The sequence below is a fragment of the Miniopterus schreibersii genome, assembly GCF_964146895.1.
Source record: "Miniopterus schreibersii genome assembly, chromosome: 15".
NCBI lineage: Eukaryota > Metazoa > Chordata > Mammalia > Chiroptera > Miniopteridae > Miniopterus > Miniopterus schreibersii.
Window position 1 is genome coordinate 37640490 of NC_138115.1, and position 576716 is coordinate 38217205.

General features: G+C 41.6%; 5 protein-coding genes across 14 annotated transcripts; 3 read left to right on the plus strand and 2 right to left on the minus strand.

The window, feature by feature from the left end:
- Positions 1 to 17198: 17198 nt before the first annotated feature.
- UBE2E1 (ubiquitin conjugating enzyme E2 E1) lies at positions 17199 to 77147 on the plus strand. 2 transcript variants are annotated; one of them, XM_081160369.1, is made up of 6 exons: positions 17199 to 17368; positions 18517 to 18701; positions 22781 to 22831; positions 72710 to 72842; positions 75048 to 75195; positions 76361 to 77147. In XM_081160369.1, exons 2-6 carry the CDS (start codon positions 18550 to 18552, stop codon positions 76456 to 76458), a joined length of 582 nt encoding a protein of 193 aa, XP_081016495.1. In that variant the 5' UTR covers positions 17199 to 17368; positions 18517 to 18549; the 3' UTR covers positions 76459 to 77147. The 2 variants fall into 2 exon arrangements, with proteins under 2 accessions (XP_081016495.1, XP_081016494.1); XM_081160368.1 differs by having other exon boundaries at positions 17286 to 17368; positions 76338 to 76497.
- NKIRAS1 (NFKB inhibitor interacting Ras like 1) lies at positions 35290 to 87495 on the minus strand. Of its 3 annotated transcripts, none has more exons than XM_081160367.1 (5): positions 87294 to 87495; positions 84886 to 84996; positions 81022 to 81263; positions 78939 to 79031; positions 35290 to 36381 (listed from the first exon to the last, which is right to left on the minus strand). In XM_081160367.1, the coding sequence occupies exons 2-5, from the start codon at positions 84977 to 84979 to the stop codon at positions 36340 to 36342; spliced, it is 471 nt and encodes a 156-aa protein (XP_081016493.1). In that variant the 5' UTR covers positions 84980 to 84996; positions 87294 to 87495; the 3' UTR covers positions 35290 to 36339. The 3 variants fall into 3 exon arrangements, with proteins under 3 accessions (XP_081016493.1, XP_081016492.1, XP_081016491.1); XM_081160366.1 differs by lacking the exon at positions 35290 to 36381 and adding an exon at positions 72904 to 74536; XM_081160365.1 differs by lacking the exon at positions 35290 to 36381 and having other exon boundaries at positions 77259 to 79031.
- An 85-nt stretch (positions 87496 to 87580) lies between these two features.
- On the plus strand, positions 87581 to 90277 carry RPL15 (ribosomal protein L15). The gene is made up of 4 exons (XM_081160488.1): positions 87581 to 87655; positions 88327 to 88508; positions 88904 to 89040; positions 89921 to 90277. Exons 2-4 carry the CDS (start codon positions 88337 to 88339, stop codon positions 90224 to 90226), a joined length of 615 nt encoding a protein of 204 aa, XP_081016614.1. The 5' UTR covers positions 87581 to 87655; positions 88327 to 88336; the 3' UTR covers positions 90227 to 90277.
- Positions 90278 to 110959: 20682 nt separating this feature from the next.
- NR1D2 (nuclear receptor subfamily 1 group D member 2) lies at positions 110960 to 135826 on the plus strand. 2 transcript variants are annotated; one of them, XM_081159545.1, is made up of 8 exons: positions 110960 to 110979; positions 119285 to 119551; positions 119927 to 120015; positions 122041 to 122185; positions 123937 to 124556; positions 126226 to 126411; positions 128725 to 128935; positions 132444 to 135826. In XM_081159545.1, exons 2-8 carry the CDS (start codon positions 119494 to 119496, stop codon positions 132638 to 132640), a joined length of 1506 nt encoding a protein of 501 aa, XP_081015671.1. In that variant the 5' UTR covers positions 110960 to 110979; positions 119285 to 119493; the 3' UTR covers positions 132641 to 135826. The 2 variants fall into 2 exon arrangements, with proteins under 2 accessions (XP_081015671.1, XP_081015670.1); XM_081159544.1 differs by lacking the exon at positions 110960 to 110979 and adding an exon at positions 111263 to 111580.
- A 46555-nt stretch (positions 135827 to 182381) lies between these two features.
- THRB (thyroid hormone receptor beta) lies at positions 182382 to 449257 on the minus strand (the record flags this gene model as incomplete). 6 transcript variants are annotated; one of them, XM_081159548.1, is made up of 10 exons in its annotated part: positions 182382 to 187259; positions 189365 to 189623; positions 192441 to 192587; positions 197123 to 197328; positions 200098 to 200245; positions 205310 to 205410; positions 227913 to 228173; positions 252005 to 252068; positions 331324 to 331444; positions 448923 to 449063. In XM_081159548.1, 8 exons carry the CDS (start codon positions 252024 to 252026, stop codon positions 187018 to 187020), a joined length of 1386 nt encoding a protein of 461 aa, XP_081015674.1. In that variant the 3' UTR covers positions 182382 to 187017. The 6 variants fall into 6 exon arrangements, with proteins under 6 accessions (XP_081015674.1, XP_081015673.1, XP_081015672.1 ...); XM_081159547.1 differs by having other exon boundaries at positions 182412 to 187259; positions 449030 to 449257; XM_081159546.1 differs by having other exon boundaries at positions 182412 to 187259; positions 331373 to 331444; positions 449030 to 449236.
- Positions 449258 to 576716: the final 127459 nt, after the last annotated feature.

Consider the following 576716-nt stretch of genomic DNA (forward strand, 5'->3'; position numbering starts at 1 on the left):
CAGTTGCGGTCAGGGCACATGCTTGGGTTGCAGGCTTGATCCCCGGTCGGGGCACATACGGAAGGCAAGTGACAGATGTTTGTCTCTCTCTCTTTCCCTCTCTCTAAGCATGTCCTCAGGAGAGGTTTAAAAAATAAAGAAATAGAGTCCAGGCAGCGTTGTAGGGACTTGACAACAGCAGCGACTGATCCTAAACAAGCACCCTTGTTCTCATGGAGCTGTTACTCTAGTGGGGAAGGATGAAACAAATATGTAGAATACCATGTGGTGAGAGATGCTGTGAAGGAAAATAGGCAGGGTTAGAAAGTAGAGAGGGGTCGGGAGGGTTTTCTCCTTTGGAAGGGGGGGGAAAGGTATTACTTTTTAGATGAACCAGTCAGGGGAGGCCAAGGTGACATTTGAGCAGAAACTCCAAGGACCTGAGAGAGAGTGAGGCAAGCAGCTAGATGGAGGTGGGGGTAGGGTGGGGTGGGGTGGGGGCAGCATGCATCTGTTCTGGCAGAGGGATCAGCAAGGGCAAAGGCCCTGAGGCAGAAGTGTCCTTGGTGCATTTAAGAAACACCTAAGATATCAGTGTGGCTAAAGCAGAGTGTGCACAGGGAAAAGTAACAGGAGAGGAAATCAGAAAGGTTGCAGGGAATGCCAGCCCAGATAGGACCTTACAGAGTTGGATTTAGATTTTGCTCAGAGCTGGAAAGCTACTGGAGGGTTTTGAGCAGAGAAGTGACCTTATACAGAACAGCAGGAGGCCACAGGTGGAAGAAGAGGGACTGGTTAGGAGGCCACTGCAGGAATCCAGGTGAGAGGTAATGACAGTTGGACCAGGGGGGGAGCTAAAGGTCATGAGAAGTGTTGAACTCCTCTCTTCCTTCCTCTTGGTTGTCAACTAAAGAGCTAAATAAGAAAAGGTTTCTCTATAGAGACATGACCTGGAGCAAGCCCAAGCTGACTGAGCCACCTTTCTGTTCAGGTGTGCCCTGCCTAATTCTGCTCTTCGCTTGCCCTTCCAAGAGAAGTCTCCAAGTTGTGGGTAGTCACACTCTTTCTCACTCCAGGTTATTCCATCCTTACCAGGTGAAACAGCATGTCCCCTGAAGACCTTTCATTGGGAAGATTCCATTGACCTCTCTGCTCTCTATTTCTTATGCTTTTAAAAGCAATGTCTCCTTGCTCTTAGGAGACAACCACCTCATTGGGGACATTGTATTCAAAAGGACAGAGAACTCAGCTCAGGAAGCTGATTTACCTAGCATTTTATTGACTGTGGCAAACTGGAGGAAAACCCTTTCCTAAAATCCCAGCCTTAGCCTATTTGCAAAGGCTATTAAATGCAACCGGTAGACCTTCCAGGAAGGCTCATTTTTGAAAATCAGTCCTCCGAAGACAGTTGCAAAGAAATCATCTCATGGTAGAACTTGAGGCACAGAGAGGAGATGTTTGTGGCCAAGGTGGGAATGGGAGATGTCTAATTTATATCATTTGGCAGCTGCCCACCTTCTCCACACCATTCATTCATTCTGTTCTCTCATTTATTGATCCATTCATTCACCCATCAGATGTGTTGGATACCTACTATGTGCCAGGCACAGTTCTGAGCACAGCAGTGCAGAGACTTGAAAACCAAGGCAGCCCTACCTAGCCAGTTTGCCTCAGTAGTTAGAGCATTGGCCCTCGGACTGAAGGGTCCCGGGTTTGATTCTGACCAAGGGCACATACCTCGGTTGCAGGCTCGATCTCGGGCCCTGGTGGGGGCGCTCACGGGAGGCAACCAATCAATGTGTCTCTCTCACATCGATGTTTCTCTCTCGCTCTCCCCCTTTCACTCTCTCTGAAAAGCGATGGAAAAATATCCTTGTTGGGGATTTTAAAAAACACACCACAAAGGCAAAAACGAAAACCAGACAATTCCTACTTTGAAGAAGCTTGCACAGTTGGATCACCACCTTGCATTCTCTGTCCCACAGGCGAAAGCTTTCATTCTGTGTCCCACAGGTGAAAGGGGCTGTGATGCCCAGAACAAACGTGGGCCTTCTGCAGGGCCCTAAAACCACTGAACCCCGAGGCTCTCCTGGGCTTCCCTTCAGTCCCCCAGGAGGTTCTCTCTCCAAACACACTGGGTCTACCACCAAAATACTCAGGGCAGCTCGGATCTGGATTCTTAAATTGCAGCAGAAGGGATTAAAACTACATGAAAAGAACTTTCTGATCCGGCGTCGGAACCCTGGGAGGCAGCTTGTGTATTCACTGGTTTAAAGTGCTTAAGAAATGCTCATCCTGTAAATGTGAAGAGAGAAAAAATCCAGGATTCAAATGTGTACATAGACTATGATTCCTATTTGGTAAAAAATAATATATTTATACCCATGCACATATGTATGGAGAAAATACTGAAAGGAAATGCTAGTAAACGTGTCGGTGGTTATCCTGAGATAATGGATTTTGGGAGGGTTTTCATGTTTTCTTTATCTTGTCATTTTCCAAATTTCCTGCACGGAATGTTTCGAATTATCCCCCAATAGTAACTTTTTGAAAACCGATTTTTAATCGTTGCTACCATTCATGCCATGATGTTTGCTCCAACTTGAAAAAAGCCCTGTAGAGACGCTGAGAAAGCTGCGGCTAAGTTCCATTGGGCTCTTAGCAACAATGTGGAGCCAGCTTCATTTTACAGATGAGCAGCTGAGGTGCAGAAAGGTTAAAAAGACAGGATCCCACGAGGGTCAGAAAAATAACATATGCTCAGGGCAGTATCCTTAGAGATAAGCAGCAGCAGTAGAGTGCGTCCACCAACTGGCCTGGTCGGTGTGGCGTGGCTGGTCGAGCACCGTCCCATGCACTAGGAGGCTGCAGGTTCAGTTCCCCGTCAGGGCACCGGCCTGGGTGGTGGGCTCGATCCCCAGTAGGGGGCTTGCAGGAGGCAGCCAATCAATGTTTATCTCTCTCTCTCTCCCTTCCCCCTTCCTTTCTCTCTAAAAAAATCAATAAAACATATTTTTTAAAAAAGAGAATGTGTCTGCCCCCAGCCCCAGGGTCTTGTTAAAATGCAGATTCTAAGCAGCAACCGTGTGTAGCCAGTGCTGCGGGTCCAGGGACCACGCAGGGGTAGCAGGGTCTGGAGTCAGGTTAGGATCCCGCCTCTAAGGCTGATCAGCCAGGAGACCTGCGATCCCTTACTTATCAGTGTCTCCGTTTCCCCCTCTGTGAATCAGGAACGTTAGTTTGTGCCTCGCAGGGTGGTTATGAAGATAAAATGAGACAGGATGTGTAGAGCATTCAGCGCAGCGCCTGGCCCAGGGCAGGCTGGGCGACTGCCGCCTTCGCAGCCCAGCGTCCGCTCTCCAGGTTGCCCCATCCCTGCTCTCCGGTACCCGCCAGCCTTACTGGAAGCCATCAATGCCTCTCTTATTCCAGCCGCCCCGAGCGCAGTCTCAACTCACCCACACGTAGATGTAAATATTGTCTGAGGGGCCTCTGTTTGCAAGAAGGCCCAGGAAAATACTAGGTCTTTCTTTGCTGGAGAAAATTTACTTTGCACTTTTTAGAAAACGTACGGGATCTTGGGTTGAAATGTTTGCCTGGGGGGGCTGAGAATTAAAATTTGTGTACCCGGGCCCACCAAAACTATTTTCTGTGAAGATTTCAGTTTTAAAAATTAGTGCACAGAACGTCGGAGGAAGAAAAGAAAGTGGTTTTTTGTTTGTTTCGCAGACACTTCAAAGGGTTTCCTCTTACACAGATGTCAGGAGAAGGTGGTGACTGGGAGCAAGGGGGGGGGGAGGGAGGAGTAAAGAAGACCCCGAAAGACACCCCGTTTACTGGCAAACTTTCTCGCTCCCCGTGCCAGTTCTCTAAGACCCGCACGTCGGAGGAGTGGGCTTCCGAGCTCAGGGTCTCACTTGCCCAGGGAAATTCCCACAGGGAGGAGACACAGGTTAGGATGGATCAGGGACCCTCTGCCTGGGTTCCGGTTTCCCCTTTTTGCCCAGGTGGGGATGAATGGGGAGGGCAAGGTGGCATCCTGCCTCCTGGTGAGGACTGGGACTCGCCCACCTGGCAGGTGCTGGGGCTCGAGCCCTGCATTTTTCTCAGTGATGACTGTCTGCAGGGTGGCCGCATGGCTTCATTACACAATGTGGTTGTTGACTGTCGGTCTGGATAGACTGTTGACCGAAGAGTGGTTATAGCTGAGATTGAGACAAGAAAGAGCAAGAAGAGTCCAAGGGTTCCTGGGGCTTACGGGGGCCTTCTCTCAGCTTCCCTGAAGGTGTGGCCTGGCTGTGGCCTTTCTTTCTCCACAGGTCTTCCCCCCCCTTCGGCCCCCCATGAAGCCTGGCTTCATGAAAGCCCTTCTCTGGCAGCGGTTTGTTTTGTTCTGGTGAGTGGCACCAGGGACCCCTGAATTCTCTCCAAAACTCCACCCTTTTTGACCAATGCACCTAGGTCCCCCCAACTAGATGCACAGGGCCTGCAAACAGCAGGGAGCCAGTAAGTGCCCGATGCTGACAACATCGGAGGGCACCATGCAGTTTACAGAGCACCAGCCCTCCTGGCCTTACTTGATCCTTAGGACAACCTGTGAGGTGTGACTGAAGAGCGTCACTTTATAACTGTGAAAACAAGGATTGGAGATGAAGTGACTGGACCCAAGCACACAGAAGGTGGAGTGTTGAATGATATCGAGGCAACCAAGTATGAAGTGTGAAGTCAATAATATGATATTCTAATATAGAATAAATAAATGTTCCCCAACTTTGCCTGAAGTTTGATGAAATTTATACTCTGGTCAGGCTGAGGCTATTTTAGGCAAACCGCTTACTATTTATGCACCTCTGTGTACTTTTCCATCTGTTGCTGGTTTAACAGCTGTTTGTTCATTCCATCATTCATTCATTTATTCATTCAACAAATATGTATTGATTGGCTGCTGGGCGAAACCCGAGAGGATGGGAAAGAAGACACACTGCCTGCCAGAGCTTTGAGGGGAAGGCGGCAAGGGGAGGGACGCCAGAGCAGCTGCAGATTAGAGAGCTGGGCTGGGAGAGTCCTCACGAAGAACCCTACAGGCTGCTGGGGTGCGGGGAGGGGGGAGAGTGTGTCGTCCCCGTCCCCCCCCCCCCAAAGGTGAGAATCCTTTTCTGCTGCTGGTGCAGGAAATGTGAGTCTGAGTCCCAGTTTCTAAAGCTGCATTTTGCAACTTGATTACTTGTGTTCAGCTTTTCTAGGTTCACCACAAGGCATTCTACTAAGTTATGAGTTTGCATACTCTTAGGGTTTGAAATTCAGCTGTTGATAATTGTAGTCATTATTTATTGCCATCCATAGGCAGCTGGGTGGTTAGGCTCTGGATCAGTCCTGAGTTTGAATTCTGGCTCTGCCACCTAATGGCTGTGTGACTCTGATAAGTTACTTAACCTCTCTGAGCCTACATTTTCTCATCTGTAAATTGGGGATAATAAATGCAGCTACCTTAAAGGGCTGTTGTAAAGATTATGTGAAATAAGGCAGGTAAAGTGCTTAGGACATAGAAAGTAATCAATACATTTCAGCTACTAATAATTAATAAAAGTGTACAACCCTCCCCACCACTCCACCATCTTTAGGAGCTTTAAAGTGGAAATAGGCTATGGAAACTTTTAAGAAACCAACCACTTTTTTATAACCATCCAGTCGTGGTGAAAGGTAATTATAATTTTTCAATTTTGTGAATACCTTACATACTGCTAAGACTTTGGTGTCCCTCCCCCACATGGGTTGATATATATATATTTTAATCTATTTCAAATATCTTACTGGCTTTTATATGTTATAGTAAATATATCCAGGATTAGGGTTATTATAGTTAACAAATTAAATGCTTTGTATTTCTGATATGTGAGGCAGAATGGAAAGGCAGGTGGGGGGACTTCAGTGGCAAAGATCTGTGCCTAATGCACGCAGGAGTCCCAGCTCTCTTGACCCTGTGTAGACATAATATGCAACGGCTCTGGCTGAGGATTCTGGGGGTTTCGATTCCATGTGCCAAGTATGATTCCATATGATTTCACACCTTGGAGGGGACAGATGCTCATCTGAAAGGCTTAACCCAGAGGACCCACTGACAGTCACGCTTCTTTGCCTTAACCACGACCTTTAAAAAGGAATTGCGTGGTCATCATGTTTAGGAATAACTGACCAACTACCTCTCTTGATACAAAAATCCTGGAGGGGAAAAACAAACCCAAAACATGTTTTATTTTTTACAGAAACAACAGAACAGAGCCGTTCAGAAACCACATGGTCTGTTCATATTTTTTAGGACCAAGCAAAGCTATTTGGAAATCAATATTTAAACATTTTTATGAAGTGAGCCATATGTCAAATAAAACAGGACAAAAGGAGTAGAAATGTGAAGGAGAAAATACAAATATCTGTTTATGGTGTCATTTCATATGTCTATTTCCCTCTAGGCAAAGTGTTTTATTATTGCAGATGTGATTCCTTTTATGCCATTGTCAGTGCCACGAGAGTAGGTAAGTAATAAATGATTCTGATTGTTATTTTATATCCATATTGTATGTCTTCCCCGGTAAATGCCTATTCATTTTGCGGTTATTAAAGTAATAGAATAACATCAGTGAAAGCCTGAAAACTAGAAAGGAAAAAACAAAAACAAAAAACCATCCTCCCAATCCCCTGACACAACAACTGGTATTTCTGTATCGATGCTTCACTTTTGTTCGGTACTCACAATGATACCCTGGGCAGGCTCTGTCATCAGGCTGGTTGAGTTTACACCCCTCTTACCAGCTGTTTGCCCTCAGCCAAATTGCTTAAACTCTCTGTGTCTCAGTATCCTCATCTGTAAAATGCAGATGATAATACTAGTACCTGTCTCTCATGGTGAGTGTGAGGATGAACTGAAAGAGTGAGTGGAAAGCTCTCGCATAGGGCTTGACATGGTGATTGCCCAATAAATGGTAGTTACTGGTGGTGTTACTATTATTTCTCCTGTGGTCTTTACCACAACCCCGTGAAGTCACAGAGGTTAGTATTGGTTTTGTCTCTCACAAGAAAACTGAGGATCAGACAAGCCAAACGACATTCACAGTTCTGGCTGCAGGCCCAGTGGTGTTTTTAAGACAAATGAGAAATGGTTCTTGTTTCTGCTTCTTGAGAGATGCCTTTTAAGGGACAAGAGGTCACTGCCTTGTGTGATACAATGGGAAGCTCAGAGTGTCACCTATGACTGACTGCCTTGCCAAAATTTTTTAACTGGAATGAATCACACATTTCTATGAAACCTCAAACTTACAGGACATTGGAGAGATAGGAGGTCATGTTAAATGGTACCACGGGGAAAAACGATCAGGCAAATCCAGAATGCGGGACATTCCGCAACACAAATTGGGGCGTCTTTTCAACAAGCTGGTGCACAACTGAAAAAAAAAAAAAGTGGGCGAGGTGGAATGGTTGGGGGTTGTTCTAGGTTAAAAGACCAAACAAAAGCAATATGCAGGGTCTTAATTAGAATACTGACTTGAACCTAAAAGAAAATTAGAGCATTGAATATGTACAGAATATTTAGACAATACTAGGGAACTATTGCTAGTTCTGTCAGGTGTGATAATGGTATGTGGTTATTATTATTTTTTGTTGTTGTTAATTCTCACACAAGGATATTGTTTTCATTGATTTTTTTTTAGAGAGAGTGGAAGGGCGGGGGAGAGAGAGAGAAACATCGATATAAGAGAGATACATTGATTGGTTGCCTCCCGCCTGCACCCTGACCAGGGCGGGGATCGAGCCTGCAACCGATGTACAAGCTCTTAACCAGAATCAAACCCAAGACCCTTCAATCCAAGGCCCATATTCTAACCACTGAGCCAAACAGGCTAGGGCAGTATGTGGTTATTTTTTGAAGAAGCACGTTGAAGAATTTAGGAGTAAACTGTCTCGATGTCTATAATTTGAAATCATTTAATGAAAAAATAGTGTAAGCAAATAGAACAAATATGATCAATTCTTGAATGCTGATGTTGGAGTGGGTATATGGGAGTCCTTGTACTATTCTTTCTACTTTTATGAGTGTTTGAAATTGTTCATAATAAAAGGTAAATAAACAGAACCAGCAAAAAAGGGGCCTTTTTAGAAAGCAGAAGCTGTGTATTAAAGTTGCTCCAGGGATGGCAGAGTGCCATGTCCAAATGCCCACTCAATGATGGTGACACACAGAGCAGCTTTGCCTCCCATCTTACATGAGTGGGAGTTTCATGTATCTTTCATAAAGAGAAGACACAAAAATCCTACACTAAACACAAAACCACTCTGTACTGCTGAGGAAAACCTCTCTAGCCATTCCTATCAAGGGCCAAATCTAAATGAACTTGTTTGGGGACTGTACAGCATTTAGATGTGCAATAAATAAATGATGGGATGGTATCAATAATCATATGTGTTTTTAATGTAAACACACTAGAGCCCTAAGCAAGTTTGTCTTTTGTTTTTGTTTTAAATATATCTTTATTGATTTCAGAGAGAGGAAGGGAGAGGGAGAGAGAGAGATACAAACATCAGTGATGAGAGAGTCATTGGTCGGCCTCCTCCTGCACACCCCCAACTGGGGACTGAGCCTGAAACCCCAGCATGTGCCCTGCCCAGGAATCGAACCACGATCTCCTGGATCCTAGGTCGATGCTCAACCGCTGAGCCACATCTGGCCGGGCTGGGTTTTTTTTTTTTTTAAAGAAGAGGATGCTTGATAATTTTGGTAAAGATTGATCCATAGGCAGGGACGGAGCTAAGAAAAGTCTATAGAATTTGAGTTCCCTATTCCGGGCTCTGCTCTAAACCACTCATTTCCAAGTGAGAAAATTTGAGAAGAGCAAATATATTCACCTCCAAGTTCATAAAAATCTTTATTTTATTTTCATGCCATGTTCAAGGAAAATAGCAAGTTTTCATTTCATTCTCTAGCAGTTTCCAAAAATAACATCTTAAATACATACCTCCTTAGACCAACTCCTCCCCAGCCCCCAAAGATTTAAAGACACAACTGGAACTAAATAAACTCTAAATATTGGAATGTAAAACTCAGTGTTAGAAAGGATCCTTCTATTCTCTCTGCTTAAATCACTCAAGGACAGCAGTGCCAAGGAGTGACCCAGAATTGTGGGTAAGTAGTTTTTTCACTATTTGAGCCTTTCTGAATATACACCTTTACTTTATGTAATTATATGAAAAAAAAATCTGTTTTCAAAGAAAAGTTATGGCTCTTGACCCCTGAATCTAGCAAAAATTAAGAATTCTAAGAAGAGAGCAAATATCGCTCCCAAATTATCAAGATTAGTCATAAGAACCTGAGCAGATGTTACAGAAAATGACTTTTTTCAAACATAAAGTGCTGATTATAATAGTTTTATTGCTTCTGGGAATCCAATAAGCAAATCACATAGAGGAAAATAATCGTGTTAAAGAACCTAAACATTCTCACCACCATTTTCCACACTTGCTCGTATTGTGATTGACAAAGTTCCCAGAGAAGGTCCATGTGTTTTAAACTTCTCTGAAAACCCCCACTTGCCCACAGCCGGTTTCCTTTTGGATCTCTCGACTGAACACTTTTTAGAGGCTGGACTAACGTTCCATCTAGAGAGAAAGAATTGATTCCAAGTAAGAGACACAAATCCTCTGAAACGATCCTTCACCTAACAGTTTTCCAAACAAGTTAAGAGGAAGCATCACATGCTTGGGTCCTTCTGACTCACTCATTTAGAGAGGAACATTTCTGGGCAAAACCCAGATGTTTTCTGACTTACCTGTTCGTTCATGCTCTTTCAGAGGCGCCTGCCACTGTGACAATCAATCAACAGGTGTTCCTCAGTTCCACGAGCTTGGCTTTGGGCTGGAGTTGGAATAGGGCAGGGGTCTCCTCCTCCCTTTGCTTTGCTTACAATTTCTCAGCAGACAGGAATCAATGCCAAACAGCATATAAGTGAGGTTTAGCTGCGTGTTGTCTTCTGATCTATTAACTCTGGGACAGCCAAAGAAAGTCCCAGGTCACTGAATTAAGTCTTGAAAAATACATTAGGTCAGGAAAGTGCGTTAGATTCAACTGATGATAGCTTCCATTTATTGGGCACTTAGGCCATACCAGGCACTGGACTAAGCATTTTACAGACGTTTCTCACCTAACCTTCAAAAACCTTATAAAGTGAGTTTTATTATTTCAGTTTCACATATGCAGTAACAAGAGCAGTGTGGGTATTGAAACCACTTGGTTCATTCTCTTAACTGCCCTGGACTGTGCTCCCCCTAAGGTGGAGGAGCGGAGAGAAATGAGGCAGTGGGGAAAGGGCGCAAGGACCTCCTCAACTTTCAGCCCTCCCCCCCCCAGCCTGTGGGGGACCCAATGGTGATGTGTGTGACCTCAGCCACAAAGCCAAAGGGGTCAGGCCCCACCTGTTTTCCGGCTTCATTTTCCTGTTTTACTACTTCACCAAGATCCAAAAAGACTTCTGGCGGTGACTAACATCAGGAATGAAACAGGGAACTAGAGGAACCTTAGCTTCTATCCTCATAGTTCCGTTGGGCAAATATCTGTCTCCACCTCATTGTGAGATATAGGGTTGCTTTCAATTCAGTGAGTGTAACTCAGGAAGCAAGGAGTGAGTGAGCGTGTGTGTTGAGCAGGGAATCTGCCCCCAGCCTAATGCCCCCTGCTGAGGTGCTAGCAAAGACTGACAGGGCCCAGCTGCACCGAAGGCAGAGCTGGGGGGACAGAACAGAGCATGCTTACCTCCACGGAGGCTACCTGGCTCCCACAGGCCCTGGCTGCCGCTGCATGTTTGGGCTATAAAGATGTGGATTCCACAAGTCCCTATCTATTGTCCGCTTTGATTAATCCAAGGGAAAGCTCTTGGTTCTGCCGCTAACTAGGCCTGACCTCAGAAAAGTCATCTCGCTTCTCTGGACCTCAGCTTCCACGTCTGTCAATAGAACAAGGTACCTCTGATGATCTTTAGAGCTCTTCCAACTGGGCATTCTGAACCTCTGATGTCAAGGCTGGAATCCCCTTCCATGCTGGGGGGTTGGGCGTCACTGCGGGCCTCATCCCAGGACACTCATGCGTCCCTAGGAATAGCAACACAGACCCTCTTCGTCCCTTGTCCACCGCTTGATGGTGTACTCACACACATGTGAAGGCTGGGACAGCAAAGGAGGGGGGAACAGGGAAACAGGACTACTAAAGACCAGGATATGGTTTTCTTTCCCCACCTTTGTTAATTTTTTTACTGTGTGCCTACTAAGTGCCAAGCATTGCTCTAGAATACTTTTAAGCAGACATTCTCTGCCATCAGGGGACTTAAATTCCCAGAGCTTCAGCATTACACAGTGATTAATTAAACAAGCATGGAGAATCAGGAATTAGGAGCTGCTTCCCTAAGCCTGGACTCCTCAATGGCTTCCTTGGGGTTTCCTTGACTTCTTTCACTTCTTTCTGGCTTTTCTACCAAACTAATCTTTTAAAAATACCCCTTAGGCTAAAATGCCTCTAATATCTTTCCCTTGTACCTTTTACCCTTTAATGAAATCCAGGCTTCTTAGCTCACCGGGGAGCCCCCCTGCAAACTCCAGGCTCCTACCTTTCATTCTTCTCGCTGTCCTTACTTTTTTGAGTCTTTCAACCAATTAATCTACCCACGGTCTCCGCAATCACTTTTCTTGAGATTTTCTGCTTCCATGTATATTTTTGTTCTTTAAAGAGCTAGTGGTTAGAGTTTTAAAATGTACTAAAGTAATGCACACTTATTTTAAGAAGTGAAACAATACAGAGATATGTAATGAGTTAGCAATCTTTCCTTTGTTCCATTTTATGCTATTTAAATCATTTTCAGACATCAGGGCTCTTTATCCTGTAATGGTTCAGTGTATGTTTCCTAAAAACAAGAATATCCTCAGTATAGTTATCAACTTCAGGAAATTTAACACTGATATAGAACTTCAACCTAATCTAACTCCCACACTCTAATTTTTTCAGTTGATCTAGGCTTATCTGGGAATGGTTTGCCATCTTTTCCAGTCCTACTTGTCCTAGGTTATAATCCCTGCTACCCTGGCCCTTGCTGGAGGTCAGAGAGTGCCTCTTAGACTTCGTTTTGTTTTGTTTTTTTGTTAATCCTCACTGGAGGATATTTTTTCCATTGCTTTTAGATAGAGTGGAAGGGAAGGGGGAAGGGGGAGAAACATCGATGAGAGAGACACATGGATTGGTTACCGCCTGCATGGGACCCGACTGGGGCCGGGGAACGAACCTGCAACCCAGACACGTGCCCCTGATCGGAACTCGGGACCGTTCGGTGTGAGGGCTGGCGCTTAAAAACACTGGCCAGGGCTCTTCGACTTCTTTACATTTGCCACAACACCCAGCGCACACAGGGAAATTAATAAATATTTGTTGATTAATTGATTTGGGGCTGAGGCATTAATACTGTCTGCTGCAAAGACAGAACCACTCATATAGGTTTCGCAAGTCATTTGGTACCTTTGTTGCCAATTGCTTCTGGGATTCGCAAGTATTGAGATAAGTTTTGGGTTCAAAACCGGATCCTTGACTGTAGATTTGCCACACCATGGAACTGTGGGGGTGTTGATGTTTTTTAAAAAAAAGTTTCACAATAGATAATTAAGAATGTGAAATAAAAGTAATTTTCCCTACTATTTTATCCCTCCAAATGTTCGTAACTAAAAAAGCGGTAAGGTTAAAAAAAACAAAAAGAAAAAACAAAAACAAAACACCCCACCTCCCAAAAGTGTTAAGTTCAAGAAAAGGTTTCAGAGATTAATGAATCAAATTGCTCACTGCAATCCAGTATATTCCAATATAGTGTGTCCTTATGTTACCAATGTTAAGGAGGTTGAACAAGGCTAGTATTTTTTAGAGAATAGGCCATACAGTTGAGATGCTAAATTATAAGTTGAAAAAAATGCTTTCATATTAAATGCTACCCATTTGTCATATCAAGCAAACCTTTCTATCCATGCCTGAGAAAACATTAGATTTTTATCAAGTCTTGGTAAATTTTGAAAATCACATGGTTGTTCAATGCCTCCATGTGGTAGAAAAAATAATATAGCTCTGTCCTAGCTTCCTGTGATAGCAACATTCAGGACCAATAAAGTCTGACAATGCTTAGGAGAAGGGTTTTTTCAAAGGGATCAGTGTTTTTTTTTGTGTGTTTTTTTTTTGAAGAAAGCCTATGGAAAAATGACCTGAATTGAAGATAAAAGGCCCAGAACTCATTAGGCTTCGTGGAATTGACCCTTCTTTGGGAACCTTGCTTATCTTTCTGAATAAAGAATGGATTTTTTTCTGGCAAAAGAGCATTGTGAAATAAAGCAAGTGGACCAAAATCCACAGTAAGTCCATCTTTTTAGAAAAGCTTTATAGGAACTCTTTTAAAATTCCAAACATAAGTTGTGTTTTTTCTTTTGACACAAAAAGAAAATCCTTTCTATCCAGCCATAAGGTAAATTTTAAAACCCATATTAAAAAAAATGTTAATTTGCTTGGCAGGTTTTTTTGATCTTCACAGGAGGATAGGTTTGTTATTGATTTTAGAGAGAGGAAGTGGGGGGGGGGAGAAAGAGAGAGAGAAGCATGGATCAGTTGCCTCCAGGGTATGTACCCTGACCTGGAATCAACCCAACTGCCACCTTTCCGTGTATGGGAAGATGCTCCAAACAGCTGAACCACACCGACCAGGGCTGCCTGACAATTTTTGGGGTGTGAAATTGGCCAAAGACAATGGTTGCCTCTATGAAATATTGAAGTTCAGTGAAAGCAAGGAGGTGTAAAAAGGAGTGCTCAAAGTGAGGCTGGGTCTCTTGCTTTTGAATCAACTGTGTCATTTCACCTCCCAGGGATCAGTCAGCACCTTGATCTTCAAGTGCTTCTGCTTAAAAGTGCTTGATATTCTAAAGATGGCTTGAAGAGAGTTGGATCATTCTCAAAATCAGGAAGAGGTATTAGTAAAACTTGAAGCCCACTTTCTCATAGGCCCGGGTTATCACAGCTTTGCACCACTTGAGCTTCTGTGACTGGATGCATCTTTTAAATGTAAATTGAGCATTCCTATCAAAGCATCCCACCGACCTGCATGCATTTGCTCCCACTTGTACAGACAGCCACAGAGATGGGGGAGGGGCAGAGGGATATTTTTATGGTGTACTCCTTGGTTTCTTTAGGAGAACACAGCATGAGAATGTATTATGTATTAAAACTGTATTCACAAATATGAAATAAATAATAAGGGTTATTCTCAGAATGGAGAGTAAGAAACTTCAATAGGGGTCATTAACTGGTTCAAGTAAATGTTATAAAACAGTGATTCCCTTAATTTGCTCTATTTTTTCACTTTCCCAACTGTCTCGATTGTTTATGTTTTTTAAAATATCAGAGTTCTGTTATATTTAACACATCTTTTTAAATACAGTTGAGGTTCCCCCTTCCCCCTGCACCCAGCCTCCAATACTATCAGAACTAACAAAATTATTTGTGCATAGCAAGGGCCATAGCCAAAATTTGCTCACAGATTGACTCCATGACCTTGGACAAGACATACTGGCTTTCTTTGCCTTAATTTCTTCATCAGTAAAGCAGGGACTCTGAAATCAAAGATATCTTAGGCCCCTTCTAGTAGATAAAACCCTATGATTCCTTAACTCTGTCTTTCTCCTAGGAGGTTTCTCATCCATTCTAAGTCATAAAGACCTGTGTCCTAACAAAACTCCTAAGAAGTAGGATCAGGGAGGGATAATTAATCATTTACTTTGTATAACAGTTAAAAAAACGTGTTCATTATAGGTACACATTTGATTTTTTAACAATTCTGCCAGTCAGTACAGGGCAGGTACTCTCACCCTTTATAGATGAGGAAACTGAGGCCCAGAAAGGTCAATTTAGCTCCTTCGGCCTTGTAGTTAGTAAGTAGAAAAGCTAGAAGGTTGTAAATGAGTTTTAATTTTTTATGACTGAGACAGTGAGACAACTGTATATTTAAAACAACCTGACATAAAGATTAGTCTTTTGAGAGCAGTGGATTTCTTTCTGAACATTCTGAGGCTTTTATTCCCCCTCAGTAGGTCATTCCCCAACCATAAAGCACTAACCAGGGTTAGAGATAAGAAAGACTAGTACACAAAAGAGGGCTAGTGTCCTTGCAGACTGGTGGTTGGGAAAACACTTCCCTATAGAGGAGGAGCCCTTCGATTTCACGATTTATCTCCCCAGGGGCCTGTCCAACGCAAGCATCAACAATGAAACACAAAATGCCATATTCAGTTGTTTTACAAAAATATTATTGTAGTTAGTATCCAAGCCTACAATTTTTGTAAACCGAGATGGAAGAAAAACCCATCCACCTTCCTAGTCACCTCAGCGAATGGAACTTTTTGTTCTCCTGTGTTCTCTGCCAGCTCTCATCTTTATCCATAGGGTTTTTTTACTGGTTGTAATCATAGCGTACACACGTAGTTTAATGTCTCAGAAACCCAAATTGTCGCAAGAAAGTCTCAATCTTAATAACTGTCTTTAGGTTATTTTCTTCATCCCAGCTGAGTCTATTTCATGCTTGCTTATTTTTGTTTCCTCTTGAATTTATCTTTCTCATCAGAAGTACAAAAAGTATACAACCTGGTTTTATGGAGATTTTGTTTTGTTTTCAAGTAGCTTATAGCAGGAATGTCATTATTTTTATATGCTCCACCAGGACTCCTGAAAGCAAACAGGTATGTCTGGGGATCTTTTCAAACTTTTTATGTATTTGAGTGACTGAGGGATAGCTCTGTCTGCAGGCAGGAGGCTAGCGGCTAAAATAATAATCGATGGGTTTTTTTTCCCAGCTACTGGACTCCTCAATTCTGACAATTCCTAGTATACAGTTTCTTGGCAAGGACTGAGCAACCAGCCTGCACAATTACTTTATGAATCTTGATAAAGTCGGAGTTTCATGTTGAAGGCTAGAAGGAGTTTAGGGGGGGGTGGTAAGAATGCTTGTTTCGCTGGTTCTTGGATATGCCATAGGCTTTATATCTTGTGTTGTCCTGCAGATCACTGAAGCCACTGTTGCCATGGGAAAGGATGGCCATTTGAATGAGATCATTTAGCATGGCCCGGGGAAATCTGATGGTGCTGTGTGTTTAATGTACTAGACCTTATATGTGTAGCATTGCACATCTCTTCAGTTTCCTCCAACTGAAATGACAAAGAAGAAACTAAATCATAATTCGACGGCTTAGTATTTCTTGATGCTTTAATCTTAAAAAATTAATATTGGTAAAAATACTAAATAAGGTACAATTCGGAATAATTACTGAGTGACTATTTTTTAAATGATTGTTGGACTAGCCTTTATATTGTCGCTGAAGAAGGTACAGGAGTCTCCAAAAGTTTTAACCCAATTTCCAAACATCAAACTTTATGTGTAAAGGAAACCGACACCAAGAATTGGAAACCTAGTCAAATTCGGTAGCCAGGGGTTTATGCCCAGGGACGCCTCTCATGGGTCAGCCTGCTGCGCCTTGGTGTTTACCTGTCACGAAGTCCTTTGTGTCACTTTCGTGAAACACCACCACTTTCTATAAAAAGTGACTGGCGGGACCTGCAATTGTACCATCGCACGTGCTGGAGCGGAGGCCTCGGGGTGCGGGGCTCCCTCCCCGGCGTGCCTAAGCCAGGACTCCTCGCAGGTGAAGCGCCCGAGGGGGAAGCCCAGAGGAACCCCGCCTCGGGCTCCCCCCCCCAAGCTGATCACTTTTCAGGGGGAGCTCCCTGTGCATTCTCTAGTCTGAAGTCCACGCCACCAGATTACCATCTTTCCCACCAATTTGCCAACCCCCCTGGCAAAAGCCTTTATTGGCATGAACTTCCTCTCGCGACCCCCCCTGTTCCGTGCGGCTCCAATCGCTCCCGGCGCCCCCCCCCCCCATCTCGGATCGGCTTCCCCTCTCCGGCCCAAGACCCAGGTCCCCAAACCACTCCAAAGGAGATTCGCACCCTTCGCCCCTTCCCGGGCGTCCCGCGGCGGCGCCGGGCGGGGGAGCGCGGGGAGGAGGCCGGGCTTCCCGGGGTCCCGGGCCTCCTCGCGCCCCGGCGGCGCGCAGGGGGAGGGGAGCGCGGGTGGGTGGGACCGGGCTGGGGGAGGGGAGCGGCGAGGAGGAGGAGGAGGGAGTGTGCGAGCGTGTGTGGCTGGGGGAAGCCATTGCCTGTTTAATAGTTGCTGTTGCTGCACTTCCGCTTCTCTCCCAGCGAGAGAGACACGAGTGGCCAGGCCCAGCCGCAGCCGCAGCAGCAGCCGCCGCGGCGGCACGGAGCAGCCAGACACAAAGAGAGGTACGGGGATCCCCCCGCCGCCCGCCGCCCCCCGGCCGCGTCGCCGGGCCCCGGGGACACCCCTCGGCGCCTCGCCGCCCCGCGCCGCCCGGGCCGCCGGCCACCGCGCTGGCGGGGGGTGGGGAGGAGGCGGACAGGGACGGGGAGCCCCAGGGGTCCGGGGCCCGTCCGCGGGGGATGGGCAAGGACCCGGGGCCGCGTGGGGTGCGGGGCCGCCCGTGTCGGGGGCGGGGGGGGCGTCGTGACTTGAACTGTCAGCGCCGTCCCGGGAGCCCCCCGCTGGCCGCCCAGGGGGCCGGAGCGGGGGAGGGGGAGTTGGGGGAGCCCCGTTTTCCCCCGGGGTGGGGGACCACGGGGATTAACCTCTCCCGGGCGGACTGACTCATTGTTATTTTTCCGCCGAGGAGGCTGATCCGCCCCCCCTCGCACCCCACCCCCACCGGGGGTGGTAATCGGGCGCGTGCTCGGGACCCCCGCGGCCGCGGAGCCCCACGCGGGCGGCCAGGGCCAGGCGGGCGGGGAGGGGCGTCGGGGCGCGGCGCCGGGGGCCGGGAGCCTGGCCCCCCTCTACCCCGCACCCCCACCCCCCGCGGGCCTCTCCCTTCCCCCACCGGGGCACCAGCTCCCCGCCTCCGTCCCCTTGGCTCGGCTTCCTCTCTTACTCCTCTCCGCCCCTCCTCTCTTCCCGACCTGGCCAAACTCCGCTCCCGGCCCCCGCGGCTCGCCCCGGCCCCCGCCCCCCGCGACCCCCGGGAAGCCGGCACAAACAGCCCCGAGGCCGGCCTAGCGCCGGGACCTTCCCTCGGTGCCCGGCCGCGGCGCCCGCGCCCCCGCCCTGCGCTCCTCCGCCGGCTCGGCGGCTCCCCTCCCAGCCCCGAGGGGAGCCCCGGGGCGGGGGGGCGAGGAGAGGCCGCACGCTTTGCTCCCGACCGTTTTCCTGCTGTGTCCCCCCCACTTGGGGCCAAAAACAAACAAGCCGCGTCTGAGCTGCAGAAGCCTGAACGGGCCTGAGGACTTTGAGAAGCGAGCGGAGGGCGGGGGGCAGCCGGGCGCACCCCGGACCCGAGCCCTGCCGACCGCACGCGCCTCCCTTCTCTACACCGGCTGCAGGGTTGTGTTTTTCTGTTTTGTTTTCCCTCCCCCTGCAGGGGCTGTTTGCGGGGTGGGGTGGGGGGTTCGCTATGTCGGATGACGATTCGAGGGCCAGCACCAGCTCTTCCTCATCTTCGTCTTCCCACCAGCCAAACGAGAAAGAAACAAACACCCCCAAGAAGAAGGAGAGTAAAGTCAGCATGAGCAAAAACTCCAAACTCCTCTCCACCAGCGCCAAGAGGTACGGTACTGTTCACCCGCAGGCTTCCTAGGTCCCGCACTGCCTCTCGCCGCACTTGGTCTACCTCCCAGGGAGGGTGGACTTCACTGCTCCTCGTGATTTATGTGTTCTTAAAAATGAAAAAAAAAAGGGGCCTTGGAAGCCCTCATTATTTTTTCTCTATTGCTGCTTTTTTTTTTCTTCTTTTCATCATTGTCCACCTGCAGCTGTTGTGGCTTGCCTCTCGTTTCTGGCTGAAGTTTGTAAGAACCCTCATTACTTCTGTTACCGACCCTTCAGTCTGATTTCAAATTACTTGTCCTATTAATCACTAACCTGTGACCTCCCTCCCCTCCCCCAAGGCTGTCATCGCACTTAATTACTAATACCTGCCCAGACAACTCTTATCAAAATGAATTCTAATCCCATCTGACATCCTCCTCACCTGTTGCACATAGGATCTTTTCCTGAATAGAGCTTTCCCCCACAAGTTGTATAAGGAATAAATAACTCGTATTGGGGGGGGGGTAAAACGTTTTAATAGGTGGAGACAGAAGTTTTCGGATGGAATTTAAAGAGATTTTTCTGATTTGGAGAGTTGAGGCGAATGAGTGTATCAGTCAACATATGCTATAAAATGATAATTCTAGGTTATTTGGGGGATTCTCTTTTGTTCTGTTAAAGAGATTCAATTTACCAAATTTCAGGAGACTTTTTTTCATGCTCTTTTCTGTTTGCTGTAAAATGTGTTTTTGTTTTTTTCGAAGTTAAATTCAAGTGGTGGCTTTTTCTCTCTACTCTTTTCCTCTTATGTCTCTGAAGAAGCTACTTTTTACCTTCACCATCCTTCAGTAATGTCCTCTGATCCCCGAGACCCTTAGAAGAGTCTATGGCAGATTCCTGGGAACCCCCATACATTTCATAAATCCTCACTGCTCTCAGGTGGACAGTCGTTAACCGTAAAGTGGCAAACCAGAAAGATAGTAAGAAATCCAAATGGTGCGTTAGATAGGGATATCTTTCTTGAAAGAATGTAAAATGAAATGGAACACCACCAGGCTGTAGATCTCTCCCCAATGAGTAGTGAACCTGGAACTTGGAGTTTGAAAGTTTATTCTGACATCTTCCCTGACTTGAAATTTGCAATGTTGGTAAAGTGCTTTGGTAAGTTAACCATGGGCAGATGAAGGAGTGACTTTAGCTTATTTTAAGTAGTGTAGAGGTCTAGAAGTAAGTGGCAAGATGCCTTGACAAGAGTGTTCTCATTTTCAGAGGGTTGGTTTGATTGTGTAGCTACTTCCCAGGAGTCCTAACCGGCCCTCATTGATTAGCCCTGTGCTGGTTCTCCCAGAACCTGGCATCTACCCTGCCCACTTTCCATGGGGCCTTCCTTAATCTGCCCCTTCCCCATCTCCCTCCCAGGGTCTGGGCTCCTAAATCCACACTGAAGCGGCTTTTGGCCTGAGGTGACTGACAGGATATTTGCTTTAGGTCATTAGTGTTTTTATATTTTGCTGGCTATCCCTGCTGTACATGTATATATTTGGGGGTAAAGGCACAGGTTTCAGATATAAAACAGCCTGCTTTGTGTCAGCAGATGACAAATTTGTCACTAGACACAATTTGTCCATTTATGCTAAGGGAGTTAAAAACTTATTTGGAAATGCCTGGGAAAGAGACGGTAGGTGTAAAAAAAAGAAAGGCGGGAAAGTACAAATAGTAATTTTACCTATGAAGTTAAACGTCAGTTTTAGCTCTCTGGATATTTTGCTGAAAGACTAGCTCTTAGTGTTAAAGCAGAGCTAAGGTTAATTGTAAAGGTAAAAAATGGGGAGAGGGACAGTGTATCCAGGAAAGAAGGGGAAGTTGATGTTAGTGGGACCCTGTAGAAGCAGCTCTGTGAAATACATTGATTTGGAAGGCAGGTGTTGCCCATAGAATTGGAAAGGAGCATATATATCAGGAGATAGATTGAAAAAGAAGCCTGAATTGCTGACAGAAGGTAACTTAACAGCATTTTGGGAAGTGGTTTCTAGGCCACCCGTAGAGGAAAGCCCCCTTTGAGAGTGGTCTAGACAAGAATTACTATGTGGAACATATGAAAGTATTACTCCTGCAAATCTTTTGCCATTACTCTGGAAATGTGCAAAAGTTGTTTTGTAGAGATGAAGTGACTAAAGCTGTCTGGTATTACACTTCTTAGGTATTAAAGAAGCAACTCCTTTTTTTGTGACTGTTTTGTAGTAGAGGTTGAGTTGACAAGGAGAAAGGAAGTCAGTATGCATTTTTATACAAGATGTGCTCAGGGCGAGGATATTTTTCCCCCCTAACTACATAGGTCTTAATATACAGCCATTCTAATATGCAGGCAGGTAAAGAATCAGGAAACCAGGGCTCCAAACTTTTAGTCTAACTTAACGAGCCCCAGCAGCCATCCAAATATCTCAGAAGTGAAATGCTTCTTGGTAGCAGAATTTAGCAGGACACAGATGAGTAGGTGTCAGTGGAGATTGTGAGCAAACCCCTTTCCAAGGCTGACCAGATTTGTAGGGGACAGGAAATGTTCAGAAACAGGAAGGTTTAAAGAACTTTCCCGGTCACCACCTTTAAATTCTCTTTACTTACACCTGAAAAAAACAAACACAGTGCCTTATAGAACGTATTCCCCATCGCAGCCAGCCGGCATGTCTTCCTACCCTCAAAACCTTTGGAAAGCGAAAAAGCGTCCATTGTGATTCAGATTGCCTTTAGTTGTGTGTTAGTGTTTTTTTTTTTTACTATGCTGCCTCGGTGAGACTTTTTAAGTTAAACCATAGCCCTTTAGGGTTTTATATGAGAGGAGCAGAAAAAGTTATAAAAATAGAAGGTACCATTTCAAAGGTGGAAGAGGCTTAGAGGCCTCAAAGTTTGCCGTCTGAATTGATGCTCTAAGCGCCTAGGTAAGCAGAAGACAAAGGCCAGGGCTCGGTGTGCACGGCCTGGTGGCGTCGGCCTGCGAGTGGGGGATGGAGCCCTTTGTGAAATCCTGGGCTGGCGCCGGGAGAGGAAACTGGGGAGCCCCGGGTTCTGGGGGCCGTGTGGGGTGGAGGAGGAAGGGGGCTGACCCAAGGGAAGTTCGAGGATGTCCTGGGAAAAGGCCCGGAAAGGTGGGCCGGGAGTCCGGGCGGGCGGGCGCCCGGCGGGCGGTGCACCTGTGCGGGCCGCGGGCGGCTCCTGGGGCCCGGCCTCCGCGGAGGGGCTGGCGGGGATGGTCGCGCGTGGGCCCCGCGTGGCGTCGGGGCCGGAGGTTCCGGGGCGCGGTGGCGGGAGCTGGGGAGTCGCCGGGCGTCCCCGCGCGGCTCTCCCCACCCCGGCCCGCAAGTTGGCCCGCGCGGCCCGAGCCGTCGGGCGCGCGCGCGCGGGGTGGGGGCGGGGAGCCCGGGCGGCCGGGGGCGGCCGGGCGAGGGGGCCTCCTGCAGGCCAGCGTGGCCCCGCACCCCGCGTCGGCGGGCCGGTCACTTGGGGCCCGAGGGGCCTCGAGGGGCCTCGCGGGGAGCGGCCATGTTGGCGTCGTCACTGAGGACACGGGGCGGCTGGGGGGAGGGGGCGTTTTCCCCCGGGCAGGGGCTGGCGGACGCCCCAGGTGCCAGGGGTGACCCTGCGGGCGCGGCGGGGCGCGGCCTGCCCGCCGGCGCGAGGGCTCCGATTGCTCGGTCCAGGGCCAGGAGGTGCCGGGGACGCCCGAGTGCGTCCTGACCCGACACATTCTAGTTCAGGTCGGAGAACCAGTCCGCAGGGGAGCTTTTAGCTTAGCTCCCGGGTGGGAATCCCCGGCACCCGGCGCTGCCTTCGTGCGCGGGGCCGGATTCGAACCCAGGCGCCCAGGGCCCGCGGTGCAGGGCCGGGCACGGGGCCCCGCCAGCCCGCTCGCGGCCCGCGCACCAGTGTTCTCCCGAACCACGGGCCTGGCGCTTTGGGTGCGTGGCCCGCGTCCCCTAGCGCAGGACCCAGCTCCCTCCGCAGGAGGGTGGGCGTCCCCGCCAGACCCCTGCCCTGGGCTGGGAGGCCACCAGCGCTAAATGTTTCTTGTGTTTTTCTCTCTCTCGCCTCCCTGACTCCAGGATTCAGAAGGAACTGGCAGATATCACTTTAGACCCTCCACCTAACTGCAGGTGAGCTTCCTTTCAGATTTGATTCTTTTAAAAATTCTTCTAACCTTTATGTTGTGTTTTTTTTCATTATTATTATTTATTATAAGCTTTTGCTTTTATTCTTTGGTTAATGCTTGTTTTGGTGTGCGAGCATCAAGTAACAGCTGAAATTTATTAACCTGAGTATACTGTTTGGATGAGCCTCTTAGGATCTCAGTGTTACGTTAAAGAGAATTGATAGATTTTTGGGGGAGTGGACACTTTCACACATATGGACTGTAAAGTGAATTTAAAGATGCGCGTTTGCCTAGAACCTTTCATATGCCATGGACGGTGATGCTCAGGGACACTGGCTTACAAAGTTGCTTTGCTGTCTTAATCTGTTGTTCCCACTCTACTAAGAGAGCATAGAGTTCATCAAACACTGGCTTGATGGGTTTTCTGTTATATATAAATTTTGTGTTGGGCTTTTGGCAGACCAATTAGAAATTAATCTATGGCTTTGATAAAAAGGTTTTAAGTTATTTTATAGATTTAAACTCTTCTGTTAAGGTGTTTTTCCTTGAAATTGCTTTCCTCAGACTGTAGATAGTACATATGTGTGTGTTTCAATTTCAAAACAGTTTGATACTAGTTTTCAAAGGGTTGTTGATCACTTTGTTCAGAATACCTGTTTTGTTATTTGCTGTTGAGTCAAGGTGGAAAACTTGAGGACTTCACTAAATCAGTGAAGTGAGGAAAGACTTGTTATAATAGAGCCATTTATTTAAGGGAGCTTAATTGTTCATTTCTATTACTCCAATTGTTTAAAATTAAGTATGACATTTAGCTTCATTCTCAGTTCTCATGATTGGCATTGGAGTGGGATGTGAGGTTTCAGAGTGTGCTAAACTTACAGGTAGGGGTAGAAGTTACAAATACTGTGGCCGTACACAGAATTTAAATCGAGCATGTGGAAATACTCAGGTTGAAAAGCTAAAATGAAATACTTTGCTTCTTAACACTGAACTTTCTAAACTATGGCTGATGGAGTAAACAGAAACGTTAATTGCCATTTTGGTTACATATGTTGTTAACGTTGGTCAGGTGTGGGATGTTCCTTGGTACAGTTTTGTCCTGTTGTGTAAGGAAAATCATTTCAAGTTCGAAATGCTCTTAAACTATAGTTTATAGCTGCACCACCCAGTCATTCTCTGGCTATTAAGACTCTTCTCAGACTGTTGAGAAAGTGGAGAAATGGGTTAGGCTTAGGGCTGTGATACCTTCCTCTTTTATTTTCCTGGAATCGTTCAGATGGAAGCCTGTAGCTTAGCTTCCCTTGGTTGTGTTGAATCCATAGGCATTCCCCGTGCTTGGTCTGTGCGCTCTAGTTACTGCTCCTGTTTGGTATTGTGTCTTCCATGTGTCTCTGGCAAGTTCAGGCAGCTGTAGCTGATACAATTATGAAGTTGTGTTTTTGTTTTGTTTTGTTTTTATATATCTTTATTGATTTCAGAGAGAGGAAGGGAGAGGGAGAGAGAGACTTGAAACATCAATGATGAGAGAGTCATTGATCGGCTGCCTCCTGCACGCCCCCAGACTGGGGACTGAACCGGCAACCCGGGCATGAATCACGATCTCTTAGATCCTAGGTCGATGCTCAACCTCTGAGCCACCCCCGGCCGGGCAGATTATGAAGTTTTAAAGCATGGTTTCAGAACTAATAACATCAAAATGTGTTAAGGCTTTCTTGCAAATAAGTGCAATCAAATTTAAAAATTGTGAATAAAGGTTTTCATGGGATTAATTACTTTTTAAAAATAGGATAAGTACACTTTAATTTCACACCATTTTAACTGAGTTTACGTGTGAGATATTTGTGCTGCTGAACATGTAGAACTTTTTATCCTTGGGAAACCCTCCTAATTACCTTTTCCAAGGTGAAACCTTTAAACATTGCCTGTGATCAGGTGACTCACCGAACTGGATGGTTATTGGATGGTTGGTGGTGGGAGACAAATTTCAACATATTTACACTTTAAAAAATCTCTTCGATTTCAAAGAAAACATTAGGCTTTTTTATTTTGCAAGGGAGTGTGTATTATGTTGACTTTTAAAAATGAAGACTGCTGTATTTTCTGAAGACATTTTGCAGGAGGGATGTTTAATATGAATCACAATTTCTAGTTTTGGTTGCCTTACTAGTGTTGACTGACTTAATGTTATCCAGTAGTTCCAATAATCAGCTTACTTAAATAAGTTTGGTTTTATGTTTTGTGTTGGTACTTTATGGGATTGAATTATTTAATGTATGTTATTTTTGGAGATGGAAGTGGGTAATTTAGTGTGGAGATACTTTTTGAAGTTAGCTTCCAGTTAAAATGTGTGAAATAAATGATACACTGAATGCATGCATATTTTTTTATAATTTAAAAAATGTTACTCAGCATAAGAGTTTAATAGTTTGGGATTTATGAAATTGTAAATTCATCAATTGTAAATTATATTTTGAATTCATTAAATAATTGGCTTTCAATTAATGTATCTTATGTATTAACCCTTTGTAGGACTGATTGATTGCCTTTTTTCAATCATTGTTCAGTGTGTAGTTTTAAATTTAAACACATTTCTTTATTAAAATATAGCAGTTGCTACATAGTAACTTGAAACAGTTGAATCAGTGTGAGAGATGCTTCTCTTGAAGGTGCATTGCTTGTGTTCACTAATTTTAGCACTTGGCAAACATATTTGGCTTCGAAGTTACTGAACTTCAAAACTTGTGTGAAATGCAATTGCTAAATATGTTCTAATGTATGAGCTCATAAAGTTAAATCCTTAGTGTCGTATATCATGTTAAGTAGATTTTAAGTGAATATTTAAAAATTGGTTTATATTGCCATATCAATCAAATTCTTTGGTATCTCTGAACTATTTGGTTATATATATGTATACAGCTAAGTCTCCCAACTCCTGTACTGCATTTGATTAGGCTTTTCCCCTTGCATTCTGGCTCTATTCGTTTAGGAAAAAATATTTTCTTAACTACAGTAATGATTTCCTAAAGCATGCCATATCTTGGATGGTAAAATTATGCCTTTTAGGTAGCTGGTGAACTCTGGGCCATTAGAGTCAGTTTTGCAGCTGTTATTTATAGCTTAAGGCTCAAGCTTTGCTAAATTGACTAGTTATAGCTATCTAACTAATCTGTAGACATAAATGTCTGTAGACACTATGTCTGCACATAATAAATGATGCATTTTACCCAGGTCCTTTAAACTTCAGGTTTTACTTAATGGATATCTTTTTATTATGAGTGAACTACTCATATAGTGACTTGAAACCTAAAAATTCAGATTTTGGGGGTGCTGTTATTTTAGGATAAAATGCCTTTCAGAAGTCAAGAAACATTTCAAGCATGGTACAGAATAATAAAAATACATTTTCCTTATATGTGACCTTACTACATTTTGACCATTATTTTTCTGTTTCCCAAATATGTAAACCTAAGTCGGTGCTTTTTATTTTTCTGGGGAAACTACTATGTAATTAGATATAATCGGTTTTACATTTTTACAGCTAAATAATACTTTTTTGAAGATGATTTAAAGGCTAAAGAGAATTTTAAAAACAAATGTAATGCATTTGTCTAGGAAGTTAAATGTTCTCACTCTTCTTTTACTCATTTACTAAAAGGGCCAAATGCCTAGCTTGCCTCCCTGAGTGTTGTAAAGTTCAAATGAGTTTAGAGTTTTCTGTGTGTGTTAGATTAGTGATATTATTAGAATCGCCCACTTAGCTCCCCCCCCCTTTTTTAAATATATCTATTGATTTCGGAGAGAGGGAGATAGAAACATTAATGATTAGAGAGTCGTCATTGATCGGCTGCCTCCAGCACACCCCCTGCTGGGGATCGAGCCCACAACCCAGGCATGTGCCCTGACGGGGAATCGAACCAAGATCTCCTGGATCCTACTAGGTCAGTGCTCAACTGCTGAGCCACACCCGGTCGGGCCCATTTAGCTCCTCTTAATAGCTCATCTTTTTTTTCCTTAAAGTAATATTGCCTTTTATTGCTTATATTTTAAACACAATTTTAAGCCATTACACAATAATGTAAGAATGCACATTTTTGAAAAGTTGAAACGCAGAAGTTGTGGAGGAGAGAGTGAAAGATCCCCTCATGACCTCATCTGATCCTGTCCCTTGCACAGAGATGTGTACTGGGTTAGCACTTGATGTGTATTTTTCTGGATAGTTTCTGTGAATTCACATTGTTATACGTATCTGGTTTTGCAAATTCTCCTGGAATTAGTGGTAATAGTACAGGGTGGAGCAAATATAGGTTTACAGTTTGTATGGAAAATGATACAGTAATTAATAATACAAGAATAAACTCTGTGTTTCACGTACTCACAACTGTAAACCTATTTTTGCTTCACCTTGCATTGAGATGTCAGGTTAGAAGTCCCAGGCTGCTAACCTTGGAATGAAAAGAGATTCTTTCCTTGCAACAGTGAAGGTGTATGCACCTCGTTCGAATTTAGCTTGTTTTAAATGGTGCTTTGTTATAAAAAATGGGTTCTGCAGAAGTCATCCTTTACAAAATCCTATGTCATCTCACTTGCTGAGAAATGTCCTTCCTTTTATGTATCTTTACTTCATCTGATGCTACTAAATGCATTCAGAATACCGATGTGACTTCACCGTCTGCATATTTAGTTTTGTTCTAATTTTTATTTGGAGAGCTACCACTGCAGCGTGCTTGCTTTTATGTGCATAAAGACAGTGTTGAAAATAGTGAGAACCAGGAGACTAGAGTGTCAGCACAATCAAAATAGCACCCAAACCAGGGTCAAGTGGCTGGAAATTAGATCATTGCCTGGGGCCTCAGTGGGTAGGAAGGCAGGAAATCTATCCAGAAATGAATTGCCTACTAAATGAGTAGGCACTCACATGGCTTTCATGTTTACCAAAAGACTATGGTTCTGGGTTGTAAAGCTATGCTGGTTTCGTTCCTCAAAAGGTTAAACTGAATTACCATATGACCCAGCAATTCTGTTCCTGGGTATATACCCCAAAGGATTGAAAACAGGGACTCAGACAGATACTTGTCCATGGTCACAGCAGCATTATCCATAATAGACCAAAAGAAGCAGCAGCCCAGATATCTGTCAGCAGATGAGTGGAGTGGATTAACAAAATGTAGAATATACATACAACGGAGTATTATTCAGCCATATAAAGTAACGAAGTTCCAATACATGCGACATGGATGGGCCATGAAAATGTTATACTAGCTGAAATCAGTCAGACACAAAAGGACAGATACTCTATGATTCTACTTAACATGAAATATCTAGAATAGTCAAATTCATAGAGACAGAAAAATTAGAGGTTCCCAGGAGCTGGAGAGGGGAGAATGGGAGATACTTCTTAAAAGAGTTTCTGTTTGAGGTGATGAAAATTATGGAAACAAATAGTGGTGATGGTTGCACAACACTGCAAATGTAATTAATGGCACTGAATTTTACACTTAAAAATGGTTAAAACGGCCAACTGTATGTTACGTATTTTACCACAATAAAAAAAAAAGGTAAAAAGCCCGGCTGGGCGTGGCTCAGCGGTTGAGCATCGACCTAGGATCCAGGCGATCGGGGTTTGATTCCCGGTCAGGGCACATGCCCGGGTTGCGGGCTCGATCCCCAATGACTCTCTCATCATTGATGTTTCTATCTCTCTCCCTCTCCTTTCTTCTCTCTGAAATCAATAAAGATATGTTTTTTTAAAAAAAAGTAAAAAAAGATACTGCTGTTAAAATGTTAACAGTATTTTGAAGGAAAATGCTTATAGCTTAGGAAGCAGCACTTCAGTTTTTAGGGATTCTTATAAAGGATACTAATGTTAAACTCCTGTCACAAACTGTGTCTGTTACATGTGAAAAGTCACCTCCTTCAAGGAGCTCATAATCAAGTGAGGTGGAAAGAGATGCACACACTGATTTTGAATAGTACTTGGAAACTTGGAATCTTCCTTGGAAGATTATTTGGAAAGTAATGCACATAACATGTGGAAGGTTCAGAGGAGCAAGAGATGACTTTACCTGGGTGGGAGGGGTCCTAGCTGGGGCTCTCAGCGATCTGGGGAGCGTCATGGGGGAAGTGAGAAGTGAGGCGGGAGGACTGAGGGACATGCAGTGGAGGAAAGTGCAAGCAGAGACACAGCGAAGGGAAGGCAGAGGGCACTCTTGGGCAATAGTGAGAAGTCAGTGGTAGGATATACAGCAAGGATCAAACTTGTGTTCCTTGGTGTCAGGCGGAGGCTTTGAGTTTCATTCTGGAGATACTGGAGAATCACGGAAACCCTTTTGAGCTGGAAGTGTAAGCCAGCTAGAGCTGAGTGTCTGGATGGAGACAAAGCGGGGGGATGAGTAGAGCTTGGTGGGAACCGGGAGACTTGGAGATGGCTGCAGTAGTCCAGGTGGGAGGCCAAGAGGGCCGTGGGGAGAGGCGACGGCCGTCAGTGTGGAGCAGGGAGAGGTGACGGCCATCAGTGTGGAGCGGGGAGAGGTGAAGAAAGCCGCAGAATCTTGAGAACTTGGCCACTGATTCGGATACGGAGCACTTGAAAGGGATGGGGGGTTCTGTGGGTGTTGGTACCACTAACAGAATAGGGCAGGAAGATGAACAGGCCTGAGGGGGACAGGTTAGATCATACTCCCCAGGGGCAGTTATTTGCTTTGTTGACCATATACAGGCACAGTGTAGCATATTGCTGCCACTTAGTAGGCTCTCCGCAAATATCTGCAGTTTGATTATATGTTTAAGTTTATTAGTAATCAGTCATTGAACGCTCAGGCCTACTTTTAGGTTAGATGAGACAAATTAAGTAGCTTATAAACTCCCCAAAAGGTGCAGTGACCGTGATTTCTTTGATTTTGATCCTACATGTTTCCCCCCCCCAATTCAACTTTTTCAGTTGGAAAAATTCAAAGCTACAGAAGAGTTGAAAAAATAAAACGGGAACAACACCTGTCCTTCACCCCAATTCATTAGTTGTGAGAATTTCACCATGTTTGCTTTTGTCCCTCTTTTATCTCTATATATTTTGCAGAAGCATTTGGAAGCGAGCTGCATCCGAATGCTTCCATGCTTTTAGGCTTCCATGGGCTTCCATGCGTTGAATCTGAGGGGGGTCGGCAGGGGTGCTGAGGCTGCAGCTGGCTTTGGGCGTCCACATTAGATTTGAAAGTTTGGATGATAGTTGAACTTTCTGCCGGGGATTGAGAATTGTGCTTTGAAGGGAGTCTACAAATGAAGGATGGGAAAGTAAAGAGGACCTGGAGAAGAAAGAAACAAAGGGGAGAGCTGCTGAGTTGCTTAAAAAAAAAAAATCTAGGGAATTTTTCTTAGATTTCAAAATGTAAAGTTGAGAGTGTGTTTAGTAGGCTGAGAAGCAGCAGCTGGTCGAGAGGAGCAAAACAGAGAGGGAGATGTGATGTTTTTAAACACAATTATCGAGAAACTGATAGAATATATGGAACTGAGGTCCTAAGAGGAGAGTGTGTATTTAGAAAGGCCGGTAGCTTGGAACTTCATGATAGTGTGACTGTTTTCTAGAGGATTGGAAGCATTTTTGGGCCCGAGTAACACTGCAGTTACTTGTATGGGACTGAACAGCAGCAGCACCTGTCCCCAGTTTGATTTGGTTTGTCTTTCCCAGTAGACTTTAAGTTCCTTGAGAGCAGGGATTATGTCTTTGCTTCCCTACAGTGTGTCCAAGAAATACTAGATCAACAATACCTATTTGTTAAATTAAAACACCAGCACAAACACCTAATTCAGGTCTGATGGTTGAATGGAACATCTTCATTACCCTGTTCAGAAAATAATGGCAAGAGCTGGGGAAATTGCTGTCGCATTTTACAGCTGTCCACTGCTGGCATTCTTTCCGGGTTGGCACCCAGGCAGTTTTGGCAATTCTCACTTTCCCGGAACCACAGAGCAGCTCTGGACTGTAGTGTGATACAAAAGACGTGATCGTGCTGCAGGCTGGATTGAGAAGATGCATAAAGAAAATATCAATGCCTTTGATTCCCATGTTTTGACTTTATAAGATTGCTGTTGGCCAGCAAGTGTGGTTTAGAAGTGCTAAGTTAATGGCCTTCCTGGAGATGGTTCCTAAAATCTAAAGCTGTTTCAGGTAGTTGGTTATGTTAGAGATGCTGGCACCTGCCTGAGACACCTGACACATTCCCCATCATCAGCCCAGTGCAACAGGGTTTCAGAATAAGCCCATTCTCATTCAGCCTCTGGTATGCAGCCGGGCTCTGAAGTAAACAAAAGGCCTGGTAAGTGGTGTCAGCATACGCTTCTAATCCTCTGGGAAACCTACTCTGTAGGTAAAGAAGCACAAAGCTCCTTGCTTAAGAACCGGAACCCAGGAACTACTGTGTCCTAATGGCTCTTTTCTTGAGGCACAGCATATGTGAGTGATTACAGATTGCTTTGTGGAGTCCACGCCATACTGCATAGATGGTGAACCTGCAGAAGGCCAAGGTGATGTCTGCCCCTGGTCAGGAAAGTCGTGCAGAACCAATGTTTTCATATGCAGGACATAATTGAAAGTTGACACTGGGTTATGCTACCTGGGGCAGCGCACTGTTCACTCACTTTCGTTAACAAAGTAGGCAAAACCTGAATCTGTCTGCTTTCTAAAGGACCTGAACAAGATAAAGTGAAATGCCAGGACAAAATAAAGTTACTGGCATAGGTATTATCCAGCTTTTATGTGGCCTTCAGCAGTGCAGGTGCCACGGGTCACATCTGACTTGTCTGTAGTGACTTGTGTTGGCACTAGATTTTATTTTTTTGAAAATCTGGCAGCTTGAACCTTTATTTTTAGTGCTTTTTTTTTTTTTAAAGAAAAAAGTATCATTAGAAACTTACAGTACAAAAATAATCTTGCCAAACCTTTTAAAAGTTTTGTTGTTGCCCAGCCGGGCGTGGCTCAGTGGTTGAGCGTCGACCTAGGATCCAGGCGATTGGGGTTCGATTCCCAGTCAGGGCACATGCCTGGGTTTTGGGCTCAATCCCCAGTCGGGGGCATGCAGGAGGCAGCTGATCAATGATTCTCTCATTATTGATGTTTCTATCTCTCTATCCCTCTCCTTTCCTCTCTCTGAAATCAATAAAGATATATTTTAAAAAAATAAAATAAAAAAAGTTTTGTTGCTCAACAGGATTTCACATCAGGTCCACCACGACATCGGTCCAGCCTTGTGAGCTCCCCCCACCCCCCACCATTCATGCCTACTGACACTCAGCGGGGCGGGCATACTGTAGGCACCAAAATCACCCCGCCACCTGGGTCTGGATGTCCAGTTGCCAGAAGCTATGATGGTTTCTAGCCTGAGCTGGACTCTTGCAGGACCCCTCCTACTGCTTAAATTTGCAAACACTGCCACACTGGCATCACCTTAATGCTCAGGCTAGAGTGTGCGGCCCAGCCCTGAGCTCTGAGCATCTGCACAGGACCCATGGTCAGCCAGGAGAGTCTGAGGACAGAGACCCCGCTTTTACTCCTGGCCCTGCAACCAGACAAGGCTGCCTCCTGGTTGGCCCTTTGGCTACCCTGCACAGCACTGCCTTCCCAGGCCCACAGAACTCCCCCACCTCATCAAATAGTGATAATCAATGGAGAGGTCCTGTAGGGTCCACCAGCACTAAAATGATGATCATTATGTGGACTACCAGGACATTGGGTGTTTGTATCCATTTAAATTGATTGATGGAAAACCGATGTGTGATGAATCCTATCAGTTTAATAGAAAAAGATTTGAAGCATATTTTCAAATAGCAGTAGATAGAACTCAACTTGGGATGATCTTACTTAGAGAAAAGTTTTAAATAGGATACAGCTCAAAAAGTAAGGGTTGTAATCAGAAAGCAGTGTTGTACAAGAGTAAATCAGATCATATTTATTTAAAATATAGAATGTCTGCTGTGTGCTGGGCATTGCTCTGTGTAACTACAACAGACCTGGCCTCTGGCTTGTGGAACTTGAATTTTAGTAGGCAGTGCAGACAGCAACGAAGAAAAGTGGATTAGTAACTATAAGTTGTGGCCAATAGGAGAGAAATGAACAATGCAGTGATGGAGAGTAATTGGGGGGGGAGGGGGGGTGCTACTTAGAGAAGGCTTTAAAAAATTAGGCAAAGACCGGAAAGATGAGAAGAAAGGAGAGCTGGTGAAGGGCACAGGAAGAACATCCCGACAAGGAAGCACAGATAGAGGCCCTGAGGTGGGGAGAGCACGTGGTGCAGGATCCTGTAAGCCATGGTACAGAGGTTGGATTTCATGTGTCCCATTTCTTTCTGTGGGAAGCCATTCAAGGTTTTGAGGCAGGGAAGTGACATCACTTCAGTAATGATTTCAAAGTCTCTTCCCTCCTCCATGCTGTGGAAAATAGCTGGGCAGAAGGCTGAAGTAGAAAAAGGGAGACCAGAAAGGAGGGTATTGCTCTATTCCAGGTAACTGGGGATGGTAGCTGGGATTCCGGTGGCGGCAGTGGAGATGAGGTGGAACACCTGGACCCGTGAGGGTTTGCATGTGGGAGATGAGAATGGGCCCAGAATGGCTCTCAGTTTCTGTGGTTTTAGCAGGTAGGTGATGGTGACATTTTGCTGATATGAAGAAAACTGGAATGGGGGTGTGTGCGTGTGTGGCTCTGTGTGCACGTGTGTATGTGTTGGGATGAGACCAGCATAGAAAATGAGTCCTTTTTTATTATGTGAGGTTTGAGACAGATGCTAATGAGGCATACAAATGAAGGTGCCAAGTAGAAGTCAGAGATAGGTACGTGGAGCTCAGAGGAATATTTTGAACTCGAGATAGATAAAAGCCTGAGATACACATACATTTAGGAGGCATCAATATATAGAGGCTTTTGAATATCTGGGAATGCCTCTGTCTCACCTAGAGAGCAGAAGTGTAGTGAGAAGAGGACCCAGGATGGAGACCTGGACATCTAGCATTAGAGGTTGTGTAGTCTAAAGGAGACACCAGCAAAGGAGACTGAGAAGGAAAATTGAGAGAGTTGGTGTCAGAAGGCAGTGAGTGGAAGGTGTGTGGAGTTGAGTCGTCATGAACTCTGAAATAATGCTGTGAGGTGGAAAAAGAGGAAGCCAGTAAGCAACCATTGGATTTTACAATTAATTTGTTGACCATCATAAGTCAGCTGCAGTGTAGAGATGCACAAGAGGGGAGGATTTTCAAGAAAGAAAAGGTGTTCGTGTTACCCTTCCCAATTAGAAGATGTCATTGTGCTTATCCAAAGAAGGGACTTAACATTACCTGATTTTTACACTTTAGGATAGGATTTCTTGTGTATATAATTTTTCATATATACAGCTTGATTATGTAGTTTATCTTGGGAGAGACCTTATCCTTTTTAAAAAATATATGTTTTTATTGATTTCAGAGAGGGGAAGGGAGAGGGAGAGAGAGAGAGAAACATCAGTGATGAGAGAGTCATTGATCAGCTGCTTCTTGCACGCTCCACAACCTGGGCATGTGCCCTGACCAGGAATTGAACTGCGATCTCCTGGATCCTCGGTCAGTGCTCATGCCAGCTGGGCGAGGCCTTACCATTTTTAATGGATTCTCTGTGTGGTTTTTTTGTGTGTTTTTTTAATGGTTTCCACTCTTCTTCCTCCACCAGAAAAAGTTATCTTCTGCTTCACTAGAGTCAAGCCCTTGGTGATCTTATGGCTAACATCGTAGTGTGGGTTCCCTCAATAAATGGTGCCAGGTTCATATATTATTGCATCTTGATGAGTCTGTTTTGCAGGGCTTAGTTTAAAAATACTAGGGGGTAGGTAAACTGGAAAATCAATCAACTATTGCTGCCGTCCTTAAAATTCTTCATATGCTTTGATTTGCATTGACGTTGTCCTCTGGGAGTGGGTATACGTGTGTTTACTTGTAACAGAGCTTAAGATAGTCATGACATTCAATGTCTTTATGCTTTCAAGACTAGCAGTTATGTTCCTACTTCACATGGAATGTACCTGGATCTCCTAAAGCATCATAAGAGTGTCATCTTTCCAGTCTACCAGTCATGTTTCATTAATTTGTTTCAGATTATCCCAGGTACTCTTGGTCTTGCTTAACTTTATAATTCAGGTTGTCCCTCTTTCTGAGATTGATCTTGTTAAGACACAAACTTGTAAATTATAGGCAGTAAGTTGGGGACAGTAAGATACCTAGAATTATTGCCAAATGTGGTTAACAGTTTCGTGTAAGAAAATGTCCTGCAATGCAAGTGGTTACCTTAGTACTTCCCATCAGAGCAGTATGTGTACATAGCAGCTTGTGTGTAAAAATGCAGACACCAGATTCCCATTCAGATTGGGAGTGTGGGGGCTTTGGGTGTAAATGATCTAGCTGGTATTTTTATTCACATCAGAGGTTACCAGTCAAGGCACTACATTTTTAGTCTCAAAAATACGCTATGTTTTATTGACATGTATGCCTCTATAGCATATAAGTATTTGGAGGAGAATTATCTGTATTAGTCAAATAACTTTGACAAATTTCTAAATTAAAACAGCACGAAGAAGTCATTTTTGAATAACGTAAAGTTTCAGACTTGAGTACTGGTGCTGGAGGTCACTGGGCGAGACAGAGGCAGCCAGTAGACTGTGGCACTTGGGCAAGTGGTGACTCAGACCTGTAAGGGGACAGCAGAGTTCTGGAAGCATTGAGGGTAGAAATGAGGAAGTTTTCAGGATTGGGGAGACATTCTTCTAGTTCAGAGAGTATTAGTTGGATTCACAGGAGTGTTAGGCACTGCTGAGGGAATCGAATGATAATGCGGAACAAGTGTTTTGGCTGCATAGGAACTTTGCTTCCCAAATAACTTAAATTTTTCCTACCACCACTCATAACCCATTGGCTTTATAAAATTTTATTTCTTAGCAGACTTTGCTAGAACACATTTATCCTAAAGACAAGGAAATGGTTGAATTAGAGTACGTCAAGGATTCTAAAAGAAAACATTTGTTTTGTAACAGGCACCCAGGAGGATTTTTCATAAACATGATGGATAACTTTTCTCTAACCTAAGTAAATATTTCAAAACAAATGTATGTTAAGTGATTATAGTGGTGTGTGAGCAGAGACTGGCAGTAAAGCTAGCAAGGTCATGTATTACTTAATATATATGATACTGCTTTGGCCGTGGTCCTTTTTTGAGTAACTCTCTAGGAAAGTCCTCAGAATGCATAGCTTCGTTCTTCAGCTGGACTGGTAGCCACCCCCCCAAAATGTTTCTTCTTTGTAGCTTATTATCCTGAGATGTTTTCACATCCGAAGTGTGTTTATTACATAGTAAATATTGTCAGGTGACAGGGACCAGTCCTAAAATAAATCATATGTTGAAGACACAATTCTTATTAGAACTGAAGCTTGAAATTGGTTTCCATTCTGTCTGGCCACACTACTGGATTCTATGTAGATGTAGAGATTTCTTCTACATTTTACTGTAACTTTTTACATTTCTGTATATTGGGAGGAAGTTATATATTGTAGTACCTGCAAGTGAAAAACACATGATCGTGAAAAAAAGTAAAAAGCTGTTAAGATCCTGGAGCCCAAATTAACTTTTATGATGGAAATTTGTAGCGAGGAAGGACTGGATGCTCCCTTTTCTGTCTCTGTGTCCTATTTATTATGGGGTGTATATTGATAAGTTAATTTTTATCAGTTGTCTCTGTCACCAAATTACTCGTGCTTTGTTTCTTTTTTTTTTTTTTCAGAGCCACTCTTGAAACTTCTCTATATTCAGTCCAACTCTCGTTTAAGTCCTGATTTAAACTTCCCCACCTGGTAGTGAGCCCCTCCAGAGCGGTAGTCACCTTGCAGTTCTGAAGCTTCTCTGGTATCCCACGAGCCCCCAGCGTAGTGCAGGGTTTGAGGAGGGTAACATTTACTGATTGTTATTGGACCTGGAGGTGCATAAAAAGAAATGCTATCTTGTTGAATGGGCTAATAAGTAAAATCTCAGGATACCTAATGACATCATGGCAGGCTTAATTTGCATTTTCCTTTCTGGTTGAAATCTGGCATGTCATTCTGGCATTCCTGGTGGGCTCCCTCCCCTTCCTGTTTCTTCAGGGAAAAAAGGTTAGCCAGTTGGCTGCCGTTTTCTCAGCAATTTCTTCTGGACGTGCTCACTAGAGCCAGAAAATAATTTGTGACACTTGGCATTTCTAGAAGAGATACAATTGCGTGCACCCAGACTCTATATATATGAATTATTATGAACTTAAACTTGGAAGGTATGATTCAGCAGGTATTTACCAAGCCCAATAGATTAGTAATTATGTTCCCTGAATGAGTTTTTAAAATACGTAACATACTGAACACATTTGCATCATGAGAATTGTCTGTATTAATAACAGATTTTCCAGTTAAGTCTTATTACTACTTTTGCACCTGCCCGCCTGTGCCCTGTGTGTGGCACTGCGTGTGACCCGGCTGAGCGATCCGGATCACTGACCACGCTGCCAGCACTTTGGTCTGCGCCCGCCCTGGTTTATTCTGTGGTGTGGCCCTTTGACTTACGATACAGCTGCAACCAGCTGCTGCTCCTCATATTCACGCGCTCATTCTAACGTTCACTGGGCCTTTCCTGTTGTGCCAGGTACTGAAGACAGTGAAAAAGACAAGGATAGGATGTCCCTCCTCTCATGGAGCTTACATTCATATGGCGGGAGGGACAGTTAAAAGTACAAAAGCAATTTCTTAACAATACAAAGAAATTAAAGTGGGGAAATGGCATAGTGAGCAAGTGACCGGGCAGGTCGCAGCATTGTTAGGGTCATTCTGGGAGACGGCCATGAGTGATAACAAGGACCCTGCTATGAGAAGGGTATTTTAGGTGTTGACATTGTGTGTGAGGATGAGAGTGGCAGATTAGGTAGGCACAGGCCGTAGTTTATTAATTTTAGTAGAAAGCCACAAGAGAGTTTTAAGCAGAAGAGTGATATACCACCATGGTTGGCCTGTACTTGAAGAATATCTCACGTAAAATTTCCAATTTATAAAAATAGAGATTACAGAAATACTCTTGGTAAAAGCCTTTTTTTTTTTGCCTTACAAACATACTCACAGACATTCCTTTATATAGCATTTCCATTATATATCAGGATATAATTTATATCTTCATACCTATTATATCTAAACATCTATGTCTGTCATATGTAGAAGATTTGAAAAATTAGAGACATGCTACCCAAAATGTGTGTCTGAACCTGTGAAGGGAAGTGAGCACGATGGGTGGGTTGAAGGTTAAAGTATGAATGCTCTGTAATGCATGTGGAGCGTTCAAGGCCAACAAAAAACCAAAACCCGACTTCTTTCTTGTTTTTGTAGTCTGCTTGCTTCCGCACTGTCCACCTGCGGGTGAAGGTGGCCTGCGTCTGCCAGGATGGCTCTATCTCTTCAGAGCAGGAACAGCAAGTGAGAGCTCAGGGGAATGATCACTGACCCTCACTGGTCTGGGAGGCGGCTTTCCACTCTCCTCCCAGTCTCCACTGGGATTCCTGTGATAGTTAAAAGATTGATCTGTACAGAAGCCCAGATCTGTGTGATACGGATACATAGAGAGGATGCAGTCCAGTTTCCTTGATTTGGTGGATGCTTTGGAGTAATAATTTTGCCATAATTTTTAATTTTGATAGCTGGAGTATTTGGACTAAAGGGGACATGTAGGCCAAACACAGGTGAGAAAGCTAATAAACACATTGGAGTAGTGATGTGATCATTTCTTAGGTGTGTACTGGAAACTTCAATTACTAAACCTCTTTAGTTTCTTATGCTCTAGAAAGGACATAAAATGAGATGTAATTGCAGCATATCTTAAACCATTATAGGAGGTTCGAGGTTGAATTGATAAGAAATTACATTTCTTACAGAAGGGAAATTTTTCTTTTTGAAAGGCCAGTTTGTCATGGTTTTCCTCCTGTCTGAGCTGATAATAAACAGTTTAGAAAGGGGCCCTATCCATTACAGAAAAATCACACGTTATTCAAAATTCTTGAGGGGACAAAATTTCAGTGCAAACATAACATGGTGATTTGCTCACAGGGAAACACCACCAATTGTACAAAACAAACAATATACAAGAAACTTCACATAATTTATATTTGACTTTGAAATGAATTTTAGTAATTTTGAGATGTGTCCAATATTGTGTATTCACTTTACACTAAATAATGAAGCCACAGTAGAAAGCCTGATTTATGATATCCTGGACAGCTCTCTAGTTTAGCTTCTTTCAGTCGCTTGCCTGAGGTCTGGCTCTTAAATGATGACGCTGTCCTGTGGCACTTTGTACACATCTCTACAACATTTGTCACTCAGTTATAGTCGTTTGTCACTCTAACAGACTAAGTTCTTTAAACTCCGATTGTTTTATTTTTATTCTTGTGCCCAACACCAGGAGATGCCTAAAAAGTTTGAATTATTACTGAAACAAGTGAGAGTGATTGATTAGAAGTAGTTGTGTAACTGTTTTACCGTGCATTTCTTTAGATTTTAATATGTCACCGAGAAATTATTGTCAAGTTAAAGTGATCAAATAAAGTCAGTTTTAATCTTTTAGTAGTAATAAAACAAAGCAAAGCAATTTATTTTATGTAAATTTATCCTTAAGGTTTTCTTTCTGCCTCCCATGTGCAACCTAACCGGGGACTGGTATTGAATCTGCAACCTAGGTATGTGCCCTGACCAGGAATCGAACCCACAACCTTTTGGTGCATGGGACAATGCTCCAGCCAACTGAGCCACTTGGCCAGGACTCAAGTTTTCAATATAGGTTTAATCTTAAGAAAATATACAATATACCCCGTCTAAAAATTTAGATCAGTTCTACAATATGAGAAAATGGGGTCACTATGGGATCAGTATTTGGATATTTTCCAATGCTAGTTGAAGCATTTGCTGGTAAAGGCATTGGAGTTGCAGCACAATAGGTTACGTTTCTTTTTATATTTGGAAAAAAATCATTTTATAAAACTGCTTCCTGGCCCTTTAGAACCCTCTACAGTCACGCACCGCCCTAATGATGCTCTGGTCAACAATGGACCCATATATGATGGTGGTCCCATAAGATTAGAATGGAGCTGAACATTTCCTATTGCCAGCGACATTGTAGCCTTCGTGTCATAGCGGGATGCATTGCTCAGGCATTTGTGGTGATGCTGGTATAAACAAATGTGCACTGCCAGTGGTATAAAAGTATAGCACATACACTTATATACTGGGTAATAAATGACTCTACTACTGGTTTATGTATTTACTATACTTTTTATTATTTTAGAATGTACTCCTACTCATACGGAAAGTTTGCTGTAAAACAGTGTGCTGTGTTTACCGTGTCTCTTGATTGATTGCATCATTTTCTCTTGAGCTTGACTTGTGTTGTTTGGATGGTAGGTAACATTCTGTACGGGCTTGCAGCCTGGGAGCAGTGGTGTACCATACAGCCTGGGTGTGTAACCATCTCGGTCTGTGTAAGTGTGCTCTGTGGCATTCCCACTACGGCACATTTCTCAGAATTTATCCCCGGGGTTAAGCAGCACGCGCCTGTTTCTGAAATGCAGGTGCTTGATCTCGGGGTCACCCTAAGTCTCCGTTCAGTGAGCCTTTCCGGAGGGGCTGCAGACTTATCCTGGGCCTTCACACGAACTCTTCTAATATCCCCTTGACAGGACTGTCAGTGGGTGTAGAGAGCCTCAGTCATTATATATTACAAATGAATTCAGAGTTCACAAATGTCAGTAGCCTTCTTGTCGAGCCCCTTACACACACGAATAAAGATCACCAGTAATGAAGAACTGTAAGGTTTATACCACTCAGGAGTCTTTTTTTTTTTTTTTTTGGACGGGCTGACATCACCTGTTGAATCTAAAGTTGTACAAATCTTTAGGTTTAGAAAGTCAACAGCGGAAGGAAGAGCAGTGTGACTAAATACTGGAGCGGAGGCGGGTGTGGGTCCTGTGGAAGCTCATGGGAGAGCTCTGGTAATGGGCACTGCCTTTTCTCCCTTCCCTCATTACTCCTCTCAATCCACCCACACGTGGAACCTGTCCCTGCCTGAGTGTACCGGCCCCCCTCCCCCCCCGTGTCATGCAGCAGTGGGGAAGGTGTGGCACCAGATGACTGGTCACAGTTGGAGCATCAGCACATCACAGCATTAGATCCCCCACAGAGGGGTCATAATGGACCAATGAAAGCAGTAATAGCTAAGTCCTGTTAGGTGGCTACTGTGGGTCAAGCTTTGTTCTAAGGGCTTTAAATGTAGAAACTCATTTAAAATTTAAACCACCCCTACTGGTGGGTCCTGTTATCCTCATTTTTCAGATGATGAAATCAAGGCCTAGGTTAGATGTAATTAGTAAGCGGAGGAGCCAGGAGAGGAGCCCAGGCCGACTGGCTCCAGGGCCTGTGTTCTCAAACTCGCCTCTGTGTCGAGAGTTAGTTAGGGAGTTCAGCCTGATACCACTTTTGTTATTAGTTAAGACCCTTTATGTTGCAAGTAACAAAATCCTAACTCATTGAAATAAAAAAGATGAGATTATTATAAGGATATGTGAGTATGTGATTGATAGCTCAAGAACTGAAATGTCTGGGTACCAGAAACAACAGAAGCCAGGGATTCTTTCCATCTCTCATCTCTGCTTCTTTCTGCAAATGCGCCTTATTTTTTCTGACGTTGCAGACTGTTGCTGGCTGCCCACAGCCTGCCTGGAGGAGCATGACCACAGACACCCAGAGAGGAACTGACCTTCCCCCTTCCCCCAAAACCTAGGGTAAGGGCCAGTTAGTGCAGCTTGACCTCTGAACCAGCTAGTTTGGTAGTTAAAGCGAAAGGGTCCAAGTGACACTCATGTTGACAGTTAATTCAACAAAATGGAAACTGGTTTCTAAAGGAAGAAACTTTCATGATAGCTTTTAATGAACTAGCCATTTGAGTTTCTTCAGTCCCCTAAGCTCTGTGAGAATAGGGACATGCTAGCCACCTAGCACAGTGCTCCAAAAATGGTGACTGCTCAGATGTTTACTGGGTGAGTGAAGGAATAATGAATAATTTTCCTGAAAAGGGAACACTTATAAAAATAGAATTCTGTTTTCTGATCCAGGCATAGATACAAATAGTGTGCTGGAACAGAACATAGATGTTTAGCAAGGGAGAAGGGACTGTACTTCTCCTGGGGTATAGAGACCGAAAAAGGGAAAAAATAAAATATTAAAATTTATTTGAACTATATAGCACCATATCTCCCTTGCTCTCTTTTTTACTGTTTCTTTTCTTTTCCTCCCCTTTACCTCCGTGTCTGTATGTTTGTCTTGCAGCATTTCCTTTTATTCTCTAACTCCAGCAGAGTATAAAGTGCAAATACTTATTTATTTTTTAAATACAATTTTTGTGATTTTTGTTTTTAACCTAAAAAAATGAGTAGTGTGTGGTATGTTATATGCCTCCCTTGAAAGTGAAGTATTTGATCGTCTTATATGAAAAAAAAAGAAGAATTTAATAGTCTGTTCCACTGGGGAAGATTTGTTTCCTGGACACTTTGGGGCACCTACATTAATGAATTGAATTTCGTTTTTTATTTTAGATCAATGGTTTCCCCCCATTTTTAGAATATTAATACAGTGTTAGGTTGGAAGATACAAATAAGAGTAATTCAGAAAGCCACATGAGGTCTGAAAGCCATCGTAAGCAGTTGAAATATTAAATCTGATGCCACAGGATAGGATGTTGGGAAACAGTGGCAGCCTTAGCAAGGCTAGAGGAAGGGTAAAGAACGTTATAGGCACGGCTGTGAAGAGGCTGATTTGAGATGCCAAAAGTTTCATATAAAAAACTTGAGCTTTTGATAGATGACTTAATAGGTTAACTCGTAGTCCGTGTGCAGACATCTTTTGAAATGTCTTTGGGCGAGGACTTTACAGCCCATGTAGGAGCCCCGTGGTGCTTCACTATTCGGTAGTCAGGCAGTAATCTTTGCTAGAATAAAAGTTTGGCTTTGAATCTCACAAATGTAAATTCAGATTTTAACTCTGCTTCTTACAGGCGCTGTAACCTTGGGCAGATCACGTAATCTCTCGCAACTTTATATAACCTCTATCAAATTATCCTTCAGAGGACAAATATTTGTCACCATTTAGGGTGATTTTTCTAAAACGTCAAATTGTTTTACTTCCTGCCTTACTGTCCTGCCTGTCAGCTTCAGGAACCCTGCAGCCTGTCTCATTACCATCGCCCTGTAGCTTGTGGATTCACCCCTGACCTCCCTTCCTCCAAGTTACTGTTACTGTCCCCTTTGAAATTAGAAATTGAATAATTTTTTTCATACAGTTTTATAAATATTTTAACTTATAGTATCTCTATAATGGGAGAATTCACTTTGGGGAAATTTTCTTTAAATATGATAATATCTGGACGTTCACTAAATATAATGCCCATAGCGTTTTAGTTGTGAGTCAGTGTGTCCTTGCCTGATATGTAAGCAGAAAATCCACCCGGGACTGTACTTGTTTCTTTTCTGAGGAGGACATGTATCCAAAATTCGGTGTGGGGGTGACTGTAGACAGGTGTACTTGAAGTTGGCTCTGGGTTTCCTAAAGCCTTTGATTTCAGCCCAGTCTCTTAGAAGCTTTAAAAAGGAGATGCACAATCCCCCTTCCCTTTCCTTTCCTTAAGTTACGGAATTTCTTTTTAAAATGAAAGTGAACTTATGTCGAATTTTGTTTTAAGACTTGTGGTTTTCCCTACAATTCTTGCAAATCAGTGTAAGCAATCACTGCCCTAATTGATAGTATTTAAAATTTAGAAGAACTAGAAAGAGATACTGGACTAGTTGCACAATGTTTTAACATTTTTAGGTTTTGTGTATTGTGTTAATCGCTTACTTGAAAGTACTCGCTTAAAGCAATCTAGCACTGTTTTATGTTTAGTGCAGTGGCTCTCAACTGTGGCTGCTGTCTCAGTTACATGAAGTATTTTAAAGAAATACGGACTCCAGGGCACCCCACTGAATCGTCGTGATCCCCAGGGGAGGCTCAGGCATCTACATGAAAACAAAATGCAGAAGGCAGGGGTAAGAACGAAGGAAGTCATGCATATTTTGCATATATTGTACCTCTGGTCTTGATTTATGTTTTTATGACATAATCATAAATTATTAAAACAATACTCATTCAGTTTTAGAAACTTTTTTTTTTTCTTCGTTTTCAGACTTAGAGAAGGAAAACCTTAGGGTAAAGATGAGGTAAATTTATCAATGAATACATTGTTGTTTGAAGAACTCTGGTGTGCCGTAGCCGGTGTGGTTCCGTGATCATTGTCGACCCTCAGACTGAAGGGTCTCGAGTTCGAGTTCGGTCGAGGGCACGTTCCTCGGTTGCAGGCTCCATCCCTGGCCCCATTCGGGGCACATGCTGGAGGCGGCCAATCGATGCGTCTCTCTCATAGATGCCCCCCCCCCCCCGAAAAGCAATGGAAAAAGTATCCTTGGGTAAGGATTAGAAAGACAAACCCTAGTGAATTGAGACTGAATTCTAATTCAGTGTGTGGTTCTGTGCATAATCTACAGAAATAATTCACCAAGTAAAAGGTTCATTTCAGCATGTAATAGCTTTATGCCTAAAGGCCTTAGGAAAGGGGGGGGAAGGGTTCAGCATCCATTTCCTCTGAGTTTTAAGCTATTTCTCATAACCTTTTCAGCTGCTGCTTTTATAATCTGGTTGTAGCACAGACAAGATATATATTTCAAAAAAAGGTTTTCAGCTTTTACTACTGATGTTAAGATTACTTTTTATCTTACATGGGCCCTTGGGAACAGAGGCTGTTTAGGATGTAGGTGAAATTCATTGAAACAGCAAGAACTAAGCATTTTAAAGTCTCATGAATGTCTTTAAAGCACAGTGTTTGTAACTAAAGTTAATAGGAGCATCTGAAATTCAGCTAGTAAATTAGCCGTCCATTCATGGGATGGAGGAAATAGCTGATTTAGAGTGCCACAAAAAATATTGTCTCATTTCACTTACTGGTCACAGGTTTTCACCTCTAACACATTCACTCATTAAACATGAGATATCGTCCACATGTTGGGGGCTGTATTGGGGGTATCCATGTAAGCAAAGAAGACTAGGTCCAGGCCCTGTGGGTGCTCTTATTCCGGGGGAGCAAGGGTTTTTAAACAAGAAACAAAAGGGCTCTAAATGTTACTCTGAAAACTGCAAGGCGCCTTTGACTCTCCTGGTCAGAGGCAACTCTTTTGTTCTTTCCCCAAAAGAGTGATACTGGCTTTTCTTGGAAATGATAGAGCTGAAAGGGAACTTAAATCGAGTTCACTCCTCATTTTACAAATGAGAGCACTCAGATCTAGTGAGGTGATGTGCCTTTTCCTAAAATGGCACAGCTGAACACTGGCATGATTGGAGCTAGAACACCAGTCTTCTGGTTCCTCCCCATGTATGAGTAAGTAACATACGACTAACAGGGTCATGCCCAGAATCTAGTCATTCAGCAACTTTGATTGACCTGCTTTATGGTATCTTATGTGAGATGCTGGGGTTCCTCAAAACAAAGAAGATAAAGCTCTTATAGTTAAGTAGTTCACATCTAGAACGAGACGGGCAATTTTGGAAAAATTTATAAAGGCGTTTCTCGTTTAGCTTATTAAGATGACAGGTTCTGAGATCAGATTGAGTTGAAATCCTAGCTTCCCACTTAATAGATATGTAAAGTTGGGAGGAACATAAATCTCTGTACCTCAGTTTTCTTTTCTGCAAAATGGGAGTAGGTTTTTAGGATTTAAAAACATATTGTGTGTAAAGCACTTGGAACAGTGCCCAGCTTTTAGTAAGCACTCAACACATATTAGCTATTATTACTATAAAAAGCCTCTTTAAATAAAGTGATACTAGCCCTGGCCAGTATGGCTGAGTTAGTTGGGCGTCATCCCTTGCACCAGGAGGTTGCCGGTTCAACTTTGATTCCTGATCAGGGCACATGCCTGGGTTGCAGCTCTATCCCTTGTAGGGGCCTTGCAGGAGGCAGATGATTGATGTTTCTCTCTCACATGGATGTTTCTTTCCCTCTCCCTTCCTCTCTCTCTAAAAATCAAGAAACTGTTCTTAAAAAAAAAAAAAAAAGTTATACTATATTCTTTTCCCCCCTCCATTTTACAGATGAGGAAGTTGAAGCATAAAGAAGCTAAGTAACGTGCCCATGATCACACAGCTGGAAAGTTTGGGATCCAGGACTTAAAAACAGGGAGTCTAACCAAATGCTCTGTTTAGATTTTTAGGAGCCTTATAGCCAGAGAGTGCCTCCCACCAGTACTAGAAGATCTCTTAAAATCCTAAGCATCCCAGGATAGTAATAATGTGCTGTTAAATATTTAGTGATAACATTTGCTTTCTTCTGAAGAGAGGAGGGACTAAATTTTGGGAATGTTGCCCACATTATCCAAGCGCAGTTTGCTGTGTTTTGTGTTTTGTTTTGTTTTTTTTTTTAGCCGTGGACTGATCCCAACTTGAAATTCAAAAGGATTTGTGATATGTTAAAAATCACAAATGTCTTGTATTTTATAAAGCATTGGACATAGTGTGCGGTTGGTTGGTTTTGATTTTGGCTTTTGTTTTGCTTTTTCATTAAGGAAGTAGCCTACATCTGATTTGAATAAGAATGGTTTGTTTGAAGAGCATCGTTTTTACCAACCTCAATCTTTTGAGGAACTTTTGACACACAGAGAGTTAAATAATATATAGTGCATACTTTCAGTAGAAGACAGACTCTGGTAATGTGGAGAATTGAGAATTACAATTCTTTATATCATTCTTTTGAAAATTTCCCTTTCCACCTGTCTGATTAGTGTCTAATAAGTTACAATTGGAGTATATATATGACTTTTTAAAAATACAGGAATACCTCAGAGATATTGCCAGTTCCACTCCAGACCACCACAAGTAAATTTTTTGCTGATGGAGGTAATCTTGCCTTCAATTTGTAAAAAATGCAGCAGCTGTGAAGTACACTGTGGCGAAGCAGGTAGACCTGCATTTAGTACGGGTTTCTTTTAAGCAGCATATACTTGAGACTTGCTTCATTTCCAATCTCACAATCTTTGCCTTTACATTCGACTGTTTAGACCATTTACACTTCATGTTGTTGTTGATAGAGCTGGGTTTAAATCTCACTATTTGTGAGATTTGTTTCCTGTCTCCTTTTTTCATGCTTTATTTTGGGCCTTTTTGTTGTTCTTTAATGATCATGCATGCTTTGTTGGATTACTAGGCATAACGTTTTGTTTTGTTTTCAGTGGTGGTGAATTTAGAGCTTATAGAATACATCCTTAGCGTGTCACAGTCTGCCTTCAAGTGATATTATGCCCCTTCTGGTATAGGATCCTTCAGCATTTCCTCCTGCAGCTGGTGTGATATTACCATAAATTTTATTCTTACACGTTAGAATCCCCACAATACTTTACTATTTTGGCTGTAAACGCTTAATATCTTAAAGGGATTTAAGAAATAAAATTTATGTTGTCTACAATTTTATTACCATTTTGGTGTTCTTTATTCTTCTGTTATTATTTTTAGTTCCAGATATGTTCCTGTTATCAATTCCTTCTACCTGAGAGACTGCCTTTACCATTTCTTACAACTGGGTCTGCTGGTGATGAAATCTTTCAATTTTTGTGTGTCTGAAGAAAAGTCTTCATTTTTGAAACATTTTTGTTGAGTGTAGAATGCTAGGTGACAGTTTCTCTCTTTCGTTACTTACGGCTGTTGCTCAGCTGTCTTCTGGCTGCTTTGTTTGAGATGTCTTTGTTCTATACGTCTTCTTTCCTTTTTGCTGCTTTTAAGATTTTATCTTTATCATTGGTTTTCTGCAGTTTGATTATGATCTGCCTTGGTGTAGTTTTCTTCATGTCTCATGTGCTTGGGGATTATTGAGTTTTTTTGATCTATGAGTTTATAGTGTTCATCTGATTAGGAATAATTTTTGGCCATTAATTTTTTTCAAATATTTTTTCTGCTCCTTCCCCCTTTGTATGTTAAGCTGTTTGATAAGCTGTTTGAAGTTATTTCATAGTTCACTGATTCTTTGTTCAAAGGGCTTTTTGTCTGTTTCATTTTGAATAATTTCTATTGCTGTGTTTTCAAGTTTATCCATATTTTCTTTGCAATATCTAACATGCTGTTAATTTCATCCAGTGTTTGTTTGTTTTTTAATCTCATATGTAGTATTTTTTAATATCTAGAAGTTTGATTTGAGTCTTTTTATAATTTTCATCACTTCTTCTAACATAGTCTTTGTCCATTAATTTTATTATCTCTGGATCTATTTTTGGATCTTTTTCCCTTCCTGGATTTTCTCACATTTTCAAACTTTTTTTCATATCTGGTAATTTTTTAATGAATACCAGACATTGTGAATTTTACTTTTTTGGGTGCTAGGTATTTTTGTATTATTAAATACTCTTAAATTGACAGTTAAAAGTTGAGATGCAGTTAAAGTTACCTGGAGATAGTCTAATCCTTTTGAGATCTGCTCTTAGGCTTTTTTCAGAGTGGTCAAAACAGTTACTAAGGCTAACTTTTCCCCTCTGCCAAGACAATACTGTTTCGAGTATTTTACACATTGTCCTGGGAATTACAAGCTTTTCCCTCTCTAACTAGTGGGAACAGAAACCATTCCTAACCCTGGCAGCCCTGGGGGATTGTTCCCCCTGTTCCTTCTGGGCGCTCTTGCCATGGCATAGCCTACTGTTGGGCGTGTGCGGCACTCAGGCAGGCGCCTGAGGGGGTCCCTCCACAGACCTCGGGATTCTCTCCCTTGCGGTGCTCTCTTTTCTGGTACTTGTGAACTCTGGCCAGCTGGGTTCTCTTTTCCTGTACCACAGGCGCAATTGTAGGTCTCCTGTGTTTATTTTTTCTTTCTCAGGAATCACTTCCCCGAGCTGCCTGATATCTGAGTGTCTAGAAACTCCTTTTTCATGTATATATTTAGTTTTTTAAGGTGGTAAGGTAAATTTGGTCCCTGTTATCCCATCTTGGCTGGAAGCTGAAGTGATTTAAAAACTAAATCCGAGACATTTTTTGTAAATAAAAACTAGTCATTAGAAAGCAGTATTTTCATGCAACTCCAGCTTTTATACCTTTATAATGGTACTTACTTTTAGAAATGTGTTTGTACTGTTTGAAAAATTGAAACGGTATAAAGATACGGATCTTGCCATAATGAGTGTGGAGGGGACAAGCTTAGCTCATCTTAAGTGACTAGTTTTTCACATTTTATCTGCTATAAATGAGTAAGAGATTTTATTTAAAATTTATCTTGCCATTTGGAGACTGGTACTGTTTTGGGGCATATCATCTGCACTTTGCAATTAGAAAATTTAATTGTTTTAGACTTAATTTTTAACGCCTCTATTGATTTAGGATTAGGTATATTTTGAGTACATATTAATTTCTTTTTTAGTTTATTTCTATTAAGGTAACATTATATAAGTTTCAGGCATGCAGCATTATAAATTGATCTCTGTATAGACTACATCATGCTTACCACCAGAAGTTTCGTTTCCATCGTAACCATACAGTTGAGCCCATTGATCTGCCTCAGCCTCCCTCCACCCCCTAATACATATTAATCCTAATATGATTATAGGTCAGGCCACATCAGAAGAATATATGTATTGGTTGTAGCAGGATTTACGTGGCTCCATTGTTACAGATGTACATTGCTACTTTCCACAAGTTTCTGATAAGATTTAAAATGAAATATCTTTATTCTAATAGGGAGAAAATGTAAATGTCATATATTCATCTCACACTTTTTTTTTTTCATTTTTAAAAGTTGCCTTTTCTAAACCAGTGCTATTCAATTCTGGGCTTCTGGTGCCACATCTGTAGTCATCATTGACCCAAAAAACCACATGACTACCACCTCTGAACACAGTATTGTACTGTACTATTCTGACACACATTTGAAATCCTATGGGTTGGAGAGTGAAAGAGCCACATGCAGCTGAGAGTCCCAGTTTTATATCACCGCCCTGGATCTTTCTGTTTCGTGGAAGTGTGTTTGGGTGGTTGTGGTTGGAGTTCTAGTAGGAGAGGGGTGAAGGCATTCTGGGTGGGTGGTGAGAGGTAACTACTGTTGGAGAGCAAAAAAGAAAGTCTCTTTTTAAAGACTTTAAGCAAACAATTTAGTACTTTGATTACTGTAGTGATTCTTACACTGGATCAGGAAATTCATTTACCTTAAAACATTTATTGTAACTAGATAAAAATAAGTATGGTATAACTTTTAGTTTGACCATAATGGGTGGTAAATATCAGATTTAATAAGCTTTATGTTAGGATCAGGCAAAAAGGTAGATTGAAACTATTTTATCGCCCATTGAGAATTTTTTTGTTTGGGGGTGTTTTTTGGAATAAATGTCTTCATTTCTGTTTAAATATCACTAAACTGTCTCATCTTCAGTGGAGTTGTAAGGCAAAAGATCTTTTAGGCCTCCTTTTGTTATATAAACTGAACTTAGAATGTGAAATAAATGAGTCTCTTATGTACACTTCTGTATCAAAACTTATTGTGACATGAAATCTCATTTACCATAAGTTACAAGTGTACTTCCAGATTTTTAAAAATTTTGATCCTTGAAATCATAAGATTTTATAGTCTTTGAGGGAATGAAGATTCCTCATTGTAGAGCACTAAGTGGAATAGACATTTACAACTTACTCCTCTGGAATTGATGCTCAAAAGGTCTTTTCTTCCTTAACACCTGTGACTTCTCAGGAGAGCAGTAGCTTGTTTTATTGAAATAAAAAACCATATCGTAGTATAGTTATTGTTATAACTACCACAAAGCATACCATGTACTATTAAATTTAAATAGTATACATACTATATATGAAAATCTGTGTAAATATAATACTGCTACTTAGACTATTTACTAAAATATTCCACAGTATACATACTATATATTATATATAAATATATATTGAAATATATATTATAGTGATATATAGTATGGTATAAAGCTGTTTTTCCGGCAAGAGCATAGTTTTAGGACAACTTTCTTCATCTAAGATTAAAATTGACTTTCTTTGGGAAGCCATCTGTGACCCCAGACTAGGATTTTTTTGGGGGTGGGGAAGAGGGGACAGAGAGGAGGCTGTTAGGTTACCATAACATCTTGACTTAGTCTATCTAATTATGAGGTTAATGCCAGTCTTGTTAGCCACAGGATGTGCAATGCCTAATCTATTATCTAGCACACAAGAGATGTTAAATATTTGATGGACATTCTAAATTGTGCACAGTATTTTGCTGTTAATGAAAGCAAGTCAGGGCCACTGACTTGCACAACTCCATGGAGCACCATTCACATAACGACACTAGATTTTCTCAGTTTTATGTTTGCTTGCAGAAATTGGTCTTAAACCTTTGGTGCTTATTGCTACTCAAGTAGAATATAATGGTATTTGAACACAAAGTTATATATTTAGTTTTTATTAGACATAGTCAACTTTCAGTAAAGGAGAGCTATAGTAACTAACTCCCTACTTTCTCCACTGTCACCTTCCACAAATCATTTTCCCCTCTGCTTCCTACTGGTTTATTTTTTAATCCTCACCTGAGGATATATTTTTATTGATTTTCAAGGGGGAGGGAGAAACATTGATGTGACTGAGAAACATCGATTGGTTGCCTCCTGTACGCACCATGACCAGGGATTGAACTCATAACCTAGGTATGTGCCCTGACCGGGAACCGAACCTGCAACCTTTTGGTGAACGGGATAATGCTCCAGCCAACCGAGTCACCCGCTAGGGCTGGTTTATTTTGTTTTAAACCAGGACCTTCTCACTTTCCCCAGAGCATCCATATCATTAGTACTGTCCATGCCACAGTCATCTGTAATAACTATGTGGCAGTTAGAACAGGGGACAATCCCGATGACTCTCAAATCTCTCTGCATCCATCCTTGACTGCCCACTGGAGTCAGTGTTTTCGACCAAACACTGGAACTTAAAAACAAAACATGTCTAAAACATAATTATTTTTTCACCCAAATGCTTTTATTGCATTCCTTTATATCTTTAATGTTACCATTTTTTTACCCATGTTATAGATATTGCCATCTTTTCCTGCATTGACTCTGGTTGTTCCCATTCAAGATGTTTTTATATTTCTTTCATCATTTATGATTTTTTCATGATTAGGGTTCCTTTTAGAAAGGTCCTGTTATGTGTAAAACTGGAGTTATTTAAAATCAGTGGTAGAGTGGGGAGGATACTTAAGGGTGTAATGTTTTGATATATTATTTGTATGTGTTCTTTCCAATGTTTTTAGTGTTTATATTTTTAACTTACATAAATGGTGTATTTTGTGTCTGTCTTTTAAGCTCTCCCTTTGCTATGCAAAGGTCTAATTTTTGCTTCAAGCTGCTACATAGTATCCTATGGGGTATATTCATTTTATCTGCAATAGCCCAGGTTGCTTCCAGCTCTCCCTTACCACTGGCAGAGCAACAGCGATCATTCTTGTATACATTTTTTTATGGATCTCTGTAAGAATTTAGCCAAATTACAGAGGTTAATAGGGTTTGCTTAAATTTAATTTGATTTAAGTTTTGCCAGATAGCTTCCAGAATGGCTGCACCCATCTCCATGCCCACCAGTAGCCAGGCATGAGAGAGTTCTTATATACCTGTCCCCTGGGCATATTCTGGTTTTCTACTTTTTCCCATTCTATAGCTATACAGTGGTATCTTGTAATTTGATTTGCATTTCTTTGATGATACCACTTGTTAGCCATGCTCACATGCTTGCTAGATTTTTGTGTATCCTGTTCTGTTATATTGCCTAATCATACCGTTTGCCCACTTTTCTGTTGAAGTTCTGTTGGGGTATATTAGATATTAAACCTTTGTTTTAGATTTTGCAAATATCTTCTCCCACTCTGACCACTATCTGCTAACTCTATAGCGTAAAGATGTTAATTCTCCCTGATATAAATTTAATTCATTCCTAACCTAATTCCAATTGGGTTTTTTTTTGAGGCAACTCTATAAACTTAATCTAAACTTATATGTGGAGAGTATGTCCATGAACAGCTAGGTATTAGAAAAAGAATAAGTTGGGAGAGGGGAGTTGCTTTACCAGATATGAAGACTTGCCCCAGTAGTGCACTGTTTTTATTGCCCTGGCCTTGTGCTAATAATATAAACAGATCAAAGAGGTCAAGTTAGAGTGCTCAGAGATAAACACATGTATATATAGGATTTTAATGTGGGTGGGCAGAGTAGGCTTACAGTTGTTTGTAAGGAAAATAATAAAACAAGAATAAACTCTGTTTCGTGTCCTCACAACTGTAAACCTGCTTTTGCCCCACCCTGTAAGAGGACTGTGGCGCCATAAACACAGTGGGGGAAAGGATAGGTGGTGTAGGGAAAGCTGACTCATCATATGGAGGCAAATGAAACTGGATTCCTACCCAATTCCATATGTGAAGGAAGATCTAGACAGATGAAAGGCCGGCGTGTGTGTGAAAAGTAAAACTCAAAAGTAAAGATCAAGAAGAACGTGACCCATAGGCGAGGAAGGACTTTTTAAGCATACCTTCAAACGCACAAATCTTAAGGTAAAATGAGATTAATACAAGAAATTAAAATGTTCTGCTTTATGGACCTTTTATTCACTTCAGGATCTAAATGTCAGGCAGTGTGTCCTGCTGCCCTTCTTTTTAAAAATATATATCTTTATTGCTCTCAGAGAGAGGAAGGGAGGGGGGAGAAACGTCAATGATGAGAGAGTCACTGACCGGCTGCCTCCTGCAGGCCCCCGACTGGGGATCGAGCCCGCAACCCGGGCATGTGCCCGGACCGGGAATCGAACCCTGATCTCCTGGATCCTAGGTCGACACTCAGCCGCTGGGCCACGCCCGGCTGGGCCACTGCTGCTCTTTAGGGGCAGGGTATGTGTGTACTGTGTTGGGGGATGGAAGCCTCTGTCGATTAAGTGGCTCCCATTTTACTTGCTATAAAATTAGGAGCCTCCACATGACAATTACCCCTTTTCCTGAGCACCTGTAGGGGAGTAGAGTCTGGATCAGGGTTTTCTGAATACATTGTCTGCAACACAGTAACTTAGGGTGGTTATTAAAAAAATAGAAATTCCTCTTTTCTCCGTCTTTCCATCCCCCATTATTTGAATATACAGCAGGTCCTCAAATGATGTTTCCTTCCATGTTGTTTCATTATAACGTTGATGAGATGCTGTAGGAACTTAACTCTTGTCTTTATCAGTTCACTTAAAAAGGTAGATTTCTAAAACACCTTTTTCCTTATTTGGTTAATGAAAGGGTACAGTTATGCAGCCTTCTATGGGAAGAAACTCCACCACTCTTAACTAGTTTATATTTTTAATTTTAAACTTTATTAAATCTTAGTTGATACGATGTAAGTTAATTTTTGTATTTGATTTCAGTATAATACCTTCACTAATTATGTGGAATTTTACTGTATTAATTTTGACCTTTAAATGAAAAGATTAAGATTTGACTATTGGAAAACCAAAATGTATCCTTTGATTTTTTTTGTCTGACAGCTGCTATTGATACTCAAACAGTCATAATTTCTATGAAAATTGTAGCACTTATTGCTTTCAGAATAATTGTGTAGATTTAAATAGAGCTTCAGGACTCAAAGCCACTTTATGTAGTACTTCCTTTACTTCTCAAGGTTCATCTCAGTGTGGTGGTATGTAGGATATCGTTAGCCACACTTTTCAGATGAGGAAACTGAGGTTGAACCTGAACTTGCACACTGTTCTGATTTGCAAGTTCCCTGTGTATTTCGTTATATCAGACTCTTCAGTGTACTTTGAAAGCTTTTGAAAGTAGTATAACCCCTTCTGAAAACAGATTTTGGGGAAATGAGGCATTTAAAACATTAAAGCCACCTTTTTTCCTCCATCTGGGGTATAGTTTGAATGTCGTTGCTTTGTAGTAGATGTTATTTTTCTAATTGCCAAGACCCTGTAACTGTTAAGACAGCAAGCTAGTATTTCCTGCTAAATTTGTATCAGATTCTGACTTTGCCTTCTCCCATTGGACTTCCATTAATGCCCATTCAAGCCACTCCGGACCTCCATATATCCAAACTCTTCCCTGGGGAGCTCCTGTTAGCTTGTTCCTGGGCCTCAACAGAGTTGCAGGGAGCAGGGCTTAATAAAGGGGGAGGGAGTTCAGAGGAATCAGAAAATGTCATGATTGGCAAGAAAGTTTCAAGAAGGCAGGGCTGATAATGAAAGGGGGAAATGCCGTTTCATTTTGAGACTGGAAGGTCTTCGGTGACCTTTAAGAGAATAAGTAGTTCACTGTAGAATATTGAGGTAAAGCAGATTGAACCTCGGGGAGGGCATGTGTGTAGGTAGAAGCAGAAAGTTGGCACTGAAGGACACAAGAAAGCTGGACTTCGCCCGGAGGGATAGAGAGATTTAGAAGTATTTCAGGATTTGTTTAGTTGTGTTTTTCTTTTTGCATGATGAAGTCTGAACTTTTGTAACCAAGTGTTAGATTCACTGACAAAGGAAGGAGCAGTTTGATAAAGACCACAGGTTTGTCTTGGAAAGAAGCACATATACTTCTAAAATGAAAGGGGAAAAGAGGAGTGCAGATTTTGAGGGACCAAGAGATACCAAGATAAGTGAAAAGTCCTTATAAGTAATACAGTTAGTGCTTCTTAAAGATGTTCTTGCCAAACCTCTACCTTTCGTTTGCCTATCAGACTGGAGATAGGTGGCAGCCAAGGCAAAATCACACTGACTGTATTTAGGAAATGGTTTGGCACACATGGGCTTCTTTCACCTGCCGCTTGTGAGGGACTTGTCTCATCAGTGTGGGTCGGCCTGGTGAGAGGCAGGACTTGCTTGTGGTCTGGTGGCTCTCTGTGAACCTTTTATATACATCCGTGGAAACTGCTTCCAGTGCGTGTTCCTCTCGGGAATGAGTCTGAGTGACAGAGGTGCCAGTGGCTGTAAGAGGGGGCAGTGGCTTACCTAGGCTCTGTTGAGAGGCTGGGGGCCTGGGGACGGTTGAGAGGTGCTGGGCCAGTCGAGTCCCAGGCTTGAGACCAGTCCTTTCCTTTATGGAAATAGATACTCCTCAGGGCTACAGAAGCTGTTACCACAGTAGTAAATTTGGGTTTCAACACACGGCTGATTGATACAAGGCTCCTGATTGTATTTTGTCTCACAAGGACATTGAAAACAAAATCACCATCTACTATCAGCATTTCACAAAGGGCAGGATACTTTTTTTTTCTTTTAATCACAAAATATGAAAAACTTGATACCAGAATGAGGGGCAAACCTTTATATTGAATAAATTAAAATTTATGGAAAACATACTTTATCCTTTGTCTTGGACTTGTAAGACCCGCTGGCCTGCACCGCTGAGGCTGTTCATTTTGGGGAACTTGTTCTAAATCCTTGTGCCCCTCTTTCACACCCTGTCTCACAGGTGAAAGCATGGGAGCTCTTCTGGATGAAAGCTGGCATGTGTGGGCAAGTGTGCGTGCATGTGGCGGGGGAGAGGGAGGAAAGGGGAGAGGGGGGTTACCATATGAGATTTTTATATTGGGCCCATTTCTAAGCTACCCTCACTTGGGCTCCCATCCGTTCCACTTCCCTTTTACCCAGCTTCTAACGATTTACCATGTATTTTATCCGTTCCTTGTTGGCCCTCCTCTTAGCCTGGAGTTTTATGAGAGTAGGCACTAGCTTTTACCGTTTTTGTGACTCTTGTACCTAATAGAATATTGAACAAATATTAAAGTCTAAATAGGTCTTTTTCATTGGTTTATCATACTAAACCAATCAGGATTTATTTTATACTCGCACTGTTCCATGCCTAGCAGCCCCAGCAGCCAGAGCCAAGGACATTTTCCTTCGCTTCCTTTTGAGGCAGGTCTTCTCCAGAACCATGTCCTGTGTTTAAGGTTTTGCACGGAGCAGATGTGTGAGGGGCTCTTGAAGCGAAGGATGGCTCTAAATTGTTATTGCTGAAGGAGAAAGGCATTTTGCTCCGAGATCGAAACTCACAGGCTCAGCCTTCGCCAGCCAGCCTGCTCTAGCAGCTGTCTGCTTCTTGGCTCCTGGGTGCTGTCACCTTGGCCGAGTGCAGATGAACGCTGTGTCCCCTGCTCAGGTTTCTGTGGGGCTGGGAGGAGTGCTGCAGCTGCTCCTCCAGAGCTGATGACTGCACCTCACTAACTTTGTTTTGCTAAACAAATCTTGACTGCTCTGATTTTACCTTATTAGCGATGTCTTAGTTGGTATGCCTTCCTCTTGGCTTTGTGTGGGGCTCAGTGTTCATAATGTGAAGTGTGCATTGACAAAACACTAAAATGCTGAATATTGTGACAATGCCTTTGGCTAACAGAATTCCAGAGGCATAACTAGTGATCAGAAATGCACTGGATTTTAGTGGCTATCCTGAGGTTTACGTTGTTACTCTTTTTATTTCATGCCTGTGTGGTGGTGAGTATGCCTGTTTGAGAATCTTTAAACTTGTGAACCTGGTTCTTAAAAGCAGCACCACCCAACCAAGCTGCCAGATAAACTGATTTAAAAGTATTCATTTTGCTTAAATGTTTTCTTCCAATATTCTACCACCTAAAAGAATACTAAACCTGATATTTTTAAACTTCTTGAAATACACTTAGGCATTGCCTAAAATAGCATGTATACTGTGTTTTTAAACTATCTGCATATAACAGCAAGCCTATTAAGTAAGCTTATAACTAATGATCAGTATTTTCTGAACTAAAATCAGAGTAGTACATGGTTTGACAGTTTTCTGAAATGTTGATAAACATACAAGGTTGTAAACTAAATTCACATTTTGTTTATTTAGGAAAGAGTGGCTTAACTAAGCGCTACATGGAAGTGCTTGGGAAGGCGCTTGCAATGCCTGGTTAACAGAACCCCTAGGAGACGAGGCAGGTCACGGAGAGGCCGCTGGGTTCATTTCTGCTCATTGAGGATTGAGTATGGATGTCTCATTTGTGTGCATGTTGATGTATTCAGAGGCTGTCTGGTTTATTGATAATTTCTCACTTTAGGATTGTTAGCAGGAAGGATGCATGACTTCCCAAGGACAGTTTCTTCCGTCACTGCTCTAATCCAGGTTGTTAGGTCTCCATAGCCTCTTAATTAGGCTCCCTGCTTCATTCATCGAAGGTCTAATGTGTAGCTTCCTCTTTCTGAATAGCTTGATGTTTTCCGTGTTCAGGGTTTTCCACTTCTTAAAACAGTGACTGTTTTTTCACTTTACTCCTGTAGGCAGTGCAATTAAAATCTAAATTGCTTGGTAGGAAATAAAGCCCTCTGTGATCTGTTCCCACTGAGTCTTCCCAGTTCCATTTTCAGCTACATCCTGCAGGTGACCCTCATCTCGGTACCAAAAGGTCTCCACTTTGTTCTACTGTTCCCCCGAAAAAGGCCAGTTCGGCTGTCTAAGCATAACTCAGACATTATTGCACTAGGAAACCTTCCCAGTTCCTTTAGAATAAATTTCATACTGCCTCTGCACCTGGTTATATTTTAGTTAACATTTTACTTTGCTTTATGCCATGTGTAGTACGGTGGGCGGGCATCAGACTGTATGTAGTGAGTCCATAATTAGTAGGCCAGTATTTTATGTTTGATTTCTGAGAACCAAGTAGATGATCATTTGGAAACATGGCTAACTGTGATACTTGGAGGAACTCAAATTGGTAAAAGAAGCCATTGTTTTTCCTTTCTGTCTTTTCTCATTTATTAGTTTTATTAAAAGTATACACCAACATAGTCTAAAGAATCTAATATTTCTTTAAGATTTGTTACAAAGAAACAACTGTTCCCAGCAGCTTTCCCACATTTTGCTCTCCCTCCCCGTTTTTAGGCAGTTACACCCACCTTACTTGCTGTTTCAGTTTTGGGCAATAACACCTGGTTCACAACAATGAACGGTGAGGCTTTAGTTGCCCGCCCCGCCAGGTACCTTCGCCAGCACTGTTCGTTCATGTTAGTTTGTTAGGTTGTTTGTTCTGTGGACACTGGTCACAGCTCTGCGTAGCACCACGATATACCTGTTACCACTTTTCCTGAGTAGCTTCTTTTTCTCCTGGAGCTAATTTTTTTCTCTCTCTCCTTTTCTTCCTCTCTCCCTGCTGTCTGTCTCCCTCACCACCCCATAGTTTTTATACTTACCACTAATTCAACTTCAGGTGCTTTCACAGTTGTCCAAGCCTCCTCAAAAGACATCCAAATGCACTGGGTATTGTAAACGAATTTCACATTTTTTGAGGAAATCTCCTGGAGCCCGATCTGTTCCAATGTGGATAGACCACCTCTAAATGGGTACACAGCTGTCACACTAGGTGCTCTTTACCATGTCTTCTTGGGCATTCTCTGTTCTCTGCTCCTCTCTACTCTCCGTTGGATCTTGGTTCCTTTATCTTTTTCTTTGTTTACTCCTTTATTTTGTAGAGTTCATCCCCCAGTAACTTCCTGAAAAAGAATCCTTGGAAGAGAAATTTTTAGAGACCTCAAATGTCTGAAAAGATCTCTGTTCTCCCCTCATATTTGATTTTGTTTGTGTGGGTATGGAATTTGTGTTGGACATTATTTTGAAGACATTGCTCCATGCCAGCTCACTCCAGTGTTATTACTGAAATCCAAAGCCAAGCTGATTGATTCCTTGTATATTACCTCTTTTTCCCCTCCCTGGAATCTTGATGTGTCTGTTTTTCTCCAACTTACTGTGCACTTTCAATCTGGAAATCTATGTCCTGGGAAGTTTTCTGGAATTACTTTTGACCCTCTCTGTGTTTACCCCTTTTGGATCGCTATTACTGTTCAAATCTTGGACCTTCTTATGGTCCCTTTAATTTTTGTGTATTTTCTCTCCTGTTTTTTAACTGTCTTTTTCAATTTTCTTGGGAGATTTCAATTTTTACCCTTCATTGAATTCCAGAAAAAAATTTTGTTTGCTTTCATTTTTATTTTTTTATTTAACTAAAAAAAATTTTTTTTTCCAATCCTCACCCAAGGATATTTTTCCATTGCTTTTCAGAGACGGTGGGAGAGAGAAACGTCAGTGTGAGAGAGAGACATGGACTGGTTGCCTCCCGCACGCACCCCAACCCGGGGCCGGCGATCGAGCCTGCAACCAAGGTACATACCCTTGGCTGGAATTGAACTGGGGACCCTTCAGTCTGCGGGCCTATGCTCTAACCACCGATCCAAACTGGCTAGGGCTTTGCGTTCATTTTTAATTTCCAAAAGCTCTTTCCCACATTTCGTTGAGATATAACTGACATACAGTATTCTTTCAGTTCAAGGTCTACAACATGATGATGTGATGGATGTATATATTGCATAATGACAATAATAGTTTAGTTTACATCCATCACTTCACAGTTACAATTTTTTTCTTGTGATAAGAACTTTTAAGATCTAGTTTAGCCTGGCCCGCATGGCTTAGCGCTTGAGCATCAGCCTATGATCCAGGAGATCGAGGCTTGATTTCCAGTCACAAGGCACATGCCCGGGTTTCGGGCTCGATCCCCAGCAGGGGGTGTGCAGGAGGCAGCTGGTAATGACTCTCATCATTGATGTTTCTCTTCCTCTCCCTTCCTCTCAATGAATAAGTAAATAAAACAAAAATTTTTAAAAAAAGATCGACTAGCTTAGCAGCATTCAAATATACATTAAATTCCCAAATGCTGTCACCATGCTGTATGTTAAATTCCCAAAACATATAACTGGACGTTTGTGCCTTTTTACCATCTTCTCTCCCAGTATCTCCACCCCCGCTTTTTTTTTCTTTGCTGAATGTTTTATTTTAGTCATATTCTTGTCTTGTCAATGCAATATGTTGTCTCTCTGGGTATTAATGATGTTTATTTTGAAGTTTTCTTTGTAATTTTTATTTTCTCTAATTGGCCATCTTCTGGTTTTGATCTTTGTTTGCACGTTAGAGAGGAACCATGATCCTGGTTATCTGTTACTTAGTAAGGGAGCTTTTAATGTCACTGTATTGAGGTCTTTCCTCCGGGCTGTTCATATTCCCCAAAGGAGACTGCCTGGAGGGTGAAGGCCAGGCGGTGTTCTGGGAGCTGAGGGAGAAAACTGGGGATCTTATTGTCTGGCATGCATAAGCTCATTTTCATTACAGCACCTCTGCCCTCATCCATATTAATGTCCCCCAGTTCAGAGACCCTGAGCTTTAACCTTTCCAGAAAATAAACCTCAGTCTGGCAGGATTTCTATTGCTGTGCAACATTACCACAACTTGGAGCAGCTCAGAAGCAATACATATATTTAGTATCTACAGGAATCGGCATAGCTTAGCTGGGTCCTCCACTCAGGGTCTTTCAAGGCTGCGGTCAAGGAATCGGCTGGCCTGTGTGTTCATCTGTCACTCAGCGTTCTCTTCCAGGTTCACATAGTTGTGACAGAGTTCACTTCAGAGTTCCGTTCCTTGCAGCTGTAGGACTGAAGCCAACAGCTCCTTGAGGCCAGTCTACGTCATAGTAGTTTACATCATCGAGGCTTGCTCCTTCAGAGCTAGCAGAAGAGCCTTTTCTCCAGTCGGCTAAGATGTACATAACCTTTTGTAGAAACCATCTAGCGAGTGGTAGCCCCTCAGTGTTGTCTTATTCTGCTGGCGAGAAGCAAGTTACAGCTTCTGCCCATACTCATGTGGAGGAGATCAGACAGGGTGACATTAGGAGGAGGAGGAGATGGTGCAGCTCATCTGAAAGTTCTGCCTATCACGGAGGGTCTGACTGCTGCTTATGGACTTAACCAACCCTTTAGAACCTTCCCCTGCCTCACTCTCAGCTTCTCCAAGTGCCACAAATTCCAGAGTTGTTTAGGGCATTGTGATCTTGGCTTTCTTCACAGCCAGGTTAGGATTCAGCTTCCTTGGTCATGTCAAGACCTTTACCCCTTGTCCATTTGCCTCCTAGCTTTCAAACTTCTACTGATGCTGCTCCTATCTTTGTACATTTATGCATTTCTAAAAAACCCTTCCCTGTCGTGTTGGTGTTTGGAGAAAGAGTAAAAAAGCTGGTGCATGTATTCAGTATACTGTCCTTATGCATGTGTTCTGAGGTCGCCCCCACCCCCCGGTTCAGCACTTCAGTTATGGGCGTGTTTTTTTTCTTTTAAGAAAGGAAAAAGAGATTAAAAATTTTCCACTTTATTTTTTATATCCTTCTTATTCTTTATCTTTATTTCCAAGCCATGTATGTGGACTCTTAGCCACATTTTGTACCTCTAAGTCAAACTCCTCACCTTAGGCTTGGGGCAGCTGCCTCCTCTTGATCAGAACTTTTCTTGCCTCTAGGCCCTTTCTATAGAACATGTCCTGAACAGGCTTGCACCTTAGCAGTTAGTTCTCTGAGAGTGTATTTCATATAAAATGGGAAATATTAGCTGACATTTTTGTTATACAGGACCCTTTTCTGTTTGGGGATAATGGTTTGTACTCCCTTTGGTATTAAATATTGAGATATTTAGAGTCATTTTAGGAAGCAAATGATACTAACAGGTAGCTTACGCACTGCCTGGTGTTAATTTGCAAGCCAGAGTGGTGGCTGGCCAATGGCCGCTGGTGGTAGTCCTCTGTGTTGGCTTACCAGTCCCAGTACAAGACTTGTTAGACTTCGGAAGTTTTGAAGTGTCACACGCGAATGCTCCAATTTGGGCCTCTCTAGCAGCTGCTTCATTGTGTAGCTTTGTTAAAGCTGTTGCCTACTGCTCAGCTAGAGGGGTGTGTTAGACCGCAGAACAGAGATTTGCCGATGAGATTTAGCAGTGAGAAAGCAGCCAGACCCTCCCTCCAAGCCCAGCCGTGCATTTGACATACAGGCTGTAGCCTCACTCATTCAGTCTCCCTGCCCTTTGCAAATATAAACAGCCTTTCCCTTTCTCTCCTGGCCAGCTGGGGCCAAGAAAGAAGCCAGCGACTCTCTCCAAGTGCAGTAAATAGCTGTCCTCACCTCCTGACCCTGTGATTTCCTGGTGGTTCTGAGTTGTAGATCCCGCAATGGAGAGGGAGGGAACAAAGAGGTTGTAGAGGCCTGGGCTTCACAGAGCATTGAGCAGTGGGTGATATTGTATCCTCAGGCGGGGGTTGACCTCCATTTCAGTGCAGGTCATTCCAATGATTGCTGGACCTCCCAGTGCCACTGTGAACTAGAATGGAGTGGGGTGGATCTGAATTCCTGGCCTATGTCTGGGACCAAACTGAGTTCTGAGGTGGGGAGGTAGGTGTCATGTTTTCTACCTACTTCTTTTTAGCCTTTTTTTTTCCTCCTTAAAAAAAGAACTATTTATTTCTTGTTCTTTTTGCAATTTAGGAACAAAACATTTAGACTATTCAATTAAACTGATGCTTGTTTTCCCAAACCATCTTTGGTTTTCATGAAGCAGGGGATTTTCATTTTGGTAGTTGTCACATTATTATCAAAATACTGTCTCCTCTACACGAAGTACTCTGTGTGGTATGAATTTGTTTTCAGTTAATTCATTTCTACAAATAAGGTGCATCAATTTTTGTTTTAAGAAATTTTCATACCTCTGAGCAGATCACAAGATTTTCTTTTCCTGTTTATTCCAGCTTCCATCCAAATGTGAAAGAGACATGAAACAAGGTAGGAAAGGCAGACTAGTTAATTTGATTAAACAAAATTGGTGGTGAGTTCAGAGGCAGGGAATTTTATTGGAAGCTTCATGGATGTGGTGGAAAGAACATTACCATAGGGAAGCCTGGATTGCACTGGCAGAACGGGATGTGACTTCCTAGCTTCAGCACTGTGTGCAAACACATCATCACTTAACCTCCTGCTTCTGTTTCCCCAAGTGGGGATAATGTTATCTTTCCTGATACAAAGGATTTGAATAAAGATAAAGTCAAAGTTTATGAAAGAACTTTGAAAATGATGTTCCTCTGCAAATGTTAGGGTATTTTTCTGCTTTTGATTTATGTTGGTTCTTGGAATGATATTTTAAATGTACATGTATATATTAGGTTAGAACAAACTGATACCTAATAAATTTTGGAGAATTGAATTCAAACTTTATTTTGCTTATGCTTAGGTAAATTTTCATCTACTTTACCTCAATATAATTTACATATAATCCACCCACTTCAAGTCCTTCATGTTTTGATGATTTAGATAAATTGACAATTTAGATAGTTTAAATTGAAAAAAATCATCTTTGCTAATAGTTGATATAATTGGTAAGTGTATTTGCTAAGCAGGCTACTAGATCCTCTCATCTTGTTTTGAAAAGAATTCTCATCTTGCTGTTGCAATAAACTCGAGCCCCTTTGATTTACACCGTGGGAGGGTTTGCAGTCTCTCCCTGGATTCAGCCTGTCTCTTGGCACCATGTCTGGGAGCTTGGTAGAAAGATAAGGTTAGGAAAGAGCACCTGGACTAAAGACAGGAGGGCTATAGTCTTTAAATTAAATGTCAGTGGAAGCTTTTACCATAGGGCCAGATCTGTGCTTTAAATTGACCACAGGAGACCTTAACCCCTTGTAATCACTGATGGTTTTCATAGGGCTGTAAGTTGGAGATGGGAGCAGTCATATTCATTTCCTGTGAATGACTTTCAGGTCTTCATCTGAATGTGCAGTAAATCAGGAATGAATTTGTGCACACACACACACCCTTAACAACTGTGTTCTAAGCCATAGTCTACAAACTGTGCTTAAATAGCCCAGACTGAGTGCTTTCCATCCCCCAAGCTCTTGGGGACTGGCTTTCTAGTCAGAAACCCTACTTACCCCAACGTAACCATAGTTACTTTCTCTGTTAGTTGACTTTCTCTATTACTAGGTGGATTAGATTCCGTTAAACACGATCATTATTTTTTTAAATCCTAGTCATTTAGATCTGTTTAAAGGAGAAAATAAATCCCCTGCATCTCATTCTGCTTTTTGAAAATGAGGGTGTCTTGCATACTGGTATGGATTTCTTGAAACCAGGTTCAGGAAGCAAACCTCATCTCATCTAAGAGCTGCATAGTGTATTATAGTATGATTGTTACCCAATTTATAAGTTGAAAATTTGTTTATTGGCTATGTGGGTTTCTTTCGAGAAATGCCTACATACTTTATCCATTGTTATTAGTATGTTTAAAGTTTTTTCATAGTCAAAATATTAATTGTTAATCATGAAGAGGCATATCTCATTTTATTGTGCTTTGTTTTATTGCTCTTCACAGATGTTGCTTTTTTTTCCCTCCAAATTGAGGGCAAGACCCTCCCCTCCCCCCGCCAGCAAAAAGATTACAACTCACTTTATTGCGATGCTCAATTTATTGCAGTGGTCTGGAACCAACCCTGCACTATCTCTAGAGTATGCCTGTACTACAGATGCCTCTGCCCATCCCTTAATCCTTAAGTGATGTCTTTCTCTGAAGGATTTTCCGTTTTTATTAGTCACATGTGTTCTTTTCCTTGTATATGTGCTTTTAAAAAACTTCAGTGGTGGTTCAGCTTTGGTTTCCACAGAAAGAGACTCTTGAGATGAGAATTCAAATACAAGGGACCCTTGAACAACATGGGTTTGAACTGTGTGGGCCCAGTTATACATGGATTACTTTCAATACATACGTACAGTACTGAAGATGTATTTCCTCTTCCTTATGATGTTCTTAACATTTCCTGTAGCTTTATTGTAATACAGTATATAATGCATGTAATGTACAAAATTTGTTGACTGTTTATATTATTGGTAAGGCTTCCGGTCAATAGTAGGCTATTAGTATATTTTTGTGGAGTCAAAAGTTATATGCAAATTTTCAACTGTGCAGAGAGGGGTGGTGTTGATGTCCCTAACCCTGGTGTTGTTTAAGGATGAACTGTAGTTTCTTTAATGGTGTTAAGGAACAGAGTAGAGGTGGGAAGTAATACTGTCACTAAAGGATGCCTTATTTGCCAGCTCCCACATGAAAGTTGCCTGGAGGAAACTGAGGAATTGGGTAAAACACCTGCCTGAGTTGTCCTATCCAACAATTAGCTGTTGTTTGAGGGCTGCTCTTGGGGAATGTTCCAGTTATTTACTGCTGCCTTACACAACACCCTAAACTATGTGGTGTAAAACAGCCACCACCATTTATGTATATTGGGATGACTAGGGCTGGGCTCTCATGCAGAGGCTGAGGCTGGGGTCACCTGTAGGCTTCCCCTCTCACGTCTGGGCTGGGCAGACTAATGACTGAAACGTCTGGGGCTTCTCAGGCACCCCACACTCTCTGTTGTCTTTCCCCGTGGCTTCTCCACTATATATGCGTCAGGTGTTCATTACAGTTTCCAAGGCACGTGGAGGGAGGGAGGGAGACAGCTGCACATGAGCCAGGGAAAAAACCATCTCAACTTTTTAAAAAGAACCTAATTGGGAAGTCACACTGCATCATTTAGGTATCATTATGACTAGCCTATATTCAGAAGGAAGGGAATTAGACTCTGCCTCTTGGAGGAATGTCAGAGAACCTATGGATTGTGTTGTAAGATCATCACAGGGAGTTAATTTTACCTCCACTTCCTGCCAGTTGCCATGGACAAAGCAGCTTTCAGGCAGAGAGATGCAGATGGGCAGCTGGGAGGTGACAGGAGCATGCTGGACCTCGAGGGCGAGGGGTGTGGGTGAGGCGGTGACAGACTCTGCTTCCAGGCTGTAAAGATAAGGCTTCCCCACGCCCCCAAATATAAAACTATTCATTTATATTTTCTTCTAGCTCCTGTTTAAAGCTTTCAGTTTTAGTTTTGTTTTTAATATCTGATGGGAATAAGAGTCACTTATTTTAATGGTTTGCCAGTTGTGTTAATAGCATTTAAAAATAATATGCCCAGCTGTTCTCAAAGTTTCAGGATCCCATTACAGTCTTAAAAATTATTACAGACCCCAGAGAGTTTTTGTTTAGATGATTAATAATTATGGATTTTTACTGTATTCAAAATTAAGGCTAAAACATTTAAGACTATAATTAATTTAAAAATTACAAAAACATGTTAACCTATTTTTAATGAAAAATAACAATTTCCCAAATATAAAAAACTTGGAAGAGTGGCGTGACTTCATACATTTGCAAACCCCTTTAACGCCTGACTGAGGGCAGCTGGATTCTCACATTCGCGTCTGCAGTGTCTGATACCGCATCACACCTCACGCAGTCTTAGGAAAACTTCACAGTGCAAATGTGAGGGAATGAGAGTTAAAAGGCAAATAGTGTTGTCGGACTAAGAAACCAGTTTTGACGTGCGGACTCGCTGAAAGGGCGCTGGAAGCAGCGCTGACCAAGTCTTTCCCTGCCGTGAACCCAGCTTTATCGGAAGGCCTCCAGTCAGGCAGCTGGGCTAAAATGAGACACATATGCTTGGGGGGTTTGCTCACAACCTTTGAAGGAGGGCGCAGGTTGAGGGCCAAGGACCAGCAAGATTTCTCGAATTAAGAGACTGGCCGGGGAGTTCCAGGCTGGTTCGGTTGGGCAGTGCAGGGAGGTGTTCTGGCATCTCCTCATAAATAGGTAAACCATGCCATCCAAATTGGAACATTTAAGAGCAAAAGCGGGTGATGATAAAATGTAAAATTACTACTAAATAAAAGTTTTACCAAACTGGGATATAAATTCACACCACATAACAAGTGACCAAAAAAAAAAAAAATCACTGCAGCAAGATATTAGGCAACTCTTTTTCTGCTCTGTGCAAGATGTTGAACCTGTTTCTTGCGCATTTACACTCACTTCACTTCCCACATTCCCCACTGACATGCCCGCCTACCTGCAGTCAGAGGTTGGCAGCAGTTGCAGTGTGGAAACTGCAGGTGACTGGTGAATGGGAAGCCTTTAACTAGGATCATTTCATAGTCAAATAAGTGTTCTACAATCTTTTCTTAGAATTATTGAGTAAAACCTGGTGAGTTCCTCTTTGAGAATTTTGGTATCCTTTAAATAGCTTGTGTGTGTGTGTGAGACACTGTTACTTTTGAGGGTACAAGTGTTAACTGCACCTTAATCCCTCAAAAAGTCTGAAGGTACTGTTTTCCCCCAACTGCCTCTCACACACAGTACAGTTATCCTAGTAGAAGATTTGGTTGTGCTTGTAGGCCCTGTGAACTGATTCCTGTAAGAACCAGAGAATAATTGATTTCTATTTACTTATTTAGATAGCAGTTTTATATATGCTGATATAAGCATTGCAACTAAAAAAGTCAGGACTCAGCCGCTTGACTCTAAGGCAGATATCCTGGCTCTCGATTATTTAGTGGGAGTAGAGGAGTAATCACCATAGCCTAAGAACTTCATTCTACTGTGACCCTGTTTCTTTAACATCTCTGGGGAAGGAGCAAATTATAATTGTTCTAAGTCAGACTTGTTTAGAAAAGAGCTATTGTCTGATCCACTTTTATCCTAAATAACTACCTGTTTAACTTGCATAGGAAAATAGCTTTTGAGACACAAGGGATGATTTTTTTTTTTTTATTTAATTCTCTGTAATGGTTCCTGTGTTGTTCAACTCCTCCCCCCATTGTCTTTTGGGCCCTTGTCGAAGAACTAGTTTGTCATTGTACTTGCTTGCTACCTACCCCCACCACTTCTGTATTCGTCCAGAAGTTAAACCATGATTCATGCTTAGCTTAGTTTATTAAATGCTCACACTCAGCCATCCCTAGTTGAGAATGAGGTCCCTTGATGTCCATGGATGTTTAGGTCTTCCCTTGCCATCCCTACTGGAGTCTTTTTCAAATTATATTGAAAATAGTTTTCTTTTTCAAATTGTGTCCCTACTCTATGTGCATCTAATATTTTTCAATATTAGACTATAAATTTCCAGTAGTGCTGGATTATTGCATTTTTTCCTAAAACAGCAGCACCTAAGGTAAAACTAAAAATTGAATGGAGCTGGGCAAGAGTGAGCTCTTCGTGGTGTTTTGTTATTATCTAACTTGAAAATGTCATGTAATTCTAAACAGTGAGCGGTACATATTTTGAACAGCTCATTAAATACTGTTAATTACTGTTATGTGGGAAATTACTGCTGTATAGAAACTTAAAATCTGGTATCAGAGAGATTGTGCACCCACATGGCTATAGCATTCTGAGTAATCTTTCTGGTTTGGGACAAATTCCACAAAAGCTCTACAGCTTCCATAGGCCTCACATCAGCCTTGTGCTTCATGAAAAGTTATAGGAACATTTCTTTGAAGGTGGATCTACTTGCTGCTGGAGGAAGACAGTGGGCACCACTTCTTCAGTGTTGGGAAAATGATTTTGGAGGGGCTTTTTGTGGGAAGACCATTCTTGGTGGGCATGATCATGTGGTTTTTAGACCTTAAGTTTTGAGTTTGTTTCCCTCCCATTTGGGCCTACTCTGTTCCAGCATAACTGCTTAGATACATAATTCATAAGTGGGCACCAGCTTTTCTTGGGAGTCCTTTAGGTTGGCCCTTGTCCAAAAGGTCTTTCCAAGGGGCAGTAACCTGAACGGTACATCCCTAGAAGTACCACCTTGTATGAGGAGGATTCTCTAACTTAGTTATCAGGCCTGTGGCAGTGATTGTTCCAGTTTTTAATAGCAGTCACCAACCACTAGCCTGGTTGTTAGTCACCTTAGTGAGGTTTTCTGATTTTTCAAGTCCCTTCTGCCACTCACTTCTGGGTTACAAATGGCTACCATTTTATGAAGGGATGCTGAGGACAAGAATTTATTTCTTTTTCCCTCATAAAATTCCTCTCAGTGTGTGTGTTAAGTAGATCTCCTGGAGAAGGCAGCTTGCGTTCTCTAGACAGTGTTGGGAGAGCCTCTGGGGGGGAGATGGATTCCCTCTGGTAGACTGCTACATGCCTATTATATTATCTTTGTCTTTGAATTTCTTAGCAAAGTTGAATAGATTAAGGCTGGATTTTGAGAAGTGTGTTTGTCATAGGGAATATAGATCTGATTGTAGATCTCTTCCTACGAGCATTACCAGGGTTGATGCTTTTCTTACTGCAAAGAATTGTAAACAGTGGAGGAGAGAGCTGGATAATACAAATGGTTAATTTAAATCTAGAAGATTAGAAAGAGTTGGTATTCACTGCGACTTAATGCCGTCTCTAGCTGACTTCTCAAGCTTTAATGTGCATAGGAATCACTTGGGAATCTTGCAAATTCTGATGCAGAGGTCTGGGGTGGAGTCTGAGGGTGCATTTCTAACAAACTCCCAGAGGATGCTGATGTTGCTTCATCCAGGGACCACAGTTTGAGGCCTATAGGAATTTAGGTTATATGCTTGTCTAACTTTTAATAATAACCATGGGTATTGAAATTTTTTTCTTTTTTTTTCTTCTTCTGTACAAGGCACAGAGCAATAAAACAAAGATAAGAGGATAGGCACTGGACCAAGTCTAGGGTTAGACTGACTTTACTCTTGAGTTTTTTCTGGGTCTCTTTCTTAGTATCACCAAGCTGACTTCGAGAAAAAGTGTTTGGTACTGATCACTAGTTTGACGTGGCAGCTTGGAATGCTACCAATACTGGGTTTTAGATGGCCTAGCTTCTCCTCTTGGCCTTGGTTCCTCAAAAAAAAGGGGTTAGGGTTAGAGTAGCCTTTTGCCTTTAAGTCTTAGACATCATGAACTAAATAAAAGAGGACAGTTCATCTTTTTATCTGCAAAATCTGTTTTAGTGTTGTCTTCATCTCCTTAGCTCACTTTTCAGTTAACCCTGTCCTGATAAATAGGTGTCATAGCTATATCAGCCAGTGTCTATAGATCTTCTGGCCAGGTACATATGCTGTATGTAAATATGTAGTTAGGGAGGCAAACTTCAGATGACCAAGGACCAGTTATGACCTCAGGATATGAAGCAGTAATCAGGGTGGTATCCTTTCACTAGAGAGGTTGTTTACTGCATGTTTCTAGAGGGCTACTTAAGAGCTCTCCTATGTCCCACCTTGGGAAGATTATGGCCAGATGTCATGTAAAGTAGTAGGAAGCCACCTTTTCTTTTCTAAACTTAAAGATGGTCTCTGCATAGAAGTATGACTTCATATTACAATGTTGAACAGTCTCTCTTTTCATATATATCCAGACTAAAACAAGTTTTTGATAGTCCTAGGGAATACCTATCACAAGGAGATACCATAGAACCATACGATTTGAGATAGTGGGAATAATTAGTGATCTCAACCATTTAATGAGAGACTTCTGTGGGTCTGTTGCTTTTTACCCACACACATCACCCTTATTTTAATTGTCAGAACATTCCTGTGAGGTAGGTGGTGCCTCCTGACCATTTTGGGCCCTACTCTTCCCAATAGCCCCCTTTCTGCCATGTTTTTGAGTCCCCAAGTTCTAATTCTTTATGGTTTCCTTATATATATGCTTGTTCCCCTAGTGTATGTTTCTGTTGCTTCTTCCACTCCAAATATCAGACTGAAGGGGAAAAAAAATCAGTGGCTTTAAGAAAGTAAAGTATAGGGCCATGGGTAGATAGGTGTTTTTTGTCTTTTATGTCTCCCCTTTTCTCTTCATCTCCGCTCTCTTTTAAATGAAGGAATTGGGCCTTATCTCTAACCAGTTAGCAGGGGGCATATTGAAGACAAGGCATTTTTGTTTCATTATGGTAAACCCCTGACATTTAACGCTCTGCTTAATACATGGACATTCCATAAATGTTTGAGTGAATGAATCCAATTCATACCATACATTTATTTAAAGAGCAATTTTGCCTGCTCTGTAGAAATTATTCTGTGTATTGACTGATATATGTCTCTCCAAGTAAAGACCTTTTACTTTGGCTGATATACATCATCATCTTTGAAGCAGCTGTTACTAGTTAGGTTTGAGAAATCTGAGATGAAAGTGTGTAAGTTAACTACTGTAAACCATTACCTGTTATCACCATGCTATGAGAAGATCTTTTACTAACCAAAACCATTTCCCAAACTTTTTGTCTTTCTCTCTCTTCTCAATATCAGAGTACTACACTTTAACTTGTTTGGTTGGATATATTAAGCTCTTCATTGGTTTTGGAATTGGAAGGCAAATATTTTTATATTTTTATTAATGTCCTTCTAAATACAGAGCACTCTGTAAGCCAACACACTGCTTTGAAAGGGTAGTATGGCCAAATTATGATGTAACTAAATGTAAATAACACTGATTTAACAGGTAAGGGGTAGATTAGCGTCCCAACTATAATATTTAGAGGACCTGATTATGGGATTTAATATATATTGAAATGAAAATGGAATAATTTGTAGCTGGGATACCTGTCATTGTGTTCTCCTTCCTCCCAGCATGGTTTGTAAAGTAAAAAGTGCTGCAAACGAGGGTGAGATTATAGAGATATAAGAGCAAGGAAGAACCCCAGTCAGCAGGTTAGAAATGATGTTCTGTGAGCAAAAAAAACTCCTGTAATCTGTCACTAGTTTAATGTAGTTCTGTGTGCTGTTTCTCTAATGTTTTTGAAGTATGGTTTACATTTTCTTATGACATGTTGAGTAGTTTGACAGTTGAGGAATTGCTTGCTTTATGCACAGCAAAGTAGGCTAAGAATGGGTTTAACATTAATTTATCACTCAATTTACTTGACCTAAGGCTGGTGGGTTCGGTACAGTCCTGCATCAGATTGTATCCAAAAGATACTTGTCTTGTGGAGAGGATCCACAGAGTAAACAAAAAGGGAGAGGAGAGGGGATCTTTTTCCTTTTTTGAAACACTGTAAAAATTGGGATGGTGCCACCTTCTACTTCTCTTTTGATGTATTATTTCACAGTGCTGGCCCCAAAGGCGATAACATCTATGAATGGAGATCAACCATTCTAGGGCCACCAGGATCCGTGTATGAGGGTGGAGTGTTCTTCCTCGATATCACTTTTACACCAGAATACCCCTTCAAGCCTCCAAAGGTAAGGGATTCCTCTGGTTTGTATTTAACTGTACATATTCCCATAAGAGATTATTGAGGCTTTTAAAATTGTTTTTAATCACACAAAAAACAGATTTGTATTATATCTTAATGTAGCAATTTTCAACCCTTTCCATCTCATGGCATACAATGAATTACTAAAATTCTGCGGCACAGCCCCCCAAAATTTTTTTTTGCTCATCTGACAAAAATAGGTGTAATTTTGATTCATTCACACCGGACAACTATTGTTGTGTTGGCTGTTGCCATTAATTTAATAGTCTAAGGAAAAAGAGGTCAGTGCCCCTAACTAAGTATTGCCATGTTTTGAAAATTCTTGTGGCACACCAGTTGAAAATTGCTGCCTTAATGAATCTAAGTACATCTGAACACATACAAAACACTCCTTTGGGTTGGCGTTTCCTCATTTGGAAGAGACCTGCTACAGTTGTCCCCCCTTATCCCTGGAAAGTAACCACAGACACTATCAAGTCTCCATATACAGCTGACCCTTGAACAACATGGTTAGGGGTGCTGACCCCCGTGCAGTTGAAAATTCACGTGTAACTTTTGACTCTCCCCATACTTAACTACTAATAGCATATTGCTGACCAGAACCTTTACCAATGAACAGTCAGTTAACATATTTTGTATGTTGTATGTATTATATATTGTATTCTTACAATAAAATAAGCTAGAGGAAAGAAAATCATAAGGGAGAATACATTTATAGTATTTATTGAAAAAAACACACACATATAAGTGGACCCACATAGTTGAAACCCATATTCAAGGGTCAACTGTACTGTTTTTTTCCTATACATACATACCTATGATAAAGTTAAATTTATAACTTAGACATAGGAAGAGATTAAGAACTAATAATAAAATAGAACAATATAATACACTGTAATAAAAGTTAGATGAATGTGACATTAAGTAAAATAAGAGTTACTTGAACAGGCACTACACTACTTTGACAGTTGATCTGACAACCCAGACGGCTATGGGCGGGTGGCGTATACAGTGTCAATATGCCGGACAAAGGGATGATTCACATCCCAAGCAGGATGGTGTGAGATTTCATTACCTTACTAAGAATGGAGCATAAATTAACACATGAATTGTTTATTTCGGAATTCTCCATTTAATATTTTTGTACCGCAGTTGGCCATTGGTAACTGAAATCATGGAACGCAGAACTGATATGGGGGACCTACTGTATTTATAGTAACATAGCAATTAATCCCCTAAAATGTCAGTGCACTGAGACAATTAGGAATCAAAGTCTCCTACCAAAGCCTCAGATTCTGCTCGCTAGGCTTTAGATTTCACATCCGGGATAGGTGGGATTGCCCAAATCATCTACCTCCTTTGACACTCAACAATATGATTCTCATTCACAGTCAGAGGAAAACCTCTTCTTGGGGTTGGAGTAGACTGTTACATATATGTACAGTTGCAGAAGAAAGAAATGATTAAAAGTCGGTCAGTAAAAATAAGTGGTAAAGTTATAGGTTATTTTTACTTTGGAACAATTCCAGGGTATTTCACAAATAAAAATTAGACCAAACAAAATAACCCAGGATCATGTCTGTCTCTTGCTGTGGTCCTTGCCAATTTCTGGCTCCTCACCTGTGGAGACTCCATTATAGTGAATTCTGTGACTACGCTGTACAGGATTATCTGCAGGATCTGATGTAAAGGTCAGAAAAGGCAAAAACAAATATCTTCAAATTTTATTACAGCTTTTTGAGTGTGTGATCATTGTTTAATTGCATCTTGTTTAATTGTCTTTATGTTGTACCTCAGTTTGAACTTACGATTCTAAAGCTTACTTTGAGGCCTTGTAGTACTACCAGCTAACACAAGAGGTCAGCAGACAATTAGCTATTTTGAAGCTTGGAAATGTTAAGAAAATATTAAAACTGTTAAAAGATGAATTTAAGAAATATTTAAGTTACCTTGCTTTTTTGTTGAAGAATACTTTTAAATGAAATTGACAGTCCTTGGGATTGTACAATGAACATGTTTAATCTCAAATTTATCAAATGGTGTCTTAACCTATCTCTTAGCAGCTTTAAACTGTTGTTCACCTTTTTAAAAACTGTTTTTAAAAATTTTTAATTAGGGCCACTCAGTTGAAGAGGTAATTTAGTAAAAAGCTTCATTATTTGATGTTTTCTGTTTAATACTATCTTTTTAGGTTACATTTCGGACAAGAATCTATCACTGTAATATAAACAGTCAAGGAGTTATCTGCTTGGACATATTGAAAGACAACTGGAGTCCGGCACTAACCATTTCTAAAGTCCTCCTTTCTATCTGCTCACTTCTTACAGACTGTAATCCTGGTAAGGTTAATAATTTTTTACCTTGTTTTGTTCTTCCTTGCCTGAAAAATACTTGTTTTCCACATAAACTAAGAAAAATAAAATCTGTACTTTATCTTTAGAAAATCTATCAGCTTTCAAAGTACAAAATTTTCAAAGGAATTTTTACTCAAGAGACGTTCAGTTTATTAGTTGGAAAATGCAGCAACTTCACCCTTAATTGACATATGTTCTAGGAACAAGGTATTTTAAACTAAAGACTTAGAGTCTGCCACAGGTTTTCACATTTTCAGTCATTCTCCCTCATTTCTTTCCCTTCTGTACAGGGTGGGGCAAAAGTAGATTTAGAGTTGTGAGTATGGAAAATAACACAATAATAAACTGTTTCACATACAACTGTAAACCTACTTTTGCCCCACCCTGTATATTTCTCATATGGTTCTCTTAAACCACAGACTTCTAAATGTTGAGCCATCTGCCTGTCACCTCACCTGTGTCTGCAGGTTTCCCGAGCACTTGCCCTATAGCTGGTTACTGAGGCGGTGGTCAAATTTGAAAGTGATATTTCTTTGCTGAATACTTACTGATTACCAGATTGCGATGTGGGGAAGGGGGGGACTTAATTTCCTGTACTAAAAATTTTTTGTAAATAAAGCAAATATTACTTGTAAAGATTATATTTAGGATTCAAACACTATACTTACGTCAGGTTTTGACCTGGTCTGACTTGGACGTCCAGGTTCTTTCTAGGCAGACAGTGTAGAGGTAAATAGTTTTACATCGCAGTAGCCAAGAGGCCTACAGCATCGTAACTGCTGCCAGTGAGTGAGTGAAAGGGCACACGAACACAGCTGGATGTTCACTGTAGTCCAGAGCCTTGAACATTCCAGTTTCTAACCCGTAACAGCAAAAACCCCTCTATTTGGGTGGTGGTTGGGAGAGGAACGGAATGAACAGAGGCAACAAAGCCAGAGCAGTACTCAACGCCTGAGCATTCTATTTTGATAAGAATTTTCTACCCTGTATGCTATGTTTTTTAAACTACCCAGAAATGGTATAGTGTTTCAGAGGTGGATTTGATCGCATGTACTTAGCACATTTCTTGCCAGGCTGTCACCAGCTTAATTGCTAAAACCCTAAATGCTCTTTTCCTTTCTCCAAAGTAACCTGCGCCCTTCTCTTCCAGCCGACCCCTTGGTGGGAAGCATTGCCACTCAGTACATGACCAACAGAGCAGAACATGACAGGATGGCCCGACAGTGGACCAAGAGATACGCTACATAAATTGGGTTTCACAAGTCCTACGTTATTTGTCTGTCACAGAGAGAGCTGCTTATGGTTTTGAAGGGGTGGGGGAGGGTGGGTGTTGGTAAAGAGTAGGGTATTTCTATAACAGATATTATTCAGTCTTATTTCCTAAGATTTTGTTGTAACTTAAGGTATCTTGCTACAGTAGACAGAATTGGTAATAGCAACACTTAAATTGTCATTCGTTCTGCAATATAAGCTAAAATGTAGTACAGAGAAGAATAGACATTTGGATTCAGTTGCTTGTAGTCTGTAAATTTAAGCCAGCTTAATTTTGTACAGGTTACACACATGGCCATTTATGTGAAATCCTTCCAAGACTACATACTTTTTTGTTTAAAAAAATTGGAACTTGTTTTCCCTTCTTGGAAGGGAACATTGATATTTAAAAGTTTTTAGAGATTGTCATCTCATATATATTAAATGGACACGTGGCTATAAGACACTTATAGGAAATGAGTAGTTATGTATTTTATTTTATATGCCAATCTACTTTATCGTGAAAAGATTAGAGGTTTGAATCAGGACTCGTGAAAACCTGTAGTAAAATACCTTAAGCTGTTAACTGTAAGGCGTGGAATAGGAGTTGCTCAGTGGATTGGTTATATGTTGCAGACTACTTAAGTCTGCATTTGTTACTGTGCTAATAAACATTATTAAAACAACCACCTAACACTGCTGTATTCATTTACTTTCTTTTGTGTTTGTAGTTTGAAGATTCTTTTAAACTGGATCTTTGCTACTAAATCAACCTAGAAGTAACTGCAGACTGAATGAATTGGTATCATTTATCAGGCACCTGTGTTAGGATTGGAATATAACTCTAATTTGTACAACAGCCTCCTCACAGGATAGATTTTGAGATGTCTTAGAAACAAAGGGTTAGGTAATCTTTCAAAGATGAACCTTTTTAAAAACATTTCTAAGTTGCAGGTGCTATGGTGGCAAGTACATGAGAAATGGGTTCTCTCATGGATGAAGTAGTACAACCACATTAGAGAGCAATTTGACAGCACCTAAGTGTTCACATCTGTAGGATGCGGCAATTTTATTTCTTTGTATCTACACCAGAGAAATTCACCCAGGTGCATGGGGTGAAAGTACATACACATTCATTTAGCATTTAAAAGGACTATGATAAACTATCTTCATGCCAATATAGATCTAAGTTCAGTAGAAAAAAGCAAAACTGCAGGATGATCCTAGTATATTACTTATTTAAAAATAAATGTAAAAGTATTTATCCACCTAAGTAAAATACACAGGAAAAAAGCTGGAAGGTCAAACAATAAGTGGAAGAGAAGGTAGGGAATGAATTAACCATACCTCAGTGATCATTTTTGACCAAAAAATATATTTGTGATGAGAAATTTTAAAGAATTAGGCAGTGGCAGCACTAGCCTAACCTAAAGGTATTCCATTGAAGATGTTAAAATTTACTAGATGTTTCCACATTTCTTTGCTGAATGGCTTATTTCATATTTTACATTTAAATCAAATAGTTAACTGCTTTCACATCGAAACCACTAAGTAGCTTTTAAAATTAGTAAAAATATTGTCAATTTGCTAAATACAGTAAGCCCCATTGCTCAGATCTTGCCAAAATCTTCAGAGAATCTTCACCCAAACTCAGATATCCAACTTGAAGACTACCTGTAGTCCAATATTTTTATGATACATTTTATTCCACATGGCTACATGTCCAGAAAACTATTCCAGGAGGTGTAGTACTCCTTGTGGAAAATAGAAGTTTTACTGGCCTTATCTGCACAGCAGTTTCTAAAGAAACAGTTTGAACATACCACCTACTACCTCAAGCCGTGCTAAATGTGTAATGTGAACAAAGCTAAACCATAGGTTTTGTTCTTTTTAGCAAGATCTCCACCAGATAAAATTCAGCTTACACCCAAACTACTGTTTGATCGAATTTGGAGACACACACAAAAATTCCGTTTCATAATCCTAGGCATTAAATGACTAGTGAATTTTTTAAAAACAAAGTTATGTTTGAGCTAAGACTGCATAAAGTTATACAGAATGATAGCTTCTAAAACATTAAAGGGAGGAGGCACTACCTGTGTGCCAATATTAGGAACAAGTTTCAAGCAACCAGAATGCAAGTATGTTATTTCATATCAGGCAATAATAAGAAGCTTGGCCCAAACAATTTAATAGTAACCTAAAGTGTGTTAACTACTTCCTTAGGGATTTCCGAAGGACCAAAGGTAGCTACAAATGGCCTATTTTAAATATGTTCACAGACACTTAAAGGCAATCACTATTCAGCAAACAACTGGCATTGATTTTTAGTTCTCAGAGCTAGAATTCCCTTTGTTTTTCCTCCCAGGCAAAGGAAAGCTGGATTTGCTCTGGGGCTGGGAAAGTTTGCTGGCTAAGAGAGTGAACGGTTCAATCAGAGTTTTCCGATCTGTAACTGTTACCTCCCATAGTCGCACCTTCTCACTCTTTGCCCATTCCTGTGCCACTTCAGCGTCCACTTGTCTCTGCTCAGAAAGGTCAATTTTGTTTCCTAATACGACAATTGCTACCTGAAAAAAAATGGGTAAAAAGATCACACTTTGCCAACATCATCAGCTCCTGGCCAAATGCAGAAATAAAGAAAATTGTCCTATTTAACAAACTTCTTCAACACAACTGATTCTCAGATGTGACCTGAATAAAAAAGTAGGACATGAACCTCACTCTTGTCTGTAGTGCATTTCTGTTAAAAATGCAGATACCCTACAGGCTGCTATGAAACATTTTAATTTAGCAGCAGGTGAAGTTACTCAGGTATGAATGGAAGCTAGACTCAGGGAAATGAATATCTAGGATATAGATAATGTTCTGTCTGAAATGTACCTGCATTTCAGTTTCACTATACCTGTGTGCTGTTTCCCTAAACGTACTTCCAAATACACCAAGAGGAGTACGAAAGCTGTGAGTTCTGCACCCCTAGAACCTGTTATATGAGAACAGGAAATTCTGTTCTATTCGCATTATTCCTAATCATAGAAAACTACCTGATGCAAGCACTAAATATCTGTTGAATGTATGGACCAATAGGAACATTTTACATTTAAATAATGCAAGGCAATCAATTATATACTTAAATGCTTACAACCAGGCACCTGTTTCAGGTGACCAAAACACAGCAGTCACGCCCTAGCCAATTTGGCTCAGTGGCAACAGCACTGGCCTGGACTGAAAGGCCCCAAGTTCCACAGGCTCGATCCCTGGCCCCTGTCAGGGCCCGTGCGGGAGGCAACCAATTGATGTGTGTCTCCCTCTCCCTTCCACTAGCTCTGAAAAGCAATGGTAAAAATATCCTCGGGTAAGGATTAAAAAAAAACCTGCCCAGCCAGGCATGGCTCAGCCATTGAGCGTTGACCTAGGATCCAGGCGATCAGGGTTCGATTCCCGGCCAGGGCACATGCCTGAGTTGCGGGCTGCAGCTGGTCAATGACTCTCTCATCATTGATGTTTCTATCTCTCGCTCCCTCTCCTTCCCTCTCTCTGAAATCAATAAAGATATATTTTTTAAAAAAAAATACTTTCTTAAAAAACAAAACAAAAAAACCCCAACAGATTAGTGTTTGTCAGGGACCAAAGGGGTAACAATGGGAGAGAAATGGGTGTGGCTATACAAGGGTAACATGAGGGGTCCTTGCAGTGATGGAAATGTTCTGTATCTTGACTGTATAAATGTCAGTATCTTGGTTGTGATATTGTACTATAGTTTTTCATGTTAACATTGGGGAAAACTAGTTCAAGATCTCTGTTTCTTAAAACTGCATGTGACTCTACAGTGATCACAAAGTTTAACATAAAAGTAAAATATAAAAATCTAGGTTAGGAACACCTAGCCTGTGCTGTTAACCAGTGCATTATAGGATGTACTCCTAGATGGTGAGGGATCAGCCATGTGAAGGTCTGGAAAAAGATCTGTGATAAGAGAGTTCCAGGCATAGGAATCTGCAATTGATAAGAACTTAATAGGGGAACAAAATTATCATGTTGGAAAAACAGAAAGTAGACCAGTGTCAATGGAGTACAGTGACGAACAGAATGACAAAGATAAGATGAAAAGGATAGGCATGGGCCAAGTCATGTAAGACTTCATAGGTCATGGTAAAGCTCTTGTTTTTAAGTGTTAAATGGGTAGAATCTAATAATTATTACGTCTTTCTTTTTCTTTTGTTAGTAAGGCTAAAGACAATCCTATTTAGCCTAGAAGATAGTGAAGAGCCCTAGGAAACAGTGATGCCACACAATATGGACTGAACTATGTAGTACTTGCGATATGGAGTCATTAAAATTCAACTTATACATGGTAACAAGCAAAGGCAGAAAGTCAAATGCTGGTCCCAACTGAACTCAGTCAGTCCTGTATTTCCTGGGCTAAGGGAAAAAAATGAAGATTATAGATACTGTAAATACAATCTGATGGCCTAAAAATATTTTAACTGCCCCAAATGCCATGCTACAATTTAAATAGTAATATAATTCACAGTTGGCATTTTTAACTTACCCACTTACCTCTTTCTTGTCTTTAAACTTATCAATTTCTTTCTTGAGAAGCTCCACCCTTTGAAAGGATTCAAGATTATTCACACTGTACACCAGAACAAAGCCATCGGCAAATGAAAAATAGTGCTTTGGTAGTTCTACACCTTCCTGTAGGCCTCTGGTGTCATAAAAATGTAACTGTTCCTTTACTCCCCGATCTGTTTCCACTGAGGCCATATACACATCTTCCATTGTTTCACAATCTTCCATTCCTGAGATGAAAAAGAAATTACTCTTATGTGTACAAATATCGAATCACTGTCTTTTAGAAGGTGTTGGCTTTTTAGGTTCCCTGTTTACTACATGTCAGAATCATTTCTATTTACTAACTTCTTTGTTCATTTACTATAACTACCTTTCATTTCAAAGTGCTTTTTAAAAACATCTCTTCTGTATAGAAATAAAAGTATAAATAAAAATTTAGTAATGACTTAATACTACATATTTTTTAAATAAGAGTCAACTGAATACCTAAATTGGAAGATTAAAGGCTGATTTTAAAAGTAGCTTCAACAACTAAGTGGCCCCATTTTCTTCTCTATCAGAGCCAAGGACAGGACCTGGAGTAAATTTGCTGGTTTTTTCCTGTACAACTTACTCTATTTCCAGGGTCTGTTTATGGGACTCAAAAATTTATATGCCCAGTCTGAGCCTGAGTACCAGGCTTTAATCCCCACGTACCTACTGGGCACTTTTACGTGAATGTCCTGCAAGTGTTTCAAACTAACAGAACTTGTTATCTTTCCTCCCCATACTTATTCCTCCTCCTGCTTTCTCCCCTTGATCACCACCCACCTGGGCAGGTTTTAGAGCTCTCTTCAAACAAGAAAAGTGTGTGTGGAAGTTACCTCAGCCACTTCACTGCTGAAACCTGCTCAATACACTGCCTCCTTCCCACCAGTGTGTTATTAGCACCTGAACTGCAGCAGTTCGCTAAACACTTGGTCAGCACCTTGTATCATCCTTTCTAGACTGCTCAAATGCCAACTCCATGGATCCTCTCCTGATTATCCGCTTCCCTCCTTTCTGCTCCTGTGGTACAGGAAATACCATTTAATGCTTAAATCTTCCTATATTGGTCCCCTCCAAAGCTGGAGTATAAACTCCTGGAGAGCCAGAACTGTGGCTAATCTATCATGATAGCTCTGAGGAATAACAAATTGACTTACATACATAGTAAGTCCTAAGTAAATGTTTGCTAAATGAGTGAATTCATAATGCCCAACTTCAGTCCCTTTCTTGCCTGAGTGATCCTTGTAAAATGCATTCCTGATCAGGGCACATTCCCAGGTTGCGAGTTTGATCTCCAATCGGGGTGTGTATCAGGGGTGTATGGCAGGTGAACGATTGATGTTTCTCACATCAATGTTTCTCCCTCACCCCTTTCTCCTTCCTTCCTGTCTCTCTAAAATCAATAAACATATCCTCAGGTGAGGATTAAAAAAGCCAAAAAGGTAAAATCCTAAATGTGGTAACATTTAGGTTTCCCCAACTAATGCCCTACCCAGGTCACCTATGAAGCTCAGTCATAAATTCTATCCAGCCCGGCCGTGCGTGGCTCAGCAGTTGAGCATCGACCTAGGATCCAGGTGATCGGGGTTCGATTCTGAGTCAAGGCACATGCCCGGGTTGCAGGCTCCATCCCCAGTCGGGGGCGTGCAGGAGGCAGTCGATCAATGACTCATCGTTGATGTTTCTCTCTCTCTCTCCTTCTTCCTCTCTCTGAGATCAAAGATATATTTAAAAAAAAAAAAATTTTATCCACATGCTTACAGTTTCAATGAACTTTTTTTTTAAAAAATATATCTTTATTGATTTCAGAGAGAGGAAAGGAGAGGGAGAGAGAGAGAGATAGAAACATCAATGATGAGAGAGTGACTGATCAAGCCCGAAACCGGGGCATGTGCCCTGACCGGGAATCGAACCCCGATCCCCTGGATCCCAAGTCAATGCTCAACAGCTGAGCCATGCCCCGCTGGGCTCAATGAACTCTTTAGTTCTCCATCTTAATTGTGAACAGACAACGTAGGATTACCAGATACCTGAGGGAAAGGGGGGCCAAAAGTCAGAACACACCTTAGAGAAAAAAGACTGCAAAAACTGAAAGCTCACAACAAGAAAACTACCCAATATACTCAAAGAGAGATGATAGTGCATCCATGAAATAAGAACAGGATACTAAGAAGTGAAAACAACATAAAGGCTGGAAGATAAAGATAAGGAAAAACTTAAAAAGTGGAACGAAATACTGAGAGATGGAAAACAGGAGAAAAGAAAAAAATTAGGTTACTAGTCTAGAAGGTCCAGCACCCAAAAAGAGTTCCAGAAAGAGAAGAAAACACAGAAGGGAAGGCATCAACAAAATAACTTGGATTGAAGAATATGCATTTCCATATTGAAAGGGCCAGATTTCCTTTATGTATTTCAACTAAACATTCAACAGATTGAATACAAAAGCAAGTAGATATATTATCCAGCTGCTTTCTATTAAGCTGGACATTAGATGGTCAAAAATGTAAATCAATGCTCTTCTCACTAAATTTTTTTGAAGATATATTTTTCATAAAAATTATAGCATTTGATATGTATTATTTTAAGTACTATTTTTAAAATTTGTTTTAATTTCTAATACAGTAAAAATACAGCCTACATAAACAAAAGCTGTTTGGAGTTTTAAGAGGGTAAAAGGATTCTTTCCCTCCCTGCTCCTCTCCCCAGCATAATTTATTTTTTGCACAGACATAAATTAGAATCTGGAGGTAAAAAATTAAGAACCAATAGTGCAGCACTTGTGACAGGAGGGATTCAGAAACCAAAATGTTTGAGAACCGCTGGCACAGACACCATAATAAAAACCAAATATGGATTTGACCAAAATTGTTAAATATTTTGGGACAGTGGAAGAGAAGCAGAGCTCATCAAAATAGTTAATAAAAGTAAGATAGAAATACGCTCTAAGCTACTTACCAGAGATATTTCAAAAATCTATGATGCTACTTATCTCTCCAACACAAACCTCATTTTGTTCTAACTTATATTTGTCTTCCTTACTAACCATGACCTCCTTAAAGCCAAAGATGCTGCCTTCTTCACCTCTGCTCTCACAAGGCCTCATCACAGCCTGTTTCCTATAGGCTGTTGTAATGATTTAACTCAATGAATGGAGAAAAGAATGAGATAATCCAAATCACAGAATTAGGTCATATTGCAGAAAACAGCTGTTTTTTCCATTATGAAAACCTATACAGCAGCACTGGAAAGTCATGTTTGAAATAATGAGATCTTTCAGTGTATTTTTTTTTTTTAAATCTTCGCCCGAGGATATGTTTATTGATTTTAGAGAGAGAGGAGGGGAGGAGGGGAAGGGAGAGAGAAACATCAATGATGAGAGTGAGTCACTAATGGGCTGCTTCCTGCATGCCCCCTACTGGGCATTGAGCCCGAAACCCAAGCATGTGATCTGACCAGAACTGGAACCGTGACCTCCTGGTTCATAGGTCGATGCTCAACCACTGAGCCAGGCAACCTGGGTTCTTGTTTTCTTAAGTCTGTGATTCTATGACTCTGAGACCACTATTCATTATGTAAATATATAGGAAACTACATATATATAAAAGATATAACAGTAAGCACTCTTGAATTTCACTATCATAAAAAATGTCTGTCTTCTCTCCCCCATTTTTTCCTCCCTCAATCTGTTGATTTCTATGATCCTTTTGGTCCCTCTGGATTACACTTTTGTGTACTGTCCCCCATCTTTAGGTAAGTATGACCAACAAAAGACCCCTAGCAGTTCCCAGAACCTATAGAGAAACTACAGAAAAATAATCTTACCAATAGTATGATTCCCATAAAGGAGCTGCTCCAAAATTGCTGTTTTCCCCACAGATAACAAGCCACAGACCACAACCTTGCATCCTTTTCCCATCTTGTCTCAGGGTATCACTGCAAAGAGAACAGATCTTTAAAATTGTATACAGTTGAAATGAATCATTTCTTTTTCTATGTTTAAATTTAATAAATAATACATGGGGGATTTCAAATATAAAAAAAGATATATAGAATAAGGTATACCCTTCCAAACCCCATTCCTAGTCTCCTATTTGCTCCCTTAGAGCAATCAGTGTTCAGTTTCTTATATATTTTTGCAAAAGTAATCTAGATAAATGTAAGAATAGATGTATCAAATACAGATAAGAATACACATTTGCTGGTTTTTAAAAATAATAAACACCTTTTATACAAGCTATTTCAATACTAATTAAGTCTACAGAAATCTGATCAAGTCTTGAAATCCAATAAATCTAGGAGCTTTTTTCGTAACTAATTTTTAAGTTGATAATTTTGTATGGCCTGCAAATGATGTTATAAATATCCAAAAGGCCCTTGGCAGAAAAAAGGTTCCCCACCCCTGATCTATGGTATGCTATTTCTTATATCAGCAACTATGGCCCATTTAAAAAGGTTTTCTACACATTCCTCTGAATTTATGATTGATTTAATGTCATCTCATTTATCATAGGATTCTACTCACTCTGTGTATAGTGGTCTCCTGTAAGGTATGATACCATTGAATCCTCCTCTCAAAGCATTTTTCATGATAATAGTTTACAATTTCTTAATTTTTTATTGATGGATTGAGAGAGAAACACAGATTTGTTGTTCCACCTATTTATGCATTCATCGGTTGCTTCTTGTATGTGCCCTAACGGAGATCAGGAGATAGCACCTGCAACCTCGGTGCACGGGCATGACGCTCTAACCAACTGAGCTAACCCGCCAGGGTGACAACAGTTAAAATTTAAAGGAAGTTGCCACCTAACCACACGAGAAGAAAATAAAAAGAAACAAGCCTTCCAGAGGATAAGAAAAGTGATGTCTGCAGAGAACAGTTCTGTTGTCAGAAAGGCTGCTACTGGGATATAAATTCTGATTTTTCTATTGTTACTTTCTCTTGTTATTCCCCCTTCCATTTAACAAGAAAACGAAAAGCCAATTAAAGCCAAATAAACTTTTGATTTTTATATCGCTTACATCTTCTTGCCCTCAACAAACAAATTTCTTTTTCAGTTCCTAAAAAGAAAAACAGGTAAGCCACCTAGTTATCCTTCTGCTCAAAATCCTCCAATCTTATGCAGTCTGAAGTCCTCATAACCTTCACCTGTCCCTGTCACCTACTGGTCTCCCCTGGGGCCGAGCCCAGCCACAGGCCCCCTGGCAGTACCGGTATGAATCCCAGGCGTACCCCAGCCTTGGCACTTTGTCCCTCTGACTGAAAGCAGTGCTCACATCCTTCAGGTCTTTTCTCAAACGTTAGTTCTCAAAAAAAAAAAAAAAAAGACGCCCTGAAACGTTCCAGCCAAAATTTCGGCCGGTGCCCCATTCCCCATCCCCCGCTTCCCTTAACGCCTGTCCTTAGCATCCAGTATCATCTCCTACTAGGTTAATGGCCCGTTTCCAAGAAAGCTGCAAGTCCTGCCCTGACCATTGCCTGGCACGTAGTAGGCACCTCATAGATATTCGTTAACTGAACCAATGCACCGCGTGAGGACTCTTCCAATGGTAAAGCTGCGGTTATAAAGAGGAGGAGGGAAGGAAAATAGGAAACGGGCGAAATAGCCCAAACCGCTAACGATTTAGGAGGTAAATACGATGCTCTTAAACCCTGGCCACACTTAAACTTAGAATTTGTAGAATTAAACCACACCACTGTTATCAAAAATGAAAATATTCTGCAGACGCTGAAAAGCTAGCAAACCATTTTTTCAATCAAGAACGCAGCGCAAGATGCGAGCGTTTTCTCGACATTTCTATCCTCAGCACTCGCACCTGCCAACCAGACCGCGGCAAAGAAATATTCCGCGTTTCTAAAAAACTGGTTCTGACTTAGCAATACCGGGGAACGGAATCCGCGCGCGGGGAAGGCACGGAGCCTTCTCCCTCTGCCCCGCACCCTTTTTAGGGCAAAGTCCCTCGGAACTGGGCCTGCGGGGGCTACAGCCCGAGCCGGCCCGCGGGGGTGGGGGAGGGTGCGGTGCGCGGGGCACCCCCCCTCCTGCCCCCCGCACCACGGCCGCCCCATTCGGGGCAGCGCCGCAGGGGTCTGTCAGAGCCGCCTCGCGGCCCCGGGCGTCTGCGTCCGTCCCGGGGTAGGAAGGGGACAGCGTCTCCCGCAGCGGCACCTCCAGAGAGGAGCGCGCGCTGCGTGGAGCGACGCACCCCCATACCAAAATGACACGTACCTGTGCCCTCCGCAGACCCCGAATAGAGCGGTGCGTTGGCTGCGAGGCTCCAAAGCAGGTTTCAGCTACTGGAGCCCCGCCCCCAACTTGCCTCCAACCCTCTCGGCGGGTGTAGGACGCGCTCAGGCTGAAGCCTCGCCGGGGACCGTCGCCGAGAGAAGCGGGGGGCGGGACAATAGGGAAGGCTGCGCCCAATCCCGGCGGAACTCCGCCCACCGGGCTCTCTGCCGGAACTACATGTCCCATGAGGCTCTGGGCGGCCGCAGCTTTCTACCGGAAAGAGTTTCACTGAAGTGGGGGGAGGAGCCCAAAAGGGATTGTGGGAGAAAGGCTCTTCCTTTCCGTCTGGCCGCAGCCATCAGGTAAGCCGTGTTGGGTTTATTGGCTATTCCATCCGCCGCCGATCTCCCTTCGCTTGGGCCATCCAGGCTCGGGGGCGCTGCGTCCTTGGAGCTCTCCCTGCCTCCTGTGCGGCGCGAGTTTGATCAGGATGCGGGGCAGCGGGGTTATGGAGAGGCGGCCCCCGGGGCGGGTTGTGGGGGGGATGATGTGATGGCGGCGCGAATTCGAGCTGGGGCCTGAGCACGAAGGGAAAGGAGGCGTGGGGCGGAGGGATAGGAGGCAGGACCAGGGCTTGCTAAAGCGAGCCTGGCCGCTTGGTTTGCGTAAGTGCTTTTTCTCAGAGAGTTTACATCGGCGGCGGCAACGTCTTCCCTGTGTTGTCGGCGAGGTCTCTTTGCTGACGGGGCCGGGCCTTTGGGGACGCCTCCTGCCGCAGTGATCCGCCCCCTCGGGGCCCAAATCTAGCGCCATTCATTCGTCGAGCAGTGTGCTGAGGGCCTTCCTACGGTGCTGCGCGCTGCTGTCCGCGGGCGCCGAGGGGGGTTAGGCTAGCTGTGCGCTGCAGTTTGTGCAGAGCCATTTTCATCCTCAGTGGTTTCCTTGTGGTCGGTGGGGAACTAAGATGGACGGACGGAGTTTTTCCATTTCTTTTAAATGGAGGCTGTTTTTAATACTCGGTTTTGTCTCAAAGGTAAGCCAAGATGGGTGCTTACAAGTACATCCAGGAGCTATGGAGGAAGAAGCAGTCGGATGTAATGCGCTTCCTCCTCAGGGTGCGCTGCTGGCAGTACCGCCAGCTCTCTGCGCTGCACAGGGCCCCCCGCCCCACCCGGCCCGACAAGGCGCGCAGGCTGGGGTACAAGGCCAAGCAAGGTGAGTGGTGTCTGCCTGGGTGCTGGGATGTAATTGTGTTCCCGGGAAAATACAGAAACCGGTGGTTAGGAAGAGCTGCTATTGCCCCAATGTCTTCCTTTGAGCTATCAACACGGTGAACTGTTGGACCAGTAAATGACCACACACGGTTATGTAGCATGTGGGTCAGATTATAGTTTGAGTCTGGACTAAAGCATACTAACAGTATAGAGTGGAAATGAATAGTTAATACTTATCAAAGTAGCAAACTGGTATTAGATTTTACCTTCGTCTGATATATAGCATTGACTTATGGTCTGCATGTATTCGTTGTAGGAGCAAAAGTGACATGTCATTGAGTCTTTGAGTTTTGCCTTTTGTGGCTTTTATAAGACCGTCGTAATTTTTGTGTATAGGTTATGTCATATATCGGATTCGTGTGCGCCGTGGTGGCCGCAAGCGCCCTGTTCCTAAGGGTGCGACCTATGGCAAGCCTGTCCATCATGGTGTTAACCAGCTGAAGTTTGCTCGAAGTCTTCAGTCTGTTGCTGAGGTAAGTGGTTTTTGAGAAGCAGTTGTATTGGTTACCTCCTGGAGATGATGTAGAAGGATTTGTGCAACTTTTCTGATGGCTAACTTATGCCTAGGTGAGCCCTTTGTGTTTTAGGTGGGGTTTGTGAGTTTTACTTATTAATCTTGGTAAAGAGTTTTTGTCAAAGACAAAACTTTGTTACTAATTTGTCTTTGCTCATATATATCAAAAAGTGTTTTATGATTAGGGAACACTGGAACCTTAGCTTTTGAAGGGCAGTAAACTTTTTGTCTTGAAGAGGACGTCTCCCCAGGTATATAGAAGCTGTGCATTTTCAAAAGGTGACGGTTGCCCTGGTCAGTGTGGCTCAGTGGTTAGTCAGCCTACGTAGTCAAGGGTGGGAGGTTTGATTGCCAGTCAAGACCATGTACTTGGGTTATAGGTTGATCCCTGCCAGGTGTGGGAGGCAACCAATCGATGCCTCCCCTCCCCTTTCCACTGTAAAAAGCAATGGAAAAAAATATCCTCAGTGAGGATTAATGAAATAAAAGGCAAAGAAGCTATGCAAAAGAGACCTTTGTGGCCTGCAATTTTTAAAATATGCTGAATGTTAAGATTTTTCTATAAAAGTTTGCTGGCCCCGCTCTATTGTATTAGAAACAAAGACAAGGTTCCAGAATCCTAAATTTTGTTAGCCAGATAGCCTTAACATTCATGCCTTAAAGGCATTCTCAAACCCCATTCATTAGGTAGGGGGTAATAATAGGGAATAGTAAGTTTACCTTTTCATATTCAATGGTCACACCTTAGTCATTTGTCAAGTGGTGAACTAAAGAGAATTCTTGGTTCCTAATTTGCTACTGTGGGAAATGTGGGAGGCTCACCTTTTTTCCTCTTCCAGGAGCGAGCTGGACGCCACTGTGGGGCTCTGAGAGTCCTGAATTCTTACTGGGTTGGTGAAGATTCCACATACAAATTCTTCGAGGTTATCCTCATTGATCCATTCCATAAGGCTATCAGAAGGAATCCTGACACCCAATGGATCACCAAGCCAGTCCACAAGCACAGGGAGATGCGAGGGCTGACATCTGCAGGCCGCAAGAGCCGTGGCCTTGGAAAGGGCCACAAGTTCCACCACACTATTGGTGGTTCTCGCCGTGCAGCTTGGAGAAGGCGCAATACTCTCCAGCTCCACCGTTACCGCTAATATAAGTAATGTTTGTAAAATTCTTACCTAATAAACAATTTAGGACAGTCATGTCTGCTTAAAAGTGTTCTTTAATTTGTTAAAGCTAGTTGTCTGCAGATTGTTTCATGAATGCATTGTCAGATTATGAAATTTAAAGTGCAATAATGTTTGAAGACTACAAGTGATGGTGTATCCTGTTTCTCATAAGATAAACGCTTTTGTCTTTGCTTTATCTCAGCGATTTTCAACCTTTTTTATCTCAGCACACAAATTACTGAAATTCTTCAGCACACCAAAAAATATATTTGTTGCCAGTCTCACCAAAAAAATATGATTTTGATTCATTCACACTGGATGGCTATTGTGTTGGCTGTTGTCATTTTTATGTTGGACAATCTAAGGGGAAAAGAGGTTAGTGCCCATGACTAAATAGTTAGATATTGCATGTTTTAAAAATTATTGTGGCACACCAGTATGCCACAGCATACTGGTTGAAAATCGCTGCTTTATCTTAGGGTGTTTTCTATGTCAGTGTTAAAATGCTGTTTGGTATAATAGGTGTAAAATTCTGTGAAAGGAGTGCAGAATTAGCCAGTAGATTTGTTGGTGCATGTGACGAAACCACAGCTTTATTGGGGTAATGCAATGCTCTGCTGGTTTACTCTCAAGGGCCTGTTTTTTGTTTTTTAATTTGGCAAGGATAAACATTTTTAAATTGAATTTTGCTTGGAAATGCAAGATACCCTGATCCATTTTCATGATCCTTTGCAGAAAAATGAAAATTAACTAGAGGTTTCACATTTTAAGATTAACCCAATATAACTGCTTCTGAAGGGAGAAAAGTTTAAAAGAATAACACCTTTTTTAAGGAGAATTGAATGATCTGTTGCAAGAGGATTCTTTTAAAATTAAACATCCTGGTTTACTTAAAACTGGCTTGGTCTCCACAGTACCGATTCACGTAAACTGTGAAGACTCTTGGTTCAATCCCATGACTCCTAGGATCTGTAGAATAGTGAATTTCATGCAAAGTAGTAATGGAATTACACTGGTGTGTATTGAAATTAGACCTGAAGTAAAAGGGAATTTAAGGTGTGTTGTGCTAATTACTACCATTATGAACCCTCTAGCCACTGTAGGGGGGCATATGGTTGGCTTCATTTAGGAGTACTTCGTTGTTAGTCCATTCAGTCTTACAAATCATTTTGGGTCAACCCACTGTATCCATTATTCCCATAAGGCTTCTGAGAAAAGTCATGTAGTGGGTGTCAATACAAGTTCATGGTTTCTAGTCTTAACCTTATTCATTGTCTACAGTTCTCTTTTTCATCCCTGCTCAAACTACCCTCAAAATCCTTAACCATTCCACAAACTTTCCAGACCTTCAGTTGTGCCCACCTTGATGTTAAAGCATACCACCACATTCTGTGTGCCTCTTCTAGTAGACTAGGCCTCTTTCCCAGGGAGAATTTGAGCATGTAGGAAATTGGCCCCAATTTCCAATTCTGGGTTTGCTGACTTAATATAGGTAGTTTGGCTCCAAAATCTGATTGCTGGTTTTATTTTTTTAACCAGTTTTTCTTTTCTCCAGGGGTCTTAAAAGGCTCAGTTAAATGACTTCCAGAAAACATAGCAGACTCATAAAACCTCTCAAGACCTTAAATTCCTTTCCACTCAAAAATCTCAAACCATCTATTTTGTGTGTAGAGGTTGTTCAACTAAAGGAATAAATGTCTGTTAAACAAATGGACCTTCTGTTATCTTTTGTCATCTAAATACTGATGTGCTTTAGAGCAAACCAAATACCCTAACCTGCAGAAAGGTATTAAAACGCAGAACCTGGCGGGCTTGGCTCAGTGGTTGAGCATCAACTTATGATCCAGTAGATTGCAGTTCAGTTCCCAGTCAGGGCACATGCCTGGTTTGCTGGCTTGATCCCCTGTTGGAGAGCTTGCAGGAGGCAGCCCGTCAATGACTGATCATTGATGTTTCTCCCCCTCAAGTCAATATTAAGACATTTAAAAAAAAAAAAAACATGATGGCAGAAAGTCAAGAATTTGTGGGAAAATGAAGTTGTACTTCTTTAGGAGTTTTGTCTCTTGGTTCTTTGGTCCTTGCATGAATTAGAAAAAAATCATTTAAGTCTTTTTCAAACTATGAAGGATCCTTATTAGGGAAGGGCAGGGAGGGTTCAGACCTACCTCCAAGAAGGGCTTGCTCCTGACCTTGTGACCCTACAGTTTTGTCTCTGTACAGCAGGCAGCTGTTAGGTCTTAACATGTCTCTCCTGTACTTGATACTGAAAGTCCTTATAAAAAACTTTCATGATCTTCCTACTTCCACCATGTGACTTAATGGCCTGCTCTCCTCATTCCATCTCATCCCAGCCTTCCTCAGACAAGCCAAGGGCTATTTCTAATGCCTTTATGATGGGAAAACCTAAGTATTAAATGTCACTTTAGAAGCTTTCCCTGACCGCCCCACAAGTTGTGCTGTTTGCTTTAATATTTCTAGATTGGCACATGATTCAAATATACATGAACTGATTATTATAATTTTCTTTAGAAATTGCCTGGCCGGGTGGCTCAGTCATTGAGGGTCGACCCATGGATCAGGTAGTCATGGTTTAATTCTTGGTCAGGGCAAGTGCCAGGGTTGCAGACTTGGTTCACCAGTAGGGGGCGTGCAAGAGGCAGTCGGTAGGTTCTCATGTTTCTATCTCCCTCTCTGAAATCAATAAAAAACACACACAACACATTAAAAAAAGCAGTTGGTTTCCCCACAAGATGTAGGTAATAATTTTTACTGCTGATGAGCAAACAGACAAAGATAAAGCAACTTGATCAGGTCACACAGATAGTGGCATTCTGGGTTCATACCTGCTCTATAACCTTAAATTCTGATTAGGTAGTACATGGACATGGCTAAAAACTCAAATGTTACAATAGGGTCTACAGTAAAAGTCTCCCTGCCCTCCAGTTCCATTTCTGGAGGCAATTTTAAAAATTTTTCATCAGGAGATACTTTCATAAATGTATAAACAAATATTTTTTTTTCTTTTTTACTGAAACGGTAGGATATCTCACACATTGCTGATTTCTTTCATTTAGTTACATATTTCTGATCTTTATATCGGTTCATAAAGAGCTTCCTTATTCTTACGACTGTAAGGTATTCCATCAATATGGATGTTACTTGTTTCATGTAGCCTCTGCTGATGAACATTTAAGATTTTTTTTCAGGCCCTGGCTGGGTAGCTCAGTTGGTTGGAGCATCATCCCAATATACCAAGGTTGCAGGTTCAATCTCTAGTCAGGGCACAGAAGCCGCCAATGAATAAGTGGGACAACAAATTAATGTTTCTCTCCTTGCCCTAAAAATCAACCAATAAAATTTTTTTAAAAGTTTTTTTTTCTAATCTGTTGCTTTATTTTAAAAAATTGCATATATCTTGGCTTATCTGTAGGATAAGTTCCTAGAAATAGAGTGACAGTGTTAAAATGACCTGTATTGGCAGAGAAAGTCTGCTCTGCTAGTCTGATCAGGAAAATTACAGTATTGGTTTTATTTTTGCACTTCTGCGTGTGGCAGACGCAAAGCCATGTGTACACCATAGGTGTTTTTTTTTCCTGGATGTACAGCTAAACTGTTTTCTTGGTACCTTATACATGTAGGTAGGGGTCTTATGACTAATTCTTGCCAATAGAGTGGGAGCAGAAGTGATGTCACTTCCCTCCAAGACAGTCAAGAGCTGGTATGCCTGTGCTCCAAATAGCATACTGAGAAAATGGAAGAAAGCTGCTCAACCCCTATCAGATTGCCCAAGTCAGAAATAGACTTTATTGTGTTAAGCTACTGTGTTAGTTGTGTTTGTTCTTATGGCAGCACAGCCTAGTTTGACCCTAATTGAATAAGTAAAGCTGAGCATCAGTTATATATTTAAGAGTCTTATGTTTGCTTTACAGTGACCTTTTATGTTCCTCTGTTTATTTTTCTGTCAGAATCTATCACTACCTGGGGATGGGGTGCATGCAGGGTGGAGGGGATTAATGGGGAGAAGAAAAAATGGGAGGGGGACATCTGTAATACTTTCAATAATAAAGATAAATTTTTTAAAAAATTAAAAAAGAAGAATCCATACACTCTTAAGTACCATGCTACATTAAATGAATTGGAGGGTGGCTGCCAGCTCATTGCTGCTATGCTTCATCATTTCTCTGCTCTCAAGATTCTTAAAGGTGAATTTATGTAGAATAAGTTCTTGAAATTTCAACTTCATTATTTGCTTTCCATTCTAAGCTCTGATTCCATTTCCACTAAAATTTCTAAGGAAAATGAGAAGATATATTGTATCAGGCACACTAGATCCTACAGTAACAACCCCCAAATTCAGTGGCATAAAATAATAAAGGTTTGTTTCTTGCACATACTAATGTTCACTGGGAGTTGGTCATGGTCGCCTCTCCGGAAACCACGATACCGTAATAACCACTGTCTGGAACGTGGCTCATGGCAAAGGGCGAGCAGCACGGCCCAGCATGCCCTGGCTGTCAGAGCCGCTGCTCAGAAGGTCCAGGCAAGTCCCAGGGCTGTACGAGTTCAAAGGGTAGGAAAGTACATTTTATCGTGTGCCTGGAAGGAGAGGAACCAAGTATTTGTGAACCCCTCTAATGGCTACCACGTACACTAAGCCATTTGATTTTCCTTTGTCCTTGCACACACTTGAGGGATCGTAGAGAGCAGTTGCTGGACAAAAGGCAGCAGGAACCAGTGCAGTCCACACCGGAGGAGAGGAAAACTTTATTACTGAACATTGCTTAGGATTGTTAGCATATGATGATAATAACACCAGACTTTTAGTCAGCTTTTGTTATTTTTAAAATCTCTACAGACAATGCGACCCTCCTATTGAGTTGATTCATTTGGCAAAATAGGGTAATTCACAACTCTGCAACCAATTTTCCTGCCTCTTCATTATGTGACATGGCTTCTTTCCGGTAAACCACATAAATATTTACTGAAAAGTACTTTAGAATTGCACTATCCACTATGGTAACCACTACACACCTGTGACTAAATTTTAAGTTTAATTAAAGTCAGTTCATCAGTCACACTAGCCACATTTCAAGTGCCAAATGGCCGCATTGGCTACCATATTGGACAGCACAGAAAATATTTCAACCATCAGAAAGTACAGCGCAGCTCTAGACCCTTGACATTCTTTTCTCCGATTTTTGTGATATATCCCAGTAGATAAAGATGAATCACCTGAAGTCTGCATTTTCCACACAAAGTGTGTTTGATGTGTAACTTTCATATCAGAATAGTATTTGTTGCTACAGATTTTTAAGGTGTATAATTACTAACTACTTCCTTTGTCTGGGTGATATTGGGTTTTTAGAAGTTTTTGACAAAAATCTTATCCCAACAGTACTAACTATAAAAGAAACGATGCAACACCTTTTCTAAGAATAAAGGTTTTGGTCTAAAAAGACCGTTAGTTTACCACTGGCTACAATTTGGCCTGCATCTTTTGCCAAAGTGCTAGATACTCAAAGTAAGTTTTATAAATATTCGTCATTTGGAGATAAAAACCAATTCTTTGGATTTGTCCTGGAAGGATCAAGCTGACCTGACATGCCAGTAGGGAGGTGACATGCAGCCACAAGCTACATCTGGACAGTTACCCAGCAACCCTCTCCCTACAGCTCCATCATCGCCCTCCAGGTCAGCCTTGGGAGTGTTGGCTGGTCATTTAGCTTGTTCATAGATTTTTAGCTATTGTTACTAAGGCTGCAGTGAACATCATCACTATGTGTAGTTTTCAACTTATTTTTATACAGGAAAAATAAAACAGAGGCTCTTAAGAAGACACATTGATCAAGTTTCCTTTTAAAATCTGCTGCAAAGGTGTCATAGTTGGCCTCTTCCTTTAAAACTCAATCAGCCTGGCTGGCGTGGCTCAGCAGTTGAGCATCGCCTATGATCCAGGAGATCAAGGTTCGATTCTTGGTCAGGGCACATGCCCGGGTTGCGGGCTTGATCCCCCATGGGGGGGCGTGCAGGAGGCAGCCGATCAATGATTCTCTCATGATTGATGTTTATCTCTCTCCCTCTCCCTTCCTCTCTCTGAAATCAATAAAGATATATATTTTTTAAAGTTTTTTAAAAAAGTCAATCAGAGCATTCAAATTTATTAAAGCAGCTGGAACACACAGTTCAAAACTCACTCAAATCCTGGTAAAGGGCATCTCACTGCCCCGCCTCCTCCCAAAATTGATTATGTCATCTAATTTAATTGGCATGCTATGAACATCTGAACTCGTTTGCTTGCAGTTCTCACTGTCACTTAACAAGAGGTTCATTATTTGGCAGTCCTAATTAGTTTAGAAACAGTAAATGATGGGTAATGTAATTATCAGTTATTTAATCACTAAACTGCTTTCTATGAGACTGTAAACATACAATCCGGGTTCCAGAGGTTGGAACTAAGCTAGGAAGTTTCACTTATCAGAAAAGAAAATCCAAGAATGATCATGCACACTAAAGAATTCTGTTTATTGGCCTCCAGTTGGATTCTGTGGATAAGGGTCTGCTAGAATCCACTGCTGTCGACACATCCAGCGTTAGTACTTTGATTAGGATGAAAAATTTTTAAATGCTCTGCCTCTCCCAATTTAGTAGTTCTCTAATTCATTCATTCTTATTTAGTTTTTGTATATATGTTGGTATAATAACAACTCATAGATTTTCTTCTCTGTCCTCACTCTACTCTTGGTCTTTACTCCTCTTGTAGTCAGACAGTGAGGAGAGAATTCAGACCCCCAAAGTAAGGTCATTAACAAAACCCAGGGACATGGCCAGGAAGTGCCAACCCCAAAGATAGAACCCTCCCCTGAAGATGTTAGCTGCCAACTGCAAAATTGTCCTAATGTAGCCCATCCTACAATCAATGTCTAAGGCCACAATATCATGGACTGTTTTCATGTCATTTGTAACATGCTTCTGAAGTTCTGAAAACGCTTTGAGCAACAGCATTACCCTTGTTTCCAAATGGTACTCTTTCTCTCATCGTCAAGAATGTCACCAACTGTTAGAAAAACCACTGCCTTTTTCAATAAAATAAAACTTTCGTCTCAAGGTCTTGTAAATTTGGAACAGACTCCAAGTGGGGTTGGGCAGCTGGACTATTCAAGACTCCCTTGACCTACTAGGGCTCTTAATGATCACCACTGCCCCCACTGTGGCACCCACTTAATACTCTAGTGGAGCTGGGTCTAGGAGAAATTATTTAAAGAGGACTTTAGTAGAACCTAGAGGATAACAGGAAGGAAAGAGCTAGCATGTATCCAATTAGATCGTCTGGTTTTACAAGATAAGGAATAGTCTCCGGGACTCCCTCTGATGCCTCAGGCAAGCTTCTAACTCTCTCTCATGCCTGGATCTTCCATTATAAACATGAGAGAGAGCCCCGTGAGTTAGCAGTGTGGTGGTTACAGGCTAGGAGGCTACAGTCACCTTGGCTTACGTTCAAACTCCTACACTTCCATTTTCTGGCAGGAATCATGTTGGGCAAGTGACTTCTAGTTTTTTTTAAAAAATCCTCACCCGAGGACTTTTTTTCCATTGCTTTTCAGAGAGAGTGGAAGGAGGAGAGAGAGAAAGAGAGAGAGAGAGAGAGAGAGAGAGAGAGAGAAATATCAATGTGAGAGAGACACATCGATCGGTTGCCTCCTGCAAGTGCCCCAACCGGGGCTGGAGATTGAGCGTGCAACCTAAGTACGTGCCCTTGGCAGGAATTGTACCTGGAATCCTTCAATCGACGGGCAGATGCTCTAACCACTGAGCAAAACTGGCTAGGGCTGGCTTCAAGTCTTTAAGTCTAAAATCCCTCATTTGTAAAGTGGGTAAAACAATCAACCTAGCGTTTATCGGTATTTTTCCTATCCTATCTGGGGAGGAGTACTCCGAGAGCCTGGATGTCTAAGTCAGACTTTTTAGAGAGAAATATTGCTATAGTGGGACAAAGGAGCCTATTAGGTCACAATGGCTTGAATAAAATTTCTCTTAAGAGCCAATTCCCTTCCCTCTAATTCTGCACTTTCCTGAGCAACTATTTAATAATTTAGTCTTTCAACTGTACCACAAGTAGCTCTTTTTCTGTAGACCATAGGTCTGGATTATCTGTTTACATATCACTAATATAAAATAGTCTTATCTGAATACTATTAGTGCTCATTAACCCTTCACTTCCTAATATTCCTTAGTGAGTTGATAACATTTTCTAATGATGTAAAGTGTATTTAATTCTGATGTATGTCATCTTTGATTCACATATAAAAATAAATTCTGTTGCATCTTGATCTAGAAAAAAATTTTAGGCTAATACTTTTCCCTAGAGAAGTGGTAATTTGAGATAATGTTATACATAATTCTGAATCAGAGATTCCTGTGCTAGTGGTTTATCACAGAAGTGCTCTCGGGAGAAATGACAGGGGAACAGAAGCCAAGTAGGAGTGTGATTTCAGTCTTACAGGGGGTTGTTTCTGCCTGATCCCACAGGGGAACTCAGAATTTGTCCCAGCTCATGCAGGGAAACTGGGCTTGCAGTAGTCAGCCTCGGATTCAGGGCCACCCTGGGAGAATGTAAACTCCCAGGCACTGGAATGTAAGCTAGCGTGCCAAGTGGCACCTGTAGGTCAAGGGCAGGCCTCCCATAGGAGTCCCAGGTACAGAAACAAAAGCGCACAGAAGCTGAGAAGGCCACATAGAAGCAGTAAAGGACCCGAAGGAATTTGACTTGAGCACTAACAACCTCTGTCTCACAAAATCACAGCGATTTCATTATCCTCTCTCCAGGTGGGGTTTTATTAAGAGACTATTTTCACTATCAATCATTTCTTTGGCCAACATTTCAAGTACAATAAAATCAGTGAACAAGTTTGCATGAATTACCTAGCTTTGGATGTTTTGGAACTGTTCTTAAAACTGAACCAGTTTTAGGTAAATATTTAAACGGGGTGTTTCCAAAATACATTTGTGCCTCTGGGGGGGGGGCATAATTATTTAATTACATATAGTCTCCTCTATATACCATGATTTCTAATAGTCATCTGAATATTGTCATTTCTAGGTCAAGGATGTTCCAAAAAATTTTACATATCTTAAAATAAATGAGAGCGTTCTTAACAAGCTTACCCTAAATCACTCTTAATTTTGAATAAGTAGTAAATATATGTTTGACTTACTGGCTAATCAAATGAAGAGATTAATAGTAAGTTGTTTTAAATTTTTTCAAAATTTATTTGAGAGAGAGAGAAACATTGATTTGCCACTCCACCCATCCATGCATACTTTGGTTGCTTCTTGTATGTGCCCAGACGTGAAGATTGAACCTTCAACCCTGGCCCATCCGGACAACACTCCAACCAACTGAGCTACTCAACCAGGGCCTAAATTTTTCACATGTTAAGGGAATGTTTAAAATGAAAATGAAAATGAACTCTAAAAACCATGTCTTAAGTTACCTGTAAAATTATTTTTTGCTGACAATTTGTGGGACTCTCAAACTCTTTAAACATAATGCTCTCAAGTATGAACTTTTTTTTATTATAGGAAATTTGGAAAATATAGAACATGAAAAATTACCTGAATTCCAACACTCAGAGAGAACCATGTTATCATTTTGGTTTCTTCTAGTTTCTTTTTTTTAATTAAAAAATATATAGAATTTCCACTTTTCATAATGGTGGAATCAGTAATTGATAGAATAACTAATCTGGGCAAGCTCTCCCTCCAAGTACAATTGGAATAGCAAAATAAATATAAAATTTTATCTATCTATTGCAAGGCAAGCAGTGAAGAATAATAGAACCCAGATCCAGGAGAATGTGGGGGTTTCAGGGAGGGTGTAGCATTCAGGCCTCTTAACTGTGGGGTATGTGCTGATTCTGGAAGGGGTAGCTGAGGCTCAGAGGCTGAGCAACACTTGGACAACCTGATGGGCTAACAGGATAAAAACATAGGGACCCATGTCCATCTGATAGCCCCTCTACACTTTGGGTGGGATTGCCCAAGATCTACACTTCACAAAGCAGAAAGAGTGGTGTTTCTGAAAGTAGACAGATAATGGCACTCTTTTTCTCAAAACTCTCCAGCGACTTTCAATCTCAGAGTAAAAAATAAAAATAAGAAAAAAAGATTAAAAACAGGACAAAAGGCCCGAAAGACTCCTACACTAGTGCTTTCAACCCTATTTTGGATCCAACACCCTCTTTTTATAATGGGAATTTATGATATTCTTTTTACTATCATAACATGAAATTTATAGATAACAAATTTACAAATATAATTTCAGATAAATCAATATAATATCCAAACTGTATATAATGGAAAACTAAAAGCAATTATAATAAAATGATATGTATTTCAATATGTAAATTTCTGGACACAACTATATCAGAAGATGTAATGAAGCCATAAGATGGTATTTTTACCTGTATGCAAAATTACTGTGAATATAGCCTGATACTACAAGTGTATGTGTCATGAGCATACATACATGCCATAAGCCGCCAGTGATCTGATTTCTTAATGCTTTAAAAACTCTTGGTAAAGTTCCAAACAACACAACCTTTCCTTCACTCACAAGGTAATCACACTCCTAGAAAATACATTATATATTAGAACTGTGCAAAAAGTAGTTTGTGTTTTGTATGCGAAGCGAAGTTCAGTTCTAGACTCATATATAATAAAACGGATTTTTCTCTGTCCTCTGTAAACGTGGCAAGACATTTGCAAGTTGTGTTAAACACAGGACAATTCCGCAGTCATGAATATATAACCACAAATACTAGAAACGCTAAAGCAGAATATTTTTAGTTTCACACCACATAATTTTGTTTTCTGTTAAGCAATACTTCAAAACTGTTTTTATGGTGTAATACTAGCAGCCTCATAAATATTTCTGTGAGGACGCAATTTTTGGCCTTTTAAAATTTACATACTTATATTATAAATATTAACAATGCTTAAGAGAGGTTTCTAAATTTAGCTCAAAGGGCGACAAAGTCATGACCCAAACTTTATATTATTTCAGAAGAGATGGGGAGTGTTTATGTGTGTGCTTGTTATTTGCCCCTTCCTTCCTTCCTTCCTTCCTTCCTTCCTTCCTTCCTTCCTTCCTTCCTTCCTTCCTTCCTTCCTCCCTCCCTCCCTCCCTCCCTCCCTCCCTCCCTCCCTCCCTCCCTGCCTGCCTGCCTGCCTGCCTGCCTTCCTTCCATCATTTCTGTGCAGAAACATTTTTTTCCACAAAGGAAAACATCTCACCTTTCCTCACCCCCAACAAACCACTCCAATAAGCCAAACCCAAAGACCGAGAGTAATCGTATCCTCATGTTTTGCCATCGGTGTGAAGCAGGAAGGAAGCCTGCATCTCAGGCAGCTGTGGGCCACGCTGTCATAATGACATGTCTCTTGTGATATTGGTTTTTTGAATGATTAAACGGTTATTTAGACATTTGAATGACATCATTCTGTTGCAGTTCCTCTGCCTGTTTTGCTTTCATACAGCAAATGTGTTAAAAATGTAAGTCCAGCTGGAAGTTTCTTTATGCTGAGATCAGCCCCGTGGCCTGCCTCATTATAGGGTGCCTGCAGGGTGGCACTGCTGGGCAGGCGGCCAGCACCCTCGGTCAGCAGGAACTATTTTAGCTCAATTTATAAAGCAGAAGAAAGAGATCCGGTTGACATATAAGGACCGACTCTGCAAGAATTCATGCTAACCACATGGTGATTATTCACAGCCTGCCCATCTTCCTGAGAAAATGAAACACTCTCCGGAGATTCTTTTCCTCTCCTTTAAATGAAAGCATCCATTCTTGCTCACTTGTAAAAAAAAACCAAAACCATCAAAAAACAATTCCAGGGAATACCATTAGATTTATTATCTAACAGATTTTTAAAGAAATCTATAAAAGATGGCTTAAGGGGTCCATGTACTAAATGATTTCTAAATCTTGAAAGAAAGCAAGGTGAATAGTGGTGATGGCCGGCCCGACTACGGTCTAATTCACCCACTCTTTCCCTTTTTACCCTGAAGGTGATCTTAAAGATTTCTCAGTTTTTCAAGTTGTTCTCATGTTATGAAAATAAAGATAGCCCGGCCGGTGCGGCTCAGCAGCTGAGCATCAACCTAGGATCCAGGAGATCTCAGTTCGATTCCTGGTCCGGGCACATGCCCGGGTTTGGGGCTCGATCCCCCATACAGGGAGTGCAGGAGGCAGCCAGCAGCCGATCAATGACTCTCTCATCATGGCTGTTTCTATCTCTCCCTTCCTTCCTCTCTCTGAAATCAATAAAAATATATTAAAAAAAAAAAAAAGATGAAAACAAAGATGAACTTTGTGTGTGAAATCAGCACTCTAAGGCTGGAACCCAGCCTCTCCACTGCTTACCACGCCTTTTCCATCCACCAGTCTCATAAACTCAAACCGGCTGCGAGTTTTGCCTTTTCTTTCCTCATTTTGAGTGATTTTTTTAGTGTTTTCATTTGTTTCTATAACAAGTTACTACAAATTTAGTGTCACAACGCAATACAAATTTATTATGTTGCAGTTCTGGAAATCAGAAGTCCAAAATGGGTCTCGCTGGGCTAAACTCCAGGTATCCGCAGGGCTGCGCTGGTTCCTGGAGTATGTGAGGGAAAATCCACTTCTTGTCTTTTCCAGTTTCTAGAGGTTGCCCACATTCCTTGTCTTGTGGCCTGGTTCCCTCTTCTAAGCCAGCAAAGACTGGTGCAGTCCTCAGCCTGTGTCGTGCTGGCACTGACTTTCTGACCCCCTCCTCGACGTTTAAAGGGCCCTTTGATTACACTGGGCCCACCTGGCTAATCCAAGATCATCTGTTTTAAGATCGGGTGATTGATAACCTTAATTCTTTCTGCAACCTTAATTCCCCCTCTTTATGTAACATAAGGTTATCTCAGGTTCCGGGGAACCAAGTCACAGAATGTGGACATTTGGGGGGCATTATTCTGACCACCACAGTGTCTGTGACGTCAGGCAGTCGTGACACATTTAGGTTTCAACCACAGTGACCTCCTTGCTCAGTGCACCTGCTCCTTCCTTCTCACTGAGACGTCTTCCACAGACCCTGCCTTCCAGGATCCCTCGCGCCTCCCTCACCCCCACTCGCCCACGTGGCCTCCTCCCCAGCGGCCTCTTCCCCACCGTCTGAATGTCTAGTCATGGTTCAATCAAAAGCCACCTCTTGACGGATGACATTTGTCACTCTCCTCTAGTACAGCTCTTGGCACACACCGCTCGTTTACTCATCCTGTGCTCAAATGCTGACCGAGGAATGTAAGCATGCCAGGCAAACGGAGTACACGCGTGAACAAGGTGGGTAGGCCCCTGCTCCCGTGTTTCCCGTGTTTTAGTAGAGGAGACAGTAAACAAGTCGATGAATAGGATAATTTCAGACGGTGACAAGGATTGCAGGGCAAGGCTGGGACGACATTAAATAGGGACCAGGGAAACAGATAAGATGTGGAGGGTGAGAGGGAGACTCCATGGGATGATCCGAGGGAAGAGCGTTCCAGGCAGAAGGAGCAGCGCATGCAAAGGCCCTCAGCAGGGAATGAGTTTGGGAGATTGGAGGAAAGGAAAGGGGGGCAGCGAAGCTGGAGTGGAGGGATGGTCAGGAAGATAGCATAGAGATAACATAATTTGAGCAGAGAGATAACATAATTTGATCAGGGCTTTTAACAGATCACTCAGAATGGGTTGTTGGAGGCAAGATTGCAGGCAGAGAGACCAATTAGGAGGCTGGATGTCAGGATGGAGAAAATCACTAGATGGCCCAGGGAAGTGGTTAGAAGTGATGAGGAATTGTAACTGTCTGCTTAGTGGCAAAGTCTTAAATACCTACTGTGGCAAAAGATTAAACATATTCAATTTAGTTAATAACAAGCATATTATGAAGACTATGTAATAGTCCTTCCTCATTAGAGCCCTGGAGTTCCTTGAGGGTAGAGACGGGCATCTTTTCGCCATCCCCAGGACTTACTACAGTGCCTGGTGTGTAGTAGGTATTTAAAATGCTGAGTGACTTATAGCTTTTTTCATCTCTAGTTATTTGACTTTTATGGAGTAGGACAGTTAGACCCGACCTTCACCTCTTTACTCTATCAGCAGCTTGGGTACTTGGTACAAAGTGGGGAAAAACCATGCAGTTAGCCCAATCATACACTTGGTACCAATTCTGAAATACCTGGGGGGAATTTATCACATTTTTAATGAATTAGATTAAAAACAAAGCAGAAACCAACAGAATTAAAAAAAAAAATCAAATGTATAATGATGTTACAGTAAAAATAAAACTTACAATGGCTAAACCTAAACATGGTAAGACTTGTGGCTGACTCAAAAATAATAGAATTAAATCTCAGCAAATTGAAAATCTGCAAATTTGATAAGGCAGATAGACTTGAAAAAAATAAGTTCTTGAAAGAAAGAGTTGAAGATCTGATTTGGCCAAAATTTTTTTAAAAATTAAATTGTTCAATGATTCAACTATTTTTATGAGATCTTGAGGGAGAAGTTTAATTTTTATGAAAATAATTCCAGGAAACCAAAATAAAATGGGACCTAGGTTTAACTTTACCATATAAAATATTGACCATTTATTAATTTGTTCAACAATAAATTATTCAAGTCAAGGTGGCCTACTGGATTTATCTAGTTAATACTTTTTTGCTGAGAACTTATCAATGTTGGGATAATTATGATTAAAATGTTTGCTTTTATAAACTTGTCAAAGAGTCAACTATCTATGGGTTTGAAATGACTGCCATTAAACAATCTACTGTGTGATGACATTAAGGCCAGATGGATGGAATCAAAAGAGTAAGCCCCACAAAAAGTTTTTAACATAAAAATGAATTTTAATTAATATTTTAAGTATTTTAATTATACTGTTCATTTAAAAATTTTAAAGTGTTTCTAAAAATGCACAAAGTAAAAAGAAAAAATCATGCATAATATCATCATTGAAACAAAACCATTATAAACATTTTGGTGTAATCTTCCAATCATTTTTTAATACATAGAATTTAAAAAAATAGTTGTAATAATATTCATGTGCGATTTTTTATACTGACTTTTTCACTTAATACTAGATTATCGACATTTTTACATGATCACCTCATCTTCATAAATTTTCTTTTTAAAGGCTGAGGGGAATTTACCCATGTTTGCTTTTGGTTGGCAATGAAAGATTTGCCAATTTTGTAGTGATATATAAACAGCACTATATATCATTTCACATAAAAATTTTTCTATATTTATTATTAGTTTGTTAGGATAGATTCCCAGAAATGAAATTATAGGGCCAAAGGATTCTTGTTCTTTAAACTTGGAAGAGAGAAAGAGACTGATTTTCATCAGTAATCCTGACCAGAAATAAGACCAGGGAAAAAGCTACTCGAACACTCCACAGCAGCTGCGATTCGGCTGTACACATGCTCTACTTACTATCTAGAAAGACTGCGGTGTTTAAGGAGAGTAGGACAGTTTTTGCCTTTAAAGTAATTTTTAATTTTCAACAAACTAATAAATTCACAGTTTAAGAAATCATATAGTACAAGGCTTATGACGAAGAACAGTGATGCCCTGCCCTCTCCTTCCCCATCCTTCAGTCCCAGCTCTTACAATATTTTCTACTTATTTCTAAATGATATCCTTAAAGTGCTGTTTCTTTTGTTCATAAACGTCAGGCATTGTGTATTGGCTCTCTATTATGAAAGATGACAATGTAAGTAACACTTCCCTGTCACACACATCCCTTCCTCTCATACCTCTTACACGTATGCGTATACTGGGACACCCACATGGTGTACACACGCGCGCACACACACACTTCTCTTCCCTCTGGCCTCCTAATCTGTGTTACACCACCTTAGTAACTAAGAAAAGGTGTATAGAAGGGGAGTTTTTTGAAAACTTAGCTATCTGAAAATATCTTTATTCTCCTCTTGTAGTTGACGGATGGTCTGGCTGAGTTTTGAGATGTGAAGTATCCTTAGCAGAATTTTGAAGGCATTCCCCAGGCGTTCAGTGCTGGTGCTGAAAAGCTCTTAAGCGCGTGAATCTCCACATAGGGCAGCTCTGCATTGCAGCTTGCAGGCGAGCAGGTGAGAAGAGTGAGGAAGGGGAAGGGTGAGCAAGATACGTCTCAGCCTTTTAGAACATAATGTCGGAAGTGACATCCCATCGCTTTTGCCACATTCTGTTTTCAGAAGCAGTTTGTAGGTCCAGTTTACACATAATGAAAGGATTACACAAGGGAGTGATTACCGGGAGGCGGCGGTCATTGGCGGATGTTTATTTATGTATTTATTTTTAACCCTCACCCAAGGATATTTTTTCCACTGCTTTTCAGAGAGAGTGGAAGGGGGAGAGAGAGAGAGAGAGAGAGAAACATAATTTCGAGACACATTGATTGGGTGCCTCCTGCATGCCCCTGGCCAGGGCTGGCGATAGAGCCTGCAACCGAGGTACATGCCCTTGGCTGAAATCGAACCTGGGACCCTTCAGTCTGATGCTCTAACCGCTGAGCCAAAGCTGCTAGGGCCAGTAGGACTATGTTTATATTTCACTTTAACCACTGCATCTCGTAAGATATTATTGCATTGTAGTATGTGTTGGATGTGGGCATCATTTGTAGTATTGCACATAAACACATTACTGATCTTGTTGGTAGCAAAGAATTGATTCCATTTGAATGACTTATTTCTATGTACAGATATAATATTGATGTGTTTATTTGAACATTTTATGAAAAAGTGAGAAGACATGATTCATCTAGTGATACCCATATAAGTCATAATTGGTAATTAAGCCGAAATGTTTATTACTTACTTACATCATTAAATTATCCTTCTGCATTAAATAGAAGTCCTTCTGAGCTGAACCATTAACTGTAGCCACTGTAGACTAGCCATGCACCAAGAATTAGCATCAATGAGTGGGGCAGTGAATAATATAAACTGAGTTGGGAGAACAAAAGTGGACTGAGTCTATGATTCATCATTGTATTCAGTGATTCTATATGTTGGTCATCAGATGCACTGTAAATGGTATTATTTTGCAAAAAGAGGAAATATTCTTGCTTTCTAGGTCCCAAGCATGTGATAAATTGGGCTATCCAGGTGAAGCAGAATACTAAGTCTAACCTTGATCATCATAAGAATTAATAGAGTTATGGGAGCCACACAAAAAAATAAAGTTCTTGATTTTGTAGTTATTTGCCACATCTCCATTTAGCTAATATTCAGAATTTCCTGCTCCTTTAGCTACTAAGCCTGTGTTTTTGTTTTATGCATCTGATTAAAAGTTTAATTTTTAATTTTTATATCTTTAGTGCTTTATTAGTCATGGATCCCTATATCGTAGCTTAATCAGTGTGTGTTGTTACATCCTCATGTTATGCAAACAAATATAAATATGGTAACTTTATTAAGGGAAAAAGTAAGTACATACAAATTTTGGAACTTACAATATAAGTCACTTTGATGCAGAACTGGGGGATGATAGAGAAGCTAGTACTATGACCATAATGATAAAGAAAAAAGACCCTGGAAGAAGGCACATCGAAATATCGTGATGAATAGCTACTGCAATTGCTGTGGCAGAGGAAACCACCAAAGCTCTTTGTTCGCATGTGATGATGTCACTGCCCTGTGACAAATATGCTGTATATTCTTGTGTTTTAAACATTTCTCTAATAGGTATCAGTAAGTATCAATAACTAAAGCCCACAAAAAAGCACTATGTGGTCTTCAATAATTTTAAGAGTGTCAAGGGGTTCTGAGATCAGAATGTTTGAGAACTACTGATGTATAGCATAGGGAAGGTAAGATTTAAGCGGAATGTTACTGTGATATCAGGAACTAAAATAGCAGTTAGAATATTTTAAGATGAGGAATGACCTTAAATGTTTTTAATTGGCCTTAACTTCAAGGAAACCATCTTTTTCCCCTCCCCTGACCCCAATACCTCTCCTTCACCCGGGTCCTCATACTGCAGTGCATCACTTGGCCTGTTTTGCCTGATCTTGGGAGGACTCTAATATTCAGGCTCTTTCCTCCTTTATTCACACCTAGATTGACTTGTCCTGTGTTCGTTTCCCAGGGCCCTGGTGTTAGTGGATTATAAGGGTTAATGAGGTAGCTTTCTCAGGAAACAATTTGCGTTTTTAAACAGATGACTTTGAAGACACAGTGACTTCATTCAACGGAGTTATTATTTTGGTCAAAGGAATGAGGAAGGTGGAGTAGGTAGAAATCCAATATGAACAGTCTGAGAATTTTTACAGACTGACTCATAGGTGTTAATGCATGAACTCCTTGGAATGAAACAGCAGCAAAAGGCAATTTCCACTGCAGCTGCAGCACTCTGGAGCTGTCAAACCCAGACGCCGCTCAGCATCCTCCTATGGCACTGATGAGCCCAACACGTTTCCAAGGGTCCGTGGTGTGGCTGCAGACTGACCTGGGTAACAGCCGTATAGCCTCTGATAGCTACCCATAAAGCCTTACAGGAAGGAGGCGGCCTTTTAAAAACCACGTGAGGCTCATAACAGATTTTATTTCACAGGCATTATAATGGAATGGAAGGTCTTATTTCCTTTGTAATGGCTTATTTCCCCTTTTCAAGTTTAATGGTAGTATCCTCTCTCTTTTAAAAAATACTTTAAGGAGCAGTTTTAGATTCAGAAAAAATTTGAATGGAAAATACAGAGAGTTCCCATATTCCTTCAGTCCCTATAAACACAAACACAACATTCCCCCACTATCAACATCCATACCACAGCGATACATTTATTACCACCAGTGAAACTATATTGACACACCATAATCATCCAAAGTCCATAGTTTCTATGAGAGTTCACTCTTGGTTTTGTACATTTGACATGTGTCCACCATTGTAGTATATAGAGCAATTTCACTGCCCTAAAAAATCTTCTGTTTTCTGCCCTTCATCATTCCCTGATCCTTAACCCTTGGGAAAGAAACCAGATATTTTTACCATATCCACTTTTGGCCTTTTCCAGAATGTCATATAGTTAGATCCATACAGTATGTAGCCTTTTCAGAGTGGTATCCTTTTATCATTTCTTTTCTGCCTTCTAGGCTGTTCATTTTGGCCTCATTTTACCAGTGCAGAGGCAGAGGGTGGTTGATACATAAAATGAAAAAACAAGCAACAAAGTGTAGCCTGGGGAACTCTTGCATCAGCATCACACAGGGTGATCAAGCTCTGAGGTAGGGCAGAAAAGAGAACCACTGTGCTTAGAGAACTGTGTTGTGAGGGTGGCATGAGAGTCTTAGAAGGAGTAGCAGGGGCCGAGGTTTGCTCAGGCCTTTGCAGGTCAAGTAAGGCCTCGGGTTTTTTTCGAAGTGCAATAGGAAGCTATTGGAAGGTTTAAGCAGGGGAATCAGATTCATTTGCATAAAAAAATAACACTCTGGGGGGAGAAGTGACTGTAGGTGGATACAAGGAACAGTCCCCTTGTTAGGGAACTATTACAGTAGCCTAGGGAAGAGTTAACGGTGGTTTGGTCTAGAGCAGCGATTTCCAGCCTTTCTCTTCTCATGGCACGCATAAACTATTTACTAAATTTCTGCAGCACACCCAAAAATGTGCTTTTTGCTGATCTGACCAAAAGAGAAAAAAGGGGTCATTTTGATTCATTCACAATGGATGGCTATTGCTCTGTTGGCTGTTGTCACTTTTTTGACAATCTAAGGGGAAAGAGAGAGGTCAGTGCCCGGACAGGTCAGGTGCTGCATGTTTTAAACATTCTTGCGACTAGAGTAATAGAAATGCAGGTAGTGAGAAGCACAGGGGTTAAAGGCATACTATGTAGGCAGACTAGCTCAGATTTGTTAAAGGACTGAATGAGGTATAAAAGTGGGAGGGGGAAAAACGAGAGGTCCAGAGAACCAGAGGACACCTAACTAACTTGCTGGCCTCAGGAACTGACAGATTTACCAAAATAGTAAAGACTAAGACGGGGAAGGAACCTGGGGGGGGGGGGGGGGAAGAGGAGTGTTGCATGTGTGAAAATATCTTATATATTGCATTTCCCTCAACATTTTATGCTAAACATTCTGAAAGAACAATTTGGAATTATACAGGGAACACCCACACGCAACATTTACGACGAAGACCTTACTCTAGTCCTGTCTTCCTGTGCCTCCATCCATCAGTCCATCCTCCTTTCGTAATGCATTTAAATCGCCTCCATCAGGGCCCTTCCCTCTGCATACCTCAGCACACATGTCATTTGGTTCCAGTTTTTTCTTTTGCTGTAAAATCTTCACACAAGGTGAGACGCACAAATCCTAAGTGCTCAGTCGCTGAGTTCTGACTCACGCGCACGTCTGTCTACATCTTAAATTTGGGATGCCTGGGGGACAGCAGCAGGCACAACTGAGCGGGTCGCGGGACGCAGGGGCCTGGGCTCAAGGGGAGCTGTGCTGTGAAATGCAAATCTGGCCGCCTCGGAACCGAGGCCGGTCTCGGCTGCCGGGCGGAGGGAGCCACCGGGGTGCAGGGGGAGGCGGGCCGTGTCCCGAGTCCAGCGTCCAGAGGTCCGTCGGGTGGGAGGCCAGGGGCTGGGCTGGCCCCAGCCGAGCTGGCACGACCCGGGATCCTGAAAAGCCGGTCTGCTCGGCGCCACGGGGCGGACCTTGGAAACCACCCGAGGTGACTCGAGGTGTCCCCGCGCGGGGGAGCAGCCGGGGAGGGGGTGCGGGGGCCCGGCCGGGGCGGGAAGGCCAGCTGCGCGGAGGGTGAAGGGGGGGATGCACGCGGGGAGGAGGGACATGGTGAGGCGAGGGGGAAAGGGCAGGAGGAAAGGGGGGAAGCGAGGCGAGGAAGGGGAGCGAGCGGGGGAGGGCTGGGGAGGCGGGGAGGCGGCAGGGGGCGGAGTCGCCGCAGCGGCCGGCGGGCGGCGGGCGGAGGGAGGGGGTGTGTGCGCGGGTCACATGGTCGCGGCCGCCCTCCCCGCCCGCGCCCTCGCTGCCGCGGCGCGCCGGCTGCAGGAAGCCTCCGCGCCGCCGCTTTTGTTGTCAGGGTCCCCGCGAGGAGCGCCGCTCGCCCGCTGCCGCCGTCGCCGTCTCTCCCTGCAGCCCGCTCCGCGGCCGCCAGTCCCGGGCGCCCTGCCCGCCCCACCCATGAGGAGGCCCCGCGACCACCGCTGCCTCCAGCCCGGGGCGGCGTGGCGCTGAGGAGGCGGCGCTGCCCACTCTGCGGGAAGCGGGCGGCCTCAGCCCCCTCCCCGAGGGCACCATGGAGGTGAATGCGGGTAAGAGCCGGGCTGCGGCGGGTCGGGGCCGGCGGAGGGGGCGCTCGGAGCCCCTCGGGGCACTTCCGAGAGCGCCGGCCAGGGGTGTCCGCAGCGCCGCGGGGTGGGCTGCTGCGCGCGGCGATCCCGCCGGGGGCTCGCTCCCCGTCGCTCCCCGGGCCGCCCCGCGGCCGCCCTCCGGGTTCCCCGCAACGCCGCAGCGCGGCTCGGCGGCGCCGGCCCGGCCCCCCCCTCACATGGCCGGGCCGCGCGAGCCACGTGCGCGCTGTGTTTACGTTCTGCGGCGCGCGGGCGCCGGTTGGCTGGGCGGGCGCGTGACGCGCCATTACATAATGGGCGCTGAGGCGGCGGCGGCGGGCGGGGACACGTGAGGCCGCTGGGCTCCGTGACCCACATTCCCCGGGGCCGCAGGGACACGTGGGGGCGGGGGCGCGCGCGCGCGCTGGCGGGGACCGCGGCGGCCTCCCGGGAGGCCCCGCCCTTTGGAACCCTCGGAGCTGTGACGTGGCCGCGATTCCCTCCTCCCCCGCGGGGTGGTTCAGTGCGGAGGTGGCCACGCGCGTGCGCGCGGGAGCGGGCCGTGAACCCCGCGGGCGCGTGGCCCTGGGGCGGGCGCGGATGCCGCAGTGCTCCGGCCGCTGCCCGCACGGCGGGGAGGTGACCCCGATGCGCGAGCCGGGGCGCAGCCGGCGGACGGGCCGCAGACCTTGCGGCTGCTGAGCCAGAGCTGCGGCGTGAGGGCGCGCTGCGGGACAAAGGAGGCGCTGGGGAGCGGCGTGGGGCGTCCCGCACCCGAGGCCCTCCCCGAGTCCTGGGTGCCTAGATCCCGAGCCACGCCAGGCAGCTGGGACCACAGCCGCCCTTGTTATGAGGCTCCTTCACTGTTTAAAAGAGATGTTTTCCTCCGGGACGCGACCTGTCGTACATAGCTTAAGTCATAAAAACCGGCTTGAAAAACCGTTTGGGCTGGGAGCCTTCCCGCGAACCCGTCCCGCGCATCACTAATCATGCAGCTCGGGAGCGTGGTCGGGGTGACTCAGGCGGCCCCAAGCGCCCGAGACCTTCCGTGAGGCTGGGCGTTGTTCATTTCAGTTAATTTGTTCAAACCCATAGGCTGCTGACCTTGCTTGAACCTGATGAACAGAGTTTGGCTTTATACGTCTTTTCTTGTTACATTTCCTGTTACCGTGCCATGGAACAGTATTTTACTTCCTTCCCCCCTTTTGCCTGCCCGTGAATGATGGCCTTTATACCTGAAGCCAATGAGGGTGCAGAAGCAGCCCGTTTTTATTAAGTTGTATGCTGTAAAAAGCATGCCTTGGTAGCAAAGATGTTGTGAATTTCCCACCAACAGGAAAAGTCACTTTTAATTACCAGTGGGCCTACTTAACCTTTGAGGCTATTTTAAAAAATTGGGTAACTTTATTATGGAATTAAACTCTTACTTGATAGGATTTGAAGGTGATCGGGTTCACCCTCTTCTCACCCAGCCTTTAGCATGAATAAATTCTTCCAACTTTGCAACCTCATAATATGGGCAGGCTCAGGTGATTAGAAACATTTTCTCTGGTTTGAATCTTCCTGGAACAATATCACTTATCTTAATCTTGCCTTTTGAAGCTCCCACTATAAAACTTCCTTTGGAGGACTGTCCCCCCCTTCCATTTCCAATTCTCATCTTGATTTTTGCACAGTTTTTTTTGCTTGTTTGTTTTTTCCCTGATCGTCACCCTTGTTGCCCTTGGGGCTGTAGCACCTATAAAATGAACAGGCTTCTGTGGAAATGGTTGGACAGTTACCAAGTTTGGGATTCTGCTGCAAATGAATTCTCTGGCAGACTTAGTGTTTTAATGTAGCATATTGCTTTGCTGACTCACAGTAACCTTGCGATCAGTTAGGACCTTTTCATGTGAACTTTTGAAGCTAGGTTTTATCCATTGTGTGGGTAATTGACTTTTAAGCGTAGCTGTTTGCAGTAGTCTTTCTTTAATTTTCTTTTGTTTCTTTTGGCTCCAAGTTCAAGCTGTCACAAGCTGTTGGTATATTAACCATTTCTGTCATCTGTCTGTCAGAGGGAGTTTTGATAAGCATTCCCTTTAACTTTCTTCAAATTGTAAATGTTAATTACAGTGGAGCCAAATTCATTGCTGACTGACACACCTCAGACCCTTCCCTTTGGATTGATATCATTGTATTAGTCAGTACACATTCAACCAGTGACCATTTCATCTAACTGTCCTATAATTCATGACACAGTGTGTCTCTGCCCTCTCCATGACTATTACATATGTGAAAGAGAAGTGGTAGAAATTGACTCATACATTTTTGTCACAGATAGGTTTGGATTGTGTATACTTGATTCTTTAACAAGCCTACATAATCTTTGAGGATATATGTACTACTTGGTGGTCCTGTCTTCTTGGGGGTGAAGGCGATATTGTGTGGATCCACTTGGTTTGCAGTGGTATAGGGTCATAGCTGGCGGAAAAGGGCAGGTGTCAGCTGAGCTTCTCAATTTTATCATTGCACTTTCTAAATCTCGTTGCTAGTGATTGTTGTGATTTTTTTCCAGATACTAGATTATACTTGTCGTCCCCTTCCAGCAATTTACATGGAGACAAAAACCACTATTTAAAAAATAAGACCTACTCTCTTTTTTGTCACCCCATTGTTTGTTATTTTAAATAATCTCTTACAGGGCACATCACTTGATTCATGTATTCTTTTAAGTCCTCACTTATTGTCACCTCAGCTGTTTGCCTCTCATGATCTCTGCCCTTTATAATGCTCTTGTGTGATCCTCAGCAGTTCACAATTATGTATATGAAAATGCTCACATTGCACTGGAATGGTTAAGATAGCTGTTTCCCCAATTGGCCTATAAGGCTTTTTAGGGAAGGGACCACGCTGTTTTCTAGAGCCCTGACATTCAGGACACAGTTGGAAGTTAAGTGTTTCAATTAGATTTACTCTACCATCCTGTGAGTAGAAATTATTAATAACCTTTAATTATTTAATTAATTTATTTTTAATCCTCATGCGAGGATATTTTTTCCATTGCTTTTTCAGAGAGAGTGGAAGGGAGAAAGAGACACGTCGATTGGTTGTCACCTGCATGTGCCACAGTTGGGTCAGGGATCAAACCCGCAACGAAGGCATGTGCCTTTGACCAGAATTGAACCCAGGACCCTTCAGTGGGTGGGCTGATGCTCTAACCACTTAGCAAAACTGTCTAGGGCTGTTAATAGCCTTTTAAAATGAGAAAAGCTTCTTGATGGTAAACATAATTTTGATCTAAGTTACAAGGCAAAAAAGTATAGTCATGACTTGAACTCACCATGCATTCCAGGATAGTGGGCAGTGGAAGTGGGAGGGTTTTGATGATAGGCAATCCTAGAATTGGGGTAAGAAAAGCCCAGTATATGCAGGGGCAGTGAGTGCTTCCCAGTAAGACAAAATTGGGTATTGACTTCTGGCTTGTCTGAAGTTGACCACTGGGTAAGCCCTAGCCTGGGAACCTGGCCCAGCTCCACAGTCCTTTTCAACTAAAAATAGAGAAGACTGCCTCAGCTAATTTTAGCTTGAGGCATCTAAGAAGTATCTTCTGCCTGTTTCTGAAGGTGTTGGGATATGCTGGTTCGGGGATTTTGCCTTTCTTGCTTTATCACCAGAAACTCTGTGTGTAAAAAGCACTTTAATAATTCTGATTTATGAGCACCATTTCATTTCAGTCTTGTAATAACTGGTTTATAGAAAATGACTCAGGTTTAGAGAGATTGAAATTGACTTGCTTGCCGAGGTCTTCTCAGTAAGAGATAATTGTCTATCCTCGAATTAGATAGCCTTAACTTTCAACCCTGGCCCTGCCACTTAGTAATTGTATTACTTAACCTCTCTGAGCTCTGAGTTTTTCCATCTGTAAAATGGGATACTGGAAAGTAATTCACAGGGTTCCTTTGAAGATGAAATGTGATGTGAAATTGTGTCATTTCATTCTTGACATTCATTAGGTAGTCAGTGACTTGTAGTTTTCACTTGCCTTTCTTCATTGGATTGAGGAACTACTAGATGTACATTCTAGGAAATTAAAATTTAACCCGTTTGGGTTGCTAATGATCATGTTGGTAGGTTGGTGTTCTGGTAGCAAGTGTAGATGCTGTAAGACAACTGAATTAGTGTAGAAGGTCTTGCTAGGAGAATATAGCTGCTTCTAGATGGGTCATCTTTGATTCCATGGTGCCTGGCACCAAATTCTTGTTGTAAATTATTGTTGAACTCCCAGAGATAGGAATAGGATCTTAACTGGATTGATAATAGCTCAGTAATTTTTCTTTGGTTTGATTTTGGAGCTTTTGCAGACGAAGGTGTGTTTTGGGTTATAACAATACCTTCCATTTCCTAGTCAGTGCTTTAAATTAGTTCTTAAGCTATCAGGATAGCTCTGATTTCTAAAAAAAATTTTAAGTTGAGGTAGTATGAAGACCCTGTGAATATAAATGGCTAACTCAGATGCTGGCCCTAGGAAAGTCTTCTAAGGAAAACCATCACTTTCTCGTCTTTTATCCTCTTGAGATCTTGGGAAGTGAATTTACTACCTAAGGCAGTAGATTGGAAAAGTTAAATAGCTATGAGACCTTTGGGAGTTTATTCAGGACTAAGGATAATATTTTTCTTTTTATCCTACCTGAGTGCAGACACGTGTTGAAAAAGCAGCAGTTTGCTAACACCTGGAATTTCTAATGTGAACATCAGATTTCTAGTTTTATAGAAACAGGTGGCGTCATAGTTTTTACCTGGGAACATGACATTTGATGGTTTCCAGTTTAAAATTGCTACTCTTTGGATTTGTAGCATATTAAGGGTAGTCAGGCAGTTATGTCAATGAAAACATCAATCTGTAAAACAGTAGGTCAGTTTATGATTGAAGTCACTGGTTATAGCCATTCTTAAACTTCATGGTGCAAAGAATTGCCCGAGGAACTTGTTAAAATGCTCATTCCTAAGGGGGCCTTCTCTCCTCTGGGCAGGGCCTTGGAAATGTGTATTTTGGAAAAGCACCGGGTAGTTTTGATAATATACATTTTACATAATCTCCCTGGATAATGAGAATCAACTCAAAGTTAGGAAGCTTTTTCTTCTTATGTTTGGAGTCTTAGGACCTTTTATATTTTAATATCAGTGGTAGATGAAATTTCTGCTGTTAAAACTACCCTTGGTCAGTTTTTCTTCCATAGAGCACAGGTGAAGTAGTTGGCTTTGTGGCAGTGGTTCTCAGACTTTGCTGTGCATCAGAATCACCAAGGTGGTTAAAATTCCTGATTCACTAGATCTGGAGTGGAACCTGAGAACTTGCATTTCTACCAGATTCCCAGGTGATGCGGAAGCCCCTGGTCCAGGCACCACACTTTCAAAATGACTGGTTTATAGGTAGGGACCACATTGCAGGACAGATATTAATTATCAAGCTCTGGCTTCATTCTGGGCAGGTGATAAGTACATGCTAAGAGCATTTGGGAAGTGGGTCAGACTATATAGAAAGAGCAGGTTCACACCTCCAACCTCAAGACTGATACAGTGCACATGCATAATGAATGGAAAGGTGGATGGGTTAAGACTCAAGTGCACGTAGTTGCATTTATGCATATTAAATTTGTGTATGGTGAACATTTGTGTTTTTCTTGGCATAGTAGGCACCTGTCTAGAAGGTTGTAATCAAACTTCCTGAGAGTTGTGTTTGTGCTTCACTTCCCAGGGGCTTGCCAATCTGGAATATAATAATTGGTACATAAATACATATCTGGTATCCAATTTCAACATGACAGACTAAAAGTGACTAAATGACTAAAATTCCTCTGGCTGTTTTTTTCTTCTCTGTAAATGGAAATGTCTTTCTGTTCTTTGGAATTGTTTTGGCCTCAGTATTTTGCTGAGTGCATGTATGTCTCTGTGTGTGTTTTAAATGACTTATAAAATGTGTCTTTTATCTAAAAAAAAAAATTGGGGAATCATTTCTTTTAAGCAGAGAAAGTTTTATTTCAAAGTGAATGCTTAATTCGCAGTTACTACTTTGGGAATGTGCAAAATTCTCCACTTATTTCTTGGTATAGTCGTCTAGATTGCTGTTAGAAATGCCTTGTTTTACTGGCAGCTTCCTAGAAATGTTTTATACTGTTTGGGCATCTGTCCATGTTATTAGACATGGGCTTCACAAAGGCTGAGAAGTAGGTCTTAAAAATATTTATGGCAGGTTTATTACCTAAAGCACGTATAGAGAATTGAGAGATGTTGTCTGCACAGCTAGGTTTATAGTCTACTTGAGAAATAGATGGAAATGGGTAAACAGTAGGGTTGAATAAGAGCTCAGGACAGAGATGGAAGAGATAACTTGGCATCTGTGGCACATTGAAAAAGCCAGTAAATGTTCGTCAGTGATGGAGGGAAGGGGAAAAGAAACCACGGTAGACCTTGGCAGAGAAGATGAGAATTACTTGTTTGGCCTGGGATTTGGAAAAATAATGCATTTGGCTATGAGGTTACTCTTGCAACATTTTATCTCTTCGAGTGAAGAAGTTTGTACCCTAGGAATAACTTTAAATGCTATTTCTTAACCTGCAAGGTTTATGGTCTCTAAGACGGCAAGGCCAGTTTTCAGAGGGGTTGTGGAAGTTAAGTTGATGACATTGTGAATAGTGTTTGAGAGTAGTTCCGTGAAGAGCGCAGTAACAAAGCCTTAATGTTAAAATCTCTGATAGCCTGCGTTTTTCCTTCTAGCCTTTTTAACATTTACTGTAGTCAGAAGAACAAGTAGTGAGTCTGGATTCCTTAAGAGCTGTTTAGAGATGGATAAGTGTGTCTGCAAGTCAAGTAGATGGAGAAGGGAGAGTGGAACTGGGGTTTAGTGATGATCATAGAAGTTTTCAGGGAGCATCAAAACAGATTCTGGGAGCAGCAGCTATGAAGGGTCCTCCATTTTGAGAAAAATTACTTTATCCAGAATTCCAAATGCTCCATCTGTTCTTTTTTTTAAAACATGTCTTTATTGATTTCAGAGAGATGAAGGGAGAGGGAGAGGAAGAGACATCAATGATGAGAGAGTTATTGATTGGCTGCCTCCTGCACCCCCCCCCCCCACTGGGGATTGAGCCCGCAACCTGGGCATGTACCCTGACCGGGAATCAAACCTCGGTCTCCTGGATCATAGGTCAATGCTCAACCACTGAGTGACGCCAGCCAGGCATTACATCTGTTCTTGATTAACCTGTGTTTTAGCCAAGTGATGGGGGAGGCAATTGATGAACTAATTGTTTCTAGAATTGTGTCATATAAAGGTATAATGAAGGAGACAAAGAGAGGACCAGAACCAGATATCTTCACTGCCAAAACAATTTGTTTAAGCTATATAGTCACTCAGGAAGGTTTTTCATATTAGGAAAAGATGGGAAATGAAAAACTGGATCTGTGTGTGCTAGTAACTAAGCCCTTGTGAGAGCCTTCTCACTTTTTAAGTCAGTGGGAATTATATGGGCTTTCAACTTTGTGGAAGCAGGAATTACAATAGGAGATAAGGAAGTAAGTTATTTTTCCTTTTGGGATAAGCTGATATTTAATCAGTAACAAATTTCTAAAGTTAGTGACTTTACTATTCAGATTTGCAAAACTAGAAAATATTATGTATCTAATTATCTGATTTCTCTTCTTTTCTAGGAGGTGTGATTGCCTACATTAGTTCTTCCAGCTCAGCCTCTAGCCCTGCCTCTTGTCACAGTGAGGGTTCTGATAATAGTTTCCAGTCCTCCTTCTCTTCTGTTCCATCTTCTCCAAATAGCTCTAATTCTGATAACAATGGTAATCCCAAAAGTGGTGATCTCTCCAGTATTGAAGGCATTCTGAAGAATGATCGAATAGATTGTTCTATGAAAACAAGCAAGTCAGGTGCACCTGGGATGACAAAGAGTCATAGTGGAGTGACAAGTAAGTTACTTTAGTTTTCTTTTTTTTAAATATGCTTTTATTCATTTTAGAGAGAGAGAAACATTGATTGGCTGCCTCCTGCACACTCCCTACTGGAGATCAAGCATGCAGCCTGGGCATGTGCTCTGACTGGGAATTGAACTGGTGACCTCTTGGTTCATAGTTTGATGCTCAACCGCTGAGCCATGCTGGCCGGGCAAACCGTGATGTCTTTTGATTTGTTAATTTGGTGTAAATAATTTTCTTTTACACAATAAAAGTATATTTGTATCTATTTAAAGTACTTACAAATTGAACAAAATAAAATATTCAGTTGGATAAGAAAAACAGTTGAAATTTTTCCCGTCTTCACTTTTGTTTCTGTTTGTGCCTTAGAATTTAGTGGCATGGTTCTACTGTGTAAAGTCTGTGGGGACGTGGCATCAGGATTCCACTATGGAGTTCATGCTTGTGAAGGCTGCAAGGTAAAGCATGCTTTTGTTTCTTTAAGCTATTGATTCTGGGATTAATAAATTGGAGTTAAGATTGCCAGTTTCCACAGTGGATAGTCGGGGAGGAGGAGAGAAGCAAGCTGCTCCTTTTTAAGTGTTAAGCATTTTTGTTTAAAAATATATTTTTATTGATATCAGAGAGAGGAAGGGAGAGGGGGAGAGAAATGGAAACATCAATGATGAGAGAGTCATTGATTGGCTGCCTCCTGCACGCCCCCTACTGGGGATCGAGCCACAACCTGGGCATGTGCCCTGACTGGGAATTGAACCTCGATCTCCTGGATCATAGGTCGATCCTCAACCGCTGAGCTACACCAGCCGGGCAAGTCTTAAACATTTTATGTAGTATCTAAACATAACTTGTTTTGAAAAATATATTTTTAATTCAGTGAAAGTATTTTTTAAAAGCTTTTGATCAAAATAAATTTGCTATCTCACTCAAATTTAATTATGGTATGAAACCAAGTGCACAAATTCTGTTTATTAATGTGTCAGGTTTAATCCAAACTTTGAATAGCCCTTATCGGATATGTTGTCATTCTGCCACGTCAGGTACTAGGAGTTGGGAATAATTCCTAGATACTTACAAAAATGTATCTTTGGAAGTAATGCTAAGTGAGTAAAAGAAACTTGGATATAAATTGAGTCCTTGGGAAAGCTCATTGTATTTGTAAATTTAGATGAATATTTCTTAGAGTATCTGTCAGATAATTCCAAGGGAGATAGTCTATACCTCCTACTTATATCCAGGGACACTCTCTTTCCCTTTTTAAATCTGGCACACTCTTTTCTACTGAGTATTGAAATTAACATGGCCAAGGCAGATGCTCCTTCTGCTCTCTGACTGAAGGCTAGAAGCAGGAATCCAGTTTGGCAGGATAGTGAATATACATGATGAAAGAAGAAATATTTTCTAGGGTGGTTCTGAATGAATTGTGATTTTGGTAGGTCTTAATGGCCAGGTCACTTAACAAGCTGGTCTGTATTTTCTATAGATGTGGCATGCATCCACTGTTTTAAAAATTATTTAAACAGCATTTTTTGTTTTCCCTCAAAAATGTGATGTGATTATGGGGCAGGCATCATTCTCACTTTATAGCTAGAGAAACAAAAGCACAAAGCAATGAGTCAAATTGTGTATTCTTGATAAATACACATACTTGTTCTCTACCCTCTTTAAGGTAGTCTAACATATATTGTCGTGTCCCAAGTATAGTATTGCAGTAATAAAATATAAAAATGTGTCCTACAATTACTAATATAGAGTCATAAAATGTGTGGTTAGGTATGATATTCAAGGAAGCTGCAGTTAAGATACTTTTGGTAATAGTGTTCTTGACTTTTCCATTCTCCTTGAAACTGTTAAGCTGGAGATCTTTAAATACCTATCACAGCACATGTGCTCAAATTGTTTAGTGAAAACAGTTATCTGTAGCCATCTAGCTGGGAACTGTCTTTCCTTGGATCATTAGTTGGTCTGTGGGTGTGGTATGACACTTACCTGTTGCTGACAGGCAGCCAGGAACATCTGGTATATATAAGTAGGCCTTGCTGGTGTCAGCAGGTAATGATCCAGGAAAAACCAGGCTCTACTAACATAGTCCTTAGTTCCAGTGAAGAGATTATAGCTATGGAGCATATTTTTATGTCAACTCTTTAAAAATAAGCCATATTTCAAGAGCTTTGGAATTTGTATGTGATTAAAGTTGAGCTGGAAAATGTGGCTGCGGGCAGGGGCTGGTAACAGGGTAAAGTGTAGTACAAGGGATGCTTGGAAAGCAGCAAGATTCTGCAAAAGGAAGAAGGAGGTACTCACTGATACTACTAAGAATCTAGTTAAACCCCATATGTCAAGATTGTATTTCCCTCGGTTCTAAGCCAAAATTATTTCTCAGGTGTAGCTAGTAATACTGGATAGTTAGGGGTTGGGGGTGGCTGCTTATAAGGAGTTCATCTGGATGTTTTTAAATGAATGGGTACATCTTCCTTTGTTCTTAGGGTTTCTTTCGGAGAAGCATTCAGCAAAACATCCAGTACAAGAAGTGCCTGAAGAATGAAAACTGTTCTATAATGAGAATGAATAGGAACAGATGTCAGCAGTGTCGCTTCAAAAAGTGTCTGTCTGTTGGAATGTCGAGAGATGGTATGTTTCCAGTTTAAAGAGCGTTCTTTCTTAAAGCATATGGAGCTTAGCTTTTATTCCTCAGCATAAACTAGAGCTGTAAACCAGTTACCAATGGCCCTCTCGTGCTTAGGGTGATGCAGGTTTTAGAAAACACATTTTAATGCCTTGTAGTTTGCCAAATTCATTAAAGTCAAATTTTGGCCTCAACATCCCAGGAACAGCTTTTGGCTCACTTCTTTTTTTGTTGGTTCTTGTAAAAAAAACCCATTTTTTTCTTTTTTACCCTGTACAATTTGAATACTTCCCCCCCCCTAAAAAAGGTTTAGTTTTTCTTGATGTAGGAATCAGTGGCTCTTTCTCCATAATTTCTTAGCATTGCTGATGAATCCATTTCTCTTTATGTGAACTATCTCCATCACTTTCTCAGCCCTGAGATAATGTGCTTTTAGGGTATAGATTCTGAATACATTGAAAGGAGATGCAAAATTGAAAGAAACACCAGGGTCTGGAGCGGAGGAGGTTGCTCAGTTCTGGCGTGAAACTGAGCAACAGAAAACAGAAGTTGTGGTAATTTGGGGGACTGTTAGTATTATCTGTGGATGACCTCACTGGAAGATTTGACTCTTCTATTGTGTCTAGGGAGAACATTTGTGGATAGTCTCATTCTGTTCTGTGTAATATTACAGAGGAGTAGGAGGTTTTCAGAGGGATTAATTTAAGTGGGGTTAATTAAGATTTGCTAAGAGTGAACCTCATATTTAGGGGGAGGGTCATTTAAGCAATTCCTTAGGTAACTCTAGTATCTTACCGACCCAGAAATGCAGTATTGCAATAAGGAGCTTCTTGAATAACAGATTTCAAGAAAATGAAGTTTGGGATTTTTAATTGCCTGGAAATTTTTTATAGTACTAGAAATAGGAATCCAGAGTTGATGGATATTGTGATTGCCCCAAGAGAATAAAAATGGCTATCATTTGTAAAGGAGAGGGAGTAGAGGTGTAGAGTGTGAAACATGATGAAATTGTTTGTCTGATAATGTCCCAGAGGCACTTTGATTAGTAAGGCTTTTTTGCTGGGTGAGTATATTGAATTTTTATTATCTTTGTGTAAAAGACTAGAAAGAAGCTTTTTTCCCCTTTCCCTCTGGGATAGGAACGTTGGAGACATATTCTAAGACTAGCCTCTAAAATAACGGAGGATGAGTGATTGCATGTTTATTTCATTGATTTTAATTAAAATCCAGCAAGTTGATTTTTCAGTAACTGCATTTCTGTTGACTGTGTTTTGCTGTGTCTTGGGAATAAGGTTATGAAAGTGAATTGACAAGGGTCAGATGCTCAGGGATTGACTGCCTGTTAGGTTCCACTAGAGTTAACGGATGCAGGTAGCCGAATCCACGTGCCTTTTTAAGAACTGAGCCTTCAGCCTTGTTAATAAGGTGCTGTGCAGTCCTGCTGGTCTGTTGCAGTCTCTGGTTTTCATTAGTTAATTTCAAGTTTCTTAGATTTTGCTTATAAAACACCCGAGAGGTAGATCATCTTAGCTTTGTTTTTGGAGAAAGGGGAAACGTCTCCCCCTCCCCTCCCTTTCACTTCCTATGGTACATCAAAAACGACTAGTAAGTTTAGAATAATTTGTGTTAGAGACATGTAGATACTCTTTACTTGTGTGACTAGAGGCCACAGCTGTTAAAGATAATTTTGTGTTATTTTTCTTTATAAACAGGTCGTATTTAGAATATAGATGTTAAATATCTTTTTCTTCAATAGCTGTTCGGTTTGGTCGTATTCCTAAGCGTGAAAAACAGAGGATGCTAATTGAAATGCAGAGTGCGATGAAGACCATGATGAACAGCCAGTTCAGTGGTCATTTGCAGAATGACACATTAGTAGAACATGAACAGACAGCCTTACCAGCCCAGGAACAGCTGCGACCCAAGCCCCAGCTGGAGCAAGAAAACATCAAAAGCTCTCCTCCTCCCTCTTCTGATTTTGCAAAGGAAGAAGTGATTGGCATGGTGACCAGAGCCCACAAGGATACCTTTATGTATAATCAAGAGCAGCGAGAAAACTCAGCAGAGACCATACAGCCTCAGAGAGAACGGATTCCCAAGAACATGGAGCAATATAATTTAAATCATGACCGTTGTGGCAATGGGCTTAGCCATTTTTCTTGTAGTGAGAGCCAGCAGAATCTCAATGGACAGTATAAGGGGAGGAACATAATGCATTACCCAAATGGGCATGCCATTTGTATTGCAAATGGACATTGTATGAACTTCTCCAATGCTTATACTCAAAGAGTATGTGATAGAGTTTCGATAGATGGATTTTCTCAGAATGAGAACAAGAATAGTTACCTGTGCAACAATGGAGGGAGAATGCATCTGGTATAGTGAAATCAATTTTTTTTGCTCACCTCGTATCAAGGAAAACTTTGAAGGTTTTCTTCTATTTGGGGAATATACCAAATTCAAGGGTGGGAGGGGGGTGTCAGAAAACCCAAGAGATTTACAGAATCAGTTCTGTGCAGTATTTTAGGTCAAATACTTTTAATAAGCATCATTTGTTGAATGACCTAATTTCACAGTTAGGTACAAGCATGTGATTTCATTGATACTTTGGCAGTAGGATTTTATGTAAAATATGGATCATGCAGAATTAGTCCTTTAATTCTTAGAAAGCCCTTTCAAAATTTAAGCATTCTAATTAATCACTACTTTACTAGCTTTGGGGTTTTCTCTAAGGGCTCATCTTTTAGCTTGCCACAGTCAGTAATTCCTTGATTTCTATGGAAAGAGTTTTCTTTAACCATTATAAGGAAAAAAGGTCTTTGGATATAGAACATGGATGTTTTACTGTGTGAGATTTTAGGAATATTTTAATAGGCAGCTTCTAAGGATTTTCTCAGACTTCATCCTATGAGATGAATTAATGTTCATATCATTCAAGTTTTTTCATCAAATACAACAGTCTACATGAAAGTACAGTGTTTATGTTCAGCCAAAATTTCATCAAAAGCATCAGTACTGCACCATTTCCAGTTTAAATCACGAGGTCCTTTGATAGTGCTTGGTATTTTCCACAGCCAGGTAATTAAAGCCTTTTTTATATTTTCAAAATAGTTTACTATACCCCAATTCTTATGTTAGATTTTTTGGTCACTTGCGAGTATTTGATCCCATGGATCTGAAAGGTGACCTTATATTTTCTTAGATTTAGTGGCTGCCTTAAGGAGGGAAAAAATCACGGTTACAGAGTCATTTCATTTCTAGATCTCTTCGATTTAGTGGAAATTTAAAGGCTGATTTTACTAATAGAGTTTATAGTGCATACTTCCTAATCTTTTTAGTGCTTTTATGCCTTCTTTAGCTTCCTATTTTTTCCTCCCCAGTCCTCATTGAGAAGTTGTATCTCCAGTCATTGCTTCCTAATTGACTAAGTGGAGGTCAGTGCTCACACCATTAGTTATAAAATAAATGGTTAGTGACCCTTTTAAAAAGTGAGGCTTCTCTCTTTTCCTCTTTGAAATTACGACATTGTAATTGTGCCCATTTAGAAAAAAGTGAGTTTTGAAATAATAACTAAATGTGGACTTGGGTTCTAGGCCTGTGACTTCTAGGTGTACTTGGATAAGTCACTAAACTTCTTAGCGTCTCCTTTTCTCATCCAACAAATGGAATCATAATATCTGCTGTAACTAATAGGATTGAGAATCAAGTAAATATGTGTGAACTTTTTTTTAAAACCATGAAGTCAGCATAAGGTGGCAACAGTATTACAAAATAAACTCTTCAACCTGTGCAATGGGTTCTTGAAATAGCTTGTTATAGATCTCATTTTCACTTTTGGCTGGCTCTTTCATGGTAACAAGTTAATTGCTGCTTAAATTAGGTTGCTGTGAGGCTTTCTGTCATAAGGTAGAAGAGCTAAAGAGAAGGTGCTATTAGCATCTCAGGGTTATTTTCACATCGACATTTCCAGTGATTAAGATGCCACTTCTGAAATTTCTTTACCACCTCTCACAATTTAAGAGTGTTTCTGTTTTGTGCATGCTAGGTTTGTCCAATGAGTAAGTCTCCATATGTGGATCCTCACAAATCAGGGCATGAAATCTGGGAAGAATTCTCAATGAGCTTCACCCCAGCAGTGAAAGAAGTGGTGGAATTTGCAAAGCGCATTCCTGGATTCAGAGATCTCTCTCAGCACGACCAGGTCAACCTTCTAAAAGCTGGCACTTTTGAGGTAGGTTTTGCTAATCTTGAGTATGGGTCCAGGGCATGTAGTATTTTATCTTCATGTACATTTTACTTTTTTTCTGAATGAGTACTTATAGTCCAGAGGCTGAAACTACCAACAAAAGAATGACCATCTCAGGATCTTGAGAAAGAGACTAGGTAAATGCAGTTATTTAGGACTTGAAATATAAATGCTCTGTATTCCCAGCATATGAACTTCAGGTTCTAGTATTGCTTTTAGATGTGGTCTTGGTGGATCCTGCAGAGTGGTGGACACCTACTGAAAGCCTAGCCTGGAGTTGACTATGTACAGAATACGAAGGGTAAATAGAATGTGGTTTTTGTCTTTTAGGAGATTGTGGAATACAGGATGGGGCAAAAGTAGGTTTACAGGTGTTCGTATGGAAAATAATACAATAATTAGTAAATAATAATATGAGAATAACTTGTGTTTTGTGCACACAACTGTAAACCTACTTTTGCCCCACCCTGTATTTGGCAGATGTGTCAGACATCTCTCCCGTTGCAGCTCAGATTTTCTTGGCCTCACCTCCAGAATCCATGGCTACTTTTTCTACTCCAGCTTCTCTTGCTGTGATTCCTTCTTCCTGGGCTTGGGGCAACTCCTGTTGCCAACTTCACTAGGACACACACAGTGCCTCTCCTTGTGCTTAAGTTAGGTGCCTAGGTGCCTCTCACCTGACTGCCTCATGGCCTCCCTGTTGATGCTGAGGTGTGAGAAGCCTCATGACTTGCTTGGAGCTCATTTATGCGTTGTTTGAAACGTAGGTGGGAAGTTGATGTTTGGTGGGTGAAATCTTTGTTGGGGGGCGGAGTAGGGAGCCATTTCTGCCTAATGGTCCCACGTGATTGTTTTTAGTTGTTGTTGATACGTGGTGGCCGGCTCAGTAAGTACTGCTAATTGCTCTCTTTGCTTCCCTGTCCCATTTCCTTTTTTCTCACTCTTGTTTCCACATGTGCCAGTGCACACCCCATATAAACTTTTGCCTTAGGCTCTGTTTTCTGAGGCACCTGGCCTAGAATAGAGAAGAAGCCATATTCATGAATGAAATATCAATGGTGTGATTCAAAAGTAACACCTACAGGTTAGGATTTTCAGCATAAATGAAAACATTACACTTAAGATTTAAAGCCAGAAGGTGAGTCAGTGATCAAGTTCAATTCACCCATTTTTGAGGGTAAGTAACTATGGCCCAGAGAGGTGGAGAGACTTTTCCTGGATTACCAGTAAATTTGTAACAGGGCTAGATACAAACCCCTAACTCCACGACTTGTGTTCTTTCCTGTTCTTTCTGCCTTGTGATTTGCTTGGGATTACTGTGTTCGAGGCAGCACCATCTTCATAGAAGACTTGGCCGCTTTTGGATTGTCTTGGGTAAAACAAGTTTTTGCTTGGGAGCATTGCAAAGAGAAGGTGGTTCAGTGTTCCGCTGAGAGAAATATGTGACAGATGTCACCATTTAGTATAGTGGAGGGAGTGCTGTGGGTAAGCAGTTGACTGGTTTGGTTCAGATTTCGATTATAACTTGGTGTCTAGAACATTTTTACTACTATAAATAGTTTTCTTTGTGTATTGTCTCTTTGGGCTATGATTTCTTTTCTTTTCTTTTTTTAAATATATCTTTATTGATCTCAGGGAGAGGAAAGGAGAGGGAGAGAGAGAGATAGAAACATCAATGATGAGAGAGTCATTGATAGAGCCCGCAACCCGGGCATGTGCCCTGACCGGGAATTGAACCCCGATCATCTGGATCCTAGGTCGAAGCTCAACCACTGAGCCACGCCCGGCCGGGCTGGGCTATGATTTCTTGAAATGGTCTAATTAGAGTTCATCGGCTGTGTTTGCCTTGGCTACATTTGGTGTTTTGATGTTTCCAAGTGTTGCTGTATTGAAATATTGCTCTTTTTACTTAGGGCTTAGAGACCATGAGATATACTTGGTAGCTTAAAGAGTTTCTTTAATGCCTTTGGCCAAGGCCCAGTTTCAAATTTCTTGGCATTATTGCCTGCTTTAATTTTGTATTTGCATTTCAGAATCTTTATTGATAGAGTTGCAGGGTATCACAGGACTTAAGTATTTTGCCACTGGTGGCTAGAATTTTTTTTAATCTTCTTGGAATATTTATTGCTTTGGTGAGAGCTTGCCTTAAAGAAATGATTTGGGGTAAATAAACTCAATTTTTCCCTTACAGCTTTCTTTTATATGTAGAATGTTTCTTAACTGACTTGAGTGCTGAGGCAATTCTTAGCCTTGCTATTGAACTTCTCCAAATACATGTAAGTCGTCTTCTTTTTCCAGGTTTTAATGGTACGGTTTGCTTCATTATTTGATGCAAAGGAGCGTACTGTCACTTTTTTAAGTGGAAAGAAGTATAGTGTGGATGACTTGCACTCAATGGGAGCCGGGGATCTGCTGAACTCTATGTTTGAGTTTAGTGAGAAGCTGAATGCCCTCCAGCTTAGTGATGAAGAGATGAGTTTGTTTACAGCAGTTGTCCTGGTATCTGCAGGTAAGCAAGCTGGTTCAAAACTGTGCCCCATCTAGAATATAATGACCAACTAGGGAGAAGGTGGCAGGTTAATGAGGTTCCAGCAAGCTCTGTGGAGGGAAGGAGGCCTTAAGGAAGATGCTAAGCAATGTCAATCTGTTATTTTTGCATAATTATTTTTAAATCATGGCAGTGAAAGTCAAAAGTGCTATATAGTAATAAAATGATGTTTAGAGCTGGGCCTCATATTTACTACTCTTAGTCTAGCTCTTGTTAATGATTTTTTATGAGTTTAAATCATTATTTTATTTTTGGAACATTGCGTTTCTCCAGGTAGGTGGTTTTAATATGAATCTAAGTTTTAATTAAAATAATATGTGCATTACTTGTTGGAAGTATCAGGATGTATTAGTGTGGTTTGTTACAACAGTTGGTGAATTTTCAGTTGTAGGCTTTCACCCAGCTTTGCCACTGAATTTTATGTGTGACTTGGGTATAAGTACTTTTATCCTTTTGGGTCTTGGTTTTCTCATCCTATGCAAGGCAAGGATTGTATCATGTGAGCCTAGCATGGGGCCATTTACTGTTTGAATGAGTGACCAAGATTTTTGAATCCTAACATTTAATATTTACTTATGAGAGTCATTGATGATGTTTCTCAATTTCCCTACCTTGCATTGATATTGCTGTTATTTTTGATCAAAGTATTTCAATTTAGACAATAGCTATTAAGGTAAAGATTACTCCCAATAGCAAATTTGAAATCGAGACAGTACTTTCCTGGGGACATATAAATAACTGCCAGCCACTTTTAGGTATCACTAACTTTATTTTAAAACATTTATTGAGAATTTTATAGTATATGACATACTTAAAGCTTCCCATTTGCTTCCAACTGTATAAATATGCTGGGCACTGTGAAAGTATAAGTTGTGGCCTTGGTTATTTGGCTAAACTATAAATCAGTAACTCTTAAGAGAGTAAGTTCTTTGTGTATTGTAAAGGGACCTCTACATCAGTGGTGTAAGTAAAGACTCAGGCCATTTGGAAGTGTAATTTGGCTACTTTTTCTGATCAGCTCTACCTGGGTAGCTAAAAATGCACTTGGGACATAGGGATAGTATGGAAGGAATGGAAGGACTGTGTCAGGAAAGGGATACCTGCTCTCTCAGTAACCTTGTAATGCCTCTTGTACTTTACCTTTTTACAGTTTCTTGATAAGTAATTAGTAATGGTTTGAGTGGACTTAAGATTAGTGAATCTATTATTGTGAAACTAAAGATAATCCATATTTGTTAATTTCTTTGTCTGATGAATATGCCTTATGTGTTAGGTGCTCAGGGGAAGACAGAACAAGCATTAAACCACAAATTTGCTCTCAAAGTATTTATATTCTATTTGGAGAGACAGAAGTAATACAGACAGCTTCATCTACTAAATGGTGTGGTTTTGACTGAGGTAAATAAGAGTTACAGGAAGGAAGATGGGCTTTGTGGGGAAGATGGAGGTGGAGCTAGAATTTGAAAGGTGAATTTTTAGGTTTTCCCAGCAAAAAAATCTTGGAATGGTGTGGGAAAACACGAGGTAGGGCAGGGGAAGGGCCAAACCTGATGTGTACGTCAAGGAAGAGGGTCCAGAAGGCTTACAAGTTAGGGAAGGACCAGGTCATGGAATGGCAGCTGTGAGAACTAAGCAGAGAAGTAATAACTAAATGGGACAGCAGAAAGTCAGTGGAACTTCCTCTGGAGAGGAATGACCAGGCACGAACAAAGTGATGCTTTAACATCACTTCTGCGTTATGGCAGGTGGATTAGGCAGGTGAGTCACTGGAGCTGCAGAGTCAGGCTGAGAGGCTTGGAATAACTTTAGGTATGAGGCAGTAGAGTGAGTGCTTCTGAAGTGGGCTGTGGCAGGGGAGGTGGAGGAGGAGGGCTGCTTCCCGAGATACGCAGAGGGAGGACTGGGGCCGGGGTGAGGCAGAGCTCCGTGCTGGGAACTGGGCTATCTTCATTTACGTTTCCTTCATAAGAATTACCATACAGTTCAAATCAGTAGCCACCAACTTGTTTCTTTTTCTGTAAGAATTGGCACATAGTGATCAGATTTATTAAATGGCATCTGTGAGTCTATTTTCATTTTTTTCTGCATTTAGAGTTAATCACACCTCTTCCCTTTACTATTAAACTTTTAGTCCGTGTCCTGAGTATTTGTTTTGCACGTTACCTTGTTAAGCTGCCAGTAACAGTGGAAGACTGCCTCAGTCTCCTTGTGAAAATGAAAAGAGGGTGTAAATGGCCAGAGAATTTTGCTTCCTTGGAGAAGTCTTTTTCTTATTAATTACAACTCCCTGTACTGGGAGCCATTGACTATTTCTTGCATACTACTGCCTCCTATTGTAAAGGGAAGAAATAGCCCTTGCTGATGAAAAAAGTCAGTGGGCAAACAACATAGGTTTGGCAAATTTTAAGATACTTTCTTTTATTGCTGTTTTTACACCACTTATTAACACTTGTATGATGAGCTTAATAAACACAGTATGCTAAATGAAAGTGAATACAGGTTAATTTAACTAAGTATTCAAGTTGCATGGCATGTTAGCTATCTATTACTGTATAACCAATTACCCTAAAACTTAGTGGCTTAAATATGTATACATTTACTTCCTGCAGTTTCAGAGAGTTAGGGATACAGGTATGGCTTAGATGTGTGCCTCTGGCTCGAGGTTTCTTAGGAGGTTGTAGTTAGGCTCTGGGTAAGACTGTGGCCTCATAGGAAGGCTCTACGAGGAAGAGTCTGCTTCCAGGCTTATTCATATTGTCGTTGGTAGGATTCAGTTCCTTGCACGTTGTTGGACTGAGTGCCTCAGTTCCTTGTTGCTTTTGGCTGGAGACTACTCTCAGTTCCTTAGCATGTGGGCCACTCCATAGGGCAACTCACAGCATGGCATCTGGCTTTGCAAGTGCCTAAGATGAAAGCTACAGTTGTTTTGGTAATCTGATTTTTTTGTTTATTAGTGGTGAGTCAGGAAGTCTAGCCCACTCAGGGGAAGAGGGGTGGTAGATACACAAGGACCAGGATACTAGGATGAAGGGATCATTGGAGGTTCTTTTAGAGGCTGCCTGCCACACGTGGTAACAGACAAATGTGGTTGTATTCCATATGAGGTGAAAATGTATTTCTCAACTACACTTTTCATTTTATTTTGCTAATAAGGAGCAGTTGAAACGAGCAGATGGCATCTAATGTTAAAAATCAGAACCTCTAGTTTTTTTGTGAACAAAAATACTTAAGCACTAAACGATTTTGATTTATCAAGTGTACTATGTGATGTATATCTTTATAATAAATAGCTACAAAAATTTGCCATTGGGATTTTAAAAACTTTGTCAATTATCTTTTGCCTGTGTTCCAATGTATAAAACCTTGTTTTGAATTCATTAATGAGATTGATGAGCAAGAATTACATTTATATTTAATGTTAATAACGTATTCTCTCATTCCTGTTTCTCTATTCCTTACTCTCCATTAGATCGATCTGGAATAGAAAATGTCAACTCTGTGGAGGCTTTGCAGGAAACGCTCATCCGTGCACTAAGGACCTTAACAATGAAAAACCACCCAAACGAGGCCTCTATTTTTACAAAACTTCTTCTAAAGTTGCCAGATCTTCGATCTTTAAACAACATGCACTCTGAGGAGCTCTTGGCCTTTAAAGTTCACCCCTAAGGCCTTTGTTGTTTAAACATGAACTGAGTCATGCTAACTGTACATTTTGTGCTAAAATGCTTATTTATATGTGTATACTGTACCATATGTGGAGATACAAAACACCTTTAAGACAATACAAGATTGTAGGCTATCTCTTAGTCATGCAGTAGCTGTTTGGATTGAGATTTTTTCCAGCCATGATTAGACAGTGACCGCATTTCCCTGATAGACCAATCAGCTGTGTCGCACTTAAACTGGAGAAGTTACAGTGAATTATAGTTACACTGAATGTTAGACACTTTCATCTGCCAAAACCAAAAACTATTTTGATCTCCCTGTGGTATACATACAATGCGCAGTCACAAGTATATGAGGACTTAAAAATTAATCCTTTGTGGTAGAAGTTCTATTGTATGATAGAAATTTGATTTTACCACAAGACTATTTGATCTGGTAATTGGAGACTTTGTAGGTTAAGAGATTTCCTTGTCTGTGTTTTACTCTGCCACTGTTAAAAGTATGACCCCGGGCAGGTTACTTGGTTATGGAAAATGAGAATTGATAGTGTTCCCAATGCCCCATCTCACAGAGATACTAAAAATGTAAAGCATATTTACCTCTTGGGAGATAGGCACTATGTAAATAAGGTAAAACTTTTTGTTACTATAATTATTCATTATAATAATCTTTTCTGATTTGTAAGCATTTCTTAGAAATCCTATCACAGTCCACACCAATCTGTTATTCAGGGTTCCTACATATGTGTGTGGTGTCATTCTGGCACACACATAGTCAAAGTTTATGGGTACATCAGATACATAGTATGTGTACATAATATGTATGTGAATATAGTTATACATAAATATATTTCTTCACAATATTTTAAACTGTGAAGAACTTTATCATACAGTAAACTTAAAACAAGAGGTGTCAAAAGACCCAAATTAGGTGCATTTTACCTGTTGATGACATAACCATTGCTTTAAATGTTTAGACAGTAGAATATTGAACTTACGCTCTATTTTTGTTTAAGCAACACTTAATGTAAAAGTGCAACAGGCAGTCGAATCCAAATTTCAAAGAATATGTATTTTAGAGTTCATCTTTGGTAAAGCGTGGTTCAAGGTACTAGTAGTTTAAAAGTTTAGTCAGATTCTTACCTTGAACTAAAAAAGGTAACATTGCTGCCCCTTATACACATGCTGCAGCTTGATCATAAATACTTTGATTCTTTCTGGAGAACTAGCCAATGTTTAAGAAGGTCAGTTAAGATGTTGGCGTGTGTGCGTGCGTGTGTGCATGTGTGCGCCCCGAGTCTACTTCCCCCCACTAAATAACACTACAGGGATTTTGTCAAATTAGATTCACCTATAATTTGGAAAATCATTTAGTATGTGACCTACAGGTTTAGAAGTGGTATAGTCAAAAACATTTCATTCACATTTCTAATATTGGGCTTTATTAAATAGGTAAGATCAACCTCTGTTTATGGGAGTAGGAGAAATAGCCAAAGTTGAGGATTTTACGTATGTTTTTCTGTTTCCCTAGAAAATAGCAGTGGTTTTTTTTTTTTTTTTTTTTTTGGTAGGGTGTTAAGGATTGCCTTCTATATAATTTTTGGATTATATAAATTTGCAAAAAGGAAAAGAACCCACTTTACTGTACTCAACCTGTTACTTTAATGACATGTGAGCAGAATGCCTTATTTTGTAATCTTGTTTAACTTGTTGCGATGGGTAGTTGAATTCCTGTGGCACTAGTTAAGTAAGTTAAAAATAAAGTTAAACCCTCTCATTATGAAAGAGGAAAGGTGATGGTGATGTCTGTAATACAATATAAACCATAATTGTGATTTACCTTAAATAGGTATGACTTTTATGGGATAAACAGTATAGTTTTTGTGAATTATTTACATGATAGCATTATCTTTTTATAATTTTTCTTTCTAAGATAAATGCATAGTTTTATTCTATGGGGAATAGAAACAGCTTTTTGAAATAATACCGAAAACCTCAAAGATCATCTTGATTCTTAATTTTTGCCTTTTACATAAGCGTCTTTATAACATGTATCTTTAAAACAATTACTAAGTCTTTAGGAATGTGTAACCAGAACTAAGTTAGTATTGCCTATAAAACCTTAGTTAGGTTCAATATATACATGTATACTTCGATGTATAGGTATATAGATTTGCATTTTGTCTTGTACAATTTTATTTGAATGAATTCTTCCTGTAGGTAATGGGAAACAAAATGAATAGTTCATATGCCACTCATAGCATTTCTATATTTGAAAATAGCCCAACATTGGAACTTCTAATTCTAAAATTAAACCAGCAGTCTATTACAAGCACATTCTTTGATTGGGTCATTGGTTATAAACTTAGTAAATACAGAAAAGACAACCAGTTTTAGGAAACTTCTGAGTCTGGTGGGACACTGTTGATTAATATTGTACTGTATGAATTAAGTGATGCTTTAACTCTCATTTTTACATTTTAAAGTTAAAATATGGGCATTATGTCAGCAAACTTAAGGGCATTATGTCAGCAAGCTGAAATGTTTTTCCCCTGTGCTTTCAATGTGTCTACACGATCTGAGAAGACAATTCAAACTTGTAGAGAGCAGTAGCTGAGGGGGAAGGGGTAACATCTAGGAATGCCGCTCTTCTTGTGGTGGTGGTTTAATTACAGATTAAAAATTAGAAGGACATTTCAGAGGAATAAGTGTATAGCTTTCATATCTACATTTCAAGAAATTACCATTGTAACGGTATGATTTATTTTATGTAAACATCATTGCAAGGCAAGGTGTAGAAGCTCAGCTAGATTTATTCCTGTGCACGAGAGTAAGTACCTATTCAATTACTCTTTTTCTTTTCCAATATAAAGTTTGCTGAATGTACAAGAAGAGTTTATCACTTAGGATATAGAATTTTTTTTTAGGGGTTGGGGGGTGGGGCTCTGTCAAGAAATGACCTATAAACAAAGATGATCTTGATTTGATCTGAAACAAAACTTGAAGCTGTTCTTGAACTAACATGGAAAAATAAAATGGTTCTTCTAAAAAAATGATAGAAATATATTGACAAGATACGAATTAGGTTTATTTTCTACAAACTGTTATTGATGACATGGATAATACCTTCATGTTTCTGAAAAGTAATGTGTACATGGAGGGAGGGAATAATAAATATTATTTCTAACCAAGTAGTTTCTGGTATCCTTCTATCTCGATGTTTTTGTAAGAGCATTTATAATTTAACTTACTCCTTTCCCCTGAACATAGCAGAATCTCTTATGTAAATCTCTGATTTAGTATAGGGGAATGTCTATATGCAGAGCCTTTTTTTTTTTTTTTTTAAAGAAGGTTTTAGAGTTTAGAGATTCCCAAAAGGACTGTTGCCGTTTTCTACAATGCCAGCTGATAGTGGTTCACTGTATCTGATAAGGTGGTCTTTCTAAAGACTACCTTAGGTTCAATATATACATGTATACTTCGAAGTATAGGTATATAGATTTGCATTTTGTCTTGTACAATTTTATTTGAATGAATTCTTTCTGTAGGTAATGGGGAACAAAATTAATAGGTCATATGCCACTGTTTCTGGGAAGGAGTTGGTGAGAGAGGAAGGGGGTATGTGATTTAGTGAAGAATCAGCCTTGGCCATGAATGGGGTAAGGAGCCCCGCCCCCCCAATCCCTTCGCTTTCCTAGTGGTGGTTGCCATGCTAGAGAAGTAAAAGGCAGTGTTTGTTTTTTTAAATTCATATATATATTTTTAATTGTTGAAAGTATTACAGATGCCCCCTCCCCCCACCCCCACTGTTGATCCCCTCCCACCCCCACTGTTGATCCCCTCCATCCTGCATCCACCCCACCCCCAGGCTTCCCCACACTATTGTCTGCGTCCATGGGCTGTGCATATAAGTTCTTTGATACTTAAATCAGCGTTCCCTGTGTTTCCCAGACCAGTAATGGCCACCACTTTTCTGTGGATACTAATTCTGTGGGAGAAATGGGCTTCTTGATTAAATAAATTTGGAAATGCTAAGATAAGCAAGGTTGCTAAGGTATCTTTATGTCAGTCCTGTTTTGTAATGAGCGAATGTGCACTGTGAATCCTTCAAGGAAGTGTTTAGTGGGATGCCGCTTTTCTCAAACTTCTTCCACCAAGTAACCCCTCGCCCCATTTTTCTGTGCTGAGCTCTTGTTGGGGCTCCTTGGAAAGGGTGCTTCCAGGAGAAAAAACCTTGTAACCCATTTGAGGTGTTGATCAGGATATTGATCATATTCTGTGGGTTATTGTATACATTTATGTTGTATTTTGTCCCCTTTTTTGTACAGTATAATAGGAAAGAAACATTGAGCTCTCTAAATAAATGTGTGGTTGATGGAAAACAAAATAGGTTCTTTCTGAATTTTGGAAATGCTGCTTGTGAGTAGAGACGGCCAATTCACCGGTCGGGTTTTAGTTTTTACATTTGGTTGGGCCTGTTAAAATTTCTGATGTTACATTTCTTAATTATTTGTCTATGGTCTGTGCACTAGTAGCCATGTCAGAGTTGCTTTTCACAATGTAAAAGTTGGTTGCTCTGGGGTGATTTTTCAGACAAGTATCAGAGCCACTTAGAACATCACTCTGGATCAAATGGGTGTCATGGCAGTAAGGGCAGTCTTGGAGGAAGCTCAGGACTTCTCCAGAATGCTTGCTATGGGACAGGTTCTCCACATAACTCTGTGAGAGGCTCACAAGGTTAACCTAATTACACATCTTAGTGAGCATGCTCCACCCATCCCCCAGAAGGAGAGGAAGCAAAAACCCATGCATAGGAGTTTTTCCACCATCACTTTCAATTGCCACTTTTCTGAATTTTAACTCTGGAATTACTGTCCTACCAGATTGATGGGGTGGGAGTGGAGGTTGCATTAGGAAGCGCTGATCAGATGTTACAAAGTGCTAGATGCTCTTGTTGACTTCTGGCAAATGGGCTGGGGAAAATACAGCAGTTCTGGGTAAAGTTCTATATAATAATGATTTGATTAAAAATATATGTTTTTATAGATTTCAAAGAGAGGAAAGGGGAGAGAGAAACATCAATGATGAGAGAATCATTCATTGGCTGCCTCCTGCATGCCCCCTGCTGGGGATCCAGCCCGCAACCTGGGCATGTGTCCTGACCGGGAATAGAACCGTGATCTGGATCATAGATCGATGCTCAACTGCTGAGCCACGCCACCTGGGTCTTCCTCTTCTTTATTAGGGGAAACGTTTCCTTAGGAGGCTTCACCTAGACTTCACCTCTCAGCTCCCATTGGCCAGATTGGGTCTCATGCTGCAAGGCAACCTGGAAAGCAAGTAGCTAGGGTTTTTTTTAGCCTCTGTAGAGAGCAGCAGGCTCTTCCAGAAAGAATGGATTGGAGAATGGCTACTGAGTCGGCAACCTCAGTAGCTGTGAAGCTGATTGGCTGGGGGAGGCCTCAGTCTCATCAGTCGAAATATATTACCTGGAGCTTCTTTCCAAGGGTCGGCTCAGCCAGCAGGAAAGCCATGCAGTGTGTGTGAGAGGCCTCTGTAAACAATGGCTGCTAGATCCTGATGATGAATTTGGGCCCAGGTAAGGAGTCCTTTTTGGCAGGTATATTCTTTCTTGGGGTTGACATCCACGAAGGAAAGATCCATTCCAGGCCTCTTTCCTTGGCTTGTAGACAGCCGTCTTCTCCCTGTGTCATCACATTGTCTTTCCTCTGTACGTGTCTGTGTCCGAATTTCCTCTTCTAATAAGGATACCAGTCAGGCTGGATTAGAGCTTACCCTAAATGACCTTGGAATTGAATCACTTCTTTAAAGACCCTAGCTCCAAATATAGTTATGTTCTTAGGTACCTGGGGTTAGGACTTCTACATATGGATATTTGGGGAGGTCACAGTTCAGCCTATAACACTTGGCAACCCTGGTCATACAATTTATGGGTCTGTCTTTCCCCCCCATTCCCCAGTTGTGAGCTTACAGAGGTCAGATACTGAGTCATGTTTTTATAGCTCTAGTGTCTTACAAAGTGCCCCATGGTCTTTCAATAAATTATTCAAATTGATCAACTATTGATAGAGGAGCTTTTTGATGTTTTATTAGGGTTATAATCATAAACGGTGTGTGTGTGCAAAGCACACATCTCAAAGCTCAGTGTGGTCCAGGCCTTTTTTCAGGAAAGTCTGATGTAGGACACTTCCTGCCTGAGGTCCTCCTACCGCATGTGGCTGTAGATTTCTGAGTTGCCTAATCCTGCCGGCTGCTTTTGTGCAGTGTGTGTGGATAGCGGAAGCATTCTTTTGGGGTCAGAAAAGAGGCTTGACATGTAAACTGTCTCAGAAACTCTGCTTGTTTTCTTCTTTTCTGTCTGATAGTTTTTGAAAAGAAAACAACCCTGCTTCACTCGGTCGTAGCAGAGGATGCTAGGTGTTCGTGTTTTTCGGTGCCCAAAGCCAGACTATAATAAACAGATAATCGTCACTGAGAGGCACCACGCTTTATTTGCTAGGGATTTTCTATTGTTGCTTTTCAATTTGGCAGACAGTTGAATTACAAGTTGCCATGGCAACCTGTCCATTGACCAAGCTGCCTGGCCCTTAAAGACACAGAAATCCCATTTGGCTTTATTCCAAAGAGCCGACATTGTTATACAACAGCCAAGTGAATGCCGAATCAGAGCAGACATCCTGCTCCTGCCTTTTTTCTCTTCCCTTCCCTCCCCTCTGTGGTTTCTGTGTTTACCAGGCTTCTGAATAGCCCAGTGTTAGAAATTGTATAATTTGGTCTCTGGAGTTCTTCCAAGCAAATAACCATGTTGCTGTCCCCGGCGCAGTTTTGTTACCTTTGTTGGTAACGTAGGGAGTGAAGAAGCTTTGGGGCCCTGGCTGGTGTGGCTCAGTCGGTTGGCGCACAGTCCAGTACACCAAACGGTGGTGGGTTTGATTTCTGGTCAGGGCACATACCCGGGTGGTGGGTTCGATCCCTGGTGTATGAGAGGCAACCAATCGATAAGTTTGTCTTTGTCTGTCTGTCTCCCTCTCCCTCCCTCTTTCTAAAATCAGTTAAAAAAAAAGGAAGCTTTGGGGATGCTTGGCTTATATGTAGCTAAACTCCAACGTGATGCTTGACAAATGCTCAACTTCTGTCATTTGTGTGACTACACTTTTTTTTTTTTTTTTTTTGAATGTCTTTATTGATTTCAGAGACAGGAAAGGAGAGGGAGAGAGATAGAAACACCAATGATGAGAGAATCATTGGAGATCCAGCCCTCAACCTGGGCATGCGCCCTGACTGGGAATCGAACCTCATCTCCTGGATCCTAGGTCGACGCTCAACCGCTGAGCCACACCAGGCCAGGCATCCACACTTCTCTTATTCAGGTGGGACATCAGAAGAAAGTGCCGAAGAAAAAGGTGCCAAAGAAACAGAAGACTAATTCTTTTTTTTTTTTTTTTTAAATATATCTTTATTGATTTCAGAGAGAGGAAAGGAGAGGGAGAGAGAGATAGAAACATCAATGATGAGAGAGTCATTGATCGGATGCCTAGCCCACAACCCAGGCATGTGCCCTGACCGGGAATCGAACCCCGGTTTCCTGGATCCGAGGTCAACGTTCAACCGCTGAGCCACGCCTGGCCAGACAGAAGACTAATTCTTGAGACAGACATTTTCAATTTAAGGGGAGCTGGAAAGGCCTGGCAGATCTGGGGACCCGTTCTTGGTTATGCCAAGAAATTGAATTAGCCGGCTCTGCTTGAGAAAGCACTGGGACTCCTGGCAATTTCTCTAAATGGTTTTTCTCACTCCTCTGAGTTTTGCCCATTGCCACTGAATGCATTATGTTACCCAGCTAATTACAAAAGACCTTGAGAGCCAAGGGAAGGCTGATTCACCCAATAAGCTGACTTTAGAGCATATCTTGAGCCTGGTGTGCAGTATACTTCCAGGAGGCACAGTAGAGAAGTTAAAGAATAAAACAAAGCCCATAAATAAAATAAAACTCACCTTTAGCTGCAGAAATTGCAGCTGCCTGAAGTTTGCTGGCTATGAAAGTTTAGGTTCTACTTCTTGATGGAGGAGCTGTAATGAATGGCACATTGCAAGGGTGCAGGTCCAAGGAGGGAAGGAACTTGTACCCATTTTTTCAATGGACTGCAGTGGGTTTGTAATCTTCGTTGGTGCATGCGTTTCTCATCTTGTGTATGGGCCGCCAGCAGAAAGGTGTCCCAGGCTGCTGTTGAAATTTTAAGTTTCTGACAAACCAGGTACTACGAATGTGTTGGAGTAACAGGCCCTGAAAATGAGGATTTTGAGTTCAGTTGACATGGCAAGTCGGCAGTTGGTGAGAAACTTTTTCAAAAAATTATTGTGGCAAAACTTGCTATGGCATTTACTGTTGTGAAGACTATATATGTATTCTTTGTGAAGCACATGTATATGCTTTAGTATCTCAGCTATAGGATACGGACACCCAGTTAGCTAAATGGAAATGTAAATACTGGGAAATAAAATCTGTAGAGTATATAATGTACTATGGATTATGGTAAGATATAAAACTGCTATGTAGAGTTAGATCACTCTATAACAAAATGTCACAGAATAGATGGCTTACACAACAGAAATTTATTTCTCACAGTTCTGGAGGCTGGCAGGTCTGAGATCAGGGTGCCAGTACGGTCAGGTTCTGGTGAGGACCCTGTTCCTGGCTTGCAGACACGGCTTGCTTACAGTTTCTCACACGGTGGGGGATGGGGCAAGATTGATGGGGGGGGGTTGGGGGGAGAGAGAGAGAGAGAAAGAAAGAGAGGAAGTGCTTTAATCTCAGCCAATGATACATCTGATAAGGGACTAATTTCCAAAGTGTACAAAGAACTCATACAACTCAACAAGAGGAAGACAAACAACCCAGTTAAGAAGTGGGCAAAGGACCTGAATAGACACTTCTCCAGAGAGGACATACGGATGGCCAAGAGACACATGAGAAAATGCTCAGCGTCTTCACACTTGTCAGATTGGCTGCCATCAACAAATGAACAAACAAGTGCTGGCGAGGGTGTGGAGAAAGGGGAACCCTGGTACACCGCTGGTGGGAATGCAGACTGGGGCAGCCACTGTGGAAAACTGTGGAGTTTCTTCAAAAAATTAAAAATGGAACTGCCATTTGACCCGGTGGTCCCACCTCTAGGAATATATCTTAAGAATCCTGAAACACTAATAAGAAAGAACTTATGAACCCCTATGTTCATAGCAGCACAATTTATAATAGCTAAGATCAGGAAACAGCCCAGTGCCCATCAGTAGATGAGTGGATAAAAAAGCTGTGGGCCCGGCCGGGCGTGGCTCAGCGGTTGAGCGTCGACCTGGGATCTAGGTGATCAGGGTTCGATTCCCGGTCAGGGCGCATGCCCGGGTTGTGGCCTCCATCAATGACTCTCTCATCATTGATGTTTCTCTCTCTCTCTCCCCCTCTCCTTTCCTCTCTCTGAAATCAATACAGATATATTTAAAAAAAAAAAAAAAAGCGGTGGGACATTCATGCCATGGAATACTATGCAGCTGTAAAAAAGAAGGATCCCATACCCTTTGGGACAGTATGGAGGGACCTGGAGAATATTATGCTAAGCGAAATAAGCCAGGCAGAGAAAGACAAACATCACATGATCTCACTTATAAGTGGAATCTAAAGAACATAATAATCTGATGAACAAAGTAGATTCAGTGACATGGAAGTAGATTCAGTGAAATCTCAGAAGGAAGGTGGGGGTGGGTGGGGAGAGATTAACCTAAGAACTTACATGCATATATGCACAACCCATGGACCCAGACAATAGTGTGGTGGAGGCCTGGGGAGGGGGTGGGTACAGGGTGGAAGGGGTCAATGGGGAAAAATGGGGACATCTGTAATATTTTGAACAATACAAAATAAAAATAAAAATGAAGAATATTCCACCTGTCTTTTCTGAAGACTGTACCTAGGACCAGAAATGGCCACCGGATCCCAATTAGCACCTTACCCTTGGCTAGACCAGTCTGTGTGACCTGCTACTTCTCACTTACTCAGCAGGCGGCGCTCCAGCACCAGGGAATCGCAAGGAGGAACAGTTTAGCAAAGCGGGGACTTTCTTGGTTAATGTTTGTTTTTCAGGCAAAAAGAGAAAGCTGCTAGGAAAAAATAAACAGTTTATCAGGCGTTGCGACAAAGACACTTGAGGGGAAAGACAAGCTGTCATTTCAAGGACAGGAAGAAAATTCCCTGCATTTTGTACAAGCATCAGACGGTGGGTGCGTGCCTCATAAGAAAAAAACACAAACACAACATGGGGAAGGAAGGAAAAACAGTGGAGATAAAAGGGAAGATTAAGAAAACAGAAAACAATTGAAATCATCTGCGAGCGCGGATGGAGGAGTAGCCTTTGGGAGGGGTGTGGACGGGTATTGTAGCAATCAGAAATAATGAGATCTACTGAAATGTAATTGAGAGTGATTCTAAGTCTTCAGATGTACCGTTTACATTCGCTGCCAAATTTCCTGCGTAATTGGTTTCAGCTGCCCAGCCCACATCCAGTTCTTGTTTTGTAGCTTTCAATATTTTTAAGGTCTTAGGCACATTGGACTTTTGCACCTAATGACAAGTGCCTGATTTCTGGATCAAAATTGCTTTATTGTTTCCCAAATTTGCAAGTTAGGAAAACAGAACAGCTGCGTTAGGAACCAAGTTTTGTTGTAAGGGATTGGGGCAGAAACAGCTAAAAAGGCAAAGAGTATTCCCGTGAAGTTGGTTGGAGTTTTGAATGTCTTATTAGGTTTAGGGAAGATGCTCCCTGTTTCATCTTTACTTTCTCCACTTGGCCATTAAAATGGCTTTTTCAAGAGTCTTACATTTATCTTTTTGTATCGAATCAACAGCTTAGCGACACTCTTTTTGTAAGGTTGTTAATCCAACATCATTTCACCTGGTTTACTCTTCCCTGTAGAGAGGTTTAATTGGCAGAATACATCCAAGTAATCTGAAAAAGTTCCATATTATCAGATTGATTATTAGTATCTAACCACAGTCTATGCAATAATGGAATTAAATCAATGCAATGGAAAAACTATTTTACACGTGGTTCTGAAACTTTAATGTGCACCATTATCACCCGAGGGCTCCTTAAAACACATGGCTGAGTTTCAGATTCAGTAGGGCTGGGGTGGGATCGGAATGTACATTTCTAACAAATTCCAGCTGATGCTGGTGCTTCTTGTCCAGGGACCTCACTTTGAGAACCACTGACTTACACATTTGCTGAAAAAAAATTTCTAGTTGCCTTAAGTGATGACTGTGATGTCCACCTTCCTACCGTGACACAAAGTCAGGTCAGATACTTAACTATCAGAGGAGGAGAGCAGAGTGTGCAGGTATTTATTGAACACCTAGTATGTGCCTGGTTCTAGTCTGGATTCTTGGCATTCTTAATCTTTGCACTTAATTTTCCCTGTGACTTCATGTGCAAAGGGATGTGAGACTGTGTCAGTCAAGAGTAGAGCATGATTTACTTTTCCTACTCAGCATATGTGGAACCTGAGTCTTGAAGAGCTGGAGAACTTTCCAAAGACAAGCATCTAGCAAGCGGCTGAGCGGGGATGTGGGCGCAGGTGTGCCTGGCTACAAAGACTGCACCCCAGAGGAGGCCTTCAAAACATTCCCCACAGTCTGACTTACTGAATTCTCACAGATTGCAGTTCATGGGAACCTTACATGCCTGACTACAAGCAAACGCCTTAATTTCTGGACCCAAGTGTCTCTATTTCTAATTAGACAAGTACCTGTCTCTCAGGGCTAAGTATAGGGGTTAGGTGAAATGATGAGTGTCGGAGTGACCAGAGTAGTATCTGGCACACAGTAGGTGCTCATTAAAGCTGAACTCCCTTTCCTTTCTTTAGAAGTGCAAGTATTTAATCCAAGTTCATCTTAGAAATAAGTGAGAAAGCTATGACTAGGGCAGAGACCACCAGATTCTGGCGTGTCCTAGGGACCTTGAAGCACCTTAGTGGAAGGAAGGCAGCCACTCTGTTTGTCAGTCAGTGAGACCTACGTGAGTCTCCTAGACTTCCCCAGACGGAGCCTACCACTACATTTGCCTCTTGCCACCCAGCCCCTCTGATCACAGTGGCTGTCTGTCCCGAATACCTGCTCTCACCAGTGTAACCCAACGGAACTGGATACTCCCCAGGTGAGCTGCCCAGGAGCCCTGTGGATTCCAACTCCTCCCTCGGTTTGGAATTCCATCAACTCCCCCACACCTTCATGTGGTAACTCCATTATCTCTGTTATTTCTGACTCTGTTTCTTTTGACTAATTTCACTCCTGGGTGTGAGTCACACTTTCCTGCTTCTTTGCATGTCTACTAATTTTAACATTAGATGTTGACATTATAAATGATGTTTCATCGGGTGTTTGGATTTTGCTGTCTAAACAGAATGTTGAAATTTGTTTTGATAGGCAGTAAACTTACGGGCAGATCCTCTTGATCTTTTCTAGACTTGTTTTTAAGCTTTGTTAGTTCTAGTCTAGAGTAGCCTTTACTCTACTACTAGGGCCTGACACTTCTGGCGTCACTCTGAATGGCCCTGTACTCGATGAGTCTTCACTCTGGCTGCAGGGAGCTCAAAACATCTTCCAGCTCTGAATGGGTTCCAGAAATTGTTCAGCTGACAGCTACCTGACAACTGTCCTGTTTTGGCTGTGTGGAGCTGTACCTAAGTATGTGCAGATTAGAATTCATTCAGACTTGAGGAAACTCCTCTTCAGATTTCTGGAAAGCTTTCTCTGCATAGCTCCCTCCTCTCTGGGACTCTGCCCCATAAATCCCAGCTCCTTCAGCCTCCCCAAGTGCCTATATTTGTCTTCTTAACTCAGTGTGTCTCCCACTTCCTCTCTGGATTCCTTTCCCTGTGCCAAAATCCAGAAATTGCCTCTAAGAAGAAAACCAGGGCAATTGTAGGGAGGGCTCACCTTGTTTATTTCCTTTCGCTCAGAGAGTATGGCCCTGCTCTGCTGCTGTCAATTGTTTCATATATGTTTTCTAGTAGTTTCTAGTGGGAGGGTGTGTCCTGTACCATTTACTACTCCATGGGTGGATGTAGCAATCTGCACACTTTCACCTGGTGGATTCTTACCTGCCCCATTTCTGAGGCTCAGTTCAGCCATCATCTCCCCTGAGAAACCTTTTGGATTTCCACCAGTCTGGCTTACGTGTTCCTTCATCAGCTTGCTTATGTCCCCCCACAACTCCCAGGACTGTGAGCTTCTTAAGGAATGGATTACAATATCTCAGGATCTTCAGCCCCTACCTTGGCACTTAGAACATAATAGTGCTCAAGAATTGCTCATTGACTAAATGGAAAAATTGCAGGGAGCTGTGTTTTGACTCTAGGATCTGCCAAGAGGGCTCCTCATTCATCATCCTGACTTCTAAGTCTCCTCTTCCCCATCTCTCGACCTGAAGAGCAAGTTGCTATATCCCTCCCTACCCTCAACCTGCACAGGAAAGATGCTGGAATTCTGCTCTATGTCATTTATAGCATGTGGCATAAGTGGTTAGCTGTCTGTCAAAGTGTGATCTTGCCATATTTAGCCTCAAACTCCACATGTCCAAACTGGAACTCGTGGTTCCCCAGCGCGTGCTGGTCCTGTGCTCTTTATCTCAGCCAATGGCATAACCATCCTTCCACTCTCCACAGCTCCTTTTCTCACCCCCAGTATCCAATCCACCATCTACTCATGTATATTCTAGCTATTAAATGTCTTTATCAACCCACTTTTTTCTATTTTCACCGCCACCACCCTGGTCCAAGCTATTCATATGTTTCGTGTGGACTACTGCGATGGCCTACATTCTGCATTTTTCTACCTTGCAACCAGAGTTGATCTTTTCAAAAGCACATCTCCTCTTGTCACTCCCCTGGTTAAAACTCTCAGTGGGTTCCCAGTGCTCTCAGGATAGGGATGGGAACAACTGCGACCACCACGGCCCTGCGTGGCCTGGCCTTGGCCTGCATTGCCAGGCTCATTTTGTGTCATGCTTCCTCCTGTTCTCTAAGTTCCCGCCGCACTGGCCCAGCTCCACCCTTGAATGCTCCATGCAGTCGTCCTCCCTGAGCCTTTGCACAGCCATGTCCTCTGCGAGGCGTGTTGCCATCCAGCTCTTAGCCGAGCAAATCCTTATTGTTTCTTTGGATCTCAGGACCCCGTTCAATCAGTTCCTCTCCAGGGAAGCCTTTCCTGACTTTCCTAAATCAATTCCCACTCTTTTGAAATCTCACGGTAGAAAGTAGCACATTTTTTGTAGCCCCTGCCACAGTAGTGACTTTTATTTATCTGTGTGGTTCTTCGATTTAATATCTGTTTTCTCACCTGTTAGCTCTGTGAGGACAGAAAATGTCTCTTGCCTATTGTGCCTATCACTAGATCTTTAATAAATATTTGTGTCAGGTAGGGATCCAACTTAAATGTTTTCTGATTGAGTATCCTGTTGTCCCCCAAACATTCCTTGAATAATCCTTCCTTTCCCTAGTGGTGTTAAGTACTACTTTTCTCTGAATGTCTATTATTGCATATCTTAAAATTTTTTTGATATCTGTTAGATCAAGTTCCACATATTCTTACTTTTTAAATCCTCACCTGAGGATATTTTTTTCCACGCTTTTCAGAGAGAGAGAGAAACATCGATGTGAGAGAGAGATACACCGATGGGTTGCCTCCCACACTCGCCCCAACCAGGACCAGGGATCCAGCCTGCAACCGAGGCACGTACCCTTGGCTGGAATTGAACCTGGGACCCTTCAGTCTGCAGGCTGATGCTCCAACCACTGAGCCAAACCGGCTAGGGCTGTTCTTACTTTTAAAACATGTCTTGACTATTCTTGAACATTTTCTCATTTAGAAGGTTTTATAATTAGTCTATCAGATTTCATTAAGGAATCATTTGGGGACTTTGGTTGGGGTTGCAACGAGAATTTGTGGGTTACTTTGGGAAGGAAATGACATCTTTACAATGATGATACTCCACCTCCAGAGGTGTGAAAATGTCTCTCTCTTCACCCAGGCCACCTTTTGTAGTCTACCGTAAATTTTTATGGTTTTAATCTTGGACATATAAATCTTGGACATTTCTTTTCAAGTGTATTTTTAGGCATTTTATAAGTTTTGTTGCTATACTAAATAGAATTTTTTCAAATGATAATTTGTAACTGTTTATTGCTGGTAAATAAGAAAATGCTTATCTTTTTACATGTTGTTCTTTTAACTGGCTAACATTAGTGAATTCCATTATTTTCGTAGTTTATAAGTTGCTGTTTCAAATTTCTAGGTAGCTTTCTAGAGTGTTTTCACTAGATTTCCTAGATTGCTTCTTTATTTCCGCTATGCATTATATATTTTTTTATTGTCTTATTAAATTGGCTACCATCTCCATCCACATAGTATTAAATAATATTGTGGGGAAGGGGAGCCAGCTGCAGCATGGAGGACATTTCCTGATACATTGAGGCTTGTGTTAGAGACAATGGAAAGGCCCTGCCCCTCCTCTTTATCTCTGTTCTCAGTGTCTTCTCCGGTACCTTTTCAGGGTCTAAGTCGGGTGAATTTGTCCCGTTTGCCAGGGCCTTTCTCCGTTTTAGCACTCAAGCTTCCATATCCTGGGAAGGCCCCCAGTCCCACGCAAACTGGGACGCTTGGTCTTCCTAACTCCTGGCTGGTGTAGTTTCTGAAGCCTAACCTGAGACAAAGACTGGGCGCTGGCACATCGTTTGGGAGGCAGTGCCGAAGATCAGAAGTGGAGGGTCAGGGGAGCAAGGGAAGGAGGAAAGAGCACATCAGTGAGGCCAGTGGGGGACGCTGGGCCCAGGGCCTGCCCGGAGCCTTGGACTAGTGATCCGAATGCCTTTCCGAACGGCCCACGGAGGCCTGGCTCCTGTCCCCTCGGCTCCGGAGCCCTGTTGGCTGAGGCTCGCCTGGGAGGTGATAACTCCCCACGTTGAGCCCTGGATGAGACCTTCAGCGCCTGCAGGGCTGGAGGGGTCCCAGCATTCGCTGGAGGCCAGGCACTCTCAGCGGGAGGCCAGTTGGGCCACCCGAGGTGCCTGGTACACGCACCAACGTCAAGATTTGTTTTGGATCTCGCCTTTTATGATTCTTTTATGTCAGTTTTTCTTTGTGTGTGTGTGTGTGTGTGTGTGTGACGTGCTGTGAGATTTTCTCTACAAATGGAGCCCATTCCAGCCTGTGAGCTTCCTGTTAATCAAAGTGTGATTTAGAGAGATGAAGCCTTCACCTTGAGGCTCCTCATGGGCTCACAGACGGCTTCCTTTCCTCCTGTTTGGAGGGCAGAAGTAAATTTGTTCAAGTTTATTGAGAGCCAGAGAGTATGTTTTTGTCCGGGGAAGGCAAATTAAATAATTGTGAGAGACGAGACACGTGACATTCAAGTGCAATAGAGGGTGCCACTAATTAACTTGAGACTGATCCTGAAGGAACCACTTGAATGCAAGTGTGAGCCAGCACAGCCATGAATTCATCTGAGGCTGGGCTTTGTTTTAAAGGGAAGGTGCTGGCTTTTAAACCAGCACAGAAAAAGCACAGCTCATAGCTGGGGTGAATTGGTGCTATCCTCTAGCCTCTGTTGGGTTGAACTGGGGGAGTGGCTTATCAGAGGGTCCTTATAAAGAACCCTCTCTTTATTCTATTCATTATTAAAACTTTAAATTTATTTTATTACCAAAGTTAAAAAGTCATTTAGGACACAGAAGCTTAAATAACCATTCCCTGTGGTTTGGTTGTGCTTGTTGATTGGTGGCCTCCGTTGCTGGTTTTTTCACTGGGAGATCCTGCGATTTTAGTATCTGTATTCAGTTCTCTGGAGGGAGTCACTTTCCATTCATGCAGTGGTTGCTTCTAGGATTCTTAAATATTCATATTCCTAAGTATCATCTTGATTCATTTGTCTCTTGATGAGTCAGTTTTTGATATGAGTTTATTGATTTTCTCTTACGACAGATGAGCATTTAGCTCTGGGAGCTAATTACTCCTGCCCCACCTCGTCAGCCAACTACTCTGTTTTCCTCCCTCTCCCAACAAGGTCCAGCCCATGTTTCTGGTTATAGCATATTCAGTGTTTACATGATTGTGCCTTGTCAATATTGTTTATGTGTGCGTAGTTTACCACCAAACCAAGTGTTGCACTCGCCTTACAATTTCTTTCATTTTACTTTTTCCGGAGTTGTTAATTGCATAAATTAATTTTGCTAATCTATTCCACACCCTCCAGCAGGTAACCCACGGATCCCCTCGCCCCCGGACTCTGCTCTGGGGCCTGCTGTCCTCCTGGGACTTCTTTTCCCTCCTCTCTCCTCTGTTGGGTCCCCTGTGTCCTGGATTCTGCCTCTTTCCCTGTCCTGACTATTTTCCTACATTTCTCTCTGGAAAAGCTTTTATCATCTCTGCTTTATTCCCAGTGTTCTGAAATTCCACAATGCTGAACTGTGGCTGTGTCTTTTTTTATTTATTATTCTGGGTTATAAATGGCAGTTTTCTACCCAAAGATTCACATGCTCTGGTTCTAGAAGTTTTCCCTCCTCTTCTTTCCTTTAAAATTTCTTTCTCCTGTTTTTTTCAGTCTTCATTTCTGGAATCCACATATTCCGGTAGTGAACCTCATAGATCGAGCCTCTAATTCTCTTACTCTTTTCTTTCCTTTTTGCTTATTTTTTCCCCTTTTCTTCTATTTATCACCTGGGAGATATGCTTGGTTCACTCTTCTAACTTTCCTATCGAATTTTCAATTGCTACTGTCATGGTTTTAGTTTCCAAGGGCTGCTTCTCTTTCTCGCTCTTGGCTGCTTTTTAAAAATAGCATCCTGCCTTTGGTTCACGGACACGACAGTGCCTCTTATTACTCTGTGTATATTCATTTTAATGATTATTTTGCTTCTTTTAATGTCCTACATAGCTCAATTTCTCCCAGTTCCCTTTTCTATTTGTTTGCTTTGCTCTCTGTATTTTACGTTCAAGGCTTTCTTTAATGTCTGGCTCTGCTGAGCCAGGGGCCTGTTAGAATGACGAGTGAGCCCTGATGGGGAGACTTGTGTGTGGGGGTCAGGCTTCTTCATTGGTGGTCTCCATTGTGGGTGACTGGGTGGTGAGTCTGCTTTTTTGGGGAGATCCTGAGATTTTAGTATCTGTATGTCCTTTCTCTGGGCTGTTCAGTGTCTCCTGAGAAGGATCTTGCTATCCCCCGCTTCGGGGGTTCTCCACCTTGGGCGTGGGAGTTCGGGGAGCTTGTCTGGGAAAGGGACCTAGGAGGAGCTTTCATCGTTCAGGAGGCAGACTCCCACAACAGCCACCGCTTTCAATCCAGAGCCTCACCCCCACTGTCCACTGTCCCTGGTCTTCCAGAGGGCGGCGCCTCCCTGGTGTACTTCTCCAGAGGGTGGGACATTCTTCCCCTGCAGGGGTCAGGGAGAGCTAGGACCCTGAGATCTGACGGTCCCTTATGTAGACTTTCAATTAAACCTGGCTTTCAGTCTGTGATGCAGATGGCGACGGGCTACCCACATCTGCCCTTGAGAAGGACTCGTCCCAGCTGCTGTCGACAGACGGTCTGCAGCTGCCATCCGCTTCATGGATTGCCTCAGCTCAAGGTCATCCCCTCCCTGGTGGCCCACATCCAGCGATGAATGGAGGTGGGACCAGGGGCGATTTCAGGGAGGAGCCATTTGATTGTTTTTTGTATTTATTTTGTGGTTAGTGTTCTATTTAGGTTTATAATTTCTATTTTTGTTTTCTTCTTTTACCCAGGCATTTTTTAAGGGTTTTTATTTTGATGTGGAAAGATTCCAGGGGTGGGGGGGAGGAACTATTTTTGTTTTGTGAATTTTAAGTTGTGTTATGACTTGCATACTTTTTCCTTTTTGGAGTTTCGAGATTTTTTTTTTAGCCTGATACATAGTTTTTGTAAATGTGCCATGTGTGTTTGCACACAAATTGTTGCCTGCAAAGTTCTCTTTTTGTATCTTTAGTTCAAGTTTGATGCTCATGTTATTTAAGTCTGCCATATTGTTGATTATGATTTGTTTCCTTTATTTATAGATTTCTGAGTGAGGCTTATAGAAGACTTCTGCTGAATTACGTTTTTCTTTGTCCCACTTCCTCCTACTGTCTTGAAAGTGACATGTTTTTCAGTTCTTCTGTCTGGAGGTTACCTTTACATTAAAACAATTAATTTAATTTAATTTTTTGAAAGAGAAATACAGCCCAGATGATCCAGAACTATCTTTAGAGCCAGGTACTCTGATTCTGTGTACTTGGATGACTGCAATAGGAGTAATTTAATTCTATACAATTTAGTGAGTACCTGCTGCATGCTGGACACTTGAACAAGCCAAGTAGATTGAGAAGATGAATGAAATAGTTCTTACCCCTTGAGACTCAGCATCTAGTGGTGAAAACTGACAAGTAGACAAATTATAATTGTATGTGAAAGGTGATAAAAGATGTGTATACGGGGTGGTGGGATAGAATGTAGGGTGGATGTATGGTTGTCTGTCACAATGGGAGTCCCAATGGCTCATCCCTCCCAGTGTTGTATAGTGCCCTTCCCTTTGAACGTGGGCCAGTTAACTAACCTGTGACTCATTTCTTACTAATAGAATGCAACATAAATTATGCCAATTTTTCTTTCATATTTTAATCCCTTTGAAATTTTCAGCTGCATTCTGGGAGAATTTCTTGACTTATTAATTGCTCCCCGGCTATATCCATTGTGTTGTTTAATTTTTATGTTTTCCCAAGAACTCTAATTGGTTGGTTTCCCAGTACTTCTTACAAAGTTCCTACCTGTTTGTCCCATTAACTTTGTTTCCTTCGGTGTTAGTTCTGTTTTTTGAATTTAGTATCTCTTTTTCCTGCTGTTAGCTTTCTACAAATATTAGAACATTGTTGCTTCTGTACTCATCTGGATATTTGAGATTTCCTGTTTTATGACATACTGCCCCTGATGGGGAGGTAAGCTAGGATGATGGGGGGATGTTAGTACACGGTGAGATTCCACGTTACTTCTGGGTCTCTCTAGCTACCCAGAGCACTGTGTGGTCTCTTTCATCCAAACATCCGTCCTTCTGCTTCACTCTGCCTGGCACAGGTGGCATGGGGTGGATACCTGGCTGCCTTACCTGTTAACCTCACCAGGTATGTGGTCAGTTGCCCACCACTTCCCATGCCATCCTTCCTCTATTCCCGCTTTCTTTGTTCACTGCCCTCCCTTTTTTTGTACTTCAAAGCTTGGGCCATTCCTGGGGCAGCTTCCACCTTCACAGAGGCCCTCTTCTATGCATGAACTGTGTGGAGGTTTCCTCATTAGATCTGATTGCAGTGGGTTTCTGTCTTTGTTCCGAGATGGTCATCTTTAAGAAAAAATGACTTGGGTTCTACAGAAATTATGATCCCATGAAAGATTTTGAGGAGATGAGGAAGGCTGGTATCTCTCAGAATGCAAAGTGACCTTGGAATGTAAAGAATTCCTTTGGGTTGAATGCCATGGAAGTTTGTCACTGACCTGTGTTCCTGAACTATGAAACATGAGTATTTGAGCTAAGGAATAGTTTCTCTTGATAAATAAACAATTAAGAAATAGTATGAAAAAAAGAAAGACTAGGGATAAAAATATAAGCTGGACTTGAGAGCTGGCGTGACAGATAGGAAATTTGGATTGCTCATTTCAGTTTAGCATTCAGACCTGTTAAGATCATTTTGAAATCTGAGTGTAATAGACATAAATGTAGGCCTTGGAAGTAGCTTTCAAAGAGCAATTGCATCAGCATAGAATGGAGAAAACCTAGTTTGGTAGTAATTTATAAAAAAATTCTGCAGCATTGGGTGAATTACAAGCCTTCAAAGGTGTGATATAACCTATGAATGTGATTACTAAGAAAGATAATGTCATCAAGATGCTGGGGTAGGAGATGCCAGCCTTCGCCCCCACCCCTACCCCCCCAAATGAAGATCAAGGGCTAGCCATGAACAAAACCAACTCTGGGAGAGTGCGGGAATCCATTCAAGAAACTCAGCAACACAATGGAACCAGAAAAACCACCCCAAAAGGGAAGAAAGAACAACTCATTTTGCCTGCAGGCTGGCATTGCTGGGCTCTTTTGAAACACTATAGATTCCAAAGCACTTCCACTGAAGTTATCTCACTTGATCCTCAACACAGCCCCTGAGAGAGATAATAGTTCATTGTCCACCCGCCCATCCATGCATTCAGCCCATCCATGCATTCAATGAGTCCTTGCTGAGCACTATGCATGTGCTCCTAAGCTATGAGCTGAGATCATCAAAGTAAAAGATAAAGTCCTTGCCCTCCAGGAATGTACAGCCTTCGAGAAAACTAGACAGGTAAATATGACACGGCAAGTGGTGCGATGTAGTCTTCTGGAAGCCTATAGAACAAAGAGACTAACTTTGTTTCCATCTTCAGCTACCAGTGGATGCGTTCTCAGTTCCAGCTGCCTGGCCGGCTTGGTGTTGCTTGCTCGGTGAGCCAGTTTTGGTTGTTGCTGTTGAAACAGAGGTAGTCCGATGTCACTCGTGCCTTCCTTCTACTTCATTCCAGGTTGAGCTGGAATGAATTTCATCCAATCCATCTCTGGTGCCGGCTCATCTAGAGCCTGGTGTGATCCCTGTGGCGCAGTCATGTCCTCTTAGGCCTTTAGCCGTGGGAGGGAGAACACAGGGCCACCTAGGGACAAGACTATCTTTCCAGGGAAATGACACGGGAATATTACCACAAGGGCACTTCGCAGGGTGGGTTCAGTGAGAAGATAAATGGATAGCACCCAGTTTCCACTTGCTTACCATGGCAGGTACTGTGTATTATCATCTGGCATCATCAAAACCATAAATACCTTAGGTTCCCCACTTTATTCAAAGCAACAATCTTCTTCCACTTCTCCAATTTTCCCAACTGTTTTTTCTCCACACTGATACACACTAGCTAGGGCATCCTCTGTTTCCAGGAGTGGGGTGATATTTAGGTTGTCTCTCCTCTCCTTTCTCAAGCTCAACATATAGTCCACAGTCTTCATCCCTGCCCAGCCACCCAACACTCAAGCACAGGAACCAAATTAATAAGACACTTGCCCGTGATAGTGGGCGTACAAGTTAATCTTTCTGTCATTCATTGGGGCCCACTGTGTCCTAGGCACCGTGCTTAGGTGAGATGAACCAACTGAGCTAGGTGTCCTCAGTACACCACTTGATCCATCTGAATTAACCTGCCACAGGCTGTACTGTATTTCTGACTTGTTTCTTCAAGCCAGAATGATATTCTGAAAAGCTGATGAAATATACTGGGAAGAATATTAATCAGTAATCTGGGAGCGATGACAATGAGTTAACAAAGGAAGGAAACAAAGGAGAGGAGAGGAAATGGGTTTCAAGTTGAATTAGATAAGGGAGAGAAAAAACACACACATTTTGAACCTTGAGTGAGTTCATTTCTGCCTGGTTAGAATTTGTAATGTTGTTTTTATAGTAATTATATCGTTGACTTTTATTTCCTAGAGGTTAAATGGTGGATTGAATGATGTATTATGAATCAAGAGAATGTAAACTGAGTACTGTTTGGACGGTTGATACTTAAGAAGCTGATTTTTGTTGTTTTAAACTTTGACTGAAGCACATTTTTACGATGGAATAAGATACCTGTGGGGGTTGATGGAAAATATTTGCAAAGCGTTTTGTCCTTAGAGCGAAGCTTTCTTATTGGTGAAAGGATTAGCGTTAGGAATAATTTGCTCCTTTGTGTAAGACTTTAATTTGGACCTATTACTTTAATATTGACTTCAGAATCCACCATGCTAGATTCTCCAGTAGATTTTACATTAAGAATATTGGGCTTAGTGAGTTTTTTTAAAAATATATTTTTTACTGACTTTTAGAAAGAGAAGAAGGGAGAGGGAGAGAAACATTGATGTTAGAATGGAACCTAGATCTGCTGCCTCCTGCACACCCCCTACTGGGGGTTGAGCCCACAGCCCGCCCGGGGAGTGTGTCCTGACTGGGAACTGGGAATTGAACCGGCAACCCTTTGGTGCACAAGGTGACGCCCAACCAACTGAGCCACACGGCCAGGACGGGCTGAATGAGTTTTGAACAAACCAGGCAGCATTCAGACATGAGGACGTATACCTCTTGGGGAAATTTCCCCCAGGAACCCTGGGCAGCACTGAGTCCACTCATTCCTAACCACAAAAAGCATTTCCAGCCTGCAATACCATTTCTAGTGCTTTACTTTGAGCTCTAAAGTACAGTGGCCCACGTGTGGACTTTGGAATGAACAAATCTGGGTTCCAGTGCTGGCTCTGCCATTTACTAGCTGTTGATCCTAAGAGGTTCACTTCAGTTCCTTGAGCCTTGGTTTACTCATCTGCAATAAGGGGATGACTGTGGCGACCTTGATGCCTTGTTTTAAGAATGAGTGAAAGGTCAAGCTCCTGGTATGATGCCTGGCACAGAGTCAGCACTGAGTTAATGGTAGAAGTCATTAGGATGATCTTTATCTTCTATTTCTCTATACTTTTTCAATGTTTAAATATTGTATCTCTAAAAGGAACAAAAATTTTAAGGACCAGAATCTAGATACGCAGTTGGCGCAGAATGAATAATTTGAATTAAATTGCATGAGTCCATTTTATTATTAATTTTCGCAGTAGCCAGACTTCGGGGAATTGAGGAATGAGCATGGAGACTGTGATGAGAATCAGTAAGTGAGGAGCCCAAGGTCCAGGGAAGGCTGTCTTTTGATGGAGAGGGAGTATCTCTAGGCTCGGAGAAGCCATCGGAAACAGAGTCTGACGAGAAGAGCTGGAGGGAGGTCACTGAAGGGATGGTGTCTGGCATGCTGCTGGAGGAGCCAGCCTGGGAAAGCATGAGAGACATTTGTAAGTGTGTGGAGACCCTGTCCTTAGTGCAATGGAGGATTCGGACAGAAACAATGCCAATCCCAAGCACAGAAATTCCTATTTTTATGTAACAAGAATTATTAATTTTTTCTTATATATTTAGCATATGCCTATACGTATCTAAAAAGATCTCTTAACTAACACACAAAATCTGCTGGGTTTTCATGTATAAATCTTTTATATACTTATAGATACGTATCTATCTGGATGCAGCTATGTTTCCTGTTCACCTGTATTGCCAGTGTTTAGAACAGTACCTAGCACATAGCAGGTGCTAAATAAATATTGGGTAAATGAATGAAGGAGTAGATTCTGAGTTTCTTGACAGCAGAGAATAAGTCCTACTCTCCTTTTCCCTGCCATCTTATCATTCATGCATCCTTAAAAGATGCTTGTTAGTTGAATAAGTGGAAGGAGGGTTTGTTTAGTCCGACCCAGGCCTGAGGAGATTCTGAGGAGCCTTGCTCCTATGACTGACACGCTGTCTGCTTTCTCCCAGCTCCTTGCTCTTCAGGCTTTTTGGTAAGGGTGGGTGCAGGTGGCTGAGGCCATCGAAGCTGGCCGGCCATCAGCTCACCTGGAAGATTCTAATACACGCGTGAACCCCTTCCTCAGAGGCTCTGATTCCATTTTTTCTGATTCAAAATCCAGGAATCTGCACTTTTGTAAGGTCTCTAAGTGGGCCTGGCAGTCAGTCAAGTTTGGGGATTAAAACACCACAGTACCAATGGTCTAATTTTAATTTCTAGATATTCACATGAATTTTAAAGGACTAGTGATTGCCATAAAGATTTTAGGATCCTGAATGTTTTAAAAATACTTGCAAATGCTAATGTTTCTTCAGCATGCTCTAAGACATCCTGAGAGTAAGGACTAGGAGGAGACACAGACACAAATATAATATATGTTTCAAATCTGTTTATTATGCATCTTCAGGCAGATTCTAATGCCATCCCAGATGATATCATCCTAACTGGCTGGACAGGAGAGTGTTGACCAGTGAAGAAAGGAGAAAGGAGGGGAAAAGCTAAACTTAAAAATAATTTCAGCCTCTACAGAAACTTGCTTCCTAGTCAGAAACTGAATTTCATAAATAACTGATATAGCCGATAGAACATTTTAAATAGCTGAAGGAAAAACATACACATTCAGTGTGAACCCCCAGCTGTTCCTCAGTCCTTCAGGGAAGTTTAGATCTTAGAAGTACTTTGCAGGCATTTGGAAATAATGGATGTCACGGAGGTGTTCTGTTCAAAGACATTAAAAATAATCCACTCTCTTAGAAATAAACACCTAACCTAAGCCATTAAGAATTCTCAGTAAGAGACAGAAATAGCTTCTGTAGTCCCCTTTGCTCTTTAATTTCTATTTCTACCGTTTCATTATTCATCATTTCAGTGCAGCACAGTTCGTCTATTTATTTAAAGTGTGATTCCAGACGACAGGCAACAGTCCCAATGTTCTCTGTCTTGCACAACCCTTTCCGCCCCAAGAAACAGAAATTATATAACTTGTTTTCAATTGTGCAGACTGGGAGGATTCACATGTTCGATTTGGTGAGCTTCCAGGAAATAATTTTAAAATGTTTATCTGAAGTTCATCCAGACTCTCTTGATCTAGAAGTTAGACAGGAAACCTAGCAGAAAATGGAAAGAGACCAGGCTGTGAGGAGAGGGAACTCTAAGTGTAAGAGCAGATTCTGAGCAGTGACAATGTTGGTGTTGATACCCTGGAAAGCAGGAAGCCTGATTCTAGAGCTTATGAGATTTAGAAGCTACATTTATATTAATATTTACTACTGTTTATTGTTCTGGTTACTATTGCTGTGTAATCAACTACCCCAATATGCCATGGTCTAAGACATTTTGTTTTGCTCATGATTTTGTGGGTCAGGAATCTGGAAAGGGCTCAGCTGGGTGGCTCTTATATGGGTTGCAGTCAGATGTTCATCATCTGAAGGCTTTAACTGGGCTAAATGTTGAAGCCGGCTCACTCATGTGTCTGGCAGTTTGTTAGCTGTCCACTGAGAGTTTAGCTGGGGTTGTCGCCTGGAGCTTCTACACGTGGCTTCTCCCCCTTGATGAGCTTATGTTAGTCAGGATTTGTACATGGGGGCTAATGTCTCCCAGAGAAGTGTCCCAGGAGAACCAGGCAGAATCTATATGACTTTTTCTGACTTAGCCATAGAGACCATTTCCACTGTATGCTGTTAGTCAAAATGGTCCACAAGTCCATGCAGACTCAGTGGGAGAAGACATATACTTCTCTCAATGGGAGTAGTGGGAAGGAATTTGTTGCCATTAAACACACACAAAACAACCCATCACACTCACATAATCCCAGACATTAAATAAAATCTTCACAAAACCCTGTGAGGTAGGTATTATTATTATTATTGTTTTACAGATAAGAAAATTTAAGTTCAAGGAGGTTAAATAATTTGCCCATGGTCATACAGCTAGTGAGTGGTTGAGATAGTATGTGAACCTACAACTAACTGCCTCCAAATGTCTGCTGTCTGTTAAGCTTGCGGTGTTTTAAGGCTCAAACTTTGTCTCAAATGTCAATTATTGCAGCTATTCTAGGCAACTGGATAATTCCACCCAATATAGAATGTTAGTGCATGAAGTGCCAATTTGGGTATTCTGTCCATCAGTTCAAAACAAGGAGCATTCACTTGAAGATGTGGTCCTTTGCCCTTAGGGAAGTGTTTGGGGAAGGTTCAACTCCTGGTTTGGAGATGCAATCTGGGTGGTATTACTCAGGTGGCCCAAGACAAAGTTAGAATCTTGTGTAATACTGGGGTGGTGTTGGTGCCACAGTGACTGCTCTGAGGGTGAATAAATGTGAAACAGATGCGATAATTATAGGAGGAGGCCCTGCAGCAAAGGTGTAAACTGGTCATTGGCTTGTCCAATGTGAACTATGCCAAATATCCATGTGGACAGATGTGCCAAGAGAACAGATGGAACCACAGAGTGTTTTTGAGCCTACATGGCTGAGAGCAGATGCCATTCTGTGAAACCCAGAGATAGGGGCCCAGGCAGAGAGGAGAGGAGAGGAGAGCTGGATCCTCAGAGGCAGGCAGTGAGCGGATACCAGGGGAAGGCCCCTAAACCTCCTGGTGAGGGGAAGCACAGAGGCTGGAGGGCTAAGACCTTGGGGAGGAGGTAACTCTCTTTTTCTTCCTCAATCTTTTCCTCTCTTCTTTCCACAAATATTTATGGAATATTTGTAGATAATGTCCTGGATCCTGGAGACAGAGTGATGAACTAGCTAGAGCCGTTAAATGAATAAATTTGCAAATAATTACCTAGTTACCCTAGCACTAAGTTTTGTCAGAGACTTCTAATTACCTCTTCCCCATCCACCCTCCTGTTTTTTTTAGTCATGGAATCTCCTGGAATAGTAGCAGGGCATGTGGCTATAAACTACATTTCCCAGCCTTCCTTACAGCTAGGAGCGGCCATATGGTTCAGTTTAGGCTAATAAAAATCACTTCCATGGCCCATCCTTAAAATGAAAACTAGTTACCCTATATCTCCTCCTCCCCACCTTTCTTACTGGCAGGTAAATGGTAACAATTTGTGCAGATACCTCGAACCTAGAGATGGAAGTTATCCATTAAAGGTGAACTTGCCAATTTCTTTCCCTTATTTTATTAGCTTTTACCCTAAGACAATGCTAATACTAAAAAGTATGGTGTGAGATGAGGTATCACTACACACCTATTAGAATGGCCGAAATCTAGAACTTTGACAATACCAAATGCTGGTGAGTATGTGGAGCAAAGGGAGCTCTCATTCATTACTGGTGAGAATGCAAAGTGGCACAACCTCTTTGGAAGATAATTTGGTGGTTTCTTACAAAATTAAATATACTCTAACCATATGATCAGGAAATCACACCCCTTGGAGTTGAAAACTTATGCCTACATACAAGCTTGCACGTGGATGTTTATAGCAGCTTTATTCATAATTTCCAAAACCTGGAAGCAACCAAGATGCCCTTCAGTAGGGGAATGGGTAAATAAGCTGTGGTACAGCCAGGCAATGGAATATTGTTCAGTGCTGAAAAGGAACCAGCTATCACGCCCTAAGGAGACATGGAGGAAACGTAAATGCACATTCCTAAGTGAAAGGAATCAATCTGAAAGGCTACATACTATGTGGTTCCAATGATATGATGTTCTGGAAAAGGCAAAACTATGGAGACAGCAAAAAGGTCAGTGGTTGACAGGGGCTAGGGGGAAAGGAGGGATAAATACACAGGCCCAGAGAAATTCTAGGGCGGTGAAACTGTTTGGTATGATACCATCATGATGGATGGATGTGATTATACACTTGCCAACTCCATAGAATGTACAGCATCAAGAGTGAACCTTGATGTAAACTAGACTTCGGGTGATAATGATGCGTCAGTGTAGGTCCATCAGTTGTAATAAATGTACCACTCTGGTGGGGGATGCTGATAATAGGGGAGGCCATGCGTGTGTGGGGATAGAAGGCACATGAGAAATCTCGATCCTTTCCGCTCGGTTTTGCTGTAAACCTGAAACTGCTCCAAAAAAATAAAGGACTATCTTTAAAAAGTGTAGTGTGCTATGCAGATATCTGGCTAGGAAGGCTATGTGATTCAGGGTTTGTCAGCATGAGCAGATTCTGTCCTCTGATGGAAGCAAATAAAACAAATTGGCAAAATAAGTAGAGCATAGTTTGTAATTGTTTCTTTTACTGTTTGCTTTTAAACTTTTTTTTTTAATATATTGATTTCAGAGAGAGAAAAAGATAGGGAGAGAGAGAAAAAAAAATCAATGATGAAAAAGTCATTGATCGGCTGCCTCCTGCACACCCCCAACTAGGGATCGAGCCTGCAACCCGGGCTTGTGCCCTGACCGGGAATCGAACCCCAATCGCCTGGACCCTAGGTCAATGCTCAGCCGCTGAGCTGCTGAGCCACACCTGGCTGGGCACTGCTTGCTTTAAAGATGTCTTCTGGCTAAGGCTTGTTTTTTGCAGAACAGAAAAACCTGGGTTAGGGATGCCAGATAAAATACAGGATGCCCAGTTAAGTTTGAATTTCAGACAAACAATGAATACTTTTTTAGTATAAATGTTCCATGCAATATTTGGGCTTACTTATACTTAATTTTTTCCTTTGTTTATCTCAGTTCAAATTTAACTGGGCATCCTATTTTTTATTTGCTAAGCCTGGCAACTCCAGCCTGGACTCAAGACCCTGTGGGACTTGAGGAGCTAAACTCTTCCTTCGTAAGAATTTGTTGTCTTTATATCCACAATGCTTGGCACTTAGTAGGAACTTAATAAATAAGCCTCTGAAATAAGCAATGATAAATCACTAAAGATCATCTGAAATATGAAGCTAATAGAGGATCAAAATGACGTATTCTTTCAATGGTTTTAATTTGCCATGCTCAGTGATGCTTAGCTTTGACTCATCCACACTGTCTGAAATTATCTGTCAGTTCAGATGATTTTGAAAAATGGGTTAAAATGTTAATAATGCTTATATCTTCCAATATTATCTGCAGAAGAGAGGATTACACAGTTTTCTAGACAATGAAAGCATAATCCTTTTACCACCTTCAATATACAAGTTGTATACATTAAAAAAATGGATATCTTTAACAAATATGCCCCTTGATTTTCTGCCTTCTTAAGCAGAATGAATGAAGTATCAGTCAAATTGTTGACTCTAGACCAAAGTTCAAAGTTCCATGATTATTAGGGGAAGTTATTGAGAGAAGGTGACTGCCCGTTGACCCTTGAGTTGGACCCGGGCAGTTGGAGGCTACTCACACCCTGCCCTGTCTGTGGGATGTATGTTCCGTCCAACGTTCCCACAGTGGTAGCTGTTTTCAAGGACACAAGCCTTGAGAGGGCAATGTGTTACGAAACTACCTGGACAGTGTATGTGATCAAACCCAGGTAAGGCCTCTGTATAAACTTTTAAGATTCTGATGGCAGGTGTGAAGATCTACTCGTCTTGTGGCTGCTGAAGACAAGCCTGTAGTAAGTATCCTTGTCTATTATAACTGCCAACTCCCAATCTGGAGGGGTCTGCCTCTTTCTTCTGACTCTCCTTGCGCTCCATGTGTGAAGGCCAGTTTACAAACCAACAATGATGTGTGGCTCTTTTTCACCCACGAAGCCTCAACTCTAGGTCCTCTGTCCCTGTACTCGCAAGGCCAATGTTATCACTTGAAATGGATTCACCCTCAGGATCTAAAACTTGAAAATTTCCTCTTTATCCTTTCTTTGCATCCTTTGACTCTTTCCTCCTTTACTAGCTCCATTATCTCTGCTACCACTGTGCCAAGTCAGCCATTGTACTGATGTCCCAGTGCCCGGGCCTGGCTACCTCCATGACTGGCTCTGCTGGAAAGAGACATGCGACCACACATATTGGTCACACCACAAAAGGCTGCTTCCTGTTCTCAGCGGAGCTCTCTGGTCCAGCAGTCTCCCATCAACATCTTGATGTTATATTGTTTTATCTCCATTGGCTTTTCCAAACTGTTCCTAATTTGTGTAATCATCAATCAAAACTTTGTCCTGACCCTCTTCTCTTTACCTTCTCCCACCAAGACCTATGACTCTTCAGCATCAACTATTGCCTCTGAGCAACTGACCCTTAAATTTTCAGCCATTGGCCTCAATCTCTTTCCTAAGAGGCAAACTCACTTCCACCATCTTGTGTCTTACCTCCCAATCAGCAACTTCTCTTTATTTCCCAATTTCTCTTACCGATGTCTTGACTTGTAGAGTATAAACCTAAAACTTATTTTCATCACTTACTGTTTCTTTTAAACACTGCAGAAAGGGTGGTCCTTTTTCTGTCAGGGGTTAGGAGAAGTTGATAGCTCTTTTATTCATTCTTAGATAATAAAAAGCCAAATTACAAAAGGCACTTTTGTACAGAAATTAGAATATCTGGTTATTAGCACACCAGTTTGTATCCAAGCACTTCTTCCGCAGCGAGGGCCAGCTATAGGTGGCCATATGCTTTCGGGGTAGAGGTTGTGATCAGCTGCTTTTCTCACACACCTCCTCCTTGACTCACCAGCTGCAGCTCCTGAAACCACCAGAATTGAAGGAGCCTGGAAAGGAGAAGAGAACAGGTATATTCTTGCTACATAGGCACTGCCATGAGGTGACTTCATGCTTTCTGTGTGGGCAGATGTTTAAATTTGGACTTTTTCTTGAGGGTACTTCTATGGTGTTTGCAAATCCCATTCTGGGCCTCTCTGTTACCCTGAGATGTGAACAGTGCCTCTCCATCAATTGGCAGCTGCTGGCTCCCTCTTGACTTTGGCCTCCATGGTACATTGTCCACTTTACTAGGCTCCTTTGGCCTAGAAAGCTATCCTCTAGGGCAAGATCCCTTTTATAACAGCCTCAGATCATATGCCTGCTGCTGATTTCACATCTGGTCTCCAGGATTTACTTGTCTTTGATCTGAGGAAGTTCAATCACTCTCCAGTTACAAGTCTACTCTGCAGAATGCTCTAGTTTTCTCAGGTGGAACCTGAAATCTGTGCCCTGTGTCTTTTACCTGCCAGGAACACACATCAAACCCTCCGAGTGATGTCCTTGAAGCCCCTCTCACTGGGCTTAGCATGAAGGGGAAGCATCTCCTGTACCTTCCCTTAGGTGGGTGTTGGTGTTACTCATGGCAGAGTTGTTTTTCAAATAAATCCTCACTAATTCTTCTCAAATTTTTATTCTCCCGAGTCTTTTGTATTCTTGATCTGAATGAAGATCACTATGCGTTGTCTAAGTGATTATTCGGTATTTCCTTTGAGAATTTGTATCTAGTGGGTCTGTCTCATACATCTCCCTTTGGCATCTGATATTTCTTATAGCTCAGGGCCTCAGTCAAAACTTCTAATTTAATACCCAGTTTCATATGTTTTCCCTGCCATGCTGGTTGAAATGAGTCATCTTTGAGTCACCCTTCTTTCTTAACTCCCACGTCTAATTACTGAGTAAGTTCTACTGATGTTACCTCTGGATCCCTTTTCCCCCCTTTCATTGCCAACACTCAACGTTGGCTTTCGTTATCTATTGCACATCGGCTAGTGGAGTGGTGGCAGTGTGGCCTGGTGGGTAAGTGTTTGTGTTCTGGGCCCAGGCTAATTGAGTTTGAATTCCAGCTCTACCATTTCTTAGCTGAGTAACCTTGACTATAATTACTGAATTCCTCTAAGCTTCAGTTTTCTCATCTGAAATGGAGAATAATAATAACTACTTCATAGGGATGTATGAGAATTATGTGTGATAATAAATGTATAGTGCCTTGAACATAATAAAGGCTCAGTAAATGTTAGGGAATGTGACTTATATCACAATTGTCTTTGAATTGTTGTCTCCATGTTTAGTGTTACTTCTTCAGTTCTACATAGACACTACTATCTGTGGTAGAATGTTTGCAAAATTGCCAGCAAAATTCCCCTCCCTGACTCTAAGCTGTGACTGACTCTGAGGCTGGCTATGTGACCTCCTTTGGCCAATGAGACAATAGCAAATGTACCATAAGCAGAGACTTGAAACGTATTTGCTGATTGGAGCTTGTCCTCTTTTGCTACTGGGAACCCCTTCTGCTTTCATGGGAAAAAGACTGGCTTGCTAGATGGAGACACATAGTTCAGTGGATTCATCTGACTACCAGCACTAACCACCAGAGCTAGGCCATTCTATACCGATCGGCACATATAGCTGATTATAGCCACAGGAGTGACCCTAGGCAAGAAGAGCAGACTTGCTCAAGTACAACCCAAATGGCCAAATCACTGAATTTTGAGTTAATAAATTATCGCTGTTTTAAGCCACTAAATTTTAGGGTGGTTTGTTACATAGCAACTCTGGAACAGGGTTGGCCCTTCAGAGTTATCTGCCACTGAGGCAATGGGAATTTCTAAGTCGATTTCTTTGATGATTTAATTTTAAGAACTCCTTTTAGAATTCTTTGGTCTTTTTCCTTGAAATAAGGCTAACAGTGACCAGCCTTCTGAGGCCAGCGTGCCTAGCTTTAGAATGTCTTTTCCCATAACTTTTTGCTGCTTCCAATCTGCTGTGGTTACAATATGTAATTTCTCATCTTCTTAGAATTAGGTCTAGATTAGGAATCAGCAAACTTTTATATAAAGGCCAGATAGTAAGTCTTTATGGGCTATATAGTGTCTGTTGCAACTACTCAACTCTGCTGTTGTAGTGTAACGGCAGCTATGGATGGTATGTGAACAAGTGAGCATGGCTGTGTTTCAATAAAATTTTAGTTACAAAACCAGGTGGCAGGCTGGATTTGTCCATAGGTTCTAGTTTTCTGACTGCTCACTTAAATTAAGACTAAGTTACTTTAAGGTCATTTTCAGACATGCAGAGTCTCAAGCATTTTATTTCTAATGTAGAATTTCTTAGGAAGGTTAATCCCATACCAAAATGTGGATTTCACCAAAAAATGAGATCCAGGAATGTGGGGCTTAATATAGTAGATAAAGAAAGGAATTTCTAGTTTTACAAGTGAGGAGGTTCTGAGACCATAGCTGTGCAATAAACTTAGAGAGCAACCATCCCACTTTGGAATAGGAGGATATGGAAGACCTTAGGAGGGAAGTTTCTGGAGAAAATAAATGGAACTTATAGTTAACCATAGGCATCTGACTATGTAGAAAATATTATTGATAGGGATTCAATAAATTTATTGGGGATCTTGAGGGAGAATTAATGATAGGCATATAGAAATGCAAACATGAAAAATAAGCCAATTATTAACTCCTAGAAAACTATGAAAGGAACTATACTACAAATAATTGGCTCAGTAGAAGTCAATATTCATATAACCCTAATAAAATAAATCCTGAATGTTAATTTAACCACATATTGATTGTAACTGTATTATATCAGAGTACAGAGAGGAATGAGGTCTGTAAGAGAGATTTGCAAGGCAGGAAAGTAGAAAGAGAGCTAAAATCTTATCAACCACAACAGGTAGTCAATCGATAATAACTAAAATGTATGAATTCAGAGATAGCAGCATGAGCATATCACTTGAGAAAATGGAGGTAAATACCAGAAGGAAGAACTGAAAGTGTTTAAAGTATTTCTTTGGAGTGTAGGGTTAAAGAGTAGACAGGATGGAACAGTTGTCTCCTGCTTTATTTTTATTTTTTATTTTGGAACACATGTCTGATAACTCTGATATCTGGATCATCTGTTGGTCTATTTCTATTGTCTGTTTTTCCCCCTCTGGGGCATGTCTGTTGGCATACATGGATATTTTTTATTAACTGCCACGCATTGTGTATGAAAAATAATAGCAGCTTTGTGGGGTGTTATCTTTGCCAAAGTTTTTTTTTTTTTTAAAGTTTGATCAGTCAAAGTAGGGATGCATTGCTTTAATTCAGTCATTAGTTGATTTGAGATTGGGTTTTAATTTTTATAAGGCCTGGTCTATTCCAGTTCAACTTTGCTCTTAGGGTGTCACCTTTTAGAAGTCCTGATTAAATGTGGAGGTGTTTACTTGAACCCCTCCACCTTGATAGTTGCGAGTTCCAGGCTTTATCTTCCCAGTTTTGTGAGATTGTGAATAGCTTGTTTTCCTTACTTTCTTACAGGTTTTTTTCCTGGGAGAATTTTCTTAATAAATAACTAATTCTTGGCTCAGGTTCTTCCCCTGGGAGAATCCAAGCTAAGACTACATCTATTAATATAGCAAAATTAGATGGGTAGACAAAAATAAGACTTAGAGATAAGTAAACCCATCTCTCAATTATACGCAGGCCAAAACAGCCCACACATTTCTGTTTTATCCTGGGGACCATGAAAAACTAACCTTTATTTTATTTTACTTTTGTGATTTCTTTCATAGCTGCTCACTTATTTCTGGCTAAGCAGAAGTTGGGGAAGAAATAAAGGAAGAAATGCAGACTTAAAACCACTGTCAGATACTTCGGTTTCTGTTTGGCTCAGCCTAACTCTGTTATGAGACAGCCACAGTTAGGGCCTTCCATCTAGGTGTTCTTCTAAAAAGATCGACTCCAAAACATTTGAACTTCTTATTCACAATCTCTCAACCTACTTTGAACATCTGGAATTTGCTTACACATTGGAGAAATTTTTTCTCCCCCATTGGGGTCTAGCTTATCCGCTAGTGGGCTTCCTGCAAAGTGTGGGGCCGGCTGAGCATGATCTTTACACAACATTGGGAATCTTTTAAATTCTGGAATATTTTCTGTATTATCCTTAGAGACAAAGCAATTTTAGTGATAGTTTTACCCCTACCTACTTTCATTTTGACCTCAAGACAAGTAAAAGAATTCTCCTGAAGATCCCCTAATCCACATTGAAAGAGATTTATATAGAGTATCAATAAAAAAAGATTTGAAATAGATTTTTGCACAGAAAAATGTAGACTAGTTTACTGTGCAAAAATCTTAAATTTAGATGGGCTTCTACAGTATCAATGATTCACAGTTTATAGGGACTGCTCAGTTATAGTCTTGAGACAAGTTATTTCTGTAACCATTGTGCAGATGAGGAAACTTGGTTCAGAGAATTCCCCAAGCATTTGCATGTGGAAAAGCCAAGTACAGAACCCAGGGTTGACTGACATTTAATCCAGCTCTTTCTACCACTTCATAAGCTTATATGGAGGCGGTGTTGTAGATGTAGGGGTGAAAATCTGGGCTTTGCAATCAGTCTGCGTGGCTTTAAATGTCACCTCCACTTCTTACTAAACGTGGGACCATGGGGAAATCACCTAGACTTTCTAAATCTAGTTTCTTAACCTTTAAATTAGGATTTATGTAAAATTCATATGTAAGGGAAAGGATGAAAACCAGGCAAGAGATTTCAAAGATGCTGGTGATAGAGAGATATATACCGTACCTGCTAGTAAAATTATTTATGAAGTTACTGTATTAAAGTGGTACAGTATTGGTCTAGGGATAGATGACCAGACTGGAATAGGAGTTTTAAAGACAACTAGGGAAATTGTATTATGGTCTGAGTTAATATCTAAGAGTTGTTGGTAATTTTGTTAGGTGTGATCATGTAAATGTATGTACGAAATGCTTATATTGCTAAAAAAAAATGTTTATTGCATGAAATATGTAGCAGAGAAATGATATGTTGTATGAAATTTAATTTAAAACACTTCAGCAAAAAAAAAAAAAAAAAAGCTGGTTAAGCAAATGTGGCAAAACCTTGATAATTACAGTAATCACGAATTTACGGGAGTTTGCTGTATTTCTTTCCCTGCTTTTATGTTTGAAAACTTTCACAAGAAAAAGGGATCGATCCAGAATCTGGCCACTTCCTTGCTCCTTGCAATTCTTTTTTTTTTTTTTTTTAAAATATATCTTTATTGATTTCAGAGAGAGGAAAGGAGAAGGAGAGGGAGAGAGAGAAAGAGAGAGAGAGAGAGAAACCTCAATGATGAGAGAGTCATTGATCGAGCCCACAACCCGGGCATGTGCCCTGACCGGGAATCGAACCCCAATCACCTGGATCCCAGGTCGATGCTCAACCGCTGAGCCACGCCCGGCCAGGCTCCTTGCAATTCTTTATCCTGGTCCAAGCCACCAGCCTCTCTCTTGCAATCATCTCCTGCATGTTTCCCTGCTCTACATCTAATCTCAGCACAGCAGCCAGAGTGATCCTTTAAAATTAAGTCAAACCATGACAGTCCTCTGCACAAAGCCCTCCAGTGGCTCATATCTCAAAGTAACAGCCAAAGTCCTTTGGAAGCCCTACCTGCCCTTCACCCTCTGGCCACATTACTTCTCTGCCCTGGGCCCATCGTCCTCTCCTCCTGGCTCACACTGTTGGGAGCATCCAGCGCGCTCTGACTTCAGGGCCTTTGCACTTCCTGTCTCCTTTTTGGGGATAGTTTCCCCACAGGATGTCAGTGTGGCTCCCTCTCTCACCTCCCCTGTTCTTCACTAAAGTGTTAACTTCTCCATGAGGCCCACCCAGACCATCATGTCGAAAACTGGATTCTGTCCCCTGCTCCTGGGCATACGCCCCTCCCCTTTTCCTGTGTTAATTTTGTCATAGCACTCCCTGCCTTTGACATGTATACTTTACCTGTTTATTTTTTTATTGACTGTCTTCACCCTCAACAATGAGAACAGAGATGTTTTTGTCTTTTGTTCTTGGCCTTAATCTCAGTGTTTAGAACAGTGCCTGGCACCTCTGAGGTAATATTTTAAAAATCTTGTTGATTGAATCTCATTTATTTTATTTTTCATCATTAATGCAAAATAGTATTGCATAGGGCAAGAGAAGGGGTCTTGATCTAGAGTGGTTTGGTTTGAATTTCAAATCTGTCGTTTGCTAGCTAGAAATGTGAGCTTGGCTAAGCCATTTATTCTCTCTGAACCTCAGTTTGTTCATCTCTGAGGTGGGGAGAACACTTATTGCCTCTACAGCTCATGATTATTACTAGCATCAAAATGAAAATTACTATCCAAGTCTTAAAAATCATTACTGACAATTTTACGGTGATATTTATCATTTATTGAACACATACTATGTGGCACTGTGCTTTTAGACTTTCATATAGAGCGTATACATATAAAATTTCATTTAGTCACCACAATCACCATATAAATTGAGCTTATTTATTTTCTTTTATTTTTTATTTTACAGATGAGTAAACTGAGACTCCGGGGAGTTAAAGGGGGTTTGTCCAAAGTCACTGAAGCAGTAAGTGGCAGATCAGATATTTTACTTAAAGAGGCTCTAACTTTAAACCTGCTTTTATGTGACTCAGAAGGGATTATTAACTGCAGGTTTCTATGCTTCTGAAAGACAAGCATTTACCCTCTAGCTAGCATGTTGCTGCTATTTATTTCTACTTTTACTAAGGAACAATTCAAGGGTCTTAGACAGCATTAAAGTGACAGGCTGTTCCCTTAGAGTCATAGAACTAGCTCTTACATAGGAACCATTTGAAGAAGAGAAAAGGTCACAGATGGAATGGTGACCAAGCCTCTTTTGGGTAATTCTTCTCAGGTTATATTTAAACACACTTTCATAGCAAGGACTGAGAGAAGTTCAGGGCCAGAGCTGCTCTCTAAAAAGAAATGTTCTCTTCTAGAAAATGCCACGATGGTCCTCATTTTGTGAGAACCAGAGTTTAGTTTTAAGCACACAGATACTTTTTGAAGTTTGGGAAATATCAATGGCTTTGTTCTTACATCATCTGAAGACTATCATTTATAAAAATCAGGTTCCCGCACCATCTTCACCCTTCCCATCGTATAGCCAAGAGTCAGGCTATTGAAGACAATCAGAAATATGAAAGAGACAGCCAGGCCCAGGGAGGCCTCACGTGTTCCTGTCCAAATACTCTCCCGTGCAGTCTGTGTGCGGTTGTCTTGCTCAGATAAATGAAGCAAATCAAAATCATTCTTCTACCAAGAACAACCTTCTGCTTCCTGGCAGAAGGGTAGGAAAGGGCTGAACAGGCGAAGAGGGGAGCCGTGGATAGAAATGGAAGGAATCTGTGGAAATGGAATTACAGGTTATCTCTATTCAATTCAGACGCAAGGGGAGAATATATTAGAAGGCCCTCATGCCTTGAGGAGGGTGCCTCAGAGTGAGGCCACGGCTCAGAAACCAGACCCAGGGTCATGCAATCAGGCCACACATTTCTGTGTCTCTTAGACTGACTTCTCCATATAGTGGGACATGGCCACCAGCAGCGCCTCACCACACCTCGTGCCATACCTTCAGCTCCAGGAGGGGATACACTCCCCCCAGCTTTATTGGGATATAACTGACATGTAATGCAATGCTGTGTACGTCTAAGATATACAATGTGATGATTTGAGACACATTTAGAGCGAAGTGATTACCGCAATAAGGTGGGTTAACACATCCATCACCCCACATAATTACAGGTTTTCTTTTTTTGTGGTGAGACCACTTACGAGCTACTCTTTTAGCAGCTTTCTAGTACGTAATACATGATTGTTAACGACAGTCACCACGCTGTACACTAATCCCCCAGAACTTATTCATGTTATAACTGAGAGTTTGAGGTGCATATGTGTAGGGAGATATTGACAAGAATACAGTTTAAACTATGCATAGTGGCCAACATTTGGGGGTGCAGTGAGAAGGGGAAGGACATTTGGAGGTGCTTCATATTTTACTCTGTATGGTTATGTTTTGCCTGAACCTTTTATAATGGTGTATCTATGTATTTATTGCATACACAATAAAAACAAGCAGAATAAAGTCCAAAGCATCTCCCAAGGGACCGATTGAACTGGGATGAAGTTTCTCTAGGTCTCTGACTGTTTCATTTAAAACTCTGTCCGTCCCTTATGGGCTGAATCTAATCCCATTCAATTTAGAGCAAAGGTTCTTGAACAGAAGGTCCTATAAAATATCCATTCCCCCATCCCTTCTAAATGTCTACTACATACAAAGATATATGTAGCAAATGAGGTACAAAAGAGTTTAAGTCTGGGGTCTTAGTTCATAAAAAGTGAACAAATTTAAAGGTAAAATATATAATCCAAAGTCAATATTAATATACTCACTGGAGGCCTTAGCAGTGGAACTTTAACAGCCTGCCTTTTCCACTGTGTAAAATGTAAAAATTGGACTAGGTGATCTTTCAGGTGCCTTTAGTTGAGCTATCATAGAATTCTGTGATTTTGTTCTAGGCTGTTCAAGATAAAAAAAGTCATGAAGGGTTAGGGTTGGTATTAGACTCCAAACCACAGAAGCCCAGGAAAGAATTCAACACTCCTTTGTATCACTTAGAAAATATTTCTGTCCCATGTGTTCTCTTTGAATATAAGATTAAGAAAGGTAGTTGGAAAATTACATTTTTATATAACCCTCAGCTTAAAGCAGGAAGTGCTAAGGGAGAAAGGAAAGGAACAGAAAACCAATCAGCGAACTCTGGAAAGCCTGCACACCGTCAAGGCAATGGATTGCCTGCTCGCAGTGAACTCTCAACCCTTGGCTAAATAGGCACACAAACACTTAAGAGAAACTCAGAACCGGTTTCAAGGTCAATGGTGGAGAAGGCTTTTTGCGCACTCAGTGGGGATAAAAGCTTTTGGACAAGTGCTCAGGGCTTACAGATGAGAGAAAGGCAAGAGAAGGACCTGAGTGGGGGTTGGGGGGTTGGTTAAAAGCAGAGGCAGGGAGTAAACAGCTTTTCAAAAAGACACTCTTTATGTTGAAAAGCCACTCAAAGCAAACCCTGCGTTTCACTTCAAGTTACCGCAGCAGGGAGCTTTAGGAAACGAACAGGACCAGTAAATGTAAACCACTGAACCGCAGCTCCCTTCACCTACAGGGTCCTCCTGCTCCCTTCTTGCCACGATGTTTTAATCTACAGGAGACATGTTAAACAATGAAAACAGTGTACCCCTTCCTCACCATGAAGGAGCACAAACTTGAAGAAATATCTTTGGAAGAGGCAAGATAGCAAAGGAGTTAAGATCTGAAATCACGCAGGCCTATGGTGTACCGTTGGGCATATAACTTAAGCTATCCGAGTCTTAGCTTTCTCACCTGTAAAATGGAGATAATAATGGTAACTACCTTGTCAGATTGACAAGAGGATTAAAGATAATTTAAGTGTTTAGTACCAGACCCAGAACAGTGTAAATAAACTCTGAGTCAATAGTAGATTTTATGACCATTATTATTTATTATTTTTATTTTGAGGACTGCTTTGGTGTAGAAATACAAGACAATTCTGCTGCAGCACTGGAAGAGTGCTTTTTGGTTATTTTCCTCTGCAACTTTCGGAGTCTTAAGATGCAGTTAGAAAGTCACCCTTGGAAGGACTAACGGGTGGCGGGCTCTTTCCTGGCCCCCGGGTTTCCTGTAAGTGCGGGCAGGCCCCAGGCCTTTGTTTAAGCACCATTTCCTCCAGGGCCCCTCAGGCCAGAACAGGTCTTTTTTTCTTCACAGCCCTTTGCACAGAGGGAGTTATTTGTGTCATTAGTTTTTGAAGATATAAACAGTATAATTTTTTAAAAGTTAAAAACATGACTCTCATCCAAGTGTTCAGGGAGTGCATATCAGAGGTTTATCTGACTCAGGAAGTTAGCAGGATGGCTGGGCCGGTTTTCCAAAAACATTTGTCAGGTGGGAAAGGCACGCCGGAGCAAGTTTGCTGTGTTGCAGGCTAAATGCCGACGCCGCCGGAGCGAAGAAACGCTAACCTGGTGGTTATCTTTTGTACAAGGCCAAGATCATTTGCATCTGCACTAGACAAAAGTCTAAGCTTACAAGTTAACAAATAACTTCCCGGAGGCTCGGCCTTAATCAGTAGCAAATAATCAGTCAAATAAAGGAACCTTCTGCTAGAGGAAGAAATAGTCCCTGGGGAGGCGCTAGGGGCTATTAAAGCTCTGATGTGACTTTGAAAAGACATGTAGTCCTCTTTAGGCCTTATTTCCAAAATTTGGATTATTTTTGTCACCCAGCGCCTGCCTCCTCCAGTGGAAGGTAAGGTCCATGTTGGGGACCACGTGGTCTTGTACGTCCAGCCGTGCACAGTGCCTGCTGGACCTTCTGAACCAAGCCCTCTGGGTATGGGGTGAGGCCTGTGATGTCACTGCTGCAATGTCTCATTGGCTGTGCCCTCTGGGGTGTGCCTTAGCCCCCTTGCTAGAGCCAGTCTCCCTGGAAGAGTTGGTACTCTAAACTCACAGCTTGGGTCCTAGATTTTGTTTTGGAATTTTGTATTTAAGTTTAAAAGCAAGATTAAGCTATCATTTGATTCTTTTTTTCTTGGTGCTCTGAGGTTTTATGATCAAAACCACATTTACTTCCTAAAAAGAGATTGAGTACATACTGTTTTCTGTATTTTGGGAAAGTTTTGGTAACAACAAGGGGGTAAGTTGTGGTTTGGAAATTTAAGAAAGTAACTTTTAGTGATTCTGTTAGTACCATTTATTTTTTGGGAGCATAATTTTCTTTTACAACTGTTTTTGCTTCTTCTGTGATTAGTCTGCCAGTCTATTTATGTTCTCTATTTTGGGACAGCTCAGTTTATTATTTCATACTTCAACAGCTATTAGTAGAGGGTTGATAATGATAATTATTAATATATAGTTTAGAATATTATTTTTACTTTACAATAGTTGTTGATGTTTATTGCCAACATCTTCTTTCTCGCCCCACATTTTACTATTTTTAATAGATTTGCAAATTCTCCCTTTTTTGGTTAATTGGGATTTGCTTTTACTTTGTCTTCCTTATTAATATAGAAATAGAAGTGTTCTTTTAAAGCATCCCTTTGGGAACGCTTTATCAATTTTAATATGGAAATGTAATTTCCAAATATTGTTATTAGGGATTTTTTTCTTCGACGTAAGAAGTATTTTTTAAGTGATACAAAATAAACTGCTTTTTATTTTGTATTAAACAGTAAATAGTACTTTTCAGGTCACATCACCTTTCATATTTGAACATTCGACGTGTTTGGAACGAGCAATGCGCGGCCGCGTGAGAGCAGGCGCTTCCCATAAGCATGACCACGGCCCCGTCGGCGCCAGGTTTCGAGGTTCCCATTAGCCGCGCTCTGCCTCCCTGCCGCGGGAACGGATGCAGATCGTGCCGAGGAGAGAGCTTCGAGGAAAGAAGGTGCTGGTGGGTGGAAAGCCTCATGGCACCCAGCACGACAGTGCTCTAAGCCTCCAAACGCAAAGCTCGAGTCTGCACACCTTGGACACCCAGAGGGGTTGCTTTCTCTGAACCCCGAATCACTTTAGACTTCCTCGTGACCTCTCTGGATCTTTGGTTTCATCCACGTGCAGCGGGGGAAGCTCCTGTGGAACTTGATCATTGCATCAAGTAAGAAGATATATTCGATTCAGAGAAAACCTCAATCTCTTTTTGAAGGCCCAAATGTTAAAAAGACACTCGGAATTCATGTTAATGTGATTCACTGGAACGATTCTTTCTATTTGAATTCTCTGTTCATACAAAAGGACAAACTCATTACGTTCTCAAATGTCTCCAAGGAGGCTGGTGACAATCAAGTGCTAAGCTGGGGTGCTTCCATGTTTCTAATAAAAGCTGAGGGTAAAAACAATTTTTGACCCTTTTGACATCACTTATCTAAACACATTACTTATCAAAAACAATTATGGTTGTAGACCTTGGAGCAGAGCAATTGTCAGCTCCCAGAAGGCCTAGGGAAAATGTAAGCGTTAAGCCTCTTCAACCTGCCCCGTTCCTGCCTCTGCTATTGATCTTATGACTTTATACTCCTTTTGGGTTAACACTAGAGATCTTTGTCTGTAATTGAGTCTACATCGAAAGTTGAAAAAGTGATTAATATGCTTGTGTATCTCTGCATATAAAATTGCCTGTAAGGATGTTGATTCATCCAGATGTTAACCATGGTTGTCCCCTGGGCCACGGGATCACAGGCCATTTTTTTGGTATCCACACCTGAGCTTGGGTTACCTGAGGCGGAGGAGGAATTCTCTCTTCGCCCCTGGCTTTCCCTTGGCCTCACTCTTGGGTTGTTGCCTCCTTTGTGCTTACAGGCAGCACACACTTAGTTCTTCCTTGGTGCTGGTGGGTGGGGATTTGGTGGGGGAGAGGAAAGGGAAGGTGGCATACAAAAGCAACGGTGGGAGGGCCATCTTGGGCAGAATACTTTAAATATATCTTTATTGATTTCAGAGAGAGGAAAGGAGAGGGAGAGAGAGAGACAGAAACATCAATGATGAGAGAGTCATTGATTGAGCCCGCAACCCGGGCATGTGCCCTGACCGGGAATCGAACCCCGATCGTCTGGATCCCAGGTCGACGCTCAACCGCTGAGCCACACCGGGCCGGGCTTGGGCAGAATACTTTAAACTAGACAGTGGGCTCCAACACTTAATGACCTTTTTCATTAGACTTTTCAATATTCTTTGTGGTGAGCTTTAAAATTACCCTTGTAATGAAACTAAAAATTAAAAAAAATATTCAATAAAAATTTGTTGACTTCTGAGAATAAGTCATCAGAACCCCAAGGGACATTTGAGTTCAAGTTAAGAATATACTTCCTTTGATTCTCTGGGGTAAGTAGTTTTATTTCTATGTGCCAGAGACACCATAATTTTCCGAATTGTGGTGTTGCTCGCTTTCCCTTCCCACCCGTTTTCCTGTAAGTATGAGATATATTAGTGCACTTTTTCAGGGAGAGAGTTTAGTCTCATTTTGGAAAGAAAGAAGCCTGCACTTGGATGTCAAATGAAGGGATTCCTATGGATGATGAAGTTGATTGCAATCAAAATGTTTTTATGATAGGTTGGATGTCATCAATTCTTGTAAATATGTGATTTGTAATCACATATTTGGAGGAAAAAGTTGCACCAGCACATTTTTAGTCTTGCGTGTAATCCACAGTAATTTAGAGTGGTCAGAATCTAATCATGCCACTTTTGGTAGACATTCAGAATAAGCCATTGTTTTATCTCTAAAGCCTCATGAGGGACGCAAACAGAAGGAGCTGAGAGCTTCCAGCAGAACTCAATACAAACCCCCAGCCCTGACTATTTTAAGGCAACGGTCTGTCCATAGTATGCTTCTCATTCCCCATATACCTTTCCACAATGGACAACCATGCCTTTTGCTAATACCAATTAAATTAAATGATGTAGGAGAGGGGTTAATCCTTTACAATTTTTTTTTTAAAGTTCTGTTTTTTTCTCTAATCTAAGAATTGCTAGTGAAACATGTTAAACTGCTTTCTGGCTGTGTTTCTCGGCTACCTCATTACTCAAGCCAAGCTGATTAAGACTAATTTTGGTCAAAATAAATTCATGTCTGGGCACGCAACCAATGTGCAGGGTCTCAACCAGAGGGAATCAGATCGAGCTTCATGGTGTGACGGACACTCTTAATAATGACCTCAGTATTCAACATAATCTGGTGAATCAGTGGCAATGCAGTGTGTCAGACTCTCCTGGAATTTATTTGCTAATTTTTTTCTCACTTTAGAGTTGCTCTTTGATTCTGGCACGCCATTCTCTCTGGTAATGGTTTCAAATCAGCCTGTCTGATTCATGGCTGCCCAGAGAAGGTTTTCTCAGGAGCTAGTAGGATAATTGTTGGAAAAAAACATGGAGAGACAGATGGTAGACTTTATTTTACTGGCTCATCTGCTTTTGCAGGGACTGATACATTTTAAGTAAGGGGCACCAGAAGTTGCATTTAATTGTGTTTGATCTCACATTTCCTTGTGGAGAACCTACATTACAACACCAGCAAGAGCCTAAAACCTGAGCAAGTGCAGGGAGCTGGCCCCTGAGCCCATGACCATGATGTGACCTTGGGCTGGAGCAGATTAGATCTACGAGGCCATTTGCTTTGACACTTCTAGTCTTCTTACTACCTCATTGCCAGATGAGAGTTGAGTCTTTGCTTGGACACCTTGAGTGATGGGGAACTCTCTGTTTCCATGTTAGACAGTTTAACTGTGACATAATTCTTCCTTCTTTTGAGCTGATTATTGACTTCTGAGTAATTTCCATTTATTAATCCGGGCTATGCTCTTTGGAAGCAACACAGAACACATTGATTTCCTTTTCTACCTGGCAGGTATCTTGGACGTGAGCTAGAATACCATCTCAAGTCTTCCACAGGCTAAAAGTTTCCAAGTCCTTGAATGATTCCCATGTGAAAGGGACTGGGCCCTGGTTCACAGCCCTCTGAATTAGAGGCACTCAGAAGAGACAGCAGTAGTTTAAACTCGCTTAACGCACTTACATGGCACAAACAAATTGAATATGTAATACCAGGCTCATAAAAACAAAAGAGCCTTGTTAATTTGGTTTTAAAGGATAAAGCAAGAGTAGTGGCAGCAAAAGACCATCTCTCAGGTTTCCCATTCTTGTCCCAGGCAGCCTACCCTTAGGCCCAGGCCTTGTCTCTCTGTAGGCTGTTGACAAATGATTCTATCCTGGCCTTTTAAATAAAGTTGACCCACTCATTGCGTCACTCCCAACTTGGCTCATACATGCAAGGATTTCAAGATCAGAGGTTTCCAGAGCTCTGATAGAATTTAAGGATTTGCTTCCGGGACTTTGGGGTCTGGCTGAATGGGCAGATCCATTCATCCAGAGCCTTTTCTCTCCTTTCTCACATATTGGAGTCACATAGAGATATTGTTGATTGGAAAAATAGGTTCTGCAGCTGCAAGACCATTTGTCAACCAGGGCTATTTACCCCTTTCTCTCTTTTCCCCCCAGTCATCTCCAGGACATCTTTGATTTTACCACCCTAGTTCTGAGGCCATAGGTTGCATGCCTTACCAGGATTTTGTTATCCAATCATTTACTGCCCCTTATCACATAGGAAATACTGTAACGGGGGTGACTCAGGGAAGAGAGAGTAAAGAGATTAAAAGCTGGCAGTTTTTTTTTTGGATCTCTCATTAGCAGGAGGTGACGTCATCATCTTCTAATGATCTTGTTACCATTTGGCATTTTCTGTCTGCTGAATTTGTGAATGTAAAGTGGTGTCTGTGCTCCTATTTCTGATTGCTAGTGAGGGGGGATCTCTTTATATACTTCTTAGCTATTTGGGCTTCTCCTTTATGAATATTCTGTTTTTCTATTACATTTTATGTGTTTTTCTTGTTGACTTGGAAAAGCTACGTACATATTCCTGACATTAATCCGTGGCATTTGAGATACTGCAAAAATTGTAAAAAATTTTTCTCTAATACATCTGGGTTTGGTTACTAATATTTCGTTTAACACTTTTGCTGACTTCTTTTAATTGTGAGCAAGATTAAAACTTGGGGAAGAGAGGCTCTAATTGTTTTCTTGTGGAAAATTCCCCAAGGACCTTCAATTTACTAATTTATCCCAGTCTATGTGCAGTCTTCAGTAAATGTATCTATCAGATGTCAGCTAGAGCCTTCTCTTGAGAGCTAGGTGAGATTGCTTGGAAAAACTCATCTCTCAATTTTCTGATGCCAGATAAAGTAACCCCCAGAATTCTATGAATTCTTGGATACTTATATTATCAAGTTCCCCTTGGCTTTGGGTCTCTTCTTTTCCATATCAACACAGTAGCCAAATGGCTCCTTTCATTTGTTTCTATAAGAAATTAACCTGCACTATACATTTGCCAATTTTAAGTTGATATCTAAAGTTGAGGGGGTTCCAGCATGGTGTCACACCTTAAAACTTTGCTTCTGTCACCTTGTTTTCTTGTCGTCTCCCCAGTTCCTCAACCCTCATTGCTGTAAATTCTTTCCCTCCATTATGCAATTCTGCTCTCTCCAAACTTAACTACTCAGACCCCCAAATTCTCAGCAAAAGAAAATGTCCTCGTATTAGAGTGACACCTCTAGAAGCCAGCTGGGTTAGAAATAGGTCCTGCAAAGAGAAATTACTCCTTAATATTGCAACACCAATGAGTGGTTTTGCAGTAGATATAGTGAGAGGTGAGTAGCCTATTTTTCAGGATTCACGTATTTTTTTGCATTAGGATAGGTGAGCCTTTTCGGAAGGGGAAATGGTAAACATTTCCAGAGCAGAGTTGCCTTTTCTCTTTCTTCAGGGGCTAAGGCTTTATGCTGGTTTTATTAGTACAGGTTTAAAAAGAACACGGATCTGGGAACCTGATGTGCTCTGATGTTTCTCATCTGTGTGATGTTGGATAAGTTGCACACTCATTCTCCCCATTGCCAAGTGAGGATACTAACACCTACTTTAGAGGTTTGTTCGGAGGGTTAGAGGTAACATGGAGGGCCTAGAACGATTCCTGGCATAGAGCACTTGTTCATACATGGTGGACCATTATCATGAAATCCAGCTTGACAGTGAAGAACTCTAGAAGGCATCGCACACACCTGGCACTTCCTTTGGGATGACTGCTGGGACTCTTGAGTAGCAAGTAATTGATGAGTGGTATTTTTGTCAAAGTGCTGGAGAAAACAAAAGTGAGTTTTCAATCAGATTCTCACAAAGCAACTTACTTACCAGTCAATGATCTTTGATGGTCTTGGGTTCTTCACCTTTGGACATAATTTATTGTTAAAGACTCTATTTGGCTTTGACTTTAGGTAGTGAAAAGAAATCCTAAATTCTCTCTTCAAGGCTAAAAATACACGTAGAGGAAATCATATAATCATTAGATTTCAAATACACCTGAATATCTGTGGCAAATAAGACCGTAGCATTTTTCTAGGACTCAGGGTAGAACTGAAGAGTGTTTTCATACCTCTGTATCCATTAGGATCTGTGGGCACAGAATTTTCAAATTTACTCACTTGAAGATGGTTTATTCTATATGCATCTGCCTCCCACATTGCAATTAGAGTTATGTGAAAAGTAAAGAGAAAATAAAGAGGATGTTATCATTCTGTCCTGAAAGATGTGTGTTCATTACATCATCTGACTTCAGTTTTCATATGCATAAAGTGATTTCTTGGGGAAGGGAAATGTGTTCATTAGGGTGGACTTGAGAAGTACTTAATGTACAAAAAAGATAAATATAAAAGTTATACACAGTCTTTTGAATAGGGAATGGGGGGACTCAGAAAATAGTACTTGGAACTGATCTAGCCCAAGGAAATAATAAATGCTTGCTCCATCTTACCTGGACTTGCCTCTTTCATGAGCCAGGTAAGACATAATCAGACACTTTCTTTGGAAAGCGTTTATTTGGTTCATGTCCTGGCCAAATCATGCTGAGTATCTTCTGTGTCAAAGAGACTCCATTGCTGTACTAAAAATAAACGTGCTTTCAGACTTAACTTTTGGTGTGGACATTTGTTGCTTTTGCTTGCTTGCTGTTCCCTCCACTTCTTTCAGTAGCAAGACTTAGAGTTTTCTTTGAGGAATTATACCCTCCCCAACTCTTAGTCCTTAGTTTAGATGGGGCTGGTTATCCCTCTTTTTCCCACTTAGTTCCAGGATCAGAGGATTACTGTCAGAGCTAAACAACAAACCTGTCCTCCTTTGCCCAGGGGTTGGCTTGGGAATGGGCACATGACTCAGTTTGGGCCAATGAGGATTAGGCCCAGTATTTTTTACTGGAGCTGTGGGGAAAAGAAATTCTCTTTTCACTGGTTTGATGTTGTAAGGGTCATCTTAACGCTATAGGGGGCCACCACAAGATAAAAGGCTATGTGAGTATGAAGTCAACATGAAGAAAATTTCTACAGAGGAAAATCTACATAGAAAGATGACAAGAGGTACCTCCCGAAAATACTGAGTGGACGCCCAGATCTAGCCTTGCCTGAAGCTACCTTACCCCTGGATGTTCTAGATATGACAGTCAATAAGTTTTCTTCAGTTTTAAGCCAGTTTGACGTATGTCTTTGTCAATCATTACAGAAAGAGTCCTAACATGTGTTCAAGGCAATGGGAATTGAGATATATGTTGATAGGTGATGTTAACATAATTCCATTAATAATATTTTGAATGTTTTGAGATAAGGAGGTGAATATAGTCTTTGAGCTACAAAAAGTTAAGTCTTCCCTCCTTACTCCATGTCTGTGGCCCTCTCCCATGAGACTTGTATTTCACTCTTTCCTCTCCTGAGGAAATACCCCCCTCCCAAGGAAATATACTTATTTGAGCAGATGTTTATCAAACAAATGTCCTTCCATCCCTATTTCCCTCCCTTTGGAAGCAGCTGAGATGAGATGAGCAGGCAATACCATGCCGATTTAGAGAATAACATTTAAAGAAAGAGACAGGAAAGTATATCCATTATAAGCTTTTTCTTTTTTCTTTTTTAGAATTGAAGCTTATGACTTTATCTACGCCCACTATATTCATAATTACAATTTAATATCTGCATACAAAAGCTATGTAAAAATCCGTTTTTCCCAAATATACAAATTTTCTTTGTGGATAGTTTAAAACATTTTGATCACAGATTTCAACAGAGTTTTAGGCTGAAAAAAAATTACCAATCTAGCAATATCACTGAACACTGTTTGTAAAACACAGATCTTCTGAGGACCACCAAATTCTTCCTATCCTATAGCATTTTTCTGATTCTCAGGGCATGAAAACATGATGGGGGGAAAAAGTGTTTTCTCTGAAGACAGCATAGAGATCCTGTTTGGCTCTATCATTGAATGAAAATGTGAAGTTAATTGGGAAAACCCAAAGAAAAGTGGGGCAATGTCAGTTCATTCATGCCTTGATATCTTCTGTTTCAACAGTACACGTGTCATTAAATAAAGTGTCTTCCTTTGTCTTACATTGTGCTCCATAATTTACTTGAGTATTATCTGAATCCTGAGAAGGACAGAATTATGTTTGATTGTCTTGTGCATATGGTGGATCAGCTTGAACTGTGCAACAGAAAGCCACAAACAGCGTTTTACCTGCACGATATTGCTCTCGAAGGCAGCATTAATCAATGTGGACACACACTAGAAATGCACACTTTTTGCATTTGCAAACATGTATACAGCACAGTAAAAATTCTGTGATAAGGCCAAACCTTTTTCCCCCCTAGTCCTTTGTGTGTGTGTGTGTGTTTAATGTATTTTTTTTTTTTAAAGATTAAAGTAAAACGTTTCAATTGTAAAAAATACACACCGGGCAAATCCTTACCTGGATAATAAATATCTACATCACAGTACAATAAAATTTCTTCTCTATAAAATTTAAATATGGATTATAGTCTATCACTATCAAAAGAGACACTATGCTACTATTTCCATATTATTCAAATAACAGGAAAAATTATGAGCTTATTTTAGAACCTGATGCCGTAGCCTTTGGAAAGGGCAGAGAGATTCAAATGTCCGTAAGACTCTCCTTTTCGAAGAGGAACTGTGGCTTGGTTATTTACTTAAACTCAGTTTATGAAAAAGGTTTAGCCTTACAAATGCTGGCTACATTTCAAAAACCATAAGACTGATTTCATAATTTATGACTCATGCAGCAAAAGGTCAATATGACACAAATAGGTTAGAGTTCCACAGAGTAAGAATGTATCACCGAGGATGACATGCCTGGAGGGAGCTCAGCGGTTCTGAGGAGGCTGAGTTTGGGGGGCTTCGTGTTGAGGAGGGGCCGAGGCCTGCACACCTGTACTCGGAAGAGCTGCAAGGATGGCGTTGCTGGAGCAGAGCCAAGCCTGGTGCTCCACCCTGATGACAGCGTTGCAGGCCGGAGAGGTATCACCCGGACACAGGTGAGGGAGACATCACTGGGCTGAGGCGTCAACACAGCAAAGCGCATCATTGAGGACAGAGGCTCGTTTGACTAGAAAAAGCTCTGAGGTGGCACATGGTGTATTGAGCAGAATTGTAAAGAGGAAAAGATCTTACTTTTCTATTTCTGAAAATACTGCACATCTAAGTTGAAGAGCAAGTACACTTGAAGGTAACCAACACACACACACACACACACACACACACACACACACACACACACCACTCATCCACAAAAGTTAAGTGATTTATAAGTAAGCATCCCAGTAGTACAGTGTGGTCTCCTCTACTGGGATGTCTCCCCACTGTAAGGGCTTTCGATCAGGTCCACACTTGATTCAACAGTCAGGACAATATAAAAAAATGTTTTACAAAAATCCAGAGCAAATCCCTCCTGATTGAGTTTAATGAGATGGAGTCTTGAGATGCACTAAGTTCCTCAATCAGTTACAGAAGAAACGAGTCACCCTGACCACTAGGGTCATGACCCTTTGAGTTCTCATAGCCTTTCCTTTCAACCTGAAGTACATTAAGGCTTGTCTTCCTTAGCATAGACAAGATTTATAGATCAGCAGTTTGCCTGTTTAAGGCAATCATTTAAGAAGCTGAGGCTCAAACGTAAATTTACTTGGGGCTGGCTGGATTACTGTAGATATACCGGGCCGATTGGCCAATGCCCAATCATGGGTAATACACAAAGCATCTCAATTTCGCTTTAGATGAGGCTCTGTACTTACATTTGAGTCTGGGTGTGTCTAGTGGACAGGGGAATCTCTGTCAAACAAGTTGAGGAGACTTTCCTGGGAAGGCTTGATGCCCAAGGAGCCTGTGAACCGTCCAGTCCCCGCCTGCTGGCCTCCCTCTCATTGCTTTCTCAGGGAAACTTGCCCCACAGCGCACAGCTTCTCAGAATTACCCTGGAGCTAGAAGGTGACTAAGGGGTTACGTTTCAAAGAGAGTCAACAGAGGTTGCTGAGATGTTAACAAAGCAAAGATTTAAGGAGACTGGCTAGAGGCTGCCTAGGGAGAACAAAACCAAAAAACTCTCTGTAGATAGAGTCAAAGCAGGTGGTCTGCCCATGAACTTCATGTTTATACTTTCAGTCTCTCCACCTACTTCTTTCGTGTGGTTAGCAAGTTCCACAGCGATGCTCTTGCTTCCTTTCCCCCGAAGCCAGTATAATTGCATTAGTGCATAAAACATACACGTTTCTTCTCAGATCATTTCCAGTCCCACTTGGGATTTTCAATGCTGATTCTCTTCTGTTTCCAAGGCCGCCCTGCCTTTCTCTACATAGTTGATAAGTAGTGTGTCAAATTCTTATTTTGAACCAACACCAAATATACTTTCCACATCTGTTAAAAGGGCCATCATTTTTGTCTAACAAAGGAAGAAATTTGAACACAAAGGAAACCATCAAAAGAACCAAATTTTTCTTCTCTGAAATTAGTAGAGTATTAAGGATGGGAAGGAGTTTAGAGTTTATGACTTATCCACAAGGACCCAAGGTGAGAAAGCCAAGACCCAAATCTAACAAGGTCACAAATCTACCAGTTGACAGAGCACAAACTAGAACTCAGGCACCCTGACTTCCCGATCAGTTAAAAAAAAAATCTGACTTGGTTTTCAAAGTGACTTTCATTACTTTGTGTTTAGGTAAATCTCACTGATATGGCTTAGTGTCCCCAGTATTTCCAGGATAAGGCAGCACAAGGCAGGCTAAGGACTAGTGTTTATCTACCAAGCCCGTGAACAGTGAAATACATTCAGTTGCATGGGTACATTCTTTGCCCATTTTCTGATGCTGAAGTGATGCGGCATCACCATTTGTTTCCTGGGTACGAGCTACTCCAATGTTTGCGTTGGGTAGGGAAGGTGAGTGTACATGGTCATGGACATGGCCTGCAGGCGTTTTCTGTTGAATATCTCTCAGGGCAATGTTATAAGAGGGACAGAGAGGGTCAGAGGCTGGACCAGTCTTTGTTTAGTGATAGTCAAGCCACAGAGTCACAGGGACAGGAGACTAGGAAACATTGGTGAGTAGAGCAGAGAGCTTGAGGATCCAGGACCGGAAGGAAGCATCCTCAAACCATCAGTACATGAAGGGGGCTCTCAGATCACTGCGTTTCCTTCAACTTGGAATGTAACTGCACTAGTCTTGCCTCAGAATTCCTCCACAAGACTCAGATTTCAGCTCATGACCTCTCTTTGATTAGCAGATGTAATCCATAGGGAAATCTGTTGTCAGCTCAGCAAAGATGCAATCAGGATAAATAACTTTAGGAGTTTGGGAGATGATGGATCAGATGTCATTGGAAAATGACAACACTCTGTGAATAGGCTTAATTTCTATGGAAATGTTCTCTGAGTTGTAACTGTAAAAAGCCTCCCTACTATGAGGTAACACTATATGAATTTTTGGAAACTGTTGAGTCACTGACATTGATAAAGATTTCTAATTTCTTTGGGCTCAATGAAGAAAATGGTTTTCCTTGTTGGTCTCAATCAGTCAAATACTTGCATGTTGTTGAGTCACACCTTGTGTAACTTGAATTAAATCGTAAGATTATAAAAATTCCAGTGGAAAAACAGCTGATTTGGGGGACCAAATATTTCTGTACATTCCAAGTTAGGCTGCTGGGAGAGGAGGAAGAGTGCTGAAGACAGCATGCTCTAGGATTAAAAAAAACTGTTCACACCTTTCCTTAGAGAGCTGAAAGCCACATCTAACCAAAGCTGGTCTGTGTCCTGCCAACTTGAGCCCCGCAAAAATCTGATTGGATCAAGACGACCACATGATCTTGGTTTTAAGGCTTCTTTAGTCTTCTGCTGTGCCATTCTGCTTGCCAGAGTCTCTGACCAGGGACAGATGGGAGCTGGTGATGGCTTGGTGCTGGTGAATTAATGATGGTCCCCACCCCACCTCCACAGCTGTAAAAACGTCAAAGCATTCACATCAAAAGGACTGGAGGAAAAAAATGCAATAGTTACAAGTACCCGCATTCAAGGGGCAATTTCATCCATGTCTACGCCAAGGACTATCTCCCTTTACCCCTAAACAATCCCTCCCAACACGAAGAAACAAAGGAACAAATGAAAAAAGATCTAGGCAATGGAATGAAATGACACCCAGTAGTGCTGTAGGAATCATGAGAATGAAGTCAGCCGTCTAATCCTCGAACACTTCCAAGAAGAGCGGGGGAAAGAGTTCCGTGGGGCATTCCACCTTCATGTGCAGGAAGCGGCTGGCATGACAGGCTCCAATCATCCGCAGGTCCGTCACCTTCATCAGGAGTTTTGGCCAAAAGTGTGTCACGTGGTGTTTTCGGTAATTGATATAGTGTTCAAAGGCCAGCAGGAAACTATCCTGGTATTTTTCTATTCTCTCAACGCAGGCGAGTCCTGGGCGATCTGAGGGGACGCAAGAAGATGGATGTAACTCAGAGGGTGAGGAGGAGATGGTCTGTCTTGCCCGATTCAAGCCCTTTCATGTGAAAGTGAGCAGATCTGGGGACTTTCCAACTCCTAGGAGTGAGCACAGGTGCCACGTGAACTCTAGGGCATTGGGCACCAAGACACCAGGGCGGGGCAGAGCTGATCTGAAGAGGACCCATGCCAGGCAGGCCGAATGGGGAGGAACCCTTCAGTTAGGTGTTGGATAGAGTTTCGAGTCACATTCACATTTTCCCCCATTTCAACATATTCCCTTTATCTACCTTGCTCACATTATTTACTTAATCTGTTAAATTGACTCACTAAAGAGGAAACGTCATATTATTGAGTAAATAAAAATCCATTTACTGGGGGCGATAAATGGTGATGGAAGGGGACTTGGCTTGGGGTGGTGAATGCACAATACAATATACAGATGATGTGTTACAGAATTGTACATCTGAAAGCTATATTATTTTATTAACCAATGCACCCCAATAAATTCAATTAAAAATCCATTGCCATAAATAGAAGATAACCACAAAAATAAATGCACATCAAAAACTTTTATTAGCCCAGCCGGGCGTGGCTCAGCGGTTGAGTTTTGGCCTAGGATCCAGGCGATCGGGGTTCGATTCCCGGTCAGGGAACATGCCCGGGTTGTGGGCTCGATCCCCAGTCAGGGGCGTGCAGGAGGCAGCCAATCAATGACTCTCATCATTGATGTTTCTCTCTCTCTCTCTCTCTCCCCCTCTCCTTTCCTCTCTCTGAAATCAATAAAGATATATTTAAAAAAACAAAAAACCTTTATTACATTTTAGCTAAAGTTTCTTGCCAAAAACTGTCCTTGAGATCTGCTCTCTCTTTTTTAAAAAGGGAGCTTAGCCAGGCCAGAGTGGCTCAGTTGGTTGAGTGCCATCCCGTGCACTGAAAGGTTGCCAGTTCCACTCCTGGTCAGGGCGTGTACCTAGGTTGCAGGTTCGATCCCTGGGCAGGTTGAGTATGGGAGGCAACTGATCAATGTCTCTCACATTGATGTTTCTCTCTCTCTCTCTGTCTCTCTGTCTCTCTCTTTCTCTCTCAGCCCGTCCCCCCTCGGGGGGGGGGGAGGATTACAAAAAAAAAGGGAGGTTGGCAGGTGTTAGAGAGGCGTTAAAGACAAACTAGCATCCAACCGAATCCCTCTCTGTGCTGTATTTAGGAGATATAACCAGAAATAAAACTGTAAGAGAAACAGCTATCTCACTGTGATTCCCAGTTATTTAAAACTGTCTTTGTACCACTAAAATCTCACATCTCACCTAAAAATTACCTTGAATCTCCCTCTCCCTCCTCCAGGAATATAATTCCATTTACATAGTTCAATTTCTTTCTTTCTTTTAAAAAAATATATCTTCATTGATTCCAGAGAGAGGGAGGGCGAGGGGGAGAGAGAGGTAGAAACAGCAATGATGAGAGAGTCGTCATGGATCGGCTGCCTCCTGCACGAGCCCACAACCCGGGCATGTACCCAACCAGGAATCGAACCTCGATCTCCTAGGATCCTAGGTTGATGCTCAACCCCTGAGCCACGACGCTCAGCCGGGCCAATTTCTTTATTTTAAAGGACACTGAAGTCCAGAGAAGCTGGGGGTTCACTCAAGGTCACATAAGGAGTTCTTAGAAAAGTTACAAATTTCTACTGAAGAACTGAGGGCCCTAGTCCCCTGCTGGCTGTTGACTGGAGACTGCCCTCAGCTCTGAGAGGCCACCCACTTAAGTTCAAATTCATAGACAAATTTTAGCCTTCAGTCATGGTTTCCTCACCCAGAACTTAACCCAGGCAAGCTAGTGTCCACTGAAGGTGGACCATGTCATAGAATCTTGTAAATGGCTCCTTTGGTTCTCCCCACTATGCTGGGAGGCTGCAAAAAGCATAGACATCTGACGCCCTCCTTTAGTTTCCAGTCTGTTGGCAAACCCCCAATTGCTCCCTGGAGAGTGAGTTATGATTCGGAAGCTAACGAGGGATTAAAATATCACAGGATGATTTGAATTAGCAAAAAACTCTTTTGACACCCAGTAATGAGCCTGAGTACACTCACCTGAAGACATCAGCAGGACAGCCTGCAGGAGAGCTACTTCAGTGTCATCCAGGTTGAAAGAAGACAGCGACATGCCCAGGTCAAAGATGGCATCTGACACCACCCCAAGACCCCCATTTTTCAGCTGGCCCCGTGTCACTGCCATCTCCCCATTCAGGGTTAAAGTCTCACTTTCTGGGTCATAGCGCACAGCAGCGCGAAGGGACATGATCTCCATGCAGCAGCCTTTGAGGAGGATTATCTGGTCTTCACATGGCAGCTGGAAAGAACCGGCCCAAATCAGCAAAGAACCAGGGGACAAAGGTCAGTCAGGAGCAACACATGGCATCATAACAGCTTCCTACGATGTATACCAGTCCCGAACTCTTTGAGGATACACTCTTCGTGGCTTTTCCCTTCCTACTTGGCTCCAGACTTTAAACAATCATTTTTTTTGCTACTCCAAATTGGTTGTAATCTTCACCGACTTTAATCTCATAGTTTGCATTTCTTTTGTGAAAGATAGAGATCTACAACTGGTGTTACACTCACGCGTGAAACTGCTAATAGCCCCTAACTCTGGAGTTTGTATTATAACCCAACTAGCTGCTTGAGAGCTGGGTTTATGTTAAATTTACCAACACCTTTGCCTTACAGCTTCAATAATCAACAGATGACAACTGACAACTGTGCTTCTCTTTGTTTTCTGAAGTCCCTTACAGATGCCCATTACCCATGGGGCCCAGAGATGCCAAAGCTTTGCCCAATGTCGCCCAGTGAGTTAGGGGCAGAGGTGAGACCAGAATTCTGACTTCTGACTCCTAGGGTTTATACGCTCAGTACTTATGGCACCGGAATTACTCTACACTGTATCTTTTTGCCAATGTGGCAATCTCTTTTTCAGCTAATTTGGTTGCTTTATTAATCAGGATTTGTGATCATGTGATAACATTAATACCAAACTTTACAAAAGAACTTTGCTAAAAACATAATTAAAAAAAATCAGAGTTGTATTTTCTGAATGGGGAGAATGTTTAATTAAATGCCATTATCTAAATAGTTTGAAAGGCTATTAGCTACTGGGTGTTTTTTTATTATTTTTATGAACTGGGCATAGAGCCAAGATTTATGTGCATCACCTTATCCAATTTTCACAGCAGAGCATTGAGGGACATATCCTGCTTCCAATTTTATTTACAGGTGTGGAAATGCAGGCACTGAGAGGTGGAGGAACAGGCTGGGGGGGTGGCCACATGAAAGTTCTGTGAGCGAGGCTAGGATTTGAGCAGCTATATCTGTTAGAGACCAAGGCCAAAAGGAGAAGAGACACACACTCTTTGAAGTACTCTGGATGGGACTAGGTTTCTATAAACAATGGAAATGCAAAATTACACATAATTTCTATCTCTTCATTAAGCACGTACAAATTCTTTTTGGGAAATACTCTGGGCAACACCCTAAGTTCTATTTAGGTTATTATGTAAAACTAAAAGTAATACTACTAAATTACACTTAAAATACTGGGTATTTCATAGTTTTTACTAACTCAACCTACTCACTTTACCATATAATTTCATATTGCTTAGCTTTACACATATTTATTTGAAAAAGACTAAAATTGGCTCCAAAATGTCAGCAGTTTATCTCTTGGGGGTGTTACCATGAACCTTTACCTTTACTATGCTGTATAAATCTCCAATGAATATGGATTATTTTTGTAAACAGATGTTAATTTAAAAAAAAAGATGGTCAGAGGCATGAAATGCTCCACACCAAATACAGATGTAAGTCAGACTCCTCCAGGACTCATGGGCCCCACCACAGTGAAGCCGGGTAAGAGGGAGGCACACTCTCTCTCAGCTGGGTCTGGGCCTCAGACGCCTGTGTCCTGAAGCCACTGCTCTGTCCTTCTGGGTATGGCTTCTGTGGAGGCTCAGAAACAGGCAATGATAAATGTCTCCATCAGTGTCCGAGGTCTGTCGGACTCCACCTGGGTTCCCATGATTATAAACTCAAGAACACAAATGGTCTGGAAGCCAAGGTGGGACAGAGTCATTCCAGGTGAGGAAACTTGGCTTCTTTCTAGGTGGGACTAGATTCATGTATCACTGGGTGGCTTGGTTGAGAGGCTCACCACAGTACGTGGCCCTCTCTATCTGGTGTCCTTCTGGGTCCCCTTGGACATGTGAAGAGCAATAGACTGGCCCCTGATGGGTATTTTCAAAGGAAAAAATTATCCAGAAGACATAAGCAACCTCACATGATTCAAAAAAGAGGGTAGAGGCAGGACGGTAATGTAATGAATGAAGTAATAATAGTATTAACAGCTAAAATTTATGGAATACTTATGACCCAGGCACTATCCAAGCTCTAACTATCCCATTGCAACCTCTAAGAGGTAGATCCTATTATGATTCCCATTAAAGATGAGATAACCAAGGTCTGAAGACAGTTAATATCTAGGATTCTTGCCCATACAGCTGAGTGCCCAGCCCATGCTCTCAGCTACCACACGGCAGAACTGCTAATGTTAGAAATGAGTATCCCACAGGGCAAGTCTTTGGCCTCTGGTGGGTGAGCTCCTCACAGTGCCCTGAAGATGTGCCAAGAAAGGGTGACCTTATAAGGAAAGAGGGAGGGTTTAAGGGGATATTAAGATCTTTGCTCTGTGACTAAGACTCAAACCGTGGTCCCATGTATGGAGAAGTTAATCACTTCGACCTCAATGTTCCACATCTGTAAATGAAGTTAATTAAAGCTACCCTGCAGATCTGTTATAAAGATTGGTTTTAACGTGGGCAAACTTGAGCATGTAACTAGGACATCGTAGGTACTGAATAAATGCAAGTATTCCTGTCACCTTTCCCCATGGCTGAAGTTGGGTGGATGGCTAGGACCCTCATCGACCTAATGTGAACAAGCTAATGAATGGTGACTGAGGGCAGGGGGAGGGGACCACAAAAGTGCATTTTCATTTTGTACTGACATTGCTTTTGTAGGACTGTCACTACTAGTTGATATTCAATTATAAATAATACTCAGCATTCCTGGAACTAGATATGAAAAACAATGCAGAAGAAAAAAATCATTTCCTCACCTCACAAAACATAGGCAACTTTTTGGCAAAATCCACCACTCTGGTAATTGCTGGTGTGATGATTTTTGTAAAATGGCTGAAGGCTTCCAAGTCAACCTTTCCACCTTCTGGGGCGTTTACTATTGGTGCTTGTCCAATATCTTCTGGCTAACGAGGAGAGACAAGATAGGGTTAAATGACGAAGTTGAAGGCATCTTTATTTGTCCTCATTTGGATGTGGAAGGAAAATCTCTTCTGGACTGCCGGCCTGTGCAGTTCCCAGTTTTCACACAGTTTATTAACAAACTAGAGTTTTCCATGTATGTCTCTGAGCAAAGGTAATGTCTTGGCCATTGCTGTAATAGGCCCCCAGTGATACTGTTCACAGGACTGTTGCTGCAGAGAGAGAGAGAGAGGGAGGGAGAAACGAGGGATTTGGGTTCTACCTCGGAATGCACAAAGGGAAAGGGTGTCACTTACACCAGGTGACATAAATTCTAGGGCATCTTCAGAGCCTGCACATTCTGATGAGTGCGCGAGGCGGGCTCAGTGTGGGGAGTGAGGGAGAGGGCCCCCTGGAGGGGGAGTCCCGGCACACAGCAGCCTGTGGATTCACTCTTGCTTCTGATCCAGCCGTCGGGGTTCAACATCCTGTCTGCCTATAGGCTCCAGCTGGAGGCGGTCACTGTGGGTTGAGGGGGACGGTCTAGGCTGTCTATATGAACTGAGCTGTGTAAACTTGGCAAACCTTCCGGCAGAGTGGGGATTTCACTAGTATTCAGTGTCCCAAGGGCACTGCTCTGCTGTCTACTTGCCTAAGAACCACCCAGGGTCTCGCTGCTCAAAGGGTCGAGCAGCAGCGTGGGTGTCAGCTGGGGACTTCTTAGAAATGCAGAGTCTCAGCTCCCTCCTCAGACCTAGTCATGCAGAATTAGCATCGTAGCAGGTCCCCAGGTGGCTGTGCTGCCCTTAGGCTCCCAATGCCCGCTGCAGCTGTCTAGCTCCCTAGCTTGGAATTCAGTGACTGCCATGGTGTGGCCCCCCACGTATCTCCTGCTGTCACCAGTGCTTCCTGCAGGAACGGGCCTCGCCATTGCCCTTTCTTGTCGCTGTGATAATAACTACCATTTATCGGTGGCCTACCAGCGAGCCGGGCCCTTAGGCTCTCGCACAATTCCTATTGACTGAGGAGCAAAGACAGGCTCAGGGGGGGCTAGAACCATCCTTGAGGCCGGGACTCCACACAGTTATCTGCCAGGAGCCTCAGATCTCCCCACCCTTTGAGATTTGAGTGGACTGGAGAAAATGGGAAAATTACGTGATGGAAGTGCTTCTGGAAATAGTTGTACAGAGTGGCTTTAGAGTGATGAAAACCTGCATGGCTTTTGCAAAAGTGCCTATTTGCCAATGACTCTTATTTCTCAGCACAAATGTGGATGTGAAACCCAGGTCAAAGCACCAGTCTCTATTTCTGACTTGAGTCCTGGTCTTAGGGTAAAAAATGATGAAGCGGCTCCTTTTGGGAGAAAGTTACTTTCCCATTCCAGATAAAGGGATACTTCTAGCTTTTAGGACATATTTTAATCCCTTATGATGTATTACTATACTGTTATTAACATAATGCCCTACTCAAATTCTATTTCAGAACAAGATGGGCCATCACCACATAAAAATAAATGAAATAATATTCATAGCAATGTTGCAAGCAAAAAAAAAAAGGGGGGGGTGTCTCAGCTACATAGGAGACACAAATCCTAATATGTAGAAGCCTAATCAGGACATGGATACCATTTAGCAAAGCTGTCTTTAATGAAGGATTCCTAATGTCCTTGCAGGAATAATTCACCAACCAAAAGAGTGAAATTTTCATTCTGAGCATAAATGCTCAATCAAGGTCATCCTTCTGCAAGGTGTATTTGTAAATATGTATTTGTAACCTGGCTGAGATACAGGGCTTAACTGTACTGTCTCTGAGGATGGGCTGGTGGAACTGTATGTTCTGTTTAATAAATATTTATTGAGTTCTCTGTTCTGGTTATCTATTGCTGCGTAACAAACTACCCCAAAACTTAGTGGCTTAAAAACAACACATTTGTACTCTCTCTCAGAGTTCTGGGGATTGATTATCTCAGTTGGATGGCTCTCACTTGGGCTCCCTCATATAGTTGTCATCATATGGAACCAGAAGCTGGTGTCATCTGAAGGCTTCTTCACGAGGTCTCTTCACATGGCTAGCTTGGGCTTCCTCACAGCATGGTGGTCTCAGGGCAGTTAGCTTCCCTCAGGGAGACCAGGTGGCTTCCCCCTCCCAGATAAGCAAATGGAAACTACAAGGCTTCTAGTGACTCAGCCCGAGTAGTCACTCTGCCCAAGTTCACTGTTTAAAGGAATCATAGACCAAATTCAAGGGGAGAGAGAAATAGACTCTACCTCTCTATGAGAGAGAATGGGCTGTGTATACACGGAGGAAGGAATCTAATGTCAGCCAACTTGGAGAAGAGCTACCACAAATTTCAACCACATGTGTGATAGACCCTGGGACAATGCTAAATGGAACATGATCCCTTTGCCAAGGAGATGTAGGGGTGATCCCAGGCACAGAAGGGGATTGGCTGATAGAAATGAAGTTCACTGTAGAGACAGATGGGACAGTGGAAGCATTCCGATCCCTCCCAGCACCCCCCTCAGAAAAACATGGCCGGAAGAGTGGTTATTTGCATTTGGATCAAGAAGGGCAATTTCTTGAGTAGATCAAGCATCTGCAAAAGATACAGTCCATGCCAGCTCCACAGAGGGAACGCGAGATTGGTGGGTAAAACAGCTGCTCTGTAAATGTTACCCTCCTGAAGAAAACTCTTGTGCCTTGATAACCTTATGGCCCTGACAAAAAAAATAATGCAAATCATTCTTGCCACCAAATCATTCTTTGGTTCTTTCAATAGATGATCAGACTGATGAAGACTATTAAGAGCCTTTGGATTAAAGGTGCAGACCTCACTGGTTTTAATGACTAGAAATTGTGTTATCTTTGCTGAAGAGACCGTGAGGCATGAAGGGGTCTGATTATATTTTACCTTATAGAACTGGCTTCTGAGCTTTCAGATGCAGCTCAAATATTACCTCCTCAAAGAGATCCTTCTGATCAACCTGTTTAAAGAAGTGAAGTCTTTCCCACTTCCGACTCACGATCACTCTGTCCCATCACAATGTTTACTTCCTTCATTGCACTTAGCACTACCTGCATTTACCTTGCTCCTTTAACCCTTAATGTCTGTCTCCAGAGTGGTGCTGAGAAAGCAAGATCAAGGCACTAAGAGGCTTCCCCTCCAGAGACATGTCTTTTGAAGGCTCTTTGGGTTTGTGCAGGTGGCCAAGTTGCATAGTGTAGTGGTTTAGAGCACGGATCCTCAACTTACTAGTTGAGAGAGCCCCGGTAAGTTTCCTTAACTTCTCTGACTTGGTTCCTTCCTCTGTAAAATGGAGATATTAACCACATCTATCTACAGGGTTGGGGTAGGGAGTTAATGTATAGAAAGCACTTAAAATAGTACCTGCCATTGGTAAGGGCCATGGAGCATGTTTGCTAACATTATTGTTGGTAGAAGCCATCAACAAAGTGTGTTAGAACCTGCTCATTACCACAGTGAAAGTGATTGTTTGGAGGCAGGTGGATTATGGGTAAGCTTCTCCCCCCCTGCCAAATTTCCTTTCAGGTTGTTACACTGTTTTTATCACACACACACCCCAATCCCATTGCAATGGCGATGTTGAGGTACAAGGACAGTTATACCACTGCACCTTCTTGTTTGGGTGAGAATGTACTCTAATGTACCCTGGAGATACAAATAAACCCACAGAATGTCTGATGCCGGCTCAGTGAGATACTCATAAAGGATTCGTGTCATAAGCCATGAGCAGGGTCAGTCTCTGTGATGGTCAAACACCAGCTGGTGGTGGGATGGGTGGCCCACCTGGTGAGGTGGTGGAGGGCCTGGACTTGGAACCAGAAAACCTGAGTTGGCTCGTGGGCCTGGCTTAGCCACTTTTTAGCAGCATTAGCCACTTAAGGCCTTGGGCTTGGTTTGAATATCTGTAAAATGGGGACAGTAATTCCAGCCTCAAAGCATTGTGAAGTCCAAGGGAGAAATGAATGGGAAGGACTTTCACAATGGCTAGTTTTTAGAAAAACATCAAACATCAATATTACAAGGATCTAGAAAGGCCCATTTTCTCTACATGCTCCCTCTCTGCCCCCATCCCTACTGCGTCTTCCCATTGTCTTCCTGGACTTGAGATAATTTATTTTAAGCTAAACATTTTGACTTCTACTGACATAAAAATGTATTTGAGATATGGGACACTTTGTTCTAGGGGTAAAGAAAATATTTTGGAGTGGGTTTAGTGGACTAAGTATGCATGTAAATGGGCATCTGAGGGGAGAAATGAGTATAAAAGGGAAAGCCGGCAGGTAAATAATTTTTCTAATGAATCCATACCTGGCCTCACTAATAGAATTTAGTGATCTATAAACAGTAGCAATAGGAGGGACCTTTGTTCTCAGAGAGACCTCGATTCCAATCTTGGCTCTGTCATCACCTGACTTCTCAGAGCTGCAGTGTCCTTATCAATAAGATGGGCTGGTCACCTCGCACCCCAGGCTGTGGGGACTAAGTGAGCTGAGGTAGCTGAGCTGGGAGCCTCACCAGGAATTTCCGCTTCTGCTTCCAGTGGCTGCCTTGGGCATTGGTGGCCACGTGGGCTTCGGTGACGGTCTTGATGAGCTCCCACTCCTCGTCGGTGGGCTCCGGCTTGTGCCCGATGGATTTCTGCAGCTCCTCCCGCCGTCTCTTCTCCCGGTTCTCCTCAATCAGCTTCCGCTTTGCCAGCCGCTTGCTGTCATCCAGCACCACTGGGAGAGGGCGAGAGGGAGACAAGGCACAGCTACTCCCAGGCACATGGCCCACTGACGGCCCAGGGCCGCTGGGGCCCAGGTGGCTCGGTGGGGCCCTCGGGGTGGGTCACATTGGGGCGTTTCCTCCCTTGGCAGCAAACTGCCATTGACTAGCCATTGTCCACCATGAGCCCAGGTGCCAAGCTCCCAGTGCCTAGCCAGCTTTTCCAATCAAAGCCCTGGTGGGTGGACACCGGGCATCCCAATTCCACAGAAGGTGGCCCTAAGAACGAAGAGAGGTCCAATCTATCCTACCCACACGTTCCCAGATGACTCTGTCTAGCCAATCATCTGAATTCACTCTTCTGGTTTCTGTAACTCCTCTGCTTCCTCCAAACGGCTCTCAGTAAGAACTTCCTTGCTAAGAGAACTTGGGACGTTCAAGAGAAGTTCTGAGCAGTGACGGGACACTGACGATCCCTTCCTCCATCTCTCCACTAGCTCCCGTAAGGAATAACTGGAATGTGGGGGGCTGCTCTTGGGTTTCATAGGTGCTCACTTTGCATTACTCTCTACCTGGTCAACCCTTATTGATGGCAAAGGAGCCCAGGCTTTGTGATTTAGAAAAATCCAGGTTTGAATCCTGACACTACCACATTCTAGCTGTGTGACCTCTGGCAAGTTACTTAGTCTCTCTGAGCTTACATTTCTTCCTGTATAAAATGGGATCAATAATACCCACTTCACAGGATAGCTAATGTGACAATGTACTAAAAGTGCTCAGTAAATGTAGCCATGACGTTATCATTTACGCAGAAGGGAAATAAGAAGGGCAGGTAACAAGAAACCTATACTTCTGTGGTTAATTTCCCAGACCAAACCATTTTGCCAGACTCTGAGTAACTGTCAGTGGAATGGAAAGGCCAAGGTTTTACACTACAGAGTCGTAGTCTTTTAGGACTAAAAGGGACCGTGGATGTCATCTAGTCCAATGCTCTCTGTTCACAGAGGAGGACATTGGTCCAGAGAGATCATGACTTGCCTAAAGTCACACAGCAAGTTCATGGCAGAGCCAAGGCAAGACCCCAGGACTCCTGACTCCAGTCCTACAACATCATTGTCCTAGGGCCATTTCTTGATGAAGGTGTGACCCGGTAGGGAAAGAAAAGCAGCAACATAGCAGGAGGAAGAAAGCCAAAGGTGCTCAGTGAGTCGGCAAACAGAATGATCACCTTGATTTGATTAGATCATCAAGGTCAGGTGAGCACTGACCCGTGTGGGAAACCGGAATGAGCCCTGTTTGGTTACTGCAGTTCACTCATTGACGTGAGAAGAGGGAGGGAGCTTAATCATAACCCCATTTACCAAAAGCACCCACTGTGAGGGGGGATGGTTGCCCCTGACGTGCACGATCTAATTTAATCCTGAAAACAACCTGCGAAGTAGGTGATCGTTTCACAGAAGGGAAACCAGAGACAAACAACTCTGATGGTCACACAGCTAGTGAGTGGCAGATCTGGGACTCCAACAGTTTTTCAGTTTTCTAAAGCCTGAGCTCTTAAAATAATACCTCACCAGCAAATACGGTGCACTCAGAATGAATCCCCACCCAGCCTACATTCACACTGACCTTTTAAACCTCATAAACATTCATGTCTTTAAGTTCTCAATAAAACAATGAAATGGATACTTAATAAGAGTGACACATCTAAGTATTCGGTTCTAGGTTAGTCATTTCCACACATCTTTATCAGGCATATTGTTCATGGCTAAAAGCCTTTCAAAGATAAAGACAAAGAACACACTCAGCTGGAGGTGGGATTAACCTGAGATTTCCAGCCTAACACCCAAACACAACCCTCCCCCTTTTCAAGACTCCCCATTCTGTCTTCTTTAATGGGCAAGCCAGGACATTCCACAGATATTTTTGTTCTAGCCAGAGAACCTTGTTAAACACAGGGAAAAAAATTCCTTGTGCATTCCTTTTCTCTTTTTCTTCTTTTAAAACTAAAGGTTAGAATCCTTCATTGGTGTGCACAAAGCTTATGCCAGGAGAGATCATTAACCCCGATGCCTGGCAAAAGACAGGCCACAGGTTAAGAATGACATGGTTCTTATTTTATTAGTAGATTAATTAAAGTGGCTGGCGTAAATCCCCTCCGCAGTGTGGGGAGAAGAGACCCGAATGGCTGCTAATCTCGCCACCATATGCTGCGGTGCTTTGAAAACTGGGTAGGAAGACTTCAAGTTGGAATGTTTTTAAGGCTAAAAATATAGTAACCAACCAACAGCAGGGTGACTCATGCAGTAGCACTCAGCTTCACATTCTTCAGAAATTTCTGATCATGATGTTTTCTGCCAGTGCCCTGTCTCCAAAAATGGCCACAAACTAAATTCCTGTCTCTGCTTTTGAAAAAAGAGTAGGACTCACCCATGAGGCTCTTGCCACTTGAACGTTGTGTGTAAAATTAGACCTGACCAAGGTGAATGGACAAGACCTCTCATTTTTAATCTCCGTTGCAGACCGAGTATTGCTAACAGTCTTGCAAGCATGATACGGGTAATTTAACTGCTTTCTCTCATCCATCAGCTGGATACCTTCAGAATTAGGAGCTGATAAAGGAGGGGTAAGGTGGAAACCACCCAGCAATGACTGTGGGAATGCTGGGTGCCTTCCTCTGTCCACATGGGTTCCTGTTTGCTTTTCTGCCTGGCTGATCTCCTTGAACCAAACCTTTCCCCAATCAACACCCCTTGAATATAAAGCAAAGGAAGAACATTACTTACAATCTGTTGCCATGCCAACATAGATGCATTTTTTAAAGCGACATTCCTGGCACTGGTTTCGTGTAACTTTGTCTATGACACATTTCCCTTCATATTTACAGGAATAGGATGGATGGAGATTTTTCTGAATGGTTCTTCTAAAGAAACCCTACATGAAAAAGAAAGATCCAAGACAACAGTTTCATATTTTCTAGAAATACATGACTCCAGAATCTTGCGTCCACATAGCTGTGATGGATTGTTTTGGACCTTACCTGTGTATGGGCCTGTAGATCTACTTATTCAAATACAGGGCAATCGGATCGAAGTGAATCTAAAGAATTCTAAACCTGAGCTGAAGAAGATGTCACAGGACTACAGAGTTAACATCTTTTTGGCATTTATTCAAGGAAAAGAGGCTAATGGAAAAACCTAGTGTTCGCTTTTATTTTTCTAAATGTTGAGTAATATAAATAAATTATATTATTTAATTTCATAGAGAGCCATAATTATGCTTCTCAGTTAAGCTATGAAGAGATTTGCCGTACTTTATACTGGATAATAAAAGAGCTGGATACTTGCAATACATTGCTGTCATAATTTAATCATTTAGAATTTAAATGGCTATAACTGCCTGTAGAGATTTAGTTTAATTCTTATTTTTGACCTTTGAGATGGCCAGCCAGCTCAGATCATCTTTGAAACAACAGTACTTGGGGAGCAGAACATGTCAGGTTCCCTACCAAATATTTCCCATAGCTCATTGCGTTGGGGTTTTCCCCTGCATCACACTCCTTTATTCACTATCTGTAGACATGCACCCGGCCTTCAATGCTTCTTCCTTTCTTTCGGCATGGGAGGGCGCCACTGCTAAGCTTTCTGAGGATACCATTTAGTTCCAGGCTTAGGTGGCTTATGTAACACTCTCAAAGGTATGTTCTACTAGAACCTGATATTTAAGTCTTGGCAAATATACTTCCATATTGCAGGAATTGACAATGGCAGAAGCACTTATTGTGAGGGGCACGTTGCAAATTGCTGCACACAGGTCTTCTGTCTCTTCTACAACCTCATGAAGTAGGTATTCGACATCTCCATTGGGGTTAAAACACTAAGCCTCAGACAAGATAAATCACTTGTGCAAAGTCACGTGGTAAGTACATGCTGGACCTTGGCCTGGAACCCTGGAGTTGGACTCCAAATCTTATTTACTTAATTACCTATATGATATAAACGGAATCCAATTTTACTGTATTAAATGTTTTAGATGAATAGATTATAACAGTCCCCTCCCACCCACCCCTCAAAAACACAAAACCCTTCACTTCAGTAGAATAGCAAGATAAAACACCTGTCAAAGGATGTTGTCAACTAAAGCTTAAGGGGGACCTCTAACTTGGTTACATAAATGAGGGGACTGAAGTAACAGATTTCAACGAATCTGTTTAACTTTTCTTGGCTTTGGTTATGTACATATGCCACTTGCACATTTCTCACTCAGACACAAGAGCTCTTCCTCATAAAGGAAAGGTCGAAGGTAGGATTTGATACTGGGCAAAGGGCACTAGAGTGGAAAAATGGGAGTGATAACTGAAACGAGTGCACTTGATTTTGGGACATGTGAGCAAAACACTTATCATTTCTATTGTTCCAGTTCTAACAGAAAAATGGTCATATTGTATTTGGGTTTTGCATCCTTAAACACTTGAGTCCATTAGTTTGAGTGATGTTGATTCACTGAATCCATGAGGGGCAGCTGTTTGGCAGGTCGGCAGTGCGTCCCTGGGTCTTCAAGGTGGGTCAATCCTGCCGAAGCATGACTGTCTGGGCAGAAAGATAAGCTTCCCTGGGAACCTCCCTCCTCGACTTCTGTGACCCTCTGTCCAATCCACCCTTCAAGGGTTACCCCTGCCTGGAGGGGAAAGAAACCAGGAGATTCCAGGCAAGATGTATGTCAGAGACAGGAAGGAGGGGATGGGTGGCATGCTTCCTTCTGGAGGAGGCAAACTGTCCCTGGAGGTGCAGATGCCAAAGCCCAGGGCAGCCAGTGAGAATGGGGACGTGCTGCTGTGAGCACAGGACAGTCGCTGCTCTAGCTGAAGTGAGGGAGGCCCTTTTCTCACCCGTACTCGGACGCTGACTCATTCTGGGGGGCCGAGAGAATACTCTTGTGTCTGGTATACCACACCTCTCGACAACACTAAGGAGAGGTGTGATATACCAGACACAGAGTAACGTTCGTTTTTCCAAAAAGGCTACTCTGTGAATTTTTAAATGGAACAATGCAAGAATTTACACTTTGCTTATTTAAAAAAAAGTGTTGAGGTAGCAGGCTCTGCTAGTCACCGTGCCACCTTCTCTGTGGCTTATTCCGATGGCTTTTCTTGGCGACTTCCTAGACCAAATCCTTTTTAAGATGCTGGCCTCCCCTAAGCTATAAGAAAAGTCTATTTTGACACGTGATGAGGGGCCACTTCATTTGACCAAATGTAAAGATGCTAGGTTTCTTAACTCTAAAAAGTGACAAAGTTAAGTTCCAGAAGTGAATTGGGATAGAAAATATTTCATAGTTGACTTATAAAAAAATTTTTTGAGGTGAGCTGACAAAAGGGATGTTCCTGCTACTGAATAAAGACACGTTATACGTCAGCATCAGATGTGTTTCCCTGCATTTTGAGAAGACCTGGATCCATTGCTTAGCGGCCTGAGACCATGCTAAGTGTCACCATCTGAGTTCAATATTTGGGCAACGGTTAAAAAAGCTTTCGTTCTTGCTTAAAAACATGACTTATTGCCCTGGCGGGTGTTGCTCAGTGGTTAGAGCGTCAGGTTCAATTCTAGGTCAAGGGTATGTACTTGGGTTGCAGGTTTGAACCCCAGCTTCTTTTGGGGTACCAATCGATGTGTCTCTCTCACATAGATGTTTCTCTCTCACTCTCTCTCCTCCTCCCTCCCTTCCACTCTCTCTAAAAATCAATGGTAAAAATATCCTCGGGTGAAGATTAACCAAAAAAAAAAAAAAAAAGACTTATTGTGGGGCACTGCCAACATTTGTTCTACAAAAGATGCATAAAAACTGGCCCATCAAAACAGATAAAACATCTCCAGATGATTTCCACTGTCTTCAGGGCAAAAATGGCCAAAAACGATTCTCCCTATACACATTGCAAGTATGGGGTAGAAATATTTTCAAATGATAAGTTTGAATAAACAAACTTGTGAAGGGTAATCTTTCTTTAAAAAACATCTTTAGCTACACTTAAAAACTGTGTTTTATTGGAAAAACTCTTGTCTTTTTCCAATATACTTTGTCCTCACATTAAATAATCTTCTAGCCACCCTACGGAGGCTCCTTTCTGATTTTGGAAGTGAGGCAATCCTAGAAACTGGACTCTGATCTGAGACGAAGGCAGAGGCTGAGAAATCTAGCTGTATGCTAGACAGTTTCTTCTCTTAAGTAAACCTCGGTTGAATCAGGCCCCAAATATCCTGTGATTTGGGGGAAAGAGCCTAGTGGATTTCTCGATCATCACGAAGACATATGTGAGGCAGGAGCACAGGTTAATACGCTTGATTCTGCCTTCCTTAAGTCAGTTGCTAATGAGCAGCAAGTCCTCTGTGTAAGGCATGTTCAGTCTTTAGAGTCATTTTGGGAGTTGATTATTAAATGGAATTTTCATTAGAGTCTCTTCCAGAATTGAAAATTTCCCATTAGAAATGGATTTGAAAGAATCTCGATGCTGCATAATCAGGTCAGTAAAGCCTTATGAATTGGGGCTAATTTAGAAAAAAGGTCCATTTGTATTACTGAGCTTTTCAAATAAGAGAATGTATCTGAAACAATGCAGTTTTATTATTTTCAAATCAAGTAGAAAAAAACTGTCTTTCAAGAGACAGTCTGCAAGTCCCCCAATTAATAAATAGCCAGGATTTATTTATAATTAGTTCTATTGAACTCCTTAAGAGGTTATTTTCATGGATGTAACAGCAACCTTTAGCCCCATCTTTGTTAAAAGGTTACAGCTTCCAGATCAAAGGGGTCAGGAGGAATGGGAACACATGACATCACAATCTAAATTGCAGATATAAGGCTCTGGGACCTTAGAAATGACTTCTTTCCAATGGATGTGTCAGCTTTCAGCAGGCTTCTGCTGTGTTTCTTAACTTCAGGCACAAAAAGCAGGGAATTTGTGTGGAAAATAATTCTACTGGGGAAGTGGGGCACCTTAGCCTGAAACTGAGCTAACATGTTGATTTGGGGGGTTTAGGGTCAAAGATGAAGAGGAAATGGGGTAGCTGGAGGAGGGGAGGAGAGGAGGTAAAGTGGGTGACGGAGGAGGGAAGACTGAACTGTTTTATACGTTTTAATACAATTTTTGTTTTAGGAATCTTGTGATAATTTTGTTTTAAATGTACAAGGTAAATCAAACATTTAAAAAGTCTCTTCCGACTTAATATAATTCCTCATTTATAAAACGGTAGTTGAACACTGGGTATAGCACTGGGTTAAGCTTTATTTACCTTTATAGTAGACTTTATTTTCTAGGCTAGGTTGTTGGACCAAAAGATGTTTGTCAGAAAGCTTATCTTAGTTTCAGTGACAGAGATTGGAAGTAGGCAAACTCAGGCTCACTTTTGGAAAGTGAACTGACTCTTGATTACTGGTGTAGCCTTGTCAAGTATGCCTTAAAGATGGGTCTGCAGAGCATGAAATTAGCTGATGGACGAACAGAATTTACTTACTGACTGCAGGCTGAGCAGAAAGCGAATTTGGGTAATTTCAGAACAGAACTGAATTTAAGTAGTTTCAAAAATATTCCCTAATGGAGCCCTTACAAGTGAGCATATTCACTCAGATTAACTGCAGCCAACAGCCTGTGGTAGAGCACAAACTCTGTCTCCTTAAAGCACTGGAGATAAAACAGGAGAAGTGATGATTTCTTGAGATGATAACATGTTATATCTATGCATTTTAAAACTCAAAGTGAGAATTTTGTTAATTTCTTTTAATTTTATCATCTCCCTGTCTAAAAAACCAGACATCACTCTCTCTCAAAAATTCATTTAGTTATTTTTGATGGAAAAAAAAGTAGTTCTTGAACATGCCAAAAAATAAAGAGGACAACCAGACACCCAGAAATTCAGAAATGCTGGAATTTGGTTCTGTTTTGAACTGAAACTTAATGTTGCATTGTGGTGCGAGGGGCCTGGGGCTGGGTCCCAGGGCAGTTACCTTGCAGCCTTCACACGTGATGCAGCGGTAGTGATACCCCGTGGCTTTGTCACCACACACCACGCATAGCTCGTCTTTGTCTAAGTAACTGGGGATGTACCCTGTGGAGGAAGAAAAAAGAGGAATGTGAGAAAATAATATCGTGTTAAAGTCAAAGACACACTATAACCAGGAGGAGGAGAGGACAGGAGGTAAGGTGGGTGAGAGGAGGCAGGACAACTGTATGAAAGGACTGTAGGAAATACAAGTTTTGCTTTAGGATCTATAGCTCCTGATTATTGAGTTTTATATATAAAAGGTCAATAAAACACATAACAAGAAAACATTTAAAAAGTATTTCCTTGACTTCATATACTTCCCTAGCATCTTATCTCACACTAATAGAGCTAATATGAGGCTCAGGATTTCAGGATGCCTTAGAAATAGGTGGGATCACGCTTGTTGTACAAGTGGGAACAGACCCAAAGGCTACTGGAGCCAATGAGTCATGAAGAGAGGCCAGGATCTGAGACACCCAGAGTGCTCTGGATTCTGGACAACACACTCCCTTTCACAAGGCTTATTTTAGACCTTGTTCTTAGAAGACTTGATCCACTTTGAAATCAAGGCATCATGGAAATCAATTCAGCACACGGTGTAGCTGGGAAGGTCCTGGGAGATCACCAAGTCCTTCTGAGGTGAACAGGCCTTCAGAAGTTTGACCTTCCTTAGGGTCACCCTAGAAATTAACAGCAGAGACTAAAACCCAGATCGACTAACTTCCAGTCCTCCCGTATAAGTTCTGCTGGTCCTTCTCTAAAACTAGACAGTTAACTTTAAGTAGAATAAATAAGGCCATCTAAAAATAAATTTGGTAAGCTTGTGATACTATGATACACAACCCAACAACGTTGTAGTGTGAATAACAGAGGTTCTATTTATTAAGGGAAAAAATCCAACCATGACAACTCTCTTTTTAGTGTACTATTAGTTTATATCCTTTGACTCAGGAAGCTAAAGTTTAAAAATAAAAACAGAAGCAGTCTACTTCCCACCTGTCTTTGCCTCTTTCCCTTCACTTGTAGATCATGTCCAAACACAAGAAACTGATTCAGAAGGGTAAATTCAGTTTCATGTGTATCAAAAGTTTGCCACAGGAGTACATAGCTTTTTTTTTTTTAAAAAAATATTTTTATTGATTTCAGAGAGAGGAAGGGAGAGGGAGAGATAGAAACATCAGTGATGAGGGTCATTGACCGGCTGCCTCCTGCACGCTCCCTGCTGGGGATGGAGCCCGCAACCCGGGCATGTGCCCTGACTGGGAGCCAAACTGTCATCTCCCGGATCCTAGGTGGATGCTCAACCCCTGAGCCACGCCAGCCGGGCAGAGCACAGAGCTTTAATAAGACGAAAATATCAAAACAAGGTCTGATTTGTTGGGATGTAGAGAAGGGAGAAGCTGAGAAAACAAAATCATTCTTTCTCCTGATCATGGTCCCTTATGAAGCTCATGGTCCCTTAGGAAACTATTGATGGTTTCAGTGAAGATTAGCGAGGCCGAAATGACAGAAGACTTACACTATGTTTTACCACGACGCGTCTGTAGACCCTTGGTTAAACTAGGTCACTGAGGAATAACTTTTCAGAACAAAGCCATAAAGAAAACAGGAAAATATGAAGCCTTTTCACAACTTCTTAGAAATTTCTTTGCTCAGACTTTATTTTTAAAAAATGTCCCATCTTAGGAGAGAGATAAATGACTTCAAAGTGAGATTTGGTCATGTATAGGATTATCTTTTTAAACATCACAGCTTTTCTTAGTTTACTTCTGCATCATGGAAACTATGATGAGTTCACTATGATGAACTCAACTTATCTGTTGAGTTCACTTCAAGGGTTTAAAAACTCCTATCAGACATTTCAATGAAGAGAGTTCTGGGAGGGATTTGGTACTTCTCTGTGTGGTTATTTAACGCACGATGACTTAATTAAAGGCTATTTCTCACTAAATCATCGTCTCCACAAGAGCAGGGATTCTGTCTAGTTGTTGCCATTGTATGACCAGTATGTAGCCCAGTCACTGGCACTCATTTTGTGACCAGTAAATATTTGTTGAATAAATAAATCAGTTTTTACTGATGGAAAAAAAAAAGACTTCCTGAAACTAAAATATATTAATTTTTAGGGCTAGGCTTGGACTTGATGCACTTTTATGCCCAAGAAGAACCTTCCTTCCTCCTATCCCTATAGACTCAGATTTTTCGTAGCTGACATAACCTTTCACTCCACAATTAGAGTTAAATCACTTGAAGATACAAATTGGTAGGAAAGGGAATAGATTGCTATAATGAGTTTCAGTCACAAATTTTAATCACAAAATTTTAATACACATCCTGGCAGTCTACAGTGTTTGGCTTGCACAGTGTTTGAAAATCTCAGCCAATTTTTAAACCAGGAGATTTCATATAAAACCTGGATTTCTTGCTTCATGTGAAAAATGGGGAGATCTGGCAATACTGAGCCCACATTTTCACAGGGCAGCAATCAATTGAACTGAGAAAGGGCAGCTTACCTCCTAAGAGAGACATACTTACTAGTTCCCCACAGTCAGCACTAGTCCCTATTCTGCCCCAACTCTGAGGCGAAAGGCAGGCGAAAGGCCAGTTGCCACTTACATTTATTCTTGCATTGTGTCTTTTTATAAGTAAAGAAATATTTCACAGAATGTTTACCTTTGTCAAAAGTGAGAAGACAAAGGTGATTCAAGAAAAAGGAAAGAATATATTTTCTTAAGGAAGTAGAAAATACTCTAAAAATTTTTTTTTAATTGATTTTAGAAAGAGAGGAAGGGAGAGGGAGAGAGAGATAGAAACCTTGATGAGAGAGAAACATCGATCTGCTGTCTTCTGCACCCCACCCCTTACTGGGGGTTGAGCCCACAACCTGGGCATATGCGCTGACCAGGAATCAAACTGACGACCTCTCGGTGCCTGAGACGCTCAAGCAACTGAGCCACATCAGCCAGGGTGTGAAAAAGACTCTTACAACACATAAACAATGTGTGTGTGGGTTGAAAAACTTAAATTAAGCAGTCCTTATGAAACAACTGTGCCTCTTTCTCATTAATACCAGCTCTCTGGTGCTTGTAGGCATTAGAGTTTTAGAACTCTGGTACTAACGAGATCATTTCCTGTTTGAAAAGTGGGGATGGGTTAAAAAGCAGGATGGTAGAGTTTAGAAAAGTAGGCAAGGGGAGGGGAGTGGAAAGGGTTACTGGCAGTGGGCACCAGATGCTTCTGATTTTGCTTTAAGAGTCAACTTATGGCACTGGGCTTACACAGAACACCCATGGTTATTTCATGTCCTGAATACTTGAGAAAAATATTTGCCTTTTCTTGATCTGAAAATCCATTCAGAATGACATTCAAGGTTATATCTCTAAAAATGTGGGCTATCAGCTCTTCAGCCTGGTGTTACACGAAGGAGGAAGAGTGGGTGCATCATTGTCAGGATAACATCATTGCTGCTCTGAGCTGTGCTGGTCTCCCTGCAGGCACACCCTGCAGTCATGGTAGGTGTGCACTTCACAGAGTGTGCAGAAAAGGAGGTTACTGACTTCATGGTGCTAATGATCTAGACGGAGTTGACATAAACAAGCATCTATGACAAAGAGGACCCAAATTCAGGCTATGGGAATGATCTAGAACACATATATGTAGGTAGCATGTTGCAGGTATATATGTCTATGTTCAAGTGTACTATTCCATTTTGAAACAGCTCAATCTCAAAAGCTAAGCTTTTCTATATGAAAACACAGAATGGATTTTCACATTATAAAAAATCCATTACTAAAGGTGGTCTCTAAATATTAAGTTCTTTTAATGTGGTGGTTCCCAATGAGGGGTGATTTTACCCCAATGGGCCATTTGGCAATATCTGGAGACATTGTTGGTTGTGTATTACTGGCATCTAGTGCACAGAGGCCAGGGAGGCTGCTAGACATCCTACAAGGCTCAGGACAGCTCCCGCAATGAAGAATATCAGGCCCCAAATGTCAATAGTGCCAAGGCTCAGAAACTCTGGTCTAATACGCATTATATACAATTTATTTTCTTTTTAAAAAAGCGACATGCACACATGCTTTAGTGCCATTGTATTAAACACGGGACACCTGCATTTGAATGTGGTGCTGATTAAATGGAAGTGGCTGATGGGCTGGGAGCTGAGCTAGTGACCTGAAGTGAGGCTGTGGCTGGAAGTGGGTGGGTGGTTGGAGAAGAAGCATCTTTGGTTCAGGGATGGGGGGGGGGGTGCAGTATGGCAGAGAGAGGAACACGTGGAAAAACTGGCCAAGGCTTCTCTACAGAGAGTGTGGACCGATGCACAAAGCCACAAACAAAATGGAACTCTTTAGGGAAGGGAAGAGCTGGTGGAGCTAGTGTTTGATCTAACAGGTCATGGAAAAGGGTCTGAATGTTGAGGAGGGGCCTGTGGTGGGTGCAGAGGGCAGGAGAGGACTGCTGCTGAGTGGCTGGAAGCAGGTCTTTGAGGGAGATGAGGGGTGAACATGGGGAGAAGAGGGCAGGGCGACGTGGTGGGAAGGAAAGGGGGCAGGGTGGGGTGACTGCTCGAAAGCATATTCTGGGAGTGTCCAGGAGAACTGAGGAAATTCGTAAAGCAGCTGGTACAGAGAGGGCTGAGGTTACGGTGGTACCAAGGACAGCGCACGGAGGCTCAGCAGCCAGGAGGACCTGGAAAGGACTGCAGATGCCGCGTTACTCAGTATCGGGACAAAAAGGTGGGGTCACAGAAGCTGGGCCAGAGCAGGTGGCAGAGGGGGAAGCAACCGGACCTCAGGCTGAGCGCACCTGAATGCTGGGAGCTGAGAACAAAGCGTCGAGTTTGTGGGAAGCATTCACAGAGGGTGCGAGGTGGTGGGCCTGAACCCCGAGTGCAGGAATGAGCCGCGCCCGCATCTCCCCAAGCCCGCCAGGCCTCTGCCGCCAGCCTCTCCTCGCACCCTGGACTCCTGCTCTAGCTTTCATGGCGAGGCGTGGCGGCGAGTGCTCTAGGGCGAGGCTAGGGCGCCCAACGAAGCCTTGAAGGACGTGCCTTTGACAAGACAGGAGAGAAAAGAGAGCCAGCTCATGCTTTGTCTGCGCCTGGGCTTGGTTTGGAAACGACTGCTGTTTCTTACTTTGCTTCCATTTCTGGGAGCTGAGTCTCTTTCATTTAACCTTTTGCATAGCATGTTATGGATTCTAAAAAATGGCTCTATTATTTTCTGGAGTGGGTTGTCTCTTAGTAGCATATGGTGGCAGCGCCTAATTTGAGTCCTAACTTTACACCAGCCTCCTTACAATTACATAAGCATTGTAGGAAAATCTGCAGTTGCCTTAACCTCGTAAGCATTGTTACATTTTAAAGTCATCGTGTCTGCAACAGGTCACTGGGTGGACTGATTGTGTATGTGTTTAAATTAAAGAAATTCAACTAGAGAGGGAGAGTAGAGATGGGAGGGGGGAGCAAGAGGAAGACTGAGGGAGAAAGAGACTGAAGGACAGTGGTGGTGGGGAGAGTCAAAGGGAGACAAAGAGAGGAAGGGAGGGGAAGGGAGGTTGAGAAAGAGAAATGGAAATAGTGTTCGATCACCTCAGATTCGAGCTCATGGTTGGGAGAGATTAGGTAATGGGACTTGTAAATCTTCCCATTGTTTGGTTTCCTTTCCTGCCTGCCCCTCAGACCGAGTATGATTCTAGCATTTAAGGGCCCCCGTTTTTCATGCAAAAATTTTTTTCTAGGCCGACTCTGAAACCTCCCCATCCCCAACTCTATGGTATAGCAACCCTTCTCTAAAGGGGGCATCTGTAATACGTTCAACAATGCAGATAAATTAAAAAAAAATAAAAAAGAGGCCAAGGAAATTTTAATTAGAGATCATGTTTCTTTGGGCTTAACTTCTCTTTTTAATGCAAGCCTCTTGATGTGGGTCACTTCAAACATCCCCGACCTTACCATTTAATTTCCATTTCTAATGTCCACACAAGTACTCACACAAAGTCAACAGTGCTACGGAACAGAGAAACAGACTTAGATTCCTGTCCCCAGGACGGAGGGGCAATGAAAGCGACTCAGAAAGAAGTTTCACGTGCACTTTCTGCTTCAGTTACCTTCTCTCTGCAACACAGTAAATGGCTACAGAACAGAGCACGTGTAATCAAACCCAAACCCAAACCCAAACCCAAACCCAAACCCAAACCCAAACCCAAACCCAAACCCAAACCCAAACCCAAACCCAAACTCAAACCCAAACCGAATGGGACAAGCACACCCGGTCTCCTCCAGCCTGGCTCCAAAACAGGAAATTCTTTTTCTCTTGGCCACGATCACAACTGATGCAAACACGCCAGCCACTGTGGGACATGAATTTCCTAAAGATGGCACACAGTGAAGCAGAGTCCTGTGCCCAGGGCTGCACGGGACAGACGCTCCGGGCCAGAGCTCCGTGTCGACAGGCCCAGAGGCTGACGGCCACGCCGCCCGCCGAACAGCCACACTCAAGCTGTTTGGGGACTTTGAAATGTCACTGGAATTTCTGGTGGAAACAGCCAGCTCCCCTCCCCCGCCAAACAAAGACATGCTGAAACCACTGCTGCAAACAAGACACAACACCCTGGCTGCCAGTTCCCCTCCCCTTCGTCTGATTTCCAAACTTGTTCCCTTTCCTCCGGAGCCGGGGGCCAGGGAGAAGTGTGCGATCAGAACTGGCTGCGATGACCGATTTTAACTTAATAGGTCATGGCTAAGTTACTGGAAAGGCAAAAAATAAAATGAAATATAAAATAAAATAAAATAAGGAGCTCATATCTTCTGAGTGATGGCTATGGTGCTTTTAATTTGTCTCTAATTTTTACAAATTAAATATGTGTTTTCTCATATTCTATATTGAGAACTAAGACACACAATTTATTCTGCATTTCAGCCCTCCTTAATGTGAAAATTACGTGGGCTCCCTCGTCAATTCTTGAAGGCTTATTTCAAATTTGATTCAATGAACTGAATTCTGACTCTTCCTTAGTTTGTGTTTTCAATGTTTCAGAAATTTGGTAACTTTTTTCCCTCTTGGCTATAAACATGAAAACAGGAAAAAAAAAAACACAGAGAGAGTTAAAAGTCATTCTAAAGCCAGCCATTAAGATAACCACTCTTAACATTGGGTTCTGTATGTAGCTTTCCCCTTGTTTCATCTATGTGTACACTTTTTACATTTTTATGCTATTTTATTTTATTTTTCCCTTTCTATTGAACTTATTGGAGTGACACTGGCTAACCAAATTAGACAGGTTTCAGGTGCACAATTCCACAATACATCATCTGTACACTGCATTGTGTGCTCACCACCCCGAGTCAAGTCCCCTTCCATCACCACTTATTCCCCAATATCCTCCCTCATCTGCTTCCACCCAATCTCCCCCTGGCAATTACCACACTGTTGTCCATAAATAAACTTAAAAACCCCCCACCAAGGCTGTGATCACTCTACATACTAGAAAACTCCAATAAAGGCTAGAGAATAAGCCATGCCTAAGAAATGATAAAAAGTTAAGACAGCTGCCTTAGCGAAGAGTTTATAGAGCTGTAGTGACAGCAATAACCACAGATGAAGCAATTATGAATTTCATGAAAATAGATACAAACCCAATTGGAATAACGAGGCCTAGCCCACTGAACACCTGCTTACAGTCCTAATTTTGCCTTAAGGAGGTACATCTGATGTCCTTCAGCAACAACAAAAATCAATAATGGATCAATATGGATAAACATGTTGGGCACGACCTTTTGTCCTAAGAGACAGTTAACAGCTGGGTTTAGTTTTACTGGGATTTACTCAAAGACTTGTAACAGTAAATAATGGCGCATTTAAAAATATTTGCTGGCTTCGATTTAGTGAGTTTGGCAGGAGGCAGTGGCCTCTCCATGGCATATGGCTTTGAGAAATTACATCAATATATGCATACAATGTGTCTTAACCTCTAGTTCATGCGTCAAATTAATTAGTAAAGAATCCCTGGTTGAACGTTTTATAAGCCAATATTCTCTAGTGCTGGGGTTGAAGAAAATTCAGCGGAAAGACAAAAAGAGTAAAAAAGCATAAAAGTTTTGCAGGAATTTTCAAGAATAGTGGAAGGCCCAGATAGAGAGACAGACACCAATATTTTCTTATAAACAAAATTAAGAAAGACATCATTAAAAAAGGCATATCCAGACATGTCTAATCAGGCAATGTTGACTTCTTTTCAAAGATAAACTACTTATGAGTATATTAAATGAAGTAAAAAGCATGCACTCAATCTACCTCACTTAGATGGTGTGCTCCTTGCAATAAATAAGAAATTCAGACGCCCTTCAAAAGGATGTAGAACTAAATGAAAATGCAGATGAAGAAGCCTGAATATGTTTTATGCTCTAATCCCCTTTCTATGTCATATTTGGAAATTATAGAATAGCACAGAAAACATGAACACAGTATATGGTAAAAAATAAAACAGGGATTTTAGATTTAGTTTGTATTTTTTTTGTTTTTGGATTTGGTTTATTTGTTTTCAAAAAAGGCTACTGTGAATTATAGTCACATTAAAAAAAAAGCAAATGATAATTTTTATAGGAACCACATCAAATAAGCCACATTCTGTTTTTAGATAATTTCACAGAGAAATTCACATTTGAAGATCAATGAGCATCATATTCTTGCAAACTACAGAAACCTGTGAATTTCGTTTCCTATGCAACATCCTGTGGGTCGCACACAGAAAAAACAAGTTGCTGGTGTATTTGCACTAGAATTTAAGCTATTTTAGAAAGCATTTTCTATCTGGCAGTTGCCCCTGAGGACTACCTGTTTGCCTCTTTTATTTTACTTTTTGGTAATACAAGTGATGTTCTATTAAGCACCGTTGTAAAACCACAGCGTCTGTTAAAATAAATGGATATGCACTTGTTTCAACATTGGCTATTTTGAAAGATACTTCACTCACTTTCATATAGAGAGTTCATTTGACATGATTGCAGACATGTCAAACTTTAAAAACACAATGGCAATATAAAACGTACCCGTTTCCTTTTGAGTTTTACCTTTTTACAGCTTGGTATGGTTACAAGTAGAGTCTTCACAGTTTGCACGGATAAGTAAATATATTAAAATGGACATTTACAAATCCTAACATATCAACATTATAGTAGTATCAAGATCACTAAAATATTTGTCTAGTTAACTAAAATAAACTTTTAATATGAGTGACAAGAAAAAGTCAAATGAGTTTTTAATCTGAACCTGAACTGGGGAGATTTATCCCACTTCAAATGCCACAGTACGTATTCACCAAGGGAAAGCTTTTTACAGGTTTTCTATAGCAAAGAAGCCAACACTAATCACTTTGAGCAACACACACACACCATATATATACATATATATACACATATACATACATACACACTCTCCACACACACACTATATATATACACACATATATATATATACACATACATACACACTCTCTCATATACACACACATACACACATACACATACAGTCTAAAAGTCAACTCAATCCAGTTTCATACATAAAAAAAAAAGTGCTTGGAAATCTTTGTTGCTCATGGACCCCCTTCAAACACCCAGCAGCTTCTCTTTACTGCTGTTTTTTAATTTCAGACATTCAGCATCCCAAGTCAGATATTTGACAAAGCTGATGCAAACTGTAACTTGAACACGCAACGGAAACTTTTAATAAATTTAGGTAAAATGGTCCGCCCCTACCTTTTTTTTGAGAGTAAGATGGAGACTGCCCTTGAGAAAAAGTAGGCTTTTCTTCAGGGAAATATTCAGGTTGGCTGTATTGATTCAGGGCCATGTCCAAGTCAGAGTCCTTGTTTTTCAGCATGTTTCCAGGGTAACTACAGGTAGAAGGCTGATTCACTGCCCAGGCCTGTTCCATATATATGTTGTTACTGGGCACAGCCTGAGCGCTGCACCCACTGTAACCCGGACTGTCTTCAAAATACGCGTAATAATCAGCGGCCTGCATGTAGCAGTTGCTGCCGGCGGCCGGGGGCACTTCGCAGAGCTCTTGCACACAGTAGTTCATGGTGCCACCCGGCTGGGTTTCTGCTTTACATATACACACACTCTATGCATGCATTCACCAGCCCCATACACCCAGAGCCGGGCATATACGCTCGGGAGCCTCCATCCATACACATGAAGTGAGAAAGGGAGATAAATAAACACCAACACAGCCACCGGCCGGCTTTACTTTGGAAGAGCACCTGATGTGCTAAAATCCTATTTAGATGGAGGTGTCTTTGGAGCTCTCCTGCCACTCGAACATGTTGGAAAGCAGATTTCTAACTAGTCGAGGTCTTAAGCTGTGGATGGAGCTAATTGCTGGGGAAGATGGCAGGCAGGTAGGGATGGCCTCCGCCCAGCTACAGGACCGAGAGCAAGAATTCCTGTTGCTCTGAAGCTGGGCAGATTCATTTTATAGGCTGTTTTTAACCCCTTTAGACATGATTCGAAACTGATTACCCATTGTTATGTCATTTTGGTTGACAACTTAAGCATGGAACGGTATAAAGACATCTTAGAGGCTATCCTTGGATTCACAGAAAATCCTAAAATCAATAATCTAGTTTATTAGCATGAACCAGAGAAAAGCCAGTTGTCACGAGCCTGATGACTGACTCCAAAACATTAATCCGGTCATACAAACGTCGGCGGTAAAACCTGTTGTTGAATGTTACTGACCGGCTTTCAATACCAGGGTCCAGCCATTTCCTAATGACACTCAGGTCCCACAGGTTTTTAAAACAAGCCAAGGAAAGCCACCTTTGAAAATGCCACTGGTGGCTGTGAGTCCTATTGCGTTCTTTGCACCTGATAATTTCCTACATCATTAGCACTAATCTACACGTGACCTAAAGCTTAACTTAACTGCTCAATCTGTCTTCACGTTTTCTTTATCAGCGCATGAGGGAGAGCCTGTGGGAACCCCTGAAATGGAGAGTACCCCTGGACTACAGCATTTCCCCGTCTCTCATGCTGAACAGCACTCTTAACAGCAGTACGTGGAAAACTCTGCACGCCATCATTTTATTCCCCTTCTAATCTGCTCTGGAGACTATTCTGAAGCGTAATTGGATTTAATTAGTATTCACACACTTGACATTTAAAGACAGTGATCCAAACGGGAACAGCATTTTCTCTAAGAATCGCCATATCTTTGGACTAAAATGCAAACAAATATCACATTAGACCATAACTGCCGGCTGAGATGACCCCTGATGGCGTTCTCTCCACGTGGAGGGTGGTTAGCATATGTATGTCCGCACATAGTGTTCGAGGTGATGCTGTTCAGGAGAGGCGGGAGCTACTTTCTTTGAAGCCAGGGGTTCTTCCTCTATTTTCTGGAGACTTCGTTTGCAGGGCTGGGCTTCAGGGATGAGGTTTATGTTTGGGCTCCTGCTGGTCCATGAATGTGTGACTTTGTCGGTATTTCCCTCTCAAGGGACCAGAGCAATATAATATTGTAATACTCAATAGTGAGGCCTCTGCTTTGGACCTGAAGCTCCAGTTAACTGCAGCCTGGACCTCTGGGACAGGGACATATGATAGGAGAAAGGAGGGTATTTCCATCATTCAACAAACATCTACAGGGTGTCTGCTAAGTACAAAGCAGGAGGTGGTAGGAGCAGAAGCCGTTCAAAAATCCAATCACGGTCCCTGCCACCAAGTGGCTTAACAGCAAGTGTATTCAATATACAGAGTGAAGCAGACCATTGTCTTGCAAGACAGCTTTTTAAGTGCTGACGATTTTTATAAATGTAGTAAGGGAGCTATCGATTCCAGGGAAGGTGAAGAATTAAAAAACAAGCTGCAGATGAGACAAACTGAGAGCAGAAACCCAGGCAGACCCCGTGGACGTTTAATAATAAGACTTTTTGAAAACCTGCAACTCTAAAACAAGCAAAACAGCTATAAAAACTAAACAGCTATAAAAACTAAACAACTATAAAACAACTATAAAAATGAAAAGTGGAGCTATAAAACAAGTAAAGGAATTTTCTTCAAATTGGTACAATTGAACCGGAAAAGAAATTGCAACATCCTAGAAAGCATGAAAGTTACCAAAAGAATGAAGAATGCAGCTAACATTTTAATGTTTTTACTCTTTGATTCCTCTCAAAACAAATAAAAGATTTATTCACAGGGGTTTTTAAGAACACATACACATAACATTATAATTAGCATGTTCTCCCTACTAAAATGTCAAAACATTTCTTTGGAAGCAATGATTATTTTCTGAAAACCCCAGGAAAAAGGATCCAGGCCTTATGGTTTTTTGTTTTTTTGTGTGTGTCTGATTTCATTTATTTATCTCAAATTTCCCAAAACTAATCTGAAAATTAACCTTTCAACAAAGTGGTTTTCTTTCCTGGCAAACACACTTGTTCCAAGGCTTCTTTCTGGTGAGGAGCTGCATTTGAATCCATCCAATTCTGTAACTTTGCTCAGCACATTTCCTGGCTCCCTTCTGTTTCACTGAGGGCACAAATCCAAGCAATTTCTTGCTTTTCACCAGAAACAATATCAACTAAAACCAGAGCTTCAACTTTCATTCCAAAAAAACACGTACACATTTTTTCAGAATTTGCTAAATGTGCTTGAAAAATCATAGTGTTATTCTGCCCCAGAACTGGATATAAATACTGCAGTGAAAAAGGAAAGAACATCTCCCAAAAAACGTTTTCTCTCAATTTCTATGAAAAGTAGGAAATGCTGAGAATCCATAACATTTTTTTTTTTTTAATCCTCAGCTGAGGATACTCTTTCCGTAGCTTTTTCAGAGAGAGTGGAAGGGAGGGAGGGAGGGGAGAGGAGAGAGAGAGACAGAGACAGAGAGAGAGACAGAGAGAGAGATGAGAGAGACACGTTGGTTGGTTGCCTCTGCACGAGCCCTGACTGGGGATGGAGCCTGTAACCAAGGTGGTACGTGCCCTTGGCTGGAATCGAACCCTGGACCCTTTAGTCCACGGGCCAAAGCTCTAACCACTGAGCCAAACAGGTTAGGGCTCTACAGCATTTTTTATTGAATTAAAACCACCCTGAATTCCTTCAGAAATCACTGAATAGGAAAAAAGTTTCAAAACGTATTTAAGAGAACCCAGTTCCTCACTGACTTTTGTTTTTTGGAGAAAACAGTGCAAAGCTTTCTGAAACTCACGCCTTATACCAAGTGGAGCTATCCTTTACTTGCAGTGAATGCCTGAAACTCTCATTACTGTTAGCTGGAAATGGGTTCAGCGCTCACACTGAATTTGAACTACGGCCCCTCCCACCCTGATAGAAGCAATCACAGCGTTGTCACTCGTGATCGATCTGGCAGGCTTCTTTGCGAAGTCGATAAAGCAATTTAAACATATTATGTGTCACAAATGAGGTGAGCTTCAGTAAGATTGTTTTCTTACTTCCCTGGCTGACAATTCTAATTTAGTCACTTAAAGAGAAGCTTGAGAGTTATTTGACCCATAGTGCATCGAACTGCCTGAAATAAACTCAGAGGGCTTTCATAATTTTCATTAGAAGTGTTACAATCAATAATTATTTATTATAGAAATACACGTTTGTCCGTGGCCAGAAGGAAATAACTTAAAAGGATAAGAATAACAGTCTTGCTTGGAAAACCTCAGAGGTTAAACGACAAACTCTCAAGGTCTCTGAAGGAGGCAATGGTTCCTCTCTTCCCCTCACTCTATTTTTCAAATGTGTTGATTCTCAAATAAGACTCCACACAGGAACCTCCCACAAACTCTAAAGAACCTAGTGTCACCCTCAGAAATTCTGATTCAGTCAACATGGGGTAACACCCGAGTAGCAAGATTTTTAAAAGTTCCTCAGGTTATTTTCATAGGCAGCAAAACTTGAGAACTGCTGTTCTACTGGGTGTCCAACCGCAGTCCCTTCACCAGGGCCAGGGCACCCTGCCTACTTACTCCCTTTTCTTCATTCTCAGTTTCACTGCATATTTCCCTTAGTTCTTAAACATTTGCCTCCCGCACCTCCGTCTGGCTTCACCTGCCCTTGAGTTACCTAGTCAAGTAGAGGAGACAGGTCAAGGAGACAGACTAGGAAAGTACTAAACGCAATTTATTCTAGAATAGTAGAGCCATACTATTCTAGACTATCAACCTCTGGACTTTTTTTTTTTTCCTCTAGAGAGAAAAAAAATTTCACTTAGGAACCTGGGAATCTGCTGAAGGGGATGTCCTTATGGCCTTTACCAAGGAGAGCTGCTGGGGGAAGCAGGCCAGGCGCGTGGAAATGCAAATCCCCAGGTGGCCGGGAACAAGACCGGGCCTCTGGGCTCTGGGGCTGAGTCTGTTTTGGTGGGAATAGAAATTCAAAGCCCCCCTCCTTTAAAACATCTGTACTCTGAATTTGTTTTCCTCGCTTCTCCCCTAGTATTTAATAAAAGCTTTTAGACAGCTCTAGCCTATTACAGCTCTACTAAAAAATATTCAGGGGTGGCTTTTGTTCACAATCCATCACCAAGCAGAATTTGCTTTTACAAAAATGTGCCTGAAAAAGTGACAAGATTGTTGTGATGCTTAAATAATCGAATCTAATGGAAAGTAGTTCACAGTGCTCGCATCCCTGTATGGAAAAGAGGTTAAGGTTGGAAAAGGGAACAGTGTGTGACTAAGGCACGGAGACACTGTTCGGCACAACAAATGGCCTGAGTTGAGGTTATATAAGTGGTGAGAGATCGGAATAAAAACAGTCCAACGCCACATTATGAAGGACCTGTAAGTCTTTTAAACTTTATCTTGAAACCAAGGGTGATTTCAAGCTGGGATGGGGGTTGTGTGAGAGGGAACAGGTGACATATTTTTGAGTCTTTAAAATCAGTCCCCTGGCTGCTATGTAGAAGATAAATTGAAAGATCAGAGGCATAGAAATCCTGTAGGGAGATATTATGGTTTCTGTTTTAGTGATGAGGAAACTGAGACCTGGAGTAAGACCAAGGTTAAGTAACTTGCCCAAGGTCCTAAGGCTGACCAGTGATGATATGAATGCAGGTTTATTTGGCTGCAAACTCCTTGCTTATTTCCAAAATACTGTGCTTCCACTAAGAATATCAGCTTTCCATGTAGTAAAGCTGAAACAGTTATTGATATTTATATCTATATTCTCTTAAAATCAATGCATAAATTATAGATAAAGTATAGTGCTTATTTCCTGCATATTTAAGTTAATTTAGCATATATTAGTTGCATATATTAGTTGCTTACTAAATGAATGAATGAATGAGCGTGGACAATGGCTGAATGACCTAAAATTATAATCTTCAGGTTATGAGTTAATATGTATTTTCTCCCTCCATGTAAACAAGATGATCAGTTAGAATCCAGGATGTGGGTATAAAATATGCCTCCAGTTCGCTGCCCTTATGCCATCAGTAGCTTACACTGGGGGCCAGGATACTGTAGGGCTATGATGACCTGACATGCGGTGATGCTTCATGGTTTGTCAGTTGTCCTTCAGGGTTCCAGAAACTTAACCATGTCAGACAAGGACATTTATATGCTCAAGATGTTTCTAAACATCCTTGCTGGATATTTAGTCCATGAAACTCTCTCTAGTATATTGAAAATAATATATATATATGTGTGTGTGTGTGTGTGTGTGTGTGTGTATATATGTGTGTATATATATGTATATGTGTATATATACACATTAAAATATATCATACATGCATCAGTATATATATTTGTGAGGTGATTCAAGTTGCACTCTCTTAGCAAATTTCAATTATACAATACAGTGGTGTCAATCTTGCAAAATCCTGATAGCCCACAATCCATACGCACTCACACCTTTGGCTAAATTTGACTAGAAGTTCTTTGTAGTTTTATCCTGTGTCAGGGTCAGCCCTTGGCAGGCAGCGAGGGAGGTTACATTTGTCTTCAGGGCACTGTGTCAGGGCCTCAACTAGGCGGTGACCACTGACCCTATCGCACAGCACACAACCTGACAATGTGCACAGTGGTACGTGGCAGTCCTGCTCCTTGCTTCCTCTCTCGTCCATTTGCCTGCTTTCATCACGCCTTTCACGGTGTCCTTCCACCCCCTCCCCTCCCCTCCCCTCCCCTCCCCCCCCTCCCTTCCCTTCCTTTTTAGACACTGTCAAGGGAGAATCTGACCTAACTCAGCCACTTGGAGATCCTAGGGACTTGACAATATACCCACCCCGGAGGTTTGCATTTTGAAAAACCACAAAGGGCAATGATGGAATCACAGGCATTCAGGGCCACCTATGGGAGATGGCCCGGGGAAGGGAAAGGCTTTGAACTCCAGTGGTCACCTGCGATTCTTTATAAAGCTCTCTCCCAACGATTCCTTTCCCTCTTCAGCGCAATGTCGGTAAGTTAGCCATCCACACTGTACTGGATTTTGTCTGAATTTTGGTGGAGGGGGCACAAAGCTAAGAGATTGTTACTGTTATAAGTTACCATTTAGTCTTTACTAAAGTTGCAGGCACTATGCTGAGTGCTTTACACATATTATCTTTCATTTTTACAACAAATCTAAAAATTGGACGTTATTTCCCCATTTAGAATGAAGTAGATGGAGAGTCAGAGAGGTTAAAAAATTTGCCCAGAGCTGGTAAATTAAAGGAAAGAAGTCAACACAAGCTTGTCTGAATGTAAAGCATAATCTTAACATTTAAAAAAATTACACAAGTTATTCATAAATGTATTCTCATTATAGAAAAATTTTCAATGCAGTTTTATGTCGGTAATATTAGCATTCCCTTTATTCCACTCTTTCCTTGTTAAGGTGTCCAGTGTCACAAGGCTAATGTGCATTAGGAACTTTTCCTTGACACATTTGTGCACACACGACTATATAGACTTTAAACACTAAAAACTGTAAATGGGATTACACTGTACTTAACGCGTGGTTGCTTCTCCGTGAAGCATTCCTAAAACCACCTCTTTTTCAAAAAACTGTTTATTTTTCTAGCAGGTGCTTGGGTGTATCATGATCTATTCGAACATTCCCCTAAGGACGGACATTTGGATTATTTCCAAACTTTCAGGAACAAAAATAAAGATGCAAAGAAAACTGTTGAGCACAGATCTTTGCGTCCTTGTGTGAGCGTTCCCACGGGACAGACGTTACGGGGGGGGACGGCTGAGTGGAAGCACGCTGTGACAGACACTGCCGAGGCGGCCCTGCCCGGCTGACGCCCGCCCCCGGACACTGCCTTGTCCCCGCGCTTCCCTGCCCTGCACCCGGCGGGGAGCTTCTCTTGCCCTCTCCCTCCGTCCGCCCGGTCTCCTTCCCTGCCTTTGAGGCACCAGATCCCAGGGCTCCCCAGCACGTGCCAGGCGCTGGGAGAGGGCGCTGACCCTCACCCGATGGCCCAGGCTCCCGTGCCCTGGACGGGTCTGAGTCACCTGCGCCCCCGCGGGGGCCGCGCACCCGATGCGTGGCGAGTTCGGGCTGCGGGAGGCCACGGCGCAGCAGGTGGTCGTACTGGCGAAAGGGTTCAGGCTTCTTAAATCCTACTTCTTCTAAAGTGTTCGTCTGCCTGGAGATGTCCTTGTATTTTACTTAAGGGCAAAGATAGCGATCAGCCGCTGGAGATGCGAATGTGTAACCTGAAGGGTTATAATGCAGACGATGACTTGGCTCTGTGTCTCCCGTCCTCGGGACACTTTGCTAGTTTGGAAAATGAGAATTGTATGTCATTTAAAGTTGTCATCACTGGTCTGATTCATTCTCTCCTCCTCATGAAGAGCAGGAGTTAACAGTCTGCCCCTTTGCTGGCATAAGATATTGTTTTAAAAATTACTTTAACTTGTCTAAATCTTGGCAACTGGTTTAATAAATTATAGTATATCTCCAAGCAAGGATAATCTATTGCCAATAAAAGTCAGGATTCAGGGAGTATTTAACGACAAGGGAGGATGTTCATGATATATTGTTTAAGCATTACAAGCTGGTGAAAAATGGTATGCCTAATAGGATTCCAAGTTTGTAAAAAATAGGTACGCACAGAAAAAAGGCTAAACTGTAACACATATTTTAACCCTGCTTGTCCTTGCAGGATGGAATTACAAATAATTTTTAAAAATTATTTTTTGTTAAGCCTTTGGGATGTTTTCACTTTTGGTACAGTGAACATGGGAGGCTTTTATAATGAGAGAAAAATCACTTGTTAGTCAAGTTATTTGCACTATTTTTCTTGCCTTCCTGGGGACCTGAGACTCAGTTTATCCTGAAACTCAACACAGAGCAGATCTACAGAGAAAATTCAATGAAATCACCAGATTGCTGCTATCCTTTTGTCTGATGCAAGCAGGGAGGTGGGTCAATCTTGCATTGGATCTCCCACCAATTTACAGTGTTTCAGGAAGGTACCTGATTGACATCAGAGGTCAAACATCGAAGTGTGGAGGTCTGTTTATCTGGGTTCAGCAGAGCTGGCTAGATTCAGCTACAGGGGTGCCTACATTTGCTAGGACCCATCCTGTGGGACTGGGGGACGCTGTGGTTTCCAGAGAAGAGTTCAGGAGGCTGGAGAGGGCCAAGTAGAGAAGCCTTGTACAGTATAAAAACTCAGAGGAGGTTCAGGGCACCAGGCAACTAGAGTGGGACTCTCAGAAGGGCTCAGGTCCCACAGGGAGGTGTGACCAGGCAGAGTGATTAAACAGAACATCTAGTTGGCACTTAAGGTAATAAGCCAGGCCTACAGGAAGGCCTAGTCAAGAATGGGTAAGACTCAGTGGCTCCCCAGGTGAGTTAAGGACTGGAAAAAAAAATACACATTTTCCAAGTGTCCACTAGGTGGCAGACCCTTTCCTATACTAAGAATTTAAGCGTCCTAGTCTAAGGGACTTCCTGATACTCAGGTTTTAAAAATCAGAGGGCTGGTTAAGCACAGGTTCCTGGGTCCCTTTCCAGAGCTTTCAGCTCAGTAGTCTGGGGTGGGGCTTGAGATTCTGCATTTCTAAGAAGCTCCAGGTGCTGCCAGTGCCACTGGCTGGTGAACTGTGAGCACCGCCGAATACATCATCTCAGACGCTGGGCAGGGAGGAGGTGGGCAGGGGGATGTGGTCCTCATGGCCAAGCTACCAGTTCCAACCGGGACCAAAACTCCAGGGAGTGTAGTGTGGAGATGGAGGGTGGCTTGGGGAAGGGAATGGGGCCACTTGCTTCTGGCTGGAAATAGCCTCTGGCTGGAAATAGCCTCTAAAGTAGATTTGAATTGTGGGCTTTGCAGCAGAATATAAGGTCTTCAGAGATCTCATTCTAGTTAAATACGTTATCAACTAATTTCATTAGAACAACTGTAGCAGATAGGAGCACAGCTATATGCAGATTAACATGAAAGCAGAATTCAGATCAAAATGAAAAACAAAACATTAGATACATAACAAAAACAAACCTAAAGAAAAACATTAAGAATAGTATAAAGCACAAATCAATCAGTGATTCTCAACTTATTTAAAAACAGGATTGTTCATTATGGCTCAACATACGGTTCTAGTGCACAAGACTCTAGGAAGCTCTGGCCTCGTATGACTGGCAGGCAGATTTGACAATACCCAACTGGTCTCTCTACCTTGTTCAAGGAGGCGAATGCACTGATCATGCATCTGAAGGTCAGTGGCAATGTCAAATGGCTATACAAAATTTTAAAGCTTATTCTCAGTTTCTGTACTTGCATCAATAGAGTGGTAAAAGTCATAGTCTGCAGAAGGCTCCCCGTCCACAAATCACACTTACAGGTGCACCGGTCTAGACTGGCTAGATTACTGGTTTGGGAGATGGGCTTATTACACAACGTTAAGCAGTCAATTTGTTCTTTTGGCTCCTGCACTGCAGATCCTTAACTTTTTGTATCCCGAAGGCCACTTAGTTCTTACAGTTCCATTTGGGGTCCTTGAAATGGGGCTACTTAGATGTTCTTTTAGCCCCACTGCTATTTCTTCGTGCTCGGACATCAAGGACAATGTCCCACACGTAGCGGGCACTCAATAAACCCTTGTGGGATGAATGAATGGGATGATAGCCCCGGACTGAGAGACCAAGCATGCTTGGGGACTAGGCAGAGATACCCAGGAGATAAACAGCCAGTATAGACGGGCGTCAAAACAGAACTCTCCTCACAGTGACTATACAGAGGTGGCAGGCGAGCAGAGTAGATGGGGAAGAACCAAGTCCAAAAAGGAAAGAGCGACTAATCACATTGTTCCCCTGGCCTCACTGGTAAATACAGGTGCTCACTGCGAGCAAGTGAAATTCAGTTAATAAGGTTCTTGGGCCATGACAACGTAGGCTTCCTGGTGGCATTTTCATACTGAACCAAGGCACTGGCTCACGTTCATGCCAAGGTGAACCCTGGTTAGTCTGGAAACTACAGGAGAGTTTACCTTAGCTGTTTTCCTTTTAGGAAAACACTAGAATCTTGAGGAAGGACTCTAATAATTTATTGATAATGTCTTATTAAATAAGTCTCTGACTTCCAGCAGTAGAGAGCTAAATGAATGCAAAATCAACTCTAACCTCCCTGAAAGGTCACATCCCACACCACAGTCATTGGCCCTGCCACCCTCCCCCATCCTTACCAGGCACACAGCGCAGTCCAAGAAATTGCTGTGATTTAATGATGCAGAACTACTAATAATGATTACAGTAATAATGATAGCTGCTATTTAGAGAGCACTATAGGAGAGGTATTAGGCTAATTGCTTAAAAACATTATCTTATTTAATTTTGTCAACAATCACATAAGTTTGCTCAAGAATAGAAATTTGGAAGGGCTAGGATTCTAGCCCAAATATGTCAGACTCAAAAGTGTGGTCTTAACCACTGTATTATACTTAGGGTCTTGGATCCAAATAAAGACTCTTTCCTTTTGCTTTTAAGGTCTATGAACAAATTGAAAAGTGTGCAGTGTAGGGAACTCTAGATGCCCAAGGTCAATATTTCTCATAAAAGATCGAGACAAAGATGGTCCCTCTGATTAAATGAATAAACGAATGAATGAATAAATGAATGACTATGGGTACCAATTGTGAATAAATCAGATTTAGTTAGTGAGGTCCTCAGATTATGAGAACACTGCATTTTCTGTTGACACTTCATTTTATACCAAGGACTGACATGGTTTTGACGCCAGCTCAAAAAATTCAAAGATATAATCTGGTTATAAATTCTAAGACTAAATCCCAATTGTATTTCAAACAAATGTGTACATAGATACACACACACACACACACACACACACACACACACCCCTGTCCTATATCCTGACTCCTTTGAAAAACATTTTGCTCTTTTTCTAAATATCCCTCTCAATTTCTCAGATCTCCTAAATAACAAAGATAAGGGACAGACACAAATCTTCCCAAACAGAACCTGGATGGTTTTGACTGTTCTCCAATGAGACCGTATATCACTATTTTATTCTTCTTCTTAGATGATCCTATTTTCATCCGAGGATGTGCACATTCAACTTCCCAGGCCAACTGGTAGTTGCAAGGAGCTTCTGAAGTGTTTCCAGAAAAGCTAAAGGACTAGCAGTTCTTTTTCGAGGGAGATAAATATGATCATGTGCTTATGTTTCAGTTAGAAGGGGTTGCAAAAGTCTTTCAGGGCTCATATATAGGAGTCTTTGCAACTTTCATTAATATATCTTGGATGTGATTGCCAAATTTTCAAAGATCCAATTTCAAGTTTTGTCATGAGTCAAAATATTTAAAGAAAAACAAAAGCCTTTGTAAAAAGAAAATGCTAAATTGAAAAAGAATGGAAGTCACATGAACTTGGACATTTTAAGACGTAAGTTGATTTCTTGGACATTTAAAGACTAACTTAAGAAGGTATTTTGGGGAGCCCTAAGACAATAAAGCGATCAGCACAAAGACATCTGTCAGGGTGGAGGTGACCTGAGGTAAAGACCAGCTAAATCTAATGCAATCAGGAACTTAGGCCAGTTTAACATATTTTTTATGAGGTGACAACCTCCTAAAACCATAATCTCACCTTTCAGGATGATCACACAAGGATTTAATGAGTTAAAAAAACAACTTAAAATCTCTCTTTTGAACATGAATTGTCTATTTGGTTTATAAGTAGACTTTGAGATCCCATTAGCTGCTGGCACAATTGGGGAAGAAACGTACACACACACACGTACACACATTTCAAAGCAAGTACTTATATGATGATAGCAATGCCTGTTTCTACTCAGATTCAAAAATAGAATTAAAGCCAAAACTAACAACCTTTCTGCTAATTAGAGAAACGCAAACATCTTCTCCCCAAGTGCCCTAACGCTACATGAAACTGAAATGAACTGCTTTCCTTGGGAACCCACTTACTTAATTATGTTTAGAAGAGGAGTTGGGGATAAAGAAACTCATAACAGAATTGTTGGGGGAAGCACATGGACACTGTACACTGGAATACACTAAGACTGAGCACACGGTTACAACAGAGAATTCCCCCCCTTGTTGAAACACTTGCTACGGTCTAATAAAAACCTGCTCACCTTTACATTTCTTCTCCTCTGTCTGGAAGGTCTGGGCACTTGGGGCACTCTGCTCATTCACATCGTCATGGTCCAGGTGGAATATGGAGCTAGTCCACGTGGCCTGGATGAGATGTGGCGATGACTGTTCATTTTTCAATGTGTCGTGCCTCTCCGCATGGCTCTTCCTATGGAGGCAGGCTTCAGACATTCCTACTAGCTTCCAGTTGTGGTCTTGGTCTGGACAGTGCTTCGGTTTGTCCCAGGCTGTAAGGCCATTTTCTGGAGGGTTGAAAAATACGAGATGATGAGCCGTTGGCATTGTCAGGATTTGGTTGAGATGCGGTTCTGGAAGGCAAGTTGTTTCTCAATTCTTTGGGGCTGACGGTATTCACATGCATCTCCATTTGACGGCAGTGTTAAGATGCAGGATTTGTCAGCCTTGGGCATGTAGCCACCACAGTTGGATCGCCTGTCAGAATAATCAACACATTCCCCTTGACTTTTAGCGCCTACAGAGACATTAGCTCCTCCCTGGGAAGGCTGTACTTTCGCCAGTCTTGCTTCCACACCAATGTCCCAAGAGCCAGTTTACACCAATTTATGTCACTGCTTAGGTGACCATTTGAGGCCAGGAGGGTCAGGGCTGGTCGTGAACACTTTTTAGATCCTTAGGACATGGCACATCCAGGGTTCGGCCTTGTTTGACTTGGGTTTTATCACAGGCTGACCTGAGGGGCACCCTGTTACTTAAGTGGGGCATGTTCACGTGGCTACCCTGAGTGACAAGTCCATTCTCCTTCTACCTCTGATGGCCTAAAAGAAGGAGGCTGGATCTTGTAAATGGTTTCAATGTAGTCTCAAATCGTCAATGAGATCCAATGATGGATATAGCAGGTGGTACTTTAGTTGTGGGGTGAATTAAGAGCCCCCAATGATAGATTAATAAACCCCAGATCTCTTTGGTTGAGGTACAAGCAGTTAATCATTGATGTATATTATGTTGTTGTTTTTTCTAGTCAATTAATAGGGACTTGAAGGTCAGTCCTCTATAAAAATGGGGAAGAATGGAAATATATAATGAAAACTTTCTCACACTAGTAGCGAATTTTACCTCCTTAGAATCTTTCCTGCACATGGATATGAAGTAGAAAGTAAAAGTGAGCAAGCTAATACACATATTTGTATATGCATACACATTAAAAACCTAATCCTTCTGGTCATTCATATTTCCAAAAATTCTTAGGTGATTGTCTGTCAAAATGAGAAAAAATATAACATAAACACAGTTCTATTTTTAAAGTGATCACATACAGTGATTGAAAGACTATAACTTGTAAGTGAATTTTTTTGTGCTGAATTTACCAAAGGACCATAGATATTTATATTAGAAAGACAAGACCATTCTGATCTGTGCATTGGACTGGGAATTTTAAGCTGTTTTCAGACATTTAAAATGATTTTTAAATGTTTAGCACAAGAGTTAAAAATAGTTTCGGTTTTCGTAAGCACCGTCTCTAAAGCTACTAGATGTCTTCAGCGGATGTTGGTTAGGATGGTTTCTCTAAGGGTGCAATCTATTCTCAGGTTACTATGTGAAAATTCTGGTACTTGCACACTCCGTTTCTACTCCAGGACAAGAGTGTGAACAACTACAGCAATAAAGTTGTACACGTGATTTCTTTGTCACAGTAAATGGAAATGCTGTGGCTCAAAATACCCTACCTTTGCCAGTAAGCAATAGTCCTATTTAAAAAGTCATACAATGCGGCCGCTTTTGGAGGTAACATTTGCTCTTATTCAGGGAAGAGCCCTGACAGTGCACTCTATGCAGAGAGCTGTGCTAGGCATTACGTGAGGTCAATGAAAGAAACACGGGCCCTTTCTCCTAAGAGTTTACATGGCATTCTTCAATGCAAGGCCTGGACTCAACCAGGCCCACTACTGGTGCAATTACAGGCACTTATGCTCACGATCCATTAAAAGAAAACAGATTAAGATCTGAGGAGATTGTATTGCATTTCAGACTCAACGTATCTATGTAGAATCCATTCAAGTGCCTATTATCCATGAGGGTTTGAGGTTTTCATGAGCTAAATATAAAGTTACTGAATGCAAGAATTAATTCTGGGCCTAAAGAGATTCATTTTATTTCTATAGACATGAAAAGCCTTCTCACCCATGTATGTTTCTGCAATGTCTACTTTATTTTCTGGGACTCTCTAAGTCCTTGGCAAATTGCATCCTGTAGAGCTACACTTTAAGCAATGTTGAAGTGATCACACTATTGTGTAAAACCTCCAACATTTCATTTTTCTACAGAAATTCTTAAAACTTGGTATAAATTTCCCTGCTTGAACAGAAATTAAGCAATACAGCCAAACTGGGTAGTTACTGCTCCCTAGTGAGGGGAGCTAGTGAACAGGGCTTGGATGAGAGATGCTGAAAGGGACTCCACCCAAGGGGGCAATTCCTCCTTAGAGTACAGCCTATTGAAGCTTGCTCAGCATTTCCCCTGGGCCAGCAAGGGCAGGGTTTTTTCCCTAAGCAGGGGAGGCTGTATTAGGGGCGAGGCAGGGGATAGGATTGCCTGCCATTTTCCCAAGAAAAGAGGCCGAGACGGTTTGGGAAAAGGGCTTCTTTCATTGAGGCATTTATGAGCTTATAATTACTGTCTATAATTACATTCATGATAATGATATTCAGTTGCTTAATTGGCAGGTTTATTGGTTGGGGATTCTGCTGGGAAACCTGGGGGCTCAGAAATTCTGGTTGGGTCATGGAAAACTAGAGGGGTTCATTTAAGGAACACTCTTGGTTTCAATCCTCCCCCAAACAGGGGCTGGGGGGCACATACAATTCTTGTTCCATTCCCAAGGAGGGAAAAGGCACCCACTACACCAGGCCCCTTAAATCCTGCCTACTGGGCATGCTGTCATTGGGACAAATACAAGGTACCTCCACATATGCCTGCTTGGCAACAATGGTTTCCAGGAATCTCCTGTGATTTCTATGTCTGATGCTTTCATCCTTTGGTTCCCTCGAAACTCAAACCAGGGAGATATTTTTTTAGATGGATTAAAATATCAAAGGTTAAGTCAGTGATTCTCAAACTTTGGTGAGACTCAGAATCACCCGAGGCGCTGCTAAAGACCATGGAGACCAGGTATATTGAAGAAGGATGGGCCTGGGCATTTGTATATTTCCTAGGTCTCCCAGATGATTCTGATACCATAGAGTTTGAGATTCACAGGGTTAAGAAAATCTAAGGCAAGAAAACAAATTATTGGCAAGTTTTGGATAATTATTGGCAATCTCCTTCTCAGACTCTAGTGTTTTACACAGTCTTGGAGTAAATGTGTATTATAATTACAAATTCATCAATTGTTTTGAGATGTTTTATGTGAAGCATTAAAAGGCAGGTGTTAATTGCATGTTATCTTATAGGTATGGAAGTAACTAAATTTCACTCAAAAACCTGTTGTTTTGAGCATTATCAGGGACACAATGTACACAGTAGTAGAAATACTTTTTTTTAAAAAAAGGGGGATTCTAGAAATGATTATATCTTGCTATTCACATGAAATATAAACCCTTTGCTCCTTAATGGATCCCAACTAACATCTGGCTTTTCATGCTTCATATTCTAGACACCAAGACACTTAACTAATTTGTCAGTTATGAGGCAAATTAATAAATAAGTAAAATTAAAGATTATAACAAAGTAGGAACACGTGAACTGTTACTGAAATAACTTTTACACATTGGCTTGTGTGCCTCTGGAGAGTTGAGATGGGAATGACTGAGTCTGCATTCACTGATCATAATTCTAGTGGCTTTGAATGACACAGCACTGCTCCAGAGGGTTCTTTTTCAAAGGAGAAGCAAGCATAAATCTCATTAACATAACTACCTGCAGCCAATCTCTGGAAATTTCATTAACGATGATAGAAAATAAATCTGTCCGTCAAAAAAGGGAGAATTATATTAAAATATTCATGTATTTCAGGACACCAAAGCAGGCTGTCACCTTAGAAAAGCGCCAAGGCAGAGGAAGTAGGATTATGACAAAGGGGTCAGAAAGGGTCAGCTGAGTAGGCGGGGATTTCAAGGCACTCATTCTAAGAGTGTTTACTTGGCATTCAAAGGCCATCAATATTAGGTATTGAGACCCCAAACCATATTCTGTATTAGGAGAATGTGTATATAAAATGCTCTGCAAACTCAGGGAGTATGTAGAATTATCATTATATAGCATCAGGCTATTAAGTATGATGTCTTTAATTTCCATTTTAATTTTTTACTTCAATCCATACATTTTAGCCTTGCTGAATTCGCAGGCTATGTGCACATTAACCTATTTTTGTTTGTGGCCTCATAAAGAATGGGAGACTAATATTTGGCTGAGCATTTACTGTGGGCCAGGTGCTGAGCCAGACACTTTTATTGATCTTTATGAACATCCCAGGAAGTACACAATAACAACTGCTTGATTGACAAGGAACCTACAACTCAGAGAAGCACTTCATTTGCTCTTTCATATCTTTCCTACTGGCTAACAGATTCGTCTCATTATTTGACTTAATTTGATGAATAGCCATTGGCCTATTCATAGCCATCATTTGATTAGTACTCTGAAAGTTCTTAATTAACTGTGTTTAATGTCTTATTCAATTTTCCCAATTACTCACTTATATTCACCACTGGTCTCCCAGGTTTCAGTCTCAGCCACCAACAATCCACTGTTTGCAGAGCAGCCAGAGTGAGATTTAAAAATATATACATCAGCGCATATTTCTCTGCTGCTTAAATTCTTCTGATGGCTTCCTATCATTATTGGAATGAAGTCCTAAGGCCCACGGGACTTACCCCTCCTGCCCTGCTGAGCACCTCTCCATGCCTCTGCCCTGGCTCTCTGTCCTCTGGCCACCCGGGCTTCTAACCTGCGAGGCTCATTCCCTCCATAGCGTCTTTGCAGAAGCTCTTCCTTGTGCCTGGAGTACCCTTTCCCGGTCCTTACGTATCCACCTCCCTATGTACCAAGAGCGGTTACCAGTATCTGGCCCCTTTTTACACGAAGGTTGCATTTCCCCTTTTTTTCAGAACCTATGAGGGTTGCATTTCTCAAAGAAGATAACTGAACATGCAAAACCTAACAGGTTGGGCCCGTGCATGGGCCCAGAGGCGCTGTTTTAGTGGAGGGAGGAGAAGGGTGGGGATAGAAGATCTGAACCCCAGCTGAAGGGTCTAATCTTGGGAAAATCAATTCCTCTCTCCAAGTCTCAGTTTTTTCACTTGTAAAAGTGCAATATAATATTGCTCAAGGGTTTCTTTTTTAATAAGAATCAAGTGAGAGAGTGTAAGTGAAAGTATTTATAGTTACGTGCTATTCAGATAGAAATAGAGCTGTAACTATTTCATCTATATTATGCACGAGGCCATATAGTTCTATTTCCATCCCAAGGGAAAAATACTTTTAATAAAACAGTATGTTACTTTTATTAATAAAAGAAATCTATGTTCAGTGGATATAGCTACCTTTCCCTCAGCACCACCACTGCCACCTGGTCCTAAGCCGAATCTCGGTCTAGGTGAGGCGGCTGTGGACGGCCTCCCGTCTCCTTTTGACCCCCTTCCCTTCTCATCTCCTCTCTCCCTCGTCCCAAGTGCGTGCTATTCTCACGCTGTACTATGGGCGGATGGCCTGCCCGCAAATCTCCCTGCGACCTTAGGCCAGTTACTTCACTTCTCTGTACCTCGGCTTCCTCATCTGTAAGATAAGAACGTACGGTTGTTGTGAGGATTAAGTCGGTTACTGCATACAAAGGCCTTTGACTGGGGCCTGCCTCCTGAAGGGCTAACTCTGTCCTCTGTGCACCCAACTGCCTCCTGCCTTTGCCCACCCTCCCAACTCACGTCTCCTTTAAGCGTGTTTTTCAAAGAACATCTCCAAGAGAAAGGAGTTTGATAAGTGACTTCATACCACTATGTGAAGGCTGAGACCCTGGGAGGAGTCACCCTTCGCGGTGGAAGGTGTGTTTTAAAAAGGATGCCTGGGAAGAGGAGGGCCGTGCCCAAGGAATGAATGTCTAAAATTGGATTCCTGCTTGCCCTGCTTGTCAGGTGGGAGAGGTATTTTGGTGAAGCGGGAATTTCCTTTCAGGCTGGCCTGACGATCATCATTCCTAGCTTGCTTAGCTGGGGTCAGACAACATAGTAACGAAAACAGAGGTTCCATCACCATTCAGCCTTCAAGGCCTAGCTTGTTGTTCAAGCTTTCTTGAGGGCATCCATCCACCCTCCAAACTTCCATAACACTTTCCATGTATCTCCCTCCCTCCATGTGCTACTTTTTACCTCATGACATAATCATTTGCATACATGTGTAATTTCCCTATTTTTTTTGGGTTGTACTCACAGTCCCTAGCAAAATGTCCTAATTAATATTCACTGTCCCCTAATAATCTGGTAACTTTGTAAAAAGAAAACGACATCTTGGGCACAGACTTTACGTCTCTTTTCTTACCCGAAAGCCACTGGTAAGTAACAAGAAGGACTCATTCCTACTAAAATCAATTCAATGCAGATTTTCTACTACAAATAGTATTATCTTCCCCAAACTGCTAGTGCCAATGAAAACCGTTGTGCCTTTTACAGGCAGGATAGTATGATCATGGGTAAGAATATGGGCTCTGCCTGCCAAGGTTCAAATTCTCGCTTTGCCACTTATTAGTTGTGTGACTTTGGGCAAACTGGTCCCCCTCTTTGGGTTTCTCTCCTAAATATCTATGGTGTTTCTCTTGTGTAAGACAAGGAGGGACGTCCTGCCTGTATTGTGTTAATGGTACTCACACCTTTCCCCCCCTTTACTGGACTCTAATGAACTTAACCCGTCTCTCAATTCCCACAGCTATAAGCACTCACATAACAATGCCAAGAAACAGATAGTGTGTCTGTCATTTTAACCAATGAGAAAATAAGGGTGGAGAGATGTTAACTGATTCTCAAGTCTCTATTCAGAATGTGTTACAATATGCTGTGATTACTAATTTCCTGTTTAGGTTTGTGAGCTCCTTAATAGCTGGGACATGGACTTGTTTAGCTATGTGCCCCAGCATGTGGCATGGGGCCTGGCCCATTAGTGAGTGCTCGCTGCCTTGAGTAAATTGAATTCAAGTCGGCAGCTCTCTGCCTCTCTCTCCCTGCCCTCCGCAGCCCAGTGGGAAACAGGAATCAATCTTTCTCCTCTGTGCTTGTGCTCTCCTCCCGCTGCTCAGCTAAGCGTCCTTGCTTATATCTTCTCTTGGTCCCTTTATTGTTTTCCCCAAACTTCTCCTCCTTCAGCTCCTCCTCTTTCCGAGTGCCATGTGCCTGTGGCTAGTTCAAGATCTGCAGCAGAGGCCTCTAAAGAGACTGGATGCTGGCATTTGAGAAGAAAATACTAACCCTTTATTTATGTTTTATTAAACATGTCTTTATTGATTTCAGAGAGAGGAAGGGAGAGGGAGAGAGAGAGAAACATCAATGATGAGAGAGTCATTGATCGGCTGCCTCCTGCACGCCCCTGACTTGGGATGGAGCCCGCAACCTGGGCATGTGCCCTGACCAGGAATCGAACCCCGATCATCCGGATCCTACGTCCATGCTCAACCGCTGAGTCATGCCAGCCGGGCCCTTTGTTTATGATTTATTTGAAAATTTATAGATGAATGAATGGATGGGTGGAATACTGAGGAGCATGTAATGTGCTCGAATATTCCAATCGGAGTGTACACTCCTGCAGAATGACTTCGCTGCTTTGCTCCTGAGACTTTATAAACTCGGATCTGCTGAGGCCCTTGCTCAGCCGTTGTCTAGTTACCTGAAATGTGTCCTCAGAAATATTTTTTTTGTAGGCACAGTCTTGCAAAACTAGCCTCTTTGTTCAGGTAGGCGGCTTTCCATTGCTATATGGTTTTGTCTTTCTTTCACTGGGCACCTGCCTATTAATTTTCCCTCTGGCCGAGACTGGCCTTCAGTGCCCCTGTGTGCAGCTGAATTCAAGTTCGCTATCGCGGAGGGTTTCTCCTGTTTCATTGGCAGGGTTTCTCAGTCCATTAAGTGAGTGAGATCTGGGAGCTGCTAAGAGAGAAACAAATCTTTTCCTTATCTGGCTGCTCCCACTCCTCCAGCTTTCCTGTCTATTCCATTAGGCAATCACCATCCAAATGAAAAACAATCATCATAGCTATAGAAACCTCAAATAATTATTCTGAAACTAGACACTACAATGATAATCTCTTGATAATAAGTTAAAACCATTAAAAAAAATTTTTTTTTTACAAGTGTGTGTTTAGAACCTTTTGTAAAGTTCAGGGTAAAACAAAGTGGAAAGATCACGGTGGAAACTCCACTTGGAATTTCGCTGCATGAAAACATGGCAGTGACCAAGTTCATAAGCAACATCTTATAATTATTTAACCACATCTGAGCACGTTGCCTGCTAGAACACTGACCAGAGCCCCAGAGACTGGGAAAGTACTTTCCAGGGGACACAATGGAATCCTCCCCTAGGAATGGTCACTTGGTTTTCCATAATTCATACCGATTTAATCAGAGAAGCCTCAGGTCGGATGACTCAAACTTTGAGGTAATTACTCTAAAGGCCATGGAGATTCCATTTAGGATATTAGAAAAGCTACAGCTGTTGCAGAAACATTCATATTAAAGAGCCACAAATGCACATAAAAGGGAACAGATGTTTACTGCCAGGATTAGATTTCTCCTGTATGAAAGTTCAGATCATAATGTTTATTCTTGTTGCCAGTCTGAACCCACATTTTTGAAAAAACATAAGGTAGCCTGTAAGAGCGACCCCATTTTAGGTTTCCAAACTTGAAATACCCCTTCCAAGAGTAGGAAATGCATGCGAATCTTTTCTAATTTTGGAAACTAAAACCAGGGCATAATTTGTGGATAAAGAATAAACTTTGAGATGTACAATTTCTCCAATAGAAAAACACAAGGTGACTCTTAGGTGATCAGGTCAATTTTATACATCACACTATAAAGGGAATCTCATTACTCGGCAGCAAAGCACACATATTCTTTCCATAAATTACACCCAGAGATCAAAACGTGGACAAAAATATATGCTGGTGTCAATAAAGTAGAGTAACACACAGGCCTACAGATTCCCCCTCCTATGGGCTTCCAGAGAATCTCACTACCATTTTCCATACGTATATTTTTGTGCAAATAAGTAACTAGGATTAAGATCAATGCAGAATTCATTTAGGGAGGAGGAACCTTTTTAATTTGGAGAGGTTTGGTTTCTCCTTTTGTTCAGGAACAGAAATGCTGCCACATTACGTGCATCTTCCTTACTCTTGGTCGTGTGGAAGGTAAGCTTTTTTTTTAAAAAAAAAATTTTTTTTAATTGATTTCCGAGAGAGGAAGGGAGAGGGAGAGAGAGGTAGAAACATCAATGATGAGAGAGTGTCATTGATCGGCTGCCACCTGCCTGCCCCCTACTGGGGATCGAGCCCTGACCGGTAATAGAACCCTGACCTCCTGGTTCATAGGTTGATGCTCAACCACAGAGCCACGCCGGCTGGGCTACAGGTAAACTTCGGTGAGGTCTCTTGAGAGAAGGAGCTTCGGGGATTTTTTTCAGGCCCTCAGAATACTACTAAGTACATCAAAAACACATTTCCTTAAGTGGGCCCTAGTGGTGTGACACAACCCCTGTAGGGTATGTCCCCCAGGAGGATCTGGCTTAGTAGCATCTCTGCCTCATAAGTCCTGTCCCAGGAGCAGAAATGGGGAGAATTAAATTGCTTCCCCCCTGCCTGTCTTGTGGAAGGTAATTTAGCATCACAGAAGAGTCAAACTGCTCGGTGCAATCTGTCCTATGATGTTTTTACAGTTCAGGAGAATCAAGAGAAGGAGGTGGGATTTCTATTGTCCTTTTCATACCTTTTTGTTTTTTCCTTAAATTTTTCAACTACTTAAAATAGAACTGATGAGCCTGGGGTTAGAGACGGGAGGGCCTGCCCCTTGCCAACCGGCTTGCTCCCGAGGGCCAGGTGTGCCCCATGCGCCCTCCATCCCCAAATGGCTCGTGAATTTCTAAGGCCTGGGTACTGGAAGTGTAGTCAAGGACCGGCAGCATCTGTATCACCTGGGAGCTTGTTAGGAGTGTGGGCTTCTGGCCCCAGAATTGATAGGTCAGAAGCTGCAATTTAATAAGGTCCTCGTGTGATTCATGTGCACATTGATGTTTAAGACACAGTGTTAGGGACACAGTCTCCATATAAAGTAGATAAAATTTGTTAAACGTGTGGTTAACAAATTTAAAATATTTACTATAGAGAGACAAGATTTTTCCTATTCAGGAATCAGAAGGGACAGCAGTGTTTGATGGATTGCAGGTTAGGGAAGTGAAAAGAATGGGCATTTAATGTCTTTATTTCCTAAATGGTTAATTGGTAAATTTGGTTCATGAAATGGAAAACCCCCAAACACCAAGAATTCTGATAATTCATCTTCTTAAAGTTTTCCTCTCTAGAGGCAGCCAATGAAATAAGAGAAAGAGCTAACATTTAATGTATGTTTCCTATATGCCAGGCACCCATTTTGCACACTTTAAATTTAATCTTCACCATAACTCTATGAGGTAGAAACACTATACTCATTTTTTTTTAAATGAGGAAACTGGGGAAGAGACAGGTTAAACAACTTCCCCAAGGTCACACAGTGACTAAACGATACAGTCAGGATCTGAACTCAAGGAGGTCTAGCCCACCATATCAGCCCTTTACCTGCTTATGGGAAGTCAACACCAAGTGACTTAGATGATCACCACAGGCAAAACAACTAAATTCTATGGGCTGAAATATATAGTGAGAGGTTTGAAATAAAGAAACTAAAGCTCAGAGAGGTCACTTTCTTACTCAAAGTCACCCAGATAGAGGAAGAGCTGAGATGGGTCTTCTGATTCTTTATCCCATGATCTTTTAATTGAAAACATATGTTTTTTAGTATACCACAAGGACTTATTGCTCAATCTCAACACTTTCAAATTCTGACATTTTCACTCTATACCTCAAACACTAAGAGCTGTTTTTCTAATTAAAATGTCATTTTTTCCAGTAAATTTATCAAATAAGAGACAGCTGTGCATGGAGTGATTCTGTTTCCCACATTGGCTGCCGGTGATGATTTTTCAAAAAGTTAATGTTTATGGTGATACGGGCCCTGTCTCCAAGTGGCCAAAAAACTTATAAAAAAAGGCAAAAATAAGCAACAGTTAGAACCAAGCTAAGAAAGAACTGATTTGTTTTCTAGCTGCCCATCTGAAAGGTTAAAAGGCCACTAAATAATTCAGAACAGATAAAAGGATAATTACATTTTGAGCTTATGATAGTGAGAGCTAACCCTTATGGAAGGCCTACTATGTGCCAGGAATGGTGCATACTGTGTTTTATTTACTCATTACAACAATGGCTGTGAAAGAGTTGTTATTATCCCATTTCACAGGTGATAAAACTTTGGCTGAGAGAGCTAAAAATGTTGCCCAAAGTTACAGACAGTGAATGGGAAGCTGTTTTCATAACCACTCTGCTACAGTCTACAGATGTGACAATCACAGCCCAGAGAAATAAATAATTTGCCCACAAGTCACAAAGCTAGTTAAAAGGCAGTGCTGGGCTCAGAATCTTCCTTGAGATGGGCCAAGCTGGCCTGATGGCAAATGGGAAGTCCCATGGAATTATGATGGACCATCTCCCAGCACAAATATTGCTTTGAGAGAGATTCCTCTATTTCCTCAGGAAACTTGGCTTCAGAAGCAAAATCTCTCCTCCAAAAGAATGGGGTCAAAGGGTGTGTTTATTTAGAAATGTAGGAAGGACATTATGTCCAAATAATCTGCCTGATTTTGACCATGAAACAATAGTGTCTGAGAACATTGATGCTTGGGGACTTGAAAGGCATGATTTTGAAGAAAAAAAAAAAGGTCACAGCTTAAGACACAAACATTTACAGCTTTATGAAGTCTGGCCTGAGATGTTTTCTGACTAAATAGTAACCAAAAGAAGAAAAAATATTGTGCTGTTAGCAATTATCCTGTTTATCTGGCATATGCTTACAGAAGGCAGCTTCAGCAGAGTGAACCGAGCTACCAAAATAGTGGTACCAAAGTGCTCTTCAACCTACATACACGGTCTCTTGTGTATGTTTATGGCTATGTTTATTTAGAATGATGTGACAAGTTAAGAGGAAATTGTCACAAAACGATCCAAACTTGCTACCCCAAGCAGAATGGGCAGTACACTCCCTGGGACTGCTTTGTTTACCACAGCCTTAATTCTAGAGGTATGTTTGCCTGGAAATTGAGAAAAGGGTGGGGGGGGGGAGGGGAGAAGGAAGGCCACTGTCAAAGTGAGGAAGAAGCTTCCAGAAGAAAAATTCCACTCCTGTATGTTACCACTCTATGAGGGTTATTTGGTGGGTCCATATATTGACTCAAAAGAAGATACAGAGACTGCAATTACTATGAGTACCTATGGGGCTACCCTAGGCTGGCAGTCCTCAGCCAGGTTTTCTGCCTTCCTGGGGACAGTTGGCAATGTCTGGATACATTTTTGGCAGTCATAACTTGAGTGTGTGTTGCCCTACTGACATCTAGTGGGTAGAGGCCAGGGATGCTGCTAAACATGTTACAATGCACAGGATAGCCTCCCACAACAAAGAATTGTCCATGCCCCAAAGCCAATAGTGCTGAAGTTGAGAAACCGTGCCTTAGGTAAACTGTGAAGTGAGTTTCTCAAGATCTCTGATTCAAAGTGCTCTTACTCTGACCCTAGGTACTGGAGTTCCTCGTTTATCGCTGCTATCATTCCCCCACGAATCAGTGGGACTCATTCCAGGAAACAGTCTGAATGAATTAATACGCAGTGAGGTATAAATGATAATAGATTCAGCACAAACAGGAACACCTGTATTTTAAGTGGCTCACTAACTTAATCTTAACTCAGCTCCAATCTGAAATTCTAGTGAGAGTGCCATAATAACATGGACACATACTTTTAGTAGATGGGAAAGCTGGTGAAATTTATATAGCGTTGCTCACCTTTTGAAGTCATAAGATACATAAGCAAATCTGGGATGTGGTTTCACTAGAATATAATTATGAATACTTTTTATTACAAGCAATCATTTGTACTTGGTATTGATCACAATACCTTTTCAGCAAGGAAAGAAACTTCCTGTGCCCTAAACAAACCTAATTTATTTTCTTTCTATATTACTGATATTGACTTGTAGGTTTTGTTATGACAGGGCCCATTTGTTAGGTATTTGAAATGTCCCTGCTACCGTAAGTCCTAGGCTGTCTTCTCTCTGAACTGCTGTGGACCTATATTTGGATGGCAGGTGAGTAGGCTTTTATTTAAAGCAAGTGAAACAGACACAGCATGAAGAAAATAATTAGCAGTAGGGATGAGCTTTAGAGTCATTTCTTTTCATTTTAAGGCTTATAAATGTAGGGTTTTGATCTCCTTTATGCCAGTGTATGGTGATGCCAAACCGGTGATCCTAACTTGGCAAAGCCACACTGGGCCGACTTTGTGAATCACTTTACCTTGTTCCCCCTTTACTTTGGTCTTCTGACCATCAGCTAGGGGTATGTATGGTAACTTGATGTGCAGCAACAGTTCATGCTATGTTTTCAGAGGCAAATTAACTGGTTCAACTGGTCCTCATCCAATGGGCTCTGAGTAGTAAAATTCAGAGAATAGTTGGGGCTATAGGAACCTTGGGGCTCACACCAGTTTAAATATTTAATTTACAGAAAAGGAAATCAAGGTCCAAGGAGGTGGCCTCATTTGATCAAGGCCATTTGGACAGTTATAAGCAAAACCAAGCCTTGAATCCCACAAGTGTTCCAACTCCTAATACAAAGTTCCATCAGCAGCCTCCCACCTGACACAGGGAGAGCTGAGACAGTTCAGGGTAAAACAGTGAAGCCAGGTAGCCTTCACCTAGCAAGCTTCTTGTTTCCAGAACTAGCAGCCTCTGTCTTCCGGATCTATAATCTGTCCTTAGGATTAAGACAGCTGCTGGTTATTTAAGATAAAGTAATATTGGGCTGAAGCATTCAGATGATTCCTTGTGACAAGGTAGTTGACAGACTTTCTAAACCAGCCCTGGGGAGTGGCAAACGATGGTATTTTATGATGCCGTGGGCAATTCAGGCAATATCGTATGATGTGAACAAAGGAAGTGGAGGACAGTGGTGAAATCTATAAGGGTACCAAGTAGACCAGACCCTTAGATGGCGAGGGCAGGGGCGAGGGGAGAGGAATGGAGGAGACTAATTAGGAAGTGTGTTTGGTGAAATTATCATCGGATGGGGCCAACCTGTCCCAGGTCCAGGGGCCCCATGCTCTGGCCAATTTAATTCGTGCTCTCTTGTTCACTGCTTGTGGAGATTAATTTGTGACACATGGAAAATTCTTGTCATGGGTTAGGGTTTGACAGGGTCAGAAATCACAGCATATTCTTAACCTTGGAAACTCGGATTCTTAAGCAGGTCTCTGTTAATTAAGCATGCTATGAACCACATAGTTTGAAAGGAGAGGAAATGTACCATGGCTACAACTGCCCCTGCCTGAAAACAGAGATGAGGCCAATCACAGGCCTGGTCAATACATCCCGAGTTTTCTAACAGCAAACTGGGTTAAGACTCACACACAAAAGGATCTTTAGGAAATCCTTGTCTGGAAAAGGGGGACAATATAGTTAGATGTATTTTGGAGGCAGGCCAGCAGCAAAAGGATTCTAGAAGCTTTAGTAATAGATTTTCAGTGGTGTTTTCTTTCACAAAAATCCTAAAGGGATATTTAAAATGAATGGACAGTTCTCAAGGATCAGACCTGGAAAGTGGAACCAGAGACCCATTTCTGAGTCACAAAGAAACATGACTGTTTCTTTGATTTTGCACGGGGTTGTTCTGGAAAGCTGATGGCATTTGGTTATGGAATGTATGAAATCCATCCTCTAGCATATTTGAAGCAAGAAGACAAGACAGCTGCTTTTGTCTCCTTAAGCTTTCCTGGCAGGGGTGGTGCATTTGGCTAGAGATACTGAGATGGTGGTGGTCTATCATTTATTACTTGAGGCTAGCAATGTTTCAGTCATGGCGCTAAGCACATTACATTATTTCTTTTGACCTGTACACTAAAATTGAAATAAATAAATGATTGCCTCCATTTCACAGATGAAGAAACTGAGTATTAAGAAAGCAACTACCCAAGGTCACAGCTTGGGGAGGTAGAGCCACACTGGACCCTCGGTGGCTCTAACCACAGGCCTGTGCCCTTGGCCCCTCTGTTGCATTTTAAGGGTCAGCAATGCAGATATGGTTTGGAGGCATTAAAAAACGGTTGGTGCAAAGATAATTGGAGTGAAGACGGTATACGCTTTCCTTGTTCAGAGACATATTGTCCTCATTGTTTTCCTGGCACCCCCTGCCATCCTATTATGCACTGAAAAGAAAAAGATAAAAGCAAATAAGAGAAATAAAACAGAGCTTCATAGAAAGGATGAAACAAGAGAGTTAAAAATAAAAAAAAAGGGCAGGCTTTCAAACAAAGCAAACAGAAAGCTCCTCTGTCCTGTTTGGAAATCATGGGAAGCATTGAAACAAGAGGCAAGAGACGAGGAGTGAAGGAGGGCCAGAGAGGGGTGAGGGTTCCCCCAGGTGGGATCTCTGGACATAGCCTCACCCAGAAGACCGAGGCCTCAGCAGTGAGGGGGGAAGGATGCAGATACTGTCATCTTGCTCCTCGTGGGGGCCTGCTTGCTTTTCCTGACCCGTCAGCAAGCAGAGGGGCCACTGCAGCCTTACTGCCTCCTGGCCCTCAGGAACCCATGCACCATCTCTGAAGACCGTCCTCTGATTTGAAAAGGGCGCTTTGCAATGTAAAGGCCACCAGCCTTGAAGAGGGCTCTCAGCTTTGATGTTCCTCTGTTTACTTTTGTTGGAACTGAACCAGTATTTGTTTGTAGCTCAAATCACTACGTTTTAAGACCTCCCACATTAAACATGCTTCCTAGGATTCTCACCCTGTCAGTTCAATCCCAAACAACAGGAACAATTGAGACATTTTCCACTTGACTTCTCAATCTCTCAGATGTATTATTATTCGCTGAATTATTCTATCAGGAATTTCTAGGGATAAACTGGTCTTCATAGCTTAGATGTATTGGGGGGAAAAAAAGAAATCCTACCAAATTTGCAGATTGTGCATTGGAGGGTGGTAAGGAGAAGTAAGAACATTCATGTTTATTGAGTACCTGCTAGTGGCGATGACTGTAACGTATTATTTATTCATCTAGGCTCTGCCTTTTTTCTTTTTTTATCTCTGCTGTTTCCCTAGAGCATTGTTTTTCAACCTTTTTCATCTCATGGCACACATAAACTAATTACTAAAATTCTGTGGCATACCAAAAAATAGATTTTTTTTTGGGCAGATGTGACATAAAAAATAGGTGTAATTTTGATTCATTCACACCGGATAGCTATTGTTGTGTTGGCTGCTGTCATTTTTTTTATTTGACAATCTAAGGGGAAAGAGATCAGTGCCCCTGACTAAATAGACGGGTCTTGCATGTTTTAAAAATCACCAGTTGAAAATCACTGCCCCTAGAGTGTGTTGCAGAATTTGCCACACAGGAGGCTCTCAACAAATGTTTACTGACTAATTTAATTAAAGTCTCAGCACAACTCTAGGATGCTTTCTGTCCCCATTTTACAATAAGGAAATTGAGATTCCGAAAGCTTAAGCAACTTGCTCAAATTCACAAGATTAATAAGTGGGGATTTGAATCTAAGGACACATGACTCTGAAGTCTACGTTCCTTTTACTATGCGGTATCAGCTCCAGAAGCAACTAGAAAATGTGGGCAAAATAGATATCCTAACCCTTTCTAGAGATGCTAATGCCAGCCAAACAAGATTTGGAGGACTGTAACAGACAGTTTTTTAAAAAGATGACTTCAATATAAAGACTAAGTCCTTACTGAGCTTACTTATTTCCATAATATTATCCTGCATTTGTATAGCTACTTTTGACACAGATTCATCATCAAGATCTGTGCCTTCCCTATGTCCTGGGCACACAGCTGTACTGCGTTTCCCAGCCTCCCTTGTAGTGAGGCATGGACATGTGACTGAGTTCTAACCAATGGAATGAATAAAAGCATTGGGCACCGATTCCAGGCTTGGCCCACAAAATTCTGAAGTCCTAGAGGTGAATGTAGATGCAAGGAGCCTGGGTCCCCAAATTATCACAGAGAACAGTACTCACCAACCAAGAATACATGACACTGGACTTAACAAGTCAGCTATCAAATTCTTTTGTATGAAATCAAAGATACTTTGGAATTCACTTTGTTGCAGCAGAGAACAGAGAACATTATTTTATTAATAGGCCCTTTATGATTCCAAATAACTTTATCTTTTACATCATTAAATCCTTTACAAAGGCAATCAGAGTCAGTGGGAGCTTAAAAAGTGAGAGGTGTGAAGAATCACTGAGAACCACCAAAATATCTGTGTGTACAGATAATGTATTACAGAATTGCACACCTGAAACCTATATCATTTTATTAACCAATGTCACCCCAATAACTTAAATAAAAAAGAAACAAAATAAAACAAAAAAACCACACACAAATGAAACCCAACACATTTGTGTGGTGCATTGCTGCATGGCCATAGCATGTTCTTTAGTTTAAGTTTATGGGCTTAGTTTTTCCACCTGTAATTTAGGGTGTTGAATCAGATGGTCTCTAAGCTTTCTTCTAATTTCAAACCTCTGTAATTTTTTTCAGATGTTAAGAAAATATGTGTTGATGTGTTCAGAAACTGTGATCTCTTGACTATGAGCTCCTCAAAGGTAAGGACTGTTTCTTAGTTATATGTATATGTCTAGAATCCAATATCTAAGATGCTGTAATGTTAAATCTAATTAGAATTTTCTGTTGAAAAAACTCTAAGAATTTACTAATGTTCTGATTTATGCCAATGATTTCTTGATCTAATTTGGTGCACAGTATCAAATGATTGAAATTCTCATGAATATTTTCATTATGCATTACTGAGTATGATAGACTATTTTATATTCATTTACATAGATATAATCTTTGAAGAACGATTTATAATAATACTAAAAGACTTTTTTGATTAAAGGTAGTACCAGCAGTAATTGGAATTCTGATGGCTTCATTTATAGTTCTATTTAGCTAAATATTATAGGAGTGTAATTCCTACTCAAAGTTGAGAAAATTAGAGTACAGAATAGTCAGAATTTTCTCATTCAAATGGCTCTTAACTTGAGGTCTGTAAAAGTAGTATTGAGGAAAACTATGAGCAATTTATAAAGTTTGAAAAGGCCCAGGGGAAATTATACAATGATATGAGGCAGCTTATGCCACTTCCGTGAAAAATCTTATGTCTTCTGATTTTTAAAAATATATAGCAATTTTTCTATATACCTGTGTAAGTGTGGGAACATTGGTCATTTCATCCTGCTCATCAAAAATATCAGGTTATATATATTTGATTACTAAAAATAGGCAATGAATTCTGTTACTTAATAAATGCAGTTTGGCAGATAAAATGTTAGAAACCACAGGATCCAAGGAAGGTGATGGTGGTGGGGGAATAGCAAGAGTCTTGGCAGAAAGACAGGAGCCACGATTTGATGCTATATGAGTAGAATGAAATCTAATGATGGGAAACTAGTGGTTTTTTTTTTTTTTTTTGGCAGCTGTAGGGGGAGCTGATGGTCCAAACACTCAACAGTCCGCTGTGGTGACCCAGGGCAAGTGACTTCACTACACTGGCCTTTGCCTGCTGATGTTAAAATGCGAGGACTGGAGAAAATGACCCTCAGCTCAGTGTCAGCATCAAGGCAGGAATGCATCTGCACGCTACCAGCTTGGGGAGCTGGACTTGCACACCAGCATCCCTTCTGCAGCACAGCCAAATCCTAGAGCAAGAATGTGCTCACTGCCAAGACTGGAAGGAAAGCCAAGAGGGATAAAACACGAACCTGGGACTTTCCAGCTGCGGGTGGCATAGAAAAATAACTCTCAGCTCACTGCAAACAAAAATAACTTCACATATTCATTAGGGACCACATTTTTGAAGGAGTTTGCACCTATATATATGCAACCACTGTGGACGTCAGGGGCATGTGGGAGAAGAGAGAGGAAGATAGGTCCTGACACAACAGAACCCTGGAAGGTTAAGGTTGTTATCTGCGATTGGGAGGAGTTGAGGGGAGATGTGCTGGGCAATTCTTGGTTACAGCAGGCTTGAAGGAGGTAGAGGTGAGTTCATTAGAATGGTGAAGGTGTGTAATGGTGGTCAATGACAGTGGAAAAAGAAAAATTAAAATAAGAAAAAAGGGATGTAATGGGAGCGGTGGGGAGAAGGTGCTGTGATCTTCAAGGAATGAAGGGGGGGTTCCAGGTGGAGTAGAGACGATGGAGTGGAGGGGGAGGGAAGCAGTGTGCGCAGCATCCACACCCCAGGACCTTTAGCCTTCCAGGAGAGGGGGAAGAGTACATGAGGTTTCAGCAGTTACTGCGGGAGATGTCAGAGGAGGAATGTAAAGGTTTGCAGCGTGATGCGTGTAGCAGCCTTGCTTCTGCCCTCGAGGCGTTTCGGGAAGACTGATGCTTCCTTTCTAGCCTACTTGCAGTGAGATTTTTTTTTTTTTTAGAAGTGACACCGTGCAGAGGAGGGAGCTGCTTCATTGCATTAAATACCCAAGAAATAGAATCCAAGATCCTTTCTGTCATTGGTTCCACCAACAGGAGAGCTAGCTATTTGGGGAACTTGGTAGTTCTCTTTCTCCAAAACTATTTGTGGCAACATTTGCATTGTGCGTGGATGGCTCTATGGAATCCAAGGCCACATTTTCTTTTCGGCCACGACTGGGGAAAGAGGAATTTGGAAGGAAGTGAAACAAGCCTCCAGATGCCCTTTTAGAATAATTACGCCAGGAGTATGTCCATGAATATGAAGTCTCCCTGCTGGCAGAGCAACGTGGGAAAGGGAGCAGAGACCACGTCGGGCTTCTGTGGTTCCGTCCTTTGCAGGGGTAACCGGTACCAAGACCTAGGCTTTGGCTGTCCTGACTTTGGGAGGTGGACAGAAGGAACTCCAGGTTTTGCCCTCCCTGCCCCCAAAGGTTAGGACTAGGGTACTCTGGGTGGAGGGTTGGTGCATAAAGGGTCAATATGAGAGGGCATTTGTTGAGAAGATCTCTGACTTTAACCAGTCATCCCTGTGTTTAATGAAAAAGAGCTACGTGTTGAAATAGAAGTGTTAACTCATCACAAAGAACCCACTGAACTCTGTCACTTGTACTTATAAGGACATATTTCTAAGCTAGATAACAAAGACATAAATCAGAGCATGACACCTCAATAGAGCTCACTACATACAAACTAAAAACTTTTGTATGTCAAAAAAACGCCATACCATCATACTTATAACTTATTAGTAAGTGGTTCAAAATAAAAATTATGTATGTGAGGGAAAGAGAGAGGGAAGAAATTAAGCAAATGTGATAAAATGTTAACATTTGAGGACTCTGGGTAAAGGGTAACTGGAAATTCTTTGAACTAATCTTGGAACTTTTCTGTTATTATGGAATTATTTCAAAAGAAGAAAAAAATGTACAAGGTTGTAGGACATGAGCACACCTGTGATTCCCTTTCTAAAGTAATGAGATGGTCATTAAGGAGCAGCTGAAAAGCCCAAGGAACAGCTGGAGAGCCACCTTTGAAAAAATGACTTGGGTTTTCCAAGAAAATACTGAGTTTTGCCAAATTAAATGTTTTGTTTGACTCTGAAAAATTTGTCCAGTAGGATAGTCTCAAAACATTAACTATATTGCTCCAGGATGATCTTTCCCTTTACACCAACCATCACTGTGCCCATGTCTTACTTTTTGTAAATTTGATTTATAAGTCTTTGAATTTTAAGCATAGATAATCTAATCTTAAAAGTGGAAGGGGAACCAGAGATGAATTAGTCTCACTTTTCTCATTGAATTGATAAAAAATTCAAGATCTAGTCAGATTAGGTAACGTGTGTAGTTACTATCCTTAATATATAATAAATGGCTTCAACAAATAATAGAAAAATCCACCAAGGGGAATTAGACAGTAAATATAAACAACAGAGTTGCAGAAGGAGAAATGCAAGTGGGTGATAGTCATGAAAAATATTTAACCTCAGGAATAATGGGAAATGTAAGTTTTAAAAAAGCCTATGTAATTCTTAATTTTGCTTAACAAATGGCTCCATCCTAACGAGCGAGCAAATACTCTGAGGATGACAGTGAGAACACGTGGGCAACAACCGAGAAAGCTCACGCATATCCTTGCCAACATCCCTCCCCTGGTACCTGGGATGTACTCACCAGTAATGCCTTGAGAAAAAAAATGGCAACATCACAACAGGGTGAACTTTATATCGTATATTAATTCCATAAAGCCAGGTTCAGTCCCAACATAAAAGATTCCTGTTTCTGGCCTTTCAGGTACATTTAGAGGAGTCTGAGTTCTTAGTTTCCTTTCCAACCAAGGCCCAAAGCCTCTAATTTTGCTATTTAACATTTTAGGTATTCATATCTTAAAACGAACTCCTTTATGCTGTGAGTCATGGTTTTATGCAAAGTAGAGCTCATTATAATGCCATAAATGTTAGCAGAATTCCCTCAGCTTATCTAGGAAGCAGCACTTAATTCCAGACTAATACAATATATTAAAGCACTTTCTTACTTGCTTCTTTATAAATCAGTATTTTTCAGTGAGTTATTTCATACAGTCCTAATTTCAAATTAGTCGAAAAAAGCAATGAGAAAATCTTGGCATGACCCAACTCCATTGTAGCTGATATTAAATAACCCCGGAAATAAACAATTTTCCACTTGAGTTAATACAAAATATAACTGTAATAAGAATTGTGTGTGAGGTAGCTTTTTTATTTGAAAATGCTGGTTTGTTGGTTTTAGGAAAATAGATTTAATGTTCTTACTTCTGTTCATTTAAAACAATGGTTTTCTTTTCATTCTATTTTGCATAACAATAATATTACCTATTATGCATATTTTCCCTTTAAGTTAAGCTCCTAAAGCAAATGCTTAGTTCTGATGTGTTACAACTTTATTATGGTCTCCCTTTAAGTTTCTTAAAATAAATATGTAGTCCAAGACCATAGCAAAAGAGAGAGAAGGAAGGGCACTGTATTGCTTCATCTGCAAACAGTCTAAAGTGATGATTTTCTCAGCTGAGACCATTAACATACTGAGCATATGTGTGTATGGAGTCGATTTCTTTTGAAAATAGAACTACTGTTAGTTTCTACTCTAAGAAGCAAATGCTGGGTAGGAAAAGCTCCCTCCTCCACTGGGAGGCAGCTGGGTTCCAGCCCGGCCTGCAAGGAAAGCATCGGGTTTTCACAAGATTGGCTGAGAGCTGGCTTAGTTCAGAACATCGGCCAGGCTGGCAGTGGATCAGAGATGGGAGTGGGTACCTCGTGGTGGCTGCTAATGAGAAATAAGATGAGAGGTGGCTCTGAGACCCTCACTTCTTACGGGAGTGACTCACTCTGGCTTGTCAGGCACTCTAGCTTGTTGCCCCAGGAACTCAAGTGTAGATGGGTGGAGGCGGGGCAGTGATGCTGGGGGATGTAATGTTATGGTCATTACATCAGGCTTGTAAACTTCCAGAAGGCGGAGCAGCCACTTTCAGTTGCTTCAATTTCTCAATGAATTCTGGGAGGAATTGTCCTGTCTATTTAGCTTGTCACTGGGTGGGGAAGTGACCTACATAGATTATCAAAAGTGAGGGTGTAGCCCTGGCCGCTGTTGCTCAGTGGTTGGAGCGCTGGCCCACGCACCAAAGGGTCACGGGTTCAATTCCCTGTCAAGGGCTCATGCCTGTGTTGTGGGTTTGCTCCCTGCCCCCAGTCGGGGCACATGTGGGAGGCAACCAACCCATGTGTCTCTCTCACATCAATGTTTCTCTCTCTCTCCCTCCCTCCCTTCCATTCTCTCTGAAAAGCAATGGAAAAAATATCCTCAGGTGAGCATTAATAACAACAGCAAAAAGTGAGGCTGTACCCATGACACACAGAAGTCTAGGGTACCTGGTCTCCTGCCATAGTCACCAAAAGGACAGCCATGGCTCGGTGCTGGGCTGGATAGCAGAGGTTGTGGTAAACTGACAGTCCATGGTTGATTCCAGTCAGCAGACATTTTGACTGGCCTGTGAGTTTTTGATATTTTTATATGTTTACTGTTTACATTGATAACTGGGGTATTTTATTTAAACCTGGATTTCTAACTTTTGAAAATTCAGCATTTCTGGACACACTGGGCTTCCCTCTGCTCATCAGCGACTGCCTAGAGGGAGGTGTGGCTTCTCTTCAGAGAGAACAGCTTTGTCTGCACACCCCGCTGTTTCAGGCATTGGCCTATCCGCCCCGGCCCTCGGGCCTTTGAGTCTCGGACCCCTGTTCTATGTGTTGCACAAAGAATTTATGCTACTGAAATCTCATGTTCCTTGGGGGTCATTCTGTTGCTCTTTTGTCCCTTGCTAAGAGCTTCTAGCTCACTTTACCTTGTGTGACTGAGTCATGTTCCATTCTGACTCTACTGCTGGATGGAATAAACAGCCCGCCTCGGGGAAGATGCCTGGACTCTGGGGTCTGTGAGCGTGTAGAACCATTTATTACATTGATCGGAATGAATGCAAAAAGTGAATGTCTTCAGTGTGCAAGGGAGATCTTAGGATGGCTTAAAACTAGCCTTTGGCAGTGAATTACCATTTCCTCCCCATCATGTCTGTGGTGGCGACACATCTCATAGTTTCTCAAGAAGATGAGAAGATGTTTGCAGGGATATAATCCCGGGATGCATTTGCACTTAATAACACTTGTAGGTTTGGAAATTATTGTTGCTAAGTTTTCTCGATTTCTTATATTTCTCTTTAAGTGGAACGAAAATGTAGACACACCAAGAAAATGTAAAAAGTACAGATACCTGTCATACTGTTGGGAGTCATAGGTTAGTGATCATTCTGGGCCCTTTTCTTCACTGGCATCTCCTACAAAGAAAAAGAAAAGAAAAAATACCACAGGTTATAACCAGCATTTTCCGTAATGTTTTTGTTCCAAACAATATCACATGCATTAATCAGCAATTTGTTACTCTGAAGTCCGACCCAGGGAGGTTGAAGCAAAGGGGCTATGTGATGGGTGGAAGTCTACAAGATCCCAGGGCTCCTTCTATAAAGATGCCTTTAAAATAGTATTTTACTCAAGATCACATGTCTACTTTCAAGGTTTAAAGAAAGCTACCAGCACAATGACTTGCTGTTTTTCTCGAGTCGCTATGATGTATTAGCATCTTCAATCTGGATCCTTGCCTCACCTGGGAGCTTGTTAGAAACAGAAAATTTGGGTACCATCTCAAACCCACTCCATCAGATCTGCATTTGGACAAGATCCATAGGTGACTGATGTGCACTTCAAAGTCTCAGACTCACTGCTCTGGGAAATGGAATCTGTATTCTCAGCTTCCCATCTGAGACTTTCTCTGTCAGCGCCAAACTCCTTCCCCTCCCCCCTACATTATCGAGACCTCAGAGCAAGAGGCAGGCGTGGCCCTCAGACCTGGGATGGGGGCACAGTGCGCTCAGTGAGCAGAGGGGTCCCGACAGGGGAACATGTTGAAGAATGTGCGCAGGTGGATGACCCAGATGGCTGACGAATGTGGGTCAGAGTCCTTCAGAATACAGCTGGGGACAGATCAGGATTAGATGTCTTTTTCTAGAAGGGCTTCTGCATTCAGTGGTAGATGGTGGTGGTATGGTGGCTTAGGACGGGCACTGAAGCCCCAGGCATGGGTTTGAGGGTGGATGCTATCACATACTAGCTGTGGGAACCTGACAAGTAATTTCAAAGCACCAGAGTCTCTATCTCTTCATGTGCAAAATGAGGGAAATAATACACAATCTACTTCACAAGGCTGATGTCTCTGAGTTTAAACAATGTGAGCAAGAGTGGTTTCATGTGCAGTCTGCACATGGGACCATCGGATGCGGAGGAAATAGTTAAATAACTGGTTGGGGAAGGGGAAGTAAGCACATGTTTACAGCATGGAGTTATAGATGGCCATTCACTCTCTCTCCACATTTAATACGACAGCACTGAGGTCATCCCTGCAGCACTGAGCTCATTCCTGCGGCACTGAGCTCATCCTTGCAGCACTGAGTTCATCCTTGCAGCACTGAGCTCATCCCTGCAGCACTGAGCTCATCCCTGCAGCACTGAGTTCATCCCTGCAGCACTGAGCTGATCCCTGCAGCACTGAGTTCATCCCTGCAGCACTGAGCTCATCCCTGCAGCACTGAGTTCATCCCTGCAGCACTGAGCTCATCCCTGCAGCACTGAGTTCATCCCTGCAGCACTGAGCTCATCCCTGCAGCACTGAGTTCATCCCTGCAGCACTGAGCTCATCTCTGCAGCACTGAGCTGATCCCTGCAGCACTGAGTTCATCCCTGCAGCACTGAGCTGATCCCTGCAGCACTGAGTTCATCCCTGCAGCACTGAGCTCATCTCTGCAGCACTGAGCTGATCCCTGCAGCACTGAGTTCATCCCTGCAGCACTGAGCTGATCCCTGCAGCACTGAGTTCATCCCTGCAGCACTGAGCTCATCCCTGCAGCACTGAGCTCATCCCTGCAGCACTGAGTTCTCGCCACACCTGTGGCAATTACCTGTTTACATGGTAATTACCTTTCCCACTAGACTGCAGTCTCTCTGTGGCAGGGACTGTCCTTGTTATTTTTATATCTTCCACAATGAGCAGAATGTCAGGTACATAATAGATAGTCAATGCATTTTTGCTGAATAACTGAGTAAAATAAAATCAGTGAATGCCGATATGGCACGGGATAGGCACCCTGAGCTGGCATCTGGTAGAAGAGATCACGATGAACTACTAGGAAAATGCATTCCTGCTACTGATTCACATTTCCGGGGTCACCAGCCACAAGCTGTCTGTTCTACTGTCACTCACGTGGTCGGCTGGTTTTGAGCGACAGGGACCAGGATCTGAGATACCCTAGGTGAGAGCTCAGATCTTACGTATTTTATTGAATGTTCAGACTCTTGCTCTTAGAAACTAAGCTGCCACTAACCTCCACCTCCCAACCCATGGAGGTGACCACGTTTTCATGTGACACTGCTCCTGTATGTCCTGGGGGGATGAAGAACTTGGCTCCAGCTGGGCCAGCCACAGTGCTCACAATGCTCCACCTTTGACCAAACTGGCTCGAGACCTGAAGTGGGCTAATAAGATGCTTTTTCAGGATGTTTGGAGAGAGAAAAAACAGGGAGAGAAAGGGAGGGAGGGAAAGAGAAGGAGGCGAGAAGGTCATCTAGTCCCACGTCTCTCAGCCACATGGAAAAAGCCCGTCTGAAGGTAGGAGAGGGGATGGATCTGACGTTCACAGAGAACCCCGGCTTTCAGTTCTCCCTGAGGCCAGGCTGGGTCCCTCCTGCCCTTCCAAGGGCTTGGTTCCTCGACATTTCCTGAGCAAAACCACCCCTATTTTTACCTAACCTGGCTCCAGTCAGGTTTCTGTCACTTGCAACCAAAAGAATCCTGACTGATACACCAACATTAAAATACAACATAAACACAATCGTCTCAGAATAGATGAGTGTCCTTTCTATCACTGTGAAGGTAAAACTACAAAATTCCAGTTCTGTTCTTACTATACCATCAATTTAAAAGTATCTCTGTGTTCAAAATCTCAGTAGGCATATGAACCATAGAAAGGAGTTATGTGTGAAGCAGAAAGAACCCAGGAACAGGAAAAAAAAATCTAAGTCTCTAAAAACCTTGTTATCACAATAAAGTTTAGTTTTAATTTTCCTATTTAGTACTGTTTTCCTTCCACTAGAGTACTATTTAGTATTGTTTAGTACTCTAGTATATTAGCATTACTATACTATTACCATTACTATAGCATTAATAGTATATTAGTATTACTCTTACTCTACTATTACCATTAGTATAGAATTAATAGTGTATTAATTCTATGACTATTACTATAGTAGTTTAGTATGTAGTGCTATTTTCCTTCAGTGAGCTCTAGAGTTTTAAAATGTAATTCCAGGAAAGCTGACAATCTCCCAGAGCAGGCAGGTATCCAGGGCCCCATTGCCTGGTAGTCCTATAACACACAGTGTGGCATCAGCTAAGTGCTTTGTGCTGAGGAGCAGAGGCAGAGAAGGTCCCCTCCAGAGCCATGGCAGGGCCTGGGGCTCACCAGCCGGTCATGGGGTCAAAGGAGAAAACAAAATCCAAAGAGCTTAATACTAAAGAAAGCTGAGCTTTTTCCTTTGCCAGAAAGGGCAACAAACACCACAAAGAGCTCCACTGAGTAGGTAAGTGGAGAGGAGGGTTGGCAGCCATGTGTTGGGGGGGTGGGGGACTATGCTAATGAAAGATTGGCAATGAACTCTCGGTCCGGGAAGGGGGAGTCACAGGCCTGCATATAATTCGTTAGAACAGGCCAGGATGTCTTCAGCTAGATCCAGTGAGGGTTTGTGTGCTGGGCCTTAGAAGTTGAGGGTCCTTTAACAGCTTCAACACTTCAGCATCAATGACACTGACAGGGAAAGCCACATTCAATTTGGTCTCCTAGGCAAGGGCTCCTGAAATGGAGACTATTCCTTTTACACGAGTCATTTATTTGGTTGGTCAGTCGAGGGGCCTTGATTGAGGGCCTACTCTGTTCAGCCCATGCCCTTGGCTTTGTCCAAAGATTGCATTCCAGCCTGTCCACCAGGGGCGTCCCATCTAACAGAGGGAGGGAATTGCACTAAAAAACAATTGCGAAAGTGTATATAGGTTTCCCCTTAAGTGTCTCGCCAGAGCAGACTGGGACACAGAGGAAGGAGAGGTCATTTCTACCTGGGGCTATCTGGAGAGGCTTCTTGGAGGAGGTGACTCTGAACCTGAAGGCTTTTCTTTTCAGCAGGCCTCCCCTGTGTCATGATTTAATGCTTTATTCTCACCCATGCACTCCTGAGGCACACAGGCTACTCTGTAAGAATGAACCTTGTATAGCAAAACTGGGAAACACCTTTAAATCATGCAGCTTTTAAGCAGGGAAGCAATATGATCCAGCTTAAGTTTTTAAAGCTTAGCAGCCGCTGCTGAGTGAAAGCAGACCAGTCAGGAGGCTACAGCAGGTCTGGGGAGAGAGGAAGGCGGCTAGAACTCCCGTAGTGGCAGTGGAGGCAGTGAGCGGAGGGGGCAGAAATTCAAGTGACATTTAGGAGGTAGAAACGCTAAGACAGTGATGAGTGTGATACGAGTATTTAATACTGGAATAAACACCAGGGATGCAAATAGGTTAAGACCACAGGCTCTCAGCCCTCAAGGGATCTACAATCTATTTTACAAGCTGGCGGAAAAGGCAGGATCTGTTGGCAAGGAGCAGTTAAAAATACAAGCCACAGCTGCCATGGGCCAAGGGGCGTGCGAAGAAATAGCACGGGGATGAAAGGTGGCTCCTGAACAACGTAAGAGCAAAGGGGACAGCAGCTCGGCACAGGATATGATTTGGGGTGGGGAGGGGGCAGGGAATGGTTAAGAATGAGGCTGCAAATGTTGTTTGGGGCCAGGCGGTGAAGGGTCTTGAGAGGTTTGCTAGATTAAGTTGGATTTGATCCTGTGGGAAATGGGGAGCCCTGGAAGGTCCTGAAGGGTACGACCCTATTTGAGAAAGATCACTCTGCCACAGTGTGGAGGGGGACTCCTCAGGGGGCTAACCCTCCGGTGGCACCTCTGTGTGAGGTCATTGCTCTTTTCCTGTCTTCATGCTCAAGGTTGCAAAGCTGGATAGACTAGGGTCAGAGAGAACACCCCTAACTCCAGCTTGTAAAGCTCCAGCACACTCGCCCTGGCTGCCCTCCCGTTGTCCCCCTGTGTTTCCATTTTTTTCCAACTGAAACTAGGACATTGAAGGGACAACTGTAAAAATTACTCCTTAAAAAATCTTTCCATATGGACCTACTGAGTCATTGCTTATACAATCTGTACATAATTAAAAGGAAACATTGCACCCTGTCCCCATTTTGGCATTGCCACCGCTCTGCCTGTGGCATCTGGAAATACAGCTGGGTGGAGGCAAATAGCTGTCCCTTCAGTGGGCCACACCCCACAGTGGGAGGGCAAAGAGGTTGTGGAATTCCACTGGGTGCCTCTTGCCCCCACTTTGAAAAGCATTCCTCTCCCTCCTGTAGTTTCCTTTCTCCCCCCTTCCCCTTAGAGGGAAACACCCATTTCCATCAAACCTTTCACCTGACATTCGGGAAATATTTTAAGAACAAGTTCAATCCCAGATACGGAGGAAAGACTCTTGGGCTGGGAGTCTTTCCAGGTGGGTTGGAGTCTCAGCTCAGAGGTTTGCGGGTCTTGGGCAGGTTGCTTAACTCTCTGAACCTCATCTGTAAAGTGAATTCACAGTACCCACCCTTTAGGTTCTGATGAAGACCAAGAGAATTTGGAAATGCTTTGTAAGTTTAAAAGTAGGACCCCAATGTTAGTTACTGGAAGATTTCTTCCTTCTTATAGTCACTGTTATTACGATCTCCCAATCACCCCTGAGGTGTGGGGAATGGGGCTATGATCAGGCCTCCACTTTGACGTGCCCTGAGGTGGTTTAAAGACTCCTGGCAGCACAGAAGCCCGCCTCCTGAGACCCCAGCATCACCAAGACAGAATGGAGGTGGAATCGCTGACCTCTCCCCTGCCATTCTCCTCTTCCAAGGCCGAATTTTACCTTTTGTGCACTTTTTTTCCCCTTTCAAGGTTACCTTTCATGTTCATTTAAATTTGTTTTGAGGGGACATGGAAGGTTGGGTACACAGGTGAATTTGTACCCAGTTTGATAGCATCCTTAATACAGCGAAGTTGTCCTTCCCTGTGTAGTAAATTTAGGATCCAATGAAGTGAATATATAATGGTTGAATTTCTGATGATGGTAATAACTTGAGAACTCAAATAGAAGGGAAGAGAGGCAAGGTGCATTCAAATCATACCACACAATGATCCAGCCTTTCCACTTGGTCAATCCCAAACCCTATTTGGGAGTGTAGTATAAAAAGCCAAGTAAGAGAAAAAAGTTTAAAAGCCAGCACAGTTACACTGGGGGTGGGGATGATTAAAAAAGAACCTAAGACTCTGAGTTAGTTAATAAACACATGGAAAAATAGTACGAGCTCTGCCTTGTGTTGTGGCTCAGGGGTTAGTCCTAGTGGACCACCTCTTAGAGCAGAAGGCAGGGTCAGGGTTTCTCTGTTGGGTATGGTGGGAAACGAGGGTCCCACATGAGAGACATCAACAAGTGACCACTGAATGGCAAAGCTATCACTTGCATTTCGGATTTTCCGCAGTCACTGTGTTTTGCCTTGAGGGAGTGAGACAATACAACCAGGATCTGTGGTTGAATGTGAGCTTAATTTGCTGAAGCAGATTATTTTGTTCTTGGAAAAATGATTAATCTTTACTTCCATCCCACCCATGCCTTTTAATTCAAGCTCAGCAACCTCATGGTGGGGCGCATTTCTATTCTTCATCGTAACCCATGTCCATGCCAAGTCACTGGCCCCTTCTCTCCCTCTTCCCTTTTCTCTTTCAGGCAAAATTACCATGACATGGAAAGAGTGTGGGCCCAGCGACTGACCAACAGAATGACAGAGGGGATATTAAGAGCCAAGACCTGCATTCCCAAACTAGGTATACGGTCATTCACTACAAAGGGAATGCATGACTTAAATAGGATACGTGCACTTGACACATGGTAGAATTCTCCCGTCCTCGCATGAGGGTTCTGGCGCTACAGCCTGAGTGAATTCCTGTTTCTGCTTTGAGGACCAGGTCAGCAGCGGTGGGAGTGGGGCTCTTGAGGTCAGAGTGGGCTTTAAAACAAACACAAAACCCCCCTGTGAATGTAAAACAATCAGCTACATCTAATTAATTGTCACGCTGAGTGAAACTTGGAACAATTTCTAGTCACATAATATAGTGATGGAAAAGTCAAGAAAAAACCAGCCAGTAAAAGTTTTATGAGGCCAGCTCTAAAAGAATCAACTTGACTGCCTGCTCTGTTTCTGGCGTATTTTCCTGGGAGCTACCTTTCTCTACAGGTGGACTATCATCTCCAAATGCTTCTGAAAAATGGAAGCTAGTCTCTTAAGAGGAAGCAGATGGGTGATTTGAGGAAATGTCTAACAGCAGGAGAAACTTCAACAGATGCCCTGTTGGCCAAAGCAAGCGGTTAAAACTGACTTTACTGACACCTGGTGGAGAGTAGGGTAGCTTTCCTGTGCCAAAGAAAATAAAGTGTGTGTGTGTGTGTGTGTGTGTGTGTGTGTGTGTGTGTGTGTGTTGAAGGGGCTGGAAACACATTCATCATATCAGGGGAGTTAAACAGCTCCTGAGAATGAGGGCACCACATAGAACCACCAGATGCCTGAATATATAATTGTGGTTGGATGACTCACTGAGACACGTGCATGAAAAACAACAAACAGGAATGTGAAAATTAAACTTGAGGAGTAAAGCAAAGAATTTATTATTGACTTCTTAAAAGTGTTTGCTGACAAATAAGGCAACCACAACAAACAAGAACCTACTCCCTCCCTGGACCCTGGACAGCTTCTCGAGAAAAGACTCTGGCACTTGATCACTTGACAGAGCCATCTGCATCCCAGGGTGCTAGTTCCCCCAGGCTGAGCTGATGTTTTGCTGCCTCTGGAATCCGCAATGAGCTCCTTGCAGATTTTAACCTCTGGGATAGAGAGAAGAATCTTCCTAAAAAGGTGTTAGGAAGATTGCTTTGCCCCTAAAATTCCTTGGAGATAAAATAAAATTCTCCTGATAAGTATAGTTGTAATTGGTTATTACTTAAATGCCAAGTGGTGGGTGGGGGAGGGGAACTACAGTGCAAAGTCTCTACAGAAATATACTTCAAAATTTTTACATAGTCTCCATTCACCCGTCATTGGCTTCTTGTTAGATACTGCTTGACGAAAGTCCTTTTGGCCGAGTTTATTGGCAAATTTCTGTGGATTCCTGTGAGGTGTCGTGTACATATTGCAGCACACACACAGCCTGGATTTTGATTTTCAATAATTTGTTTTAAAGGTGATTTTCAAGAATGCACCGGAGCAATTATTAACTCAAATTTGTAAGCATTAACTCATTATGTTTAGGTCATAAAGAAGGGGCTGGAGCACCAAGTGAGAATTTAGAATTCTATTTTTTAAAAAAATCAAAGGAACTATAGTTAAGGGATGAGTTAAGGAGTTGGTTTGAGTAGATCTATGTAGGAAAGTTAAGAAAGAAAAGTAGCCCATAGAAGATTCATGTAGTTGCAATTTTCTTATAGATTCTCCCCCCCCCCGACATTTAAGTTAAATTTAGAATATATATTTCCTTAAATGTGCTGGCTCATATGGATGATTCTGACCAGAAAGTGTACAGTCAAAATACGCCTCCTCCTGGGCTCCTTGATTTTAGAACACCGAGATTCCCAACTTTCCCAGTTCATGGCACCCTTAGTATTTCAGTAATTTTTTCACAGTGACCCTCCCACCCCCAGGTCAAAAGAAATACTTAAACATTTTATTTATTAAGTAATTAGGTCCAAACAGCCAAACAGCAGTATTTGTGTGGTGTCTGACAGTGCTGCTGTGTTTCTCTCAACATGAAAGACATGCCATTGTGTCCCTGTGGCTTTGCTGGCACACTCCCAGGGTGTCTCGGTAGAGTTTGGGAACCACGCTGTAACAGTGTTGGGAATCAGTGAAGGGTCCAAGGGCGTGGTTTACATGATCTCGCCTCACCCCCTCGCTCTTTGTGAGGCCGTGGTCACAGTTTGGTCTTTCAGCTTCACACAGCTGAGTGAGTGAGCCTGGCTTACTGTTGTGGAGTGAAGAATGAGAATGGGACACATTTTGCAGGACACATTTTGCCTGTCTTTGGAATACATGAGACCCGACCATCATTCAGAAGTGCTTCCTGAGACCCCATCACATGCGGGGGTTGTGCTGAAGTCTCTAAAAGGTAAAAGAATACAGCCCTTGCATCATCTAACAAGGGGATGGCAAGAAGTCCCATTATCACTGGGAATTACAGGGTCGCCAAAGGTAGTTAAGAAGCTGGTGTGATACTAGTATCTTAGGTGAAAATCTGACAAATGAGCATGAAATGCTTAACATGCCAGAATACATGAGTAGATCTGTAAGTGCCAGCTTGCCCGCTTTTCCATCCTGTTCTGTTTCTGACTTTAAAAAGTAGCAATGAAGATACACATAAACTAAACTAGTGGTTCTCAAACTTGGGCAAGTGCCTGGGGGGCTTGTTAAAACAGACCCCCTAGAAATTCTGATTTAGCCAGGCTGGGTGTGGGCGTGGGTGGGTCTGAGTGCCTGTATTTCTAACCAGTTCCCAGGTGATCTGACTCTATTCTCCAGGAATCACATGCTGGGAGCCACAGCTTAAGCGATTGGGGAACATGTTAGAGGAACTGAGGTGCCATCTTGGTAGGCTACACCTGTTGCTGAGCAGGCACCCACACTTCTTTCCAAGGCACAGTAGGCCCTGTCCAGACCATTGCCAGTGAAAAGGTGGTACCAAGGGACCAGGCTCTGTTGGTGTACAGTTACCTTCTGGGAAGGCCACTTGCATTTTCAGTGGGCACCCTTGAATTTGAGACACTCAAGTCCTGTAGTAATAAAGTGACAGTGAGACACGATACTTGCAGGAGTTTCACATTTTCAAAGAGGTTAGCTTTGCACTCTACTAACGTAAGTTTGGGGCACAATCATGACGGATGTAAAAAAAGTAGCTCTTAATTTATAGGACAGGGTTCACAGCAGAATCAGCAGAGGAGGCTTGCTCCCCATGTCCAGGGCTGGGCCCAGGCATGTGTACCTGGAGAAGGCCTCCCAGCTGATTCTACTGAGAACTTCCGCTCATGAGAGACCCTCTTCACAATGAGAACAAGCGTAGTGATAGGTCACCCTACTGTTGCTCTCTTACCAGCTGCTATGAGTCCACACATGTGTTCATCGGTTCTGATTCGCTGCTGCATTATGTCCTGTTTGACTTCTACAGGCCTGCAGAGAAGTTTCTTCCCCTGCCTCTTGACACCCTTCCTTGACTGGTGGCAAAATCATGGCCCATGTGGTTTATCCAAAGCACATTGCTAATGAAAAACCATTACCTATGCACTGGAGAACACATTTAAAAAGTGGCATCTTCATAGTACTAATAGGTCACTTGCACCTTACCAGTGGACTTCTGGACTCCATTCACACTCATCCTCTCCTGCCCCATGCCCTTATTTCCTTAGAGCAGGGTTCTCAAAGAGTGATCCTCAGATCAGCAGCATCTGCATCACCTGGGAACTCTTTGGAAATGCAGATGCTCAGGCTCAGCCCACACCCACTGAATCATAAGCTCTGTGGGTGGGCCGCAGCAGTCTGTGTTTTAACAAGCCTTCCAGGTGATGATTCTGATGCATGCTGGAGTTCGACAAGGAGTGATTGATAGTATCTCTGCACTTCCCTGCTCATTGCCACAGACCAGAAGGTCTTCCAAAGGTAGGGACCGCTCCTTTCCTCTCCCCACCAGCTGGCCCAGTGATCAGCACATAGCAGGGACTCAAGAAACGTTAGTTACTGAAGCTAGGGCAGCTCTACTTCCTGATCAGAAAGTGAATAAATGCCCCCTCTGCGTTGCCAACGCTGCCTCTAAATCATCTCCCTTCTTATGGGTCGTATTTTCCATATTTACAGATCAGCTTTCCCTAAATCCCCTCTGAGTTTTTTACATTCCTTTGAGCCCAGGAAGCCAAAAACAAGATGCAATGTTTTAGCCAGTGTCTGTTTCCTGCTGGGGGGACAGGCTTTTCTGCATGATTTTTTTTGTAGGATTAAAAATATTTTATGGATATTTCCCTGGTTTGCACTTATTTACCAAGACTCATATTCCTATTTCATCACCATGAACATTTTTGGAGCATCCTCCCAGCGTCATAATTATTTTCTGAACAATAGAACAGGATTGCTGATTCATGTTCGGCTCCCGGCTCCGAGCATCTTTTTTTTTTTCTTTCTTCTGCTGTGCTTGTGCCCGTGCAACACAGTGATGTTCTATTCATCCCTCGGAATTAGAAATGCCAACAGCTCAGATATGCAGTCGAAGGGAAGGGTCCCCCCTCCCTTTGGTTTATTTAAAGCCTTCCCACAAGTAACACATTTTGAAATACTATACGGCGTTCACTTGGAGCCATTTCGCTTGGGCAAGGACGGCTAGAGCTTATCATTTAATCGGTAGATCCTCGCACAATGCCTAAATCAGAATTTATGATTCTCAAAAAATGCTTGTTTGAATGAATCACATGCCCATTTCCAACCTTACCCTGACATATTACAACCAGCCCTCTGCCCGGGGCAGGGAGAGAGCCTGGCTCTCCCATTCAGAGGCTGAAGTTTGGATCTGGCCAAAGGATGGGCCTGAGCTCCTCGAGGTGTGCGTGGCGGTCCAGGTGGGCTCCATCCAGCTCCATCCCGGTTGGAACACTGTCTGCGGTGCCAATTCTGGCCTTGCCATAGCAGTGAGGTCTCTGGTCGCCTCGAGACAGCCTTGCCAATAAGCTTTGCCAATAAGCAGCCGGGGCCAGCTGTAGGTTCCTGTGTCCCAGCTGCGAAGGCTAACGGATGGGACTGCGGGAGCTCCTGAAACTCTCATGGTCAACCTGAGCTGCACGTACAAATCGCCTGGGCAGCTTTGCAAAGTCTCAGTGCCCAGGCTGCACCCCAAACCAATTAGTGTTTTGTAGCTCAGGCCTCGGGTTTGTAAAGCGGCCAGGTGATTCGGATATGCAGCCAAGGCGGAGAACCACTGCCCTGAAGCGGCCTCTAAGACGGCATCCGGGCCTTCTCCCTATTCTGCTCTGGCTCCCTTCTGATCTCTTCTCACAGGGCCTCAGAGTGGTCCTCTGAGAACATAATTTAGAGCGTGGCAGCCGCTGCTCAAAACCTCACCGTGGTATGATCGGCCCTATTGGCCTCTCTGTCGCGATCTCCCGCTTCTCATTTCCATTTCAGCTTCGCCAGCCTCTTTGCTCTTCCTCCAACACACCATCCATGCCCCCACCAGAAGCCTTTGCAATGTGACTGCCCCAGAAATGCGCATCCCCCAGACACTGCTTGGGTCTCTCCCTCTCCTCCATAGGACTTGCAAACCTTAACTTCTTGGGGATGCTCACCTTGACCATCCCAGTCCCTGCTGGGCCTGCCTGCCTCATGCATTCGCCTACCTAACGCCCCTTATCCTGCTCCATGCTTTCTTGTCCCCATAGTACATAGCATCTTTGAACCAATGTTACAGTTCACTTCTGGTTTTGCTGTTGTTGAGTATTGTTTGGTCTTCCTCTGCAAGGAGGGCAGCTCTGTGAGGACAGGGGTCTTTGGTTTGCTCACTGACTACCCGAAGGCACACAGGGGCCTGTAATAAATGCTTGTTAAATAACGATGGTCATATCTGTAGGTGGTGGTGGAAGGTACGGCTGAACGGAGGAGGGAAAGCTCAGTGATGCATGAAGAACATAAGCATTTTCTCAAAAAATGAAGGATTTTGAGGGAATAATGATAATTTGGTTCTAATTATAAGTCAAGAGAGGGGATTGCCAGGCAATGTCTAGGTTTAAAAAAATCACTCTTATAGAGACAAGGGCTGGGCAGCAGGGGTGAGGGTGGGAGGGAGATACGAGCAGGGACAGGGGTGGCTGCTAATGGGTAGAAGGGTTCTTTTGGGGGTGATGAAAATGCCCTAAAATGAGATTATGGTGATAGCTGTGTACCTCTGGAAATAAACTAAAACCACTGAACTGTACACTTCAATGAGTGAACTTTGTTATGTAAGTAATGCGCAATAAAACTTTAAAAAATGCACACTTCAACTTGAAGCATCACACAGAGTGTTAAATCTAAAGCTGAGAAGAAACATAGGCTGTTAATATTTCTTATCAGGCGTGAGGGTTTTCTCGGGCTTGGGTTTGGAATTGGAGGGAAGAGGACCTCCCTTAGCCCTTATTTGCTGCCAGAAACATCTCTTAGTCAATAAAGAGAAGTAACTTAAAATTTATGATCAAGGCTTAACTCCGGAGTAATTTGTTTGGATTATATGGCTTTCTGCTAATAATTTCCATACTTCCCCAAATTCTGGCCTTTTTCAGGATGAGCAGTTTTGGAAAGCAAGCAGTCACTTTTTATAAAACGGAGCTTTGTGTAGAATTGACCCTTTTGAACTTACAATGTCGAGGAAAACTTCAGCCAGATTTACATAACCATCTACTGATGACCCCTGTCCCACCCATCACAGAGTCCAACTCGTCTGCAGCTGTGAGCTGAGATGCTGCTGGACTAGCAGCCCTGCGGACATGCTTCTAACCCCCTGATGCTGTGGTCACCTAGCAACACGTATGGACCATGATGAATAGCAACAACTCGGTGAGGACCCTTCTCCCTCCCCTGGAGCTAACAGCCTTGACTCTTCTGCCTGTTCTCTGCTCACAGTCCTGCCACATGCTTGCTTGAGCACAGAGGGTCTGGTTGGATGAAGGTCAGGAGGCTCCCCAGAGTCCCAGCTTCAACATTCACTGGGGAACCCTAAGATGTGAGCAATGCTGTGATGTAGAAAGACCCCTGGGGATAGCTGCTATGTCTCCAGAGAGTTCCCGAGGGGGACACAGTCACCATGTCATCAATAACTGGACCGTTTGAAGGAAGAGACACTCAGAGTTATTCCCTGCTCATGGGTGAAACAGAGGGTCAGAGGGCCAGAGAAACTCGCTCTTTGTCCCCTCGCGGGTGAATGGAGGTGTTAGAAAGCCAACCAAGACCCGTTGTGCTCAACCGCTGAGTCGCATGCTTCCCACACACCATGTGCAGGGCCATGATGGGCACACAATGACTAAGCTCTACTCGCTTCCCTCTGGCAAGCACCGCCTGTAAAGATGACAGAACACACACACACAATTCTAATTAGAGGAGATTGTTGTATTGGGTACTCTATCAGAAGAGCAGAGGGGATGGGAGTGTGTGGGAGGGAAAAGGTAACTAAAAATACAGCAGCTACAGCACACAGACGTTCCACAAATCATCACGCCATCCCTGCCCAGGGGTCACGCCAGTGTTCCCGGTCAAGCTCCAGTGGGGAACTGAGGGTCTTTCAGAATGGGGGTCTTTCAGAAATCGTTCTGACCATGGAATCTGGACGCTTGGACAGAATATCTCCATCAACTTGTTTTAATATCATCTGTACATATGTCCCTAAAAGAAGAATACAGTATATTCCTTATGGAGATGTTATGAGGATTACATGAGTTCATACAAGAAAAGTGCTTAGGGCATTGCCTTGCGCATAGTAATGGCTCAGTAGATGTGAGTTGTCACTGTCATGCCTGGCTAATCATGGATTCTGGAGAACCAAGTACTTGCATAGGATCCCGGTGAGAGTAGAACTGGCATGCAAAGCTGTGACATTTCTAGCTCAGACTATCAGGCAGCTGAAGTTTTAATGTATAGAACACAAGATTTGGTCTGGCTGACACACATTATTTGAAAAGTTCACGATCTATGAGTCTGAAACCCTCTCACACCTGTTAGTAAGACGCCCCTTACCTAAGTGGCAGGCAAACACTTCTTGTTAGAGATGGGACATTTTCTGAGTTCGATAAAAGTTACCTGGTTGTTCAGTAAGTGAGAAATTCTATTAACAACCTGATGCATTTGATTGAGGATATTATTTCTATCATTTTGCACTTCAGTTCATGAGAATAAACCTAACCAGTGTACCAGCCTGGTAGGAGTGTGTGAAAGTGAATCGCCCTTGAGTCCCCACCCCTCCCATGCTACCAGGCTCAATCCCATTTTGATGCTGCCAGAGAAGTGGGTTTTGAAGGGATTACCAATGAAGCCTCCCTTAATAAAGGAAAGGTGCCTTTCTTGAAAAGCCAAGAGAGATATTTGGAAATTTAGGATGTCAGTAGTGGATCAAAGGAAAGGTTTAGAATAATACAATGGAAAAAGCTGGCTGGCTGTCATTTACAAAACCTCAGATTTCCAACCCAAAATCTGGGTGCCAGGCTGTCACCTATGGCCCTTCAGCCCCAAATCCACCTTTCTGTTCTCTGCTCTGTGATGTTGGGGCTTAGGCCTTGCAGTCTCTTTTCTTCCCCAGTCCCTTGCCAGAGGGCTTTCTATCTGATTCTGCCAACAGGAGGCGCATGAGGGAGACTGGAAGGTGAGAAGAGAGAAGAGCTTCTTCCTTCCCTGTCTTCTTCATTCCCCTGTGAACTCTGTCAGCAGGGGCTCTTGGCTGGAGCCTCCTGTCTCTTTCAGCATTTCGGGAAGCAGTCTCTGCATCCCTCAGAGGTTCTAGCAGGAACTGCCTGGCCCCCCTTGCTCAGTGTCCCCAGTGCCAGCTCCACAGGCCTGCTTTCTGAGCCACTGGATCCCAGTAACCCCGTCTCTAAGGGTGACAGCTGCCTCTTGCAACTGGATTACCTCACTGTTCCTTTGTGCTCTTTTGGTGCTCCAATTCTCTGCACTAAATCCTTCTGTTTGAATTATCCCTGTCATCTTGCTTTCTGCCTGGCCCCTGACTATTGTATGTTGGTGGCATGCTTACAGCATGTGTCAATTCTTTCTTTTTAAGTTTTTTTTTAGATTGATTTTGAGAGAGAGAGAGAGAGGAAGGGTGAAGGAGAGAGAGACAGAAACACCGATGAGAGAGAAACATCATCGCTTGGCTGCTCCTGCACGCCCTTTACTGGGTATCAAGCCTGGAACCAAGGCATGTGCCCTGAGTGGGAACTGAACCGTGACCTCTTGGTTCCTGGGTTGATGCTCAACCACTGAGCCACACTGGCCGGGCGCATGTATCAAGTCTTAACGACAGCGCAGCACCAGTAACAACGTCATTGACTGAACCTGACTCTGCTTCTGCTAAGTGGAAGAAATGATGACTTCCAGCCAAGAACGGAACATGTGTGAGAAATTATAACCCTACGCTGAAGGGTAGTAGAGTAGAAGGCTTCAAAAGGTCACAGTTTTAAAAATTATTTTTTAAGCATAAAAATAACACTTGTTCACATGGAAATGTTTGCAAATACAGAAAGCATAAAGGGAAAACAATGAAACCTGTCCTAGAGTTAACCACTAATATTTCAGCATAGTCTTTCAAACCTCTACATATTTGAAAGGTTATTTTTGACCAACGCTTGCTCTCTGGTATTTTCACATGACAAAATGAAGAACTCAGCTCAAAGGGGCGTGTGACCTTGCGTCATCACCAGGAAAACTTGTCTTTTCTGCATTGGGACTGGATCTCTCAGGCAGGGGCCATTGGCCTCCGACCCAGAAACTAGACAAGGGCCAGGGCTACAGGCTCCCACCTCTCGTACGTCTGTTACGTCCTCTCAGTTGGGATCATAAAGAAAATAAGAAACCTGTACACATTCAGGAGGAATGCTCTGCACGTTAGGAGCTGACTCCTGGGGTGAGTCTGTGGGCATTTTGGGAGGGATACAGAACACAGCAGTCTGCTCTGGGAGGAGTGGCACGTTAGGCCAGAGAGTCAGTACAAGGTGGCGGAACTCTATGAGTTTATATGGAATGATGTTTAAGATACTGTGTTAAGTGAGAAAAGCAAGCTGTATGCAGTAGGTAACATCTATGAACACAGAAAGGAGGATATGTAAATGTGTACGCAGAGGATATCTATGGCTGGATACACAAGAAACTGACACCACTGTGGGCCTATGAGGAGGAAACCTCATGGTTAAGAGGTGGGAGTTATAACAAGGCTTGTAAACTCCACTGCTCATGGGGGCTAAACATTCATTCATTCAACAGGTATACATCACTGCCAGCTGTGTACCAGGCACTGGGGATAGAGCAATGACTAAACACAGGAAAAAATCCCTGCCCTTGTGAAAGTTCAGTCTAGAGGGAGATGGCACAGACTAGTAAAGGAACAAATCGCATATAGAACGACACACAGCAAAAGGGAAAGGGAGTGTGGTTATAAATGTGAGGTCAGGGCAGTGGACGACGGCAGTGAGGGATGCAGCTTGTTTCCTTTATAGAGGAGGGGACAGGTAAACTGTTCCAGGAGGGGACTGTCATGTGGGGTTGTGGGAACAATTTTGCCAGATCTTCAGATTTTCCAGAGGACATCAGAAATCCAAACATGTACTTGAGCTCTCCTGATATTTGAATCCTGACTCAATTTTTAAATAAAACCACCATGTTGGCCAAATAAAACACATCTTGTGGGCCAAAGCTTGCCTGGGGGATGGCCAGTTCAAATCTCTAAAGAAATGAGATTGAGTTTTAAAACAAACACATCGGAATCTGTAAGCCCTGTCATCTGAAGAAGCTATGCATGTTTTCCATTTCTTCAAACGTTTATGGAGCTCCTCACTGAAAACCAGTTGTCTCTTAGTGCTTTTTTTTTGCTTTCTACATAAGAAAAATCTGTACCCTTTGGGCTTAAATATTGTTTGGACACAATGCTCGGCTTGACCCCTGATTTTAGTCACCAGATTTGATTCCTTAAAACACTGGGTTTTTCTAAAAAAATCAAATCTACCCTCAAAAGGTTGAGGATGTGGTTAATAATATACTCTCGGCCTTGAAGGCAGTCCCAAAGAGGGGTTCCAAATATTTAGAGAAAGGGCAATATTACTAAAATAAATACGTTTCCTACTAAGTAGTTGAAGAGGATTGCACTTAAATGTGTAGGAGTCAACACAGATGTCCTAGGCATTTCGTAAAAGGCTCATTACTTCAGATGCAATTGATTGTTATAGGGTGTGTGTGTGTGTGCGTGTGTGTGTTTAATAGGAGCTCAATTCTTTGGCCCTGATTGGGTGCTATAAAGCAGTTCATTTTAGGGATCCTTGGCATGCATATTTGCCCAAACAAAGGCTTTGTGCCAAACACAACCAGAGCATACACCATTTTTGTTTTCCTGAGACCAATGGCTTAGTTTCTGTGGTCAGCTAATGACATTAGTCATGTAGAATCACAGCGAGGAAGAATGCAGAGCTATTTATGACCCTGTGACAGCTTGGAGTTTCCTCTCTAACAACATGTATGAATCAGAAGCCACAAGTTTGCATTTTAGTAATATTTGTGGTAGTTAAGAAACACACGCTGCACTTGTTATTGTTATTATATTCCCATAGAAATAGTGTCCCAGGGAAGAGTATAAAAGTGGCATGGAGATGTCCTCCAAGGCATCAACCTCAACAATCCCATTGTTGTCAAATGTTTATGTTTCCCTTGCCCTTAGTTAATGGAAAATCTGCACAATAGTCATCCCATCAGTGTAGTACCTATGCTAAAGAACAATATCTTAGACCAAGCACGTCATAACTGTCTGTCCATCCACCTGTGCATCCATCTACCCACCCATCTCTCCCTCCCTCCATCTATTCTTTTGTGAAATAGTTATTGAGCACCTACTACTGATCAACCATTGCTAGGCACACAGTACAAAACAAAAATAATACACAGTATCTGTCCTTATGAAACTTACAGCCTTGTGGGAGAGAATAGATATTATTAATCAAGTGAATTATGCAATTCAATGTAAAATTAGCACCGTGTTAAGTGTTATAAGGGAAAGGCTCAGAAGCAGGATTTGACTTAGTCAAAGAAGTCTTCTTAGAACAAGGGATGAGATTCCTAGACAAAGAATGAGTGAGAGTTGCCCAGCTGGAAAGGGAGGAAAGGACACCCCCAAGCATAGAGATAGCATGCGCATGCCTCATTCTAGAGAGGGGAGGGAGCCTGGCCCACATAACCTGGTGATAAAGGGCTGGTGCGGGCAGAGGAGTGAGGGTAGGGAGGAGGGGGTGAGATGGGGCTGGGGAGGCAGAGAGGAGGCTGGCCAGGCAGGGCTGTTTAGACCATAGGCAGGATTTTATACTAAATCCTAAGTTAGAATTGGCTGAAGACTCTTCATGAGTGAATGAAGTGGAAATGGTTAGATTCCCCTTTCAAAAACCACTGGGCCCATGCATGTTGAAAGAGCTAGAGGAGGCCTGCACTTGCATATAGGTAAATGGTGACTGGAGGTGTTGACATGGGTGAGACTGCTTTAAGATAGCAAATCAACCAAGAGGAGTCTCTACAATCAACATTTGGGGAACTCTAATGTTAAAAAGTCAGGAGGAAAAGTGAGCTAATAAGGGAATCTGAGCAGCAGGTGAGCTAGCAAGAGAGCCTGCGAGGTACAAAGAAGTCCTGGGGTGCTTTATGTCTTGAAACTCTTGACAGGGGAGAGTATCATGTCAAGAAGGAGACAGTGATCAGTGGTAGTGAAGGCTGACGAGAGATCTGGAAAATGTTCACCGCATGTAACAGCATGAAGGTCATCAACGACTTTAACAAGTTGTTATTTGGTTGGTGAGAGGACACCTGAAGCCAGACAGATTAGACTGAAGAAAATTGGGAGTGAGGACAGAGAGACGGTGGAAACTGATGACACTTTAGGGAAATTCCGCTGTGAATGAGAGTAGAAATAATTGGGAGTTAGCTGCAGAGATGTGTGGATGATTGGCTTTAAAAAAAATAGGAGATGTGAACATTTTTAAAAGCTGATGAGAAGGATGCAATGAGAGAGAGAGAGAGAGAGAATGAATAATTAATGTTGAAAAATTCCTGGGAAGGGTTCCCACCCATCCAGAGGAGGGACAACTCTCACACAGGAAGGGAGGAAAGGAGGGTGGGCACTGATAGAGGTGGGTGCACGAGTTCCGTGTTGGGACAATTAGAGTTTCTGTGTGATAGATTTCATTTCTCTAAAGTAGGAGGTGAGGTTATCTGATGAGAATAAGGGAGCACAGGGGGTGTTAGAGGTTTCTGAAGGACTGAGAAGTCTCAAACAGTCATTATAGGAAGTGGAGGAGTATGTTGAACAGTGACTTAGTAAGAAGACTTCAGGGCAATGATGACAGCCCATCTGAGGCTGGTCACCTGAATTCATAGCAGCACCAATTGGCTCTATTCACTGACTTTTTTTTTTTTTTAAACATATCTTTATTAATTTCAGAGAGAGGAAAGGACGGGGAGAGAGAGAGATAGAAACATCAATGATGAGAGAGTCATTGATTGGCTGCCTAGCCTGCAAACAGGGCATGTGCCCTGACCGGGAATCGAACCCTGATCGCCTGGATCCTAGGTCGATGCTCAACCGCTGAGCCACGCCCGGCCGGGCTCACTGACTTATTTTTAACAGGGTTGGCAAAAGCCCTGGGCAGGAAGTTAGGAGCCCTGGGTTATCAGTCGTGACAGCCATAACTTGTCATGTGGCTCTGGGCACATCCTTTAGTTCCGAGTTTCTTCAACTTATCAAAATGATGAGGTCAGATTAGACGCTACTCTTTCCAGTCCTAAACATCCATGAGTGACCTCAACCTTTCCAGAGAGACCCCTTAGCTTATCAATATTTTGCTATTGATACTCTACATTTTAGTTTAACAATGGAATGGATCTTTATATGATCTATAGAAAAAATCCATGCTTCACTGGAAAAAAGAAAACTAGATAATTTACATAGCTATGCTCAATGGACCCATCATATCTGGTGTCTCTACATCTGAACCAGGGTTGGCAAATTTTATCTGAACAGGGCCAGATAGTAAATTATTTCGGGCTTTTGGGGCCAAATTGTCTCTTCTGCAACGACTCCACCATGCTGTGTAGTATGAAAGCAGCCACAGACAATGCATTATGAATGAGCACAGCCCAAACTGTATTCACGGGCTGTGGTTTGCTGACCCCTGATCTAAATAGTGGGGTGCTCCAGTTTCTTTTATTGGGGGATATTCTTAATTGGCCCCAAGAGTAAAGCACTTTCCACAATTTACATGCAATGAATTATATAATGCATTAAACTCGCTAACCAAGCAAGTGAATGCACGCTGGTAAACACACATGGGGCGATCTCCCACAGTCACGATGAAGACTTGAGAGTCACAGCCGAGCCCAACACCGAGCAGCCAGCCACCCAGGTTCCACTCACTCGGGGACTCTGCAGCGAGGAGCCCAGTTATGTGGTCTGGCTCCTCAAACCCGGAGCAGCACCTGCAAACCAGTGAGTGCACTGCCACGAAACTGACTGCTCGAAGGACCCCTTCTGTAGCTTTTTTACATCAGATTGGCGCAATAAATCAAAACCCTCTCTTTGCATTAATTTATTTACCACAGGGTTGGAGAGGTGTTCCTTTGGACAGAGCAGAGAGGGAGGAAGAGAAGTCGAAAGGCAGCATGCTGGGAAGCAGGATGAGGCACCGAGACTGGGGCCCAGAAATCATTTGGGGGAAGATCAGAAACTTAAAAAGGGCACCCAGCAAGGCAGGCGACGCCTGAGAGCCAACGGGGCGGGAGGATCCCGCCTGTCTGAGGCTCGGAGACAGGAAAAGGCTGAAGGGTCTGTTGCTTGGTGAGCTCCCCTGGGTGGGCCTGGTTTCAAAACCAAAATAAACTTGGGAGAGCCAGAGGGGAGGAAAGAAAGAAACAAACAAACAAGTAGAGCTTCAGCTTACGTTTTCTCCCAGCCCACAGTCCCGGCCCTGAACTGAGGGCCTTGAACTCCGGTTCTTGTGTGTGTCGTCTAACCCTTTCCTGGACAGTGGCTTCGTGCTAGGTGGTTAGTAATCTCGTGCGTGCCTGGCTCCCCGGCTAGACTAAAAGTGCGTGCAGGGTCATCTCTTTTGCTTGTGTTGATTTGAGTACAGACGCATCATCACCGTAAATGCCAACAGCTCTGACTGCATCGCAAGCCCTGTGATCAGCAGCTTGCAGGCTGTACCTCGGCAGTGGGCCTGATTTTTACTCTCTTTTTCCACAGGAGTAACTGAGGCATAGAGAGGCTAAAGAATTAGAACACAGTAACTCAGAAATAGCCAATCCGGAATCCTAACCAGGTCACGCTGACGCTAGGGCCCCAGCTGCTCACCTCTGGGAAGTTCAATGCCGCTTCTAGAGGCCAGAGTTGGGAAGAACCCCAGGGGTCGCTTGATCTAGCACCTTCTTTTGAGATATGGAAATGGGAAACTAAACGGCCCGCCCAGGGCTGCAGAACCCCTGGCTGGAAAGCTAACTGGGCCCCCTGATGCTTCCCGCGTGCTCTGACTGCAAAGTCCCAGGCGTATCCAAGAACCTGTCCATAAATATCTATCAAAAATAGAGGGTGGGCCCTGGCTGCTGCGGTTTGGTTGGTGGAGTGTGGTCCCCGTGCACAGGAAGGTCCGTGGTTCGATTCCCGGTCGGGGCACATGCCCAGATTGTGGGCTCGATCCCTGGTCGGGGTGCGTGTGGGAGGCAGCCGATCAGTGTTTCTCTCTCTCATCAATGTGTTTCTCTCCTTCTCCCATGCCCTCTCTCTAAAATTGATAATTAAAAAAACCACAAAAACCAAAAAAGAAAGGATATTTAAAAAAAATAGAGTATGAGAATTTATTTTCAGATACTGAAAGACAAGACTATGTGGTCTTGGGACTCTTCCTACACAAAGACAGATTGGCCAAGATGAACGACTGAGGGGTCACTTATATCACCAGGAACACGAGGCAAAGAAGTGCCAGCATGTTTTAAAACAGAAACAAGGGGCACATGTCAACGATGGTATGAAAAGGGGTGTGCTTCCCTAAGCTCAGAGCAAAAAGTTAATGTAAAAGTGAAACTCAGGACACGATTAGTGCTCAGCCACGAAGCTGACGGAAGCAGGAATGAGTGTGTTCTTAGCAGCACATGCCACTCTGACACAGGAGGAACGTAGCGCCTCCAGGCTCCGGGAACCTTTGTTTTGATTTGTTTGAGAGGACCTAGCTTTGAAAAGTAGAATTCACAGCGGCTTCCAGCCCGAGTTTTTCACAACACAGCACTACAAATGGGAATTGACTTTCTTTCTTACTTAACTCCTAGAAGTTATTTTCCATATCAGAGGCTAGAAGTTTTCTGTTTTGTTTTGGGTTTTACCTACATCTAAAAGTTCTCAGCATTTGAAGTAAGCTCTTCTGTTTAAAGTTAAGTGCAAAAGAACTCAGTAACAGGTCGAAATGATTTGGTTTATTTTCATTAATAAACCCTGGACGTTAATCTATACAAATTAGTAGTTAAATGTGTGGGGATGCCAATTTTAAAACAGCTTTAAGCTATGATTCCTATACCATACAATTTATCTATGTAAAGTGTACACGTCAAGGGATTCTAGTATATTCATAGGTATGTGCAATTATCACCACAGTTGATTTTAGAACATATCATCATCTCAGAAAGAGACCCCGTTATCTTCAGCTATCACTCCCTTCTCTCCCCCCCCCCCAATCAACCACCAATCTACTTTCTGTCTCTACTAATTTACTCATTATGGAAATTTCACATAAACATACAGTACATGGTCTTTCATGACTGGCAAGTTTGTGTTTAAAGAATGATTTTGTCCAAAGAAGAAAATATGGTGGGCATGGGAGGAAATGAAGAAGTAGTTCTTTCTGGAAATCTGTGGGTATATAGTTTTGCTCTGACTGGTTTGCCATCTGACTAGCCTGGCAGCCCTGGCATATGCAGCACCTGGGACCCGTGACATGCACGGTGGTGGCAAGATTGCAGACATGGTTCTTTCACCATGGAGCTACCAAGAGTATGTTGGTCTTCAGGAAATGTACAGTTTCCATGTTGGAAAGCAATGTTTACCCATAAAGCTCATCTTTGTAAGATATTAGTCATGCTATTTATTCATTCCTCCTCTGCACTTCTCTTTCCCTTGTCAACTTCAGCTGGACATAGCTGGAGAAAAAGACACAAAGAGACTGTCACTATGTAGACATGAGACCCTGGACCTCAGGTGAGCACTTAATGCTCCCAGGCACTCACACCATATTCCCTGGATTACTCCCTCTCCTAATCTCCTAGAGAACTATTTCAAACCTTTCCTGTTTCCTCAGATCTCCAATAACTTCTCCCTAATCCTTGCTCTCAGCTAATGTCCTTCCTTCCCCATTTCCCCAAGAAAACAGAAGTAACCTGGGACAACTCTCCATGCTCCCAGGACCACACCTACTCCTGAGCAGCATCTGTACCATATGGTCTGTTACTAGAGACCAGCAGTTCTCAAACTTTATTGTGCATCAGAATCCCCTGGACGGCTTGTGAAAACAGATTGCTGGGCCCCAGCCTCAGAGTTTCTGGATCAGGAGATCTGGGGAAGGGCCTGAGAATTTGCATTTCTAAGAATTTCCACCTATTTAAAATCACTCCAACTTTCCCATTTTCTCTCCATAGTGTTTCATCTTCTAATATACTTTTACTATTAAAAGTAATATAATTTACTTTTTCATATTATTTATTGCGTATTTCTCTGCCACTAGATTGTAACCACCATAAGGACAGGATTCCCCACCCCCTACTTTGTTTATTGCTCTATCTCCACATAGCAGTTACTCTATATATTTATTTGTAGAATTTATTTTTTGTAAGACTTCTTTTACCCAATGTAGATGGTGGGTTAAAGTTAAACATTTCTTCTAGAGTATCTGGGCCCAAGACTGAAAGACAATGAATATCAGTTTGATATAGAAGAGCAAAGCATTCCATTATTAGTTTCAAACATAACAGAAGATGCTATTTCTCTTCAGCTATTTTATGGCTTCCAGCCATTTATGTACAATGACATCAAGTAACTTTGTCATTTTGGGCATTCTGCCAATCCTACCTCGCCTGCTGGGCTGTTTCCAATTTCCTTTTCTCTCTTTTCCTTTTCTTTTTCACTCAGCAGCTGCCAGGTCTTGAGTGTGTACGCCAGACTCTTTGTACACATTATCTTATTTAACCGTTATGAAACTAATGCAAATTAGGGAGCATTATCTCTGTTTATCAAGTAACGGGACAGATGAACAGAGAGGTAAAGTGGCTTGCTCAAGAACGCACAGCTAACAAGAGAGTGAAAGGAAATTTGTCATCCCCACCCCCAAGCAGACACTTCAAAAATGATATTATAATGCCATGAATGTGCATAATAGAATTAACACAATTTCCTAGCATTTAAATTTTGGCATTTTACCTTCAATTATTTTTGAAGATGATACTGGGAATAATTTCATAACATTTAAAGCCATTCCTGTTTCAGGTGGATTAAGACTTATTAGTCTGCTACCTGAAAATTGGCAAGTGTCAGGTATTTGACACTTGGAGAAGCCCCCAAAACAACAATCCCGTCCTTGCAAAAAATAAAAACAGACTTAGTGCCTTTAGTAGCAAAATCATAAAAGTCCACAAGAGGGCAGTCTCCCTCACAGCAAAAGGGCACCCTGGCTGTTAGGTGGGTCCAAGGGAATTATGGGTGCTGAGGTGAGCACCCATACCATCAATCGGAGCCATTATTTTATTATTATTATTTTACAGAGCCATTATTAAGATACTTTTAAGTGATGTAAAGTACTATGAAGGAGATAAAGTAGAGTAATGGAATAGAGAATATCTTGAGGGAAAGTTAACAGGAACATTAGCTAAGCAGAGAACTAACCCTTGAACGACAAGTTGTCAGCTATGAGTAGACTGGGGGGAGCGTGTTATGCTCGAAGAAACAGCAGGGGCCAAGTGGAGTATGATCCTGGCCTGTGTGAGGGACAGAAAGAAAGGTCATTGTCATCAGAACATAATGAAAGAAGAGGTGAAGAGGGAAGTGTGGAAGGGCATCAGGTGATGCAAGTGACACAGTTGGGATTAGATCCCACATCTTTCTGGCCCCAGAGTTTGTGCACTGAATCCCTATGCTACTCTGAACTCTGTAGAAAAATCCAAAGGGCAATGATGAAGGCAGTCAAAGTAGAACTTTTTGGAAACAATTTAGAAAATGCCTCAGTGGCTTTCATGAAATAATTCATCAGAATTCACATGATTTTAGACCTTGAATTTATGGTGAAAAAACCAGTAAGATACATATACCTAAATTTATTCAAAATTTTACGTCCTAAGAGTTAATCTGGTAGAAAATTTTTCTTTATTTCCTTTATAACCTTGTTTAATAATCAAGGTTAATAAGGATTATTATGACATATTTTAAAGGAAGGACGAAAGACTTATATAGAAAGATGTTCATCCTAACATTAATGTTTACAAAAAATATAAATAAATGTTCAACAACAGATTATTTGAATACATTAGCATGCCTCCAAACGATTAAAATACCTTTTCAAAGAATATTTAAGGCTATGTTAAATGCTCATAGTGTACTGTTAGAGACAAAACAAGCAACAAAATAAAAACCATATATGCAGTGTGAATCCAAATTCTAAAAACTATACACAGACAAGTAAAATAGTAAAACACACCAAAATATTATGAGAATGAATGCTTATGTGTTCTTTGCAATGCTTTTCTATATTAAATTATTTTTCAAATAACACATTCTTTTATAATCATAAAATCAGTAATGAAATTAAATATTTGGCATGGAAATTTTTATCTTAATTTAAACTTTTCAAAATCTGGGCAGTATTGTTATTTTTTATAGAAATGAATGTGGGGTTTTTGAGATGATAGGGAGAAAAGATTATTGTGGGAAGTTAGATCATGGGGGTGTCCCTCCTTTAATACTTAATGAATGAACAAAAACATATATTAAAATGGAACAAACCAAAACAAAAAATTGCCATCAACCACAAAACAAAAACGAAGTATAATTCCATATCCTCCTCTTAAAGAGTGTTGGCCAGAGGATTACGAGTAGTGGACTGGAGCACGGTAAGTTGAACCCCTCCACCACTGAGACATTACAGAGGAGAGAAAGTGAATAGGCTGAATCCAGAGACGCTAATGATATCTCTAGACTTGAAAAGCAGTGAGCTGAGGGAGGTGAAAGGTAGCCCTGGGAAAAGTCAAGAAAAACACCTTAGAAAGTAATAGCTCTTGTGTATGATCATGGGGCGCTGGCAGAACTGGGGAATCAGGGGAAGACTGTGGCCATGGGATGCACTGCAGTTGGTGGAGAGCCTGATTTGCTCTATCTAATGAAATGTAGATGAGGGAGCTAAGCCGGGTCCCAGCAAAGGCAACCTGCTGTACTTGGGCTTCCCCATTTGCATTTTCTTGCTTTAGAAAAGAGGTTGGGGGGCCCAATACTCCACCCACAAACTGTACTCAGAGAGGAAAACAGAAGACTTTGAGATGATGGGGGAAATATCTCAAGAAAAATCTAGCTACACTCCAGTAAAAACAAGGTATGGGCAGAGCTTCTCCCTTAAGAGTGAACAAGACGAAAAGAGAGACCATGTACCAATGGAGGGAGGTGGGGCGATAGAGAAAGACAGACAGACCGTAAGAGAGAGAACATAGTTCATCCCATGAAGAAAACATAACCCAAGAAAATTTAAAAAAATTTCTGAGCGCTCAATTTACAACGAGATTTAAAACAAATTTGTAAAAAAACAGAGTAATAAAAAGGGAGATGGCAAAATGAGGAAAACAAACTGAGAACCAAAATGCCACTATTACAGGAATAAAAACATTGAAACAGCAAGGAATATAAAATTAAAATAGTAACAAAAAGAAAGGCTTCATAAAATAGTCAATGGAGAGGGAAGAGATAGAGTTTACAGACAGAGAAGTGGCTAGAGGCATAGAACAAAGACAAAGGAACATAAGGATAATTGGTGCTTCCAGAGACAAGAAGTGTAACAGAAAAGGAATGCAAAGGTGTAATACTGGAAACTTTTCAGAAATGAAAGAACACTTAAATCTGCAGATCAAAAGGGCAAGCAATGTTCCAGGAAGAAACTGATAAAGAATGACTGACCAGGAGTCATATGGTAGTTAAGTTATGAGCTTCAAGGCGAAAAAAATAATCTTTTAGTCAACAGGACAGAAAAAGAAAGTTTCCTTTAAGGGCAGTAATTGTGGCCAGCCCAAGATTTCTGCACTCTGACATTCAACCTCAAAGGCTATGGGGCAATTATTCTCAAAGTACTGAGGGAAAGTAAGTGGACCCAGCTCACACCAGTGAGATGTAAAAGACATGCATTTTAAAAGATGGGGGAGGGGGGGAAATCTCAGGGAATTGATGCACCCGAGTGATTCTTGAAAAAGACCCAACACAAAACAAAACACACTTGACAATGAAATCCAGCCAAACACGAGATTAGAGTAGAGAAGCCTGGGTGAAAAGGCTGTCGGTGAGCACCGCTGGTTTACACATCGAGGAGGACTAAACAATTGGCAAAAGTAGAAGTTAAGTGTTATAAACCTTGACAAAGTAAAAATAATATAACTAACAAAAGCTGGAAGAATGGGAAGGGGCGAAGTAGGAAAAATGCAGTTCTTTTTTTAAAATGGGAGTTGTTAATATTATTTAAAATGGAGAAAATGAAAAAAGGAATGATCTCATTTTTAAAATCTTTTAATTTCATAGGGATCTTTTGAAGTCTAATATCCTTTGGGTGAAGAAATATTTAGCCAAAATTCAGCAATTTCTTCAGTTTCTTTTTCAGATAAATTCAAGTAAAATCGAATTTAACACGTTTTAAAGTAGCATTTATAATGTGCTGCCATATTTATAAAATTACTTCTGTGCATTCATCCTTCCTTTCTCCCTTTCCCCCATTTTGTACATATGCATAGAGAAATAATCTAGAAAGAGTGTTCTCCAAATGTTCGTGCTGGTAATTCTGGATGGTAGAATTTGGGATTATATCCTGTCTTATTTCGTACATACTTTTTCTGTTATATGTAAATTTTTATAGTAAATGTTATATTCTATTACATGAAATTTTAAACAATATACATTAATATATTTTATGAAAGCAACATTCTAAGTATAAGAAGAAAATAGAGTAATTTCGTACATACTCCAGCACTGGCACGAGGCTAGAGTTGTAGGTAGGCACCGTTGGCCATACTGGCAGACGTGGCCCATGTCCTCAGGAATTAGATAGTGTGTGGCGGTGACTTAGTCCCCAGAAGGTCATGGAATTAAGACAATACTGACATTTTGCTTTATCACCAATGTACTGTCTTAGTCATTTCTCCACAAGCATGAGACGCTGCCTTCTTGTTAATGAATGTTGTTGATTTGAATTAAAGTAATGGAAACACGCAATGCAAGTGGAGAGGGATTACAGTCTTAATGATTTACTAATGTCATCTCCAGGAAAGGGTCAACATTGCCTCTTAGTCAACAAGGCAGAAGTTCCCACAGCTTATTAAAATGGATATAAAAAAATTTCTTATTTTGATATATTTCTTATATTTTGCCTTATTTCTTATATTTAAATTCACATATGAATTTAATATATAAAGCAAAAATATAAGAAACATATCAAAATAAGAATATAAGAAATAAAGGCAACATGTATATATATCATTTAAATGATCTCTGATTAAGGGTAACGACATCAGCTTTTGTGGTTCCATCTCTAGTTTATTCACCTTGACAAGTAACTTGAGCAGAGATGTCCATTATATTAGTGAGAAATTAAATGTAGCCCAGCTGGGCCTGGCATAGCAGCTGAGCATTGACCTAGGATCCAGGACATAGTGGTTTGATTCCCGGGCAGCGCACATGCCCGGGTTTCGGGCTCAATCCCCAGCAGGGGGCGTGCAGGAGGCAGTTGATCAATGACTTTCTCATCATTGATGTTTCAACTCTCTCTCCCTTCCTCTCTCTAAGATCAATAAAGATATATTTAAAAAAAAAAGAAATTAAGTGTAATTTGTTTTGGATAGCTATATTAATGATTTATACAAGTATACTTTTGGTCCTTTCTTATTTGGCTTTTTCTGAATTATTTTTCTCCTAAAACTGTTTTTTTGCAACATTGGATGTATTCGAGTAGCAATGAATTCAACAATGCTATTTTTCTTACAAATGGGTGGTATTTATTCAGATGAAATGGAAAAGAAATGTTTTTTAAAATGTCATCATATAGGTCAGAATTTTATATTTTGCAAACATAAATGGTTCTATTAAAAATGGCAAAAAAAATTTGAACTGCAACTTTAAGGCAGTATTGCATCTCTTAAAAATTTTTTTTTTAACAATTTGTCTTGTTTCCTATCTTTAAAAAACAGGCCATTAAAAGCATGCATGATGTTCTAAACACTTAACCAGGTTTATTACAGGATGGGGTACAATTTTATTAAACTTTAAACACATTTTAATGAGCTATAGGTACAGTTTGTTCTGCAAAATTACAATGAATTACTCACTCCCTGACTCACTTCAAAAATGAAATACAAGTGTTGGGTCACAGACGAACTGGAAATTCCATCTAATTATCAAAATAACAAGAATGTAAAGGTATCCATGCTGCCATTTAATCAAGGGAGGCTGCAGGCCTGGGTGCTAACATTATAAGCATCTCTCTATAATGCCATTACTCAGGGTGGTTAGAAATTAGATACTTCCCAGCCCTTCCAGCCGGGGCTTAATAGGAGCATTGAGAGCACCCCTGTAATTCCTGCAAGGATCTGGAAAGGAGCTGAATTAGCAGCCAGCCATGGGTCAGTTAATCAGGACAGGAGACTGAAGTCCGAGAGTTTCCTGGTGAGGGCCCGGGACTGGGAATCGGAAGATGTGAATTCGGGCTTCAGCCCTTTCCCGGATCAGCCAGGAGCTCTTGGACAAGTCTTCCTGCCGTTTGAATATCTAAATGTAGAGGCTTGATTAGTGTATTTCTAAAGTTATTTCCTAGCCTAACATCCTTTGATTATTAAAAGCATGAGTTTACACTGAATCTTGCACAGAAATGTTTAGAATTCTACCTACTTGGGACTCAATTTTATGATTCAAGGGTATCGAGAAGGCTCCTTTTTTTTTGGTTAATTCTCACCAAGGATTTTTTTACCATTGATTTTCAGAGAGAGTGGAAGGGAGGGATGGGGAGAGAGAGAGGCAGGGGGAGGGGAATGACATTGATGTGAGAGAGACACATCCATTGGTTGCCTCCCACATGCACCTTGACCTGGGCTGGGGATCGAACCTGCAACCCAGGTACGTGCCTTTGACTGGGAATCGAACCCTAAACCCTTCTGTGCGAGGGCCGACACTCTAACTACACCAGGCTGGGCAAGAAGGCTCCTTTTTTCAAAATACCTTTTCTCTGGATGCTCTGGGCTAAGCAATGTTTCTTTTAGAGACACACTTCAAAACATAGCCCTCCCTCGGCATGTGTGGATAGTAACTGGACGCTGTTTGCTCTGAGTAAGTTATTGATTGGGGATTTTAGTTTATTAGTATATTTGAGTGTACGTTATGATCTGAGTCAGTAACAAAGATCTATATACCAAGAGGATACTTAGTCCTGGAGCCAACGTGCCATTCTCTCTTTTACAAAATCAAACCATCATTTTTTTTTTTTTAAACCAGGGCATTTTATACCTCCACCTGTATTCATGTGGCTTATGAAAATACCAAAGAAATCAGAACTTTTTTTTTTTCTATTCCACCTTCCAAGATTTCCAGCAGCTCTAGAAAAGGAAGGGACAAGACAGCGGTGATGATAAGACTTGGACTTTTCTAGAATACCTAATGCTGACTTTGGCTAAATTTGGAAAGCCTATGGCTATGGAACCAAGGCTGTGGAGTGAGGCTATTAAAGGGCTTTTCCAGGGCAAAGGGAGGGCCTCTAATATCCTATAGGAAGCAGCACTCGGATCTTGATTGGGGAGAAACAGAAGACTTCCCCAAATTTCCTCAAACAGAGGTTCTAAGGAGAAAAGACACCCACTGGACCTTCTTCGAATATGTGGAAGCCCCTAGTGTTACCAGAATTAGTAAAAAAAAAATAGTAACTTTCGAGTCCACAACAATAATCTGCATATTCCTACAGCCTAATTTCTCAATCAATTACACAACTGCTTGCCTCAGCATGTACCACGTGTGCCATGACAACAGCCCTCTTTTTTTGAGAAAGAAGCTAATTTAACAGTCAGACTACAGACAGAGGGCTCCAGGGAATTTTGTCTCAGTGTAAAAGCTGAAGGGCGACATCCCTAACACGTGGGAAACGACGCTGAGGAAAGAGTAAAGGTCTCAAGTTCATGTTTGCATTTTAGCTCAAGGGCCTTAAATAAAGAAATACATTCAAATGCATAGGAAAATTATAGAGTACTTAGGTTCAAAGCACAGCTAATAAAAATAATAATATTGACTTTTATATTTCAAGTGGTATGTAAATGTTAGTCTTACGTGATGCCAGAGGAAAATTTTCTGGTAATGTCCCGTTCACAGATAGCGGGGGAGCAATTACTTGAGTTTAAAGTCTTCAATATTTAGATGTCCTCTAGTAGTAACTAAATCAGTTAGTTAACTCACTGGGATTTTTTAAGGGGACAGATCATCATAAAGATGTCCAGTATTCAAATTGTCCAACAGATTAAACTTCCCCTCCTCTTTTCTCCTCCCCTCCCCTCCCCTCCCCTCCCCTCCTCTCCTCTTTCTCATCAACTGGGGGGAAGATAGGGTGACTATTTAGTTTCAGTTTACTGTAGCTATTCATCTCTCACCTCATTTAAGGCTCTGAAGGTTACAAAAGTGACACTCATCAACCTCGCTGTCAGTTCTTTAGGGCAGATAAAACCAGCACACAAATATCTATAATATACCGTAGGAAAAGATAAATGCCCTAGGGGAGGTCCACACAAAGTGCTAAGCAAGTAACAGGAGGCCCCCAGGGGTGCAGAGCCCTCTCTGGGGAACAGTACAACACTCCGTGTTGCACATATATTGTGACTGAAGAACCATCTTTAGCTTTTACGGTCCTATTTCAAATATCAGCCTTATTTTAAAGGCTCTTTTCACTTTCAAGACTCAGCATCTTCCTCCTAAATTGAATTTTATGTACCCCAAGGCACCTCTGCCAATTTCCAACACATACCGGTGTATTTGATGCATTTGTTCAGGGGATGAATTGGCGATTTAATTACACTTGGCTTCTATGACAATATTTTCTTCGCTTGACTTATGGAGAATCTTTGCTTATAGGTTGTACTTTAGAAGTTCTGTAATTCATTTCCGGTGGTGCCCGGCAAAATTGTAAGTAAGTTTCACTATTTCAGATATAGCATAGTACAAGAACACAATTAAATGGACAATTAAATTCCCACGAATCTGCAGGGTGGGGCAAAAGTAGGTTTACAGTTGTTCATATGGAAAATGATACAATAATTAATAAATAATAATACAAGAAGAAACTCTGCGTTTTTCGTACTCACAACTGTAAGCCTACTTTTGTCCTACCCTGTATTTCAAAATGAACAATTTCAATAACTAGGTGAGAACATAATGGCACATTGAAAAGACAATTAGCTGAGATGAATCACTCTTGACTTTATGGGTACATTTATTGTCATAAGCAGTGACAGAAGATGACAAGACTCAACAGAAAAAAAATGAATTATAATAATAGGAATTGCTTGTTGTTGGATAGCAATTACCTTATACCAGAGAGCCACAAATTTGAAAATGTTTCATGCTACTAACATCGCTGGAGGAAGGCCGTGTGGCACAGTAGACAATATACAGATTAGATGGACCTGGATTACAGCCCCAACTTTGCCACTTACTGTGGTATAAACTTAGGTAGTCATTTAGCCTTTTGGAATTCCAATGTTCTGAGTTGTAAAATGGGAGTGGGGCCCAGTGACACCAATTCATAAGTTTTTAAGGTGAGTAACATTTATTGTACAGTGTCTTGCACATAGCAAGAACTCACTAAGTGAGAGCTATTATGATTGTGATGGTCAAGGGGTTGTATTTAGAAGGTAATGTCTACTTACTAACAATTGAGCTCTATAAGGTTTGGATAGATAGGATTATGGGCCATAGAAAATTCCACTGCACACTGAGGTTGGTAAGCGTCTGCAGGATTTTGACTTAGTTCTGAAAAAGACTGCCAATAATTTATGATGTGCTGATGTGTTGCCTTTATTTAAAAGATAATGATACTGCCTTACTCTTAGTTGGGCATAATTTTTTTCTCTTGGAAAACAATTTTTGCTCATTTAATCACACTTTTATCAAAACCATACTCATATGAGTCAAGAGAACCAAACTAACTTTCTTTCTGGAAGAATTAGGCCGTAATTACATGAGTTTCTTTTTGCCATCACATTTCTTCCAGCTGCAGTTCTATTTTGTTGTGACCACGAAGAGCAATTCAGATCCTAGGTGGCTAAGCAGTTTCTTTGAAAAATCTCACTGAATTATTTTACTGAATTATTTCATTATTTCCACTAAATTATTTTACTGTGTTTTTTCCCTATTAAAGTTCACTGACCTCTCTTATTTTTGACCATCTGGATCCAAAATAGCAAAGAAAATGAAATATTCTGTCTTTAAAAAAATAATCATCAGTACCAAATACTTATTCCTGTTGACTCAGAGTTTCAGATGATTCCATGTATGACATCACCTGGAACTCCCTTATCCAAATTCTGTTTACAACTGAAGAACCAGTGGGAAGCACTCACATGTGCGTGTTTTTTTCCATAAAAAGAATGTAATAGGTTGCTCTGAATTGAACACACACACACACACCATAATTCAACTTTCTATATCCATGAGCTGTCAACGATAATTTTAGTATTTGCATGAGCTGTTACCTTGCAAATATTTCTTTTTTAAGAAAACACACAAATACTGAGCACCTATAATGGGCCAGGCGCTCTTTTAAGTGCTTAGGATACATCAGTGACCAGAACAGACATCGATACCTCATGGAACTTACATTGTAGCACGTGACCATTTGGAAATCTCTTCAACAATATTTGAGTAGAATATGACGTGAATTAATATAGCTCATCACCAAAGGGCTATGGTTATAATTGGAGAAATAGAAGAAATTATATGATCAGAGGCCAAACACACCCTCGATGCATCATCATTCTCAGACCTGTGCCCATCAGGGATAGAGTGGTCCATGCTTCACAGCAAAATGAGAAGAAAAAAGGCAACACTATAGAAAATATGGGCAGAATTCCTTATTTGTAATTTCAAAATCAAAAAATGTCTTAAAATGGAAAGTTTTCCATAACTTACTTGGTGGTAAAAGCAGACCTGATTTCATTGGGGTGTTCTATAAGTCTATAAATCTATTGATTCAACGTAGTGTGTGTTCATATGGTTTCACTGCAGAAATATTAAAATATTTGCTATGGTACTGGATGTTGCCTCAGATGACACAATGCTACCTTCATACCTTTCTAGAACCCCTTCCCACTCCAAAAATCCAAATTCTGAAATTTGTATGGCAAGGATTTTGGTGAAGGGACTGTGGACCTGTACATATGTGTCTTTGTAAGGTTGCCATATTTTCTTGGAAAGATCTATTTTTTCCCCTAATATTGTCTTTCTGCTTTTTGGGGGTATTAAAATATTCTTTCTTTTATGTGGTAATAGCAGATAGTAAACGTTGGTTTGTTCTGTTTTCAAATATCTTTACTTGGCAAAATAGAAAGGTTGGCAGGGCCCCGTTCCTTTTTAAGCAGGATGTTCATCTGTGCAACTTGAAATTGAGGGTGATACTGACCTAGTCTTACAAGCCTGCTTCCTAGTCATTCATATTCCACCCTCAACCCATCTGCCCTATTATTTAATTATTACAGTCCTTTAAACTGACTCACTTAAAAACACTGAAATAAACTTCTTTACAAAGAAAGTATTATATCACCACTATAAATGGAAAGCCAGCATCATTTGCCATAAGCAGGAGGTGACTAAAAAATGAATATTTTAGAAGCAAAACAAGATTTTTTTGGTCCACCTAAAACCACCTGGGGGAATCTAGCACATGCTTCTATGGAAATAGGTCAGATAGAAAGCATTTTAGGTTTCTTTCTCTCTGACTGTTAACCTTCATCTCTCCCAAGATAATTTAATTTCCTTTTGTTCTAACTTGTAAAGGGTAAATCACCAAACTTCTTCCAAGAATTTCATATATCCCACAATGACAATCAAATCACATCTTGTTTTCTTCCCTCCACTTGGGTGGTTGTGGTTGTACTTTGATCTCAACTGCTCCAGTGTAGCTTTGGATTTCTTTCCCCTTACAAGGGTGCGGCCCATGCTTCTCAAACTTGACCATGCGCTTGAATCCTCCGAGCCCCCCTCGAAATGCAGGCTTTGATTCAGCAGGTCTGGGGTGTCTGAGATTTGCATGATTTACAAGCTCCCGGGTGGTGCTGGTGCTGCTGGTCTCAGGGCCACACTTTGAGTAGCAACAGTGTGTTTGACAATGAGAGTGTCAGGACTGACTGGAGGGGTGGGATGGACTAGATTAGCTTTGGAGCTTTTCTCTCTGTTCTTTGCCCTCTAATTTCAAAGTGTGTTTTCCTAAGAGTGATTGGGAGAGCCCAGCCTTAAGTTATTTTTATTTCCATTCGGTAACTGAGTCTGTGGCAAATTGACTTTTCTTAATCTCCAATTCTCTGCATCTGATGGTGCTTACACAGACCTAATGGTATAGCCCATATTGACATACTGTTTATAGGGACTGAAATTATAGAATACTCAGAGCAAAAAACAAAGAGATAAACAATTAAGGTTAACTGGGGAAGAAAATTAGCGTTAACTATTTTTAAGTTCCTATAGATCCACTTACGTTCTTTCTTTGTGGGTGACATTCATGAATTACATTATCTAACTATAAAAAAAAGACTATTCAAGAAACCTGGATTGGATGTATCCATAAATAATTAGAAAAGCTTTTGTAATGGCTACTTTTGATGACTCTTGCTTTCTGTTCTGTTTTTCTCTTTTTCCCTTTTTCCCAACTTGTCTAATTCTCTTTTTCTTTTTTATGGTCATACTCAAAAGCATTTATATTTTGGTTGTGACGCACACAGAGGCTGGAACTCACAGGGTACCTGCCTAGAGGAAGCGAAGCAGACTCATTGCATTGGTTCGCTGCAAAACCACCATGGTGTGGCCTTCCCAGTTAGTGGTGATCGGTTAATCACATTTTAAGAAACACCGAGCCTAAGGGAAATTGTACTGCCAGCAAAATTTCACACAGATGCCTTATGCTGTGCGCTTTCCCGTTTGTTTTTCTCCGAGGGGGCGTTTTTACGCTCTCTGGTCAGGTTTGTACTTATGGAGTGTACAGCACCTGCAGTCTAAACACACGTGTGTAGGTTAGAATTCGGGCATCGGTCTGTCCTTCTTCTCTACCCATCTACCCATCAGCTGGAGAGGAAGTGGGAAGGGCAGCCAGGAGTGAGCTGCGGCTCTGGATCCACTCTGCACCCCCGCTTGGCAGGGGTAACTGCCGGCTCCCCGGCCCCGTGCTCATCCCTGAAAGGAGATGCCCTGCGAGGAGCTGCCGACCCGCCCGGAGAATGAGGCCATGTCATTCCTACAGGGCCCTGTCACTGAGCGCAGTAAAGCCATCACTCTCCCATCCCACGGGAACAGGGCCTACGGCTCCTCCACTGCCCTCTTGGCTTTTCTTTTAAGGAGAATTTGTGTCATTGTTTGTAGAGAGTCCTTCCTCAGATTCTGGAAACAACTGGGGTTTTCCAGGGACAGAGCTGATTTTTAAATTTTTATTTTCTCAATTTATATTAAATAATGGTACAACTTCAGGCAAGTCACTTAACCTCTTTTGGTTTAAATTTTTTTTTCTATCTATAAAGTGAAGGTTATTGGACTAGATGATCTGGAATAAGAAATATATTTTGCACTGTGACTCTCCCCACATACTCGAAAACAAAAGTTCCGTGAAACAATAGTCAACCTTTCTATGGGAGATGTGTTATGATAGCTTCTATTCTAATCGACTATTTTTCATTAGAAAAGGCTGGGTGTGACCCCCTTCATTCATTTCAAGCTCGCTATTTGTCACAACTTGCAGTTGGAAAACCCTGAACCCAATGATCTCTGTGTTTCTGCTCCTGCCAGCAGGAACGATCTCCAATTCTAGCAGGATGTGAATAGACCTCTTTCGAGGACAAAAGTAGCCTTCGAATATTTTCTGACCTGAATTTTACTACCAGCTCCATTTTCAGTTCAACCCACTCTGTTTCTCTGCTCTCACATAATGGACTGTTTATGGATTTGTAAACCAAGACTCAGGGAGTCTACGTGATATGCTCTTATCAGGGAACGTGACATCGTCCCAGGTCCCGTCCTTTGCTTTCCCCAGCGAGCCACTTGGTTCCTGGCTGGCAGTCTCCTCTTTCAAATATTTTAAAACAGGAAGTTTGCATCTTGGGTTTCAACACAAACAGAAAATGTTTGTTTGGAAAAAGAATATAGAAAGCAGTCGTTCTAAATTCTCACACAAGGATCAATAACATGTTATAGTTTTGCACAACTGAAAATTAATTTAAACATTATGTTTAAAAAAAATGCTCTGGCAGCTTGCCCAAAGCATTAGCAATCACTTCCAAATTTATAGAACTTTTAAAGCTGAGCAACACCAACTGGTCTCACCTTAATCTATTAATGAGGACACCGAAATGAACAAACTCTGAGGACATTTCTCACTCTGAAGAATGTTCTATTTGGAAAGGCCTGCCTACAGTTAGGAGCACCTTCGCTGCTATTTTAACTGCTGCTGAAAACTTTATTGGTTGATATTTCTCTTATGAGGGGAAAAGCAGTTAAGGGAAAAAAACACTTTCAATGATTCTTATTTTACAGATACCATCATGGCAAACTGTTTTTGGCCACATTTATATTTCTTATTTGGCTCTGACATGAGCAGGATGGAAATGTATGTTTTTGTTCAGGTTTCTGAGAGCAACTTAGCTCTGTGAGTGACTGTTATGGGCTTTTTTTTTTTTTTTTCCTGTGATCTTCTTTGGACTGTAGGAACTGCTTAGGAGAAGACATCAAAGCCAGTGTACAGCCAGTCACCTGGGGACTTTAACATGACTTGAGGGACACAGCCATTCCCTTTGAGGATCTGATTCTGTAGGTGTCACCCCACCTTCTGAACCCTGTGCATCTGGAAAATGCTCTCTCTGGGGGATTCGATGTGCTGAATAGCCACTGGACTTAGTAGGCACATCAGTGGGCTTTGTACTCACCCCTAAACTGTCCCTTTCCCAGGAACTGAAAGGAGTCTGGAAATTCTCCTTGTATTCTTCCGTTTCTCTCATTAGCCTTTTTCATGCTCTTTATAGGTAGCCTGTAAGTTAAGCCACTCTATCATCCTTGGAGACTGAGGGCCAAGTTCAACTGTCTTTATTGTATACGACTTCACTAAGCAGTACTGTTTTTTGACAGTTTTTAAACCATTCTCCCAAATGTTGCCAGTTAGTGTTTTAATAACTGATATTCACATTGTACAACTGGTTGATGAATGAACTTTTAGGTAATTCATCTGAAAGCTTTCATCATTAGCTTTAATCAAGTCAGTATTTATTTATTTATTCATTCATCCTTCACTAAAGAGTGAGTGCATCCACCAGACATTTATTAAGCACTTACAATAGTGCAGTGATTAACGGCCTGAGATCAAGGAGCTCCCTGGGTTCAAAGCCAGCTCCATCATTTCTCAACTTTTTGACCTTGAGCAAAGTATTTAGCCTTATAAATTTCAATTTCCTTATCCGCAAACAGGAACAGTGGTGAAACATGCGTCACTGGTGGTGGTATGAGAAAAGGAACTCGCAAACACTTAGCCTTGTGCCTAGTTCATGACAACGATGCAGTAAAGGTTAGTATTATTATTATCATAATGTGTGTGGCACCAGTCTCGGTCCTGAGGATACAGAGATGGACAAGGGCAGGCGATTTAGTGTATAGAAGTGAGGAGTCAAACACCAATTAAACGCGGAGCAAATGCATGGGGAGCAGCTGGGTGGGTCCCGTGTCTGCTGTGGGTGGGCCAGGGAGGGAGAGTGGTGTGTGCTCAGGGAAGCCTGAGAGATACGACATTGGAGTCAAGTGCTAAAGAAAGATTGGTGATGGTTGACAAGAGATAATTTAGAGTAAAAGTAATTTTGCATTACATTGATTCTTGAGGAAGCTATTTAGCATTTTTAATGTTCATTTTAGGGTTATGCCTTGTTATGGGCTTGAAGGTCTGTACTCCCCAAAATTCATATGCTGAAGCACTCACCCTGGAACCTTCCTGATGGGATTGATGTCCTCATAAGAAGAGGAGAGGAAGACAGAGAAATCTCAGTCTCTCTGAGTACACGCACCAAAGAAAGGTCACATGAGGACATAATGAGAAGGCAGCCGTCTGCAAACCTAGAAGAGGGCCCTCACCACACATCGAATCTGCCAGCACTTTGAAGCTGGGCTTCCCAGCTTCCATAACTGTGAGAAATAAATTTTGGCTGTTTAAGCTGTGCAATCCATGGCATTTTGTTATAGCAGCCTGAGTTGACTAAGACATTGCTTCTTTTCATTTATAAGCCTTTATCAGCCATGCAGGGTTCACCAATACCAACACGCTTTCATAAAATAGTAATCTCTAAAGCAAGCATTAAGTATTATCTTCTGGTGTGGTCCAAGAAGATTTCTAGAGGTGCAAAGAAAGGAACAAATCCCAAAAATGCTCCATTTCTTCACTGCTCAACCCTGTCATCATCACCAAGCTGAGAGGCAAAAAAGGAATTTGTGTGCAGCTTACTTGATGCACATGGTTTAATATTTCAGCCTCAACGGTTAGGGTTGTCTCCTTGAAACATCTCAAAAATCTGTATTTGGACAAACGGCTAGATCATTTGTAGCTAGAGCTGAAGAATGTTGCGCCACTCTTAGGCTGAGGTCACTCATATCAAGCTCCAAGCATGTCTCCAGTAGCTCTGCTTATTCATGTTGAAAGTGGCAGTTTCAAGGCTCAATACCATGGTGTGACTAGAAGATATAGACATTTTCTATCGAAATGAAGCTGCCCCATCACAGCAACATCTTTCTCTTCCTGGGAAAACACCGTTCTTAACACCTTTCTTTACCTCTCTTACTCTGGTAAACATTCATATTTGCATAAGGAAGGGCAGATTCTACATTTCTCACCACTAGCCAGGGTGGAATTGGGTGCAGAACCAGGACACAAGACTGGGGTTTCAGTGGCCCTTCAAACTCTCAACTCAAGTGTGCTCCTGTAAATGAAGTGTCTGAGGATCAAGTTTGATGGAAGTTAAAGTTGGGGAAGTTCCAATGAGTAAGACTCAACATTCATGAGTTGCAGGTACTTTCAAGCAACCCTTTAAAGGCCCTGCAGCCTGTGGTGGGAATCCAGGCCCTTCCTGGGAATTTCTGGAATATCCAGTATAACCTGCAGTCACAATAGATAGACAAGCTTCCTTTCCATGGCCTTTCTTTGCCACTGAATATCTCTGCCTGGCTTTCCCCTACCTGGTGCCCTTTGTTTAAAGCCCCCTCTCCTTATTCAGATCTAAATCCTGCACATTCACCATAAAAATCAGACTCCTAAGGCTAAGAGGGCTTAGAGAGTCCCCCCACTCCCATCCCTACACCCCAAACCCCTTCTCAGCATTAGGTCCAGACTGATTGAAAACAAGAAGGAACCTAGCAATTGCACTTTATGTTTGTCACAGTGTTTTCATGTGCATGATTTGATGCTCACATCCACTCTATGAGCAGAAGGTAAGCTGTAGGGAGGCATAACTTCTCCTAGGCCACAGTCTCCTGATTTCTAGGTGAAATGGGAGTTGTCCTCAGGGGTTCTGATACCCTGATGAACACTCTTCCCGCTCTTCTTGGTCGGTCCATTTGAGAGAGAGAAGAAAACTGACTTTCAATGGGGGAGACGTTCCAGCTTTTTTCTGCAGTCTTCAAGAATGCCCAAGGATCTTTATCACCAGGATCTTCTCTTGATGGCCTTTCAGTATTTTCTGGGTGGTGTAGGGAACACAAACGTGTGAGGGCAGAACACCTTCAGTGGCCTCTTTGAAGTTAAACTTGATGTTACGTTGTAGGAAAACAATGAAAGCCTAAGCCCTTGGACTGATTACATCCAGTCCACTTTCGGTTGTCACCTGATAAATTCCCAATCCTCCTTTGGCATGAGGTTTAAAAGGAAACATCAGTAGCCAAAGACTGAGAGAAGGAAAGAACATTTACTCATATAACTAATGGAAACTGCCAAGCACAGAATTTCCTGTGCACTTATCTGGGATTTTATAGCTGTCACAAAAGCTGCAGCTCTGAAGTTGTACTCAATAGGATTCTGATTTGGGACATTAATACATCATGGTATCAGGAACACCCGATACACAATTTCCTTCAGGTTTAAAGAACATCTTTCAGTTGGTCCCAAATCTAGAAAACAAATTTTCACCTAGGTGGCCAGGGCAGAACAGATTTGGCCCAAGGTAATAAAAGGAAAGCTGGTGAAGGCCAGGAGATGGAGGAAGAAAGCCAGCGGCTGCAAGCCCAGGGGAGACTCAGCTTCTGGTCCCAACAAGAAATGAGGCAGGATTGGCAGTTGCAGAGGGAGGCTTTCTAAGTCAACATCCAGAGTTTTCTTTTCCACCGTCTGCATCTGAAACATCTACATTCCTTACTACCTGGAAAACTGGCCTACCTTCTTTTGTTATCAGCTGAGAGCTGGACTTGAAAGCAAAGTTCTAAAATTAGAATCTGTGGGATTCCATCTACCTTCTGACTGTGGGGCAGTATTTTTTTAACCCCTTGTTATTTTTTGGCTGAGGCACTCTTCCATTAATAGCCTTAATACCTGTTTATTCCACTGCTATTAAAAAGTCTTCTGGAAGCTGCCAAAGGATGTTTTTACCGTGTTCCGAGCAATGAATAGTCCTGCCTTTTTCTGCCGATATAAGCGAGCCTGTGATTGACTGCCAAACTTAAGATTCCCGGGCTGAACCAAGTACACTAAAGCAGTGTTTTTGAAACTATGGGTCCCAGCCCATTAGTGGGCTGTGGAATCAATTTCGTGGGGAGCAAGAAGCACCTTTTTGAAGATTAAATACAGTTGACTGGAAAGCATCAGAGTTCGTTGCATTTCCTAAGAGTAAGAATTGTTTTGTGAAACTTGTCTGAGTTTGCAGACACACCCCACTGGGAGGCTCAATAGTTATGTAAAATGTATTTCTTACTGTGGACTGTGGTCGTCCATTTGAAACCCACTGCGCCACAGCAATGCCAGAGAGGCTGAAAGAAGCGACTTGCTTAAGGAAATAGAGCCCTTCTGATTTCTGACTGAGGTCCAGGGGGCTGGCTAAGAGAAGGGAGGGCAAGAGGAGACTCCCAGAAAATGGACAAGAGCCCAGGATGGGGTTTCAAGCCAGAGGCTTGCTGGCCAAATGGGAGGGCTGGCAAATGGACAAACAAGGGCTTTATTATCGTGGCTTATTAACTGCACGAAGATGAAGGAGTTTTTTAAAAGAAATCGAGCACATGGGATTGAAAACACCAACAAGATCTCTAGGTATGCAGCTTCACTTTGAGGGAGGAATTTCATAAACTGTGCGGTTGATGATTTGCACAAAGTTCTAAATGCTTAGTAAATGCAAACAAAAGCTTAAGTGTGTTTAAGAGGCATCTTCTATTAGGTTGAAACATAAAACACTGCAACGATCTGGTCATTTTAACCTATAAAATTCCAATTTTATATGGTTCTGCCTTCAAAGAAATGGCATTCCGATTTTTCTTCAGGCAGAACAGCGTGTTTCTGTATATCCATCTATTTATTGATCCATCTATCAATCTTTTTTAGGGGGTGAGCTGGGGGTGAAGGATTAAAATACAGGGTTGCCTTTCAGAAAGGAAGCAAAACTTAAACTACCATTTGGCTATTTATTTCAGCTGCACTTATAGGAAACCTAATGATTTCAAGGAGTTTGTTTCTTGCTCCATGAGTACTGAAAGCAGCCCAGGCTGAAACAGCTCAAAAGGCTATCAATTTTTTTTTCATGAAATCTCTCTAAAATATATTTAAATACCCTGAGACTGAAATCAGTTTCCTTACTTATTGATATGACTACAAATTCTTTTCTTGAACAAAAACTCAGAGTACTGAACTGTTCCCTGACATGCTGACAAATCTAAAATCTCTTCAACGTGGCCTATGGGTTCCTCCTCCCCCAGCAAAGACCTCTGATTCTGACATCTCATAAAACAGCTTCCTTCCTTTCCAAGGCAATACCTAGCTCCTCTCCTGATTTCTAACTGTGGCCGACAACATTTATTCTTCTGAATATTATTTCCTCGTAGAAAAGAAATGAACCAAGTTGTGTTTTCCCTTTTATTTCCTTAACCGCCCAGAAACGTGTCTGTAAGGCAACAGTTTTCCATGTCTGAGCTGAACAAAAGCGAGCCAAGAAAAACCCCCAAACGCTGGCAGAAAGAAAAATATTTGGTGCTTAGTTATTTTTTTCTCTCTCAAGATATGAAGGAGGGAAAAGAAACCTTCCAGAAAGTTTATGCAGTTGCTTTGATGAAAAGCAATGCACGTGTCTCTCTCCATGGGCCATACCCTTCTCTGTGTGCTGCTTCTCATGTCCGGGACCCTTTAGAAATGTCTGAGCTGACACAAGAGGCATCTTGTAAACAAAATGTTCTTTCAAGTCAGCATCATATCCTAGGCATGCCCACTGTAAACATCAAAAACTGTATTCAAAAACATTTAGAGACAGAAAGATTATGGGTCAGAACTCCTTCTCAGATACACTCGAAGGATTTCAGTCATTAAAAATGTTCTGATGGCGTAATTCAATTCCTGCTCTAAGAGATGCAACACACAATTAATTGATTAAAATACCCTTACTAAACAGAAATTGAAAAAAAACATCTTTTTGACAAGAGGAGCTTCATTTTTCTCTCAGTGGCTGAGCCTGGGCTGGTGTTCAAATCGGTCAGAGCAGCGGAATTGCACAGGAATGACTAACCTCGAAATCTTCTCCATGGAGACCCCAAAGCAGTCGTTTAGCCCTAGGAGCTAATCTTTTCTATGTGCTCAGGCATGAAATCTAAGGTCCTAAAATGGTTCTTGAAATTTTTATGACTTACTGTAGGGAAGCGGCACAAGTTACCTGAAATGTCACCAATTTTCATACTGAAGGGGATTAGTTCCAGCAGATCCACTTTAAACTGAGCCTAGTCTTTAGCGCCCCACAAACAGGACTGTGAAAGGCCAGGGGAATGTGTGTGGAACATACGGAAAAGTGTGGAAGACAGTGTAACAGAACCCAAGGGCCTGCTACCTCAATTGATCGAATCGTATGGTCTTGCCATACTGCTGAATTTAGTGTTTATCGGTCCCACACATGTTTTTCTTCTGTTTACTATTCTTTTACCAATTCAAGTTGAGAGAAAACGAGGCCACATTAACTCACTTCTCTCGAATTGAATTTTGGCGCAGGGTATCGTTTCCAGAGTAAGGCAAGGCTGGTACTGTAGCTCCAAAGGCCATCTGGAAAGTTGAATTGAAATCAGCGGATGCCACTATGAAGCCTGAAGCACCAAATTTAGTGTGGGCTAACTTCTGGTTAACTTCCCTACCCAGACTCTTCCCACGTCCTCTGTAGTCTAGAAAATGCCAGATATTTGCCTTCCCAGTGTGGCTGATTGTTTTCACAAAAGACTGCAACAATTCCTTCCATCCTACGTGTCTGTGATGATGAGACTTTGCCACTCTTCAACAAGAGATGGAGTTGATGTCCCCGCCCTTTGAATTGAGATGACCCTGTGGCTTGCTTTGACCCACAAGTGCATAAGTGACTCTGTGTGGCTTCTGAGATGACACTTTAAGAGGCCTTGCAGCTTCCACTTTCCCATTCTTTTGGAAGTCAGCCACCAGGTAGGAAGTCAGACCACCCTGAGCTGGCCCCATGGAGAGGTCATGTGAAGAAAGAGAGGTGCCTGGCCGGCCCCCAGGTAATCTCGCCATCCGAGCTGAGATGAAAGACACTTGGATGAAGGAGTTATTTTGGATGCTGCGGCCTCAGCCGATACCATGTGGAGCAGAAATACCACCCGGCAGAGCCCAGTCCAGACTGCAGGATCACAGGACATAAGAGCTTGTTTAAGGCCACGAAGCTTGGGGGTGGTTTGTTATACATCCTTGATAACCCATAGTGAAGGGAATCAGTTATAGCTCAGGGATGAGCATGTCTCACACTGAGATGTAAGGGGCAGTTTGCTAGGGGTAGCGTGAGAGAGGATTTCTGGAAGAGTGTCTCTTCCTGTAATGAAGACACATATGATGAGAAACCGATTCTCTCCCAGGCTTTGGATGCAGTTGTGCAAGCAGAGGATGCCTGGAGATGTGGCACCTTGTGACTCTGAGGGGACAAGCCTGGGCATGAATGGCAACAATGGGGAGAAGGGCAGAGCAACAAGGTGGAGGGGGTCTTGATGATCGTGTCATGTCATAGAACTGCCAAACTAAACCAATTACCTCTGGAGTTCTTGCTTTGTAAGCTAAAACACCTTTAAATCACTTTTGGTCTGGAATTTTGCAACTTTCGTTCAAATAATGCAAATGCTATTAGTAAGTCACTCCAGTGAACAGAGAGGAAAGTCTCCTTAGTGCCAGCTGTATGTGGCTTTCCAATAATAACAAACTGGCTCTGAGCACGGTCATCCGAGGTGCTAAGAGAAACAGGATAGAGACATCCTCACTCAAATGTAAGAAGATAAATTACCTGTGAATTCAATAAAATCCCTGATGGCTTTCTGAAATACCATGTTAAAAAAAATGACCCAGTAGCTATGACCCGGTAACTATGACACCCGGTAACTATGGCATCAAATTTCTCACATATTCTTATTTTAAATCTTGCCCCAGGTCTGAAAATTTACCACCTTGGTTTCTTGAAACCCAATTTAAATGCATAAAGAAAGCTGATACTCTTTATAGGAACTCAAATACAGAGCCATCATTATATTATTGCAACATGCTCAAGATATGAGAATGAAATAAGAAACATTTTGAAAAGCCAAGTAATTCACATCAATGGTGACGTGTGACGGCCTTGACAACAACCATGCATGCTTAGAAGATGCAAATGTGGTTTTTTGGAGGGGAATATTTTATTACACAATAATATATAATGATGATATCAGGACAGGCAGTTAAATAGCTGTAAGTGTAGGTGCTGAGGTTATTGATTAGCATGTAATTTCCTCACCTGATATTAAGTTGAGTGATTAGTGCTGTGCTTTTTATGGCCACACAGCATTTTGACTTAAGTACAAAGACAAGTTTTGTTCAGAAGTTTAGTTTTCCATTTAAGATAGTTACTATGCCATGAATTTTTTCCTTACAAGTTTTATTTCAGTAAGTTTGCTTAGTGTAATAGCACAAATGGCTATTCTGTACTTCTGAATTTAACTGAGAAATGCTAGCCTTCCTCATTTTCTTCAACCTACGCAGACAATTTACACAACGCAAGTGGGCAAATATCACAACGTGGAGTGTTATGAGGCCATCTGGGGTTCCTGAGGTTGGGTCTCAGGCCTGGCCTACTGTGTGTTGTTGGGCCAGCCCCTGAACTCCAGTTGTCAGGTGTCCCACCTGTGAAAGGACTGGATCTATCCAGTGCTGTCCAACAGAACTTGCTGTGATAATGGCAGTGTTCTCTATCTGCTCTGTCCAATATGGTAGCCATCAGCCACATATAGCTATTGAATACTTGAAATGGGGGTAGTGTGACTGAGAAACTGAATATTTCATTCTTTCATTTTACTTATTTACATTTAAATTAGTCACCTGTGGCCAGTGGCTGCAGCATTGGACAGTCCAGATAGGTGACCCAGTTCCCTTCTCATCTGAATGTTCTCCCCTCCTACCCCAGCGTTCTACTTAGTACTTACTTTCTTTCCTATATTCACCTCTTCAACTCCCCTGTCTTTTTATTTCACTTAGAATTAAAGGTCAGATATGCCTCCGTTGCCATTCCGGCTTAGAGTCAAGAGCTTAGAATTAACCTGCAGTATTAACCCACTTCTTGAAATGGAGGTCTTAAGAGCCTCTTTGATCTTCCATTAGAGCCCCGGTGGAGAGTCAGAAGTTATTTGGATGGAATGAAATCTGGCATGTATCGAGTTGAAAGGCAGCATTGATGCGGCTTCCTATTTTAGGATAATGTCAGCTTTAGTTAGAAGTTTACTCTTTAAAACTTCTGCTAATAAATATGGCAACATTAGCAAGATAGGCAATTCTTGTGCCAAACATCATCTACTGTAACTATGTGGTGTGATTCCTACCACCTGCCAAGGCCTAGAACTGAGTTCTGAGGCTGGGACTATAAGATCCCAGCCCAGGATCTTACTTAGGGAAGAGCCCAGGGCTATGAGAGGAGCCTGGCCAGAGGCAAAATATTTGTAACACGCTGTAACACATCCTAGAACCAGGTGAACAATGTCTATAAGAGTACAGAGGAGAGAGCAAATCTCCTCCTCCCTCCTGGCAAAGGAGGAAGGTTTCCGAAAGGAGGTATCATGTGAAGGGCGAGCAGGAGGTTATCAAAGCATCGAGGACAGAGGAGGGCATTTCTGACACGGAGCATGGCTCCTTCAGGCATGCCAGTTGAACAGGGCTGTCCACAAGCTCTGTGTTTAACTTTCAGAGAAAAAGGCAAGACTTCAGAGCTGATCTTGCCACTCCTCAAGAGTTCTTTAGCTAAACAATTTCTCAAATAGGTAAAATGATTCAAACCTTGGCTTCTCTTTGCTTCTTTCAAGGGGCAACTTGCACTTCTTGATAAATGACAAGAGGCCCTACCCCTTCCAATCCCGCTTGGCTCCACCTCTTGGACACAACAGAGGAAATTCTAAGGCATGTCAGAGGGAAGTCTTTTAAAGTACTGCATGCAAGCTCGAATCCATGGGTTAGAGAGGAAGCACAGAATCTGAAGTTGTGTAAACAGCCATCACCAGATTGGGTCTTGGAACATGAACCTTACTTCTGAGAGTCTAACGCTACCCTCTGTGACACTGAGACATTGCGTCTCCAAGAAGTTTGCTTTCCTGCATTTGCTCTTTCTATAGTCACTGGGGCAGGTGGGATACAAAATGCTGGAGTCTGCCTCTCCCGCAAGCTGCAGGAAGGAATTTCTGCCTTATTGGGATCATCCATTTAATTGCAGCACTTAGCTGCTTGTAGGAGCAGTTACCCCGCCCTAGCCCCTGCCCGTTTAGAAATTTACAGGCTAAAAGGAGGGTGATGACACAGACAGGATATTAAGGCCTTATAAACAAATACATACTCATTATAGCTACATGCAATAAATATTTGCCTTATGTGAAAGCCACAGGCCAGGGTAAATGGTGGGTGGAGTGCTGGCAGCTTGGACTTGGGCAGTTAAGTGAGGCTGCAGTTCCCTCGCTGCTGTTGATAAACACCTATAGGAGATTCCCAAGCTCCTTCCCTCTGTACTAGATGGTTGTCCACAAACATTGCTGCCCATTAGAATCATCTGGGGAACTTTAAAATATCCAGGTGCCCAGATCACTCCCTAGGCCAATTAATTAGAAGCTCTGGGGGTGCTTCAAGATTTCTTAAATTCAAGTGATTCCAACATGCAGCAAAGTTTAAGAACTTCTGCTTTTGACTTCAGAGCCGTGGTTCCTAATTTTGGAGTTCAAACAATACAGACTTTTGAGCCCCACTCCGGACCCACTGAATCACCACCTGTAGGGGAGGACCTTGATCTTTACTTTCTAAAAAACTTCCCGAGTCAGTCTGATGCCCACACTTAGTCGAAAACCTCTGTTCTATAGCACTGAACTTTGATTTTTCCTCTGATGTGCCTATGATAGATAGATTCAAATAAAAAAATGAGGTCCATTGCCCCAGCCAGTGTGGCTTGGTTGGTTGGAGCATTGTCCTGTACACTGAAAGGTCGCGGGTTCGATTCCCGGTCAGGGCACATGCCTGGGCTGCGGGCTCGATCCCCAGTCGGGGGCGTGCAGGAGGCAGCCGATCAATGACTCTCATCGTTGATGTTTCTCTCTCTCTCTCCCTCTCCCTTCCTCTCTCTGAAATCAATAAATACATATTCAAAAAACCCATGTTTTCAGGTAAGGATTAAAAAATGATGAGGTCCATTAAAGACTATGTCCAGGATATTTACTATTGAGGCATCACTTTTCTTTTTCCTTTTGGTTTCAACTTTTTATTAAAGCATAACACACTTATAGACACATGCACAGGATGTAACTATACAAACTGTGCAACCAACACCCAGATCAAAAAACCGAAGCTGACTAGTGACTCAGGACCTTCCCTTGCAGGCACTGCCCAGGCCCCTCGGGAACCGCAAACCCGATTTCCAACATCTCTTTTTCTTTGTAAAGTTTTATTTGCTCCCATTACCAAATTGCAGTAAAGTTGGCCTATTCAGATGTAAATAATTATCGAGAGATAATTAAGAAACCAATAGTATTCTGAGGACAAACGGCCTAATACATCTTGTATTGCTCTTGCTTGTGGCTATTTGAAACAAGAAAGAAGAAAATGGGGGAGAAATATTGTCCTACATTTTCAATTGTTAGTTATTGGTGCAATTTTCCAACACTTTATAACATTAACCCTAAGCTTTGTAACAACTCTGCAAAGGTAAGAATGATTTCTATTTAACAGATGAACACATGGGAGATAAAGAGGAGGTGAGTTGCCAAGATTTGGCTTTATGTCCCTGTTATACAGAAGGCCTTTCCCTCCAACCTACACTGTCTCACATTTGTCACCAACTGCGACTTTAATCTCCTATAAATATTAACATGAAAAAAGGTCTCTAGGCATTCATGCTATGAAATTCTGATTATGGATTGTAACTATTTCTTTAAAAATCCATTTCCAAAACACTTTATGAATTGTAATTCTCAACTCATATAGATGAGTTTTTAGTTCATGTGTTTTTCTTCTGATTAAAGAAGTAATTTGTCTTTATGGTAGAGTAAGACCAACACATAGAAGACGAAACTAAGAATCGTGCGTTATACCTAAGGGTTCTTTAAAAATAAGAAAGCCCTTTAAGCCCAGCTTTCCTGAAGGAAGGCAGAGTTACGTTGGGTGCTTTCTAAGAGATTTGATGTGAATAACTCATTTCTAAGTATTTCTGTGTGTTTTGGAGTTGGTACAGACCTGCAGTGCCATACGCAATGCAAATGGTTTGAAAGGCTCAATGACTAACTGATCTCAGGTGTTCAGAAATCACCAGGTTTAATGGTTTCCCCACTTTTTTTTTAAAAACAAAACAAAACAGTTCCTAGGATCAAAGGCTTTCCCCCCCTACTTATTGATAGTGTTGGCTGAAATGATGGTGTTTAGAAATTTATCATCAGTACATCTGAACTCTTAACAGAGATTCCAGGAAGCCTTGAGGTTTCAGGGCAAATGTGCCATTTTTTTCCCTCTTTTTTTTTTTTAAAGCAAACATACTAGGGGTTTTTACTTTTATTTATTTATTATTAATATATTTTTTGAGAGAGAGGAAGAGAGGAAAAGGGGAGAGAGAAACATCAACTGGCTGCCTCCCACATGTGTCCCGACTGGAGATTGAACCTGCAACCTGGGTATGTGCGCTGATAAGGAATTGAACCCGTGACCTTCTGGTGTACAGGGAGATGCTCCAACCAACGGAGCCATTCAGCCAGTGTGGGTTTTTTACCTTTAAATGCATGAGTTTTGTTTGTTTTTTTTCCAGAAGAGGAAGCTGTGTATCTTTTTCAATGTGTTCCCATTGCTCAAAATATTCTGGGGGAATTCAGAAAGCAGGGGCAAGACACCTTTGAGTGACACATCTCAGTTCCTGGACAAGATGGCCCAGGAATTTTCTCACTCAGCAATGACTCTGTCAAAAGCCACTGATGACATCGCTAGATCTGTCTAGTTAAATCACAAAACAATATTCTCATTATGCCTCAACTAGGGCAGAGCCCAAACACTTTGCTGCTCCTTGAATTCAGCACATACTCATAGGATGGAGCTTGAGAGATGAGCCAGGGCTCCCTCCTGCCTGGGGTTGAGCAACCAAGACCAACCAAGACTCAGGGTGGCTGGTTACACAGGACTTTGTCTAGTTATACCAGGGATTAGGGAATTAAGATGTTTATACAGGATCCCAGGCATTGTGACTCAAAATAAAGTAATTTTTCCACTTAAAACCTCAAACATGAATTTTTGCATGATTGACCAATCTCTTTGCCCATTATAAAAGCTGATACTTATCCTTCCATATATTTCTGAAATCTTTTATATATATATACATATCCATGATATAGGTGTACCACAATTTTTTTCATCCATTCCCCAATTACTGGGCATTCATTTAGTTCCCAGATTCTTCTTTCCCCACACCACAGCAATGATGCAATAACATTCTTGTATACAGAGTCTTGCATACTGGTGCTTTTAATTTTATGGGCTAGTTTCCCAGAAGCTGAGTCATGCAATATATGATATGTGTGTTTTTTGCATTTATAGTTTGCTAGATTGCTTTTCAAAAATTCATAAGACCACAGCAGTATATGAGAATCCCAACCCTCATCTCTTATAACACAGTTGTGGGTATTATCACTCTTAAAATTTTTACCAATTTGATGATAGGGGTAATATCTCATTACAGTAGTTGAATGAATGGTAACCCCCGCTGCCTCCCTCAAAAGATATGTCTATGTCCTAATCCCCAGAATCTATGGATAATGTCTTATTTGAAACAAGGGTCCTTGAAGATATAACTAAGGATCTCTAGATGAGATCATCCTGGATTACCTGGTGGGTACTAAGTCCAATGACAAGTATCCTTAGAGAGATGCACAGGTGAGAGACACAGAGGGAGAAGAGGAGGAGACCATGTCAGAAAGAGGCAGAGGTTGGAGTTATGCCCAAACGAGCCAAGGAACACCTGAGACTACCAGACACTGGAAAACACAGGGGGGGATTGTCCCCTAGAGTCTTCAGAAGGAGCATGGCCCTGACTGATTTCAGTCTTCTTTCTATGAGAATAACTTTTGTTGTTTTAAATGACCACAAGTTTGTGGTCATTTGTTATGGGAGCCCTAGGAAACGAATATATGTAATCATTGTTACCATAAACTTGTGTTTTTCTGTAAAATACTAAGGTTGAGAATATTTTCATGTGTTTTTATTGGCCATTTGGATTGGCTTTTCTGCAAATTGACTACTCAGATATTTCCCTGGTTTTCAAATGTTGGTTGTTTTCTATCAATTCTTTGAATGCTGTAAAAATGCAGACATGAACCCTGTGCCACATGTTGTAAGACACTTAGCTTATGCCTTTTGAGTTCCTTTAGGATATGCTTGGTAATTCAGTTAAAAAGAAAAGGAAATGACATGGCACAGTACGCTCATCTTTTATAACCCCACTGACATTTCCCTGACATCTGGGTTATGAAAATATTCTTCCTAAATCTTCTCTAAAAAGTTTGTGGGGCACAAAGATGGTCCCCAAAGATGTCCATCCACAACCTTACCCTTGGAACTGTGAAGATGCTACCCTCTCTGGCAAAAAGGACTTTGCAGATGTGATTAATAATACAGAATTTGAGACGGGGAGAGTCTCTCGAATTATCCAGATGGGCCCAATCTAGTCGCACGAGTTCTTAATTACAGCAGCGTCTCCCTGGAGTTCCTTGACTTTTGTAGCTATACAATGCCATCAACAAAAAAAGATATCACCTTTTGGTTGCATGACATATGCCAACTATCTCTTGTCCCACCAAATTCACTAGAAACTCTGAAACAATGATGAATAATATTAGTGAAAGCAAGGATCCCTATCTGTAGGACAGCAATTTTCAACCCTTTTTTCATCTCACGGCACACATAAAATACTAAAATTCTGTGGCGCACCACAAAGTTTACTTTTTGCCGATCTGACAAAAACAAAAAAGTATAATTTTGATTCATTCACGCCCGATGTATACGGTTGTGTCGGCTGTTGCCATTTTTTTGTTGTGGTTTGACAATCTAAATGGAAAAGAGGTCAGTGCCCCTGGCTAAATAGTCAGGTATTGCGTGTTTTAGAAACCCTGGCGGCACCCCAGCGAGCCTGCAGCTGCACACGGGCTGAAGGCTGAAGGCGCTGTTGGAGAAGGCTGCGCAGAAGCTCTGAGGCATCCCTGTGCCCGCGGCCTTTGCCATGAAGCCGCAGCGCTCTCCCACCGAGTGCAGGCTGAGCCCTGTGGGTGCTTTGGCCAGCGGGGTGTTAGCAAAGGTGCTGCAGGCCGAGGTCTGGAAGTGCTTCTGATATTGGGCTTGCTTTGGCTCTTGCTCCTCTGTCACTGTCGTAAGAGCAAGCCTGGGCTAGCCTGCTGGAAGGTGAGAACATGCTATGTAGGGTACAATTTTCCCAATCGTTCTGGCAGAAGTCACTGTAGATCAGTCCACAGCCAGCCAGCCCCAGACACGTGAGCAAGCCCAGCTCAGATCCCCTGGTCCCCACTACTAATTCTGCAGCATTATTGTGACAATAGGTCATCGATCCACTCTCTTGTGCCTGATTTTAATATAAAGAGGCCTAGAGTGTCACTGTGTAGAATTCTGTTTGTTAATTTTTGGTGGGTAGTCTTTACCACATTGAAATAAAAACAAAGTAATTAAGATTTTTAAAATTAAAAATGGCTGGATTTTACAAATGCCTTTCCACTTGTATTGCTATAATCACTTTTTTCCTTTCTTTAATCTGTTGATGAAACAAATCAGTTTGTTAGATTTCCTGATTTTTCACCATGTCTATATTCTAAGGACAAATCTTTCTTGGTCATAGCGTATGATTCTTTTGAGATGCTTCTGGATTTTACTTGGTAATATTTTATTTAGAAGTTTGCACCTATGTGTTTAAGTGAAATTGGTCCACATTTTCTTGTCCATATTTTGTTTATAAGTTTTGGAGTAAAGGTTATGTTGGCTTTAGGAAACAATTTGGGAACTTTCAAAACTGATTAAGGAGCCCAAATACCAGAAAGGACGTAAAGATCTGAAAAACATAAGCCACACAATCTAATAGATTTGTGCATAGAATTTGCATTAGCATAAAACATTAATAAAATGTAAATGACAAGGCTGAAAAGAAAACTTTAACTTACTTTAAAAAGTAGATCCTTTTATAGACCATAATCTTGGATCATAAGCAAATAAAATTGGTATTACATAATAAAACTAGCTAGTCAATCTTAACTACTTGAAAAATTCCAGGATTAATGAGAAAAGCAATATTTAAATTATAAGCTATCTAGGACCAATGAAAAGGGGAATATTTATTTCCTACCCACACTCATGGAACACAACTAAAGCTACATTCAGAGAGAAACATACAGCTTATGGCTATGGTAGCTTCGCTATTAAAAGACTTATAATAAATGAACATAGTACTTATACTAAAAAATTCAATGAAAACAAAAGAATAAACCCAAATAAAGTAGGGAAAGGTTAATAAAGATGAACACTGAAATAAATGAAATGGAAAATAAAGATGGGAGAAAGAACAAATAAATTCAAGAGCTGGTTCTCTCATAAAAGATAAAGCCATATCATGAGTATGATTAAAGAAAGAAGAGAGAAAACTATTATGAGTAAGAAAAGAAACACACAAAGATTAAAATAATTATAAGAAAGTACTCATTGAATCCCACTGCAATGATGTGAAAATCTAGAGGGAATGAATTACTTCTTAACAAAATAAGAATTAACTAACCCATGAAGAAGTAGAAAAATTTAATAAAAGAAGATTGGAAGAGTAATTAAAATTCTATCATTTAAAAGGGGAGGAAAATTATCAGGATTAAGTCATTTCACAGCTGAGTTCCAACTAACTTTTAAAGATGATTCCAGTACTATTTAAACTGTCCTAGACTGCCAAAGAAAATGAACAGCTCCTAAATTCATTTTATGAATTACAGAGATGAGTGGTTCTCACAGTGTTTCCTGGACCTGCAGCATCAGCTTTGTCTGGAAACTTGTTAGAAATGCAAATTATCTGGCCCCACCCCAGACCTACCGACTCAGACACCCTGGGGGTGAGGGTCCAGGAATCCAAGGCCCCTGAGTGACTCAAGGGCATGCTGAGTTTTGAGAACCACTGCTCTCCATGCAGCTGGCCTCCACTGATACACAAAAGGCTGGGGGTCGCTCCATCTTCAGGAATTTCTCCTAAATTTACCTGCTTTCCTTTCTTTTTCTCAAGATCACAGTCTATCTTCCAAACTTCTTATATTGAACTTGCTCATACAATTCTTCCCTCCCACAAATTTCGTTCTTGCATAACAAATATTTTCCATGCATAAACACATCCAGGCATTTACTCTGATGATTAACCTGGAAAATCATTTCTATAGGGTGCAAGGGGTGTGGAGGTAGGAACTAGCAAGTGGACTGTGGACTGTATATGGTAGTGCTGGGTGGGAATGTGTAAGTAGCATGAAAACCTGGTGCTGGGGTTTGTGCTGGCAATAGAAGTGGCATGTGCCCGGTGAGGTTAAGGGTGATGCGCAGGTATCGATATTAGTATCTGTTTATAGATTGGTAGAAACAATAGGTGGTAACTGAACCCAGACTAAGTTAGACATGACCATATGCAAGGTGCACTTTAATTACCAAATGGGAAGTACATTTTCCCAGTAAGGGCATCCTGGTCACCATGGGTTGGAAGCATTATAATATGCTTTCATCATGAGATGAAGAGGTATGTGAAATGTACACCACAAAAGCAAGGCATTCTGCATGCATTATATCATTTCCCCTGATATCTACTGTAAAAAGTATTTATTATAATTTATTTAAATCAGGAAAGAAAGGGTAAAAAAATTCAGGAGCTTGCCCAAGGACACCCAATTCTCTGCAGGATTCAAAATCAGCTTTGCTTCACTTTTGTCTTACTTTGGCTCCTTCTACTATCTTAGAACTTTTTTTCTAAGACTGACTTGGTTCCCAAGAAATCTGAGCTATCTCCTCTCATGGACCAACTCCTTCAGAAAGAGTCTTTTCCCAACAGATAACACACTCCCTTCCTTGTTCATTTAGATGTGCTTAAAGTTAAAGCACTGTAATGATGTTTTTAGTGTGTTTGCCCAGAGACTAACAAATCGTTACACACGCTTTATAAAAGAAATAATTTTAATATTAATAGCTGAGTTATTTTGGGATTAAGAGTTTGGGGTTTGCTCTGGCATGCAGAAGGAATATTAGTTACCTGTAATTCTGGTTTTGGGGAGGCTCCTAGCTGTAATAGATAACAGCTCCCTGCATCTGAGTTTCCTGGCACATGGCAGGCCTGAGCTGGAAAGCTCCGATTTCCCTGCCTCTGACCACCCACAGGGAGGAGGCATGAATCTGTCAACAGTGTGGTCTCCTCTATAAAACTGCCTTCCTCAGAAGTCTCTGGTTCCTCACACTGAGACGCAGTGCACAGGCCAAGATGATTAGGTTGTCATAAATACAGACTCCTTGGGAGCAAAAATTATAACTGGGCTGAGCAACAGGGAAAAATTCTCCAAAACAGAGGAGCATAAGCTTTCTTAGTATTTGCCTGCTCACAGCTGACTAACTTGGCTGCTGGGGATGGAGGTGGGTGAGACACCAAATTTTCAAGGTGGTCAGGGGTAGCTGGGCTTGTTTTTTCTAAGGCATAGCAAATAGTTTCACAACTGGGTAAAGAAAGAAAGTGTTAAGTTTAAACCCTCTGCTACCAGTTCATTGCTCAAAGTCCTTGATCTAACTTTGTAGATCATAATATATAACCTTGTAACTTGTAACTGTGTAGGGCTTTGGGAGCTAATGAAACTTTTAAAGAGATCTAAAATCTGCATGCAAATAGAATTTATTTTCTTGCAATTAATTGACAAAATTTAGTAATCAATTAGGGCAGTACCTAATTTATTATGACTCAGTTAATGACACTAGCATATCTGGTTCTCAATAAAAATCACATTTTTAAAGCAATCCATGGCTATACATCATTCTCTTTTCCCTCATAATAAAGAATGGAAATCTTCCATGAGAGTTCTTAATTGTTTTTATAAATACGACCAACAGCAAATGATAAACTATTAATGTTGCTTTATTACTGGGCAATAATCTGTGATTAAACTAGACAAATGTATATTTATTGATGCTGGCAAGCAAATTTTGATATCTTACAACTGTGCTGTATGTATACTGAATACTATCTGAAACCATCAACTATTTTTAAGTTCACTGAAGACAAATAATGTGATAATGTATGAGTTAAAGTTTTTTTATTTGGAACATAAAAGAACTATATGTTCATTGTAGAAAAAATTAAAAATACAGAAAAATGTAAGAAAACAATGTCTAGTACTGGAACTATCCAGCTCTCTCAACTCATTTTCCTTCTAGTTTTTCTATGCATCTGTTATATATATAGTTGAATTTGTATCATAAATTCCAAATTTTATCATTTCCACCTAACATTATAACTTAACCATTTTTCTATGCTATAATCTCTTTCTAAGTACCACTTTTAATGACTTAAAATAGTCCACTATGTAGCTATAACAACATACATTTAATTTCTCCTATTGAAAATTTGGTTGATTTTCAACTACAAATAATGTCCCAAATCACATTTCTGTGCCAACATCTGCCTCTGAATTCTGGCTTATTTCTTTAGAAAAAAGGTTCAGAAGTATTCCAGAAAATTCTCAAATTACTTGCTTCAAAAAGTATGAACATTTGGTGGGGCTCTTGATACAACTGCAAATTGTTGTGTCCCAAATTGTCACCAATTTCCCTGTGACTTTGCTCTGTCTACACTAAAAGTTTTGCCTGGATTCCAGCTGCCTTGAGCTCAGTATAAAATATTGTCTCCAGAGTTTCCAGACCACTTGCCAGTGATCTGAGGCTCCACAGTCTACTGTAGTCATTAGGACTAGGGCTATGAGTCTATATTGGAGACCACTGAAATAGATGTTGTCATTGCTGTAGCCTCTGAATTCTCCCCATCTGGCCAAAAAAAGAAAGAAAGAAAGAAAAAGGGAGGTTGAATTTTGAAGATGTTGCAGGCTGTAAGTTTTTAGGAAGGCAGGGGAAGGGGTGCTTAGTAGGGCTGTAAAAGGAGTTAGGAGGTTGAACTGAATGCAGTAGCAAGGAGATAGATACTAATAATGATAGTCAATAACAATAATAACAAATTTCTTACAAACAGACATGCCTACTATCAAGGTGCTGGCTTTAGAATTTGGGGTTCTATGAAAGCATTAGGGACTCTTAGGGTACAGAATTAGGGTGTTCTAGAGGTTGTAAGTCTCTGCAAAACTCTGAAGACCTATATTATAAAACCACCATTGGACACACAATATCTCTATCTTTTGAAATACAGATCAGAGCAAATAATCTAATTAGGCAGAAAACCACTCGTTATCTAATTGGGCATAAACCATTCTGGAGTGAATGAAATCTTTCTTATAAAGCCAAGTAGAAAAATAAATTTCAGGCATGTGGAATAGGCCTTCTTAAAAAGGAAAATGGCCAACTTTTATTAATTAGTAAACTATAATCCTTGGTCTTTTGTGTATATGTGTATTTACAACCCTACACTAAATCTTAAAACTCATGTTCACTTTTGAATTCACCATAGTGTAATTATTTGCTCATGGTAAAAATGCAATAAATATTTGCTAAATTTTAACTGAATGTGTGGTTCCTTTCTATGAGTTATCTGAATTGGGAATTTTCCATGTCTTTGAAGTGAACTCTATCTGTGTTTATGGAACAGATTCATGCCTCTCTTTTGTTTTTGTGCCTCTATCAACCTAAAGTTCTAGAATTTTCCTTCCTAGGAAGGAAGGAAGTGAAGTGTCCATTTTCTTTGCCATTGAGTTGTCACACTCCAGGTACTCAGGCCCCAAAGAGAACCTCTGATTTGCTGCTCGCTCTGTCTGGAAGGCCCGCTTGTCTCCTCCTTCCTGCTGCTCCCCTCCTGGGCCAGGCGCAGCTGGATGCTATTCCGTCAGAGGCCGCCTCTGACCACACAGCTAATAGTGGCGGTGCTGCCTCCCTGCACTTGACATTTTTTGTTATTTTCTCTCTTAGCCCCTTAGCCTTTTCCTAGCATATAGTCCAATTTGAAATCATAACATTTATTTCTGTATTTTAAAAATTTCAGTATTTTTCAAACTTTTAGTACTCATAATGAGAAATGTTTATCACGGATTCAGGCCCTCGCACATACGTAAAACTGAAACGGCAGTTCAATGAGATAACACATTGGGAGAGAGAAGTCTGGTTCTTCATTCTATTCTAGTTTGTTCATTAAACACTCACAAAATGGTCTATGACCCACTTAGTTGATCTTATAACCCATTAATAGGGTAAAACCCCAAATCTGAAATATTGGGCTGTTTTCTGCTTCAAAAACAAAAGCAAGCTCCATGTGGTCAGAGAATATATATTGGCCTTTATTCTCTGCTGTAGAGTCGATGCTCAATATTTTTTGAACAAACCAACATATGTAAAACCTGAATACATTAATGAGCAAGATCTTATTAAATTTATCTTCCTTATTTTGGCATATGTGTGCTCTTAAGTATATTTATCTAAGTGGGTATATAATTATCTAAGTGGATTGTTATTTACTTTTCTGATAAAATGATTTTCAGAGTCCAATCTGATGTTCAGAGACCCAATAGGCATTTCTTGGAAGACACTGACATCACTGAATTGTTCAACAACCTACAGAATTTGAAGACACACTTGAAGACTAGAATTTTCATCTGAACTTTTATAATTGGTAGGATGCATTATAAAACTGCTCTTTAAATAAACCAGAAAACTCCACTCCCTTATTTAGTGCTGTTTGGGTGGCAAAGGGGCCAGTGAACAAACAGGTAAGAAAGGAAGCTAAGAAAGAAAACAAAGGAAAGGTTTTCCTTACACAGACATCTGTCTTTGCTTCCCAAATGCTACTGAGTGCTGGGGCGGGTGAGCGGGCGGCTACCCTAAATGGAAGCTCCGGCTCACATTTCTAGTCTACTTGCAGAAAGTTTTTCCATGTGCTTATTTAAAATCTCTCTTGGTCAATCCGATACCCAATCGCGCTGTTACTGTTTGATCTTTGTGAACTAAGGAAAAATACTCTGTTCAGAGTAACAAACTTTTCATGTGATTTAAAAATTGTTGTCACCTACAAGAATCTCCATGGTAGGAAATTATTTATCAATGATCTTTGCCGTTCAGAAACAAAATGACGTACTTTCACTTCCTTCACTGAGAAAGAAAGGAAAAGAGAAGAGAGAAGATCTTTTTGTTTTCTGGGGAAACTTTAGTGACCATTCATTTGCTCTTGTGCAGAGCCTTTCCAACTTTAGTGTGCATCCGAGTCACGGGGCGGGCTTCTTAAACACAGATTGCTGGCTCCTACACTGAGTCTCTTTCTCACTAGGTGTGTGTTGGGGTCTCTACTGTAATCTGGTGGGTAAAGTATAGGGATGCGGCTAAATATTCTTCAGTGCACAGGATAGGTGCCTACAACAGAGTAACCCAGCCCCAAATGTCAGTAGTGCCAAGGTTGAGAAACCTTGCTTTAAAGGAACTCTTTCTCATGCAGGCACATTGTTTAATAAGAGTTTAAATTACAGGTAAAACAAGAGCTACTCATTGCAGAAGCCTTCAACTAAAGTGGGATGATGTCACAGAAATTAAATTAATTGGGTGGTGTCTCAAGCACATATCTACTGTCATCTATTTCTGTGCCTGTCTGTTTCTCTCACATTCACATGTCCATTAAACTTATAAAGCACCATACAGTCCAGACATTTACTCATCCAAAATGTAAATGAGGACCTGTGTATGGCTGAAGAGGGATGTGAAGGCAGTTGAGATGGATAAACATTTTTATTCCCCAAGGGGCTGTAATAACCTTGCCCCAAGCAGATAAGATTATGAACACACCTTGACAGTGGAAAATGTAAATACCACGTACCACTAAATAATGGAGTTGGAAGGGACCTTGCTGTTATCTAGTAGACTCAATATTTCTCTCTAATATTATTTATTAATGACAGAAGAACTTGGTTGGCAAGGGCTTAAACAAAATAGAGGAGTTAAGGATTGCCTTGGTTACCTTCTGGTCTCTTCTCTCCATTTTTCATAGACTCTTCCAACAATCTAATTTCAGAATTTCCAGAGCTCATACCACAAAGAAAACCTACTCTCAGATTAAAAAGAAAAAAGCTATCTCACTACCAAGCGTGACTTCTGTCAACTTTTCTTTTATAGCTGAGACCCTATCTTAGCAACTGGTACCTGGGAGAGGCTGCCCATGGTGAAAATGAATCACAGCTTTTTCTTTTTCTCACTCATCTCTGTATTACCCAGTCCCTCTCCAAGGCTTGTGGGTTATTCTTTCTAAATCTCTCTTCTGGACTTCTCTCAACCACTTCTCCCTTTATGTTGGTTTATTCCAATATCCTGTCTCTGCTGGATTATAGAACAGCCTTCCCACTGGCCTGCCAATCTCTAGACTTGTCCCCTCTTGGTACTCCATCCAGAGTGCGCTCTCCCAAACACATATCAGATCGTGTCACCCCATTGCTTAAAACTGCTCATTTGCCACTAATAGGTCCAAAGACCTCATAATGATCACTTATAAGGCTCAATGTACACAGGCCACTGCTTCTTTCTGAGATTGTGTTCCTCATCTCCTCACTCGCCCAGCCTTCCCATTATGTCGCAATCATCCAGAACTTTTCTGGATTTCGTGAAAGTGTTATGCTCTCCCTTAATAACATCCCTTTGCATGGGCTGCTTCCCCTGCTAAGAATACTTGAATACTTGTCCCTGTCTTTTGCCCCACAACCCACTGTTACTTTAGGTGTCAGCTAAAACGGCACTTCCCCCGGACACTTTTCCTTGACCCCCCGAGTCAGAGCTGGGTGCCCCACCCTTGTGTTCTTGTGGCATCTTCTAAAGCTCCTCACTGTGATTATCTCCTGCTGTGATTGCCTTTGCCCCCCAGTAGCCTGAAACACTAAGAAGCTGGGGTTTCCATGTCCTTTGTACTCATGTCATAGCTCCTGTACCTAGCACAGTGCTTGGCAAGCGGTAAATACTGGCTGTACTTCTTGGTGGCAACTTAATAAAATATATTATCCTGGGAGAGAATTTAATGAAGCTGGTTGGGAGATAAATTCTGAAATACAATAGGAGCCTTCCCCAGGGCGGGGGGTCCTTGAAATCAAACCAAGCTGTGGACATTTTTTTACTTCCATGCCCACATTCGTGTGGCAGAATCATCGCAGGCCCCAGCTCTCCTGCTAATTCTGAGAGCTGATCTGATCTAGCCCTCAGCAACGTTCACATTCCTTTTTCTCTATTGTACATCTAAGCAGATGAAAGCATCACAGGACGGCAATGTGGCTGGACCATGGTGAGCTAAGGGGGGGAGGATGGGGCGAGATCAGTGAGGCCACATCCTGCAAGGCCAAGTAGGCCATGGCGAGGAGCAAAGACTTTATTTTTAGCCCAACGGGAACTCTTTAAAGAGTTTAAATCATGGTAGTGGCTCCATCACTCCAGCTGCTTTGTGGAAAAATAGGTTCTAGGATGGGCCAAAAGTGAAGCGAGAGAGACCAGTTAATAGACTACTGACGCATTTCAGAGGGATGGTGGTGGCTTGACCCGGGATGATGGCAGTGGAGATGGCGGGGGTGTGCAGACTCAAGATATGTTCTGGAGGGAGACGATTGAGGGGTTGCTGAGAGTTTGGATTTGGGGTGAGGGAAAGAGGAAGGTTTTGGGGTTGAACAACTAGATTAATGACGCTGCCATTTACTGAGATGGGAAGGTAGGAACTCCTTCGAATTTTCAAGGCCCAGCTCAGTTTTCACATCCTTCATGAAGGATGTCATCAACTTCAACACAACCTTCTCGCTTCCCTCTCAATAGCGTGGGACATCATTGCTCCAACCCTCATTCTTTAATGAGTATGTGCTGAACCCCCCAACCTGGCTTTTATCCCTTGAATGGGGGACACAAGCAATATCTGGGAAAGAGCTTCAGATATAGGAGGTGCTCCAGAAGCATTTGCTGCTTGGTGAATGAAATACGATTCACATTGCGTCAAATGCTCTGGAGTTGCTCTCTGGAGCTGTCAGCTGCTAAGAATATCCTGTCACCCACAGGACTAAACATTCATATCCTCCAGTTCATATCCCAGTTGGGCATTTTAGAAAGCCCATTACCAAAAGCCTTTGAAAACTATCTTCCTTTCTAGAATCCTGAAGATAGGCATTTAACTTCTGTTATATACTCTATGATTAGCTAGTATTACCCCCCTTTTCACTTGATATGTAGTTACTGTTCCTTCCCATTATTAAGTATTGCCTTAAAACGCAGCCTCATTTCCTCTTCTATGAAACAGAAATTCAGGATCAGTTTCTCTTGATTGAAAACACTTTGAATATTTTAAGGACATTTCATTCCCTGCACTACCCATTCACGCTTTGCTCAGGATGCTTTAAAATACTTCATGATACCATAGTATTACCTTTCAATTCATTTTAAAAGTTTTTTTTAAAAAAATATAAATCTGGTGTATATTTAGAGTTAGGCATTTATTATAAGGACTTCCCACGCAAAGCTAGAAAGCTCTCTATAATGTTAACAGTGAAAAAGGAACATAATTATAAAAAACTTATACAGAAGCAGGAATTAGGCTTGGCCTTGTGTTTCCTTTAAACTTGCGATCTTTGAGAATGACTTAGAACAACTAACTTTGTTCTTCACCTACTCTAGTACTCAGGTAGGCATTTTAGACACCTTTGTCCCTGAATTATCCCAACCACCTTGCAATGGATTTTACCTCCATCTCACAGCAGAGCGAACACATAAATCGGTCTGAGGATACGCGGCTAGCAGCACCACCTGCACCAGACCCGGGTCTCAGTGGGTCTAAGGCCCACACTACCATTCGTTCAGCCTCCAGTGATGGGGAGTGGATCCCTTATGAAAGATCCAGTTCCCACGTAGTGTTTACCAAAGCTATTTGAGAATTCTTTCTTGAGTGGAGCCAGATCCTGAATTTTCCACTCACTGTCAGTCCTACCACCTAAAACAGGAGTTCTTTGCATGGACTTCATAAAGTTCCCAGAAATCCCTGACATTATGTGCTAATTGTGCGTTTATATAAGTGCATTTTTCTAGGGAATAGTTTTATTTAATTGTCAGATTGTCAAAGGGGTCTGTTATCCCCAAAGGATAAAATCCTCTTTCCTAAGGAAATACAGGCTAAGTGGTCTCCTTACTCCACACCTCAGTCCTTCTACTTGAAAACAGCTGTAATCACTTCTGTGTTCTTGCCTTCTCCAGACTGAGCACACCCCGTGCCTCCCACCTTTCTTGTGTGATGTGGATCATCTCCAAAGCCTCAGAGTCTATGGACACATTCTGGTTGTTCCCTCACGTTTCTGGAGGGAACTCAAAGCCCCTCAAAGTATGGCGCTAGCAACTGATTACAATTTTCTATTCATACATCCACTCAATGTTTTACTTAAGAATAGAAAAAGAATTCATTTTCCTCTTACCAATCTTAAAATTTTAAACTTTAAAAAGACATAGCACTACAATCTATATCCCTTTGTTATCCACCCCCAACCCCCCCAACACCTACACCCCGGCCACGACCAAGAAAACCTGAAATCCAGAAATTACATATTTTTTGACTTTTAACTCCAGTTCAAAATATACGAGTAACACCGAAAAAATCAGTTTGTGTGATCTCACCCTTAGCAACAATCTATGGGAATTTTAGGAAGAGTTGACAATATGGACAGGTCTTGACCCCACATCAATTGCTAACAAAATCCCCTCGAGCGTCCACGCAGGGAGCACCAGGGCTGGTTGGACACTTACCCGGCTGTCCTACCGGCTTTCAGGACCTGCTGACACCTCCACACACTCAGCATGCGGTTCTCCTGCTCCGCCTCAGAGTCGGGCAGGATAGAGACTTTCTGAGCAAATAAACTGCTTGGCTGCTTGGGACCCAAAGCCAGGTCCTGCACTTACGTGGCTGAGCTCTCCCAATTACACATGCTGGAAAGGCACCTCAGAGGCCTGTGTGGACCGACGCCGGGGTGATGTCATGACTGCATGGATTTTGCCACATAACACGCTCCCTGGACAAACAGCTCCCCGCGGCAGGCCGCCCTGTGCGGCTGGGGCCCGCACCATGCCTCCGGCCGCTCCCAGGGCCAGTCTCGCAGCAGGGGGACGGCGAGGCGCGTGGTAACCGAAACCCCTCGTGAAATGCGACTCCGATCACACCAGGAGGCTGCCTGGCCCGCTAACACCTGACATGCCACCCTATCCGCATCTCCAGGCCGGGCCATGAGAACATGCACCCCTCTCCCAACTCCAGTTCCCTTCCTCCAGCCTGATCCCCATAACTGCAGAGGGAAATAAAATAGCTCACTCCACTAATTACGCTGCTTACAGCCGGCCAAGAGGACAGGGGTAATTTGCCTTGACATGAGGCTTATTGGTTCCCATATATTTGAGGTTTCCTTGGCTTTGAAGCCATCATGGTTGAGGCTTGCGAGGCTGCATTTCAAATGGCCCTTTTTGGGGGGTTGGTTTTAAAGAAAGGCATTATTCTGAAAGTGCCCCATATAGCCGCACTTGCTTGCTGCTGGGGTGCCCAGCAATGACTTTAATTTGCTTTTCTGCACTCTGCAGATAGCATGTTTCTGCCGGCGTGTAAGGCCTGGAAGGTGTCTGCATGCCAAGGCAAGGCCCCCTAAATGAAGTCTTACATAAGCCCGACAAATTATCTTCAAATGGAAATCATCTCCATGGGCTATTACAGAGCCATGAAAACAACTGCTGGTGAACCACGAAAACAAGAGCTGGCTGAGCAAATACTTCAGAAAGCGCCAGTCCTATGGGGATTTTGCCAGTGACATTGTACCATGAGATTTTTTTTAAGGTACTGGCATCTTTTCCTTTTTTTTTCCATTTCCATTCTTTCCTCCCTCTTTCCTCCCTCTTTCCTCCCTCCCTCCCTCCCTCTCCTCCTCCCTCCCTCCCTCTCCTCCTCCCTCCCTCCCTTCCTCCCTTTCAGCACACACCACTCTGGCCTCCCCTCCCTCTTCCTATCTCTTCCTCCTCTACTCCCTCTTGTCACACCTGTCTGTCCCCTCCCCTCCGAGTGTCCCCATCTGCATGCTATCATTCAGACTCTATTTTATTGTCAACTCACCTGATACTCCTAGATTCCAAATACTCTGCACTGCTAATTTACAATCCTCTCTTGGATTATAGCAATCAAGATGGTTTATCATCTCTCTCCTCTACTTAACAATCCTCAGTGGCTTCCCACTGGGTACAAGATATAATCTTACTCTCTGGCCTGTACACAAGACGCTCCAGTCCAGCCCGGACTCCCACCGTCCTACCTCCCACACTCACATTCTCCGCAGCACACCTTAATACCTCCAAACAGGCTCTGCCTCCTATGACTCTGACAGCCGCCCCTCCTGTCCCCTCCTTTTCTCAAAAGGCTGAGCCAAGCCCTTCTCTCACTTCCCCGGGCAAAGTTAGTTACTTTCCCCCTCGGGTTAACATTGCATTACAAACATATTTTTCTGTCTCCTCAAACAGGTTAAGAGGTCCTGGGGCAAAGGTGTTGCTGACTCACCCACCAGGCAGCTGCTCAATAAGTATTTGCGGAATGAACTTTGTTTCTTGGAGTTTCTGCTGGATATTTCACAAGTGCCAAGAGGTAGCAGCACAGTCTAGTGCATACAAGAATAAATGTGTGGGTTCAAACCCCATCTGTGACTTGAGCAAGTTACTTAAGCTCTTGGTGCCTCAGTGTCCCCACCTATAAAGTGGGACTAGCATCATTCAACTCTATGGTGGTTGTGAGCACTGAATGAGTTGCTAGGTGTAATGTAGTTAGAATACTGCCTGGAAAATGGAAAGACATACGTGCTATGTGAGTATTTGGTAAATATAATGGAGGTAGTTCTCATGCCCCCTGGCTGCCTCGGCTGTGCTTGAGCAAGAAGGTGTTAGACATTATAACAACTGACTTGATGAAAAATAGATCCTCTGTTAGGAATGTCAATGTCTGCCTCACTCCTCCAATCAAAAGGATAGCCACGAGCAGCAAGAATAAAATGCCATTCTACAAGAAAGCTAAGATTGTCTTAGGCCACACTCCCTTTGGGGGATGGGTAAATAAAGAGTCCAGCTGAGCTCTCTATTATGAGATTTTTGCAAAACAGACCTTTTCTCAGTCATATAAACCTTGAAGCAAGTCATCTCCTTGCGTCACCCTGGTTGAAAGTCACTGCATAAAAATAAGGTTATGAAAACGTTATTTGTCATAATAAAATTAAAACTCTCTGAAGAGTATAAGCATACTAGAGGCAGAAAAGGGGGAATAAAGTCTTTCTTTAAAGTCTTTTTTGCAAAGCTTTGCTGAAATGTGAGATAAACCAAAGATGATCAGAAACTTCAAATCCTTGAAACCTACAGTGTCTGTCCAACTCAAAGAAAATAGATGCTTCAGCAAAAGGCATTTTCCCCTCATTATCAAACAGGGCTTTCGCCCCAAACCTGTTGTTGTTAATCAACATGCACCAAATAACAGAGTTTATTGAATTTTCCTTGGGGCTGGTCAAGCTCCCACCTCTGTCTTATGATCCCTCACTGGGCTAAAGTATTAAAGTCTTAGAGCAACACTCAAAGCTCCTCTGTTTGCTTGGAGCTCCAGGAAGGCAGCTTTCTGTCTTTTGGTCTTCAGATATGGGGGGCATCAGAATCTCTCCCCAGCTTTTCCTTTTGAACTGAAAGCTAATTCCTTCAGGGTATAGTTGCCCAGGTGCAAAAGAATATTATTGTAATTTTTCTCCATTGTTATGAGTAAGGTTTGATTCAGCTAGAACATTCTACTGAAAGATATTTCTTTTTATAGAAGCCTGTACCTTCTGTGGCTGAGCACCGTGTGGGTACAGACTTGTGTTCATTTTATGACACAGTCCTCCATCTATTCTGTTACAGAAAAGATCAAACCCTTGACCTCCATCCCTTTTCCTAACATCCTGCCACCCTTGGCAATGCCAGCACCTCTGGGTGCCATTGAGTGGGTCAGTTCCAGGTTGGTACAGGTGCATCTCATGCGTTAATTTAGCCATAAGTTCATTTTTCTCATGAGCCCCACATTCATGCCTACCTGTCTCCCATTCACTCCACCTCCTACTCCACCACAAACTTTTAGAAATAGTCCTATTAGTGTCCAAGATTTCCATAAAATGATGCCATTCATTTTGATGAGCATTAAGTGGCCCCTGATAAAGTCCTCATCATGTTTTCCTTAACAAGTTGACTTGTTCCAACAAACTCAGGCCCCAGGCAATCATAGTGCCTAAGCATATATATATTTTGGATTGTTTTCTCTCTTTGTTTCCCGGACACAGCATTTTTGCCCTTTAAAATGGCAATTGCTCCCCAAGCCAAGACAGAAACTGTTGATGGCTGTTTTGTTTTGAAATGTTCTTAGGCTGACACCAGCAACAATCATACAAGGCAGCCAGCCATGAAGAGCTCAAGGGCACTGAGGATGGGTTCAGCCTTCTACTTTACTGTGCATAAGAATCACCCGGGGATCTTGTTAAAGTGCCGATTGTGATTTATTAGATCTAGAGATGGCCCTGAGATTCTGTTTTTATTTTATTATTTTATTTTATTTGTTTTATTTTTTCTAATACCATTTATCCCCCTATGCTCTCTCCCATCTCCTCCCCCCTCCTCTGCGCCATCACCACATTGTTGTCCATGCCCATGAGTTCTCTCTCTTTTTTCTTTTTTGCTCAATCCCCCACCCCTAACCCACCCCCTGAATGGTCTGTCTGCTTCCTATCTATGAGTATTTCTTTATTTGGTAGTTCAGTTTTTTCATTAAATTCCACAAGTGAGTGAAATCATATGGTACTTGTGTTCGGTGGTGCCAATGCTACTGGCCATAACCTACACTTTGAGTAGGAAAGGAGATGGTCTCCAGGATGTCTTCTATCTCCAGTAGTCTATAATTCTGTGTGACCAAAAACCAATAGTTGACATAAGCAGGGCAGACACTCTTTAGGGCCTTTGCTAGAATACTCCAAAAGTCATAGTATCAGTTGTTGAGGAGTATCTAAAAAGGGGGATTTAGAAATTAAGTCTGAGAGTCTTTCACCAAATCACTTTAGAATCTTGCTGTGGATCAAGGTTACTATCTACTAGTTCTTTCGAATGTATATTTAGCTCCTTTATTCCTAAAATAGTTCTACAAATGAGCCCCCTTCACACCCCAGCTGGGTCTCTGATAAAGCTGGGTACAAAACACATCTAAGTTGAGTCAGTAACTTGTTACATAAAGCAGCTATCTTGAATCTTAAGACAAGGAAGGATTTTCCTAAATAAATATTTGCTACTCAGTTTATTTGTTCTGTGAGTACAAATGCTCCCACATAAGGTTTGCTTAAAGTGGAACCTCTCTTTCTCATTCCATATCTGATTAGTATAAAAAAATTATTATATTAAGAGCAAAGATAACACTTCACAGATCCTTCCATCATATCGATTGTTTTTCAATTCCAGGTGTGTGTCTGTCACCATACATTTGATGCTGATATTAAATTCCTTGGTGTAGGTACTATCTAAAACAACTAGACTAAATAGAAATCAAAAGGAAGCTTATATATGATCTTTTTATGTATTATTTCTTTGTCTCTCTTGGCTACTGGCAGATAATTTTTCACCATATTCATTGAATGGTAGGCACATACTATGTGCTGAATACTTTCCTAAGTGCTGGCATTTAGGGGGTGAGAAGGTGAGTAATTCCAGCCTTTTGCTCAGTTGGCTCAAGTGAGTGGGGGTAGGTAGATATCTGACTGAGCATTTACAACATGAGATGTCTATAATAAAGATACCTGTAGCCTGGCTGGCATGGCTCAGTGGTTGAGCATTGACCCATGAACCAGGAGGTCATGGTTCAATTCTAGGTCAGGGCACATGCCCCTGTTTCTTTCTGGCTCGATCCCAAGTAGGGGGCGTGCAGGAAGCAGCCGATCAATGACTCTCTCTCATCATTGATGTTTCTGTCTCTCTCTCTCTCCCTTCCTCTCTCTGAAATCAATAAAAATATATAGATAAAAAAAGATGTCTGTAAAATACATTGCAGAAGAGAGGCATTGCTTGGATGGTGATGTTGGCCCCTGAGTTCTAAAGAAATGCACTCTTTCTTACAAGTCTGAATCTTTGTTAGATTTTCCTCATTGATGAACTTCAACTTCAAAAATATATTAGTGTATCAAATGTTTAAAGTAGAAATGAACAACTATTCAGACATGCATTAAGCCATTAATAAGCAAATGTCTACAAATGAAACCACCCATTGCCTACAACAACAATGAAAACACATATACACAAGCCCCTGCTAAATAGTGGAAATAGGTTTTAGGACTATTAAACCTCCCTCTCCCTTCCTCCTCTTCTATAAAAGTCAAATGCTGTTTATTCTCCTAGTCCTGAATCAAATTCTGTTCCCTTCAGTGAAGGTTTCGCAGGTAGTGACCACCACCATCTCTTCATCTTCAGCCCTCATCATTTCACACCTAGACTAATTAATAGCTGCTTACTTGGCCCACAGTGGCCAATCTCACCTCCATCCCATCTGTCACATCATTGACACAGGACCCTTTCTAAAATATAAAACTGAATCAAATCACTGCTTTGTTTAAAATTTTTAAATGGCTCCCTATTGCTGTCAGACTGAAACCCAAACACCTAGACAGACTTCCTGATCACTGTCTGTCTTGCCCTTCCAGCCTGAATTCTTTGCTTCATCCATAGCAGTCTACCTACATGCCTCTGCGTCTTTGCATACGCGGCTTCCTCTGCCGGCCTAGATCACTCCTCCTCACCTTTCCAGACTCAACCAAGTTAAGATAAAACCTTTGCTTTTAGTTTTGATCAGTCTAAACTAGTGTGTCTCGAAGTTAACCGTGCAGCAGAATCATCTGGGGGCCTTGTTAAAGTTTCCTGGGTTCCACCCACAGAGTTTCTGATTTAGTAGGCCTGGGATGGGGCCGGAGAATCTGCACTTGAACAAGTTCCCAGGTGATGCAGATGTTGCTGGTCCAGGGGCCACCCTTTGAGAACCACTTGTCTAAAGAATTCTTCATCAAGGAAACTGCAGTTTGCTTGACGGCTCACTTTTTCATTCATTAACAGACAAGTGTTTGTTATGTAAATATGTGCTGATTCCAGCACCTAAACCAGGATAGGTATATGACTTGCACAGAGGTATAAGGGTGGTCTCTCTCTGCTGGGAAGGAGGCAGGACTGCCCCCATACCTGTGCAGGTCGACAGTGTGTAAATGGTGCCCACCGGGGTACTGACGCTCAGCCAGACACGACAGTCCTGGCAGTCAGGGAAGCCAACCGATGTTTGCACAAGTGTAACACAGACCATGATACAAACATGCCTGATGTTCTTTGAGAGAGGAGGAGGACCTCCCAACCCAGATATGAACTGGGGGCAGGGGATCAGGCAAGGCTTCTGGAGGATGTGAGACCTCTGCTGAGTCCGGGAAGGTGAAGAGGGTATATCGAGAACAGTAAGGATAGAAGTGGGCGGGAGAGGAAGTAGCATACGCAAAGACACAGGAATATATATAATTTGTAAGTAGATTATTATGGGTAAAGTAAAGAATTTCAAGGGCTCAGATCACTTTGCTTATATGAAGGGCATCTGCCTAACTAAAAAGTAAATTATGAAATACTGCACACATTCAAAGGCCGTAAAAACAATACCGAGACACCCACGTATCCACCGTTTAGATTTGCTTCATCTCTCTTTATAGGAAATAAAGCTTTGCAAAAACACTAATTACCCATCTCCCTACCTCTTTCCTCTCCCTCCCTTCTCTTGCCAAGCTAGCCACCGGTTTACAGTTGGCATGTGTTTTTCCCATGCATGTTTTTACACTTTTACTATGTAAGTGTATAGCCAATTACTTTTTAATGAGAGACTTTGTCTAGGACGTTGCAGCAGAAATTACAATGCCTGCCCCAGCAGACTCCCTGAGAAGACACCTGCACTGGCAGGCAGCCCGTGCCATCCGAACCTGCCCCTCGCCAACACTTGGAGGGAAGACGCGGGGCTCCCATTGGCTTTACAGAAGGCAGGCAGAGGCGTTAAGATCAGAAAATCGAGTTAGGCTTATTCAACATTAGCTGCTTTTCAAAGCTAACATGAAAAATCATTTTTGCCTGGCAGCCAAGGGTCTCAAACACATAGGACCTTGAGAGTTGTGCTTAACAAACCCTGTGAGCTACATATACAAGGGCCAAGTGCGTGTGTGGGAGACGGAGGAGAAAGGAGGGAGGGAGAGAGAGGAAAGGGAAAAAAGGGAAGGGGAAGGGAAGGGGAAGGGGAAGGGGAAGGGAAGGGAAGGGAAGGGAAGGGAAAGGAGGAGGGAAGGGAAGGGAAGGGAAGGGAAGGGAAGGGAAGGGAAGGGAAGGGAAGGGAAGGGAGGAGGGAAGGGAAGGGAAGGGAAGGGAAGGGAAGGGAAGGGAAGGGAAGGGAAGGGAAGGGAAGGGAAGGGAAGGGAAGGGAAGGGAAGGGAAGGGAGGAGGGAAGGGAGGAGGGAAGGGAAGGGAAGGGAAGGGAGGAGGGAAGGGAGGGGAAGGGAAGGGAAGGGAAGGGAAGAGGGAAGGGAGGAGGGAAGGGAAGGGAAGGGAAGGGAAGGGAAGGGAAGGGAAGGGAAGGGAAGGGAAGGGAAGGGAAGGGAAGGGAAGGGAAGGGAAGGGAAGGGAAGGGAAGGGAAGGGAAGGGAAGGGAAGGGAAGGGAAGGGAGGAGGGAAGGGAGGAGGGAAGGGAGGAGGGAAGGGAAGGGAAGGGAAGGGAAGGGAAGGGAAGGGAAGGGAAGGGAAGGGAGGGAGGGAGGGAGGGAGGGAGGAAGGAAGGAAGGAAGGAAGGAAGGAAGGAAGGAAGGAAGGAAGGAAGGAGAGAGGAGGAAAGGTTAGAAGAAGAAAGAAAAACCGGTTCCTTCCCATCCTGACTTTCCAGCCTCCTCTGGCTTGACTGTCTTATGATAACTTCTTAGTTATCTTTACCACTCCTCCTTCTCCTCCCATTAAAAATGTATAGTTAACTCCTTTTTTGTTTTCTTTTGTTTTTTTTTTAGCAATGACAAAGTTTGAAAAATCATTGCTGTTGGTGGTACAGAGCCCAAGGAAAGTTTTACATTGTTTGTCTTGTATGTATGTATGTATTTATGTATTATTTACATATTGCTCAGGGGCTGAGTCTTGAAATTCCAGGCGATTTGCTGTGCAGAAAAACACCATGGAACTTTGTTACTTATCCAGACAGACCCTCTTTCCTAAAACTTTAGCTTAATGTCTTTCCTGCGTTGTCATTTATATACATGTGTGTGTACGTCACTATATATACACACGTATAATGTTTTATACACATACACACATGCACATGTATTTGTGTATGTGGTGTGTTTACTGAAACATAGTTTTGAATTGAACAGCTAATTAATGAAAACATGTCCTTTGGTCAAGTCATTCTACACAAGCTTTATTACACTCATCTCTATTCTCCTGTCCCTGATGCTACCTCACTAAGACAAAGCTCATCACCACAAGCTGGAGTCCTCAGATCTCCCTTTTATGGGCCCTTTATTCACCATGCATTTGGCTACAAGAGCAGTTCCTCTAAAGCACCACCCCGATCATTCCCCTCCGCACCTGGAGAGCCTCTCACAGCTGCCTAATTGTGCCCAGGTCTGCTAGGTGCTTGCCGATATTCCTTTATAACCCAAACTCACTTCACTTCTGGGTGGCAAAGCACCCAGCTACATTTTCCAGCTTCTTTTGCAACTAGGAGTCTGTGATTGTAGGTAGAATTTGTTGCGTGGGAATTCTGGTAAGTTCTCCTAAGGAGGAAAAACAGAGCTGATAATGGGTGCCTCTTTATCACCCTCCTCCCATCTTTCCTGCTGCCTAGGACTTATATGTGAGGGCTGGAGCTCCAGCAGCTATCTTGGAGCAAGAGATAAACTTAAGGGTAAAATCATCTTGCTAAGAATAGAAATATAGAAAGACAGAGTCCCACCTGCTGCCCTGGAAAGAAAAACACAAACACCTTTGTGTATTTATCACTGTGTGGTTTTTTTGTTATGGGCAGGCGCCAGAGAGTTTGTTCTCTCCACAAATTTAGCTATTTTTACAATCCAGCAAAAGTAATATATTGATTAGTTTCAACCCATTGCTGCTCTTCGTAAGGCAGGGGCTTAGAAAGATGTGAGTTAAGTCCCAGCCCTGCCCACAGTGACAGTGCTGTCTTTAGGACTGCTTGTTTTATTTTCAGTTTCCTTGTCTGGAAACCAAGAAAAATAATTTACACATGAAAGTGTCTGTTATTTTTCTTTCATCCTGATTTTTAGTTGTTATGAGCCCAATAGCACCAATAGGGAAACAGCTAGGAGGAGGGAAAGGAGATAAAATTCAAATCAGGATATTTTCTCACTTATTAACAGCCTTTCTAAGCAGTTTAGTGGCTGAAAAGCTTCAGGTTGCTGATTTAAAAAAGTCAGTGGGCTCTTGCCAGATCTTAGCTCCTGTAAATAGCGCTGCTATGAGCATAGAGGTGCATATATTCTTTCTGATTGGCGTTTCAGGATTCTTAGGTTATATTCCTAGAAGTGGGATCACTGGTCAAATGAGATATCATGGAGGGACCTGGAACAGTATCATGCTAAGCGAAATAAGCCAGTCAGAGAAAGACAAGTCTCACATGATCTCACTCATCTGTGGAATCTAATGAACAAAATGAACTGGCAAACAAAATAGATCCAGAGACATGGAAGCATGGAACAGATTCACAAATCTCAGAGGGAAGGGGAAAGGCGGGAGGAGGGGATGGGGAAAGAGACTGACCGAAGAACTGATATGCATATGTGCAAACCCATGGACAGAGACAATAGTGTGGTGAAGGCCCAGGGCTGGGGGGAGGAGCGGGGTGGAGAGGATCAATGGGGGGAAAAAGGCTACATCTGTAATACTTTCAATAATAAAGATAAATTTTTTAAAAAGTCAATGGAAAAAAATATCAATAGACTGTGCTTCAATTATTGACATTTTACCTTCACTCTCACTCATATGAATAGCAGAAATGTGACTACACAAGTTGCATTTCATAAGACGACTTGACCTAGTAAGTAAATAAACACATACATACATATATTTCAAAAACGTTGGCTCCAGGAAAATCACTTGCCCTAAGTCACCGAAATGGAGAAGACACACAATTGCGTCTTGGTACTTTCCATTTGGATAGGTTGTCTCTTGAAGATTTGAAGAAACAGTTCCTTTCAAATGAACACAGACTTGCAAAAAAGTGAGTTTTGTGAAAAAGCAGATTCTGCAAACTCTTACATTGTGTGCTTTCATTTCTGCTCTTAGGCACATTAAAGTGAATTGGTTATATAAAAATCTCTTGCTAAATTGAATTTAATTTGATTAGGAAATTTGCGTGTACGTGCAGGCAAAGCTCGGTAATTGTGAATTTTAAAAATGTCCTGGTTATTGAAAATGTTCTTTTTTACGTAAGTTTTGCCATAGCTTCATTAGGGAACTAAATTTTTGTCAGTGTGGATGTGCATTGGGAATTAAATAGGCCATGGCTCTTGGATGGGAAATCACTCAAGGAGTAGACGGTTTGTCCTTTCTGAAGAGGAATAACAGCCTTAAAAGCTGGAACACTGGAGTAGCTTTCAATCCTTCCTGCTCTGGCTCGATGGGACCCTCTCTGCATTTCCTAGCTCTGTCATTATTTCCTTTAAAAAACAAATTTCTTGGTCTTCCCAGCCCCAGTTTCCTCATCAGGCTCTAGGAGGCAGAGTTGGCTGCTGGGTCCTACTGCCCTGGCCCATGTCCTCAACCCATTTCAACAAAATAATGACCTTCCTTATTACTGCCTGATTTCTAAAACACACAAATAGAAAAATTTAAATAGAGCTGGTTCAAAGTTTCTCAGAGGGAAGAAAGTGCTTTTCAGAGGGTCAAAGTGCCTTACTGCAATGGTACAAGTCCATGGCCAGTCATTTGAGAATACCTGACACATATCAAAAGCAAAACAACTAAGTCCACCTGTAGTTTATTATTATTTTTTAAAATATATTTTTATTGATTTCAGAGAGAGGAAGGGAGAGGGGGAGAGAGAGAAACATCAATGATGAGAGAGTCATTGATCGGCTGCCTCCTGCACGCCCCCGACTGGGGAACGAGCCCGCAACCCAGGCATGTGCCCTGACCAGGAATCGAACCCCGATCGCCTGGATCATGGGTCAGTGCTCAACCTCTGAGCCACGCCTGGCCGGGCTGTCGCCTATTTTATCGGTGTCATTGAGGCCTGTCTTCCAACCTCAGTCACCAGAGGTTCCACTCTGCTAAGATATATAACAAGGTACCTTGCATTTTATAGGTCATGAAAAAGCATTCAGATAAGGCAGCAAAGGATTAAACAATTATGGAGAATTTCCCGGTATTGGCAATATTACATGTCCAAGTAATGAATGAATCGAGTATCATACTTGAGGTTTCCATTCCCAGAACTCCCATATCATCCGTTAGCCACATTACAGGACAGAAGACCCCAAAAGGTATTCAGTGGTTCCATTGTCTGGAATTACCTGTCTTTCTCCCCTCTCTGGTTTTGGTGGTTACTGAACAAAAAAAGGGTTGGAAAAGCAGCATGGTCTCCTCTTTTCTGAAACTCAGTGTGGTGACCTTGGATCCTACTTAATAAATAGCCTACATAGCATTAAGGAAAGTCATCAGTATTTTCAGCATATAAGAATGTTCATCAGTATTTTTATTCATTTGATGTCTAGTATGTTTACTTTATTTCCCCTCTGTTTTTATACAACATTTCTATCACCTCCAGAAAATTCCCCTGTGGCTCTTCCCAGTTAATCCACTCCTCTTACCGAGGGAACCACTGTTGTGATTCTTATCACCATAGATTAGTTGTGCCTTTTCTAGAACTATGTACAAATGAATGAATACAGCGAGAACTCTTTAGTGTCTAGTGTCTCATGTTTTTGGCGTATATAAAAATCACCTCTTAGTTTCCTTATCTGTGAATTGAGGGGACCTCCCTGCAAGAACGGTGTGCAGGTATTCTGAGCAGTGGCCGGTTGCCTGGGAGGTGTGAGGGACCTGACAAGTCACCTAGACTGGGGGTGGGTGCAGAGGAAGCTGGAGTGGGGTCTGCAGCACCCTTCCCATCTGTATACAAAACAGCTGTACTTTTCCATGTCTTACAAATAGGAGTTCACTGAAAGATTTCATTTGGGAAAAGGATTCTTTGTAAAAAAAAAAAAAAAAAAGTTAGAGAACCACAGGTCTAGACAATCCTTACTGATCCCTTTCCCTGAACATCCTATAAATTACAAATAGTGTTTTCTGATATGAGAGCCGTGACTGGCCCTCTGGAGAGAAGGCTGGGAGACAGAGGCAGCCAGACTGGGGGCCCCCAGGGAGGGCCTGGGCACTGAGCGCTGTAATATTAGTACTGGTTACCATCAGATAGCGCCACCCCTAACTGAGGCACCCAGACAATAGGCCAGGGGCCCTGGGCCAGGGGAGGCACAAAGACAGCATTCAAAAGACCCGGCTCCCACAGCCAGCGAGCATTTCTATAGACTCCACCAGACGCTGGCCCCGCCGGAATGTCACCTTACAGCCAGAAAGCCACTTTTCTTCATGGGTAACTCTTAAACTACTAGAGATACTAAACACAGCAAGGGAAGTGCTGACACAACCTTCATTGCAGAGACAAACTGAAGCTGTTATAACGTAAACACCTGGGAAGGACAAGCATTCAGGGGGCTTGTCTGCCTGGACAGGGGATCCTCACGGCACGGGTGCTTGTGTCCTATCTCCCGTGCTCCAACCACAGGCTGATGTAATTCTCAGGCCTTTTAACACGCAAAAGAGAGACTGGGGAAGGCTGTCGGATCTTCATCGGGCACAGTTTTCCCACATAACAAGCGAAAAAAGGGCTCCGTTCTCTCCCCATCTTATCAGTGCTCTTCTTCCCCCAGTGAATCTGTAGCATTCCTTTACTCCAATTATTATTATTATTATTATTTTAGCCCATTTTTCTGAATACATACAGAATTCAAAACTATGTTAAAGATCAACAGCAGCAAAGCCACAAATTAGATCATTCCCATAACACTGAAAAGTGACAATTAACCTGAGAGATCACGAGGCTGCCAACACCCGAGTCAGGCCCGATATCTGACCTTCTGATCCATGAAATCACGTGTGGAACTTGGCACCCACGCAGGACGGCCAATGGGAGGGAAACTGCAGATCTGGAAGAAAGGAAACACAAGAAAATAAATAGAAGTGCTTTTTTTTTTTTTTTTTTTAAACTTTCCCCAACATTTGCTTAATCTGCTCTTCTTTCTATGTTTAAAGAGGGTCTGGTTTCAGAGCTGTCTCTGATTTTGAATAAATGCAAATGGATTTAGATAAAATCTCATTCCAAAGGGGAGATGGTTTCAGAGAATCCTTTAGCCCAAGGATTATAGTAACACACTAGAGGCATGGGACAACCCTTGTGGATCCCAAAGACCCACTTTTCTGTGGACAGGACTCAGGAGTTTTGGATTCTCAGCCTGAGTAAATGACAAAATGACAAATTTGAATCTTAAACAATTTAGAAAATTTGTGCTCAAGAGGGTCCAGCTGGGTCTCCGAGGATATTTTCTAGGATAGGTCTTAAATAAAAGCTCCAGCCGTGCCCGGTGGTGAAACCACAGGCTGTGCCTCGGAGCATGACGCTATGGGGCTGTCTAGACTGTGTCAAGTGCGATTATGTTGGGGACACTTCCCACAGGTATAAACAGATGAAAGAGATGTCCACACAAACTGTAGCATCTGCTTCTGCAGCAGACAATGTCGCCAAGTATCTGGACAAATGAGAAGCTGCTTTTCAACTAACTGTGGTCCCCAATTTTTTGTTCTTGTTGTATGGAACTTAGCGATCAGAAAAACAGGGGTTAGTAGAACAAATGTCTGGGTTCCTGCTACTCAGAATGGACCGCTGATATAATTTTTTCACATCTGCTATTTCTTTTTAATTAAAAAAAAATAAAGCATAGGTATAATCTCCTTGCCAACCCCACTCCAAGGCCAGAACATAAATATGTTTGCATCTCTCTAGTCCACTTTTTAAAACATTCACATACAACACATGTATCCAGGACAATGCCCAGTGCTGTGTTTTTAATTTATCTGTAGATATGAATCTATGTATATGTGTCTATCCCTCTGCATTTCTGACTCAACGTTAGGTATGTGAGAGCTAACTGTGTGGGTCTCTAGCTCACCCCCTTAGCTGCCACACTGAATAAATATATGCTCAGTCATTGTCTTTTCACCCAACACCCAACGTTTATGGCACCATAAAAGCACTTGTTATATCATTAAGTGATTGTTGGTTATGTGTGGGTGTGCAGATGTATGTGTGTAGGTGTGAGTTTTCCCTGCCGGTGGACTCTGAGCTTCTCAGGATGTTGCCTTGTCTTGTTTTAACAGTGGCTCTTCTGCAGGGTGACTCCATGCAGAATCAACATCCAATGTATTAAAAGGCAGAATATATTTGTTAAAAATTGACCTGCTTATTATTTATCTTCCTCCCTTTTAAAGCAACATTAAGGAAGACTTTGGGGTGGTATTTATCTTTTTTCTTCACAGTCTCTCTCCACTGCGCTTCTTCTGAATCTTCAGGTCCCAAGCCATCAATATTACCTTGCTGTTTGTTAGACAATCATAAACTCTGAGAGCATGAGGCCAACGATGAAGACATTTAAGACACATATTCTAAAAACATTCTTAAAGACTGACTTGCCAAGGCCAAGAAGAAGCTTGTGTTTGTAACTGTTGTGTTTTTATGGCGAAAACGGTATATGTTCACTACTACCCTTGACATTAATATTTAAAAACAAACAGTGCCTTTTGTATGAAAACAATATTAGACTTTGATTTATTTTTTTGAGGCTTTAATTCTGATTTAGAATTTGAAGAATTTATATGGACCTGACTCAGGATAAACAACCTAAAAATTCTCATATAATGATTAATAATAATCAGCTTTTTAATATATAACATTTACTCAGCACATTTCGTGGGCTGGGTTATACAATATTCTTTCACCTCATTTCACTAAATTTAATCCTCAAAATGAACATGTGAGGTAGGTATTATTAATAAGCCTATTTTTCAGATGAGAAAAGGAGAGGCAGAGAAAGGTTTAAAATTTTGCCCCAAGTCAAGCAGTGAAGAAGAGGCCAGGCAGGACTCTCACCCAGGCAGCAGGGTGTCACAGGCCTTGCTCTGAATTACTGAGAACAGGCTCAGGTCCTAAAGATAAAACTGCAGAGAAGGAAACAGAAAAATAGTGTCATTGGGGTAGCTTCCAAATTTTGCTATAACACAGAGAGACAGCATCTCTTTCATGGTGTGTCTCAGACCGAGAACAAACCGAATTAGAGGCCTCCAAGTAGACATATTCAAAGTGATTTCTTAGCGACGAAGGAAATCTGAAGTAGCACAGTCGCGCTCCAGACCCATCCAACCTAAACATACCTATTTTTTTATTCTTCTCTTTAGGAAACAGGGAGCTGTGCATTCACTCATGGCTCAAAGGAGGTGGCCCAGTTTGTACACCCAAGATTCAAAGCAAAAATGAGAATCGCTTTCTGGCACAACGTTAGCCGTGAATGTGTGTTCTTTACACATTTTTAATAGGGGCACAAATATATTAACAGTGCGGTTATTTTGTACTTTCAAAAGAATCTGTTTTGTAACTGATTCATATTTATATTTGGAATACATTTATTTCTGGGCATGAAACAGTTCATTTTGTAAAGCCATCTGACCTGAGGTGAGGCTGGCACAATTTTCCAGGACTGCTCCCAATTAATGCAAGTTGAAGGTTAAAGGATAAATAAAGTCCTTTGAACTTGGTTTACTAATATGTTATTTATAAATGTCTCTTTACTTGGTCTATTTTTTTCATTCAGTAACTATGTACAAATGAACAGTACGGAACAGATTAGTAAATACATAATGTGTATTTTATTGCAAAGTTTTCATTTTAAAAGGGTTACTATTATGGCAAAAAATTAATGCCATCTATTGTCATTAATCAATCAATCAATCAATCATCTCTGTTGTCTCTGGTCTGTTTAAATCTTTTGGAGCCTGAGCAGACTGACTGCATTGCATTAACGGCCAGCAGTCTTCACCCCTCCCTGCACCTACCCTTTCACCATGCCACTCTGCAGTTCTCACTAAAGAAGTTGAGCCTATTTTCCTGCCCCTTTGATTCTGATTTCGGCCGTGCGACTTGCTTTGGCCAATGGACTGTTAGCAGGCATGCTGCATGCACATATTTGAAAAAGCTCTTGTTATGTTCAAGTGTTTTCTTTTGCTTTTCTGTGATTGCCGAGAGAACGTGCCTGGCTAGCCTATCATGGTTGAGAAACATGGAGTGGAGTTGACTCATGTCAGTTGTTTCTGCCAAGGCCATCCTACATCAGCCTTGACCAGCCAAGCCCCAAACATATGAGAAAGCCCAGGCACAATAAGAAGAGCCACCAGGCTGACCTACAGATGACCACAGATGCATGAGTGGGCCCAGATCAAAGTGGAAGAACCACCCAACCAACCCTCAGATTCATGAACTTATAAATGCCAATTGTTTGAAACTATTGCGTTTTGAGGTACTTTGTTACTGTGCCAAGTAATTCCATGTAATGCTATTGTGCACTAGATGACGGATATAGGACCTACCCCTAGTTCACTCAAAAAAGACATGCCCACATAGAAGACAGTTTAAAATTAGGTAATAAAATTAAGCAAATATCCACCAAATACCAAGTTTATCAGTCAAGGTTCCACCAGGAAAGTATAAACTGGTCTAAGTATTTAAACAGAAGAACTATAATGTAAGGCATTGATTACACAGGCAAAGAAAAAGATGTGAAGGCAAATGGGGAAATGAGGCATCCAGGGACTTAGTAACTGCAGGAAATCCCTGAGCTATAGGGACAAAGAATGGAAATGTTGATAGTGGAGCCCTGGAACAAGGGCCAACCAACAGAAGCTGAAGGCCCAAAGGTCCTTTCTAGGGGAAGCGAAAGTCCTCGAGGAGACACAGTTGCCATCAGCGATACTGTCTGAGGCAGAGAGTGTGGGGAAGAAACACCCTGGCTTCTCCCTTCCTTCACTCTTCCATTCTCCCTCCATCCCAGGGCTTTCCTATGGCTGAACCCAGATGAAGGCCAACTGACTCGGGAACCTGGACAGCACAACCCTCAGTGAGCAGCCTCAGTAATACAAGGGAAGGGCAAGAAAAGGATCTGAGGGCCAACAGGCAAATATACCACCATGATGTGCAAGATATACCAGTAGGACTCAGTGCTGAGAGCTATAGACACAAAAATAAAGAGAGTAAGAAGAGGCATTGGGCTTGAAGTTTAGAAAGTAGCAGCAACTGTGGGAGCAAAGTGAAGGAGACATTGGGGAAATAGCAATATTCTAGTTTGCCTTAGAAGTTTGTGTATTTGGGAGGAGGGAACAATGATGCTATAAAGGCAAGAGCTTGAGTTTGGATTCCAATCCCAGCAGACTGGACTTCTGTTCTGAAGACAACAGGAAATGAAATGGTTCTGAGCAGAGAGTAATACGATTAAAATTGGATGTTAGGAATATTACCCTGATAGAAATCTGAGGGGTAGACTGGAGAGAGACAGCTAGACTAGGGGTTTTTACCTGGGCAAACTGGCAGGAGTTTGTGCAAGCATGCAGTTTTCTGAGAGATGGTACGTAGCTTTAACATGGTTTTCAGTAAAGTTCATGACCCTTGATCCTACCAAAAATTGTAAGTGCTGGAGGCAGGGAAGTTATCTAGAAGGTTTCTACAGTAATTCTTTTAATGAGGATCAAAAATGTAACAGTGGCAATGCAAAGGGCTAAACAGATATAAACACTTCGGAGGCACTATCTAAACAAGTAGTCTAGATGAATGTGAACAGAAATAAATAAGAGCCAGAGATTCCTACAAGGTTTAACTTTTGGCTACATCCACCTGCTGTTCCTTCCCTGTGCCCTATAAAATGGGGGAAGCAATTCATGTTTCCAAGATACACAAAATTGAAAAGTTCCAAGAGAAACACATGGCATATATGTCACCACTGTGCCCCTCCCCCATTCATCACAACAGATACTAATCAAACTCAACCTTTCCTGATGACTTCTGGGGCCAAACATAATCTCCAAATCCTTCTCAAGTAGCACCCCAGGCAGCTACTGCTGTTTTCTAGGATGACTGTTTTTGTTTTTTGTATTGACTGTTCTTTAGTTTCATAAAGATGAAGTACCAATGAATGAATACATCTGGTGCAACGTATCACGGGCTGATATGATCTTTATATACATATTCATGTGCATATTTCTCATATATGAAAATCTTACTAATATACAATTGGGCCACCGCCTAGATCTCACCCAAGTCCACACATCCACTTAGTGTTAACTCAAAGCAATCAACACAGATTTGAATTAAACTGAATTAGGGGGAAAACCATTGCAAACGTGAAAACTTATTCCATTACTGAATTATCATAGTAATGTTTTAAAATCAGCTCATGTCATCGCAATCAACTACTGGTGTCTTCATTGTTTGGTAAATTCTTCACTCCAAATAGTATCACCATGAACCATCCTCTTGTCAGAGTATGGTGACCCATGGGTTGATATTCGAACGCCACTGTGATAGTTTTCTAACTTTGGGGCATTTTCCATCTGACATTTGAAAAGAGGTGTCATTATCAGAGTTGCTTTCCACACAGGGCCGCAACAAAGACAGACTCAGGTAAGCCAATTTTTTTCTACTTAGAGTTTTGATCATCGAAAAGATAATTACTGCCCATATCAATGTGAAGACTCCCTGTTCACCTCCTCAACCGCAAACCCCAAAGTTTGATATGTTTCATTCCAAACAAAAAACGTTTGGAAAATTGTCTATCTACAAAAATACTCCCAGGAAAAAAAAATTCTAATGTAAAAAATTCCCCACAGTAATTATTTGACCATGACCCACAATAAAAAGTATGTTTTAATCCATAACACATGTACATATATATGGATGTGGATCTAACTAAAACAAAAGTTTCATAAAATAATATTCTTATTTATGTGAGGCACTTTGATATTTTCTATTCCATTCTATATTCGATTATATTCTGTTTGAAATACTATTTCATTAAAGGAAAGTTAGCAATGGCCAGCTCAATTGGTTTCATTACCCACTAATAGGGCCCGACCCACAGTCTGAAAAACACTACTGTGGCAAAGTGACGAAAGCACTCAGGCTTTATCCACCAATGTAAACACAGCCACAAAAGACAATCCAGAGCAACTTAGCAGGGGGAAAAAATCTCTTGGCTCTCTCCCTAGTATCCTGGATGAAGCCAAGGTTTGCTGAGCCAACTTTTGTACTCGGTGGTTGACAATGACTGAAAACTGAAAGGCAGAGACCAAATCCTCACTCTCCTTCTCAACACATCTCTTCCGCCGGGTAATTTATACCGTGCAAGTATCAAGCTATTCAATTTTGCTGTCATTTACTGTTCTTTTTCCAACAGCAATGGAAACACAGGATCGGTTTACTGTCCTCTCCCTTCGGTAGAATCGGATTATTCTCCCTCCTGCCCCTTTGCACAAAGATGGCATTCATCACTCCCGAGAGCCACCCCCAGGATCTCCAAACAAAGCGTGGCGGAATCTGGGCGTTGAGGCTGTCAGTCCAGATTATATACCAGAACGAACTTGGTAATGATTCTTTTGACCAAGTGAACACAGTTGGAATTGGAGCAACATAATTAACAGTAAAAACAAACAAGTAAACAATCAAAAGGCTCTATATCTCCAAATTCAGTGGTATCGAACAAAAGAAAGCTACTTACTAAAATTATAAAAACCCATTTTCTTTTTCTGAAAGGAAAAAATAAAGGGACACTACAGAGTTATTATATCAGAGAGCCTTTGGTGGCTTTCTTGCCAGTACTCTGGTACTGGAATATTCTTTCTTACATGTGATTCTTTGACGTTCATCTGCTTACTGTGTACCCTCCCTCCCCACCCAACTAGGAAAGCGTGAGTGAGTGCATCATGTTCCTTTGTTTGGCATTGTCACTTCTCAGAGTAAATGATTGTGCCCATACGCAAAACTTCAGTGGCAAAGATGTCTGTGCTGTGTTGTCTGTAATGGTAAAAGACTCAAAGGAAATGCAGTTAAACCCTGAAAGTGGTAATCTTTGGGTGTTTGGGTTATTGATTATTTAAACTTTATTCTGTATATTGACCCATATTTTTCAAGTTTTCTAAAATAAAAATAAGACAAAGGGATTGAAAATAACACGTCTGTGCTTGATACCGAGACACTAGTGAACCTCCAGGTAGAAGATTTTCACCAGACTCAAGGATGCACATGTTCGATTATGCCCCGAGACACATTTTTAGGGAGCTCTAGTGCCCACCTCAGGCTCATCAGTGGCGAAATGGGGACAATAATAATAATATCTAATCCATAGAGTTTGATGAAGATTAAATTAAGTAAATCAAGTTTAAAATGTGTAAAGTGCTTAGAACAGTGCCTGGCACATCTCAGCATGACGGAATTGTTAGCTCTTATTGTGATTATGCTGGCCCAGGAAATTGGAAGATATTTATCTAGTTTCCTGCTGAACTCAGTGCAAAGGCCCAGGAAAATGTGGGTTTGTTCCAAGTGCCCCCAAAGGTATTCTCTGCATTTGGAGAATCAAAATGGGGCATAAAAATTTGGGGGTAAAGGATATGTTCATGATGCTGATTGTGGTGATGTTTTAACAGTGGATACAAATGTCAAAACTTACTAAACTGGAGATTTTAAATTTACACTCAGTTTATTTTATATCAATTAGACGTCAATAAGGCTGCTTTAAAATGATGACGAAGTAGAGACATTTTTAGACTAGCGATCCTACGAGAATTTTCCATCAGCAGACCAACACTAGAAGACCATTAAAGAGCCTACTTTAGGCAGAAGAAAAAAGGTTCAGATGGGAGCCTGGAGACACAGAAATGAACACGGAGCTACAAAAATGGAAAATATGCAGCAAAGCTAAATAGATGTTAACTGTTTAACAATAATTGCAATGTCTTAGTTTTAAAATGTCTCTAAAATTCAAATGCAAGCAGTAATAAGAGGAAACATGAACACTTCGTGGCAATATTTAATGTTGATGAAATGGATAAACCACTAAAAAAACTGACCAAAACCGGAAAAAAATAACACAAATGTGAATAGTCCTATTTCCATGAAAGAAATGGACTTTGTACTTAGAAACTTCCTCACAAAATATTATCCAGTCTTACGCTGCTTTACTGGTGAACTTTTTCCAAATACTTATGGGGAAACCACACCAATCTTACATAGTTTACTCAGAATACAGAAAAAGACAGATCGTGTCTCATTACATGAAACTCATTTTATGAGGCCAGCACAGCCTTAAGGCCAGAACTAAACAAGAATATTACAAGAAAAGAAATTTATAAAGTAATATCTCTTATTAATTTAGGAGAAAAACACTAAAAAATATTAGCAAACCAAATCCTGAGATACTTTAAAAAGGATAACACAGTATGAGCATGAGGGCTTTATTCTAGAAGTAGAGGGTTGGTTTAATATTGGAAAATCAATCAATGTAAAACATTCCATTAACAAGAAAATAGGAAAAAGGCATATGATTATTTCAGTGGCTGCAGGAAAAGCATTTATATAAAAGCATTTATATCATTCAAATCTATTCATGATAAAAACCCCAGCAAACTGGGATTGAAATGAAAATGTTCCAATCTGATAAAACCCTCCAACAAAAACCATCTTGGTTGCTCTTGGACTAGGAAAAAATCAAGGATACCTTCTATAATAAAAATTTGTGCATTCTTGTAGGTCAGTGGTTTACAAATTTCCTCTTACTAGGGCCACAGCAAGAAACACACTTCGTACCATGATTCAATGCACAAACACACGCATGAATTTGAAAATACATTTTAGTAAATAATGCCCTTACTTAGTGCAGTGCCCTCTAATATTTTCTATTCTGTTCTGTCCTAGCCTTACACATCCCATTCTATTAAAAACGGTGGTCACTCACTAAGATGGTTTCATGGGTCATTAATGTGTTGCAAGTGCGTTTGAAAGACGTGTTGTCACACAAGGATTCTGGCAAATATTAGGCACTCAGTAAAAAGGGATTGAATGGATAATGCTATACACTTTGCATATTAACCTATCTCCAACTCCTTATTAGTGTCTACCCATGTTTCCCTTTGCCCCCTTGCTCTTTCCCTTTTCTAGTTTATGTTAACTTATTACAGTGTATGTATCCTTATAAGTTGACATAACCTTCCCTAGAACAAGTCCTTAGAAAACAGCTTTCAAAGGCACATAGTCGATCAGTCAGGGCAGGGCCAGGAGAGGAAAGGTCCTCCTAGGCACCGGGTGTTGCAAGTGACATTTCTCTAGGAACAAGAAACTCAGTACCTGTAAGAGGGACACTTCCTACCCCCCCACTGGCACGATGTCTGCGGCAGGAGGGCACCCGGGAGCAGCTGGCGACTGTGACTGAGGGACGGGAGCCCCCCTGACCCGAGCCCCTTGCTTTCCATGAAGTTCCCCTGCATTTCCGACAGCTGGGCGAGAGCGGCCGGCTCGCCCTGAGACACACAAAGCCACTTTCTGCGAGAGGAACAAAAGGGTCCCGCGACCGACAGTGCAGGCTGGTGTGAGCATCTGTGTGCATCGCGGCGATAAAGGGCTTCGCGGTCTTGGGTTTCCTTTATCTCTCCTTTCGGGGTGTAAAGTCCTTCCCAGGCCATTGGCACCGCGTGTCTACAGAGGCGCTGGCGAACACGTGGGAAGGAGCCCGCCGGGCATGTGAGAAGGAGCCTTATCTTCCTGACACCGGAGCAAATTTCACCTCCATACAACCCGTATTTGGACACGGTCCGCCTGGTCCTATGAACAAAACTTTGCCCACAAAGGGGTCTTGAAGCGCGGTGGGCACGCTGCCATCCTGGCTCACCTTCCGCACCCGGAGAAAGGAAGGCCTGTTTGGGGCCCGGCGCGGTGGTCGGGTTGGCGGGGACTGTCCTCGGGAGGACCAGGCTGTGCTGAAGGGATGGGAGCGTGACCGGTCACTCCTGCAGCAGAAAGGGACCGCAAGGGCTAAGGAATGCAACAGGGCTGGCATGAGTCACCTCTTTCCTGGGAAACGGAGCCTCGGCTTCGGGTGGGCTCAGCGCAAGGAGAGCACCAGGAACGCACACTAAGGTTTGCACGCGCACGTGTCTGCAGGAGCATTTGCTTTGCTGTGAAATCAGAAGGGGCCTGTAAGTTCCACACTGGGGGGGGAGGGCTGTAAAAAAGTAATGGCTCAGCCATTAAAACTAATACTTGCGAAGTCACAGTGTGAGAAATAACCACAATCACATGATAAACGTAAAAAGTGAGATGAAAACTATACATGCAAAATATGAATTTAACTATTAAAAAAATATATATACACACACATATATATATTACATATGCATAGAAAATGATTAGGAAGAAACACTCCAAAAACGATAAGAGGAGCTACAAACATTGGTTAATGAAATTAAGAGTCAATAATAAATGCCATTCCCTGCTCCCCAAAAATTTCCACTATAGGCATCAATTTACTGTTATAGCTAGACAAATAAAAGCTCTTGTAAAAAATGTAATAATGCATTTCTTTATAAATTCTAATTTGCTCATTAATTGATTCATAAATATCTGGAAACTTTGCCCATTTTCTCTTTAATGAGTTAAAGAGAACTAACAACTTCCGGAGTTAATTTTCTAACTTAACACTGAGAACAGGACCACTGGATGCATCGGTGAGTCTCATGCAAAGCAGAAGAGAAATGTGAGCTCTGGCCCTCTGGACGTATTTATGTGAAAAGAGACCAACTTAAAAGGAGAACTTTTTCTTATATATTTTTTCATGTGGGTTGTGTGGAACGAGTTAAAATTGTACTTCATAAATAACATTAAAGATTGAGATGGCCTAGCCGAAAGTCCACGCAGTTAATATGAATGTCACACACACTCGTAAATTCCAACAGAATTCTCTAGTCCTCTAGCAACGAATGTCGCCCAGCTGGCTGCAGGCCAAAGGGAGCAATCCAGTCATCCCTACAGCTATTTGAAGAGGAAATGAAGGCAGTCAGAGAAATGAGGCTGCCACATTTAAGCCAGGGCCATAGGATAGTCCTAATCAGTTTAGCAGGCAGAGCTGCACGCAGGCTACAGTCTCCTCGTTTGTCATGTGGGTCCTAGTTACTCTGTCACTTTCCTGAACTGAGCTTGTCAATAGGGTGTCGCACCAAAGGCTCAGTGTTGCACTGGCAGATGCAGGGAGGAAAAAAGTTAACCTGTTTTATCATTTATTTCTCTGCCTTTACATATTTGGCAGATCATTCCATATTGTAAAAAAAAAATGAAATGAAAACTCCTGTAAAACCTTGTTATGAGCAAGCCACTTATTAGTGAAGAAGTTTGTTTTTATCTCTTAATTTAAATAAAACAAAATCTAATAAAGTAAGTTCACGGGGCAAATTGTAAATACTGAGGCCCTGGCAACAAAGCTACTAAGCTCTATCTCTTGCTAACCCTGTTGCATTTTTTAAACAATTTCTCAGTAATGTGGATGGGCACACAATCTACAATATGGCAGTCTTATGCCTGCTCTCAATGAAAGTTTCTGAATAAAGAGTTTTAGAGGAACTTCGGATGCTACCACAAGTTGGATAGAAACAGGTTAACTTTGGAAAAACACCTGAGGCATAAAGAATCATCAGGGCCTACCCACTGGGCTTTCGGGTCTACAAAGGAAAGGTACACTTTTTCAGCATCTCAGAACATCTTCCAGTCCTTAGGCTAAGACATTTACTACTGACTTCGGAAGTGATATTTGGGTCATTAAGAGGACACACTGGAGGGGAGAGAAGGAAGCCTGAACGGAAGGGGAGACGGGATGCAGGTTGTGTTCTGTTCTGGTTTCTGCTCTCAAAGAAAGGATTCCATTGTCAATCTGTGAGTAAAAGTGAGGAACTCCAAACTCCCAGGGTGAATATCTCGGTTTGGAAACAAGATTATAAACCCCGATGGCTGTGAAGATTTCCCAACATCCACCCTCCCATGTCCCCACTCCAGGCAGCTCCAAGTTGGCTACATGGAAGCTCCAGCTGGTTTTTGGTGATTCTAGGTGAAGGAGATCAGAAAAGGCCCAAGATCCAAGGGTGAAGGCTTTCTGCATAAGTTCACACTGACATAAATAAATATATGAGTAAATAAATAGGAGAGCTGTGAAAGCACTTACTCAGAGCAGAATAAAAACTAATAAATACAGAAGACACAATAGTTAAAAAAGCAATGGATGTTAAACCTACTGGGTAAAAATTTGAGAAGGAAAACAGTATTTGTATAGTCTCAAGGTAATTCCTCTCAAATGATATACTATTTACAAGGAGGAAAATAATAACTTTATAGTGGAAAAACCTAGCAGACAGAACCTTAAGTGCTCAACACTCACATCACCAGTAATGAAATAACCGGTCATGTGTTTCCTGATATGATGCATTGAGGACGCAAGAACATCACTGCAGTATTCCTTCCCCAAATTCTCCACCTGAATCTAATATGGAGGAAACATCAGCAATCTAAACTGAGAGACATACTTCAAAAGAATTGGCCTGCACCCTCCCAAAATGTCAAGGCCAAGAAACACAAAGAAAGGCTGAATAACTGTTTCAGAATAAAGGAGACTAAAGAGACATGACAATTAAATGTAACATGACATCAGAGAAGGGACCAATATATAGAGGCTTCCACTTTTAGAAAGTCAGCACCTACCTACTATTCTCAGTGACCTATTGCCAATAATTAACGAAAATATAAGGCTCTTATTTACTTTGGGGCACCTGGCCCAAAGATTGAAATCAAAGAAAGCAGGCTGGTAACCCTGAGTCAATTCTGCAGTTTATTTTTCTTCTAGTTCCTTTTATGTATTTTTTGAAATCTTAGTAGAAAATAGTATACAAAAGAACACCAATCTTTCAGGCTTGAAATCTCAGAGCTTAAAGAAACAGAGAGAGATAATTTCATTCAAATTCCTTTTTCCATAGTTGGGGGAAGTCAGGAGCAAAAGGTGAACTGACTTTGACTTTCTCAGTCTTAAACTTGTGCCAGGACAGAAATTCCTGTCTCTCTCTCTTTTTAAAATTGATTTGAGAGAGAGAAAGAGAGAGAGAGAGATTTGTTGTTCCACGTATTCATGCATTCACTGGTTACTTCTTGGCGTATCAGGACAATGCTCTAACCAATTGAGCTACCCAACCAGGGCCAGGAATTCCTGTGTCTTTTATTGTTAAAAGAGAAATAAAACATATGTGTGGCTGAAAGAAAATTTCAAGAGTATACCCTGGAAAGTGAGTCTCCTTAGCACTGACCACCATAAACCAGGAAAGCCTGATATACCCTCCCAGAAATGTTCCTGCTCACACATGCAAATATATCTATATGTCCTTTTTCTCATAGATGAAAATTCATATTATATATCTATCATGCTTATTTTGTTTGGATCTTAATTTGAATTCTTGTTATAGTGAAATGTACTTCCTTCTTCTAAATGGGTTTCGTAGTGTTCCCTTGTATAGCTGACCCTTGAACAGTGCAGGGGTCAGGGGCATCAACGTCTCGCACAGTTGAAAATTGTGTATAACTTTGGATCCCCAAAAACTTTACTAATAGCCTACTACTGACTGGAAGTCTTACCGATAACATAAATAGCCAATTAACACATATTTTGTTTTTGTATTACATACTATTCGTACAATAAAGTATGCTAGAGAAATGAAAATGTTATGACGAAAATCATAAGAGAAAATACAGTTACAGCACTGTGCGTATATATTGAAAAAAATCCACGTATAAGTGAACCCACGCAGTTCAAACCCAAGTCGTTCAAGGGGCAACTCTAATTCCATTTGCAATCTATTCAACCACTCCCCTAATGAGGCACTTTCTGGTTGTCGCACGAGCAATGCTTTGCTATTTGAATATATTTTAACCACGTGCATCTTTCCATACACTTCTCTCACTTGTTCCTGTCTCTTGTTTCTTTTGATGAAAACCTCCTACATTAGCCACGGCTCGCCCTCATCTATCCCTGCGGTGTTTAGCTTCCTCTGTGGCATTTGTCACCCCCTGAAATCAAGGACCCATGGGCCTCTTCCTTTTGGTCATTTGCATCTGCCTGCTAGACTGGGAGCTCCATGGGGTCAGGAACTTAGTTTCATTTCCTGTTGTATCCTTCGCACAAAGAACAGTGACTGGCTCCTGGTAAACTCTCAGAAAAAGTAAATGAATGCTTCGCACATTTCACTATTGGATTACTGGTCTTTCTCTTATCGATTCATAAGCGTTCTGTGTATAGTGATTAGGGGAGCCTTCATTTTACCTTTGTGTTACCAGTGCACCTTCCAGTGTCGTGTTTGTTATTTGACTTGGCTGATATTATATTTTTTGTCATAAAGAAATGTTTAATTATTATATACTCAGACATAAATACCTGTCCTTTACAGCTCTTGAGTTTTGTGTCTTACTTAGAAAGGCCTTAGGCGCTTTAGAGTTATTTTTAAAAACTTGTCTGGTACTTTCATGGTTTGTTTTATGTCGGAATCTTTGATTCATTTGGAATTTATTTTGGCATAAGTAGTGGCTATGTATTCAGCTTTGCTATTTCTCCTCCCAAATAGCTAGCCACTTGACCCAACATTAGTTAAAGAATAACCCACCCTTTTCTCATTGTTCTGAATGGCATCTTTATCATATACCAAACGCCCGCAAATATTTACATGGCATCTGACCTCTCTTCTGTTCTGCTGACCTGCCGTGGATTCCAGTGCTGGCACTGGCCTGTCTTCACTTCCTTTGCTTCACAGTGAGTGCTGACATCTGGGTTAGCCCGGGGCCTCCTCTCTCTCCCCTTCCCGCTGCACGCTGCCTGTCGATGCTCACATGCTTGTGTTTTCCTAAGAAGATCAGAAGCCACAGAACCAGTCGACCCTTCCTCCAAAATACCTTCTTCCCATTTGATTGAGATCAGATGGCTTTATGGATTAATTTAGGAAGAAACGGCATCAACACATGAACCCAGATCTCTTGATTCTGAATGTTCTTTATGCTCTCCTGACTGCCTTACGTAACATGCACAGATGAAATGTAATCTTCTTCAGTGGGAAGATGACTCTTATGCAAACACTAAAATGAAACCTTCTTTTTCCAGTCACCTACGTCTGGGAAGCAAACCAGCCCAAAATTTAATGGCTTAAAACCACCATCATTTTATTACCTCTCTGGAGTCTGTGGACTGGGAATTGAAGCAGGGCTCTACTGGGTGGTTCTTCTGCTCTTATGTGATGTTAACAGGTACTCAGTGATATTCAGCTGGTGGCTGGGCTGGTCTAGAGGTAGTCACATACATGACACCTAGGCAGGAATGACAGGAAGGCTGAGCTCAGCTGAGATTTTTTCCAAGGGGACATAGATGTGGCCTCTCCAGCATGGCAGATTCAGGGCAGCTGGAACTCGTGGATGGTGGCTCAGGACCCAAGAGCAAGTGTTCCAGAGAACAAAAGGAAAACTGCATGAGTTTTCATGACCCAGTCTCAGGAGTCATGTAGTGTCTCTTCCACCATGCATTATTGGTCAAAGTGGTCACAAGCCCACCCAAATTCAAGGGGGGGGGGGACATACACCCCTACCCCTTGCTGGGAGAGGGTCAGAGAATCTGACCATGTTTTAAAACCACCACACCTTCTGTTGGTCGACACCTAGACAATTTTCTCATGACTTTAATTACTCGTGGACTTTTCTACAATCTTTTACTTCTCTCATTTCTGCCTCTGGAAACACTGACATGATACAGAACTGGAAAGTATTTAAATTTTGAAGGGAAATTTTCAGTTGAGTTACCTTCTTTGCCTCTTTAACCATGTAACAGGGGACAGCCATGCCTTCAGCATGACCTTGGCTTTCTCTGTCTGCTCTTTCTGGTACCTCCTCCTGGTCACTTTATAGCTTCTTGGTGTCTCTACCTAGGGTAGCAGGACCAGGGAAAATCAACTAATTTATCCATTTTTTAAAAACTTGTTATTTGGCAGCAATTTTACATAAAGATGAACAAAGAATTAAGATGAAAAATAAATGTTTTCAGGATTACTGAAACCACTCATGACAAAGAACATAAGATTTATCTAGCTATTCTTTCTACTCAGATAAGGGGCCTTATTTCAAAGACCGCTAAAGACATGACCCTGTGCACAATTCTCAATCATTTTCGACTCTTCTCAATTCCAAGAACAAAACAAGATTTATTGACTATCTACTGTACTGGGTACTTTATACATGTTAATTATTGCATTTAATCCTAATAGCACTTCAAGGCGGGAGGGATTTTTATGCCTATCTTATAGCCCAAAACACTGCAGTTCAGAGTGATAAACAGAATTGGCCAAGCATCACAGAGCTAAAATGTAGCACAGTTTACTCTCCACGTCCTTGCAACTCAAAATGCAGCCCCCTTCCCAACAGCATCAGCCTCACCCGGGAAATTGTTAGAAATGCAGATGCTCAGGCTCCGACCCAGACCGGCTGCATCGAGAGCAGCATTTTAACAAGACCCCCAAGTGAGGCACAGTCATCTTCAAGTCCGAGAAGCGCTGCTCTGTCTCCCTGGTTTTGCACTGTTCCTGGGCTCCGGAATCCTAGCTTAAAACATACCGATGCCTCAATTCCTCTTTTTCTTCTTGATTTCAATTTAATGGGTCTGGGGTGCAACCTGGTCATCAGGATTTTTCAAAGCCCCCAAGGTAGTGTGAATTAGCAACAAAGCTAGAGCCACTGCTTTCTATACCTCCCTTGGTACCAAGCTGGTCTTGGATCTTGGACAACTGTTTATCATCATTTTCATACATGTTCTGCGTCCCCAACATGGATATATTTTATATATCAGCTTTCTCTCCAGGGTACTTTCTTGCACAAAATAAGCACTCAGTAAACATTTGCTGCTGCTGCTGTTGTTGAAAATGGTGGTTTAATCAGTCTGCGGTGGGGCTCGGGCATCGGTGTTTTTGAAAAAGCGCCTCGTGTGATTCTATTGTGCTATCAAGGTTGAACGCCACTGGGTTGGCTCCTGCAGCTCCAGCTGATGGTTGCTATGGAGAAAGTGGGGTGGAGGAGTGCCAAATGTTCTGATTTTTGAAGAAGAAACTTAAAACCCAGATTTTCATAGTGTGTTGTCAACAGATTTAGATTTTTGAAAAAAACTGCGTGCACGTAAAATAAACCACATCTGCAGGCTGCTTGTGAGTGTGTGTGTGTGTGTGTACCTGTGAACAGATGTAGGAAGCCCAGGTCACGCACGTGGGGGTCCATGACTACTCAAAGTCAGGTTATTACAAATGCCACCACTACTGCTGTCTTGGAAAAACACACCATAATCATTGCGTAACCATCCCAGCTTTTAAAGGAGTCACTGTATAGTTTCTGTCAACGTGTATAACACACAGCCCAAACTAGAGATGGTCCAGGCCTGATAGTAACGATCGGTGCCTGATCCTGTGCTCAGTGCAATGCCCAGAAGTGCCAGCAGAACCAGGGAACAACAAGAGGGGGCAGGAGGCAATTGGATGTTCTGGAAAGAACAGCACTGTGTAGGAACAAGGTGCTATTGTCATGATTTTCACCCACTGCCTGAGCACCGTTGGTGATGAAGCAAAATCGAGGAGAGCAGACCCAAGAAGAAAAGCTAGAACTGGGGGAAAAAAGGTGTGCAAAAAAATATCATGGCCAGAAGCAAAGTTTCCCATCTGGTTTCTGCACCACTGGCTGCTCCTCATATCTAGGCTTGTTTGCCTGAACTAATAAGCAGCGAGAGCTTTATTGAAGCTAAGGCAGGGTGGGGGAGGTACTGGGGACCTGAGCCACACAGCTGACGATGCTTTGCGCAGAACGTCCCAGTTGCTGAATTCGCTGGTGCCAACACCTCTTGATGATTTAACTTGAAGGTGCAAGAAGACAGCTGGCCCCAAATCTAATACTAACAGCCCACATCCTTGCATTTGTCTCGTGATGATTACGGAGCCAGAGGCAGTATCAACATCAAAGTAAATAATAATGATGTTGATACTACTACCGATAATAACAACAACAACAGAGATCATTACCAAATGCTTATGAAGAGCTGTGGGCTGTGCTGAATGTCTTACATGTCATACTGATTCTCAACACAATGGTCACACTGATTCTTTTAAAACAGAAGTAAGATCTTGCCTCCCTCTCCTTTTTTTTTTTTTAAATATGTCTTTATTGATCTCAGAGAGAGGAAAGGAGAGGGAGAGAGACAGACAGAAACATCAATGATGAGAGAGTCACTGATCAAGCCCACAACTGGGCATGTGCCCTGACCGGGAATCGAACCCTGATCGCCTGGATCCCAGGTCGACGTTCAACTGCTGAGCCACGCCCGGCCGGGCTTGCCTCCTTCTCCTTAAAACTGTTTCGTGGGTCCCATTTTAAGAGGCAGAGTCCTTTCCAAAGCCTAAAAAAGTGCTACATCCATCCACCTCCCTTTTCTACCCGATATCTCTCTGACCTCACCTCCTACTCTTCCCCTCTGCCTACCCTTCCCTTCCAGTCTCCAAAAACTTCTGCTAGTCCTCAAACATGTGTCCCCTAGGTGGCAAACTCTCTTCTCCCAGATGTCACAAGTGTTCCTGTCACCTTCTCAGTGATGCCTTCTCAGACCAACCTGTTTCAGATTCCCACAGTCCCTTTTTCTTTTATTCTCCAAAGCACTTCTCACCTGCCAATGTCCAATATTTTACTTACTATTTCTCTTACTGTTTCTCATCCACGAGACTGTCAGCTTCCTGAAAGCAGAAGTTTCCTTCTATTTTGTTCACTGTTGTATCTCCAGTCCCCCCCAAAATGCCAGGCACATAGCTGGCACCCAATAAATCAATGAACTTAATCCTCACGAAGATGGATACTTAGAGCACCCATCTTTGTGAGGATTAAGTTCATTAATTTATTCAGGAATAAATTGGCTAGAATTCAGGTCACGCCACACACAGGATGCCTGGGCTGGCTGGATGCACCTAACCCCTTGGGGGCACTTGATGAATGTTAAGCAATCTACCTGAGCCCATGTTTTCAGTGGGTCAAAGTGCTTAGTCCACTGGGCATTCATTTGAATGGTGTTTGGCCAAACCAAAGTGAAGTTCAAGGAAGAAAAGATTTAAAATTTTTCTCTGGAGAAAAAACAAACTAGAAGGAGAAAGAAAGAAAGAAAATGAAAACAAAAGAAAGGAAAGTTTCCAAACACCTTTTAAAACTTGTCTGAAAAAATATATACAAGCAGAAAACATGTTTTGGCAGATAAGTGATGAACGTGCTGGTTGGGATGTTTTTTAAGTCCTTAATACAATTTAAACACAAAAGGTAAATTGGTGTCTTGACATATTAAGCTCACTAATTTCAAGTGATACATTTTAGAATTTCCAAAAAAATCACATATGTGCATTTTGCTAGTGCACAAGTATGAATTTCTATGCTAAGAATAAAGAAATTAGGAAAATGTGGCACCATTCTGCCTTCTAATATACATAAATACCCTTAAAGAATTTGAGATTATTTTCCATTCCTTATATAAGTCCCTAATTGTCTATTTTGTTACTAAAACTGGATGGAGCCAGGGAAGTAACACAAGGTTCAATCATGTATCCAGAATAACTGCTTGAATTGCAAACATGAAAATTCCACTTAAGCCTCATTGAAACAAAATAGAGCTGGGTTCAGCTGTAAAGACCTTGTACTCTTAATGCAAATGATGATTTATTTAGGGCTACTCGGCAAACCAGTATTTGAAAAGCATATGGCGGTAGAAAAAATAAGCCAGGGAGATGGAGGGAAGTTTTGGAAACGCTAACAGAGGAGTGTGAATAAAATGCGAAGAGAATATATCAGAGACCAGTTACAGTGAAGTGTTCCAATCAGCATCCTGATGTACTACAACCATCTGATATATTATAAGAGCGATGACTTGACCGTGCCAATCAAAGCAAGAGAATGCTGTGGTTCTAAATGTCTTCTATGTCAGGTACAGTACTTCATATTTTAATAATAATAGCTAATATTCAATAAGAGCCTTTAAGATAGAACTTCCCACAAATTATTTCTAATCCTTACAATGATGATATGAAGTAGATGTTGGCATACCCATTTTACAGATGAGAAAACTGAGGTTTGAAAAGGTGAAATACCTTGCTCCACATTACCTATCTAAGTAAGCAAATCAGAATCCAAACCTACTCCTGATTCTAGAGCCCACATCTTTCTGCTCCATCACCTACCTGAAAACAAAAAATAATGACTGGATGTGACTTACACTGCTCCCCAGGGAAAGGGCTACTGATAGTGCTCACAGGACAAATGAGAGAGACAAAAATACGCAAATAATCAGCCACTGCAGGTTATGCCTTTTATAACAAACAGTTAAAAAGTAGGCCCTGAAAAACTCTCTCTATGGAGAAATATTAAATGTTTTAAAAAAATTATTGGTGTTGCTTCAAAGAAATAACAAATAAATAAATTACATTACTTTGTAGTGAGACAATAACTCATCTATATATCTATATACCTATGTATAAACATGCAGATTTTACATACCAAAATACCAATTTTTCCTAATTTTATTCACTCTAATATCTTATTTCCACATATATGTAGAATATGCCAGAAGTGAAAGGTTCTCCATTTCTAGCAAATTAGAGGTAAACACCCTCATTTAAAAACATATTTCTAAGCCCTGTGCTTATAAAAACTCATTTCCCTGCCACATGTATTAGCCTGACCAGTTTTTACGCAGGAGCATCATTTCCTGCTTTCTTCACCGGGAGTTCCGTGAAGGGCACCAGGCCCCAAAGAGCCACTGCATCAAGTTCATTCCCTGTGAACCTGGATGTGCTCAGGAGGGTGCGGGGGCAGGTGGCGGGCAGGACGGGCACTCTCTGCCCATGTTTGGAAGCTGACACACTGCAGAGTGGAAATGATGAATGCCACAGAGTTTCCAGCCAACTTTGTGTCACTGGACTTTATAAAAACAAACTAAGGCTTTTTAACCGACTGAACTGCTTAAACAATGTTAATAGTGTGCCGGCTTCATAAAGTCCCTGGACAGTTTACTCCTTGGGCTGTAGTAAAATACTTTGTAAAGAGCAAATCCATTAATAGTCATTATTAGAAACCGATTGCAACTTTGGGAATCAGCAAGAAATGTGGCAATTGTCGACAAGATGGTCAATTATCACATGGATGGTCTTCATCATCTAGAAGAATTAATTTCATTTTCTTAAAAATATTAATTTTATTTTTAAAAATTTGAACTTTAAAAGCTTAAATATTATATGGTACAATTACTTTATAGGCATCTCATCTAATAACACACCTTATATTTCATATGCCTTATATTTTCTCCTTAGTGGAGACTTATTTTTACATGGGATCTGTGCTCATCGAGGCAGGACTTGCACAACATTTTCGACCTGGATCGCAGTTCAGATGGCCCCTCACACAACCCGTGCCTTTGAGAGTGGAGTCTGGAAGGTTCAGAGGGGTTGATCAGATTATAAGCAGTGGTCATGTATTAGTTGCTGAGGATACCAGGCACTGCAAGTATGATGTGAGATTACCTCCCACTAATCTTAGTCCTATAAAGACAAGAGCTCTGGCAGACGCAGACAGTGCAGCGCAGGAAGGGAGGAAGGTGGAGAGAGGGGCAAACTAGCACCCCACCCACCACGCGACACGCCGTGGGACACGCTTCGCCTGCTGCATCTGATTCAGTTATCACGACTGTCACCGGCTTTCATTCTCCATTTATTTGCAGAAGAGGAAACGGAGATTCAGCTCCGCATCCCAGGCCTGCTAGCTGGTGAGGGGGAGAGCTGAGGTTTGAATCCAGGTCTCTAGAGGCTTCCAAGTGCCCTTTACTGCACGTGGCTGCCACAGCAGGGAGATCTGCACTTTGGGAACAAACGCAGAAAGGAAGGGGGAAAAGAAAATAGTAAAATCAACTTCCATTGTAAGAGGTTGAAAGCTGGAAGCCTCTCCATCGGCCTGAGCCCCATGGTGGGGCACCCCCACCCCCAGGCTGGGTCATTTAACACTCCCCTCCTCTAAACAACATTTCTTCAACAACAATCACTGAGTGAAACAAACATGTTCTCCTGTGTTTTTGAACCTACCAGACGAAAATAGTTCACCTCACAGAGCACACTGTTTCACTGTTTTAAGCTGAAAACACAAATAAAAATTCTAGGTCCTACAGTTTTGTAGAACTGAAGTAACTCAAGCGCTGCTTCTCTGACTGTGCAATTATGAACTATCATTGTTTGTTTTGAATCTATTTAAGTGCTACTTATGTAGTGTCCTGAGGGTTGGAGACACAGACTACACATCATTCAAACCTTCAGGAACTAAGTCCACAAACTAACATGGAAACCAACACATGCAGCTGAGTCCTACGTTCTGGGGCCGACCGGACAACTGGGGCTTCTCGAAATTAACTTTCCTGTGAATTTATGTTTATTAGAAAAATAAGAAATAAAATGTGCTAAGTTGAAGTGGAAATATCTTATTAAAACTCAACACGTTGCAGCAACTGTTTAGAACTTAGGTCAACAGAATATATTTTTCAGGGGGAGTGTTATATTTCTTAGATTGTGTGGAACAAGGCAGGGTAATGGTAAAGAGCCAATTTACTTTTTGTAGGTTTTATTGTTTTCCAATTCTTTACAGACAACGTGCCTCCTCATTGTCTGCAAGCAGTGCCCGAGACAGGCCATTCATTCCCACAATCTCACCCTTGGTGTGCCTCTGCCCTGGAATCATTATTTTAGAAGAAAACAAAAAGTATGGGTGACTCCTCTTTCTGGCATGCTCATCACTTCACAGAGCCCTGGGCACCTACTCGAGCCCCACTGCCACTGGTTGTATTGTGGCACAGTGTCAGGATGATCAGGGCAGGGCGGTGTTACATGTGCACATGAGTGTGCCCAAGGAGGGGAAGATTCTCCAACATGGGATGCACCACTCAGTACTGCTAATGATCCACAGAGTGACTACCTGGGAGGAAGAATGCTCTAGTGTTCCAGTATATTCTTTGGTGGCCCCTCACTGGTTTGGGAAAACTCCCCTTCACCCTCCTGAACCAAAATGAACAATGACAGGGAGTGCTAGGGAATCTCCTCGTGCGCAATGCCACCCTTAAGGCACCATATGACCATATCTCCTCAATGGTTTTACTTCTGACCAATTCAGACGGGCTCCGAGGGCTCCCCAAGCTGGGAGATGGCTTGATTTTAGCTTCAGCCATTCTGGCTCCAGCTTCACTACATGGCATTGCTGTTCAAGACCTCAAGTGAGGTCATCACTTGAATTTAGGTCATCATATCATTTGACTCGCTCTTTGAAGAGGCTAAAGACTCCACATGAACTGAGCTCTGCCTGCATGTAATTTTCAAAAAGAGCCCCAGGAAAGAAAGACTATTATTAGCCCCATTTGATGGATGAAGAAACAGAGGCTTCGGGAAGATAGAAAAACAGAAAAAAAACTCGCACAAGGTCAGGGAAACAGTGGGTAATAGAGCTGGAGGTCGAAGGCAGTTCTAATTTTTAACTCTTTTCTCTTAACCTGTCCAGTGTATTTCTGAGCAAGAGGTTAAAAATTCTATGAAGGATAGATACAATCCCAAAGGGATAAATTTAGCTTAAGATTAAAGTGTAAAACAAAAGGTACAGGGTTGTCTCTTCCCACCACTCATGAAGATATTTCTACCCAAGAACCCTAGAGACCCCAGGGCAACATCATCCAGAGTCTTGGGCCACGAAAAAGAGAGAGGTATAATGAACAGAAGACAATGCTTAAAACATGATCCCACCATGCCTTCAGCTGAAAGGTAAAGATCATATCCTTTGACGTACACTTGGTAGAGATTTTGTGTTATTATCTGAACAATTATCATTTGTCTGCAACATGCTTTATTTGTGGATTTTCTCTTAGGTTTAATGTGAAAGCCTCTGTAGAAACCGCCAGCAGTGCTGGGATTGTCCATGCCCGCTCTTTCATCCAGGTTTTGGTGCCGATGGGTGAGTGTTGCCCACAGTCAGAGGCTGTCTAGCTTCTTGCACCTTCCTTAGGGAGCACACTATTCCCAGAGCCTCACTGGTGTTGTGTCCTAGCAATATCAGCAAAAGCATCCTTAGGCTGGAGCCAGGGCGCTTTGGATGCTGATGCCCAACAGAAAGCCTTCAGTACTCAGTGGTCCTAAGCCTTGGAAGTGCTGAAGGTGTTTGTCCTTTGTTAGTCTATGGTTCTGTGTTAAAGAATGGCTTTAAATACACCTCAAGGTATTTGCTATTTATAATTCTTTAAAAGCATATATAGTGTTGTGTTTATAAGATCTTGCATGAGTGATGCTCATTCTATCTGCTTATTGAAGGAAAGAGTAGGTTTAGTTCATGCTGGTCATGTCTTTTCTCTGTCTGCCCAATGAACACCAGAGACAATAGTGTTGCCCTTGCTATGACCCAATGAACAGAGAAGCCATCCCTGGGGTGATCCAGGGATCACTACGTCTACTGGAACGAGTAAGAAATCAACAGCTCCCTTCAGTCTAATCTCATTGGTACAGTATCTTTTAGCCAAAGATCTCAGCCTTTTCCATGAGGCCTGACCATACCCATTTTACAGATAGGGGAGGCCAAAGTGGCAAATCAAATGACATGTTCATAGTCACATAGTTTGACTGATGCATGACCAGGGGGCTTCACTACTGTACCATCACTGAAAAACAGAGATTTCTGAAAAAATGTAACAGGAAGTGCAAGACACTCATTGAAAGCAATATGGGATTTCAGAGGTGGCAATGTTGTCAGCCAATAGAATCCTAGTTCTGTTTCTTCTGTGCTTTTCAGACTATGCTCCAAGGAGCCCCAAGGGGCCCAGGGGCCTCCCCAGGGACTTGGAGATAAAGCCTACAAGGGAAAGACTTTGGACCCTCCATCCAAATGCAATTGAAAGCAGTCACCTGTTTTATATATTGGGTGTCAGATTAATGTTTCTTTAAAGAAAGGATTCTATGAGTTTAAAAAAAAGTTGGAAAACCCCAACAAAGATCAAAGTCTAGACTGTTAATTTTCAAACAAGTCTCCTTGGTGTGAGATATTGGCTCTCATAAAACAAAGGGAGACCTCTGGCTGCTCTTTTCCCATGATCTGGAGAGATAATATATGTGCAAACACACTTAAAGAATGAAGGTGTGTGTAAACTGAAGACCACACAGGTTCCTTCCGCCTCAGTCTGATCCACTCTGTAAGCAAGTGGATACCCTGAATGGCAACCTCCCTGGTGATTTTTCTAATTATGACCTCTCAAACAGCCCAGGCACTCCAGGTCCTCAGCTGACACCTTGGAGGCCAGCCATGACTCCTGGCTGCCTGAATGAGCACACAAAAGGTATCTTCTCTTCTCACACTTGCTGGGGCGACTCTAGCATAGGCCACCCAGACCTCTGATAAGCCCTCTATGAACACAGAAAAGGAAGCTGGAAATACCAATAAACAAACACCAGGCTTTCAGAGCTACAAACGCACAGTCACCTTATCACGCACTTCAGATGGAAAACCAAAGAAACAAAGAAAAACACCTTAACTAGTCAAAGTAATTTAACTATTTCAGATAGAAAAAAAGAGACATGGGGGATACACCCAATCAAATGGTATAGATTTCATTTGCTCTGCACTGTATTAACTTAGGGTCTCTCAGAACAAATGTTAAATACCAAATGTTTTCTGAGACAACATTATAAGAAAATAGATAGAGACAGATCTAAACTGAAGCACATATTTTTAAAAACAAATATTTATCCTGAAGCTATAATGAAAAAGTACACAGGAAGAGAATATATATATATTGTTTGTTCCTGTTATGCTTAAAGTATCTAAGTATGTGTATGTGTAAAGTATTTAAATATGTTTGTTTATGTGTATATACACATACATTTAAAAATTTTCAATTACAGTTTATATTCAACATTAATTTTTATTAGTTGCAGGTGTACAGCATAGGGGTTAGGTATTTATATAGTTTACAAAGTCATCCCTTCAATAAGTCTGGTGCCCACCTGGCACCATACTAAGTTATTACAATACTATGACTATATTCCCTGTGTTGTAAAGTAACATCTTTTTTAAGACCAATGTAAAATAACTCCTTGCTGGAATAAAAAGTCTTTAAGACTGTAATACGATTATTTAAAAGCAATTAAATAAATTATAAAATTTTCAAATTACATAAAATAACTGTGAATTAAAGCATGGGTGGAATCTAGATCAGGATTATATATATATATATATATATATATATATATATATATATATACACACACACACACACACCTATATATGTATATATATAGGTGTGTGTGTGTGTGTGTGTGTGTGTGTGTATATATATATGAAGATTCTTAAGTATTTTATATTTTTCTAGATTTCAATAAGAATATGAATGAACACAAACAAATGAGGCTAAATTAAGTTTTTGTTTATCCAGACCTACCTGTTTCACTTTCTCCTAAGAGTGCGTATGTGCACAAAGATAAAATGCTTGACTCAATCCCATGGCAACAAATGAATGGAACGCACTGAGGATAAGTGTTAGTGTCTTACAAAAATTCAGAACACGGGCAGTGATGGAAAACATTTCTCTCTCTGACCCTCAAAGCTTAAATTTCACCACACTTGCCAGGCACGTAAAAAGTTAATCTTTAGCAAAGCCAAGTGCTTAAAATAGGTAGTCTATTGTTTTCATCAAGTCATAAACCTGTATTATGAAACTGTTAAACAGTCTAGATACAAAACTCAAACACACGAATTCTTTGGCACACATTTCCCCCCTGCTTTACTTTTCTTTTATAAAGATGCAGATTTTATGACTCAGGGATTAACAGAAAAGAAAGAAAAGAAACGCAAGCCTCTATAAGGCAAACCGAGAGCCAACGGACAGATTGTAAAGCAGCGCACACTGCCTTTCTTTTCAATGATAATTTTAGATGTGGTTGATTTGCAGTATTGAAACACTTCATGTCCAAAGATTTTATTAATAGTATATTTAGTTATACAAAAAAAGGGAAAAAGAAACAACAAAAGCTACTTGAAAGGACATGCTTAAATGTCACCTAATTCTAAATTTGCCTAGTCCCTTGTACCACTACTGACAGAAAAATAACAAGATTCTGAAAAGTTTTTTCGACATCATCATAACAACACTGAAAAACTGATATTTTTACTCCACTTTACACACAAGCTCAAGCCCAGGGACTTGAGCTCTGCTGGAATTTGAACCCAGATCTTCTCCATTCAAGTCAAATTCTCTTTCCCTTACGCCAAAACGGTTACAACATGACCATATTCTCATATAAAAGAAAATAAGGAGCTAAATAAATATTAGAATTAACAGAGATATAGATAAATTAGGAAAGGATTATTAGTTTTCACAAATGATGCACCCCAGATTAAGTTGCCAGCTTCCATAACTCATTTTAAAGAGGCCTGAACTTGTCCTCAGTATATTTTAGAAAATCTGTGACCATGAAGTAGCTCTGCATATAGAGCCAAGCTTGGGAAGTGATCAAATCTCTGTGTCTCAGCTGCAGCATCACAAAAATGGTTTTACAATAGGCTTTAATGGATAAACGGATATAAGCAACTATAATACCTGGGCAAACTTTTGAAGCAACAGTTCCAGACGCTGGACAACAGACAGCACATGACTGTGATCCTCGACAGGAGGGAAACAGAGGAGATAAGCTCCACATTTACCTTGGCTTTCTGCCTAGGGGCACTTTTCAAACTGCGGCTCAGGGAAGTGGAGTCCAAACAGACAGCAGCTGGGTGGAGGAAGCTGAGATCTGGAGGGCAGATATGGCAGGAACTTGTGCAGCAGGGTATTAAAGAAGCTGCACAAAGAAAGGGCTCCAGGAATATGCATAGGGGTTCCCTTGAGCCTTTAGCCGAATGTTAAGCAGAGCATACACAAAGCCTAGCCAGAGCGTTTCAGAAGGCTGCACACTGCCAAGAGATGCTGGAGTTACAAACCAGCCAGAGAAAAGAGATCTTGTTGAACACTCTCAAGATTCAGTTGAGACTCCCAAAAGCAATGCCTTAGAAGGATCACTGTCATCTTAGAGTAGAGACCACCCTAGATTTGTCCTAACAAAGCCTAAAGCCAAGCCTTGACTAGAGCTCATCTGCCAGAATATGAAATGCCTGCTAGATCAAAATTCACCCCTCTGGAAAGGAAGACAAAGACATCGAAAGTTTTAACACCCCCACATCCACAATGTCCACCATCAAATAAAAAATTACTATACTTGTAATTTTGAATCTCAGAAGTGAATAGCTGTTTCTGCCTGCCCAATATGTCTTCTACTTCTAGTAACACAAATGGATTGCAAGAAAATCTTTCTTTCCTGTGGGGAACTGATTCCATTTGGTTTAGCCAGAGCCCCCCATTCTCACTAGTAGCCACATGACTAGGAGGAACAGAATGTCCTACCTTTTGATCACAGAGATGGGCACGTGACCCAAGGTGGGCCAATGAGAGTCCTCTTTGGCACATGCTCCCTAAAAATATGGTTATCCAAACTAGTGTGATTTGAAAGTAGGGGTGCTGATGGGACATGAAGTGAGCCTGTTCAAAGGCTGAGGGGGCAGAGATGCAGCCATGATGGCATCGTTTGTGCTCTAGGATTTAGTTCTGTCAAAAGGACTTTGCAAACCTGGCAGAGTGGGATTCAGAACTGTTCAAGTTCTAGATTATTAAGCAATCACAGTTCTGACCGGGCCTTAGAGGCATGTATGCCAGACTGTGTAGACTGTGACTCAATGTTACTTCTCAGTGAGAGAACTAACATTTGATAGCTGAAAATGGATAGTCCTGGCTCCTTGTTAAAGGGCTGTATTATCTTGGGCAAATCGCTTACCTTGATCCCCCCTCCCACCCCCCACTCTCATCCTTTGTAAACTGAGAAGGGGAGACCTTCTAGGGTTCTTTCTAAGCTACAACATTTCATGAGCCTAGAAATAAGCGACTTTCCAAAGTCAGCTAATTAATAGGTTAATGCCAATTTATAAAAGTGACTTGTTCAAGCCAACAAAGGAAGGGCGTAAGATGAGCGATACAGGAATCCAGTGACCAAGCTATAGAAAAAGCTTAGATGGCTGCCCCATGCCCCAATTTGCTGATTCTTAGACCAGTTTTTCTCCTCTGTTTACAAGGCTGAATGAAACCAATTCTATCATCTAGTAATCCAGGCTCCAGGGAAACGCAGTGTGAATGAGGCGCAGACTGAATCGGGCGAGGGGGTCAGTGTTCTCCCTCAGCCCTGCTCTGCTGTCTCTTGAAGATTTTGAACAAATGCCCTAATACCTCCGGCCCTTTGTAATATGTAAAATTACACATAGCCATTTAGGACTGCTGTTATGAATAAAAAGGAGGAAAGACTGTGCAGATATTTGGATGAATGTTGTAAAAGTATATTTGTTAGCCATCTGTGTTTATTTGTTAGGATCACCTGTAAGTTCCACAGTGAATAAGAACTTGCTTTCGGCCTAAAAGTAGCTTCCGATTTGTTTAAATGGAAAGATACGTTTGTGGGAAATTCCAATTGTGTTTGAAAACAGGCAATGCTACTCTGTTAGCCTTTTGACCAGGGAAAGGCTAGTTCTTAGAAGTAAGAAGATGAAAATGTGAATGAAGACAAAGCCAAGCGATCTATAAAAATACTGAGTATCTCTTTTCTAACCTGATGGCCTCTCAGTTCTTCAAGGCTGAGTGACAGTAGTCCTAGTATAACGGGCCAATGAACCTTTCCTCTTTAAAAGGGGAAAAGTTGAAAAAGGGCTTCAAGGAGACATGAGGGACATCCATGGCCAGGAAATACATGAACTGAGAATTTTGAACTCAAAAACTTTTTCATCGATATGAATTTCTTCCCTACTGGTAAGTACTATTGTAGGACGTTCATTTTATTAATAGAAAAATTTACTATATCAATTTCATTTTAATTTGTCTTTTTAGAAAAGATAACAGATACTCTGGGGAAAAAGAGATAAACATAAAGAAGATACAATTTTCCAAAATTCTGCAACCCAAATACAACTGTTTTAAAAATTGGGTATATCTATTTTAGGTCTTTTTCTCCTGTTTGTTTTAATGCCAGAATCACTTGATAGCATTTTATAATCATCATCTCATTTAACCTTTACAACTCTGTGAGGCAGGTGCTACACCTACATTATAGATAGAGGTGCACAGCTTGCCTAATTCCAAAGCCTGTGCATCTAAGCACTACACTTCCTTAGATGTGTGTGTTTACACATATACGCTTACATATGCACTTATGTATTCGTTTCTACATTCACGAATGCACACACTTTTATAACTGTACACTGAATGTTATAACTATACATGGTATTTTGTGATTTATGTTTCTCACTTAGAACATAGCAAGCAAAGTTTCCCAATTAAGTCACAGAAAGCCACAAACTGAGAGATAAGAAAGGTCAACTGCTATTTGTCAGGTGTTGAGCTCCAAGAAGGGTGAGCCAAGGCTACAAAAATCTTGAGAATATTTTCTGACATGAAAAGGAACCTGTGTCTAAAGCCAAGAGAAACAGCCGACTCAGAATCCCTGAGGTGGAAAGGTTTTTGAGCTCTAACAGGATGTACTGGGGTGTTTGATTATTACTTGTTATGTCGGAGCTGCTTTCCCCCTCTAGGACTGGAAAGTACTACAAGGTAAATCCTATTGAGCCTGAGGACTGTGTGACAAGTCCTCATAATTCAGAAAGGTAATTCAGGTGACATCTCCGCTCTGCTCCACATGCTGAGCACAGTCAATAATTTTTTTATGAATGTGATGAATCACTCCTAAGCTTCATCAGACAACTCCAGGAGTGATCAATCGATTTGGATCCTCCCTGATTCCTGCAACTCAACAGTTCACAACAAACTAACTCTTGTTTCCTTAAACCATGCTATTTCCAGTTCCCCCAAAACCTCTTTTTGAAAAATCACTGTCACCACACATTATCCCAGCTTCTCTTGCAGAAAATTTGAGCCCACCTTTTACTCTCCCCTCTTCACTCCTCCCTCCTACCCTAATGCATCAAATTCTATAAATTCTTCCTCTTTTATAACTTCGCATTGGCCTCTTCCTTTACTGGTCCATTATTTCAACCTTGGTCAAGGTCCCTATGATGATCACCATCCTTGATTTTGTTATAAGAAGCAGAGACACAGAAAACAGACTGACAGCTGTCAGAAGGGAGGCTGGGGAAGGAAGGTGAAGGGATTAAGAAAAAAACACGCCTCACAGGCACAGACAACCATATGGTAATTAGAAGAGGGAGAGGAGGTGGGGAGAAGTAGAAGAAGGTAAAGGGGAGATAAATGGTGAGGGAAGAAGACTTGTCTTTGGATGGTGAACACACAAAACAATATGCAGGTGATGTATTACAGAATTATACATTTGAAACCTATGCAATTTTATCAACCGATGTCACCCCAGTAAACTCAATAAAAATTTAAAAAAGAAAGAAAGTGTGCAGAATTCAGTCTTTAAAAGAAAGAGAAAAAGAAGCATTAGAGGGAAAGGAGCCACTATTAGTAATTACTCTAGTACAAGTTTAAACTTGATTGTCCAAGGCACACAAGATTTATGAGATATAGGATATCTGTTGATTTGCCTGTGCTGAACCATCCTTGCATTACAGGGATGAAGCCCATTTATCATGGAGTATGATCCTTTTAATGTTCCACTGAACTTGGTTTCCTAGTATTTTGTGGAGAATATTGGGTGGTAGTTCTCTTGCATTGCCCTTTTCTGGCTTTGGTCATGCAAGGTAATGCAGGCCTTGTAAAATGAGCTTGGGAGTGTTCTTTCCCTCCAAGTTTTTGGAAGAGTATGCAAAAAATTGGCATTAATTCTTCTGTAACTGTTGGTGGAACTCACCAGTGAGACCATCTGGTCCTCGGCTTTTCTTTGTTGGGAGGTTTTGATTACTGATTCAGTCTCCTTACTCATTACTGGTCCGTTCAGATTTTATATTTCTTCATAATTCAGTCTTGGTAGGTTCCATGCTTCTAGGAACTTATCCATTTCTTCTAGCGTGCAATTTGTTGATGTATAATTAAGCACAGTAGTCTCTTATGATCCTTTGTATTTGTGTGATATCTATTGTAATGTCTCCTCTTTCATTCATACTTTTATTGAGTCCTCTCTTTTTTTCTTGGTTAGCCTAGCTAAAAGTTTGTCAGTTTTGTTTATCTTTCAAAAAACCCACTCCTTAGTTTTGTTAATATTTTCTTATTTCATTTATTGCTGCTCTAATCTTTACTATTTCCTTCCCTCTGCTAACTTTGGCCTTAGTTTGTTCTTTACCTAGTTCCTTGAGGCATAATACTAGGTTGCTTATCACAAAGAACTTTCTAATACATTATCTAATCTGATCCTAAAAAGTAGATAGGGTAGCAATTATAGATAGGGTTCCAATTTTGAAGATAAGAAAATTTGATCCAAAAAGGATAAAAGTGAAGGTCATGTAGCCAAAATTCCCTTCTTCTAAATTAGTAAGATGAGTAAAAATTTCAAATATTAAACAACATTCAAACAAAGGAAGAGATACAATCCACTAAAACAATATTTGAAAGATTGTGATCAGAGAAAGAGAGACACAACAGTGTACAGGTCCAAGAGTAATTACTCTCTATCGCCAAAGTAATTCTAGGAGAGGAAAGCAATTCTTGGAGAGTTTAATAAATTCGAGGGGAATCACAAATGCCATAGCATGGAGAGGGCAGCTTTCTGAGGGGTCAGTAGGCACTGTAGGCTGTAAACGTTTTTACAGAATGAGCTTTTACAGTAGAAGTCTTGACCTACCACCATGACATCAACTCACCTAAGGTGAAAATAACTCTTTGGAAGGGGGAGCTGAAGCTGGGGAAGCAAGCTGTTCATTCTTCCTTCAGATTTCAGCACAACGGTCACCTCCCCAGAGAAACTCATATGCTCCTTTCAGTTGCATTTAATTTATAATTATACATTTATCTGTGTATGGTTAGTTTCTATTTCCCTCTGCTAGACTGTAATCTGTAGGAAAGTTGGTGATGTACCTATCTTTTCTCATCATTAAATCCTCAAGATGATAACTGACTCAGAAATTAGATAAATAAATATGTGTTCTAGTCAATCCCTCCCTCCCTCCCTCCCTCCCTCCCTCCCTCCCTCCCTCCCTCCCTCCCTCCCTCCCTCCCTCCCTCCTCCTTCCCTCCCTCCTGTAGCTGCAATAAAAATATCTGACAGAACCTATGAACCATGTTTATGTAGGGGTTGTGGCTAAGGACAGGGATGGGAAAGAGAAGTAAAAAGACTCACTTTTTATTTTAAATATCCTCATTTGTTTACTTTTACTAAGTGGATTAAATAATTAAAAAATAATTTATCATAACAAAATTATTACTTCCTTGCTGATGACATGAGATCAAGTGTATCTTAAAATTTTCTCCTTCAGCCTACAAAGGTAATTAAATAGTTTCTTAATACCCTGTCACTAGAACTATAATTGTAATGCTGCAAAACCTGCATATTGACACAATTCTCTTTTCCTGCCAACTCAATTCAGTTCTATTTCAAGTGTAGAGTAAATAGATCTTCTCACAAGCATTCTTATGGGTGTTGTATACTCATTCATGCAAACACTATTTTTTTCTCTCATTAAAGGTGTTAGAAAATTCCTCCTGGAAATTCAGTCACACTGTCACAGTCTTTTCATAGAAAGGAGCAACATGTATGAAACAAGATTCTCTTGATTTTGATTAATGAACAAAGGAATCACTTTACCCTAATTCACCTTATATAATCTTCCCTTGATAGTACTACCAGTTCCTACAACAATTTGAGAGGGCAAACTCTCCACTATTGGGGAAGACTTGTTTAGATTAATAACCTAAGAGATCTTTCTTGGTCTCTATTTCCACGTAACCTACTGCTAGTCTCGCTTGGATGCCTCTTTAATCTGGAGAATTATCTCAGCATCAAGCAGCATCAGCAGCAGCAATCTGGGCCACAACAAGCCTTGTCACCTTTATATGTGATCATCAACATCTTTTCATTTATCAGATTGGGTTGAAGAAATGAGCCTCAGGCATCTAATTTTCATTTCTAAATGGGGGTGAGTTTGGGTTTAGAATACAATCATAGAACAACCCTCTAGAAGTCCTATAGGTCAGAAAGAAAACAAGGCCATTTGGTGTTGTTTTCACGTTTCCTGAGCTGTTAAATAAGAGGTATGATCTTTTCTGGTTATTTCTCAACTTCTGCATTCTTCTGTGTTGGAAACTGTCACAACTCTGAGAATTTCTGGAGATAGAGATAAGCCATCAAGTATTAAAAGGTATTATTAATAATATATTATAAAATATAATATAATTAATATAATATATATAATGATAAAGAAATCTCACTCAGATAATACCCACTAGAACCCTTGGGGATGGGGGAATGGTGAAAAAGAGAAACATTTAGCAGAGCTTCAACTCTGTGAAAATAGTGAAAGCCTATGACCTCCTTTAGAGGACGGAAATCATAAAATCATTCACCCTTAGAATAATTTCCACCCTTGGTATAATTCACTCTTAGTATAATTAGAGTGTGCCACTTCTGATTGCAAAAGCCGAAGGATTAGTCACTTGAATAGGAAAAGTTCCTCTTATACAAGCGGCCTGTGGAAAGAAGTCAAGAGTCCTTTCTAGTGCTCTAGCATGCTAGAAAAAACACATTTCAGAATGTATTGATATGCAAGCATTGCACTTAAAACCCTCGCATCCCTGGCCAATGCCACAGCATTCAGAACGGAGGTTACCATTGGGAAGGATACTGACAATGATGAGGCATGAGGGAGGGAAGCTTCTGGGTATGGAAATAGCCTAAAACTTGATCTGGCTGTGACTCCACAGGTATATACATACGTAAAAATCCACTGAGCCATACATTTATGATTTGCACATTGCATGAGTGTGATACCTCAATTCAAACAAAATTGAAATAAAGATACAATTGCTTTCTGGAAGGCTAGGGGACTCTCCCCCTAGCCTTCTTCATTGGGGAGAGAAGTCTTTAACAAAAAAAAATAAGTGTCACAACCTGAATATCATTTCTAAGGTCTAATAAAAATTTTACCATATAACAAGAATTCTGTTATAAATGATGTTCTGCAGATGTCCTAAAGATGGAGCTCCATTAATAAATGCTGGCACATGAGAATGTAATTTGAAATGGTGAACTTTTATTAATAATCAGAAAATTTTTTTCCATTCTGGTCTTTGGCATTCACACTTGTATCTATGGGGACACCCAAATTATTAAATAATTCCCAGAAAAAAATAAATACACTACAATTTACACACATACACACACACATACACACACACACGCAAGCAGGCACAGCGTTTCTACGTACTGGAGGAGCAGGGAGGGGCTGGATACACTGTTGTACTCTAAATATTGGGGAATTGCTTCCTCCTTTTACATTCAGCATAATCTGCTTTTTAAATCCTTGGGATTTTAAAACATATATAACAAAAAGGGATCCTGCGATTATATTGCCATTAAAATAAAAGTATTATCTACACTTAATCTAAACAAGTCAGATCTAAGTAGCATTATATGGTGGTGTAACAGAAAAATGTGTGTACTGAGTAGCCAACAAACGGTTTAGACACTTGGAACCACTTGAGCTCATCACCATTCTTGGGAAGTCCGGCTGTGTTCCCATGTGGAACTGGCCTACTGAGCTTCTAGAAAACTTTGAGATAAATCATTATCTGTTAATCCTCATGTGTTTTTCCTTAACCATTTATTCTTCCCCTGCAACTAAAAGCTCACATACTACTTTCATAGCCTGTGGCCGCAGTAGCAGCTCATTTCCTATTAAACAATCTGATGTAGAATATGACTTTTTAAACATCAGCTTCCTTTACCTTCTCTTTAAATGTATATCTTCAGAATACTCAGCCTAGATGGCTTTTTTTTAATGACCTTGACCCCACTCGCCCAAACTCCAGCCTCCATGGAAACCTTAAAGTGGAGGTTCCCAAGTCTTCTAGACACAGTCTCTCTTCTGAGGCCCAAAACTTTCATTTTCACAACCTGAAACTGAGCTCATTTTCCCTTTGCACCCCAAAACTTTATCTTCATCCTGTGTTCCCAACATTGAACACTCAAAACCTGGGCTACTGCAATGACCAGATCCTTTCTTTTCCACCTCTAGTAAGTCCCTTCCTTCCATTTCCTTCTACGTTCCCTGCCCTTGTGCTGCTCACAAGGTGCCTCGCCCATAATCGGGGGCCTCCTCCTCTATATCTAGCCACTCCACTGTCTCCGTTCGTCTCTCCACGATTCACAGTCAGAGTTATTGTTTCAAAGAGCAGATCTTACCACTTCCTTGCTCATAACACTCTTTGTTTCCCCACCACATGGAATACAACCTTAACTCCTCAGCTTGGTATTTAGATCTGCAAGGAAACTATAGTCTAAATTTCCAAACTTAACCTTCAAACCATGTTTCTACTGCTTCCATAGCTTACATTTAGTCCCATTTAAATGGCACTCACACACTCCACTCTGTCACAGTCCTTACCAGTGTCCTTCATTCATTTCTTCTACCTGCCAACTCTGAGGACATTTGAGTTTGATGGGTCATGACTGACTCCAGTATTCCAGTTTCTAAACTCAATGCAGGCTACTCTTGGTCAGCCTGCTCCCCTCAATTACTTACACTCCTCATCTGACTTATCCCACAACATGTAAGCTCTTTCCAGGCTGGGTCTGTGTAATAGTCATCTTGGCAGCTCTTCCCAGCAGATGCCCTAGGTTGGTGAACACAGCACTTGTTCAAAGCACGCTTGTTAAACAAATAGAATGAAATAAAAGACCTGTTTCACCACTTTGTGATAACCATGAGCAGTGTCTACCCTTCTAGAATATTCTGAGGGAGAACCTGCGACTTTTTGGATGTATGAAGATGTTTTCCTGACAACAGAAAGGAGCTGGGCTCTCCTTGTCAAGAAACATGACCATTACTGTGTTTCCGAGGCTTACAGAAGAATACAGGGTATTGGAGTGGTTTAAAACCCAGAGGCAGGAAGCAGTCCATATCATAGGACTCATCTGCTTGGCAGAAGTCACCCAGAGCAAATGCCTGGAGAACTCAGCAACGCAGAACAGGTCCTGGCCGTGCTGCCCGAGTGCAGGTAAATGGCTCAAGTCATAGCCGTCTGTGGGCAGTCAGTCAAAACACAGAAAACTGTAAAAGGACAAGTGCTCCCACAGAGGAAAAATGATCGACTACTGCTAGCTAGACTAATTCGTGACTGCTGACATTTCACCTTTTATTACGATAGCCGTATTTTAAGAAAGATGTGCAGTTAAGGTTGTCAGAATTTCATTTTAACCCCCTCTTTGAGGCTGTTAAAAATTCACTCATGCTGAAACTTGCCTTTCAGGTTCTCAGCCAGATTTGTGCTTTGTTTTCCATGGGTTCTCTAATGGAATGCAAAATGTAACGGAGGGGGAGCGTTTTCCCAAGGATCCTTCCTTCTACAGGCTGCTCCCCTTCCCTTGCTTGCTCCACTCTGCGTCAAGGGTTAGTTTTCACAACAAAAACAGCCCCCAAAGATACGCTCAACTCGGCGAGGATTACAGGCTTTTGGCAGTGTTAATAAAAATAACTCCAGCAATAAGCAATACTCAACAAGTAGGAATCTGTTGGGCAGCATTTACTGCAGGGAAACGCGATCTCGGAATGCTGTACGTGTCCATGAGAGACGGGGTTGAGTCAACAGGCATTTCTGCTGCACTCACTCAATAAAAAAGGTAACCAATGACAGTTCGAAATGTCTTCATAGGCATGGCATAGAAGGGACAACCTGATAGGAAGGAGGAACTAGAGGTGTTGTCCCAAGGCTACGTCTGTAGAGCAAACCCACTGATTTGGTTTAGCCTGTGTGCTCCTGGCTTCCAAGCTCCTATGCTTCTCTCCCCCAAGCCATCTCCCACGGGTGACAAAACGCTAGGAGAAGGGAAAAAACCGATGATTTATTGGTCATTGACTGTGTGCCAGGCAGAACACTGGGCACTTTGCAATCATAAGGTACCACGAAGATGCCAAGAGGCTTGAGATAGCCCTCATCCCTACTCTCCAGCTGAGACATCCTTTAGGGATAGCTACTTGTGCATAATTGGCTTTCACACCCTCCCTTGCTTGCTTTGCTTATCTTAAACTTTAGCAGCTGTCCAGCTAGACTTTATTATGTTGATCAGCAAATGAGATATCACCATATATAATAGAGAATGTACTTTAGCAGACATCCTGCCAGCTCTTTATAGACGTGTTCGGTCTTGCATGTGCCATCTTTCCCATTGCAGCGGTCCCAGAACCTGGGAAAGTGCTATAATTAGCCCTTTATTATTATAAGCATTTCTGCAATACTTTCCATTTGCTAACGGCTTGGCAATCGACTCTACTCTTTATGTCTCACAAGAAATCAGATAGCTCAACACTTGTTAGCTATGTATTGTGGCCCTGACTCCTCAGACCCAGAGTTAAAAGAAATCAAGGGTTATGCAGCCAGCTCAGGCTTAAGGCCAACACAGCTGCTCTGTTTGTATCCAGCCTCTCAGCCTGGCTGCCCAGCTGCTTCCCAGTCCTTTTCCTGAATATAGATATTTATTTATTTTTTAAGCTCTTGGAATTAAGAAAATTATCGTGAGAATATTGGCCCTGATTCTCCATTTTTAGCATGAAGAGCTCACAGCCGGGGCTTTTGCCAAGTGTTGCTGGAATAATTGTGGCAGACTTGAGACAGCCCAGCAGACAATTCCCTCAGCTGGCGGAGAAGCAACTCTGAATCTCTTTAGGGGCGATTTAGCCCAGCCTGTGTTGGTGGCAGCCGGGAGGGATATGGCATCACAGGCAGAGTTCAGGTGCATTGCCCGCCCGCGCAGAGGAGCAGTGCGGCAAGAGGGGAGGTGAGTGGGCAGAGCTGGCTGCCCTTGGGGAGCTTCTCTGGAGAGCAATGGGGCTGCTCAGGCACCTGGGCCATGGCCACAAGAATAAGGCCCAGGTGGCTCTGGCTCACCAGCATGGAATATTTAGCCATTGTCTCAGAAAATGGGTGATGAAATATAGTCAAAGGCATAAAGAACAACTATAGTTCAGCTTTGGAAAAGGTCTTGTGGCGAGTGGCCCCTCTCTCCTTGGAGTCATGCTGTTTTGTCTACCATTTTCGAATTATGCCGTCATCCCGTATTTGTGGCAATAAAAATGTTTATTACCCCATATCATTGTTTTATAATCTCTATGATACCTATTATTAAATCCTGAGACAGTAGTGATTCCTTGTTAAATTTTGTTTTTAAACTGCATCTTCATGGCTCCATAGTATATGTGCAATAATTGCTCAGAATATTTTACTTTAAAACTATGTTAAATGCTGATAATAATATTTCTACCAGTATCAAGAAAGACCAACTGGTGGGGCGTGGCTCAGTGGTGGAGCATCGACCTAGGATCCAGGTGATTGGGGTTTGATTCCTGGTCAGGGCACATGCCCGGGTTGCGGGCTAGGCAGCCGATCAATGCCTCTCTCATCATTGATGTTTCTCTCTCTCTCTCCCTCTCCTTTCCTCTCTCTGAAATCAATAAAGATATGTTTAAAAAAAAAAAAAAAGAAAGAAAGACAATTATCTCAACTTAGACTATATTCATGAACTGGATGTCCCTTTCCATTCTAATTCTGAACTTAATTTGTTTCTAATATTCTGTTTACTCCTCTTTAAACAGATTGAGTCAACTCGACCATTTCCCATTTTCAAAAACACATACTTCTTCCTCTTGTATTCTCACCTTCCCCAAATCCACTATCATCATCATCATCAGTTGAGGCCTTCTATATGCCAGGCATTATCCTGAGAACTTCACATGTGTTAACTAATTAATTCTTCATAGTAGTAATAGGAACTATTATAATTCCTATTTTGCAGCTGTAGATACTGTGACACACAGAGGTTAAATAAGTCACACAAGAGCAGTCATATTGCGGGTGGGACACATGCATTCTGGCTCCAAAACCAGGCTCCTTACCAGTATGCTCTGCGGCCCCTCTTGGCATCCTGGCGAGTATATTGCCATTTCCAAAGCACTTCATGTGCATCTTTTCATTTGATTCTTACAACCACACATAAGTTTTGTTTAAACTGGAAACCCCACCTTATTTCTTCTAAGTCTGGAGAAAATATGTAATATTTTATTTTGTTGAATTATTGAGGGTTCTCTTCCCCGCCCCCCCAGATGAAAATTCTAGATTTAACAGAGAATTAATTCTAGATTTAATCTTAACACTATGGACTTCTCTACCTAAAACAGTTAAAGTTATATTCAATTGTAAATCATACTCAAATTTCTCACTGTGCTTCTGTTTTTCCTATTATAAAGCAAAGTCCTGAATTTTCCAAGGCAATGTGCTGAACTCCAGCAGAAATAGGGAGTCTATTTAAATTGCCTTCAATGATAACTGCATGTCAAAATCAAATGGTTTAGGTTTTACATATTTATAGTTATATGAGCAACATTTGTACTTATGTGTCTAGATTTATACATTTTGGGCCAAATTCCAGAAAGGATTTTCAGAGGTTTGGAACATATACTACTTGAAATGTATATACATCTCTGTTCTCCTCTCTTGATATAAAGACTAAGTGTTTATTCTACTTTTTAATAACTCTACTTACATTCACAAAGTTTACAAAAGGACATATGATTGAAATAATTGCTAAATTCATTACTGAATTAATGTTTCTTTACATGTTTCATGTATGGTTCTCAAATTAATTGGTCCCAATTTTCAACACATTATCATTTATAAAACTTATTTTTTTGTAGAAAACAACTGAACCAAATTCCAAAGGAATATCAATAATACAAATGCCACCATTGGAGCATCTACTGCACTGCTCTTTGATAGAAATCTTTCCATGCCTCTTATCTTTCTGACGATCTTTATGACCTTACAGGGAGGCTCATGGGAGAAAAGATCAGTATTTCAATTTCATGCAGAGGGAATGGAAGTGCTTGAAACATCCAAGGTCGTCGGAATTAGCAAGCCAGATCCCATGCCTCCTTACAGTAACTTTCTCTATACAGGGCCTCCCACACTTGTCATGGTAAATATTCCCTCCCATTGAGCGTGAAACAAAGATTCCTGCTGAACAATTAATCCCCCCCCTCAAAGCATCTTAGGAGAACTCAGGTTTAGTTCCAGTTTTGTGGTCAATAAATACCTGCACAAACAAGCCCTAGGGGCACCTGGTAGAGGTTAGTGCACAGACCAAGGTCATAATGCATTCTAGCCGGTGCTGAGTCTAACCAAATGTCATAGTCCAAGAAAGCTCTTCCCAAAACAGGCAGCTGCATTTCATCTTTGCATATTCAGACCAAAGAAAATAAATACCTGCTGTTTCAAACAGCTGGGTAGTTCACTGGAATGCTGATGGATCACCAAAATCATGGACAGTAGTGAGGTTTTTCTAAGGGTGGCAGGAAGACCTCATGAGGTGAGGTCTTATAGCCTGTCGAGAAATAAGGGCTTTAGGACCACTGAACAGCACGATATACGGGAGAGATCTTACATGTCCAATTGTAAATCCAACCTCCATTTTAAAGAAATAGTCCTTTTAATTCTTTGGATTTAAGGCCCCCAAAATGAGTTTTGAAGTTGGGGTCCACCATATCTGGTATGGAAAGGAATAGAGGAATAAAATATATTAATTACCAACGTGGGCCAGGGAATTTACATTTGTTACCGAAGTTTATCCAACAATGACCATTAGTAAATATTTTTATATTTCCCATAATACAAAAGAGAAAGATGAGGCTCAAAGAAAAATACATCATTAAAAATGACCCAGATTGTGTAGTACAGCCAGGCTTTGGACCTCAGTCTATGATATTCAATGCTTACTTTTGTTGTTGCTTTCTTGAGATAAAATGGCATTGGCCTGGGGGACTTATAGGAAGTGATGGAAGTTTCAATATGGGTCCCCAAAGCATACATTAATGTGTCCTCCCTAAGCTCAGCAGTATGGAAAGACACTTGTCTTGCATGTTTCCTTCCTAGACAAGCACACAGAGACTGTTTCTGGAAGATGAACTTGCATGCATGAGAATCAGCACTTTTATTTATTTGTTTGTTTGTTTGTTTGTTTAATTGAATTTATTGCTGTAACATTGGTTCATAAAACCATACAGGTTTCAAGTGCACAACTCAACAAAACTTCATCAAACATCATCTGCACACTGCATCTTATGCCCATCGCCCCAAGCAAAGTCTCCATCCCTCCAGAAGGCCCTTGAGTGAAATGTAGTCAAAAGTAGAAGGGTGTATCATCTATACCCAAAGTTCTGTGGCTGTCGGGGTGGCAGGTAGGATTAGGAACAATTCCATCAGCAAACAGAGAAATCTACCACATTGAGAGCCTTAGGCTACATTTCCCTCAAGGGCCATCTGGAGGTATGGTTTATCTGCTCCTTTCTTAAGCAATTTTAGATAAGACATTTTCCTTATCTTCCTGTAAGCAATTTCTGACTCACAATTTTCAGGAAGGGTCCTTCTTTCATTCAAAGAGGAAAGAGCATGAAGCAATGAAATATCATCAAATAGGATCATAGCATTAAGCTAGGCATTTCCTGACTTACAGATCACATACCATAGTTCAAGTGCGTTTGTATGGATCAGTGCAGAGAAGTGAACTCAGCTCTTTCAGAAGCTTTCAGTAATTGATATTACTCTTCAATTCATTACTAAGTGTCCCCCCAACCCAGTAGGGAGATCTTAAACTAGAAGCTGTGTAAATGTATTCTTTGGTAGTTCCAGGTGTTTAGACTTTCAACCAGTGTATGGGTTTCCTAGGGGAGAGCAGAAAGAAGGTGAAATTCTCTGGCAATTCATTTCTGGTATAGAGGCCCCATGTGCCAAATCCTATGAAGTTCATCACACAAATGATTTTCAGCAAGATGTTCATTACCATCACAAGGAGGCCATTTCAAAAATGTATTCTAGAATAGTCACATACAAAAGGATGAAGTTGGAGCCCTCCTCACACTGTGCAGAAAAACTAACTCAACTAACTCAAAGTGGATTATAGACCTAAATGTAAGAGTTAGAACTATAAAACTCTCAGAAGAAAATACAGGAAAAAATTTTCATTATCTTGGGTTATGCAAAGCCTTTTTGAGTAGAACACCAAAGCAGAAACAACAAAGAAAAAAATACATTGGCCTTCATCAAAATTAAAAACTGTGTTTCAGAGGATACCTTCAAGAAAGTGAAAAGACAACCCACAGAGTGGAATAAAATATTTGTAAATCACATTTCTTATATAGAACTTATATCTAGAATATATGAAGAATTTTTAAACTCACAAATGGAAAAAACAAATAACAATTAGAAAATGAGCAAATGATCTAAATAGACATTTCTCCAAACACGATATATAAACAGACAATCAATAAACCCATGAAAAGGTGCTCAACACCATTAGCCACAAGGGAAATGCAAATCAAAACCACAAAGGGATGCCATTTCACACCCACCAAGATGGGTATCATAAAAAAGATAGATAAAAACAAGTGTTGGCAAGAATGTGGAGGAATTGGAACCCTCATACACTGCTGGTGGGAATGGAAAATGGTGAAGCTGCTTTGGAAAACAGTTTGATAGTTTCTTAAAAGTTAAACATAAAGTTACCATATAAAACAGTAATTCTACTCCTAGGTATATACAGAAGAGATATGGAAACATACATGTGTGCAAAAACTTGCACACAAATGTTTGTAGCAGCACTGTTCATAATAACCAAAATGTAGAACAACCCAAATATCTACCAACTGGTGAACAAGTGAACAAAATGTGGTATATCCTTGCGATGGAATATTATTTAGCAATAAAAAGGAATGAAAGACTGATACATGCTCTAATGTGTATGAATCCTAAGAACATTAGCTAAGTGAAAGAAGTCAGTCACAAAAGGTCACATATTGTGTGATTGTATTTACATTAAACGTCCAGGATAGGCAAATCTATAGACACAGAAAGTAGATTAGTGGTTGCCTGGGGTTGGGGTTGGGGTTGGGGTTGGGGTGGGAGAGGAATGGGGTGGGACTGCCAATGGACTTTTAGGGGGAGTGATGGAAATGTTGTAAAATTGATTGCAGTGATGGTGGCACAGCTCTGTGAATATACTAAAAACCACTGAACTGCACATTTCAAATGGGTGAATAGTATGGTATGTGATTATATCTCAGTAAAGCTGTTACATATTAAAAAACCCCACAAAAACCTTCACTCTGGACCTTGGTTCTCAGTCCTGGCTTCCCCATAAAATCACCTGGGGGTACTTCTCAAATCCCAATGCCCAGGCCATACCCTAGACCAACTACATCAGAATCTCTGTGGGCAGGACTCAGGCATCAGTATTTCTTACTTTTTTGCCCAGGTAATTCCAAGGTGCAGCCAAAGGTACAAACACTGAGTTCCCTGTTGAGGGCCAAATGCCACAGTAATCATCACATCACCTTATAGGTGCTTCTACCTAATGTCCCATTGGATGGCATCTGTGAGATGAGGAGTCATCTCAGACACTTGCTAAGAGTTATCATTGTGGTGGCATCTTTAATATCACTCCATAGAAGAGTCAGAAACTTAGGAGAAGCAGCTGAGTGGGTGGCCTCATCTCCTGGAGGAAATTTACCAATTCTTTCTTTCCTGTTTTGAAGCACAATTGCGAATCAAAACACCAGTTTATGCGATTTAAAAAATAAAAACGACATGTTTCTCAATCTAGAAGTTATATGTCAAGGCAGCAATTACAACTCAACATAGAGACTCTCACTTCAGTTTTATGAAGGAAAAAAACCTAAATATTTTATAATGTACAGATATTTAATTAAAAGTCAGCTACTATCAAGGGTAAAGGAAATAGGATAAAACTTTATAAACTTAGGGCAAAAAGACAGCATTTTGGAAGATTATGAAAAGAAGTGTTTGAGGACTGGTTTGGCATTTTCAGCGCTTTGAAAACAGGCACTGAAGTGACCCATCAAAGCAATTTAATATCATGAGTGTAATATGTAAAATGGCCAGGTAGTTGCTTAGAGATTTTCCCCAAGTTTCTGAAAGCAGACTCATAATGTAAAACCATGTCTAGCCATCAATGGGGCCACAAACACTTGCCTCTGGCTTTTTTGCTCTGTTAGCCTTTGCATGCAATCATGAATAAACCAGGACAGCATATGTTCCTTGCAAACCCAGAGTAATTTTTGTCAATGTTAACATGCATGGATATGCATTTTAGCACATTCAGCAAGCCCCCTTTTTATACAGAGATGACCTCTCACAGTCCTGGGTGGCCACCCTATTCTCATTTGGTCAGAACAAACCAGCTGCTGGTGGAAAAGAAGTAGCCTCTCTGGTCTGTCAACCTGTTGTAATTGCAGCTTCTCCAGAAAAATAAAAAGCCAAAAGCATCCTCGGTTTGTACCCTCTCTGGTTACATGGTGATGGCGAGAATGATGTTGGGTGAAGAGACTGAAAATTCTTAGTGGTAAATATCAGTGATTAACTCTTATTTTCTTAAAAGTGGGATTGAGGCGGGGCAAGGAGGTATAGATGAAGGAAAATGTAGACAATAAAAAACTCAAATCATTGACAATAACCCCAAACATCCACATATTATATTTTTGTCAACTTTTTGTTCTCTTCAGTCTACCCCAAAGATACAGTGGTGGCAAAAGTGACCAATTTGAGGATGTGACTCCTTTACTCAGCGGTAGACACACTGGCAAGAAGTATATTACTGAAAGGCAGGACTGGCTACGTAATTTGTCTGGTCCCGAGCAAACTGAAAATGTAGGACCCTTGCTAAAAAAAATCATTAAGAATTTCAAGATGGTACCAGCAAAGCTCTAACCCAAGCACAGGGCCCTGTAGAGCATAGCACCCTGTGTGACTGTGCAGGTCGCTACCCACGAAGCCACCAGCTCTGAGAAAAAGCAAGAAACAAGAGAGGCAGAGGACTGCCTATCCCATAGGTAGACCTGTTATCTTCTAGCTGGTTTAGCTTCTCTTGGCAGAACACACATTTACGGACTCTACAGCTTAGGAATGACTTGTGTCACCTTCTCATTTACAGAAACCAACACCCAGAGAAACTCAATGATTTGTCTAAGGTCATGAGTTGAATGGCAGAGCCAGAGCTAAGCCCCAGGTATCCTGGCTTTCTTTCCCCTACACCACACTACTGGTCTCCCGTTTAAATGTAAATAATCAGGAAACAGTAACAAACAAGGAGGGCAGGGGACAGGAAGGACATTACTTATTGGAACTTCTTTTTCAATTCTTGTGTGCAAAGATTGAAATGCAGTTTAAAAATGAGGTTTCAAATTCTTCTCTGAGTCAACACATCCAAATCTTAGAGTAAAGACATCATATGACAGCTTCAAACACTAAAGCAAATTACCTTCGCCAAGAACACACTTGAGCCCTTGGAGTTAATGATCATGACCAAGGTGGTTATTAGTGGATGGTTATGAGGCAACACGTTAGTAAACTAATCAGTGTTCCTGTGCAAATATTTAAAATACTTCTGAGATAATTTGAACTTTAACACTGAGCTAGCCAAACACATTTGTAATCTGAACCCAAGGTTCTAATAAGTTTCTGCCTTTTGGATGCCCTTCAGTGTGTGGGACATTTTTAGAAAGATTAGCACTTGAGTGGAAACACAGACTGACATTTTCAACGTAAACATGAGCCCTGAACTTTTTTATACACAACAAAATGCACGTATCTGCCTCACTCAGGTCTATGTGTAAATTTAGTCAATAAAAATATCTGGTGCAAGGACACCATCCCTGAAAGATACTGTACAAATTAAGTACAAACAACACTTTAAAACTTATGAAAAACATTCAACCAGGTGATGAAAGGGTTCAAGGTAGGCTGGCAATTGCATATGCAAAAAACAGCAACAAATCAAAACAAAAGAAAACATAAAAAAACAACAACACTGTTCAAAGAGGCAAAAGACAGCTGCCAACACCCCCTGACAAGGAACAGGCTTTAGGGCCCGTTCAAATCCCAGCTTCATATATATTTTATCTTGGTGAGCCTTGGCTAATTCATCTGAAACATGGAGTTGATACTAAAGCCAAACAATCAGATCAGGTGCTTTCTGGATGTCTCAGTGATCTCTCAAATCAGTGAGTCATCTCCCTTTAATTACATTTTATTGAGTTGCCCCTCAGAATTTTCACTGGGGAGGGGAGTAAAATTAATTTTGCATGTCCATTGCTTTCCATAACTTTATGGTCTGTAGGTAGCAACACGGCAAAACAAAATATTCTCTGGCTTGGACAAATATTGGCATAATTACAGGTCTGCTGTTTGGAAAATGAGGGCCGGATAAAAATGGTACAGTCATGAGTAACCCAAAGTGTCTGAGGCTACAGCACTTACATCTCATTAACCACCAATTACTGTATTCATAATTTAACACAAAAAGGAAAAACACAAATGAGGTTGTTGGTTTTTTAAAATCCCTTTTATCTAGACTTCAGTTTATACTTGGCTTCTAAAGACAGGATTAATGCAATCGGTTGAGAAAGGGAGTAGTTAGATTGAGCAATAGAAAACTTTTTGATAACATGAGTCTATAAAAACGGCTTGGCTGAATCTATTAGCCAAAGATAAATAATACCCTGTAGGAGAAAAAGAAACACCTTTTTCTGGATCATCAGGTCTGGTATGTTTTTAAAGACCTTGCTTTCACTGAAAATGTAACACATGCATTTCAAGAGACATTTTTGAAATTCGTGATTTCATAACACTTTTGCATCTGAAATCTTGTCTCTGTTCTGGCAGATCATGGTCAAGATTCTTGTCAAAACATGCAATGAAAAATGATCCTTAGTGACTTATTTTTGTGATTTCATTATGAATCTTACTATTTGTATTGCTACTATTGCCACTCTTACTACCATTACCACTAATAAAGCTGCTACAACGACTGCGGCCGTGTCTGCATTTCTAAATGGATGGCTGATAGTTCTAGTGAACATCAGTTTATTGCTCAGCTCCTTGAGTCCCTGGCTGGCTCTCTCTGGTGAGTCTATTGGCTCCACCTCAGTGTAGTCCACGGGCCAGCAGCTTCAATATCACTTGGAAGCTTATTACAAAGGTAAATCCCAGGCTCCACCCCAGACCCAGGAATATGTGTCTTCACAAGCTCACCCCAAGATTCTGATGCTCAACTTTGCAAAGCTCCGCTCAACAGAGGAGGTGACCGAGGCACCAAGGAACAGAGGAAGGAGGGTGGGAGAGAGCTGAGGCCGAGCACCTGGAGCCGCCACCTGCAGGCTTGCCCTTGTCTGCGCCAGGGCAGGCTGCCAACGCCAAGGAGAGGAAAGCAAAGTCGGGGGCAGGTTTGCAGAAAAGAGAGCGCCCCCCCCCCCCCCCAGGATGCAGTCACAGGCTCCTGCCCTCAGCCTCTGGTGTGCACACAGACAGGCACTGCCAGCCACTCCCCAGCCGCTGCATGTCTCCTTTGCCTGCTGGATATTGAAAATGATTATAGCTAATAACTAGACTTTATTTGCGTGTATTTATTTTGGTAAGTGGACACCACACTGAACTCCCAACAGTTCCAATAGGTTTTTTTAAGTTCATTCTTTTAAATTTTCAATATAGACAAATGGGGATTCGTTTGACATCCCCTTTCTGATTACTTTGCCCATTTCCCCCCCTTGTCATTATATTTGCTAGACTTTTGAAGAAAACAGTCAATACATTTGTAATCTTTTCCTTGTTTTCCAATTTAATGAAAACTCATACAGAATTGGACAACTAGGTGAAATATTTAATCTTCGTTTCAAATAAATAGTCATCAATTTAAGTAGTCTTTTTGTTTGTTAGAGTTTTCATCAGCAATGTATATTAAATCAAGTACTTTTGGGGCATCTATAGTGATTAAATTTTTCCTATTTAACCTATTGATAAGATGAATTGTAACAACAGATTTCTCTAATAGTAACATTTCTTATGTTCTTCAGACCCAACTCTTGTGGTTTTGATTTGTTACTGCTTTTAAGGTTTGCTATATCGAATCTGATGCTGTTTTACTTGGGACTTTTCAATCGATGAAGTTGATTTATAAGGTTTTAATGTCATCTTTTTTAGTATTGTCTTGTCCTATAAAAGAAAAAGAAACTGGAATAGTCACATCTTTTTTTCTACCCCTAGAATAGTTTACAGCTGTTAAGATTATAAATTTATACAAATCATAAGTAACAAAAGGGGGTACAAAAAATTAAGATGAAATATGATATCAATTCACTCCACTAAATAATCTAGAGGAATATCGTAATCATGCAGTTAAAAACAGCAACATCAACTAGAGTCAGATTTAGATTTTAGTTTTTTGTTAAATGGGGGCAATCTGAAGTGCTCCCATCCCTTCAAAAAACAACTTGTAGATAAAGGAATCAGGTTCTCCTACAAGCACTGAGCTAATTAACTCTTCTCCTAGGTCTATGAGAATGGATAGTCACTGGATTGGGACCAACTATGGAGCTTAATCCCTGATATTAACACATCCAAAGAAAGAAAAGGTCAATTCTTGGAGCTTGGCCACTTTAGATCAACTGAGCTCAGAGAAAACAAACTTTGGCAGTGGGTGTCAGGCAGGAAGGAGACATAGAATCCAAGAGCTCTAAGGAACTAGTTATGAAAACTGTGTTGTCTGGTGGTGGCACTGACTTTTCCTCAGGTCTCACCATGCCCTGCAGAGATGTCCCTCAACACTATGACCCTATGCTGATTCCAGGCACACTATCAACTTTCTGCTTGTGAATTCAGCAGTCTCTGCTGATCTTGGAAAAGTTTTCAGGAGGTGCCTAGATCTGCAGATTACAAACTTTCTCTGCTAGGAAATATCACTCCTATGTTTTCATGCAAGATTCATTCCCATGGGTATCATCAAAGGATATGTATGTAATACTAGACCCACCAGCTGAAACTGTATTTCTTTCTTTCTAATGTGAAATGCTATTGAGTTAGTGTGGCATTTTTTGAAGGATAATTTCAAATATATTCTAAAATTTGGTCCCCATTTACTTTTCCTGGTCATTACCTTTTGCCCATTGGCTAAAGGTATCAAGGGATTCTAAAAGAATTCTAATTCTCATTCTTGGTAAATTTGTCAGTTATGGACAACTATTCTCTCCTTGGCTTTCAAGAGGAAACTCATGGATAATGATATATTGAAAATATTTGAACTATATACAAGTTATTTGTATCGATAAAGTCCATCTTTAAAGTTATGCCTTTTTTTAACATGATTAAAAAGTCATCTTTTTAAAAGTACAGATATGAAAAAATTATTCAGATGAATACAGTAAATATTATTCTGTTAGACTGAACTACATATACTTTCTGATGTTATTTTTTTAAATGAGTGACAGATATATTTTGACTTAGAAAACAGAAACATCAAATTTTAGCAATTTTATCTAATATCTTATCAATTTTATCTAACAGCAATTTTATCTTCACCATTAAAGGTATTAGTCTATTTTCCCATACAGAACAAAATGTATCTATCAATTTTCCAATGACAAGTAAGTCACATTGAAACATATTGGTTTTATTTTTCCCTTAGTTATTCAAACATAAGGCTTCTTAGAAGGGAATGACATTTGTTTTATGATTTCCTGTCATTTGGCTTCTCTTCCTGCATCAGATTGAATGACACAATATTGTAACATTCTGCTGTTGTGATCACACCAAATTTTGACATATGCTTAGAGTTTGGCCTTAAGTACCACCATTTTACCAGGTTCACACTTGGATCCAAACTTGAGTGCATGTGTGAGCACATGTGTGAGCATGTGTGTGAGCTTGTATGCAATCGCATTTGGACATTTGTTTTTTGCTAACAGAAACTCAAACATATGTTTGAGACCAACTTTCTGTTTTCTTTTGACACATTTTCTGTGATTAGATTCATTAAGAAATACAACAGCATTAAAAATTAGGAGGGGTGTATCTGTAAACATCAACTGTGGTTATGGCAAAGACCTTTACATCAACTAAAACGTGTCTTTTGGAGCCATAATCCAACCTACAAGACACATTTTTATTTACTTTATAGCACAGTTCAAATCATTATAGGAGAAAAAAAACCTTTTTTATAAAGAAAATAAAGATGGTGAAATAACACGGCTTATTTGAACACTAAACTATCCTCTATAAAAATGTCAACCTAACTGGATTACTTCCATCAACGCTGCAAAAATAGAATTAGCAAATGAGACTTTGATGCTGGCAGTTAAAAATTTTTTTTTTTGTATTTCATTCTTGTGGTTTATGAGGTTACTAAAGCCCTCGATGTAATTATGGTTTGACACTTTCTACCACTTTTTAATTGATAGTCTTCTAAAGGAAGTGGTATAAATTGCATTCTTTAAAACATCATTGAACATATTTTAAGTACCCAAAATGTCACAGGGAGTGAAACAGGATTACTCAAAACATGAGCAAATCTGTAGCTACAAATTTAATACCCACGAAAAGCAGAGTTGAAAAGTTAAATGTGCACAGGCAGGATACATTTTGTAGGAATTCAGGTTTGGGTGACATAAAAGGTATTTAGGGATATTTTAATTTATTTGTTTTAAATCAGATGTGATAAAAATAAACTCATAGTTATTCTTGGAAATAAAAAAAAATACAAATCTGTGTGATAATGACTTCTGGGAGGCAATACAGTGTAGCCGGTAAGAGAATGGGTTCTGGACTCATACAGGCCAAATTCAGGTCCTAGCTTTGTCCTGTGTTGGTGTTAGCTACACGGCTCTGGGCCACTGACTAACATCTACCCTGCAGTTCCCTGAGCTGTACAAGAAGGAGAATAATAATTATTGTGTGACATAGGCCACTGTAAAAAACAAACAAAATAACCCATGAAAGCACTTTGCACAATACAAATGCTCAACAAATATGAGAAATCTTAAAAAGAGGAGAACATCATGCATTTTGAAATAAGAGATTCTGAATACACTAATGGTAACAGAACGGCAGCTGAGAGAATGTGGTACTCATGCAGCTGCAACTGTAGAAATCAATTAAAAACACACACACGTTCCTGATCTCATTGGTTAAAAAGCAATCCGTGGAAACATCTACAGATTTTCTTGTACTCAAGGCTCAGTTTGTTTGGTTTGTCCACTGTTTTTCATCTGAGACTCAATGTGTTTGGCAGACCTGTGATAAGGTGGAGTAAATATCAATTTCTAAACGCTATGTTCTCCATAGGCTACTAAACTGGACTGCATTTTGAATGGAAAAGCCTGAAAATGAATATTTGTTCACCAGAATATCTACCCATATTGTTGAAAATTTCTGTGGATCTCTTGATAAGCCAGAAGAAAAACTGAGGCAGCAATGAGAAAGGAAAACAATTACATAAATGATATTGAGTTCCATAAGCTCCCTACTGGGAAAATGTGGCTTGGGATTGGGTGGGAGTGATCAGAATTCAAAGACCAGAGGAAAATGAAAAGAAACAAATGTATTTAAATGCTGGAGCTGAGACTATAAACCTAACTGGCCAAGCTCCACCTGCATCTGTTACTATATAGGCAGTTGAGTAGGGACAATGCAAATATTCCAAAAGGAGAATTGAATCCAGTCTTCGGAATAAAGGGCAGGTGCAGGGGCCATGCTTCTATGAAGGTTACATTTTATATAACACACACATTTATACAAGAGAAACTGGTGTCAGGGATCCTAGCTAATACCTCTTTGCCAATACAAAACTATATTTAATGCAAGTAAAATTCAATTTCCATTTCAATACTTATAAAAGTCTTCCCATTCCAATAAAAAAATTGCCTGAATTAGCCATTATATGTACTGAGAGGCGGGCAAATTTATGTTTATAATGACCCACCCTTCTAAGTGCATGATTAGAAAATAATTTCGTAAGTGGCTAAAACGGACTTCCTGGAAACAAATGGTCAAAACTGGGAAGGCGAAAACAGAACTAAAAGTGGTTTAAATACCTTTGAAAACTGCAGCTTTGTTTTTTTGTTTATTCCAAAAAAAATTAGAATAAGAAAGCCTTTGCCTCCCTGGTCTACAGTGGCTGCCAAGGCAGCTCTGATCTAGAGAGTGCTCCTCCTCTCAGAGCGACACAGGAGGGCCACCTGCATCAGTGGGATGTGACCTTTGCCCGGCCGGGTCCAGGCTAAATGGCCCTGGGAGCGCCGAGCCCGCAGCACTCTGCTCCCGGCTCCCCGGGCCTGGCCTGAGAGCGGCGGGGCGCAGGTCAGTCGGTGGCTGCTGTGACGCTGGCGGCTTCCTCTGGGAAGCTGACTGAAACTGTGACATTGGTCTCATTGTCATGGCGTAAACCCCTCTGAGCAACCGGCTCAGACGGCCTTGGCTCTGCGCCAAAATCAAAGGCAGACAACTGAAAGAATTACGGACATAGCGGTGGGGTCATTTTGTAAATATCAAAGAACAGAAGATTAAAACTCAGGGCGTAATTCATTTACAGACACCAACTTGGTTATCAAATTGAGGACTTTTCAAATTTACTATCGACATAGGCTACTGAGGGAGAAATGAGCCAAAAGAGGTTTCTGAGATATTTTACTTTGAGCAATCATGTCATTCTCCTGTTTAAGTCACACGGCCAAGCAAAATGTTCCCAGTTGTTCTTTCAAGCCCGATGACGGGGAACCATTGTGAAATTTAATTGGATTGCTCTCGGTTTAACCTGATTGTGTTGTGAAGATTACAAAATATCATGATAATTAGTGAATAGAAGTTAAATGCACTTATTACACTGCATGCCATCTGACTGCTTTGACTGAAATCCATAGTTCTCAACAGGGCTGATTTTATCCTGGAGGAGGCATTTGGCAATACCTGGAAACATTTTGGATTGTCGCAACTGGATGGGGAAAGGGATAGGGCTACTGGCAACTAGTGGGAGAATGATTATAAATATCCTACAGAGTATGGAACACAAGAGAAAAAATTTTAATCCAAAATGTCAACAGTGCTGAGGTTGAGAAACCCTGATCTAAATAATCAAGTCAGAATGGGGGGATCTGGGATCTGATCAACTGAGTAGCATCTGGTCATTACTATGGCTGAAAGACTATTTGTCAAATAGTTTAAAAGTTTCAAGGATACTTCTAAATACAGTATGCCATCTAGCAATGAGTTGGTGATGGGACAGAAGCAGGAGAAGGAACCATGTAAACATTATTATATATGTATATGTATATGTATAGCCATTCTGATAAGAGTAGTGGTGTCTCTCTATCATGTTAATTCGTATTTCTCTAATGATTAACAATATTGAGCATCTTTTCATGTGCATATTTGCCATCTGTGTATCTTCTTTGGTGAAGTGTGTGTTCCAATCTTTTGACTATTTTTATTTTGGGTTGCTTGCTTATGACTGAGTTTTGAGTGTTCTTTATGTTTTCTCAATACATCTACTATGTGACCCAGCCACTCCATTTCTAGGTATTTACCCAAGAAAAATGGAGGCATATGTCCATACAAGATTTGTAAATTATACTCATTAATGTTTTATTTATAAAGGTGAAAAACTGGAAACAATCCAAATGCTTATCAACAGGTAAACGGATAAACAAATTGTGGTATACTACTTGGAATACTACGTGGCCATAAAAATTAATGAACTGTTGGTACATGCAACAACATGGATTAATCTCAAATAATTACGCTAAGTGAAAGAAGCCAGACAACACACATAATACATATTGCATGAGCCCACAATTCTAGAAAAGGAGAACTAGTTTATAGTGGCAGAAAGCAGATCTGTGGTTGCCTAGGGACAGGGGCTGTGGGGAGAAGGGAAAACAAAGGGACGAGAGAAAACTTTGGGGGGTGACAATAAGTTTATCATCTAGAATACTGTGGACATTTTTAGGAATATACATATGTGAAAACTTATCAAATTGTATGCTTTAAATATGTGCAGCTCATTGTATGTCAATTATACCTCAATAAAACTGTTAAAAAAGTTTCTTAAGCTTTCTATGCCTCAGTTTTCCCATCAACAAAAGGAAATAATAATAGCTCTTACCTCACAGTGTTGTTTTGAGGATTAAATTAGGGTAACGTTTGCAAAGCTCTCTGTTCAGAGTCTCACACACAATAAGCATGCAAAAATGCTAACAGTATTTTTGTAAAAATGGTATAGAAACTTTTCATACTGGCGAGATCCCAATATGTTAAAAATATGCCTAGAAAAATAGGCATATTTTTAACATATTGGAATATAAAATATTCCAAAATTAGATACATCTATTTGATTTGAATTGGGCAATTTGGGGTGATTTCGTTCTTCTAAGTTTCCTTTATTTTCCTGATTTTCTACAATGAGTATGTATTGTTTTTATCCAGACAAAGAATATATATATTTTAAGAAATAATAATCCCCTAACAGAACAAAGCTCTGCTAAACGAATCAAATGGCATGAAGTATATTTTTGCACACTGCCTACTTTTCCACCCTACACGTCTGTAATCGTCCACAGGGTGGGTCCAACCTGGAGGGAGCGACAGCAGGTGGCTTCTGGGCCATGAAACAGACCTGGCTGTGCCCCACTGCAAGGTGAGTGCGCGCAAGGCTGAGCCCCGGTTGGTCCCGAGTTGGATTCTGGCCTAAGTTATGAGAGCCACAGCTGGAGAGGACAAGGGACACGAGGGGGAGGGAGATTTCTGGCGGCCACCCAGCCAGGAAGGTGTCTGAGGGCAGCTCGTCTGGTCTGAATGCTTGGGAATAAAGCCAACGCTTCACGGGCGGAAAGCACCACCCTAAATGACCACCGCGGTGCTTCCTGCCACCGTCGTTTCTTTGAATGACTCGGTGGCACCTTAACTGCTCCTCCTCTTGCCCACCACACGCCTTTCCATTTGCAGTCAGCGTTCACAGGCCACGACGCCCGCATTTCTCTCTCGCTCCCCAGTGACTCCCCATAACCCTTTAGGTAAAGGTCCTGTTCTCAACCAGACCCGCGTGGCCTGGGGTTATCTTTCTCCTGCTCACCGCTCAGGCATCATCTCGCATCACTCTGCCCCTTTCTCTCTGTGCTCTTGCCCCACTGGCATTTCAGGACTTTTGAGTTCCTTTGGCCTCTCCCATCTTAGTGATGTCATATCTTCGTTGCTTCATACCATTAAATCTTCCCTCCCCACTGCCTCTTACTGACCAATTTCCTTTTCATTGAAGGCTCAGCTAAACAGGAAAGTCTTCCTTGACATTCCTTTGCTATACTCTCCCATGATACTTTTTGCTAAAATACAGTAAATTGATCAATGGGTCTTCCTAGCTGGTGAGCAATCTGAGAGCAGTATGGTGTCTGAGTTGCTCAAAGCAGTGTTCCCTAAAAGATTCGCTGACAAAAGTATCACTGTAGAGCAGAAAGGACAGCAAATCACCAGGACACCCACCTGCTAGTGTGTAGTGTTGGGGGCAAGTAATTCTTTCCGATTTAACAATAAGTATTTATAAAATGGGCCTAAATGATCCCCCAGGTCTCCTCTAGATCTAAAATGCAATTGGGTGAGATTGAGGTCATGTCCCAAATGAGTTAGAGTGATTTCTTGAGCAAATTAGTGCCCCCCTAGTGCTCTGATTGCAGTGAGCAAATAGTAACTTGCCAGTAAAAAAAAAAAACTAAAGCAAGATCACCAACAACAATACTGATTAAGCACACTTCAAGAAGGAAGTCATTTTAGCTTTGGCACCTCTCCATGGGATGCCACTGAGTGTTTGTCACATGCCGGCTCTTCAGGCTGGTTTTCCTTGTTAAGTCCCACTGCCACTTGGGCCACTGGTTGTATTGGTTTTATCACCATCCAGTTTCACAAATGAAGAAACCGGAATGTAGAGGAATTAAGTAACTTAGCCATAATCACAGGACTGGTTATGTGGCAAAGTGAGACTCAAATTCTGGTTGCCCGTGTCCTTTCAACAGTATTGTTCCACTGTCATGTGACTGCCTGGGTCGGAGTACTTTCTCTAAAAACTTTCTAAAAATGTGTCCTATTCTTTCCCCTTTTTTACTCTGCTCTCACTCATCAACTTATTGTTATTTAAATTTCTCCAAAAGTTGGCCATTGCTTAGATCCCACCCTTCAGTCTTTGTCGTGGTCTTTGGCAACACTCCCTATTTCTCTTCCATGGTTTGCACATTTATGTGTATACACACACACACGCACACGCACGCACACACATATCAAAGGGATAAGAGGAAATATACATGTATATGTGACCTCATCGAGCATACTTGGTTGAGTAGCTTACAACTATGAGACTTTTAAGAAAAGTATATGTCCTTAAGTTTTATTTCCCTAGACCCTCCACACCTAACATTGAAAAATTTAATCAAACTGTGTATTTATAGCCCTCTACTGAATTCCAGCACCATTTACAAAGTGGCTTCTTAGTTGAGATTATGATGTACTAAATAAAAGTATCGCCAGTTTTAAAAATATAATTTTTCTTACCCAATTTTATAAGGTGATGATTCTCCAACTTCAACACACACACACACACACACACACACACACCCCACTGAGTACACTCATGAAAATACTGATTCCTGTGTCTCATCCTCTAAAGATTTTGATTTAGCAAGTCTAGGATGGGGCCCAGGAATCTTAAGTTTAAACAAGCTCACTATGTGATTCTCATGCAAATATTTTATGATCCACACTCTGAGAAATCAAGCAGAAAGCGATGTTTTTCACTTAGATAGGCCAGTGCTCTAAATCTTCTAGACTCTTAGACAAGTTCTAGGACTGCAGTTTCCTCATAGTTATAACAAAGTTAACACCAACAGAAATGGCAGTTTAGTCATCCAACAAACATTTCGGGAAAGTCTACATTGAGCTAGGATGGCAAATGTCTAATCGTTGCAATATGAGCACCGCCTACCAGCCCCTATACGCCCAGTCCCCGTGACACACATCCTGTATCAATCATGGCGATCTCGTCGGTTGAGTCTGGACCTGTAACTGAAACCACTCACAATCAAGCCTGGAGCAATAGCTAGGAAAGGGCCACTGCTCCTTGCCCACAGGACAACAAAATAGAAAAAGGTTTCAACCACGACTGAGAAAGACTAGGCAGATTTAGAGCTCCTGCATTCTTCCTCCTCACAAGCATCACGCATGCCCTCTCCCAGCTTGCTGGCAGGCTCACTGCTGTCCCAGGCAGGCAGCCCTGGCGACGAAAGGCAGGCAGAACAGAGGCCCACAGGTAGGGTGAGGAAGCCAGCCCTCTCAAGAAACCTTCAGTGTACTGGGATACAGGCTCCTTCTGTTCCTCTCTTTCCTCCCCTCCCTCTTGCCTAAAGACTCCCCTCTCAATGTAAAGCCAACCTGGGCTTCCTTCCCTGGGTGCAAACAAAAGAGAATTCTACTTAGGGTTCTAACTGTGATGAAACCTTTTTTTTTTTTTTTACCATAGCCAGGGGATCCTTCTTTTTTCCATTCATAGTGAGACTCAGAGAAGTCAAATGACTTACCGAAGGTGATTTAAAGTCAAAAGGAGAATTCCAGTCTCCGGACTCCTAGTTCATTGCTGCTCATAGATTTAACCACCTGCATGCAATCAGCTTACAAAAACAGCACGGCACAGTCCAGTATTTTGTCCTGCAATTCTGACATCATATCTTGATCATATTTACATATCACAGTTTCTATCTTTGAGAACCTTTCCTTGAGTCGGGCTTACCAGAGAAAATGTTAATAAGCTTTGCTGACAGGAATTCTACATTATTGTAAACCATATACCTTTAATCATAGTTTAATCTATTTCTGCAGAGGTGGAAAGATCACCGCATAATACTGCACCCAGGAAGAGTGGGTATTTTCCATCTCGACCATGGAGCAGCCCGGAGGGGTTAAAGAAAAAGTGCATTGAAGCCAGACACACTTGGCCTTAAATCCCAGCTCCACCTCTTCCCAGCTGTGTCACCTCATGCAAATCACTTAACTGCTCTGAGAATCTGCTTCCTTATCTATAAAATGATGAACTTATTCACCTCGTAGAGTTGTACTGGAGGTGAAATTAATTAATGGGTATGGTAAACATGACACGGATGCATGCCTGGCTTATAACCGGTACTCAGCAAATGTCAGCTGTCTCGCCCCTTTTCTTTTGCGTTCCTCTCGGAAACCAGCTTCCACGTGGGAAGTCTGACTACCCTCAAACCACCACATTGTGAAAGCCAAAACTAGCGACTTGGTGAGGCCACGAGAGAAACACTAGGTCATCTGATAACTGAATGGAACTGTCTTGGAGCTTCCAGCCCAGCCACAGATGAATCAGGCTGAATGAGCGGCCTCCAACCAGCACCAAATGGAGCAAGAGAGCCGCCCAGCCAACCCGGCCTGCAGTCCTCAGCCATAGAGCTGTGAGAAACAGGAAATTATTGTTATTAAAAGCCACTAAGTTGTAGGGTAGCCTGTTATACAACAAGAAATAACTGAAACAGCTTGGGAGGATGACAATCTACAGCCAAAGGGGAGCGTTTATGAGGTAAAGAAAGAGAGGATTGATGAGAGTAACCCACCCTGCCACCTGTTCCACCTGGCTCCTGCTGCTTCATCTTTTGAATTTTTTAAAAAGGGGTCCTAACAACTACTATTTCCATAGGCAAGTGAACTCTGCATTCCCAAGAATTAACCTATAATGTGCATTTGGAACACAACTTGTTTAGAGGTTGGAACTTATTCAATGCACTTCAGCACTCATTCGTGACCTTTATGTGGCATGAGCATCCATGTTCATTGATGTGCCAGACGTTTGCTTGGTGTGTAAAGCAAACATATAATAACAGCTTAGTCCTATGCAATTCTAAGGAGGTGAATCATAATGCTTTATAATTGTCAGAGACTATATCTAGTGTAGTGTGTCAAGGGTCAAGTATGATTACAAGTACTTTTATATTAATGCTTTCAGGGCAATCTGTTTATTAAATCTGGTTTCACTGTAAAAGAAAAAAAAAATACTCAGGTATATGACTTACTCAAAGAAAACCCTTATTTGCTTTAAAACAAACGGTTCTCAGAAGAAAATCCTCTGTGCCTTAGTTTCCTATTCAGAAAGCAGAAATCACAAAATGACCGCTATCTCCAATGGCTACTGTGAGAAAGAGCACGCATAGTGATTAAGTACACAGATTGCTATGCGGATCTGAACCCCGTGCTACCACCGAATAGCTATGGGACTTGGGCAAGTTCTTGGTCCCTCTGGGCTTCAGTTCCCCATCTGTAAAATGAAGATACTAACAGAATCTGTCTACTGAGTGGCTGTGAGAATGAAATGAGTAAAGATATATATAGTATTTAGAACAGCGCCTGGCAGGGAACAAACACTATGTATTAAGACAATAATCCTTATAATTAAGTAAAGGAATTTACACATTATGTGCTCTCTAAATCAGATGTCACACCAATGTCAGGGGGCAGGGCCTATACTTGCTACAGAAGCCACCACAGTCTGGCAGGTACACAGGGTTGGGCTGAATCTCCACCAGCCCAGGAAGTACTCTGGAAATGAGTTTCTAAATAAGGCTCTGGCATCCACTTACTTTTCGGTGATTCACCTTTTTCTACTAAATGTGGAGTGCAGGAAAACCAATCTGTTTTTTGTTAGCTGAATTATCACTGTCAACGCTAACCATGTGAGTCAATCACTTTGCTTCCACCAGGAGCTCACCTTCAGCAGACAGACAAACCATGAAAGTGTGGTACCCAAGACGCTCTAAGACGGGTCTGCACCAAGTCTCCTGTCACAAAGCAGCAGGGATCTGCACCGATCGTTAGGTTCATTGTCCATAGTTGGGTTAACTCAACTCGGTGTCCTTCAATTCATGCTCTGTACCAGCTAACAAGGAAATTTTTGGTCTGAACACTTCATTTGAATCATAATTAATACAGAAGACGATTCCAAGAAACTCTCAGCATTTTTGGTCATTTTATCAGATAAAACTGCTGCTTTTTTCTCCCATGATTTACACTGTGGAAAAGAAAATACACCCATATGGAACACGCTTGTGAATCAAAAACAAAGCCAATGCCCAAAATACGAATCAAAAACACTGCCTAGAACAACAGGCCTCAACTAATGAATTAAAATGATTGCTGGTTTCTTTAAAAGATTAAGCCCATCGATGCTTGCCAAAAAACCCTTGGCTAGCGGAGGGATTCAAACTGCATTGTTCAGCTAGAGATGGAAATCTTTCCATTCATCATTGACATGTGAGAGACAAGACAAGGTTTTTGACAAAAAGGGGATGAAGCGCCAGATGGTTTCCATCTGTATCTCACTAATCGTACAATGAAAACCCACCTTCCCTCATCAGAAGGCTAAGCGATACATGGAAAATGAATCCCCAGTGTGTTTAAAGAAGCATAATCGCCCCTTCCCAACCGTAGATGTATAAATATTAATGAACACAATCTGGTTCTAAGCAAATTTAGCATGAACTTTTAGCAACCCTCCCTTGACAACTTCCTCCCTTTTTAACGAAATTAAGTTTCTGAGTTCGGGGATTAAAAATAGCAAACCCTGCACTGAAGTTGGATCTGTGACTGAGGAATACCTCTTCCTTCCAGCCAGTAACCGGTTAACACAGCTCACATCATTGCAGACTTTTGATAACCAAAAAAGGGTCTCCGTTTGAATGAATGTTTAGCAAGTGAGTAGTGACAGAGAATCAACACCAATATGTAGGAAATGGATTACTAATCTATCACTTATGCTACGCCCCTTTCTAAAAGGACTCGAGAAAATTTAGAGATTATCCACAATACCAGGAGTTGTTCAACAACTTAATTTCTGCAAAGCCCTGTAGGTATTACATCATTTATTGAACCATTGAATCTTAGGAAAAGAAAAAGTATTTCCTCTCCCCTCTTTCTCTTTCCACACACACACACATAATTATAACTCTTCTGCAAACTTAGAGAGTGTTAACTGAGGATATTAAAACAGTTATAATCATCAATATTCAAAAAAAACATTAAATGCCTTTCTGGGATGTTTGAACTTGCATCTTTATTACAATATCTCTAACCAAGAAGACTTGGCTAGTCTCCTTTCTTCTTGACTCATTCCCAGAGGCTTTTATCAAAAATATCAGAAAGAGACTAAGGTTTGAAAAATTTCCATTAATTTCTTCCTTTGCTTCCTTCCCTTTCAGTTCAAACAAGAAAGATGTGAATATTTGCTCTAGCTTATGTGTCTTTAATCTGTGAACACAATGAGTTTTCTAAGAAGCATGCTTCATATTTCACCACTCATGTTTCCCTGTGAGTCAAGTGGTCAGAGTCTTAAAATGAAAATGTCATAACAGCTCAAAGATGACATGAAAAATTAAATCCATATTCTCGAGTTTAGTCCTTCATGTGACTGGAAGGAAAGAATATTTTTTTCTCTCCCCCAATATGTATTTTCTCATTCTTAATAATAAAGTTTTAATGAGTAACTACTATGTGCCTGTTACTGGGTTACTGAAGATATTGCTATTTTTAGGTACAGAAGTTATTTCAGCACCATCCTTCAGATGCCATAGAGAATATTCTTTGTCATATGGTAGTAGCCTCACGTACAGAGTGCATGGGTGCCTCCGTCTCAGGTGATCAAATCTATCTCTTTGCCCCCCAATTCCCCTTTGGGAATAAGCTCCCAGTAGGATTACTTGCCAGTGTCACCAGCAATATTGGTGTTTGTTTAAGGTTCAGCTTCACCAGGTTTTGATAAGCTTTCTTTTACCTTTCCTAGCCCAACTTGGTTGTCAGCAGCATGAACAGGTATCAGAATAACATCAATAGAGTCAAAGATGAGCTGAAGCTTGCAAAGAAAATGCTGAAAATATGTAAAATGCATTTCTGGTTACATTCAGAGCAAGAAGAACAGGAGGAGCTGGACCCATGGCTGGAGCCAGATGGTGCCCTGCTAGCATAAGACGGTTAGCAAGTGACAGACAGGAAGGAAAACAATCCTTCTCCTTGTTGCTTTTGTAATTTCCATCAAGATAAAAAGTATGTATGAGAAAAATAAATTTTGTATTCACTATCAAAAGAGGGAGGGAGCGGGGGAGAAAGGTAGGTGTGGGAAGCAATATCATACCCATAAGAACCGCAATCATAGAAGTTCTATTTAAATACATGATCTGCAAATACTACTGAGTGATGAGGTATTCCGTAAAGACTAGCATGAAGTTGGGGAGGAGATATAAACAAATATATATCTGATATGTGACGTGATACAACATACAGTATATGTTAAGTTATATTGTATATACATACATATCAAGGTATACCAATGACATCGTATGCTTATTTCAGCAAGGTGCTTGATAAAGTCTTGCAAGATACCCTGGAGTAAGATGGTAGAATAGATACGGTGAACAGTTGTTAATTAATTAGTCAATGTCAATTGAGAAGATGGTGTGTAGAAATACGCAATTGAATTCTGTCCTGTCGAAAATTTTACTGATTTGGATGTAGATAGAGAGGATTATCATCACAGCTGAATGGTTTGGATAATTGAGATAATATAATCATATTTCAAAACTAATATGGACAGTGGGTCAAAGTGAATCAGATAAAATTTAGAGAGCAAAAGGTGAAGTACTGCATTTAATAGGAAAAATTAACTAGAAAGTGCAGGGCATAGGGTTGGGGGAGATCTGAATGATAGCAGTGCAGAGGAAAAAAATGTTGAGGGAACAGAGTGATATGGTGGCAAATATGAAAAAAAAAAATTTAGTGAGACCTCAGAGAAAGAGTAACAGAATTTATTCTTGGTCCCCTTCACTCCCATCATCCATGGTGATCCTGGTGGTGATGGGAACTTTACAACATACTGGCATGTGCTCTGAGAGGAAATCACCATGGAGTCTATCAGGATGTTCCTAAAAAACTAGCTGACTTTGGACATAAGGTGAATTATGGAATGAAAGACCCAGAATCCTTAAAGGAAGGCAGAAGAATAGAAAATGAAAGAGGGAAGGGAAAGAAAACATGAAGTATTGACACAGAAACAGACAAACTATCCAATGAAATAGAATAGAAAGACCAAGCACAGTCTCACATAAATAAAATTTCAATTTATAAAAGCCTGGGCATTGACGACCAAAGGGGGAAATCACAGATTACTCAAGAAATTATGCTAGTGTGTAATTATGCTAGAGAGAAATGAGGGAAAATATGACCAATATTTTACAAAAAAGCAAGTATCGATGGTAAAAAAAACATATTCAATCTCATTATAAAGCAAGGCAACGCTTCTTCAGACCACAGTAAGACACATTTTTACATGGGTGAAATTGAAGAGCCTGACATTATCAAATGTCAAGGGTGTGAAGCAACTGGAACTCTAATACACTGCTGAAGGGAGTGTCAATTGGTTCAACCACTTTGAATTACCTAGTAAAGAATGTATTTATCCTCTCACCCAGCAGTTCCACTCCTAGAGAACTCTTATTCATGTGCACAGAGGCACGTGCAGGAAAATTCATAGCAGCATTGTTTGTAATAGCAAATCATTGGAAACAAACTCCCTAAACAGGAAATAACCCACAAATCCATCCATAGAAGAACAAATAAGTAAAGTGGTATGTTCACACAATAGAATATTATACAGCTGGGGTAAATGAACAAATTCTACCTTTATATACTAGACTGATAAATTTTAGAAATACAACTGTGAATTAAAGAGCAAGTTGCAAGAAAGTATATATGGCATGTTACTATTTTTATAAAGCCCACAGAAAAGTAAACATTTATAACCTATATTATTTAGGGAAATATATACACACAAACAACTAAAAAAATTGCAATAATAAATGTAAACTTCATTGCACTGTATCACAGTGGAGGAAGGTAGGAGATAGGATCAGCAAGGAATGCTGTATATTCAATATCACCAGCAATTGTAATGTCCTACTTCTTAAGTTGGGCATTGGTTTAATGGGAGATTTATTTCATTGTTAAGTTTCATAGCCTACATATGTGTTATAATATGTAAATTTACTTATAAATAAAATAAATTAAGGAAAGGTGAGAGAGAGAGACCCACCCCAAGGAAGGCAGGCCTTGTTAACCCCATCAGGTTGCCCATATAGTACTGCCATGTGATCAAGGTGTAAAGGAATGTTTTGCTTCTTTCTCTGGACCTCGAGTGGGTTATCAGTCACGATACAGGTTAAATTTTTGTTTTTTCTTAAATGGGCTGGTCTGTACAACTTTCCATTAATTCCATGCCAATAGGGCAAGGTTACAGAGGTACACTTTCCAATTAAGGGACAGGAAACATCTCAAACATATTCAGAATTATTTAACTATAACTGTAATATCATGTTCAATCCTTGAAACCACATTTTATGAGACATATTTGACAAACTAGAGAGTTCCTAGGGGAAGCCAATACGGAAACTAGGATGTCAAAAATCCATTTCATATAAATGGCTAACTGAATTTGAACATGAGATATTCAACTGAGAGAGAGAGAGAGGTTAGGAGAAATGTGATAGCTGGCTTCAAAAATTAAAAAGAAATTCTGTCAAGTTTTAAAAATGTTAGCTTTCTTCTGCATATAGAGTGGCCACCCACTACCAAGGGATAGAAATGTATTGAAGCTGATTTAAGCTTTGAAAATGAAAATATCAGCTCACAGCAGCCAACAGGATGACTAACTCTGGGTGGTGGCCTATTATAGTCCAAGGATTACCTTTTAAATTCTTTTAATTATGTTGAATGTTATTGGGTTCTTTTTTAAAGAAAACATTTAGAACCTCCTTTTTCTTTCTGATGGATTATATTTTATAATTCAGACGACAGTCTTAGTATATTTTTGGTAAAAAAAATCTAATAATACTATATCATAATTACCTTGAGATCACTTATATAATTTATTTTTATTCTTTCTCACCCAGTTCCAGAGATTTGGAGATAGTGGTAAAGAATGAGTGACTTTGATCTTTGATACCTACGTAACTTTCTGGAAGTTACTTAATTTCTTTGAGCCTGAGTTTCCTCAGCTGTAGAACAGTACTTCTCTGTAGTAGGCTGAATAATACCCCCCCCCCCCATATGTCCATGTCTTCGTCCCTGGAACAGGTGAATATATTACCTCATATGATAAAAGGCATTCTGCAAATGTGATTAAGTGAAGAATTTCTCGATGAGAAGATTATCCTGGATTATTTGGCAGGTCCTTCTAAGAAGGATGCAGGAGGCATCAGAGGCGGTGAGGTCTAGGTGATGGTAGAAAGAGTTCAGAGTGATGAGCTTACAAGACAAAGGAAGAAGCCACAAGCCAAGGAAGCAGGAGGCCACTAGAAGCGAAATAAGAAAATGTACCCTCCCTTCAGAGGCTCCACAAGGAACCAGGCATATAGACCCCTCAAATTTAGTCCCGTGGAACTCATTTTGTAGTTCTGACCTCCAAAACTGTAAGGTCATATATTTGTGCTGTTTTAAGCCACTAAGCTTGTGGTAATTTGTTAACAGCAGCAATAGAAAATGAATACAGCATCTCACAGGGTTTTGGTGGGGATCAAAAGAGGAAAAGCAGTAAAAAGTTCTTGGCTTCTATTACTGTTGTCATCCACCTGATCTGCCCAAAACGAAGGCTCAGATTCGCAATTAACTGTGTTAGTGTGCCCTCGGTTATTTTCCCTCATAAGCCATTTTTAATGCCTTCACGTGTATCAATGAGGCTGGGAAAGGATTCTCTGCAGGTGTTAGGAGTTCATGGCCACTAATGGTGAGGGTCCTGATGGGTGCCTGCCTTTTCCAGGCTTTATTCTTCAGCCATAATTAGAGGCTAAATCCTTTCAAGCTCTAAAATTCAGTGATTATATTCTTCCTTGAGTAGTCCAACACAAGCTTTCTAGGCCCACTCTGTCCCTCCCCTCCGGTTTAACCTGTGGTTAGTGTCTAAATTACCTACTGCCAACTGCGCCTAGGTTATCTTTGCTTTGGGCACTGATTAACCAGACAGGCCTAATTCCATGATTAAACCAAAAAAGAAGTCGAGCACTTCTTAGCTTAAGTTTATGTTTAAAAACATATTCAATGCTTTACAAAGAATGGTTTTTAGCCAAAAAAATCCTAGCTGTAAGAATACATATAGATCTCCCCTGGGTCCTTCTGTCTTTAGTTCAAGGCTGTCGCTTTCAAGAACAGGGTTGGCTGGCCATCCTCACTAGGTGTTCTGCCCAGGTTCTTAGCCTGGATTATTTGGTAGAGTCAGTATAATCACAAAGGTCCTTCTAAGAAGGATGGCAGGACGTTTGACACAATTTCCTTGTTACTAAAGGTGTAGATAATAGTACATGGGGATCAAAAATGACCAAAATAGAACCAACACCAAAGTGCTATTGTACACAACCTCCCTTTCACATCTCTGCCTTTTCCAGCTCACCATGGAGAGAAAGTCTGTGAAAAAGCTTTGCCATCTATAAATTATTCTGCAAATGCAAAACATCCTCTTTGTTTTTTTAAAACTCGATGTGGGGTCAAATGTCATAATAGAGGCTGGAGACTTAGACAACACTCAGCTGACACACAGAAGGACAGTTTCTTCAACATGAAAAAATCCAGAAAACTTTACAAGATAGTTTTGAAAAATGAATATATCTTTGCCAGCTAGAGAAAGGAAATTTTGGGGGAGAAAAAATATGCATAGGCAGAAAAGCATCCTCTACAAATACTAGGACATTAGTGTGTCTGGCACATAATTGGGGGAATAGACAATTGCAGGAGAGGAGGCCAAGGTCAGACGCCGCAGGGCCATGTGTGCCATGCTGGACATCTGAATTTCATTGTGTAGTGTTCAGCAATCAAAAAGACACCTATCATCAGGGATGTGGCATATTCAGACTTGTTTTTAGAAAATAAAAAATAAAATACTGGTAGAGGTATCCATGATCTTGCTATAGTTTAGGCCTGGGACAGAAGCTGTGAGAGGATGTGGAGATAAGGTGCTGGACAGGAGGCACCTTTCGTTGCAAACTAACTGGATGTTGGGGAGTAGAGATCTACAGTGACCCAGCGGTTTCCAGCTGGGCTGATTAGGTGTATAGTGACATCTCTGGCCAAGTCATCGAAAGCAATAGGGGAGGGAGAGAGAACAAGGATTGGAACCAGAGAAACTACACTTAGGACACTGGGTAAATGGAAGGTGAAGAAAGAATCAGGACACTGGGGAGCAGAGCCACTTAGCAAAGTGAGACAGAGGAGACAGAAAGTAGAGGGACACAGGAGGAGATAAAAAAGAACCGTCAAAGGAAGCAAATGTAGAGAGAGGAGCAGGGAGGGGGTCTGGTCAGCTGTGCCAAGTGCACCAATGAGTCCAATAAATCAATGGCAGAAATAGGTGGCCCATAGCCACCCCCCAATCCCAAGGCCTCAGAGCACGCCCGTGCAGAGATGGACATTTCTTCTCTCCCTGACTCGATCGCTCTCACAACACTTGGCATACACCTTGGTCTTGCACAAGACATGAGCTCGGTGTGTTTGCTACAAGGAGTCAAGGGCAATGAGACTTTCCCATCTTCTCATAATAGCGGAAGGGACAGCCCTGCTCTAGCCACAACCATTCAAAAATGGAAAATAAAAGCAGTCCCCAAAGTACTGAAAAAGCAAGATTAGAAACAGTAGGCCACGCGGGCCCAGGAACAAAACCAAAGCACGCAGCAATGCGCACGCACCCCGATGCTCCGCTGGCCCTCCGCAGTGTTCAGGGAGAAGAGATGATTAGGCCTCTGTATAATTAATTCTCTTTCACAGAAGTAGAAATTAATTGCAGCTTAAGCGACTAGAGAAATAAAAAAAGCTCCATAAATGCTTATACACACGATAATCATTAAATGTGCCCTTAAGAGCAGTGGTGGGAGAAAGCAAGGCCTGGAAGAGAATTACAAATGACACATATGTCCTGAGAAGGGGATGAGAGAGATCCCAGGGTGAGTCAGGAAACAATGGGGTCCCCATTTGAGGGTAAAGAAGAGAAAGAAAGAAAATTGGAATAACATGGCCATATGTATCTGGGAGTACATACAAGGGACTGTGCTGTTCTCATAAGAAGGACTATGCAAAGGAGATCAAAAGAGCTGCACAGCTTTTCCAAGAAAAAACAACAACAGAAGAAGAAAAAATAATGGCAGGAGACTGAGGCACAGGGAGGACAGCCCAGCGCGAGGAGGGAGTGTAAGAGCTGCAGGCACCATTCTTTGTCTGGGCCTTCCGGACAAGACGGCATCGTTTATAAACACACAGCAGTCACCAACGCAAGCTTTGATCCATGACTCAACCACGAAAAGCAGGGTCAGAACTCAAAAGTCAGGTTTCTAAAAAAAAATATGTAAATATATATATATATATATCATGTATAATACATATATACACATATATTCATTCCTATTTTTTGAGTTTTAAAAAGTGCATCTGCTTGAGTAAATTAGCTGAATGAGAGCAATTGGTGTTTTTTAGCTTCACGCTAAGCCTCATCGTCAAAAATAACAACAGTTCAAATGATTAGGAAAGTATTCTACATCTCAGGAATCGTGGCATTGCCCTTGAGCATTGGCGCTGAGGTTGCCGTTCTATGCGTGGCACACCCATCATCCCCAGGGCGGGTGGCCTGGAAAATCGCGTACATCTAGCTATCTCTCTGTCCAGCTTCTTCGAGCTGCTCTGGGCATTTTAAGTATAATCATAATAACGTGAACCTGCTCACATTATGAACAAAGAATCAACTAATCAATGTGAAAAATGGATACATATAGAAAGATTTCCAGTTCTCGGATCGGGTTGGGGTAGTTAAATCCATGGGAAAACGGAGAGAATTACATCTCATTGCAAAGGGTTGATTCTAAAGAGATTATTCGGTCCCTACATCAATCCTATGTATGTGGACGAGGCCCTTTTCCCCATTAAGCATAGAAGGGGTAGCAGGTCTTTGCTATTTCTCTGGATTTATATGAGGGTCCTGCTGTCTACATGCCCCCAGCCAAAAAAGAAGAGCAGAGAGAAGATGAATGTACTTTTGTGCCCCCAAAACAAAGGTTCCCAGCAGGAATTGGGTTTACACGTCCTCTGAACTCCTATAGAAATCTGTCGCCCTGATGACCCAAATCATCTCTGCCTTAAATAGCTTTTATCTGTGTGCAGACCTCAGCTCCCCTACTATTTTGCAAGATCTTCAGGAGCAGAACTGCATTTTATTTTTATTTTTTAAAAGTTTTTTTAAAAACAGTTTATTGATTTTTAGAGAGAGAGAAAGGGAGAGAGAGAAACAGTGATGTGAGAGTGTAACATCGATCAGTTGCCCCCTGCAAGCTCCCTACCGGGGATCGAACCAGCAACCTTTTGGTGCATGGGATGGCGCCCAACCAACAGAGCCCCACCAGCCAGGGCAGGCCTGCATTTGAATACATCATCTGAATAACACCTCATGTTTGCCAAGGGAGTTACACTTTCATAAAAGGCCTTCAGATGCACTGTCTGACTTGGTCTTCATGAGCCTGTCAGCACACTCTACTCGTTTCCTACACAAGGAAATGGACATTAGGAAAGGTTCAATGGCTTGAAGGTCACATGGCTGTCCATCCTGGACCCTGAGTCAGGAATCAAACACATCAGCCTCCTCCCAAGCCAGGCTGTCTTTCTCCCCACACGGAGCCTTTGCTCCTTGCCCACATGCCACCTTATACGCTGGGGATCAGCCAGGAGCCCATGATGAGAGGGATGTCTGGATAGAAGAACAAAGGAGCAGAAACATAAGGCCATTAAAAAGAGAAAAGGGGACAGGCGCCAACTGATCTTCATGTTTCTCTAATCTGACAAGCCCTGGAACACTGTTGCCAGATATGCAAAGCCTCCGATCTTTTCATCAGCAGAGGAGAGTCGGGTATCATTGCCATTGTCAGAGACGGAACAAAAAGAAGTGCGTGAGTGTGTGTGTGTGTGTGTGTGTGTGTGTACTCACGATGTGCACTTGAGGAGATAAAGTGGCATTATGAGAACTATGGAATCATAGATGTTAGAATGGGGAGGGCTCCGGGAGGGCACCTCTTCAGGTGCCGCTGGAGAGGTCCTCAGACAGGCAGAGGGCCTGAGCCCGCTGGGGATGCTTCTGGCAAAATGACCCTCTCTTTACTCAGTCCCAGAATGGAAACATAGAGGAGTGATATTTTGGCCCAGTTATTAGCCCTGGGTCAGAGGAGAGGTGAAAAGGCAGAAGCTCTTGTATCAGAGGGGCAGGGGGTTATAAATCCCCAAAAGACAGGCAAAGGTGGTGTCTTAGGTAAGGATCCCTAGAAGCAAAGTCTAAGGTGACAATCCCTGTGCAAGTCTGGGCTCTTTGGGGAAACATATGTGGGAGTGAGGAAAGCATGACAGGGCAAGGGGAAAGGCAACAAGAATGTGTCAGAAGACGTCTTGCCTGATTCCACCAGGAGCTCTGGAGTTCAAATGACATCTCAGAGGTTGTCCTGAAGGTGACCAAGGCTAACAGGGTCTGAGCTGTCGTATCTCTGCATCAGCCAGTCATTGGCCAATGGCTTCCCCAAGCGATGAGGGCTGTTACCCCCCAGCTTCTTTGGATTAGTCAAGTGCAATTCTACAGGGAAGGGTGCAGATGTGAGAAGCTGGCAGCCAACACCCACAGCAGCTGGAATATGGGTGCAACAGCCCAGTGAAGTGGATCTGAGTGGGGCACTAACAGCATCGTCTGTAGGCAACTTCTCACACCTGGAGGAATCTGTGTTCCACATAGGTGGCCTAATTAGGGGTGGATGCCCTCTCTTGGGGAACTTTGGGCAACCTGGGGGTGCCAATCTTCTGCCTGGGGATTATGCTATGTTACCTCCTACGTTATGAAACCATATACGTAAGTTTCTGTAGTCTCTACCTCCAATAAAACTTTCTAGCCTCTAACTACGTGTGTTGGTGTCTTTTGGTCCATCACTGTCTCACTGAGACAATGTGTGCAAAAGACTTAACAAATCTGCTGTCCTCCCCAAACCTCTACTTGTACATCTCAGGGACAGTGGGCTCAATAACTCCCAAAGGCAGCCAAGGCTATTTTGCTATTAAGTATAAGTTAATAACTCTTTACTATAAGTGAAAATCTATTTCCCTGTAGTTTCTATTCACCAAAGTCATGGAAAGGAAGTCGAATCCCTAGATACCTTCTCTTCCATAGGCAAAATATCCACAATTCAGATTATTCTACAAGAGTGTTGCGTGATCTCAGATCTGCTCACCCACTGGGTCCCTGCCCACTGGAGAAATTCCAGTTTGTCTACGACCCTGTTAAAGGAGGTACCCAGCCCTCCAGGAGTGGTGTGACTCACTTGGAGCAGAGTAGGACTATTTTTGTTCTAGACACAACAGTTTAATTAATAGAGTCTAAAATTAACTTCATGTTTCAAATAAGCTCTACTGCAAGCCCCAACATACCACTGATTTATACTAACTTGTCAACAATGAATCTAAATATTTTTGCAAATGCTGCCTTACCTCATCCTTAGTTTCTAGATTGATTTTTAAACTTAATTATAGTTCTTTTACACCTATTCAATGACAGTTCATCTTGTTAAGAGTTGGCCCATGATTCCAACTTGAAATTCTCTCTTCGGATCCTTATATGCTAGCTTCCAAGCGTCACGTCAACCACAACTTTGATAAATATGCAATCTATATCCTTACTAAAATTATGGGTAAGAAAACAATACCTTGATAAGGCCAAGGGTGGGTCCTCATAGCCTACAATTAGAAACCACCCTCCCAGGAGCCACTATAGTTCTCACACAGCTTAAGTCATGCTTGTTCCAAGACCCAGTCTAAATTTGACAATGAATTTCCTCTTTCAGATATGTATCCTGATACACTGAGTTTTGAAGAATACAAAATAATTAATTTACAAAATATCTGCAGTTACGTTTGTTTAACATAATATAAAGCTGGTAATAGTTTTATGGAAAAAAGAATCCTCTGGAGACAAAGGTCAAATTTAGAATATGATTGAAGAACAGAAAATCAGCCTGGATGGTGTGGCTCAGTGGTTGAGCGTTGACCTATGAACCAAGAGATCACAGTTCATTTCCCGGTCAGGGCACTTGCCTGGGTTGCAGGCTTGATCTCCAGTAGGGGGCGATCCCCATTAGGGGATGTTCAGGGGGCAGCCAAATCAATGACTCTCATCACTGATGTTTCTATCTCTCTCTCCCTCTCTAAAAATCAATCAAAAGATATTTTTTAAAAAAAGAATAGAAAATCATTTTTTTTCCTGTATAGCAGGATGACAAGTCTGGGGACGCCAAAGGGATGGTAATCGAGCCCTGGTTGGGGACCTGTAGAAAAGAACTGAACTGAAGGACACAGAATACAAGAAGCCTAGCTCACAGCACTATTTCTCTATTGCTGCAAAACAAATTACCACAACCTTAGCAGCTTCAAACAACACAACCTATGATCTAACAGTTCCATGGGCCAGTCTCATGGGTCAGATTAGTTTGGCTCTTTGCTCAGGATCTTACCAGGCTAAAATCAAGGTATTGATTGGCTGGGGCTGCAAACTCATCTGAGGCTTGGGGTGCTCTTCCAAGCTCACCGGTGGTTGGTGGAATCCAGTTCTTTGCATTGTAGCACCGAGGTCCCCATTTCCCTGCTGGCTGTCGGCTGGGGGCTGCTGCCAGCTCCTAGAGGCCCCCTCCCACCCCCACCATGGGGCCCTCTCCACAATATGGCACTCTGCTTCTCCAAGGACAGCAGGAGAACCTCTCTGTCTTCATTCTGCTCAGATGGAATCAGGTACAGCAGTGAAGAGAGTGACAATCCCATTATATTCACAGGTCCTGTCCACAGCAAAGAGAGGATTGTACAGGGCATGCACAGCAGGGTGGGGACCTTGGGGGCCATCGCAGGCTCCCGCCTGCCACAGCGATGAACGTGGCGAGGCATACCGAGGCCTGGCAGCAAGAGGGGGCCTGGGGAGGCCCCTGTGCCCTGCTGTGGACTTTGAACTTTACCCTGAAAGTGACTGGCACTGACGAATGCCTCTCCCTTCGGGGAGGTACAGGATCTGTTACAAGCAGCAGAGGTTAAGAGAGTATTCTAGGAAGCACAGCCCCCCGAGAGAAGGGGATCGAGACGGGGCAATTCATTTGAAGCACAGTCTAATCCGCGTCTACACCTGAATCGCCGGTTGCCATCTATCAGCTCGCCTGCCTCCAGGATAACTGCGAGGAAGCCCAAGTTCACCTGGCCTGCCGCCGTTACGATCAAGAGTGCCCTCCACACCCCAGACAGAAAGGCAAAAGCTCTGCGTGAGAGCACCGCCTCCAAACAGAAACGTCCTAACACTAACCCCCCAAATTAAAAAAAGTCTCAGCCCCATTTCTATAAGTTGCTGGCTCCCTCAAGAAAACGCCTTTATCGCTGACTTTTGGATACAGACGGCAGCAGGTATGTGAGGACCCACACAGATGGGACAGCACGGGAGGAAATGCTGTTTTTCTACCAATGCCAGTTTTTTTGTATTTTTAAAAAATTCTCACCAGAGAATATATTTTTAATCGATTTTAGAGAGAGAGGGAGAGAAAAAAGAGAAACATCGGGTGCCTCCTGTACTAGCCCTGACCTGGGATCGAACCCACAACCTTGTGGTGTATGGGATTATGCTCCAACCAACTGAACCATATGGCCAAGGCTCCACCAAGGGCAGCTCTGAACAGTTTAACTGTAACATCATGGCCTTTTTCCCCTCCAGTGTCTGGTTTTTCTAAAGGCTGGATACCCTTCCAAACATTACAAATAAAAATAATGTTTAATTTGTCTTCAAGTTTTCCATTTACAGCTATGTCTATACACTGTAACCAAGAGAACAATCATAATGTTTATTCTTAAATATAATAATGACAATAGCTCACAGTCGCTTTCTACTTGCCAGGCACTGTTCTTACAGCTTCATAGCCTCACACTCAAATGAGGAAACTATGGCATAGGAAGTTGAAGTAACTTGTTGGAGATTACACAGGTTGCCAGTGGGGAAGCTGGGACGTGAACCCAGGCAGAATAGTTTGCAATATGTCATAGCCTCAGAATGAAAACAGACACCAACTACCTCGTTAGGGTGGCCTTTGAGGTACTCGATAAATGATTGCTAACCGCCAATGATTACTTTTGAGGTGGCAGAGTCAAAAGTATAAAAAACTAAGATCTAAACACTAGGAGACTATGCTACAGAAGTGAGCACAAAAACAGTAGGATAAATAAATCCAAGAAGTAGTTCTTAAAAATAAGTCAAATAAACCTCAGCATTATAAAATAAACCAAGACAGATCTAAAAATCTTAGAAATCCTCTAAGAGAAGACTGTGTTCAATTCCATGCTTAGTATTTTAAAAATATTAACAAAATGACAATTTTAAGATCTACATGAATTATCAAAATTGAAACAAGCAGAAATAGACACACTAAAAAGACCAAATGATTAAAGAAAACAAACAGAAAATCTTGAAAAGCTGTGAAAGCATTATCTGGTTCAAAAAATAATCTAAGCATAGGAAATTCCACAAGGAACTTCTTTCAAATTCTCAAAGAAAAAATATAATTCCCATAGATCCAAAGCACAGAAGGATAAAAACTTCTCAACTATTATAGGAAGTAAAATCATTTTGATGTCAAAACGAACAAGACAGCAAAAAAAAATTCAACCAAAGGCCACATCATTATGAAAATTGATGCAATAATTTGAAACAAATATTGAACACAGCAACGAGTTAAAAAAACATTTCATCATGACCAACTAGGCTTTACTCCAAGAATAAAAAGATGATTACATATTAGGAAATCTGTGATCATGGTACACCATTTTAATAGATCAAAGGCAAAAATTACACAAGAATTAAAAAAAATGATACTTTGTTTCAAGTCTAGTGAACTACAAACAATTCTTATTGGATACTCGCAATATGTTTACAATATATTTATATTATTACCCTCATATTACAGCGTAAGAAACCGAAATTGGAAGATGACAAATAACGCACTCATTATACAATTCTAAGAGGAAGAGGGGTACTTTGAGCCCAGGTCTGTCTGGCCATAAACCCTATACTCTGGCTTCCATTTTATATATTTCTCATAAGTGACAATTTATCAAAATAATCAAAAATCATTTTATAACATTTCAAAACCCTTCTTTGATTAAAAAACACTTTCAGCATATTAGAAATGGAATAAAATTTCTTTAACATGCTTGGAAATACCTATCACAGCTGACAGAATCAGAAACAAGATAAGACTAGAATACCACTAAGTAAGTATAACATTGCTATAGAAATTCTGGCTAATGCTGTAAGACATAATTCTGAAATAAGAGGTATGCTCTTTTGACAATAGAATCATTATTTGTTATAATATGATTTACTAAGAAAATTCAGAAAAACTAGGTGAAAAATGATTATCATTAATAAAGTAAAATATATAAATAGTTTTTATATAACAGCAACCACAATTAGAAAAAAATCCCAAGTATAATCAAATAAAAAGTATATAATGCCTAGGAATAACTTTAAAATATGCAGGACTGTATGAAGAAATAATTTTTCTGTCACATTGAACAATACTTGAAAAAAACAGAGGCATATTGTGAAATGATTAAAAATTGTAAAGAAGCAAACTCTTCCAAAATAATTCATATAGAATACATCAGGATTTTTTTAATTTAAAAATTAATTCCAACATTCACCTTGAAGTGTGCTCAGAATGACAATTGCTAAACTACACTTAAAATACAGACTAATGAAGGCTTGCCATATCAGAAATGAAAATATACTATACTAAATATAATATAGCTTCACTACAATAATCAATAGATGGTTAAAGAAATGGAATAGAGAGCCCAGATACAGAAATATATATACTAATGTAATTAAAGATAGATTTAATCTAAACTAAATGAAGACAAAGGGATTATTCAGTAAGTGGTGTTGGAGTAACTATTTCAGTAATTAAAAATTATATCTCTACCTCATACAATATGTCAAACTAAATTACAGATGGATTAGATATTAAATTAAAAAATAAAATTATAAATGATCATGAAAAATATAGATTTATTAGATATTGGGCCAAGCAAAGAACTTCCAAACATAGAAGTAGTGGAATACATCAGAAAGTAATAATAGATTTGACTGCAGTAATAACCATATATTAGATGACACAATACTCAACATTAAATGGCAAACACCAAACTAGGAAAATAATTTCCAGAAATATGACATACAAAAAATCTTTAATAGACAGTTCATAAGCAAAATATTAACATAATGGACCAAAAGGCAAAGAACACAGATCAACAAGTTACAAAAGAATTGTTATAAATGTCCGATAAACACTCAAAAAGAATTTTAAATGATGAATGCTTAATGCTGCTGAGTGTGAGGAGAGACAGACACTCTCAGATGCTGCCAACAGAAATGTAAATTAATACCTTTGGCCATGTTTAAGAAGAACTATAAAAATGTTCATGCCCTTGATTGTACCTACTGTTAGGTAGAAGCAACTAAGAAGATGGCAGAAGATTCATTCTAGGAGGAAGCATGAACATTCAGCTGCAGCCCTACATCTCAAAGAGCAATATTAGACAATCGTTACACAATCACATTTTGAAAAATATTTAATGCCATTGGAAAAATGCTCCTAATCAAGTGAAAGTTAAGATATGAAACTATATCTAGACCATGGCCCTGATTCTGTGATGTAACGATATATATACAGGAAAAAACATTAAAAGAAAATATACCACAATGTTACAGTGGCCATTTCTGAGTATTAGACCAGGTAATTTTTATTTTCTTTAACAAATATCAACCTAAAATTTACTTTATAAAGAATGAAAACAAAACTAAGATTGGTAAGAAAAACAAGAAGCTGAACACCTTGGACATGACCTTCTAAGGAGATGAAGAAGCCTGCCGTTTATGTCCCTCTACTTTATTCCAGGATCTCAGGGACATGGTGCAGTGGGTGACGCAGGAGCCACTTTAGCTTCTAAAAGGAATCATCTCAGAAGCCGTCTCTCCATCAGATCAGGCTAATTCCTTCTCTGCTCCTTCCACCCTGGCCTCTTCCTGCTCAGCTCAGCTCAGCTCTGCCAGCCTCCACTTTCCTCCCACTCAAAGTCTGGCCACAACAAAGCAATCCCAATACAGGAAGCAGGTCAGGAGGGAGGTCGGCATGCTGAGTGATCATTGAGGGAATGCTGCGTATTTCTGCAGAAATGCCTTCTGCCTCCTCTAAATTATCATTTCATAACACTATCTACACTGGAAAGACCTTTCTCAAAAAGCTTATACTCTAGAAGATTCCTGCAAAGCCCTACTGAGATGATGACATCAGCAGTTCATTTCTCCTTCACCAGCATAATCCAGGGAGCTTTACTAAAACCATTAATTCAATCTCTCAGTGATACTCATCAAATATTTACTGGGTGCCCTCTAGGGTTCTGGGAAGTATAATGTGGGTGTGGGAGGCTGAATAAAGGTCCCCAGAGATGTCCACATCCTAGTCCTGGGACCTGTGAATATGTAACATTACAAGGCAAAAGGGCCTTCCCTCTCCTCTGATCTTAATGAAAGCCTCAGGTCTTGATGTTGGTATTTCTCCGACTTATAAAAGAGCGTAGCGGTACAGTTGGATCTTTTGGGTCATTGCATCAAGTCATATTATAGAGTATTCATCACACCCCTATTTTCCCAAGGGAATAAGTAACAGTTCAACCTACACCACATTCTAGCCCAGCTGCAAATGGCTGAGACCGTTGCTCTCTTTGCAAAGTATTTTTTAAAAAATATATCTTTATTGATTTCAGAGAGAGGAAAGGAGAGGGAGAGAGAGAGATAGAAACATCAGTGATGAGAGAGTCATTGATTGGCTGCCTCCTGCACGCCCCCCACTGGGGATCGAGCCCGCAACCCGGGCATGTGCCCTGACCGGGAATCGAACCCCAATCGCCTGGATCCTAGGTCAACGTTCAACCACTGAGCCACACCCGGCCGGGCTGTAAAGTATTTTTTGCAACTTTCTAGTCCCCTATGATTACAGGGGACACAATTATGCAAATATTGCCTTTGTTTTTATAAGAAATCAAGTAACTTTGAAAAGTAGATGAAAACTTTTTAGCAACATATATTTTACTTATAAAATTGATGAGCATAGCTTCCCCTTTCCAATAGCTTTTCAACCCAAATCAATGGGATTTCAAAAAACAACTATTATTTTTTAATTCAATTAGGAAAAAAATCTGAAGCATATAGTGAATGTTATAAATTATAGTACATCACCATGAAAAAAACAAACCCATCAACTCTTTTTATGTGTTATTGACTATTCGATACAATTCACCATTCTGTAACAATTAACTGGGTTTAATCATAAAAATTCAACTTCTGAACTTGAAACAATCTCAACAACTCAGACAGGTCTATGTGAACCTGCAGTAAACTTAGGTGGAGGCGTTTCTCAAGCCACACCCTCCCTTCTTTGCGGTAAAGGGGAGGGTTTGATCCCAGAGGAATGTGTTTTGTTTTATCTTGTCCAGTTAACATATTAAATCTAAGTTCAATGACAAGATGTCACTTTCAATTGTTTAACCATTACGACCCAGGGATATCTTTACTCTTCCTCCTTTACTTCTACTTATCCTGTGTCTAATCACTAGGGCCCTCTTCTTTAGAATGAATGATGGTGGTCACCTTTCATGGAAATTTAAACGACTGTACACCAAAAAAGTCTAAGGAATGTGTCCTGGAGAGGAAGTGATGAGTACAGAGTGGATGATAAATCACCAATGAAAACTAAGAGAATTCGAGAGAGTCTGATCACCTCTGTGCTTAGAATCCGTCAGTGATCAGCGCTCTGCAAACGGGAGGGCATGTGGATGAAGGGTTCATATTTCAGCCGTCACCCACATGGAATCATAGGATTCTGAACTATCAAGAGACAGTAGATGCTTCTTGCTGCCCAGCAAGATTGCTGCAGGTTTCAAGGAGACACTATTTGTCATCAAAGCTAATCCATTCAGTAAGCATTTATGAAGAACCTCCTAGAGCCCGGCGATGGGCCCACAGGGGGAACTACACCTGCCTGCCTGTTGGGTGCAGCTTCGCTGGAGAGTAGTAGTATCAGGCTAGTAAATCATTCAGACAACCCAAACGGGGCAGAAACAGGTCGAAGGCAAGGTGGACTAGGCAGGTATCTTTCAGTGACAAGAAACAGAACCCCAATTTTCAAAAGTTGATCAGAAAAGGAGCTTTAATGGAAGGATCCCGAGGCATCCTGAGGCTCTGAGGAAGAGCTGTAAGAGCCAGGGAGTTCAACTCTGCCAAGATGCCCACAGGGTCTCCATCTCTCATCTCTGCTTGTCTCTGTTTTTGTCTCTCTTCCAGAGGCAGATCTGTTTTCCATAAATATGGCCAATTACAGCATGGCTCCTACCAGCTCTGGTGCAGTCACTAGGGAATGCCCATTGTCTACCCATCGTCTCTGATCACGGGGACTAGCCGAACCTTGATGTCAGAACACACATTAACTGTGCTTTTTCTCACAGTGCTTCCCAAGGTGCTTTTGAGTGCAAACAAACAAGTGGTCATGTTCTTTGTGAAGAAGGGACCTTGACTTCTATGGGTCAGCTTTTCTGTTTTAGAGTATTGAAGGCATTTATTATATACCATGATTAGAACCATGTACTAAAAATATATGTAAGCAAAAAAGAGTGGAGGGAAAGACACTAAAATCCTGTTATATTTGGATAATACAATTATAAATGATTTTCTAGTATCCATTCTCCAAATGTTTTGTAATATAAATATTTTAATAAGGAAAGTTTTTATTTATATATTTAAAAATTATGTTTAATTTTTGTGAATGCTTAAGGTATGTCTAATTCTGAGAAGTTATTAATGTAACCTGTATTTTGGTGATGAAAATAGCAATTCTTTTTTTAAAAAATATGTCTTTATTGATTTCAGAGAGAGGAAGGGAGAGGAAGAGAGAGATGGAAACATCAATGATGAGAGAGTCATTGATCGGCTGCCTCCTGCATGCCCCCCACTGGGGATGGAGCCCAAAACCTGGGCACATATCCTGACTGGGAATCGAACCTCGATCTCCTGGGTCATAGGTTAATGCTCAACTGCTGAGCCACGGGTGAAAATAGCAATTCTTAAACAAAATATTTTCTTTCTTGATATAAGAAAATAGAAAATATATAATTTATTATATATAATAAAATATAAAACTGCTATTAATTGTGAATGCCTTAGGACCTTGAGAGTTTAAGGAAAATCAAGTAAACACTATCATAATTTAACTTCAGTGATTATCAACAAAAATAGGGGTTTACCTAATAACTATAAAAAAGACCTGCTTATATGAAATAATCAGTATAATCACATATAAACACAAGTCAGAGGTCAAAATGCTGTTGCAAAATTCTTTAAAAGTTGTGCATTAGTTGAATATTATTCAGTCTTAAAAAGGAAGGAAATTCTGACATAAGCAACAACATGGATAAACCTTGAGGACATTATGCTAAGTGAAATAAGCCAGTCACAGAAGGAGAAATACTGTATGTTTCCACTTACATGAAGTACTTAGAGTCGTCAAATCACAGAGACAGAAAGAAGAATGTTGGTGTTCAGGGGTTTGCAGGAGAGGAAAAGGGAGTTATTGTTTAATGGGTATGGAGTTTTAGTTTTGCAAGAAGAGTGCTGGGGATGGGTGGTGATGGTTGCCCAACAATGTGAGTGTACTTAATACCGCTGAACTGTACACTTAAAAATGGTTAGGACAGCAAAGAAAAGTCTTCATTAGAAAAACTGTTACAGCTTAACTCTGAGAAAGGCAATACCATCAAGAGATTAAATAATTTACAATGTTGATAACATTAATCATCACCTTAGGTAACTATATAAACAAATTTTCAGAGAAAATTGCTATTATTTAAAAAAGCTATAATACACCATAAGCAAGCCTTTCCCTGGCTTGTTCCATCAGATGGAGAAGCAGCCTTAATATATGGGGGTTTTCATTAAAATAGACTTGTTTACTTCCCATCTTGCCAGGGCCACAACCTGGAAGTTCATTTCCTGCATTGAGACATACCCATTAAGTACCTGTCATGAGATTACAAACATAAAAAATAAAAATCTTAGTCTTTAAAGGTTTATAACAAATTCAGGTTGCTTGACTAAAAATGCATATTAACATGGTCAAGAGATGTTGTGGGTACAAAAATCTAATATTTAAATATAGGAAGGTTTCTTCAGAAAAGAAATGACCAGCAGCTGGCTTTGGAGGGGAAGGAGAATGCAAGTTTGGGGGTGACAGTGAAGGACAATGTGCCATCAGTGAAAAATAAATGACAGAGGATATACTCACCAATCAGAAAGAATATATGCACCCCTATGTTCATAGCAGCATTATTTACAATAGCCAAGTTCTGGAAACAGCCCAAGTGGCCATCAGTAGATGAGCGGACAAAGAAGTTGTGGCACATTTACACCACGGAATACTATGTGGCTGTGAAAAAGAAGGATTTCTTACCCTTTGCTATGGCAAGGATGTACCTGGAGAGTATTACGCTAAGCAAAAGAAGCCAGTCAGAGAAAGACAAATACCACATGATCTCACTAATATGTGGGATCCGATAAACAAAATAGAACCACAGGCATGGATGCATGGAACAGACTGACAGATACCAGAGGCGAGGGTGGGGTGGGGGAGGCTGGATAAAAGAAGGTGAAGAAATTAGCCAAAGAACATATATACAGAGCTCATGGACACAGACAACAGTGGTGAAGGCAGGAGAGGGGGGCGAGGTCTGTGTGGAGATGGGCAAAGCGGGGGTAGGGGGAATGGGGACATCTGTGATAGTGTCAACAATAAAACAAAAAATAAATAAATAAAAATAAATGACAGAGGAGCCCACACATAGACAGGCCAGGGAAGTGTGAATTTAGAGAATAGCAAACCAGCCAACACCAGGTCAAGGAAAGCAGGAATGGCTTGAGTTTGAAGGCAAAGGGCGAATTCTGAATTTGGTAGAGGGGAGGGATGGGCAGGCCCATGGCCGTCAGAGGGGTAACAGAGCAGTGTTTGCATAGTCAGTGTGAAGAGAGAGGAAAGGACACAGGGAGACCAAAAGTTCTTGATTTCAAATTCTTGAGTGCATACTGCTTATAGACGTGTTTCAGTAGAAGCACAGTGAACAGTACAAGGAATTTTCTTTACTTTAAACCTGCTCCCAACTGTTTTCAAGGGTTCCCGTATGTAGGACCCATTTCTGAAATCGGGGCAGGCCCCGATCACAGTGTGTGCCACACCACGGCCTCACTAACCATTCCTGGGAACCTGCCATGGCTGATGGACAGGTTGGGCTTTTTGACGGGAAATTTCCAGGACCAAGAAACTCATGGTGGAAAACACCTCCAGAGAAAAGAGAGCAGCACTATATTTTAGCTCAGCAGGGAAAGTAGCTAAAGTGTTCCCCCTGCTTATTAACAGACCAGCATTTAGCCCAACAGCTCTAATGTGCAGTGGAATTTTTGACTTTCTCTCCTGAAAATTAAAAACGGTTTTCTGCATAATGCTTGTCTACAAATGCAGTGACAATTCGCATTGGATTTAGAAAGGTTAAGATTTTTCAAAATAGGGTAGCCAGTTTAAAGAATATCAGCCTTATTTTTCAGCTAAGTGCTGTGTGTGTGTGTGTGTGTGTATGAATATCTTAACTCAAAGGAGGCAATATACAGGGGAGACTTTCTGCATAAATGATAGTTTTAGTAATTACGTAATAACAGGGAAAAGGAAGATTCAGTTTGGATGAACAATAGGAGCTTAAAAAAAGACACTAACTTGGCTTTTAGTTTCTTCATGGGACTGCTTTGATTTAAAACTAATAATTATAGAGGTAGAAATAAGATAATCTAAGCACTCAAATGGACATCATAAGGTGAATGAGCAAAGAAAGGAAGGGAGGAGGAGAGAGGGAATGAAGAGAAGGAAGGAAGGAAGGAAGGAAGGAAGGAAGGAAGGAAGGAAGGAAGGAAGGAAGGAAGGAGGGAGGGAGGGAGGGAGGGAGGGAGGGAGGGAGGGAGGGAGGGAGGGAGGGAGGGAGGGAACTAGATCCCTTTAAACAAAATATCACAGCTTAATTATTTAATATTCTTACTTATGCAGTAGAAATATCTTGTTAATTCTCTAAGGAATAAGACTTCCATGGGTATGCCTTAGCTCAGGGACCATGCAATTTTTACTCACAGTCTGAAAAGTCTTGGTATTAGCAGCCCTAAAAGCTGATTTGAACCAACATTTATTCTGTTCCTGAACTTTCAATGACAAATTTCGAAGTCTGAAAGATTCTTTATTACAGAATATGGCATTTTCTTTCCCTTTGTACCTCTGTGTACATATTCTATAATTTTTCTGAAGCATTCTTTACTTTTATTCTTTCAAGTGTACCACGAGGCCTTTCGGGCTCAACTCATGACAACCCCTGCACTTAAAACTCAAAGGTGGGTTTCTGAGTTACACGATGAACTTCATCCTTTTGTGCAAATTCAACCAGACGTTATAAAGAAGTAGGTAAATGAAAAACTGGGTTTCAAAACAAGAACAAGGACTGACCAATCTATAGCAGGCTCAGCTTTTTTTGAGAGAGAGAGAGAGAGAGAGAGACAGAGAGACAGAGAGAGACAGAGACAGACAGACAGACTAAGGTGCATGCAGTCAAGTGGAATGAAGGTCACCAAACACAATGTTGCAATCTTAAAGTGCCATTGACATGTGGACGGAGTTCAGCAACAGCTTCGGGGTAATTCATGGGACTCTATAATATCGTTTCACTCCAAATCATTCATAAATGCACATTACAATGGTATGTTATATTTGCATGTTTTAAAAATCAGAAGAATTTTTTCTTTAAATAAAAATGAAAATACTTAATATAACTTCTTAAAACTTGGCTCCCCATACCCAGCTTTTGTGAGAGGAAAAGTGACCCAAAAGCACAAAGTTCCACGATTGGTTTCTCCATGAGAGATAAGAGCTCTGACAAATCTGTCCTTCACTGTAATCATTATCCACCTGCTGACAATGTTTAAATCACCAAAGGGTTTCATTTGGAAATTTTCTGATTTTTGTGGGAAAGAGCAGAAAGCCACAAGCCACACAGGCACCACATATACCTGGAGCTGCCTAAGTCAAAACCAGGAGGAAGTGTTCCGTGGACATTCGGGGACCTCCCTTCATCTTCCACCCTCTCCTGACCTGCTGTGTTCCTGTTGGCAATGCCAGGTCCTTGCAAAGCAAACAGCTCCCCGCTCTGAGTGGACACGCTCATGTTCTCAGTCCATGTTGCAAGCGCAGAACTCCCGGAGAGTCATCCAGGGAGTGAATCAGACTTGCAGCCAGCCGCTAAGCACAAAGCTGACCTTTGAACCCCAGCCTTTAATAGAGCATTGGCTTATTTCACTGGGTGTTTGCTCAACAGTTCCAGGGTCACAGGGGTCTGCGTTCACTGAGGTGGGGTGAACCTGAAAATCTTGCTCCAACTCCCACATTGCAATTGATAGAGGAGGGTCAGGGCTGGGCTAGGAGAGGCCTCAAGCCCCAATCTTAAGTTTACCCTGTGTCACAGGCTGTTAGAACATGTCCTTTAGCATCTAGAGGTCACTGGAGTTTACAAGTTTGCTGACTGGCTCTTAGCTACCAGCTTTTGGAGGAATGAGAGACTTGGGGACCCAAGCGTGGAAGCATTTTTTTTCTTTTCACCTGTCTCGGGGTTTTTGGCATTGATTTTGATATTTCAAAATATTGCATTAAAACAATATTTATCTTGATTACTTAGTTTTTTGGTGGCTAAGGTGAGTGCCTCACGTGCCTCACCCTAGCCTGGGCCTGCTGTCACCTCACTGTTCCCATCTTATACCTTAACCTAAAAATGGAAGCAGATCTAGGCAGGGTGGTGGAGATACAGCTGGAGTATGACGTGGGGAAGAGCCCAGAGCACATGGGAAAATCATTATTGAGCATCTACCATGTGCCAGGTACTATGAGACATGCTATGCACATTCTTTCTGGTCCTCACCTATGAGGAAGGTATTTAATCTCCAGCTAAGGAAGTTGAAGTTTTGAGAAATGTATTCTTTACACTTTCCTCCATCCCAGGAACTGGGCCTACAAACCATCTGGCACTCGAGACGGAAACTGGGAGTTGTCCATGATTCCTCCTCTCCAGCCCACTGAATCTATGAACTGTTAATGATCACGTGTAACTGTTCACGGACACCCCAGTAAATGGGGGAGTAAAGTTCACAAGATGGCCTGATAACAATTTCCACACTCTTTTTGCCATATCTGCCACCACTGCAAGGAAGGTCAGTCACCCAACTGTTTTGCTATCCCATTGGCCAGACACAGGGTTGAATTATCCCAAGTGCTGATAGATTTTGCGGATTTATCAGGTACATTTTAGTTTCATCTTGAATGCAAGCTCGATCTCTGGCCCAGGACACTACTCTGAGCACCAGATTCAACGGCCTGACATCTCGCTTGGCTGTCTCATGCATATCTCCAGCTAACATGCCCCAGAACAAGATTCCTGATCCTCTCCTCAAATGCTGCTTCTCTCCAGTTTCCTCCATCTCAAGACCGGGCACCATCAGTCTCCTGGTACTCTAGCCAGAAACATGGCAATTGTCTTTGACATGTCACTCCTTTTCCTCATCCGAACCATCACCAACACCTGTCCATTTAAATAGTAAAAACAATACCAGTAACAACACTTACTAAAGCATTCACTATGTGCCAGGTACTCTCATGATGCATATAGGAAACGACTCCATTTTCATAACTCTATGAGATGATTCCTATTATTTCCACTTTACTATTAAGAAAATGGTGGCATAGAGAGCTAACTTGCCGTGGTCATACATCTCCCAAGAGCAGGAATTAGTCTTCTAACCTAGAACACATACTCTTAGCCATAATTCACCTTATTGGTTTTCCACTGCCCCATCTTAGTCCAAGCTGCCATCATTGCTCACCCAGGGAATTGCAAAAGCCTCCTGAATGGTCATTTGGTTCTATTTCTACCTTACTTCCACACACTAATCTTCATGAAGCAGCCAACATGATTCATTTTAAAGTTTATATTAGATCATGTCATTTGCTCTGCTAATACTCTGAAAACAATTAGACTACTTTCTGAATAAAATTCAGACTCCTTAATGTGGCCTACAACCTCCTATGTGAACTAGCTCCTGCTCTCTTCTTAGATTTTGTCTCCTACCCTTCTCCACCCCATGCACTACTTTTCTAGCCACTGGCCTTCTTGCCTTTCTTGGACTTAGCAAACTCTTTCCTGCCTCATGGCCTTTGCACATGCTGTTCCCTTTGCCACATGCTCTCCTCCCTCTCTGGCTGGCTCCATCTAACCCTCCATATCTCAGGGTACTTCCCTGACCCCTCAGCCTAAAGTAGATCTCCCTAGTATTTTCCCTTAGCACTCTCTTCTTTCCCTTCATAGCAATTTAAAAAAATTGTAACTTTACATTTATTTGTATTTTTACTTGTTTATTGCCTGTAAGCTCCATGAGGCACAATCAAGATCTATTTCATTCACCATCGTACTCCAGTCCCTAGACCAAACCTTGGAATACAGATGGTGCAATTATTTGTTCAGTGAATGAGTTAACCCTGGGATAGCCCTTTTTAAAACTTCTTCAAATTAACTGAAGAAGGCACTTAAATAATCAACACAATTGATTTTAGGAAGAGAGGCCACCCTCACACATATGTATTCTACTTCTTTATTTCCAAACTGTGAACAAAAATTATTAAACCAAATATTCAATATTTGGAAAATGCATACAAGGAAAAATAAAAGAAAATCTCTAAAGAATACTTTTTAAAAAAGATTTTTTATTGAATTTTAGAAAGAGAGGAAGGGAGAGGGAGAGAGAGAAACATCAATGTGAGAAGGAAACATTGATCGGTTGCCCCCCCTCCCCCGGGGACCAAGCCCACAACCTGGGCATGTGTCCTGACCAGGAATCGAGTTGGCAACCCCTTGGTGCACAGGATAATATCCAAACAACTGAGCCACACTGGACATGGCCCTAAAGAATGATTTTTAAAAACCTTACAGTATATCTAGCTTTTTTGTTGTTATGACTATCAATCCCAATAAGATAAGAATCAGACTTTCAACTGTTCTTATTTAATCCCAATATATAGTAGTGTTCCATAAATATCTGCTAAAAAACTATGGACAACTTGAATCACATATCTTTTGACTATTTCTCTTCATAACTTAGAGATTGATTTTTTTTATTGGTGCCAAATCTCTCATCAGAAAACAGCTGAACGATCTATTGTACACAATTTTCTATGGTCCTGCTGTGTCATAGATGTTTTAGGAATACAGCGAGATTCTCTATGTCTCTGTATAATCAGCAATTATTTGGCTTGAGATCAAAGTACCTGTTCTTTAGAATTTCAATACTTAAAAAAAAAGGAAATAAATGCATTCAAGACTGGGATAAGAAATGGGAGAAATGTTTTACAAGTCATATTTCTGATAAGGAACTTGTATTTAGAGTATATAAAGAATTCAATAATAAAAAAATACAGCACAATTTAAAAATCAGCAAAGTATATGATATACGAGAGAACATTTCTCCAAAATAGGCCATAAGGGATATGCAAATCAAAACCACAACAAGACATCACTTTATAACCACCAGAATAGTAATAACAAAAAAGAGAAAATATTAAATATTGGTGAAGATGTGAAAAAATTGGAACCCTTCAATACCACTGATAGGAATGTAAAATGGTATAGCACTTTGGAAGACAGTCTGGCAAATCCTGTTAAGTATAAAGTTATCATAGGACCCAGCAATTTGACTCCTAGGTATATACTAAAGATAAATGAAGGTATATGTCACCTAAAAACTGGCACACACATGTTCCTAGCAGCATTATGCATAATAGCTGAAAGGTGGAACAACCCAAGAGTCCATCACCTGATGGATGGAAATAAAATGTGGTGTCCCCATATAATGGAATATTATTCAGCAATAAAAAGAAATAAAATATTGCCACATGTTACAGCATGAATAAACCTTGAAAATGTTGTTAAGTGAAAAAGGGCCGGTCACAAAAGACCACATTGTATGATTGCACATATATGAAATGCTCAGAGCAGGCAAATTCATAGAGACAGAAAGTAGATTAGTGGTTGCCTAGGGCTGGGATGGGGCAGGGTAGGAGTAAATTGTATGGCATGTGAGCTGTATCTCAATAAAGCTGCTATAAAAAAGTAGCACAATCTAGTTTTCACTATAATTTAAAATTAGACATGTGCTTGGCATTTACAAGAATAGGTATGGCTTAACCAAAGAGTATTTATAATTTGTTTTCAAGCACAGAAAATGAGTTTTACATGAAACGTTCTCATAAAGAATTTATGATCTCACTCTGTTCTTATAATTCCTGGTCTCTTCTCTCTGTCATTGTTTAGAGACAAGCTTGAAATTCTAGGGCCAGGTTTACAGAACTGTAGAGTGGAACGAAATGTAAGAGATCACAATTTTAGAATAAGGAAACTAAGACCCAGAGAGAACACATTTCCACCCCCAACAGAGATCATAAAAGTAATGAGAATCAGGGCTTTCCTGACGAAAGCTTTATTTTAAATTTTTCAACAGCACCACGTAAAATGTAGAGCAGTGAATAACATTTTCCAAAACAGCCCAGGCCAGAGTTCTATGCAGCTAAGTCTCACGTGCAGATAAGGGATTCCTCCCAAAGTATGATAGTTTCTTCTTGAGTCCACTCCTTCAATGAGCCTTGCCTGAGAACTTGGCCACGGGCTAGCCAACTGGGAATAAAGATTTATCTCCTTAAAGACAGCGGAGACTGGGAAGTTCAGATTTGGGTCTCTAACATCGAGGGCGAGGTCTTCACCGGTCTGGACGCTGGGACTGGCTGCCTCAGTGCTTCAGTCCTGAGCAGTGTGGAAGGCACTGCAGGTGGGATCTCATTTTCATTCTGTGTTCTCTCTTCAACCTTCCCAGCAGAGCATTTCTTTACCTATTCCCTTCTTTTTTCTTCCCAACTTGCTCTTGAGATCCTGAGAGATCTCACCCAACTTGGGCGCTTCAATTACCCTGTGTGTTCTGCGGGCATCAGTGAGAAATGTGAATTAAAAGGTGATTTTGTTTCTTAGTGTTGTGGAGAGTTGAGGATGCAACATAACTTCATTACTGATGGTTCAATTTACAACACTGGTATTGAGACAATACTGGAAAAATAATAATAATAATTGGACTAGGCCATCTGTTCAGATAAGAATTTTGACCTCAAATTCGTTTTTACTTCTATATTCCTTGGCTACCTCCCTTTCCTATTTCCCTCTTTTTCAGAAAGTCTAAACTGCCCAAGAGAATCCTGGCTTCCTGCCAAGGGGATATTTTATTAACAGACAGAGAAGAGAACTGTATTATAAAATTCAATGAAATACAGATTGATTTTTACTAGTCCATTTGTCTGGCTGTGGAGGAGACATGGATATGCCGGGCCCAGGGCTGCCGGGAGTGGGATGGAGAACATGAGGCTACCATTCTGACATCTCTATATTGCTCCACTCTCTGAAATATATTTTAAAAGCATTTTTATCAGCCGCTTCACTGAATTTCTCTGAAAATGATTATCTTCTCACCGAAGTCAGTAAAAGAGAAAGCATACGGTCTTTTTAGATTCGCAGAGCAAGGCATTTAAAAATAAGTTGAAAGTGTTTATGAAGCTTATGGGAATGTGTTCATGCAATGTGTTTCGGTTGTCACCAGACAGAAACAACCTTGAAAGGAAACCAGGCTCCTCTCCGGGTTGTGGGGCTATGAAATAGAGTTCTGTACACGATAGCGGTGAGGGTGTTGAATTGTCTTCGTCTCATACAGTAGCCTGTTTGTACTCTATCCAGGCTGATTAATAATACTCTCTCTGAGTTTTTATTCCTTTGGCCATTAGTCAGTATCCATTCCAGGCAGGGAGTAAAGGGGCAACGGCACTGAATTGTGAATTCATCTAATACCTGATCTGTTTGTCATCCCAGAAATAGTTTTGAGAGAAAGGTGATGAAACAAGTGCAAATCGTGATGTTTGGGACTTTTGGTGTCACAAGTTGGCAAATCCCACCTAACTGTGTTACTAGTTAGGCTTTATTGGACTCTCTAACCTACTTGGAAGAAAGCAAGGAAGGGAGGGAAGGAAGGAAATCTCAAGAGAAAGGAGCTGAAAACACTTTTTAGTTGTCTTCTTTTCTAAAATAGCAGGTCAATTTTCCAGGGAGGATATTTGCTTTTAGAGAAAGGCTGGGCACATTTGGAAACTACATGAACTCTTCAGGGTCATAATGATGGCGATTATTCAGTCAGTGCTTCAGAGTTTTAAAGCAGGGCTTTTCAGACACTGATGAATCACCTGGGCATTTTGTTAAATGCAGATTCTGGTCCAGCAGGTCTGGGGTGGCCTGAGACTCTGCATTTCCAACAAGCTCTCGGGGCGGCTGTCTATGGGATTGGCCCAGAACCCACATCAGAATAGCAAAGTTCTAAAGAAATGCTGCAAGGTGAGAGAAAAGGAAAACATTTTGAGGCTAAATGATAGTCATTGTGGGCTGATAATAGCTGCCAGATATATTATTTCAGCATCATTTTTCGTTCCTGAAAGATGAAGCAGCTGAATTTGGTTGGCTGTTTTCAAGCTCTCTTCAAGCAGGCCAAGTAGGCTCAAGTCCCTGTAACTTTTACAGAAGATGGAAATTATGGTCTGTAATTTATATTCAATTGCCTTTGTGTATTAAAAAAAAGAGCTTTCTTTTTCCCAGTTGCAATCTCTTTGCCTCTCAGTGTGTTAAACGTTTTCAACTCCTTTAGGCCACTCAGTAGGGTACTAGTTAATGGGTCGACTGCTAATAATTTAGCTATTAGTTTCAATTTCCTCCATCAAATCTTTTATAAATGGTGAAATTGACTGAGTCAAGCATCCCCTCATACCCCTACAGGGCAGTAAATGTATCGGGGCCTGAAAGAATGAACGTTATTTTGTGAACACCCAACTTAACATTGGGAGAATCAGACTCACACTGTTCCAAAGGAAAGATCAAACTCCAAACCAGTAGGTCCTCAGATGTCCAATGTTCATGTAGTATGGCTTTTAATCCTCAAATATGTTATAAATATTCTAAAAGGAACACAAATCAATGTACCTAGTTTAAGGACTACATAGGTACCTATCACATAAATATTGTGAATGTATTTATTTGTATTTTGGAGGGCACAATGCCACATTTTTACTTTTGAAATATACTAACAAAAGAGTTAAGTTTTAGCTATTCAATGCTAAGAAATCATTTAAACCACATAGATCAGACAGTGACTAACAGCTTACCCACTATCCCAATTACTTTGCTCCCACTTCCCCTAAAAAGAATATTATTCTATGTACTTTAAGGAGATTTCATTCAGCACATTATCTTAATGGAATTTTAGGATACATTATCTGGCAAATCTGTTAATTGGACAGCAAAATAGAAAAGTTAAAATAACAGGCTTATCTATGTGATTTGTCTATCTAAAATTAAGCAGAAGTTATTTCTTGTTTTACAATCACACTGGAAAAATGAATCCAATGGTTTAAATTATAAAACTAATATCAGCAGGGGCATCATAGAGTTCAGAGACAATCAGAAAAAGCGCACTGAAAAGCAATTTACTCTCATTTATACGCATTAGTAACGGGTGCTGGGATGTAGAAACATTTTAAACTACTGTGTTAGTTTTGCAATGTTTGTGAATTTTTTTGCACCCAATGTTTTCTTTCTTTTTAGCATGTCTTACTAATATTTAAATATTTAAAGATTACCTTTTGCTCCTCTCACTGACCCTAATCTAAGTGGAAAGGACAAAGATTTTACTCCACATTTCACTGAGCAACTGTTGGGTGCCTTGAAAGTTAATCATTTGGCTACGACAGCATATCTTGGAAATTATTCTTTAGTTATGATTTTAGGGATCACATGCAGAACTGTCTGGTTCCAGAAAAAATGAAGAACAAATACAATGTGTAACAAGTGCCTCCTGCCATCTTTGTTTCCATTTACTAAGAGTCTTCCTCCACGAAAATGCCACAGTTTTAGTTGATAAGCCCTCTGTTTGTTCCTCTTAGAGACTTGTTTTTAGCAAAAAAATTCCATAAGATTGAAAAATTGTAAAGACCCTCTTGTAGGGATTCTCAGGCTAGAGATTCTATTGATATTTGATTTTAAATTGTGCATATCTTTTCAAATATACCATTTTCTAAGCAACAGTACAGATTCTCAAATAGTTCTGCAGTCCCTAAAAGATTAAGAACCACTACTAATCAAATAATTTAAATGCACAAGAAATAAAATGAATTTATCAGAATCACTTTGGAGAGGTGGGCCCCAGTCTTGGGGTTTGGAGTGAGGCAGGTCTGGGTTCAAGTCTGCATTCTGCCACCCACTCACTGTTCCACCTCAGGCAAGTTACTTAACCTCTCTGAGCTACAGTTTCTTTCTCTATAAAGTGGGGATAAAACTAGCGCCTGCCTCATTGGGCTATTGTGAAGATTAAGTGTGTTTGTAGACATTGGCCTGTAGCTGGCACACTGTATACTCTCAATAAATAGTAGCTGCTTCTATTATCACTATTATTTGCTTAATTTGCATTATAAAATACACTGTGAATACAGAAGCTTTATCTACTAACTAATAAGGCAGATTATTCTAATACTTCTTCCAGTTGTTTAATAAAACAGGGATGTGGCTAATTAATAATAATTAAGTCATATTTGACCAAGTCAGAGCTATGTAGATTTGTTCTCTAAAATGATCTGATTTTATTTACTTTAACTATCAGATATCTAATCTAACAACATGAAATAACTGGGTTTTAAAGATTCACTATCCTTCCAAAAGTTTCTTAAATTGGGGAACAACTGTGATTCTATGTGCAGGGTCTTCATACAGCATGTGGAATATACAAGGATTTATATTCAGCCATGTTCAAGAAAACATAAAGTGGTGCCTTCTCAAGTGGCCTTTAAGGGACTCACTAGATATTATAGTACATCTACAGCACAGATTGCCATACAACTGTTAAAAATAATTTTAAGGAGTAATGTCCAATGCCATGGAATAATGTTCATCCTACATTAAGAAAAAAGGCAGTGCACAAAATTATGTGAGGTTTGATCCCACTTTTGTACAGAGATGGCACAGAAAAATGCCTGGAAGGAAATACATCAAAGGTAGGTGGCGAACTGACAGGTGAGTTTCTACAAGGAGCATTTATTCCTTCTGTGACCAGAATGATAATAAAAGGTACTAACAATGATTGGTTAACAATTAAAAACTTGTCAGCAGTGTGAAATCCTGGAAAAGGTCCTAGAAGGCAAGGACTTGAGTTCCAAGGCCAACTCACAGGCATATTGAAATGATAACCTCAGACAAGTTACCTCCCCCTTATAAACCAAATATTGCTCTTTGGAATTGACAAGGTTTGAATAAATGATCTCTATGTTTCCAGATGTGTGGTCACATGTTGCAGAAAACTGTTTCGTTTTTCAAGCTAGCTCACAGATGGTAAGTGGGGCCACAAGAGTGACATTGGAATGGCATCCTTTTATTTTTAATATTTCCTGTCTTATTGACTTTTTTTTAGAACAAGGATGTTATTCATTTGATAATTTAAAAATAACAGGAAAAAATCAGTTGAAAGGGGTAAGGAGTTCAACATAAATATGGGCTCACAAACAAATTTGAACAGTTCTCTATATACTGTACCTTTGAAATGGTTTGACATTTTATTTGTCCTAAACAAAGTCAATTAAAAAACCCCACACAATTGATGGCCATAATTCTGGAATAAAAAAGTCAAATGGGACCAATTCTTGTTATGAGAAGTAGATGGTTTTCTTAATTCTCAGATGTGAAATCCTTTGAATTAAATGGAACTCACACCGCATTTCGGGAGCAAGGTATTGTTAAAACTGTACCCTCATCTAAACTCTTAAACATCAGGAAAATATCTAATGTGATTACAATTGTTTAATGGTAATAAGTAGCAAGGAAATCAGGTTGCTTGAAGCCTCAAATACAAAAGGGAAAATAAACTATGTTTTCAACTGCTGCCTTTTGGCCCTGTGTCTAAAACAAACGTCCTAACTCCCGCTTTCCACGAGCCCTGCAAAAGACAGGGGAGAAAATTCTTTGCTGCCCAGATTCTTCCCCTGGAACCAGTGGGCTCTTGGGCTGCCAATGAGAAGTTTCCTCGAGGTGCTTTTTAAAGGGCATTGAAAGGCTGCAGCAGTGACCCAGAAGCCTGGGAAAAATACCCAGTTTCTCAGGCTACCAGCCCCACCCCTTTCTGGGCAAGGCACCCAGCTGAGCGAAGCTAGTACCTAAAGCCGATCTGCTTCTGCACACGAGCAAGAACAAATTTCCACCAACACCATGTAACCCCACTCCTGTCACTGCTGTAGGGTTACACAACTTGGCTTCCTCCTGGACAGAGGGGACACTCATCCCACAGTATCTATTTGGGCCCTGCTATTGACAAAGAGATTGCTTTGGCCTGATTAGTAAGTACACGGGCTGTTTTCTGTAGCAAGGGCCAGTTAAGAGGAGAGGAAAGAGTATCTGAAACTTTAACAGAATGTTAAAAGGGTTAAGATTTCTACATAACTCTGTTAGTAGAAAACTTGTTTGAAGCAGGGAGGGCTCTCTTCACACCATCTCATTTCTAAGTTTGATAAGCTTTAAGGACCCTGTGATATTATATTTTAAAAGACACAGGTAATTAAGTTACTGCTACATGAAGCAAGTTTAGAAATAGTATATGCTGCTGAGGTCATTTCCACTGTGACTAGAAATTGCTTCAAAAGTATACTTGATTTGGGCCTGGAGTCTCACCGTAGCCAAACTACTTCCTGAGAATCAGAAGCTGTCTGCGAGTATTGCCACCTGTTCTCTCAGTATTAATGATCAAAACTATTTAGGTCACAGGACCACCACTTAGGACACTGATGCAGTAATGTGTTAAATGCAGTCCTTCGAGAAAGAGTTACTGACACTTCAAAAATGCCCAAGAAATCCCTTAAGAAATTGTTGCATGAACTTGGTAAATATGATGCATCTCAGTGCAAATGTCCAGATAAAGATAAATTTAAGTCATTAAATTTTGAGCCAAATAATCAATAATGATGATGTAGTCTTTTTTTAAGTGTCACTTTAATGTCTTACTTAACCTAACATGCATATGGTTACTTTAGCTTCATTTGAATGCACAGTTACCTGATATATCTCTTTCCATCCCAATTACGTTAAAATATGTTGAGTTGTTATGTTCTAGGTATAATGCTTGCAAAGAGTATATAGTGGGAGCCCATATTTTTGTGTCACCTGGCAATCTCTGTCTTCAAACTGGAAAGCTCAGGTCCCCCCCCCCCCCTTTCCTGCTGTCTATTAAATTGAATTTTCTTTATTCCATTTCACTGGCTTGCAGGTCATTCTGTTTCTACAGAATGTATCCCTAGATTTGTATCCCAACCAAAACCTAAAGAAAAGCATTCTCTCTGTTATTTCCTAGAGTAATACGAAGACTGGGAAGACTTACTTCCATCCCTTCCTCAGCCCAGGCTATTATGGCACAGTAGTTAAGTTCTGTATGATTTCTAACAAACACTCATCCAAAACAGTTATTACTTCTGTTGTTGGTTTCACCAACCGCTTCTTTAGATTCCCCATTATACTGATTTCTTTACTCACTGTTTTTTCCCTGCAACCTACCCTTTTCCTTGGTTCAGTTCTCTTCTTGTTCTAGTGTATCCTTTAGTACGTCTTTCGGCCAAGTTAATTAGCCCAGGCCTACTTATCTGAATGCATCTTCAATTTGTCCTCAGTTTGTAATTATACTTTAGCCAGTATAAAATTTGGGGTTGACAATTTTGCTCAGCATTTTGAAAAGCACATGCTGCCTGTGTCTGGCATCTACTGCTGGCGATGAGAAGTGAGCTGGCTGTTTTGGGATTTCTTCGCAAGTCATGTTATCCCACCCCCTTTATGTTTGATGGGCTGCGCTCTCCACAGGATGAGTCTAAGTGTGGATCTGATGGTAGGGACCCTGTCTAGGACTCAGTGTTTGCCTTTCATTTGAATCTCCGGGTCCTAGCTGTATGCTCGGTGATCTCATCAGCACTACCTCCAAGTTCATTCCTATTTTTCCTCTATATCTATAGTCTGCTCTTTCTCTAGAGGTAAAGAAAATTCTTTTTGGTTTTTAGTTTTGTCAAATTTGCACTTGCACACGGTTTAAAGTATGGAACAGTTTTATAAGATCTGTTATGAAAACAGCTCTCCTATCCCCCCCCCCCCCACCTCTTCCTCCCTAGAGATAGCCCCTCTAAGCTCCTTCAGCCGCTTTCACGTTCAGACTTTATCTGTTTCAGGCCACATCTTTTTACTAGAGGACGCACCCCAGCCCCTCTCCTGCCGCCTGCCCTCTCTTCCCACTAGTTCTCTTACGGAGATGTTGGGCCGACTAAACCGAGCCTTTTCTTTCCTTCTCGTATTTACCATCATTATCTTTCTCTCCTCCTTTCTGGGAGGTGTTCTGACCTTCACCTTTTACTTTGTAGACTGACATGGTCGGACAGAACTCAGGGTACTCTCTACTCAGTAGCTTTAGATCTTTCTTCTTCGGCTGCTCAGATTTCCCAGAAAATAGTTTTTTTCAAACTATTGCTTTGCAGAGTAAAAGGTCTGGATGCTAGGGTTCTGGAAGCCCAATGGGGGAGGAGGTCTGGGAGTTGTGTATCCAGTATGTCCACATTTACTTAATTCACACACACACACACACACACACCTACACACATGCATGAGTTTGCCAGGCTACTACTGTTCTTCAAAAACAGATCAGGCATCACCTCCTCTGGGAAGTTCTCCATGATCTCCCCAAGAGACACCCCAACTAAATGATCTCAAAGAACCCAGGGTTTCCCTCTCTCTTAGCAGATATCCCCCTGAATCTGTACTTCCTCGTTAGATGTCTACCCTCATTCAGAACCAGCTGTCTGTGTTTTGGATTTCTGGGCTCTTGGCACAGTTACTACCACATAACAAGCTCAATAGATTCGTGAGTTATTAATTCCCGAGGCGGCCCAGGTGAGGGAGCTGCCTGTACACGCAGGAGCCACACAGGAGCTGGGAAAACACTTCAAATAAACCACAATGTCATGGGTCTGTGGCATCAACATTAGTCCTACCCCTGGCTGTGAAACTCCACCACAAACCAGGGCACCCCAGGCAAGCTTGCCCCTTAGATGTCTGGTTTTTCTTATCCTCTTTCTACGTATAAATCAGGGAAAGCATTCAATCTACTTCTCGGGAGTATAATGAAATATCTCTGTGAGTAATTATTATTGTTTTAAACTATGAAGGTTTCAGATACATGCAAAAATCAAAATACGTCATTACTAAGGAAAGGAAAGAGGAAGACATACAGAATATAGGAATACATTTTATTAACTTATTTAGAGGGAAGTGTCAAAGAGCAACAAACTCTGAAGAGGCACCTGTGCGGGTGAAGAGGTACCAGCAAGGAACAGAAAACAGTTTGGGTCGCTTATTTTTATAACTACCTTATCTGCGACAGGCACAATCCTTTAGAATCTGCATAAAGCTTCAGGCGAGCAAGGGGGCAACATCCGAACACTCTGATGCAGACTGACATTTCAATGAATGAACTCAAGGTTTTACACAGTCATAAAATGTTAAAGTCAGAATATCAGCAAGTCCAGCCTCCCCCCTCAAGGTGTGGATGCTGTCCATGTCCTTATGGAGGCCACGAAACACTCCCAAAGCTGAGGCCCTGGCACCGCTCCTGAACCACAAAACTGACAGGTAGGTTTTATACTCTTGAGTCACCGTGTGACCCACACTGACTTTACCCACTGCTCCTTAGGTTTGCCCATCACAGAAGTCTACACACCAGACACACCCTGGATGCTTTACTAATGCCATCGTTTCTGACTCTTCAGAACAACGTTATAAGAAAAGGATTGTCTCTATTTAATGGTGAAGGAACTGAGTTGCAGAGAGTTGGGAATGTCGTTAAGTGGAGAGGTTCCAACAGGGCGGAGGACATGTAATGTAGGATTTAAGGACATGGACTGCCTAGATTCCAATCCCAGTTACATCACTTACTAGCTCTGTGACTTTAGGAAAGTCGCTCGACCTCTCTGAACTTACCATATAAGGTCATTTTTTATAAGGTTCAAATAAATTAACATGTAAAGCACTTGAACAGATCATGGTACTTAGTAAGAACCACAGAAGTATTTGTTCAGTGCCTGAAAGGATGGTAGAATTATGAATCAAGTCCAGGTTTATCTGGTTCCAACGGATTACAGTCTTCACAAGACTCTTCCACGTGTTGATTTCGCAAGTGTCTGAAGGCAGCTACTACATCTCCGAAGTGTTTCTCTTTTCCATAACCTCTCCTTTCCTCAACGGTCCTTAACATTACCCTGTTGCCAGAATTCTTCCCATCCTTCTGGCTTCTTTCTAACTGAAAGAGTGGGACGCAAAATTGCTTCAATACGTCAGGAGATTACAGTCGTGCCTTTAGATTTGAGCAAAACTTGTTCTTCTAATGCAGCAGTTTCCATGCATGGTGCCCAGTCCAGGGCATCAGCTTCACCCGGGAACCTGCTCAAGATGTAACTTCTCCAGCTCCAGCTCAGACCTACTGAATCAGAAACTCTAGAGTTGGGGCCCAGTAATCTGTATTTTTCAAAAGCCTTCCACGTGATTATGATACAGCTCAAGTGTGAGAACCATTGTTTTAATGGAACTTAGGGCCACAGTAGGGGGTGAGGCACCACATTGCTTATCAGCTCATACTAAATAGATGATTAGTGGTCTCCTGGAATTTGTTCCTCCCACACGTATCTAATATAATGTGGTTTTTAAATCTTCTTTTAGGCTTCCTTGATTGGAACCTACTGTTCTGGCCCCTCCAAAGCTCTCTCTGTTCACGTTCTTTTTCAGCTTTGTGACCCCTGAGCATTGAATAAGCATGTCATTCATGGCTTCATGGTGGCACCCACAACATCCACAAAGAGCTGGGCAGAAGCCAGAGGTCCTTGGCAGGTCCTTCTCCTCCAGTCTGATATTATTTTATGAAAATATCCTGTGCGTATGGTTGAGCGACATGTGACATTTCCTGTTTTCAGCCTGCAAGTGTCCATCTTATCCAGGTGGACACCATGAGAGACTTGCTTACCTTATGAGCAGAGCATCTACGGGCACTCTTCTTAAGTCTCCCTTTCTTCCTACCTTTTTCCTACTCTTCCTTCTGCCCCGACCAGGAGAAAATGGCCTGGAGGCCAGGCATGCCTTCAAAACTTTCAGACTAAAGACACAGCTCTGCTTAGACCAGTTCCTTTCAATTTTACACTGTTGACTGCTTATCCCCACTCTTCATCATAGGCAGCTTTTAAAATATTTTTACAAAAATGGAAGTTAAAAGTCAGAGAAGGTAAGTAATTTTATCTGAATGTCGTATCAGCCAGTTATTAAGGACACCTGTATTTATATTCAGGTCTACCTACCAACATTCACTGATAGGTAGACTCGAGGTTCATACTTCACCTACAGTGTTATATTAATACTACTGCGGCTGTATGTGGTAGGACAAGTCAAGAAGACGTTCAGATGATTTTTGAGACTCTGACCCTCTTAACTCACCCTTTATTCCGGACAATACAAAACCTGGTGACTGATGGGTCAAAACAATCCATATTCCAGCTACCAGAAAACCATCTTGAAACATTTACAGGGATCTAGCAATTGGTACCCTTCTAGAAGAATCCCCTAAGGTATTTAGACACATCTGGCCACAATTCTTTCTGTCTTGAAGACTAACAGCCCCTACAAAGAAAAGTGAACTGTGCAAGAGGCTAGAACACAAAGCCAATTGTCTCCTACTGCTCTCTCTGCCGGTCTTCACAAAGTCAAGTTCTGGACTTGTTTAAGGGTGATTCATCTGTCTATGGAAAGAGTGCCAAAACCAACTGTACAGAAAATTTCTTTCCTCACGTCCTTAATTCCTGAGGACCTTGTAGTTACTTAATGTAATGTAAGCAGTTATGAGCTTCCAGGTTTGGCAGACAGTTGAATAATAGTGGAAGGGAACACTACTCAGGTCTTCTCAAAGGCAGATTTCAAGAGAGTCCAACCAAATGATTGGCAGGAGACTCAGTTTTACTTCATGAAATAAGTAACACAGGCTCTGTTAAACTTCAAACTACAGTTTTGCACTTTTGTGGCCTCTTTGCCAAATTTTTCTATCTTTCTAGCTTTGCAGACACAATATGAGCTTGCCTATGGCTCCTTCATCTGACTTATCTTATATACAATCCATTTCCTTCCTGTTCTCAATGTCAATGGGCTGGCCAAAGCTTCCTGAGAGGATGAGTATTGTAACTGAGATATAAAGTAGACCATAAAGTCCAAATGATAAATGACACAAACACAATTTTGGCATTTTAAAATACAACAGAAAATATTATCATCAATTTTATTTTAAGGACCTAGCATTTTCTTGAAAGCGTTCCACTGTTTTGATATTTCAATTTTTTAAAGTACTACTAACGATATATTTATACATAGAGTCTCAGGACTCAGAAACCAGAGATAATAAAAAGTTTACTGTGTGCTTTGTTTTATGTGATATTATGCTAAAGTTGCCAATCAGAAGATACTCTTACCTAGTCTCTTTGATTTACAAATGAATGTTCTGATTTACGATTGAGTAGAAAATGAACAAGTCTTCAGAATACATACAATACCACTTCAAAGCACAAACTAAAGCCAAAAGCAACATAATGGGACAATGACTTAAAGATTTAATCTTCTGTAAGTGTGGACACAGGATAAGACCAGGCATGACGCTCAGGCTGTCACTATCGGTTATTCCATAGCTGAAAATACTAATCAATCACAATGCTCTTTACCACTAAGTCCTGTATCTGGCCTCACAATACTTCTCAGGTACATCGGCTGCCAAAACCTATTTGAGTTGTCACAAAACTATTTGCCATCCTAGGCTTTGTGATAGACCTACCAGAATCTGTAGAATTAATACTTACTGTCAGTGTTACGTTTCTTATGTGGGGGGGGAAAAAAGCTATATAACCTAAATACACATTTCCAGCAAGGACTCTGTCCTTTATACCTCATTAAAAAAATCTTTATGTTTTTGATGCATCAGAAGACTGTTGCAGACAATGCCTGCTATGCATAGGGAACTGTGGAACGGGAGCTATAGGGAGATGCTCAAGCCCCAAACAATTACAGACGGGCACAGCTGATTCGACTGTGTGGACTCCTATCAGATTGGTGCATGTTGAAACATTTCCGTTTCTAACTAATTCTAAAAGTGTGTATATGAAATCTGTCCAAGATGCTGCAGATAGAAGAATGACTTCATACAATGAGCTGCACTTTTTAATTGAAAGAACATAACATCTATGATAAGTCACAAAGGAAAGCTACGATACTAACATGTGGTTTTCTATAGCTAATGTTCTAAAAACAAAATGTTCTATTTGGCATGGACCTCAAAATTTGTCATGTTCTCGTTAGTCTGGAGAGCGTAGCAGTGCTACTTTACACAACTGCAACCACGATGCAACAGGAAGCCAGGGCCCGAAATACCAAGTGAGGATTTTTTTCCAACAAGTAAAAAAAAAAAAAAAAAAAAAGCTAAACTACATTATGGCAAATATGAATAACTACAACTTGATATTATTGAAATATTAATGTTTTATTTGGTAAAATAAAAAACAATTCATAAAAAATCAAGCCACAATATTCAGGAATTGTAATTTATTCCATTTAGAAATAAATGTAAGAAATTGTTATAAACTGCTACCATTTATAATACCTCCAATATCCTTTCTCATATGGATCTCAAACATATTTAACATGTATTCAACATATATTCAGATTATATATTCATATACACTCAAATTATGTAATTGGAACATATATATCTCCTCAAGGGGCAGTGCACTAGCAAACAGATTAGTTTGGGACAAAACAAACAGGATAATTAAAACAAAATGAGCCAAACCACGTATTTTAACACTTACACCTGAGAGGGAACACTAGTTTTCTCACCTTTCATAAGCATGTAAAATTATTTTAAAATTCTCCCTAAACACAGCATTCTCGAATATGGACACCATCATTTTTTAGAATTTTAATGAAACTGAAATTCTCTATAGTCGACATATTTATGACAGAAGCAAAGAAACATGTTCGCTGTCCCCTAAAAACATATCTGAAATCATGTTTCATAAACTATCGCTCGCAGTAGCTCACTGGCATCCAAGCCCAGGGCAGGAAGCGCTCACTCCATCAGAGGCAGGGCCCGCGCCCCGGGCAGCTCAGGGGGAGCCCGAGGGAGCAGGGCCCGGGGTGGCCCGGCTGCCGCAGGCCCGGCAGAGGCACTTTCAGAGACAAGTCATTGTCTGGCACAGATCCTGCCCGCGAGATTGCAAGCACTTCCCTGAAACCGTGTCTCGCCCTGGCACTCGCCCTCCCGCACAAAGCGCCTCGGTTTCAGCCCCAGGACTCGTTCTTTCCCACACGTGGTGAAACCCGAGCCTGCGAGGTCTCCGCGCCTCGGCTTCACACAGACCCGCGCTTCAAGGCTGACATGGTTTTCTTTCCCTCTACAGGGTGTTTAGTATCTTCAGCAGGACTGATGCCACACACCCAGACAAGAACACCTTTGAAAGTTCCATTATCTGCATTTCTTCAACACTCGTTCGGCTTTCCGGATTTGGAAGAGTAAATGTTTCATGTTAATGTATTGTTCTAATGGGTGCCAACTTCGACTGGAGGCTGAAACCAAGTATTGAAATGAAAATTTCTTTTCAAAATCTGCAAAGCTACATGAGTGCTGAAGAAGTGGAAATGATTAAGCTTCCAGGCAATGTTTTTGTAAGTTTGTAGCATATACGCTTAGGAAGATATAAAAACTTAAAACTGTAGCAGCGCCACTTTGGGGACACCCTGCATCTCCCATAACCTGGGGAATTTCTTTCCAAGGACCTTAGAAACGTTAAGCATACCCTTTGGTCGCCCTACAGTTGTTTTCTTCCTGGTTTAAGATGAGCTTTTCTTTAAAGGTATCTTTTTCAAGATTTTAAGGTATTCTCTGACAGGGCATTGTTTTCTGAAATTCAGTGAAAAATTAAAATTTTTAATTGTCATTAACTTGCAACTGAGGTAATTTTAACATTCCTATGTGCTATTTAGACATTGTATGTGTTCAGGAACCTGAGTTGGAGAATATAATAATCTCATGATCATGGGTTAGAGTCAAGTGGCCAAACTGTCAAGTGCATATGTTCAATCTTTAAAAACAGAAACGCTGATCTCTCTCTCTCTATATATATATGTATGTATATGTATATGTATATGTATATGTATATGTATATATGTGTGTGTATATGTGTGTATATATATATATATATATATATATATATATATATGAGCTATAGTAAGTCTTTATGAAAGTGGTTTTCAAGGTTTTTCTTAAAGGTACCCCAGAATTCTATTTTGTAATCATGACCCACGACATGCATATAAAGGTGTGTGTCGTATGAGTGTATTTGCATTTTTTAATGAAATAAATGTTCCAAAAAATATGTAATTTACTCTAGTAATTTCTATTCTAGTCTTTTTTACTTAAAACTTATGTTGATTGTGACTCATTATGTTGACTGAAGGCCCACTAATGTGCTGGTAATCAAGTCCTAGGTAGAATGGGGTTTGTGAATACGCACCAGGGTTACCCCCATCAACTCTTTGATAATTGGGATTCTACCTATATGTTTACTTAAGGAGAAGTAGAAAGGTGGAAGTGGCACTAAAGATGTGCTCAAACTCCAATGAGCGCAGGAATCCCCTGGGGATCTTGTTAAAAATGCAGATTCTGGTTGGGCAGGTCTGGGGCGGGGCCTCGAGTCTGTCTTTCTAGCCGGCTCTCAGCTCTCAGCAGCGTGGATGGGCTGGTCGGGGAGCAGCACACCCTGAGCAGCAGTGGGGGTGGGAGTGGGGGTGGCAGAAGTCAGTCTGGGGGGGAGGGAGGGGAAGAAAGCTAACTGCATGGGACACAGCACTGCCTGACAGCTAACGCTGCCCTCCAGGGTCACCGAGGTCACCCCAAGCACTTCCAGCGCTCAGCACACTCTGTGGCGAAGGAAGACAGGCGTCCTTCAGCAGATCTCCGGGTGACATCAGCGCCTTCCTAACCCTCTCCTCCATCACCCTTGCACTGCTTCCTTTCTCTTTAGCCAACCCCCAGCCGAAACGAAGCAGAGGCCGGGAAACCCAGTCTCTGAGGGGTTGGAAGCCCCCTTGGAAGCGGTCACCTAGACAGGTGGACACCTGCTAGACGGGGAACGCAGGAACAGCAAAAGGCAGTGCCGGCAAACAAGAGGGTGAAAGATTTGTTCACGTTTCATTTCAAGCACTTGTTAAACCTCGAAACCTGCTTGTCAAGGCGGACTGTGCTCATAAAACACTTCTGAGTGTGACAGAGTGAATCCTGTAGTTCAAAGCCCGATTTCACAACTCTAAAGCACAGAGCTGGACTTCCCAAACTAGGGAAATGCCAGGCCCCAACTGTAACTGTTTCTCATGCAATGTTGGTTCTGCGTATACTGCCGGCCTCCAGAATTTGAAGTGTACATGGATTGATAAAATAAAAATATTCTCTGTTTTGATAAGGCTGTCTCTTTCCCAATCATTTTGTGAACCTCTCGGGGCAAGAGAGTCTGCTGCTCCATCGCTGTACCCAAGCATGAACCTGGCACATGTTTGGATAGATGTTTGATAAAAGAATGAATGGATAAACATAATTTTAAAAATAGGCTACATTGTACTAAGTATCTTATTAGCTGATTTGCCATTACAGTATTTGCTTTATGAACTTGAGCAGGAGCCTTTAAATGAGGAGCAGGGATTTAAAGTGGCACCTTCCAAATTGCAATTGTACACAATGCAGATGGAGAGGAGAGAGAGGAAAGGGAGGGGAAAAAAAACAGACAGACCAGGACAGTGATTCCCGGTGGAAGTAGGACATAGCAGGTGGAGCAGCAGGTGGAGCAGAATCGACTGGGGAAAATGTTAAAATATCCCAGGGTTTGGATGCCTCCCTTTTTGGCTGCTGTTCTTGCTCTGGCTCCCTTCCCCACTCCTCCATTGGGTTTTTTTCACTCCCCCCTACTAAAATAATTCACATCTGAATGTTCACCTCAGCTTCTGCTTCTGGGAAACCCAAAGTCTAAGGGTCTTTTGAAGGGATATTGGGCCGGCAGCCGCTGGCCCCTCAGGCTCCTCTGATGTGAGTGTTCTCTGGCTCCACAGTCTCCCTCTCTCAGGAGGGCTGACGTTTCCATCTCCAAGGCCTGAGCACAGAATCACCGGGTTCCTCCCAGTCCCACTGCTCTCGGACCACCAGAAACACAATTTCTAGCACATTCCTCTCTCTTCCATGGAGAGAAGCAGCAAAACCACATCTTTTGCAGGAAATGCAACATAATGCCTCCTAGTCTCAAATACCCCTAAAGTCAAACTTTTGCTAGAACTCATTTAAAGTAACAATCTTGACTCCAAGAAGGGGGTCTTACTCCAGTGCTGGAAAGAGGCAAAGGCCAAGAGGAATGACCTCCTTGGCTCGAATGAAACTTTAATAAATGACCAGCAGGGATTTAAAACCATAAAATAGCAGAAATAAAAGTTGTTTTTCAAAACAGTGTTTAGATAAAGAAGAGAAATGAGTTGTAAACCCCCTCAGGGTGATGGTAAATCACTCATCTTCCATGTAATGGAAATTCTGAGACGGCTAAAAATTTTTTTTTTTTTAAAAGTCCACAAAAAAGGCAGGAGTTGTGAAAGATGCCACAGCAGCAATGTGTCCAAGAGGCTCTTCACATGGGCAAAAGGGACATTTAAAAAGAGATGTAGCTTGATATTTTCTGAACAGTCTCAGAATGTTGTCCCTGCAGAAGCCTGAACCCATCACCTGAGGAAGTCCTTGTGGTCATACGAGTTGAGAAATCAGGCTGCCAAGCTTGGGGGGTCTATTTCCATAAGCCATTCTTTGGGGCCTTTCTTTACACATCCGCAGAAGCCTCTCTTCTCGGATCACAGATTTTTGTTGGGTTTCATCTTTGTGGAGAACATCCACTCTGGGACCCTGATTTCTTGCCAGCTTAGTCGAGCAGACGGGAAGATCTTCTATCTCAGTTCTTACGTGTGGATAGCTTTTTTTATTTTTTTGAAAGGGAAAAGAACAGCATTGCTTTTCTGCTGGACAACCTATTCCCTTATTTATAATGCAGGACAGCAGGGCCTTGTAAGTGTATATTCTGGTTCATCTGAGGACACATGGTTGTCCACTTTAAAATTAGATTCATCCTACGTGTGGTTGGTCAAAACAGCAGGAAAGCATTACTCAGCACCTATTGCTAGGCCTGTGCTTCTAGACTCTACTACACTTGTTTAACACACAGTCCCTGCCCTCCTGGAACTTCAACTCCAGCAAAGAATTATTCATCTCATTGACCAACATAAGGCTCGGACAGTGAACAGGGAAGAATATATATAGCAAGTGACTAACCACGTAAGCTTTGGACAAGGGGGTGAGGGGAACCGTCACGAAGTGGCCTGTTTCAGCCGAGCAGAAGCAGAGAGAACTTGGACCTCGATCCTAATTCATTACAGAAGGATTTTGGGAGCTTCTTGAAGTAAGGCTATTGGGAAGCTGGGGTGTAACAGAAGCAAGGGAAAATATCTATTGGACTCTGAAGGATAGAAGTTTGATTTTGGATGGTTGAAGAGGATCAGAACAGGGGAGAGGAGTAGCTGCTATAAAAACAGAGGTAAGGTAGTCAGCGTACGCCCCACATTCAATACAAGTGAGGGAGCCAAATCTGTATTCAAGAGGCAGGGATCCGGGGCAGGTATCCAAACATCTATTATTCTGATTCTCCACAAACCCTGAGGGTTCACTAACTTCTATGATTGACCCTGGAACATATCTGCTGAGGCTGAAAAATGCTAGGCCATCTACAGAAAGGAGATTGCTACCAATAAACACCTAGTAACAATTCGCAACTAAATAAACTAATGACACAAAAATTTGTGAGGGCAAGGAAATTTGGAGATTGACCTCTGGGTCTCTCTCTTTGATTTCCTGCCTTTTAGACAGTAATCCCCCTTACGTCCAGAGTGCAGGTTTACTTAACACAATCAACTTTACAACTTTTGTAATGATAAAGTGATAATAAAATAGTTTTGCATGTATTGAGCACTCCCGAGGCACTATACATGCTAAGCAATTAATAACCATTATCTCTTTTAATCATCTCTACAGTGCTATAAAGTATTAATATTATTTCCATTGCACAAATGGGGTGACTGATGTCCAAAGGGGTTAAGTAACTTGCCTGAGAGACCACAGGTACAAGGCGGCAAGACCAGGTATCCAACTCAATCCGTGTGGATTATCTACCACCCCATTCCTACCCCCTGGTCTCTCTCTCTAACATCCCAGCTTTCACCAAGCCAGGACCCAGGATTCCCAGCTCCTACCCTCCCTACAGCAGACGTGGCCAATCCCTGCTTTGTGACAGGGCTTGAAACTAGGACATTCCTGGGGCCTATACTGTGGGTTACCCTGGGCCCCAGAGATCCTAGTGATGAACCAGTAACAAATTGGGGATTACTGAGAGAATTATTTCTCCCCTATTATGGAATATTAAGAATTAGCTAAATTCCGTACCCAAGAAGCATTTGTCAGGATTAACTTCTTAATATTGCTATTTTCATTTTCAAAAACACTGCAAAATATTTTACAAAAGTAGACTTGCGGAGTTGAAGACAGCCCTACGTAGGCTAATATAAGGGCATACAATTATTTCTTTGTCTTTTATGTGTCCTCAGAATAATACTTCTTATCATTGGTTAGTCTTATTTCTTCATAAATCCCAAAGGTACTTCCTTACTTCCTAGAATAAGACATTTTAATAATAATTAAGTGGTAAGGTTTTCAGAAAGATAAAATATGCATAGTTAGAAGGAAAAAGTTTCTTTGTTCTTTTTACTTACCTCACTTTTATTATTCATGCCCCTCTTAAATTTCCTTCATGGGAGGTACTTCTATGGACTGGGTTAAATATTTGATAAAGCACGTTGACAATTTGGGAAGGGAAGAAAACAAAAACATCCTTTTTGACTAAAAAAGGGAGGGTTCTCCATTGTAGTAAGCAATGATAAGTAGGATAAATATGAGAAAAATTGGTATTTTTAGTCAAGACATTATGTAATGAGTCATTTATTTAAACAGTCTAAAGCTCTGTAAAATGATTCCAGGAAAAATGGCTTCAATACCTCTCTGTCAACACACCAAGAATCAGCTCTGGCCTCTGCTTCCTTAAAACTCTACTTTAAATTGTATTTACCTTCAAAATAAAAGAGCCCATTAGTGATGTGCCAGTAATATGCCAGAATTGACCACAAGCTCCCAATGCTATGTGCATCTTAAGACAGCATTGATCCACCAAAAAAATCAAAATGAAGGTCAAAGACTGAAAGGAAAAAACCAGGCCTAGCAAGATTGAAGACGGCCCCATAAGAGTGAGAAGGAAGACAGGAAACAGAATTAGGTCAGATAGGAGGGTGGTACTGCACCAAGAAATAGAACTGGGTTACCTCATTACTATAAAGATGTTTCCATCCCTTGCCTTCAAAAACAACAAGACAGTGATGTGATGAAATCCACATAGAATTAAACAAAAGAGTAGCACAGTGTTGCCGAGACAGTTCATCAGACAATTCTTGTTCCCCGTTCTATAGTATAGAGTCAACGCTAGGAGGCAACTGCCCCGAGGGCACATGGGATTCATTCTCATCAGTGGAATCTGAGCAAAATGATTCTGTGTCACTTCCAAACCAAGGTGGTTAGGAAGCTGGTGAGCTCCTCACTCTCATTCCCCTCAGTGGCCTGATGCAATGAACACATGACCTTGGAAGCCGTGAGCTGAAGACAGAGGAGCCCAAGACCAAAGGTATCGACACTAACCCTGAACCGCTGTGGAGCACTGCCACCAACCAATCAGAAACAGCAACTGTCAACTTCACACGAGTGAAAAATAAACTTCTAGTTTTGAGCCTCTGTGCATTTTTAATTTTATTTCAAAATATAGTGCTTTCCTAACCAATATATGTGGCAAGAAAATGAAAGTGTCTCAATCATTTGAAATAACACATTTATGTTATTTTTGCACAAGTCTGATAAAATTATATATTTTTAAGACTAAAATTGGGTTGTACTAGTGGCTACAAATGACAATTGAGCACTTGAAATGTAGTGGCTAGTTGAAGTTAAGATATGCTGCAAGTGTAAAATATACATCAGATGCTTAAGATTTAGTACAAAAAGTAAACTATCTCAATACCTTTCTATTGATTACATGTTAATAATATTTTGAAAATATTGGGTGGGATAAAATATTTTATTGAAATTAAACTCACTGGTTGCTTTTTACCTATAAAGTGGCTACTAGAAAATTTTAAACTACGTATGTGGTTCAGGGTGTATTTCTAATGGCCTCCTGCTGGGCGAGCGGGAGTTAATAAACTACAACCCACCATCTGTTTTTGTAAATAAAGTTTCATTGGTACACAGCCATGCCGGTCTGTTTGCATATTATATATGGCTGCTTTTGCATTACAACGGCATAACTGAGTAGCCTCAACAGTGTCTGTATGTCCTGAAAAGCTGAAAATAATTATTATATAACTTATTTTAGAAAATGTTTGCCAACTCCTGGGAACTGAACTGCAACCTTTTGGTGTATGGAATGACGCTCCAACCACCTGAGTCACCTGTCCAGGGCCACAAATAAATGTTTTGCTACCTACTTTCCCTCTTAGATATTCATAATGCACACGAGTATAAAAACAGGCTCTGAAAACTCCCACAGTAAGTTGCTAAACTCAGGATTTCCCCAAACATAATTGTCCATAGAGTAACATAAGTAAATAGTAAAGTAAGTAAAAAGTAAAATAAGATGAGGATCTGCCAAAATAGTCAGGATTATGGAAGACTAAAAGTGATGACAAGATTTGTGGCTTAGGGCACCAGCGTGACTGTGGAATTCTCCCTGAGATTTGGAAGCTGGGCATGGGAACCACAGCCGAAGCCAGAGACAAGCAGCGCCTTTTCCACTCTCTGGGAGAACACGGCACACACCTTTCACAGAGGCACATTCTGCATGTATGGACGTGCAAGTAGGTGAGACATTTATGCTTACGGAAGAGAAATACGAAAAACTGACCCAAACCCACGAATGTCATGATTGTTATCAACAATTGCTTTTGAACACCCATTCTGTGCAACCATTGTTGAAATCTGGGAAAACAGTCTTCTAAGAGAAACAAACAAGGGGAACTGTATGTTGGAACCATCCTGAGAACTATAGAACAACGTATGTCACAAGAGTCAGAATACTCAATGGGTTCCTGAATGTCATGATCATACATTATGCCACTAAAACCGAGACTATCTTCTCCACTCCCCTCATCTCAAACATTCCTGAGCCACCAGAGGAGTCCCACAAGTAGGCTTCCCAAATTAAGAAGACATACCTGCTGTTAATGTGCATTCCTTTGTCCAATCAGCTTTAATCAGCTTATCACTCATGACTTTCTGAACAAATCCCTAAACTCTTGATCACAGAAGAGGGGCCATAATCCTTGAAGGCTCTCTTCTGGAACCAGGAAACTGCATGAATAACTTAGTTCAGATCAATCCTTTCCTAATTGCTATATGTGCCCCATCTCAGCATATACACACATAGGTATATGTATATGTTATTACAAATATTATTGTATTGTTATATTATTATATACATATTATGTATTATAATATACACATATGTGCTGTATATGTATATGTATACGTATACATATATATGTGTCTGACTGTCACAATATAAAGGCTATAATATGCTTCCCGGGACAGAGAGTCAAGATTCCTGGATCCTAATTCCAGGCTCTTCGGCCTTGCCATTTGGAAAAGTTACCTAAGTTCACAATGGAGCTCAGTTTTTCGCTCAATAAAAAGTACTGCACAAGAGCTGCCAATTCATAAAGTCTCCCAAGTCCCTGGAAATTAGGGCAGCATGGACAAGACAACATTGGCATTGAACATATATCATTATTCTAGCTGTCAGGTGGCCAGATTCCTGAGACGATATGGAAAGTCATTTCTTGTGACTCAATGATTTGGATACCGTCTCTGCCCCGCCCCCATACTTACTTAAATGTCATTTGACTAATAAGTTAGAGAACTTAAAGTGGAGAGTGAATATCCTTAATGAGAGACTCACGGGCCTAAACATATTCAGTCCTACCTCACGTGGATATCAAGAGAATCTTGGGCAAATCCCACTGCAATTTACGCTAATACACACGGGCTACAGAAACCACAAACAATCACAATAACTTTATTTCATCTAGGGGGCGCGTAAGAGACCCCAATAGGCAAATCCACTCTATCACAGTGTAGCCCATTTCAGAATCCCTTTGTATTCATATATGCATATTGTCTTAAAGGTCACTGGGCGACAAGCTGAGCTGCAAAACAACTAGCAAGGCCAGGCACATAGTAGGTACACAGATTTGTGTAGACGTAATGAGAAATCTAGTCAAGTAATTGAAATAACTTTAAATAACACAAGGAGTTAACTTGCCACCCATGACTCCGCCAGCTCAGACACTAGACTAAGCCCTTCGAGCAAAATACTCAGCTGCGATATGATGCAACCCAGGCAGCAAACATTCACTTTGGGCAAAATCAAGTCAGAAGACGACACTTGATACCAACATCAGAGAGAAAGGGAAGCCCCACCCCTTCTCACTCATTTCTTCCGGAAAGAAACGCTAGATTAATTCTTTCAACAAGCACTGCCCTGGGCTCCTGCGCGGAACTCTTTGCTAGGTGCTGGGAGCCAAGGATAAGTAAACCCATAGCGCCTCATCATAATTTATGTGGGGAGACAGAAACGGACACTAAAAACAAACTGCTGCGCAGGAAGGTAAGAGCCGGACAGACTAAAGCACACAGCAGCAAGGCCACCTGTTCAGAGAGGTTTATGGCCATAGTGTCATTTTCAAGTACCTGGATGTCCTGTCCTCTCATATTGCTTTAGTGAAAAGCTTGGCCGTGACACTGGATATTTGAGAAAGTCAGCCTAAAGAACATGTCAACCATTCATTCCTCTAGGTTTTCTGAGCTCTCTTTCTGCCTGGGGGACGGTCACCACAACCTCCACCGCTGGACCACGGTAGCTTAGGCGCCAAAGATGAACTCCCACTGGGTTACTTTTCATCACTATGCCTTCTGCATATTTTTTCCCTCCAGGGTTGGTGAAAGATGTGATCATATAAAGTCTTTACTTCATTTTCTGGAGAACTGAAGTTCAAGTGTTGGCCATTATATGATTTGATATTTCATAGGAGTATATACTAGTTGTCAGGCACCCTAGTGAGCACTCTGCCAATGTTATCTGATAGAGCTTTATAATTTTAATGCATACTCCAGTTCCCTTTTCCCCCCTATGAACTCAGCCATTGAGAAGCTCAGAGCGAAATTAAGTACTCAAAAGCAATAAGCACGTAGGATTTCAGTTTAATTATCTTCCTTCCCCTACCATTTTTACCAGTCTCTTTATTTTGTGGAATCTTTACTATTCATTTACTCAGACACATTTCTGAAAGTTGATATTCTATAAACAAAAACAAATTCCCATCATCATTCATTGTAACTTCCTTTTAGTCTTAATTGTCAAAAGAGTTTCCATGACTAGCTAATTCGAAGATAACCCCTTGGGTATCAGAGTTCAGTCACTTGAAAACTCAGGTAATTCAATATTTCCCATGGTTATCTGGTTCAAAAATCTGTTTATGAAAGTGGGAAAAAGGGGCAAACGTGGAGGCTGACTGACTTAACCTATAACACAGAGTAACCACCAGGTTATCTCCAATCTACCTCCAAGGGCTATTTCTATCTCGTGTGGGAACCTGACAGCCCCATTTTCCCCTTCCACAACCACCACTTTTGTAGATCAGCGAAAGAACCTGCTGAGTGAGAAGGCACTGCTATCACCCAGCGATGTCTGCTTCCTGGAATTTCACTCTTAGATCGACAATACTTCTGGAATGCATAACAATTCTGCTGAAACCCAGCATGTTGAAGGTCAAAGTCTTCAGGGAGTCAGGTAAGACAAACCACTGCTGAGGAATTCCATGGACTCAAGGCAAATGCCCCCAGGAAAAACTCACAGAAATAGCTCTGCACCTTCACTACAGAAAATGGGGCTAGCTTTCAGAGAGAGAGAGAGAGAGAGATGGACCCATGTATACACAGCACACACACATACAGGCACAGATCCTGGCACACCCAGTTGGTACCCATTTAGGATGCTTAGTCAGGTATTTGGGGGAACACAATATTGGGCAAAACCATTCCTTTATTCAACAAAGATTTATTCAGCACCTACTGTGTGCCAAGCACAGTTCAAGATGTTGGAGAATCTAGAGTGAATGATACAGTCAAGACACTTTTTCTCATGGACTGTATATTCCAGACACAGGAGACAGGGAATCAGTAAGTGCCAACTGAAATGAACAATTCAGATTACAAATAAGACCAAGGAAAAGGGATCGGGGGGAGAAACAGAAACCAGCGTCTCAGAAGGAATAAGGGACTGCCTTTGCTCAAGTGGTCAGGGAAAGACTTTTAAAGAAGGTGATACATAATCTTACACTAGAATGACAAAAAGGAGCTAAAAAAACCAATCTCCTTTACTCTGACTTCCATCGAAAAGATGAGCTTACTGAAAAAAGAAATGTTCAACCCCATTTGTGGCTCCACACAGCCTGTGCTTCAAATAATTACAGAAAACCCTCCACTTTCTTAAGGAAATTTTAAGAAATAACCTTTTCTCAAAGATGGAGGTTAAAATTCATTTTAATAGCAGAATTTATTTGGTTCATCTCTATAGCAGAATTTACCACAAAGAATCTGTAGGGGAGAAATGGAATGTTTATAACTCTTGGAAAGTCAGTTACTTTATAAAACAATATTCCAAAGTCAATAAAATTATGCCTTTGAATTGTAACGCCAACAGGAATTGCTTCATAAAAAACAGTTCTGTGGCTATATTCAGTATCATTTACTCCCACTTGCTGGAAAATAAAAGCAAATCATATTTACTAGCAGATGGTCCCCCTTCCGATATATAACAAAACTTTGAAATTCATGAAAATAAAATTCTGCTAGTATCTGCTTAACAATCACAAATAATAAATGGTTGTTCACCAACGCCTTCCGATACAATACCCCAAATAAACCACTTACAACTGAATTTCTGTTAGAGCCAATTAAAACACTTAGCCAAGTGGCATGAAAACTCCTAAAAGCAGCCATTGCTCAAAATACTTTTCATCAAAACACCTTTTTTTAAAAAAAAAGAAAAAAAGAAAGAAAGAAAAATGTTTCCTAGTCCCAGGCTCCTATCAGAATAAGAGAGGTAAACAGACGTGAATTAGGGAGCCCTCAGGGTGAATATTCAGAGTGAATCATGGAACATTTTGATTCAAATGTAATTTTTACTCTGTAATCCAATGCATGCCACGCATTATCACAATCTAAATAAATATCCTAAGATAAAATAGGGCAGAATAACATAAAGGCGTTGCCCAGCAGGTCTGCGTTACCCGGCGCATCTGTCACCGCTGCGCTGACACTGACACAGTGTGTCAAAGGAACGCTTATGTTTCTGAACCTCCAAACAGGTCTTCAGATCAGCCTCACTGGCCCAGGAGGCCGGCAACACGCTAAGTGGAAGACTTTGTTTCACATTTATTTACAGAGGAGGGGCCGCGTCTGAATCGTGGCAAGTCCTGAGTGGAGAGGGGGAGACGCAGACTCTGAACTTGCGAGTCCAGGTGAATTCTTTCCTTTGACTCACTTTACCAATCGTTAGGCTTCCAGACCCTTCACAAGTTCCCATTTGGGGACAATTATGCATTTAAAAGGAATAAATAAAAACTCGCCCCTTTGCCCCCCCTCCCCAGCAAATCGGGAGGCTTAAGACTTGCACGAGTAACAGCCCTGCAGGGCCCTGGGAAGCCCTTCTCCGGAGCGACAACAGCGGCCAAGGACAGAAATCCACGGGAGTCAACAAACCGCCCCCATCAGCCCTCCCGGGGGGCGGGGGCGGGGAGCCCGCGGCCCGCACGGCTCCAGGTACGCAGCCGACTCCAGCCCCTGGGACGGAGATGCTGCGCTAAGAGAAGCCCCGCCAAGCGGCGCGGCGGGCGGCTGCGGGTCGCCACGGCCGCCTCCGGGGAGGCGGGAGCCGCCGGGCGCCCGGCACCCGCACCGGCTCGGGCGCAGGCCAATACTCAGGATTAGTCTCCTTTCCAAACCCGGCAGTTCCGGGGCAGGAGCAAAACGGGGGGGGGGACCCACAGTCCCTTTAAACCGCACCCCTCGTGTCTGCCAACCTTTTCCGAATTCCCGTGTCACAGAACTTCCTCATCATGGAAACTTCCACTCGGTTCGGCGCCGACGATGCCAAACTCCATTTCACAAGGAGCCTGTCAACAGCCGGGTTGGGGTTTGAGACACGGAGCCGCTGCGATTGGAGCGGGCCCCGGGCCACCCAGCTCTGCCCTGCCCACGCCGTGGCCGCCCGAGCCCCGGGGGGCACCTCCTCCCAGCCCCCGGGCGCAGAAACCCCGCGGGGGCAGGTAGCAGGGCGGCGGGCTGACGCCCCCCACCCACCCACCCACCCACCCACGCCCGCGCGCGCGCGCTCACCTTGCCGCCCGCACCCCTTCAGTTTCCCGCGACACCCCTGTCATCACCCTGCCCACCCTTGTGGACATTTGGAACTGTCGCCCCTTCCCCCTCCCCCCGGCCCCCGACGCCCCCCGTCGCCCCGGCGTCCGCGCGCTCCTCTCGCCCAGTTACCAGTGCCCGGGAGCCGGCTGCGTCGGGCGCCCCTGCCCGGGGAAGGCAGCGGCGGGCGCTCGCCCCGAGCCCGGGGAGCAGAAGGTCTCCTTCCCGGGCGCACTCACATTATTCATGCAAAGTTAATCCCCGCCGCGTCACGGCCGCCCGCCCGAGGATGTGCGCCTTCCTCGGCCAAGCCCCGCAGTCTCCACCCTCCTCCGCCCCCTCCTCCCGGCGGCGGGGTCCCGGGGAGCGCCGGCGACGGGACGTCGCGCGAGTCCTGCAAAATGTCAACTCCCTGGGCGAAGAGGGGCGGCCGCCGCCAGGGCCGCGCCGCCCTCCCCTGCCTCTCCACTTTTATAGGCGTAGGAAGCGAGTGTGGCCCGCGCGCCCGAGTCCCCGCCTCCCCCGGCCCCCCGCGCGCCCGCCCCGCCCGGCCCGCTGCCCGGGCGCTGCCTCCCTCCGAGCCCGGGGCGCGCGCTCCGCGACGCGGCTGCGAACCGCTGACCTGGTTTCCCCCGCAGCCCTCCCGGCGGGCGACTCGCGCGGCGGCGGTGGCGGCGGCGACAGTCAAGAGCAGGCACACGGGGCTCCGCCAGGGGCGTAGCGAGGAAATGGCCTCCCGGCCGCAGGTCCCGCAGCCGCCTCCCGCCCGCTGTGCCAGCCGCTCGGGGCTGGCGTCCCCCTGCCGCGTCCCCTCCGCGCGCACCACCCGGCGGCCGCCCGCACACCTGCCTCCCCAGGTGCGGCCGCTCCCCCTCCTCGCGGACGAGCCTCCCCCCCGGGACCGGCGCCCGCGCCCGGGTAGCGGTGCCGCCTCGAGTCCACCCGCCCGGCTGTGTGGGCACAGAGATTCGGGTTGGGGCGACCTTTCTCTAATAGGCGAAGTGGAAGGAACAGGGAACAAGGGACAGGGGCGCGGGGAGGAGGTGACTTGCAGAAGTGCGGGCTTCACTCTGCCCGGCCCGGCCGCGCTCCTCCCATTTTCTCCAAACCACTTGTGGCGCGTGTCGGGGCGACACCGGGCACTGGCTGCTCCCGGGGCCTGCCCCCGGCTGCGGCGTCCGGTGCTCCCCTACCATCACCGCCCCAGGAACGAAGTTTGGAAAATACCTGGCCTGCCCTCGAGGGAGACACCCCTTCACACCGCTGTGCGCCTCCCGGGAGATGCGTGCGGGGCTGAGACGCTCCTCAGGTTCCCGAAGGGCCGCCCTATTCATTTGTCTTTGCCCTCGATAAGTACAAATAAAGCCGGAAGACAGAAATAATTTATACTCTTGAAAAATTGTACCCAGGCATATATGAATTTCGAAAGCGTCCCCAGCCCGCTCCCCAAAGCCCTGAAGGCCAAGGATTTAGACTGGGGGGGAAAAGGAAGCAGGCAGCTGCGTTCTGCGCTGGAAGAAGGCTTGTAAAACTCCTGAGTGCCCCCAGAAGCTAGAATGTAGCCTTTAAGAAGCTACAGATGACAGCGTACCATTATTTTCTCATAGAAAATATTAACGTAATTCCGACTTCATTAGTCAATATGCATTTGTATCACAAACAATGTGAGAGAGCTATGAAGATCCGTATGTAACCTCGACTGCCTGAACAATGTATAGGTCAGTTATTGGAGAGTTTTTAAGTTGCCGGCCAGAGGCGTGTGGACGATTCCAGCTTCTGGGGAGCATCCCACGGAAAGGAAAGGGGCGAGAGCCGCCACCCCTGCAGAAGAACATGAGGAGCGTTCCCGGCGCCTGCAGAGAGAAAGCCAAAGACCCCAAGGCTCCCCGGCCAGAGCCAGGGGCCTCGCCCTTGCAACTCCACGGATCCCTTTTTCCCCTCCGTACTTGGCGACACATCCGTGTTTTCTTCTTTGCTCGTAAATAAGGCTGCACCATAGGACTTGCAGTTTCGTAGCTGGTGAGTGGTTCTTTGCAGGGAAGTTCCCGAGCGTTGCGCCAAGGCTGTCCCAGGATGTTTTGGTTGGTTTGGAGGGAAGCTGTTGGCGTCTCACTGTTTGTTCCAAACAGGGGCCCCCTGGTGGCTGACTGTGAGCGAAAATAGGCCAGGACAGTTGACAGACTGGTCATGGCAGGGCCCCTGGAGTCGGTAAACAACTTTGTAACAAGGGGAAATGGTGAAGGTGGTGGTGGTGGGTGTGAGCCATGCGTCAGTCTTTCTTCAGAAAGGTGGATGGCGGGACTTAAAGCCTGCGGGAACTTGACACTTTTTCTCTCCTTGAGTATAACTCGGGGCTAAGTTCCTTCTGAAGTGGGAAACCCGGTACAGAGAAGGCCGTACAACAAACACAGTTGCTTCCCTTTGTTCAAATGGCTTTGCCTTTCTGATCATATTTTGCCTGGAAACTTCTGAAGCACAGAGTAAATTAAAACATTAAATAATGTGGCATTACTCAAACAATCCATGAGACTATGATTGTAATAATGCTCTAGAACAATGGGGAGGACAGTTTTAATGCCACGTTATTGAAACAACATGAACGACTAGGGTTCCACTTGAACCGGCCCTCCAAGGGCAGTCTTACAGGCCTCGTGATGGTAAAGAGCAGTTACGAACAAAACATGCGTGTGTGTGTTTTTCTGAGTTTCCACTAGTGGGAACAATGAAGGAGAAGCTTATGGGGACCTGATTGAAGGCAGTTCCAATCCAGCAGATTTCAGGAGACACAACCAAGCTCTTTTCATGACAGGAGCACATTCCACCACAGCCATCCATTTTGGTTGCCAGGATCTATAAATTTCAAGCTGATGAATCAGCTGGAGGAAGCAATTCATTCATACATTCATTCATTCAATGACAACTGGGGTTAGAAGATAAATAAAACATAGGATCCCACATGGCTGGGATTAGACCAAAGTGGTGCCTGCACAGGGCCTGAACCTGTTTTTATTTAAAAATTCGGTATGTTGTTCATCATGGATTAAGTTTGATTTTAAAAAATACTGCATTAAAATATAATTTCTCTTGGTTACTGAGGTTTTGGACCCGCCCTTAAATTTTATATCCAAGGCAAGTGCCGCACTTGCCTCACCTTCGACCCCACGCTGCTGTGCCCTCATGTTACCAGAGTCTAACAAGAACAGCAACATGCCATTAGGATTTTCCCAGTGTCAAAGATAACTAATATACGTTAAGGAACTTGAGGTTAGGAAGTTAGAGATGTGGTGTGAGGTGAGGGTAAAAACCAGAAAGATTTCCCAGAACTAGGTAGCACTTGAAACAGTCCAAGAATAGAGCAGATTTTACCAGAGTGTGGTTGGAACCAAAGGAGTGACCCTTCCAGGGACTGGAACCATTAGTATTCTTTCATTTATTCAGCAACCGCTTCTCAAGCGAGCTATGCAGCCAAATGACCCAGCCCTGGAGATTTGGATTCTTTCTGTTCATCATTAGTTGCTGGGATTTATTTTGACTCTGAGGGCCCCAGTGATTCTGGTCCATGGCCAGACAGATAAGAATGTCAAGTCTGTTCCTGCTCTTCAGGAAGAAAGGCAGACAATTAGGGGAGATGGCATCTTCAAAACTAATTTAAGGGTGAAGGTGTAATAAGGAATATGTAAACATAAATCTCTAGGTGATTGCTGGCTTGGAGACCACGATAGCCCATGAAGAATGGGGGGCAGGGATAAGGTAAGGCTTCCTACAAAAGGTGGCTGGGTGGAACTTTGGGGAGAAAGAGAGAGGAAAAGACACAGCTGGCTCTCTTATTTTCAGGCCCCAGGGCAAAATGAAAATGTGGGGCCCAATATTTAAAAAGCAGGAAAAAATGCTACTAAAGGTGCAAAATATAAAGCTACCTCCTTTCTTCCATGTTCTCTCTTTGGAATTGTCATGGTACATTTTTTTTTTTTTTTTTTTTTGCTATTTAATATCATTCTAAGTAAAGAAAAGTAAACATTTAAAATTACGGGCATCAATTTTACTGTTCTTTACATCATGCTAGTTTTTAAGGCAAATAGAAGAGCATTTAACTCCTATGCAAAAAATCAACAAAATTACACAATTTGTGTTTTGTAGCTAGTATGTGCATCTGTATTTTGTAGTTGGTATATGCACGTCTGTTTTGGTCTTATCAGAACTGTGGAATCAGCTCAAAACGAATGCAATTATTATTATTTTACCTCTTGTTATGTGCTCATTCTACCAGCACTCTGTCTTGGACTTACTGTGCTAATGAGTAAGGAAGAACCAGAAGGAAAAGGAACTGTGGTTTGCAATTTCCTTCAGTGTCATCATTTTCAGAGTAACTGGTTAGCCAGTATAGGGAAGTAACACAAGAAAGACAGGCGATGATAGAATTCCTTGGTGGTTGCCTTCTTTTTGCATTCAGTACAAGTTCTGGTTGGAACAGAAGGCAGTTTCAGTGTTGCTGACCTCTCACACATCATGTCACTTACAAAGTCAAAGGTAAAATTACTAGGCATCTCTAGATGGTGAAAACAGAGCCATAAACCAGGTGCCAGGCCTGGAGCATGGGGCCCTTCTGAGCATGGGGTCCTGTGCAGCTGCACAGATTGCATGCCCATGAAGCTGGCCCTCGGAAAAGAACTCCACCCTTTGCTGTGGTAAAAGCCTACGGCGTGTTGGAGATGCATGTTGGAGATTCTGGCGTGGCTGACTATAACAAGGAGCATGTAATACAGCTAACATTTATTAAACATGTATTATGTATCAGGTATTGCCCTAAATACTTTTCTAAAGGTTTGCCCAAGAGCTCTGTGAAGCAGTATTATTTATTACACACTCCATTTTCCAGATGGGGAAGCTAAGACGTAGGATTATCAAATGACTTGCTCAAGCTCAGGCCCAGGCACTGGTGGCAGAGGTTGCATGTCCTCTTAAGCAGCCCACCATGCTACCTGTAAGCAGGAGAGGACGTCATGGGGCTGGAAAATGTGAACATGTTCTGGGAGTCATGAGGCATCTCCTAGCTCCTTGCTAAAGGGGCTGCCGTGCACTGGGATGACCAGAAGAAGCCTAAATAAAACATGCACGTCACCAGCTAGAAACCTAGAACATTTCCTAATTACATTCTTTCTCTCTTCTTGTCTTCCAGCTGGACGTAGAAGATTCTGAGGCCCCTGGGCAGGAACTAGTAAGTCACAGGCTGGAAGGAACCTGGGTCCCTTAAAGACCATGAAAAAGAGATGAAGAAGACACATTGGACTGCTCAGGGATTGAGTAATCAGCTTCTTCTGTGGTAAGCCATTGAAATACGAAAACTTATTTGTTGCAGTAGTTAGTGTTATGCCAACATACACATCAGCCAAGCCAAACTCCATCAGAGCATAAATCATCTTTTCTTTAAATAGATGCTGTTAAAATAATGAACTAGGCCTAGGTGCATCAATGTGGGTATAGTTGCAAAACAAAATGTTATGTTTTAAAAAAATTACATGTGGCAATTTTTCATCGAAGTACAATTTTTTCCTAAATTAATCGACTCAACAAATATTTACAAATGTTTGTAACAATATTAACCAACTCCCTACTCCTGGCACTGTTGTAGGCTCTGGGGAGAGACCAGTGAGCAGGGCAGTCAAAAATCCCTCCTCTTGGGAGCTTATGTGTTACTGACAGGATGTAAATTCTCTGAAAGAAGAGGAGCCTTCCTATCTTTGGCAAAGATTGAGCCAAACCCAGGTACATGACTGAATTGAGATGCGCAGAAATACCACCTTCTGGAGGAAGAACCTTCGCTGATCTCTGAGTTCTAGTCTTTAATGATGGCGTTTTGGAGGAAATGACTCTATTCTTAGAAAAATCTTTTTATGAATATTTTTTTCTGTAGCATTTTCTAACTGCTACTAAGCTCTTAAGTTAGAATGCCTTTCTCTAACATCCAGTTTCTGGAATGCCTGCCTGGAATTTTTTTCCAATACAGTTGAGAGTAAAGTCACCCAGAAATCCCCAAATGCTGGATTTGGAGCTTGGCTGATCTGACCTGAGCCATGAAATAACTTGTATTCTCTTGGCCTAGTCATTGATTTCCTGGTCCTCCCATTCACATGAATAAGTGTAAGGGACTAGCTATATAATCCCCAGCTTTTACATTTTGGAAGTATATGCAATTTTATCCCCACTCAATGACCAGAGAAAGACATTTATTTGATGGAGAGCTCCTTTTTAAAAAAAAAAAAAAAAAAAAAAAAAATTTTTGCATTCATTCACTAAACTAAGAACCTAGAAAATTTAACTTTTTAAAGCAGGCCTTGGTATGATTCTCCACTTTATGGGGTAAAAATGAAATGGGCTCAAGTTCCATCCATAATGGCAGCTTTTTGGGGGAAGGCAGCAAAACAGCTTCTTTGTTTCCCTGACCATGTTAATAGCATTTTCCATGAGAAATGTAAGTCAAATGATGGAAAGCTTTTGTTTGTTTGGATGAACTACAGATTTAATTTGCCCTAACTTTTGGATTTAATTAATTAATGGCAAGACTCTATACATTCAGGTCATCAAATGTTCTTTTCTGGTATTTCCTTCAGTGATTCCTACCCACTCTTCTTGCACTCATTCATGACATTAAAAAGTAATAATGATGGACAAGATTAAAGAACTGAATAAGTGGAGATATATTATAGGCTCACGGATAAGAAGACTCAATATTGCCAACATGTCAGATCTTTTCCAAGTTGATCTATAGTTTTAATGTAATCCCAATCAAAATCCCGGCAAGTTATTTTGGGAATACTCACAAACTGATTCTAAAGTTTATATGGATAAGCAAAGACCTAGAATAGCCCATACGATGTTGAAGAAGAACAAAGTTTGAGAACTGATACTACCCAATGGCAAGACTTACTCTAAAGCTACTGTAATGAGGACAGTGTGATCTTGGCCAAAAGAATAGACAGATAAATCCAATAGAACAGAGAGCCCAGAAACAAGTCCACATAAATATAGTCACTCACATTTGACAACAAAGGAAAGGTAATACCACAGAGCAAAAATAGTCTTTCCACAAGTGGTGCTGGAACAAGTGGACATCCATATGCAAAACAAACAAATAAGTGAAAAAAAAAAACACAACAAAAAAAAACTAGACACAGGCCTTACACCCTCTCAAAAATTAATTTGAAATGGATCACAGACCTAAATGTAGAATGCAAAACTATAGAGCTCCTAAACAATAACATAGGAGAAACTCTAAGTTATTTGGGAATGGCCGTAACTTTTTAGATATAACACCAAAGAACAATTCATGAAAGAAAGAATTGATAAGATGGACTTCATTAAAATTAAAAACTGCTTTGCCAAAGACAATGTCAAGAGAATGAAAAGACAAGCCTCAGACAGGCAGAAAATATTTGCAAAAGACCTATCTGATAAAAGATTGTTATTCAAAATATACAAAGAACTCTTAAAAATCAACAATAAGAAAACCACCAACCTGATTAAGATACGGTCCAAAGACCTTAATAGACACCTCACCAAAGAAGATATACAGAGGGCAAATAAACATATGAAAAGATGCTCCACATCTTATGTCACCAGGGAAATGCAAATTTAAACAACAAGGAGACATCCACACACCTATTAGAATGGCCAAAATTCACAACATTAACAACAACAAATGTTGGCACGAATGGGCAGCAACGAGAGCTCTCATTCCTTACTGGTTGGGGATGCAAACTGACGCAGCCGCTTTGGAAGACGGGTTGGCAGTTTTTTACAAAATTAATATACTCTTACCATATAATCCAGCAACTGCAAAGAGTGTGAAAACTTATGTCCACACAGAAACCTGCACATACCTGTTTATAGCAGCTTTATTCATAATTCCCCAAACTTGGGAGCATCCAGAATGTATACTTTGGTAGGTAAACGAATAATTAAACCGTGGCACATCGAATATTGTTCAGAGCTACAAAGAAATGAGCTATCACGTCGTGAAAGAAACTTAAGGGCATATTCTTACATGAAAGAACCCAATCTGAAAAGGCCACATACTGTATGATTTCAAGTATGGGACATGAAAATGTCCCCAGTAGGAAGTGTCTTACTCCTATCATGTGTTTACTTTCGTGTGGTATTTAAAGAAGGCTTTGTGGCTACTGAGGTTAGAGGGAGCACCAGTGGTGAGGAGGGATGTTGAGTCACTCACATTTTTGCTCTCAGATCCATTAGTTAGTTTCCCTGAGCCCACCTCCAAAGTGGGAAAAATCCAAAGTGGGGAATTCACGAAGGTCACACGTTAGAAATGTTGAGCTAAGCGCCTGCATCTCGGGGGCTCGGTAGAGGTCAGCTTTCCTTTTCTTCTCGCAAATGATCTGCCCTCTGAGGGAGGCCACACATTTTCAGGATTGAGGCTGATGATGAAATTCACATGAGTGATAGGCTGAGGCCTGAGGCCTGAGACCAAACGTTCTCAAGAGAGGCAGTGGCGGGAAGATGGTGGGCCTGGTCTTCAGTGCCCTGCTCCGGTGCTACTGTGTACTTGTCACAGCTTTGGACAGTTTTCCTACCAAAGGTAAGAGCATCTGAAGAGAAAAGAAAGAAATGGTTCTGAGCCTTAGCTTCCCTGAGCCTCAGTTTTCTCATCTGTAGCATGGGGATAGTAGTTTCTGCCTTTCTGCATCATGAAATTAAATTGTGAGGATCTAATGACATAAGGAATGTGAAAAACGCTTCCCGAGTGTAGACTGTTCTAAAATACATAATGTGTGTTGTCTTGGGAAAACCCACACATACAAAAGGAGCCATGTTGAAATGACATTCCTTGACCTGAGAAATTACAGACCCTTCCACACTCCACGGGCAAGGACTTGGGGATGTTGTACATTTAAGTAACACCCAGTTCTGGTGTCAGAGCCCCAACCAGCTGCAAGTGAAATATGACACATGAGCAGTTTCCTCTTCTTGTCTTGACATACTTAACCCAAACTCCTCAACTCCTACAGTTATATTTTTTCTATTGACTATTTCTAGATATGAGTCTTATCAGGAAATAATTTGGTAGAAAGCTCGCCCCCACTGGATCCTGAAGGCCCTGTCCTGAAAAGATTGCCACACGTAATTCAGGCCGTGTATGTAACAAGGACACTGGTTTGCTACCATATCGATGCCTATTAGGAAAATAAGTCCTTGCTTTTCCTCTAGCACAGCAAGCTCAATTCTTCCACAGGGCCTTTGCCCATGCTGAGCTGTGCCCTCTATCTAAAGTTCTCTTCCCAGATCTTCCCATGGCTTCCTCCCTCATTTCAGGGGGGTCTCTGGTGGTCAGAGAGACCTTCTCTAACCACCTCATCTAAAAGAACAACTTCCTGTCACTCTATCCCATTGGTTCATAAAAAACAATGCTCCCACCACCAGCAGCAGCATCACTTGGGGATTTGTTAAAAATGAAAATTCTCAGTGCCCATTTGAGACCCACTAAAACAGACACTCTGGGGGATGGGGCCTAGAAATGTGGATTTTAACAAATCCTCCAGGTGATTCTGGTGCAAGCTGAAGTTTAAGAATCACTACTCTAGCCTTTTACTCTGTTTTGCTTCACAGCCCTTATTACCTTCTGGCATAATCTTAGCTATTTCTTTGCAGATTTGTAGTCCACCTCCTCTACTAGAATACAAGCTGTCGTCATCATTGAAAGACTTGGTCACTAACATATCCCCAGTGCTCAGAACAATACCTGGCTTCCAGCAGGCTCTCAACAAGGCGTTTTGAGATGCATGGTTTGGCACTTCAGAGTTATCATGGCTAATCATACACTGAACACAATACAGAAAACACTGTCATGCGTCATTTAAATTTCCATCCAAGGTGACATGAATAGGTTGATGACCTAGAAAGGCAGGAATTATGTCTCTCATTTTACCTAATTTCACCAAGTTAGATTCATAAAAGGTCTGTGGTTTGTAAATGTTATACCTTGAACCAGAACGAAGATCTCACACTTCTTGTCCAGTACCCTTACCATTGTGTTCAGAGGAGGGTTTTGGCAATGGCGATGATGCCAAGACTGGGTTGCCAAGAGGTCATAAACGTTTGAAGGTGAGGGGATGCCTTCAGCATTTTTTAAGCAGGATTCTTTTACTGTGTGGCTCCTCAGAATTTTTAATACTCAGTTCATTTTGAGAATCTCGAAGTGGAAAATTCTTTAGAATGCACTGATTCCCAAACTTGGGATCAGGAAGTCCCTTTTTATACCTTGGGCGATCTTAGGGGACTGCTGCCAGACTTACACTTTATAGCGTCCTGGACGAGTCCCATAGTAATATGCTACCTGTGACTATATCAGTTAGCTTTGACCACTCCCCAAATTAGTGGCCTAAAGCAGAAATCATTTACTTTTCATGATTGTGTGGGTCGCTGGGCAGTTCCTTCCCTTGAGGCTGGGTAATCTATGATCACTTCCCTCACATGATTGGGGGTTGTCAGCCTGGGAGGCCCTCAGCTGGGATGGGTCAGCTTTGCTCGACCTCAGCCTCTTCACGTGGGGGTCTCAGAGCCCCAAGTCCATCAAGAGAGCAAGCCCCAAAGCACAAGCACTTGTAAGTCTCTGCTTATGTCACACAGAAGTCTTATTGGCCAAAGCAAGTCGCATGTTCAATCCAGGTTGGATGGAAGGAAAACCAGGCTTTACCTCTGGAGGGCAGCTCGGCAATGTCCTGTGGCTGGGATGGGGCTGAGGCAAATGGCTGAGGTTTAGAGGTGAACATCCAGCTTGAGAAGTTCTAGGTGAGAACAGCCATAGGTCCCTTCCATTCCCTCTTGTAATTGAGCAGCATCTTCCCAGAAGCCTTACCTATCCCTGGTTCTTTGCTTGGCTTAGGGGATTCATCACCAGACCAAGAAATTTTCATTTTATGCCACATCCTCAGGGAAAAAAACAGACCAAGGCCAGCGAATGCAATGTTTGCACGCAGAACAACAAGGGCAGGGTGTGCTCCTCTTATCAAGAGAACTAAAGGAAGGTTTCACAGTCAAGGAAGGTCTCTCTCTCAAAGGGGCATTTTAGCTAAGTGCTTAGGGATGAGCAGGAGCCAGGTGAAGAGGGAGGGGAATTATTTCAGGCAAAGGGAGAGCAAAGCTCTCAAGCAGAAAAAAGAGTTTCTATCAAGAACGCATGGAAGGCTCATGTGCTCCGTAATGAGTTTTTATTCACTTTTTGTGCATATTTTAGCAGTTGTGTTGCGCTGTAATTCACTCGGTCTGTTTGCAGTCTATGAATTGTTTATTTTCATGTTCAAGAGCAATAAGTAAATCCTCTGTGGATATATTTCTCCTTAAATGATCTTGCCAGCTATTAAAATAGTGTCTAAAAAGCCGATTCCTTCCTTCCCCATGGTTTGAGACCTATTGCCATTAGGTGTGATTTTTTTTTTTCTTAAGCGAGATCGTCTTCATATTTTTTGAAATATACTTTTATTTCTCTTAAAACCCCAAAGAAATGGTAGTTGGAAGAAAAGTCTTCCTTCAGAATTCTAAAGCTGTCTTTGACCATGCCATTTTGGCCAACTGGAGGAAGAGTGCTTACTCTCATTTATTTCCTAAAATAAGTAAGGGAAGAGCTGCAGGATGTTATGTTATCATTGCATGTGCATGTGTTTTTACCCGTGTGTGTGTTTGCCTCTGTGTGTGTGTGTGTGTGTGTGAGCGTGCGTATGCCAGTTCCATGAGAGTAGGGTTGGTTTATTTTTTGGTCTGCTTTGTTTTCTGAAGTATCCCAAACACCTAGAATAGTACCAAATGCATAGAGGGTGCTTAATAAATATTTGATGAGTATATAGTTTCAAAATCCTGCTCTGATTTGTTTCAGAAAGAAATAATAGCTTTATTTCATGAGCATCTATTATATGCCAGACACCTCCTAAGCTCCCACTTTCCCGCTTATACACAACAATCCTCTCAGAGAGACAGTAGAAGTATTTCCACTTACAGATGAGGAAACAGAGACTTGTAAGAAATTAAGTGAATTATCCAAGATAATTTGCTTAAACTCTAAGCTATAAGAAAGGGTTTTATAATATATGGCAATGGTCATTGGGAAAAAAATGTTTAGGAAAGATATATACATATATATCTTCATATCTATGGGCAGAAACCAGGATCAAGTCAGGATTAAAGCAGTGGGTAAGCCTGGCTGGTGTTACTCAGTGGTTGAGCACCGACCTATGACCCAGGAGATCAGGGTTCGATTCCCGGCTCGATCCCAGTAGGGGGCATGCAGGAGGCATCCGATCAATGACTTTCTCATCTTTGCCATTTCTATCTCTCTCTCTCTCCCTCTCCCTTCCTCTCTCTGAAAACAACAAAGACACATTTTTAAAAATTGTTTTAAAAAAAAGCGGTGGGTAGGACAGAATGAAAGAATGAAGTGGGAAGGGAATACGCCAGAATGTATCCCGCAAGAAGAAAGAACTAACATTCACATCATTGTGAAATATATGATTTATAGTTATCCTGAAGCCCCATCAAGGCTTTTCTGGTTTTGTTTTTTTTTTCCCCTCTTGTCATATTGCTAGGTTTGGACAACAAAAAAAAGTTTAGAAGAATATCTGCTTCAAATTATCACCCCGTTTGAAAGGCTGTGCTTGTGAGCAGAATGAGAAACAGAGGGCAGCTTCTGCTCGGGCAAGTTCAGGACCACATCCCGCCGTCAGCTGAGGCGCTCTGGGCGCTCTGAGAAAAGGAAGGACGGATTTCGTGGTGTGTGGTGATGCCGAACCCTAATTTACAGCATATTAAAGTTAGGGAGGACAAATAAGACAATTTGTCAGAACTGAAGAGCATGTGGTCATGAATCATTATAATGGAATGGTTCGTGCACTTGTAGTTCTTAATGAGGCTTGGAGCACAAAGGAGCAGATATTTCCTTTCTTCTCCTACCCTGGGTTGAGTTCTTTTAGGCTTGCCACGTTTTCACCTTTGAAAAGGGTAGTGGCCCAGTTAGTAAAGTTCAGCCCGCCTCAGTGGTTTCCATTTGCATTTAAAACAAGATTCTAGAAAAAGGGTTTCTCTATCTCAGAACCATGGAGATTCTGGGCTGGGTAAATCCTCTCTGTGTTCTGCATTGTAGAGCGCTGAGCAGCATCCCTGACCTCTCCCCCCAGATGCCAGCAGCACACCCACCCATCTCCTCCTTCCCCTCCCCCTCCCACCCAAAGTGTCTCCAGACTTTGCCCAGTGTCCCCTAGGGGGCAAGCTCATCCCCAGTTGAGAACCACTCTATCTTCCATTGTCAGAAAATTTTTAATTTTGCTGCTGAAAGGATTTTCCAGATTAAGAAATTGCTTACTGGCAGGTTTCAGCAGCTTATAGAGAATAGAGAAAAATATGGAGCTTATTAATAACATGTTATTTAATCCACTTATATTCTAAAACAATTTAATTTAATTAAAACTTAATGCTTTTCTTAAAAGATGGGAAAAGAAAAAAAATTCTGCAAGCGTGACATTTTAAGTAATATACTTCTCACAAACTGCCCAATAGATAGAAATGATTGAACCAAGAAGTCAGATGATTTTTACAAATGTTGCTGCAAAGAAAAAAAAAAAACACAACAACAAACCAAAACAGCACATTCAGTAATTACAAATTACCTACGATTCCTTTGCTTGGCAATAGTCCCCAAAAATGTAGCTAAGGAAATGAATAACCTAGGAAATAGCACCCCTAGAATGTATTTCAATATCTTATAACAGCACTTCATCCCGTTTTATAAATGTCTCTGAATACAGGGCCAGTAGATCTAAATTTTAATTCTATACTTTTCTCCTGACTTACCCACATGATACGGTATTACTCAGTGGAAACACGGCAACATGAAACAATTCATCTTTTCAGAATACATCAGCAGTTATATAACCTAATCAGGTTGAAAGGACTCTAAAATCAGGTTCATTTCCCCAGGTGGTAAATGAGGAAAAGTAGCACATGGTTACTGCCGGTGCCAGCACCAGGGGCTCCCGAGAGAGGGGAGGACCTGGCTCACCCACTGACGGTCCGCTGACCAACGATGACAAATTAGCAGGGAGTTGTTAATGTGCTTGCGTGACCCGTGACCAGTTAGCAAAATGTTTATCTCAGAAATAAGAGCCTAAGGTAGTGCAATATTTACAGATCATTAGGAATGATAAATGAAAAACCTGTCTGACCCCAGCCTAGCCTTGACTTAAGAACCCATTGATTATGGGAGATGTGTGAATTAGACAGCCTATCAAATAAACCTGATGTATTGCTAAGAGAGTCCTCGCTAGCATGGTGCCACCCAGGGAAAGAAGACATCGAACAAAGTAATGAAGTAAAATGAGAATTATTTAAGTTTTCTCTGAACGCCTTTCTATTTAAAACAATTTTCTTGCGCTGCAGGGCCTCTGCGTTCAGCTGTCTATTTCTGCTGGGCGTTTAAAGGACACTGATATAAATTCAGTATCTGGCATTGTTGGTTTTCTTGGCTTCATGCATGTTAAACCTGGTATTTTTATTGATACAATATAAAAAAACCCATTTTTTCCACCTGTCATTGGGAGTTATCCCCTTGGCAATAACAAATGAGAGATTAGTGATTGTAGGGTATGTGTTCATGTATGTATACATTTTGCTTAACACTGAGCTTGTAACCCAATTTAATTGAACGACAAATATATTCAAGCAGAACATATAGCACGATGCTATTTCAGGTCTATTCATTTGCAGCACCCTTTTTGTAAGTCGCTTTTTAATAAAATGAACACAATTTGCTCTGAAATGTGAATGATGACTGAATAGATAGTTGAGTCTTTTTATAGTTAACGTAGGACAGCTCTGGAGGCCAAAGGCCAGATAATCCCATTTCTCTGGAACATACATATAAGAAAAAAACACCCTGTGAGACCCTGTTGCATTTATATTTCTTATCAAGTCTGGTTATCTGGTTTCACATATCTTTGTAGAGTTGAAAGAGCAATCTAAGCATGGGTTGGAGGAAGGAGACATATGAAGGGGTAAGAGCTGGGCGGGCAGCAATGAGTGTGTGGGGAATTAGAGTTCATTTGCTGACATCTTAGCTACAAAGACCAAAGGCCCTAAGGCAGTTGCCTGTCTGCGTCGGCTCTTAGGCCATGCACCATGAGAAGTGATCATAACTCTCGGAGAACCACGGTTCTGACTGGGGCGGGAGGCGGCTCAAAGTCTACCCCGGCCTCCCTTCCAGGTGGTCTTCTTGGAAGACCTGTCAGGTGGTCTTCTTGCCTGTGTTTTAACACCCGTGGGGAATGGCAGCATGTTATGTTCTGGCTCAGTTTTCCATCTATACTTACATCCAAATGGAGAGAAAACAAGACAAGACTGAGGACAGAATCCACGGGCACGCCTCCAACTCAACACATACGCATATTGCCTCCCACACGGATGCCTGCATCACTTCGCTAACTTACCACTCTAGCAATCGTAAAAAATAATAATAATAAATGAAGTTAGCCAGGGAACTCAGGCTGACTTCTGAGTTTCACCACTATCTCCTTCATGAATCTGTGACTGTCCCTTTAGAAATACATCCCAGAAATAGTCAGGTTGATCGTAAGTTCATCTATCAAAAAGCCACACTTACCATCTTCTGGAATCAAAATGAAGGACTTGATGATTTCAGTCCAAAAGTAAATTTAAGTATTTAAGAGCACCTGCTCACAGAGACAAAAGTGAAAATGATACATTTTAGAGAAGTTTTCATCAAAATGGATTGAAATAAGAAAGTGTCCCGCCTGAGGTTAGCGTCACTTATATGGAACATTCCGTGGCCAGGGATTCCCCGCCCCTTAATCACGCCAGTTATAGGAATTAATTTTGCAGAATTGAAGTTTTTAAAGTGTGGCCTCCAGACCCATTAGAAATGTAGAATCTGGGGTCCCACTCAAGGCATCTCTATTGAATCAGAGCTGGGGGGTGGCGGGGGTCAGCAGTCTGTGTTGTAACGAGCCCCTCCCCTGCCCAGTTGGTTCCTGTGCACACTGACCTTTGAGAACTATTGCTCTAGAAACTAAACTAAAGTTGAGATTATAATGCTCTGCCTGACAGTGCCTCTAACTTGATGGTGGTAATGGTGATGACAATGGTCGTTTTAATCAATAATCTTTTGTGAACCTTACTGTTAATGTAAGTTTTATGCTATGTATGTTATGCACTAGCTCATTTAATTCCCTCTCACAAGAGCCCAACAGAATACTATTATTCTGTTTTTCTAGAAGAGAGAATGAACCAAGAACAATTCAGCAGTTTGCCCAAGGTCAGCCATTAAGTTGCAGAGCCTGGAAAATGGTCCGTGTCTAGTTGATCTCACACACACACACACACACACACACACACACACACACACGCACCCAGGTAAAACAGAACCCTCACTCTTCACTGTCATGCCATGCTGTCTTCCTGAATCAAGAAAAAAGAAATCTCCCAACTTAAATTCCTTCCACTTCTTAAAATTGCCTCTGTCCTGAGGGTCCCATCAGGAAAATCCCCCTTGGCCCACCTTCTCAGCGGCCACCCATCCTCTGACCCCTTAGCTATCCTGGCCTTCACTTCCAAGACCCATAGGCACTCTCGGTATAATACCCAGGGTAGTTTGAGACTGGTTGTCCTTTCAGGTGAACCCGAATCTTTCATCCCTTCTTTATGTGCAAAAATGGGCCACGATCATAGTTATACACTACGGTTCTGAAACTGGAAGAGAGTCTTGCTGGATTCCATCTAGATCTTCGCTACGCAAAGTGTGGTACTTAGGCCACAGCCTCAGCTTCATTCTGCAAAGCTTGTTAGAAATTTGGAATCTTGCAGCCTCCCACCCCTTCCCCCAGATCTGCTGAATCAAAGTCTGCATTTTAATAGGATCCTCGGGAGATTCTATGCACACAAATACTTAAGAAGCACTGGTCTATCTATACCTATCCCCTCATTTTACCTGAGGAAATGGAGCCCCAAGGAAACTGAATGACCTACTCAAGGTCACAGATCTAGTTAGACTGGAACTGGCCTCTAGCTGAATAGGTTTTCTCAGTATCCCTGCAGCCTTCAACTACGTGCCGTAAAATGCTGTTGCTGCTTCCTATATTCTGGACTTGTGCCGTTCGCTTTATATGGATTATCTCAGTTGCTCCTTTACCACATTGTATGAGCTCAGTACTGTTATTATTTCCTTTTTTTTTTTTTTCTGACAAAGAATCTGGAACTTAGGGAGGTTTAAGAGCTTGCCCCAAATCATGCAACTTCCAAGTAGCAAATCAGAGATCAGATCCCATGTAACCTGACTTTGCTTCAGGCTTGTAGCTGCTGAATGTACACTGCATGTATACCTTGGTCTTTTCTTATGACTCTAAAGCTTCTGTCTGTCTGTTCGTCCATCCATCCATCTATTGTCTATCTATCTATATCTATCTATCTATCTATCTATCTATCTATCTATCTATCTATCTATCTATCTATCTATCTATCTATCTATCTATCTATCTATCTATCTATCATCTATCTATCTATCTATCATCTATCTATCATCTATCTATCTATCATCTATCTATCTATCTATCTATCTATCTATCATCTATCTATCTATCTATCTATCTATCTATCTATCTATCTATCTATCTATCTATCTATCTATCTATCTATCTATCTATCTATCTATCATCTATCTATCTATCTATCATCTATCTATCTATCTATCATCTATCTATCTATCTATCTATCTATCATCTATCTATCTATCTATCTATCTATCTATCTATCTATCTATCTATCATCTATCATCAATCATCTATCTATCATCTATCTATCTATCATCATCTATCATCTATTTAAGCATTTGGAGATTAAAGAGTGTGTAAATGGAGTCGTTCTGCTTGATGTCTCCTTTCCTTCCATGAATCCCAGCGACAGAGGTCCCTTACCGTTTGCCCCGCCTTGCCATCACCCCGAGCTCCCTCGCCTGTCCTGCAGGCCTTCCTCCCCAGCCACCTCTCCATCGCCTCCGGAGCTCTGGCTTAGCCGTCCCTGTGACTCAGGCTGTGGGCTGTCACTGCTGAGGCGGGAGCGGAGTGCGAAGGCTGCTGCCCTCTGTCGCCTAAAGCACTCAAAAGTTCAAAGGAAAAAAAAAGGTGTTGAAAAACAGTTACTGCAGGGCCTTCCGTCAGGTCAGTGATTTGCTTTCGTGTGCTTCCTTGAAAAGCCAGCATGGGAGATGGTATCCAGGAGAAACTTTGCATTCCCATCAACTTAACACCTGAAATAGCCCAGGAGTAGCTGGGACGCGGCCTGGTTTATGTTCCAGTGTAATTATAAAAGTGTCGCTCCTCTGTAGCGCCGTTTAAAAAGTGCTCGAATGTTTCAGAATAAAATCTCCCTCGCAACGAGCCAGTGCATTGTCCTCTTCCATGCACACACCTATCCGAGAAGCAAAAATAATGCGAGGAGAGCTCAGATTTACAAAAACTCCTAAATTAGTTTGTGACTTTTAAAAATCGAGTTAATCACTAAGCATTATTAAATTAGTGTTCCACTTACACAAAAACAATTTTTTTACACAACTTTTCCGAATCCGGCTATTATAGGCAGTGAGATGAACTACGCATACTCTTGCTAGGGTGACTGTGGACCTAGACATGAATAAATTCTTTAGAAATTGTTGCTTTTTGAATCACAGGTAATATGAATCACATTGATCTGTACTATCCCCAAAATAAAATACTCCAGAATTTGTTAATATCTGGAAACAAACTTGGTCTGTTTCTTGGTGTTCTCCGTAAAGAGCACTCCCTGTGCATTCACACACACACACACACACACACACACACACACACACACACACACACACACTATTTCATTCCAAACATCTTCTGCTAGGCTCCAAGATCCTCAGGGTAAGAGACCTGCCTCACTCGTGCTTTAATTTATCTTATGATGATAACGTGGGCTTTTAAAAAATTGCCTTAATAAATGTTTGCTGAGCTGAACACCACACCTTAACTACATATATCTGGAATTTCTGTTGTAAACTTTACTTAGTGGGGAAGGGAAAAGATGTGTGGGTTGTTGTTTTTTTTTGTGGGACTATAATTTTCAATCTCCTGATTTTTGTGATTTTTAAGAGCTGGCCATAATGCTATATAGTTCTCTGATTTTATTTCTTCGATACAAAAAACGCGAAATGAATGAATTGTGATTGAGTCACTGAGCCCAGTTGCTTGCATATGCAATAGGGGCTCTAAATTATCACATAAACACAGCTGCAGTTTTTCAGCCTGAAGCTTTGAGAACCATGCCGACTGGTAAGTGGGGGTATTTGGAGCTCTAAATTTAAGAGCATTATTATGAGCTGTGATAGACAATCATTCTGCCTTATTTAAATCTCTGAGCAACTGTAAAACTAGAGTGTGCCTTGCTTAAATATTCAGGTTTCATATCTCTGCCTAAATCTGAACAAGCAAGTTGAGCTCGTACCTTAAAAGTTGGCAAATTATATTTTATGGTAAATCATTCATTGGCTGCTGTATTTATGAAGTTATCAGAAGATTAATAGTTTTAAAGTCATTTATATTTAAATTATCTCACTGTAAAAATTATTTCAAAGGTCATACAAAGTGATATAAATCATGCTTTATTTTCCAGGGCAAATAGCCCCATGCAGGAAAATAGATGAAAATATTGGCATCTATACCTATCTACATATACACACACGTAAACACACACACACACACACATTCACATTAAAAGGTTTGTGCTTGAATTTTAGGTTGAAAAGCAATGAGGGAAGGTAAATTTTAAAATGTACTTTCTCACTGATTTTTGAATCTCCCTTATTTGAAGAGAAAATATACTTCTAAAGAACACCTTGTTTGCTAAATTGGTTATTTAAATTAATTTAACAAGAAATATGTTTCATAATTTGAACAGTGCTTTCAAAAAACTTATATATTCAATGCCTTCTTTTCAATATTCCTTACGCTCTTTCATAGAATTAACTCCTAATTGATGGAAAACAGGTCGAATCCTATTTCATGCCAGCAGTTCTTTGAACTACTCAATTATAGTAAATCAAATCAAGAAAGTTTTGCATACTAAATGAAATGGGTACTATTGCTTTGCTCTAGTATGGATTCAATTAATTCAATAGTAAATTGGAATCAGAGTCCAAGTTATTTGGCTGTTTTCTATGGCTAGTTAGATTTATGAAGAGCCTAGAGACAACTGGCAAAGCTGCATAACCTGCATTATGAATGACTGCATCTGGTGTAACCTTGCACATGATAAATCTGAGTTCTTTCCCTGTGGGTAACCAATACTTTCCTGGGTTACCTCCCACTATCACTTCAGGAAATTCGGGCTAACCACTGGAGATAAACCAAACAGCATCAAACAGTAAACGTGATCACAACAAACAAACAAACCAAACCAGAATAGGTGACCTGCCTCTTTACCCCAACTGCCTGAGATGAGATAGTTTTGGGGGAGGGTTGATAATAATGCTGACTAATTTCTGATTGTTCTACTCACCGTTACAAAATTAAAAATTATTTTTAACCGAAGTAGTATTTGTTTATGTTTCTTTAAAAGAAGGGATACTTATGGCTAACGTGTTTTTTTTTAGATCACGTGGTTAATTTGAGCAAACATAAAAGTTTCTATTTTTCCATTGTTTGAATATTTTACTTTTCATAAAATAAATGCATCAAATACATAAAGAGCCAGCAAAACATCATGTTTGACTGGTTCCGGTTAATCCAACGTTAGCAAAGAGAATCATTGCAGGGAATGTGTCTTCAGCAAAATGTATTTGTTTGTAACAAATCAAATATAATCAATAGGTTTGACAAATGAATCACTATAAAGGCCCTCATTGTAAGGGAAGTGTACATAGAATCACAGTGCTCTAGAGCTGGAAGAAGTTAGAAAGGTCACCTTGCAGGAACCCTCTTGTTTGACAGATGAGAAACACTGAAATTCGGAAGCTGGAAACCATTGACCTTGAATGGTTGGAGGCCCTTAAAAGTGCGACACTTCTAATTCTGTTTTTATGGGAAATGTGGATTGTCCCTCAATATTTCCCTCTTATTCCAAGTAATAGAATTTCTAGCTGCACACATAGCTGTCCAGAGTGAAGACTAGGTTTCCTAGCATCCCTTGCAGCTTCTCTGGGTTAGGTGTATAAATCTGGGCAAGGGATATAAACAGAAGTGTTGTATGGTTGCTTGGGGACATATTTTCTTTAATGTTTTGTCCCTTGCTTTCCAATTCTCCTCCTGATGGCTGCAAGTCTAATGCCCGTGTAGTTTGATGGCCGGAGCTGGAGCCAGCCAGCATAGGGCCCGTTGGGAATGGAGGCTCCGCCGGGAGCAGAAATAGGTCAAAGGATTTTGAATCTTCAGGATTTCATGGAGGAGAGTCCTGAGCCTCAGGCGTCTAGACTTTTCCATGAGAGAAGATAAACAAAACAAACAAGAAACCTTCTGTCTTGTTTAAACAATGCTTAGCTTTTCTTTTTCTGTTGCCCCTAGTTGAGTGCGAGCCTAATAACCTATCCTGCTGTGACGTGAGAGCCTGGTGCGGTGGCTGGCATACAGGAGGTACCCAGTGGACGTGTGTGGCCATGTGGGAGGCAGCCCTGCCACCTGCATCTCCTTCCCCAGGCCAGACCCAGCACTGGGTCCCTTCAGTTTCACCCCCCACAAATCTCAAATTCCCGCACTTGCCTTCGTCTCCTCCCACCCATGTGAGCGGAAGCTCCTGCCTTGTCTTGCCTAGACTGCTCTAAGCGCTTCGGCAAGGCCTCACCCACATCATGGGCCTTTTCACTAAAAACTTGGCTTTTTGCTTCTTTTTGGAGGAAGATCCAAATTGTTGACATGACCTACGGGCCTCATTTTTCTGGCCTGATTTCACACGGTTTCAGCCTTCCTGTCTGAGCTCCCCATGCCCATCCTACCTCTACTGAGGGGGGGGGGGCAGTGACCATCCTACCACTACCGTTGGGGGGCGCAGTGACCATTTCCAGGGTTTATGAGGTCCTTCCATTTTTGATCAGAGTGAAACCAGATTTCCTCCAACTTCCTCAACCTTAACAACATAATGGAGCAGATAGGATGCAGAAACAGGTACCAGACTCCAGCAGTCTTCTATTGAACTAGACTTAAAGAAATGTGCAGAAATGTCATTTGCTTCAACATATAATGGCTTACCACTGCTATTTTTATTTAATTTTCTTTCTCTGCAATTTGTTTTTCCCCTTTTATTGAATTTATTGGGGGTGACACTGGTTAACAAAATTATAAGTGAATTAAAATTTTTTTAATGTTCCTCAGTTTCAATTTTAATACTATAAATATTGATAGACATAATCCACAGGACCAAAGCCCTTTGGGGACCGCAGTATTTTTTAGAGTGTTAAGAGATCCTCAGACCCAAACATTGATGAACTGTTGCATTAAAGAATCATTTCCTTGACTTAAGACTTGATCATATCTCAAGTGATCATAGATGTCCCTTTCTCTGGACAAATGGCAAGGACTGGCTGACAGTGGGTACAAAAGTTTCCCCCTGACTTCAAAGTGAGACTAACTCGGTGATGCAATTCATGTTCCCCGAGGAACAGACTGAAGCCAGTTTCTTGTGAAGACCTCGTTCTTGCTCTGTTTTCCCACCTGCTCCACCCTGCTTCCCTTCTCTCGTGAAAGCACTTGGTACAAAAATCCCTTCAACAAGAGTCTTCCTCGTAGATTGTGCTTCCAGGGAACCTGACCTGAGACACTGGGTGTCAAAGTCAGACGTTTCTGGGTTCCTCTCCAAATTCCCCTAATTAACTTTGTGACTTCAAGTGAATTGGGAAAATTCCTCAGTGCCTGGAGGGTGATGTGAACTACCCTCAGCCACCTTTGATCTTTGCCTGACTTAACCTTTTGGCCTTGGGCATGTTAATGTTTCACGGCTGTCTGCTTCCTTTGTGGGAACTTGGTGTGTGTGTCTCACACTAGGCTCCCTCATCAGTGACTGGAAGTCAGAAATATTTTTTTTCAAGTTGCAAAGTACTTGGCAAACTGAGGGGCGCAGGCATAAAGCGTAATAAGCACTAATTATACAATTGAGGGTGTAATTGGGAGAGAAGTGTCTGGGAGTTTAGAGGCCAGAAGAGATGGGTGGTCCTGTCAGGTGCTTACCTGAGACTTTCCCACCCAAGCAGCAGCGCTGTGAATGCGAAGACCTAGGAGACTAAAACCTGGTCTCCCCAAGTCGGGGAGCCCAGTAAAATGGGAGGCAGAAGAGGGTAGGAGAGAGTTGGAACACCTTCCCACTGTGGCCTTTTTATCTCTGAGGCCTGGACTCGGTTGTCATCTCCTAGAGGCCTTCTCGGTGCAGCCCACTTTAAGTGCCCTGCCCTGTCTGGTGGCCCAGCTTTATTGTTTTCCCAGCTCTTACCACCCTCAGGCATTAGTTAGTCTAGGTGTTTGCCAATGGGCCTGCCGCCTGTCTCCCCGCTAGGACTCCTTGAGTACAGAAGCCCAGTGTATTCTGCTCACTGCACAAGCAGGTCCTCAGTAAGTCCTGGTCTTGAAGCCACCGGAGTTCCCCTCCTTTGCTGGTGAGAAATACATGGGTACAGCGCTTTGCTCATCTCTTTGGCAGCGTTTACCAAAACTGAACCTAGGCCTCCCTGTGACCCAGCACTTCCATTCCTGGGTAGTTATCCACAGAAATAATCACGGAGCTGGAAGCTACCCACATTCCCACAAAAACATACAAATAAACAAGTTCTGGGATATTCCATACAAGAAAATAAAATATAGAAATGAGAACCTTCAACCAGAGGCAAAATCAAGGATGAATCTCACTAATGAGACGACATGGTGCTGAGTGAAAAGACACCGGACACAAAAGAGCACATTCTCTATCGCCACGTTTATATAAAGTATAAAAACAGGCAAGAGCAATCTGCTGCTGGAATCAGAAAGGTTGCCCTGGGCCCGCGGAAGGGCGCAGAGGCTGCAAGGCGCCGGGGCGGGGCGGGGCGGGGAGGGCACCACGGGGGCAGGTCCCCTCTGTTCCCGTCCCTGCCTGCGTGCTGCACAGGTCCGTGCAATGTGTGCACGTGTGAGACACGCTCTGCACGGCGATGAAAAGTGCCCGAGAACCCTGATGGGCGGGGCTCTGCCCCGGAGAGCGCGGGAGCCCCGGGGAGCGTTTGCCACGTGCTGGGGGCCTGGAGCCCTGGAGCTGGGCGCTCGCTCCGGGGGCCATGCGTCGCGCCCGCCGGGTTGGCCTCGCTCGGCGAGCCCCGGGAGGGTCGCCGGCGCCCGGTTTCGGGGCAAGGAAACCCCGGGTGCAAAGCCCTGAGGACCGCGGGGCTCTCTGTCCTCCAGCGCTAACGACGCCGCCCGCCCCCCGAGGGCACCGGCCGCGCGCCTCTGCCGGGTGCGCTGGGCGCGGGGCGCGGGGCGGGACAGGGTTCGTGTCGCGCTCGAGCTCTAGGCTCCCCGCTGGCCCGGCCTCGCCGCGGACGCCGCCCGAGGCTTGGACTCCGGCCGCCGGAGGGCGGGGGAGGCGCGTGTCCCCGGGTGACCCCGCGGCGGAGGAAGGGCGGGCCGCGGGCGCAGCCCCGGGCACCGCACGGAGGAGGGAGCGAGGAGGGTGCGAGGGCTGGAGAGCGGGGCCCGCGAGGCGGTCGGGCGCCTCCTAGGGGAAGCGGGGGGAGGTCCCCCCTCGCGAGTACAGAATCGGGGCCGGGGGTAAAGAGCTGGGGGGGGTCCCCTGGGAGCCAGAGCCTAGGGTCCCGATGGAGAGCGGGCGCGTCTAGAGCCCAGAGCCTGGGGGAGCTGGAGGAGAGAGAGCGCTCTTTCTCCCCAGCCTAGAAGTGAGGGAGGTGAGGCAAGTGGGGACCCCGCGAGCTGGGGGCCTGGGGGGATGGCTCTGTGGGATCTGCACCCCGGAGCCAGGGCGGAGGCGGGCGGGGAGAGGAAAGCGCCGAGAGTCCGGGAAGTGGGGGGATGGGTAGCGGGCGAGAGCCGGCCACGGTCACGCGGGCACTTTCTGGGTCGCCGGGTTTTGCTCCGATGCCCCTGGGCTTTCAAAGCCAGCGGCTGCCCGCGCGTGAGCCGCGTCCACGCGGGCGCAGGCGGCCGGATGCTCTCCGCGGGCCTGACCTCTCGGTGCGGCGGGGCCGCGGCTGGGGGCCCCTGTCCCCGAGCAGCCCCGCAGCTCACCTGGCCCCCGGGGGGCCCAGCGCTGCGGGGGCGCCCGGACCCGGGGGCCCGCCCCCCTGCTAGGTCCCCATCTCCTCGCCGGCTGGGGACTGAGGGCCTGGGTCGGGGGAGGTGGGGTGGGGAGTGGGGGGTGGGGGGAGGCGGGGTGGGGAGTGGGGGGTCGGGGGAGGCGGGGTGGGAAGTGGGGGGTGGGGGGAGGCGGGGTGGGGGGTCACTGCCTGAGCCAGTGGCTGCGACGCTAGCACATCCCAAGTTTCTTTCTGAAAACAGAAGCGCCTGGTCCCTTGGCCCAGTTCCACCGCGCTGCCCCCCAGAGCGCCCCTGTGCCCGGGGCCAGTGCCAGGGGGGAGCCCGGAGGCCGCCTGGCGCAGGTGGTAGCGGATTCCGCTCCGCACGTCGTCCTGCGAGTGCCATCCGAGGGCCGCTTCATTTCCCAGCCCTCACGCAGGAGGGAGTCCTCTTTGGAGTGCTTCAGAAGTGATTTTCATTTTCACTCGGGCAGCCAGGGGTGACTCCTGAAAACACCCGGCATTAAAATCGAAGGAGACTCAGAAACTGGGGGGTGGGGGTGAGGGCTCAAAAGAGCAGTTCCCAGGCTTTTTCTCAGGGACCTGCCTCAGCTGGTTTTCAAGCACCAGTCACCTGTAAAGCACTGTTGGGTCTGGAAAAAAAGAAAGAGATTTTACCACCACATCCCTCCTTTATTTTTACCCATTTCCTTTACTGGGGCCTATTTTTACTCCACCAAAGAAAGTACTCATCTGTCTGTATTATTATATACTCAGATTTTTCTCCTTAATTACAAGTTTCAAAAAAAAAGAAGAAGAAGAAGACAAAATGGGAAGTGTTGGAACATTGTCTAGAAACTAGAAACTTACAATAATAGTATAAATGAAGGCTACCGGACTGACTTGGGAGACCTGGGACCTTTCTCTGCTACTAATTTGTAAGTCAGTTGACCCCAAGGTTCTGCCTCCCTTTCTTCAGTAAAAGGTGGGTTATTTTCTCAAAGTCTGCTATTCAAAGTTTCTTTTGAATACACATTTTGTATATGTATTCGAAATGAGAGAGATTACACATTTTGATTCAACTAAATTTCCACCAGGTGTATAGTTTAATACTTGATTCCTTTCCAGCTTTAAGCTGAGGAGTAGATGACTGAACATACATTTCCTTTCTAAATCCCTCTAATCTTCTACTGTTCAAAGATGCTGCGATGTCTGGCAGGCCTTGTGTTCAGCTTGCAGCATTTGCAAACAGACTGAGGATTACCGTGGAATGGAAGAGTAGCTGCAGGATTTCTTGGATTTGCGAATCTCACACTTCTCTTTCCATTTTCACTCTCATTAGCGCACAACTTTAAAAAAGCTGGCCTGGGCACAGCAACACGTTCACACATCACACCAAAATCCATGCTAATCTTTCCCACGGGATGTAATTCAATTGAGTTGACATTCTAATAAAATACTGGCAAGACACAATCACAGTTTGCTTGCAATGCATAATTAAAATAGCACTATGGAGAGGCTTAAACCTTGGAGAATGGCTTCCTACACATTGTTGGTTATGAGATTTCAGGGTGTTCACTCCTGGATGTTAATAAAACATTGTAAAGCGACTCTTTTTTAGAAGAGCTGGTTGTGATCTTCCTTGACCATTGCTAGGGATGCACTGAAGTCTGCTTTCAGATTTGTCTTGGGCAGTTACTTAATGCATCTAAACCTGCCTTCGAATTTGTATTTTTTGGTGATAGCTGACTGAGTCCCCTTGCTGTCTTCAAATCACTGACATATATATATATATATATATGTGTGTGTGTGTGTGTGTGTGTGTGTGTGAATATATATATATATGTATATATATGTATATGTATATATGTATATACACATTGGTGGTTTGAACCTACCATCCGTGGCATCGAGGAAATCTTAACTATTTTCTAAAAGACGAAAGACGGGAGGACTTGCCTTGGTAATGAAGCTCAAATTTTCAGTTGTTTTTGTTCCGAGGTGTTTTATACTGATAGAGAAACCCTGCTTCAGCATTGTCATTCATAACACACTCCAGAAATACCATACACTTTGGTCCTACAAGTCATTTAAATCTTGTGATTGCTGAATGGTCGATTCTCTTTAGGTTATTAATTAATCTGTATTCAAACCGAACAGCTGCCTTACTGATAGTTTCTGTTTTATGGCTAAGAAGTTCCAAAATTTATGTTTTAGGTGATGCTTGGGTAGTCGTACAGTTAATATTTGTGATATATGAACAATGCCTAACTTCAGGGATGGAACAAACACCTCAGGAAATAGGTGGCGTTTGTTGCTGGAGCCGGGGACGGCCATACCAGGCACTGGGGCTCCATGCATTTATTTAAGCCCTGTTGGCTCTCACATGAACTCTAAAGTAAGTGGATCCTCCAAAGTGCAGATGGTCCTGGGGTGTCCAGACCAGTGAAGTGGGGGACGCCTGAAACAGGAAAGGCGTTCCACTGGAAACAGGGAGCTGGTGTTTGTCTTTGAGCAGAGCTGCAGATTTTGGGAGCCTGCTTTCAGGCAGATAAAGCAAGATGATGCTGTCCACCCAAGGCCAGGAACCAAACAGGACAGGCTCCAAGTTCAGTGTCTTCAGCGCTTCTGTGCTCAATAAAATCCATGCATAAACTTTTATTGGAATTCTTAGGATTAGAAAACCACACTCCTTATTTTGGTTTCATTTTCCCTTGGAATTTCAGTAAGGCACAGAAAAATGGCACCCTGTTTTGGCTACGTTAAGGAAAGTCGGTCCAGGAGACAAAAAGGTAGCACATATATCTGGGAGCCGTGCAGAGAGAACAGTAGCGGGGAAAAGTGCAGCTCAAGGGAGAAACCACGTGGAGATGGGAAGGTACGAGGCTAAGTGAAACCTTTAATTAATTGAAAAATTTTCTCGTTTGTTTTATAGTGAGAACTTCTGACCTACCAGACCAAGAATGTTTTGAATGTGAATCCTGGCTCCCTGCCAGCTGTTTTAATTAGTCAAGGTAGGTTGCAGTGACCAATAGGCCCCAAAATAAATCGCGGCACAAAGAACAGTCTGGGGACGTTGCTCTTGGCTGGGGTGTCGCGGTGGCCGCCCTCCTTCACGCAGTTATTCTGGGACCGTGGCTTCTCCCATCTGTGGCTCCTCCGTCTCTTAGGGGCCTGTAAACCTTTGCATGTAGACAGAAGGTGAAAAACTGGGTGGAGGGGGCACACTAACTTCTTAAAAGCATTGAGCTGAAAGTAGCACACAAACCTTTTGTTCACATCCTGTTGGCGAGAACTCAGCCAAGGGACCCCGCCTTCCTTGGAGAAGCCTGGGGTACAAGGCCTCGCCGCGGGCAGGGAAAGAAGAAACGACGCAGATCTGAGCTGGACCCTGGCAGCCTGGGCCCACCATCCTGTTGCTCCAAATGTTCTAGTCGTAATAGCTATTTATTAGCGCTTTTAATGTGTTGAGGGTTTCGTGTGCTTTCACGTAATCCTCACAACATCCCCGTGAGGGGAGAAAATTATTCCCATTTTACAGGTGATGAAACTCTCAGGTTAAAAAACTCGCACAAAGCTGAATGGCAAATGGAAAGCCAGGATCCGCTGGTTTTATCTGGAGGGTCAGGATTCTCGGCCAAGCTGGAAGGCAGCGGCTCCCAAGCACCTTCCCCACTTTCGCGAAGAATCCAAGAATCGCTACCAAGCCCCCCTCCGGAGATGCTGAGAGGAGAGAAGGCAGTGGAAGAACTGGAGGAGGGAGGTGATTAAATCATCCGAAATCTGTTTAAAAATCTCCATGTTCAAACGCTTTCTGTTTCTAACAATGCCTGACTCTGTGAGACACTAGCCCCTTTTCGGAGCCAGCAGAGTAACAGAATGCAACTTGTAACAGGCTGGCTGGCCTGCTAAAGTAGCAATTATATTTAAATTTCAGTATCGGTGACACCAGCTGGAACCACCTGAAGCAAAAGGAAGGAAGGGGTATCAGGGCACATTTTCACTCCGGCAGCTGCCCTGGGGGCTAGAAATGGAAAGTTTTACGTGACAGGTTTTTTGTTGTTGTTTTTCCAATTCGAAATTTTCCTCTCTTTTGAAAATTAAGACGGCCGAACAGAGCCTTATATGTTGGCCAATAGGGCAATACCTTTATGAAGTGAAAAAGTGGAGCTTTTCATGGTGTCATAGGCTCACCCACGCTGAACTGAAATTTATTACCCAGACTACTCCAGATTTAAGGTGTTTTTCGTTTGTTGGTTGAGCAGAGCAAGTGTGCTATGAACAAATCCACTTTCTATTTTAGAGTTTTTGAGATTAAAAAGCAGCTCATAGCCTTCTGTCATTTATTTCTCTTTTATAGCAATAGTATGCCCTGAAAACAAAAATATCATGGTCTGAAAATCAGCTTCGAGTTGGGGATGTACCTGGATGTCGAAAGTTAGAAAACATCTATCTTTAAAGAAGCCAACGTTTTGATATTCAGAAATCCTCTTCAACAAAGTCAATATTTGGGATTATTATTTTTAGTATATGTATCCATAAACCATGAAATGCAATTGGTAAAGATGTAGAAACGGGACCCATACTATTTAACAAGATTTTCTAAACTTCCCCACGGAGCTCTGTTTATCCTGACCCAGCCAGGGTGCTGCATTTCAATTCTGGGCTGCTTTTGCATACAGAAAACTACAGACTTGCTGAGCTGAGCCAAATCTGTCGATCCAATTACTGGGTAACAGAGCTGACTGGCGCTTTAGGCAAAACCTGTAATCTGTAAAACTCTATAGTATCGGTGACAGCCGAGTGAAAGGGAAGGACCAATGGAGTGTATATGTTACTTGAGTGATACACAGATGCATAGCTCTCGCTACAAATAACCCGCTTCAAATCTAACATCAAAGAGCAATGAACTATACAGAGCCTTGAAAATATATCACTCGATATGTCTGAATAATTTTTAGGTGAATGGTTTACCAATGGAAACAGTCTCAGCAGTGGGTTGCAGATCACTTGGCTGAGCACTCATTTGAATGCTTTCATGACTTTTAATAATCTGTTTTAGCTACTCTTGTTTTCAGTATCTATTTTAGCGACTTTGTAACGTCTGACAAAATTTTATTTTGCTAAAATTTGTTATTCGTAAAGAGAATGAATTCAAGGATAAGGTTCGATTACATTTTATCACCCAAAATTCAATAATGATTTCAATTTAAGATAAAACAGTAATCCCTATAAACACATAAGGTTAAGTGAAAGAGGCCAGATATCAAAAATGTACTTACTGCACCATGCTATTTATATAAAATGCAAAGGGGGATAAAAACTTATCTATCATGTCTGAGGTCAGGAGAGGACATATCTTTGGGGAGAAAAGAAGGCATAGTGGTTGGGAGGGAAAAAGGGTGATCTTTTGGGGTGCCAATAATCAATTTCTTGACCCGGGTTCTGATTCCATAGTTGTGTTCATTGTCCATTTTGGGCTATAAGAACTGTACACTTATAGTTTGAGTAGTTTTCCGTATGTTTATAATAAGCCCACTTAAAACGTCAAAAAAGTTAATCTCTACAATGTTACATTAGTGTTTTAAGAAAGAAGGGGTTAATAAATAAGAGCATGGGTGTGGTAGTTTGGAGCCAAATATTAGCTCTATAGTCACCAAATACAGAGCTAGTAAAAAAAAAAATTTAAAGAAATTGAGATTACCTCCCATTTTACTTTAAAAAATAATTCCATTTTTTATACAAAAAGAAAATTGGTTTAATCTATATTGGATTGCAATGAGAAAGTAAATTCTTTTTTCTCATGCATGGAAGCACAGGCAAGAATAAAATCAGGGCAGGGTATACTTAAGGAGATATTTTAATTCATGTTATCAGTATATCTTATAAGAAACCCAAAACCTCTGTAAGCAAGGTTTTGCTGGGCCCAGCATTTTTAGTGGTAATGAAGTTTCATGGTCATTATCATGACCATCTGGTAATCAATACCTGGGATATCTATTCCAGTAGAAATAAAAACCCTGGTAAAATGTTTCCATTTATAGGCTTTTTTTTTTTTTTTTGTAGAGGTGGGAGCAGATAATAGATAACTTAGTAAATGTATGTCTCCATGCTCCAGCAGCCATACAGTTTTTAAAACAGATAATGGCTTAATTTAATTTTTTATTTGTTTTAATTTCTTTTAAAATAACTACAAGAAATTTCATGTGAATTTGGCCTCATTCCATACTGGCAAAGCCAATGACTCAGTTCTTCTGTTCACCCCACCAATGTTGATCGAGGGCTTTCTGTATGCCAGGCCATGGGGAAACAGTGATGCAGGAAGCATGGGCTCTGTCCTCCAGCCTGCAGTCTAAAAGAGTATTTTGTTACTCATTCAATAAACATTTTTAAATGGCTACGATGTGCCAAGCTGTGTTCTAGGTTCTGAGGGTCTTGAGAAAGAAAGGGGAACATTATAAAAAGTCCTGTCTTTGTGGGATTTGCATTCTCCTGGGAGAAGACAAACAATGAACATAGTATCTGAGGAAGTTCTCTGTATTTAAAGTGTGTCTCTGGCACACAGGATGTAGTAGGCCCTTCGGTCCCTGCCTTTTGGAGTGTTTAGTCTAATTACACTTTCCATTCGTGCACATTTCCTACAGACCCGTACATTCTTTAACTCACAATGCCACCACTGAAATCAGGAAATGACCATGGATCTGTCACTGCCACCTCATCTCCGAACCTCAACCCAGTTTCACCCGTCGTTACAATGATATCCTCTCTATAGAGCGAAGGGTCCACTTCGGTGTCACCCGTTGCCTTTAGTTGTTATGTTTGTTCATTCTGGAACAGTTCTTTGGTCTTTCCTGGATTTCCATGGCCTTGACACTCTTGAAGATCAAATGTCTTTATTTTGTAGACTTGTTCTTTGATTTTTCTCCATGATATTTTCTCATAGGGTTCAGATTATACTTCTTTGGCAGGGATATTACAGAGGTCCTGCTGTATTCTTACTGTATCATATCAGGTGGCACATAATTTCAATTTGTCCCTCTACTGATGATGTTCACATTGGTTACTTGATCAAGAGGGTATCTGCCCAGGCTACTGTAAAGTTATTTTTTTCTCCCTTATAATTTATAAGTATTTTATGGGGATGTACTTTGGAACTAAGCTAGTATCCAGCTTCTCATAAACTTTGAATTTATTCATTCATTTATTTACATCAGTATGGATGCATGGTTTCCCATTTTAATCAATAGTTTATAATCAATGATTGTCATAATTCATTTTGCTGCCCAGAATTATTTTGCTGGTTTTCAAGTTGGCTTCTGAGTCCTTTAAACATGTCTCCATCTTCCTTTGACCATTTTTTGCTTTTCTTTACAACGAATGTTCCACGTTCATTTATTACTTTCTCTGGTTCAGTTCTGCAGTCATTTCTCTCTTTTCTTTTATTCTTTCTTTTTTTTTAATACTCACCCAAAGATATTTTTTCCATTGCTTTTCAGAGAAAGAGAGAGAGAAAAACAACAACAACATGTTGATGTGGAAGAAGACCCAACGATTGGCTGCCTCCCTCCCTCACCTTCACCAAGGTACATGCCCTTAACCAGAATCGAACCCAGGACTCTTCCGCTGGCCGATGCCCTAACCACGGAGCCAAACCAGCTAGGGCCGTTTCTCTTTCCTAGTGGATGCCTTCTTTACTGCCCTCAGCCTCTGATTTCACATGCTGGGCCCTTCTTCTCTGTGGACTCTTGCTCACCCCACTTTTATGGTTACATATTTTCCATTTCCACTGTTCTTCATTCCTTTATGAGTTTCCATACAGGATCATTTTCCTACAGCCCGAAAAAATCTTATTTGAAATCTGCTGGTGGTTAAGTTTTCACATTTGTTCCTCTTGAAATATATTTCGCCTGCTTTGATTTTGTCAAGGCTATTTTTGCTAGACCCATGATTCACGGTGACAGCTTTTCCTCCCAGCTCTTCAACGATGCAGCATGGTCTTCTGGCCTGCACGGTTCCTGGGGAGAACTCCCTGGCCATCCTCACCACCACGCCCCTGAAACGTGTCTTTCTCACCCTCTGGCTCCCTTTAGATTTTCTTTCTGCGTTGGTTTTAATGTTGGGTTAGAATGTGCTTGGATGCAGTCTTCCTTCATTTCTTCTTATTTTTAAAAATATTGCGTAGGGTTGATTGAGCTTTTGGATAGGTGAGGGTTTTTTTTTGTTTTTTTTCTCAGACATTATTTTTGCAAAAAATATTTTTTTCTGTCCCCACCCTTCCCTCTGTCTGTAGCCCTCTTTGCAGGCGGACTAGCCTGCTCGGTATTTCCCCATAAGTCAGTGTCTGCTGAGAGTTCCAGTGACCCGGCCATTCTAGAATCTGTGTTCAGCTCCTTGCTCCCTGGCTCTTGTTTGCTCCCAGGCTCCGTGGAGTCTTGTCCTCAGGTGCATAGCTTGGTATTCAGCAGGTGACTCATGGGACCCCTGGAACGCTTCTGGAGCCCCTTCTCTGCGAGTCCCTCCCCTCCAGCACTCTGTCCTGCCCCGGGCTCCCCTCTCCCCTCAGCTCAGCAAGGCCACCGAGCTCTGCTTGCCCTGCGCCTCCCCTCACGTGGCCTGGAAGGTGCCTTCAGGCCGAAAGTCATGGCTGTGGTGGAGCTCACCTTGCAATGTCCCTTCTCTCGGGGACAGTAACCCTGCACTGCCTGTTGTCTAATATCTGAAAATATTTATCTTCCCCAATTTTATTGGTGTTTATAGTCAATAGTACTAATTATATACCAGTTGCTCTGTGACGGCCAGGAGTGAACACTGAATAAATTCTATGGTATGTTAAAAAGTGATGCATGTTATTGATAAAACAATAGAACCGCGTAAGGAGGGTGGATAATGCTGGGTAAGGGAGGTAGGATTTTAAATTACAGGCCAGGAAACAGCATACGATTCCGCATGGTAATTACAAGGAGAGTAATTTAGGCACCTGAAGAAAGAAGGGGAATCTAAAGGATCTGGGGGTGTCTGGGAAGACTGAGCAGAGGAAGCCTAAGACCTGAGGGATTAGTAAGAACTAATTGGGCAACGGGATAAGATAGGAGAGTGCTGGTGTGTTTTCCAGGGTACTGGAAACAGCATTTTAAAGACTCAGCGAGAGGTGTCAGAGCACAGGGAGTCGGGCCGAGTACACGTGGTGCTAGTGGCTGCAGGACTGTGGTCTGATAAAGCTGAGACCGAGTCATAGAGGGCCTTGCGAGCCGCGCTGAGAGCTTTTCACCGTGTCCTATGTGTCCTACGAGCCTTAGAAAGCCATTAAAGGATTTTAAGAGAATGAAACTCGATCATAACCTCTGAATCTCCATATCCTCGGCTATAGAAAGAGTGTTGGAAATAATGGCATCAATTATTTCTTTTATAAGTGGGTCTCCTTTTTACATGGAGGGGTCAAGTTTTGTAACCACATCAAAAGTCAATGTCAAATGCCTAATAGAAGAGGCCCTTGAAGTGATAACGCTTTCCAAACAAATTTGCGGGTCACGTATTTCCTGAGCGATAAAGTGATCTCAGCGTAATAAAGGAAGTTGATGGTGAAGCTCTAAAAGCAGAACATGAAACCCTTGATTTCTCAATTATCACCGTTAAAAGGTGTAAAAGATTGAATTATAATAGACGGTAGTTGGTTGAATTATGATATTTGCTAGTACATAAAAAAATCTAGATAGAGTGAATAAAATGTTTATGCCGAAGGGTTAGTACTATCACAACACAGAGAAGAGGAATTGAGTAAAAAGAAAGCAGTCTCTCTATTTCCACGCCAGATGGGTGGCAGAAAAAAAGCTGCTGATTACTTTTTGTTATTACACTTGATTCAACTCAATTTGACAAACATTTACTGCATCTCATGCTAGGTACAGACACTACGGAGAACAGAATAGGCCTCCACGTCGGTCTGAAATATCAGGGAAACGGGTATTCCTGGGCTTTATAGAATCCTGACTGTTGGTGGTCCATTTCCCGATGAACTCTTTATTTCTGATTATCTACTTCTTCTTAGTAGTGCCCATCACAGAGCGTTTACATTAACGACTCCAAGACAGATAGAACGATATCTGCATACCTTGAAGCTGAGCATTCATTTTTATTTAAAAAATTTTTTTATTGAGAAGGGAAAACAAAAGAGGCATGGCTGTTTGGTTCCTGGAGAGCCAAGTCCCCCAGCAGCCGTGCCCATTCCTTGCATGGTGGTGGCCTTATCTTGGCCTCTCATTCTGAATGTGTCCTGTCTTTGGAATTGGCACGGCTGTCACTTGGGAAAGGGAAAGTGCAGCCTGCATCACTAACTTTGTATATTTTTTTAATCCTCCTGGATATGTTTATTGATTTTAGAGAGAGAGTGAGAAAGAGAGAGAGAGAGACAGGAGAGAAAAACATTCACGTGAGAGAGAAACATCCATCAGTTGCCTCCTGAATGTGTCCTGACCGGGGATCAAACCTACAGCCTAGGTATGTGCCCTGCCTGGGAATCGAACTGGCAACCTTTTGGTGAACAGGGTGATGCTCCAACCAACTGAGCCGCCCGGCCAGGTCTAACCTTGTATTTCTAAAAATGTTTTTCGGTGAAAGCGGTTTTGTTATTTTCAAATTAAAAAATGCTACAGGTCTCATACGTGTTTCACATCTGGGGCTTCCTGGAAAGAAGACATGTAGTACAAGCATTACATGTTCATAGTGATTATACAGGGCTACAGGATAACTTTATTTCCTTGGGAAAACAGCAATTTAAAGCTGGTGTTTGTGAAGGCCTAAAAATACTCCATTGCACGGTCATCTGTTTCCAAGTTGTGGAAGCAAGCAAAGGGCTTCCTAGAAGAGAGTTTGGAGTTTGGAGCCTTTGAACAAAACTAAACATACTATTACCATATGATCCAGCAATCATGCTCCTTGGTATTTACCCAAAGGAGCTGAGAACTTATGTTCACACAAAAACCTGCACACAGAAGTTTATAGCAACGTTACTTATAATTACCCAAACCTGAAAGTAACCATTCAGGAGGCGAGTGGATAAATTATGGTGGTACCTCCAGACAATGAAATATCACTCAGTGTTGAAAAGAAATGAGCTAATGAGCTATCAAGCCATGGAGAGACATGGAGGAAACCTAAATTCATATTCTCACATGAAAGCAGCCGATCTGAAAAGACTGCACGCCGTATGATTACCACTCTAGGACATTCTGGGAAAGGCAAAACTATGGGGACAGGGAAAAGATCAGTGTTTGCCAGGGGTTGGAGGGGTAGTGAAGGCAGAGCGCAGGAGGTCTTTAGGGCAGAAAATAACCTGTATAATACCATCCTAATGGCCGTATGTCATTATACATTTGTCCAAAGCCATCGAATGTACGACACGAAGAGTGAGCCACAAGGTAAAGCATGGGCTCTGAGTGATCATGATGTGTCAGTGTGGGTTCATCAGCTGTAACAAATGCACCCCCCTGGAGGGGGATGTGGATAATCGGGAGGCCATGCGAGTAAGGGGGCCTCACCCTCAATTTTTCCTGTGACCTCAAACTGCTCTAAAAAATAAAGTATTAATAATAAAACAACAAATTGTAATATTTTACCACTGATCTCAATCTTCAGAATAAATACGGCGTCACTCTCTCCTCTCACACAGTGTCTTGCGTGTGCTGTGTCAAGACCCTTGAAAACGTGTCCGATGTTCGGATAGTCTGTGCGCTGAAGAGTAAGAGCTGAGGGTGTGGGTGCCTTTTGAAAAAGATGGCTGAGGGAATGTACAGGTTAGATCTTCCACCCAGTAATGTCTGCAAAGCTGATGTCTTCGGAATTTGCCTCTCCAGACTCTCCACGTTGAAGGGACTATGGCCTCTTCTTAAATTTTGGATGTTCCCTTTTCTGGCAAGATTATATTAGGGTTTCCTAAAGATCAAGAAATATTTGTAGAGTGATGGTGAAGGTGAGGGATAAATGTCATTTTTTTTTTTCTTTCTGTTTATATGGTTCCCCTCTCTTTTGGGACAATGAGATCCTCTGTATAGACTTTGAGGAATAGAAACTGCTTATTTCATTACAAACCCCTGTCATAGAGAGGAAGCTGTGCAGAAATTTGTTGTCTCTGGGAAAAAAGAGCATTGATTACAGGACATGATACTAAATCCATGATTGCTATGAAACTTTTTTGTTTCCTCAAATATATAATGGGTTGTAGTCAGATTTTATGCCTGTGGGATAATCAGCATTTTTAAAAATAATATGAAAAACAGAATTTCTTTTTCTCACAGATTGGAGAGAGAAGACAAATAACATATATATATTTTTGGAAATCATATATTGAAAATGTGAGAGCATTTTATTTTCTTGTCCCTTGGAAACTGGGAGTGTTAGCATATCTATAAGTAATGGTTTAGGTACATGCACTGGGATGAAAAACGTCCCTCAAAATTTTATGTCCTTCCAGGAACCTTAGAATATGATGTTATCTGGAAACAGGTTTGCTGCAGATGGAATTCGTGAAGTTGCCATTTATAGTGGAGAAGAGTGGGCCCTTTGTTCATGTCATTGGTGTCCTTATAAAAAGAGAAGAGACACGGAGGGATATGGCCACAAAACAATTGAGTTGGAGATTGGAGTTAAGCTGCTAGAAGTCAAGGAATGCCTGGGGATACCAGAAGGCACAAAAAAAAATAAAAGAAAAAAATATATATAAAGAAGGCAATAACTTGATTTCAGACTTCTGGTCTCCTGAACTGTGAGAGCATGAATTTCTGTTGTCTTAAGCTATCCCAGTTTGTAGTACTTTGGTTATGGCAGCCCTAAAAAACTACTACACAGACATAATCATAATGTATATAGTTTAAAATTCATGACAAATGTTCAGATATAAGAAACTGAGTTAGTTAATTATGGTATATCAATCAAATATTTTATTGCCTACATATCTGACTGATATGTGGACTTGAGAGATACACAGAAAACTTTGCTAAGTTATAAATAGCAATCCTGTGGCATGCACACAATGATTATGATCATATAAGAATCAGCTATGTATTATTACCTTAGGGGCTTAGAAAAAGATCTTTATTCTTACAAAATTGGTGGAATATGGTAAAATATTTCTTGTTTACTTCTTTTTTATGGAAGGAATAAATATTTTATCTAAAAATTTAAAGACAATAAGTCCCAAGAATAGTTTGATATAAAAGTCGCCATTAAGTGACTTAAGTTGAAATTTGAACCAAATTTGGTTCATGCATATGGCCTACTGAGCTTTTCTTCCCTTTGTTGTTACTTTTAAGCCTGAACTAGTAGCATCTATTGAAAAATGAGACAAATGGCCCTTTAAGGAATTGGGAGTGGTAGAAAACTTCAGGATCTATAGATTATGTTGACTCTCTAAAATGCTGAACTTTCTGCTAACTGGGATTAAACCAGAGTAAAAAACAAACAGTCATGGCCAAGCAATTTAGGAACCAAGAGACATAGAAATGTCCAGTTCTTCCACATGTTTTTTTTGTAGATTCTAAACTATAATTAATACTTCGAGCCCACAAAATGAGCGGGATTGGAGGGCTTGGCTTTTGGAGAAATATTTTCAGTGAAAGCTAAGAAGCTGGTGGAACAGCTTATTAAACTAGCCCATCCCATATAAATACCATAGTCTGGGCGCAGTGACGAAATCTTGCTGGAAGCCTCCAAGTGAGCTTTCAGAGCCAGGGTCAGTTTTCATTATACAACTGGAGTTGGCTCCTTTTCAGGCCAGCTGACCTCTTACTTTTGCAGGACTGTGGCCGTCTGAATATTGCTCCTCTCTCTACGAGGCCTTTTTTTTTTTTTTTTTTTTAAAGAAATCAGTTTGTCTTATTGGTGGATCTCAGAAGTACCAACGAGTGGCAAATGTAGAAGAATTAAAATATGATCCAATGTAAGAAGGAATCCTTGCATGATTGACCATGCCTAATAAATGCAGTTGCTATTTATTAAAGAGCAAAACAGGAGGTCATTCTCTTAGTGAACCATCCATTCAGAGTCAGCTTACATGATGATTTAAATCCCTTCACAAAACCGCTAGTATTTAAAGCAACTAACGCCTTGTGAGTTTTCTAATCAGGTTTTTCTTCTGGACAACTAAAAGAATGTGGATGCTTGGTCCATTCACACTGCAAATAGTCAAATCATCTACTTAATGATTTTCCAAGAAAAACACTACACCTAAGAGAAGTAGTACAAGCAAAGGGTATTGTCATTGTAGGTTTGGTCTTCTTTCCCTAATTGGGAGGGATTCTTCCAAATGGCAGTGTTTTATAATCATCAGTGCAACCTTGCCATGGATTAATTCTTATAAAGGTATCAATTTTTAAAAATTGATTTTAGAGAGAAAAAGGGGAGCTGGGGGGGGAGAGAGAGAGATTGACGTGAGAGAGAAACATGGGTTGTCTGCCCCCATACGTGCCCTGACTGGGGGATCGAGCTTGCAACCTTGGTATGTGCCCTGACCGGGAATCGAACCCGCCACCTTTTGGTGTGCGGGACGATGCTCCAACCCGCTGAGCCACACTGGCCAGGGTTGTTCTAAGTGAACTTTTGAGGTGAGGGCTACAGAGCCATTCCACACCGATCTTCTCAAGCTGTACGTGAGGAATCCCAAGTTTATTATTAGCTAGTCCTACTTGCATTATAATGACAATGGTGACGATGAAGATGACGGTGTCAGTTAACATTTATTGAGGTTATGTAACCAACGATGTGCTTACTCTAAAATTTAAATGTTACTGAATTAGGGAATCCTGAAAGTGTTACTAGATTAAAGTTTAACAAAATATATAAGAACGATCACCCACATAGCCACGCTTCTAGTTTGTTCTGTGATTTTCTGCACACATGCTATTGAGTGTCCAGGGTTCTGTGGCACCTTTGAACCTGTACTAAATACTGAGGAAATGTGAGCGAGCAATGTCCAAGCTAATTTTTATGAGGGCCCATTTTTAGAAGTGAAAAGCCACTGTATTATACTAATTTTAATTTACATCATTTCCCCTTGTCCCACCCTTCTCCAGTGCATTGTTTGCTATTTAGATTTGGATAGTAATTTCACTAGTTTAATTTAATTCTGCCAAGAACATATATTCTTATTTGTCTCAATATAACAAGTAATAATGGAAGGAGTTTCAACTAGAGTGACTGCTACATTCTACTAATTAACACATTGTGGCAGGCACTCTCCTAACTTCTTTCCATGTGTTAACTTATTTAATATCCGCAGCAACCCACAAAGTAGATGCTATTAATATTATTGCTGTTTTTTAAAAGTATATATTTTGCCCAGCCGGTGTGGCTCAGTGGTTGAGCGTTGACTTGTGAACCAGGAGGTCATGGCTTGATTCCCTGTAAGGGCATATGACTGGGTTGTGGGCTCGATCCCTAGTAAACATATTTTTATTGATTTCAGAGAAAGGAAGGGGGAGAGAGAGAGAGAGAGAAACATGTGAGAGTCATGGACCGGCTGCCTCTCACACACTCCCCACTGGGGATCGAGCCCACAACCCGGGCTTGTGCCCTGACCGAGAATTGAACCAAGATCTCCTGGTTGATGGGTCAACGATCGACCACTGAGCAACACCAGCTGGGCTTATTGCTGGTTTTTTGATGAGGAAGCAGAGTCTCAAAGAGCTTAATAGCTCAAGGTCACAAAGCTGGCAAAATGTGATCCACTATGGTTTTAAAATCAGTCCTGCGAATATTTTTTAGACAAGGGGCCTGATGAGGTCTTGAGAGTAGGGGTGAAGTATTTGAAGAATGGGACCAAAAATCTTCATCTTAAAAGTAACACGCCATTGGTGTTGGTAGATTTGGCCTTTTCCCCGCAGCTAGAAATGATTTCTTTCTTTCACAATCTCTTCTAAGAAATGGACACAACTCTTTTGACTCTTCATAAAGAACTTGTTCAGAAATTGAGACGATCTCTAATGGATGAGAATATCTGTTATGGATCCTTTGAGCCGTATACCATAGCTATCTAGAGGAGTGATACAATTTATAGATGACAACTTCAGCCCTCTCTAAGTTACTCATTTAAAAAAACTCACAATCAAGAAGATAAAAAAGAGGAAAATAGCTGAAGCTACTAAACGAAATTCTTGTTTGACAGTAATTGAAAACCAGTGATTGGAAGCACGTGGTGCAACACGTTCTCCAAAAGGACGCTTTAAATTTCACGTTTCTGATCGCTTGTAAAGCTCACCCTCTCCACACGCTTGAGAAAAAAGTGTCAAATTGGCGTCGAAGTACTTTCCTAAATGCAGGAATAAGTTTTGAAGAGCCAGTTGCGTTTTTCACGGACCGGGTTATATCTTAGTTTACATTTTAGGGAAGAACCCTCTCATCGTACATCCAGGGCCTGAGTTTTTCTGTTTCTGACCGTGGAGGACAACTCAGAAGAAAACATCGTTTGCGAGCACGGGTCAAGGAAGCTCGGCTCTATCCCCCTCGGCGTTCCCGGGTCTGGGAGCGAGGGGCGCCCGCAGAGGAGGTGCTGGAGAGGCCTCATGAGGGGCTGTTTAGGGACGCGAGGGCAGGGTGAGAGGAGACAAGGCGCAGGTGTGGAGGGGCAGGGTGCTCGCTGTGATCCGGGGCACTAGCGTCAGCTGGGCGCCCCCGGGCCTGCTGGGCCCGTCAGTGGGCGCGGAGGCCGGAGCTGGGAAGTGGGGCCACCTGCGAGGCGCTGGCCCGGCCAGAGGAGCTGTGCTTCCCGGCCTCCCCCGGGCTGGGCGGATGGCAGCGGTGGGAGACTGACGGAGGGCAAGAGGAAGGGGGAGGCCCAGCGGTTTCCCCTCACGCCTCCTTTCCCTGCCAGCTCCCGTTGGGCAGCCCCACCGGGGCCCAGCTACCTGGTAAGCCTGGCCCCGGGCTCCCCTGGCCCACTGAGCAGCGGCCCTGGGTCCTTTCTGTCGCCGCCTCTGGGTTGGCTCTCAGTCCCGTCTGGCTCTTTTCTCGCTTTTGAAACCAACCCGCAGCTTTAATTTGTTCCATTTTAAAAACTAATAACGGGGTTGTGTTTCCCTGTTAGATCCTGATTTGCAGAGAAAGACAAACATCACATGATCTCGCTTCTATGTGGAATCTAAGGAACTTAATAAACTGATGAACAGGATAGATTCAGGGACATGGAGCATAGACGAGGCTGACGAATGTCAGAGGGACGAGGGGGGAGAGGGTGACCAAGGAATGTACTTTATATTTTTAGTGGCTACGCTGAGCGGCATTGTATTCTCTCCTTGTATTATCTGTAATCTGTACCTTATTCACTGTTCGGTTATTGATGGTCTAGAAGTTGACTTTATATCTACCGGCCAGGCTGTGCTCTGATATTCATTTAAATGTTTGTTGGTTCGTTTGTGTTTTAAATGGAGATGGTCATATCTGGGGAAAATGCCTACACCATTTGTTTCTTCTGCTCGGCACATACAGTTGGACAAGACTTTGGGTCCCACGTGTGGCGGTCGTGGGGAGAGCGGCCTTCTTTTCTGGATTGTGATATTAACTGGAATGTGTCTATAGTTTTTCCATTTTGGTACAATGCTTGGTACAGATTTTTAGATACATAGATGTTCACCAACTTAGTAAGTTTCTCTGTTTCTAGTTTCCAGTGTTGTAATCAAAAAATCGATGGTAAACTTTACCACTACTTTCTCAGCATCTATTTAAATAATCATCCAATTTTCCTGTTTAAGACCTAACATGGTGTTTTGCATGGATAGATTTCCTGATGTTAAAACTTTCTTACATGACTGGGATAAATCCTGCTCAGTCATGACTTTAAAAACCCCCAGAAAAACAGTAACAACGTTGTTGATTTCCTTAGCTAGAAGCGTTCGTTCTATGCATTTATCATGTGTTTAATTAACTTTGGATTCACGTTCCTGAGTGAGTGTGGTATTTAATTATCTTTTGTCAGCATTCTATCTTACGAAGGTTTTCATAATTTCATCTTTTTATTTTATTAATCTTCTATATTATTGCTGTGTTTTATTTCTTTAATTGCTTCACTTACCTTATTATTGCCTTCCTACCAGTCTTGCTGGGCTTGCTTTATTGCTCTTTTCCCGACCTTCTTCATTGTTCATTTTTCAGTACTTTTTATTTTCTGTTGTGTGCATTTAAAGCTGTAAAGTTCCTACAGAATATTGTTTAGCTGTGACCTAAAATTTTCGGTAAAATGTTTACCCAGTTTTCCATCTCTTAGTGATTTTCAATTTCCTTTATGATTTTTTTCCCCCCTTAGTGGAGGTGTTATTTAGTAATGTTATTTAGTTTCTATATGCTGGCAGCTTTTAAATTTATTGTTTTGTTATTGATTTCCAAGTTTTCTTAATGGACAGATAATGTAGTAGGTATGATAATTGTTTTTTTAAAAAAATTTGTTGAGGTTTTCATTGTGGAACTTTACATAATTAATTTTTGTGAGTGCTCTCTAGTCCAAAAAATATGTGCTGTCTCTCTTGGGAGTCAATTCCATATAGATCTATATGTTAGTTTTAATATTTAAAAATTTCATATTTAAATATGCTTAATTTACTTGGTTCTGAGAGGGACATGTTGAAAACTCCAGTTCCAACTGTTGATGTGTCTGTTTTTCACTTGATTTCTTTCAGTTGCTGCTCTACTTTCTTTGGGCCTGTCTCCTTATGAGCATACGTTTGTAATCTTATATCCCTTTGATATTATTTTCCTTTTCCAGCATATATCGTTGCTCTTTATTTTTGATGCCTTGATTTTTGTTTTGTCTGATGTTAACATTGCTACTGCGGCCTACGTTTGGTTTGTTTTCCGGTTTATTGCTCTTGATATCATAAAGATACTCTTCTATATTGATTTTAAAGATTTAAAATGTTTGCTTTTTACATATAAATCATTAATCCATCTGGAACTGTGTGTGGTGTGAGATAGGGATCTAATTTTATTTTTCTACAGACTCATGTATTCCCCCCCCCACTGACCTGCGATGTCAGCTCTGTTAGATATCGAGTTTCTACGTATAGGTGGTCTTGTTTCTGGGTTCCCTACTCGGATATATTTGTCCATCTTTGTACCAAATACCTTGGTCTTATTTACCGGTTTTATACCGAGTCCTATGTCATGCAGAGGAAGTCCTCCTAAGTGTTTTCTCCCCTCCCCCGTGTTCTTTGTGCGTCTCTTGGTCCTTTGCTCTGCCATATAAGTTTTAGAAAAAGCTTGTTGAACGGTATAAAATCTTGCTGTCTCTCTTTTTTAAAGAATGCCTTGAATTAGCATCTTGACAACATTCGCATCTTGTATCCATGAACATGGCTGTCTCCCTGCTATTGTGGTACTCTTTAATGCTGTTAATGAAATTTCCATGATTCTCAACGTGACAGTTATTCAGGTAGAGCACTGAGCTGCAGTCTATTTCTGCCACCATTGCCAGGTTCTTTGTAGGGCTAAAGTGATCAACACTTGACAAAAGACAATCCCGTCTTTAGCGTGTCTTAGTCTGCTTGAGCTGCCTAACATAATACCGTAGACTGGTGGCTTAAACAAACAAACAAAAGACTTATTTTCTTACAGTTCTGAAAACTGCAAGTCCAAGTGCAAGGTGTCAGCTGATTCAGTTTCTGTTGAAAGCCTCTCTTTCTGGCTGGCAAACAGCCCCCTTCTCACTGGGTCCTTACCTGGTGGGTGGGTGGGTGGGTGGGTGGGTGGGTGTGTGTGTGTGAGAGAGAGAGAGAGACAGAGACAGAGAGACAGAGACAGAGAGACAGAGACAGAGAGAGTCAGCGAGCTAGGAGGCTAGGAGCCAGGGAGCAGGTTCCAGCACACACATGAGCTTTCTGGTGTTTCTTTTTATAAGGGCACTAATCCTATGGGATTATAGCTTAACTCTTATGACTTCATTTAACCTTAATTACCTCCATAAAAGCCCTGTCTCCAAATACAGTCGCATTGGAGGTTAGGGCTTCAACCTCCAGTGAATTCTGGGGATACAATTCAGTCCATAGCATAGTGCTACCGGCTCTTCTTGTAGCCCTTTATTTCGGGGATTAGAGGTAAAAGGCACCACTGCAAAGCTAGCCGCAGCTCTCCACCATGCTAAACTACGCTCCGCTTTTTATTCAGCTATGTTCTGGCAGTCACCGTTTCAATGTGATTATAAAGATACCGGAGAGCTATTCCTTCGGAAACCCAGAAAGGCAGAATTGTGCAGGAGCACGTTGCTTATATTTCTTCCTGCCCCAGGTCCAGTTGGGGGAAGTGGAAAGGGGGTGAAGTATTTACTTCATTCTTTCCATTCTTTAAGGCAGGGAAGGATGCTCCACCTCATGTGCATAGCATCAATTGGTTATACTCCATTTTTTCTCCATCCGGTTCCAATAGCCTTATAGTTAGAAATGCCTTCCAGATTCTGGCCTTAAATCAATTGTATTAATTTCCAGCATTGTTGTAAACTTTTCTAACTCCAAAATTATTTTAGTTGGAAGACAAAGAGGCTAGCTCAACACTTTAAACGGGAATGCCCAAAGTTTCCAGTTTTAACATCAAACAAATTTATTTTTTTTGTCCCTCCCCCAAATGAAAACAAAACACCCGGAATACTGGGTGTTGAAATTGGAATTTTTATGAGTGCTTAAATAAGATCTGTATTTTCAGTCATGCCTATTTTTCTTTTTTTATGGGCATATCATCAATACTGTGAAAATCCTAGAGGCCAAATAAATGAAGCGAAGTCTGCCAGAATCACATATGCTATTGAAATAGGTTTAAATGTTTTTTAAGGTTTTACTATTTTCATTTCTCATATATATATATTAATCTTCACCCGAGGATATGTTTTTATTGATTTAAGGGAGAGTGAGAAACACTGGTTGCCTCCCAAATGCACCCCTACCGAGGATCTAATGCACAACCTGGGTATGTGCCCTGACCAGGAATTGAAACTGTGACCCTTGGGTGCGCAGGATGGTGCTCCAATCAACTGAGCCACACTGGGCAGGGCCATTTTTCATATTTATCCCAAGAGTATACTAGTTAAATGCTGTTCTGAGTGTCAACTCTTTTGTGGTTTTGATCAATAGTGATTCTTTTGCAATTATATATGATATAATATTATGGTAATCTCATGCCAAATATTTCCATAGTTTTCCAGTGTTGATAATAAACAGTTCACACAGTTTGTTCTATCTTTTATATTTTGAAAATCAAGATGGAGTTCAAAGCTGGAAAAAAATCCATCTTCTAGGGGCCATGGTTTATAAACTTTTGCACAGCCAGGGCTTGCCTTGTTATAACCACATGTAATATAGTGTTTTAAGAACACAGGCCTAGGAGTCAGGAAGTTCTACTTAACCTTGAATGAATAATTAAACTTTCTGAGCCTTAGCTTTCTAATACGTAAAATGTGAATTATAATAATACCTACCTTATAGCATTTATGTGACATATACAAGATTTATTGAGCACAGTGCTTACCATAAATGAACACTCCTTAAAAGTTGGTTATTGTTAAGTATTATTGTCCTTATGAATGATACAAAAGACTCCATGGAGTTTTCTTCTAGTTACATGGCTTCTAAAACAGTATTTTCCAAACCAAATGATACAATGTACTAATAAACTTTCTACATGCTGAATCACATAAGTGAGAACAAATGCTCAGCTTCCCTAGTTTCACCAAGTAGCCCTTGTCATCTTGGAGGAAGGTGGACTCATCCCTTTGTGACAGTGTTGTTTGTCCTGTATTGAGAATGGAAGCACGTAAACAGCTTTTGGAAACATGACAATCAATAGCCATGGATTCGTATTTTTCATCCTAAACCAATTAGGAAAATACAATATAAACTCTTATGAAAAAGAAGTGGGATTTTTTTTCCTCCCGGGAATTTCAGACATCTAGTTTCCATCTCACTAGAATGGCAGCTCTGGGAGGGCCGGGCTCACCTGTGTTATTCAGTGTTGTAGCCCAGTTTCAGTCATAGCAGGCTTTGCGTAAGTGCTTGTTGAGTAAATTTCTGGATTTAGTGATATGAGTTCTGTAAACAAATAACCAAATAGCTTCTCCAGAAGGATAAGACCCTTACTTATCTGTATTTCTTATTTATCTAGACCACTCAATTGCAGATTAGATTTAAAGATTTGAGCCCCTCTCTCAAGCTGAAATACATTATAATCCATATTTACCTACAGTAGCATAAAAGACAGGCAACAGAAGCCCTATTGTGTGGTTCTACAGAACCGTTTGTACTTCATTAACAGATAAAATAAATGGAAGAGGCATCATCTTTTAGATTACCCATGTTTTCAGATTCATGCCTTATGCTCTTGCTCAATGTATTCTGTTGGCAATGAGACATCAGGGAGAGATGGAGTCTGCACTTCTTATTTCTTCACTTAGTTCTGATGCACGTGGTCTACGAACAAAATTTGGGGAAATCAATGTCCTAAGTCACAGTCAGCAAACATCATCTGTACCTTTTCTGTCATCTCCACTCTACTATTAAGCCCAGGCAGCAATTTTATTAACTTCTCGTATTGTATTTTTTCAGTTCTATAATTTCCACTTGGTATTTTTTTAAATAACTTCCCTTTCTTTGCTAAAATTATTTATTGCTTTATGCCGAGGAAATTTGTACTTGATTGTAGAAGCATTTTTATGACAGTTGCTTTAAAATCCTCATCAGATAATTCCAACATCCAGTTCATCTCAGTATTAGCATCAGTTGATTGTCTTTTTAAATTCAAGTTGTCATTTTCTTGGTTCTTGGTATGATAGTTGATTTTTTTTTTTTTTTTAATATGTATCCAGGCCATTTTGTCTACTATGGTAAGAGCCTCTGGGTTCTATTTAGGTCCTTTATTTTAGCATGCAGTCCCTCTGGAGGTTTATTCTGCAGGCTCTGGCTTACGTTTGTAGGCTGTGGTCCCAATGACAGATTAAGTTTTGAAGTGTTTGCGCTGTTACTTTGGTCTGCTTGGTTCATCTGGTGTCACTGGGACCCCACTGGTCCCTAATGATGCTGTTAAGGGTGGGGAAGGATTTCTCCATACTGAGCCACAGGTTTCTCTCCATAGGGGAAGGGAGTTTCAGGCTCCCAAGGTCAAAGAGGCCTCCTTGGTCAGGCTCTATTAGTGATGCTATTATTCCTGCCTGGGAGATGGAGAACATTCCTCAGGCCAGGGGCTTATTGTGGCAGGATCTCCCTGTACGGTACCCACTGGTCATCCCTGTGTCTCTGGGTGAGGAGAGGACTCTCATGGGCTTGGGAGACCATGAAATTTATAGCCAGGCTTGTCGTGATGAGATCCCTCTTGGTGTTCCTGGGCCCCCCTTAGTACCTTCTGCTGGGGGAGGGGAGACTCAGGCCCAGTGGGAAGGAAGAGCTCTTCTCCTGGCCGTTTGTTGTTACTGATGCTCCCAGCCAGTTCGCCTTTCTAGCGGTGCTGGATATTTACCTGGTGTTGTCAGAGGGTGAATTTTATCTGCAGGAGGAAGAAGTCTCTTCCTAGACATATGGTGTGATTATTATATTGAAAACCTGGTGGATCATAGAAGTGTCCCATTTTCTAGTCTATAATCAAAGTAAGTGCTGCTATACATTATCAAGTATTTCTAGAGGAGGGAACACAGGGCAGTAAGGCTCCTGCATGTTCCTTTTTATACTGTTTTCTATCTGAACACCCACGTACTGCGATGCATGGTTAGAGAACAAAGCCTTCACTGCCGCTTGGAAAACTTTTATTCATCTCGTGTTGATTTCCTGTCCATTTCTCCACATTTCCACTGCCCCCTCCCCACAATCTCCCATATTCTGCAAATTATTAATTTCTTCTTTTTAAGCAAACTCTCTCCAGATGACCTGCCTCCTACGCATTGTATGAAATAATAGTTTTATAAAATGAATCACCTCAACTCCTCTCTCATCATTTCCAAAGAAGTGCTCAAATCTGCATTGTATCTGCTCCCACGTATTAGCGCAAACATACGGCTTTGAAGATAAAACTCTGCTTTAGGTCAACTGGGCCCATCTGGAGGAAAAGTGTTGGGTAGTGGAAAAAACATAATTTAGGTGTACTTACTGGCGTATCTAGACCTCTGGATTTTTCATCCATAAGTGAAGAATATAGGATTATATTATCTTGAGGGTTCCTTCCAACCCTAATCGTCTGGACCCAAGTCAAGGGACAGGCTGTACTCCTGGAAGGGGGAAGAAGGTCTGTCCAAGAGAATTCGGCAAGCCATAGACCATCTCCTTCTACTACTTACACTATTTCTGGAGGTAAGCAACAAGAAAAAGGGAATCAAGGTGGAACTAGAATTCTTTGGCGAACCAGTCCAGGAGACATAGGGGAAATCTATGAATCTAAAATGAGATGCAAAAATCAAGGGACTCCGTTACAGTCAGTTTCATAATCATGCTTTATTCCAGCACTGTTGAGTAGAAATACAGTGAGGCACAATTGTGAGCCACGCGCATGAAAAGCAACAGGTGAAATCAATGTTAAAAATATGGTACATTTAAAAAATCCTCACCTGAGGTATGTTTTTATTGATTTTTAGAGAGAGAGGAAGGGAAAGAGAGAGAGAGAAACATCGATGTGAGAAAAATTCAGTGATCATTTCAGAGCTAATCACGTGTGCTCACGGCAGAGCAGGCAGCCTCCGCTATGGCCCTGCGATGGGGGGAGAAGGGCCCAGGTCCAAGGAGAAGGCAGGGGCCATGGGCCCATCATTCTATAAATGCCTGTTTGCTTTACCCGTCCAATGAACCGCTAGTGCTTCCAAGTCCCAGGCATATATTAGTATTTGGTTTCAGGCATACTGGATAAAAGAAGCCTTTTTCAGATAAGTTAAGGAAGTTTGACTCGATATTAGTCCGTCCCATCTATGCACCAGAGAACAGTATAAAGGGGTCAGGTGACCCCCTTCTTTTGAATCCCTCACTCCTGTGTCGCCAGGGGTTGGATGTGGACGGTGGGTGGGTTCTTCTGGGGCTGACCGTTGATACTGGGCATCCAAAGGCGCTGTGATCATTGAAAGAGCAGAAGACAAGAATCTTTCTAGCAGAGGGCTGACAAGCAGCCTGGGCAGTGGTTGGACTTGGGGAGATTTTCATGAGAACTGCAAATAAAAGAGAAACCAAGTGACAAGTCACTGACACCACAGGATGGTTCTGGTAGTTCACTTGTGTGTCTGCCAGACACATGTACCGAGTGATCCCTAAGGGAGTGAATAGTGTCAGATGGCAGGGCAGGAAAGGAATGACGTCGGGTCCTGGGCACGCAGATGGTCAGCGGGCATTTGGTTCACCGAAATACAGTTAGGACCTTGCCTTTGAGGTGCCTTAACCTGATCAGTAGGCCAAACCAAAATGGAAAAACTTAAAATCACATCCAAGGAAATTCATAAGCAAGGACAAATGAACATAGGGTAAATTTACCATAGCAAAACCGTGATTAATCATAACTTTCCTTAATCACAACCCTTAATTACCTAGACTTTTAAAGAAAGAACAAAACATCCAGAAATAAACTGACATCAGTGTCTACTAAGAACCTAACATTCTACTTCCTTCTCTAATTGCATCAAAAATAGGTTATGGTGAGAAGCATTTTCAGAATGATCCATTTTAAACACTGAAATGACTCAAATAATGAATAAAATGTGTCTGTTCTTTAGATTTTCTTATTAAGGTAAGTAAATGGAAAAAAAAATTCAAAAAAGGTGTTGAAATAAAAGGAAGGCTTTATAACCAGAAAAAGTAACTGAAGCCTAAGAACCAAATTCCTATACATTCTGGTTAATTGAGGCTGCTTTATACCTGGGTACCCAGGGGAACTTGGAGTTATAATATCATAGCAGCTTTAAACCTTCTGGATTTCTAGGGGACCACCAGTTATGGGGACTACTTACTAAGACCTGACTTTTGTGACCTGGTTAACCATCCCTCTCACATCCGACCCTCCAATGTTACGACTCTCTACCAAGCCCCTCAGTGTCTTGGGGAATTTCCATTGGAACCAAACAGTTAGTGATAAATGGAGTCCTTTGGGAAATTTCCACTTAGGGGGATCTGATATCTGATTTTTTCCCTCCAGGGCATCCTCTTGGGGTACTCTCAAGTGTGGCTTAGGGTTATTGGAGCTGTCTCCTCCGCGTTATCTCCCTGTTCTATCTGTCTCAGCCCCAAGCTGCCTTGGCAGGTAGTTTGGTAACCGAGAGAGTCTGTAGAGTAGCCAACCTTCCTCCCCCAGGGCCTTGCACACACCTATTGGAAATGAGTAACCTTACAGCAGCCGGGCTGCTGCACCGCCCGGCGGGAAGCCTTTGGGAAGGCCGGACGCTGGGAACCATCTCCATCCCGAGCCTAGACCGAAACCAGAAACCCAGAGAAACTCAACGATGATTTTCAGTTCCCCAACTCGTTCAACATGAAAGCCAGTAAAAACAAAGAAAATAAAGATAGGAAAGGAGGAAAAAGCTTAAATAATTTATTCCCAAGCTACAATTATAAGATTAATTATGGAAGAAACAAGATCTAAAAATGATAAGTAGGCAGCTCTTATGGGAGGAAGCAGTGCCTCTCCACTAGGAAACTACCCAGCGGATATCCTTAGCTATTTTTAAAAATGTGTTATTAAACAACAGTTTAATTTGTTATTAAATATTACTGTTTCCAACATGATTCTTTTTTATTGTTATAAATGATGTGGTAGTGAGGAGCTATGTTAGTCAAACAAAAAATAATGTGGCTTCCATTTTCTACCATGGCAGCTGTTGATGAAATTCATATATTTATTATATTATTATATTATTATATTAATTATATTACATTATATTTAAAATTATACAGCTGACTACAAGGTTTTTCCACAGGAAAAACCATGGGGGCAGATTGACCACAGAAAGCATATTTCTAAAATAGAAAAAAGATGAATTCAATTCAAACCCTGTTCTCAATAGAAGACATCCTTTGATCCTTTACATGCCAATGGAGCATCCTCTCAGGATATCCCAACCTTTGACTCACAGTCCATCCTGTGTCTTCCACTGTACCAGTTACTCTCAGTGTCCCACGCATTCACCCCAGCTTTCACATTTCTGGGTACCCCAACCTCTAAGCTCCTGTGATGCTCTCCCTGAGGGTTTTCTCTGGTCGTGGGAGTTCCCCTAATCCATGCGTGGGGCAGACCAGAAATGGCTAGGAGGTAACATTTTCTGGGAGCCACACTCAACCAGCCCCTGAGGGAAGTTGGTGGGAAAATAACCCAGCTGCTCCTCCCTCTACTGGGGCGATGCTGAAGTGTATTCAACTCAGCTAGTCGGAGTTCCCCAGAGGGACTGGTCCCTAGTTCTACAGTGATAACCTGGGATCACCTGCTAAGTCAACTTTTGTGCCACACCCTTGTCTGGGTATGTTTTTGGGGAACTCAACCTAAGATATCCATCAAAGGCCCAGTGTCACCATTTCTATCACCTTTCTCCCTGCAGTTCCCACCTCCAATCACCTAGGGAACAAGTCTCAGAAAAGCTTTAGTCTGAGGTGGAAATAGGAGCATTCACTGTCTTCCCTCTTCTGGCTTGTACTCACCACAGCCCACCTGTAACCTCATTCCCACCTTAGATCCCTCCTTCACCCCAACCCAACTCCTAACCTCCCACCTATAAGCCGCCTCTCCTCCTGGAAATAATACCTATTGCAAACTCTTGTTCTAAACCATGGACTGCATTGATGGAAAAGATAGGTGCATATCAGCTTCCTGCACACACCCCTTCTCAATTCACTAAGACCAGAATTTCCGCGGGACAGCCGGAAATCCAGGCATTTCCTTTGATTGTCGCAGCTGTGATAAAAGTAAGCAGGGCAAATCTCTGATTCTATACCCACCATCCCCTTCCCCCACTCCAAGATTATAAATTGTTTAAAATACTTTGCCTTAACTCTTATGATATATTGCTTCTGGTACTGTTTCCTATTTATACCTCTAGTCCAACAGTTCCTGGAACTGTTGATGCATTAAACTTAAACCAACTGCTACAATTCTGGACAAAACTGACAGCTCTTTCTCTAGGTTCTTTAATTAGGAAAGTCTTTAAGGCAAAGAACTGGGTAAAAAGAGTGTATTATTTATTTCTCAGCAGGTACTTTTTAAATCTAAATCAGCATTTAGATTTCCCCTTGATTTGTCTTTTATGTTGTTTGTATTCCAAGGCAATCATTCTTTAATAAACTTTTCTCTTCAGTGGGGATCATATCTTCGCCAAGAGCTGCATTTACTTTCTTCCTGGGTTGTCCGTGTCCCCAACACATGTAATTTTGGACAGATCAGTGACTTTACAAGAGTCTTTCAAAGCAAGGTCCTGGACTACCTGCATCAGCACTCTCTAGGGTGATGGTTACAAAAGCAGATTCACCAGGCTACCCTCGGCTGACTCAGTGCAGTGTGGGGAGAAGCCAGTAATTCTTATGTACAGATAAGTTTGAGAGCAATAGGTTTGGGTGTTCAAATTTGACAAGAGGATTTAGACAATGAAGCTTAAACCTGTTTTCCTTGTCACTCCCAGGACTGAATTCATGACATTGACCTCACTAGTTGGCTGTAGCTAACTATGCTAATAAGCTTTTACACTAAGGAGTGACAAAGACTCATGCTAATCTTTCCTGCGGGAAAATGAAAAAAAAGAAAGAAAGAAAGAAAGAAAACAATGAAAAAAATTGTTTCCAAAGAGTAAAATGTACCCATGTTTTCTAATGGAAAAAATATGACACATGTAAGCATAACACTGAAGGGGGCAAGGGCAGGGCTCATATTTTAATCATTTCAATAGACTATTCCTCTGGGACCAGATCAAGAAGTTTTAGTTTCCTGACTAGATGATGGAGAAAAATCAAGGAGATTTGGTTGCATTTGTGCTGGGAAAGAAATGTTCTTTTATTTTTTTCTAAAATCAGTGCTGTTGGTGATAGATGTCTACAGTTCATATCTCATGTAGTCTTATGTAAATGCTCTTGGTTTTTCCATCTGTTAAGATCTTATTAAGCACATGTGGCCTCTTTAGAAACAATAATGATTTCACTTACAAGTGGAATCGAATGAACAAAATAAACTAACTCCTAGAGACAGAGAACAGACTGACAGCTGTCAGAGGGGAGGGAGATTGGGGGCTGGGTGAAAAAGGTGAAGGGATTAAGCAAAAAATATAATAAAATTCAAAACCACAGAGAGCAGTATGGTGGTTACCGGAGGCAAAGGAAGGTGGGGGGAGGTAGAAGGTAAAGGCGGTCATGAAACTTGACTTGGGGTGGTGAACACACAACACAATATACAGATGATGTATTATAGCATTGTACTCCTGAAACCTATATAATTTTATTAACCCATGTCACCAACAACTCCAATAAGTAAATTCAATCAATAAAACAATCATCATCATCATTGTTTCCTGGCTCTGGGTTTGGAAGGATTTCCAGACAAGACGACAGAAGTTTGGGACAGAGCCACACTTGGCCTTGTCCACCAGGGCTCACGGTGGGCGTGTGGAGTACAGCTCGGCTCACGCAAGAGGGGGCAGCTCCCTTTGGAATCCACTAGGGAACGTGCCTGTGGCTGTCAGCAAACAGCCGTGAGAAAACCTGCATGTCTCTGGCGAATAAGCCTATGCCTTCCTCCTGGAGCCGAGAACTGGCTGTGATATCACTGGCTCTGGGTAAGACCAGAACAACAGTAATGTCCTTTGGAAGCTCTCAGCTTTCAGAGCAAAGAACACACGGCTAGTGATGAAGTTCACGTTTGCTGGTGATGGGACATGGCAGCTTGTGGCATTTCCCCATCAAATGTATTGCTCTTTGTATAGTGCGCCTGTCCTTACGTCCATGGAAGGGCATCACTAAATGATAGTGTCTGTGGCTTGGTATTGATTAAAGTCTTCTGTCTGCACTGTTTCTAGATGAGAGACGTTTACACTACAGGAGTTTGTTAATAGAAATGCGGCTGATGAAGGGGGTATGGGCTCCTGTGCTCAAAAAGGCCTATTAACGCCACTGTCTCCGCAGCCTGGTAAGCTACACACGCCCTTCCTCCAGCTCCCTACCTCTTTGTACCGAGCCAACAATTTCCCAAGACGGGAGATCTGGAAATGCTCCTTTATCACTTGACTGCCCGGCAACATGAATGAATAATATTTTCCACTGCTTTTCTGTTTATGAGTCATTGACTGGAGGAGCATAAAGCAATTTTTCAATTTTTAAATGATTTGAACCTTTCGTTACTCTCCTCCTAATTAGTGTCCATTATGTTTCGAGCCCATTTTTTGTATTTATTAATAGCAAAAGTATTAAATGAAACCATAGAAACCTCTGGAGGAGGAGCAGTTCTATTTCTTTTTTAAAAAGCAAGTAATTCACTTACCTTCCTTTCTAGTCAAATCAAAAGCTTTAACTTTAACAGCTGGAAATTATCATTTAGTAACATTTTCATTTCGGCTTTTCAGTAGCTTTGAATTTCCACTTCTACACAGAGTCTGCCAACTCCTTGAAAACAATTATTTTAATCAACCAATCACAAGTGCTTTTGAACAAGTGGATAGGTCATATACATGTTTTAATTTTTCTGCCTTACTGAATCTTTGGACTTTTGAAATGTTACCTTAAATTCCCATTTTTGGAAAGCACTTGCCATTACTCCATTGTGGATATCATAATTGAACTGACTTTTTTTTTTGGCTTGGGTTTTTAAAACAGTGACTTTTAGGTTTTCTGCTTTAATTTTATTCTAAACCCAGCTTTCAAATTCCAGTTGAATTTGATAATCTATAAATCCTTGCCACTCAAGATGCATCAGCCACACCTGGGAGTTTGTTAGAAATGCAGACTCTCGGGCCCCACCCCAGAACTGCCGAATCAGAATTGGCATTTTATCAAGAGTTTGTAGGTGATTATTGTGCATATCAAATTTGAGAAGCTCTGTTCTGACCTAATCCTTCCACTTTATGGTAGCATTTTTAAATTAGAGGAACTTAGTAGGTCAATTTTTATACACTATTTTATCTTCTGAAGACACCATAATGACCTGAAGATGGTGACTCCTCAAGGTAGCAGGCACCTGGATGGTAGCATTTCCTACTGAGCATCCTGCCGGCAGCTCAGCCTGTGCTTAAGGTCTTAAGTGTTATGCTGTTGATGTTGACAATGGTGACCCCGTGGCACTGTACTGGAACTGGAGGAAGGGTCAGAGTGTGTGTGGCAAGGAAGCTCACAGTCAAGAGGACACACAGCTATGACATGCGATTGGCAGTAGAGATATGGAGGCAGGACATACAAGTGGTTAATTCTGTGGGTGGAAGGTGGGTCAGAGGATAGGACAAGAAGGGTCCTCCGAGAAGATGACTTGATTTTGAGCACTTCCCCCCAAGGGCAAGTGGAAGGCTGTTCCAAACAGACTGGCATGAAGACAGCGAGGTGGATAAGCATCTCGAAAGGAAATTCACATGGTTTGGTTTTGGCAAATACAAGGTGCGTGCAGGTCGGGGAGGCAGTAGGTGGGAGGAGACCCGTGGCTGAGAAAGGGGGCTGAGTGACAGGCACACATGCCCTTGGGTGCTGAGGGGCTTGGCTTTTGTCAACGGGGCCCTGAAGAATTTTAAGCAGGGAGGGGGATAGCGGGCTTGATGTTTTCCAAAGGCCATTCTAGATGCGGTGTGGAGAAGGGACTGGAGGCACATAGGGCAGGAGCAGGGCAGGGGAGACCAGTGTGGATGTCGCTGCAGTGGACCTGGCAGGAGACGATCCTTGCCTGGCATGAGGTGGTGGTGGTGTGGATGGACAGTCAGGCTAGAATCGGGAAAGAAAGAAGAGGAACTCATTTGCTCTCTGCCGCCAGCCTTTCCTTCAAACCTTTGAAGACAACAGTTCTTTGCCGGTTCTTTCCTTTTTCAGAGCAAACACCTGCAGGTCTTTGAGCTGCTGCTCACTTGCCTTAGTTTTACACCTCTCTACAAATACGTCAGTTTATTTACATCCCACATGCATTGTATGCCAAGAGCTGAAGAAAAGGTAAAGTTGAGTAGGGAAAGGGAATTAAAATTACTGTGTCCCTAGACATACCGGGTGCACCACAAACATCGGCTGATTTAGTTCCCACAACACTGCAAAGTAAGTATTACTACCTCTGTTTTAAAGGTAAAAAGGCAAAGGCCCTGGAGGCTAAGGATCTCCCCTGTGATTATTACCTACTCTAGGAGAATCTGAATTTGCACCCAGAGGTCTGAGATTCACGTATTCAACTACCTGCACTATAAGGATGCTTAGAACTATTTAAATTACCACTTCTCCCAAGGTTTGCTGAATGTACAAGGTTACAGTCAATTGCCTTCTCTGGGTACCTACCTTCCCTATTAAACAAGTTCGCTAGAACCAGAGGATAAGCAGAGAAGACCCTTGAGTGACCAGGTAGATGACACAGAGTCCAAATTCTCTATTTATAAGGACCTCCCAAGCAGTCTGTTTACTTGGTTTGTACACAGCTCTCTCAGGCTGGGCCATATGTTTTTGCAGCCCACAGATGATTGGAAATTGCAAATTAAGAATGAGTGGGAAGCAGGTGACATCTAATAACTGACAAGCCGATATCATGGGAAGAGATGGAAAAATGTAAAGAGTCATAGATGTAAAAAGTCAAGAAGCCTAGGTAATAGTTTGGTTACTAATAAAGAGACAGACAATTCCACAGACTTTAGGGCATAACTATATTGCAACACAATTTATAGGCCCTAAGTTCAATGTAAACTTTATCTCCAATCTAAAGGAGAAAGTCTCAATGTATTATCTTGGGCTAGAGGGTCTCTTTTGCCCAAGCCATTCCAGGAATATGACAATGGGCATCTCTTTTCTGGTTAGACATTTTTAGCAATTCTAGCAGATTCTTATAGCCTGCTAGGCCAAACCTCTCTCTTTGTAGTGTGTGCCAGTTGGCTAGTGTTCAGTGCTTTGATACATGACATCAATCAAGGATTGGGAGACAAGTGTTACCGTGTGAAATGGTAACCAGAAGCTGCAGGACTCATAATCTTTAAAGAGCTGTTTTTTCTTTGACTAACTCTTCCTTTCTAGCCTGCTCTGAGGTGATGTTCCTCTCCTGCCAGGGCAGCCCCATGACACTTCTGGCCAATCTCAGGAAATAAAATTCTACAGTCACTTTAAGTCGTAAACATAGACTTAATCCTGTGTTTTCAAGTGTTCAATCAAATATATCAATCGATTCTTTCGTGTTCGTTGGAAGTACGTCTTCTTCCTATCCTCACCTTCTCCCCAGTTGTATCTATAATTGATGTTTCCAAACATGGAGATGTAAGCACAGAAGGGAAGGAAAGTTAAGAGGGGACAGGAAAGTTCTTACTTGACTGGTACCACCCGACACTGGCTCCCGAGTCTCAAAATTTAATGTACATATGAATTATGTTTAGACCTGGTTAGAATGAAGATTCTGAGTCAGTAGGCCTGGGTGATTGCTGAGATCCTGCATTCCTAGTAAGCTGCCAGGTGACACAGATGGTGGTAGGCCATGGATCATGATTTGAGTAACAACCCTTTGGAGATTCCCTTTGGGCCCACTCACTGCAGTTCCTTCAGTGCAGCCAATTAATGCAATTCCTTTCATTCAGTTAAGCTCTTTAATGCATTAGTTGGCTGATACATTATAAGGAACACATTTACCTGGTTAATAACCATTGCTACCCACTGCCTCCCAGTGCATGGAATTTTGATGCCTATGAGGAAGAGGTCGGGTCTGGATCACTTGGGAAAATAATAGGCTTGGGCAGCTAGGGGCTGGGTAGGCGGTGTTTGTGTGTATGTGTGACAGGGAGACTCCAGAATTTATTGCTTCATGGAAATCCCATATATTCAAAATGAATTTAGTTTTTTGTTGAGTAACCTAGCCAATAATTTTATTTAAAAAACTTATGTATTCCCCTTTAAAAACACACTAGGGTTACTTTTTTCTTTTTGCTTTAAAAAATTGCATTAAATCATGTTATTTCTTGTTGTATATTTGTTATCTATAGTTAAAGGAGTTGGAAGACTGTTTTACAGTAACGCATGAGGAAATGGCACAATAGAAGCTTGTTTGAAAGTACGTCCACAAATATTTTGTGCATTTTTCTATTTCAAAATGTATTTTTTCACTTCAATCTGGTATTAGACATCTAAGCTTTGAAGTATAAATACCCAATATAAGTTTTGACAATTTTAATTTCTATAAATAAAACACATGGGATAATGAAAACTTAAAATTTAATAATTGCATAGCTAAAGTGATATACTATAGAGTATATATGTAAAGGGTATGCTATTACCCATTTGATTTAAACTCTTATAAGCTGTTATCTTGACTATTTAAGTAGACTAATGATACATGACATATATATGTACAGGAACTTTAAGTTAGATATAGCACTAGGTTCTGAAAAATCTTTGTTCAGACCTGTAACATCTTTTAAGAAGAACACGTTCAGTAGCCTAATTTTTGGTGGAAACTTTTTTAGGATTACACAAGCTCCACAAATTGGCAATGTTTGGTAGCTTTTGACATTGACTGACAATGCAAAGATGGAAATCAGAATTCTAAGGATTCTTTAGGAGGGTGTGGAAATGTACCACACAATAATGTACCACAAGCTTGACTTTAAACAGCCAAGTTTCTAATTTTCCGAAGTTAGTCAATCCCAAAGAACGCAGTCAGGGTTAAAAACCCCTATGGAAAAGGCTGGATGAGTCAGCATTTGGCAAACTGGAACTCTCAGCCAATCTGGGAAACTAGAATGTAATGATTCCTATTTACAATGACTGAGGGCTCAGTATATAAGTCTTAACTACTATTTCTTTTATACTCACTATGTGGCAGAAGCTTTAATAAAGTTTCTAATGTAACATACTATCTTATTTAAGTAACAGAAGGATTTTATGAAATGAGTTGTATTATCATGTTACAGATGAAACAAATAATGTTCAGAAAGGTTAAAAGTGTTTTTTCCATGGTCACATTGTGAGGCATAGGTATCTTTGTGCTTTCCCATATCTCAGGAACACTTAAGTCCCCAAAATTTGTCATGTGCTTATCCTTAGAAGGCTGGTAATCCACATTCAATACGTCTTTGCTAAAATAGAGTATTTCATTTTCAATCACGTTAGATAAGAATATTTATTTTTATTTACCTATACTAGTTGTTTCTTCTGTACAAATGTATTGCCACTGAGGTTAATAGAGTAGATGCTGTAGGTTATTTTTACTCAGTGTTAAAGATGGGATCGGGTGTAGTTATCCATGCAGTGTCTAGCCATGTTCCCATCATAATGTCACATTGACAAAGCTGGCACTGATGTATCAAACCTCTTCTTCCTCTGCCCAATATGTGAACTTTAAAGCAGGGCACCAAAAGGTGACATTTCAGAGTTTTCTCCACATGCATTTTAATTTAATAGAAAACAAAAATTTCAAACCATTTTTCTCTGACACTCTCTTCCATGAAAATGGACAATCTGAACTGTTATATATCTACCATTCCTATGATTGGGTATTTCCTTTGAATTTCTCTGCTCGTTTATATTTGGGGAGATAAGGGAAGGATGTTAAACAGGCAAAATACATATTACCACAGACATCTTATCCCTATCGTAGCTTCAAAACACGAATGATTACCCAAAGGTAAAAGTCTAAATCTGAGCCTTAGGTAGGTCAGTTTTATCTAATATCGAGTACTAGGCGTCTGTCTCTCCTCCCATTTTCATGTGCTCTCTTTGGCAGAACCTTCTGTAGCAGATGAAGTAAGAATGTGAAGAGCTGCCAAGATGCTAATCAAGTCCTTGTGATTGTTGTGGTTGTCACCTCAGATTTCAGATTCCGAAACCCAACTTTATCAGCTCACCCACAAATGATCACCCACAAATGTTCTTGAGGGGAAGAATAATTTTATTGACAAAACTCACAAGGAAATAATTTATAAATCATGACACCAATTTGTTAAATTATTATGACCCAAGAAGAGTTTGCTCACTGGGTCTTGTTATTTTTTGTTGTTTATTTTTTTTAATAACAGCTAATGGAATGCCTCTTTCCTATAAGGTACTCTACCCATTAGGCTGGTCTTCCTAAAGTAACATTATAAATCCGAAATGGTTTTGGTTGTTTATCGGTTTCAAAGCACAGAAATCCACTTAGGTTTGTTTGAGTTAAAAGGGGGTTTACAGAAAAGTAATGGACACATTCAAAAATAACATGTAGGAAGTGAGGAAAGTGGGAAGTTATTAAGCATCTCACTCTCTGTCTTGAGCTCTCAGACCAAATGTTCTCTCGTGTCTACAGCTCTTTACACATCCGCCCCCTTTCAGTCAGGCTTCCTTTGCTTGCACACAGCCCCACATGGCTGCTACTCCAACACGACCAACAATTCAGAATGTACAAGACCTCACGGCCAGTGGCAGTGCCCATCCCTGCTCGATCTGCTCAGCCTCTAGGCTGCTTGGTTTTTATCTATCCGAAAGGAGTCCAATTAGCCTAACTTAGCCTGTGGATATTTGGCAGGCTAAGTGTTTAAGTCTGGCCCAATCCCAATCTCCATATCTGACCTAGCCCTACTAGGCCTGGGGATTCAGCTTCCGTGGAGGGAGTGTGGGTGGGAGACAATGGGAGAGCATCTAATAGAGGTGAATGAGACATTCTCCTGGTGGGTAGAGGAGCATGTTGAGTGAGGGCTGTAGGAATGGGACCACACTGACTGGGAGATGGAAGGGGGTGTCCTTTCTACCTGCTATTGTGCCATGGAAGTAAGGGTAAGGCAAGTAGCAGGGCCAGTTGAAAAGGGGAAGCACCCTACAGATTTCAGTGCTTCCAGGGTACACAGCTAAAGTGAGACACTGTTGTTCAGAGGATTCTTTTAGCTGGCTCCTTTCTCCCTGTCCCAGGAAGCAAGCGTTGTAGAGTCCCTTCAGTGTGTTTGAAGGACACACAAGACAATGAAGCCCATAGAAGGGAAGGCACTGAGAATTTTTGGAAAGGATGCTGGACACTGGGTGTAGTGGGCTGAATAGTGGACCTAAAAAATATATCCAAAGCCTCAACTCTGATACCTGTGAATGTGATCCTGTTTGGAAATTGGATCCTTACAGATGTAAGTAAGGTAAGGAACTCAAAATGTGATCATCTTGGATTAGGGTGTGTCCTTATCTAATGACAACAGATGTCCTTTAAGAGATAGAAAAGGAGAAGACACAGAGAGACGCTGGGAAGAAGGCCATATGAAAATGGAGGCAGAGACTGGAGTTATGTTTCCACAAGCTTAGGAATGCTGGAAGAGGCAAGAGGAGATTCTCCTGTGGAGCCTTCAGAAGGAGCATGACCCTTGATTTTGGCCTTTAAGCTGCTAGAACTGAGAAAATAAATTTCTGTTGTTTCATGCCAACAAGTTTGTGGTAATTTGCTATGGCAACCCTAAGAAAGTGACTTATTACAGGCACAGCTCTTCTGGGAAATCAAGTTTGAGCCAAAGGAGATAAGAATCAGGCACCTCAGAGCATGCCCCAGCTTTCTTCAGTAGCAGCTCCCAGACCATGAACACCAGGGTGTGAGGCACTGGGGAGAAAGTGGCAGTGAGGGCCCTAGTCTCAGTGAGAATATAGACATTGAGTCAGAGTGGAGGCTCACTCTTCATTGGTGAATTTAAAACATAAGAGTGAGAATTTAAGGCATGGAAAGAGAAAAGAGAAACAAGTAGGCCAACTGGTCAGTGAAATTAAGATCTCTAAAGCAAAGGTACCTTGGTGGGGGGAGGTGGCCCGGCTCTTTATCCAGCACCATGACTGGCAATGTATTCATTGGAGACAGCAGACTTTGAGGAAAATGCCTCAACCATCAAAACTTATGTCAGGCCCTGGCATTATAAAAAAGGGAAACAACAACAACTATCAGAGCTTACACTACACTTTGATATGTAAAGATTACAAGCTGCCCAGAAACACATGTGATATAACATCTAGACAATTAAAAAGCAAAAACCCACTAGCTGGTACCTTCTGTTATCATGTTATAACAGAAAGGAATTAATCTAAATCCTAGATGGTAGACTTGCCTTATTGACCCTGAGGGTTAAACAAAGACCTAGGCAGAGTCACTGGCCCAATATCCACAGCTAATGGTTGACCAATTCAGGATAAAACCAGGGCTCTTCTTTTCTAAACAGTTTTTAACCCTTCCCTGACCTTAACTGTACAGAGTGGACAAAGCACTATTCAGATACTGTAAGTACAGGGTGCTCTTAGTTCAGAGGATGTTCACTGAGCCCAGGGAAATGGTACTAAATTGTGGCTGTAAACACAGCCGTTGATATTGTAGACATTCGTTGAACATTTCATAAGTCACCTCCTTGTTTTCTTAGGCTTTTTGGAGAAGGATTTCGATAATCATCTCACTAAAGAGCTATCCAGTACATTTTAAATAAAGTCTTTAGTCATTCTGCAAGAATTTCTGTGTAACAAGCCAAAAAAATCAAGATAATTTCAGTTTAATTATTTAAGAATAAACTATTCAATGCAACAGTTTTGTTGGAGGAAACACTAGCTCTAGATATTAAGAGATCTTAGGTCCAAGGAAGGTCTGTTGAGGCTTCTACTGATTTAACTTTCTGAGACCTGAATTCCAGCTCAACCTTATCACCTCTGTCTGATTCTCTAAGATCTCCTAATTGTAAACACACTATCCTCTCAAAGACTTGGCTGTTTTCATACAGTCTAGTTGGCAGTCATTCAGCCAAGTCCTAGATCACCCTGAGCTTGCGAATGGGTCATTTGAACAGGACTAAACACCATGGTTCCATGACACCTCTGTGAGCCATGCAGGACAAATGATACCAATCCTATTTTATAGATGAGGTAACCAAGGCACAGAGAGTTGCATCACCATGCCAAGATTATCTGGAAGGTAAAAGACTGGCCTCCACCCACATCTTCTGCCTCCAAGTCCAGCCCTCCTTTCCCACACTTTGTTATAGCAGTGCAGCCTTATCATTTCCCAGATGTCTGGTGGGACCTTGGACAGAGCCCAGTCATGACAGAAATAGAATGTCCCAACCGCCTCACGTGATAGAAGAAGAACTCAGAGTCTAAATAACTTTGGTTTGAAAGAAATCTTGAACATTAGCTGTAGACCAATATTTACTCTCTGTATAAATAAATAAGAATTTATTATGTGAAAATATTTTAGTGTCAATGAAAACGTCTTTATCTCAACAAATGACATGTCAGTTGGCTTAACTCTTTATTTGTACTAATTCATTACAATAGTCAATCACCCATTTACTTTTAAGGTAGTGCTTTATTGTTGTGTTGTTTTTAAATCAAAAATTAATAAATTCTCATTAGGATAAGTAAAACACAACAAAGATATATGAAGAGAAAAATTAAATTTCTTTTCTTTTGGCTCCGTATCTTCCCCTGACCCTGAGGTAGTTAATTTAATATTTTGGTGTGTAGCCTTCAAAACATATACACACATACATAGACACACACACACAGAGGGCCTTCCTTCTTTTCTACCTTTCTCGAAAAAATATTATACTTTAAATATAGTAAAAAAGCATAACTTGCTTTTTTTTCCTTCTGAAAAATTGCATCTCATTGTTTTAATTCCCAAAACTACAGTGTTATTGAGCACTTTTTTCATAGTTTCAGTCACTGTAATACATATTTTTTTTTGCTCACATTTGTATTTTACTTATCAATATGTTATAGCTCTTAATAGGTAGGGGATATTAACCAAATAATTTCTCCCTGTCTAGCATTAAAACAAATTTTGTTTATGGAATCTTTGCTACACAGTTTTTTTATTTTGATGTACCTTGGTCAACCTTTTTTCTGATGTCTAGTTTTGGTGTTGCATAAGATGCTTTTCACCCACCCTTAAATTATGCATAGTCTTCTATACTTCATACTTATATTTTTATATTAAAAATATTAGATCTTTAATCTATGTTATGTTTGTTTCCACATGGTGTGAAGAGGGGGTCTACTCTTATTTCTTCCAGATGGACAGGCAGTTGGGCCAACTGAATTAACTAAAACACCCATCCTTCCCCAGTGAACTGGAATGGTGGCTTTATCACTTATTAAGTCCTCGTTTATTACAAAGTATATATTTGAACTCTTCATGTTCCCCTTATCAATGTATTTTGACTCATTTAGTAGCTGTCTTCTCTTAAAAAGTTTCCATAACAGAAGCTTCTACCACCTCCCAACTTGTATTTCATGGATCATCTTTTTAGGTCACACATTCTCATTTCTGTCTGGAGCCTGCAGGTCTCTCTCTCTCTCTCCCTCTCTCTCTCTCTCCCTCTCATTATATATATGTGCGTGTGTGTGTATACATAACAGAGGAGTTGCAATGTTTTGAACAAAACCCTCTAGTTCTCTGTGACTTCCAATAAACACTGACATTCCATCCCAACGTTTTGAAAAGGGGAAAAGGAGAGATTCTCTCTTAGGAAAATGGGCAGCAAGGTACTATATATTCTTTCAAAAAACTTGGATTGATGATAACCTCAGAGCTCTAGTTTCTAAGTAAAAAATAATCATAACAATAATAATAATAATAATAATAATAATAATATACCAAAAAATGGGAAAATTGCTTTAAATTGTTTTAGGTGAGAGAGAATCCCAGCAGCTTTTTCTCTCTTTAACTGCAACTCCCTCCTCACTCCCACCAGGTATCTTCAGTTTTTATGTAAAAATAGATTTTAAATGCACAGAGATGATGGCCTCTTGGGCTGAAGGTCCTGGTGTAGAAAGCACATGTCTCAGAATTACTAATTAGAATAGGAAAAAAAGGGGCCTGACTTTCACAGTCTTAAATCCCTCCAGAAATTCAAGATAGTTTCAAAACGCAACAGCTTGTGGGGGAGCGGCATGGCTACTGGCCATAAAGTTGGCATCCCATCCAGCCTGTGGCTGCCCTCCACAAGCCCTCGCCTTGAGCCTCAGGGAGTTTAGAATCCCCAAAAGGTGCATTTCAGCACTGCAGGAGTCTCCTGTGCCAACCACTTCCCTCAGAAGGGCTGAATTGGGTATTTCTGGTTACTCAACCTCTTTGAGTGATATGAGACTGGATATGAAATATGTACAGAGACTCAGATCTAAGGCCCCACCTCTGACTCTTCTGAATCATGGGGACTTTGTGAAATGTATTACCCACAAGGGACAAAAGAGCAAAACAGATGGTGAAATTTCATGTTTTTTTCTGGAGAGTTAAAAATATCATCAATCATGTACTTAGAATTTGGCAGTAGCTAACTAAATGTTTGTTATTCCATAAGTTAGAGCAGACAGAAAGTTTTTGAAGCAAAGGAGCATGGGTGCCTACCTGGAGATAGACATTGTTCATGGTATCTGGCTGCCCAGTGCATTGGTAGAACCCAGAACATTCATTCTCAGCTTCCCTTATAACTAGTGTACCGTGTGAACCTGGGTTCTATCAACCAGACACATCAGATGTGAGACCTGTTTGAAAGTGAGCACCTCGAGAAGGAAGTGCCAGATGGACTCCACTACGGTGACATCAGAGGCCTCCACCTTTTGGTGTCACCACCATCACAAGCCTGAGTTTCTGTCCTGAGAGTGGCATTGATGGCAGTGGTCCTTGATTACTCACCAGGCCAGCTCTGCTGTAGGGTTTTGGACATTGTTTCTGGAAGATGATTTTGGGTATGGCTTTCCATTCCTCCCAATGATTCTATGAGATCCCCCGTATTGTTTTCAGAAACTCCTTTTCTGTTTTATACACCAGAGGTAGCTTCCGTTGCTTGCAATTAAGAATCCTAAGTAAGATGCACCTATGGCTTTTATTCATGTGTATCAGAAGTGAAAAATATTTTGGCTTATCCTTTCTGGCTGAAGCCATTGATAAATTTAACCTGACAGAAGACATCCAAGATGCCAGAATTACTTCTGGGGGAGACAGATCTCTGAACTCCTGGAGATCTTCCCTGGGCCCCTAAAGAAACTCACAGAAGCTATTCAGTGGAGTAACTGGTTTACCTGAGTCTAGAGCCCTAACAACCTTTTCACTGAGAGAGGAAGCAATCTTGCTCAAAATATCTTGTGTGCCCCAAATCTGAAAAACTTTTGGGTTCAAGAGATAACTTTGGGGGATTTGAGCCCTATCCTATTGTCTTTCTTTAAACCATGCATGCACTACCCAAAGAACTATGCATTGATTATTTTTGGTGGTGTTTCTTCTTCTAGATTAGATTGGATAGTCTGACTCCATGTGTGAAGGAGGTAGATAGAGCAGATGCCTTGCATCTGATGAGATGCTTGGCAAGACTCTGGTGGGCTGGATACTTTTATTTTCTCAGTAGAAATTGAAAAATATAACACACATATAGGAAAGTATATAAAATATGTATGACTTTTAAAGAATAATAATAAAGTGAACATACCTATTGCCATTGCTCAAAATAAGAATAAAGAATATTGCCAATAATCTACCAGCCCCATGGCTGTCCTTGAATGCACTCCCCTTTGAGGATAACCTTTTTCCTACCTTTTATGATAATGATTCTTTTGCTTTTATTTATAGTTTATCACCTATATAGGTACCACTGAAAATACTATTTAGTTTTTCCTGGTTTTAAACTTTATACAAATTTATCTCATGTATTCCTTTGTGTCTTGTCTTTTACGCAACACTGTGGTAGGAACATTTGTTCATGTTGTTGGATATAGTTGTAGTTCACTCACTTTCATTGCTGAGTCGTGTTCTGTTGTGTGACTAGTACTATTTACTTATCCATTCTAGTGATGATGAACATATGGATGGTTTCTAAGATGTGGCTATTGCAGATAATGCTTCTGCAGACATTTGAGTGCATCTCCTGATGTCCACATGCAAGTGTTTTGTGTACATACGACAAACAGTGAGTCTGTGTGCTGTTACCACTGTGCTGTATATTGTTGCAACTACACTATATATTGTTATAACTATGACATATATCATTACAACTATGCTGTATAGTATTGTTATAAGTATACTTAAAAATGGGAATACTTTTGAATCAGTAATTTCACTCTAGAAATTTATCATAGAGAAACAATAAGACATTCTGTAAGGGCACATGGACAGGATGCGTGTCAAAATGTTGTTCAGAATAGTGAGAAAACCCCCAGAATATCAGGTATATTTACTAGTGAGGGACTTCTTAAATTTTAATCCACTTGCATAATGGAATTCTAGTTTTCCATTAGAACTGATGGGGGATATTGTGAAATAAAAACAGACTAATGGCCTCTCAGAAATAAGTAGACAAATAGGAGGGAGGCCTGGTATGAAAAAAAAGGTCAATTTACCTCTATTAGCTATAAAATATGATGACAAGTAATCTTGTTTTTTGCAGAGTTTTGGTCCCAGAGGCATCCATGGTTGTTACACATTTAGAAGACAACCACCCGACACTTAGGGTTATCTCTGAGAAAGGACAGCACAGAGACCAAGGAAGGCATTCTAGGACCTCAGACCTTCTTGCCATACAAGGAGGTGGGTCTTCCTGCTGGAGCTCAGAAATCAGTGGAACGAGTGGGTGGCGCAGAGGGCAAAGCCTGGGTGGTATCCTGAGTGGAGGCCAAAGGAGGGAGACGAAGCAAGGGCTTTCTAGATTCGGCTGTTTGTGAGGGCAGCATCTATGTGCGAGAGCACCTCAGGGGTTGCAGGCCTGTGGGTCCTCCCAGGAATCCAGATACTTGTCAGTGTAAGAAACATGTGCTAGAAGATTCTGGAGGCTTTGTTGCCTCCACCCATCAGTATCCCTGCCAGATTTGCTCTCAAGTTGGAAGAAAAAGGGATTCTTGGCAGTATTTGTGAGATAGATTGGGATCATAGGGACCCTAACAGTTTGCCACAGTAACTGAAATATTCCTCTAATCCCTTATACCTGCAAAGAGGGGGAGAACTTGGGGGATAGGGCAGGGTTCTCAACCTTGGCACTATTCACATTCTGAGTGGGTAATTCTTTTGTGTTGCAGGATGGGGAGCCTTGCCCTGTGGGATGTTTAGCAATGTCCCTGGCCTCTATCTACTACATGCCACTCCTTGTGACAACCAAAAATGTCTCCAGATATTCACAAATGTCCTCGGGGCAAAATTACCACTGGAACAGGGAGGGATAATATTTTGTAAAGGGAGATGATATCTTTCAATAAGAAAAGTAGGTTACAAAGCAGAGTGATCTTACAAAGCATTGTGATCCTATTTTTATTTAAGAAAATATATCTCTATATACAGCTACGCATAAAGTGTTTGATTATGAGTACTGTCTATTTTGTTCTATATGTGTTTTGGCATTTTATAATTTTTTGACAGTGGATATAGAATTGTTACATTGAAAGAAAAACATGGATATTTCAAATCTTCATATTTGCACCTATGCACAGAAAAAAAATCTTGATATACAACAAAATGGTAATGATAGCTACTTCTTAGTATTATTTTTTCTTGTTTTTGTTTGTATTTTCTAAAATTTTACAGTGAACACATATTAATTTTGTAATCATAAACAAGGTGAACAGAAATGATTTCAAACATAAATCCAAGATTCCAACTAATCACTGGGTGCATGCAGATAATTAGGCCCATTGAAACACATGCTTCTAACTTCAGTTGCTCAAGCCATTCAAACTCTTAGACAACGGTTTAATGAACTCTCCTAGTTGAAAATAGTAAGTCTTGCAAATGTTCTCTACTCACCTCTTCCCACCTCCATCCCAGATGAAGAATCACGTCTTACTTTGATGTGAAAATGGGTACCACCCATTCTCAGCATCTTCAATTGTCCTCTCCACAAAATTTCTCTGCATGTTAACTTTTCCTTTTTTTTAGCCCCTCTTTGTTGTAAAGAAAGATCTATGTATTTTTTTTAAATTCACGAGTTTTCCTCTTGCTTTTCCGATTAAAATTAAGGAGGGAAACCAGGAAGGAAATACGGAGGAGGAAGGCTTTTCTTTCTGTAGAAAGTAGATCATAAGTGAGATTCAGGATCCAGGATGGGCTCGGAGGGACTTCTCTGCAAGGCATGTCTGTCTCTTCTCCCATGTTTTGTTAAATAGAGGATCTGAGGATGGGATGTGGGCATGTGAAGCTAGACAAAAATTTTCCACCCCACCCTCCCTACCCTGGCTCTAGTAACTGCACCCACCCACCCACACCCACACGCCCATGGGATTCCTGTGAGGCTGCTGTCCACAGTCCACCCTCTCGCCACAGTGGGATCATGTGGATCCAGCCGGGCTTGGCATATTCCCTCTGCCTGGAATTTGAATTACGCTCTGTGAGCGGAGACCCACAAGGGCAGCGGGTCGTCGAGGATGGGTTACCTGCCTGGCGCAGGAGGTCCCTGGAGATGCCGTGATTCTTGAGGAGTAATCGCAGCACATCCCTGACTATTGGCTCCTTCCCAGCCTGGTTGGGCCCCAAGGGGCGCTTCTCAAGCTCTAGTTTAGCGAGGAAAACCTCGCAATAAGCTCAGGCACAGTTCCACAGTAACAGAGCGCAGTAGACTGTAGCTATTCCCAGTCTCTGTAAGGGCTCGGAAAAGACTCATTCCTACCAGGTGAAAACATGCTTGGCTGGGCCTTCAAATAAGTTTTTACCAGAAACAAAGATGTAGTAATTAAGATATTGAAGGCCAAAAATGTGTCAGTGGTGGAAATGTGAGACGTGAGCAGACCCAATAAGATTTTCATTGAACGAAAAGCCCCACACATACCATGGTCTCTATTAAATTAAAGGTGCAACGTTTGAAACACTGTGAGCCAAGCTGCAGGCACTGCCTGGAAGAATAAACCAGAGCTAATTGGGTGCGGAGTGGATGGGCACCGCAGTGGGGTTTCTCCTTTCTGTCTGGAAGAGATCCCCAAACAGGAATATTTTGTCCAAGTTGACACTCTAATTTCATATAATGTAGGAACAATTTTGAAGGAGAGCCAATTAACTGGAGTTTGGAAAACCTATCAAATATTACCAACTGACTTTGCTTTACTTCTAAAAGATAGAACTTCTATATTCCTAACAGGTAGGCTTAAAATAATCTTAAATTTTATTGCTTTGAATCATTATAAGGTTTGATAGTTTCCTGATGTTTTTACTATTCCTATCATATATACTTGCCTTCAGCTTATATTATAATATTCAATCATAAAAGCAAAGGTTAATTTCACCATTTTATATATAATAGGCTAAAAACCAAAGAGATGAAATGACTTGCCAATGTCAACTAGCCAATGACCTGCAAAATTAGAATAAAAACTCACATTCTGAATTAAGGGTTATTTTCATCATGACAGTTATCAGTTATCATGCCAAGTTTAAATCCAGATGACTCAGTAAATTAGCATAATTGAAGAGGTACTTCACTAAAAGTATATTGTTATAGCCCTATGAGGAAATGCAGTGTGTGAAGAAATCACCCACTCCCAGAGTCTCCTCTAGCTAGTCACAAAACTATGTGATTCCACCGCTGAATTCAGCAAGTTATTTATATGGTCAGTGTATGGGAAAGAAATACACACATACTCACTTTTGGAAACTACTGGAAGTAGAAATAAATGGCTGCCATCTGCCAAGACAAGACCTGTGAATGGACACTTGGCCATACGGTCACCCCCACCCATGGGAACTGGGGATGCTACCACTGAGGTCAATGTTTGGGCATCTGGCTACCAGTGCCACAATTAAGAAATAGGCCTGGGGGTAGAAGGGGTCAATGGGGAAAAAAAGGGATTATCTGTAAGTCTTTCAACAATAAAGGTAAATTAAAAAAAAATGAATTAAAAAAAGAAAAAGAAATAGAAGCTTTAAGCAGGCCACCCAGGAAGGGCCAGCTCCAAGTACAATCTCCACTTCTGAGAGCTGTAGTCCCCCCAACGGTCCTCTCCTGACAATAACTCACCTGGCAGATGAGACCTGGCTGCTGCTGGGACATTCTGCAGGCAGACTAAAGTGTTGGAGTCTGTTTCTTTCTTTCTCCCTGGAAATTACTGTTTGATTGGGATCAATGATTGTGAGCAAGGTGACATGTCACAGTGTTTGAAATTTTGATTCCTCCTTGTCTAAAATCTACTAAACCAAGGGACAAATGGGCACAATTAGCCAATTAGACTTTTTTTTTTTTTTTTTTTTAAAGAAGAGAACTTTTAAATGCAAAGCTTATGATTGTATTACTCAGCAACCAAACATACCGGTAGGGTGACCAGCTCTCCTGAGACTCAGGATTTTCAAAACTGAAATGGGGAAAATCAGGGCAAACCAGATGGTTGTCACCCTGGTATCTGTATGTCATAATAGAAGAGGACTTGGTTTCTTGAATGGCTGTCAAAAGTAGTCAAAAGTCATTTGCCATTGCAAAACCTAAGCCTGATTTTGTTATATTTAGGTGTATGTATTGATCCTAAAAGAATCAATGGTAAACTGCTCTTAATTTTAATTCAATCTAGAACCTTAAAAAAACTCCCTTAAAAAATTGAAGTCCTTTAGAAAAATTGATATAAGTTTGGTATAAAGTCAGAATCAAATCAAATTTCTTAACAGTGAGATGCCACTTGACCAGCTGGTGCACATGGGGTGAACAACCGTCCAGGTTGCCTGGGACTCAGGGGTTCTCTGGATGAGTTGACTTTCAGCGTTAATACCAGAAAGTCCTAGGCGACCAGGTTGTTTCGTCACCCTACCCATGATATATTTCTGAAGGTATATTTAAATTAAATGTGAGAGGAAAATATTTTTTAAAAGATGCAATTTGTAGGAAACTACCCCTTCGTTTTGCAGATGAGGAAATGGAGGCTTGAGGGGTTAAGCCAGCGGGGTCATCCCATTTCATAGTCACTTTGAGTCTGTCCGGAGCACCTGGCTGCCCGTCCAGAGGAGTCTCTTTTGTACCCCATTGTTTGTCTTTTTCACTGTTCAAGCATCGATGAAATCACAGTGTGCTAGACAGGGCATCTTCCCCAAATTAATGCTAAATTTATGGAAGGCTTGGAAGAGCTGTAAGTAATCCCTTGTCAACACATCTCCGCTCTTGATTTATGAATCCTGCAACTTCGAGAGGTGGATGGGAACAGCCTGTGAAGCTCATTGTGTTAGAGTTGGTGGAACTGATGACTCCCAATTGCAAAACCACTTCTGTGGGCCCTGATTAGTCACAGAAGTGACAACATAGAGTTGACAATAATGAGTATTATTCAGTGTATTAGAATCACCTTGCTTGTTAAAAACCAGGCTGCTGGGCTCCCCCTCAAAGTTTCTAATTCAGTAGCATCGGGGGTGGGGGCTGAGAATCTGCATTCCTAGCCAATTCCCAGGAGATGTTGCTGCTGGTGGTCTGGGGGTGTACTTTCTCCCAGTGCCACACACGCACACACATAGACACTGCAGAATATTCATGTTATGGGAGAGGTCAGGTCAGATATCCATTTTAACAAATACAGTGATACTTAATGTGAAAAATTTCTAAGACATATAAATTAGAAAAGGATTTCCCCCCACCCATATCTTTCTATTTTACCCCCAGGATCAAGTCTCAGTTTTGTATGTGGGGGGGAAGATTTTATAAATCACCTTATTAAAAATTTCCTACTGCAGTAGGATGAGAACTGTAGCATAGCTTTTTTAACGACTTATTTGCAAACTGTTTTTATAGCCCTTCAGTAAAATACACCTTTAGGAAAAGCTTAGTAAGCTTACTTGTGAATCATTTACAACAGTTACAGCTTTTAACCCATCATTAATTTTCACAGTAGCTGTTGTTTTATGACTGAAGTAATTAACTAAACAATGTTTCACAAGCACTGTAAACAACCAATTACATCAAGGCCTTTAATTGTGTGCAGCAAGAAAGTCAATTAACAGGTTTAATGTCACTGGGAAAACTCTTACCTGTCCTTGGGTGTCAAGAGTTTCAGAATAGCAAGTCCAGTGAAATCAGGCCTGTAGCTGCTTTGAGACTATCTCTCAGCCTTCAGAATCTAATTGCTACGTGATTTACTGTTCAGAAGTTGACTTCCATTTTTTTTTAAATATGTTTTTATTGATTTCAGAGAGTGGGAGAGACATAGAAACGTCAGTGATGAGAGTCATTGATCAGCTGCCTCCTGTGCGCCCCCTACTGGGGATCGAGCCCACAACCCGGGCATGTGCCCTGGCGGGGAATCAAACCGTGGTCTCCTGGTTCCTGGGTCGACCTCAACCACTGAGCCACGCCGGCTTGGCTGACTTCCATTCTTAATGCAAAAACATATTTATGATGCTATGTTTTTCTACAGAGGAACATATGAGTTTTCCTTCTACATTCTCTCAGCTTTAAAGCTTATTTCAACACCATCTTTCCCCAGACTAAACCCCCAGTATTGCCTTTAAAGCCTTATTAAATAGCTACTTGTGTTCCTCCTCAGCTGAAGCGACACTTCCTCAGGGAAGCCTTCAGGGATTCCCCTATTATACTTGCCTAGAGCCCATGAGCTCATTCTTTCAGACAAGTTTTATGATAGTAGAAACCTAATTATTTATTTAAGGTCAATTTTGCTTTCAAAATGAAAGCGCCATGGAAGAAGGGTTGGTGTCTGATCTGATTTTCTCCTTAGTGCCTAGCGCATTTCTTAGCTAGTGGAGCGTGTGTACGAGCCAACCTGCAAGCTGGCCCCACTCATCCCCGCCTCCTGGTGTCCACGCGCTTGTTAGCTCCCTCCTGCAGGTAGCAGGGCTGACCTGTGTGACCAAGAGGACACAGCATTGTGATGGGAGGTCACTTCTGAGGTTAGGTTACAATGTCCTGCCGCTGCTCCCTTGGGTGCTCCCTTGTTCTTTCTTCTCTGTGGAAAGCCAGTTGCCATGCTGTCCAAAGGCCTATGGAGAGGAGAGGCCCACGTGGCAAGGAGCTGAGGCCTTCCCACGACCGAGTGAGCTTAGAGCTGGATCGTCTAGGCTAAGCTGAGCTTGGAGAGGATGGCAGACAGGGCGGACGGCTTGCCTGCAGCCTCCTGAGACCCTGGGTCAGGACCCCCAGCGAAGGTGCTTCCGTGGTCCGAACCTCAGGAACTGTGGGTGCCCAAAAATGCTTGTCGATTTAAGTGGCTACCCTTTGAGGCAGTTTATTAAGCAGTATATATACCTAATAGAGTACTGAAATAACAGCGGTGGGCAAAAGTAGGTGTGAAGTTGTGAGTACACAAAACAGAGTTTATTCTTGTCTTATTTATTTTTTAATTATTGACTAAACAAATGAAAGATCTAGAAGAACAATGATTCATATAATAACAATCCATTACAAATGATTCATCTCAGCTTCTGTGATATTATCTTATCTCAGGACAACATCTGATACAGATCTATAACTGAAGGCTTGGAGTTGTAATGATTTGTGGGAATTATTTTTTTAACCTTTTAATTATTTAACCAGTTTAAATAGTTCATTCACTATAGAATTTTTGGTTAGCCCTTCAAAAATATTCAAATACAGTAACTAGCCAGGCCACTGCTAGCCCAAAAATACCAAAAAGGTTTGGTACATTAATTATCAATAGTAACTAAAACAAGCAATGGTGTTATGTATGAATTATACAGATCAAATTATTAAACATGAGCTTATTCTAAAATGCAAAATTTTAGTCACGATAATTAGGCATTCGGTCTTAGGATTTAACAATTTGTCATAGAAGTTACATATCTTGCTTTCACAGTAATAAAATTTTTTCGGATAGTTTCAAAGTTTACCTACTTTAATATCTAAAGTCCCAGTTACTAGAATTAACAGCCTTTCTGGTGAAGTTATAGTAGAACTTGCATAATTTCTAATACATTTTCATTTTGAAGTTTTAGTGATAAGACAACATTGTTTTCTACTTTCCCATTGTGTATTTGGTAACAGTTTAAATTTATGTTTGGTAAATATGTTTTATATCAGTATTTTTATTCAATATATACAATAATTCACTGAAGCCCAAAATTCATAGGATAGCTGTTGGAAGCTATAAAAAAATTAGTGGTGTTGAGATTTTTAAAATTTATTGTTCAGTTATCAAGTTTTAAAATATGAAGAAAAAGAATAAAGAATTTTTTATAAGTTCTGTCTTTTTAGAATTTTGTTGTTGTTGTTATAAGCTCTTATGCTTTCCACACACATTTGTGGCATTGTTGTATCCCTGGACCCACAAATTATTTTGTCTAGACGCGGTAATGGAAATTATCTACCAGGTTATGTTTACATGGTCCTGTTATTCTACTGGAAAAAAATCCCAAATGGTTCATAAAATGAAATATTTAGGAGAAACCATAACTCTATCAGTAATTTTATTTGTTTTCCATTGTTTACGATAGGTGTTGAGAATGACAGAAATATCTGTTATTTTTTACCTTACTTGAAGAGATTTCACTCATTGCATATTCTATAATTTTATTTACTTGTTATTTTATTTTACACACTCAACTATTACAATGTTTTGGTTTCATTGTTGATATTCCAAACTAATATTCTAACATAAAATAACAAAGTATTTTCACCAACTGAATCAGTCTTAACAGTAACACACCTGTATGCTTTTTACCTTTCTTGTTCTATGTCATTAATAGCTAGATATTTTTAATTTACAATTTGAATATTAACATTATTTTTGATGGACATTTGGATTTCTTTACTTTATTAAAAATATGTGGTAGATGCTGCTGCCAGTATTTGAATCTATTCTCTCTCTCTCTTTTTTAATTCCCAAAGAGTTTAGCATATAGAATTCTTAGGAGCAGATTTGTGTTTAATATGTTTCTGAATGTACTTATTCTTTCTTTCGGAAAATTAAAATTTCATGCTTGAAGTGGATGAGGGTCTGCACTTTAATTGAACTACACAGCTGTGTAGTTCTATGAGCAGAAAGAATGTTGATTTTAATGGAGATTTTTTTTATCATCTTTTTTCTTGAGATTCATCTATTATGATTGAGCTAGAATTAGAAAATAAATTCATATTCTGCTCCATTTGTGATATAACTGTAAGTTATTAGCTCTTAAAATAGAAATATTAGAAATTACCTAATAGAAATTAACTTGAATATTTTTCTTGCCTTCCAGCTATTTTCCCCCAAATTTATTTTAAAATACAAATATTATATTTTATTTTCCTTTTAAACACCATGTCATATTTTGTTTTCTGACTCTGATTTTCTACACAAATTGTTCTATTTTCAATTGGGAAAAAATGTTTTATCTTAGAATTTATAACACTTTAACCTACTTATTTTAACAGTGATTAAGTTTTATACTAGTGAAATTTCTATTAAAAACAATTACTAGAATAAATTAGCATAATTATGTTTATATAGTGTTTATTTATAGATTATTAAAGCTAAATATATTCAGTTGCTACATTATATTTAATGACATAATTAAAGTTCTTGTAAATTTTATTTTGGTTCTCAACAGCTCCATTCAGGTGTATATATAAATGGCAGAATATATAAATAGCAATCTGAAATGTCAAATTTAGCCAAGGCACTAAATAGCAACACTGAAGAAGAGCGGTTTCTTATTTATTGGCATGGGTTACTTGAGATATTAGATCAACAAAGTATTTTTCTTTTTCCATTTTTTATTGTGATAAAACACACATAACATGAAATTCACCGTCCTACTCATTTTCAAATGTACAGTTCAGTGGTATTAAATACATTCATAATGATATGCACCCATCACCACCACCCACCTCCAGGGCTCTTTAATCTTGGATTCTATGCCCATTAAACAACTTCCTACCCTCCCTCCCCCAGCCCCTGGCAACCACCATTATACTTTCTGTCTCTGTGAATTTCAACCATGTATGTTTATTGTTAAACTGGTTCCTACTTTGTAAGTTTTCAATATGAAATTTTCAAAAGAAATTTTTTCATAAAAATCTATAATTTGCTTCTCTCCATATCCTGTGGTCTTTTCTGTCTTCGGTTACCTCTGGAATTTTTGAAAGATTTTGGAATTTTAAAATGTCATATTATATGTACATATTTTTTGTCCATGTTCTTATGATTGCCTTCAACTTCTTGCGGCCACAAGCAGATAACTATCCTTTTAGGTTTCCTTAATTATAAATTTCCTGTCTGTGGCCCATGTTTAGCTGTCTTCTTCTTGTCGATTTATAGGAGTTCTTTGTATATTCTAGATATTGATCACTATGGTTTTTTCCACCTGCCAATTGTCTGTTACCTTTGTCCACAGTCATTGAGTGGAGGTTGTAAATTTCGATATAATCAAGTTCATCTCTTTTTCCCCTTACAATTCATATTTTTAGATTTTAATTCTGAAGTTCTCATCTGTAATTCCTTAATTCCACTTTAAACCGCAGAAATGTCCTACCTTATCTTCAATTGACTTCAGTGTTTTCACTTTCCCACTTAGGTTTTTAATATATTGTGACTCTATGTTAGTCAACTACCCATTTTAATTTTTCTCCATGGATGAGTCAGGTTTTTTTCCTGCGCTACACTGGGTTCTTTTCACATTTGTGATTTCATCTCAATAATGAAGTTTTCTCATACACGCAATTTTTTCTGAAGTCCTTATTTTGTTTTATTGGTTAATTTCTCCATTCTTGAACCAATACAATATTATAATGTTGGCCTTATAGGCTAAAATATGTGGTAGGGCAAATTTACTTTCTCATTCAAAGTTAACTTAGCTGATAATGTGCCTTTATTCTTTCATTTACATTTTAGTTTATTGAATTTCTAAAAAAAAAAAAATCCAAGAAATTTTTATATGGATTGCATTGGATTCATAATTTTTTTGTAAATTGACATTATTATAATATGAAGTTATTTAATCCCATAGCATGGAATATATTCCAATTTAAGATAATTTCCTATATCTTTGATTAGTTTTAAAATTATTTCTTCTTAGAACATTTGTGTGTTCTTTGTTATTTCCAGATATTTTATAATTTTTGTTCCTTTATGGACTGGTTTCTTATTTTTATTTATAATTTTCATTTGGTTACCTATAGGGTAGAGATGTTTTTCTAAGGTGATCTTGTACCCAACAATTTTACTAAATTCTATCTTTATTTACAGAAGTTTAAAAAATTCTGTTGGGTTTTCTAGGAGCCATCCTCACTGTCATCTCCAAACAGTGACAGCTCTCCCGATCTCCAGCTGCTTAGTTTGCGTTCATAGCGGCGGGTTGGTCTTACGCGGTGGCAGTGAAAATGGGTGTCCTTGTCTGTTCTCCGTCATAAAGAGAATGCATCTGAAATTTCTCCATTACCTATTATATTTCCTCTAATTTTTAAAATAAACGTGATCAAGTAGGTAAGAGTTTGGGGTTTACCAATCATAAATAGATGTTGAACTTCAAGAAACATTTTTCTAAATCTTCTGAGAGAATCAGAGCTTTCTCCTTGAGCCTGTTAATGTGGAGAGTCACACTGAGAGCTGTTCTCAAGGTGAACTATCGTCTCGTTCCCAGGTAAATCCTTCTTGATCACGACTAATTATTTTCAATGCGCTTAATTCATTGACTTGGCTTACAGTTTATTTTGAACTTTTGGATTCTCACATTTATTGAATGAATGGAAAGGCTTATACTTTTCCTGTTCCAATGTTAATTTCTTTATGCTTTTAAAATAATTTGATTATCCGTCTAGGCTTTCATTTTTATTAGCATCTAATTTTTCACAAGTTTTCTTTTACCATTTAAAACATTTCTATTTCATTTGGGTTTATGTCTCATTTTTCCACTTCTACTTTGTTTATTTTCATTAGTTTCCATATTGTTGACCAGTTTTGCCATAGTTTTATTAATGTTTTAAAGGACCCACCTTTTAATTTTGTTAATACTGTCTATTGATTTTTTAAAATTCTCATGCCATTGTGTTCTGTCTTTATCTTTATACTACTTCTTTCAGTCATGTTCCTGTGGATATCCTTTGTCTCTATTTTTCTAACTTTTTGAGTTGAGTTTTTAGCTTGTGGTTTTTAACTTCTCTTATTTCCTAGGTCGCAGTATTTAAAGCTATAAATCTCTCTCTGTGTTGCTTTAGCTGTGTCAAATAAATTTAGACATAGGGTGTTTCGTTGCCATTTAGTTTTAAGCATTTCATTGTCCCCTTTTTAGTCCAAGAGTTATTTAGCAATATATAATTTACTTCCTACATGTACAGGAATTTAAAAAATCTGGCCTCATATTACTAATTTCTAATTTTATTACATTATGACCAAATAATATAGTCAATATAATAGTGAGCCTATGGAATTTATTCAAGTTACCTTTGTGGCCTAATCTGCAGTCAATTTTTATAAATATTTCTCCTGTGCTCAAAAAGAATGTTTTCCTTCATCTGTTTCTTTTTGACTGAAGGTTCCATATATACCTACACTGGGGAACTTATTGAGTTGCCCTGATTTTTCATATATCTGCTTACTTTTTGTCTGTTTCTGAGACTAGTGTATAAGCACCTTCCACCGCAATTACTGATAGATGCGTTTGTCCCTAGACGTCTGCGAACATCCCACAGCTGGATTGTGTTGAGCGCGGAGCCCTACGGTGGCCACGGCCCTGCTCTAGCCTGTCTTTTACCAGCATCTAATGTGCCCTTTTTATTCCTTTTCTGTGTTTTGCCTCGAATTAAATTTTATGAGCTGTTCGATTTCTACTCTGGCCTTTCTTTGTTTAATATTTTTATTTTTAGTGTTTCTGATCTTTTGTTTTAAATGTGTCTCTTGTAAACAATATGTGGTTAGATCTTATGTTTTAAAAAAATCCCCTGCCTGACTTGCCTCGTCCCTAGTGCCTTCACCCAGCAGTGTTGTTTTGGGGCTGTCTGGCATGTTACACAAGTGTTTACAGATGTTCTCAGTGGGAGGGTTAGTCTAAATCCAGCTACTCTGTCATATCTGGAAACAAAAGAAATGCACTTTTAAACTTAAAAATATATATATTTGTTTCAACTAAGTGAGATTGAGACTATTTTTGAAGGAAACAGTACATATACTTTTGAAATAAGGATTTTGGTAGCAGTTAGATATAGGGAGCATAATGCATTAGTTAATTCAGATTCTTTGAAGGTAAACGAACACAATTCACCAATCATTTTCTCTTCCACGTGATTTTTAACCTCAGAATCTTCTTTGCCTAATATAAATATCAGATACTATTTCTGAACATTTATATTATAAAGGCAACATTAAAATCTGTCTCACTCCCCAAGCTGAATTAGTGTAGACAAGAGCATTACACATATGGTACAGACGACCTTCCTGGACACAAATGTAAAATAGATTCTTCTTAGTACACAAATATCGAGTCAATAATTTTACCCGTAATTCAAGGATGTGCAAGGATTTCAAGACTCATTTTTATAAATCTTCCATGCCTCTACCATTATGACCAAGGCTGATATATCAATTCCCATGCAAAATATTTAGGCAGATCTCTAGTGACAATGGCTTTGTAAATTTTATATCCTATAAGCTGATGTTGATTTGCCTAAAGCAGTTAATATATACTACATGTGTAAAGTGACTTCAAAAATCTCATGAAAGCTTTTTTTCTTAAAAAATTTACTTAATCCGTTTTAAAAATACCTTTTTGAATACATAGGTTAAAAAGTAAATACTGAGAAGGCAGGGTAAATATAGGTAGTTCATCCTTGGGCCTACGCCCACACTCTCTTGGGCTCAGCTCTGAGGAAGGTGTTGAGGGGTAGGGAGAGACCAATAAAGACATCACTATAATTCCCAACCAATTGTTACAGAAACCCAAGAATAAGCCTTGCATTTTTCAATCCAAATTTTTGCAGCGATAACATGAGATGGAAACATATATTTGAGAGTGCGTGTCTTATCTGCCCTGGCTGCAACAAAGATTTGGGAGAAACAAAAAAGATAGCTGGTACTGAGAGCTGCTCTGCACACAGGTCCTCGGTCTAACCACTCTTACTCAAAACCCCCCCCCACCCTATAATCCTGCCTTTATCCCATTGGACAGACTTCTCCCAGGATTTTCTTCATCTTTGCCTCAAGCTGGAGTTGACAGACTACTTGATTTCTGTGCTTCATTAACTTTTCATGCTATTTACATAAAGCTCTTCTCAGTTTAATATAATGAAATGCAGAAAGGTGCCCTTTTACTGAAGGAGTTGGCATGGATGGAATCTATTGTGTGTAAATTCAGCCTTTGCTGGGACCTCAGCTCTACTTGTTTGAATTTCAACTGTGATTTTGATTCATCACACTTAAAGTCATGAGTGTTGAGAAATACAAAATTAGTCTCTTTCCTATATACTCATTAACTGGGAACAGGTTCTTCAATACTCTATTCAGCATGCTCCATTTTTCATTAGCTAAACATGTAGCCATATGATCTTTTTTACCATCTTATAGTAAATTACGTATATGCATATATATATATATATATATATATATATATATATATATATATATATATACACCACACACAGAACTCTAATACTAAGAACGTGAAACACTTTAATATATTTTCCAAACTGATATTATTCCTTTCCTAGAATGATAAAATCTGATGGAATAAAATTCCCTTCTTCTTTGTACTCTCTCCCATCCTAGATAACTCCTTTGTCTTTTTTCATTAAAATGGAAAAGATTAAACACCAGTTGCTGAGGCTCAAGTTTGATTATACACACACACACACACACACACACACACACACATATATATTCCAATTGGGGGAAACTTAGGAGATAGATATGCACCATAAAATGACAAGAGGAAAACATATAGGAAAATTCATGTAATTTAGGCTTACAGTAAGGAATTATTTTTCAAGAATATGTCTTAATTAAATATGTGACTGAGATGAGCTCAAGACCTATGATTAAAAGCCTGATTTCTCAGTGCTGTTTTAATGAAGGGTTAGCTCAGGAATGCTGAACCTCAGATCCCTGTTCTGAGGGCTTCATTTACATATGAGCTTCAGGGCCTTGACCCTCCTGGAATTATATGCAAAGTCTGCGGAAGGAGGAAAGTTTCTGCACCCGATTCTCTCCCTGCTGAGTTACAAACTACTGGAAAAAACCATTTCATTGATTCTTGCTAACAGAGCTAAGAGTGAAGGTGTATTTCATCGTTCAGTGCCTTATTTGATGACTGAAATAATCTTATCAATTGATATGAAAGACAAAAAGGGAAAATGCAAAGAAAACCTCCCCTTTGAGAAACATTTACACCTAAATCAATTGCCACTTGTTATCATTGCTACCTGACGAGCTTCCCAGCTAAGACTGCGACACATAGCCAGGAAAGTATCAGACATTGACTCACACAGAGGTCATACACTCTCATCATTTTGATAATGTGAATCTAAAGATTTGGACTTGAAAACCAAGTTGAACTTAATGAACTAAATTTTTCTTATCTTGCCCAAGTGCTGTCAGGAACACTTCTGATATCGTCCTTCAGTCCTGTTGTTGAAAGATGAAGGCTCATGGTAGGACTTTATTAGTAGCAAAACCAAAGCTATAGTTATTACTGCTCAGTTTTTATGTTACGTATTTTCCTTACAGATAAGTAGACCATTAACAAAATAGACGAACCACTTATCAAAGTCTGTTTATGACCTTTTCCAAATCCAGAAAATGCTGCTGCCAATTTATTTTTTGCAGGAATCCTAAGTCAACATGTCTTTATGCCTCTTGAGTCACCCTTGCAGGGTGTGGAGCAGTCAATCATGTTTTATTAGTGCAGGGTAACAGAAGCTACAGGCTTATCTGAAACTCCTTAGCACGCCTCTCAGAAATGTTCTATTCACCAACCTATGATTCAATAACTCTATAAAATTTTATTTAGGACTTTGCCTGTAATAATTAATTTTAAAAAATGGCTGGTCCTCTCCTATACCATACACTCACTCCCCCCCCTTCCCCTCCCCACTCTAATTTTCATGTTTAAAACTTGGACAATTTGGCTGGCTGTAAAAATGCTTGGCTGGCATGCTCTTTTCCTTGGTGTTGTGCAATGGTTGGGTCACTGTGCTCAGGTATTAAATGTTGCAGTGAGCAGGTCTGATACTTAGCTTTCCTCTCTTTTTAGAATTGATCTCATCTTGCTGCCCAAAGAATTTTTATTTTTAAATTTTGATAATTTTAGTAGTATATATTTTAATACTGACTGTCCTGGGTTAGTTTTACTCGTATTACGGTGTTCCTTTTTAATATATAAAGTTGAAGGCTCACAGAACCTAACTGGATTCCACAGTCCTGTCACAAACCCTGAACTCTCTAGGGCCCTTCACTGGCTGCTCCTGTCAGGCCAGAGCCTCTGTCTTCTGAGACATCCCTTCTCCTCTTCTTACATAAGGGGGCTCTTTTTGAGATTTGCTTTTTCTGGATTCCACTCTGAATTTTCATGCCTTTCTTCACCTCCTTCAGCTCTTATGCCCTGGAATATTCCATTTTTGTTCAAATAGGTTTTGCTCTGGGTGGGGTATTTGTTGATTTCTAACATCTGATACCAAAGGGCCTCGTCCGTGCTCCCTACTCTTTCCCACCACATCTGGCAGCTTCCTGCACAGGACCTGGGCTCAGTTTCTTTTGGCCCCATTTACACATAATTTGGAGTTTGTGGATTTTTTCTCTGTCTCCTACTTTCGCCAAAGATGTATTTCATGGCTTTATTTTTGCCCTCCTTGGGGTTCTATTTGGTTTCCAGAAGAAGTGGGAAGATTCAAAACTTAGCAGTCACCACCTTCCTAACCTCCCTACCAGATTCGGAAATAATGGGAAACTTTAGGAAACAACGGGCTGGTGAACAGCAGCCTCAGGGCTGCCAGTGCAGAGAGCAGTGGGGATGGTGCCCTCTGGAGTGGCCCAATGTAACAGCCTTTATGAATATGCAACTTTCTGTCCCTTGTCCTTAGTCCTGTGATCTAAACATTGTGTTCCTTTTTTTCTCCTGATGTCATATGCTTCCAACTGGGATTTTGATAAAGAACAAGCAGTGGTGTAAGTGCAAAGTAACTTGCTATTCCTTGGAAGCATTTTGAGAATTTGACTTTCATGAGATAGTACAGGAAGGAAAGGCAATTAAACTGGTATTTACTTTGACAGAGGTGTTTTTCCCTTCACCTATGAGCCACGACTATATAAATAAATTATTGTAAATATTTAAAGGTCCCTTCATCCACCTAGACACACATACATTCACACAGGGGAATTTGCTAGATATACATAGGCATTCTGATAAAGTCTTGAATAGACAAATGTTTCTCTAGTAGTTTATGCCAGTTTCCTTCTTCAAGGCACAAAACCTTAAAATAAAAATATCTCCAGTTTATGCAATTACACATGGTTTTTACATTGCCTCTGGGTAATTACTTAGACAGTAATAATAAAATATTTTAAATGCACTTTCATTTAAACATATAATTAACTGTGTCCATGAAATTTGTGTTTAAAAGAAATCTGGCAACTTATTGAGGAAGCTAACAGAAATATCAACATCTGTTCTCAATAGAAGCTATTTTATTGAGTTTTTATAAGAATGTGTGTTGGAGGAGAAATGGAATTGGTGAGATGTCAGTCACATTTTATTACTACATTAGGGATAAATGACATAATTTTCAGTGCCTCATTAACTCTCCCATAGAACCTGCTTACCCTGACCTACACCGTTATATTTAACCACACGCCTTAGCCCGGAGTGCTAAATTTCTTAAAAAGACTTCCAGAGTCTTTTTAAAGAGAGTTCCAGAGGGCTTAACACAGCCTCTCGTTAGGCTTAACAGGTCCTAAGAAGTATAGCCTGGCTAGTGATTTTGCAACTGGAAATAAAATGTTCGAGGCCACGGATTCCAGAAAAAACAAAAAAAACTAGGTTAGGCTAAGTGGCCTTTACCAGTCACTGACCTAGAGAGCAGGTAAGACCAGACATGCCCAGAGGGGAAGCAAGGATCCAGAAAACAGAGAAAAGATCCCAGGAAGCTCTGCTCTGACCACCCCTGGAGTGAGCCAGAGCAGGGACAGAGACAAGGGCATTAAAGCCTGCACGCTGTTCCAGGGCTGTGCAAGTGGCCTGAGCCTCAGGGGAATGGAGAGGATTCTAGACACAGGCACAGGGTTAGGGGAAAATAAAGGGAAGAGATTTGCTTCCGTCTCCCCAACGAGATGAGGGTTCTTTTGCGCTTGGGAAGGTGGAGACGGGAAGTCATGAAGTAGAGAGCCCTGGAGCCGAGCATCCTGGACGAGGCCTTGGGGAGGAAGGGAGAGCCCCGCGGGGAAGCGGCCTCTCAGGAAGGCCACGTGCTCGGATTAGCGCTCTGCCACTGCCTCCTTGAAAACCCTAATGACTTTTGCCTCTGGACTTGTGTTTTGTAAGTGAGGCCTGATGGGAAAACGGAGCCCGTGCACGAGCTGAGGACCGTTTTCCAGAACTGCCTGAGCTCAGAGCTGCAGTGGACTCAGAGTGAGTCGGGGCCTGTGTCTGGGACAGCCGTCGGAGGCAGGGACAGCCCAGGAGCCTGCGCTTCCCGTCAGAACCAGAGGTGCTGCAAACGCAGGAGGAAGGCAAGGACACCCTGAGAAACGAATGACCTCGACCACGGGATCGGACGTGTCCTTTCCTCCTCGTGTGCTTTCCTAGGTTCGTCAGCCACCCAGGCTGAAAATGACGATGCAGAAGGAAGTGGCATGTCAAAGCCACCCGCAGTTCCTTTCTCTCCGTCCTTCCTCACTCATCAGCAACCTGAAGGTAAAGCCTGGTGGAATGTACACGTATCAAGAAGTGAAATAGAAACTGTCGGGCTAGTTTTGTTGTAGTTTCTCCACTGTTGTGGTTAAAAACAAAATACATATGTATGCACTAGCTGCAAATGACGAATTGTGTAATTTAGGGATTGTGCATATGCATTAGATGTTCCTCTATTTGCATTTAAAACTGGCATTACACAATATAAACAGTGAAATTCATGGTAATTATAAAATATTTTAATTTTTCTTTAATAAGCATTAAATAGCAAAAAAAAAAAAAGTACTCTGACAAGGTAAGAGAGACACAGCAGAAAAAAAGGAAAAGCTTTATATTTAGGATGCTTAATAACATTTCCTCCCTACTTTTCATGCAAATTAAGTAGTAGCTTACCCTAGACCCTAGAAATAGTAGAGTAGTTGTCCATATAGATTCTTCTGGATTCTGTGCTCCGAGGTGTTAGGGTAGAGGGATCCGTGGAGCTGAAGGGCCCACGCAGATAGGAAAGGCAGCTGTCAGCAGCCACGTGTGGGTGGATGACTGAAGGCCAGGGGGACCTCTCTCCCAGCAGTGGGACAGATTCCCCAGGATCTTGACAGATGGCTTCGAAGGGAGGGTCCTCAAGACTGGGTCTAAAGTACTGGGTAAGTCTCCTATTGCTGTTATAACAAATTACCACATACTTAATTTAAAACAACACAAATCTATGATCTTACTGTTCTGGAGACCGAATGTCTAAAATGGATCAGCAGGGCTGTGTTCCTTTGGAGGTTCTCGAAGAGAATCTCCTTGACTTTTCCAGATTCTAGTGACCACCGACATTCCTTGGCTTGAAGTTCTTTCCTCTATATTCAAAGCTATGTAGCATCTTCTCTCTCTGCTTCCACATTCACAGTGTCTTCTCTCTTTGAAGGACACTTGTGATTATATTGATCTGCCTGGATAATCCAGGATCATCTCTCCATCTCATGATCCTTAATTTAATCACATCCACAAAGCCTCTTTTGTCATACAAAGTAACAAGTTACAGGGGTTAGGACTTGGACATCTTTGAAGGTCCATTATGGAGCCTACCATCCCTACCATCCAGGGTTTGAGTGCTCAACGTAGAAAGCAAGCTTAGTTTGCAACACAATAAACTATTTTGTAAACATGTAGGCTGAGACTCAGATCCTCTACACTTAAGTTCAAACTTCATACTCAATTTGAAGCACTGTTATTGTAAATGAATGGTATGGGCAGACACAGTGTGGGCCTGAACAGTGACTATTTCCCTCAGCTGCTTTTCCTGCCACCAGACCCACTCACATTCTGTTTGGGTATCTGCTTTCCACTGTCCTAACTTAGGGCAGTGCTTCTCAAACTTAACTGTGCACATGAATCACCTGAGGATCTAGCTAAGATGCAGCAGGTCTGGAGATAAGCCTGAGAACCTGCATTTCTAACAAGCCAACAGGTGGTGTCAATTCTACTCCTCTCTAGACCAAGGCCTTTGGGGATACTGACCTCATTTCCAGCTCCAAGAGGTGGATTCTGAGTATCCAATACCAAACACATCCCCTTGCCAGTATCTGGATTAGAAATGGGACTGTGACCCAATCCCAGCCAGTATGATGCAATGGTGACCCTGCAGGGTGGACTTTGAGAACCCTTCACTGCTCATAAGTCACCGATGAGGAGACATTCTCCCCTTCGTCTTCACCTTGCTGAGTCTGGTTGTGAGTCCCAGAGCTTCTGTAGCCATCCTGGGACCAGAAGGTGAGCCAGCCTGGGTGCAAATCTGCTCCACCAACGAGAGTGTGTGTAGTGAAGTTGAGGTTCTCAGTGGAGTAAATGTTGGCCATAGCAGTCAGATCTGATAAAAATCTACACGATTCTGTAAAGAAGATTTACATTCTGGTGACAAATTCATTGCCAACTTCGGAATCTTGTAGCAACTGGAAAGCATTTATGTAATTTTATGCTGTAAGATTTCTTTCAATGCATGTTCAAAAATATACCGCACATGTATATTCTACTTGAAAATGCCCAGACAAGAGGAAAGAATTCCTCAAAGTGACTCATACCATGAAAACTGTAAAAATTTGATTGCTGGAAGATACAGCGAGAAAAGTATGGCTGATTCTTATTTAACGGAGTGAAATCTCAGTGGGTGAAGGGTGAACTGAGCTGAGAATTTAAGAAGTTGTGCCTGGTGGGGTGGGAGTGAGGGTAACAGATTTCTTTGCTCACCATCACAGAACAAGACATCATTCCATTCCACTAACACGAGTGCTTGTGGTTGCTTTAAAATGATGTTATTTGCCAAGTAGTTGTCATTTGACATCACTTCTGGGGGCAAACCCAGAAGATGCTGGTTGAAAATCAACTTTGAAACAAAAATAGCTGGGTACCTCTATCTGAACTTGAACCACCCAATTGGCTCAGCCCTGTCTCCTGACCTCCCTATTGCCTACTCTATCCTCTGGATTGACTGGGTTTTCATTTTTATTATTTTGCTTGTCTCAGTTGACATCTCTGGGGCAACTGCAATCAGGTGGTGGCCGGAATTGGAACATCTAATACAGCATCACTTCTGCCACCTCTCAATTCAAGTGAGTAACAGCATCAACCCCAGTCATTGCAGAAGGGACTACACAGGGGTCTGAATACTAGGAGGCATGGTTCCTGTGGGGACATCTTTGCAGATTAGTTACTCAGGGGCCTCTGATGATGTGCCAGCCAGCTACCATGAAAATGTTACAAGTTGGAGAGAATGCTCTTTGCCATCGCTCTGGTATGTAGTGAGACTTCAGCAAGCAATGGTCATGTGGCACATCTAGGGGTTCCATATCCTAACCCCAGATTCTCAGTGTCTGCAAATATTTCTATGTCTCAAAGACAGAAAAGGAGGAACTGTGGGAACCAGGACACTTTGTATCTGGGAAGAAACCTGTGCAAACAGGTCTGATGCTGATGTGCAGATCTTTCCAAAGCCTCTGTGTGCTCTAACACAGCATGGTCATTGGCCCAGCCTTGGCGTTGGGTAGGAGTGGGCTGGGGGAGCCTTAGAATGGCTGGAGTTGAATATCCTTACCAGAATGGTTAATTGATTTAAAGAATATAGAATTAAGAAATCTTTCGGCATACTTGATTTTGTGGCTTGAGACTGGCTACATTCTTTTGTTTATTTTCATAAAAGAGAAACAAACAAAAAACAGATTTCTTGAAACTTTCATGGAAACACTGCCATCTTCCACATAGAGCAAGTTTTCTTGCACAACTTATTACCAACGCCATTCCTTTCATATATGTTTAATTTTAAGGTAAATAAACATAAAGTATAATTAAATGTGACCTGAATAGTTTACTGACAGTTTGTAGATATCTACCAGGGAAGATAACACTGGTATTGATCTTGGTCATTTCCAGACAACTAGATGTTTTAAACACAGTCAACTAAGTTTTCCTAAGGTATTTATGTCTGACACCTATTCTTTCTCTATCACTAAACCTTCATTTACATTAAACTGTCAATACATTCACTCAAATCTTTAGTTTTTATTTACCTTCTTAAAGAATCCCTAAGTTGTGCTATTATTAAATTTAGAATCTGCTAAGCCACACTAACATTCAGGAAATTTTTTTTTAGCCAACATTAAACCTTTCATTATGTTCCTAAAAATGATTTAAATGCCATAATTGTTCAAATTGAGATTCTTTATGAAACTGTATTATAAAGATTTAACAAGATCACAGCTTTCCGGTTGGGAATTCTGACTACTGGTCATCTGTCTTGAGACGGGAGGTCGGTGGAACAAGGGAAGGGAAGAGCAGAAGTGAGCCTGTCCCTCTGTTTCCTCCTGACGCCCGCTTACGGTCATTGCCGGTCCCTGTTGATGCCATTTCTAAGCAATTTGGTTCTATTGCTTTTGTTGGTAAATTATCCTTTAACAGTCACATCCTCTGGCTACTCAATTAGAGCTGCTAAAGAATGAGAGACTCTATTGCACGGGGCAGCGCTACGAGTAATAAATGGGGCTTTTTCCTTCCCCTGGGAAACTAAATTGCACGGGTCCATTCTCAGTAATAAACAGTGTTATGAGTCCTACTACCTAGGAAGTACATAAACCTGCTTTGGATGATGGATTTTATATCTCCAAAGAGGGTTGAAACATTGTATTTAAAGCTCTTACGATGCTGCTTGAATTCTATGTTACATTTTAGAGTTTAACAAATGACAGCACAAAAATAGAAAAAAGAAAAAAAAGACAATTTCACCGTTTCCCAGGGTCAAGGCAGGAATATACAAATCAGAGAGGGAAAGGAAATTGCATTTAAATGTAGAATGTTCTAAGTGACAATTTTCACTTTTATTTCAAGCTTTATGTAAGTGGGGTAATTATAATCCTGCTGGGCAAATATACATGATGTAATTTTTATGTAAAGGACACACAGGGGCTGGGGGTGAAGGAGGCCTCATGTGCAGTGACAGAAGATGGTGTGAGTTTGGCTGGTGGGCACACAGTGCAATGTACAGATTCTGTAGCATAGAAATCCACACCTGAAACCTATATGATCCTGTTAACCAATGTCACCCCAATAAATTCAATTTAAAAAAAAAGAATATACATAGTCCCTTATCTATGGTTTTGCTTTCTGCAGTTTCAGTTACCTGCGGCCAACCGTGGTTCTGAAAATATTAAATGGGAAATTACAGAAAGGAACAATTCACAAGTTTTACATTGGGTGCCATTCTGAGTAGTATGATGACATCTCCAGTCATCCTGCTCCAGCCCGCCCAGGACGTGAGTCACCCCTTTGTCCAGCATCTGCCTGCGGCGTCCGATCCCCACCTGTCAGGCACTCAGTAACCTTGGTTATCAGATGCACTGTGGTGGCATCTCGGGGCTTGTGTTCAAGTAACCCTTCCTTTACTTAACTGCCCCAAGTGTAAAAGTCGTGACGCTGGCAATTCAGATATGCCAAAAAGAAGCTGCAAAGTCCTTCCTTTAAGTGAAAAGATATGTATGTAAGAGAAAGCTTAGTGTAGATAGGGTTCGGTACTCTGGGCAGATTCAGGCATCCACTGGGAGTCTTGGGACATATCCCCTGCGGATAAGCTGGGACTATTCTGAGTAGCTTGGGAGATTTATGCAAACCAAAATTTGTAAAGTAAGGAATATGGTCTAGGGCTTTTAAAATAAGAATTAGTTTACAATGTGAATAAAATATATGGTTTCTTTTAGAAAGTAAGGACTTACGGTAATTTGCAAATTACTTTCATAATGAGTCCATTTACAATGAATGTAAGTTACTGCTCTATTTTCATAGTGAATGCATTAATGAAGTTAATGCATCACACTCACGTTAATATTCTATAGAAATATGGGACGATAGAACTAAAATTGCAATATTCCATATGGCAGAATTGAACTGAAATATCGTCTCTGAAAATTTTGGGGTTTTAGCATGCAGATTAAAAAATATATATTTTTGTTGTCTTTTAAAATATATCTATCGTGCAAAAGTAAACTACTGTCCAGTGAAAACGGAAAATGAATTTGGTGGTGCCGAACACAAAAGATAGAGGTACGTATCTTTAATCACAGAGCAGGGTCAACAGCACTTCTATCGGCCAGGCGATCGTTTGGTATCACGTTTCTCTTCCATTCTATATAGTACGACTCATCCATCCATCCGTCCATCCATCCATCCATCCATCCATCCATCCATCCATCCATCCATCCACCCATCCATCCATCCCACAGATATTTCCTGAGTGTCTGCTGTCTGCCTCCCCTATGCTGGGTCCTGTGCTTACAGAATCGCAGTGAGGAGCGAGAGGCCGGTTGGCCGGCTGATCCCCAGGGCATTCCCATGACTCGGGGAGGTCAGGTGTGTAGCATGGTGCCCTCGCGGAGGTTAATTTTGTACTTGATTTTATTCCACTCTATAGAAGGTCCCAGAAAGCTTTCTCTATCAAAAGAGGGTAAACTCCGCCTTCGATGGATTGAGGAGAAGTCCTGGTCTCGTGCTCTGCTCCCATCTGTGCTCTCCCCTAGGTGCACAGGACATTTGGGAAAGGGAGGGATGGTAGCTGTATTGCCACGAGTGGATGTTAAATTTACCAAATGCTTCTTCTGCATCCGTCGAAATGATCATATATTTCTTTTCTTTTCCATCTGTTAATGTAGCAAGTTGCACAGTTGACATTCTGATGTTAGAATAATCTTGTGTCCCTGTAACGAAGTCAGCGGAGTCATGGGCCTTGTCTTTGCTCTGTGCTGGGCTCTGTTGGCTCAGGCCGAGTCTAGAGTTTTTGCATTTGTGCCCGTGGGTGAGACTGGCCTGTGGTTTCCCTTCGCAGTCTCTGTGTTGGTCTGTGGCATCCAGGTTTTGCTGCGTCACACAGTGAACTGGTGGACGCCGTTCCCTCTCCTTTCGTTCTCTGGGATGGATGCTATTTCTACCTTACGCGGTATAGATCACATTTTCCGGTGTAGACATCGCGGGCCTGGGGTGGCGTATTTGTTTTTTGTGTTGTGTTTGTTCTTTTGTTTGCATGTGTGTCCGAGGGTCATTTAATTACAGAATCATTTTAGCAGTTATAGGAGTAATCAGGTTTTTAATTTCAGCTTTTGAATTTTTGATAAAATGTGGTTTTCTAGGAATTTCCCCCCTTCATCCAATGTTCGATTGGTTGGCATAAAAGTTGTCCTTATTATATCTTATCTTTTTGCTGTGGGAAAGAGCATTGCTGTTGCTGCTCATTTGTGTCTCCTCCCCTGTACCTGATTAATCTGCCCCAGAGACAGAAATTGCATTAATCCTTTCGAAAAGGAAAGGCGGGCTCTGGCGCGTCCCTATCGTTGGTTGTCTGTCTGTCTGCTCTTACGGATGCTATTTTCTTTCCCCTCCATTCCGAGGCTTTGATGGACGACTCTTCTTCAGGCCTCCTGAAGCAGGCAGATGCAGGGGCTCTGGGCTCAGGATGCTCAGCGCTTTTTCCTTTCTTTCTCTTGAGGCATCACTTTAGAGCAGTGGTCCTCAGCCTGGGCGATCTTGCCCTACCCCAGGGGACTGATCGTCACGATGGGGGGACAGTGCTAGTGGCCTTTGGTGGTTAGAAGCCAGGAGTACGGCTCAGCATCCTGTGATGCACAGGGAGGGACCCCCACCCAGAAATGCCACCCCCCACAAATGATCATTGTGCTGAGGTCGAACAAACCTGCTTTAGAGCATCCTATAAGGTTTGACATGTAGCATTTTGTTGTAATTCAGTTAAAAATACTTTCTAATTTCCATTTTGATTACTTCTTTAAGCATGTGTGATTTATAAACATTAAGCTTTAATTTATAACCATATGGGAGTTTTCGTCGTCTCTTTTTTGACTGACTGAAGCTTTTAATTTCCTGCTTAAATGAATTGTGATAAGAAAACATTCTTTGTATATTTTCAGCCCTTTAAATTTTCTTGCGACGTGATTTGTGGCCCAGTAAATGATTGTGCAAATGTTCAGCTTCTCTTTGAAAAGAAATTGTGTCTGTAAGTGTTGGGTGAAATACTCTGTATATATGAGATTGCTTTTTATGATTATATTATTGATAGTTTTGGCGCATGTCTGAAAAATTACAAAAACTGTTTTAAAATCTTCCATTGTAATTGTGGAGTTATTTACCTTTCCATTGTATTTCTCTCAGATCTTCCTTTATACATTTAGAAGATGAGTCTGGGCATATAAAAATTTAGAATTGTTATTTCTTCCTGGTGAATAATCGTTACGAAGAGACCATGAACAGTGAGTGATCTCTGAGTAATGTTCTTTTTCATGGTAACCTCTGTGTTGCTCAATTTCTCCTCAATATTTCTCATCCTTTTGTGTCTCTATATTTCAACTCTAATAATTTCTTTTGGCCTACTCTCTATTTCACTAATTTTATTGTCTGCTCTGTCTGATCTTCTATGAAACTTGTCCATTGAGTTCCTAAATATTTTTAAAGGGACTTTTAGAGAGAGAGGAAGGTGGAGAAAGAGAAACATCAATGTGAGGGAGAAACATCAATCATTTGCATCCCATATGTGCCACGGCTGAGGATCCAACCCACACCCTAGGTATGTGCCCTGAATGGGAGTCGAACCCGGAACCTTTTGGTGGATGGGATGACATTCCAACCAACTGAGCCACCCAGCCAGGGCCTTCATCATGCTTTTTTAATCCTACAAATAATCAGTCATTTTAATAATCATCATCATTTCATAATTCAATATTTGTTTAGATTTACCCACATATTTACTGATATATTTTTCATCTGTCCTTCATTTTAGAATAATCACAATAATGATTTTCCTTCTGCTCGAGTAACATACATTCACTATTTTACTCTAGTGAGGGTTTACTGCTGTCAGTGATAAACAGCTTTTATCTAAAAATATCTTTATTTCATCATCGATTTTTTTTTTTAAATGGTAATCTTCTTGCTGGGTATTTAATTCTTAGTTGACAGCTATTTTTCTCAGAACTCTAAAGGTGTAATTCTGCTTTTCCCTGGTTCCTGTTGTTGTTATTGAGAACTTAGCCATGATTGTCTTCACTGTTTGTTTTTAGGGGACTTGGCGTCTCTCTCAGTCTTCTTTTAAGGTCCTTTTATTTGCTGTTCTGAAGTTTGACTGCTCTCTGTCTTTGTACATACATCCTGTTATTTCTCCTTTTGGGGATTTATTGTACTTTCTAAATACGAGGAATTTATGTATCAACAAATCTGGAAAGTTCTTAGCCATGATCTTTTCAGCAGAGCCTCTTCAACGCTGTCTCTCTGAGCTCCTTCTGGAATGTTTATTTGACTTACTGTGGCCTCTCCATACAGCCTCTGTGCCTCCCTGTCTCTTATTTTCTTTCTCTTGGTCTTTCTGTGCTTCACTTTTGGAATTTCTTTAAATCTCTCTTCCAATTCACTAATAACATCTTTATGTTTGTCTTATTTGCCATTTAGCCTACTATTTAGTTTTAAATTTGATTGTAAAAACAAATACCATTTTTTAAAGTTCCATTTGATTTATTTTCAAATGTGTGTATATATATATATATATATATATTTTTTTTTTTTAAAAAAAAGTCGTGTTCTTTGTTCATGTCTTCCTGCCTTTCTTTGATGCTTTCAAATGTACTTAGCATACATTTTTATATTCCATAATTCCAATATTCCATGTCTTGAAAGTTTCATTCTGAAGTCTATAAATTTCTTCAGGCACTCACAGTGAAGTGGAAATATTTTGAGATAAGAATAAAAAAATTAATCCCTCCACAGGGGATTTCAATGTGTTATCATCACATTACCTGTGGGCACAACCAACTGGGGGCCACTGTAAATTAAATTCTCACTCGAGGCTTTCTTTTCTATACATGTTGCAGGAATTCCAGCTTTCAAGTGATGTGAAGGTTGGCTTGAAAAATGAATTTCCTGGGAAAATAATGAAATTTAGCTACAGGCTCCTGTGGGAATCCTCACTGGCAGGACACATACAAAGCCTGGAGAAGAAATAGCAGTGTGCTCCCAGGGGCTCATGTTTTATCAGCATTGTCAGCGTATGACATTTAAACAGCACTTGCTTCAAACTCCTGTCTCTTTACATCCCAGCATCTCCTCTGTCACACTTTTCTTCCCACTGGGTGACATTGGCGTTACCTCAGGCTTTTTGGGATCTGAGTAATAATTTAGTTGGGAATGTACTATTTTTACTGCCGTTTGGAAGGACATTTTGGAATGCTTTAATGAAATAGGTCATTAATTATAGGCCTTTCTCAGATATATTTTGTCATCTTAAAATTTATTTCCTAAATAACTGAGAGATAATCAGATGAAAAAGTGGAATTTCTAACAAATGCAATAAAGATTATCAATGCTATCAAGAGAAATTATCTTGACATCAAAAAGTAAATTATATCAAAAAGAAATTTATTTATCACACCAAAAGCAATATTTCACTAAGAGAAGGAGAGAAATGTCAAGTAGAATTAGCAAGTAGAATCTTATTGGTTTACAATCTAACTGAAGAACAGAGGTGAGACATATAAATACGTTGAAAAATAATTTAAGTTCCATGCTGTTTTGACAAGAGATATTAGCATTGAAGATGAAAGCATAACACTCATAATACATCAGTTTAATGAGGACATAGATTCCTTAATGCATATCATCAATTCAGATATGTTTAAGATTGGTCCCTGCATAAGAAAATGTAAAAAATCCCTGAAAACTTTCCAGCTCACAAATGAAGAAACAATAGAGGTTTTGCTACACTTAATAATCTTAAAAAATTTTCATCTTGCCAATAATAAATTGTGAAGCTGAGGGGTCTTTTCTAAAGTGTTGATTTTAAAAGATTGTTTTTGATCAAATGTGTCAGAAAAGACTAAATTGCCTTTTTGATCTCTCGATAGAATTGATACAACAAAACTTTTGTCATATAAAGAGGTGACCGAGGAATTACAGCCAAAAATGTGGGAAAACACTATCGAAGTGCTGTGTTAGGCAGTTATTTAATAGAACATGTTATGCCCTTCTTCTGGACTTTCTGACCTTTGGGCTATTTGCCAGCATCTTAAAATTTATATTTTGTGATTTCTTTTTTTATTCTAAATAAATGTTTTTAATACTTATCCTTACATTCGTAATATTGTATTCATTTTGCTAAGGAGGCCTCTTTCCATAACTAGCTGAAATTTTAGACTCCAGAAATTCTGGGTCCATACCTGGTTGGCTTGTCATGAATCCTCAGGGAAGAATTAGTTTTCTGTACACACAGGGCCACGATGAGACAGGCAGACACCTTGCTATCTCCCTCTGTGTTGTAAATTTATTTTTCTCTGAGACAAGACCTTTGGGGTCCTGTTTATGTCTCTATCTCCTGTATCACCATCAAATACCACAGCAAAGTAGGCCTGGGTGCTAACTTGTACCCCAGATTTCCCATCTAACTAATTTCCTTCCTTCGTTCCCTCTTTCCTTTCCCTTCCTTCCTCCCTTCCTTCCTTGGTGTCTGTGGACTCCTTTCTTTCTTCCCAGTTCCACAATACATTTAGAAAGATTTAAGGTCCCCCCCCCCGAAATTTTAGTTTCTTTTAGTGAAAGGGCCTTTTAGGTATTTCATCCAATAGCCTTCCAAAAATTAAAATGCCTGCAAATCCTAACTTCAAAATTATATAAGATGTTTACATGATTTTTACCTGAATCAGCAGGAATTCTTTTCTTGATACTTTGCAATCTCCTTTTCTATAAGTTGTTATAATTACAATGTGCAATATAGATGTTCCTTCCTTCTAAGACAATATTTAACATTTGTCATTCATTTCATGACTTTACATGCTAGGGATCGTCAGTTTGTGCAATATGCCAAAGTTATGGCTTCCTATCAATTCTCAACCACCAGCAACCTGCTGAAGTTAAATGGGTCAGGCCCTTGACCTAATTTCAGATATGAATCACTAAAAATATTAAAGTTGATGAATAATGATACACTCATGTCCACACTGAGAAAGCCTTTGGCAAGCTGATTAATTCTCACCAGCCACTGTGGAAGATCAAGGCAGGGGAAGCTGCTTCCCCCAGCCCCAGATTCTACCCCAGGGCTGGGCAAGAGGTTGCTGCAATAATTGTGGCATTTAGGAACACACACACACACACACACACACACACAGGATATAAAGGTGGAACAAGTGACCCAGATCCAAGGAAGAAGAATTAAGATTCACCTTTCTTACCCCCCAAAGATAGGCTGCAGAAGGAATAGAATCTTTTAAAATCTTCTTATGATTTTATAGGTTGGGACAGGTACTTAGGTTGTGTTTAGCATTCAAATCAAAGAAGAAAGCTTTTTCCCTTAAGCGGCTGCCTCAATAACCAGAAAACTCCCTGTGTCTGCTTCCTCATTTTATTTTAATAGCGTCTGGGTCATTGAAAGCACCAGCTCTGCTTTTATTTCATGCCCAGCACTGAGGACCACAGACACCTGCCTGTTCGCAGCCACTCTTTGGCCTTCTCTCCTTTTTGTTCATAAATTGTGAAGAGTGCGTGTACCAGGCCATTTCTGGAAATTCTGTAGAGTTCAGCAGCCCCCCCTTATCCGAGGGGATACATTCCAGGACCCCGGTGGGTGCCTGAAAGTGCAGATAGTACCAAGCTCTCTATATGCTATGTTTCCTCCTGTACATACATAACCTGTGATAAAGTTTAATTTGTAAATTAAGCATAATAAGAGATTAACAACAATAACAATAAAATAGAACAATTATAACAATATACTGTCTTTAAAGTTATGTCTGTGAATGTGGCCTCTCTCTCTTTCAAAAGAGCTTACTCTACTCTCCTGACCTTTTCATTAAAGGGAGCACTTTATGGCTTCTCTTTGGAGTATCTGAATTACCAGCATAATTACTTTTACACTTTGGGGCCTTCACTAAGTAAAGTAAGAGTTACTTGAACACAAGCACTGTGCTACCCTGACAGCTGACCTGATATCCAAGAAGGCTACTAAGCGACTAATAATCATGTTTAAATTAACTGCCAAGCCAGCCTGACTAGATGAAGGCTGTACATACATTTTGTATTATTTTACAGATTTGATTGGTTGGTAGCTGTCTGGAACAGGTAGTTTAAATTTGATTTTATAATTTTTTTTCAGAAGGAATTTCGAGCCATGTCTTGCTCAGAGGCAGAAAGTATACAGGAGGATTAGTCATTTATTTGCCCTCACTAGACTTGGTAAAACTGCTAGTTAAAAAAACAACTTTAAATGATTTTTTAGAACTTACTAATTATTTAGAAAGATCAGGTTGATCTTTATATGTCTATTTTAAACACCATCAAAGAAGGAAACTATCTAAAGAGAGAGTGACATTCCTGAATCTGAAAAAAAAAAGGGGGAAAGAATCTTGTTAATAAAATATACCCTTCTGGCTGAAAAGCCAAATGTTATGGTCATTAATGATAATCCTGTAACAAAAGAACAGTTAAAGCAAATTTGTGTCTCTGTATCAGACTTTGATTAAAAAAATCATCAATATTGCAAATAAAAATATACTGATAGATAGACTTTAAAATTAAAATACTAAGGTAATTAATAACTGGGTTATATTCTTACCAACATATCTCCTCCATGAACTCTCTTTGCATAGTAATTATGAATATGTTCAGTTTCTAAGAGCAAAAAAAAATAAAAGTTCATTTTATTTATACACTGAGAAGCTGGTAGGTAAGGGTTGCTGGAGCTGGTTCAACTATTAACAACGGTCTCAAGAATTCAGCTCGTCCTAGCCTTCTGCTTTTGTCATCTTGAATGTGCTGGCTTTCACTTTCACGCTTGTCCCCAACTGGCTGTGACAAACCAAAGCATCATGTCCACATTCCAAAGAATTATGTAAAGGGCAAAAGACCTTCTCTGAGAAGGCTTGGTCTTTATTTGGAGTAGAATGCCTCTTCCCAGCATTTTTTTCTTTACATCTCTTTGGCCAGAACTGGGTTACTTGCCCATCTTTGGGCCCATCATTGGCAAACAGGAATGATCAGAGCTGGTTTCATCCCCTGGGGATGGGAGGGGCTTCCCTCTCCAGCCATCAGGAGATCTTCGCCCACTCCCTCAACACAAAAGTGGCACAGTGGCTGTGAGCAATAAACACCGTCATCCACAAAGGGCAAAGATATTTTAGGGGATTCAGAATAATATCATTGGAATCAAAGCATGATTTTCTTGTAGAAATAGCTTAAGATAAATACTTGCCAAATTCTTAAAGTTTGAAGTACAGAGTTTGTTCTTCCAAACAAAAATAGGTAAAGGGACATTTTATCAAGCTATTGTTAGAAAAGATGAATCATCACATCATTAGCCTGTATCATCCAAGAAATCCTAAACCAAGTCTAAATAAAGGTAAGCTAAATCTAAATTGGTCAGTTTCCATATAAAAAGTCTTGCCTAAACTGTTGGTTATTTTTGATGTTATATTTCTCTCATAGTGCCAGACAGTGTTTCAAAATTAACACTATATTTCACTGCAGCGCATGACACAAATGGTAGCTGGCAGTGCTGCATTTCTGGGAGAATGCGTCAGAATCCCTAATTCCTTTTTTAAAATGAAAAAACCCTGTTATTTCCATTGCTCAACCTGTCCTCCCCTTTGGCAAGCATCAGATGATTATACCTATGAGCCTGTTTCTGTTTTGTATTTATTTGTTTTGTTTTGTTGTTAGATTCCACCTGTAAGTGGAATCATATGGTATTTGTCTTTTCCTGACTTATTTCACTTAGCATAATACCCTCGAGGTCCAACCATGTTGTCCAAATTGGCAAGATTCCATTCTTTTTTATTGCTGAATAATATTCCATTGTATGTATGCACCACGTCTTCTTTAGCCTCTCATCTATTGATGGACATCTAAGTTGCTTTCATATCTTGGCTATTACTAGTCATGCTGCAGTGAACATAGGGGTGCATATATATATTTTTGAATTAGTGTTTTGGGGTTTTCTTTAGATAAATTTCTGGAGGTGAAATTTCTAGATTTTGTTTGGGCCTGAAATGGGCCTGGGTGCCGTGTCCGGGAATGTGCACGCTTGGCAGCAATCTTGCAGGGAGGCCAGAGCACCTGATAAAGCCCCGCCCCGTGCAAGTGGAGGGGACTGTGAACAGTTGCAGTCACCAAGCCCTCTAATCTGGAAAATTCCTGCAGCCCGTGGGGAGCTCCTGCTGCTCCCCAGCCTCGTCTAAGCAGTCTCTCTCCCGTTTGTCGTACAGAAAGTGGCTGCCTCTGTGTAGGCTGCGTGTGCTGGGTGGTTTGGGGAAGCAGGTTGGAGCAGGGCAGGCACTTATGGTGCAAGGGACGCTGGCCTGCGGGGCTGGAGTGGCTCCTGGCCGGGAGCCCAGAGGTGGTGACACCCTGCTGTTCCTGCTTGCCCTCTCGTTGAGAGTCAGAAGGCTCCAGGCAATGCAGCTGGGAACAAACTGCAATGGGAAACCGCGATGATTCTGCAGGGAGGCCAAAGCGCGGAACAGAGCCCTTGTCCCCCCACCAGAGTGGAGTGGGACAGAAAGCAGCGATTTTCCACCTTTTCCATCTCGTAGCACGCATCAACTAGTTACTAGAATTCTGCGGCATGTGACCAGCCGCAGAGCAAGGCAGCTGACCTTCCTGCACCTGCCGGTCCGTCACCGGCACGGGCGACCCGAGGTATAACTCCCGGCGGTGCCAGCGCTCCGCCTGTGGTGACCGGCTCCAGGAGGCCCAAGGCAAGGGCCGGCCTCCGAGTCCTCACACGTGCCAGCTGTGGGCAGCCACGCGGGCAGGGGCTGGGGCGGGGCACGGGCGGTGGGGAGAAGGGTCCCGGGTCTGGGCAGGGCACCGCAGTGTCCCTGGGGGCAGCTTTAGAAATCCAGATTTCAGGGAAGAGCGAAAGAAAGTGAGAGCGAGGGACAGGGATGGCTGTGGTGGGGGGACAACACACAACACACATTGGAAAGGTATGAACAGATGTATGGGAGACAGAATATAGGGATTGTGTAAGTAATTAAGTAGTTTATATATGTTTAACTTTTATTAATAAGTATTACATACTCTTTTCTAAATGGCCATAAGATTATATGATAAACATACAGCAATTTCTGTTTAAATAATTAAGAATAATATTTATGAAGAGGGATTGCTGCAGCAAGCAGAGAGACTTGGCTTCTTTCTTTATAAAATTCAAAAAGAACACTGGTAATAGCAGCCAGTTTTTATTTTATTTATTTTAATTTTTAAAAAATATGTCTTTATTGATTTCAGAGAGAGGAACGGAGAGGGAGAGAGAGAGAGAGAAACATCAATGATGAGAGAGTCACTGATCGGCTGCCTCCTGCACGCCCCCGACTGGGGATCGAGCCCCTAACCCGGGCATGTGCCCTGACCGGGAATCGAACTGGGATCTCCTGGATCCTAGGTTGATGCTCAACCACTGAGCCACGCCGGCCAGGCCAGCAGCCAGTTTTTAAAGGTGATATATAGATAGGATGCAAATACTTACAGATTCAAAGAAAGGAAGAAAACCAAGGGCGTAAGCCTTCACTGAGAGCAACTCGGTGCTAAAGAAGACAAGTTTAAAGTGCTGCCCAGTGATTTCATGCAGATCTCAGTCAGGCTGCTCTTTTTTTTGATGGGCCCTAAACAGTGGATGCAGTCGGGTTGCGCAGCAGGATTGAAAAGGGAGAGCTGGACTTTTCTCTACAGTGCTTTTGGCTAATTTCTCAGAGTTGATTTAATAAAAGGAAGACAACATATTAATTTTTCTAAAAGCCTGTTTGGTTGGATGGCCTTGGAAAAAGCAAATAGATGAGTCAAGAAATTAGTTTCATTAGCCAATATTAAAAGTCTATCTCGTTGACATATTTTACTGGCTTTCAAGTTGATTTCACTAATGGAGAGACTGGCTAGAAAAACATGTAGGAAAACACGGTGCTGATAAAATTCAGTAATTTTCTCTAATGCTTGTTGGAGAAATGCATATCTGGGAAATGGAATTTTTATTAACATTCTCAAAATAGCCCTCTAATAATTTAGAAAATTAGTTTATCAGTGAACTCTTTGCCTAATGTTTATTTTACAAAAATGGGCAGCATTGGCAATCTGAACAAAATCCTTACGTCTTCGAAACTAGTAACATTTCTTTAGAAAGAGGAAAATCAAGTTCCAGGAAGATCTAGAAAAATATTTAGGGACAGAGGAGGAAGTTCATGTTGCATAGTTAAAACAACAAAAAACATGCAATGTTAAGGAAGACTAGATCTTTTATTTATCTACCAGTCACACTCAGACATGTCATTAATTTATCTCAGCCTTGATTTCATTTTAGGGGCAAAAAGCACTAACAAAGTCTATGAGCTTTGGTTAACTTTCCTTGTGAATGGGAAGATGCCCTCTGCTGGCACGTGATACGACTGGGCCGTTGCTCATAGTTGCGGGCTGGACTCAGGTCTACATGATTAACAGTGGCTCCGGATTGAAAACCTTGTGGCTGGTCATTGCCTTGAGCTGGGAAGTAGAGTGGTGGGTGGTAACTTGAGGGGCTGGAACCTTACTGGAGTAAATTCTTTGGTGTGATGGGAAGTGAGGACCAAAGAGGGTAAACATTTATTAAGGCCAATCTTAGCTCATATAACAGGCTCCCCCCCCCCCCTTCCCCTGCCTCTTTCTGGCTCTTTACGATTTATTTAGAGAAAAGCCATGAAATAACACATTAATTGCTTTAGTTTAGGGAGAAAACATGAGGTGTAACTGTGCCATCAAAAACAACCATCTCTGAAGTAAAAATTTTAGTTATCCAATAATTTTATCTGCTAGACACTTAATACTCATCAAAAAAATTTAAACAGCTGATTGTTTGGATGTCAATTACCATAAATTCAAGGTACTACTAGTGTTATAAAGACAGTTTTATCTTAAATTTGTATAAAGCAACCCTACTTAAAATTTCATGGCCCAGCCAGTATGGCTCAGCAGTTGAGCATTGACCTATGTAGGATCCAGATCGCGGTTTGATTCCCGGTCAGGGTACATGCCCGGGGTTGTGGGCTTGATCCCCAGTGGGGGGCGTGCAGGAGGCAGCCGATCAATGACTCTTATCATTGACGTTTCTATCTCTCTCTCTCTCTCCCTCTCCCTTCCTTTCTCTGAAATCAATAAAGACATATTTTTAAAAAAATTCATGGTAACTTAGCTTAACAGAAACTTCATTGACACCCGTATATCCCCTTATTTGTTCTAAGTCAGCTATTTGTCCCATTTCCTTTAATTATCAAATGACAATATTTCCTCTTGCCATCTTGTCCCCAGGACTTGCTGCCATGCATGACCTCCCTTTCCTTCCTGCCCTTGAGCTATCCACTTTTCTATATACACACTTTTCCTTCCTTTCCTTCCTCCAGGCTCAAAGAATGAGGAATCTGTCCCCCCTTCTCTTCAAATTTATCTGCATTTTGCATATAGGATTGGGGAACATGTGGTTAGAAAGCATTGCACATCAATTCTATTAAATCTTGTAAACTGATTCAACTGCTCCACTATAGGCAAACATTTTCTCTAAATAAATCAAAACCACCTGATTTCTTCTTGGACACAGTACTGGAGACATCAGAACTATTTTCACCCTCATTTTGCTACATTTCTACATTAGTCATTAGATAGCCCTGTTTATATCATTTTCCCCATAATGTATTATAGTTTCTATGTTTACCAGTGAGGTTTAACTTGCTATATTTAATTTAGATTTTTTTTAGAGTTTTTAAAAATTTATCTTTATTGTTGAAAGTATATGTTCCCTAGATATGGGACATGGGAGATAGCAGATGTCTATTAATCTCTTTAACTGTTGGATTTCATCAAGACTTGGGACTAGAACATCTCTTTCTCCCCTGGATCTGCTCCCTAGGCTGTCTCAGTCACACTCACCAATTCAGGTGCCATCTGAAGCTTGCCCACAGGTATTTTTATTCCTAGCTCAAAGGCCTCTTCTGAACTCTTCCTTATGTGTACAATGGTTACTTGTATATACAATGATTTATTTGATACATGGCTTGTTACCCACAAGTGTTTGTTGAATAAATAAATGAACAAATCAGTTACAAGTTTCTGAATCCCACTGTCCAGGAAACAAGTAGAGAAACAACATATTTTAAGCACGTTCCATGCACACAAAACTCCAGGGCCCAGCTCATTTTCTATCCAAAGTTATACAATTTTTTGTTTTTATTTTGAGATTTGTTACTTCCACACACTTCAGAATATGTTGCCCAAAAGATGCCTTTAGTCTTTCACTATGGATTTCAAGTGCTGTATTGTTTACTATGGAACCCTTTTGTCATGGAGTAAGAGGGAATCTCGTTGACTATTTAGATTTGCCTTTTCTCTGGTCATAGTCCTTCTAGCATCACGACCCATGGACTTCTTCACTGTCTCTACACCCTTGTGATATTCCATGATATTCGAAATCAGGAAGACTTAGAGCAAGAGAAGTAAAGCAATGAGTGGATACTCATAGGAATCACTGGTCGGATCGTGTACTCTCTTTCCCGTGTAGAACATGTACCCTTTGTAGAACAGAGGCATGGTTTGTTAAAACTCTCTTATGGCACCAGCTGAGAGACCACACGTTATGAGATTTGGGTGCTGTCTAGTAAGATGTGTATGTATGAGTGACCTATACTGGGTGCAATGTATTTTTTATAGTCTACACACGGGCTTAAGAACTAAGTGATGTGAGGGAAAGATATGCCCATTGCTATTTTTCCTAATGAATTAATTGGGGAAAAAAGGTGCTTTGAAAATTGATACTATTAAGAAGCAATAGGTCTGGTATTATATAGTGGAGGCTGGAGGGAGTGAGCATAGTACTCCTGTGGTGTGAGAACCCTCGGGGGTGGAGGTTCAGCCATCTCACCAGTTAAAGAACACCAGTCAGTGGAGGTCATAATAATTGGGAAGGAGAACCAGCAGAGAAAAGTCACAAATACCAAGAGTTGCCTGCAGTTGTAAAAACGAGAACTGTAACCTTATAGTTTCTGCCCATACTTCCTCCGGTGCGGTGAGTCGCATGTATCTACTTATGCCGATTTTTAAATTTATACTATTGCCAGGCCGGGCATGGCTCAGAGGTTGAACATCGACCTAGGATCCAGGCGATCAGGGTTCGATTCCCGATCAGGGCACATGCCTGGGTTGTGGGCTCGATCAATGACTCTCTCATCATTGATGTTTCTGTCTCTCTCTCTCCCTCTCTCTGAAATCAATAAAGATATAAAAAAAAATTAAAAAAAAATTTATACTATCTATTAACTTAATCTCCTCCCTTTTCCTGTATGCTATCGAGTTAGATGGCATGTAGTGGAGATGCTTAACTATCTAGTTGAGTCTAAAGGAGAATTTTGAGACAGGGCCATGACAGAACCAGAAGAGCTGGCATTATCCAGAGAACCTCCACTAGAGCCGGATGCAGTGAATAGTGAGATTTTAAGCTCTCTCCCTTTGGGAAGAGTCCATTTTTAGAAATGAGGGGGTAATTTCATTCCACCACCTGGGAGCAATTTCATAGTTTGGTCTGGAAGCAAGCACCTGACTTGGATGTGGCCAACTGCACAGGCTTGGTCTATATTTGAGGTTGGCGGTTGCGATGCAAGGCAGCTACAACCAGCGGAGGCTCCATTTCGCAGCTGAGCAGCAGCCCATCTTAGGAGGCCACTGCAGCCTACGGTTTTCAGTGGAGGCGAAAGCGCTGTCCCTTCCAGGCTGGACCTGCGCCAGGGTGTGGCCTGGCCTCTGCCTGCTTGCACTTGCCTCCGAGCTCAGCTCCCTGGCCCTCGTGGTCATTCTGGAAGCTCTCTAATATCTTTTCGATCAGTTGTTTTCCTGCTTACGGCATCCAGTCACTGTCTGCTTCTTTCAACTAGGAAGCTTGGTTATGCACCATGGACATCCACGCAGAGAGCTTTAAGTTTCCTTCTCAGAGAGGTGAGCATCCAAACCCACATGGATGTGGGGTGCAGACTGTGTCTCCAAAGGGACCCCAGGACCCAGCTCACCCAGAAGCCTCCAGAAAGGCCTGCTTGCTTACATAAGAGCAGCATCTATATCCAGCTGTTTACCCTCAGTCCTGGAGGCGTGAGGTTAGCCCTGCGGTCACCCTGACTACATGATTCACAGAGACTGTCTCAGCGCTCTGAGTCATAGGAAACCTCAGGTGGGCTGTGAGGCCCAGGAAATGTTAGTGGTATTTTCATCCCGATGTTGCAGTAGGAAGACGATCTATAAATCCTGCCTGCTGGCCTCAAAGTGCTGAAAAAGCATTAACATAAACTTTTTAAAAAACAAATGAATGAAAGAGGGGGCAAGTAGAAGGAAGTGGGATCCAAAAATGTGTGGTTGTTATTTCATTCACAAAGGTAAAGGTGATCGAAGGGTGGTTTTTTTTTTGTTGTTTTTTTTAAAATATATATCAGGTTGGAAATCAACAAGGAGCTTATTATACAAAAAGAAAGAAAAGGCAGATTTCTAAATTAGCAAAAACTGGATGAATCCTTTTCTGAGCGGCTTATGAGATCATTACCTATTAACGGGGCTTGGCTAGAACAAGCAATTTGAATGACCTATTATCTAGTTGTCTATTAGAATAAAAGTTCAGTAGAGCATGCTTATCTACTTTTTAATATGAAAAATGTGTGGGTATTCAGAATCCTCATAAATAGGGCAAACCATTAAAATGTGACTGTGGAAGGCAAATCAGATGAGAGAGGTGAACATGGAGAGTGCCTATGATCTTAGGAAGATAAAAGGAAACTATTTTAGATTGAATTGAACCTGAAGGGTAAGGAAGTTCAAGCTTTCAAAGGAAAATTCTATGGCAGGGCTAGAGAGAGGGGAAAAAAACAGCATTTAAAAAATATATAAAGATGTATTGTAAAGATCATTCCACTGAAGTAGGACTCTTTTGGGCTGCGGAAGTGCAGAGAGTAATTATGTGAAAAGTGAAAATGAGACACATTATACTTAATGCTCACCCATAGTACTAGCTTCTAATAGTTTATAAAAGCACTTATAGTTTAAGGATTAATGTTGTGGTGTGGCTGACTGAGCAAAGGCTTGAAATTAGCAGGCTGGGCTTGAGTTCTAGTTCTGTCACTGTCTGCAAGTTTCTAGAGTCGCTATAACAAAGTACCACAGACAAGGTGGCTTAACAGAAATTTATTTTCTTACAGTTCTGGAGGTTAGATGTCTGAGATCAAGGTGTCAACGGGGTTGATCCCTTTGGAGGGTCATGGGGGCAGGTTACGTTCTAGGCTCGTTCCTCGGTTTGTATGTGGTCATCTTTTCTGGGTGTCTTCACACCCTGTTCCCTCCAAATTTCCTTTTCTTATAAGGACACCAGTCAGATGTATTAAGGTCCACTCTAGTGACTTCATTTCAATTTCATTACCTCTTTAAAGACCCTATATCAAAATATGGTTACATTCTGAGATACTGTGGGTTAGGAGTTCAACATATAAAATTTGGAGAAGACATAATTCAGCCTATAATCGTCACCTACTCAGCTTCCTTGGACACGCCACTTAATTCTTCTGAGGCATCTTTATTATCTTTTAAGTAGGGATAAAAGATTGTTATAAGGTGAGAGGTAAAACTCCTATAACCATGGCTGGCATGGAATAAAAACTAAAGAAAAACTACACATTATTGCTGTTTTTGTTGTGATAAAGTACAGCATGATTGTTAAAAACACACAAATGAAAACCCTCACATATTTTTAAATTGCATCAGTCCAGCACCATCTGTGATTTCAGAAGAATCTCGGCACCCCATAGAACTTGTCTCTGACCCGCAGGGCTGGGCGTGTCTTTGAACAAATGGGAACAGTTGCAGTTTCTCTCCTTTCCTGGTCCACCCAAGTCATCAATCTCTCTGACTCCACTGAGGAAAGAGGCATCTGGCTAGGAAACAAAAAGTCCCATTTCCTGCCTAGATGCTCTTTCAGATGAAAAAAATAAACAAAAAAAGTAAAAAGGGAGAGTGAGAGCCTACTAAATGCCACGGACACCTGCAACCGGCTTTTCTACTCACCTTTAAACCAGAGGGTGCTGAGGCCGCCGTCAGAGGGCTGAGCCCGTTGAAGAAGCTGGAAGAAGCCAGCAGAGGGCAGCAAAGCGCCAGGCAGCTGGGCCTGCCGAGGGCGCGGGAGCCGTTGGGGCGCCTGGGTTCCCCTCTAGGACAGTGGTTCTGAAACTTTGCTGGATGTTAGACAACCTGGGGAGTTTTTAAAACACCTGATGTCCCCATCAAAGTCCAGACAGACCAATTCAATCAGATTTTGTAAGACTTAGAGTTCCAGAAAAGAGCTCTGATTGTCCTAACGTGTAGCCAAGTTTGGAGCCACTGCTCTGGGGGGCACTAAGGGAGAGGATATTGGGGGCTTATCTAACAGCCCATTAGAAGCCCAAAGGACCAAGTTTGGGATTTGAGGAAAGAGTGAGACAGAAATGAGTAAAAAACAGCCAGTTTCAGTACTCAGATCATAGCCATCACGCTAGGGGTGAAGGCTTTGAAAGTTTCTAAATTGTGACCAAGTTGCAAGGCATTAGCAGTGCTTTGAAAGTAGCCCTTCACACACACTGGAATAGCAGATGAGATGACATTCAGGGCTATTGGATGAAATGTGGCAAATACAAAATGAAAAAAGACCCGCATTGGTAAGAGTATGAAAGAAGCAAGTGACAGTTACCCACAAAATAGCCAAAAGCAGGTGTTAATATGAAACACTTACCCAGGAGCCCTGTGTGCGAGGCCAAGGCAATCCTCCCACAAAGTGGGTCCAGGAACACCTTTGGTGTGTGAATCACTCTTAGGAAGGAGAAAGGTAATTGCAGATATATCAAAGACGTGCTTATGAACCCTGAAGTCTGAAGAATGAACAGGGAGAGGTTTTAAAAGAGTTTTTATGGAAAGGGAATTTATAGATCATAGAACCAAAAGATTATGGAAAGGGGAGAAATTGACTCCACCCACCACACCTTCAGCCCTTGAGAAGTCAGAGTAGGGACTGGGAGAGTTTAACACATTTACGAGGAAACACAATTTTGACAATTACACCTGTTGTCCCAAGTGTGATTGCGATCTGAGAAGGTAGTTTGAGGTGGAGGTATTAAGAACCTGTTTGTCAGCCATTTGAAGAAAATGAATTTTTTGGTGCTGTGACTCAAATAATATTGGCATTTTCAAGCCCTGCCATCCCCAAATTTTAACAAATAATCAGTTACGATGTCCTGAGAGTTGGCAGAACACGGACACGTTTCTCTGAAGTAGTGATTCTCAAAACTTATTGTTTGCTGGGTTAGAACACAGATAGCTGGGCCCCCAGAATTTCTGATTCAGAGGGTCTTGTAAATTGCTTCTCTGAGTAGCTCCCAAGTGAACTACTGGTCTGGGGATTACACTTTGAGAACCATTACTTCAAAGGGAAACATTCTTATTCTGTGAAGAGGACAATTCCTGATTGTGGTGGCCCATGAAGAATGCTTACTTCTGCTTAATTCAGTGATTTCAGCTTTGTACACTGGAGTTACCTGGGAAGTGTTAAAGATGCTGACACCTTGGTCCCACCCCAAGAGAGTCTGTTGTAACCCACCTGGCAAGTGACCATGGCAGGTGACTCAAATATGCAGCCCGGGTTGAGAGTCATTAGCTGGCTAGCCAACCTCCTGGTTCTAGCTGATTTCTTCTTTCATCTCCGGATAGCCTCAGAAGTTCTGCAGTAAAGACAGTGGATAAGCCCAGCTGACAGTCGTCACATGCTTTTTATGGGTCTGCACAGTGTGAAGTACTTCATGTGCCTTATCTCATTTAAACTTCACAGTAAGAGCCGTATTATCCATTACCCCTGCGGGAACAGGGTCTAGGCCTATGGCTCCCTAGTGAATTATAAAACTGGTCAAGGTTTGGAAAAAAATATATTGGCTCCAAAACACAAAAGGAGAACTGGAGCATTGAAATGGTTATTCATCATTTTGACAATAAAATGATAAACCTCTCAAACATTTAAAAGATGATTTCTTATATTTAATAAAGAGTCTAAGTGGTTTTTAAAATATGCTTAGTATTTTGTAAGAGAAAACTTCCAAAGTGCCTCGTGCCTATGAATGTCTTCAAATGGCCCTGCTCATCCTAACTTTACCTGGTAGAAATTATTCACTCTGCTTTATAGAGGAGAAAATCAAGGCACAGAGGATTTAAGTAATTTATGTTAAGTCCAAGTAAGGGATAAATAAATAATTTTAACTCAGAGACTTTGTGAGTCAGTGTAATGTAGTGTATCTCTCGTACATACATAAACATATACAAAGACATACACACGCCTTCTGAAAAAATTCCCCAGGGAAGTGGTAAAGGAATTGCATTCGAGGCTCTTTGAAGCCCTTTCAGAGAATCTATGGATCTCTAAACTGTTTGGCCTGGTTTCAGCAGGCAGGAAGGCTGAGCACAGGCGCTCAGGAGGCTCCCTGGAGATCGTGTGGGAATGGCACCCCTGGGGCAGGACAGTGGGGCAGCCCCGGGGCCACTAACTCAGGCAGCACAGGCCTTGTTAAATATCGCCTGAGAAGAAGAAAAAGTTGAAGTGTTCCACTTAAACATTATAAACTCTAGATCACCAGGTAGGATTTGAGCTTGATTTTAAAAAAGAAAACGGGACTCTGCAGGCCAGAGAGCTTATCATATGACACGACCCCCTCCTACTTCAGTTAATGGGGAACCGGGGCTGGAAGGCAGGCTCTGGAGGCCCCGTGACAGGGGGTGTGATGCCTGCTGGTACTTTCCACGGCTACATGTCCGTGACGAGATGTGTCAAGTTTCCTGTGACATTGGCACCCTCTGGCCTGGAAAAGCTGAGCGGGTCGGGCTGGGGATTCTTTCTCCTCTCCTGCCACCTGGTGGTGCGTCTGAGACGCGCTCAGTCAACTTGCCCGATCCCAGCCGTGGGCTCTACGGCATTGGTTTCGGTTTTCAAGGTCATTACTGTTCAAATCATCAAGTCTTCTTCTTAGGAGATTCAGAAAATTTTATTTGGTGTTCAGGACAGAGTGATGGCTTATGATCCTTTTTATACACCAGAGCGTTTCATTTTTCTGCTAAATATTTAGCTTCTAAAATTTTAGCTAATATGGGATATTGTTAAATAATATCACTGTGAATCTATATAAATTTGCACTTTCAGTAGAGTGGAAAATCAAGACATGCAATTGTGTTTAATTGGATTTTTATTTAAACGTATGAACCACTAGTTGGGGTGATATCAGGTATTGAAAGAAAAAATGCAGTTTAAAAAATTTCCTTTTGAAGTGAATACTTGGCTATGGCCAATGTTGCTGATTTTTTAGTATCATTAGGAGGTCGCCACTGTTACATGTGGAGTTAATGAAAAGTAATTCCATTTCATTCGCGTTGTTAAAAATTATCTGTGAAATCCAGCTCTAGAATAATCCGAGAGTTTTCAGTCCTTCTACCAGCTGTAGAGGTAAAATCCTGGGTCTCTAACTTCTCTGAAGAAATAACAAAGTCTGGCAAACAGCCCAGGGCTTTTGTGAATTAAGGATGACATTGTATATGAATTATTTAATATGTTTTAATTTTTTATTTTAAAATTGCCTTACTCGTCTTGTGGCTAGAACACTTTCAAGTGAGGATTCCCCAGGTGCCTGGGCTGTGGGTGAGATCGGGGACAGTGTGAGGCTGCAGGTCATTCTTTCCTCGAAGCTGACTATGCCTTTGGTTTCTACATGTATTTTTAACAACGTTCAGAAACTATATTTTAAAAAATAAAACATGAAATCACTTGCCCACTTTCTGATCAACTTACTGGTTTTTTTCAACAGATAACTCTAGCTTTTAGATGTGAATTCAATGCACTCGAAAGTATAAAGTAATCCTTTAGAAAATACAATTCAGTCAAATATATTTGCTTGTAAAAAACTTCTGGCCCTTTCATAAGCTCTGAACCAGAGGTAGGTATTTCTCAGTACACGTCACTAAAAACCCTCATAGAAAAAGCCCTCTAGCTATTCAAGCTCAGGCCTATGTACAATATAGCTTTTGTTCAGTGTTTTTATTTTAATCTGAATGTGCAAAGACTTTCAGAAAGTGTTCTTTATGGGCCCACATGCCACATAATGTTGACAAACTAGCACTTTATTGACGTGTAAGAGCCTCTCTAGTCAAACAAGTAGGCATAGCTGTCTATTTTCCCTCTTAATACAAATGTGAATCTTGTGCTTCGTGGCTGAGGAATGGTGGAACCTTACAGAGGGTAGATTGTCCTGTGCCTTCTAGAAAATGTGCCCAGTTGAACTATCGCTGAAGCTTCTCCTCTGTGGAGTCCTGCATCGGACGCAGGATTGCATTTACTCTTATTCTACCCCACCCCCACCCCACCCCTTTTTTTATCAGCAACATCTGCCATCTCCTGGTTAAGGACAATTGGGTTTTATTGTCCTAGATCTAGAAACTCAGAGGACTCCTGTGGGAGCCACCTGCCCTTTCAGATGTCTAACCCCACTGGAGGGGCAGGTGTAGGCAGTCTGGTCGACAGCCCAGCTCAGTCCCAGCCTGCAGTCATCAAAGTGCCCACCACACGGTGTCCTGCCTTCCTGGGCCACCAGTGTGATTTCACTGGTATCATTTAGATAAATGGGAAAGATGACCATGTGCAAAGTTATCAAGAGGACAGACCTTGGCTATAGTGATTTTTCTCATATTTCTTCTTTCTCACTTCTAGACACACCAGGAATGTTTGAATTTTAATAAGGATGATTCTTCAGCCCCTCATCCCGCAGTGCCTTTAAGATACCAAGAAATTGATTTTGCAAGTTGCACTGAGGATGTTGTGACAGGTAGAAAGTGGCAAGGGGTTGGGATGAGCTAAACTTTCTGGCCTTCCTCAAATTGCACAGCCTTGGGTACTATCTTCCATGCTAATTCATAGTGTCCCCAACAAGTGTTTTTTTTTTGTGTGTTTTTTTTTCAAAAAGAGAAAGATTGAGGAGTGGTTTAGGTGAATGTATCTGACCCCTTTTTTTTTGGCATTTGGAAGCAACCCCATTTTATAGGAAGTGGAATCAGTGGCATCTCAGTGGATTCCAGCCAAGTAGAACTATGGAGTGGAGAGAACAGAGAACGAATTACTGGGAGACGGTTAGTCTGAGGCTGAATGTCCCTTGTGAAACCTACCAGAGCATCGATCTCATTCAACCACTGTAAGGCCCATTCCTTTCTTTACCTGAAAATTGGAGATGATAATTATGAAGTTTGAAGTAAATTGCTTATGTGAAATGCTACCACAAAGTAGGAAGTCAACATATGCCAGTTGTTGAATGAAAACCCAGAGAACCTGACATTCTGATATTCTGCGACTGTTATGAACCAAATATAAGCATTTTCCTTCAATGTTTTTATAAAGCTTGTTATAGCCTTTAAATTAGTAAACTATAGATAGCATGATATACAAGAACAGATTAAATACTTTTTTATTATGTTCACTTTTTACTTCCTTTTAAGGTATACGATATAACATACAATAAAAGCAACAAAAATCTTGTTTATAGCTTGATAAATTTTTCCTAATGTACACACTCATGTAACCACCATCAAAATGGAAATATAGGACATTTCCTGCCCCACAGGTGGCTCCCTCAAGCCCCCTCTCAGTCAGTACTCCCTCCAGAAGTAACCCCTAATCTATCCTCTATCTCTATGGGATAATTTCATCAGATTTTAATTTCACATAAATGGAATATGTATGTTCTCTTTGGGGTTTAAATCAACATGTCCATGTTTTCATGTGAGTAATAACGTTACTTTAAAGAGCATTTCTGAACCTGATCGAGGAAAGTTATTTTTAGAAATGAAACGATCTCATTCAAATTCTTTATTGATCTTTTCCCTAAACGTACTCTACGTGAATCCACTGCTCTTCATGTCCTTCCTGAATGATCTTTCCTGTTTGTTATATCTGTGACATCCCTCTTCATTTCTGCCATTCGATGGCCTGCTCATCATATCTAATTGCATAGTCATGTTCTGATTCTTCTTGGTAGTGCTCGCAGATAAACAGGGATGCTTTAGATTTTAACAGTCAAGCATAAAAGAGCTCAGTGAACAGAAATTCTCACAAGTCCAGCGGCAAGGGCTTCCTGATACCCTCAGGGTGAAAGTGGCCCATTTATTTCTGCTTTGCTGTTTACATCACTCAGTCTCATTTCTTTAGGAGAGCAGAGTGTTGAATGTCCCTAAAGGTCTGGTTTTGGAGTATTTTCATTTTAATTACTGTAAGACAAGGAGGAGGAAGTGAGAAAGTCCGGAATACAGGAGAAATAAATTTAACTGCTCCATAATAGGTCAAACATCACTCCTGTTTTATATTGAAGACCTGGCACAAATCCCACTGCTTTATTCTGTGGCTATTGGGCTATCAGGGCCCGATGTTATTAAACATTTAAATTCTATGATTGATTGTTCTTATGCTCTCACACTAAGAAAAAATTTTTGAATTATAGATTGTCAACTCACAAGTATTACCTTGGAAGATATATAGCTTATTGCAAGTTAATTAATGTCTATGAAGATTGCGTACATCTGCAAGTTAATTAATGTCTATGAAGATTGCGTACATCAGCTTTTGTGAAGCTCATCAGGTTGAGCTGGGGGTGGAGTGGGGTTGATATGGCCAGCTAAGATATAGGCAATAACATACTATATTAGTATATAATAATTTTGGACAATCTTTTCAAGTAATTTATGTTAAATGTTTCTTAATTATTACATGCTATTATTTACTTTTATTATACGTACATATTAGAATGGAAAGTATGTTTTAAATTACTGAATATAGCTTTACTTCCATTTACATAAAATCCATCTGTGCCTATTTTCAACCATACTTTCCAACCATAATTTTGGATCTTTAACTTCCTTCAACCCTTATTTTGCTGAGTATTTGAGAGAGAACTGTGCTACCCCCCAACCTCGGAAACTGGAGAAAGGCTAAATAACCATCACTTTTTGACCAAGGAATAGTTAAGTATGTCCTTGCCTCCGAGTGTTTACAGTCCAATTAGATATGTGTAGAGTAAGTGGTTAAATCTATACATCACATATGCGTGTCACACCTTGGGAGGACCGTCTTACTCATCTCAATTCTAAGGACCTCAAAGACACAGATAGGCTCTTAGGCCTTCAGAATCCCACAGGCACCTTAGGGCAGGTTTCTCAGTCTCAACACTATTAACCTTTTGGGCCAGATAATGCTTTGTTTTGGGGAGTTTGACCTGTGAAGGATGTTTACCAGCATCCCTGCCCTCTACCCAGTAGATGCCAATAGAACCCACCCCCAGTTGTGGCGACCAAAAATGTTTCCAGATGTCCTCAGGGTGGCAAAATTGTCCTCAGTTGAGAACTACTGCTCTGGGGGCTCAAGAGCTCTCAGACATAAAATACTTTGAGTTATAACCACATATTAAGATAAAGCAAGTATTTGAAAATTCAAAACCAAGCAATGGTATCAGTCTTTTGAGTAAGAGGACATATCAGAGCTTTGAAATTTCTGAAGTCAAGTAATAACCCTTCCAAGAAACCATTTCATTGGGCTCCTGGCGAAGCAAATAATGTACCAATGAAAGTGAACAGAGTAAAAGGATCTTTCACCTGCCTAGACCTACAGGTACCTGTTTCAGTTTGGCAAACGCTGTTGATATTCTTCCAAAAGTTTTGGATGATTCACTCTGAAGGTTTAGCTCTTTAATTCAATCCAATCCCACCCTATTAAGGCCAAGATCTATTGCCAGATGAATGTTGCCAGGTTGGTAACATTCCAAAAGCCCTTTCTAGTTCTAATGAAACTAAGCAATCTTTTAAGAGAATAACAAGTTGCATGTGGCTGTCACAGGAGAATTTCATACTACAGAATTAAAAACATAGAAGAAACATTTCGAACTTACAGAAGTCATCAGCAGAGGGCAATGCAAAGGATGGGTAGGGGAGGGTAGAGCCTTGTATCACCAGTATTTCTTAATATTTGAAAAGGCTTATTGCATCATCACTGTCTAAACACATCAATATCATTTAAAATTGCTCATATATATTCAGGGCCAGACGTGGAGTTTTGGAAGCTCCAGCCTTCCATCTTTGGGCTTTTCCCCCCTGCTTTATAGAATTTTCAGTGATATCCCAAGGTCTTAAGCAAACTCCCATGACCAGTGAATCAAAGGATCCTTTGAGATCCCTAGTTAACCTATTATTTGAGTCCAAGACACAATGTCCGATAAGTGGTGTAAGGTATTACCTGCCACTAAGGTATTTGTATTAGGCCACAACATAGAGAAAAGGGAGGCCACGTCTGGAATTCCACACTCTCCCTGACCAAAAGCTTAGGGCCGTGTCCACTATGGTTCAAGATCCCTGTGGCAGCGGCTGGTTCTGCCCACATGTGACTGAGAATTGCTAAGGAGTGAAAATGGTGAGAACAGGGAATGATCTTAGTCATACCCAAGGACCGGTTTGTTTAGCTTTCTTGAGAATTAGTGTTGTGTGGGGATATTTGGAGACAGAGATGTAGCAGGTTTTGAAGTCTTTTTGTTTTCACATTGGTATATAATTTACACACTGACAGGAGTGCCCCTGGAATGTAGTTTCTAACAACAAGCAAGAGACTGAGCTACTATGGGTCAGAGTCCTGGGTGCTTTGTTTTGGGATCTTATTTAATCTTCACAAGCACAGCGTCAGGACTTGCTGATATAACTTTACCTTTTAAGCTGCAGTAAGTGGAGTCTCAGAAAGGTGGTTTGGCCCAAGGTCACACAACCTCACCAATGTCAACCTGATAGTTCCTTTCTCCAGGACTCCGATGGGTACTACAGAATTTACAACACTGTTTTATATAGTTCTCTGTAAATACTCACACTCCTTTGATGTCATTTCTTCATTTCATGTGCAGTTATTGAAAGAAATACCCATCTGAAACAATAAAGGCATTTCCACTTTGATGATGGCTGTGTACACTATGAGTAGCAGAATCTTTGCTAATTGTGAGTTAGAATGTGTATCTAGCAAGATAGAATATGAAACATCATGCTAATAGAATAAATACCCATCAGAAATAGCAACTTCAGAAGTATTGCCTACTAGAAAAGCTTCCTTCTTAAGGGAAAAAAAGTCCTCATGGGCTCTCATATGATTCTCACATGCAAATAAATCGGATTTTGTTATATAATTCTCATGTAAAGTCACTTTATCCTATTTAAATACATAGCCATTTCTTTCTCAGTTTGCCAGGGAGGAAATAGAAAACAAAGACAAATATCAAATTAAGTAAACAGTGGCCATATGGTTATTTTAAATAAATATTTGGCTTGAGGAATGGGTAGCATTCGAACCCATTCCCATCTCTCCTCTGCTTTTCCTGGCCAAGAGAGGAGACTTAAACCTGACTTGCTCCTACTTGTCCTCCGGCCCTGGCGATTTCCTGGATTATTTGCTTTTTGTGACTTTGATGGCATAGTCTGCAGCCCCAGGAGGCCTGATCCTAAGAGAGGTAGGATTTAAATCAGGCTGGTGTGGGGTTTGTGTTTCTCTTAGTGAGTCGGCAGCAAAGAGGTGTTTCTCTGAGTAATTAGCTATATTTTTTTGTTTGTTTTCCTTTGGTGATCACTGACTGCTTTCCAATGGACAAACATAGACCAGAAAATCACCTTCTCTAAAAACAAATAGGGGAGAAAAAAAAAAGTGTGTCTCCATGTATGAGCTTCAAGAATGCCACTTTCACGTCCATGGAATGTGGGTTGGAATGGCTAAAAGATGGAAGCTAACTTTTGCTTTAAAACTGACAAAATAGGGGGCAAACTCTAAACATCGTAAGCTAAAGAATTAGGGCAGGGTGGAGAGAAATACGCTGGGTGTTTCTGTGAAATCGGGTCAAATACTGCACTACTGCGAGCAAGGCCTCCCATGTTCCAGTGAGACTGCAAACACTGGTAGAGGGAAGCCAGACAAACAGAGCAATTGGAACTACAGAAACATTACCGTCCCCAAACAAGCTGTGCAATATGAGCCCAGGGAACACCCACGGAGCTCTCAGACTGGGTACCAGAGAAGGCAGGCAGGGCTGCTGGCTTGCAAGCATAGTGATAATAGGAAAGGAAAAACCCAGCGGGCTGAGCTCGCCCTTCTCAGCTGGCACCAGAATAACTGCTTGAGGAAAACAACATGAAATCTGGCAGTGGGAGAGCCACAAATAAAAGCTGTATTTTAGCAAATGCTGGGGGAAAGACACAGTCTTTATTTCCTAGAGAAATGACCGTGTTTACAATGTTATGGATGGTATGTATTATGTCAACATGATCTCCTGCATGCCGGTGCAGGAGCAGATGCTATATCTGTGCATAAGGTAAGGTGTCCTTTAAAATACTGACATTTCTTGGCAGGGTAAAACCTAGGGTTGAGAACTTACATGAAGGCTCAGCTGTGTGAGGCCATTTTAAGATGTTGCTGATTTCCTGAGTCCTGGAGCAGAGTTTCTTGAACTTTAATATGCACCCTACAGTCATCTGCAAGTTGTGTTGAAATGCAGGTTCCGATTCAGTAAGTCTGGAGCGAGGCCTGAGACCCTGCATTTCTCACCAGCTCACAGGTGATGCTGATGCAGAGATCACATTTGCAGTTGCAACATTCTCAAAATCATTATGTCGATATAATGAGGAATGCAAGGGCGGATTTGGAACTAATTAGAGTCCATACTCAGGATATGGTAGGATAAGATAATGGACTTAATTAGCATTTGAATTTGCCTATTGCAATATGAGATAGAAACACTTTTAGAAGACTTGTCTTATTTTTCCCATTGAGCAAGAGGTTGCAACTATAGCAGAATTTAATAATATGCCAGTACCTTTGAGTCAGAAGCGACCTCAGAGATCAACCAGAACATAAGCCTCTTGACACCCCATCCAGTGCTGTATCCACGGTGTCCAAAGGACCCCTCCTGGGTCAGTGCAGCAAGCTTCCTCACCTCATTCATTGACTGTGGCTGCTGCAACAAATTGCCACAAACCTGGCGGTTAAAAACAAAAGCAATTTATTCTCTGACAGTTCTAGAGGCCAGAATTCCACAATCTGTATTACTGGGCTGAAATCAAGGTGTCCAGAGGCTCTAGAGGAAAATCTGTTCCTTGCCTGTTCCAGCTTCTGGTGGCTGCTGGCATTCCTTGGCCTGTGGCTGCATCATTCCACTCTCCAAGATCAGAAACTGCAGACCTTTCTCTGCTCTGTCTTCACATTGTCTTCTCCTCTGGGTGTCTGTGTGGACTCTCCATCCGTCTTTCTCTTTAAGGACACTTGTGATTGCATTTAGGGCCCACCTGGATAAGCCAGAATGATCTCCTCACCTCCAGATCCTTAATGACATCTGCCAAGGCCCCTTTTCAAAACAAGGTGACATTTACAGAATCCAGGGATTAGGACCGGATATCTCTAGGGGCTTTTATTCAGCCTGTGACACACAGCCGACTACTGCACAATGCATGAGGTGTGCTCAGAAAGATTTACCAGCCTGGCAGGTTAGGATTGAGACAAGCACTTCAGGACAAGTGTCAGCTGAAGCACTGAGACAGTCATTCCTGTGGCCCTGGGTATCAGTGCATGTAATTTCTCAGATGCACACGAAGCCTTGCTCCAGATGAAGCAATTCTAGAAGATATTATCTACAATGGGATTTAGGTTGTTGGGCAGCTTGTCTCTTGGATCTCAGCTAACAAGCGCTGCCCTCTTTCAAACCGAAAGCTTTTCCTATAGGATGAGGAAACCCTTTTTTTGTCATTTAAAAAAAAAAATCTTTTAAAATGTTTATTTAAAAATAATTCTAGATACACAGGAAGTTGCAAAGAAATGTACACAGAGGCCTCTTGCATCCATCACCCAGCCTCCCCGCATGTAGACAATATCCTACCATATCAAAACCAGGAAACCAACAATGATAGAAACCCCATCGCTTATTTAGAAGACTCCCATTTTTAACCGATTAAATAACAAAGGACTTTCACTTTTTATATTTATTTCAGAAATAAGTGGGCCAGATGACATTATTAGAAGCCGTTTCAGCAGACACAGCTAAAATGCTTGTGATGGTTTAGAGGCATAGAAGTGCTTTCGCCAGGAGATGGCACCTTGAATGTGCTGCATGAAAATCCTGAACCAGGAAACGGAGCAGTCACTTCTCATTCCAGCTTCCCAGCATTTCATTTGCCACAAGATAGCTGGTAATGAAATAAATTTAAAGACATGAATCCGACATCATATTCCACTTAGAGTATATAGTTGTTTACATGTATAGTTAGAGCTTTTTATGGGACAGGGTTTTGATTTTCACATTGGAGCTTCATGACCTGTAATGAATTGTAAAATATTTTTAGGGGAGGTTATTATTTTTCTGTGAAAGGGAAATTACACTTGGAATGTTCGGATCTATGCACTTTTCTTTGCTTCACATTTTCTGCTTCCGATGCTGTTGGCTTGAGGATGGGAGAAAGGGTTCAGGAAAGAGGCCGAAAGGAGGCAGCTGAGTAGGTGAGGGCTCTGGGCTCAGCAGACTCCCCAGAGGGGTCAGAAATGGGGCCGGGGAGGATTTCTGGGGGTCCAAGATAATAGCAGCTGACGAAATCCAGCTCCCTCCAAATATCCTGTAATTATACCAATCAACAAGAAAAACAAATAAGAGCACACAGATCCAGTGCCCTCAGCGGAACGAGGTCCGCATTACCCACGGGTAGAAAAATAAATACTGTTTTCCACACAAACTGTCCCTCAGGCTGGGCTAGTGGGGTGGTGCGGAGGGTCCCACTGTGTGAAAGGGAAGGGCAGAGGCTGAGCTGAAACCATCGCCAGGAAAAGAGAGACCGCGGGAAGGCCAGCAGTGGACAAGAGTCCGGGCCGATCCGCACGTCAGCGCAGGGACAGGGCCCAGAGCCAGCAGCGCCTCCGAAGGCGGCCCGGGCAGGCGACAGCCCTGGGCCAGGTGCCCCCTGGAACTGGATGGAGATGAGAAAACAAGCCTGGGGAGGGCGTTCAGTCCTGTGAGGCAAGAGAAAACCCCAAATCAAAATGACACGGCCCTTCCCCCTTTGCCCACAGCCACCAAAGTGAGAGGACAAACACAGAGGGGAGCTGGGGAGCATGTCACGCCTCAGAGGCGTGTCCTGTGGAACCGTGCTGGAACCCGAGGTAAAAAGGAAAATCGGCAATACCGCTCCTGCCTTTATTTAAAATGGTGATATTCTGATCACCATGACTTTTATGTTCATTCTGATTTTTTAAAGTATTGCACTTAAATATTGATTACCGAATTTTTTGCTACCCCCCTCCCTCGTCTCACCCTTGTCCTGGTCTTGGCTCCGGGGTCTTGGGAGCAGAGCGAGGGAGCTGTTGCTCAGTGTTGTCCTGGGGAGACGCAGATTTCTAGACTCCAGTGCCCTGCAGATGCTGATGAAACAGCTCGGGGAGCCTCGAGTGTCCTCTGAGAAAGAACTGTAGGTTCTTTGGATGGGAGAGCCCCCAGAGGGTTGGAGAGAGGTTCCCCAAAACAGTAAAGAGGGATCTACCCACTTTGTTAGCTATAGAGGCTGTTTTCCATGCGGCTCTTTGCAAAGCTCCTCAGCTCCACCCCAGCACCAGCCTCGCTGTTCTCAACCGCGACAGTGACCTGCTGCTCCCGTCAGTGATAAAGGTGCGCGCAGGGCCCCCTGGCCGGGGAGCAGTGGCCGCTCGTGATGGCGGGGAGGCGCCTGACAGAGGTGACCCTCGGAACACCTGGCCCTGGTCTCTTCTTCCGCAGGCTTCACTAGAACCATGGGCCTAAGTGAGTTACAGGGTCCTCTCTGCTCTGTCTTCATCCGGGGGTCTGGCAGAGGCGAGGATGACTCTGCACAAACACAGGGCCATTACTGGAAAACACTTTCCAAGTAAGTAACAGGCGGGGAGCAGGTAAAAGGCGTCATCTTTGCCTCTGCAAATTGTCACGCATTTCCTCTGCGACTCTCTGGAGCTCTTCTCTGGGGGACAGGAGCCTGTGCATCGGTGGAGATAGTCAACAGCCGTTCCCCTGCTGCACAAACAACGGCAGGAGTGGAAGAGAAACCTACTCAGGTCTTTTTCTCAAAGTAAATGGTGTATTAGTGAAGTGGGATACATACAGAAACGTGCAAAAATTACAAGTATACAATTCAGCACATTTCCACAAAATTATCCCACCCATCTGACCAGCACCTGATGAACTAACTTCCACCAGAGGCCCTCCCAGCGAGCAGTCACCCCAGACAATCAGTCTCCCGGCGTCTAATCCCGATGATTAGCTGGCCTGGCTTTGCACTTTACATAAAGGTGCCGTATATTCTCTCGTATGGCTGGCTTCCGGTGCACAAATATATTTGTGAGATTCATTCATCTTGTTTGAACAATAACGCGTTTATTGTCATCGCGGTACAATATTCTGATATTCCGTCTATTTCACTGCTGCGCAGTTGACGGACATTTGGTTGTTTCTGGCTGGGGCCGTTATGAACGCGGCTGTGGACGTTCTTGCCCGTGTACGTCCCTGCGTTCTTGGACATGTTTGCAAACAGATAAAGACATCTGCTGGGTTACACATGGCAATTAAATTGCCGTTTCATGGAGCTTTTGCGATGTTTATGTGTTTATGAGTACAGTTGCGTATGTGCAACTCAAGACAAGCTAGCATGAGCGCATAGGCATTATTTAATTCTTATTCTGTTTTCAGGAGAGCATTATCTAACGTGGAAACTCCTTCTGCTAGTCTAATTACAGGATTTCTATTATATGTGGCATCTATCTTGTTAAGGAACTTCAATTATTATTTCTCCTATATATGGACATGTTACAAACCCATTTTTAAAACTGAGGGTGGCAACACACAACAGTAACATCTAAGCCATTTCTAACAGGCATATACGTAACCCCCCAAATCTTATCTGTCAAACCGGCATTAAGTAAGAGATTAGAAATTGTGCTCACCTATTTAGAACTCTCTACTCTTCATATTTTAAATCCATTGCAAGGGCTGACATGTCACACGTCTTTCAACAATAGTTTTTAAAAATTCTGCCTGATTATAAGACTTGCCCTGCAAAATTTCTTAAAAATAGATTCCTAGTCCAACTAGATCCAGTGCTATGAGGAAGCACCTAGCAATGACTATTTTTCAAAACTGATATCTATAATTGGTTCTGATTTGGAAACAGTGCAAAACGTATTACAAATAATTGCATATTTGGTGTACTTAAATAAATTACAGTTGTGGAGTCATGGTTTCTAAGACTTCCTTTTTAAAAAAAAAAGACTTGGACACCCTATAAATAGTGTGTGTATATGTGTGTGTGTGTGTGTGTGTGTGTGTGTGTGTGTCTAATTACTAATTCATTTAGTTTAGTTTTTTCATATTACTGGTCATTCAGGTAGTGTTTTCATTCACTTAACAGGTATTTATTGAGTGCCCACAAAGAACAGTATGTTGAAATAGATTTCCTGGAATGTGACTCCTGTCTGAAAGAATTCTAGATAGATCACTCACACAAGTAACCAAATCGCAAAGTGTGATGATATTGTATGAACAAAGCGCTATGGAAGTGTTCAGAAGGGGAAAATAATTCCTAACTACTTTTTGACTTTTCTGTTTCAATTCCACCACTATTCCATACACACCCGGACAACAATTATTCGAGTTCACTGAGGTCCATGGCCACCATTACCACTTATTAAAAATGTAAATCTAAATAGTGAGGTTAACATTTTATTGAGACCAAGTTAGGAAATAGGAATGAGAACAACAGCATACAATGCTGACTTGTCATCTCCCCACTTAATTTTAAGCTTCTTCAAGACAAGAAAGTGGTCTATTTGTCATTGCCCTTTCTCCAACTCCTAGAAGGGTAGTAGTTGACCAATAAATATTTTCTAAATGATGGATGAAAAATTGTACTGGAACTTAGCTATATTATTGGTGACAAAGGTAGAATTATATGACCCTAAGAATAGATATACTCTTTGACCCTGTAATTCTACCTTTGAAGAAAGAATCTAAAAAAAGCAAATCACTCTTTAGTTTGTAGATAATATGTGGTTACACAGATATTAATATTCATTAAAAATTAGTATAACATAGAGTTTAACTGTTGGGTGGACTTGGATTCTGGAGTCAGAAAGAAATTAAAGTCTTACCCTGCCACTTGCTGACTGAGTAAGCTAAGGTCTCAGTTTCCTAATCTGTAAGATGAGGTTGACATAATAGTTTCTACCCTCATAGGATTGTTGAGAGGATTGTATAAAGTAACGTGGGAAAAGCTCATTTAACAGAGCCTGTCACCTGGTACAGATTTAATGACTAGGAGCAGCTCGACATTAGGCCAGTCCTGAGTCAGATAAAGCCAACCCTTATCTAGATACTTTCCTGCCACCTCTTGGAATAGTGGCATCAGAAAAATATAAATCTATGGCGACTAGAAGTGTCAGTGATGGCCTCTAGAGCTCAGTCATACTCAACCTACACAACCATATGTGGCAGCTCTGACTGTAACATTTTATCATTATAATTATTCATGTTGTGCTATTTCTTTAAAAAGTACTTTTAGCCCGGCCCGGTGTGACTCGGTGGTTGAGCATCGACCTAGGGTCCGGGAGATTGAGGCTCGATTCCCAGTCAGGGCACATGCCCGGGTTGCGGGCTCGATCCCCAGCAGGGAGCGTGCAGGAGGCAGCCGATCAATGACTCTCTCATCATTGATGTTTCTCTCTCTCTCCCTCTCCCTTCCTCTCTCTGAAATCAATAAAGATATATATTTTTAAAATATTTTTAGAAGAAAATGTCCTATATATTTCAAAAAGCTGCTTAATCTAAATAGTCCAGAAAGCTCCTTAATCAGTTAATCTACCAATTTTAGTTTAAGATATAACAATTAATAGTTCTCATTGGGAGAAATTTAACACCAAAATATTTATGATATAATGTTATGTATACTAATAGAATTCCAGATTGTACTTAACCTAGATTCAAGCTATTTATATATAAATATATGCTTTGGAAAATAATTGTTGGAGCGACACCATGGAATTGTAGACAGTTATTTCTAATTTTTTAAAGCTGTACACTGATTCTTGCTATAATATTTATGTAATAAACATTTAAATACTTATATCTATCAGCTAGAAGGAACCCTTAGAGGAACTTCATTTAAAAATATGAAAATTTGGAGAAAGACCTTAAATAAAAGCGGGGAGAAACTTGGATATGATGGAAGTAAGATGAGAATTTGAGGGGAGTGGAAAGAGATGTAAAGAATAATGGGAAGTTAAAAAACTATTCTCTTTCAAACCATTTTTTTAAAGTATTTAAGAAAGTATATGATCTAGAATCTTTCTATTGAGTTTTCTTATGCTTGCCATTGATTGATGCTTCTTCATCAGTCACCAACTTTTAATAAAAGTTCCTAGGAAGGCTGGGCAGCTCTGTGTACTATGTGTGAGCTTAAGGGGACAGAAATAACCCATTTTCAGAAGAGTCTGTACCTGTCCCCCAAATCGGGATGTCTTCTTCTTTGCAGTTTGAGCTACTTGTATTTGCCACCTTGGCTCGCTTTCTTCTAGGGATAGAAGACATGTCTCCTCCATTTCCCCCAGCGAGCCAGGGTCAGTGCTTGATAATACAATATGTCAATTCTGTCTTGTTTTCCCCCTTGGCCACCACACGACAGCATTCCCTGCGTTTCCAAACAACGTAGCTGGTTTTACTAACATTTCGAAATCAGCTTGTAGCATATAATGTTCTCAGTCATTAGAATGATTAATCCCCCTCAATCCTTTGGATGAATTCGGTTAGCCAGGAATAAACTCGGTTGTGTTTCTAAATTAGTAAACTCATTTCCATCCAGGTAATGGCAGGCTCCAGGGGTCCTGCTTGAAGAGTAGAGCCCTGGTCCTAGAGATTCTGGCTCGGAAGCACTAGGACAGTAAGAACCAAGCTGCACTGATCCTCAACTCTCAGCTTGAGCTGTTTGTAAAATTTGTCATCTGAACTGAATTATTCCGGTGGAAGAAATATAGTTATACAAAAATGGTTGGCCCCGTTCATATTAATGATGAAAGAAAGTTACGTCATTTGTGGCCTATGGTGTCCCCAGAGGACTTGTATACATATTATATCCATGAGGACCTCCCCCCGCCTCGCACCCCCCAGTCCAGTGAGATTGGCATGTGATTC

Bases quoted from the DNA above. Each gene is read 5' to 3' on its own strand.
- UBE2E1 (XM_081160369.1), top strand. From the start codon at position 18,550: ATGTCGGATGACGATTCGAGGGCCAGCACCAGCTCTTCCTCATCTTCG. The intron at 18,702-22,780 runs GTACGGTACTGT...CCCTGACTCCAG, and splicing joins CTCTCCACCAGCGCCAAGAG to GATTCAGAAGGAACTGGCAG. The intron at 75,196-76,360 runs GTAAGGTTAATA...CTTCTCTTCCAG, and splicing joins TCTTACAGACTGTAATCCTG to CCGACCCCTTGGTGGGAAGC.
- NKIRAS1 (XM_081160365.1), bottom strand. From the start codon at position 84,979: ATGGGAAAAGGATGCAAGGTTGTGGTCTGTGGCTTGTTATCTGTGGGG. The intron at 81,264-84,885 runs GTAAGATTATTT...TTTTCATCTCAG, and splicing joins TTATGGGAATCATACTATTG to GAATGGAAGATTGTGAAACA. The intron at 79,032-81,021 runs GTAAGTGGGTAA...ATTTTTTTTCAG, and splicing joins AGTTTAAAGACAAGAAAGAG to GTAGCAATTGTCGTATTAGG.
- RPL15 (XM_081160488.1), top strand. From the start codon at position 88,337: ATGGGTGCTTACAAGTACATCCAGGAGCTATGGAGGAAGAAGCAGTCG. The intron at 88,509-88,903 runs GTGAGTGGTGTC...TTTTGTGTATAG, and splicing joins GGGGTACAAGGCCAAGCAAG to GTTATGTCATATATCGGATT. The intron at 89,041-89,920 runs GTAAGTGGTTTT...TTCCTCTTCCAG, and splicing joins GTCTTCAGTCTGTTGCTGAG to GAGCGAGCTGGACGCCACTG.
- NR1D2 (XM_081159544.1), top strand. The intron at 120,016-122,040 runs GTAAAGCATGCT...CTTTGTTCTTAG, and splicing joins ATGCTTGTGAAGGCTGCAAG to GGTTTCTTTCGGAGAAGCAT. The intron at 124,557-126,225 runs GTATAGTGAAAT...TGTGCATGCTAG, and splicing joins ATGGAGGGAGAATGCATCTG to GTTTGTCCAATGAGTAAGTC.